The sequence below is a fragment of the Apostichopus japonicus genome, chromosome 3 (genome assembly GCF_037975245.1).
Source record: "Apostichopus japonicus isolate 1M-3 chromosome 3, ASM3797524v1, whole genome shotgun sequence".
Classification (NCBI taxonomy): domain Eukaryota; kingdom Metazoa; phylum Echinodermata; class Holothuroidea; order Aspidochirotida; family Stichopodidae; genus Apostichopus; species Apostichopus japonicus.
The window spans coordinates 3,536,821-4,078,303 of NC_092563.1; the positions used below are offsets into that span (position 1 = coordinate 3,536,821).

A 541,483-nucleotide genomic window follows, 5' to 3' on the forward strand; every position below is an offset into this window, starting at 1 on the left:
ACCCCCCCAACCAAAAAAACCTTCGCTACGCCCCTGGCTTCGGTGTTAAACTAATTAGTAATCCGGACACATTCTGGTGATCATAATTCCAATGTATCTGTTATATCAGTGTCTGTTGCAAATGTTTCATCGGTCCGCCATAACATGCATCAATCGACATTCTGACTTTCGTTTATTATATTTACGATCTTATTCCTTATTTTTTGCAGGAGGGCCCCCGTGGGGGGGGGGACAGCTGCGCGATTGCACCGTTTCGCCGCTTTTGTCAGCCTCTTCTCCACCATTAAACGGGCCCTTGACGTTATGGAACTGTGGGTTGGGGTAATCAGGAACTGACTACATTGATAACTGGAGATTGCAGCCGTACTACAGTCAATTGTGTATAATGAACTTAATCTCATTTTCGTAGAATTAATCCCTTGGACATAGGAAGAATTGATAAGGAAATGTTGCTCCTCAGCCAGTCTCGAAACATGCCAGCTGGGAATTAACTGATAGTTTTGAGGCAACAAATAATATCAATATTACAAATTTGATGGGCCTAGAAAACACTATAATAAAAAAATAGATATATAGGCTTACGGATTATGAACAACATGAACGTTACTCCGATTGATACAGGTTATATTACAGATGATATAAACTTCGCTTAATAAATAAGTATATCGTTTGACTAACCGTTTCTTGGTTACCTTTATAAAATATAACGGTATACATTTTCAGGACGATGAAGAGCGGGTGGAGGCGGTGGGCTGCAAGAAGTCTTTGCTCGAAAACTATTCAATGACTGTAATCCTATAAACTTTAGTCTGCACATGTATATAAATTTATGTGTGCAGAGAAATGTTCCAAATGGGACTACACTTTTTAACGGATTACTTATTCATAATTATCCCGGAAAAAATCATGTTAATTATAAAGGCACCCCCCCCCCTCTTCACTCTCACTTCTAACTGTATCTCGTACATCGATCATGAATGGACATCTGAAGCAAACGACGGTCCAATTGAAAATGGATAAAATATCTCATATCTTTTATCCTATCATCTCAACGGTTAGAACCAGTATCTTTTAGCAGATTTCTTCAACTTACAAGGCTCACTGCCATTGGAGGTTAGTTAACTGCAAAACTTATATTGCCATTCATTCACACTTGCAGTGTTTTCGTCGCATATAGAGGCTTGTGGGTGGGGTTGGGTGTGATAGCGGAGGAGTATGTGGGAAAATGAAGATGCATGAAGCCCAAACCATATTTTTTGGCTGTAAGTATATATACCCCCACACCACCATTCATCAGAGGCGCAACCACATTTTTTTGTACGTGAGGTGGGGGGGGGGGGGAGGGATTTATGGAGAGGGGTTTCTTCTCCCCTTGATTACTTTTGGTAAAATGGAGAGCATTTAGATGCAAAATGGTACTATATTTGTAACTTTTGAAACGATGTTGAAGAGTTTGAGAATGTCTATAGGTTGTACCACATGAATATGTTATATATTTATTTACTGTACACTAGAGCGATTGGTATATCCTCTGTCTGCTAGTGGGGTGGGGTGAGGGTGGGGGGCTACTCCTGAATTTTCATCTGGCGTGGGCGCGTGATTGGGCCGTGATATTGCTATTCAGTGACACCACTATGATGTTATCCCGCATAGTTTATATATCATTTTCCAGTAAATTCGTGGAGTGACTTGGTAAAGACCAGGGAACAACTCCGTGGCTGGTCAGACTGAAAAGATGTTCCTTACCGTTAATCTTCACATAGTTTCCTGTTTGTTAGTCCATAATGACTTGCATATAATCAGCTTACCTACCAACTGTCACTGTTTTAGTGTGAGCATTTCACTCCCCGAATTTACGAGCTAATCTCCCGGAAAAATGTTGATGTCTTATTTTCTCTCGTCAAAGAGAATGGGCGGCGCGTATGTTTTTATTTTTAATCTGCCTTTTGGATGTGGAGAAGATTGAAATTGTTTTGCTAGGAAATTTTTATATATATAAAATGCTTACCAAAGCGCGACAACTAGTTTTCGTAGCAAATATTACAGAAGTGACGTGTATCCTCACCATCCCACTCCCCACCACCATCTCCCTCCAAAAGACTTATATGACATGATCTCGTTTCAGTTGGATATTTCCAAATATCCTTAATTTGGGGATGGAAATTTGAAAATGGTAAAAATCCCCCATTTTTTGTGTGAATGACGCGTTGGCAGGTCTGAAAAATACCAAACAGAGTAAATACCACAGTAACACATGACCTTCCACGTTTAATACACATCTTTCAGTCTAATTAGCTTAAGATTGAAGTAGCCCTTAATTGTTGGATAATGTTCCAAGATGTAAAATGTTGGCTTGTCTCTTGATTTGATATATGTAAGCGCATAAGTAAGAACATGGGATTTTTCCTTTCTTTTGGGAATCTTCTCTTTCTTTTGGGAATCTTCCTCATCCTCCTACTGATGTATTCCTTGAAGAAGACTTTTTTTCTTAACTTACACGGACATCCGCGTGGACGGGGAAACCGCTATCCTGCAATAAATGCTATAAAGGAAGTTTCAAAATACCCCCGCATATACAGAACTACACGCCCGAATAGTGCAATGCGGAACAATCATCTGACGTCATAGAAAGGAGTGACGTCAACGTTATTGTCCATACAATAACAAACATTTTCTTCCCTGTCTGAGAATGGCATACTCCTTTTGCTTGTTTACTCAAGTCGATTACTATTTCTGAAAACTTCCCGCCATACTGAGCATGCGTCCCCCATCACAACTTGATTGTAGTTAGTGCAAGAACAGTGCATGGAGATTGAATGGATACCATGCACATAAATACACTTCACGTAGCGATTAGTATGTGGTAAGCGCACATGCATAGCGAACGAAGGTTAGCCGGTTCTTTCTTTGTTCACGCCGGTAAGAATTTTCTCCCGTGTGGAGTGAAATTGTATGGATTATAATTGGTTTAGTTACTTATAACTGCTTTGGTAAGTGTTAAGAACCACTAAGCAGCAGCAAAATAATATTGCATGTAAGAAAAGAGTGTTATTGTGTTATGGAAATGTTTTAGCTCTCCACGCCTCGAAATGTATGCATCAATCCTGGGCATTTAAACCAGCTGTAGCTTAGGCAGTGGCAGAGCCGTATATCTGGGCAGTAGTACTAGTAATATAGGGCGCCTCTGTTTTGCAAGCAGGTATTGCGGAGTGTGCCTTCGCGGAAAGAAAAAGTAACACAGACCTACAGTCGGAGTATACGATCAATGTGACACAAATAATGCTAGGTATGGGCAAACATTGATCTATTTCATATGATGGTACAGCAGAATACAGTATGCCTACTCTGCTTACTCAGTATAGTTTAACAAGTACAAGGCCTACTACTATAATTTGTTATTGTTAGTCTGTTTGACCTATGCCTCGGCTGTATAATTTTCTGTTTCAACTGCCACATGCCGTGTTACCATAATAAAGACAGTACTACATAATAAAGACAGTACACTTTCTTCTGAACCAGTTAAATAGCTTAGTCTTATACTAGGCAAAGGCTAGGCCCACCTGTTCCACTAAGGCAAGTATAATTATAATTTAACAATAGTGATGATAGGGCTTACAAACTGTCTGGCTTAATTGAATTTTATGAGGGGTCGTGTTTTTCCAGACTGAGAAACATGTTGTTCATGACAGTACTTCTTTGTTCAGGTAGCCTAGCTTCAGTTGAGTTTGTAAATGTAAACCAGATACAAATTGTCATCAGGTTCACTGATGGTCTGAATTTGGCTTGTTTTTAATTGTGTTACTAAGCAGTGTCAGTGACATTGTTAATTATCTATCAATGAGCTGTGTAGCCACAAAGATTTCTTATAATGGTATATTCATTGAAGCTGGTGAGTTTGCAATGTTAAGAAAATTTCTTGTTATGTGGATCAGTGTTCTTTGAAAATGACTTTTTAGGTATCTGCATGTCTGCAATGCTACAAAGTGTTGCTTAAAGTTTGTGAGGCCGTAGGCCTACTTTAATGGTTAAATATGTACAAAAATTGCTCCATTTATATATATATTCATCTTTGCTCTTGTGTAATAATGTGAACACTGTATGCATAAATACTAATTTTCTGTGTACCTCAGTCCCTGCATTGAAAACTATGCAAGGTTTGAAAGTCACACATTGGCTCACTAAAAAAGGTAACCTTTGTCACCTGCTAGATCTATGTACGCGGAACGCAAGTGTACGGCATTCACACTTCAACAGACTTATATACCATGTCACCTTTGCAATCAACAAATTTCTGTGTACCTCTGTCCCTGCTTTGAACATTCACAGTAGGGTTCTAATCTTGAGCAGATTTATCAGTCTTACTAGTGTACACAAACGATTCTTCCTGAAATCATGCAAGGTTTGAAAGTCACACATTGGTTCACTAAAAAAGTTAACTTTTATTACCTGCTATATCTATGTATGCTGAATGCAAGTTTACGGCAGTCACACATCAACAGACTCATATCCCATGTGAGCTTTGCAATCAACAAATGAGCAAACATACGTACACAGCTGTAAAATATAAATATAGCATTGGAAATGAAAAACCACGTAGTTCGATCGTAAGTATTGGGGTTCATTCATGAGTGGTTGGTAAACATTGCCATTGGTACTGCAGGAAGCTAGACAAATTACGTTCATGAGAGATGTATATGTAACTAATCAATGAATGCCAACAACTATGTTAAAGACTTCATAACTAAGTACTATGTCATTCCGCCCTTACGTAGAACTGTCCGAATCAAAGCATATATGTGTTGTTCTTGCCCACTCTCTGTTGTGATAAGAAATGAGTTGGACGCTGTCTAATAACTTTGTGAATAGATTTTTCTTTTCTTCATAAATTACCTGCATTTATTGATATTTATTTATTTATTTTTTTTTTTTTTAAATGGAGTAAATTACAACTGTCTTTAAAATGAGAATTGGATAGCCCTCGTATCCAGCTAAGAGAAACTGAATGGTTGTAAAAAAAAACTGATTAATTCTTTATCCCTTAATTAGCTCTTGGGTCCAATTCAGTAAAAAACTATTGATCCCGCAAAAATGATTTTGATGATTTAGTGTGTGAATCTTTGTTTTAGTATGCAAATGTTTGCAACTCATGCCTTGGTATTAGGTGCAACTTTGGTGATCTTACTAAAAAATTTCAAAAATTTCCCCAAGTTGCTATTTACATGTGTTTAAATAGAATATAAATGTGAAAGTGTCTAGATGAGGAAATTGTAGAAGTCAGAGGAAGTCATTAATAACATCCTCTTTTGGTTTAAAAAGTATGTGAGTGTTACTTTCTGGAATATGTAGCAGGCAATACTTACAGCATTTTAAGATCTACAGTATCGATTGAAACTGGTGGGATGAATTGGATTAATTTTAAGATTATCACGACAAATTTTAGTAAATCTACAATAATTGCTTTTCAGAAGTACTTTCTTTGAAGTTTGGACGCTTTTGATCATGCCCAGACATTCAGGAGGTGATATACCTCGTTAGTGTTCAATGAAATAATATGTTACATTCTAGAGTGAAAGTCAATATGGCGAGAAATTTTATTCATTAAGGGTCGTGCAAGGTGTCAGAGATAAAAAACCGAAAGCCGTTTTAGTTTCAACTTTTTTCCGGTCCACATTGCTTTATATCTTGATAGACAAGGAGCCGAGGTTTGGATTGTAAAGATCAAGCAGCATTGGGAAATGGTTTAGAGCACTATTAACAACCACCCCCCATTTAGCCCACACATTCACCTCCGATGTGTGCCGTAGGGTAACCATCAGCGGAGCTGGGTGCACCATTGCCATGTTGGTGGAGCAAGCAGTTCTATGGTACATTCAGCTAAGGAGAAGAGTGTTGCTAGGATATCAGAAGAATTGGATGGAGATACCATGAATAAGAGACCAAAGCGAACGATCTTCAAGAAAAAATTGGTACGTATTTTGCAGATGAGGGAGGGCACAGGAGGTTTTTGCCCCGTTGCCTACATTGTCACGTTGCGGCTGCACAGTCGTCGGCAGGTACATGTTATTTGATCTTTGTTACTCCTAAAGGTACCTCTGCCCCTCTCCTCTCCCGGACTCCTCTCTCTTTACCATTGGTGATCTTTTATTTCCAGAAAAAATACCAATGTGCCCCTAAAAGAAACTGATCCTGTGACGCAAAATACAGCACTTGATGTGTTTGATGTCCTTTTCTATTCACTCTTTCAAAAGTTGAAATTATGGATTTGTTCAGAATAGTAGTAGTATTAGCATTAGATCAAGCACTTGTATGATAGCAGAAAAGAACCCATGATTAATTCATCTTGAAAATCGCTGGGGCACATGGTCCCCTAAAATATTCTCTTTTTATTCAGTGTAGTTAGGTTAAGTAGATGGAGAAAGTGCTTTAGTAGATTGGAGACAGGTAAGTAGCATCACTCGTGAACCCGCCAAACCCGTCAGATTCGGAAACTTTCAAAATAGCAATAATTCGGTCTGCAATTAGGTCTTTCAACCTTTGAAGTGAATTGTTGACTCAGTGGCGGAGCGTCCATACAGTCAGGGGGGGGGGGCGGATGCCCCCCTGACAGACTCAAATGGACTGCTGGCACTCTTTTCAGCTCTTTACCACTTTTCACTTATTTGCGATTATTGACTTTTTATTGCGCTCTCATCTACCTATTGACATTTGTCACATTTTGTTGGTGTAATTTGGCAATGACACCTATTTATTGTTCGTTTATCTGCAAATTAGCCAGGCCCAGAAAGGGTAATTTCCGGTGATCTAGGGAGTATCTTTACTCAAAAAATTTCTGTACGCTACGCGCCAACCTGTGGTGGCACTCCGCTTAGATAGTGTCGAAAGCGCCCCTACAGACCATTCTCGCCCCTCCTGAGTCCTGACCAATATCCCTAGCTCCGCCACTGTGTTGACTGGTTTATTCCAATAGTGAGCCAGTGGTATTTTCTTATTTATCATACTTTCATGGGGCATTTTTCTACTTCTATGATCAACATATTAATTTTCATGTTATTACTGTGTTGCCACTATTCATCTGTACTAAATAGAACTAACAAAATTTACCATGACAAATGTTGTGTCTTAAATTCGATTGCAATTTGGCGAAAATTGTTACTTTTTAGGCCAAAATCTGTGACATTTAATTTGTTATTAATTAAAATATATTCTCCTCGGACTTAATAATGGCTTACTTGCTTATTTGTAAATTAAAATGATTGATAACAGAATAACTTTCACTATTAAACTAATACTTCTTAACAAATTAATGTTTATCCCGACAAGACCCGGCCATCAAAAGGAGGTTCCTCGTGTAAGTAAACTTTGTTGTCCCACCAAATCATTTACACATGGAACCTATTTTATTGAGTGAATCATCCACAGGAGTTGTAAAGTATATTTCAATTTTTCTTAATCGTATAAGCCTATGCAGTATGCAGTGTTTTAAAGGATGGCAAAATAAGAAAGATTGAAAGTCAAATCAAAAATACAAGAAAGGTCATTCTAAATATTGACAGACCACATCGGTGTCTCATTACATATTTATGTTGTTAAACTTTACATTGTCAATATTTCCCAGATTGTAATGCGATGCCAATTCTATCTCAAATTTATCTTGGAACAAGGTTTTTATAAGGCATTCGTAGTGTTTGCCAACTTCTTTCAGAATTTGAAATAATTTGGTTATACAACTTTGGTATGCCCCTTTACACGTGGAACATGTGAAACCTCTTTAGTAAGCAGAAAAATCAGATAAAGCTATTGATCAATGAATTGATTATGATTGCAGATAGCAACTGACTAAATTATTATAATAAAACAATAAAAAGGCTTAAAACCAGTTTATTAAGGTGACTTATTGCAATGAAAACATTTTAATGTCCCTTTTACACATGAAACGTATAATTTTCAAGAAATTCAGGTGTTCTGAGGATGTAGTACACTCCTTTCCCCTTAAAAGGTTTTTACACATCGTCATTTTGAAGGTTCCTATTAGATAAAACAAATAGAAAAGGGGCTTTATGATAGAAGGTGATTGATAGATTTTGGGGCTATAATGTGCATGTCACATGTTGGCACCCTTATTGTTGGAATGACCCAAATTCATAATAATGTTTTTAATATCATAAATGTGGTTCTAAATTGTACCATGCCTTGTATACTTACATAGCAGTCAAAATCAGCTGATGCCCATGATTTTTGTACCATTGGTAATCTAATTCATTAATGTCACATGTTTGAGAGCATCATGAAATGTATCATATGTTGTTTTTTATTTCACCTGATCTTTTTTTGTCAATTTAAACATAATTTTATATATCTCTCACCTACAGTCTGTACAATAAGGAAGTTATAAATTTCTGAGCAAACTATATAAACATACTGTAGTAGTTCATTATAGTACCTTATCAGTGCATCATTAATGTAAGGTTGGATATAATCAGTAGCTACTTAATTGTACAATTATTAATATTATTGAAAATTATCAGAATACAGAAGCTGCACTTCAAGTTCAGTACCTTTCTAATGGTTGGTGACTTTGTAGAGTGCGAACACTTCACCGTGGCAACTACGGTTGTCGGATAAAAATATTTATGCCCCCGCTCCGTAACTTACAGTACTTAACTAATCATCCAATGTTTTTCACTCTTGACCTTTAAACAACCAGGGTGATGCTCGACTCGAATCAGCCGTGTAATAACTTATTTTGTAGTGATGTAGACAATTTTTTGGAAGTGATGAATGTGTCTGAACTATGAATTTCAATTCTTCTAACTGTAAGTTACCTTCTGTAAAACATAAAGGATCTTGAGGGAAGATTTAAGCTTCTGTTTGTCATTGCTGGTCATGTTTCTTCTTGAATTTACTGGAAGACTCCTCCATCACCCTTTCTCGCAGTACCCCACTCATGATACCTTGCCAGCAAAGTCTTCAGTGATGTTTATAATATTGTTGTTACTTGGAAAATTCTTCTTCTTCCCAACCTTGACACCAACTGTCACTGGTCTCAGTTATAGTTTGAAATTGGATAGTGGAGGATGATTTAAAGAGTCAAGTTCCAACGATTTTTTACCATAAAATCTGTTTATGAGGTTGGACCATAATTTAATGTGTCAAATCAAGAATACAAATGGTACATTGCTACTATATACTGTAAAAAGCCGTGAATGTGTAGCGTTTTTAAGTCGTAGCTTTGTTCCCAGCGTTAAAAGTCTGATGCTTTCTACTTTGGGGTTTTAATTTACCTGACTGATGATATCATAAATCGACAGCTTGGAACTACAGTAATGTATTATCCATGAAAGGTTGTGTGGATCTATCTACTTAGTGTTACCATGTGTGTTACTAGGGTCAATGAAGCGTGAATGTGACAATGATACCTTTGATTAGTATCGTACTTGGCTGGGGCGTCAATCACAATTGAAAAGTGCTGGGGGGGGGGGGGTTTGGGATAACACTGACTGAACATGGATAAAACTGAAGGAGTGTGTGCATAGGGCCTTGACACAAAGCCCTCATTGGGTGTGGTCCAAGGACCCGCCTTAAGGCCCCTGATGGGTTAAATGGGGGAAGCTCCCGCGGGATCCCTGGGGCAGACTCGCATCGAGATGGTCCATGATTTGATATGTCAATCATAAATAAGGGGTTAATCAACGGTCTAGCGTATGTTACTCACAGGATTAATGCACGATCGGGGGATAATGCAAGCGTTGCATGAGGGCGGAGGCCGAGTGCATCCAGTGATAGCATTAACACCCGTTCATTCATACACTACCATTTGTGTGGGGGAAAAATCATAAAACAAAACATTTTTGGTTACATATAACCAAAGATTTATTAAAGTGATGCCCCGTAATTTTACTGTGCGTTACTCACAGGATTAACCACGGTCAGCTGACCTGAATGGACCAATAGGATTTAGGAATCTTTACTAAGTATGAATGAACATTATTTAACATAAGTCACATCAAGATGTATCTTCCAAACGTTACATAGTGCTGCTTTTGATGTGCATAAATACCAGGGCCTTTTTTTTAGAATTCTTTAGTGGATAGGCCATTTCACAAAAGGGACCACCTTGACACTAATTGAGGCGCCACCATCGGTTGGCGCATAGCATAGCAAGAAAAAGTTTGTCAAAAATGCCTTCCAGATTGCCAGAAATGGCATTATCCAGGTCTTGTAAGTTGCATCTAAACATTCTTAATTTGGAGATCATGTTTTAGAAATTTAATTTACACTTCCAAAATAAAAGAGCTCAATTAGAGATATCTTATTATATTTGTAGCGGACTGTGCCTCAATATTCTAAGTTAAAACGTTGGGGCGCTGACATGGGGGTGAACAATGAAACTGATAGTCCTATATAAAACATAAAGATGTAACAACTATATGTATGAACAGAAGTTTCACATAAGACTGCTACACTTTTCACGCATGATAAATCTTAGGAGCTCTCTACGTTTATTGTTTTCTAACTAAACTAGTGAGAACCAAAACAAACGCACGGTCATCATCAGCAATCGTGCTAATACGTAATGAGCGGTTAAAGTAAACCTTGTGTTCTTTTTTGAACCCCATTCCTACAACATGTGCCTAGAAGTGTAAAGTGTCCCCCTGTCCCCCTCATGATTGAGGCCCCTGATACTAGGCACAAGGCAGAGGTGGTCCTAGTCCTATCGCAATTGGAACCCCACATTAGATTGGAATGTAGGGAGGAGCAGATCCCATGACCCCTCGATGCTATTGTGAATTTGTAAGGTTAAACGTACCTTACACAAGTTTCTGTTGTTGTTTGTTTTGTGTGTTATATGACACAATAGTAGTATTTATATTGCTCAGTGTTGCAGATCATACAACTTATGGTCTTACACCTTTTCTTTGAGTAAAACCAATCTTAACATCCTTTTCGTTAATCTGAGTGCATGGTCTAATTTCTACCGAGCATGGTGTCTAATAATATTAACGGTACACAGAAGTTCATATTCCATTTCAATCTATCATTGTTAATATGCTGAACACCAAGCCCTTGGTTCCCATCTGTAATGCAAAAGCAGCCACAGTATGTAACTGTACAGGACCCACAGAAACGTACAATGGCTTCAGTCGATTGCACAATTTATTGAATCAGACGACCTAGTACAAAATATCTTCAAAATTGAAATTACAACCAAAATAATCTGGTGTATTATGCTCTTTTCATTCTTACTGATTGTGTCATTTCTATATATAGTTTCATATCCAATGGCATACTATTGTCCCACACTGTAATCTTAAATTTGTATTTAGACAATCAATCACTGAAACCAATTTTCAGAAATATATGTTGAGGGAATAATTGATACCAAATTGAGCTCATAACAACAATAAGTTTATGACTTTACTTTAAGTGGTGATCTTTTAATATATTTCAGGAATGTCCATTGTGTTCTTGATATCATTGTGTCCAAATAGCTCTGTAGGAGTCTTCTATACCTCCTGTGTTGATCTGTGATAGTTGAAATCATTTGCCAGTGAGTCGGGATCTGAGTAAACATGCTACACTGATGATGTCTGCCTGCATATACATGAATATATATATGTATATATGGTGAAACTGTTTACTTTTTTAAACAATGTTTTTTAAATTTTTTTTCAGGTTTTTTTGTTTTAAATGTTTATTTTAATTATTTTTTTAATGTTTTTTTTTTTAAAGTGTTTGTTCAGATGACTAGAGAAATTCTGTAAATCAGTCACCGATTGACCGACGCAAATTGACAAATAGTTCGACAAAAGATCAGTTTCCGTTTTCAAATTTTTATCAGGTCTTTCCAGACTAATGAAGAGTGTAAAATGATCATGGCTTTCTAAATGAAACTTGATTCTTTTTAGCGGCATGGTAAAAATAACCAAACCGTGCAGTTTCTTTTTTTTTCCCAGAAGTTCATTAGTATTTAGCTTTAACAGCCCACTCACTCTCTGATGAACTTTGCAATCAAGTTTGCAAAATGTGTAAATCGTGTACAGAAAGAGAATCGATTTACAACATTTAGTCGCGCCCACTGTAAGTCCTATTATGACACTTACTATACCTGTCTGCACACAGGATGCACATTGCACTGTGCAATATGTTTAAACACAGAATCAATGCAGGTCCATGCCCACATTAATACTCTCTGTGAAGGAAAACTATTGTTCTTTTGCCTTTCCCCTGAGAGTAAAAAATCAAGGACCTCAAATTACTGACTGAAAGGCTTCAACTTTCCACTGTAAAAAATCTCTACATTTTTTCCTACTGGAAAACCTACAGATTTATTTGTTATTCTGGCAAAAGTGAGCTGCTTTTCTAACCACAACCTTGATAATTAATCACATGTATGGTTTCCATTGGGTTGTCCTTGCTGTGCTGGAAGAAAAGCTTTTTTTTTAAATTTATATGCTGATGATAATTTATGTACACATAAGTTCCAATGTAAGTAAAATTCTTGATTGGATAATGACAGGGAACAATTTAGTGCAATTTGAGGCTCTTAAATTTTGAATCTAATCAAGAATTTTGTTTTGTGTGTAACAACTGCTATACAAGTTTTGTGGTTCATAGCAAATTTGACCATTTTTTATTATAGCATTTTGGGATGCGATATTAGATGAATTATTGCCTGAATTATGGTGAACCACCGATTCAAAGTGGACTTCAGATGTGGTAAGGGCATTGCCCCTTGAAAGGATTTAAAATCGCCATTAAAAATGGCAATTTTTTAGATATCTGGTACAGATGAAAGAAGTAGAGAGCTGTGCCAAAAGAGGGATGTGAGAAGGGACAAGAAACCTGTTAGATCCTTTGTTTGTTTTTTAGCTTAATTTATAAAAAAAAAATGAAAATCTTTGAAATATGTAGCTCATTTTTGTTGCTGCATGATAATCTACATGGAATTGGCGACCAAAGACAATATGTCTTTTGAGTTGGTCTTTTTAGTCTCCCTCAAAGAGGGGGGTTGCAAAATGTATTAAAGGAATTGTCAATGCAAAACTGCTCTGTCCAATCACCTACCTAGATCAAGTGACCATTTTTACCCTAAATTATCTGACCAACCAGGAAAGTATGCTGGTTGGTGCAGGGTGTCAATAAAAACCTACACATTCCTTTTGGAAAAAAGATCTACTTTTAATAGCTAATGGCCTTGGTGACTTTATGGTAAAGTGAAACTTCTAGTTGGGTCTGTTGAAATAATTGGACAATCATCCTTAAGACAGGTGTGGTTAATTTGTCAGGGTTGTGGAATGCAAAAAGGATAGAACTTTTTCACAGCTGTGAATGTTGTGGTTCCGGCCACCTCACCAAGATGGAATCTTCATCTCCAGTTTGACTATGATCATGGTCATTGTTATTGTTTCCCAATAACAAAAACAAAGAAAGCGAAAATATTTCATCAAAAGATTCAAAGGCTGGCCACTCATATTCAATAGAGCTACATGCGTTCTTACAATTGCACTATCAAATATACTCCACCTCTGAAACATTTTATGCCCTTATATGAATCTTACCATTTCTGCTGAGACTAAGTTTGCGGTTCCCCACCTCCAGGAGGGTACATTTTCATAATTTTGTTCTGCTTTTAGCCAGTTCAAGTTTGGAGCCAATATGTATTGGTGACCTTTAAGTGTCTCTGGTAGTTTTAATAGTGGCCTTATTATTGATGCCAGGTTGTGGGGTTGAACTTGAACCCAGCAGACTGGTAAACAACCATACCATAGAACATACAGGGAATTGATTTATCTAGCATGGCCATAGCAAAAAGCTACTGTACTCGAAATGGGCAAATTGCTATACGAGTCGTATAGAAAATGGCAGTTTTTTTTAGTACACAGGAAACATAGTACTTTACAAGAGGCAAAATACAGATCCCACAACCAATACCATGTAAACTTCCAATACTATGTAATACTATACTATACAAAACTATGCAATACTCTGCTATACAAAACTATGTAATACTATGCAAAAAGTTGAAACACTATATTTTGCCTGACTGGATATAAACAGAGGCCACAAAAGCCACCACCTTGTTGTGTTACTGGTCCTCATAACTGATTTTGCAGATAAGTAGTTTTATATTTAGACAACTGTAGTGATTGTGTCAGGGCTACCTGACTACCTTAAGTGCAGTGTGAAGTGTCCAATGGTTACATGTATATGTTGTATATCGATTGGGGAAGATTTCCACAGATTACTCGTGTTATGAACGAAAAGCAAGACCAGATATTGTATGTCACCGTCGCAGTTGATAAATGACCTACCAAAAGGCTTGGATTGTATGCAAGCATGTTGTTCCAATAGATATGAACACACATGTGTGTTTTTTTTTTATTATAGAATTACATGGTACCTATACAAAGGCCAGTGAGAAATCCCCATTGTTGCCTTGATTCCCTTAAAGTAAGATGGTTGAAGGAGGGGTGCCTGTGTTCTTATTTCATTTTCTCTTTTAAAACTTCAATCCATTACCTTTACACTTAGTGTGTGATACAGTTCACTGTTTACACTAGTGTGTGATATAGTTCACTGTTTAATCTGAAAGTAGGTTTTAAAAGCAAACCTACTGCCAAGATATACATACAGTATACATGCAAGGGCGGCGGAAGCACTTTTAATCTGGGGGGGCACCGACATCAAAGGGCACTTTGCAGAAATTCGATTGGACTGATGCAGCCTTATATTTAGTACCCTTTATAACTCTTATTGTATTATCTTTTTTACGTATACACATCACTCCATCAACGCCCACCCCCCCCCCCCCTGAAGGAAAATATGCATACTAGCACTGCAATATCCAATGTGCAAATTGGGAAACAAGGAACAAGTTTTCTTTTGAGACAAAATGAGGTGAAATCATGCAAGTTGCTAATGTAGGAATCTTCCGAATTAGAGTTTATTTCTTGTTAATATCTTAACAAATTTTTTGCATTCGAAATAGCTTTGAGTTTGACCCACAGAAACTCATTAAAAAGTCAGGGGCGTAGCCAGGATTTGCAAAGTTGTATGCACGACTATCTGAGCGGAGCACCACCATCAGTTGGTGCGGAGCGTACAAGAAAATTTTTGGTTTTACAAACCCCTCAGATGGCCGGAAACGGCCCTTCCCGAGTGTTCATTCTGGTTCCCTGGCCTCTTGCTAACTTGAGACACCTCAATTTTTATGTAGAAAAAGGGCACATTTTTAACCTGAGGAAAAGTGGGGGGGCACGTGCCCCCTGTGCCCCCCCGGTTCCGCCGCCCTTGTATACATGTACTAATTAATACTGTTGATTGTATTTCGAAACAACCGGACTGGGGTTAGATACAAGTGTTGTATTATGAATGCTAGATTTGGAAGGAAGAGTAAGTTGGTGGAGGGGGGATGTCCCAGAAGAGGGGGCGCAGTGCTAAAATGTTCTAGTCATGAATGTAGTTTAGGTAGATAGGAAAGTGCAGTCATGTTAAGGCAGAGACAGTTAAATTTTGTCGCTCGTACAAGTGATTCATCCCAAAACCAGTAAGTTTTGGGGAGTGTATGATGAAATGCATTGTTCATTTGCCAAACAGGACCAGTTACCAGAGGTCATTCTCCCATATTTCAACAACTGCTACAATAGGTCCATTTCTCTACATCTAGTAATTTAGTGACATATTTGGACAGGTATTTATTTTCCAGCTATCTATCTCTGAACCTTGCACGGTTTCAAAACAAACTCGATAAAAGATCGAATACTTTGCCAAGCAATCCCTCATCTCTACTGGGGAATGAAATTGGAATCGATCGTAACATGTTGGTCATGTTGTAAGTATTCAGAAATTCACATTTCATGCCAAATATGATATGTATAACTGGCTGCTGTGAGTTAACATGCCCTGGTGAAGTTCTTTAACCCTGTCTATTGTGATGGGTTTAAGAGAGCCTTATCCTTGGCTTTTAACCTTGTTTCTTTAATAGTGATGCTTAACCGCACTGGTTGGACCTCCCCTGTATGTGTGGTAAGGTCAAGATTGGTTGACGGAGAGACACTGTTAATTGTGTTTAGAAGCCCTTGTTCTTAAACTTGGATGAAATTAATTCTCGAAGTACTGTACGTATCACCGCTATGGTATACATTGTTTTTGTGATCTAATTAGCAATTCCCTACATAACACAACACTGCAAACATGGAGTGCATTATAATAGCTGCCTGCAGTGCTGAATTTGGTCACAGTCGAGTTGGTAGTATACATGTTCAACCGTGAAGGAAAAATATCTGAAGACCTAATCTGTTTACTCTGTTACTTTATTCCCCTGAAAATTACACAGGGCATTATGTGCGAAATTGGCAAGTTAATAAATATATTGCGCTACATTTAAATTCATTGTACACAAACTTTGGAACAGTCACAATGATTTTAAGTTCTGTATATATAACCATGATTGGGTGTCCTTTATTTTCATGAAGGCTTCTAAAGGTAATCCAATTACATTTATATAGTATTACATGCTGTGATCAGAATGATGAAAATTCACTTCGCTCCTTGCTTACCTGTCTCCCCACAACCTTAGCACTATCGTTCTACCCTGCCCAGAAATGAACTGGTAACCTTTTAACACTGTGCCGGACCACTCCGATCAATGCCCTTGAATATTGTAAGTTTGGATTATTTTTTGGGAATATTTGAGTTTTGTAAGTTAAGTATATTTACGATAATTTTTGCAGATATCGTTTACCTGTTTGAGAGTTCTGTGCATCAGTCACACCCTGTGATTGCTACACATAGACCATCTTAAATACTGATCTACATAGATATCATAGAGATAAATTCTGGCCTAACACACTCAATATTGCATATACTACAGTAGTGTTTACCTCACCATTCATTTAAATATGACGCAGTGAAAACTGTTACCTGGTGATGAATAAAGTGGTGACTACCACTGATTTGTTATTTATTTACAGCGTATGAACTACATGTGAGTGGATTGGATAATATATGTCAAATTCAGCATCACTACATAATTAAAACATTGTGTACTGTTCGATAGCGTCCAGCAACATTTAAGGGTTTTCGTCTCAAGTACCCATACATTGAACTGCCTGTGTGATCCATAATTGTCATGTACTGTAAAAATGACTGAGGTTGACAAATAGGGATGGAAAGTTGAATTTTGAATTTTTTAAGACTACTGGAGAGAGGTACAGTAGATGGCTTTTAAAAGTAGTTAACTAATTCTTTTTTTAAATTTTTATATTGCCATCTAACTTTTGTCATATATGCCATGCATCTGTATCTTACCATCCCCCACCTTCCTTGTCACTTTTCTTCATATCATACCCTCCCACGCACCTTCCTGCTCACCCCTCCACCCATCCCCCACCCTTCCCACTCACCCTAATTTCCCTCTGCAATTCCTACTAAGAACAGGAAACCAAGACGTACCATAAAAATGGCAGACTGATTTTTCACGCCAGCCTTCCGGAAGGAAAATCCACTACTGTAGTACTATGTATACGTACGTGCCCCTAAGTAGTTTATTCTGGCAGAGTGACATTCTTTTCTCTGCTAGAGAGATGTTTGATGATATAGTACACAAGATGCTACATATGGGTGTACTACCGTATAGTTAGGCCGAATATTACCCAAGAGGTGAAAGGAAACTAATCAAGTACGCTCATATATTTCCTGTAATCATCTTTTACTTTTGTTGACGGACGTTGGCATCCCATGATACTCTACTTCTATTGATGTATTAAGAATCCTGTATTCAGAGATATATTGACACATTAATCTGTAGTCTCTTATAATCTCAGTACTTATTGACAACATAAAACATTGCAACCAGTTGATGAAGTTGCTGCATTAGGAATTTATGTATAGTACTGGTACAGAAGTATTCATTCCTGTAGTCAGGCTGGGACTTGGGACTCTCCCCCCTCCCCCTTCCCCGTCCAACATCTGTTTTGCCTTAATCTTTGCTACCATCATGTGAACGAAAACTTTACAAGTTACAGGACACATGTGTTGAGCCCCTTCTTAAATTGTTGGTGCCCCTCCTTACCTTGTTGGCACCCCTCCTTACCTTGTTGGCACCCCTCCTTACCTTGTTGAGGCCCACTCCTTACCTTGTTGGTGCTCCTTCCCTCACCCTGGTAGCGCCCTTTGCTTGTTGGTGCTCCTAGCTATGGGCATGGCAGTATATGGAATGCAAGTATTCATCTTTGGCACAACTAAGTATTTTAATGCAAGTGAGATGGAAGGGGTGGATGGGTAGAAATGTTGAGGGGCAGTGGTCATTTTTATAGGGTGGAGTACAGAGGGATATCTTTAGCCTAACCAGACCAACATGGCACTAAATCTAATTGTTAATTTCCATGGGGGGGGGGGGGGATAACTCCCTCAGGACTGCTTTTCTTTATGTATATAATGTGACTTGAAATATCTTTGAACTCACAATCTTTATAGACCAGAAAACACCTACTCAATATGAAACTTTAGGGAAGAATTGTTAAACACCAGGATCTGGTCCCTCATGACTGCTTTTCTTTCAATTTTTTCTTTTCCTTTGGATATAAATGTGACTTGAAATAGCTTTGAACCCGCAATCATTACAGACCAGAAAACACCCACTCTTTTATCAAACTTTAGGAAAGAATTATTAAACACCAGGATCTCTTACTCATACTTCCTGTACAAAGTGTCGCTGTGAACTCATAAACTTTGCAATGGCTCATTTATATTGCATAAATTTCCCACAGATTGAAGTTTATGAAAAGGAAAGTAATATATGGATCCTTACATCCTTCCACAATGAATGATTGCTTGTAAATTCATAAAGGTAATCTGTGAAAGTAAGTCAATACAGGAGTGTGAACTTTGGTTTTGAAGTTCATTCAAGTAATAATGTGAGAGATACAGTACAGTAAGCATCCTCATGAGCATAGCCCTGTTTACATTAGACTGCCAGCGTGGTGCTGAACCCTGTGCTCTTGGTCCGAATTGCAAGCATCAAAAGTGGATCGGACCCGGGATCGAGGGAGGATCAGACCCTTCGATCAATATTAAATTTGTAACGTAAAAACCCAGCTCAGGATTGACATGGGATCAACCGCCATATTTTACTCTGGTTATTTGGTTTGTTATGCAAGTCCTTTGGTTACTTGGTTTGTTATGCAAGTCCTTTGGTTATTTGGTTTGTTATGCAAGTTCTTTGGTTATTTGGTTTGTTATGCAAGTCCTTTGGTTATTTGGTTTGTTATGCAAGTCCTTTGGTTATTTGGTTTGTTATGCAAGTCTTTTGGTTATTTGGTTTGTTATGCAAGTCCTTTGGTTATTTGGTTTGTTATGCAAGTCGTTTTCAAGACGCAGTAGAAGCAGATGACAAGACCTATGGCTTCACGTCAATTCTTCCTGTTAACAAATCTCAACTTTTCTGTTCGGTGATGCTCAAAATCAGTTTATCTCGGTTTAATGTCGAAACCGTGTGATCCGTAATGTAAACGCGGCCTATATTTACAAGTTGAAGGGAAGTGAAACCGTTCTGTATTAAATGTTTACTTTGTATTGTTTCCTGTTTAAGGGTAGGAGGGAAAATATATTTGACAGTGTGTGGGAGTGTGTGATGTAGGATGAAGTAAGGGGGAGAGAAGGAAAACTTATCCTCGGATCTAGGAAGTTGGGCAAATGTCTAGTGAACATTTCAAGAAATCTTTACCAAATTTGCTTTAAGAAAAGAGAGTCTCTTCTATCAATTGTATGCAAATTTGAAATCATTCAGCTTTTGTTCACATTTTCATATTTCTAAGGTGATTATTACAGTAGGATCCTCCCTACCCCCCATTCCCCCCCCCCAAAAAAGTTGTTTAGAATGCTAAAATTGCTATAATAATTTTAAAGCTTTGTTGTTTCAAGCGGTATTGTCCTGATGGATCTTAGCCACCAAATTATCTTGGATATTGTGAGAGTGAAATTAAAATTTAGTAGAAACATATGATGAATTTAAACATAGTAAGACAGTTTGATAGTTGCAATGAAAATGTCTGTTGCTGCATTGCATATTTGAGACCGACATTGGTGATCTTGGAACAGTGCTGCACCCCATCTTAGCAACTAAATTGGCAGTATAAAGAAAGGGAACATTCTACCATCTGTGTACACCTTGGCAATAAAGATATTCTTCATAAGAAAAGTGCTGTTGGGACGTTTATATTGCCTCAAGAGATACAATCAATAAATCCTTGTATGGTTGAGCGGTTGAAATACCTCGTGTAAAAATGAAAACGTAGATGCAACAGAATCACTTAAACAGTCGCAAGAATTGGCTTTGTCTTTCAGTATGTTATGTTCATGTTGCCTTGGTGCTGCCAATTTCATGTCATGAAAGAGTATTAATATAAAATAATATCTATTTTTTTTTAACTTTAAAAAAAAAAAAATTAAAAAAAAAGTCTTGTGGATTTGAATGTAAAATTATAAAAAATAAGTGCGATTTGTTTGCAGACTTTCCTGGTCTAGCCCTTAGCATATATCTCTCTTCCATTGTCCCATAATTGTTTTTGGTCAGATTATAAATTTTGTGGTATCGTTTGTTGAATATGGGTTAACCCATTGTCTGGAGCGAAGAATTGAAGTGAAGATTGAAGTGAAGATTTTTTTTTTTTTTTTTTTTGAAGATGAATACATTGTTAAGTCTGAGGAAGATAAGACAGCAAATTATCATTATTTTGATGTCTTAATAATGAAAAAAAAGAAGAAAAAAGAAGGAACCATTGTTTAATTTGTTCACTTCATGAATTGTTTGCTTTAATAATATCATTCTTTTGACTAACAATCAACTTAAATTTACAAACCAAGTATTTGTAACTGTCAAAACATGATCACATAATAATAAACGATTAGTACATTAATTAATATCACAGTCTAAATATTGTTCAATATCGTTTTTAAAATGTGTACTTTGGCACTTAAGTCTAACAAGCCTAAATCCCATCAACTTGTGATAACGATATCAATCGTACTACAAGTTTGTAAAGTTATGAATAAAGCACAAAGGGACAATCAGTTTGTGTTTTCAGAATAACAAACAGGAAATGTTTTTGAATGTGTGATTTTGACATCCTGTTCATATTTTTCAGTATTAAATCTGCAACGGTGGAAGGTATGGGGGAGAGAAGTGAAAAAATAAGACTCGAGAATTTCAATAAAGCCAAGAAAATTCAATAAATAAACAAAATTGTGCCATGCTCATTGTCTTCGTTTACACCAGCACATCCTGATCTAATAAATATTTTATAGTATTATTCATCATAATCTTCCATGTTTGCAAAACAGACTTGGCAATGTTTTGCTTCAAACACATATTGTAAAGAGAGAGTATTCGATTTACGGTTTTGTTTTCAGTTTTTGGCTGAACTTTGGTGTGGTAATTTAAGTCTTCGGTGATTCTACAAATTTACTCATGCTAAACGAAACTTCAAGCAAAAAGAATCAATTTGACTCAAGAAAAAAGATGTAACAAGTTAGCGTCATTGTGACTTCAGATTTACTGTTGTCTGTATTTTACCCTGGTGGTCTTCCATGGAGGAGCTTCCAGATTAGAGAAATTACTTTAATACTAGTGAGCACGTATGATTACAAGTAAAGGAGGATGCAGTACTACAATGGGAAACCATTCTATATTTACGTAGCGTGGTCAATTCACACAGTTTATGGGGCTTTAAAATGCACTAAACCAGAGCCATCTTATCTTGTCTTGTCCACTATTTTTGTTTTTAAGATCCATTGATTTACTTAATTCATTGAAATCACTCAGTAAAATCTGATTTTTGAAATCTGATTATGCTACAGCGCATAGGTCATATCAAAGAGGAATTGTTTTTCCCTCTCCTTACTCTTTCAAACTCTTGTTTAATTCACTGCCTTTTTGAAAAGAGGCTCATCAACTCAAACTGGTGTTCTAAAAACAGACAAAGAGATTGCACGATTATTCCATTGCGAATCTGTATTTCCCTAGGTGAAAGTATTTTGAGCGGTGAAAAATGTAGTAACTTTATCCACAGACAATATTTCATTGATCAAAACCACAGCAAGACACTTTCAAACTGTTTATTAGGTTTACTGTAGTATATAAAGTCCTACTACCTACTTGTGGAAAAAAGAAAAAGTAGACTAAATAAGGTTGGAAAGAAAGGTCACTTTGCCCTTCCATGGGTGTATTCATAGGTTATTTGTACAGGTAAGCCAATTTTCTTTGTGAATATACAAAAGACTGACGTCATTTCATTGGCTCAAGAATTTTTGCCCCTAAGTCAGTTTCAAGTCTCACAATAGGAACTCAGCATAGAAACAGGTCCGCTGTGACTGTGTGTGGAGGACGCTGTGACCACAGTAGCGTCCCCTACAGCTGTTGTATTTCATTGTGCTTTGACCTACATATACTTGGGGAACCAGGTGTAGTGGACCTTGACACTGGATTCTTTAATAATCCCTTACAGTCTAGGTGATGATGCAGTTATTATAAATATGATATTTATAATCTCATTCTTTTAACTGCATATCAAAATAGTTGACCTCCAAAGGATATTTACAGATATATATTTTTTTAAAGATATCCAGACTTGCTAAGTATAGAAGGAGGAGTGGGTATTAATTGACTAACACTGAGTAGGTGTATAGGGTAATAATAACAATATGCCACGGTTGTGCAATCTGTGTGTAATGAGCTGAATATAACTAATTAAGATCTGAGTCCATTAGGTTTTGTTATGTGACGATAGCTAGGAGTTGCCCTGAATGGATGGTTTGTTGAGACTGAGACTTGCACTTAAATATACAGAACAAAGCACTAGTGACTATAGCTGTAGGGAGGAATATGTCACTCAGATGGCTCCCTCTCCAACCCCAATCCCCTCCTTTTTCCACAGAAATAGTGGTCACCCCCTCCTATGCCCCCCCCCCCCATCCTCCTCCACCTTCCATTGCAGCCCCTTACATTTGCCATTTTGAAATGTAATGTAGTTAATTTCCTACAAGAAATAGATCTATATTTCATGTTTGATCAACTTCATACTTGATATGAGGGTCGCACTAAATTGAGTACCACAACGCTATTGGGTTTTGTGATCAAAGGTCATCTGAGGTCGATAGAGGTCAATGTGTAAGAGAACTTTACAATCAAAATAACTCCTAATGTAAAAACCTGGTATGTGGCTCAGGGCTACTTATGTGCATTGTTACATTAAATGTTATCAACTGATATAAGAAAAAAATGAGGAAATCACTATTGGCCTGCTGGGTTTCTGGTTGGGGAACTGGTTATCTTGCAAACCATTGGCAGCTCATCAATCATATTAGCTTCATGACTACCACGTTAAGGCCAAAACAGAGCTAGCTGTATATATATATATATATATATATATATATCCAGAGATGTACGTGAAGAGCACCAACAGCTTCCAAGTTGGACTTACACATGTGTAAACTAATAAATTGAGCATTTAACATCATCTTTTACAGCAAAATGAAGAAGATTAAATTAGAAATATTTGTTCTTGGATGATTATTTTTTATAGGGGAAGGGTAAGTAGGGGAGTGAAGGGTGGAATAGGGGAGTGAAGGGGAGTTAAGGGGAGTAGGGGAGTGAAGGGGGGATTAGGGAAGGAAGGAGTAGGGGAGTGAAGGGGGAGTAGGGGAGTAGGGAAGTGAAGTGGGAGTAGGGGAGGGAGGAGTAGGGAAGGGAGTAGGGGAGAAAGTAAGGGAGGGAGGAGTAGGGGAGGGAGGGAGGGAGGGAGGGGGTGTAGGGGAGGGAGTAGGGGAGGGCAGAGGGAGTAGGGGAGGGAGGTGGGAAGTAAGGGAGGGAGGAGTGAGTAGGGGAGGGAGGTGGGGATTAAGGGAGGGAGGGGGATTAAGGGAGGGAGGGGGATTAAGGGAGGGAGGGGGATTAAGGGGACATTAACACTGTTTCAATGATCTCTGCCCCCGCAATAATTCAATATTCTATATATCCAGCAAACTTAAATTATCACAAATTAGCCACTGGATACAAGCAGACATTTTTTTTGGGGGGGGGGGGATTCAATTCGTATCCCCTTCTTCTCAAAGCTTATGGTTATGAAGCCATACATTAGTTCCAAAATGTACTAAGTTCTGTAAGCTTGTTCTTGGTTATGATTTATCCAATAGCCAAACTGAAGATGCTCTCATGCATTATCAAGTCATATATATATATACAGTATGCAGCTGTCTCTGTACAGTTCTATGTACTTTGCCTCTAGGTGTAGTAGGTTTACAATCAGTTGATGCTCTGTGTAAAGAAGGTGTCTTTAGTAGTCAATGACTATGGATTAAACTAGAGAGTCCAACATTGTTACCCTTAGCTGTGGTCTCTCCTTTTGTCTGTTTGATCTTATCCCTTGAAACTACAAAATATCCTACGCTGTGACAGCCATTGGTGTACCACCTTCCACCCATAGCGTAACCACAAGATTATTAATACAATACATTTAGTACTATTACTACTACAGTGAGGCAAGCTCTATACCTCTGCTGCTATCTCAAGGATTATGAAACTGAGGCAATCAATCAACTATTGGATTTATGATAAACCATCAAGTACTCTAATGTATAGAGGCCTTCATGTCTTCATGTACAGGCTGAAGTATTCATTCAATTGGAAGTGTTAAAATATAAGAGCTGGTTGACTGAATTGCTCAGTCAACCAGTTCTTTCTTATGTTGGTTTGCCATAGGTAATTGCTGGAATTGATGTGTATATTTAACTAAGGCATCTATATATCATAGCTCCCCTTAAGATAGCGCAGCTTCCCTAAAAGGACACAAAATCAGTTGAAAAGTTAAAATATAAAGTCATTCTTACACATGTACATAAATAGACCTTAAATCCTATCTGAAGCCAAATTACTGTTACATTTGCATCAATTATTATATAGGTCTGTTTGCGTGTGTGTGTGCATGTCTGTATATGTGTGTAATTTCTGATATTTTGTTAATATTATTACACATATAGATCAGGTTACTTTACACACATGACTTCCTATGATATGAGCAAGCAGTCATTGCTATTGGTGGGGTCAGCGAAGTCAATTATATATCGGTTTTAACAGCTCAACTGGATTTAATGAACCAGAGTTGTACTAGTAACATTAACTCAACAACTGCTATTTAGTGGATAATACATATCACAATTTATTTCCATAATTTGGAAATATAAAGAAATTGAAAGCAGGTATTTTAAGTCGGAAAGAAATTTTTGGAATAAGGGGCAGAGTGGAATGTTTAAAGTGGCATTAAAATGTTTGTTGAGATTTGAGCATGGACAGCCATTATCTGATTAAATTCTAGCATACTAGGGGACGATATGCTGATGACCTTTCATCTGTTGTAAAAGCTCTGAGTCAATGTTGCCATTAATTTGTTATGTCAGGTGTAATTCACATATCAGCAGTTATAGCTTTAGGTATAATAATACACTGTAAAATCAAAACTCTAGCGATGTCACAAGCTTTTTACAGATAAACTTGTCAAATAGCATCAATTGGCAAGTGAATTGTCCTTGTACATGACAAACTACTGATCATGAGCCCTAACCCTGGCTGCCATAAGGACTGCCAAGTAGGATTGAAAATCACTTCTGACATGCTCCACAGAGGGTAACACCAGGGAGCAATAGAATTCTAATCTCATTTGTGTGCAAGGTTCATGTCATGTACAAAGTCTTTACGACCCATTCAACCCCCCCCCCCCCCCCGCGCTGTGCTCTACCAAATTGAGGTCTTAGCCAGCGATTGTAGTGTGGAGAGACCAGGATCACCTCAGGGGAAAATAGCCTCTATTGAGTACTTTGACCACAAGTCGTGATCATTTAGCCATATTTTTCAGTTACAAAGTCCAAACATAAATGATACAAACGTAGATCTTGCGAGAGAGAAGTATTAAAATACTTGGTATTAAAATCAATTCTGATGAATGAAAGCACCAAACAATTTTTTTTTTCTCCCTTCAATGAAAATTGTGGTCTGTATATTCCATTTAGCAAGGGAAAAAAATGAAATAAATCTGGAGTGGCATAAATTGCAAAATTATTCAAATATTTAGCATATGTCTAAGATTGCATAAGATGAAGGAGATCTTGTGGAAGAGAGGGAGGAAGGGATAAATTGCAAAGTGTGCATTTATTTTACCTGCAACTCTAGTTGCACTAGTAGGGTTTAAACAGGTTAGCATCGTGGCTGGTTAACACTGTAACCAAGTCAAGGAGTTAAAGCTTTTAGGGCTGTAGAAAGTGGGATTTCCTAAATAGTTTCAAATTAAATCATGTGAGTAAAAGTATTGTGCATCTCTGCCAGTTAATTGCATTAAAGTGCAATACCTCAAGAATGCTAATGTTGTTTTCAAATGCTAGGACAATGTCAAAATGGTATGTTTCACTTTCCTAGTCTAGCCTTAGAATAGTTAAACACTTTTCATACTAAGTGTACCCTGTTTGATTGTTTGATTGTGAACATTCCATCTAATGTGAAGAGTAGTACAACCATTGTTCATCTCTATATGTCGGGCTTATCCCTTTTTTCCACATTCTGAAAACAACAAACTGAAGACAAAGTTAGTATGTAAGAATACCAACTCTGGAAAACTTGTCTTTCTCCATTCTCATTTTGCTGTTCAAAGTCTCTCTCTCTCTTGTTTTGCTTTCCAAAGGAGTTTAACGAGGGCCTTCATTGGCAGGAGGAGAGGGATCTTTGCAGAGCGCTTTATGCGTCGCTGCAGCCAAGCAGAGACCGATGTGGTCTGTTTGACCTCTCGGAAAATGGCGACTCGGAAGTGACCGACTCGGGCGACATGAATTCCTGTCTGGAGGAAGATTCCATGGAGTCTTCCACGTTCCAGCAGACATCAGTGAGCGGCTTCATCGAGATGGAATCGGAGAGTACCGATCAGGAGAAGAGATACAGAGCTGAAGTACCGTTCAACCACGGTAAACATATTAACACTGTCCATGCCCTAATATACCTGTCTCCTCAGAACTGCAATATCGTTCAACCACGGTAAACATATTTACTCTGTCCATCACTCAATACCCGTCTCCTCAGAACTGTAACACACTTGCTCTTCTGTGTCAAGAGTGAGATATTAGTCAGGAGTCTTGGGGCGGGGGAAGGCGGTGGGGGAGGGGACATGTTGGGACAAAGACTCGTTGAAGACAACATTGCAGCCATGATATTACATGACCACTCTCGTCTGGTTACCCGTCAACGGTGTGCAGTGAGAATGGTTGGATGTCTTCAGCAACGGTAGATTTAAAAAGAGGAGAAAGTGTACCAGTAACATGGAAGTGGTTTTATCAGCAGTGGAGTGGGGCGCTACAGTCTCTATACTAATTTTTGCCCCAAACATTCCCAGTGTATACAGTAGGTTAGAAGGATTTTAGTACATTTCGTGGGGGGAGTTGTCGTTATTGTGTGTAAATGAATATCAGGGTACCAGACTCAGTATGTGTAAGTGTGTGAGGGGGATGGGGGGTGGGGGTCACGGTAAGAGGTTGCTTAAATGTGTTTATTATTTGTGTATATTTTCTTCACTTCTTTTTTTTTTTTTTTTTTCATTCAGCGAGTATTCTACTTGTTAAGCCCTCGAAGCTTTTCTGTTACTACCTTTCACGTCTCGTATAAGTTGTACATCTCACAGGAAACTCTTTGTACGCTACAAAGTGATAAATCATATTAATGAATGAACAAACGAATGAACGAATGAATGAATAAATGAAGGGTTGAGCTTAGGAGGGAGTCAGACCATTGTTCGCTGATGTTGAAATTGCTTCCTGTGGGTGTGGTATTATGCCTGTGTGACAATCATTGCTGTGAAAATAAATTGGGTGGGGGCACAGGGGTGGTGGGCACCTCGGCACCTCACGGCTTATGAATGCACAGACCAGTGTGTGTGCGTGCGTGTGTGTGCCTGCGTGTGTTTGTGTAAGCATATGAACATGAGAACACAACAGAGAGGAAGGAATATCCTGCATTAATTGCGTTATATTGTGGACGTGACACAGGATGTCCGATTTAATACTGTGGAATAAACGATCAGCGAGGACGCTAACGTCGAGATAGATTTGGACATTATAGATACAGTAGATAGAGCTGTAAGCAGCCTTCATATATCATTAGAAGATAGTGTTACTTTTAATGAATCACTATTAAGGGGGACTGCCTTAGACCTGGCGAATGTTTCACATAGTCTCAGAGGCAGTGACAGCTCTACAACATTCCAATTTGGTTAAATAATATTTATAATGATAGTGTACAGTATGGTACTTGTAATGTCACCTCATTGAATAAAGCATAGGATGGAAGTCGATGCCTTGCAATGTTGTGTGAGGGTGTCAGGAGTATTGTAATTAATGTTTGTGCAATCTTGGTTTGTTCATGATGCATGTGTGAATAGTATCTGGATTTAAGTCCAATAGGAGTTACCATATGTTGGAATATTTGTGGATGTGTGATGTGATGTGTGAATCTGGTAGTATCTGGGTTTAAGTCCAATAGGATTTACCATGTACAATGTTGGAATATTTGTGTATTTGTGGATGCGTTTGTTTATTTTGTCCTCATATTTTATTGATTTCTTCAGTCCCACGGATAATGAGACAAGAAATGAAGAGACAGAAGGGGAGGAGGAAGAAGAAGCACAAGCACAAGAAAGAGCGAGAGAAGAGGACGCCGTCTCTGAAGCTGGCATTGTTTGAAGATGAAGAGCTTAAGAACAAAAAGTAAGTCTGGAGTAACGGAATCTACGTCATGGTTGGTAAAATCCACATTTAAAGCGATACAAAAAATTAATACAAAATAATTTACATCAATTTGGTAGTCTGATGAAAGACTAACCATCTTAAATAATTACGCCGCTCTTTACCAAGCTGTTTCCTCAAAACCATCTAACCCTCCCCTCACTGTACCGATTCTGAAATGCTGCTTACAGAAAAGTTCATCAGAGAGAGAATAAACTGTCAATAAACTACTAATCTATTTCAGAAAAACACTGTGTTGATGAATATATAAATTAGTTAGTGGGCCTGTAGTTTTGATCCAAGCGAGGGATCTTCTTCAGAGGTGATCAGAAATGAAAAAGTTCCTTAAGCAGAAAATATATTGTTCCTGTTGGAAAGTTCTTTTCCCTGAATATCACATCTGAGGAGTGAGTGTAAAGTTCTTTTCCCTGAATATCACATCTGAGGAGTGAGTGCCCTTCTGATCTTTAACTTTTGTGAATCTCATTGTAGCCCAAAGAATCACCCAGACTTCTCAGTAAGTCACGAGAAATTTAAACGGAATTGAAAAATCCATTGATGTTGAAGCATGCCACAGTACACCATAGGGGTGCATTACTTTAGATTGGTCATGTGCCCAAACTAAGGACTTTTTGCTCCTTCAAAAGTGCTGCTTGTGGGGATATAAGTTTCATCCTTTAGTACGTATCTATGTCAGGGAAACGGTGATGGTTACATCAGGACCACTTCCTCCAACTTCAGCAGCAAGAAAAAAAATAAGTATTAAATGTTTCCAATTCCCCCCCCCCCCCATTTTATTGTCTGTCCCGGATCGGTGATGGAGCTATGGATTACAGATTTGGTGGTATATAATTTCATATGACTACATAATAGGATGATATAGTCTTGCTGATGAAAGATGAAATATAGCACATCTCGTCGTCGGCGTTGACCGAGTGTAGGAGAGACGAGAGGATGACATAAAGTGCTCTGTCGATAGAATACGTAGAACGATACACTTCACTCCTATCATGAAACTTTTGATAAAAAAATCACCTACTGCATTGCGACTTAAAAGGGATGGTCCTAAGGAGAATTTGTATGTTACTCATGGAAAAGGAACGTATATATATATATACCTAACATCCTGTTGAAATTTGCATATACAAATCCTACAATGCATTTTGGGGATATTGATGGTTTGTTCGATAAAGTGAACTTGAAGCAAACAGGTGTGATGTTATAGTTGTGCATTGACTGCAAATTGTTTTGATTTTCAGTTTTTTATTTTTTATTTTTTACTGTATCGTTTTGACTTTGGATTGGAACAGGGTTCCAACTTTGCTTTAGGGGATGTGAAGTTATTAAAACCTCAAAGGATTTAGATGAATACATCACAGTTTTGAAGAAGAAATTTGAATACATATTTTAAGGAAGAAGCAAAAATTTGTCACTGTCCATCTATGGTATAGTATGGTATGTATGTATGGTACAAAACATTTCAATTTCAAATGTTATCTCGTAAAAAAGCGATACATAGGAATTGAAGGGAAACTTCACTAGGATGCTGAGAATATGAACTCTTACCATCAGTCAAAAGTAAATTTCCCTCTGGGCTATCCTGTCAAGTAGCATCTGATCTGGTCGAATGTCCACTAAACTAGCTGACCTAATTTATCTCGCAATGTTCGCACAGGAAAAAGAAAATGTGGAAGGAATGAGAAACCTAAAAAGAGCAAAAAATAAATAAATAAAAAAAGATTATTCAAGTACAAAAAAAAGATGAAATATGTTATGTCATCTGCATCATAATTTATTTACAGTTTGGCTTTCGACTCCCCCAGAGAAATGGTAGAGTAGTGTACATTTTGCTTCAAGTCTTCTGAAAGGGAGTTTATAAAGTCTGCCATATATCTGTTGTGGTTCTGATTTTAAATACCCAGGCTGGCAAAGTATCCCACTGTTACCTTTCGTGCTAAGGTGATCAAACCAGCATTTCGTAGAGCAGTTTCTGTGTTCCTTCGGCAACAAGTATCATCCGTGTCTTGCATGAAAGAGTGGCGTCCTGTCGAGCAGTCTACTTACAGACTGTCATGAATTTCAGCTGGGTACCAGACGTAGAGTCTTCCAGTGTCTGCTGTGTAGATACAAATCTTTTAAAAGTTTTAAGCCGTAGCTGATAAGCAAAGTCTACAGTATGGAATTGTCAGTACTACTGTACGTAGTAGTAGTGAGATGCTCCAGGGTTATTTTCCTTACTGGTTACAGTTTTAGTATTTTCAAGAGTGGTCTAGTCTCAGCATGTGCTCTGGATAACAGTAATATATGACACCGGGAGGGGGGGGGGAAGGATGGGGTCAGTCTAGACATGACTAATTGCCCCAATGACTCGACTGTAATCACACTGTAGTGTTAAACTCACGGTCTGATGCATTACAACACAGGATAGTAGTACAGCTCAGATAAATGATTGTGTTCCATAAAGAACAGTGTACATGAACGCGGCACCAGAAGCAATCTATCAGGGAAGCCAGCTATCAGGGTACATATATAAATAACGCTAATGAATGATTTACATGGGTATTTTGTAATCGAGGTATTACTTCCATCGTATGATGATGTACGCAAGACTTGATCGGCCCTCTGAAGGCAACGTTTTGCCTCGAGTCAGCAATTTATATGAAGTTTGTGGAATAATATACTCTGAAAGATCGATTTCAGTTCATCGCAATATGACACTCGCTTAAATTAATGAGCGAGTCTTTACTGGATCTGTTAGGATTTTTCAGCATTCGATCGCCCAGACCCTTTTCACAATTAGAACATTCATCAAATGAATTGGTAACTCTAACCTGAGTAAGTCGTTCCAGAATTTTGAATACATCCATGGAAGAGTATGGTAAAGATTGTTCAACCGTCAAAATTAGTTTGTGATAGGAATTGTTTCAGAGTAAATTATTATCAATTTGAGCAGTAATGACCAAATGATATTAGCCAGTATAGACAGATTGCATGGAGTGGGGGGGGGGGGGATTTTCAATTAAAATTTAATGAACACTCATGGTGTCCAATATCTTACTTTGAATGACAGTTAACAAAAATTGATGAAATGTAATGGAACATATCAGCCCCCCCCCCCCAAAAGAAAACAACCCTGTACGTTTGGGCATCCATTCGTAATTGATTTGCATTCAGTATTAAATGTCGTACCTGTTCAGTACCTATAATACAATTTTCCAGTGATGCATTGAATATCTTTAAAGAAGCAGTAGTGTACCGATTGCTGCATGATCTATATATACACATTTGTAAATATTCTGAATTATCCTGTGCAAATGCAAAATGAAAATGAGACTCAAACATTCCCTGATTTGTTTATTTATGAATTAAAAAGTTACTCTTTCAGTAATGTATTTTCTATTACAATGAATCACCTTCACTTTTAGAGGAGTTTTCCTGATTAAAACAAATGGTACTTAATAGGAAGGATAACTGAAAACCAAAACGGAAACAGAATATAGAAAAAGCAACTTATTCATTTTTTGGCCACACATGTACAGTATACAGTACAGCAGATTTGGTTTTTTTGAGATGTATTCAAATGGCTGATTGAAGTAGGTTTTATGGAACATATTGGATTACAACTTTAACAAAGTACCAAGCCCGGCTAAATATAAAAGGTTGCACTTGATCAAGGTGTAAGAGACAGCTTGCTAGCATTTAAAGACAAAGTGAAAGTTAATGATCTGTTCAATGACTAATCCATTCCATTTTCAGCATTTCATGTTAGTATTAATCATGTGTTCAATGCAAAACTGCAAAAGATGAGATTTTCAATTTATGAAAATTTTTTGAAAAAGAAACTTTGATCGATAGACCTTAATGAACTACACACCGGGACCTTTGATCTACACACCGTAATGAGATTTAAGTGTGGAATAGCTTTGAAAAAGTTTGTGCAAAAGTGGACACAGTTTCTGTGTTTGAAAAGCAGGAAAAGATGATCTGAATAGTCTAGTAGAATGATCACACTAACAAGTGACCAATTAGCCAGCTTAAGCTTTGCAGGACATTTGACCATTCTATTAATGTTGGTGTTTCCCCAAAAATTTGAACCAGTCAATTTGTTCTGTGAATTTACTCAAAAAATGATCTCTGGAGAGACCAGTTTCCAATTCCTCATGGTAGGCTGATGGGAAGAGTGCTGTAGGAATGTGGAAACCAATGTTACAACAGTAACCACATACTGTAAGTGTACAGTATGCTTATCCAGTGGACAATTATTGTTGGTTAATTTAATGTCGTCACTAATTCACCGATTTTAATAGGGACCTTGGAATCTAAGTAATCGTCTTTAATATCAATAACCATTCTACTGCCTCATTTTACAGAATTCATGCGCAGAGAAAGTTTGCGGTTTCCTACAGTCCTTCTGCATCACCCAATAAGCCCACACCTCTTTCTGCACCGATTTTGAAAGCTAAACTTGGAAAGTTGAGTCCAGGTGGCGGTGACCCGGACAGCATCTTCAACTGCAGTCCTAAAACTGAAGATTTTCTGACTTTCCTTTGTTTGAGAGGTGAAAAGGAGAGACCAGTCTTTTATTTTGAAACCCTTAAGTTGATGCCAAATTTATCATGCTGTAAAAGTTATAATAAAATTCCTCCTTCCTCGTTTGTTTAATATTGATCAAGTGTCGGAATAGTATATGGGCTTCTGGTAATGAGACAGGGGTGAGTCGTCGGGTGGGGCAGGTGAGGGGGGAGGGTGATGTGGAAAGTAAATGTTTGTTTTCACAACATTTTTTTTTCCAAATTGACCTTTGCAGGTACCTCTGTTTTACCAGGACGCATGAACTTAGTGAAGAAGTCACAGCAGAGGAGCTTAAAACTACATAGAAAAGAGTGTGCAGCAGAGAAAGATGTAAACAGAATAAAGAATGGCCACCCCGCTGTAGAACAGGCCCAGCCCCTCCAAAAGAGGAAGGACAGAAGTCTGTTGCAGAAAGAGAAAGCTAAAGCTGTCCGTACTCTAAACCACAAGAAACGAAGCAAGCAACGTCCTTTGAGGGAGTGCAAGCAGCCATTTAAGATTGTAAGAACGCTTGTGGTAGTTTTCTGCAGTTTTTTGCAGTTTTCCTGCAGTTTTCTTTGAAAGATTTTAATTCAGGTCAGAGGTCATTGGCATTCAACAAAGGAAAACCATGATTACTCAAAAAAAAAAAAAAATTGAGAAAAAGGTTGGATTATCTTGATACTTGGGTATTACTTGGGTATGTGGATGTACCTTAGTGAGTAGAAGAACTGTGTTGTTTACTGCAGAGGTCAAAGTTCATTTGAAGTCAATAGAGGTCAAAAGTCTGAAAATGTTGTAAGCATGATAACTTTATATATAGAACTTTGGATTTACTTTGTACATTCTATGTGAATCCACTTTATTGAGTGCTACATCCCTGCAATTGACTGCAGTTATTATTTACAGATTTTTCCTTGTCATAATACTTATTGATGAACCTGCCTTGAGATACCGAGTAGATCAGAATGATGTATTTTGATGATTTAGAAGTGTAATGAATCAAGTGACCTGGGTCTTACATTATTTACTCTAAGAGACTCTGAATCTCGTAAAAGTTTACTCGAAGATGAATCTCGGAAAAGTTTACTCGAAGATTCGCAATGAAGAGGTGTGTCGTGTTGAGAAATGAACTTTTTCCATCCCTACCTCTGCTTTAGATACTGTGATAATTGTCTTTCTGCCGGTCACTTGTGTGATTTTTTTTGTTCTGCACCTGTACTGAATTAGAATTTCATCCAAGAGCTGCCCAGCTGGTTTTGTACCAAGCGTTGGGAGTTAGACTTGCCTCAAGGTCATTTTGATAATCAAACTATAAGCTCTGCAGAGAAATATTTGTGACATGTGTACACATGTATTTGTGTATTTGATTGTGCATCATTTTACCATTTCTAGTTGTTAGGCTGTACCACCTCCCACCCCCTCTCCTCCCCCTTCAAATGATTCAAATGATTCAAATGAAAGTGAAAAACATAGTGATTTGTCAAGTTGGATTTGGAAGAAAAAGACCTTCAAAAATGAAGATGAGATAATATTGATAATTAATTGCAACTTTTATCTTTATCTTTAATTTTGTTTCTGCAGTGTAATAAAATGGAACTACCTAAGGAGCTAGCAGCATCAGAAATTCATAATGGTCCTCTGACTCCACCTTGTCTTTCCCCCATACCACCTCCAATAGTTACCGTGGCAGAGCATCACAACCCCCCGCCCCTCCTACCAATAATGCCTTTAGACGGCTCCAAGAAAGGCCACAAGGAGCAGCGTGTAAAGCGCGAGCACAAAAACGGACCCACAGAGGTAACCAAGTTGCGGAAGCGACAGAAGGCTACCCTGAGAACTACCTCATATCAAAGTGCCCAGTCCACAAATGCTGCAGTGGAAAGCCGCCAGGTACTATTAAAGCGAAAATTGAGAAGTAGCAAAGCGGAGGGGGGTAGGAACGAAGAGGCTGAGACTGCCATTCCCAAGAAGAGGAGAGTCAAAGTCCAACTCGACGTCAACGAAATACTGAAGAACCGAAATAACAACCACGTCCGACCGGCCAGAGACAAGAAGGCCAGACGGACGGGCAGACTGAACGGCAGCCTCGCTCACGGCCCAGTGACCCGTGCAAACGTTTCCAGCAAGGATGGGGAAGCAGTCAGAGTGGCCCTGAATGGTATTAGAGGTCATCGTAAGAAGGACAAAGACAGATTAAAGATGCCAACAGCAGCAACAGCAACGGCGGGAAGAGAGGGGAAGAAAGTGACGACAACGACGACCGGGGGAGGGAAGGAAGGAAAGAAGAAAGATACGAATGAGGTGACACCGAGGAGGAGTACTAGAAAGAGAATACTTAGGTTTGATGTGCAATGTGTTTATTCAGGTCTTCTTAGCTCAAGTAATGCAATTATCCAATCCACAGACTGCACCTGCCACTGCTGTAAGATTGAAGAGAGGAAACCCCGCAAGCGCAAGACCAAGGTCCGGGTGAAGAAGTCGCAGTCGCGCTACCTCCGCAACCTGGACGGCGTGAACGGTTCTCCCGGTGCGAAAGGAGAAGGCACGAGAGTCAAGGCGGAGGACGGAGCCGGCAAACCGACCCGTAGAGAGCCACAACGGCAACCGAAGCAACCACCAAACCTTGATGATTCTCTGGATGAGGGCAAGTCCAGGAGCAATCGTGTCTCTATGCACGAGGAGGAGGAAAATGCGATCGTGGTAGAGGAGAAACGAGAAAAGCCTTCTGTTGTAGACGCTCGTAGCGCAAAGCTCAACAACAACGTGAGCGGCATGAAAGTGACCTTGAACGGTTCGTTTGAGAGTAAATCGTCGTTAGTTCAAGCAATACCAGACAAGAGATCTCTCAAGCTGGGCCGGCAACACATCAGGCTACTCAAGGCGAAAAATGACGGCATTTATAGAAATGGGGAAGTGACTCACAAGAAACTCCGTAACGGAACAAATTTGAGTTTGGAGCCGTTCACCACGGTAGCGACGTCAAAGTTCATCTCCAAGGATAACGCCAGTCCCGTCAAGAATGCAATATCGGGAAGTTTATCTACGTCGGAGAAGAAAAGGGCTCATCAGAACAGGACCCAGAGAAAGAAAGGGATGCATCAGCCTCTAAGAACCAAATTAGAAAGACAATTCTCATGTGCAACAAAGACTTCTGCTCCTCTCTCATTAAAAGCCAAGAGTAGGCTCTCGGCTCCTCCGTTAGTCGGCAACAAGCCAAAGTGTGGTATCCCCATCACCCTCCCCCGGCTGGCATCAAACTCATTGATTCGAGACATCGAGCAGTCTTCACATCTCAGTACTAACGCCTCTGGCAACCTTACAGAAGTTCCAACATTCCAGCCAACCGCTCAGGATTGGTCCAACCTCACATTGTTCCTGGAGAAGCATGCCAAGACAATAGAAAAGTTTGGAATGTGCAAGATTAAACCCCCTCCCGGATACGAGGTAATTCCAACATAAACGTTTGTTCTCATCCACCCTTCCCCCCCCCACCACCCCTACCACTCCCTTGAAAGAAGGATATGATTTCATTTCTAAACCTAAAGCAACTAGTTTAAAATACATGGCAATGTTTTTGCTTGAATATCGCCAGCTTCATTCATGTGCTGTTTAAGAGTATGGGATCTGTTACTTTCTCTTTGTTGGTCTTTGTTACATTTTCCAGATAGAATATTTAATGTGTTGAAACTGAAACCAATGCCATCATCAGGTCCATTTCAAGTGGTTCAATATTTTAGATTCAGCATTTCCTTAACCCCATCGCCATTACAGAAAATAAACATTTTAATAATTAGTGTAAAGCAAAAACAAACAAATTGGAAGCACATACTCGTGGCTCGTTGAGGTTATCTTTAGACTTGATCAAGTCTTCAGCCTCGTACGTCAATGGAATATTAAATCTGTGATATCTCCCGCATGGAATAAGGTTTTTATTCAGAGCTATTTCAAGAGTTGTCGATGACAGTTTACCTCTATCAGATAGAACCCAATCAAAATGGTTGGTAATGTGTCTCCTTTTAATAACGCAACTGAACAACTAAATCTTGAAAAACAATATCATCATGATACCTTGGCATTTGGTGATTATTTGGGTGTCAATGTAATAAATATTTATACAGTTAAATCTGAAGATATTTCAAAACTGAGTGTTGTTATTCATTATTGACATTCCCAAAGATGACAACCCCCAAAAAATCGATCATTTTCAATCCAATTCCATACTGACCTGAATGATCAAGTTTAGTTCAAATTCTAATCTGAAAATAAATTCCTCTTTCTTGACTTCCTTGTCCTCGGAGAACGTTGTCACGAAAAGGATTTCTTCTTTGTGGTGCGACTCAAGATTTAATATTCAGTACACCCTTCATTAATTGTGTAAATTGTTGGAGAGAACTGTACGATTGACTTTTTTGACTTGCTCGCGCTTTTTTCCCTTCTTCTTTGATTTTTACCAACATTGGTGATCAAAGAAGAGCGTTTGGTTTGAAATATCAACCTAGATGCATAAACTAGATTAGAGCTTTAACGGTAGTGCAGAGTTTCCCAGAAAAGAGAGATAAAGATGTTAGGTCTCATGCTCTTTGTCATCTAGAGTATAGATTTGCGTCATCTGTAGGGGGTTGGGGGGGGGGTTAGGCTTGGAAAAGCTGAGTGCCTTTGCTGGTAGCATTTCGTGTTTCTTTTTCTAGGTCTCGAAGTTCCATGTGATATACAACAACCTTAATGTAAATGCTCCTGCTTAAAGCTCTTTGTTGGGGAATGTAGTTTTTTTTTTGGATGGGATCATTTGAGAATTTTTGTGATGTATTTCATGAGTGAGGTTGGTGGAGGTGAAATTGATCCCTTTGATAGCCTCCTTGCAAATTTTGATCTTTGATAGTCGACATCAGTTATTGATTTGATACGTCCAATCCTAGAATCTTAAGTATATGCGAGGGGAATAAAGAATAGTTTGCTTGTTTTTTGTAATGTTATGTCTCTTGTCATGAAAGTGAACACCAAAATTTATGATTGTTCATTTTGGATAATTAAAGACCATGGATAAGTCTGTTAAATTCCACGGCAAGCACGGGCAGCACTTAGCATAATCCTCCAACTCTCTCTAACTCAAATTGAGCCTACCGATAGAGAAATATAAGGAAAAAAACGTTTGTCGTGAAATGCAGCAAAAATTTACCCTACATGGCTATCTTTGCAAACATGCTTCATTAAAAATGTGGGAAGTAAAGTTTGAAAGGATGTAGAAAAGGATCTGTATCTCAATTATTCATCTGCTTAAATATAAGACCACTCTTTCTTCATCCTACTATTGCCATGGCGACATTTTCAGTTGAACCTTTTTTTTGTTTTAATTTATGCCTTGTGTTGTTTTTGAAGTTATGTTCAATATCCTCTGGCTTATTCTCAGACAATATTCATCATTTATTCATTTCCCTGTTTAGCCTTCTGGTGCATTTCCAGACAGCCTGAGAATCACTCCAGAAGTGCAGTACGTTCATCGGCTACACCACAGGTTAGTTTAATGGCAAAAAGCCCCTGCAGTGGGGGTTGTCATATACAGTAGTATAACATTTGTATGAGTTGCACTACAGTTGTGTATTAAAGGTGTATTCATGTGGCAAACAACGTTAATCTTATAGACATTGAAGAGAAAATTATTATTAGAAACTGCTTGTTGAAAAGCCCATCACAATATCTTGTCTCCCAACTCAAGATATGTTTGACCAAATGTAACATATCTTGACCAGTTGATACCTTCCCTTTCTCCAGGAAGTTACAATAAGTGGTCTGTCATGTCATACCAGTAGATGGATGGTCTTTAAATCTATACTAGGGCTGCTTATATCATCTCCTTTCCGATTTATACTTGAAAATTTGTCACATTTGGAATTATTGCGTTAGCTTTGTATTTAGAAGTTAATCTAAATTCGAGCAATTTTTTTATTTGTTGAGATGTTTTCTTCTGCGAGTGAGCGAGTTAAATATAATAAAGAATCAGAAAGACATAATTATTCAGATTTTTCGGTGCAATTACCTGATGTTGCCAGATGCATTCACAAAATATCACAAAATTTGAAAAAATCATTACTTTGTCACAAAAAACATTGTTAAGAGGATGTGGTGTTAACCTAACGGTACAGAGAACGTCCGCTTTTTACAGCAGATCAGTTTTAGCCACCAGAAGATCTTTTTTAAGGTTACTATAGCGACGGCTCATTGAACTTTTGTCTGTCTGTCTGTCTTGTCTTCCTATCCCTGAAGGAAACACCAGTGCATGATTGCATTCAGTAACAACACCAATTGGCCTGAAAAATGATGAATGAAATTTGCATAAAATTCAGATCTTGAATGTTAGCATACCCTCAAGTTATCAATCATCAACAAGTAGCTATACTTTGTATATATTTGTAAATGGCAAATGTTTTTTCGAATGACTGTTTGGAGACTACTCGGGCAGGCTGAAATCTGGAGGAAGGGATTCAACAAAATGGAGGTAGACAGCTTCCATTCAGTGTGTAAGAGCTCATTGGTAAAACCTTATTTGATGTCTAAAACCACCAGCAGCAGTGAAGACAACACGGTCTTGTCCTCAAACAATATGGCTTAATGTATACAAGATTCACATGACAGAATTTTGTCAGATTGGGTGATTGTCTTTTTTATTCCTTTGTCTTCTTCAATGTCTTTTTTTTTTTTTTTTGAGTTTCTTTTGTTGTTGTTGAGTGAACATTTTTTTTTCTGTGTAATGTAACAAACATCCCAAAAAATTTCAAAGTCACCCCTCCCCCCCTTACAAACATCCCAAAGAATTTAAAAGTCCCCACTTCCCCCCCCCCCACCTTAGTGACGTTATTTTGGTGGACTTTGGTGAAACATAATATATTTTTAATTCCATTACCTGTCTCTCCTTAAAGAGAGGCGTATGGTATCAACACACATCTAAAAAGAAAAGCTTCAATGCTTGATGTTTGCTATATTTTCCATCAGATGGAGTTCTTCCTCCAAACGACTGGCATGTTTGAAGAGACATCTGGAAAAGAAGGAAAAAGTAGCTTTTCAGCCACCTCAGGTTTGTAGTACTAGCCTCCTTGAAATTTGGAGACCAAACAAAAGGTGGTGGTGGAAGAGGGGGGAGGGGGTTGGCTTCAGTGGGTGGAGTGCTCATATTGCATTCCCCCCACCCCTTCCACATAAATATTTTGTAGGCACATCCCACAATATAGGTAGTTGGTATTCTTGCCTGGAAGTGTTCACAGAAATGGCCTCGAAGTGTTCAGAGTGTTTTCATGTTAGCGGCGGCTAGGCACTCTCATCACCCTCGTCTGCCTATCGAATAATCCACTTCTACACTTTTAATTCTCGTTCACAGTTCTGTCAAATTAATAAATGCAGTTTCCTTTTCAAGGCTCCTTTGGTCTGCAATAGTCTGGAAACTATGGGGGGAGGGGGGGGTGTGGACCCATTTTTTGGGTGAGTTTGCCAAGCATAGGAAGCTCTGTCTATGGTTTTCGATTGCTTTCCGACAAATGGATTAGATATATTTAAACATCAATTCCATAGTCTAAGCTAGCTGTTAGGCATTCTGAGCATTGATTGTTAAGGTGGGGGGGGGGGGGGGTTGGGATGGGGCCTTATGGGTCTCAGTTCTCACGCCCATGAGCCTAATAGTTTGTGAACCACCGATGTAGAACAGCGTTTTTCAATTATTGTCAGCATCAAATTTAATCCCTCTCATAATCTTTGACTCCCATGGGTAATTATCTGATTATCATCTGATAATGATCTTTTTATTATCTGATAATCTGTTTAATATCTTCAGATTTTTGGCTGTGAAGTAGACTTGCTTAGGTTTTCTGAGCTTATAGCTCTGGAGGGAGGATTCAAGGCTGTCCGTGCAAAGAAGAAATGGCCAAAGTTGGCCGACCAATTAAACATTCCAAGAAACGTAAGTAGACAAATTGTACCGTTAACATGCAAAAAGTGACACACGTCCCACAAGAATTAAGACTTCATTACCTAACACATAATGATTCCCAAGGGTGGTTTTTGTTTTGCATTTCTCGGCGTTATTTACAAAGATGTCGCTATCACCAATAAATAATGTAAACCAACACAAACATTGTATCGAAAATTGGTGCCGAACCATGAAGAAAGTATGTCCATTTTGCTGCCATGATGCATTCATCAAAAATCAGTGCGCATTTCAAAGAGCAGTAAATATGTATTACAAATAGCTTCCTGAAAGTACACTTTTCGGTGAAGGCTACATGATACATTCAAATCTATACATATCACTTTAATTGGAAACGTAGACATATTTGATCCATTTGGCCTTCATGGACGGCTCTCTGAAGGAAATTCGTTGTTTTGGCATTCGTAACCCAGTTTTGCTTCTTTTTTTTTATATACAAGTAAAGACTATTTTGTTTTTTTATTTGTTTATATTCAACTGTATTTACTGTGTTAATGTTTACCTTCTGTTTACAGGTTTCAAGGAGAACCAATAAATTGGAGAGCATCTGTTTGAAATATTTAGTTTCCTTCTCTTCCTTATCTCAGGTATGACAGATTCATTCGATTAGTTAACAGCTGATCATAGTTGACTTACTTTTAAGTGGATATTTCCAGTGCAGGCAAATATCTATACGTTTGTAGACTGTGTCGAGAGGAGTCCGACAAGACTGTCCGTTGAGTCCTTATCCTCGTCATTTACTACCTGCACCGATAATGGTGCAGGCCCTCATCAATTCCCTACAAATCATATTCGGGAGTATTTCAATTTTAAGAGTACACATTCCAAATCTCCAGTTTACGCTGACGATACCATTATGACAACAAATTTCACAAAAAGAGTCTGTTCCGAAGGTAGTGAAACTGCTGAGTAAGTTTGCAACAGTTTTCTGTTTTAAGTTGTGGATATGGAAGGATCACATCTGTTCCCCTTTGACTCCTTGTTAACCTGTCCTCCTCGTTTAATACCATAATAAATATAATAACAATAATATTAATAATACTCAGAAGACATTAAAACAATCAAAAACTTGTATGAAATAGTTTGGGAAAAGGCCTGGAAGGTAAACCCATTCACATTAATCACTAACGATCTGAATTAGTTTGAAGACACATAATCTTGGCCTAATTATTATTATTTTTTTATTTTTTGAAAACACTAATTAAACTTCATACGATCCGGGTTGAAAATAGCGCCGAACACTTTTCTCTAAATTGCGAGTGACTTGTGACGTGTTTTTGTTATCATGTTTTGCCATCTGCAGCATTAATGACTATTGATGACTTCCTTGTCTCTTCCTGTTTTTAAGCTCTATATTTATTTGTTACCTAGCAGTGTGGTCATCTCGTATTACAGTGTCAAAATTGCGTACGTGCCACAACTCTCTGGGTGTTATCGACGTTTTCTCACGCACTGAAATTTATTGTGAATAAAATAAAAATTAAAAATGATAATAATTCCTCCTTTCTCACTTAACAAAATCCTCCTCAGGCGGAGAAGAACGATTTGATGAAAGAGGTTGAAGTTGAGAGACAGCATAGACTAGATGGTGAGTAGGATGATAGGGATGGAAACCGAGATCCATCGGTGACCGAGCACGCAAACGGTTATTACGCATTATAGACAAGAAGCATTCCACGGAAATAGTAGAACCACCAACTGATTGATAGTTTCATCTTGCATAAATTATAAAATCAAAAAATGGGGACTGTAGAGATTTGTGTAGAAAATGGTATAAGCAAGGCAAGATTTTTGTCAGCATGGTGGGGGGTATTATTATCGAGGGGGGGTAAAAAGTATTTTGTATAGTATTTTGTATTATTTCTACATCTGCAGATATTTGTTATGAGTGAATGAGTGAAATCAAGGGCAGCCTTTCCTTCTTTCCTAATGTGGCTGTGTGAATTGTGAGGGGGGTATTTTTATCGAGGGGAATATTTTTATCGGGAGGGGAAGGAGTCTTTTAATGTATTTTAGACTGTATCCTCATCTGTAGATATTTTTTATGAGTGAAAGCAAGGGCAGCCTTACTTGCTTTCCTAATTTGCAGAGGCCATGTGGGTTGTGATTGTGGGTTGTGATGAGGGGGGTATTGTTATTGAGGGGGGTAACAAGTCTTTTACATGGTATTTTGGACTATTTCCACACTTGTAGATATTTGTTATGAGTGAATAAGTGAAAGCAAGGGTAGCCTTACCTTCTTTCCTAATTTGCAGAGGCCCCCGTGAGGGGGTATTAATATTTGGGGGGGGGTAACAAGTCTTTTAAATGGTATTTTGGACTATTTCCACACTTGAAGATATTTGTTATGAGTAAATAAGTGAAAGCAAGGGTAGCCTTCTTCTTTCCTAATTTGCAGAGGCCCCCCGTTAGGGGGTATTAATATTGGGGGGGTAACAAGTCTTCTAAATGGTATTTTGGACTATTCCTGCATCTGTAGAAATTTGTTGTGAGTGAAAGCAAGGGCAACCTTACCTTCCTTCCTCATTTTGGTGAGGGCAATGTGGATTTTGAGGGGGGGGGGGTCCCTGAGGCAGCCAAGATGTGAATTTTGGGCCCTTGTTATCTCGTACCACAGTTTTGTTGTAGCCGTATATGTTTTGAAATGGTGGATCCATCGCTGTAATTTTCAGGCTCAGATTAAACTCGCCAAAAAATTCAGTGAAGAAGATAGATCTACATTCTTATGAAGTTTAAATTAGAAAATGCCTTTTGATGAAGTGAATGGTCATTGTAGCATGTGATATTACCACAGAATAAGAAGTGTCAGTAAAATCATTCACTTTCATCTGTGTGGAGGGCCTAGCGAGCTGCTACTTGTGAATTTTTTGCATCAAAAATAAAGAGAAGGAAAACCTATCTTAGACATCACGCACAGGATGTTGCTGACGGTGGCAAGATTGAGCCCAGTGTGATGTAGAATGCAAAACAGCTACATTAAGTTCATCCTCATCATCTCCCATCTGCTTGTTTCATTTGTCATTGATGAAGGGAGAGACAGATGTGACAGGTGTAGCACCTGGGAGAACGAGAAGCAGTCGATGATGACACAACCGGGGGTCTGCTATGGGAGTAGTAGTTCCCACGCATCCTACTATAACGTCACATTTCTGTTTGATCCCATCTCTTACAGAAGCAGGTCGCACTAATCCTTTCGGGGTCACTGAGTCGGAGGCCAGGAGGGGCAGCCATCAGGTGTCTCTCAGTCAATTTAAACAGAGAGCGGATTTGATTGAACAGATCATCAGAGCGGGCGAAGACAATACACCCAGTGACGTTGAGGTAGAGTGTAATCGTTATGGATATGAATCATTTGAAGAAATATTGTTGACAACAAAGAAAAGAAGAAAAAAAAGGGAAGAAAAAAGAAAAAATTACAGAATTAGGATTGATCAGGACAAAATGGTTTTCTGGACTAGCATATCTAACTTGATAAAAAAAAGGCTAGTTTTGTCTGTTGATGAGAAATGGCATGTACAGTTCAATTTCTGATGAAATTGCTCATTCTTTAGCACAAGTACAAATTTTCTGTAAATTTTTGTCAGCCGTGAATTCTCAACTATACTATATTTTTTTTCGCTGTCACTTTTCAGAGAGAGTTTTGGAAGATTGTTGAAGAATCCGATAGTTACGTGGCTGTCCAAAGAGCAGAAATACAAGGTTGCAATTCTGAGAGGTAGGTCGTCTGACTTCAAGAAACATTAATGAGATCCGTTTTTAATGTAACAACATAGTTAAGCATCTGTTTTCATTGACATGCGGTAATTGGAAGGTAAAATCTTGCCTGGAAAGAACTCCTATTTGTCAACTTCATTTAGAACGATAAAAGTCACTTTCAAATTCCTTGGAACGGTATTTCATTAATTTATGAGAGACTTTATGGTAGGTAATGGGTCTGGGCTCACCCCTGGAATTTCATTCTCAGACTACTCGTAGGTTTACCTTAATCCTCATTGCATGGTATCTGCTACTTACCGTAAGTAATGTTAAGCGTCTGATATATATGCCTGCTGTATTAAAGTGCCAGTCGGTAAATGCTCCTTCAAAATGCAGAGAAAATAAATTTCTTGCAAAAGGAAATATCTTGCAAAAGATTGAGCAGAGCTGGCTTTAGTGGGATATGAATGTCTCTCCCATTAGTAGATAAAATGAAATGAATTAACATGACAACAGGATCTTCTGGGAGCTATTCTTAAGATCCAGTAGCTTGAAGGTAACCTCAATAAAAAAAATAAAACACAACTTCACTCAAATCTCAAAACTGTTTCGGGGAATAAAGTGGCACTATGGAAGAATTTCAGAAAGAAATACTGTTTAGAAGAGTAGAGACTGTTACAAGACAAGATATAGCCAGCTTTGCATCACTAGATTTAAAAAAATATATATAAACATTTTTTTTTTTAACTTTATTTAATTTTAATTTTTTTTTTATGCTTGTAAAAATCAGAATTTTTATTTTTAAATATAAAACAAGAAACATAAAGAGAAAAATATCTATATTTTTTACTCTGCAAATCTCTGGATTCACAGGTTTGCCAGTACCTTATGTAATCTACATGAGAATGGTAGCAACATACTGTCAGTCCTTCCAACGGCCACTAAGCAGAAACTTCCAACTCTGAAGGTGGGAACTGTTTACAGCGTGGAGCCTTGGAGAGCTTCCAGCCATGGGCTTGGAAAACTAGAATATTTACACTCAGGGAACCATAAAATATGGTAAATTTGTTATACTTCTTGGGTAGGAGAAAGCCAAATAGTTTCAGATACGACTGTTTACGGTTTAAGGATGTTACTCGTTATCTGAAACCATTCGGGTTGATTCTGCTGCAGTCTATTGAATAATATAAGGTCCCAGAAAATGTCAGTCAGACAAACTTGCACAGGGAATTTTTAAATTAAAGATTTTGCCAGTGAATAAAAAACAAAAATATCAGCTATTCATCGATATTAAAACGTGCAGTCAGCAAACCTAATTGGACTCATGTTCTGTCTAGAGACAATTGATAGATAATTTTATCCATTCTCCTTATGTCTTGAATACTGGTCACTACAGTTCTTAAAGTTGTTTCCTGATCCCAAATGTGAATACAGGCAAAACCCTGTCCTCACCAGAGAAAGCCTGTGAATGGCAGAATGTTGAATATACCATGGTGCCCAGTTCTATTGCTGCGCTATTACCCTGTTGCAGATTTCAGCCATATAGATTGGTCTTCTGTTTTCTTTTCTATTCTAAACTGATTGTCTTTAATTGTCTTATTTTGTTCAGTTATTTCCTCTCTCTTCCTTTCTGTGATCTGAGATTGACATAAACTGTGCAAGATTGCTTAAGATTCTATAGAGCACTTCTTTCCAAATTTGAATCATTATGCATTTTGTCATTCACAAAACCTGAAGTTGCTCTGAAAAAGTGGAATTAATCATATCTCTACCATCATACATTTGATTGTTCCCTTTCAATTGCTCTACCTATCAACTTATGTTTGGGGTGTGTTGTTCAATCTGACTTTATACTGCTCGTCTAAGCAGTTCAAATTGTGAATGAGCCATCACACTTTGTTTCTAACCCAGTCTTATCTCCCCTTAGTCAGTCAGTGTAAGTTTCTTGTACCCGAGTGTACTGAAACCTGTATCATAAATTTTTTACCATGGCCAAAAAATGATAGGCCAAAATTTGACAGATTGCATATAATGGTTGCTTCCATTGCATATAATGGTTGCTTCCATTGCATATAAAGGTTGCTACCATTGCATATAATGGTTGCATCCATTGAATATAAGGGTTGCATCCATTGCATATCATGGTTGCATCCATTGTATATAACAGTTGCTACCATTGCATATAATGGTTCCTTCCATTGCATATCATGGTATCTTCCATTGCATATAATGGTTGCTTCCATTGTATATAATGGTTGCTTCCATTGCATATAATGGTTGCATGCATTGCATATCATGGTTGCATCCATTGTATATAATGGTTGCTTCCATTGCATATAATGGTTGCTTCTATTGCATATAATGGGTGCTACCATTGTATATAATGGTTGCTTCCATTGTATATCATGGTTGCATCCATTGCATATAATGGTTGCATTGATTGCATATCAAGGTTGCATTCATTGCATAAAATGGGTGCTACCATTGTATATAATGGTTGCTTCCATTGCATATAATGGTTGCTTCTCTTACCTCTTGCTCTCCCTTCTTCAGGTACAGCATTCCAAAATACCAAGCTGCTCAGCTGGAGAGAGTTCTTCAAGAACACGCAACAGAGACCAAAGGAAAATCCTGCCTTTATGACAAGTCTTTCATCTTCATGGTAAGAGTCCTTAGATTGTCAAAGGAAGAAGAAGAAGGTTGTAGCAGTGCAAAGTCTTCTGCAGCAGGGCTGATAACATCATCAAAGGATGGACTGACTAAGTAGTGCCTGTTGTGTGCAAATAAAATAGTGCACAAAAGATATGTCTTAATCAGCTCCCCAGCATTCTGAGTTTTGATACAGTGTTTCTATGTATGAAATAAAAATCAGCTCATCTGATACTGTTCTCCATTCCCATTCCTCCCCCCACCCCCATCATGACTCTCACCTCCCTCTTTACTGAGGGAAACTAGGCTGTAAACTTCAAGGGATTAACCCAGATGGAGTTTAGCGATCCCATACCCACAATACCAGAAAATATTGTAACTCGGAATAAAGTAAAACAAAGAAAAAGATATACGTCTTAATTAATAAATGGATACCTGAAAATATTGTAACTCTGGACAAAGTAATAAACGTGACAGTTTTTTGTAGCTTGAGAATGTTCTATGCTTGTACTGCTCCCCCCCCCCCCCCAATGTATGTCTTTTTCTTATCTATGGATGGTATGACGATCAAGTTGAGACCATGTTCGTATACAAGACCTCTTCTCTCTCCTCTCGTCGGTAGCTCCCCCCAGAAATGGTAGAGAAGAGAGGCCTGACAGTGTTCCGAACTGTTCAGCAGCCTCAGGAGCTAATTGTGCAATGGTATGGAGCTGCCACATCCTCGGTCAGCTGCGGCTTCCATATCTCAGAGAGCTTTCCCTTGGCCTCCTCTGACTGGCTCGAGGGCGCCAGTCAGGCTTTTGAGGTAAGAACAGCACATGCTTATCTTATATTTGGAATTGTTTCTTCTCACTTCTTGACAAAATTATTCCGTTTATCTTTCGTTGTTGCAACATCTGTAACAAATCTATGGGTATCTTCATCTGGGATGTTTGCAGTAATCAATGTCCAGTCTTTTTCTAGTTTTTAAGAATAGGCATTTCTTACCTAAGCATGTGCGTTTGAAATTCAAACTTAAAAAAACTGTGTTGATCAATGATGGTTGTTGGTTTTGCTTTTCCTGGCTGTGGGAGTAGGGAGGGGAGGGGGGATGGGAGTTGTTTACTTCTACTTTAGGTCTACTTCTTGCTCAGAGTCTCTGATATACCAAAATGTAGCAAGGTTGTTGCTCTCCTTTTGGTTAGCACAATTAAATTGATCTTAAAAATGTTAATCTGAATTTGTAATGTTTGTTCATAGGTCTTTGAAGGTTTCATTCCATAATGAGATGCTCACAAGTGTGTGTGCAAACTGCATAAAAGAGAATGAAAAAGTGAAATTTTGTTTCCCCTTGTTTTCCATCATCTCCATCAGATGTCTAAATCCCTGAATCAACCAAGTTTATTTTCCTTGGAGCAGTTACTTTATCTCCTCATCGAAGACATAAGACAAGGTCACAAACCCTGTGGTGATTTGGTCAATAAACTTTTACCAATGTTCAAAACATTAAGGTGAGTTAAATTTCCTTTGAATAGTTTTTTTATTTTCCGTGCCGAAGGCAGAAGGAATCAATGAGATGGTGGTGGCGTGTGTGACACTTGCTTGTAAACACACTCAAAAATTTCATGGTGGATTAACCTCATACTTGATATGTGGATCTGTCTTATTGAGTACAAGAACCCTTTTCCTTTCTGTGAAGTTCAATGATCATTTGGGGTCAACAGAGGTCAAAGTCTGAAAACTTTGTAAACATGACAACTCAAAAAGTACACCTTTGTTGAACTCATACATGGTATGCATATCCAGCTTGGTGAGTACAAGAACACTATTAAAATTGGTGGAGGTCAAAGGTCATTTGCTGTCATCATTTAAGTCAACGTCTGAAACCTTTTAAACATGATAACTCCAAAAATAGCCTACAATTAATTTGTGAATTCTCCAATGCTATGATTTTCTTTTGGTGAACATAGTTTCAGTGAAATAGTGAAATTCAGTTTAGTTTGTGAAGGGGCTCTAAAGGTCTTTGACATAACATACAGTCATCCAGGATATGAAATCTGCATCAAACAGTCAATAGTCTTGCTTTAAACACACTTGCATGGCTCTTATCAGTTTTCACCCTCTGAGCTTCAAAGAGTTAACAGGTTATCTCAAATGGATAAAAATTTTGCTCAAGGGGTCAACAGGTTATATCAAATAGTCTCAAAGTTGGCCATTTTTTCTGTGGTTTTACTAGATGAATTTTGCTTTGGCAGTAGATTGTGAGAATATTTCACAGTGTATAAACAATGTCATGTAGAGCTCTCATTCATTAATAACAACTATTAAAGGGATGGTTAGTATCAGAGCTTGTTTGCTAGCTCAAAATTGGTAAAAGAAAATGGCCTTTTCTTCATATGTCTATGTGTCTATATTTCACATAGGAAGACTGTTCTTTCTGGACATTGAAACATTTTGGAATAAAACTTCTATACTGTAAAACTTTTACCAGTGAATGGAATGGTTGATACCCACAGGGGAGTGCTACATATACAAGAGCTGGGAATCTTTGATATTTTCTGGTTCTCACTTAATTCTGGTGACAAATGTAACTCCCTTGCTCTACATTAGTCAAGTATTTATTTGGAATTTTGATGATATTGTATGGCAAGGAATCACAAAGCCGATTGGCTTTCTGGTTCATTGTGTAGATTTTGTGACCCCTTAAAGGTCACATGAATGTATTTGAGTATGATAGCAAGGAAGAATAAAATACTTAACTGATACACTCACTTTAATGAGCAGGGATACGTATACTGGACTCATTGAGCCGGTGGTGTGGGAAGTGGGAGAGTTGGGGGGGGGGGTGAAAGGAGGGATAGAGTTTTGATAGGATAAAAACTTGTAGCAGCATGGAAAGCACTTTCATCTCCTCTAGCATAACTCCCACCCCTACTAACATCCACCCCACCACTATCCCATCCCCTGCCTCCACAAACCCTCCCCACCCCATTGTTCCAGAGCATTATGCCATGCAAAGGTGCAACCCATATAACCTCAGGACCTGCATCAATTGTTGAGGGTTACATGTCAATGTCTGCATGTTTTGTGTTTTTCTCATAAACATTTCCATCACATTGTTATAATATTTGCCCTTTTCTCTCATTGAGGGAATAGGGGGTGACAACAGGGTGCATGGCACTGCTCTAACCACCTTCCGGTTACACCATTGCTACTTCAGAATACAATTTTCGGTGTCAACAAAGTCGATTATCGAGAGGGTTTAACCTATGACCCTGTGATGTCAGACAGAGATGGGTCAGGGATACACATCATAATTCTAATTATCAGGTAAGGTGTGATGGCACGATCTTTTATTTTATTCTCATATGATATAATCCCTCCAAAAATTCTTTCTTCATTTTCAAGGAACAAAGAAGAAAGTTTGAGAAATAAACTGAAGCATTCTGGGTTGAGCTTGATGGCCCTAGCTGATAAAACCACCTGTTCACCTGCAAGAGGGAGCAGATCGCCAGGTAGAAGTGGACCGAGAATACCCGATGAAGAATTAGTCCAGTGTTTGGTGTGCAACCATCATTGCTATTTCTCCATGGTGAGCATTAGCCTTTAACTGAAACATTGATATGTTGAATTGGAAAGAGAAGAGGAACTATTCTTATAGTTTCTGATCACATTAATGCACAAAAAAAATCCATAAAGTCTTGACAGAAAACTGTGCTACATTTGTAAACAATTTGTCCACTCTTTGGCCTAGACTGACGACAGTCCTTATAGAAAGATCCTGGGTAGCAGACAGGTAGGCTAAGCCTGCCCCACCTCATAGGGGAGGTATGTGACCTTTGCAAATCAGCTCAAGTAATTTTCGTAAAATTAAGTGGTCGTTAAGTTTGCCGTTTGGATCAGAAAAAGCCAACATTTCCATAAACTCCAGGAACATTTTTTGGGTAACTTGAGCGAATACGATGGCATATGTTTATGAAGACAAAAGCTGTTAATTTTTTTTATCAGCGACAGCTAGATCATGCATGTTTGATTAGGACATTCATACTTAGTTCAGAAGACCTTCACATTTAGGCCTTCATGTTTTTTAGAAGGCCTTTATAGTTAGTTTTGAAGAATGCTTTCATATTTTTAATTTCATGAAAGGACAAGAAATAAAACAATAAAGGAGGCACAAGCCCAGCCATCATCATTGGTCTTTGTGATAAAGATAAGTGTAATGAACGACTTCCCCAAACAGCGAAATATAAATTTTTGTTCCATCTGGGAGATATCACAGGTTTAGTGTTATGTTCACACAGAAGGCCAAAGACTTGATCAAGGCTAAATATGACATCATCAAGTCTAAATATGACATCATCAAGTCTGAATATGACATCATCAAGTCTAAATATGACATCATCAAGTCTAAATATGACATCATCGAGCCACATGTGCATCAGTTATTTTTTATTGTTTGTATTTATTTATTACGAATGTTTAGTTGGTGTAATTTTAACATTGGTTTTAAAAAAAGCTGAATAAAAAATATTGAATTTCTTAACATGACCCAAGGATTACATTGGTTTCACTGTCAACACCATAAACATTTTACCCAAAAAAATATGAAAAGAAAAAGCAAAAACAAAGAAAAGTACAAGTTTTCAAGTGTTTCACTGACATCGCAGATTTACAGAATGACAGCTCCCAGACTTGACATTTAGACCCAGGATATCCCCCAAACAGATCAAGATTTTTCTTAGCAGCTGCTTGTGGGAGTCATTCATCAGAAAGATATGTATATTGAATAAAGCTAAATATGATAGCCTGTGTTTGTGTCTCCTCTGAATGCTTGAAAGTAGTGTGACTTTTGTATCATGATGACTAGATTGCCAAGGAATGTCATTGACCTTCTTGTCATTGACAGGTGACCAACGAAAGGGAGGATAAAGTCTACTGTTTGGAGCATGCCACAGAGATGTTTAATAACGGCAAGGTGTACAACGGATGGACAGTCTATTACCGTATTGGACAGGTGAGCCGGTAATCTCTTTGGTCGACAAACCTTTTTGTCTATCCACTTTGTGAATCTGGGTTACCTTGCCATAGATAAGGTTGCTATGAAAAAGTAAATTTCCTCTTTCTCATGTATTAGCTAAAAGCCTTGTTTTAGTCATTCTTTACTTGTTCTGTTCTGTTCTGTTCTATTTTATTTATTTAGTTCATTTTTTGAGAGAGAGGGGGGGGGGGCAGGGTTGGAATGAGGGGCAAGAATTCATGTTGTCAAATGCAAATCTCTCACAAAAAAAAAATTCTCTCTTTTTTTACTGTTTCAGGAGAAAATGTCAGAAGTAGTGAAAGTACTTTCACAGGCATCCCCAGTGGTTAAAACTAATGACGTGATGGAGCCCATACCTTTGGTGTGTGCTACAGCAGTGGCTTGATTGGACTTATTTCTTTATCTCGTGCACTCTGCTTGTAGAATTATGACAGGCTGTCTGGTTTCTGGTTCAATGGCACTAAAGCTTATGGTGTGGTGTATCTTGGAAGATACATTGTTATACCTGTTGGAAATAAGTTGGAATACATTTTTGTAATTGATGTGGGTGTGTATCTTGGTATCCAAGATAAATATTGATAAATCTGGTCTATCTGGTACACAAGATTTTAATTTTTTTTTAAATATGAAGTCTTGTGTATCTCACTTTACAAGGTTATGATTGGACATCTTGTGGATCTCGGTGGAAAAGATCGCAAGTCATAAACTTGTTGTATCTCAGTATACAAGATTATCATTGGAAGTCTGGGGCATCTCGCAGTGCAAGATTTATAAGCGGACATCTTGTATTTCTCGGTAGACGACCCATTGATAGTCTGATGTATCTTGGTAAAGAGGATTATAATTGGAAGTCTGTGGTATAGTTCGGCTGACAGGATTACAACTGATAGTTCACTTAGTGTATCTTGAGAGTTGATAACTTGCAGGTAAACAGGTTGATAATTGGGAGTGGGGGTGTGTGTAACTGAAGGATGAGATCTTTGTTAGTTACTTCCTATCCGACTCTCACTTCCTATTCGAGAATTTGCAGACGTACCTCAAGGTTGGTTCCTTCATCTAACCCAATGGAAAAAATTTTAATGGCCAAAAAAACACAAAAAAAACACAAAAACAGTTGGCAGAAATATAAAGACATAGGAGATTCACTGTCTTGATTGGTTGGTATTGTCTTGGACGTATTTAAAAGTGTTTTCACAAATTGCATCTTGTTTTTCTTCAGTGATGTGTTATCTTGCTCACAGTGCATCCTTTTCAAGCACAATTTGTTTCATTCTGAAAACAACGGAACTTACCATTTTATGATGCTGCAATTGAGTAACTGTGAATGGATGGCAGTGGTATGAGCTCATTCCACGGTGCTCCCGGTTAAAGGGAGGATTGGGGGGGGGGGGAGGATGATAGGTGGGTAAGCAATTGCTTAGGTGAGGGGAGAGGGGTCAAAGAGGAATATGAGATGATTTCATTCTGATTTCATCATTTCTTTCATCTGTAGTTAATGTGGCCTTAAAATAGTTGATTCCTATCAGTATTGTTAACACTCACGTGAGGTTCCTAGTTTTCATATCTGTAATTTTCTTCATCAGTATTATTCTTTAGTTCCTCCCCCCACCCCCAGGGTTTCGGTGACTGACAACAATTCGTTTCCTCTTTCAGGAATCTTATCTTTGTAATAATTACTAAGTAGTTGACTTCTCTCTCAGACCATTACCACAAAGATATAACTTTCTGTGAAGATGTCATCAATTTAGCATTGGTCATTGATCGAAAGAGAAAAACAAAAACACTGTTATTCGTTTGTAATGTATCCAAAAAGACACCAAAAATATTCATATCTTATACAAAACAATTTTATGCAACTATAAATTTGCGTCATAAAATTGACCGTGGAAAGACATCATCCGTAATTCCACTTTTTATAATCTGAAAAGGAAGGAAGGCAAGAAGGGAAGGCGTGGTTATCAAGTACCAAAACCAATCAACAGTAATTATTTTTGATTCCGAGTTGACTGAAGAGTGGGAATCACCTATTGGTTGGGATATTTAATACAAAGCTGTTTGTAGTGTTATGCATTTAAACACCACTACATCACTTGATATGCTGCATCGTATCTTAGTACTACCACAAAAAAGCCTCCTTTTTCTATCTTGGTACTTCCAGGTTCCGTGGAAATATATATATATTTTCTGTAATTGTATCAAATTTGTTTGTCTTTTGATAAATAATTAAGTCCAAATCGGCAATCGTCTTAAAAGCCGAAAGCCTATATCGGAAGTCGGCCTGTTGTTCCACATTGGAATAAATTATCAATGTTTTTTTTTTTTTTTTTTTTTTTTTTTGGTAGCCGAGTTTCCGCTCGACCAGTTTGGTTTATTTTGTATCACAGAATCAAAGCGGCTAAAACTGCTAATAGCAGCTAAAATTGATTTTGTTTGCAGTACAAATCATCTCCTAGAATGTACGTTATTTAAAACTTGATGGTCCGTTACAATACAGTGGCACATTGTGGTTCACCGTGTACGGTAGTGTTACAGTTGGTTTTCCTTTGTAAGTGTTACACTATGGTAAACCATACATGAGGGCTCACTTTGTGTAGTTGCGAGGGTTCGCCATGTTATGTTTTACCAGTTCTGTATTAAACAGTGATCCATTCTACGCAGTTATTCACATTTTATTGTCACCAGATAGTCCACCGTGTATGAAATAACATGTTGGCTCATCATGCACAACGTTACATGGTGGATTCACCATGTAAAAATGCTACCTGTTTGGTCACTATGTGCCCAATGTTACATGATGTTTCAACTTCAGATAGTTCACCATGGGCAATGTAACATGATGGTTCTACAGTTTTAACATCCTGCCTGTTTCTACTGTAAAATAAACTTTTGATTGTATGTGTGAAGTTTATTACATGGGTGGACATAATGTTGTCATATTATTTTGGTGACTCATTTGGCCTTCCATAGTATCATCTTAAAAGGCTCACAGAAAGTGATGTGCCGATAAATGAATACCACGGTTCTCAAAAGGTACACATTACTCATGTAACCTGATACATTCATGTTTCGATCTGTGTTGTCCTCCCTGCCAAAGTCACATACGTAAATGTATGTACCTTACAGGGTATGATTATTGTGAACCCGTTTTAAGTCTTAATTTTTTAATAAGATTTTTTTTACCCCTTTCTTCTTCATCCAGTTGGCCTGTAGTATCAGGAATGTTTTCTGGAGAGTTCGTTTCCCATTCCCATTTTCAACTTTCACTTAGTTCTGTGCTGAAAGGTATTCTCTCTCATTCCCTAGTAGAGTATGATGCTTCCTGACAAAGATCAAGTGAGCTCAAGTGTTTATGCTTAGCTACATAGCCAGCCATTAATTCAATGGTCTTTCTCCTAAGCTGAACTTCTTTGTCGAAGAAGATATCCCAAAAACTTTTTTTAACCTCGTGAAATTCAAGTCTCCGTATCCGGGGGAAACTAGGGAAAACCCTGGCAGATGGCTTAGTTCTTTGTCAGCTACAATATTAGTGTAGTTGCCAAGATTTTTCTGAAGAGTTGCACTAGGAGCGGAGGGAGAAGGAGGGTGCGGCTGGGGGGGAAGGGGGGATACTTGCCATAACAATAAAGATAGTGGGCGGACTTGATTGAGACAGATCATCAAGTTGCATTCAGAAGTCTGATCTTAAGTTATGATTCCTAGGAAAGCCTCCCTTATTGAATCTGCTAAGAGAATTGGTGTTACTTAACATGCTGAACACTTAGTACTAGTATAAATTCAAGTTTTTATGAAACATGCAGTGGAAAAGTGGAATTAGGATATATAAGGTTTGTTTTGAGACTATAGAGTTTTATATTTTTCACCGTTTATGTTTAGTGGTTATATTTCATTACTTTTGACCTTGCAGAAAAAAACTTTATTAAGCGTGGCTGCTTTTTAGGTTCCGATATTAACGTGTATTCAGTTTGTTTGTCGTTTTTAGCATTTTCACCAGTTACCGATACTGCTACTCTTACCATCAGACATGGTTTTCACTATCCATTCTAAAGATGCCAGAAGTGGTTTTAAATAAAGCGGTTGTTGACCTCCTCGTTATGCCGTTTTTGAAAGAGATATAATTTACTTTAAGTGTATAATTTATTAATGGATCAACTTAGCTTATTATTTTTTATCAACTGATCTGCCATTCTCCCAAGTATAAACTGTAATTTTACAGATAAAATAGTTAAGTGTTATATTACATGATCCTTAAAATAAAAACTGATTGCTAAGATCAGGCAAAATTTATGGTGACTAGTTGGTAGGAGTCGTTATGGAAGAGGAGTGGTATGGGTGTAAAGTGGGAAGAGTGGGTGTGGTTTGGCTGTTATTAAAGAGCTGCAGCATTGGGTATTATGTGGTTGAGGGAAAGGTGGGGAGGGGGGATTGGAAGGGAGAGTTAAGCCGATGGATAAACCGTACTAGTTGTGGGTGTGATCATTTTGAACACCGATGCTTACATCACTTGTGAATGGATGTTTACTCATACAGTGTACAATAAAACTGTCATAATTGCAATTGTGAGATGAGTGTAAAGTTAATGGCCGTGAAGTTCAATGTGGAGAGGTTGTATGTTTTGTTAATGTGTGGAAAGCAATTGAGACTCTGGAAGTTGATGTGGTTGCAAATTTTGGTGGATTTTTGAAAAGTGAATAGTTTGTGATGAAGTCGCTTTGTGAAATATTAGAAGAAAAGCTTTGTTCAGAGAGTGGCATGTGAATTTGTCGTGGAGAGTTAGTTGGCAGTAGACTTGTTGGTGTTGTACATAATTAATGGGTGGATGTTAATGGTTCCTTTTACAGGGTTTTATGGACATGCATAGAAGAAAGAAAAACTATTTGGAATAAAATCTATAGAGAGAATTACACAGAAGATTTAACAAAATTAAAAAAAAAAAAACATAAATGGAGACAAGAGTACATTTTAAGTTGACAGTATGAAAATTATTTTTACAGCATTACCATGTCCTTCTTTTCAGAGGAGCAAGAAGTGTTTTTGGGTAATATCAGAAGAGTTTTTATTTGATAGATAGCATTTTATTAGAGGGAAAGGTTCTACCAATAAAAGTATCAGAACATTAATTTCTAGGTTGCTTAGTAACAGTTACTAAGTAGTGGTTGCTTAGTAACAACCTGTGCTACAGATTAGAGCAAGGGGTGAAATGGTGTTGTACTTTATGAGAAGTGAGGTAAACTAAGCTTAAGGTCTAATTTGTGGTTAGGGATTAGTTTTAATTTTTTTTTTTGAAGATTAAGATTAAATCCCTTCCACAACCATTGATGGGTTCATGGTTAAAGAAAGTGATTTTACATTCTAAGTTTAGTTGACCATTTCACAGTTTGCATCCTATGCATAAGGGAGGAATGTAACTAATGCTTCAAGGTACATGAAAATAATGAGGTCATGGGTAGAAACAGGGAAATGTTGAACATTTGTGGTAGAATCAATTTGGACAAACGTGATCTCTGAAGTTATGTTGGATTGCCACAAGAGATCATGGAGGGCTTCAAAACATCCTCCAATTTTGCCCACAAATATCCAAAGAAAATAAGGATTTCTATAGACTAGGTCACAATAACTTTGACCTTTGGAGGTAGTGAAAAATTGTCCTGTTGATGTGGGCCTGTTCTTGTAAAAGGTAAATATTAGGTGGGTGGATGGGGGGGGGTGGGGTTCGCAAGAAGAGAGCGGTAGGTGATATTGCCTAATAAGTGGTGTTGGGCGGGAGGGGTAGCATGGATCCAAGTTTCCAGCTGAGAGTTTTTAGCAGCTTACTGAGAAATACCTTGAGAAAGGTGGGAAGGGTGTCACGTTATCTTGATGTTTTCCTCTCTTTACACATTCTAGATTAAATTTCTTGTTCTTTTTTGTTCACTTTGTAGAATTACTCATTTTTCTGTTGCTCCTTTGCTTCAGGAAGTAGTAAGTTAGAAATATTATCACTCAGGATGTGGAAATACTCTTGCATATAAACAAAACAAATCAATTGAAGATTTAAAAGTCAATTTTTTTTTTAAAAATCCTTAAAAAGAGTTTCGTAATCAGGATAATTCATACTTTTTAAGCAGCTAAGGACTTTGAATCAAACCACATTCCATTTCGTTTGTGCAAAGTCATCTTAAAGGAAGTCACAGATGGAATAGAATTTCTTTGGGTGTGTATATAATATAATCATTGAAAGGGGTATTATTAAAGGTTGTATTTTCTGCAAGAAACATCTAGTTTCATTCATACTCAATGCCATATATACAGGAAAGCAAAAATTTTAACCAAAAGCTGCCGTTAAATGTTCTTACAGCTTCGAGAAGGACTTTGATGGGAATTAATGCAAACATTTATAGTGCAAGCTCTTCCTCAGTCACAATTTTAGTCCATCTTAAGGACATTGTTTTTTCTCGATAGTTTATTAAAAAGAGAACATATTAAACCAACTTTTTATCTCAATGTATCCGAAAGAAAATGCATTTCCGTGAACAAAATAATATCCTTTTGCAGATATCCATTACAAACGAGCATTACCTAAGGATTACATGCTCAACAGGGGTGTGGAAAAATGTATTTTGTTTATACAACAATTCTCTTTTGTGGGGTGGTAACAATTTTCTCCAGTATATAACCAAGGAGCAGGTAGAAAAGCATCTCCCTGTCCCCCCCCCCCCCTATAATATGTTCCCTTTCTGTCAACTGGTATTCAATGAAAAGGTGCTTCACTTTTGCAATTATTGGAAAGGTTAACAAAAACAAAAAACCCAAATTTGAAAGTAAACATGGGACATCACAAAAACAATACAAAAAAAAAGAAAAGAAGAAATTGTAAGTTGGGAGTGTAGACTGCCCCAACCCCGAAATTTATATATATATATATATATATGAATAGATATATAAGCATCATAAAAAAAGCCAGCTGGCCTAGCAAATTTCTCCATTTACCTTTTCTCTTCTATTTAAGGAGTTAGTTTAAATCATTTTTATCAGTATTATAGAGTTAAAACTTAAGTTATCACCTCACAGGAAGCATAACCCTTTTTTTATTTGATTCCTTCAAAAAGTTAATGGAATAAATAAAAAAAAAAGTAATTTTCTTCTTTCTCTCAGGGCAAAAATTTTCAGTCTATCCCAGAGTTTCTTAGATTATGATGATGTTGTTGTTTTTTGCGTTGCCATTCCTTGTACTGTTAGCAATTATTTAAACATTTGTGTTCTTTCTTGAATGCCATGGTACATTTAGCAATACTCGAAGACATTTTTTGCAGGTTGATTTTTTATCTTTTTCTTCTCATCTTTCTCTCTTTTGTTTTCTGCATTAAGAGCTTTTTATTTTCTTCTGGTTTTTGTACAGTTTTATTTCTTGATGTGATCCGTATGTACATTTCGTACATACATTTTGTTGACTCACAAATTAGTTTCACAGAAAACCAAAAAAAAAAGGTCAATAGAGTGGTATTACACTTCCGAGATTTTGTTTCTTTTGTTGTCTATTGTTCTCTGTGTCTATTGTTCTCTGTGACATCTATTGTCTTTCTCTTTGCAGTCTTGTAGCAATAAAGGACATCGGGGGTTTACCTACAAAATATGCTAGAAAAGTCAATTAAATGGTCACTTGTCCTGAAGTATTTCGATCACAGTATCGAGCACATTCCCCGATCTTTTTTCCATCGACTGCCATGCCTTGGAATAAACTGGATGGCCAGATCTTCCACAAAAGTACTTTGAAAAACTTCCAAGCGAAGTTGGACTTTAGGGCTGTGCTTGATGACCTTACTAATTTCCTTACAGCATCAAGTACAAATTTAGTTTATTTTCGTGTTCACCGAATTGCAAATTGTTATACAAAATATTTGAAAGTATTTCTTTTACCTATCTTCATCCCTAAAGTTTCAAAAAAAGCAAAAAACAAGTCAATGTTAGTAGTAATACTTGTGTTTTTTAATTTTATTTTGAAGAACACAGTAAAACAAAATATGTTTTGTACAAAAGGGGGAAAAATTGTGTTTACATGAACTTATTATTATTATTAGCTTTTGGAAATATTAAATGCACCTCCGATTCAAGTTGAATCTGGAATATTGAAACATCTGCAACTTACAGAGCATGAAATGTTTTATATAAAAAACAATCTGTGGTAAAGAGAGATAACAGAATAACATCTTGGCAGACACCTCATGAGATGATTTGGGAGGGGGAGGGTACCTTTACTAAAACCTCACATGAAATGATATGAGAGGGTGGGGGTGGGTGGGTGGTACCATAACTTCCAAGGCTGTTCTCCAAAATTCCAAGTCCAGAGGAATGAATTTTACTTCACCTAAAAGTTGAGGAAGTAATATATGCAACTGACATCACTGATATGAAGGCAGTTTTCTGAAACCTGAGCATAGGAACACGAAATTAACCAATTAACCTACTTAGTTAATTAATCTCGAGAGTAAAACAAAGATGAACCAGACAGGGTGACAACGTAATGTTACATGTTTTTGGGACGTTTCCCTTACAGACAATACTGTCAAATCTGACGAATCCTAGAATTAAAGATAACTAGCTCGGACTATCAAATCTTGTGAAGAGTTGAGTTACTGACCAAGAAGAAAAAAAACTGACTGGTCAAACAGACAACTCCACATCAAAATACTGTACAAGATTACAGCACTGAAAGAATAAGCAGTACTCAGTGCAATTGCTTCTATGTACATGAAAGGGTTGTTCCTAGATTCTGATACAGAATATCTTGACATCTCTCTCTCAAAGTAGTTCAACTTCGTCCCAGCATGAGTCGTCCTCACAGATGAACCTTCCCCCCCTCCCCTCCCCCTTCCAACCAGTTCCATCTTGAAAATATGGCGCAGGTCAATGCATTGTAACAAAGGAAGTTGGCATAGTTACCAACGGTGGGAAAAGACACTCTGTTGCGCAAACTGCTGAAATAATATCCATCCAGTGGTGTCTTCGAACAGAGCCCATTTTATTCCAACTGCAACAATTTATTGAAGTCATGCACAACTGACTACGATACGCATAGTGTGAACTACTCATATATTGTTAATCCTATTCTCCTTGTTTGTCAATCTCATTTAAGCTATGCTTTAAATCCATCCAATAAAATATGCAAATTAGCAGATATGACCCTGGCAACCTGACCAGTTTGACCTACTTTTGAAGATTTTATCAGGGACATCTCTTCTAAGATGTGTTATGTATCAACTTTCCACTTTTTTAACCTTCTCGCATTCGAAGACCAATGTGTCACACACACATAAATGCTTACATACATGTGATTTTTAAATACCAACTGACGCACATTTCATTGCAGTAGAAAATGCATATTGAAAGTAGTTAAATTAAAGTTGGTCTGCGACCTCTATTTCATCATGACAAATATAAAGACAAAACTGATCCCGCACAGAGTAATTTAACGTGTAGATTCTGGAGTAACAAAACTGACTTAATATCGGCTGTCTCTCAACGCCTCCTCTTCTTCTTGCTCTGGGGGGCGCTCACCGATTCCTTCGCTCGCCTCTTCATTCCGCTCAAGGTATCGTCTGCTACTTCCTCGTAATTATGTCTCCGATCGGCTGGAAGAGGAAGGTTTAGAAGAAATACATTTCTAATACACAGTTGAACATGACGATGCTTCACTGGTTAACATTCAGTTAATAAAACATGATGTAACACTGGCAACATTTTCCATCGTGAAAACTGTGTTTTCTGCTTATTTGGGGGAGGAATTATGACATCACAAAATTAGACACTAGAAGTACCCTGATGTGCTGGGGCTTTTTTTTGGCCCCTGAAGAGAATGAAAGCTATAGCACCCCTCTCATATCTATCCTTCAATTTTTGTTTTTTTTGGAGCTGGTAGGTTCTCCATCCTTAACCATGTATTTCACATAAAGTCAAAAGATCATGTTTGCCTTCACATCTCTTTATAAATGGACAGCTTTGTGAGTACATGCAAACACAGAGAGGCACTTAAAGCTATTCTAACTGACTTACTTTATGGTAATAAAGAGGGATCAAGTATTTTATTGCAGTTTATGACCTTTAATCAGGTTCTAGATAATTTGTCCCCCCGCCCTCATCACTTTTTAGTTTTGATTCCTGTTATTCTTTCCCTTGATAGCCATTGCTGTCCCTTCCCCCTACACAGCCCCTTCCCCCTACATATCCCCTTCCCCCTACACAGCCCCTTCCCTCTACACAGCTACCATCCCCCTGCACAGCCCCTTCCCCTACACAGCTACCTTCCCCTACACAGCTACCTTCCCCCTACACAGCCCCCCTTCCCCTACACATCCCCTTCCCCCTACACATCCCCTTCCCCCTACACAGCTACCTTCCCCCTACACATCCCCTTCCCCCTACACAGCTACCTTCCCCCTACACAGCCCCCCCCCCCCGCCACCGTCACTTCTCAATCCCTGCCTAAGCAGACTAATTTACCTATAGCAGCTTCCTTTTCCAGCTCATCCCAGTCTTTCCCGCTTTCTTCACTGCTCCCTTCTTCTTCTCCTAACAAGTGAATAAAAAAATTAATGTCATATCATGATCAAATATGAATATAAAACTGATAAACTGACTTAAAAAGCAGATTCCTCCTCTCTTGAGAGAGACATTCACTTACAAATAATTTATTCAAATTAATATCTCAAATTTGAAAATGAGGCAAAATTTTATCATGCATTTTTTTTAAATCAAATTTTATCATACACTGCGACATCTGCGTTAGAAACTCAATGTTCCGAGCATATTATCATAGCTCAAGTGTCATTACCCCAGGACTCTCTGTTTGGAAACAGTTCTAGGGATTGGTGTTTTTTTTTTTGTTTTTTTTTTAAGGAACAAACTTTTTTCTTTGGTGTATTTTGGGGTTCTTATCTGAGAAGCCTCCTGCTTTGGATACATACAATATTTTTTTAAATTTTATTATTTAACTTTTCATTGTTATTGACTTGGTGTATTATTGTTGGGTTATTACCAAGGGAAGTTTCCCCATTGTATAACAATAAAATAGTCCTACCCTTTGGTATATTTTGCACTATTTTTGCTCTCTTTATTTTTTATAATTTATTAGTTTTATTACCTGAAAAGCCTCCCCCCATCATACTAGTCCTACCTTTGGTATATTCTTTATTCTTTAAAGTTAACTGTTTTTATTACCTGAAAAGCCTCCCCCATTGTACACATCAAACTAGTCCTACCTTTGGTATATTATTTAAAGTTGTTTTTATTACCTGAGAAGTCTTCCTCTGACTCTGCGGAGACATCTTCAGAGCTGTAGTCGTCTTCTGAGTCGTCCACCGCCCCAACCTCTGAGCCGGAAGCAGACGGACAGTAGTCTTCCTCTTCCTCGTCTTCATCGTCGTTATCTTCTTTCTAAAAACGAGAGGCAGAGAGAAATCAATGTCTCGTGGCAGAGATAAAATATATATATTTCTCAGAGGGATGACATCACAAAACTATATTTAAAAAAAAAACTGATTGGTAGTAGGACAACCGTTAAGGTGCTAAAAATTCCTGGGAGTAGCCAATTGATCGTAAGAAATAATTCTGCTGTGTATCTCCTCAACTCACATCGCTCTCTGGTTCCAGGAAGTTCCATCCTCCGCTTTCGAAGAACCCTTCGGGATCCTCCAGGATTGTTTTCATAATCTTGTTCCAATTGAGAGATTGGATGCCTTCCGTATACTTGATGTCACATGAACTAAGAACAAATCAAATATATAATGATAAAGACAGATGGGAAAGTTAACAGATATTTATCGAATCTAAGTGTCAGATAACAGGAAAGATTGCTTACTGGAAGGTAGAGTAATGTTAGTTTATACGATGGACGAGTTACAAAACAACGTATGGATCATCGGAAACGTTGCCTCGGACTACTGCGAGTTTCACACGGACCAATAACGAGTGCACTCTCTATCGCAAGTAATTGCACACAAAAAAACTATCGCAGTCACATTATCACATCCATGAATCTTCGAGACTGTTGCTAGAAACTTGTAAACTGAACAGATTCAGATACTTCAAATGTTCTGTACAAACAGACGTTACTCACTTGAGCCAATCTTTCACGTTATCCAGCAGATTCATCGGAATGGCATTCACCATGGCAACCTTCTGAGAGTAATCCTTGAAAATGATGACCATGTCAAAATTCTTGAGATGAAACTGGACACGTTCAAAGTGAACGAGCTGGACATCGTCGAGTGTAATGACGAACGGAGGCTGAGAAGAAGAGACGGAAATGGACGAAGAGATCAAAGATGTGTTAAACAAAAGGCAAATTAATCTTCAAGCAGATATATGCATTCAGTTGACAATTTTAACAAGAATTACTCCAAGATATGATTTCCATTTATCAAAGTAAGACTCTCTCTTTGGCAGACTTTTAGTGAGTCTGTATTTCACTCATCATCTTTTTTCCCTCTGTTGACCTCAAATGACCTGAGATTCATGAAAAAACACTACAGATCGTCTACTCACCAACGGCAACTTCTACTTCTTGAGATATTGTGTGAACAATCTTTTCAGACCTGTGCTGACCTCAAATGACCTTTGACCAATACTAAGAACAATCCCAAACCAATTCTACCTAAGGGAAACCTACATACCATATATGAAATGTACCCCAGTTATCCTTCCGAAGTTAGATCGTTTACGAGGATGTGTCACATACACACAGGCTATCGCCATCGCATAGATTCATTATGCCTTTGGCAAGGCTTAAAAAATGAAATACTTCCATGACATACTGGATGTCACTTAGGTGCTTTCTTGATATCAATTTTTTTTTTTGCTCGTCATTTTAAATCTTGGCGAAAGACCTATGTGCTGCCCCATGTTCTACTTACCCACTCTGTGACATTGATGAGGCAACTACTGGTTGGCTGAAGGAGGGTGGTGCTACGATGAGGGACTCCAGGGAATCCAAGGTCCTTAAATGGAACCTCAAACTCTACATCCCCTTTGCTAATATTTTCAACTTTCTCGATGAAACTTTTAAACGCCGATTTCAGTTTGTGACGAAGCTCTCTCTCAGCCTAGAACCAGAAACAAGAAAAAAACAAAATCATTTAACAAAGAGCAAATTAAATTGCTAACAAATCCCTGTCATCAAATCGGCGATGATAAATCTGTAACTGATTTAAGGAAGGAAGAGGCGAGGAAAATGCCAATTATCTGAACTTCTCAACATATTCCAATAATTTGTTGTTCATGAAGTAGGATGGTGGAAACCAAAATTACAAACATTTTTAATGCTCATTTCAGGTTTAAGAAATTGGGAACAGCTGTAATGTCATTTTGTTGTTTGTTCTTAGCTTTCAAAGCTTTATTTCTTATTATGATACTGTTTTTTTGTGTTTTTTTACTTACCTGTGAATTGTGATACATTTGTAATGTTTCCTTTGTTGCCAATGTAAGTCACTTCAAATTTCATCAATAAGTATTAAACACTGTTTGTCAGAAAAATTTAACAAACTATCATAAAATACAAAACAGACATATTTTGCAACTAAATTACCATGATGATATCATTAACTCTACTGTTGCCACACATATATTCCATAAAAATTTCAACAAATTTTGAAACATTCTCATCCTCACAACTTCTATTTATAGGATGATGGTTTTTGCAGCATTTTCATTGAATGAAAAAAGAAGAAAGAAAGAAAAACAAAATTCCAGAAATTTTGTTTCACCATGTTTCACCAGAAGCTATCCCTTTGATAGTAAACTGTCACTTACCTGCTCACTAGCAATATCATCCCTGTCGTGGATATTGTGATGCTTAAGTAAATCGGTGGTGATCTCACCGACTTCTGTATAGAACTGAATGTCAACGTGTCTCTTATTAGCAAATAAGATAGCATTCTGTGGAGACAAAGACACAACTAAAAAGTTATGATTACTGGAAACGACAGAATGATGCGGGTGGATTGACGAGTAGAGGGCGGGGGGAGGGGGGGAGAGCTTAAGATTGACACACACTGGCTAAAGAAATAAAAGACCGATCAGTATCTCACATTTCGTGATTTAAAATACGGGTAGCAGTTTTAAAAGTCTGTGAATTTTGTCTCTCATAAAATACTATTGTTTCCTGTGTATGAAAAAAAACATCTATGCTTTGGCCTTGTAAAGCAATGTGACCCATTTAGAATAGCACATCGTGATGCGATACTGGAGCCATTATCAGGGATGTAAGTGCAGCCCAAAAAAAAAACCGGAAAAAATATTCGGAGACCCCAGGTGAATGCCGTCCTAACACATCCTACTCCTAGCTCTGACTACTTACACACTATCGTTATGTTAGGCTAGCTCAGAAGTATTAGCGCTAACACATCTTACCCCTAGTTCTTACTACTTACACACTATCGTTATGTTAGGCTAGCTCAAAGTTACGAATACGTCGCAGCGAACTACGGAATAAAAAACAGTCTCACATTCGAATGCGATCACAAATATCGACTTTCATATGCGTATCCCGTAGATTTCCGCCGCTCACAAATATCACAAGCGTTAATTCCAAAACTTATGTCGAGCACCAGCAGTTACGAAGATATTAATTAGCAGTCCAATCAACATGAATTAGGCAAGGTTTTTCAACGACAGAAATGAGCTATAGCGATTTGAAGTTCGCACGTACGCAACGATATTCACATGGCACAATGTTGTACAGTGCAATGCGATGATGCGAAACTGGAAATGTTATTTTGAGTGATCGATGAGTGAAAATTGAAGTTAGCTTGCTACAACGGGCCGGCATTTTTGCCGCGTTGTGTCTTTGATATTCGAACAATTTTGTGGAACTTTATTGGAATTTACAAAAAAACGGATTTCCGTAAAAATACGGAAGACTTATTGGAATTAAAAAAAAAACCGGATTTCCGTAAAAATCCGGAAGACTTACATCCCTGCATTATTCCCTGCTTGAATGACAAAGGATAGTATACTTCTCCACTCATCCTTTACTCATCTACCTAGTGTTCTGATCTCCACAAATACTATGTATAAAAGTAAGCTGGCCTGACGTCCCTTAATCCTCTCTTTGTCCCTCCACTGTTTATCTCCCACCTCTCCTCTTCCTCTTCCCCTGTTGCTTTTTTCTCTCCGTCCCTTGTCTACTTATAATCCCCTTTCATCTATCTCTTTGTGTTCACCTTGCTCATTAACCTGTCTGTATTCTGTGCGTGTTTTTGTCCCTTCTATTACTGTAACTTGTCATTTAGCCTCTGAAGAAGATCCTGCTAGGATCGAAACGTCAGGCCAACTTACTTTTACACATTCTATTACACAGGCTCTCTAGTGGATAAGCAGTTTGCTAACAGTTTTATTTTATTTTGATCTCCACAAATACTATATAACGAATTTCCTGTTAAGTACACAGTAACCTTGTCTCCAAGATACTTAACACTATTGTCAATGACAGACAGTACAAACCGAGAGGGTTACAAATGTCAGCTCATAACAGTTTTCCCACAATTTGCATTCACATCACACATTCAGTCATTTAAGTGATGCTACAGGCAATATGACAGACCATCTTGGACGGCCTGGTTCTGACTAAGGCTTCGTTATTTACTTGTAAGAACCCTGCCTTTCAAATGCCATACAAAACGAAATTTACGCATAATTAATCAAAACAATCCTTCTTATAATGACTTTTCACAAAGAAAAAGAAACTTCATGTTTCAACCTAATGTGTACTGGCCAGGCCAAGAACAGTGCATAAAATATGTCATTTTATTCAAGGACATAAAAAGAAAGCCAGTTGTCATGACAACATACCTTAAGATGAAAATGAAGGACAATGATAACTTCCCCATCACAGGGCTGGAATATGGCATGTTTGATGTTGTTGTAGAGGATATCAACTTTGTCCCCTCGGACCGAAGTATACCTGAAACCTAAACATATAGATTATAGACTTGTTGAGGATATCAACTTGGTCCCTTCGGACTGAAGTATACCTGAAACTTTGAAGATATCCACTGTTTGGGCAGTTTCCATCTAAATTATACATCACATATTTAACAACATGAATTAAATAATGCCCAGCTGTCCCCCTCCTTTTATCGTCCAGGTGTCAAACAAATTTGATATTCTTTAATAAAGCTTGGCACACACAAACACAACATAAAGGAACTCTCTTCTTTATCTCATATTGAGAGTAATAACCATATATTTTATTCTTCTAACCATTGGTATGAGCTTCCAGCGTTCCTTGCATTCTCTTCTGGACTATGTTTGGTCTGATGAAGAGATCTTTCAGTTTAGGGTTGTTCCTGTTTGGGTTGATCGCTAGTTTATCTTGTTTCACAATGCCCTGTCAATGAAAAGATATCACATAAAAATGAAAGCAAAGAGATTGTAAAAAAAGAGAAAGGGGATAAGGAATCATCCCCCCCCCTCAAAAAAAAAGAAGATCTATGGAGTGCTGTGCAGAATGAGCTTACTATCATGAGCAGATATAAAAGTTTTTTCAATTATTGTTTTTGCTTTTCTACGTCTGCATGTCCTAGTTCAGTATAAAATGACCTCTCCTCCCTAAGAAAAATGCACCGTCATCGTACCTCTTTCTCTCTTGCTTCTGCCTCTCTGGTTTTGAACCGCTTCTGTACATCTTTGATGAGACGAAATGCTGTGTTGAGATTACTTGATGGGGAGGAGGATTCACCAGGAGCCTTACTATTTGAGCTTCGGTACGTTCTAAGATGGAAAAAAAAATAAAAAATCAGCTTTGCTAAAGCAGCTGAATTGGGTTTCGCTCTAGTATTAATGATATAATCATAGTGAGCTGTCAAACCAGCTTCATTCATTCCATGATCTCAATCAGTTTTGTAACCAGAGATCTCACCGATACTCCAGAAAGATGTCAACAGGATCTTTCTGGGATGTTTTTTCACCATTCTTATTGATCAGGTTCAACTTTATGACTGGCCATGACTTAACCTTAATCTGTAGCTACTCATACTGCTCTTATTTCAACATTTGTTTTTTGCCACATCTCTGGTCCGGGTGCATCTATGCCACACCTCTGTTTTTATCATCACTCATAAGTTAATTAACCAGCCAGCCAGCTGGCACAATTTTCTAATGCTATTACCACTTGAAACTGTCATCTAATACCATGCTTCATAGCACTCGTACTGACAGTTTGAGCAGTTTCTAACCTTTCTCTAATGACAGCAAGGACATTCATACTGCTCGTACTGTCAGTACCAGTGCTTTGGAAGCAGGACGTGAAAGTACAGTATAAATAACAAAAGTTGTCCCACTGGTCACACAAAGCTAAGTCTAAGGCTGTAAAGATTTGATGATACATATGGTTTACTTGAGAATAAAGACCTACTTCTGAAGGCACTGACACCTGTATATTGAATGATATTCAATGAAGTTGCTATAAAATTGATCCCTACCATAATACTGACTAATTTTGCAGCAAGCAATGGAGATTTACCATCACTTAATAACACGTACTAGCTGTGATCACAATGAAACTCACAATTCTTTGACAAATGTAGCGTCTGGGTTCGGGTAGTATCCTTCCGACTTGCCGACAGAGCCTCCAGGATGGTGGAAGTTTATTCTCAGGTAGGTGTAGTCTCCCTCCACACTTTGACTGATATTCTGTGAAGAAAGAATGAGTCACCATAAACAGGAAAAGTATTCGGTTAGCTTCTTGCATCATCAAGGTCACCAAGGATCTTAAATAATCTTGGAGAAGCCCTTTTATTTTTCTTGAAACATTTATCAAAAGAAAACGCTGGCAGTAGAATGCGTTAAAACTTTTGCATAAGAGACAAACAAACTTCTGGGCCAAGGGGTTGTCTTTTCTATTACTACAAGAGATATGGATCGAATGGCAGAGGTGTTGGTTACCGATTACCGATTACTGGCAATGAAAGTCTCTTACCTTAACGGTAGAGATATGGAATGGTGTAGCCATGCCAAATACAGGCAGCACGACTGTCTCGTACTTCTTGTCCACGAATATCCTCAGCTGACGGATATCTGGTTCTCTTGGAATCTGATTGGATGACTTGTACGCCACGTTGGATTTTACTTCCCTATCAAACAAACGGAGATCACTCACTATGTCAAAGTCTTTTCAAATACAATTTTTTTTTTTTTTTTTTTTAAACTTTGCAGGAGCATGAATAATTAGATGTCCTTGAAGTTACAGAAACACCTGAAATCTTGAAGAATAAATTTGGACTGAAATTGACGATAATTATTATCACAGAAAGCTTTTCCTTCAATATCTCTGTTTGATTTGTTTGCAGGAAGCACAGAGACGCAATAGTTAACAGACAATTAATTAACATTTAATTGAAATTAAAAAGCTGAGAGCAAAAGCCTTCAGACATACACAGCCAAATAAACATCCACCCATCTCCAGTACACCATATTGAAAATGACAGAAGGGCCTCAAAGATTTACTTTGGCCGCACAAATTTATCTGCATCAATCTCCATTTTTACTCTATGTAGTAAGCAGTGGGACGAGAATATTATTTCTATTTCCTATTTTACCTGGATCGAGACGACTGGTCTTCACTAATCTGGCCCGGGCTGCCCTCCTCCCCCCCCCCCCTCCCCTCCACATTTGTCTCATTAAACATGCTAGTATCTTTCATTTTAACTCCACAATAAATAGTTCAATGATGACATCACCCTTATCATCTATCTTACCTGGTCGATGACGGTTGGTCTTTGGCCTTTGCTAATCTGGCCCTGGCTTCGTCGTTCATCTGTTTGGTCAATTCTTTCTGTTTTTGTTTCCGTTTGTCCTCCGAAGATACATCCATCTAGAAGAACACAAGTCTATCTCTAGCAATCCTGCAATCACTTCTGATATTTATTTGCCAACATATAATGATAATAATAACGTTAAATACTGGATCCAGCCCCTGAAGACCGACCAAGGATATGAAGGGAATATGCAAAATAATTTGACATCCGCTGAAGCAAAGAAAGAGTTGTAAAAGTAAAAGTTGATTCTGGGTCTCACCCTGAGTTTGCTCTCCGTCAACGCCCTCCTTGCACCCCTTCCTAATAGTTCCTCCTGCTGCTTCTCTGCGACATCGTTGTCTTCACCCTCGTCATCCTCTGACTGTCGAACAAAATCAAAGAAATGAGTTTGATATCTATCAACAGATATTTACGCAGTTTGTTCTCCAACCATTTTTTTATTAAACTTTATTCAACGCAGTCTGGTGGTGCCATACACAGAGCAGTCAGTCTAGTGACCTGTCCATTACCATAGTCCACCAAAAATAAATTCACAAGCTTGCATAATGAAACAATAGAGCAGTACATCAAAATTGTGGGACACAAACTTATCTTTTAATAATTTGCTACTTACGAGCAGTCTAGTGTTGTTAAAGAGTACTGGGGGTTGGGGGTTGGGGCAGGGGGTGTCTCTTAGTTGGATTGAGGGACTTTCCATTATGTATGTATATTATATGGCTTGGTCAGATTGACAGAGAGTTATATTCACATCAGACATTCATGTATCTCTAATTTTCTTACCTTCAGAAAGATTGCAATGTTTCTGACTTTCTTCTTCACTGCTGTAAGAACCTGAGCTGGTCCATCCTGCAAATGAATGTAAATTATGATGTCGGTAATATGTGTGTGACAACAAAGGTATCATTTGTAAGGGCCCTGGCTGGAGTTACTGGCACTTCCCTGGCCCTCCTCCGTGTCAGGAAGTATATCATGCAACGATATCTAATAGACCGGCATCAAACTAACTCTCTCAGATATCAACTTCTTGTGTTACATTCTTAATCACATCTCCTTTGCTAAATGCAGATTCAGGATTTCTCCACAGTGGTTGCTGGGGATACGAGAATCAGTAGATACCCGCATTGCTCCCAAATATTACGATGCATAAGAAAACATTGGGTGAAGTGTAAGGCATGCAAGAGCCCAAGGCATGCCAAAATCATTCCACTATGTACCTTGTTTTTGAGCCAAATATGATTGCAGCTAATTTTTGGCTTTCCTAACTTCTACTCACCTCGGTAACAAGGACAGTATCGCCGAGGAAGAGGGCGTATTTTTTACCCCCACTGTCCTTTGATTCTTTATTTTCGAGATTTGCGAAGCCGACGTTGACATTGAACACCATCCCTTTCTTCACGACACTTTCATTTTTGGCGTTTAGAACCATGCTGCCCTCACGAAACTCAATACCCATGAGGAATCTAGCCAGAAATAAAGAACTTAAATGCTTTAAAGGAAGATATCAAATACCGTTGAGATGTGACATGGAAAAACATTTAAAACGCAGTCACAGCCAAAGAACTGATATCTGATCCTTGCCTTTCTACAATGGACATTTAGTATTGCCACAAGATAAGCCAGACACTCAAATAATGGTCACTACTCTCATATTCAATTGTCAGAGTGCATTTTACAGGCACCCTCAAAGCAGTTTGAACAATTACGAACAGTCGGCTTCTAATTTCTGTTTTCAAAACGGTAAGCAGGGAAGAATCTATTCCACACGCATTAGGAAAAAAATGAAAGTCTGTCTCGTACCCAACATTCTTGGTCATAAACTTGAGCAGATCTGGATTCTTGTCACGAACAAAGTCACAAGCACTGTTGAAGACTTGATTCATCTTGGTACCTGAATCAGAATAGGGAAATGAAATATGACTAAATCTTTAAACAACCGCAACGTGGCAGTCTGTCAACGTGTCAAAATGCTTTGGGGGATAGTTGATGTCTGTCGCATTTACATCCCAACAGATTTCAACAACTCGATACATCATTACTTTCTCAAAAGACATCAGCATACTCTATGCCCACAAAACTTCACAGCGGAAGCACCTACGTTGTGATAAGAATGTGTGATAAGAATAAAGCAGAATTTTTTTTGTGACCTTTTAACTGTGTAGTCTGTTACTGTTTTAAGGGCTAATGACTTGCCTTCTGCCCATTGTGTGAGAAATACTCCACAACAGTCTTAGTCTTACAGACTGACACATCTTTCATTACAAACTTTCAGCCAAATTTGAAATTACCATTCATTCAGTAAAAGTCTTCAACCTCTGTGACAGAACATCAGACAAACATATAAACTCAGACAAAAAGTTTAACCACAATCACTCAAAAGAACAAAACAAACAAATAAAACATAAAAAAAAATATATAAATTGCAATTGTTTACCTTCAGTAAGGTTCTTGATTATCTCTTCCTCGAGTGATAAGAGGAAGGTGTAATTCTCTTGCTGTTCTTGAGTGGGGTCCACCAGTATAGTACGTACAATGTTGGAGCAGTAGGACTTGTATCGTACTCCCAGGCAGCAGGTAATGGCACCAAAGTGTAATTTATTTTCATCACTGAAAGAAACGGGACAGAACAATTTCTCTTTCATTCCGTGACAGAAAATTTACGAGGAGGCAAGGTGTCGAAAAAGGAAAGCCCAGGCAGCTGCAAAATCCCCTGCAGCAAGGCTGAATCGCTGTCAGACAACAACAGTCGACTGCTGACCAGGGGAGGGCCCATCGTGTGAAAATGCAGAGCACAAAGCACAGCCTGGCTGCAGCGATGCTGCAGGTGCCTTCAGCCTGGCTGCAGCGATGCGGCAAGTGCCTTCAGCCTGACTGCAGCGATGCTGCAAGTGCCTTCAGCCTGGCTGCAGCAATGCTGCAAGTGCCTTCAGCCTGGCTGCAGCGATGCTGCAAGTGCTTCAGCCTGGCTGCAGCGATGCTGCAAGTGCCTTCAGCCTGGCTGCAGCGATGCTGCAAGTGCCTTCAGCCTGGCTGCAGTGATGCTGCAAGTGCATTCAGCATCCCACTGTGACATTGTATCTAAATGAGATGCCAAAGTCTGCTACGTGAGAGCTATATAGATATTTTCAACACTACCTTCATCACCACCTTAGCGTACTTATTGTTAATGTCTGATTTAGCAAAAATACATGTTTATTTAAGTCAAATTCCACTTAATATTCATCACATCTCATTTTCCCATTTCATGACTGCAACAAGCTCTTTTGCACCAAATCATATTTTGTACTGAAAAATTCATGAAGAATGACAAACTCCATACACGACCATCGAAACTCACCTGACAACACTGAATTTGAGATTGTAGGTTCCCCCACTCTGTATGATGGGAGGGTAACACACCTCTACCAGAGATGGATCGACCGATCCAAGCAACTTCTTATCTTCAAGGGATGCCTCTACTGTGTCTGCAAGCTTGTTGTGCCTGACTTTCTGAAAATATGAAGAAAATCTTCAACATTTCAATTGTGACTCATAAGATTTCTGGTGATAAACCATTTTCCCACCTCAAATATTATAAAGGATCTGCCACATACTTGGACAAAATTCAATTGTACACTGTTCTCAGAGTTTGCTGTTCTGCTTTGTCAGCAAGGTAGCCTAAACAGGCTATCCTCATATACACTGAAAAATGAGTTGTAAGGCAGCACCTAATTGATACCAATAACACATGAAAAACGATACATAGGAAGGGTAGTCCTAACATTGCACCCTAACATACAAAGACTATGTAAACACAGTAGTCACAACATGGTATGTTACCATAGGAGTGACAAACAACAGGAAATACTTCCAAAATTCATTTACATAGTGTATGCATCCATCAAACACTAATTGCACATCACAAGACTCTATGCCTCAATCGTAGGTATCATGCTTTACCAAACGTTTCCTAAAATCATCAAATGAATACTTCCTGTTGATTGACTTTCAAATTGCACATTGACTGATTTGATTGTACATTTGACTGAAAGTTAGTTAATAACAGCACAGAAACATTTATCAAAACTTTAAAAACAAATCAGCATGTAGTAGAGCAGAATTTTACTTTCAAATTCACAATGTAAACAGGAATCGTCTCTGCATTGCCCATCAAAATTCAGGGTTGGTAAAACAGGGACGCTTGTCAATCTCAAACTAATCATGGGTTGAACAAATTTTCTTTTATTCAAAAAGCCCTATATACTGACTCCATCTGATAACTTCCCAAACTGTAAGTAGTGACTTACATTGACTTACTGTATGTATTACTGTTTTCTTTATTAGCTCCATTAATCTTTACTGTGAAACTTTAAGTCGTTCATTTACATCTTGGATTGTATTGACCTAGAAGGTGGTTATAATGCATAACACTAAATCATACATTAGGCCAGTTCCACGAAAATGATGAAATAATCGGTAATCGGCCCGATTGTCACATGAACTAATCGGTAATCGGTACTAACCGATTATCATATAATCAGTCAAACACTAACTGTTAGGTCATTACTTAATCTTTCCCTTCCGACAGAGTAGGTGAATTTTATCTGATAACCGTTTGAGTTCCTGCTTCTCACTGACCTTATCTTCATCCACTATACTGATAATGTCCTCCTTGAGTTTCTTGGAGAAGACCTCGGAGGTGACCTGAGCAGCTTTCTTCATCAGAGTCACTTCGTTGTCATCTTTGATGGCCATGAGACGAGCCACAGCAGGACTGATATCAACCTTGATAGTAGAAACAACCAGGCAAAGAGGCTTGAAAAATAGCTGGAAAATTGTCAAATTTGAAGATTATCCAGACTTCAAAAATGTTCCTTAAGCTTCTTAAGCAGTTGCCAGGACTTGGTGGCAACTTTCTAGAATATCGATAAAACCCAAGTAGTTATTTGGCAAACACAAGATTGCAACAACTCAGAATAAGACACCCTCTTACATATGTTTTCACTGTGTATACATTAATTGCAAGTGTGTGTGTTTATGTATGTGTTTAATATATGCATGAATGCATATATGCCTATACACAAACTAATTGTATGTATGTGTGTATTTGTATGTATTTATGCATGAATTCATATATGTCTATATACAAAATAAATTGGCAACAAATCAATGAATTGGCCAAAAAGTTTGTGATGCCATTTGTATTCAATTTGCTTTGACCAGACACTTTATCATACAGTAATAATCACAAACAAGAAGCAACTTTGATGTTTTTGAAGAAAAAAAGTTTTAGACCTAACCTGGGAGATATAAATCCCCTTCCCATTAACCTTTAGGAAACTTTTATCCACAAATTGGTCCACATGTTCTCATCAAGAAACTAAATATTCAGCCCCAGCCCCACCAGACCCCCACCTATACCCCTTTAAACATTCTATTTACTGTCTCAAATAAATACATTAATATTTCATAGACAATACCTTTTCGATTCCCTCAGAACCAATTGTTGACCACCAGCTGTCCATGAAGTCTCCGGGAAACTTGTCCTTCTGGAAAGTCCCAATGGTCTTACCCTAAAGAGAAAAGGAGGGGATTATGGGTAATGATAAATCGTGGCTAAAATCAAGCCAGAAATTTCCATAAAAAGCAAGCAAAACTGGATCTGGCATTTTTTCTGAAAGAAAATCTGACCATTTTGACCTTTGGTTATAATTAAAACTGGCAATTTGGAGGGATAATTAAACATCTTGTTTATTTTCACTTTATCAAAGAATGATGTAACATCTACCCGGAGAGATTTTTCGTAACTGGGATGCAGGCAGGGCGAGGGGGGGGGGGGAAGGGGACACAGGGTTCGTGTCTAGCTTTAAAGGAGGTGGATATTGTACAGAGTTTGTGATTACCAACACCTGTGAGCAATGTAGCATGATTTGCAGTACAAGAAGTAAATGCAATTCCCTCACAAATTTGGACTAAAAACTACAACATAAGAGTAGAGATAATGATTTTAAGCTCAGCCTGAGCATGACATTTGATAGATATCTCTGATAGGGGAGTTAACCAACAATAGACTTTCTTATTTTGATGTACTTTGAATTGCATTTAGAGTTGAAATTCATCAACTGTTAGAAAGATGAAAATATATCCTCCTGTCTCTTGAATCTGGTCTCCTTTGACCTTCAAAGCTATAGTTTCTTATGTTAAAATCTTAACACAAGCAACTCACCTCTTTACTACTCTTGATGGCTTCAACTCACCTCTTTACTACCCTTGGTGGCTTCAACTCACCTCTCTACTACCCTTAATGGCTTCAACTCACCTCTTTACTACCTTAAATGGCTTCACCTCACCTCTTTACTACCCTTGATGGCTTCAACTCACCTCTTTACTACCCTTGATGGCTTCAACCAGCTTCTCAAAGTTGGCTTTATTTCCATCACTCTTGTCTCTTGTCAAGAGATGAATTAAGGGCAAGTCGTGTTGGTTTTCTTTCTCCTGGGAGGCAATCTGGTTCAAAAACTCTACTTTCTTCTTACTGGCCAAGAAATAAATCTGTTCCTCACACAGAGCCATGATGGTATCTGTGAGTTCATAGCCAAATAGCCAAGTCTGGTAAGGCGAACAAGAAAAAAACAGAAAAGAAAAGAAAAGGGGGCAAACCAAGGTAATAATTAGTAACAATTAATTAACGTCTATAGTGTAAATAAACCGTCACCAAAATACCACCATTTTCATGAGATATATAGTTTAGATTGGGGAAAAATTTGACCACATGAGTCTTAAAACATTAGTGTGATTTGGATGAACTTTACAACATTTCAGAGAAAAAAATACCCACAGGATAGAATACACAACGAATGATCACTTTTCACAGCCTTGTATCTCTAGTATGTTGTGAACATTTTACTGGGTTTTATTTTTGCACATCGTTTATTCTATCCTACAGAATATTATTATAATAACCGATTCATTACCTTTGCCCAATTTGCAGTTTGATTTATTGAAAACACTGTGTTATGCATGGAGGGGGGGGGGGGGGATGGGGATGCCTATGAAACCTTCACTCATGAATACTTGTTTTTTCAATCAGGATAAGTATACTAACAAGAGCCCAAGGGCACTGTGGTTCCTTGCTTGGGGTATATGACAATACACATAATATTATCAAGCAAGATTGGGCTCAAATAGTCCAAGTAATTGTGGTCCTACATGTTCCCATAAAGTAACCAACACTATAGCCAACACTTTTGTGATCACAAAATGTGATCGGATTTTGGATCAAAAGGCACTTTTGAGATCTAAATATGGCGTCGAAAATGTAAGAAATATAAGAGACCTACAAGCGTGTCAACAGATATGATAACATTGGTGACCTCAGATGACATGACCTTTAAGTTTCAAAATGTTCCACCACCCCGTTCACAACTTGTCCCAAAATATCAACCATGTCACACCTTGGCATTGAGATTTAATTGCATTAAATTAAAAAAAATTAACTTTGAACTTGTATGTAACTTCACACACAAAGGTCACCCGAAGGTCAACCAATTGACATTTTTGAAAGGTGAGACCTAAATAGAGCATGACTGTAAAAATTCAAACATTTTTTCTTGCCCATTTTCTCCCCCCAAAATACTACTTTTTTAACATTAGCTGACCTTTGGTGACGTTGGACCACATGACCGTTAAGTTTGAAAATATTCCCCTATACCATTTGCAACTTGTCCAAAAAAATAAACCTTGTCACACCTTGGCACTGGGAGTTATTGCATTAAATGTGTGAAAATTAACTTTGACCTCATATAACTTCGCACATAAAGGTCACATGGGGGTCAACCTATTGACATTTATGATCAGAAGGTACCTTTAACATCTGAAAATAGAATGGAAACTGTAAAAATCCACAAAACACGAAAAGATCACCAGAGGTCAAATTGAGGTCAAGGGTCACCCAGATGCGGGTCGACAATTGGATTACATTGAAGCAACTCCCAACCCTAACGGACAATTTGTTCTCAAGTTATCGCAAAAATACTAGTTTTTTTATCATTAATTGACCTTTGGTGACCTCGGATCACATGACCCTTAAGTTTGAAAATATTCCCCTATACCATTTGCAACTTGTCTCAAAATATCAACTGTGTAACACCTCGGCACTGGGAGTTATTACACTAAATGTCTGAAAATTAACTTTGACCTCATATAACTTCGCACACGAAGGTCAGACGGGGGTCAACCCATTAACATTTATGATCAGAAGGTACCTTTAACATCTGAAAATAGCATCGAAACTGTAAAAATCCACAAAACACGAAAAGGTCACCAGAGGTCAAATTGAGGTCAAGGGTCATCCAGATGCGGGTCGACAATTGGATTACATTGAAGCAACTCCCAACCCTAACGGACAATTTGTTCTCAAGTTATCGCAAAAATACTAGTTTTTTATCATTAATTGACCTTTGGTAACCTCGGATCACATGACCCTTAAGTTTGAAAATATTCCCCTATACCATTTGCAACTACTCCAAAAATATCAACCTTGTCACAACTTGGAACTGGGAGTTATTGCATTAAATGTCTGAAAATTAACTTTGACCTCATATAACTTCGCACACGAAGGTCACATGGGAGTCAACCTATTGACATTTATGATCAGAAGGTACCTTTAACATCTGAAAATAGCATCAAAACTGTAAAAATCCACAAAACACGAAAAGGTCACCAGAGGTCAAATTGAGGTCAAGGGTCACCCAGATGCGGGTCGACAATTGGATTACATTGAAGCAACTCCCAACCCTTACGGACAATTTGTTCTCAAGTTATCGCAAAAATACTAGTTTTTTATCAGTAATTGACCTTTGGTGACCTCGGATCACATGACCCTTAAGTTTGAAAATATTCCCCTATACCATTTGCAACTTGTCTCAAAATATCAACTGTGTAACACCTTGGCACTGGGAGTTATTACACTAAATGTCTGAAAATTAACTTTGACCTCATATAACTTAACATACAAAGGTCACCTTGGGTCAACTTATTGACATTTTTGATTGATGAGACCTAAATTAGAGCATCAAACTATACAAATTCAAACATTTTTTCTTTGCCCATTTTCTGCCCCAAAAATACTAGTTTTTTAACATTAATTGACCTTTGGTGACCTCGGATCACATGACCGTTAAGTTTGAAAATATTTCCCTATACCATTTGCAACTTGTCCAAAAATATCAACCATGTCACACCTTGGAACTGGGAGTTGTTGCATTAAATGTCTGAAAATGAACTTTGACCTCGTATAACTTCACACACGAAGGTCACATGGGTGTCAACCAATTGACATTTTTGATCGGAAGGTACCTTTGATATCCAAATCTAGCATCAAAACCAAACATTTCCTTTTTTGCTCGTTTCCTCCCAAAATAAGCAAATTTTTTCTAATGTGACCTTTGACCTTTTGACCTTGGTTTCAGATATAGTTTAATCTCCTGATTCCAAAAAACAAAACGACAAGTCTGTACAACCATCCTAACTCTGACCGAAAAACTTTGACCCCATATAACTTCGCACATAAAGGTCACACGGGGTCAACCTATTGACATTTATGATCAGAAGGTACCTTTGACATCTGAAAATAGCATCAAAACTGTAAAAATCCCCCAAAACACGTAAAGGTCACCAGAGGTCAAATTGAGGTCAAGGGTCACCCAGATGCGGGTCGACAATTGAATAACATTGAAGCAACTCCCAACCCTAACAGACATTTCGTTCTCAAGTTATCGCAAAAATACTAGTTTTTTATCATTAATTGACCTTTGGTGACCTTTGATCACATGACCGTTAAGTTTGAAAATGCTCCCCTAACCAGTTCACAACTTGTCCCAAAATATCAATCTTGTCACACATTGGCACTGGGAGTTATTGCAGTTTTAATATTTTCGGTTTTTGGACCATAACTGACCTTTGGTGACCTTTGTGGGCACCAGAAACAATAGGGCACACCTTCTCCATATGGCGGATCTATAGTCCAAGTTTGGCCTCAATCCAACATTCCCTTATTGAGATAGAGCGTACCCAAGCAAGTGTCACAGACACACACACACACATACACACACACATACATACATACATACATACACACACACGCCAACCTGACTGCATAGGTTCCTTTTGCTAAAGCAAGGAACCAAAAACATGAAATGCCAACAATCAAGAATTGTAAAGAAACTGCAGCAACACAAACATATAGCAAGACATTCATGATTTTTAACTGCTCTCTCATAACATGTGCTTACATTGCTCTGTTTGTCATAACTGCTTTAAGGAAACGTTTAAGGACACATACATGTTGCAACTTCCCACTTTTTAAAAATTCACTGAAAAGTAAACTTTTTTGATAATAATTTGTCATACATGTCTTAATTCCTATGATATAAATTAGAAGTTTTCCATGTACATATATGGAAATAAATAAACCAACAAGGAACTCAAGGCAGTGTGTGTCTTAATATTCAAACTGTACATTACTTAGCTAAGCAGTGTAAATGAGCACATTAGAAATAATCCTGACCAGTGAGTATAAAAATTTATCATCGTTTACCATCATTGTTTACCAGTGAATATGAAACTTACGGCTGCCAGATCAATTTAAGGAGACAAGAACAATCCATCTTTGAATCAGGTTTTTTCTTAAACATATTTTTTTCATTTGCTCAATTTTTTTTTAATAGTAGTATTCTCAACCACAGACTTTATATTGTCGACTATGTTTTATCTACATTCAAAAAAATGTATTTAGACTTTGACAATCACATGTATGACAGACATTCTGTGATATGATAATTTTGTTTCATAAGACTTCTTTACCTGTAAGGCAGTGGACTTGGCATAAACCACATCTTCATCGACACCAACTGCTGTAACAATGGCATCGACCTTTGACAGTGATTGATTTTCCCCATTCTGTAGTAATAAAAAAAAAAAGGTCAAGTATATACCAAATATTTCTGTTCAGTTTGAATAATAAGGCAATGCAACATGTTAATTAGCAAAGCTGGTCATAAATTGCAGATTTGAACAAATATGAGCAAATTTTATGGATTGCTTTCATTAAAGTCTAGAAACTCAAGGCAAGTCTCACTCTTTAAGTTGATGAGTGGGGTGAGGGAGCCGATATTCTATTAGAACTTCTAGCATACACGCATTTGAATGAGCCAAAATGAGTCATGGGAACAATTCCAAAAATTGCTCCCAGGTTCCTCTGTTGGTTCTTCCCTATATACATATAGATACATATCCATATATATGGGACTGCCAAGTATTGCTGATGAAGGTCGCAGGGGGGAACAAAAATTCCAATATATTTAAACATGTATATATATATATATATATATATATATATATATATATATATATATATATATATATATAAATATATATATATATATATATATATATATATAAATATATATATATATATTAATATATAATATAATGTCTTAAAAACAAGAGAAGAGAAATATGGTTTGACTCATAATTTACTGTATTAGAACTGTATTAGCAAATATATTGGAATTTTCGTTCCCCCCGGGACCTTCGTCAGCAATAATTGCCAGTGGAATATATGGATATGTATCTATATGTATATATATATATATATATATAGGCCTACGAAAATATTTGAAAAAAAGTAGATGAGCATGTCAAAGGCCTAGGTCATCAAGACTAGACTAGTTTCATATTGTCTTTGGGACCAAGTCATACCATGGCAACATGCTATTACTATTTGGCCTAACACTAACAGTCTCATTGTTCACCAAACTTGAGAATTTCCAATCTTTGCTAAAAAATTATTTAGTACTACTAGTTTGGTCAAAAATTAATGACAGATTTTGCTTATAGTGCCTTGAAGCATGAAACAATTTAGCACACTGTTGTGGAATATGGTTAGGAGTCATCATTAGGACTTAGGCAACCTCCTCTTGCTCAGGCTATGTGGATGGATGTATGAATTTATGAATACCACATAATACTTTGGAATAGGAGCGCCTGTGCCTAACTTGCAACTTAGTACTAGTAGGCTAACTTCGTACCTTTTACTGCTTAGGCCTATATTACTTAACCGCCAAATCATGCTTCATGCTTGTTACTTGTAAATTGTATCATAGCCGAGATATTGATGCCTGAAATGTAGGGTAATATAGGCCTATCCTAACGGGTCGTAGGCTACAACATATCACTGAGATCCTTGTTATGTCTTGTTACTTAGGCTGCGCTGTACTTACGGTCCACTTATCATATAACTGTCGCATGCGACGATAGAAGGTAACTTTATCCAGGGAGATTTTACTTTTTGACATTTTGCTTTAATTTTGTTAAACTGAGACAAGACGTTCATAAGCCCCGAATCCGGGTGAAACACACACTGCCGTTCGATGGTCGCTTTGGTGGAAGTTCGAGGTTCTGTATTAGTGCTTCTTTTTATCAGGCTAAACACAGTCTCCGGTGACAACTACACAATAGGCAGTACTAGCTGAAAAAAAGCCTACACATGCGAAATGTATGTATAACTAGTGTTGTATAGGTCAATTACTTCTGCTTACTGCAAGTGATTTAACGTTGTTCTTATGAAAAAGAATTGCAGTTCAATGTTGCACACTAAAGCGCGGGAAATTTTACAGCGCCCTCTATCGGGATTTTGGCGTTAACTGCGAGGAATCTATACAAACATGTTCTTTATCACTTCATTGTGGGGTCGGGAGACGGTGGCGGGACGGGAGAACGATGAGGACGTGTGGGGAACGGGCTGGGGAACGAGACGTGTGGAAAAAGACTATGATACACAGTGGAAAAGCAAGGTGGCGGGAAAGAGATAGTAGAAGCAGATAGGGGAGAGGGCACACCACATAAGGCTTCCCGATCTGACAGTTAAGAAACGATCCCTTTATTCCCCTCCTATTCTTTACTGCTACACTTCTTTTGCATATTTAGCTTGTGACGAGGGAGAATTGATGTAGCATTTATATGACAATACTATAACAGTTTTGGAGGTTTAAATCACTAAAATGTTCCGTGAAAATATTGACATACTCTGTTCCTTTCAGGAGTGGTTCAGCAATATTACGTTTTATTATCTGTTTTCCCCTTATTTCTTGTAATGACACAAGTTATAAGCAAATCAGTTTAGCCATCAATTTAAGACCAACTTTTGATTTTCAATAAATAAAGGGGGTGGGGGAGTGGGTATTCTAGTCCGTTGCAAACTTGATAGTTGGTGCATAGCAAGTAGGACTTTCACAATGATACCAGCAAAGGAAACGAATTATCATGTGGAAACAAAAGTGTACTAGTTAAAATAGAGTGTGAAGGCTGAAATGAACAACTAAAAGAGAGCTTCTGGAAGAAAATGTTAATTTTCAACAGCACCTGTATTTAAATTGCACTATAAAATTGATTATGGTGACTGACTGAAATCTATTACAACTTAACATGACACTGTTTAACTATTACAAAGACTTGTAAGTACTTCATTTCCATGACACAATCAAATCAAAACTAATTATATAAATTCCTATAATTGCACAAATTTTCCAGACCATCACATCAACTTGTAATAAAATCTTGGATCCTCTCTTTTTCATTCAATTCTGACACCAGATATGTGTATGCTGAATATATGAATCACAAATATCATACAACAGTTATTCTGCAAAACTCAAGGTAGTCATGGGAGGGAAAATTAAGGTGCACATCCCCCCCCCCCGCCCCGCCCCAACCCTGCACACAAATGATCTTGGCTCTTAATATTAACCCCAAACATCTTCACTCTAACCACTAAATAAATCATCTTTGAAATATTGCATCTTTTCCACCACAAATATGCAAATGAGAAGGGGGTCAAAGTGCAAAATGATGACATTCAAAATCATGTTGATGTGGGTCCTGTGTCCCATGATGAAAGTAGCTTTTAGAGTTGACTTTGATAAACTTATAGATTACACTCAATATTAAAAACCCACAAAATTGTGGAAGAGGGTCATAAACTTTACTAGTAAAGTTTTATTTCAAAATAATGAAATTACATTTAAAAAATATTTGTATTTTTCCAATTTGCAGATTTCAAGGGATTAATATTCTTCAATAAGAATTGTGTCTAGATGACGAAATGTATCATCAGTTACTCTCTCATTAACATTCATCTAGTGAAGAAAAAAATATGACATGGCTTTTACTGCTTTATAAATTGCATTCTTATTTTGTGATGTTTAAAACTCATTTCATATCTCCACACCCAAAAAAATTTAAAAATTTACCTAAACGGAACTACGTATATAGGTTTTATATTTCCTTTTCGACAGGTCTGTAAGTTGACATAACATGTGAGAAATATCATACAAAAGGCAAGTGATGTATATTATTACTAGACTAGAGTTTGACACAACAAACATGAATAAGTTATGTAACAGGAGACATAAATGAATGTAAAATTGCACTTTTTTCATTTTATAAAATGCTAACATCTGTGAGATGTACTCTAGTACTATAAAATTTTAAATGAATAATATCTAAGAAATAGTAGAAAGAACTTTATATATCTATCTTCATCCGTTCAGAACTCAACTGTCAGTTAGAGAAATATTAAACATCTTTCCATCATACTTATTTCTCATTAATCCTCATTGGCTTCTGAATAACAACCGTCCACCAGTGGAATTAATTTCAGAATACTGAGCATTTCAAATTTTGTTTAAATGGATATGCAATTTCAAATTCATTAATGGTCGCTAACATCACATGGCTACACTGTCGTGAAAGACCAAATGGTATCGGATCTTCTCAATCTTTCAGAAAGTGTTTCTATTGCAAAACAGATTATGTTCCGATTTACATTATAAATCAACGCATCACCACGATGTCGAACTTTGACAAGATAACCATTCTGATAGAACGTTCGATGTAAGGGGGGTCGAACTTGAAGCAGATATCTTTTCATTATTTGAGCCGCTCTTTTTTCATTCTTATTTTATTGAAATGCCTAATTTCCTCTTCAGACGAGACTGAACGACGAAGATGCCACATTTTTTTATGATCGCATACTGCTCCTTAAAACTGCCTCTGAATATGAAGGTAAATCAGGGTCTGATGGGTCATCACTTTGAGGAGATGCTGGACCAAATGGTGCACCCTGCAGACCCGCTGATGGACATGGCCACCCAGACGCTGGACTAGTACATCCTACCATGGTTCCTTCAGGAATAGATTGTGGTACTGACGGGTACATCGTCCCTGATCCTGGTTGGTATGAGGATGCACTCGGTTCAGGAGGCATTGTACCTCGAGGTGACTGTACAAAATACTCTGAGCCCGACCCTGGGTGATAACCACCGGTCGATTCAACGCCATACTCACGGTCCACTGACTGATCCCCTGTGCTATTAGTTGGTGCCCCACGTCCAGAATAGCAACCCCTATGAAATTCTAAATTAGGTGGTGCATAACCTCGCCCTGAGCCAGTTCTGTGATTTGAGTTTAATCCTGCAATGCATACAGAGGTGTCATAGCTCGGTGGATCACGGGTTCCCCGCCCTGACGCTTTCCGAGCTTGTGAAGATGACCGTACTGGATTTCTTTCAACTGGTAGGGCATGATGTACCGTGCAAGGTACCTGCTGGTACCCAGGACCACTACCAGTGTGGTACCTTTGATAGATGTGTCGTACATCTGATGGACTTCCAAGGTCTACCGTTGCCGATTCGTTGTCACTGTGGTTCCCACCGAGGCCACAGCGTAGGCATATGACGAGAGATACTGCCATCAGGACTATCACTGTCAAGACACTCACAAAACTGGATGAATGGATGCCCTGAGTGTCTGGAAAATAATCAAAGCAGATAAAAACTGATGAATGCTTATTCTTTCTATACAGTAACTCATGAGTTGTTCAAAGAATACATAAGTTGTGGTTTGACATGTGGAATATCATGTCAGCAGCCACCTATATATACCTATAGGCTAAATGTCAGCTGCTAGACATATATGCTGAACAGGTTGAATTGTACTAGCCCTTCAGATATATATGGTAGAACAATGTGAGAACTCAGCATCTACATGTATATGTAGAATATGCCAAATGGTAGCAGCCAACATACATCTACAACACATATAGACATGGCACAGATTTAACGGCAGCAGTCAGAGATGCATGGCACAACATAAATATCTGCAGTTCCATAAGCCAAGTGGCAGCCGTCACATATGAATGTATGGAATAGGCTGAATGCCAGCCACCACCAAATGGACTTGGTATAACATAAATTTCAACAGTAACAAATGTTGCAATTTAGCCTGTATTGTAGCAGCCAAATATACACAGAGAACAGGCTGACTGTCAACAGCCATACACAGTCATCAAAGAAGAGACTAGGATTATGCTGAATGACAACAACAGACAGCTACATCATAACATGGATTAAACCAAAACAATTAAGGGTAGTCATACAAATATTAAAGCCAACATAAGCCAAATCGTGACAAGCCTCATATGTACATGAAGTGAAACAAATAAGCCAGCTAACATTTGTTGGGTAGCAATCGATGTTAATTCACATGTTTGATCTTTACAAGCTTTTAGAAAGCTATGGATTCCTCCCATCATAACTACCAGTTTTGTATAGGGTCATATCGTCCTCATATGTACATGAAATCAAACAAAAAGCCAGCTAACATTTGTTGGGTAGCAATCGATGTTAATTCACATGTTTGATCTTTACAAGCTTTTAGAAAGCTACAGATTCCTCACATCATAACTACCAGTTTTTTATAGGGTCATATCGTCCTCATATGTACATGAAATGTAACAAAGAAGCCAGCTAACATTTGTTGGGTAGCAATCTATGTTAATTCCCATGTTTGATCTTTAGAAGATTTTAAAAAGCTATGGATTGCTCCCATCATAACTACCAGGTTTGTATAGGGTCATATTGTTCTAATATGTACATGAAATAAAACAAAAAGCTAGCTAACATTTATTGAGTAGCAATCTATGTTAATTCCCATGTTTTATCTCCACAAGCTTTTAGAAAGCTACTGATTGCTCCCATCATAACTACCAGTTTTGTAAAGAGTCATATCATCCTCAGGTCAATCTCTCTGAGCTCACCATGACAGTGACGCCAACAGATCTGTAGTATTTCCCCCACGATACCCTCGTCAGTGTGAAGGAAAATGAGTTGATTCGACCACGAAGTGCAGTGACTCTTTACGGCTCTGACATAAAGTAACATTAACTAAGATTATACGGTAGTTGTAACACTCACACGAAGGGTAATCATTAACACCATAGGTATACGGGGTATGCTTTTCCCTGTCATAAATATCATCAGTGCACGCGGTCACATAGACAGGATCCCTCAGTGATGAGAGATAGGATTGGTTGTCAGGTTTACTGTATGAACATTCCTGCATTCTGCTCTCCGTGCCTCTGCAAATGAGATTCTTGATGACGGGGTGAGCGAATACCTGGACCTCACCGCTGCCTCTGAGGTCTTCACCAGGACTGTGTCCCATCTCTTTACAAATGACTTCATTATTATTGACGGCTAGACCAGTGACTGGACCCCACCTGCCATCCACGTAAGTTAAAACTATTCCTTCATGCAGGTCTTCAAACTGTTGGACAAACACCACTTCAAAGTCTATAAAGAAAAAAAAAAGAAAATGAAATCTGACCAAATAACTATAGAATTGTCCTTGTCAGTCCACTCAAACTTTCATCATCTTTGAAGAAATTGATACATTTCAATAATGAACCAACTGCACAACAAACAACTTTCATACCTTTCAAGAAAATCTTTTACAGGTTTCTAGCATTGTATTAATATTGTACATAACAACAGCAACATTGGCATACATGACAAAACTGAAGGATAAAGAACTGATGACTCTCCCTGCAATAATAATTTTTAAAAATCATAAACCTGAGACAAATGCTACACAAAATGTGAACACTCAATTATTTCTTTTCAGACCACCAAATAAGAGAGTACAATATGCAAGCCAAAATGGGAAGGTGGACAAAAAAAATTGTATGCAACAGAAGAAGAACATTAAGGGCTCGCCCCAAACCATTGGGGCATCTGAAAAAGTTAACTTTCTGTTCCTTGCAAGTGACGTTTTGTTCGTGTCGCTCCAAAATGCAGACAGCAATGAAACGTGATACCTTGTTATCTTTTATCTAGACCTGAGATGTCCATCACTGCTATGCACACTGTGTGGCCGTAGCTGCATGTACTGACTGTGCACTAGTGTCTGATTACCGACGGTAGCAAGCTGTGTGTGTATTTTCTGGGATTGATGGTGGTGTCTAATACTTTCTGTTACACCTCATTCGAAACTAGGTCAGATTACCGGCATTAGACGTTTCTTTTTGCGCAAGTCTTCACACCCTTTAAATGTAAGTTACCATTTGCCAGAGATGGAGCACACTTCACCTCCATGACTTGAGGACTGACGTGAAGATACAAACGACTCAATTCTAGCTTGCAGTCAGATAAGACAGTTTCCCAACCAGTGCATTGGATGTGGCTGACAGAGTAGAAGTAGTCATAACCGTCAGTGTTGTATCTGGTCAAGAGGGTAAGAATCGGAGGACCTGCTCCAAGATGACGACAGATCACGCTGCTGGTTCTCCAATCTATGTGAGAAGCTTCCAAAAGCTGAGGGGTATCTCCATTGATAGACAGGGATACCTTTCCTCTCAGATTAGTGGTTCCACCATCCAGATAAACTGAAACTACAGAGAAAAGTTGAAAATTGATGTCATGTAAAAGGTGTTATATATATATATATATATATATGCACGGGTAAAATTAGCAGACAATCAATGGGTTGGGAGATTGTAGTTTATCTTACTTGGACGTCCTGGGACCATCCGGCAGTAGAACTACTCTAAATGTAGTCAGTATTTGCCTACAAATATGCGAGGAAGTCAAATAATGGTCACTAATGATCCAACTTCAAGAAGCATTTTACTGACACCCTCAAAATATTTTGCCTCATTGTGACAATGAATTATCTGATTAAACAATGCTTCATGTCTGGAAACGATTTGGAGATTCAGAACCCGCACAAAAGTATTTTCAAAATTGTCAGCAATTTTTAATACGCTATAATTTGGTGCCAGTAAGTAAGTTAGTCAACTATATTGAATCCCAGAAGGAAATTACATATCTGCAGTGAGCAATACAATGAATGATACAAAATACAAAGAACATTGATAATTTACAACAGTTATATGCAGTCTATACAAGATATGCACTAACTAGCTCCAACAGCCCAACTAAATCGAACGGCCACCCCTACCTCGTGAAGTCCTTGTTGTGAACTATAAACGACAGTGCCTATAAACGAAGAACCATGTCTATTTGTGACGTCAGCGATCTCAATCTACCGTAACGAGCAATGATACGGCTGATTAGATGATTATGCAATGGGTGACTGTGATCTTTCCACATGGACATCAACTTGTCTCGTACACAATTCTCATAGACCGAGGCCCCTGACAGGAGACTTTTCCTAATAATTCTACGAGCATGTTTAATAACATCATCTGATGAACTTCATGTCACTCATTGGTTCTCCACAGTCTCTCAAGTCCAAAACTTGCCAAGCACACCTTTCAATCAATTGACAAATTCAAACTTTGTTTGTTGTTCTAAATTTCAACTGAAATCAATTATGAATGTATACAAACACAAATTGTTACTGTGTAATTAACATCATTATTGTTGAAAATGTTCATTGCTTCAATTCCTAGAAAAAATTATTTATTCTTTGGTTCCTCCTGTTAATTTTAGTACCTTTCTCTATCCCCCAAGCCCCCCCCCCCACCCCTCATGACCGTTGTTTCCATCTCCCAAGCCCTCCCATTCCATCCTATCACTGTATTGCATCCATTGAAGATCAACATACCTTTACTCTTTGGTTTGTACTGGTGTCTTTGTTTGAATTTCTATACACACCTAATCCAGCTGTCATCCCACCCTCCCACCCAACCCCCCACCCCATGTGACACCTACCTCAATAGATTGCACATACCTTCTGTTTTACGTAGACAGTCCACTGGTTTGGCAAAATGGAAGCTGCAAATGACTGCTACTATCAGAATTAACTGAGAGGAACCCATCTTCCTTTCCTATACTCATACAATCACCAACTATGTCTTTACAACCGATGTTGACATTACAAACTACTTCAAGATTTCCATGATCTGAAAGATACAAAAGACAGTACGGACTAAAGCTATGAAATATTTTTTGCAGCATCTCATTAAATAAGTGGAACAAAAGAAACTTTATCCAGCTTCGGCTTCAGTACCGTACAGAATTATACCATTGATGATGAAATTACTCACCTAGTCTAGGTTTAGCCTAGGATGGGTGGCCACTGAAATTACATCAAAAGCAAGGACATACCCACCACCAAATCGTCATGAGCCACATCATGCCACAGGTACAATTGATGTCACTTGGCCCCCTCATTAGGCTACTTTCTAATGCGATTGAGAATACACCGTTCTATTTCATATTTCCACAGTGGCGTAGGAAGGTACTTTTGAGTGGGGGGGCTGAAGACTGATGGCTGACCCGGGGAGGGGGTGTCCCCCTCCCCTTTGAAAATTTTTTGCATTTCCAGGTGGCCTCAGATGCAATTTGGTGCAATATAGCACACTTCGAACACCCACTTCATTTTGTAAATAATTTTGCATTTTCACCTGGCCTTAGATGCAATTTGGTGCTCCAAATGAGATTTTTTTCTCATTTGGAAATGAAAAAGGGGTTTTCTGACTTGCGAAGCGGTGGGGCGGAATGAAACTTCCGCCCCCCATATTTTTCACTGGGGTGCTGGCGCCCCCCAGCCCCCCCCCCCCGGTTCCTACGCCCTTCCATTTTTACATGTCCTTTCCACTTCATCCCAGGAATCTAATAAAATACCCTGGGTCATGGGGATACAGCAGTGACATGTACTGAATAGAATCCCCTAAGATGATTAGCCATTAAGTTAGTATAATAGGCTGGTAGTAATTATACAGATGACTTAAGCCTTGACTAGCCTAATGTGATAATCCTAGGATAGGTCAAACGTTAGGTCTACTTGAGTTGAAGTTGAAATCGTAATCAACGTAAATTACTACTAATACCAAACTTGCACTAGCCTAGATTCAACAGACACTGACCCTTTCACGCAATGTGTGCGAACAAGGGTGATACTAACTCATACTAATTCATTTGAACACACAAATCCGCAACAAGAGACGCAATCGGGAGGCCCCTAATATAAGACGTATGTACATACGAACTGGGACCACTTTCCTCGCGATCTTAACTGATCAGTGGCTCGATTTTGCTACTAAGACTTTTTTCTTTGTAGCCTGATTAGATGTGTGGCTGATTTTTTTTTTATTTGAATAGGCCTACATGCATTGTGCATAGGCATTCTTAACTTGATATCACGAAAAGATTTTGTTATGTAGCGCCATCCTGTCGTTTTGTCAAGCCGGTAGGGTAACCCGTCAGTGCAATGTTCCTTCTGCTCTAAATTCCTTAATTGTCACGTGATTCACAAAACGCCAGTTGGCCAAACTCTAAATATAACGCCGCTAATTTTACAGTCGTACGGAAGCTTAAAAGTGCCTCAACATAAGAAAACTACGCCCCAATATGTCAACATTTTTCAGTAAATTGTATTAGATAACAAGATAATATCTTATCAAAAATCAGAAAAATGTTGAATTGCTCAGCTGCTTTAACCGAGCATTCAACATCTCTCTGCAAAATGTCAACTTATGGGGCAAAGTTTTTCTTAAGTTGAGGGCATTTTTTTAACCTTCCGTACATCAACCAGTCCAGGCGATAGGTCTTTACAATCTCTCCCAAATAAGAATTATCCAGAGCAGTGTGGCTTTAAACGACAACCGGTTACCGTTCCAATATGGGTAGCGGAATATCTCGAATTGTCTGTGATATTTTCCTTCCAGGTAAGTCCATTTACGATTAGAGTTCGTATTTTCATTCCACAAAGATAATACATGGAAGCGTTCAATTCCATGCGCTGCTAGATTTATGTCGTGTGTGATAGGGAAGAACTTATACGCAGTACATGCACCGGACCTTTCATCATCATCCGAATTTGGTTACAGGTTATAATTTAAGACAACATAGTCGTAAATCATCAGAGTTCACCCGTAGCTATATGTGAACCATTAATGTGAAACATTCAAGTAGGGAGACCTCTTATTGTTATGGTTAGCAAACTTGTAATGGTAAGCAAACTTCACTGCAGTAGGGACCAGCAGTAATAGATCTAGCGTATATACATCTAGCATTAGTACTAGTATTATCAGTACAACAATACCTCTAAAATTATGCCAACATAATTTTTGGATAGTTGAAGAAGTACATTTCATTAGGTAAATAACTGTACAAACTTATACATTTCTCCCGCTACTAGTAGTACTAAGCTCACTCAATTCGTACTCATCGTGTTCGTTCAAAGATCGCGGTTGTAGGCTACTTTCTGTTGTGCGTAAAACACATGGAGCGCCAAAAGTGAACAAATCATCGTAAATGTAGTAGTCAAATTCAAACTTACCTTGATTGATGAAGGTATAGGAGTCTGAACTTTAATTTGTGACAGGGATCTAGAGCGGATTTAAAAATGGGGTCACCTCATTTGGGGTACTAAAAGCAGACTGCTGTGAAGGGTAGGGGATGGGTATTCCATGTAAACGCAAGTTCCCCGACTGGTTAATGTAGGTGACTAACCTATTGTGGCATGGGCCGAAGGTAAGGGAATGATTTTTATAAAGGAGGAAGACCATTCTGGGGTCTTGGAGTCGACTTATGTGGAAGGAACTCCCGGCCGAGAAAAATACTTTTTGTCAACATCAAATTGTGTATAATGGGGCATTTTTTAGATTATAATATTACGTCTATATAAATAGATATAAACTCAAGATTGTGCCAATAATACTAAATAGACTCGCAAATTTTCTCGACTGACTTTATAGGAGGTCCAAATACGAATGAAGTATGCCTATTTTATAATGGAGGGGTACTGTCGTGGGAGTCATCGAAGCCGAATCTCATGTATGAGGGGGGGGGGGGGGGCTCTAAGGTGCATCATTTAACATAACAAATAGGGTCCAAACGGTGCAATATTTGGCATACGTATAGGCTACAATACAGGTCTACATATGTACCGGTATAGCTCTATACGGACGGTTGTCCTGATAAACAATAATAAATTAAACATTTCCTCCGACTGATTAGAGTAGGGGCCTGAACCTTTATGGAAAAGCCAAATGCGAATGGAGGTTGCTTAGTGGATGGGTGTTGCCCGGCGTCATTGTAGCCGTCTCCTATGTACCGGGATTGGGGGTCCTCCCCCAGGAAATGAAAATGTACATGTCAAATAGGGCATTCTGAGGCATATTTTAATGTAAATCAAGCGGGGGGGGGGGGGGGGGGAGTATACAGCCGTAGTATAATGATCCGATTTTTCCCCGATTGGATGCAAAGTTTTTCCCACTGAAACATTTCCCCGACTCTTTGGCTTGTACTGTAGTCTTTGTTTGCATTTCGATATACACACAGTTTTCTGTTACCCCCTCCCCCCCCCCCCTCCCCTAGAGATTGAGGGATTTCCCCCTCCTCCCGCTTTTGCGCACGCCATTAATGTACCAAGTATAATAGTTCGAGGTTCATGTCCAAATTTCGATGAGAAAACCCCTTTTTAGTTTTATACTTAGCCAGGTCGCGCGACGGTATAGGGCAAAGTGATCCAGCCGCTTCCGTGGAGGGTTGTTACGAATAGTTTCCCGCATATACTCCGTAAGGGTACTGATAACTTACGGATAGCTACTGCTTACAACGGTTCAATATGGCACTCTTCCGGATTGATGCGATTCCATTTCGGGCTGTTACGTTTCCCCTACCGGTTATTAAAGCTTGTTACGGAAATATCAAAAAAGACCTTCCACCCGATGCAGTCATTCATTCCATCACCTTCCGTCATACATTGAAGAACCTCTGAAAACCTTGACAGAAGGAGCCTGCAGATCTGGACCCAGACCTAGATTCAACGTTGGATCCAGTCTTAGGTGACTCTGTATCTGCTATTTCTGGGCTCTTGGCTCGTCTGCTCTCTCTTGGTGCCCTCTTCTTGGTAGTATTATGAACTGTAGTGACGTAGGGATGTCCTCTGGTCGATGCAGAAACACAGAACGTTGAACAGATAGGCAAGCTACGTGACCACGTGACCCAAGCGTCGGGCGCGTCCACCCGTTCCAACCCATCACAACACGAACCAACCCGTACAGCAAGTCGAATCAAGACGTGGTACATACACACCAATACTTATCGCGATCCGTTTTTATATGCACCAACCCATAGTGGATCCGTCACCGATCACGTGATCACGGAATACTAGGGAAGTGCTAATGGTCCACTACGGGTTGCTACGGAATGTCTACGGGCTGCTACAGTCCTCTAAGGGTTTTTTATCCGTGGTCGGACTCGAAAATCTTTTGAATATGTTCCAGCCCGTAAAGCAGATATATTTCCATTATTTGAGCCCTCTTTTTTCATTCTTTTTTATTGAAATGCCTAATATCCTCTTCAGATGAGACTGAAGTGCATTTAAACGCATAAATCTGCAACAAGAAACACAATCGGAAGGCCCCCAAATATAAAGTATATACATGTACATACGAACGAGGACCACTTTACTCGCGATTGTAACTAATCAGTGGCTCGGTTTTGCTACGATTGACTGTTTTCGTTGTAGCCAGATGTGTAGCTATGTTTTTTTTATTTATTCGATTAGGCCTACATTCATAGTGCATAGGCGTTCTTATCTTGATATTACGAAAAGATTCATTGTTATTTAGCGCCACACAGCCAAAATTCAACTTTGCTGCAGAAGAACCGAAAGCGGCAGCATCATGTAAAAGAATCTCTTTACACTACAGCATCAAACTCAATAGAAGAGGATTAACACCGGGCCGTTTTGGACAGCGTATGCGGTACATATCCATCATTCATGTACAGAAATAAAAAAAAATCCTGTCGACTCACTGAACTCGCGATCTTGAAGAATTTTAAATATAGGAGGAATATAAGTTGTTTACAAATAAGCACAAGTATAGGGGGACATTTGATATTGTGCCCCCCTATCTCAAAAAGTGAGGGGGACATGTCCCCCCGCCCCCCCCCCCCCAGGATTGACGCCCATGGGAGGACAGTGTCCACGTAAAAAATGACTCCGAAAAACCAAACCCCCAAACCTTGAATACTCAAAGAAAGCAGTCTGCCACACTGCATGAATACCTCTGTCAAGTGCATTCTTTAAAACATTTACACTTTTAGACATAACAACCGAATCAGGCAAACTAATCCACTCATCCACAACTCTCTACGATGAGAATATTTTACTGACGTCTAACCTACTCTGGCTTAGCCAGAGGGGGGAAAGTGCCCCCCCCCCCCACACACAGAAAATTGAGTGACCACAAGGGTAAAAAATAATCTTTTTTTTTTAACAAAAGATAATAGTTAATATTTTTTTCCAGTCATAAATGGTGTTAATTAATGTCTAAAAGGGCACATTTTTCGCGCTCGGCAGTGGCTGTTAGTATGGGCCGTATAATGGGGACGAAAAGTTTGTTTTGCCTCCCCAATCGGGATGGGGGAGGGCTACGCCCTGAAGCGATAATATTGTTAAAAGTTTCGCTATGGATAAAGGAAAGCATTCACCGTTTTCATAAATATTAAACTCTTTGAGAAGAATGAAACATATTGACCGTGAAAAGTACACGATTAATTGTGTCATAGAAAGTAGAATGGATTATCCGGCCATGTTGACTTTTTAATGGCTAAAAATCTAAAGGTAAGTGTCACCATTTTTCATACAGAATAACATTTTCCAGAAATAAGAGATTTTGATCTTGAAAAATACACGCTTTATTATTTCATGTGGAATATCATTTCGCGAAACTGTGAAATAAACCAGTGTCTGTGTTATAGTTTGTTTTTTATAGCTTAAAGTATTTGCGAATATGGAAGATTAATGATTCCATTAACACTTTAATGTGCATCATTTTCTTGAAAGAGTGGATTATCCAGAAATATATCTCCAGCGTCGACGTCGCTGTTAGGCCCCAGTTCAAGAGTTGCTAGCATGAGAATCAGTTACCAAGGTAACTAGAGACCAAGCCAGGTTACAAGAAGAAATCTGCGCAAAAAAATTTAGAGTGTTTATACTTTTTAAGAAAAGTCACCAAAGAAAGAACCGGGGCACGAAAACCAAACTACCAAACGAATGATCCGCTCTCAACCCCTGTCCCCTCGAAAGAGAACAGATACTACCCATGATCTTAGCCAAAAGGCCGAGAAGCGAATTTAAAGTGTATATGAGTTTCAAGAACAATTTCAAGCATACACTTTTTAAGAAAAAATCGCCTAGGAAAGAACCTGGACACGAAAACTAAACTACCAAACGACTGATCCGTTCTCAACCCCAGTCCCCTTGCATCGGGACTGTGACTGTGTGATAATCGCCAGATTTGCATCACCATTCCCCTCGAAAGGGAACAGATACTAGACATGATCTTTTTTTAAAAGAAAAGTCGCCCAGGAAAGAACCTGGGCACGAAAACCAAACTACCGAACGACTGATCCGCTTCCAACCCCAGTCCCCTTGCATCGGGCCTGTGACTGTGTGATAATCGTCGGGTGTGCATCACCATTCCCCTCGAAAGAGAACAGATACTAGACATGATCTTTTTTAAAAGAAAAGTCGCCCAGGAAAGAACCTGGGCACGAAAACCAAACTACCGAACGACTGATCCGCTTCCAACCCCAGTCCCCTTGCATCGGGCCTGTGACTGTGTGATAATCGTCGGGTGTGCATCACCATTCCCCTCGAAAGGGAACAGATACTAGACATGATCTTTTTTTAAAAGAAAAGTCGCCCAGGAAAGAACCTGGGCACGAAAACCAAACTACCGAACGACTGATCCGCTTCCAACCCCAGTCCCCTTGCATCGGGCCTGTGACTGTGTGATAATCGTCGGGTGTGCATCACCATTCCCCTCGAAAGGGAACAGATGCTAGACATGATCTTTTTTTAAAAGAAAAGTCGCCCAGGAAAGAACCTGGGCACGAAAACTAAACTACCGAACGACTGATCCGCTTCCAACCCCAGTCCCCTTGCATCGGGCCTGTGACTGTGTGATAATCGTCGGGTGTGCATCACCATTCCCCTCGAAAGGGAACAGATGCTAGACATGATCTTTTTTTAAAAGAAAAGTCGCCCAGGAAAGAACCTGGGCACGAAAACCAAACTACCGAACGACTGATCCGCTTCCAACCCCAGTCCCCTTGCATCGGGCCTGTGACTGTGTGATAATCGTCGGGTGTGCATCACCATTCCCCTCGAAAGGGAACAGATACTTTTCAAGAAAAAGTCGCCCAGTTGCCATATACTAGGTAGAAACCATTTTCATTAACCATACAGTAGAGGTTGACTATACCGATCAACGGGTCTTCTCAACCTTCTGGGTCGTCTATCTGAAGATGGGTCAGGGTTTACGTTCTGACCTGCAGGAACTGATGAGTTGGGGGTTGGTGAGTCAGTATGTGATGTCTGACCATTTCCATGCATCTCGTCTGTGGTGTCGTCTGCAGTGTCTAGTGACATGACACTTTCTCTGCCTGGTTGACCGAAGGCAGAGACATCAGCCACTTCAATTGTTGCAGTTGATGGTTCCACTTTCTAGGTTTGTGGGTTCCTGCATCATACGGTAAGAGACCAAGCCAGGTTACAAATATACACAAGAAAGACTCTGCGCAAAATAATTGATTATATTGTCTCACTCTGGTACATATAATACTCGATAGTACAATATAACATGTGAAGTACAACCCCTTTAACTCTTTACTTAAACAACAACAACATTATCCCACAAACATATATAGATATGTCGTAGACATTTAACTCGATGATAATATTGATTTACTAAATCCATAACTCTCTTAATAAGAAATGTCAACACACGGTGCAAAGTTTTTCTTATGTTTATGGCACTTTCAAGCTTCCGTACTTATATCCTCGTATTGAAGCTACTTTGTTTATTCATGGCAGCTATTTATAGCTCCATGGTTTATTTGAGCATGAGATTAGGGTGGCATCTAAAGGCTTCTGTATTTCCGGAACAGTTCTGTACAGTCAATCGGACATGAAATACTTCAGAGCAGTGTTGGCCTTTCAAGGACAACCGGTTACAGTCTTAATATGGGTTGCAGAATATCTCGAATTGTCGGTAATATTTTCCTTCCAGGTAAGTTCATTTACGATTAAAGTTCGTATTTTTCAAACGACAGTTTCTAACATTCTTCTCAGTGTAAAATCAAGTTAAGATCAGATATAGATATCGATCAACCGAGATATATATATATATATATATATATATATATATATATATATATATATATATATATATATATATATAAATATATATATATAGTATTGTTATAGTATTGTTCGATACAGGTGACAAACGCCTACAGTGGAATTACGACCTTCCTTACCGGTTTCGAACCACTGGACATACAATCAGCGCCCATAGCCTAGTGGTTAGGGCGTTCGCGTACAGAGCGGGAGGCCCGGGTACGAACCCCGGTGGAGGCTGGACGTTTTTTCACTGTTCTTGATTTTCCAACTCATTTACGATTTCAATTATATATATTCATCCCGCTTTATATGCGGACACCCTAAACACTAGGCTATGGACGCTGATTATATGTCAAGAGGTTCGAAACTGTAGTGCGTTTGTCACCTGTATCGAACAATACGAGTTCTGTTTTTGGTGACAACATTGCCTTACTCTAGAGATCAAACATGATGCTAACCAACTCGAAATCATTTGTGATTCCTAAGCCGGATCTCGAAAGAGATACTTTGAACAGACTGTTTAATGAAATGGAGGTAAACGACAAAGGCAAATGAGTATGTATGTATATATATATATATATATATATATATATATATACATATATATATATATATATATATATATAAATATATATATATATATATATAAATATATATATATATGTATATATATATATATATATATATAAATGTATATATATATATATATAAATGTATATATATATATAAATGTATGTATATATATATATATATATATATATATATATATATATATATATATATATAAATGTCTATATATATATATATATATATATATATATATATATGCTTGAAAGGGATCAGAAGCTACACATGACATTAGCCGAAAAGGCCGAGAAATCATTCATAAGGAAATCAAGTGCAATGCTTATCTACCTCATGGGTGTTTACATGTAGATCATAACTTACATATCCGTTACTTACCTAACTGCAATGTATCTACAAGTGATCAGTTACTTGCCATAAGACGTTGTGTTTAATTGTACTTTTACAACACATTTCCGGTTACAACAATTTAGCGACTCGATTAAAGAGTCACTCTTGCTGATGTAATACTAAATAGTACAATACAGCATGTTGAATACAATCCCTTTAACTATTCACTTAAATAACAACAATATTAACCCCTAAACATATGCAAATATGTTGTTGACCTTTAATTTAATGACAGTATTGATTTACTAAATCCATAACTTTCTTAATTAGACTATTTAACCCATCAATGAATGTTTAACCCTTCAAAATTACATCCCAATAGGCTATATGAATATTCATGTTGGCTATGTGGCAATGTGCACAGCTACTACGGAAGAGTTTAAAGACCATTCACGTTACAATATCTTTCGCGAAATGTCAATACACCAGCCTCTGTGTTATAGTTTTTTTTATAGCTTAAAGTATTTGCGAATATGGAAGATCTTGACCGTAAATTGTAACTTACTATTCCATTACAATTTGCCATGTGGATCAGTTTCTTGAAAAAGTGGATTATCCAGCAGTATGTAGTGCTAAAGCCTAACATAATTTGTTCTGTGGATGAAGGAAATTTAACGTACGTGTCACCATTTCCACACTGGATTAATTTCTGTAGGAAACAAGAACAAGAAAATACAATAGTTCCCTTATTTCAAACGGTTTGTTGTCAATATCCGAACTGAATAGTTGGTAAAATGGAGCAGAAAATGCTGTAAAACTATAATTGTCGAAGTTTGTAGATAAACTGTGATAAACGTAGCAAAAAGTCAACCTTTTGGGAAAGCAACATGTTATTTCATTGGTAACGTTACGATGGTTATACGTATGATAATGTGGGCGGTGCATAGTTCACACAAGCCTCAGCCTCTGTCTTCGGCCCGGCACTCAAGTTTCTTTAGAACTGAATACGAATACAAGGTTCATCCAGAAAGCTTCTTATTATACGTTTTTTACCACTAGTGACCACGAACAAAATGTGCGATGCAAATAGGCAATAAGCTATGCACATGTATATTAATTGTACATGTCCATAGCTTATTTTTGGCACGCTGGTGTGACGTCATTCCACAAAGATAATACATGGAAGAGCGTTCAATTCCTTGCGCCGCTATATCTGTGTCGTGTGTGACAGGGAAGAATCACACGCAGTACATGCACTAGTCTTGGCCAAGTCGTTTGTAATACTTTTTTTCGCCGATGAGGTGGATGTATATGGTCTATAACCAGAATTGCAATGCACGTGTAACCCCAGGTTCATCGCTCCCACCCAGGGGACATTAGTCTTTCGGGGAGCGGGCGTTCTTCGGCTGTAATGGGGTCAACTACCTACACCAAGATATTCGAGTCGTTAAGCGCACACATCAACAATGCGCCTCGTGACGTATAAGGACCCTATATTTCTATTACTGCAACTACTGGCTCGTCTGAGTCAACACACAAACAAACAGAACAACGCATGAAGCATATATATAGTTATGCGGTGTATATATTCATAACTAAGAAGTAAAGAAAAAGGGAGAAAAGAGGATAGCAATGGAGAACAACAAATTGGCACTAGTTATCATAAACATAATTAACTATAAAAACACCGTGATGGATCATTGGTTGGGGGTGGGGCTCACTCCCTCTCTAGACCCGCTCGACCGTCTGCCAGATCCGGGGAACATCATGGCCTGGTGGGGAGGGGCATCTTACGACCAGGGCGTTAGTCTCGCCAGCCCAAACCCAAAGGACCTGTATAGAATTATAAGGTAATTTCTAATGGTGATGTCTCCCACATCCTATCGACGGCGGAGGGTTGTCAAATGAGTGGCCTTAACTTACGTACCAATAATCAATACAATGGGCTCAGTGCCAACTAATTATGGGACAAATCTACAACAAGTACATTCTAATCATTAAGGATAAATATAAATGAAATATGTTTCCAGTAAATAGCATAAAGCTCACATCTAGCCGACGTGGCATTCAATTACGGACACCAATGCAGTAAGTCTGTGTCAAGTGCTAACTGTCCTAACCCAATTACAAGCATGTTCCTTATAGACAACTAAATGCATAAATACTAAAATAATATAACACAATATATAAGTCTCTCAAAAACATAGCATATGTACCAACAAACAGTATAGCAAAACTATTTAGGGTCAACCTCTGACAAGGACTGTCACCAAGGGAGCTACAGAACATACATCAACTAATATGGATTCCACAAAAGGGTTAGTTCTAGTATACATTTAGCATATGGGCTTAGTGTAAACTACAGAGTACACAATACAGAAATAATCATAACGGAATAAACAACATTGGCTATGGTCATTATCAATGGAACACATAAGGCCGAGAAGCGATGAAACTACACAGACCACAAACCGAAAGTTAGTGCGTTTGAAACAATGAATCTGATATAAGTAGACCAGTGTTACCAGAGTTAGCGTTTTTACACTAGATCTAGCGTTTTTAGTCATTTGTGGGGTTCTAGCGCACGTTTTTTCTAATTTTGGTAACTCTACCGTTTTTTTCCTAAAACTAGTTAAATTTACCAAAAATTGACCACTTTTCAGATTATTTAGACAAAATTCTTACTTGGAGACCCATCCAAATTTATTTTGAGTATTTTTGCCCAATCTTCGGAATTTCCTACCGAAAATTTCCATATTTTTTTCAAATTTTCTGGGTCAGACTATCACTCCAATCAACTATCTATTTTGTGATCGGTGACCATTCATCCTACGAATCTGTGCTAAATTGACTCCAAACAACACGAATGTTAGGGAAACTACCATTTAGCGTTTTCTAGGGTTTTATTTTCGCAAATCTAGCGTTTTTTCGTCAACTGTCGCTGGTAACGCTGAAGTAGACCGCAAACCATGCCTGAGGCGGTTAGAGCTATGATCCTACACAGAACATTTACCAGAGGTGTGAAGCGTGGTAAATGTTTCGTTTACGTATATTTTCATTCACTCTGGTATATTTTCATTTATCTCCTTATTTGGGCTGGGCAGGAAGTTGTATTGTTTTAGGGTACCGTCCCCTGGCTCTATAAGAAGGTCAGTTTACCAGCGATCTGTGCCATTCACTTGACAACCCTCAGCCGTCGATATTAGAAATTAGAAATTACTCTATAATTTCTATACAGGTATGAACCTGGGGGTAATAGCCCGGGCAGTTGTCCGGTGGGCAATTGTCCAGGGGGAATTTTCCTGGGGGTAATAGTTCGGGGCAGTTGTCCGGGGGCAGTTGTTCGATGTCCAGGGGCAGTTGTCCTGGGGGCACTTGTCCTGGGGGGAATTGTCCTGGGGGGAATTGTCCTGGGGGGTAATAGTCCGGGGCAGTTGTCCGGGGCAGTTTTCCGATGTCCAGGGGTTAATAGTCCGGGGGCAGTTGTTCTGGGGGCACTTGTCCTGGGGGAATTGTCCTGGGGGTAATAGCCCGGGGCAGTTGCCCGGGGGGCAATTGTCCAGGGGGAATTTTCCCGGGGGTAAAAGTCCGGGGGTCAGTTGTCCGGGGGCAGTTGTCCGGGGGTCAGTTGTCCGGGGGGCAGTTGTCCGGGGGGCAGTTGTCCGCAGCGGCGGAGCTAGGGGTATTGTTCCGGAGGGGCGAGAATGGTCAGTAGGGGCGCTTTCGACACTATCTAAGCGGAGCGCCACCACTGGTTGGCGAGTAGCGTACAGAAAATATTTGAGTAAAGATACTCCATAGATCGCCAGAAATGACCCTTTCCAAGCCTAGCTAATTTGCAGATAAACGAAGAATGAATAGGTGTCAACGCCAAATTACACCAACAAAATGTGACAAATGTCAATAAGTAGATGAGAGCGCAATAGAAAAGTCAATAATCTAGAATAAGTAAAAAGTGGTAAAGAGCAGAGCCGTATATAGAGAGAGTTTGGCCAACTGGCGATTTGTGACGTCACACGCAAACCATGGGCATCAAAATAGGTCCAGTTGTCGTTACCAGTTGCGCGAAACACGAAAAAAACCACACACAATATATAGCAGCTTTGCACACTGTGCTCGTTGCGAACAAACGAAGCGACTCAGAATGTCAGATTTTGACAGGCATACGAGGAACAAAATGGATATCAGGTAATGAATTAGAGTATGCGTTAGTTAATGACATTTACGTTTATCTTCACACCTGAAATGCATAGAAAACTAGCTGAAAACCTGTCATTACACTTGTTTTATTTTACGCCTCATACTACTAGTCCTACTTTAGTCATACAAACGAAAAGCACACATTACAGTCCTGGCTAGGCTAGATTACAGACGCACAACTATAGCATCAGGCCTACATTAATAGATCCTTCAATTAAATAAAGTAGGCCTACACATAAAATGCAAATTTATGCTTCACTGATCTTTTCAGGTTTGCCAAAAGTAGTTGTACCAGAGGTCATTGTATTAAACTCCATAAGTTACACATAGTAGGATTAATATTCGGCATAACTTTTTCTCTAAAGTCTAATACAACTTATACAAGGGTTGTGAATGGATGGAATGGTTTGCCTGAGAAGGTTGAATTGCAAGAAGTGTGAATGGGTTTAAGAATACTTTGGATGAGTACATTAAGCATTGTAATTGGGTATGACATTTGATGTCCCCGGTTTTATTCCTCTCATATAGTCTTAGGGTCCTTAATGGGGACTTGAGTGTCTCTCCTGGTCTTTTTTTCTACTAAACTAAACTATATACTTGAGTGTAGGAGTTAGCAATAGTTGGGAGTCTGTGGGCAAACCTAAGACTGATATTGTGGTGTTAATTTCTCAGGAATGTAGTACTAGGCTATAGTAGGTGCAACAGATTGAATGGTTCTGTCGAGAAAAAAACCCCGGCAACAACTGAATACTGGTGTATGTTGTAGCTTATGTATTTTCCATTAACATATATACTATACGGTCATGTCCTTTGTGGTGTTATTGTATTATATTGTATTATATTGTTAATCTTAGCTGTAGGTGTTTTTGACCTTTACGGCCTTCCATGCATTATTCTGCCTTATACGTGTTATATACTTGGGTTCGTTTTGCTGGTTGTGTTTTGTTGTTTAAAACCTCATTAAAGGTGTAATCAAATGAATCAGTCGTCGTCATTATTACTACAATTTAAACAACAATAATGGAGAGAATTCTCAGACCAGAGAGACTAGAGACTGACCCAAATTCGAACAGTGCTTCGAAGGAGTGGGCTCACTGGATCAAAACATTCGAAAATTTCGTGCAAGTACTACCAACGCCTAGTACGGGTGAGATTGATAAACTTAGTATACTGACTAATTTCGTATCACCACGAATATACGAAACTATCTCAGAGTGCACTACATACGGAGCTGCACTAAAGATCTTGAAGGAACTTTATTTGAAACCAACAAGTGAAATATTTGCTAGACATAGGCTTGCTACGCGTAAACAAAATGCAGGGGAATCACTCGACGAGTATCTTCAGACACTTAAAGCATTAGCTAAAGAATGTGACTTTAAAGCGGTAACGGCAGAACAAAACCGAAATGAATATATTCGAGACTCGTTCATTAGTGGGTTGTACTCGCAAATTATTAGACAGCGGTTACTAGAAAATAAGAAATTAGATTTGCAGACAATGTTCGACCAAGCTAGGTCACTTGAGGCGGCTCAAAAGAATTCAGAATCTTACAGCTGTGGTTCAACAATAGGTGCAGAAAACTCATCTGTAAGTGCAGCTGCCCGCGTAAGCAAGCAATCACAAGAATCACTTCGGGGAGCTAGTTTCGGCGCTCCTGGCAAGTGTTATTTCTGTGGCTACAAAAGACATCCTCGTTCAGAATGCCCTGCACGAGATGAGGACTGTAACAATTGTGGCAAAAAGGGTCATTTTTGGAAAATGTGCCGGTCATCGCAAAATGCTAACTCCCAAAGGGCCTCTACAGCTTCAGCTTTGTTTGACAGACCAACAATTGCGTCAGCTGGGACATCCCTGACTAGATCAATGATAGAAATTAAGGTTAACGGTAAAATCGCTAACTGTCTGGTTGATAGTGGAAGTACCGATAGCTTCATACATCCTGATCTTGTGGAGAAGCTCGGATTGTCCGCGAAGCGAGCAGAATTGTCAGTTCGTATGGCAGCCACATCTTTTGAACAAAAGTCCTCTCAAAAGTGTGAAGTTTTAATCGAGCTAAATAGTCAGCAGTATCCAAAAACACAGCTATATATTATGTCGGATCTCTGCGCCGATGTCCTGTTAGGACTAGATTTCCAAATAAAGCATGAACGCGTCATCTTGGAGTACGGTGGCGCATTGCCTCCGTTGGTACTGTGTGCTTTTGCCGATGCTAAGCTGGACCAGCAGGGAAATGAACCTCTAGTCGCTATGGAGGTTGACCCTGTTAAACCTTTTGCTAATCTGGCAGCTGATTGTAAACCCATTGCAACAAAGTCTCGACGATACAGCGCGGATGATAGACATTTCATAAGTAGCGAAGTCCAACGATTGCTAAAAGAAGGAATAATTGAGCCAAGTAACTCACCCTGGAGGGCCCAAGTGGTGGTAACGAAAAACGACAACCACAAGAAACGGCTGGTCATAGACTATTCGGAGACAATAAATCGCTATACGCTGCCAGACAGCTACCCACTGCCCCGCATTGATGACATTGTGAACAGTATCGCCCGGTACAAAGTTTTCAGTACATTCGATCTGCGCAGTGCTTACCACCAAATACCCTTACAGCCCGAGGATAGACTATATACTGCCTTTGAGGCTGATAGGGGCCTATACCAGTATACTAGGCTCCCATTCGGGATAACAAATGGAGTTCCCTGTTTCCAGAGAGAAATTGATAATTTTATCAAGGAAGAGGGCCTCGAGGCAACGTTTGCCTATCTAGATGATGTAACAGTAGGAGGTGCGAATGAAGCCGAATTAGTACGAAACCAAGCGAAATTCCTGGATGCCGCTCGTCGAAAGAACATTACCTTTAACGAAAACAAAAGCGTTATCGCGACTAAGCAACTGAGTATCCTAGGGTATGTAATTGAAGATGGAGAATTGCGACCTGACCCCGAGCGGCTCCGCCCTTTGAAGGAACTGCCTATCCCCCAGAATTTGAAGGCCCTTCGACGTTGTATGGGAATGTTTGCTTATTACGCCCGCTGGATACCTAACTTTTCTTCCAAAATTAAACCACTGACTGAATCCCCCACATTTCCTTTGGGGGAGGAGGCTGTGAAAGCCTTTGATCGTCTGAAAGCAGACATTGAAAACTCTGTAGTAACGGCAATTGATGAAACTATTCCTTTCGAAGTGGAAACAGATGCCTCAGGAGTAGCTATAGCAGCGACACTAAATCAAGCTGGACGGCCAGTCGCCTTTTTCTCCCGTCCGTTGAATGGAGCTGAGAAGAATCACCCAGCAGTTGAGAAGGAAGCACTAGCTATCATTGAAGCAGTCCGCCATTGGTCATATTACCTAATCGGCAGGCGGTTTAAACTGACGACTGACCAAAAGTCTGTCAGTTATGTATTTGACATTCAGCACAAGGGCAAGATAAAGAATGAGAAAATGAGGCGTTGGAGAATAGAACTTTCGTGTTTCACGTTTGATATCGTCTATCGCCCAGGAAGTGAAAACATTCCACCCGACACATTGACTAGAGCATTCTGTTCGGCAATTAGCATAGAAGACAATTTCGCTGAGCTTCACAATGCGTTGTGTCATCCAGGAGTTACTAGAATGTGGCACTTCATCAAATCGAAGAACCTTCCATTCGGGATAGAGGAAGTGAGGAAGATGACAGCAGCTTGTAAGGTCTGTGCAAAGCTTAAACCCAGATTTTACAAGCCTTGTAATTCACCCCTAGTTAAGGCTACTCAACCCTTTGAGAGGCTCAACATAGACTTTAAGGGACCACTGCCTAGCACCAATAGAAATATTTACTTTCTGACAGTAGTCGATGAGTTTTCAAGATTTCCGTTTATTTTCCCATGTTCCGATATGACGTCGTCAACAGTTATTGCTTGCCTCTGTCAGGTTTTCTCCCTATTCGGAACCCCAGCATACATCCACTCTGACAGGGGGGCAGCATTCTTGAGTAAGGAACTTACTGAATTTCTTATGTTGAGGGGTGTGGCATGTAGTAGAACGACAAGCTATAACCCTCAAGGTAACGGTCAAACTGAGAGGTACAATGGGATAGTTTGGAAAACAATAATGTTAGCCCTAGAAACAAGAGGACTACCTGCTAAGCACTGGCAGGAAGTCCTACCTGATGCCCTACACTCAGTTCGGTCCCTCGTGTGTACTACTACTAATCAAACACCACACGAGAGATTTTTTAAGTTCCACAGGAGATCCTCCTCTGGGGTCTCTGTCCCTTCCTGGCTTTGCTCGCCAGGTCCTGTGCTTGTTAAACGTCATGTTCGTGCTCATAAAACGGATCCACTAGTCGATGAGGCTGAGCTCATTCAGGCTAACCCCCAGTATGCTCATGTCCGTTTTCAGGACGGCAGAGAATCGACAGTCTCACTCCGTCATCTAGCCCCTGTTGGTGTGGTAGAGAATAATGACCTCAGGGGGGGCCTAAGGGCGGAAATGGAACTGAACTTTTAGTTGATAGTAGGGATTTGACTGAGGAAGCCCCAAGTGTTGATAAAAAAAGCTCTATCCCAGTGGGTTGTGAAGCTGAAGATAGTTTGGCTGTAAAAGAGACTTTAAGCATAAGGCGTTCAGCGAGGAAGGGTAAACCTCCTGATCGTTTGGACCTTTAACATACTTCTATGTCGAACGTTGTCAAGTGTTTTTCTGGTTTCTCTTTTAGATGGGGAGAATGTGGTGTTATTGTATTATATTGTATTATATTGTTAATCTTAGCTGTAGGTGTTTTTGACATTTACGGCCTTCCATGCATTATTCTGCCTTATACGTGTTATATACTTGGGTTCGTTTTGCTGGTTGTGTTTTGTTGTTTAAAACCTCATTAAAGGTGTAATCAAATGAATCAGTCGTCGTCATTATTACTACATCCTTAATAAGGTTTCATGGATCACACTGACATAGTGTGCCTACTTGTCAGTGTTGTCAACTGAGCACAGGGCTGATGACATCATTCAGTTTGTTATTATGCAGACAGCAAATGGCCATAATGATAATTATTAATTGTAACTTATTCTTCATACTGCCCTTACTGGCCTTACCTGAACAGTGATGTATAAAAATGCAAGAAGTCGTTAAGCTTTTCATTTAAGAATCGTTTCAGCCTGTCCTATTTCAAACAGATGATTGGCAGGTTTCCACGTTACATAGCTTATCAAAATGGAGCTGTTCTGTAAAGCAAGAAAATCACACATATGCATGCATACAAACACACTCATATAACAATTTCTGAATATCTTTTCAGCTGCCCAAAGGTACTGGAATGCAAGCTCTGTTGGGTGAATTAAAAAACCCTCATTGTACTCTTTTATTATGGTCGGCATAGCTAACCAGCAATGATGGTAATGTGGATTTGACAGTGCCTAGACAAGAATTCAATAGCAGCTTTGTGTTGAAGTGGGTTCAACTTGCTCAAGGCCATGACAGGATGACAACTAGACATCAGGATGAATTATCTGTTGCAGAGCTCTATAAACCAGGCAGTTGTTAAAACATCCATTGGGTGACCCTCACAGTCTACCAGGCACTGCATCGCAGAAGCAAAATGAAGTGTGTGTGATACCTTCATCTTATGAGAGTGGAATGGTATCAGTGTGGCCTCTGTCAATTTGGCTTCAAGTCTTTGTTTTCTTGAAAACTGAGAAGATCTTTCAGTGGTTTCACACTGACCTCTGTACTTGACAATTCATGTGTATTTGCCAGCTCAGGAGGAAGCCAGATTTTAATTACATTAACCAATGCTGACTTTTTTTGGACATGTGGTACATCTGCAAGGAGGTGAAGGAAGCAGTTGGAGTTGCATGGATGTGGAATCTTGTTGATAGTCTGGCAGTCTTATCCACAGATTATCCCAAAGCTTCTCCACATTGCCCCATTCATTACTTATTACATTGATAAACTTGAAAATTGCAGGAATCTAACGAAGCACCCATCAAGGGAATTTGTTTGTATAATTATTGAAAGCTGTGACCTTCTGATGTGACAGACTAATGTGAAATAAAGGGCAGTAGATTACCTTGTAAATGAACCTTGTTATTGTTTGATTGTATCTAATGTTTGCAATTTCTAATTTTAAGTTGCATGCTACCAATTGAAACATAATTCTTTCTCTATTAATGTGATATAAATACTTCTCCTTAAAGGGTGTGAAGACTCCCGCACAAAGAAACGTCTCATGCCGGTTATCTGACCTAGTTTCGAATGCGGTGTCACAGAAGTGTTAGACACCACCATTGATCCCAGAAAATACACACACAGCTTGCTACCATCTGTAAATAGACATTAGTGTACAGTCAATACAACATCACGGTCAATACCCACAAAACAGTGCACATAGCAGCGTGGACGTCTCAGGTCTAGATAAAAGATAACAAGGTATCAGGTTTCATTACTGTCTGCATTTTCTAGCGACACAAAACCATACCATAATTAGCCTTGGCCTAGTGATCTTAGAAATGTAGCCTAGGCCCCTGCTACTTTGATAAATGATAGTTGACTGCATCCAAATTAAACCAAGGCCTAGGCTATACTTTTGAAGAAGAAAAAATTAGGCTGAATTCATGTTAGCCTAAAAAGGCTAGGCCAATGCTGACAATTAACACAACCAAGATCATTTAACCATTTGGGCACTTGTTTATGGCATACTGAAAGGGTCTATATAATTAGGCCTGTATGTGTACACAACCCACAAGTTGCCAATGAGTATAGACCTAGCCTAACTAGTTTAGGCCTAGGCTACTTTGTTTTCCTTAGGCCTAGTTTAATTGGGCCTTATACTGTGCCATATTATGTTATGTGCTATAACAGTTGTAGTAATAGCAAGAATGGTCCAGGTCTAACTAAGCCCAGGCTTAACTTATGCTTTGGGCTTAACTAAGGAATAGGGCTTTACGTGATGCCTAGAGGCTAGCCCACCCTTTTACATTAAACTAAAAGTGATACTTTTTTAGGCTAGGCATACAATAACTAGGAATTAGGATAACTATGTGCGACTGAAACTGTCATGCCTATGATTAGGAGAGCTGGCATAATGAAATCGAATTTGTGGATCGTAAAACGAGAGAGAATAGCCATGAATGTAATTATAGAAACCAGTCTGAACGTAAAATTCTCGCATTGCTTGTACATTACTCGTATTACACTAGGGCCTATGGCTAGTATGGGCCCAGGCTACACAGACTTTTTTTCATTAGATCTCCATCTTGTTCTTTCTACTTCCAAAAAAATCCTCTTCTTTGATGGTCAGTCGGAAAATCAAACAACAATATCCATGTTCTGACCGATTGCAGCATCCCCAGCACTATTTCTTTCATAATTTCGTACTTTTTTCGTGTACACAAACGATAGTCTATACACTGTGGGTATGCGTGTCGTCTGCTATAAAGTTTTCAAGTGGACCTATTTTACCACCCTGTGTGGGCGTTTTCCCTCTCGACCAATCCAAATCGGTTACATGGTTGGCCAAACTCTCTATATATACGGCTCTGCTCTTTACCAGAGCCGTATATAGAGAGAGTTTGGCCAACCATGTAACCGATTTGGATTGGTCGAGAGGGAAAACGCCCACACAGGGTGGTAAAATAGGTCCACTTGAACACTTTATAGCAGACGACACGCATACTCACAGTGTATAGACTATCGTTTGTGTAAACGAAAAAAGTACGAAATTATGAAAGAAATGGTGCTGGGGATGCTGCAATCGGTCAGAACATGGATATTGTTGTTTGATTATCCGACTGACCATAAAAGAAGAGGAATTTTTTGGAAGTAGAAAGAACGAGATGGAGATCTAATGAAAAAAAGTCTGTGTAGCCTAGGCCCATACTAGCCATAGGCCCTAGTGTAATACGAGTAAAGTACAAGCAATGCGAGAATTTTACGTTCAGGCTGGTTTCTGTAATTACATGCATGGCTATTCTCTCTCGTTTTACGATCCACAAATTCGATTTCATTATGCCAGCTCTCCTAATCATAGGCATGGCAGTTTCAGTCGCACATATAGTTATCCTAATTCCTAGTTATTGTATGCCTAGGCTATGCCTAGCCTAAAAAAGTATCACTTTTAGTTTAATGTAAGAGGGTGGGCTAGCCTCTAGGCATCACGTAAAGCCCTAATCCTTAGTTAAGCCCGAAGCATAAGTTAAGCCTGGGCTTATATTAGACCTGGACCATTCCTTCTATTACTACAACTGTTATAGCACATTACATAATATGGCACAGTATAAGGCCCAATTAAACTAGGTCTAAGGAAAACAAAGTAGCCTAGGCCTAAACTAGTTAGGCTAGGTCTATACTCATTGGCAACTTGTGGGTTGTGTACACATACAGGCCTAATTATATAGACCCTTTTTAGTATGCCATAAACAAGTGCCCAAATGGTTAAATGATCTTGGTTTGTGTTTATTGTCAGCATTGGCCTAGCCTTTTTAGGCTAACATGAATTCAGCCTAATTTTTTCTTCTTCAAAAGTATAGCCTAGCCCTTGGTTTAATTTGGATGCAGTCAACTATCATTTATCAAAGTAGCAGGGGCCTAGGCTACATTTCAAAGACCACTAGGCCAAGCCTAATTATGGTACTGGTAGCCTAGCCTTAGTCATGCTTATTTCAAAGACTATCCTACACTCTTGTCTTGGTCACTGAATTATCTTAAGAGCCCTGTCACCACATGTTGATAAAGAAATGTTCAAACTATTGCGTAGGCCTAGCTTAGGCAATGCACGGTTTCGTTTGACTGTTTTAAAGGTAGACTTGAAAATTTAGTGTTAACTGGTATTTCATTAATAAGCAAAACTGTGCATTCCAACGGAGTGCAAATTAAGAGGGGGGGGGGGGGGGGATGCAGTATGATACACCTTTCAAGTTTTAACACATTATAAATGCACTTATGCCAGAAAGTCATTGCATCAGTAACACCCACATTGACGATTGAAGTTAAAAAAATCTTTTTAAATTATCTTTAGACAGTAAATTTTAACTCCCTGAATTTCAGGACTTTTTTACTAATCAAAGGTGACATGTGCTCTGAAGAAAAACTCCTAACATAAAAAGCCACAGTTACCAGACTGTGATAAAGATGAACCTGGTGAGTGACTACTAGACTGAAATCCAGTTCCTGCAACCACAGCAATAAAGTCTTTGTTTTAATCAATGCACTTGTGTGTTTGAAACTTTCAAATGGACACTCAATGGCAGTAGGTTAAGATATAAGGTTTTACCTTCATCATGGAGAGTTGAAGGGAATCTGCCTCATCATCTGAATAATGGACTCAAGGATAGCAACAAATCATGATTGGATAATGATTTTGAGCAAGTAAATATCTGGCAATTTGAAAGTTTGTATTATTTTTTTACATATTATTTAAGCTGTTTAGCTCACACACAAGCAAATGATCAAGTGACAACAACCGATGCAGTATATTTAAAGGTATTGAAGACTCGCCCTAAACCGCATGCCGCGCTCTGAAAAAGTTTACTTTCCGTTGCTTGCAAGTGAAGTTTTTTTTGTGTCGCTACAAAATGCAGACAGTAATGAAACCTGATACCTTGTTATCTTTTATCTAGACCTGAGATGTCCACGCTGCTATGTGCACTGTGTTGTGGGTATTGACCGTGATGTTTGTATTGACTGTACACTAATGTCTACTTACAGATGGTAGCAAGCTGTGTGTGTATTTTCTGGGATCAATGGTGGTGTCTAACACTTCTGTGACACCGCATTCGAAACTAGGTCAGATAACCGGCATGAGACGTTTCTTTGTGCGGGAGTCTTCACACCCTTTAAGGAGAAGTATTTATATCACATTAATAGAGAAAGAATTATGTTTCAATTGGTAGCATGCAACTTAAAATTAGAAATTGCAAACATTAGATACAATCAAACAATAACAAGGTTCATTTACAAGGTAATCTACTGCCCTTTATTTCACATTAGTCTGTCACATCAGAAGGTCACAGCTTTCAATAATTATACAAACAAATTCCCTTGATGGGTGCTTCGTTAGATTCCTGCAATTTTCAAGTTTATCAATGTAATAAGTAATGAATGGGGCAATGTGGAGAAGCTTTGGGATAATCTGTGGATAAGACTGCCAGACTATCAACAAGATTCCACATCCATGCAACTCCAACTGCTTCCTTCACCTCCTTGCAGATGTACCACATGTCCAAAAAAAAAGTCAGCATTGGTTAATGTAATTAAAATCTGGCTTCCTCCTGAGCTGGCAAATACACATGAATTGTCAAGTACAGAGGTCAGTGTGAAACCACTGAAAGATCTTCTCAGTTTTCAAGAAAACAAAGACTTGAAGCCAAATTGACAGAGGCCACACTGATACCATTCCACTCTCATAAGATGAAGGTATCACACACACTTCATTTTGCTTCTGCGATGCAGTGCCTGGTAGACTGTGAGGGTCACCCAATGGATGTTTTAACAACTGCCTGGTTTATAGAGCTCTGCAACAGATAATTCATCCTGATGTCTAGTTGTCATCCTGTCATGGCCTTGAGCAAGTTGAACCCACTTCAACACAAAGCTGCTATTGAATTCTTGTCTAGGCACTGTCAAATCCACATCACCATCATTGCTGGTTAGCTATGCCGACCATAATAAAAGAGTACAATGAGGGTTTTTTAATTCACCCAACAGAGCTTGCATTCCAGTACCTTTGGGCAGCTGAAAAGATATTCAGAAATTGTTATATGAGTGTGTTTGTATGCATGCATATGTGTGATTTTCTTGCTTTACAGAACAGCTCCATTTTGATAAGCTATGTAACGTGGAAACCTGCCAATCATCTGTTTGAAATAGGACAGGCTGAAACGATTCTTAAATGAAAAGCTTAACGACTTCTTGCATTTTTATACATCACTGTTCAGGTAAGGCCAGTAAGGGCAGTATGAAGAATAAGTTACAATTAATAATTATCATTATGGCCATTTGCTGTCTGCATAATAACAAACTGAATGATGTCATCAGCCCTGTGCTCAGTTGACAACACTGACAAGTAGGCACACTATGTCAGTGTGATCCATGAAACCTTATTAAGGACATGACCGTATAGTATATATGTTAATGGAAAATACATAAGCTACAACATACACCAGTATTCAGTTGTTGCCGGGGTTTTTTTCTCGACAGACCCATTCAATCTGTTGCACCTACTATAGCCTAGTACTACATTCCTGAGAAATTAACACCACAATATCAGTCTTAGGTTTGCCCACAGACTCCCAACTATTGCTAACTCCTACACTCAAGTATATAGTTTAGTTTAGTAGAAAAAAAGACCAGGAGAGACACTCAAGTCCCCATTAAGGACCCTAAGACTATATGAGAGGAATAAAACCGGGGACATCAAATGTCATACCCAATTACAATGCTTAATGTACTCATCCAAAGTATTCTTAAACCCATTCACACTTCTTGCAATTCAACCTTCTCAGGCAAACCATTCCATCCATTCACAACCCTTGTATAAGTTGTATTAGACTTTAGAGAAAAAGTTATGCCGAATATTAATCCTACTATGTGTAACTTATGGAGTTTAATACAATGACCTCTGGTACAACTACTTTTGGCAAACCTGAAAAGATCAGTGAAGCATAAATTTGCATTTTATGTGTAGGCCTACTTTATTTAATTGAAGGATCTATTAATGTAGGCCTGATGCTATAGTTGTGCGTCTGTAATCTAGCCTAGCCAGGACTGTAATGTGTGCTTTTCGTTTGTATGACTAAAGTAGGACTAGTAGTATGAGGCGTAAAATAAAACAAGTGTAATGACAGGTTTTCAGCTAGTTTTCTATGCATTTCAGGTGTGAAGATAAACGTAAATGTCATTAACTAACGCATACTCTAATTCATTACCTGATATCCATTTTGTTCCTCGTATGCCTGTCAAAATCTGACATTCTGAGTCGCTTCGTTTGTTCGCAAGTGTGCAAAGCTGCTATATATTGTGTGTGGTGTTTTTCGTGTTTCGCGCAACTGGTAACGACAACTGGACCTATTTTGATGCCCATGGTTTGCAACGAGGTAAATGATTCATTTACCTCGTTGATGGTTTGCGTGTGACGTCACAAATCGCCAGTTGGCCAAACTCTCTCTATATACGGCTCTGTCTCTATATACGGCTCTGGTAAAGAGCTGAAAAGGGCGCCAGCAGTCCATTTGAGCCCGTCAGGGGGGCATCCGCCCCCCTGACTATATGGACGCTCCGCCACTGGTTGTCCGGGGGAAATTGTCCAGGGGTAGTAGTCCGGGGGCAGTTGTCCGAGAGCAGATTTCATGGGGGCAGTTGTCCTGGGGTGGGGGCAATTATCCGGGGGAAGGTTTTCAGGGGGAATTTTCCAGAGGAATTGTCCTGATACGATTTCTCCCGCTACTAGGCTCACTCAATTCGTACTCATCCGTGCTTTCAAAATTCGTTGTACTTTCTGTTGTGCGTAAAACACATGGAGCGCCAAAAGTAAACAAATCATCGTACATCGTAGTCAAATTCAAAGACTGATGAAGGTATAGGAGTCTGAACTTTAATTTCTGACAGGGAACTAGAGCGGATTTAAAAGTGTGGGTACCTCATTTGGGGTACTAAAAGCAGACTTCTGTGAAGGGTAGGGGGTTGGGTACTCCATCTTAACCAAGTTCCTCGACTGGTTAATGTAGGTCACTGACCTATAGTGGAATGGGCCGGAGGTAAGAGAAGGATTTTTATAAAGGAGGGAGACTATTCTGGGGTCTTGGAGTCGACTCATGTGAAAGAAACTCCCGGGCGAGAAAAATACTTTTTTCAACATCAAACTGTGTATAATGGGGCATTTTTTAGGTTATAATATTACGTCTATAAAAATAGATATAAATGCAAGATTGTGCCAATAAATACTAAATAGACTCGCAAATTCTCCCGACTGACTTTATAGGTGGTCCAAATACGAATGAAGTATTTTAAAACGGAGGGGTACTGTCGTGGAAGTCATCGAGGCCGAATCTCAGGTATTGGGGGGGGGGGGGGACGCTCTAGTGTGCATCATTTAATATAAAAAATAGGGTCCAAACGGTGCAATATTTGGCATACATATTGGATATAATACAGGTCTACATAATGAGCCGGTAAATACGGACGGTTCTCCTAATAAACAATAATAAATTAAAACTTTAATCCGACTGTTTAAAGTAGGGGCCTGAACCTTTACGGAAAAGCCAGATGCGAATGGAGGTTGTTTAGTGGAAGGGTGTTGCCTGGGGTCATTGTAGCCGTCTCCTGTATGTACCGGGATTGGGGGTCCTCCCCAAGGAAAGGAAAATGTACATATATGTCAAATGGGGCATTCTGAGGCATATTTAGGATATAAATCAAACCATATAAGGAACAGTAAACGCAAGATTTTGCGAATAAATATTTTTAATTGGGAATACAAAAATAAGTTGGGAGGGGGGGGGTAGACAGCCGTAGTAAAATGATCCAAATTTTTCGCCGATTGAATGCCAAGTTTTTCCCCCTGAAACATTTCCCCCGCCTCTTTGTACTGTAGTCTTTGTTAGCATTTCGATACACACAATTTTCTTTAACCCCCCACCCTTGTAACACCTACCTGGAGATTGGGGATGCCCCCTACCTTCCCCGGTGCGCACGCCATTAATGTACCAAGTATAATAGTTCGAGGTTCATGTCCAAATTTCGATGAGAAACCCCCTTTCTATAGTTTTATACAGTACTTAGCAAGGTCGCGCGGTGGTATAGGGAAAAGTGATCCAGCAGCTTCCGTGGAGGATTGTGTATACGGATAGTTTCCTCATCTACTCCGTATGCTATAGGTACAGATAACTTACGGATAGCTTACTGCTTACAACGGTTCACTACGGCACTCTTGCGGGTTGAAGCGATTCCATTTCGGGCTGTTAAGTTTCTCCTACCGGTTATTAAAGCTTGATACGGTAATATCAAAACAGACCTTCCGATGCAGTCATTCATTCCATACCTCCCGTCATACATTGAAGAACCTCTGAAAACCTTGACAGAAGGAGCCGGCAGATCTGGACCCAGACCTAGATTCAACGTTGGATCCAGTCTCTGATGACACTGTAGCGGCTATTGCTGGGCTATTGGCTCCGTCTTGGTGCCCTCTTCTTTGGTAGAATTATGCACTGCAGTGACGTGGAGATGTCCTCTGGTCGATGCAGAAACACAGAACGTTGAACAGATAGACAAACTACACCACATGACCCAAGCGTCGGGCGCCTCCATTCGTTGCCAGCCGTACAACCCATCACAACACGAACCAACCCGCACAGCAAGTCGAATCAAGACGTGGTGCATACACACCAATACTTATCGCGATCCGTTTCTATATGTACCAACCCTTAGTGGATCCGTCACCGATCACGTGATCACGGATACTAGGGAAGTGCTAATGGTCCACTACGGGTTGCTAAGGAATGTATACGGGCTGCTACGGTCCTCTAAGGCTTTTTTTATCCGTGGTCGGACTCGAAAATCTTTTGAACATGTTCCAAAACGTTTCCACTGATCGAAAGGCCGCTACGGATTGGTACGGGTTGATGCGGAACATCCTGGATCGGACCACGGATCATACCGGGTCGGACCACGAATCATGCCGGATGAGCTCGTAGCGGCGATCAGGCATGACCAGTTGTTCGATCCTGGAGAGTGTGAATTGTGAAATAGGGTATAAGGAAGTACTGAGATGAAAAGAAGAAATGTTGCTGTAAGAAAGTAGAAATTTCGATAAAATGCTGTCGATGTCGATTCATAATAGTTCGAAATAGAGAAATAAAATACTTGATTGTTTTCGAAGAAAACATAAGACAGAATAATACAAGACTTGAAAGACAGAACTGAAAGTTAATGTTTCGAGTTTCGAGCAGGCCCGTATAGCCTGGACAAAGTGGTATTATAATCTCCATCACTTCTGTTTCATTTGTGTAGTACATCTTTCTTTGTTTTATATATTGAGTTGTAATAAGGAATCATTATGCAACCTATCTCGATGCAATGGTCAAAACAATCATTTTGGGAGAAATTATTAATACAAAGAGATTAAATAGTCAGGCAATCAAAAGTTGTAAACACGATTGTAGAGTTATAAATCGATTAGTTCATGATAATAATGGAAGTCTTAAAAACTATGGTTTTCGAGAGCAAAAGTCCCTATATCATATTTGCATGGTTAACCTTAATATCTACAAAACTACAATTCGTCTAAGAAAATTCCCCGGCTCGCCTTGTCGGAGTCCTTCCTTTCTCACCCTCTAGCCCTTATGGCAAGCCGTTTTAACATTTACCTCGCAATTAGACTTAAGTCGAATACATTTCACTTAAGTGGAATACATTCTACTTAAGTGAAATGGAATTCCACTTAAGTGAAATGTATTCCACTTAAGTGGAATTCAATTTCACTTAAGTGGAATTCAATTTCACTTAAGTAGAAATGGACATTTCTATTTCACTTAAGTGGAAATGAATTCCACTTAAGTGGAATTGCATTCCACTTAAGTGGAATTGTATTTCACTTAAGTGGAATACATTTCCACTTAAGTGGAATTGTATTCCACTTAAGCTAAATAGCCCATCTATTTCACTTAAGTGGAATACAATTCCACTTAAGTGGAATGCATTTCCACTTAAGTGAAATACAATTCCACTTAAGTGGAATGCATTTCCACTTAAGTGGAATTGTATTCCACTTAAGTGGAATACAATTTCACTTAAGTGGAATAACATCTTTTGGGCGTCAATTTCACTTAAGTGGAATTCTATTCTGCTTAAGTAAAATACAATTCCACTTAAGTGGAAATGTTGATATGTGGCTTACATATAAATACAATTTAGGGTATTGTTCGTCGTAACGCATTCAATTGCTCATCACATATGATGATTTAGTCGATCCTCGTTGCACGTGTACATCATGGCTACGGCTAATCATTTACATCTAACATTGGTGGAATGCGATCAAATAATTGTTGTTGTTAGAGACACAATTCGAAGTGTTGTTTCCTCACTTGCACAGGGGAACAATCAGTATGATGCACAACAGAGGCGACTTACATCTTGTTTAAGTAATATAGGCAGAATTCGTAACTTTTTAGATAGTGAAACTTTTGACGAAATAAAAGATTCCATCCAAAACCTAAAATCCACAAAAAGTAAAACGTTTTCTTGCCCTTGTCAATGCGTTTTCGGCTGTAGCTCCAACCACTTATAATGTATTTGCCATGGCTTTATTTTGGTAATGGTATTCGTCAAGTACGTACGTACACACCTTGCACGGATGTTAAGTGCTAGCTGGATCCCGATGGACAGCCGATATTCATTGTGCACATATCGACACCACGTACGTACGTACACGTATCGCGGCAAGTTGTTTATAATGGCGCGCAAAGGCATGGGCAAAGTTTGGCGGTAAATGTACTAGCCAATCACATTCCACTTAAGTGGAATAGACTAGCCAATCACATTCCACTTAAGTGAAATAGACTATCCAATCACATTTCACTTAAGTGGAATGCATTTCCACTTAAGTGGAATTGTATTCCACTTAAGTGAAATAGACAGGACATTCCACTTAAGTGGAATTGTATTCCACTTAAGTAAAATACAATTCCACTTAAGTGAAATGCATTTCCACTTAAGTGGAATACAATTCCACTTAAGTGGAATGCAATTCCACTGAAGTGAAACACAATTTAGCTTAAGTAAAATGCAGTGACAAGTTGATGAATTCAGCTTAAGTAAAATACAATTAAGCTTAAGTGGAATGGTATTCCACTTAAGTGAAATAGAATTCCACTTAAGTTAAATAGTATTCTGCTTAAGTGAAATTGAATTCCACTTAAGTGAAATGTATTCGACTTAAGTCGAATTGCGAGGTAAATGTTAAAACGGCTTGCCATAAGCCCTTCACTTTTTAATAGATTACTACGTCACTGATATAAATTTATGACTATTTATCCTCAAAATTGTGGCCTAAACATTAACCTCTCGTCACAGAAAGTTAGTAGGAGCGTGTCACCTGGTTACCGCATACCCAAGTTCTATAGTGACCATACAATAATCTTTCATTATTTAAGCGTGTATAGAACAAATGACCACAATATTAATGTATATGGAACTGTTCAATTTGATGCAGTAACAAATTAACAGACATTAATACGGTTTGCGTCATCATTTATCTGTTTCGATAGAGAAATGTTTTGCCAGGGTGGTGGGGTAAAGGGGAGGGGTGACTTATCCATAGAGGCAAAGGAAACGAATGTTAAAAAGAATTTCCTGTGATTAAAGTAAGGAGTTGCAAATTCTTGAATTTTTGAAATCAGATCAGTTTTTTACTATTGGCATCCAACTATTTGTCAAACCTCTTAATTGATATGGAACCCAAGATAACAGAAATAAAAGGGAGGGTAGAGGGTTAAAAAGCATATGTAACTATTGGTATGGTTGACATCAACACTGCTATTTGAATTATTGTCACATCTCAATAACATTCTTGAGACTAGACGTGTTTGCTATCTCATCCTTCACATCTGTGTCACATCCTTGATGATTCTGATCTGGTCTCGGCATTTTCTGTGTTTCAGATTCTTTTCCAGTCCAGTGTACTGAGGATAGTAATATTCAAGATGCCCATCATGATACGAGTCGACTTGATCTTCAGATTCATCCTCTCAGGGCCCAACCGGTTCCTCCAGAGTTAGGTATGACGTAATGTCTGTAATATGTTAATCTGATTCGAAGATATCTAAAACATAAAAGATGATTCTTATCAGAAATGTAGTACTGATATATCATATACCCAAACAAATTAGAAACCCATGGCCTTCCTGAAATATCATATGTACTGCTTCCCCCATCATGAAAACGAAATTTAGGCTAAAAAGAAAGAAGTCACAATACTATAACAAATCGCCGTAGCTATAGTGTCTCTACGACATCTTTATGAACTCACTGCTTCCCGGGTCATGTAGAAACTGTTTGAAATTAACGATTTGTCACTTTTAAATTTAAATTTAAATTGGTAAAGATGAGTAATTGGTTAAATGTTCCATCGTCTCAAAGCCCCCTCCCCACCCTCTCCCTCTCGACCGACAAAGAGAAAGTCACGTGCCCATTTTGTCGTCTGGTCAACCAACAGTGAGTATTCTTTCCTTTTCAGCTCCGTTTCAAGCACAGGGTGATGATGAAAATAGTATCCAAAATGGCCGCCATGACAGGATTCTTCTTGTTCTTGACAACCATTCGCAAAGAACAGAACCAGCTCGTGAAGATGAAGGTACGACACAATGCTTGTAGAGGATTTATATTTTCAGTAGATTTTAGGTTTCTAAACAATGAAGTATAATAAGTAGTATAATGCACATACCAGTGGCAGCGTCAGAGGGGGGGGGGGGTAGGCTGGGGCAAATTTTCCACAAGATACCTGCCCTCCAGTTACCGCCCCCCCCCCAAAAAAAAACACAGTTAGCTGCTGTAAAAACAAATTGAAACAGTCTTCCTGACGTTCTTTTGATAACAATAAACTAAATAAGTCTAAACGCGACAAGCACCCTACATGGGTCTTAAAATGAATCCAGTGAAATATGTTAAATGTATTTCTGTGCTTAGGTAAATACTTCAAGAGAACTGTCTGAAAACACTGCAAATTCCCGTTCGGACTGACAAGTGTTTGTGCTTTCAAGTTAGTGCGAAAGGAAAAGAAACATCTCAAGATCCAACCACTGCTTGGGGTTCTCGCCCGCTGGACCCCCAGAAGGCTTGAAATTCCTGGCCGAAAACTGGCTCCATTTTTTTTCAGATTAAAGCCACTTCAAAACAAAGACCAGGCGACCTGGTAATAATAACAGGTTGTATGTATTCAGTGGCGGAGCGTCCATACAGTCAGGGGCGGATGCCCCCCCCCCCTGACGGACTCAAATGGACTACTGGATCCCTTTTCAGCTTTTTACCACTTTTTACTTATTCGCGATTATTGACATTTTTATTGCACTCTCATCTACCTATTGACATTTGTCACATGTCGGTTGGCGATGGCACCTATTTATTCTTCGTTTATCTGCAAATTAGCAAGGCACGGAAAGGGTAATTTCCGGCGATCTAGGGAGTAACTTTACTCAAAACATTTCTGTACGCTCCGCGCCAACCTTTGGTGGCGCTCCGCTTAGACAAAGTCGAAAGCGCCCCTACAGACAATTCTCGCCCCTCTGACAAATACCCCTAGCTCCACTACTGTATGTATTAATTTCGAAACAATGCTCATGTCGTCGTTGCAATCATGACGACTGTTCCTCATTACTCAAACAATTATATACATTTACAAACCACAGAAATATTCACGCATTTTGGGACGCCGAATTAAATAATTTCGAACAGATCAAAGTTTAACAGCTCTGTGTAATGCATTCAAGTTGTGCACCGTGTTGGCGCAAGTTCTGCGTACGGTACTTAAATGCCAGCCTCAAAGCAAAGGTATAGGGACAAGATATATGCATGATAAATATCCTTTTTCATATGTTCATACATGTCACACTGTAAAAGTGCCATATATAGAGTGCCATAGGCTAGAAGCACTTGCACTGGCTGGCGTTTTACCCAAGGTGTATTCAAATTCATTAGCTTACCTATCATGAAAACATGGAATGTCATAAATAACCTAATATCGTTTGTTTATTTGGTTTCTTATAGAATATGTCAATCCAGTGCCTAATGTTCACTCTGAAACTGAAAATGGACGTTTGCTGACTCACCCCTCTGACAACCAGCACTAGCAGTAAGTCGATGTTGAGTATGGATGGAGAGAGATGCCCACTTTATCATGCACGACTGAACTACACCTTTTGCCTTACAAAGTTTCTGGCAACTCATAATATCAGTGATATGAAGAGAAGCAGTATGTAACATAGTTGTTAAAGATAAAATGGTCCCCATTAACATATAAAGTCACAAGAGCCTCCTCTCAAAGATGTGTAGTGTTACGAGAAAGCAACCTACTTTTCTCGTGTGTATGTATGTTCTATCTTGCCTGTTTTACCGTTATAAAATGTTTCTTACTTTAATGTTTAAGCTGGGAGGTCCCTAGTATGTGTATAAATTTATTGCTGCATGGCTGCGAGAGCTGTTTCTTGCCGCATGTCTGGGGCTTTATGTAAACAGTCCGGTGGACAAGGCCGCCTTTGTTCTTAGTATACCGGGAACTGTTGGGGGTGCATAGACAGTGGGACGGGGTTAGCTCATATTCGTATAGCACTGTAGAGAGCGTTGACCGGCTGTAATTGGGTTATGGCGCTTGTCAATTTTATACTGTCTATTTCTTAATTGGTCAGTTAATCGTGTATAGGGTCCTACACAGTTACGGGGTCATTTATAATGTCGTGCAAGGAGCGTTTTTAGGCATTAAGTTGGGGTATATTTAGTGTAAGTTGCTAGGCAGAATCTATGCCAAATTTGTACGTTGTTTTAGGTACTTAGGTTATTTTGGCTTCTGCATAGGATCCAGTTATGCACTCTGCAGCTGCGCTGCGTAACTGCTTGTACCTGCGCAAGGTCGTCGCGGCGTAGGGTTCGCGGGCTGACGAATCTTATCATTAGCTGCGCTGCGTTGTCCTTACGCTGCGTCGCCCTTGACGCAGTATACCTATAGTTAGGCTGCGCTGTGCAGGCTGAGCTGCGTTGTCCTTGATGCAGCGCCTATAGTTAGCTGCGCTGCTATAGGCAGCTTACATAGTAGGGATTAGCTTTGCCTTGACAGGGCTAGTTAATGTACGCCACCCTTGTATTGTGTTTAGGGTTTATTGTATTACTTCCTGTATATATTATTTGCTTATTACTTTACGAAAGATGTACGACAGGTACATTGTATATATTATTATACTTTTTAAATTCGTAATGCACTGTTAGTGTACTTGATTCAAGTGATTCAACGGTGTCCTCGAGTCTCTCTCTATAGCCCCCTTCCTTATTTGCCAACTGGGTACTTCACCATACTACCGAAGCGGAAAGCGTTACAGTACATATTTATTGAAAGGGAGAGAAAGAATGTTTGTGTGTTGCAGATCCATCATGTTTATCTTGCTTTTGTTTCATATAAGTAAGGCTGCATTACATAACAAAGTTGCCCAGAATGCATATATGACTACAAGCTGCCAAGAATTTGAAATATCCTGCCATATATTTCAATATTTTGGCAGCTTGTAGTCATATATATATATACATATATATTGAATTCGACTTAAGTAGAATTTTTCCACTTAAGTAGCATTTGTAGGTATATGTTCAAAACGGTTCGACATACGCGCCCGTTGTAACGTATACAAATTATACTTCACACCCCTTCAACGTGTAAACTTTTAAAGAGGGCGACAATGCATATTGACTTTACAAATTATTTGAACTCGGCGTCTAACAGGATATTTCAATATCTTGGCAGCTTGTAGTCATATATATATTTGATCTATATATATATATATTTGATCTATATATATATATATATATATTTGATCTATATATATATATATATTTGATATATATATATATATTTGATCTCTATAGTAAGGCAAAATATGTCACCAAAAACAGAACTAGTATTGTTCGATACAGGTGTCAAACGCCTATAGGTTTACGACCTTCCTTACCGGTTTCGAACCTCTGGACATACAATCAGCGTCCATAGCCTAGTTGGTTAGGGTGTCCGCGTACAAAGCGGGAGGCCCGGGTTCGAATCCCGGTGGAGGCTAGAAGTTTTTGGATTTCTGTTCTGGATTTTCCTTCTCATAACGTTTTCAATTATATATATATATTTGGGGAGTAAACGACTTCATCTTGTAGAGGGGTAGTAAAAACATCTTTATTTTGGAAATGAGACGTATGAAATTGCTTTAGGATAATGAAAACTTACGTGGCTTACAATATATGCTTTTAGGACATATCAAGTTACTCTGTAATGTAGCATGCACTATTGACAATTTAATTGAAATTAAAAAAAAATTATGTCGATATTAATCCTTTAACTTTTTAATATGCTTTTATCTTTCACTGCAATATACAGTAATTTAAATTAAGAAGAAAAAATATTATGAAAGCCTTTCAGATTGTCCTTTACGAGTATGTAATTCTTTCTATCGCAATAGTGAACTTGACTGAAAATCATTCCAAATTATAAATTCGCAATTTGTGTGATATGAGTTACTACATTTCAAATATAATGATAGTTAGCCTACTTGAATTAAGTTATATTTTAAAATAAGACGAATCTGTAATTAATACTGGTTTTTGCTGAATACACTTGTATACTGAGCAAATTTTCAACTGTTCGTGAAATCCTCTTTATTTGGTTTTTATTCATCTTCTTAATCGCACAGATTATCTTCATTTCAAGGAAGTAACTTGAAGCCTTGCTGTTATAATTAAGCCGACCTCTTTCCCATCGCAGCTATAAACTGGACTTGAATTTTAAATCGAGTTCTAAATCAAAGAAATGTCAATGTAGAACTAAATTATACTTAAGTGGCATACAATTCTTCTTAAGTGAAATGCATTCCACTAAAGTAAAATAGAACATTTGTATTCTACTGTGGAATTCTACTTCACATTTGTGGAATATATTTGACGTAAGTGGAATTATATTTCACATAAGTTGAATTGAATTCGACTTTAGTAAAATTTATTCCACTTAAGTAGCATTTGTATGTATATGTTCAAAACGGTTCGACATACGCGCCCGTGGTAACGTAGAAATTAACCTTTACACCCCTTCAACGTGTAAACTTTAAAAGAGGGCGACAAGGCATATTGACTTTACAAATTATTTGAACTCAGCGTCTACGATTCAGTATTGCCTGACCATATTAGAGCATATTTAACACAAACTGTAGCTTTGTTTCATAAACAATTAACCGATATGCGTTTGCCATATCTGAATCCTCCATTCTGTAGTATAATTCAATTTTGGCATTGGTCGGAAAAACAGGAATATCGTTACCGTAAAAAGGGGTAACTTTGGCAGGTTTTAGGCTTATTTGTCGAATAAATAAAGAGTATAATAATAAAAAACACGTTTCTTATGTTTAAAATGAACATTGGCATTCTTAGATATTTATATAGATCAAATTTGATGTAAAAATGTGGTGTTCTTAAAACTTATGTGAGAAGTAAACCAAAAAAATTGATTTTTACATTTGGGGCAACTTTGGCAGGTATATACTTAAACAATAGTATAAAAAAAGAAGAAAAAAATATTCAATCAATTTTTTGCAAAAGTTTATTTTTTGGACATTGAGGGGCTGGGATTCGAAGAAAAACTCTCAAAACCAAAAATAATACTTAGAGCGGCAATGGGAGTTTGCACAATATTTATGCAAATTAGCACATTATTTCCTAATTTCAATTGTTTACAAATTATTTCAAATAGTATCTATCATAATAATCATGTTGGAAAAATGTTCTACCCTTTATACCCCCAAACATCACACGAAATCACAATATTGAAACACTGTCGAAAATAGAGGGCAGTCGGTCGATTTAATAAAACCCCTTAACTGTCAATATTACCCCGGGTGCCAAAGTAGTACCCCGTTTTACGGTATATCATAATGGAAACAGTTTTTTGAATACTAACCCAACCCCCACGTCCGTCTGTCATGTTTCTTTGTTTATATAAAGAGTTCTTTGAGCAGTCAAGTCACTAGAACACAGTCGACGTTGAGTATTAACATTTTGATATATTTTATTGCGTAACATAGTCATACTGTACAGGACAGATATAGGACGACATGTCCAAGATACTTTTTAAGAAAAAGTCGCCCAGGAAAGAACCTGGGCACGAAAACCAAACTACCAAACGACTGATCCGCTCTCAGCCCCAGTCCCCTTGCATCGGGACTGTGACTGTGTGATCATCGTCAGGTGTGTATCACCATTCCCGAAGGGAACAGATACTACACATGATCTTAGCCAAAAGGCCGAGAAGCGATCATGTCCAAGATTACATGTTGACAGATGGAGAGACAGGGTGAACAAGGAGCAGACGGCATGCTCTAACTAATATATCAATATGCAAATGCACAGCTCAATAACAAACAGGTGCAGATTCTACCATGTAGTGCAACGTTTACACACGTGTATCTTATGCATATTCAATAACATTACTCCCCCATCCGAATTAAAAGCAGACAGCAAAACTGCAGCGTGGTTTCGATGACGCTACATAAATAATCTTATATGAAGGTGACACACTAGGCTGTAGCGAATAGCCAGCATGAACAACATACTTCAATCTATAGTAGTACAGAAAAAAAATATTGAGATATGACAAACAATATTCACATTAGGAATTAATATGCGAGATGGAAAGTTTTATTGTATGCAGCACACAGATTGATATCTACTAAAGACAACAGGTTTTCTTCTCAGGCCTCGACCAAAATGTTTAAAAATACTCGCTATATCGCGACCGTGAATAAACATCTACTCGTCAAAACGCAAAATTCAAAGTCTCCATAGTACAGATCTACAGCATCAATTATTTCTGTGAACAAAAGTTAGGTACTAAGGCAGATACATGGTGCTACTTAATTGCGAATTGGAAAATAAGGTTTCTGCGCAGTATGAAATTTAAACTTTTCCCCACCAAATGTAAGTGATGATCGAAGTAAAACATGTCGCAGAATCATAAATATGCAGCAATGCCTACTTAAGTGTCTCAAACAATTAAAAATAAAACATCTGCAAAAATAAATACATATAGCTTAGCTTCTGTTACATTAGTGCTCCTCTATATAACTAGGCATATACTATACAGTAGCTAGGTATGCGCGAGTCCTAACCAATACAGTACCTCACTGATACTGAACCACTACTCGATTAGCGCGACTTTGTACATTTTCCCAATTATTTATCTTGTCTTTTAGCTGCAGATGTGCCAAAAAATATCACCATAACTCCATTGCGCTGCCTAAATCAAAGCGATATTTTACAGGATGATAATATAAGGTTTGAAAGAGCATCTATCTGAAGTAGGGGCGCTGTTCCAAAAAGACGTTGTCTAATCAAAGAATAAAATGGCGGCCGCCACGTCTCTCAACTTTGACTCAAATTCGTTAGAGCGTTTGACAGAAATGAAGGATATTCATGAAGCATACGAATATCTTTGCAAACAAGAGGTTTGTTTTTTCATCGTCTTGAATACGCTTTTTCGCCTAATACTCAATTTCCAACATTATTGTGTACAATATAATTTTATTTTAATGGCTTTAGTAATTTTCGATGTCAGTCACAGGTATCGGTTCCACGACACCAATGCTCTCCGATTGCCCTTTTAGTTTCGCCGGGTAAGAGTATAAACCAGCAGGCAGGTTTAAGCTATGTACCAAATCACAATTCGCGTAACAGTTACTTATATATTATGCAACACAATTGTTCACACTTGAAGGTTATAAGAACCACAGGACAGGCTCAATAATCTATAAAAAATTAAAGTAAAAACGAATACAGCTAGCCTAGGCCTAACATGGCTAGGCCTATGGCGTAACTGTTAGATCTTCAAGTAATCCATTATAAATTATTCTATACATGAGAAAGCATTCTGCCTGTGTGAAGGCTCAAGTATGTTCAAATAACTACTTAATTATACCCCTGCAATAATATGTTATGAAGGCCTATGGTGTGCTTATAATGTGGTTGGGAACCAGGCATGGAAAAAGTGTTACGTAGTGGAGGCGGGGTGGGGTGTAAGGGGTTAAAACTGTAGGCAGGCCTGAATTTAACATTTTGAGGGCCTATGGGCCATGGCTAATGGGAGGTAAGGGACTGAAATTTCACTAGGATGTTGGAGAATGCATTTTAAGATCCCTTTTGGCAGATTTTCCACAAGAGTTTTCAATTAGACCCTAGACCCCTTTAAGAAAGAACAATATTTTAATTTCAGACTTGTTATCTGTCAGTTGCAAAAACCTGTTTTGTTACTGTTATGCACTACAGAAGCAGGCAAAATTTGATCATACCTGGTAACACTATTAATCTCATGGACAAAAACTGTTGGCTTTTCTGGCCCTGACTGTAGACATTCCTTTCTCCTGAGTGCCCATTACTACATACTCCTACAGTCCTAACAAAACTCCACTCCTGGCTATCCCCGATGCTGGATGTGTAGTCCAGTTTTGGTATCACCTTTACATACTGTATGTTGCTAGCAATCGGTTCAGGCTGTTGCTGTTTTATTGTGTGCCAATAGTAAAGTATATCAAATATATATGCTATTTACATGCCATAAACATTTGATGCAAATGTTTGTAAATGATAATACATTTTTTTTGTTTTATGAAAGAATACAATTGCTGAAGAAATTGATGAATTGCTTGAGCACCAAACAAACCTTGAAGGAAAGATGAGCACCCTCTATAGATCTGTGTAAGTAGGAGTATTCAATCAGAGTTAAACGCACACCTAATGCACACTTTACAAACAGTGCTACATGTCCCATACTCTGAAAGATTATATACTTGTAGCATGCCCAAATATGTTGAAAGTCTACTGATGGTTATCCATACTCAAGCTTTAACATGCATTTTACTAACAACATCAAAGCATTTTAACCCTCATTGTGAAATGTAATCATCTAAATGAAAAACTCCTCAGTGACTGGTGACATAAAAAAACTTCTCGGCACCTTTGAAAAGTTTAAGTATGCTAGAATGTCGAACCGATGCATGTGAAATTTGAATCGTATGAAACTGAAGTGATCCATTTTTTCTTTGAAAATGGGTTTCGAATAAGGATGTGAGACATTGAATAAAGTCAGTTGATCTGTGCTTTGCACAGCTGTATTCTCTTAACGCCACCTTTACAAGTATCTCCAATAAAAAGGGAGCTTTAAAGCAGTAAGCAGAGGTACTGAAGAATGTATTCCATTTTTATTTCAAGACCCAAAAATTTACCAACAAACACTTTGAAACTGTCACCCATTGCGGTTGGAATATTGTCTTGAGTTTATCATAATTATACCAGATAAGAATAAAATTATCATTCTTGTCCCTTTTCTGCAGCCCAAATTTGCAGGTTGTGAATTCTGATGCTAAACAACTTGGTAGTATGGTCTCCTTCACTTGTGATTTGGCAGAAAATGTTTCTGGTAAAGTTAGACTGCTTGACCTGGCTAAGGTTTGTATTTTGTTGTAGGTTTGAAATAATATGTTATCACATTGCCAGGATGAAGATGATTTCAAATCTGTTATTTTAATATCTGGATTTTCAAGCTTTTTCTTTTTTAAACCATTTATGTTTGTATCACTCTAACTTCTCTAAGTGTGTTTCTTGAAGTTGGATGGAAACCAAGGTGATCACATGTCTCTGCTTTTCCGCAGATATTCCCTGGATTTCCTGTACCGTCACAGGAATAAAGTTGCCCCTGGAAATGTCCCCAGATGAATGTACTGCCCTGGGAATACCCCCAAACTTTTAAAAAGGCCCTTGTTACCTGTTGGACCATTTTTGTGATAGTAGAAATAGCTTGAACATAAGGACATGATAGTGTAGCCCTAAAAATTCCACCTTCATAAACATACAGGGGAGGCAACTACCCTTCATCATACATGGTTGTCAATGATGGGGTCAAGATCAACATTATGTCCCCGCATTTTGTGGAAAATTATGGGTCACCTGAGTAAAGGTACTAGATTGGTGCATTGAGAATTCAATTAAAATTATATTGCATCAGAAGATGACCTCAGACAGGTGTTTGAAATTGTCAGAATAGCTTGATACTGTATCCAGAAAATACAGCCATTTGGAATAATTTTCTAATTCTATTATCACTTTTTACCTTTCCTTTTTACATAACACTTCAGAGCAATGATACTGTACTAACAGTCTGAACAGTTTCGAACCTTTGTTTGTGAACAGGAACGTTCTACTTCTCAAACTGTCGTTATTAGTGCTTTGAAGTGCAATATGAAAGGGCAGATTTATAAAAGAGATCAACTAATCTGGATGAGGAACATGAGTGTGCATCATAAATATTCAAATTTTCATAATAGCAAATTTATTTTTCTATGAATGTGTGATGAAATAATGGAGAGTTTGCATCTGTTTGTTAAAATTTTACAGTGTTAAGTTGAATTCAAAACAAACTTTTAATTCGCAAACTGATATTTTAACATTGGTTTTAACTTTCATCGCAATTAATAAAGTGTCAAATAAATTGTCAAAAGCAGCCTTGGGTTTATTTAGTGTTTACATTTTGCATAGCAAATTTAAGATTTCAAAAAATTTATTTTCCATAAAATACAAGAAAAGCTCTATTTTTAAATTTAAAGTCGCAATTTTGTCATTTTGATTTTTCTACCTATCACATATTATGCAGTAATCAAAAGCAGCTAGATTTGCCAGTGAATTGGAGATATGGTAGACATGAAGTTAATTTAATAAAGGGAATATTCTGGATAATACTTTTTGTTTACTGCCCACCCCCACCCTACCCCCTGATAAAAAAGGAAGCAAAAAGCCAGTTCAAAAACTTGTAAGTATAGAGCCTACTTTGATTTGATATACCAACGTCAAATGACGTGTATCTTCATTTAGAGTTGAGAATTCTGATGATTAAATAAATCTTCATTTCTGATTTCTGTACAGGGTAGGGTACAAGAAGCTATCCAGAGAGTCAATGATGTGTTGGACTTAAAGGTGAGATGTAATTAGCGATCATTCACTTCATATTACCAGTCAGAACAGTCATATCTTAGATTATCAAATGAAAAGACCAACACTTCTTTATGAGAATACCTTTCAAGCAATCGTTTTGTACCACTTTTTGCAGTTTTGTACAGATGGAGTTCAGACAGCCCTTCAATCCGAGGACTATGAAAAAGCTGCCGGTCACATCCATCGGTATTTAAGCCTAGACGAAAAAGTTTTGAAGCAAATCACTCCAGACTCAAAAGAAGGTAAAACATGAGTGTTCCTTTGTTTTTTCGTCAGACGTGGGAGTAATTTATAGACATCCCTGAATGGGCAACTTTTATCCACACGTTAGAACAATAATATATAGATTTCTGTTTGAATTTATGTCCAGTAGTACTCGATATGCTTATTCATGAAGAGGGCGAACAAAAAAACTTTTACTTGCAGAGACAGAAAGGAAGTTGTTGTTCCTTTTGCATTTTTTTTACAATTGTTGGACAGGGTTTTCTTTCTGATTTGATGACTTTTGTCATAAATAATCACTTTTAAATTACATTTGCTAAATAGCTGTGTAAGTTTCCTTTGTGCATATAATTATTTAAAAAGAAATAAAATTGCGAGTTTGGTGGTCTCACAAATCTCACAAATAAAATGAATAAATTTGAATATTTTGTATCTCTGCCGTAGAACAAGCTATGAAGCTGGAATGGGTACCAATGGGTTTCTCTTCACAATTTCACTATTATTCACTTTCAACTTGCCACCTTTGGGTTTTCCCAGCAAAATGTTCCAAAACTGAATTCCTAACTTGTAATACCTTTCCACTAAGGCTATAAAAGACTGTAAGAAAAGGGATAGTCATGTGATTAAAATAATCATTTGCCATTGGTTTTATCATGTAATGTTATTTCTTGCAGGTGGAAGTGTGGATGTGGCATTACACGTGCTACAAGATGCTAAACAAAACCTAACAAAGATTGTCAGAGAAAAATTTGACGCTGCTCTGGTAACGGCAGACAGAGCCTCGGTTGAGAGATTCTTTAAGATATTCCCGCTTCTCGGTCTTCACGATGAAGGATTGAGGAAGTTCTCAAAGTATCTCAAATCGCAGGTACAGAACTACTTTTATGTAAAACAATTAAGAAACTGATATTACCCTTTTGAAGGTGTCGTGATTGATCTGGTAAAATCAAGCTTTACTATCAAATATCACACATCATGTGCGTGAAATTTTTCCAAGAAATGAGAGGCTCGCTCTTGTGCAGTCTGACCATAAAATGGAATAAAGCTGGAAAGGGGCTTCTTGTTGTAATTTTGTTTGGTAGTAGATTTTATATCAGGATAAGTCATAAGGGCTGTCTTAATTATGTAGCTGGGTTAGCTCATGTTTAGTTCTATCGATTACATTTCACATAAAAAAAATTCTGTTTGCCTCAATTGAGGTTTTCTGTTTGTTACAGATACATACAGGAGGTAATTTTTATTTTAATATTAAAGGCCCTGTTTATTATTTTTTTCCTCTGTTATATATACATAGAATTTAATTCCATAATACCAATATGGCAAGTCCAACTGGGGAACTGTTCAGGATTGAATCAAGTTCATTAATCACTCGTTCATTAATACCTTCCTGTGGTGAAAACTCTCGGAGGGTGTCACAGTGTGATCAAGGGGTAATCAAATACCATCACTGTTTCTTGGTAAACTTGGTCAAACTTTGAAGTACCAAACGAAAAAGTAACGATTGCTCTATTTGCAGATCTGACTTGTACATAAGCTAAAAATTAGGAAAAGTCTCTGACTTTAAAAATTTTGGACTCTTATAATTCTATTTTTTACTAATCATTTTTTTTTTTTTTTCCGTTACTGAAGATTGCAGATCGTTGCCAAGAGCAGCTGTCGCAGGCATCGACATTAGACTCAGCCGATCGTAGGGCAGCGGTTGTATACGCCGACACGTTAACAATTTTATTCGAAGACGTTGGAAAAGTTGTGGAAATCCATCAACCACTTGTGGAAACATATTATGGTAAGCAGTTGCATCGTTGTGTTACTTTCTCATGTGTTAGCTTTTATGTGTAATCTTTAATGTAAATCTTATGGTCACTGTTTTTATAACTGCAACTTTTTAGTCTTGTTTCTCCCAAGTCAGGGTTTCTTGTGCAGATTTAGAAATTTACAGACAAGATTTACAGACAACATCAATTCTGATTCTATATCAAACTAAATCAAGTCTACAGCATGACCATGAACTCAGGTCTTGAAAATTTGACCTGTTTATTGGCTAAATGCCAGTAGATCTAGCCATTTACCAGTGACAGAAAGACACTTGCATTTCTTTGGCAGTAGACATAAAGAACAGAAACACTTGAAAAGTTGGGTAACAACCAGCAGTAAAACAAAAACCGCATTCTTCCTCTACCTAACGTACATCCTTTATTACTGCTCATTATCAGCAAATACTTTATGACTGAACAGTAACTCTTGCATGCTATGAATCACAGAAAACGTTTGATTTTGATTTTAGCCAGTAGACAATTTGAGCACTTGTAATTTCTAGCAAGTGGATGATATTTATGAAATTTTAGGCTTGGAACTGTGCATTTTTTTAAATATTGTTTGTTATATCAACCTTGTAGTTGAATTCCATGTGAGATGAGGCCTTTGAGTTTCTCTAGCATTCAATAAAAGAACTTTACATCATGCCAAACCAATCGGTGCTCTTCTCTTGTAAATACTCCTAAACGATGTAAACCGTTCAAAGCATCCAAGCGTGAATCTAATTCAATAGCATCCTAACATGGGAAACATACTTTGGCAGCTATATTTGAAAACAGAAAACTTTGACATATATATATATATTATCAGATTTCCTATATATAACACACACAAAGCATACACATCTTGATTTCGTTGTTTCTCTGTTTCTCTTCTTATCATTCCTAAGTTTCAACATTAATGTGGAAAATAATTAATCCTGGTCTTTTTTTTTATCTTCTAGGACCAGGCAGACTTTTACAGCTTATTCAGTGGCTTCAGGCAGAGTGTGATGAACAAGCTAGCCGGATTGTTGATGAATTTATTAGAAACCGAGAATTTTCCATGAAGTCTCGTCAAGTTCAGGCTCTTCTCCATCGTGGTAGTGGGAGGACATCAACAGCTCATGAGAGGTAGAAAAATTTATCCTACTTTAATTTCCAGGTGAAACCCTGGAACTGAACTAGTCTTTCATCTATTAACCCTGATCTTAACTATCATTGCACACCTACAAAGGAAGTGATGTGTGGTGTCTAATATGATATTTACCTCGACGACAGGCATTCTCATTCCTTTGTCTGTGGGCCAAATCCAGGCTGCAAAAGATTATTTCGGTCAACAATTTTTTTTTTGTGGGGGGGGGGGGCCATGGTCTTGCACTTACTTGATATATCGACCTTTACGGTATAAGGCTTGGGCAATCTTTTGTCCTGTAACTACACAACTGCTCAATTTCTATATTAGATGTGAAATTATGATTTTGTATATCCATTTCTCGGACCTGCGATTTCCTCTGGCTGTCATCAAAAATTAACGGAGCACCCCTGATATAAACTGTGGCCTCAATATGGCATGACACCTTTACTGTAGAGCACTGCTAGTGTGTGAAGTACTCACTAGTAATTGACCACTGCAGCTAACACTCAGGTCTGGTTACTTATTCTGGTTCCTTTAAAATCACGATGTTTCCAATTTATATTCGATTACTTAATAAAGGACAGTTTAGACCACTCAACAGTCTTGGTTTACCTTATTCTGGTACTGGTGTGAGTTTTTCATTAATACCGTCTGTCTTTTTGCTTGTTTTTTATCTGACCAGATTGGATCCGAGAGAGCTGGATGTAATGCTTGCCGAATGCACCTTACTGAATTCAAGGACGGAGCTCTACCTGAGGTTTATACGGAAGAGAGTCTTGGTAAATCGATATATCAGTTATAAAAGTAGCCTATTACACTCTTTACACTCTTTCTCAAGCCTAACCGAAGGATATAAAAGATTAAAAAAATTTGTCATATTGCTCTATGAAACTTGGATTTCGGTACTAAGGTTCGACCCTGTTCTTGCTTTCAGAATGATCTAGAAACGGTCGGCAATGACGAGAAGGCAGATGCGGACAAAGTCGCCGTGTTGGAGAAATTGTTGAGAGAATGTCTTCTTAGTCGGAGGATACAGGAGTTAATAGGAAACTATATCGTCATGGAAGAATACTTCATGAGAGAAAGCGTCATAAAGGTATCTCCACGTGGTCACTTAATATTTAATTTTTTCATATTTCGTATAAAGTGAATTTTAACATGTTTATGAACAGAATTGGCTATAAAAGGGATCAACCACTATCTATGGGCTGCATAGTTCAGTTGGTAGAACAAAGGACTGGTAACCCTGAAGTTACTGGTTTGAATTCCATTCTATCCACAAAACTTTATTTGCCCTTGTTCAAGTTTGTTTGTACATTCCATGTCAGTTTTCTATTGTTAATTTACTCAGAAATACTTAAAATTGAGTTAAGAGATGGAAATAAATATGAATATTACAATGTTATGATGTTACAATACCACAAAAATAAGAGATGCATTGGTTTTTGAGAACAAAATTTTATAACAGTGGCTCAACAGCGGCTCTAAGATTCCATTTTTGGACATGAAAGAAAGAAAGAAGGAAGTGTCAGTAAATAAATTAGATTATTAAAAGAAGAAATTCTTTCAATTGTTACTTCATTTATTTATTCCTTGGAAAAGTATGTCAGAGTAGCATACATTCAAGCATACATGCAAGAAGCCTTTGTGAAATTCTTTCTAGCAGTTTGATTAATGTATTAACTAATTTATGTTATATTGTTTACAAGTGTATACAGTTTGTTTGTGACCAAAAATATCAATTGCTTGATCCATTTCTATACACAGGCTGAGAGCATGGACTCTTTAGAACAGGGTTCTCATACATCAAGTATGGTGGACGATATTTTCTTTATCCTCAAAAAATGCACAAAGTGAGTAATACTGTTTATCCAGTAAATTACTTTTAATAATTAATGTGATTTTTTTTTTAGTTGTGATGTAAATAAAAAATAGTGAAGAAAAAAATAAAAAACCTTGTCTTACATATTTAGCTGAAAACTATCTAAACTCTATGGACCTGATATGCCAGCAAATGCTGTATGTTTGTTCGATGGTACAATAACAGAGAGGGCAATGAGGCTCTCATTTATACCTGCAATATTTTAACAGTGATTTGTTTCCATATTTTATGATTTTAGTAGAATTTTGTGATCCTTCCATCTCCTTATACCAGCAAGTCTACTTCCGTCTCCCACAATAGTTTCACACTTTGCTCATTTAAAGGTTGGACTCTTTAATATTGCCATAATTTCAACTTTGGTATCACATCAAGTTAAACTAAGGTCACTAAGGTTGACATAAATACCTATTTCCTGATTCTTTGTAGGAGAGCAATCTCCAGTGGTAGCGTCGACTGTGCCTGCGCTCTTCTCAACCATACCACGACCATCCTAGAGGGCGACTATCAAGATTCTCTCTACGCCAAACTTCGTGCTGGCTTCCCATCTGGATCCTTCGATGTGGCCCAAGCTTACAGCATGCTACAACAGGGACGCTTCCCAACCTCAAGTTCAGATACCAATGCTGCAAAGCTTGAATTTATGGTGAGGATGGAAACTACTGTTGAATCTTACGAAGAATGCTACCAGTTTCTTGGATGTTTGTCGTTTGATAGTTTGATAGTTTTTGTCGTGTTCGGTTCCTCTCCAGATTACTTTGAGTAATGTTCTGTACAAGTGTCTAAAATACTTATTCCTTTCAAACATGTTGCACAAAGCACTACAGTTAACTGTTCCAGGTAATAACAGTGATTACTACAGCCCCAATCTTAGTATGCAAAGTTAGGTATTTCAGCGCTGATACAAAGTGTGTTAGGCCCAGGCTAAAAGTTGATAATCGTTCAAAAAGAAGTGTATAGAGATTTCATCAAGAGTGGACAATTTAATTGTTGAATTAACACCAAAAACAAACAGAGCACTTTCATGTCAAGTGTGAATGTTACTGCAAATGGAAATGGCTTACTTTAATTAAACTTTCAAAACACTGTTACGAAAATAAGACATGCAAGTGAGATATTTTCCTTGCAAGTCTCCAAATCAAGGGAAACTGCAGATTGCAAATAACTCTAAGATTCTCTAAAAGTTGATATAATTAAATTTGAGAAGATTAAATGAAGTTGATTGTGTAACATATTACATTTATTCATGAATATTGCATTGTAGGTTACATTCCTTTATGGATGTTACAGTACATTTTTATTCATGTATGTAACATTACATTACATTAATTTATATATGTCATGTTTTATACTACATTCATCCGTTGTTGTAACATTAATTAATGTATGTTATGCTATATACTTCATTCCTTCATTGATGTAACATTAGATATTAAATTCATTCATGGATTTTGCATGACCTACGATATTCATCTTTGTCATTACATTACATGTTACAACATTAATGGATGTTAAATTTACATAGCACATTCATTCTTGTGTGTTACTTAACATTCATCCGTGGATGTAACCCATTTAATAGTACATTAGTTCATGAATTTTGCATCCTGTGTTACATTAATGTACTGTTTTCATTGAAATACTAGTCAATACATTATGTCTGCTTCTTGTATATACATAAATAAATAAATAAATATATATATATATATAAATATATATATTATGTTTACGTATGTTTGTATGTTATAAATGTATATATGTATGTATGTATTGGTATCATTCTGAACTAAATCTATAGCCTTCCTCTTGTCTTTACACACATTTTCTTCTTCATGATTTCTCTTCATTTTAAGACGACAGTGAACAACATTGAAGTCAGCCTGGAGTACATTCAGTCTCTAAGACGGAGTTTATCAGAGGAGTGCGCAGCCCTGCTCATCCAAAATCGAGAGATTGGCAAAGACAAGCTAGAGAGTTGCTTGAATGACCTAGGAGCAGTCACACATAAGTTTAAAGATGTTTTAGATGTAAGTTACATCATCTACTTCAGAGTCAGTTTAATATTGGATGAAATTTATAAAGTTATTGTCAAAAGTAAACCCTCCTACTGGGAAAGCCTATTTTCAATTTCACACCCAGAAAAATAGGGGCAATTCCGTGCAGATATTCCTCAAGTAATTTTCGGAAGCTGTTAACATATTCATTGGTCAAAATAATCTTGCATATGAATGTAAACATTAAAAGATGCAATATTTCTTCAGACAGGCAAATTGAGAAAGTTATAGTAAACAACAAACTGAGAGAACCTGGATGGTCAGTCTTTGCTGTCATAAATTGGACATATTGACAGTCGGTTCTATTTTGTACCTTTCTTCCCTTCAGTACGGTCTTAGCCAGTTGAGCTCCTCGGCCGTCAAGCCCCGCCTCAAACCCTGGGTGGACAGTTTCTTGTCGGTGAATCATGACATAAGGGAAGATGAATTCTCCATGTACGAAGCAAACGATCCTTTTGTACAGAATTTCATCATGAATTTAGAACAACTTTTAGCTGAATTCAAGGTAAGAATTATTTGTTTTATTTGAAATTTTTGACTGACCACTATTGCAAATTCCAGTGGTTAATGGACAAGTTGAAAATAACAACAACAAGAAAATTCCATTAAAGATGAATTATATGGTCATCGGTAAACAAATTAGCTGTTAACAATTTCTCCATAAATTATCAATCAATCAATGTTGACTTAAAGAAAAATTTCTTTGTCTAAAATTGCTTTATCTGTATGTCACTAAGTAAATATCAATCTGTAGACTTCTTTTTAGCTTAAGTTTTGAATTTATGTTATTTGGTTTTCCAAATTTGTTAGAGTACTGCACTGGTTGCCTATTCAACAGCGAATCAATTTCAAACTTTTATGCTTTTGTTTTCAAAATTCACTGTGGAAAGGCACCGTCCTACATGTGTGAACTGTTGACATGGCATTGTAGTGGGCAGGTTATTCCCTTGAAAGTCCCGGCCGTTCACCAATCATTGAGTGAATCTAATTTGGATGTTGATATGGCATTTCATGTTTGTGCACCACGTCTATGGAAAGTCCTGCCAACAGCCCTTCCTCTTTTACCCACCTTGATCTCATCTTTTTATCATGTGCTATAATGACTGATCTTGTTATTGTTTGTCTTAACCTTGTTTATATTAGTTTAATTAACTTATTGATTGATTGATAACTTTTTTTGCTTTTCTGACTTTGCTTTGATTATTTTATTCCTTTCTTTACTAATCTCACATTTGTACTTCTTAAGATTTTAGTCTAGTCCCATGTAAAGTGCTTTGAGATATTTATGTTAAGTGCTATATATATATCTATCACTGCTTGTATTATTATTATTATTATTATGTTTAAACAAGTGCATTTTTCAGAGAAGAAGTACAGCATAATTTGTTTTCTCTCAAATTGTTAATCTTGCAGGATTTTATGACTCCCAGTAACTATGATGCATTGGTCAGCTTGGTGACCAATGAAGTAACAACTCAACTGGAACAGGCAGTCTTACGATCCGTGTTTAATAGGGTAAGGAATTATTAATATAAAGGATAAAAGTAATGTAAAAAACAGTTAAAAAATAAGTATCTGTAATCCTTTTATGTCATGTTCAGATTCTTTGTTCAAGTGTTTAGTCTTGCACATGAAGGAATTTAATGTACATGATATCTCTTATATTATTCACCTTTTGTGTTTATGTATTATTATTATTTGTGTTTACAGATTTTTTGTACCAGGTACCCACAATTGTCATTCTTTTTGCTAGAAATAGAAATATCCATCAGAAAATATTCTTTCAATAAATATATATATTTTTTGTAGCTTGGTGGCCTTCACTTTGACAAAGAGCTCAGATCCCTTGTGACATACTTGACGTCAGTCACCCAATGGACCATCAGAGATAAATTTGCACGTTTGACACAAATGGCCACCATCTTAAATCTTGAGCGAGTAAGTGTTTGAACGTTGTTATTTTTGTTTTTCCATCACAGTGGTAATCCTTTGAATTTCACCTGTTAAGGAGACTTTTTATTACACAGCGGGAAAGGCATACAGGTAGGAAGATATAGTTCAGTGTTAGTCCACTAGTATCGTGGGAAGGAACAATAATGATCTTATATGTAGTTTTGTGCATCAGCAGTAACATACTTTCAGTTATCCTATTCGCAAAGATTGGAGCTTCTTTATTGGACATAAATGGGAGCAAAGAGACTATCAGAATGGCTAAGAAACATAGCCATGGGATGTCGAGTATTGAAGTATCCTATCTAGTCAAGCCAGCTAGGAATGAAATATATTAATTAATATGTTTATTTTCCCAGTAATGCATTGACTCAATTCAGTCCCGTCCCTGGGCACTGAAAAAGCTGAAAATAGTTAAGCGGGTTTTGACACCGAATTGTGTAATCCTTGCTAAAATTCTGTAGCATACCCTTCACTGTATCTGTATCCTATGCCTTTGGTGTATTCATATGTCAATAATCCATCCCTGTTTCAAAGAAGAAAATTAGATGAACAGTTTAAGGAAACAACAGAGAACAAATTTGTGTGAGATCTATGACATCACACCTGTTTGCTTCAAGTTCACTTACAAAACATGTCATCATCAAATGCTGTTATCTCGAAAACGATACAAGGGAATCTCATTCACGCATATTTCATCACTATGCTTAGAATAAGTTCCTCTTTCAAAAATATAAAAATTGCTATTAACAACCTTTAATGTAGGAGAATAATTTGAAAACTCTGTGGAACATTCAGGAATGTGCATTTGAAAGGTTTTTGCAACTTTTATGAGAGTAATATTGCAGGCAATACCAAAGACCTGCAACTTGTAGGGACCGTACATATAAAATGGTGTCTTGAATTTTAAGGAGACAATAGTATTTAGACATTTAGCAATGGTTTTAGAGGATCTCTTCTTGGTTTTTCAGGTTACTGAAATTTTGGACTACTGGGGTCAAAACTCAGGACCTCTCACCTGGAGACTGACTCCTACAGAAGTGAGACAGGTATTGTCTCTCAGGTGAGGTTCATGCTTGTTAACATTTCGAATGATATCCATTTGAATTTAAACGTTTTCACAATAGTATCATCGCAAAAGAGCTAATTGGAATAGTTTGAGGTTTCTCTTCATTATTTGAAACAAGAAGAAAATCAATGAAGCTAAAGAGCTGCTACAATCCAGATTTGCGGTATTATTAAATTGTATCCAAACTGTTCAAGAATCAACTTAAAGAGTGGCTTTATGACTAACACATTATCACACATGGTTTAACTTGGCCTTGATGAAATCAATGTGAAATTTGTCTCATTCCATTAAAGATTCCTTTCCACATCTAAACAGAAAACCTGTCTATTTCTGTGTTTCTTTTAGAGTTGATTTTAGATCTGAAGACATCAAACGGCTGAAGCTTTAGCGATTCTCTCCATCGAGGAAGGAAAACGAGCAGAAAGAGTAATATTTCAACCCTAGGTACATCAGGCAATCAGATGAAAACTAATTGATGGTGACCGGATAAATTTGAAGACCATAAAGTCGTGCCTTCAAAACATGCCATTCTGTGACAGTTGACCTCTGTCCATCCTTAACTTACCGTCACCTGCTTAGTGAATTTTGGTGAGGATGGTTTAAGTTGTTCAGTAGCCTCTGTCAGATTTCAAGTTATTTTGTGTTTGTTATCAGTGCTGGATAAGTCAATAATATTTTGTTCTTGATTTATTTCTGATAATTGTGACACCAGCTGTCACTATAGTAACCTGTTAAAGGTTTTCAGAGTTTTTTGAAAGTATTCTGTAATATTGAAGCAATATATTGAAACGATATAAACGTTACTTTCCTCAATTGATTCACTGAGGGTGACTACTATAAACTGCACTAGTGCTGTAGAAGTAAGTGTTGCATATAGGCTCATGCCACGTACAAACATTCCTTTGAAAAGGAATGGAACTTTGGAAGGTGAGTTACTTGTCTGCTAACTCCTTAATGCAAGTAACAGACAATATGTTGTACACATTGGGGTTATTATACATCCAAATTACCCTAGATATGTTCTCCTTCTTCTATCTCTTGTGAGCATACAAGAAAATTTGAAAAACGTCCTGATTTGTAGTGTATTTTCACTGTATTGCTTTGATGGAAAATTTTAATTTCAAATCAGGTACAATATTTACTTCAGGTACCCTTTAACATCCATTTTTTAACCACAATGGGGTAAGGGGTCAACTTACACCCTCCTGCTTGGCTGCAATAACTGTTACTTGTCATTTAGCCTTTGAAGAAGATCCTGCTAGGATCGAAATGTCAGGCCAACTTACTTTTACACATTCTCTTACACAGGCTCTCTAGTTGATAAGCAGTTTGCTAACAGTTTTATTTTATTTTGATGTGTATAGTAAATAGAAATGCTTCATGACACAGATTGGTTAGTAAGATGATCAGTTTTGATATGCTAGAATATCTTAATTTGCACTTCTTCTCTCATGAATCTGTTTCCACAATTATTTTCTGTTCATTCAGAAAAATAAGCTGATTATTTTAAATATTCAAATTCATATATTTGTTTGATCACAACGAACGTTATACAGAGGCAGATTGGTCTGTAGGTTCTGTACTGGCATTGTCCCTCTGTTATGTTCAAATATCCTAGCACAAGTAGGACCCTGTATTCATTATCTCCAAAAATGCATTTCATTTGATAATAGATTTATTTCATGCTAAAATACAAAAGAGTGGAAAGACAATACAAGAATCATGGTGTAGGGATAACACAGCAAAATCTGTCCAGCAGACTTGCTCCTTTGGGTCACAGGTCAGGTAGAAATATTGCTACGATAGTATAGAATACCATGGGCCACTTTAATAGGGCTTTTAAAACGTTTTTGCATGCTGCAGAGAAACTTTTGGCCCATGTTTTGTGCACCCGTGGGAAGAATAATCTCAAAATAATGATATTGATGGGAAGACTATATTCAAATATTACTCAAGAAAAATACAAGGCTCCATTCAAATTGTCACTATATTTATCTTCTGTACCTCAGATATAAGAATTTGAGATTACTGCAGTGTAAAAAGTGTATCATAGTTGTGTGGAATATTCCTAAATTATTTATTTTCTTCAGTATTGAGAGTAAGTGAATTTGTTTGATGGAAAGATAATATGAAAATATACAGAATAAAACATTGAACTTGATTTTTGCCTTTTTGTATTCTGTGCTAGATAACTGCTAACTTTGGTGCTCTGCTTCTTTCACAGGAAAGAAAAAACTAGCAAATGTCCACTTTCTGAAGTATATATATATATATATATATATATATATGTTATATATATATAGTGTTAATCCCAACGATGAGTCTATATATTCCAGGAGTACAAATGAAGCTACCAGTTGTCGAAAGATCGCTCAACTCTTGAAACTCTGAGTAACAACTACTAGTGTTCCACTAGTCTCAACCTATATATATATAGATATATATATATATATATATAGATATATATATATATATATATATATATATATATATATATATATATATATATATATATATATATATATAAATATCAGAATATATATTGACAAGCAATAATAAATGTAAAGCTTTGGTCCAATTAGTAGTGATAGACAGTAATTCAACAGCTTGCTCTGATGGAAGTTACTTTTCATGTCCTGAACAGCAGAGCAAACAAAACAATGTACTTTCTCAGGACAACCAGAAGTGTATGCTTCCCCTCCTCTGTACCCCTCATGCCCCTCCTCACCATCAGCTTCTTTTCTTCTCCACTTACGTATTTAGATAAGTTGAGGTGAAATAAAAGTTAGCCTCTTTACCAATGGTATCTGGAATCTGTCGCCTTTCTTTCTCTTCATTAAATTTACAGTTGCATTGAGGAGCGCCCCTTGTTGACACCATGCGCGTGAGCACATGAATATGCGCAATAAGTCGCAATGTCGTACAGTAAATGACAGCGCTCTACGTACGACCACAATACGTTTACTGTGCTTGACTACAATACACGCTGCAATAACATTTAGCCTACCCTATATCTGGACCACACACACTTGTTGGTTCCCTGGAATCCGTTTCAGAATTTGACCTAATAGCAACGTCAGAGTGGCTGAAACCAAACAACTTTGCTAAGGACCACACATTACCGTTTCGAATAAGATACATTAAAAGAGGTTTGTATTTGTAACCTTTTCAGTAAAAATAGTAGCTAAGACCCGCGTAGGCTAAGTCTTACATCTGTGATATAGTTAGGCCTAGGCCAAGGCCTAGGCCTGATAAAACTAGAACTAACTAGTACAAGCAATACATGCCTTGCCTACCCGGAGAGGTACTTGGTTAGGACTGAGGTCTAGGCCAAACTTAGTTTTATTTTGTGACCTAATATTGTTGCCATTTAGGCTACCGGTACAATCTATTGCAGCAAAGTATATAGCCTAAAGAGAGCTATGATGGTACACGTACACGACTTCACAATGCGATGAAGTATGATTGAACACAATTTAAAGCGGCATAGAGTAATGCTGTTGAAGTCTTGAATATACCTCCTAAGTTTTATATGGTGTCAAACTAAGTGAGGCCTAACTTTTAGCCTAAATCAGTGAGCAGGCTACAGGTTTTATCATGTGATTTCATACTTTTACTAGTTCCCACCTGAATGAGATAATTTTATAGTTATACTTTTCAAAATGCATTTGGCAAGGAAAGTACAGTATGTGATGTATTCAATCATATTTTCACTGTAAATGCACTTTTAACCTTATTCAAACACTGCAATCGCAGCATTCATCACTGCAGACTAGGCAGCTACATATATAGCACAGTATGCAAATATAGGGAATTCGTCAAATGGCTGTATGCTCTACTGGTATACCTCAGTAGTAAATTGTATCCTTACTCGTAAGGAACAAAGCTCTGGCAAATGAACCAGCTGCACATTGCCCCGAAACAGTTTGACCATGGTGACCTAGTTTTTGATAGTGGTGAAGACCGGTGGTAACTGACCCCTGCACTCTGAATCACTGATGAGTGCCCACAACCACGGTTCTGTTAATGACTGGTACTTGTTTAGATCACATGTAAAATTATTTTCGAGTGATGAGTAACATTAATTAGTTAAAACTACAGTTTCAGTTGTGAACTACCATGTCCTGCAGCTGAAATGCTACATGTTGAGCTTTCCCAAGTGAAGCTGACACAGCTTAAAATCGTTTTCCATGTTAGGATGGTTACTTGAGCTGTTTTGTCCTCAGTCGTGGTGTGCGCTGCTGGCTTTGGTGTTACTGCCTTGATTCTAGATTGGTTACCATATTTCTTTCGATGAAAAGTGGGAAAAGCTTCACTGTACGGTGTGCGCTCTAAACCATGTTATACAGGTCTATCGTTACTAAATGACTTTATCTGAAGTACGTTACTGAACTTACGTTACTGAAGTAATTTATTGCAAAATTGCTACTTTAACATGAGTGTCACTACTTGTTGCAACTATGTAGCCCACATTACGCAAGGTTGTGGGTAGTGTTTGCACGGGTTATCTGGGTACCCACCCGACACGATACTACCCGTTTCCTAATTTATTACCCGAATCCTACACAAAGTGTTATTTTTTTATTTTATTTTTGCAAACCAACGGTTAGGCAGATTTCCCTTTGATTTAGTGTGTTGTTCGGCTACCACGTGGTCGAAGATAACAGCAATAACGAAGATACCGGTCTGACGCGATACTACCCGGTTCCTAATTTATTACCTGAATCCTACGCAAAGTGTTATTTTTAAAATTTTTTCCACACCGATTGTTAGGCAGATTTCCCATTGACTTAGTGTGGTGTTAGGCTACCATGTAGTCGAAGATAACAGCAATAACGAAAGAATTCCATGGATATCTTATAACTGCATCACAATTTCAGCTAAATAACAGATGGCTAGGCTAGATTACCCCATTGACTTAGTGTGGTGTTAGGCAACCATGTGGTCGAACGTAACAGCAATAATGAAAATATTCCATGGATATCTTATAACTGCGTCACAATTTCAGCGAATAAACAGATGGTTAGGCTTAGTGTAGTGTTAGGCTACCATGTGGAAGAAATTGAAAGAATTCTCACAATTATTATATATTTATTCGTTTAGTTCATAGAAGAAAAGGCTGACAAGGAATTTTACGAGATGTTAATGGATTATAGACAGGATAACTAAAAAATAATAATCGCAAGTGGCTTTTTACTAATCGTTATTCCAAATGCCATCAAATTGCGCGAATCGCGCAATCTCGCGGCTAATGCGAACCCTGGGCCTGCATAATAGATAGTAGTAACAACTGTTTAAGAACTAAATTGGATATTTATATGGTCTGATCCAATAGAGGTGGAGAGCAAGCATAAGCAGCGGCGGCAGTGCGATGCTAGTAGTGATGTTAATTATATGAAGTATTAACAAGTTAATGAAAGAAACAAAAGCAAATAGAAGTGTATCACGATCTTCAAGAAATTACATATTGGATGCTATAATAAATGAATTATATTCTCCACTGACAATGTTTTCATGTTCAAATACGTAGGTGTAAGATATAAAGCCTTCCTCAATAATTGCTATTAGCTTTCCTTCCTTTCACTAACTTGTTACTAACTTTTTGCAAAAAAAAAAAAAAATCACACTTTGCGTAGGATTCGGGTAACAATTAGGAATCGGGTAGTATCACCTCGGGCGGGTACCCGTGTACCCTGTGCAAACACTAGTTGTAAAGCAGCTTCTTGCATTGGTTTTGTTATGATTTTCATTGTCATTCGATGCTATGTCTCATGAAAACACACCTAGTTCAATAGCTTTAAAACTACAATACAGTATTAAGATTTCAGTGGGTCAAGTTGGTTAAAATGCAAGCCGTGGTGATTCATACTGCAAAGAGCCTTTAGATAGATATCAAAAAAGTTTGCACGGTCACCAGTGATGGGTTTCCTAATTTTAAATCCATGTTCATTTATTCATGAAGTATGTTTGCAAATAACTTGAAATTGGCAAGAAACATGTTGAAGTTACAAATCAGCTATTTAGCTCGACTCGACTTGGTAGTGTTTTGTGATTCGTGACAAGTAACAAAAGGCCCTAATAAATTTTAATGTATATAATAGCACACACACAAACACAAAATCTCTTGTAAGTTGAAAAGAGAAGGAGATACAACATTTTTTGGCAGTGTAGGGATTTGCAATATGCGTTTTGATTACGATCTTTAAATCGTTAGTAGTTTGAGACTTACTGTGCCTGAGTGACAAGTTCGGTACCAGTTAGGCAGAACTGGGCCAATAAAGTATATAGTAAACCCTTCTGCCTCATTGTAACCCCCCCCCCAAAAAAAATCCCCCAATCCCGGGTGACTACACCTAGGCCATTCAATTGTCATATCACTTTGACCACTTTCTAATGTTAAAACATTTTGGCAGTCTGCCAATGTTCCACAGTACATAAACCCCCCACAGAGTTAAAATATTATGTTAATTAGCAAGTAGGTGAGTGACAAATTGGGTTTTGATTGGACTAGCTTGACACAATGTTTTTACTTCATATGTAGGGCAGCCAGCTGCATGACCTACATGCCCAAGTAATCACTACGCGACCAAGATTCTCAGGGCAGTTAATTGGCATTGGAAGCAAATTTAGCTGTGGAAAGAATCAGGGGTCAAATTGTGTAAACCTTGTTAACACAATATCTCAAGAAAAGGAGCTTGGGTAGACCTCATATTTGATTTGTAGAAGCACCGCATTGAGTACAAGGAGCCTCTTGTTTTTGGTGGAGGTCAAAGGTCGTTTGGGGTCACCAGGGGTCAGATTGTGAAAACATTGTAAAGATGATATCTCAGTAATATTGGAAGCATAAGCAGACCTTTTATGTAGTAAGTAGAAGTACCACATTGAGTTCAAGAAGGCTCTTGTGTTGGTGGAGGTCAAAGGTCATCTGGGGTCACCAGGGTTAAGTTGTGAAAACCTTTTAAACATGATATCTCAAGAAGGAAAGCATGGACAGACCTCATATTTAGTGTGTAGAAGTAACACATTGAGTAAAAGAAGACTATTGATTTTGGTGGAGGTCAAAGGTCATTTGGGGACAACAGGTCAAATCGTGAAAGCCTTGTAAACATGATACTGCAAGAGGGGAACCTTGGACAGATCTTGTATTTGGTTTATAGATGTATCATATCAAATTTAAGGAGCCTATTATTGCTTTTGATGGAGGTCATGTCATTTGAAGTCAACAAATGCCAAACATTTACTTTGCTCCCCCTCTTACAGTACCTGTCCCTCTTCACTAACACACCTTCCTAAACATAGTATAGCAAGGGAAGCTTGGACGGATCGCATATTTGGTATGTACTTGTACCACATTGAGTACAAGTTCAGCCTTATGTTGTGGGCAGAAGTCAATGGTCATTTGAGTTCACCTGGGAACAAACTGTAAACCATATTTACACAATATTTCAAAAAGGACAGGACCTGTTGTTGAGGTCAGTGGTAATTTCAGGACAGCCTGTGTCATTGTGAATTTATTGTTTGTCACATCACACTGCTTTTCACTGTATTACTTAGATCAAGTATGTTGTACCCCCTCACTATACATTACATCAGATTCATGAAGAAAACTGCTTATGTTACATCATCGAAACCACAATGCATTTTTGCATTCTGGTTCAAGATTTTCAATACAATTGATGTTGCTGTGGTGAACTTTCCAGTTCTATGTTAAAGGCATTGAAGACTCTCCCCAAACCGTGTGCCGGGCACTGAAAAAGTTAACATTCCATTGCTTGCAAGTGAAGTTTTCTTCTTGTCACTACAAAATGCAAACATTAATGAAACGTGATACCTTGTTATCTTTTATCTAGACCTGAGATGTCCATCACTGCTATGTACACTGTGTTGTGGGTATTGACCATAGCTGTATGTATTGACTGTACACTATTGTCTAATTTCTGACAGTAGCAAGCTGTGCGTGTATTTTCTGGGGTTGATGGTGGTGTCTAACATATCTGTTACACCTCATTCGAAACTAGGTCAGATTACTGGCATGAGAAGTTTCTTTGTGTGTGAGTCTTCACACCCTTTAAGCATCACTGTCTGTTCTTTGTTGTTGTTTTACAAAACTTGTTTCAGCTCTGTCAAATATTTTGTTACGCATGAAATAACGATAGAAACACGATACAAAGTATCTAGAAATATAGAAGGCCTTGTAACTTGATCATTATTTGTTAAGACATTTGTTAATATAGAAGGGAACTCCATTAGCCCCGGCCCATTACTCAAACCCTTCAAAATTGATTTACACACTATAATTTTTCAAAATTAATCTGTAAATATCTGTACAACATGATGGAAAGAAAAATAGCCTTGACCAGACTTACTATGATAGCCATTTGGAGATGCATTGAACTCCATTGATCAAATCCAGATGAAACCAGCATATTCTTCTCATTGTACATAATACACAAGTTAATTTAAGAACAGTTCATGTGTGTTTATCTGCTGTATCGAATCTAGGGAAGGATTACGCGATGATTGCGGGTGTGTTGAAAAGTATACCGTGTTTACCGGGCTTATTATGCCCCTAGTCTTTTCTCTTTTGGCTTACAAACCGTCTGGATTAACAACGCTTTTAGGGGAACTGAAATCAATACGATCCCTTCATGAATAGATGGTTAGTTTCATTGGGGATTGTAGGGGATTACCCTACGCTTTTCCAGAAGTCAAAATGTGAAACCGGAGAAAACATCACGTCTGACCATACGTTATTGTCAACCTCCAAAAACTACTACTGTATAGTGATGTGTAGTTAATGTGCGTGCAGTGTTAGTTAGCATACTTTCAAATTAGTGATTTAAAAAAAAAATTATAAGATTTATAAGACCGTAATAAAATTGAGCCACTTTATGTTGCCGGCGTGACAACATATTTTTGTTGACCGAGAAAGGGCAATCCTGATCAATTTGGGACGTATGGTTACCCTATGCTAGATGTATTGACTGATAGAGCAATGCTATTAAAATAAGTGGCCCAAATTGTTTCCAGACCCTTGTAGGGTTCAGATTTGAAAAGAATTAATAGGATGATAGTGTTGAGAATGATAGTAAAATTATGCTTGTTAAAAGACTGAACATGGCTCATTCTATTTGTGGCATGTGCAGTACTTACTTTTGGAGACAAAACAGACTTTTCAGACTAACAACAATTTATCTTCATTTATAAGCACAGAAAAAAGCAGATAAGCAGAGAATGTGGGCTACACAAGATAGATGAACTGATGCATATTTATGCCCCCCCCCCCGGTGTATAGAAATATGACCAGTCATAGGATCCTATTCTTCAAAGAACATGGGGCACGTAATTGAATCCATCAGTCTCTGCATCAAGGCCATAGTCTTACTGTACTTTTGTTATCAAGAATGTAACTTAGTCAAGTTACAGTTTAGCCTGGGGTTATTCAGACTTGTTGGGACAGGGAGTGGCCTTCTTAGTCAAAACTTTAACCTTCGTAGCAGGTGAGGATATTATATGTACCATATTCTAAAACCTGCGATCACTGGCAGAATTGCGATAAAGTATATTATATTCATGAACTTTATTGTTGTAAATTTTGAAACTAGACTAGCTTAGGCTAGGTCTCCTTTACACAGCAGTAACACTAACTTGACTAAGAACACGGTCACACATGCACTTATATTAGTTATGTACTGGTTATGTAATCATCTTTTTTTCTTGTGCCTTGTTGTAATGGCTAGATAGAATGTTGTGGTGGTACAAGTACAGTACACTGGGTGTGTAACTACAAGTGAAATACAGTTCAGTCCAGCTCTGACTTCGGTTATGTTGCTTTCTCTTTCGCTGTCTCGAGTATATTTCTCTCACCCGACCTCTACACACTGAATGACTCTTAACATAAGCAATACAATGGTTATAGCCTAAGCTAGTATACTACGAACACAATAATTGTTTGTCCATTATATCACCGGAGTTGTGCTATCGATCAACTTTTAATCAAAGAAATTCGCTGAATTTGAAAAGTCCTTTCAAATGTTTGTATTACCCTTCATGTAGTTAGCAATAATTTTCTAGGAGTGGAAGAAAATAAATACAGTGGCGCAAGACACAGCGGAATATCTTTTGAAATTGCGGCGATTAAGATGATTTTCCACACAGGCTCAACGTCGTCATAGGTGTCATGTTTGAAAAATGCCCAGACTGGGTGTCATGACATGCCAGCGATATTCATATTGACAAACGTATACATGAATTTTAATAGCGTACAACCTGTACGCAGTTCCAGTTGAAAATCCTGTGAATGATCGCGGATGGTGGTATTATGGATGCAGCTAACCGGTGCAGGAGTAATCTAAACTCTGGATTTTAAAGTTTCCTTTACTGTAGTGTAGTTCACATTGTAATTGCAAATGCATGCATTTTACAATGTGTTTCATTACGTGAAACATAATAGTACAATAAAATGCATCAGCATTTAGTTTACTCTTCTTTCTGTGACTGTGCACAAATAGTGAATGAAGAAGTAAAACTTGATGTTTTCCTTTCATTTCTATTATTTTTTTTTCTATTGTGGAAGTATGTATAACCGTCACTATAAAAGCACGACTAAGCAAAGACTCAGATTGCATTTTTTTCTGCTAGTAGACATAAAGCAAATAACACATGTATGATAAGTTGGGTAACAACCGTCAGTCACAAATTCACAGGATTTCAATAGCTACCAAATTTTGAGCAGTACTGCTTGTTACCAACATTTGTGATTGTGTTGATCCCATGAGCCTGTACCAGAACTGATGTTTGCTGTAATATCAGGGAAATGCAAGTGGGAACTTGCTTTTAGCCATTGGAGTTTGTTAAGCAGTTCGCATGTTATTAGCAAGCGACAAATATAGTGACATTCTAGCCTCGACAATAGTAGACCCATTCTACCAGATCACTTTACCTTACTAGATGAAACCTAAAAAAACCATCGTTTACACAGTAATTAACACATGAAAACCTATTGTTTTATCTTGCCCGGTGTTTAATTGTTATGTAAATGCAGCTTGAGGTTGACCCTGTGACCCTTTAACCTCCATTGTTTTATGTTACATGAATGTAATTTGACAAAATAGCAGTATGCGTTAGAGGCACTGCTGCACATTAGATAAAGAATATATGGTTTCGCAACCTTTTCTTCTGGTAGAGAAACCTCAAGTCAACTGTTCAGTGATCGCGAGCGCAGAATCTGGTACCTACGTAGCAGGTGTGTCTAATGTAAATGCTCCGCGGTTCGAAATCAACTTGATGCTGAACACCGAGCACACAGTCTGATTTGTAATTTAAACGTGGCCTAGTCGATGATCCTTACAGTACAAAGAATTCTTCTGTGGCTTCCCAGTTGTTACCATACTGAACGTGTAAACACATTATTATCCAATAAGGAGACAAGAGTTACAATATTTCATATTTGTTGTTGGTAAATTTGTCTTTTTATTTATGGCCTCGTTTAAGTTAACAAGCGCACAGCTTTATATTGAAAAGAAGAAACAAAAAACGTACTTCAATACAAATTTAGGTTTGAAGAGACTATTGAACAGTTTCCTAAATCAGTAGAACCTTGCACTACAGCCATAGTACATGAAAATTGCTTTCAGTACAGGAAGTCTTACACTAGTAACTAGTGCTTTAGTAACTAGTGCTGTTGCTGTTGCAATGACAAAACATGATATAAAATTTGGCAAGAAAGTTTTAATCACCTCGATTATCATATGGCTACTAGGATGGGGTCCGATAAACTACACCATTAATATAAATTTACTGTTATAGCTTTCCAAGAAATAATGCAAAGGGATCCATTAGTTCATTAGCTCACCCACATGAGTTGTTTTTCTTACAAGGTTAATTTGTTGTTAGTATAGTACTAGATGTTTTCTTTATTGTACGAAAAAGTAATTACGACAACAGGTAATGTTTCCTTGCAAATGCGTCGGTGTGATGTATTCCAGCTTAAAAATTCCTGTTTCAAATTAAAGAGATTTTCAATTCGACCTGCAGATGCAAGATTGAAGTTTACGTTTTGATATCTATAACAAATGACTTCTTATTTTCGATCCAACTGGTGCACAAAACCATGGCCTTTAAGAGACATGCACAAAATTGAATTAGATAAACTACAGTATTTTCTGTTTTTTATACACGCTTGTAATGTATAATGTATTTTTAACCTCAGAGTGATATTAAAGGCAAGGATGCATTTGGTATCAGCCAAAGTTATCCTATCCATTTGTCGGCAACAAGTTTCTTACCCCCGTGCAAAAGTAGTGAATCCCGCTAAGCATTGTCTAGTGTACTGTGTGTGTGTGTGGCATGCATGGCTAACTGTTAGTGATCTGTGTGTGTGTTTCACGAGGGGGTCATTCATAGTTGTTATGTTAATTAGGTGCTGGATGGTACATTCCCACAGTGTTATAGATCAACTGACTACAGCACCATTCATGGCCCTGGAAGTGCCTGTACGCTGTTTGAAAGGACACCTGTTTGTGCAGTAGAGTAGTGCTGGAAACTCAACACACATTTGTTGTCCTGATAGAGTGGTCAATATAGTGTTGCATTTTGGTATTTTGTGTTAGGGTACAGATCTGTCTACAAGTTTCTCTGTTCAGATGGATTGCTGCATTGGGGTGCAAAATTGGTCCAGTGGTCTCCGGGATAGAGACGTTTAGTAAGGTTCGTTTCGCAATAAAGTAATGTGTATTTATTAACTTATTGACACTGAGTATTAAAAGGTTAACATCGCATCTGTGTTAATAGGCACAAGTATTTGATGACATTGACATGGTGTTTATACCTATACTAGATACAAGATAATGGTCTACTTTTCAAGGAAGTAATAAATTCTTGAACATAAGGGCCTTGTGATATTCTTGTAGTATGTAAATATGGACCCCTTGAAGGCCAACTGACGTTAGCTTTTTCGTTTTTCATTAATTATTATATATAGAATCAATCCACGGGCGTAGTTGATATTGCAATTAATTTACAACGTTTTAACTCTTTCACTGTGGATAGAGTTTGGTCCAGACATTTTGTGTGCAGTGTATTTTTTTTCGTTTCTATTTTGTATTTGACATGCACATCACAACCTAAAATGGTCTACTGTAAAAAAAAAATTTTTTTTCCCTTTGCAAATTTGTTACGATATAGTCAAATAGTTTCTGGATATTAAGCAGTTAGCAGTGGGTTTACCGTGACTTTGGTCGCTGCTCAAGTTTCGTTCACTCACACATGTTGGAAGCGTGTGCTTATGTATATTGATAAATATTAATTACAGCTGTATCTGGGAAAATTTGCAACAATCATCCACGACAACGACCAAATTTCTGTTCGAACAATGGAAATCAACTTTGGAGGTTGTCCGCTGGATGACCAGTTGTTTGCATAAGATTCAGATCGTAACTAAATACCCCTAAACAGTTATAAATCAAAAATATTAAATTGGTAGCACCCTCCATTACCTTGGATGTAACAGAAAAAAAAAGATAGCGTTAGGCCTACGATCCACAGGACGGGGAGTATTAATGGCTCCAAGCTGGTGTTCTATTCACCAAACCTCTGCATGTGTCCTACAGTGTGTACATGTTGGTCATTCTCTGCGATTATGCAACCTTTTTTTTGGGGTGGGGGGGGGGGACAAACCAACTTTGATTAACATTCTGACAACCAAATGTAAGAATTGGTTGTCCCAGGAACCTTAGTCATTTGAAGAATAATTTTGGGATTTTTTTGCTACTTCCCAAATGCGGAAGTAAGTTTCATTTGTAGGCTTTATTTATTTTGGTCATGACCATTCTCAATGGGCCTTTATTACCGTAAAATGGTTAGTCCTTCCCACTTGCTTATACAGTAGTACATACAAGAATTGTTAATGTTCGATGGGTGTTAACTGATCTTTTACTTGAACACATGGGAAAACCAAAACATTTTGAATAATATTTAACGTAAACATCTATAACTGAGAATGGTGTTTGAGATTGTGGACTTTGTAATATAACGGGATGTAACGTTTATAGCTCCATAAATATGTGACACACTGACACTTATATATCGATTCCAATTTCCATGTCTGATGAAAAAAGTTTGTTGATCATCGATCTTATGGCTTACTTGGCCTAGCCTAGGCTTAGTACTACAGTAGTGTTAACTGAAGCCGTTTTTGGCAAATGGGATTTTTAAGTCACGCTTGCCAAAAGGCGAGTAGTGTCAAAATCTTTGTTGTGGAGGCCTGTCGATATTGTAGTACTGTCATTTGATTGGTTTGATTTCCAATATATTTGGCTAATTAATTATAACGTTGAGCCTTTTCTAGTCATAATTGGTTTCTTAAATTCTTTTGATTGTTAAAATATTTGCTTTTGGCATGAATTTTGCCAAAATTTTGTAGGAAAAAAAATAATGATTTTAAGATTTGAAAATACTGGGTTGTCAGCTCCGTATATTTGTTGGTTTGTTAATTCATACTCTGGATTGTTACCAGGAGGATGTAGATATGGCTCACAATTGATTCTTTCGTTATAAGATAAGTTTTCAAATTGTAACCACCTCTGTCCACGTATCAGTATTACTAGAATCGTTTGTCAATAAATATCTGAGAAGGAGAATCAAGAGTTAGACTCACTACTGACTTTTCTTCTTCGTCTTCTTCAGGTGGTTAAAAATTAATTAATGAAGACTAGGAATATGCCCTGCTCTATTCTCTGCACTGGTTGAAAAAAAGTATCCATATTGGACAATTATTTTATTGATTTTGTGCAGAAACATTCCTCTAATCAGGTTCCTGCTCTGTTTTTGGTGGAATACGTGTAGAAAGGAAAAATCTTTTGGTTACAAAAATTGACAAAAATTGCTTCTCTGGAGTACAGTAGTGCAAGACTGAATTTTTAATTTTGTTTTGTTTAATTTACATGTAGATGTCAATGGTATTGATTGTTCCACACCGTAAGACATCAGATAGAGAGGTTTTGTTTCATGGGATGCGTAATTAGAACATTGTTTTCCTTCTGATACGGACTATGCATAGAACGTATGTATCTTAAATGGTTGTAAGAAAGAACCATTCCATCAACTTGAAGATGGTAGTTACTTTGCCAAAGATTTGAACGGATTTCTAAATAGTTAACGATGTAGGTAGGATTCTCTCAAAAGATCACATCTTCAAAAAACGTAAAAGAAAGCCATAATGCTACCGCTGTGCGGTACCAATGTAGCTTTGACGTGCCACTTTTTTTATTTCCGACGCAAGATGTTTGATCGATACCTTGCAGGCTCTGCGCAAAATGGCTTACCAGAACCCGGTATGAACAAATGTAAGCGTTTACTGCGTTTTGTCTGGCGCACAACTCCTTCCCTCCCACATTAGTAGAACAGTCCATCACCTTTGAGGCAAGGTTGTTTGCTGCACAGCTCTAGCTCATAAAGGACCAATAGGATAAAGGATAGCATTCTTTTCCTGGTTTGTTATGTTAATCAGGGGCTGTACTGTGCTTGACTGTGTGCAGTTAGTAGAAGTAGTGGAAGTTTTGTGCATGCTTGTGGTTTGGCAAGAGCCTAGTGCTTTGTAACCTATGTTGGTGAGCACTGAACAAGGTGCCCACCTGTTTAGTTGTAGCAGTGTGTTAGAAGAAGCAGCACAACTGTGCATGGTTGAGTTGCTGTCAAATACTTCTATCCTGCGCTTGAAGAGGCCATACTGCTTCTCAGTGTGTGAAGAGTTTGCAGATTATTTCTCGTGTGTTATGCAGTCTTGAGATAATTTGTAGTCCGCGTGCAACGGGGTGATATGTACTGCGTGCGCTTTGGAGGTAAGTAACGACGCAGTAAGTGACGCAGTCATCCTCACTGTACTTTCAAAAGTTACATCTGTTTCGCATGAGCAATAGTTACAACAGTCATTTCGATGTTTTGGTTTATGTGACCTGCTTATGCTATTTTTGTACCCTTCACCAAATAGCAGCACTGTACAGTGGTGACTATTTTGCAAATACCATATCAAGCTATTTTCTTGCATTGCATAATAATGGTTGTATTTTCACTATAGTGTGGCTGCAACATAGGGATTTTTATATGTAATAATGCATTAACTATTCATCCAGGGTGCGCGTTATCGCAGTTTGTTACACCAGGCTTCCGCTATCGTAATTACAAACTGAAGCCGTTAGTACATTTACATAAGATGCCACACAGGCATTATTTATGTTAAACCTTCCAGTATTGCCTCCTCTCTCTCCTAGTGTGATTTTAATTAGTGAAATCATTGTGCAAAAACTTTCAATTTTTTTGGAGATGGCGTAAAAAATTTTGATAACTTATGGTCAGGCTTGTGCAGTACCATGTTCTAGAGGTAGTTCCTTTTAACTTTGTTTCCACGTTAATCATTTTCCAAGCTGATTGAATGTTCAGTGATATTTGCTTATATCGGTTGTAATGTATCCCAGGCATTCCACTGAGCCACATTACTCAGGTTTGCATGTTATTTTGTGATTAGAGACTAAATTTGAGTCATTTCCAACAAATTAAAATAAATTTAGAAAAAGTAATCATATGGCATTGAAAGTTTTCTTGAAGGGATTCTTGTCCAGTGACTCCAGTGTGACAAATTAGGTGATCAAAGAGGATGGAGAGGGATGGATGGGAGAGGAATTTTGGATTTAACATCTCGGATAAAAGTCCTCTGTAAATTTGTATTGATTTCTGGTTGTATAAAATTTGTATAATACTGTTGGGTCCGTATTGTAGGTTTATTTTTTATTTTTTATGCTTGTGCCTTTCACATACTGGCTGTACTCTTCATGGTTAGGGTTAGGTTTCTTATCTACAGTTCTTTTGTGGATCTGTTAGTTGTCAAAAACAGTTTGTTCAGGATTAAATGGGTTTATTGACCTGCCTCATTGTTAAGATATTTAGCATTGTTCCTCCTCTTCTGAATGCAAGCCACGAGAGTCCATTCCTATATACAGGCCCTACCTTGAAGAAAATGGGCCATGTCTGGGGGAGGGGGGGGGTCATGTGCTCAACAGATTACCAGACTCTAGGTTTTCAATAGTAGTCCAGCATGGTTCCCATATGGTCGGGAAAAGGAAAGACTTCTTTTGTCGGTCCTGAAAGTCCATGAATTTTGAAGTGTAGTCTGGAAAAGTAAGAAAAAACATATCTTGTTCATAATATACACGACTTACATGAGCAAGGGTTTAGAGAATCGTAAGATATAATATCTTAAGACATAAGTTATCGCTACATTCATGTAATGTTCAGACTTTCTGGCAAATGTCCTCCTGACCGAATCAACGAAACGGATTCGCATACATTTTGGCTTCCTAAAGGTAGCCAACATTATGTCATCATCAGTGTGCAGACTTCATTGTAAACCCAAAGAGGTGTGTTTTGGTCATAATCATGGATATATTCCTTTTCAGGTGGTCAAATAAATGTTATTTCTTAATCCTACTGGATCACCCTCACCCACCAACATCTCCTGGGCTTATATGCTCATTATCAGCAACTTTTTTTTACCAAAATCATATTGAAGTGAACAAATTTTTTTTCATTTGACAATAATGCTTCATTAAGGCGGTAGGACTAGAGACATCACACTGTTACAGTATTATTCAGGGTATTAGAGAAAAATGCCTCGAAACGTTCACAAATTTACATCACTTTCGGTAAAGGATTAAACACGTTTAAATTATGAAAAATAAATATTGGCAAGTAGTGATTGATGTCAGTGAGTTCTAATAGTGTCACTACCGAGAATTTGCAGAAAAATAGTCAATTTGCTTTGTATATTTCCATCATCAATTAACAGTAACTCTGCAAAAAGTTAGATTGAGTCCCTTCGGTGCTCTTTTGCCAGTGGTCTGTGTAGCTGTTCATCAGACTTTCAAACTGTAGCACAAATAAAAAATTAAAATAGAAATAATAAAATAATGATGATGATGACGACATCAATAATAATAAAATGAAAAAAAGGCGAAAGACAGGATCCATGTACAGTAGACATCGTAAGATACTAATGGAAATTGTTTCGAAAGCTAAAAAGTTTGCCATCATTATTGTGAAGTACTGCCAATCACAGGACAAGATGAGGGGAAAGCTCCCCACCCAAACCCTCCCCACCCCCCTCAACATCAAGACAGGGGGTTAGTTTTCCTGTCTGTCAGCTTTGACGAATGATTGTTTCATGCTTTAACGGTTAAACATACAGTACAGGAAAAAAAAAGGAAATTTGTCATCAGCATTGTAACGCACGTGAATCTTGTAGATCTTCATGACCCATTATGACGTTGTTGGCTTCTTATTGGTCCGTTAATAAAGTATAGTGAATATTTTCGTGCAAAGAGCTCGAGCTTTTCTAGGTAAAGAATGGAAAGTGAAGTTACAAACTGATTTGAATCCTTGAAAACACGGTCTGCGTCGATAGAACCGTTTGAAAGTTTGAGGCATTCGGCTAGTCAATTTACAACGAAATTTATACGAAGCAGTAGTGTCAGTTCACCATCATAATTACTTCCCTCCCACGGCTCACAATGGAATGTTCCACCGTCAAACCCGTGCAACGAAGCGACGACGTACACTGTTCGGTACAAATGACAAATTCTCTTGTGTTATTAGTTTCCTCAGTTGTGCTGGCGGTTGTTAATGCTAATGAGCACAGTGTTCTCTGTGTACGTTTTGTGAGTGTGTTCGTTGTCTGCAGCAGTGGAGCCTACGTGAATACAATGGTACTCTCTCTCTCTCTCGCATAGCTTTTCGTACGGTGACCGTGGAAAGGGGTGTCTCATTTTTCTTTGGTAGCTCAGTATTTTACAACAGCATGAAGTGTTCAGACAACGCCTTGTTGCCGTATAGTCACCTTGCCAGTAAAATGTTTTGAGTACATTTCTCCGGCTCAGGCAGTGCGCAGAAAAAAAAAAATTATTAGAACGAAACTGAAAGTAGTACGGAGAAGTGCGTTTCCACAGAAACGGTGACAGCTGTGGTAAGTGAGTCTTTGTTCTGAGAGTTTCTGCTTAAAATTCTGCATCAGTTCGTGTGTACCCATACACAGCATACAAAAAAATAAAGAAAATCCAACCCGTTTTCGTTATTTCTATGACTGATGTGTTACAGAGATCTATAAATGGGGGAGGCATCACAAAAGTGATTACAGTAGCTTGTCTGACATTGTAGATTAGCTCACGGGATTGTGTACTCAGAGGGAATGTTATATTTTCCAGTGTTGTTTTCAAAGTACATTCGTTTCAAACTACAGTATTTTATGTTACCAAAAAGTAACTACAGTATCATGAATTATCACCTTTTTTGTTATATGTTAGATCACACTGTCTGTCAACATTCTAAGTTTTGGAAACCGTCATAAATTCATACCACGTGTGGTTGGGTTGGTGCATCAATTCTTAAAATTGCTTTCAGTTTGATATTAAAATCATCTTGAAAAATTAGATCTGAATAAAAATGAGATTTGTGAAGCTTGGTGGTGGAGAATGGTGGGATGCACAGCACCCGTAAATACACCCACTTGTGTTTGGTTGGAATTTTTAGTATCGTACGGAATATTACTCCAATTAGAAACAGACCGGTCTAGATTTTTCTCACCGAATGAAGTTTAATGAGCTACGTAGTACTTAATAACGATTCGGTTCAGTTCTGAACATTTTGCTGCCTTATAATTACTCCCATGTGAACTGGAAATTGGAAAGTTTGTTTAAAATTCTATCTCATGGTTTTTATAAGAAAATTGAGTAGTCAAGCTAATGATGTACAATGTTCCGATGGGATTTTATTAGAAAAATACAAATTCAGTGAAATCTAATAAACAAAAGGTGCTTTCACATAGACTTTGAAATGGCAAGTATTGGTCACCCAGGGCAAAGTTTGAACTGTCCGTTTTTCAAAGACTAAATTTCTCTTCGACAACCGAAATCAACATTGGTGATGTCTGGCTGATAGCTAGTAGTTTACATCAAGTTCAGATTGCATTGTAAACTCAATACCCCCCAGATAGGTAAAATGATAAATTGATGTCAACCTCTGTCACTTTGGAGATCCCCTAACAAAACAAAAGTAGTGATACAGAAAGCCTACGATCCACCCACCCGAATGGGAGTTTTGCTGGTCCAAAGCTGGTGTTTTGTTCTACTTAACCAAACCTTCTGTACGCAATTCTCCTACAGTGTGCATTTTGGTCATTCTTTGTTATTTTGTTATATTTGTTTGACAACCAAATCTGCTGTTTCGGACAGCCGAAAAGTAAGATCAGGCTGTCCCATTTGACAACCAGAAAAAGATCCTTTTTCTGAATTCCTGCAGCTGATTTTTAGAATCTGCACTGTACTGCCTTTAAACGCAAGTACAAATACCTCAGGCCTCAAAATTTGGGCTATTCGCAGGCTAAATCATGTCAGTGGATATCGACATTTTGCCCTTAGAAAAAAAAAAAGGGGATAGGCATTTTTCTGCCAGTACATTAACACGTGATAAGTTGGTTAGCAGTCATCAGTTATAGAATCTGCATGATTTCCATACTTTCACATCAGCCCGGTATAACTGCTTATTATGAGCAAATATTATGAGACTGCTTGCTCTCATACAAAACCAGTCCAGTTTATAATGAACTTGTAACTCAGGTAAATGCCTGTGAGAATTTGATTTTAGCTAGATGATTTTGAAAGTATTGCCTAGTGGCTAATAAATATTCAACATCCTCATAAGGAAAGACCCATATGAAGAAATATCATTTCGGCATAATTAAGTCATTACATAGGACACACCCGAATCATAATTGGATGGATCTAAGAAACATTACATTTTTAATTTGTTGAATGTGGTATGGGTTTACTATTCTCTCTTCAACTGTCATTGTTGTGACTACTTTTAATGAGAAAGTACCAGATCGAGGGCGGTCCAATCGTAGAGTTCCAAGTTGCTGTTTATTTTCTGTTGCTGTTGCTTCTAGACTGGTTTTGAAAGAAACATCGCAGAAAAACAAAGGTTTTTCTGATAACATTCTTTATGTTGCAGATGCAGTACTTAGAAATCTGCTGTCAACTTGTAACTTTAGTGAAAGAAAATTTTTAGTGTGTGTTGATAGTAAACTGAAAGCTCTGCTCTTTGTTTTGCACAGTCATTATTTTAAAGTAAAGGCATTTGTTTTTGGCCTCCATTAAACGTACAGTAGTAGTGTTCATAAAATGTTGGAGAACTTTCGGGCAGGAAAACGCAATAGCAAAATTATTAGAGGTGTCAGTAGTTGACTAAATATCGTAAGAAAAGCATTGGGATAGAGCAAAGAATTTGTTTGATACTATGGAGCAGCACACACCTTAAGATAGCAATTCCTGAGTGAATGCGCATCTCTTAGGGCGTAGATAAATTCCTTGGTTTGTCTGCTGAATACGAAAATATGAAAATTCTAATAAATTAATCGATGACTTCTGTGAGTCATTGGAACATTAATGCTAAGCAATGTCGTGATTTCATATCGTGGACGATCCTGAAGTTGTGATAGAATCGGCTCATACAGTTCGTACTCCTGTTGCGGCTCGGTGCTTTTTTTTTCTCCTGACTGTTTCATAGCACATCAGCAGCAGCTTGTGGAAGCACTTCGTTTCTCTGGTGCCGTAGAGCGCTGCTCCTTTCATTCCAGCATCTGTTTATACGAAATTGCAGTGTGTGGTCAGCTGCATTCCCGTCGTTGTGCCCCGTTTGCAACGGTTCCTTGTTTGCATAATTTAGCTTCGACAGATTCACGCCTAGTCTTTCCTGTGCAGGATGTGGAATGGTTTTTCAAATGTTTAGACTGCCACAGTGTCGTGGAGTGCAGTGCTTACAGTCTTGTAGTACATATAAGCTGTGACGCTGGGGTAACAATTCTACCAAAGATTGCATAATTTTCAAGGCTGTGCTTAAAGCTACGTACTGCAGAAGACGCAAGAAAACAAGAACGTCTTTTGGCAGTTGATAATGGGTTTAAGTTTTCGGATTGGTAGTTATCGTTTTCAGAACTCATAAGATAAATTAAAATTAGGATTGCAGTCGCCCCAATAAAAATTTTCTGTGTCCTTGTACAGATGTTGTTTTAAATTGCAGCTTTTGATTAATTAATGTTATACTGTTTCATTATTCAAAACCTGCATTAAGAATGCAGTTTGTTAAACTTGAAATTTTGTTTTCATTTCAACAATATATAGATGATTTTAATCTTTCATATAAATAGTATTTTGCATGTGACTAAACTAATCATGCGAGATGTTTCGGCAACAACATTTTTGGAATTTAAACTCCTTAATTCTTCACCATCTTGCTAAAATTTTATTTATTTAGTTTGTGGATGTAGCTGATAGATGCATTAGTTCAATGAATTACCAGTTTCAGTAATACTTGGGAAATTTGATAACATTTTGGGGTCAATCTGGAATAACTGCAGTATGTTTGAAACGTACAGTAGATCTTACTTTTACCAAGTTCATGAACTCTGTGTAAAAAGTGTACAAGAATACCCAACTAACAATTCCTATATCAGCAAAAATCCTCTCTAACTTGTGAGTTTTCCAACCATTTTCCATCAAGTTAATATTACAAAATGAACTTGGTTCCAAATTTGTTTTCAATTGTAAATTCAAACTTTCCTGCCTTCACGTGAATCCTTCAAGCTGAGAACCTGTTTTCCCACTCTCTTGGATTCGTTTCACTGACGACGTTTTTTTGGTGTGTGGCAAAAATTTGAGTTAACTCGTTGGATTTTGTTATGTGACTATCCTTAATATTGTTTTCGCTAGAATATAGCAAAGAAAACTGCGAGTAGCCATTTGTCAAATTGATATGTTAAATACACTTCCTTTAGACTGGAAAAACATTCTTTTATTTAGTCCCCTTTCTGTCAGCCAAGTAACATTTTGAATTCATTGTGATGCGCAGATCCTGACTTGTGGCACCAAGTTCTGCGTTAGATCTGAAATTCTATGATGTGCATACATGGTAGTTACGATGATCAGGCGTGGCCGTGATTCACTCAGCCAATGCATCGTATACAACCATGTGTATTTCTTTTCCTGCAAACAGTTCACGCCTTATCTGATAACGTACATGCTACACGAGAGAGCTGTGTTGTTTGCAATGCAATCAGTTGTTAAGGGTAGGATTGGACTGCACCATTAGATTGCGGGGAGGAATATTGTCTACCGTCATTTCCTGGGATTGAAAATAAGTTGGACATGTGCCAGTCGTTAGCTGTCAGCTGTTAAATTTTAGCACTCTCGGAAGGAGACTCAAGTTCAGGATAATTACCAAATGGTAAACGGGAGGTTGATACTTTTGAAATACTAGAAGATTGTTAGATTTCACTACAAGTAATTTTTTTGCATAGCACGTCCTGCAATTAACATCGCAGTGAGGAGAATATTAGCAAGTCATATTTGGTTTGCGTGCAGATTTAAATAAGGCATCCGTAAGGTAGACGTTGCCATCCAAAATTCAAACGTTACTGAGCTGCAATATTCTACAATTGTGTTGATTCAGACTTTCCAAGAGTTTCCTTTTTTTAGGGTGTTTTAAATTTATTTTGTAGACAAATTATTGTTAAGTCCAGTCCTGTATATATGTGGAAATTGCACGGTGAATAGTGGTTGATTGATGGTAAGCAGATATGTTGAAATGATCTTCACATGGCAATCACCATCGAACAGAAAGGAAACGAACTAGGTATACAACATTCTCATGCAAGCCTATTTCTGAGCTGAGGACTTTCAGAATTTCCATAAAATGTTTCTTTTTTTCTTTCTTATTTTTCACCTCAGAATGAAGACCATTGCAAAGATAGAGTTCTTGTATACCTTCAGTAGGCAGCTGGGGATATTTTACCCTTTGTGTAAGTATCAGTTTGACATGAATGATTCCAAGAATCAGCTTTATCTCAGCTAAATTAACCGTACTGTCACTCTCCAATCCGTGTGCTGATTCGATTGACAATTTCAGAGGTAAAACAGGGTTTGGAAAGAATCACAACCACCAAAATTTGTGATTATTTGAATTTCACAATTTTAGCTTCTTGGTAAAAAGGTGCTTCAAAAATCCATTGACTGGATCAAATTCCCACTGGCATATTCCTAGTAAAATGGGCAGTCGGATATTATTTTCTGATAATAAGCATTAATATGGGGCTTTTGTTGGGTACGGAAATTATTGTGATCCTCTGACTGCCGTTTATTAATGTGTGTCGATGTTCTTAATGTCTACTGGCCAAAAAAATGCAAGAGATCTTTTTCTTTCCTACTGGCAAACGGAGAAATACACTGGCACTAATTTAGCCCGTAAGTATGTCCGGAATATCAGGGCCTGCTCTAGGCTGAGGTACAAAATATAGTTTCCAGTTTACCAATTCTAGTTGTTGCATCATCCCTACTTTTGTCTTTTCCCGTTGTGTACCTCTCGTTGTAACAGAGCAGATTGCTCAAAATTCCAGTTCACTGACGTAAGAAGATTGGGAAGGCGAAAGTGTCTACATGACAAATATTAAAATGTGTGTACATATATTGAACAGAGTTGAGCATTTCAGAATAGAGCTTGCAAGAGCTGTTTGAGACCTGTTTTTGCAAAGGCTATATGTGATCTTTATATAAATGAAAGTTATGTGATATATCAAACTGTAAGCAGAATGTCTTTAACTTTGCTAAGTCATCATTCTCTAACTCCAATGGATGTAAAGATTCATACATGTGTTATTTTAGGGACACCTTCATGGTATTGGAATGGAGAGTGTCATTATTCAGGTGCGTAAAGTGAGGAGTCCGTCATGTGCAACGAAATATCAACGGTGACTGTACAGCATGTGAAAAATTGTGATTAATCATGAACATCGTTAGCGTAATATAATATAAGTTTTCACTTTCCTAGTCTCACCAAGTTGACTAAACGCATAGGTTACTAGTGCCCGGTCAAGTCTGTAGATAATACAAGACATGATCAATTCCCAAATGACGCTAGACATTTGTCTTAGATCTGCGTATTTTGATGACTTTGGTCCTTCTTGAGAATTTGCTTTCAATTTCGTTCAAGACCTTTTGACCATTTAATGATGACTACATAATGATATTAAACATTGACCTCGTAATACACCTAATGACCACCACGTAAAAAAAAATGACCGTTTAATGTACGTAACGTTTACCAGGTAAAGGTTTAATGATGAACGAGTAATTTGCATTAATAAACATTCACCACGTAACGTATTCAAATGACGATCATGTAAAAATGTAACAACGACCATGTAATGTATTTAATGTTTACCACGTGATCTATTTGATGTTGATCATGTAATGTATTTCATGTTGACCATGTAACTTCTTTTTAAGTTGAATACTTAACTTGTATATGTTACTTGAGAAAGAAAAGCTTGCATCCCGATCGAACACCAATTGCGTTTATTGTATGACCTACTTTTACTAGTGTAGTTGTAAAGATGCGATCGTATCACTGCCAGACTGTGTGAATGTTTGGGATTCTTAAAACCAACTCTTCAAAAGTACCCATACCTACAGTGTGCATATCTCTCGCTAAATTCCACAGTTCACTACTGCATGTACATGGCCTGTTCGAACTTTGGAGTTTCAACTACACATGCGCAAATCCCCAAAAGCTGATCCAACATTTACCCTGAGCTCTTTTCAGTGTTTGCAAACAACCATCTCCACAAAAATTACCTGTAGTAGGCCTATATGCAAACAACTTTTTACGCAGTGTCTATTAAAAAAAATAGAACTTCAATGGCAAACTATTGATGATGCAAGAAGTACAGTTGTTAAAACACAAACGTTGCACCAAGAAATTGACTGAAGCACGTGGTAAAGGGACTGCAAAAAAGTTTGCAAGAAAAAACTATTGTGGTATGATTGCACATTTTACATAAGCAACTTTTCTCAAGGCAGAGATAACAAACCTACTGTGAGATGAAAAATCCTATTCAGTATCAGAGATGTTAGCTCCCCATAAACTTCATAGATTGTCTCAACTCATCATTTACGGATCAAAACACTGATTCAAAATATTACTGATAGTCTCAAAACAATTTAAGTTCATTTTCGTACATGAGCGCTTGTTTTCAAAACGTACCTGCAATATGTGACAACAGGCCTAACGTTATGATAGTTGAGTACACACATATACTGTATGATAGCCTATACCACAAATTTCGCAATAGATCTCTTCACAGGAAAGTAACATTACAAGTAGTTGCATATTTTGTGTTCATTTGTGTTCATTGAGCACTACAGATGCAAGAATGTCTGTAAACAATGGTTAAGGGACTATTAGCCAATCAAATCACGTGAAATTTGGAAAATTCTGTGCTCCTGTAAATATGCAAGTTACCTTAAAGCAGCATTTTGCGTTTTGTCGCCGTTTTCCACTTTTTTGACAAGTCCATCAAGTTTTTGACATATACTGTATCAATCACAAAACAGCAAACTAAGATATTGAGATATAATAAGACATAAGATATTAAGATATAAGTTTTTTCCCTGCCAAAAGCGTTAATTAGCGAGTAATTAAGGACATTTGTAGATAATGAGAAAAGTGTCCACCGACAAATTCCACATTTTATATTAATCACATACAGTTCCCCCAACCTACTAGTTTGAATCCAACCAATCAGAGATGCAAGTTTAGTTATGAGCCGTTGCTAAAAGTAGATTCAAACGTCGAGTTGGTAACTTGGTACAACCAGCGAGCTAGACTCTAACAGCTCCCTGGTACAACTGCTATAGACAATCTACACAAATCAAGCATGGTGTTGTATTACATATTGGCCAATGACATTCGTAGCTTTTAAATATTCATACTATGGGCGAGGTTTATTTGAATCCCTATGGAAAATATCTTCGAGAAAAACAAAGTTGTTGTAAATTTTCGACTTTTATGCCACCATTTGAAGTAAGATTTGAATAGATAAGCTAGTTATGTATGTGGTTATGGCATCGTGGAAGCAGTGAGGTTGAGAAAAACCATAGAATAGGACGCAAAATGCTGCTTTCAGTTCCACTTGGTGCATGTTCAGACTGTCAAATCATGAAACAGCCAGTTTCAGTAGTAATTATAAAATTTCAGAGTGAAGTGAGTGTAAGCACTCAAGGTTAGTTTTGGGTAATTGTTTGTGAAAGTTCAGGCATTTCTTGGAAATGATAACCAGATGTTTGTAAAACAAGGTAACCAGTGTTTCCTCCTCTGACTATTGTAGTATGTACAGTATATATTATTATGTGTTGAAATGACTGTTTTGTTTTTGAGGAACAACAATACAAACTTTGCCCATTGGCCAGTACTAGTAAACATTGACAACCACAATGTATGCTCACATTTATTTCAGCTCAATTGATGGTTAACAGGTCCTCTGTATCCTCCTCCTCACATAGCTTTCATGTTACTGTATTCAACCATACTGCTGCCATACATATAGCACTGGGAAGTTTAACCTCATCAAGCACTGTCCTGTCAGGTGGCTTTGACTTGTGGGGGAGGACTGCATGCCATTTGTTATGAGTCAGATCTGTTTTTTAATGGTTTGCAACCTTCAAGGGTAATTTAGGTAGTTAAGAGATGTTTTGCTTTCATTTCCTGCGATATAGGAAAGCATTAAGTCCGACGTGCACAAAAATCCATACCTGCGGATAACACGTTTCATCAGCATGGATTTAAGCAGCGTTTCATAGTATTATAAGTTTTTACCTTAATTGGTAGTCAGTATAGGCCCCAAATTATAGCACGCTATAATTGCTAGAAGTTGTCAAAAAGTACTTTCCTGGAGGTCTTTACTCTTCAAATTGTTCTCAGACATTTTTAAGGAACACACAAGATGACTGAATGTGCCAGTGAGGAAAATTTCCTTGAAGTTGTAATAAAAAACAGTCTAAGAAGTTTGACCAAAGGTGACCAGATTTGAAAACCTAGCATATATGGGGCCAATGCAGCATACCTTTAATTACATAAACATACATGTATGAAGGGTACAGCCTTGAAGCTGTAATCCTTGCTTGATTTTTCATAAACAATGTCTGCCAGCAGCCTAGATAATTTGTCTAATTTTCGTGAAGTGGACAAGAAACCACCTCTGGTACATAGGGGAAGTTTAGAAAGAAAGTCACTCTGCTGGCCTGAACACAGGAATAAAAATTAAGGGAAGTTTGAAAACCTCTCGTAACCAAACTTTCTTAAACATTACAGCCTGGGTGTTCATTCTTGCTGATATGTGGATAACTCAGCTCTTGTCTGTTACATACAGAACACACATTAGATTCTACACGTGACGGTGAATTTGCTTTATTCTCTATGTTCGAAATTATGGATAGGTTATCTAGTTGCTAAAGTCGTGTAAAATTTGATCGAGAGACGTCGTCACAGGTCTATATTGCAAAGTATTCTCATACGTTACTATTGCAGGACATGATGAACCGTCTGGTACTCGCAGGGTTTTCATTGTTGAGTAGTGAGTTAACGCAAGGCTGGTGTTTAATTAGTCCCCAGGGAAGGAGGAATGAACTTCCATATTTTGATTTTGAACGTTAGTCCACCAAACAGAGACATGCTCTGCCTCAATCCCCATCTCGCAAATTTCGCTGCTGTGATCAGACAATAGTGTGTTTAGTTTTGAATGAATCCATTGATAGGATTTATGGTAATCACCACTTTGCCAATAACAAAAAAAAGTTGAGAAATGATCAAAATCGTGCATACGATTTAAAGTGCAAACAGTCCAAGTTAATTGGAAGTTAAGAAGTTAGTTTGATATGTGAAAGGTATAAAAGATACATTCACTTGATACCTGTGGGAATGTTTACTAGCACATGCGTGATATTTCTACTGGCTGCACTCAAAGTTATAATCAAAACAATAAGTGAAAATTTGTTCAAAAGCGAGTGCCAAACATGAAAAAGAAATTAATGTGATTGAAAATAATGCAGAAAAATATCTGTTTACATAAAGTGTACTGTGTGTTGTGCCATATACGGTATATAGTGCCATGTTATTTGCGGCAGTGTCTCACTTAACCCGTTCATAAATCACTGTTTTAGTTTTTGTAATCAAAATGTCCTCCAGTTTAGAAATGTTAAGAATAATGAACAAGGTTTATTAAAGTTTCCACAAAAATCACATGTTGTCATAGAGAAGTACTAATTAATGTACTTCATTCACATATAAAGAGAGAGAATGCCTGGTAACATTTAACTGTGTGCTGTGGGTTTCACACTTACAATTGCATACTACAGTACTACCAGCTGCCTACTGTATGTACACAACAAAGTTTTGCAAAGTTTCAGACATAGCCATACTCCCTCCACACAGTAGTTCAAACAAGTTTTTACCCCTTTGGTTGGCCTCATTGTGTACGCTACAAGTGTGCACAGAGATTGCAGTAGCTGTTGTGGGATTTGAGCACTCCTGTTGACCTTGGGGTTACAGAAGTCAATCAGCTGCTAGAATCTGATTGGTCCGTTGCTCCGAAAGAATGCTGAGTAAGCTTGACTAGGAACTGTAAGCTCAGGACAGACAGGACGGTATCATTACGGCAATAGGGGTTGCTAAACTACACGGATGGTTAGAAAAAGTTTTACGTCATGGGCAAAAGGCGACACATTTTGGGATACGTTTTGAACTACTTTACGTAACAGAAACGCTTTAATATTTGGAATGGTCTGGAAAAGTGTTGTACAAAAGTATCACTTACGATTCCACAATGCGGGATTGCGGTACATGCAGGTAAAGGTTGAGTTAGCGTGCACTCAAATGTTGTTTGGTGATGCTGTTGTAACTTAAAGTAAATTTGAGCAAAGGACCTTAATGTCAAGACTTGTAAAATAGTGATAGGTAGAGTAGTCAAAATATTCTTGCTGGAAATTTTGACGAACATCAATATTTTTCACACTAATGCTGCTTGAACAATCATCACTGTATCTCAAAATGTACTAGTGTTTCATGATTTATTACAATGGAAACGTGATGCCTGGCGTTAATAATAAAGTGCTCTTTAATTAAGCAGGCAATAGAAATGTCTCAGTATCCTGTGTTACAAAGAGTAAAAAGGAAATTAGGCAAGTTTACTGTCCTTTGTTGGACACAGTCTTGTCATTTTGGTGAAGGCGAAGTTGGAAATGGATAGGGTACGCAACTTCTTCAAGTGGGGCGGGGGGGGGGGGGTGGGAGGAGTGAGTGTAGAGCCAAACAGTTCTTTGACAAAAAGTCTGGGTGTCTAAATTCAACGCTTACGTTATATATGGCAATACCAAACTTGATTAACAATGTTTCTGTCAAACAAGTATTTGTGAGATTCCTTTAAAATGTCAGTAAACATTAGTTAATGCCGATGGACGACAATGTACGCTTAGAGCATTTAATATATATATTTATGAATGACACTCCTATTACCTGTTAGACAAATAGCCTGCAGTACATAGTTACTTGTCTTGTCCATTAATGTACCATCAAAGTTATATATATAATTAAGGTCAGGCCTTCTGGCTAAGTAAATGAAATTCCCACTTGCATTTTCCTTGAATTAATACCAAGGCATAACAGCTTTTGCACTCGCGGAAAAATGCAAGCGCTTGTTTTTTTCTCCTACCATTTGGCAAATGACAAAAGGGTATTTAGCCATTACTGTACATAGCCTTAATTTCGAGGCCTGTACGTTTAAGTTAATAGTATACTGTGCATTACTGCACTTGATTTGAAAAGTCAAGTACAAGTTTGGAAGTGCTGTTCATGTCTCCTATCTTTGGGCTAGGGAAGGAGAAGCTAATAATCTGTTCTGTTGTGTCCTCTTTCATGTTTCATTTTGTACGTCAGCTTTAACTTTCTTTATACTCCCTTACCCTCCCATTGGTAGTGTTTCCTCTCTCAGTACTATCGCTTACTATACGTAGGACTTCATCAACATCAGCTCTTCACATGCAGTGAACTTTTAAGGCATCTTCACAGTTAAAATAACGGTTTGGTTATTCACATGGTTCCCATGCTGTCTGGAAAAGTAGGGCAAAAGACAGACTACTTGCTAAGTCTTCAGAGTCCTTAATTTTTGGTTTTCGATGATTTTGCAAGAGTTACAACTAGTCTTTCTGTTGGTAGGCTAACATTAGGTCCTCATTAGTGTGTAAGTTTCATAGTAAACCAACCAATGTGTTTTGGTCAGGCAAAAAGGCTGCAATTTCATTTGTTCAAAAGTGTGGGAACCATGTTTTCAAAACAAATATTAGCACATGCCACATAGCCTATATAGAATAATCCTGATCTAACATCCGGCCATGCATTTGTTGATTATTCCATAGTAGTAACGTGCATGTTTGTTTCTCTAGTCAAGTACAAGTTTACAATATGCCAGTCACAAAATATACAGCGTGTGTATGTTTAATAACACTACTACAAAGCAACCTTTATAGGACAGTTAAACAAACTCTACTATAATGTACAGACAACAAGACTGGCAAACCATACTTTCTAAGTATAGGAATAAACTTGAATGTCTGGATTTTTGCACCAGACAATCCTTTGAGTAACTTGTGCTATATCACACACCACACTGTCATGTAGATAGTTTAGCTGAAATTGCATTTGTCATTACGGGTACGGTAAGGCTATGTATGAGCTAATTATTGGTGCTATCGGGCAACCGGTGCTCATACAGGCACATGCTACTGCAAGAAAGGGCGTAACCTAACAAGAAAACACATGTGACAACCAGTAATTTTCTAGGATACTTAAGTGCAATGCTAGTAGTAGGTGAGAAAAGAGTGACGAAGGAAGCAAAGGTTCAGACTTCAGAAACCCTCTCTCAGATTAAAAACATGTGAAAACGGTTGGATGAAAATGCCAGCCGGAAAACTTGACGTGAATGTTGAAAAGGTTAGATTTGGAATGAAGAGGGTAGTGGCCTCAAAAGGGTAATTGGGTCGCGCAGTGCGTGTTACCAGTTGTTATAAGCTACTGTAGGTGGATAGGGGTGCATACCCAATATGAGACAAGTAAGTTTTGGGATTTTCGTTGTAACAATTTATGATTTGTTGCACTTTGTAATTTTCCGGTACTACAGTGTTTATTGTGTTTGAGATGATGAGCAGAATGGAGTTTGCAGTTCTTGAAATGAATATAAACCAAATAAAACCAAATTATCTTTCATTTCTTTCAGGAAAAAACAATTATTTTGTAAGACTTGTATCAACATCCCTTGAATTCTTACTTTGCATCATGTGGTAAAACACAGTACTTAAACTAAGCAATTTGTCTGCACTTGAAAACATTAAGCTATCTTATTGAAGAGCATTTGCTTTAATAGAAACTGCTGAAGTTGTATGCCTTTTCATTGCAAAAACCTTTTATGTTTGAATTTGCCTGTATAGCATTCAAGTAGTTTAAGAAACTGGAATGATTTTCAATTAGTTGCCACATTTCTTTTGTTTAGTGACTGCTTTATAGAACAGTCTGCATTTAAGTAGATGTCTCTGTAGTTAAATCTATATGAAACTATGGTTCGATCAATTGTAGTTGTTAAAACCTCTGAAAGAAAGTCAAAACAAAGAACAGCACTATACCTTAGACCAACCAGCAAATGGAATCTATGCGGTCATAATGATGATGACATGCGTGTTTGCGTGTACAGTAATTGACCACTGGCTTGTATTATATGATGTTTACTTTGCTTGTTTCCTCCTTGTCCTCCACTCTGTAGACTTATTTACAGTACTTTTCTCTATTTAGCCTATTAACTTGGTAATATAATTGTTAACTCCAAAAGTATGTGGTAGATGATACTTGTGGACTCATGTAATTGAGTGCAAGAACCGTATTGCTTTCTGCGGAGGTCAAAGGTCATTACAATAATAATAGGCTTGTCAATTGCCCATGCAATAAAAGTAACAATAACAGTGGTCGAAGTTCCCACAAAGAATATTTTCTAGAAAGAATACCTGGTATGCTAAAATACTGTCAGACAGCTGTATGTGGACTGTTAACCAATCAAATCGTCAGAAAATATATGTTGACCACAGAGAGGGCAAAAGTTCTGTAATATGGTTGAAGTTAGCCATGTTTACAATCCTACGGCAATTCAATGAGCGCTGCTGTATTATTGCCGCTGTTTATGAAACATAAAGGTGTTTACTTTAAAACCTAGATCATAAATGTTCACGTGGAAATAGCTTTATTATTGAAAAAGTCTATTAATGGAAACACTTTACTTTCATGCCAAGAAACATCAAGTTTGCCCAGTCAGAATTTTTACAACCACTTGTCCACCAGGCGACCTGAAGTTGATCAAATTTCTGTGGTTTTGGAAGATCAGTATATCATTAAGGATTCGCCCTGGTACTGATCGCTGTTAGATAAAGAAAAGGAAACCTGGGTTATATCCCTAGGACTACTTCAGTGATAGTCTTAGTTGTCTGAAAAGGAATATGGGACAAACATCAGTCCTGTTTATGTGTACAATGTATCTGGATTACAAAGTGTGTCACTGAAGAATGTAAAGTTAAACCTTTATAGGAAAATTTAACATATTTAATGTTATTTCAGATTATTTCCTTAAACTATCCAACCTTGTTTTCAGCTGCATTTGCTGGATTCGTCTGTGTAAGTGTTTGTAATTCTCTATTTTATGTCTGTTCTTCTTGCAGATCACGCAAATAGGTTATCCTGAAAGATTGGAAACACATGGAGGTGGCAAAGATGACTAAACACATCGACTATCAGAGGATGGATATTGCCAAAGGAGTAGCAGAAACCCTTAAAAATGTAGACGTTCCAACTTTCAAGGGACATGACAAAGAAGAAGCTGAAAGTCTGACACAAGAAATAGCAGATACGAGAGAAAAGTCACCGCTGCTGGATACAGATGGCTCACATCATAGTGTCCCCGGAGATACGAACAATAAATATGAAAGCAAAGAAAGTTTCTCTGCAAGCTTTCCTCCTAGCAGTTTACCTCGTTCAGATAAGTCGAATGTACTGGTACTACAGGACGAGGAAGTTGTTGTACCTACTGTGCCTTTACAAACTAGTGATGAACCATCACATCAGACTATACTTGAAAATACTAAAAACAGTTTGAATGCCTTAAATGATTCATGTGCAGACATTTCTGATGGAACATCGATCAGGGATGCAGTAATTCCTTCTCCAAAGTCTTCCATAGATGACGACAAAGTAGTCGTAAGAACTAAAGGTTCTGATGATCTAGATAATGTTACCGATGTGACTGAAAGCGTGAAAGAGGTGTCGATTGCAACCGATGTCAAATGCGCAGCAAAAGAAGCGCTTCCTGAACAAAATATTCAGGGACGGGAAGAAATGTCGAACAATGTTCCAGTTGTTTTGAAGAAGAAACCAAAGAAGTTGGAATCGATTCTTTCTAATTTGAAATCAAAGAGTCTATTGTCTCAAAGCTCTCCTGTTTGTGAGGAAGTTGTGAACGTTCCTGACGATGAGGAGGAGGATGAACCCATCCCGGAGTTGCCTCCTGGAACAATCATTGTTACGCCAACCGATGTGGACGTTAAAAAGATAGCAGTTCGCCGGAAAAAACATCGCAAAGTAAGGAAGCATGACTTGCCTTTGAATAAGGTCAAGTTAGAAGGCATGATAAATGCTGCAACAGGCATTAAAGATTTGTGTGGTGTCACTGATGGCATCATTGACCTAGCAACAGTCGAAGAACTACAGCATACCAGGGAAAGCAAAACAGAAGGATATACTGAATTGGCCAGTCAGAATGAAATGAACAGTGCTGGAAATAATAACTCTAATAATCTGCAACCAGTCCATATCAACCACGGGGGAACCTCTCAGAGTTTGATTCAAAGTGGGTCTGGAGTCACGACTAACCAGCCAGTGATGATTGGAATAGCACAGGTAATTATTCTAATCACACAACTTTGTCTCCTAAAACTAATACTACTGTCCCTGTGTACAAAAACTGCAGTACACTGTTGCACTTGTACAGCAATTCATCCATTTCGCATAGCACTTTGCGATGTGATACCGAATAAATTCCTCCCTGTGTTACACATTCTATCCTGGCAACCTACACTCTTGTTTATTAGCAAATAGGTTATCTACTGTTTCATATTAAAGGATGAAAGTACAGCCAAAATTTGTGTTGATTTGTCTCAGTCCATCAAAAAGAAGAAAAAATTAGTATATGTAACTTTTGTATCTATTTCAATTGTTATTTTATTCACCTTTAAAACTTATTTGTTTTTATCTGGAATGCTCCTTCAGGGCAGATCGATAATGAGATTTGCTGCTCAATACAGCCATAAATGTGAATGTGGCTAGTCAAGTTTTTGTTACAAAGTTTCATAGTTTCTATGACCCAGCTGTTGATGTTTATTCCATTGTTTCATTAATTTGCATAGCTTCTACATCATGGAATGTTAATAAACTGTTTGTATATTAATTTGCATTTTCTGTTTCCAAATGGATGTTGTCTGTTTCTCTTGAATGAAGGGAACTTTTAGAAGTAGTTTCACATTTCACTCAAAGTTTTATTCCTTTGTTTTTTCCTCCTCAGAATGGTGCATTGAATCAGTCTACTAACCTTACTATGGTCAACTCCGCCTCCACCCAGCTTCAGCTTCTACAACGTCAACAGTCATTCCAGCAAGCAGATCAGTTCACCTCCATTCCAATTCAGCAACAGGTATCCACACTTCCTTCTGGACAGAATGTAATATTCCAGAGCCCACAGAATTCAGTAGGAGCACAGATAATCGTCCAAGGTCAACCGGTGCTTATGAATCATGGCATTGGGTCATCACCTTATCAAGTAGCTGTCAATACTGTCAATAGCCAACCAGTGGTCTCTAGTCAACTTCAATCACCAATCCTCACCTCTCATCTTCAACAGCCTAGGTTAGGAAACCAACAGCAGTATAGCCCCAATGGCATACAAACACCATCAAATCAGATGGTACAACAAACTAGACCTCAGCAACCCTTCTCCCACCAAGTGGGGTCATCTGTCTTCCAGGCAACACCTCAAGCAGGGACAACACAGTCCAAGTCTCAGCCAATTTTTGTGCTTCAGAGGGGAGATACCCTGAAACTAGATGCCAGTGGTAATTTAGTGGTGGTAGCTAGAGGGGATGTGAAAGTAGATCCCAAGCCAATAGCAAGTATTAGTCAACAACAGAATATGTTACCTCAAGCTGCTTCAGTCCTTCCTCCATTACGACAAATGCCACCAGTTGTTTTGCCACCCTTGACAGCTGCAACAGTTGGTAACAATGCAGCAGCCAGTCCATCTACTTACTCTAGTCCTGTAATCTCAACAGCAGCTGTGAGCTTGCCGTCATTAAAACCTATTTCACAACTGACAAGAACTGTTTCTCCAGGAATACTATCTGTGTCAGATGTGACTCCTAGGAGCACCCACCACAGCACCTCAACTGTGATTGCTGTAACCAATACTACAGTGAACACAGATGCTTTTGCTACTAAGCAACCTCAACAACAAGGTATTCTAGCACAGGCCTTGAATGCTCCTCAATCTGCATACTTAGATTCCGCATCTGGTCTCCATTTAGCAGCTTCAGGACTTATTCGGCAGACAAACTTGCCAAGCGGTGAAGGACAAGCCCTACTGGCCAAGTTGCAACAACCTCAAGTAATGGAAGCCATAACAAATGCTGCCAATAGCATGAAGAACCCAGTCCATGTACCTGGAACTGCCTCACAGCTTCCAAAGCAGATCAGAATTGTTTACCGTACCTCTCAAGCCAGCCAGTTGAAAAATAACAGTGGATCAAATGAACCACGGAAAGTTACCTTATTTAGCTGTTCTATTTGCACCAAAATCTTTCTGAGGAAAGAGACATATGACCAGCACTTAGCTACTCACTATGCAGGATTCAGTTGTTCAAAATGTCTCATGAAGTTTGTTTCATCTTCAGTCCTGGCTCAACATCAGAAGGTCTGTACGAAGTCAAATGAAGAGAGTAACGTTCCCTTTAGCTGTGCTCACTGCCAGATGCGTTTCAAGTATACTAGAGAACTTACCCCACATACACAAAGATGTCATCCTGGGAAACCTGTTAAGGCTCTTTTCCACTCCAGTTCTGTTGCCAACAGTAGTCCAAAAGATACCAAAGCTTTGAACAACAAACCAACTCCTACTACACTGCCTATTGCTTCATCAACGCCAAAGCCGTCGGTGCTGATACCAAGACCAAGCCAAAACCCTTCAGTAACAGAAACAAAACAGACCATAACCATTAAAATTCCTGAAACACCACCTGTAAAAGAAGAGAAATTGGTTCGTGTGGAGAAAGCAAAGTCTCCACGAACTAAGGATGTTAAAGAACAAAAAGATGACCTGTGGATCCCCTTGCCAAAGAGCAGAAAACGAAACAAAAAATTAAAAAAGAAGAATAAACATCCAAAGTATCTGTTTAGTGACACTGTTGAACCTGGTTTTCCAAAGTCAAGGAAAATGAACGTATGTGATGAGTGGTATGGCAGCATTCTCATTCATAAAGATCCAGAATGCACAACTTCCAAACTTATTAAAAAACATGGAGAAAGGAAGAAGTCCGGGAAACGTCCATACCTATGCAAACTTTGTCCAAAAGACTTCTTTTCTGAACATTGCCTATTTGAGCACATCAAGATCCACACAAAGCCGTTTACATGCGGCGAGTGCGGCCTGCGGAATGCACGCAAGGACAACATCATGAAACACATACAGCTTGTTCACCAAGGTCCTAAGTACAAAACCAGAGACAAACGAAGGAAGGAATTCAGAGGTGGTCGGAGCAGAAAGAGGCTCAAACTCTCTGGGGAGAATGAAAGTAATTCAGGTAGCGAGGAAGAAAGCGATGGAGAACACGCAAATGGTGGTGAAAACAACAAAAGCAGCAACGATCCATATGACAGTGAGACAGAGCTCCCCACCATGGTGAAGGAAAGCTCCAGACTGAGTAGACTCAAAAGGAGACATCAAAGTAAAATGAATGGTGAGAACCAAGAGCCGGAAAAGAAAGAAATTGAAGAGGATGCCATCGACCAGATAACGGATCTAACACCAGATTGCAATTCAGGTGGTAAAGTAGATGCAGAGAGTGTTGAAGAGATAGACCTGACAGCTGATGCAGATGGTAAAGTAGACATTCATGATGGTTGTAGTAATGATGATGAGAGTAAAGGCGTATCTGAGAATGTAAGTGATGTAAGAACCGATACTGGGAATGCAAAAATGGAAGGGGAGGAAGTTATCACAGTCTCAAATGACTGTGATAAGAGATCAGAGTATGCACCTCCGACCAGTGATGACAGCAAAGGATCTGCTAACACTTCATCTGAAAGAAATGTTGAAGATAGCAGTGCAAATGAGCCAGTAGTTGTCTGCAAAACTGAGGATGCCCTTCCCAATGATAACAGCAAAGGACCTAAGAGAGCTGACAATGATGTTGAAATGGTGGATGTGTCAGATCAAAACCAGCAGAGTGCTCATGAAATGAAACAGAATGACTCCACTAGCTCCACCTCCCGACCTGAGACTTCAGAAACTGTTGTTGGCACTGAGAGGATGACCGATAACATCACTCAGTCTGCCAAAAGTGATGACGTCGATGATGCTATAGAAGCTATAGATGACTGCGAGTTGGAAGCTGAGATGGTGAAGGAAGAGACATCAGGTAAAGCAGTGATTCCAAGAGAAGAAACTCCCGAAACTGATGTCATGGATCGGGGGAAATCGGATGAAGATATAGCAGATGTAAAGAATGAAGATTTGCTGCCATCAACAGCATTCACGGTGAGTACCTTATTTTGCAGTGATGAAGGTTTCAGTGGCGATGATAACGATAAGAACGTACATAACGGGAATAAAGCAGATGAAACAGAGCAGACTGTAAATAAAACTTTAAATCAGTCAGATCTTTCAGGGGAATTATTTGAAGATAGTGAAGCTGATGACAGCACTCTTCCCGTTGAAACGGAAGAGCCAGTTGTGCCTCACATTGTGTCTGTGAGATCTCTTAACCAAGACCAAGAGTGCGAGTTAACAGAAGGTTACAAAGAAGAAGAAGAGAATGTTCAACCGTCTGCAGAACCTCAACCAAAGCAACCAAACATTGAAAGCAATGAACTGATGGCTCAAATGGCCAATTCTGAAACAGCAGAATCAAGTAAAGACCAAGAAAGTTCAGCTGAATACAAAAACCCAGAGAAAGAACACCTAGTTCCAGTTTTTTCGCCAAGTGGAAGCACTGTTCTTGGTTACAGAGAAGGAGTATCTAAAGATGGCAAAGGTGGAGTAACGACTGGACCAACACCACCAATTTCATCAATGCCACCTTTTTCAGGTGGTCACAATCCCTACTTTGTGAATCCTTCTAGACAACCATTCCTTTGTCCGCCACCCAAATCGCCTCGAAAACAGGATCAACATCCTTTCTTGAATGGTTTTGCAAGACCTCCACCCGGGGTTTTCCCATCACAAGGACCCCTTTTTATGCATAACCCATACTTGCATCAGCCTCCACCATACCCAGGCAGTGCATTCATGTCATCAGATGTAAGGGCGTCACGTTCCAGAGTTTATGGATCTGATCCTAAAAGAAACTTTCCTGGACTGATGGCTGTTGGTAAGGATGCTATGGAAAAACAATCAGAACTGTTTATGCAAAACAGATTGCCTTTTTTGGCTTCCAGAATGTCTTATCCAGTTCATCCAAACAACCTGAGCCCGAGAGAGGGAGTAGCTGTTGCGCACCTCCCATGGATGATGCCTCCAAGTAGTTTCCATCAAAGAGGACCTCACCCTGACTGGGTTCAACCACCGTCCCAATCACCTGCTGCTGCTAGTGCAGCTCTTGATCTTTCCAACTCTTTGAAGTCTCCTCAGGGTGCCAAAGTTGTAAGGAGTGACGAGATAACCAAATCCAAAGAATGCGAGATCATTGCAAGTGGTGATGAGTCACCCTCTGATGAAGTCCCAAAAGAAGCTGATACATCTGAGTCATCTACCGTACCTCCTATGCCAAAGCTAATAAGGGGAGATGAGATGGGGAAATACAGAACTGCTAATGGATTCCTTCCACATGCAAAAGGGGATGATCTTAATGATAAGGGGAATTTGCAACCAGTGGATATGCCAAAACAGTGCCACAGAGATGAACCTCAGAAACCTCATCATCCACTTAATCAACAGTTACCTTTCATTCCAACTAGTCCCTGTCATTACCCACCTCATCAAAATATTGATGTTCTTCATCCCAATACCACAGGTGCATTTCCCCAACAGATGCACGCCCACAGGATTCCTATTCATTATGCTCCACCAAATCATCTCCGACCAGCTCTTTCTCCTCTTCAGCAAATGCTTTGCCAAAATGGCTCGACCTTCCAAGGACCATTACTGAGAGGACCCTATCCACCTTTTACGCCCAGGCCTAACTCTCCTCGGCGTTCATCTCCTTATAATGGTGGATCGCCTGAGAACCCAGCACAATTAGGAGGCACCTCAGCAACATCACCAAAGAGGATGAGACGCTCTCCTGCTAGACATCAATGTGATCGGAATTCTCGGAATTCCTCTCACTCGTCAACTGATGGAGATGGACCAAAGTCTCCATGGTCAACCACCCCTAAGAGGTCTTCCCGAAGGTCCAGTGCAGACTCCCATAGCTCTGAATCTGGTAAAACATTCACTTGTCCTATACCTCCATGCAAGAGGTCTTTCAAGAGACCTCACTATTTACAGGAACACATTGCGGGCCACGCACGAGCTGGTGAGATCAACCCAGAGAATCCTTTGGCCTCAGTTTCCAAGAAGATTTACACAACTGTCTCTTCACCTAACGGTGATATGGAAGTGGAGGTTGATCTGGAAAGGCCCTACATCTGCCATATTTGTGGAAAGGGATTCAAAAGGAAGAACAACTTGGCAGATCACGTGCGCACTCACTCGAGACCATACAAATGCGGCGAGTGCTCATACGACACGATTCGGTGGCAGTACTTGGCTGACCACATGAAGAAAGCGCATAACTTTGATGGGGATGAAAAGGAACTGGAGGCATTCTTCAAGCAGTCTGGGAAGAAACTAAAGCCTACCGACGTGATACCGCTATCTGCCTTAACTCCCATTACTGAACGTATCAGAGATGGACAGATCAAAGAATTGTCTTCTCATTATCCAAGGGTGAAAGTCTGGCGGCACTCTAGGGTGTCACATTCAAAACTTTCCAGGTCACGTTCCTTAAAGAAGAAGAAGAAGCACAAAAGAAGCAAATCCGACTTGGTAGACTTCTACGGTAAAAGCGATCAGAGCAAACCAAGACTCGATTCGGACATTTCCGACGGTGTCTCCCCGTCAGACAGTGGCTGGAGGCCAATGAGTGAAGACATCGTTGAACATGGAGTAACAGAAGTGACATCCAATGGTGTCGAAGGTAGTGCCAGCCTTGCTAGTGATGTTACATGCGACATGAATGAAGAAGCCAATGACAATGTATTCAAGGAATCGGAAATGGAAGACACATCTGTGGAAACCACAAGTGATCCCACAGGAAGACGCCTTGTAGAAACTCATCCAACTGTTATTAGATATAAACAGGCAATTCTACCAGAGGGGTCGTCACATGGAGCAGTTGTCAACAATGGTTCAGAAGATTCAGAATCTGCCTCTCCCCGGGATACAGTAACAGACAGTACTGATGCTGAGGGAATTATTGATGTCACCACTAATGTAAGAGTTGAAGAGGTATCAGATGCCTTGGATAAAATGTCAGTGGTGGACAGGTGTTCATCTTTGGAATCAGAAAATCCTGCCAATGAATCACCACCGGAGGGAGAACTTGATGCGACTGTGACTCTACCAGCAGTGCAAAAGGATGTATCCAGCCACTCTGTACCTGCAGCTATAGTGAATGGTGTGCCCACAGTCATTCAGGAAAGTCATCCCTGTGCCTCACTACCGTTAGTAGAAAGTCATGGTAGTCCACCTCTCCAGCCATTGGACTGTGAAATACCAGTAACAGTTGAGAAAGAATCCGCTGCAGAAGCAGTTGAATTGAGAGATGAGACAGATATCATGAACAGTAAGAAAGAAGAACATCCTGAATCCGAGAGTCTGGTCCAGTCACCACACAGTGTAACTGAATTCCAGAGACTGGTTGAGTCACCGCGTGGTGAGACTGAATCAGAGAGTCTGGTTGAGTCATTACATGGTGAAGCTGTGGACAAATCCATTGGACTGCCTCTTGGTGAAGTTGTGGATGAATCTTATAAATCATCACATGATGAAAAGATCGATGAACCTATTGAATCACCACATCGTGAAGCTATGGATGAATCTAATGAAGCACCACTCGATGAAACTAAGGATGAACCTATTCAATCACCGCATGGTGAAGCTGTGGATGAAACTATCGCATCTCCACATGGTGAAACTATGGATGAAACTATTGGATCCCCACATGAAGAAGTGGATGAAAATATCAACAATAACTGGCCGATTGAAAAGAAAGATTTCAATGCACGGAGTGGAGACAACAACTCTCTGGGATCCTCAGTAATCAGAAAGGAACAGGAAAACAGTTCAGCGGTGGCAAAGTCTCCCAAGAAGAGGAAGAAGAAAAAGAAGGGAAAGAGGTGGTCACGATCTAAATCTAAAGGCTACAATTCTGACAAGAAACAGATTAGTCCAATGTTGTTTACACCCCCGGAAATCGCACAAGAAACGCCCCCGGCAGACGCACATGTAACACCTCCGGCAAACGCACTATCATCAATCGGAAGAATTCATCTCGAGCAGTACTTTCTCCTTCAAGAGCACGATGTCGATCGTCCATACAAGTGCAACATCGACGACTGTCAGAAGGCCTTCAAGAACAAACAGCACATGAGAGAACATATCTTCACGCACATCAAGCCTTACAAGTGTGACTACTGTGGACAGGGTTTTCCACGAACCGATTATTTGGCTCTCCACATGAAGGAAGATCACAAAGTGACCCCATCCAAGCGTGACCTATTTGAGAAGAGGAGGCAAGCTAACGCAAGAGCTACAGCTGGACGACAGAGGGCTACTAAGAGTGACAAGAGGAGAGCCCTCTATGAGCAGATGCTGTAAGACTGGTCTTGTGGGTTGTATGCTCAGTTGTGGTCGTGGTATCCTCAAGGCTGTGTAGTTTGTGGGGAGTAGGCTAAGTTGTGTTTTGCATTCTTGTATCTTTCATCATTGAAATATCCCTCAATCATGTTGAATACTGTTTGGCTGCTTCTGCCTTTTAGAGAGCTACTGTATTGAAACGTTTATTTCAGTACAGAAAGATTTTCTGTCGCACAAACTTAAAAGTAATAATTTTGTTGAAGTATATATGGCTACTCAGTTTAAATACGCCTTCTTAAAAACAGATTTTTTTTTCTGCCGGTACCTTGTCTTTAGCAGCGGCCTGTGGTATCAATAAAAGTGTGATGAAATCAATGCAAAAGTCAGCTTTACGACAGCAAAGTGTGGTCGCAAGAAGCTAGGGTGCATTTTGAAATAACACTTAATATGTTCCAACCTTGAGAAGGGACAGAACAAGCTCAGCTAAAATGATGTGATCAATCATGAAATACCTAACATATTTTTGAAAAACAAGAAAAGCAGTTATAAGTTAGGAAATGTTGAGCATCTCTCTCTATCTTCTGGAGTGATTCTTTAGATTTGCTGGTCAAGGAATGAATCATTCCACATCTAAGGTAGACCTAGAGCAAACTGATGGTCCAAATCTTTTGAAAAGGGATCCATTTTTATTTTTCAAGTCTATGTATAGAGCAATGGGTGCTTCTAAAGAGGTTTCAGGACTTCCAAATTGTGTCAAGATGGAAGTCTTGGCTTTATATTTATCTTCGCACACTTGCGAGTGGCAAATCGGGTCTAACGACATATGCCTACGTGAGGGTCCCAAAAATAAGACGTAGTGTGAAGTTTTTATATATATTGAAACAACTCAACTGCATTGATCTTTCTTATTCTAAATGTAAGAAATAGCCTGGTCTTGTTACTTGGAAAATGAACCAGTTCAACTTTTTATTATTACTTCAAGTCTGAGCGTGAAATATAGATGCACTGAAGTTATCAGTTTCGACAACTCAAAAATGTAAGAATGATTGCAAAGAAGTTCAAGAAAGTACTATGCATCTTAGATACACTGGTTCAAGTCTCGTTCCAGCCTATCCTTTTCTTTGCTCATTCAGCAGTCATTTGTAATTCTCAATGTTTTTGCTGTTTATTATCTACTTACACTTTAAATATCAAATTTTTAGCAGCAACGCGCTATTGCCATAGAAGCAGGACAAATTTGCATTTGCCTTGAATTAATAGCTCAGCAATATCAATTTTGCACCGGTTGTCTGAAAATTGCAAGTTTTTATTTTTTTTTTCTACTGGCAAAAGGCAAATTCTGCTGGCATTTAGCCAGTAAAAAGTCTGAATTTCAATGCCTCTCATTGCATTTCATTAAAAGTGGAAGACATCTTGCTCTGTAACTAAGCTCCTCTAAAAATCTATAGATGGAGATTAATGTAAGTTTCCTCAAGTAATGATTTTTGCAAAATGAGCTTATCATGGCCCTGTGTGTACCTGAATCAAGTTTTTCCTTGATGTGTCCTATTTTGAGTTGCAGCTTATCACTTCCAAGTTATCAGTTGAATACAGATCATGTTTTGGATGACTGTTATGTTTCTTATCAGTGATGAAATTGTTATAACTTATTTAGGTCAAGACATTTGCCGACACATGGCGTCTGAATTTTTATAACGTGTAATCAGTTAGAATATTGTACATGGTAGGGCCGAAATGGACCAGCAACATCATATTGTGTAATCAATAATTTGGACTATAGTACATATTAGGGCCAAAAATGACTATGAAGATTGGTATTAGCTGGCCATGTTTTGTAATGGAATGCATAATGAGGCTTTTACATGAAGTGACCATTTTTCGACATACCAGTGTCTTTTAGAGCAAAACTTGGATGACATTACAGTTATTGCCATATCTAATAATATTTGTTAAATTTGACCAGGGAATATGATGTTGCAGTTTGGGTTGCTTTCTTCATTTGGAGGATGATTAACATCTAAACATTTGTATAAAAGTTTATAGGTAGATCTCAAAATTGATTACTATTTATCACTAGTATATCTAATTGATGAGATGTCTTGGTCTCTTTGAGTTCAAAGTAATTGGAAAAGGTTTATCATATCATTCATGAATAGTAGTTTAACTAGATCAAATCTACAAGGGCAAAAAGTGGTGTAATATTTGCAAAATTTAACATCATTTGGCACAAAGTTTAATACAGATCCACAACTTTTGGAAGCATATGCTTTGCTTATTCACATATACTAATGATGACAAAACTTGACCAGGCCTTGAAATTCAGGCTGTTTTGCATTAAAAAAAAACAGGGGCATTAAGTACATAAACACTTAAGTCAATACAGTAACTGATGTTTGGAAGTGAAAACTTGAGTAGATTTGTTTAACCACTAGTATTTTTTATGCAAGTGGCTACAATTGTTAAAATTCTATTTCTGATTAATGAAACCCTTTTACCCAGTTCACGTCTTATTTTGGTTTGAAGATTTGACACCATGTGACTTATATGTCTGTGAAAATGAATGAGTTTGTGGCTATTTGGAAGGTATTTTTTTTTGGCTGCTGTCATTTACCTCAGAGGTTATCAAACAGTGCACGAGATACTCAATATTTAAAAGAGGCTGAGATAAGATATATCTATACTGTTCAGGTTTAAACATAGACTGATGGCTTTATGACTAAGGGTTATGTTTTTAGGTTCACAGAGAATGTTATGTAATACAGGGTATTAACACAGTATAGAGCTGTTTAAACAAGAAGGCGTAACTCGCACAAATAATCTGTCCAATGTTCTAACATTGGTCTGCGTCACGTCACCCAGAAGGTTTTCCTTTTCCATCGGACATAACCTTGTAGGTCTGATGTGAAGCAATGCCCTAGTGTCTAAGTTATTACTTCATAAGAAAATTTCTTGAATTGTTATTTCTTAGGGCCAAACCACTTTGCTGATAATGCTCAAGGGATACAAAATTTTACCTTCTTTTTGGTTCCTTGCTTTAGCAAAAGGAACCTATGCAGTCAGGTTGGCGTGTGTGTGTGTGTGTGTATGTGTGTGTGTGTGTGTGTGCGTCTGTGACACTTGCTTGGGTACGCTCTATCTCAATAAGGGAATGTTGGATTGAGGCCAAACTTGGACTATAGATCCGCCATATGGAGAAGGTGTGCCCTATTGTTTTTGGTGCTCACAAAGGTCACCAAAGGTCAGTTATGGTCCAAAAACCGAAAATATTAAAACTGCAATAACTCCCAGTGCCAATGTGCGACAAGGTTGATATTTTGGGACAAGTTGTGAACTGGTTAGGGGAACATTTTCAAACTTAACGGTCATGTGATCCGAGGTCACCAAAGGTCAATTAATGATAAAAAACTAGTATTTTTGCGATAACTTGAGAACAAATTGTCCGTTTGGGTTGGGAGTTGCCTCAATGTCATCCAATTGTCGACCCGCATCTTGGTGACCCTTGACCTCAATTTGACCTCTGGTGACCTTTTCGTGTTTTTGGGATTTTTACAGTTTCGATGCTATTTTCAGATGTCAAAGGTACCTTCTGATCATAAATGTCAATAGGTTGACCCCGTGTGACCTTTATGTGCGAAGTTATATGAGGTCAAAGTTTTTCGGTCGGAGTTAGGACGGTTGTACAGACTTTTCGTTTTGTTTTTTGGAATCAGGAGATTAAACTACATCTGAAACCAAGGTCAAAAGGTCAAAGGTCACATTAGAAAAAATGTGCTTATTTTGGGAGGAAACGAGCAAAAAAGAAAATGTTTGGTTTTGATGCTAGATTTGGATATCAAAGGTACCTTCCGATCAAAAATGTCAATTGGTTGACACTCGTGTGACCTTCGTGTGCGAAGTTATACGAGGTCAAAGTTAATTTTCAGACATTTAATGCAACAACTCCCAGTTCCAAGGTGTGACATGGTTGATATTTTTGGACAAGTTGCAAATGGTATAGGGGAATATTTTCAAACTTAACGGTCATGTGATCCGAGGTCACCAAAGGTCAATTAATGTCAAAAAACTAGTATTTTGGGGGTAGAAAATGGGCAAAGAAAAAAATGTTTGAATTTTTATAGTTTGATGCTCTAATTTAGGTCTCATCAATCAAAAATGTCAATAAGTTGACCCAAGGTGACCTTTGTACGTTAAGTTATATGAGGTCAAAGTTAATTTTCAGACATTTAGTGTAATAACTCCCAGTGCCAAGGTGTTACACAGTTGATATTTTTGGAGTAGTTGCAAATGGTATAGGGGAATATTTTCAAACTTAACGATCATGTGATCCGAGGTCACCAAAGGTCAATTAATGATAAAAAACTAGTATTTTTGCGATAACTTGAGAACAAATTGTCCGTTAGGGTTGGGAGTTGCTTCAATGTAATCCAATTGTCGACCCGCATCTGGGTGACCCTTGACCTCAATTTGACCTCTGGTGACCTTTTTAGTGTTTTGTGGATTTTTACAGTTTCGATGCTATTTTCAGATGTTAAAGGTACCTTCTGATCATAAATGTCAATGGGTTGACCCCCGTGTGACCTTCGTGTGCGAAGTTATATGAGGTCAAAGTTAATTTTCAGACATTTAATGCAATAACTCCCAGTGCCAAGGTGTTACACAGTTGATATTTTTGGAGTAGTTGCAAATGGTATAGGGGAATATTTTCAAACTTAACGGTTATGTGATGCAAGGTCACCAAAGGTCAATTAATGATAAAAAACTAGTATTTTTGCGATAACTTGAGAACAAATTGTCCTTTAGAGTTGGGAGTTGCTTCAATGAAATCCAATTGCCGACCCGCATCTGGGTGACTCTTGACCTCAATTTGACCTCTGGTGACCTTTTCGTGTTTTGTAGATTTTTTACAGTTTCGATGCTATTTTCAGATGTTAAAGGTACCTTCTGATCATAAATGTCAATAGGTTGACCCCTGTGTGACCTTCGTGTGTGAAGTTATATGAGGTCAAAGTTAATTTTCAGACATTTAATGCAATAACTCCCAGTGCCAAGGTGTGACAAGGTTGATATTTTTGGAGTAGTTGCAAATGGTATAGGGGAATATTTTCAAATTTAACGGTTATGTGATACAAGGTCACCAAAGGTCAATTAATGATAAAAAACTAGTATTTTTGGGACAACTTGAGAACAAATTGTCCGTTAGGGTCGGGAGTTGCTTCAATGTAATCCAATTGCCGACCCGCATCTGGGTAACCCTTGACCTCAATTTGACCTCTGGTGACCTTTTCGTGTTTTGTGGATTTTTACAGTTTCGATGCTATTTTCAGATGTTAAAGGTACCTTCTGATCATAAATGTCAATGGGTTGACCCCTGTGTGACCTTCGTGTGCAAAGTTATTTGAAGTCAAAGTTAAGTTTCACACATTTAATGCAATAACTCCCAGTGCCAAGGTGTGACAAGGTTGATTTTTTTGGACAAGTTGCAAATGGTATAGGGGAATATTTTCAAACTTAACGGTCATGTGATCCAAGGTCACCAAAGGTCAGCTAATGTTAAAAAAGTAGTATTATGGGGGGAGAAAATGGGCAAAGAAAAAATTGTTTGAAATTTGTATAGTTTGATGCTTATATTCACGTCTCACCGATCAAAAATGTCAACATGTTGACCTCAGGGTGACCTTTGTGTTTTAAGTTACATACAAGTTCAAAGTTAATTTTTTGACATTTAATGCAATTAAATCTCAATGCCAAGGTGTGACATGGTTGATATTTTGGGACAAGTTGTGAATGGGGTGGTGGAACATTTTGAAACTTAAAGGTCATGTCATCTGAGGTCACCATTGTTATCATATCTGTTGACACGCTTGTAGGTGTCTTATATTTCTTACACTTTCGACGCCATATTTAGATCTCAAAAGTGCCTTTTGATAAAAAAATCCGATTACATTTTGTGATCACAAAAGTGTTGGCTGTAGTGTTCGTTACTTTATGGGAACATGTAGGACCACAATTACTTGGACTTTTTCAGCCCAATCTTGCTTGATAATATTATGTGTATTGTCATATACCCCAAGCAAGGAACCACAGTGCCCTTGGGCTCTTGTTTAAAACCCAATCCCAATCGTATTATAATGAGGCTGCTGAAGGACTGGTCTGCATTATCTTCATTATCATGTATAATTCAGGACGCCTAAATGGAGATTTTGTGTAAGTCCCCTCCCACCCCCAAAAAAAAAATATGTGTGCTTTTTGGTAAATGAGAAGGGAAAAAAACGAGGATATAGCTGCTTAATGTGTACAACGGCGTGTCATGTCATGATAAGCGTTCGTATCTGGCGTTATAATAAGAATGGTCCTGTAATATCCTCATTGGAGTAGATATCTCAGTGTGCTAGATGAAGTTGGGATTATACAGTGCATATGACTAGAAAACAAAAAGAAAGAAGAATACTAATAACTTAAAACAATGAAAAGAGGCAATTTTAGCCAGTAGTATCTCAGTGAGGTAGTTTCCCAACCCTCTTTAACACCCTCTAGACACCTCCCTGGTTTGGTGTTCTCTAAACTGTCTGCAGTTCCTGGCAGGCCTGTGTCTTTTTGGCATAATAATAAGTATTCAAAGAAATATTGCCTTTTGTATTCAACTTTGATCACTGAAAGCTATTTTATTCCTTAATTTTCAGTGTTTAAGGTTATTAGAAATATTTATATCATCACATAAAATTAATATAATGACAGTTTTTATTGCCTTATTTCACTAGTTAAAATGTTACCCATATATTAAATTATTGTCATAGGTTAAACATATTCTTTAGAACATCAGAGCAAAATCAGAAAATCCTTATTTTGCCAAATGTAAAATTCCCAAAGAAAGACACATATTGGCACATTTTTTTGTTTTTAATGCTAATACCACTCTCTGCTGTACTCTCAGATAGTGCTTCAAAGCAATCATACTGACAGTAGGAACAGTTCCTTACTATATCTACTGTAGTTAGAAACAGGATATTCAACCTGTCAGTACAAGTCCTTTGCAGCAATTTATGACAGTACAGTGTATGAAGAATTGTCCAAACTCGGTGTTCCAAAACAAAAACATGGATAATATTATTATGAAATGATGCAAAGTAAAGTATATTTTGTTTACTTTTGTAACTACAAGCACTTATTGTGTTAGATTGTAGCTAACACTCCACCAAGTAACCCATCTTCATATACTAGAAGCAAACGGGGCACATTAGCAAGACAGTTTAAATGCTTATAGTCACTTTATATTTATGAAAAGGTCAATCCATTACCTGAACTTTGAAACAATAGGCCATTTCATCATGGATGTGAAAAAGTTAATCATTTTGGGAATAAATAGAGCCTATGGTTGCTACAATGTCCATTATAGTCAAGATGTAGCCATAATTTATTTTCAGAATGTAGAACCAGACTTATACTTACAATGGTTGGCATGTTAGCATAAGATAATTATAATTTAATGGATATCCACTCTTTTGATCATGGAAAACATGTAACAACTTCAAAATGTTCTAAATGTCCTTTAGGCTTAAAGAAGACCGATTTCTTGATCGAAAAAATTAGGTTGATACCCTCAAACAATGGTTAAAACCTTAATTTCATATGTATCTTTTGTAGTCTACCATGTTAAATCATTATTTAAAAATTAATAAAGGCCAGTATATCCTTCTAAGATTAACATGTAAAATCAGTATTGAATATGTTTTCTGATACAAACCCTGATATCATAACAAAGGGAAAGAGAAAACGTTGTAGTGATGACGAAAGATTTATTTTTGTTAAAGTACTACCATATTTGTACTGCATTGTTGTAAGGTCTCTAGGAACAAAAGTAATAAAAATGGGGTACTTTTAGTTTAACACAATAGTGAATGCTAACTCCTCCAGATTGGACAAAATTCAGACGGTCTTTTGGAGACTGATTATCATTTACCTTGACGAGGTCAAAGGTTAACATCATTCACCAAAGAGGAAAGAAAGAAGAAAGTATGTTTGTCTGTGCATGTTTTCATAATTCATGACGTTACCTAGACGATAAACATAGCATGGAGAGGGCAAATGAAAAAGAAATTTATTAGATCCAGCAAAAGTTATTCATCTGTAGTAGTACAAATATATTCTATTATTAGTTATCATGATTGCTTCCGTTTTCAATTTTTTTTCTTCTTGAAATTTTTTATTTTATTATTATTATTATTATTTTTGCATGGTGCTTTTTATTTCATCTTTTAACATCCTTTTTTTTACATATGTATCAAAAGAAATGTTTTGTTTTTGTACATGCATTTTTTTTTACCATAGCTTTCACAATTATTGTACTCTTTATAGAAACTGAAAAAAATTAAACATTAAAAAAAATATATATCTATCTTTCTCTTCTTTTTCTGATGTTACAAAACAAAGCAAACATAATTATTTGTAATGAGCATGTTTTATAACATTGGATCTTGTTTGTTCATGAAGTTATTAGTAGCTACCTGTTCTTCCAAAGTTTTGTTTCAGCCTTCAAATGATAGGATAGCAAACAACATAAAATCACTAAACAGAACGAGTTTAAATGTTTGTGTGTGTGTTATACAGGAATTAAGTTAAGGAAGGGGAAGGTTGTAATTCGAGGGGGAAACAAACATACTACATGCCTGTAAGAGCAATCTATGTTTCTTTCTGCATAGGTAAAAGGAAATTTATTGATATATGAAAACTGACTTTGCACCAAACCTTTTCAGTAATTTATCAATATTTAACCCTTCAAGACATTTTAATCTAGTGACATTTAAGTGCAAGTGTAGTCAAATGGTTTCAAGTCTTAAAAGCAAACAAATGCACAAATCTATCAAGAGGATGGATGATTACTGTTACCATGACTACTGATGTGGTTCCATCTTGTGTCTTCTGCCTGTCAGGAGGATACCACCACGAGAGCATCCCATTGGTGAACAGGATACCACCATGAGAGCATGCCGTTGGTGAACAGATTGTAGCACACTATGTTCGGCTCAGCGCTTTATCTCTGTAGTATCAGCTGTGTATGAGTTTGTACATCAATGCTTTTAATGCCCAACTATGTCTAATCACAATTCTTTAATTGTCACTTGAAGACTTATTAAGAATTATTCAAAGAACCTTCTTTCCTTTGTAATGTTTTAGAAATATGTCATAAATGTTTAATCCTTTCCAATCTTCCATTTTCTACACAGACCTGATGCCATTTTGAAAATTCTGTGTGAAATAATCAAGACGTACGCCAAGGGACTCGAGAGGGGGAGGAAAAAATATATAATTTTGAACGAGAAAAGACAGATTTGAATGACTTCACCTGGCTGAGAATGACATCTGCTCAAGAATATATCGCCACGAAAAAGTCCACTTGATCTAAAGATGTTTTCCCTGACATCTAATACACTTGAGCCATGTGTTTTTGCTGACCTTTGACACGTGACATAGCTCACTTATTGGTTGGTTGGTTCTTGGTTGATCACAATATATTTAAAGGTTGTTTCATAGCCATTGGTGTATTGATTTCCAATTTTAATGGAGGACATGTTTTCATCAAAAGTGCTTTTTTAATCAAAAGTAGAGCAGAAATGGGACGCTGAGAGAGAAATGAGTCGAGAAGCCACAGAAATGACTGTCCATGGCTAGAGTATGATTGATATCAGTGTTGGGCGCAAAGGGCAGTCCGGGGGAAACCATGGGCTCCAATCTCCCGTGGGGGGGGGGGGAATGGTGGGGTTTTTTTACATTCAGAATTAGACCACTGTTATAGGTGTACAGCCCCCATTGTGACTGCACCCCAAAAATCATGAGTATTTGTATTTGCACAACATCACAAGTAGACCTAATTATGGACCTAATTTACATTGTTAATATGCCTCAGAATGTACCATTTGACATCAGACATGTGGTCTTTTTCAGGGGAGAATTTAGACCCCCCCTTGCACCCCGCCCCCTCCACCCTTCCCACCAACTAATTCATATGATGACATTCAAGAAATCTCCCAATGTTGATATAATTTTAGTTGTTGTAATTTGTAAATTTGAGTTTACTACCTCAGCAGTTTCTCTGGCCTATATTTAGGAAATCCTGATGACTATTATTAATAATACAGCTTGTAAATTAGTTCAGGGTATAATTGTTCTTTCTTTTCATGAAGAAAGAGCCTCTTATTGATCACTGACAAAATTAGGGTGAGAGTAGAGTGAAGGAGAAGGTGAAACAAATTTGGAAATCTCTGAGAAATACCAATAAAATGAACCAATGTTGATAACTTGATTTAGTTTGTAAATTTTATCCAATATGCCATCCAGATACTTTCTGTAAAAGTTAGTATTTCCCTCTAAGGTCATGCAGCAGCTACAGTGCCCTGTAGAGTTTCTCTACCATGCACTGTAGGATCCCTCGGAGTGCCCTTTATAGCTCCTGAAAAGTAGAGTTTCTCTACACTGCCCTTCAGTATTTCCCTTGCAATGCCTTCATGGGGCATTATTCTTGACAGTGCCCCCAGTCTGCCCATATTTTTTATTTCAATGATGCATGTCAGATCTAGTGATGTTTTTAAGTTCAGCAGATAATGAACAGGGTACTGGAGCAATTCAAACAAAGTGATGAAGCAGATATGTAGAAGATGGGTTTAAAAATATAAAAAAATTATTTCTTCGGCTTCTTCTTCATCTTGTTTTCCTTTGTTTAAGTTTTTGTTATATTCACATAAAACCATTCTCTACTATGCTTGTGTTTATTTTATAACTTTTTGTGAACATTTGAGAAGTTAAACTGAGAAACTGAAAATGGTTGTATGATTCATCTAACATAAAATCAGATTTATTCTTAATTTTAGACTTTGCTGCTAGTGTTGCTACTCTTTAGCCGATTCAATACCTTTACAGAGCAAACCATTGTGTTCTGTCAGAAAGTAATAGAAAGATAACCTAGCTTGTTCACAAAGGTTGAAAGATTTCCAAGGTTAATTGCTGTGTTGTTAAGTAAAGGTTTTTTTTCCTGGTTTAATGGAAATACGACCCAACTACCAAAAGTATTAAAAAGTTGAAATAAATGTTTACTATTGCCTCTGGAAAAGGTCTACTATAAGGACTGTGACTCAAGTAAAGAAGTTTTGATAAGTGAACAACTTGACTTTGAATCCCTTTCTATCTGATTTCTTTGGAAAGTTGGTGCGTTTGGCTAGATTCAGGTTTCTATTCATGTTTTGCCTGGGCAAGTAGAAAAGGTTCTTTGAAAGTAAAGCAAAAGGCTCTTTCAAACTTCCAGAAAGATTATCCAGGAATGAAAAATTACTGTTTTGTTTATTCATCTGCAAGATCTGTTTGCCTCAAAATAATACTCTTGTCATATTTTGCAACATTTACATATTTACATATGCAGTTCATATAAAGAACCGTATCTCATCTCATCAGACCCCAGCTGGGGACTTGGAGATAATTTGTTGGAGCATTCATTTTCTTGTTTAAGCTATTGAATATGTTCAGTTAATTTAAAATTAATTAGGATATTTTATTTAATCTGAAAACCAATGAAATAAATACAATTATTAATTAACATTACATTTTGTAAATAGTGCCTTCCCATTACTCACTTGAAAAGGATTTCTGAAGTGAGATGTTTTACAACAACAAATTTAATGCAATTATTCAAAAGAGTCAATTTTTCCTTGTTAAGATCTTCAATCTGGCCTTTTGCTATATTTGTTATGTTCCCCTCCACATCCCACATTTGGTTCAAAGTTTTGGTGGGTGGGAGGGAAGGGGGGGGGCTTCCTCATTGCCCTTGATCAAGTGTGGGACTCACAGTGTGTTTACTACTGTTATTAATTAAAATGATCTTGCTCCTTGGTTTTCCAGTTTTTGCTACAAAATGACAACGTTTGTTCATTGCTACAAAATCAGTTGTAAATTTCATTGTAGTGGGTGTGGGGTGTTGGTACCCAATTCAGTTTTGGCTTAAATATATTCTTGGTTCTTTGTGATTTACAGCTGGTATATTTAGGAGGGTTGAAAGCAGGTACATGTAGTTGGGAGGTAGAAAGAAGTATTACTTGAGTATACTTAAAGAGGTACTTAAGTAGGTAAAGACTTAGCAGGCTAGGGCAGACTTGTAATTTAATTGTTGTCCTGTAAAGTTGAAAAATTAACAGGGAAAGAAAAGAAATTAAAATGTAACCTTTATTGATAAATATCTTAATTTGTGATGCAGAACACAAAGAGGAACCATTTTGTTCAAAAATGTTGATGTTACGTATTGGTTTCACCCACTTAAATCAAAGTCACATGGCCCCCGACGATGTTTGGTGTCCCTCCAGATTGAAGCCTCGTCTGCCACCCCTGACTGTTGGGTTTGTTAATTAGTTATAATTAACTCACATTTCTATTCTCTCATTTTCTTAACTTTAAAAAGACTTTTTTTTTGTGACAAGAAAAATGGCAAACAGTAAGCATTTAATTTTCTATGATATGAGAAATGTTGCAATACCAGAGCAGTGCATTTGTACATGATAATGGAATAAGAAGGAATTATTAGTCTTTCTCAAATGATTTCTTTGTTTTAGTCTCTTATTGTCTTCTCCTGTTTCCTTTGTGTCCTTTAACACAAAATCAAGGTATTAGCTGTTATGAAGACCAACATATATAATACAAGCAATATACTTACTATACAATGCTGCACCAGAGTTCTTATATTACCTTGATCATCACAGAGCAGATATGCTTTCCAGTTACAAAAGGTAGGGAGGTTTACAATTTTCCTTCAGCAAAAGGAGGGAGAATAGTGACAAAACAGGGAGAATTTAGCACAATTCAGCTAAAATAGATGGCGATATAAATAAATACACATTGTGGGGGTTTTATCAGAACCCAACTAAAAGCAGAGAAGGATTGTTCATTAAATTTTCCCCGGGAGATTTGCATGTAAAGTGGGAGAGAGTGAGATTACTTGAAAAACGGAGTATGAAATGTGCATGGTATTGCAAATAGGTACTGTAAGCGAGTTGATGCTCTTGTGTCTGGTGCCCTCAGACCTCACTCTTGACATTTTCAGGGTTCAAAGATTCTCTCTGTGTACTCAATTGGTATCCACATCTTTGTTATAAAAAATGATTGTTGGCAGTTAGTTTTCAAACTATCTCAGACTTAAAGCCTCATAATTAGGTATTGCAAATACCTGTGTAGGTATATTTACAATAGTCAGAGGGTTTAATCTCTCAATCCTTGCTAAGCGCTTCAGTGAAGAAGAGAAAGCAAGCAGCATCTACATGCATGTGATCAAGAAAACACCTAGGATCCGAGATCCTGTTATTCTGATGTTCTTCAAATGTACTTAGAATGAAGTGTGAGAATTTGGGGAGTATAGACCGACGCCATAAAATCTAAGAAATATCATCAGGGAAGCTGACAGCGTCAATTAAAGTTATTCCATAATATTAGGGAGTCCGATCACAGAGAACCGATTGTAAAGTGACAGAGCTGGCTGTATTATCTGCTCTGTGTTCTAGCTATTACTGGGGATCTCACTTTGGCAACTCTTTTTTTAGTGTTAACGAAAATTTTCACTAGCCTGTGCACTACTACTCGGCACTGCGCATGAAGCAGGTCTCGAAATTAGAACCAAAAAGCGCACCTTCATTTCATATTTGCCATGGCTGTTTGCGTTGCGGTTATAGCAAAGGAGGTAAAAGTTTACGAATTATCGTCTTGTTAGTAGAGGCTGAGTTAGGCTTAACGGGTAACGTTAAGTGTACCAGTGTACTGTACCTCAACTAAGTTAGGCTAGCCTACAGTATGCCTAACTTACGTTATCTTCACTGTCGCTGTGATTTATATAGTCTACACTGTACAGTCTGGCTTCGTAATCTGTATGCCAGCATATCCATAAATATTGGTGCAGGACATGAGCCCTGCAATAACTTTATCACGGTTTTTGTGAACGACAATACATTGTTTATTATTGGGACTTCCGGTCATAATATGTGAGATTCAAGAGTTGTGGTGTATTCTGCAATTATGCATCCATAAATATTGGGACAGGACATGGGTAAGCTAGATCGATTTGGGTATAGGCTAGGCCCGTTTTATGTATTGTAAGGTAGAAGAAATCGTGCAGTTCTTGCGGTCATTGTAATAATCCAAGGCCTACCTTTGTTACGTTTCAATGTGTTTACCTCAGTGCTAGTATTGATACTTGCTAAGATATTCTAGTCATGTCATGGACTCGGGTGTATTAAAAGGTGAGCCAGCTGCATTTATCATTTTCTGAACATTCATTGAAGTGACATATTACAAGTATTTCATGCAATTTTTGCAGGAAGTCCTTGCAGGGTCATGAATGGCCCGGACTTTGCTTATCATTATTTTTTATAAAAAAGCTACTTGCTGTTGATCGTATATTTTTCACTGGCTTTTGCAGTTCGATTTTTCAGATGAAGCTTGCCACTGAGGTAACTGTTCGAACAGTGGGAATATAAATACAAGATAACATAACTAAATCTTCCACTAGAATCTACTGTATACTTAATTAGTACAAATCCATGAGGATGAGTACAGTCAACTATTCTAGAGACCAGTATGAGTACTGAAACACTGCAAGTTTGGTCATCTTATTCTTTATGGAATAGTGAAAACGTGCAATATAGTAGATTTTTATATCTCTTCATCGTAATGATTGATGGGCCTGTTTTAAGATCGTAGAAATTTGTAGGATGTAGCTTGTGGAATTCTTTCAATTATTTGTTTGTTTTTGCATCTCTCCGTAGAATTATCCACTTTACATTCAGACAATTCCCACAGAAAATGAATTGAAATTTCACTACACGGTCCACACATGTCTAGATGTTATAGAAGAGAAGGTGAGCAGAAGAACAATTGTCTTGAATATGTTTTAAAATTTTTATGCATCGTTAACAATTATACATGAATTAAACAGGCAAAATCCCAACAACATATATCATTCAGCTATGTAAGCATGTGTTTCTGTGTCACTGAAAAGTAGGAACAAATAATACTTTTTGTACTTAAAACCATTCCTGGTGTTTATAAATGAAGTTGATGATGTAATTGTGCTTTACATTTAGTGGGTAAACTTACTTGGATATTGAAACTTTATAATTTTTCGATGATGAAAGGGACTTTTAGCCAGTAATCTCTCAGGTAGGGTTAGGCTGTATTGAAGGTTTCCACTTTAGTATAATGCTACATACAGCAACACTTTGGTGATTCATGGCTATGTCAGATTTGCCCGATTTGAATTGACATAATAGTACCTTGATATCGGTTGTAAGAATGTCATTTAGAGTATATGCTAAAACTAAGTGCAACTAAAGGATGTGTTAGGATGCATTACTATCTTATGTTGTCTTCTGAAAGGAGAAGGGTTGGGGGTCCAATTTTCCATGAGCAGTTTTGACAGCACTGATTCAAGTTTAAAAGCAGAAGATATGTTGAATCAGTAGGTAGATATTGCCACTCTGGTAAACATTTAATAAATCACATATTGCACAACAGATCCTTCTCTCTTTACTTTGAAGCATTTCTTTATTTTCATAATGGAGATTGAAAATATAGCCATAAGTATGTCTTTTCTTTACAGATATCATCTGGTAGCAGGGGTGTGAATGATCCAAGAGACCTTTATCTAGGATTGCTCTATCCCACAGAAGATTATAAAGTCTATGGTTATGTTACGAATACTAAAGTTAAATTTGTCATTGTGGTTGAATCATCAAATACACAACTCAGGGATAGCGAGATTAGAACTGTAAGTACTGATGTATCCTGGCAACAGTTGTTGTATGTTTGTATCGACAAAAGAAGGGGGAAAACGGCTACTTCATGCACTACTGTGTACGTTCCCTGATGCTTCCCACATCCCTCCTCATAAAGAAAGTGCTTGAACCTCGCTTGGCTTACCCTAGAATTAAAGATCTTTAAACTGCCTGTATAATTGGCACCTTCTGGTGTATCATTTTTGTATACATGTGCATCATTGTATGTGGTCTTCAGCTGAAATCCATATTTATGTTGAAATGGAGAGGGAGTTTGCTCCACCAATCCCACCCCTGGAATAAGTACATGTAGGGTATTGATGTATTGTAAATTATGAGATATTAGGTCACACCACAAGCCATGGATTTACTTGTGCCAAATTTGTATTACACTCAAGTTGACTAATGTTGGCAACAAAGGAGTTATAAATTTACAATGTAGTAAAATTATATCAGACTAACCATAATGAGGGAAGTCATGGGTGTTGATTAATCCAGAGCAGTGTCCAAGTTAAAGTGTAACTAGCTGTGGAGCCAAATCGGTTACGATACTACGTTCATAATATTTCGTAATATTTATTTCAGCTTTTGAATTTTTTTTGATAATAGTACCAAACGGTTCTTTTCTGTCTATTAGATGTTCAAGGCTCTCCACAATTCCTTTGTCAGTGTTATGTGCAATCCATTCCACGTGCCAGGAGATAACATTCGATCAAAGTAAGTTGATGTGTTCGGGTTGATGGTCATCCTATAGGCCATCCTTGTTGGCCACATAATTGAACTACTCAAGTAATTTTCTAGAGGATCCGAGCCTCAAAAGTATTAGCTTTTGATGAGTGTTAAAATAGTTCATGGGTGACCAGTATCTGACCCTAGCATATTTGGGGGCAATACTGATGAACTTTAAAGCAGCAGTTCAACTTGGTATTTATTTTTTCTAGCATAGCATTTTGTGGACTACTCATATGCTAGTTGCTATGTGTAACATCGATTACAAACCAATGAAATACTGCAAGCTATGTCTATGCAATCATACACTTTAAGCTGGTTGTACTACTTCAGAGATTGATAACACTCAATGGCAGGCCAGTAACAGGTCCGTAATAATTATATCTTTAACTTCTCTGCTTAACAAGAGCATTTGCTAGCATTAGCATGGAACAAGGATTATGCCTTAGGTGAGGCAGGGGAAAATGTACATTTATAGCAAAATAAATTTTATGGCGATGTTGACAGGATATGAATAGGTTTGACATTTTGATGTAATCAGACCGATATCGATTTGTAGTCACCATGGAAATGTTCAGGGCAAATATGTATTTTTAGGAAGTTACATTTCCCATGGAGACATTCAAATTAGGTCTTAAGTGTGTGTACTGTTGTCCTCTTTTTCTTTTCCAGGTCTTTTGCGAAGGTTGTATCACAGATGATGGTCCAGGACTGAGTCAGCTTCCATTCTTCATTTTAGAAGTCCAAGTGCAATCACGACCAGCGTGGTCTGTTACTGCACGTTTGGAATGCAAGATAATATGTTACAGTACTTGTTGTATTGCTAGTAGATGAATGTGACCTAGTTACACTATAGAGACATGCTGAAGTAATGCTTCTACAAATCTAGGGTCCTGGTATTTGAGGTAGGGGTTGCAACCCTCTTTGAGGTCGCCAAAACGTTTGAAGGGTCGCAAAATATAACACCATATGTTGCTATCTACTCCAAGTAGACACCTTCCCCAAGGTCAACGTGAAAATTAAGGTCAATCAACAAGTTTGAATACCAGGGTGGGTACTAAACAATATATGTATATATCTGGAATTGAATGGAACTTTCTATGGTCATTCCCATTAGTTATTATTCATATAGAAATCCATTGCAGCAAATTATGTGGATGCCTTTACAACATTCTTCCAGTTAGAACATTACAGGAGAGTGTCATCACAGCCTTCCTTTTTCTTGAGGATAACATGCCTCAGAGGAAGGCAATTGTCAAATTATCTGGCTGTTGCTCAAATGCTTCAGATACTAGTTAGTCAGTGTTTCCAAATACAAGAGTGACAAACGATACTCTAATCAAGGGCTCTGACTTTCCGCATCATGCCCAGACATCGAGACCAGTATGTTAATTAAGGCTGTATGGTATGCTTTGAGTGACTTATACTGTCAGGAGTCAACATGTGGGGGGGGGGGGCAATATCATAATGTCCCTGGATTTCCTGATCAAAGGAGGATCTCCTTATCCCTCCCCAGGTGAAAACCTATCTGACCCGCCCTTTTTTCAATTTCAAATCTTTTGTGCCACTGTGACTCACAAATTTAAATATATAACTTGCCACAAACTAATTTATGATACATTTGAACAATCTTACTGGTTCCGAGTTACATCATGACTTTATAATCTTATCAGAAAATATTTACAACTTAATATTTAATAAACACATTTAAGACAAAGGAAAGAAAAAAAAAACACTTGTGCTGCTTCATTTTTGTTTTCCAACTTTTCTTTTATCACCTTTCTCCACATCAAACAATTGATGAACCGTACTTTGAAGCAAAAGACAAATCTACAAGGATTGTGTTTAACCCTCGTCAAAATTCTCTGTTACTTCAAAGGACGCAACAGCCCTCCTGATCACAATGTCACAATAATCATACAGCAGTTTATGACTGACTTTGTAGGGTGAATTCAGCAACAAGGATATAATAACATAACAACAAAATAGCAATTATTTGGACTCTTGTGATCAGAATAGCTTTGAAGTTGTACGGTATTCTTTTTGCTCTTTTTATTTTTTTAAATCTTTTTTTGCCCCTCTTTCATTTTTTTTTGCCCCTTGGATCTTTTTTTATTTATCCCATTTTTTTTTTGAGCCCTCAGCTCTCATGCCGACAGGTAGATGAAGTAGTCCATTTTCATAGCAAGGGAAGGTGCTTTCAAAGAGAAATGATTGGTATCTGATGGAGAGCAGAGCCGCTGAGGCAACCAACTGCTGCTGTATCTGCAAAAAGAATTTCTAAATAATTAAAGAAGACAAGTTAAAAGTGTGTAAGAGGTTTAGATGATGATGGAAATTTAACTATAACTTAAAAACAGCCACTGTTTTCTTCTTTTCCATTTTTGTTTCTAATGCCATCTCATATTGATAATAGTTGCATATAACCACCCCATGGTAAGATGCTTTTTTTTGTGTAAAATCTTCAACCACAATGTAAGAATTAAAATGAACCGAGTAGAGCTAAAAACCAATCCTAGTAAACTGTCAAGAGCCACCATTTAGCAGTAAAGAGGCAGCTAGTACTTACCTGACTTTGTTACAATTCTTATTTTTTTTTTATACTTTTTTTCTTGCTGCAACATGTGCAGACTTTGCATCATAAAACATCACATTAATCTCAAAAAACCTAGGAACTATTTGTCTGAATTCCAAGTCAGAGCTATGGAATAACAAGCTTGAAATTTTTATTTGTAATTATTACTATTTGTAAACAGTGTTTGACATTTTTCCAATTCTGACTCCTTTTCAATAAATGCTTATGTGTGGTAACACAGTGCATGAGGAAAATTGCCTAATTTTCTCCAACATTAACTTGTTTCACATTTTTGGGGGTTTTGCAAATCAACTCCCTAACTAATAAGAGCTCACTGCTCACACTGTAATAGCAAGCATCAAACAGTTGTTGCTTCAATCACAATATATTTAAATACACATTTCTGTGCTAGAACTTAAAGCCCTTTAATAGACTGCTCTTCTTTTTATCTTTATATTTTTCATTTCTTCTTTTTGCACTAAAACTGTCTGCATAAGAGCAAGTATGTTGTCGCACTTATTCCGTGCATATTTCAGCAGTAGCAGCGATCAGTAGGGTGAATACCAGGACGCACGGCGAGGTCTGCAAGAAGAAAAAGAAAGTTATTCCAGATGTGTCGAATCTACTATGGCTATAGACCTTACATCTGAAAGGTACATATCACGCATACACGCCAAAAACGGATGATATGAACTTTCTATGAGACCTGGCGCTTCACATCGAGTGTACAATACAGACGAAACGGTGTGTCTTCCACATTAGAGAATGCTGAAGTATTTGACTACAGTAGTGGATCCAATGTGCTTGTTGTGAAGTAGAGACTACAATCTTGAGTCGCAGCAGAAAGGTCTGCACTGTTTGGAGAGCCATACACCAGTTGGGGTGGGGGGGGGGGCAGTCATGAATCCCTTTAACATACTTTCTGAGGTCATTGAATCTATTAAAGTGAACAATAGCAGAGCAAATTTGTTGCTACTCCAAGTTCGATGAAGGATTCATTTCCAATTCAAGACTGAGCTGACTAACAGAGATATGTACTGCCGACCTCTAAGTAGAGCTCTGATTTGCATTAAGAGCAACGTTCTGTCCAAACACTTAAAACTTAGAAATGTTGACATATTTTCTCTCCAGGATTAGCAAACTTTCTGAGATTGACAGATCTATAGTGTCAATAAATGCGAACAATACTAGCAAAACAGCCTCTGTTCCAGCATACTTGACTGAGAGGCAGTAGAGAACTGAACCAGTTGTTGAACTTGTTTACTAACCTGTTTGAGACAGAAAGTACTCAAGAGACTTACCTGTATTGACCTCTTGGTCTGTAAAAGCCACCAGAGTTATACTGGTTGTAAAAGCCTCTTCCACCACCACCTCTATGCCTCCCCCTACCCCTTCCTCTGTCTGTACTGCTAATGCCAGGTCTGTTTGTTCTTTTTGGTACAACCTGAGAAATATAACAAATACAAAAGTGTTCACAGTAATGATGATACAAAGTTGACGAGAAAAAAAAATGCAGATTGATATGAATAAATCAAAGAAGTAAAAAAAAAAAGAAAAAAAACCTCTAAAACTGGTGTCTGCAAGAAGATCCTGTTTAGGAGAATAATGTTGTTGTGTTGATCTTCACCATTTGTTTTCTTCTCTACAAAAGTCATTGCACATTGCTGCGATAGGTGTTCGAAATGAAATCATTTTGCAATAAAGGAAGTTGTAGATGAAAGGATTGCAATTACAAAGGTGATTAGCAGTTTGTCAACATGTTGGCACTGGGGGAGTAGTGTCAAAACTCTGGTGGCAATTCAATACAGTCAACTTTGTTATTGCCCTTCCATATGTTGTACTACTACTTGAAAATTGAAAAAAAGAAGTTATCATTGCATAACCGGGCGATATTTCGGTGGAAAGGAGTGGAAGTTAGTCATACCTTTATTTGTCTCCCTTTAAACAGAGAATCTGTTAATGTTTCTGCCATTTTAACGGCATCTTTCTCTGCAAATTCCACATACGCATACCTGTAATGAATCGGATTTAAAATAGCATAAGTACAGAGCACTAATAGCTCAACATGGCTGGAAAGAAAAGCAGGAACGAAAGGTGAGGATATGATAGCATTATGATCTTATTGCTAATCTGAACATAGAATTAATAAGAGAACATCAATTCTCAAGATACTGAATGAAGGCGACAAGTTGGACTGACAAAGCACTCTGAAAGTCCAATTGATCTGTCCTGCTGGACATTAAAACCTGGATTGTTTTTTTGATTTATGGCTTAATCTTGGACTTGGTATCACTTGATCGGGAGAAGATATCCCACATTCTCCATTTTTCCAGGAGTGCAACCTCTAGAGCTGCCTCATCAGAGGGAATCGAAAGATACAAACTATATATAAAATACAGATATACTTTAAAGAGTAATATCACACACAAAAATCATGTTGTAAAAGTCATGTTAAGAGGACATTAAACAGTAAAAGACAGTGACTTTTCCAATTCAAATTTCCATGATGATAATAATCATTAATTCTGGTATTACCAAATGTGTCCATCAAATTTTACCAAGTACAACAAAATCTTCTACCTCCAAAAAAAAATGGGCAGTTAGGATGTGATTTTGGAGCAAATTTTCTACAATTTAGCGGTGACGTTCAACCATTACAAGATCCCTTTAATGATGAGAATGATTCTAGTATCTTTCATGAATAGGATTGCTACATTACCCTTTTGGGTGTCCAGTAAACTTGTTGCAGAGGATGGTTATCCTATTGATGGAACCACACCCATGAAAATGAGCTTCCAAATCTTCAGCTGTAGCAGAGTAGTCCACCTTGAAAAGCAGGCAGGAAAATGAAAAAAAGTATCCAATTGTGATATTAGATATTTCTGCGAGGATGTCGTAATAAATTAAATAAGTTAAAGTTACTTAGAAAATAAATATAACACCCAAAATATCTCCTAGCAGGTACTCTCAGCAATTTACCTAGAAGCAAACAACGACCTATTATATTTATTCATTTTCATGCAAAATATTGAGATTTGAAAAGACTCATTGGGATTGTCACTGAGTTTTTCACTTTTGTAGCAATGCTTAGTTACAGGAGGGACATTCACAAGACTAAAACACTACAATTTCAATTCTCTGCTATTTGTGAAACTAGAGCACCAATGGTGCAGAAGCTCATACCTTTTCGAGCTTAAAACTGTAGGGCCCACAAAACTTTATGGCCCACCAAATTTCAGGCCATTTTTCAGATTCCACCAATTTTGGGCCCATGAGGGATAACCCCCCCCCCCCCTCCGTTAGCAGAATACTGGCCACACCACTGGCTATAATTCCTATTTTCCCCCTTTAAATCCTGTTTTACCCACTCTCTCAAACAATACCACTGACCTACCCTATTAAACTTTCTCCCCTCTACCTGAGCAGACCTGAAGCACTCCTTGCCAAAATTTTGGCTGGCTGCTTACATACCTCAGGCTCAAAGACTTCTAAGAATCGGCAAGTGCTGATTGGCTATAGGGCTCTCATGCTTACAGTTCAACAGTTAATAACAACTCCCAGTCCTGCTTTAATTCCACTAACAGCCTCTGCAGAGCTTAACCACAAATGTAAACAAACACTGCAGAGACTGGGAGACAAATTAAAGGAGCTTTGGCAAAAGGTGAAGGCTCAGATCTTTTTAAACAATGGGGATTAACTGTAATTAATTAACTTTTGACCAAAAATTATTAGGCATCATCTTATTCATACACAATCCAACAATCATCAGTTCAACTTTGAATATGATCCATCAAAATCTTGAGGAGATTGAGATATTTGAAAATATTACAAAGAATGACCCCCTAAATGACATTTGACCTCAATTTTCCGAACACCCCTCATAACCCTCATCCCGAGGAACGTTGTGACCAAGTTTCATTATAACTGGCCATACACTGTACGAACAGGAGCAATTTGAAAATAGAGGGCCGCGGCCCGGGCCACAAAAGACCCCTAGTTGATCTTTGATCTCAAATTCATGAACACCCTGAAGGTAAAACTTCCACAGTACTATCGTGACAAACCCTCAACATTGTACCATGGAATCTGTAGGAGAAGAAGCATTTTGCGTATTTCCACAAAATGGCCCATTACGGCCCACAGGTGACCATTGACCCCAAATTTCGGACCATCTCTGATGGCCCTATACCCAATGGTCCTTGTGTCCAAGTTTCATGAAATTCCATCAAACACTGTGTGAGTGGGAGCGGTTTTACCAATTGTTGACGGATAGAGTGATAGACGCCGCACTGTAACAATAGCTCACACCAGCATGCTGGTATGAGCTAAAAACTATAGAATGTACAACATGGGGGGGGGGGGGGAGGGTGGGGGCAACTGATTAAGTCCTCACATTTCCAACATATACGGATCTTGAGTCCACCTCTCCTTTCTCTTCAAAGGTGAGATACTGTGGTGTTGCACCTGGTGTTGTGGGTGGGGAAGTCATGTTCATCTGTTTCTCGACCTCGTTCTGCATCTCCTTCAGTTTTTCTGCTTCTTCTTCCATCTCACGCACCCGAGCCTTAATTGCTTCAAGTTCCTGTGCACAAGGACAATAACATTTTTCTCATGTAGATCAAAGGGGTGGTTTTTATTTCTGAAAACTTAAGAGGCTTGTTTGCCTTCGGTCTGTGCATTTGCAGAACCTAGCAAGCACTACTCAGAACAACGTAACAAGTCAAGTAAACGAAATACATCACGATGGGATTTTGGTTTCAAATTGCATCACAAAATATCAAACTCAGCTCAAAATGCTGCACTAAAAGATTCATGTAACAATTTAATGTGACCAAGAAGAAAAACATATGTCAGACTCATTTCTTTTCAATAAAACGGCATTAAGTAAACATTGGAAGTGCGCAACACTGTGTACATACAAACATAAAACACAAACATAAAATGGTCAATAAGACTTACTGGCATTAGAGTGGGTGATGGGTAGTAGAGAGGCTATTAGCTATTTCTGCAAGGCCTTTCTTTCAAAGAAATTATGCACTCCACTTGCAATGTTGGTGATATGATTCACTCACCCATAGATCTTTGGGTGTACAACATACATTAAAATGAAATCTTTTCACAATGTTTTTCAATTAAAACTGTAACCTTACACTTGAAACTGATGACAGCTTAAATATTAAGATGTCTATAGGACAGCACACTATTGCTAAGGAATACTCTGAATAAACTTTTAAACACTTACAGCATCTTCAGTTCCGTTATCAGCATTACCATCACCAATGCCAGGACTACCTAACTCCGCTGACATGGAATGTGAGTTGTCGGATGACGTAAGTAATGCATCCTCTGAAGTAACGTTAAGCTCCTCAGTCAAATACGAACCATCAACCTCGGTTGATAAATCACCTGCCATTGCAATCACCTACAGTAAAAAGAAAGTTTGAAAGATATTTAAGCTCCGTGCAATTCCATCTAGCATCAAATAAACATTTCACAATTCCAGTTGTAAAAGAAAATGAATAATATCATACATGTAGTTTGAAGCCATATTCATTTACCAGCAAACAAGTTTAGACACAAAATCACATAATCTCAATATCAAACATAAAGGAATCCCTTTATTAACTGTATTTATGATTTTATTGGTTTGGTCCCATAACCCTATACAGTTACTGATGTGAACTGTAATTCATGAAAATGCCAGTGCGAACTTCTTACTAGTCAGGTTTAATCACTTGCAATTTTAAGCGGTGCTAAACTTGAGAAATTCTAGGCATCTTTTGTCAACTTACAGAAGTAACATACACTAGACCCTGTCAACTTTACCAAGATTTTCATCTTAAAACACCTCCTTTGATAGCAACAATAGCAATAGCAGCAACACTTGTCAAATACCTAAAAACAACACTAGGCCTTGGCTAGTTTTATCTTAACTGCATGGTAACTACTATGTGTTTGAAATATCCAATACCAACCATCAGGGGAAAGCTTGAGAAGGGTCGATTAGCCCTGAAAAGATGGTTTTAATGATAATTCCTGCTTTTGGTTAAATTTATGTTTGGGGTACTCAAAGGGAGGGAGGGAGTGATCGCTCCCATTGCTCCCTCCCTAATGGGTGGAGGGTGTTGTTTCCAGAATATTTGTTCAATGAATAGTAATATCATGTGTGTGGGCCTAAGTTAGACAAACAGCAAGTTTGAGAGTAACTATAGAATGCAGGGCCACTCGATGATTCTATCTGAGCATCCGGATGTGCGGATGCTAAGTCTCACCCCAGTACGTATGTGAGTAAAAAATGTCAAAGTCAAAGTTCTTTCTTTTGAGTGGATGCAAGGATGCTTGGATGTGGGGTCAAAAATTTCCTGAGTCCTTTCCTAGTACTTCCGTGGTGGATGCGCGGATGCGGAGTCAAAATGATATAGGTGATGGAATATTAGCGGGCGTCATACATGTACGGACACGTGTACAGACACTGCGCATCCAGATGCTGGGAAGAGTTAATGAATGGCCCTGTATTCTATAATTGTACCCAGGTTTGTTACTTTGAAATTTTTGTGTCCGGCTATCCATCCTAGTACTGACTATATCACACTGGGCCTGATCATAGTTTTGTCTGAGAGGCTAGGCCTACCTAACATAAGGTTAATTTTAGGCTGCATTTGCCATTGGCAAGCACTCAGCAAACTTACGTTATTGACTGATATGCTAGGCCTACGAGTCCTGGTTGGACTACCAGTAACAACTTAATAGGCCTATTAATCGCTAGCTAGAGTTCAAAGTTTTGAGGCCTAGCCTAGATCCTAAGTCTTACTTAGTAAAAAGTTAAAACTTCTGCATTAACTAAGTTTAGGCCTAGCCTATAGGCACCATAATCTAGGCGTTGTACCAACCACTATATATGACAACTCCTTACGGTAGGCTGCAAAGACAAGCATGCAGAAAATCTTTTATTTTATCGCGAAGCGTTTACCTTACATTATAACAACGGTTAAATTATTAAGTTACAATACCACACAAACTGTTTACTTACCAATTTCTCTCAAAGATCTTTTGTAAGAATGTAGTAAATTTTGTGTACTGTGACTTCGAGTGAATGCAGTTTATTTGATAGCAAACTGAATTGGGCCTAGCTCAAGCTCATCAATCTGTATATTTACAGCGTTTGTATGAAGCCGGCCAGATAGCTATGGGACGCGCATGATACATTGTAAGTGCATGGCTAAGTTCCAAAGTAGATGCAAGCGCGCGTACGTATCATGCAAATTACGTATACCGCCCTCGATATCCAATTCTTATGGAACGCTACCAATGCTGGTGCAGTGCTTTTATTTCCAACAATGCCAAACAGTGCATTTTAAGGATTAACCACATATGTAGAACGGTAACGATTGCTTGTAGTTTATTTTCTCTAAATCTTATTCGTAACCAGCCGAGCATTAAAGGAATATTTAATGGTCATTTCATGTTAACTGTCACATATCTTGATGTAAAAATTGTCTGATTGCAGGTGTCATGAAACTAACAAACGCTCCTTTAAATTGCATTACCAAGACATTCTGAAAAGTTGAAAACTTAAAGGCATTGAAGACTTGCCCCAAACCCCGCTCTGAAAAAGTTTACTTTCCGTTGCTTGCAAGTGAAGTTTTCTTCTTGTCGCTACAAAATGCAGACAGTAATGAAAGTGATACCTTGTTATCTTTTATCTGGACCTGAGATGTCCATCGTTGCTATGTACACTGTGTTATGGGTATTAACAGTAGCTGTATGTATTGACTGTACACTAGTGTCTAATTACCGACGGTAGCAAGCTGTGTGTGTATTTTCTGGGACTGATGGTGGTGTTTCACCTGTTACACCTCTGTTCACCTGTTACACTTCTGTTACACCTCATTCAAAACTAGGTCAGATTACCGGCATGAGACGTTTTTTTTTATTTTCGATTTCACTTATGAGTTTGAGGACCGACGAAGGAAACACAACCCAGTCGCCTCTCAGGTTTCCTGCACAAATTCTGCACACCAACACTTGCTGACCGAGACTTCTTCTGTCGTACCTGAAAAATATAACCTTTTTTAATATTACAGAGACAGGTACAAAACCCTATTGCAGCTACAGAAAATGATTGCTATTCATGATCATGCCATCATACAGACTACAAAAGCACATCTTACATGAAGGGCACATAAAGTATTGGGCACGACCCCAAAGTACAGTAGGTATGAGGTGTGACATTTCCATTCAAAAGAGTAAAACGAAAATATTGCAATATTTTTTTTTTTAAATATCCATCGATTTGCAGAAGAGCAGGATTTTTGGTGAGTTGTGGCTCAGTCCTCATGAAATATTGATTCAGATATACAGATGGGTCAAATGAATTTGTGCACCACTCCTTTAAATGGCATTTTTATGTAATATGAGAAATGTTGTGAAAGGAAAGCAAATAGAAACAGTGAAATCTTTCTTCTTGTTATACTTTATTCTGCAACACTGTTTACACTTTTGAAACAAAAATGAATATTTTTAACACTTTCCAACTGTATACATGTGGCAGAGACACAGCCTTTGTTTTTCCTGAATCAATTCCTACAGACATTTGTAAATTCCCAAGTTAGGGAAGAGACCCCCCAAAAAAACCTTCACAGAAATAGATGGTAAAAAATACACATACACATAACTATTTCTTTCTTTTTGTCTTATTTTTTAGTTGCAAGAATTTTTCTACATATGATAATGCATTTGATCGGTGTTTGTCATCAATGTTGAATCTCTTCTCACAGTTCACTATCTGTCTGTGTCATTGCTCCAAAATGAATTATCTTTTGTTTGGGTGGATTTTTGTATATTTTTGTCTTTCTAGTGACTTACACCTACCATATCAAGGAATCAAATGTTTCTACTTACCCTGGTATTTAAAATAATTCATGACTAATTGACTATAACTATTATATCAAGACGATTGGTAGCAACTGCGAATGGGGTGCATACTTTGACAAAATATTGTATTTGTCTTGTGCCTTACTACAAATATATAAACCACAACTTATGCAAACTTTTCAGGTAATGTCAGATGGGGAAATCATCCTAACTTCATAGCATAAGCAGTGTCGTTCACAGATAATTATTATAGATCAAGCAAAAGAAGGAAACAGAGGATGATGGAAACTGAAAGAAACAATTCAAAATTTCAAATTGAAAAAAATGCAAATGAACACCTTTTCAAGTTATATTTTGTCTTATTGTGTTTAATATTATGGTATTGGAACATATCAATTCTGATGAAATTGCGGCAAAAACTACCTAATTATAGCCATGCACGATAAGTTAAGACTGTTAGATAGCTACGAGGTCTCACTTGACACATATTAAGGTACCTTTAATTACTGCCACAAGGATAAATAATCATAATAATGTCACAAACACTACATGATATATCAACTCTTGTATGGTACATCTGACAGATCAATGGCGGCATAACTTTACGTTTTGGTGACGTATCAACTGCAGATAATTCATTCCATGTTCAACATGCATATGTTTTTCCAACAGAAAATTTTGCATGGGGTACAATAGAAAAAAAAATAACAGTATGTAAAAACCTAGAATCAAAGAATTTTCAATGACAATTCAGGTAATATACAAACATCCATCTCGTAAATTTCTTAATTTTAGGACTCAAATATTCTGAGAAAGTCAAGTGAGAAAGCTCAAAACCTTGAGTTGATATCTTTTCATTTAGTTGACAATGGTCTTAACACCACATTTATAGCAGAACAATGTGTTATACACAGTACTGTAGTGACCTCAGTGGAAGAAGTGTAGACTGTGTCAAGTTTTCTAGATCATCAGTAAGTTAGGGTAAATATAAAAACAGAAATAAACCGCACCGACAATCCTGTTGATTTTTGAAGCATCCATCTTGAATCCATCGGGTCCATCTCGCAAATGCTGACCTACATGCTCTGATATCATGCTGACCCCGACTCTCGGAGAGAGGTGACTTATGTACAGCGATCAAAGCAAAGTCCCAAGTGACCATGATTTTGCCATCTATTAATGTTGTTATAAAAGTCCGCCTCTTAAAGCCAATACAAGATGAAGCACTGATCCGCCTTGAACCTTATAGTCTGCTGCTGTCTTATCATCATTCCTGTGAGCCAAAAAAAAACAAAAAAACGTGTGAATGATTTTCACATTCATGCACCACAAAGTATTCAAAATCAATATGAATATAACTCAATTTTTTGTCGAGGTTTCAAATTCTTCTCTCTAAATGAACAAGTTCATGCAATGTACATAATTGATATCTTTATTTCTCATATAACTGGAAAGAATAACCATTAACTGCACACATTAAATATTCAATATCCTGATCTATAGTAAATATTGTTGTCTTTTTTAAATACTTAAACTTGAGCTAAGCGAACTAACACTATAACTCAATGGAAAGTATGACTGAGTCAATCGTGGTGTTATAATAAATAGGACCAGATTTATCATTGAGCAATAGGGACCTAGGCACCCACTCTAGCAACAAATGGGGGGGGGGGGGATAGGAAAGTGTTGGAAAAACTTTACTATACCATAAAACGGGGGAAGTATTAACTATAGAAAAGTTTCACTGAATATCTTTACACAAACTGTTTGTTTTGGTTGCCTCTCCCTATCACTGTCCTATGCTTGGTTGTCGTATGGCTAATTGGTTACCCCAGAAGCTAGGTGACCAAACCAGGGTGACTAAGAAGGTTAATGCAGTGCCGACTGTTTGTAAACTGGTTATCACTAACTTGAAAATTTTCAGGGGTTCTGGTTATTTGATAAAGAGATTTAGTCCTTTCAGATCAAGGACCAACTCCTACAAATTGGCTACAGATTTTTGCGTAGCAGTTTTGTGTGTTATGAATTTTTGGCTGCTGTTATAAATGGCACAATGCAGTTTTTTTTTAAAGTTAAAAGCCCACTACTAATACGTCCATTTTGTAGCAATTCTTGCCCATTTTGCCATAGCACTTTACTTTATCTTTCCCTGCAAGAACAAAAAATGCTTACATCTGTTTGCCACTGAAGATGAGTCTCTGTTGAGGTGGGGGTATCCCTTCTTTCTCTTCCACTCTCTCTTTAATTCTTTCAACCTAAAAATATTAAAGGAAGAAATAATGAACAAAGCACACATTTAAGGTAAAGTACATCTGTAAGTTACAATTTACTGACCACTAAGGAGACATGCCTGTAAGTCACAACTAACAGTCCACTAACGACAAACTGCACAATACTGTATAAAAGCAAACTGTAAAATCAGTTGGAACCAAATAAACTGTGAGCTACACTGTAATGTTGAAAATTTATTGTGTAAAAATAGTGTGGGCTTGACATACTGTTCCTCTTATATGGCTAGTTAAACTTGTTGCCTCTGAAAAAGTGTGCTAAGATCAAAATGTCAATCCCTAAAACTGTATAAAGTACAATTTACCCACAACGGCATTTTTTTGGAGGGTGGGTTCCTTATTATTCCCCCTCCCTCCCTCTCTTTTTCTTTGAAACATACCTTAAAATTTCATGTCTGTTTATTCACTCCCTTCCCTTTATTGTTTGATTCCTTTATTACAACTGGAATTACAGTCAATCATTTCACAAAATCCACAAAATACTCACTTTGTCATTGGGCTCAATGTCAATTTCAATCTATAAAATAAAAGTGAAAAAAACATAAGGAATCAAATAAATTATAAACAATAGTATGACAATAGTAATGTGACGTTAATTTTGTCAAAGAGAACACTTAATTTAATATGATCAAGGCTATCTTAAAGCCTTAGTATTGGATTCCATTATAAAGACAAACAAAGCCATGCCCATCATAACAACATAAATCATCTTTTTCGTTTACAATCACAATACTATGATGAGGTACATGTCTTCAAAATAAGTTCCTCGTGATAATGTTGTGATTGTAGGGGAACCTGTCTAAAGTCCAAAAGAGATGATTTAGGCCATTAAGATACACATCAGTCTGTGTTGGTTCATAATGGAAAAATATTAGTTTTAAAGGTCACTGAATGGAAACATTGAAATTGTTTAAATATTGCTGTTGGTTTGAATTCTGGACTCTGATTGACTTTGAGTCCGGTGTTAATCTAACGACCGTTATCCCATCCAATATGAAATATTTGGTTTCACAAAATACCACCAAAAAGTGACTGGACCATTATGAATGAATCGTGGAAAAACAATAAATTCAAGTATGACCGATAAATAGTTCTCTAACATGCTTGCAGACTCAATAACATATATCAGAGAGCAATGCATAAGTACTACTTAAAAGTGTTTAAAATTTGTTGTAAAATCCATTTGGATTTAATTATCCAACTGTTTCTTACTTTCAAAAAGTTTCAATTTTATTTTAAAATTTCCTCATCCCGAAAGTTTCATACATATTTATTTTGCAACTTTATCTTATTATCCTCATTTTGTTATGACTAACAAGCATCTTACACTACAAATTCTAATAATCACAGCAATGTTTTTTTCTTTTGGGGGGGGGGGGGTATTTTAGGATTACTTTTATTAAGTTATTATTTGTTTTCACTGTATTTATTTCCTTTTATCTTTTTTTTTTATGAAGCGCTTTGATACTTTATGTGATTTAAAGCTATATAAATGACGTATTTCTCATATTACTTATAGTTTAAGTGGTAAGGGTTGGTCCCAACTTCCACCCTCAATGCACTGCCTTAAAAGCTGTCATCTATGACCACACTACCACCATCTCACTATCAGCAATACTTTTTACCACTGACACCATGGTATTATTAAATACCCAGTCTTTAACATCCCTTAGCAATTAAGAAGTAAATAATAATGCAAATATGTATTTAATTGAAAATCTGACCTTTTGAAAAATTAAAACAAAACAAACAAAACAAAGCAATTTAGAAATCAATTTAGAGCTAGACATTTAGCCGATGGATTAGGCCTATATTTGAAAAACATAATGAAAGTGACAGTAACTTACCTCCTTTCCTGTCAGCGTCTTTATATTCAGTCAGAGGAAACATCAGTTGTTACAAGTTGAATCAAAGAGAAGCAAGAAAATTAAGAAAGCTATGGTTACAAAAATAACAAAGCTAAAGTTAATGAATGTTGTGTTAAACTTTAACATGGTAGCCTATGTGAACAAAAGGTCAATGTACCAAAATTGCGATGCATTCTCCACATTCTGTGTGCACCTTTCACTTCAGTATGATAAAAGTTGCATGTAAATTCATTCCATACCGAATTCGATGATGGGTCCCTACCAGAGTTGCCTCTGAGTTTACTACTTTCTGCACTTCATATAAGAATCAAGCAATATTTTGAGTTTTCTTTAGGCTAAGTAGACACTGCCATACCATAGTAAATGGTGAACAGTCAGTATCTGCTCATCTGTTGACAGATACTCATGTATCTGAATCGAGCATTTAGCCTACGTCGACCCATCAAGGTCTAATTTCTAATGATATTTAACACTGGCTACTAAAGCAACTACACAAACTATGCGCCTAGCCTATATAGGCTATGCTAGGCCTAACTTAGGCCACCCTTAACAGTTAAGATCTGTAACTTAGTGTTATGTCGAGCCTATCGACCTCCAAAGTTAACTTACCTTAACTTTAATAAGCATGATGAATAATACATGTGTTTCGTATCAACAACTACAAAACCTGAAGTCCTCTCGAACGCTACTGTTATTGATGCCCTAGAGAGAGCAAGTCTATCGCAATTCCCCTTTTCTCTCCCAAATTCTTGTGAGCTGACTAGTCAAAGAGCTTGGTGTTGTTTGTTCCAAGCAAAGAAAATAAGTCACACATTGCCTATATGCGCTTATGCACATTGCTGAAAGAATGACATCCGTGGGTGCATGAAGCGCCTGCGCCAACCATCAAACTTTAATAAGTCTGCCCCTAGTGATTGAACAAGACTTTAAACGAGGTGAAACTTACAGAAAATGGCACAATGTTACCCAGCAATCATCTAAAAAGCAAATTTCTTTGGAAGAAATTATGCACGCTCTATCGTTTGGTGAGAAATTTTTATTATTAACTTTATTCGTAACCAGGGGTCCTGTCACTGGTAAACCAGTGTTCTCCCCAGGATCCCTGAAATACGTTTTGTTTCTACGGTTTACAGATACACGCTCCCTCTAATCAAATCGTCTGATTGTTTTTGTACGTTAGTAGTAGTTGCACGACAAATATCAACATGCATGTTTGTTGTTTCACGCTGAACTATTTAAAACATTATTGTATTTAGCACTACTACCAGTGCAAAAAAGAACAATCTTTCCCAGATTCATATTAATTGTATCGAATTATTGCACTTATTTATATATTTTATACATGTAAACCATAGTACTGGTAGCAAGAAGAAATATGTACTGTACACCTGGAGGATTCCCACAAGCTTTGAAACCGAGGCCCAGGAAAATATGGAGTGGAAGTATGTGATGAAGAATAGATAGGAGTGATATAGGTGTCCCAGGGGCCCAACCTAGCTTGTAATATTTTTGCAGACAAATTACAACTGTAACTTTTGCAGTCAAACCATTTGAACCATTATGAAAGGTTATCTTTGTCATCCAGGACAAATAAAAATTTCTGTCCCATTCATATGTTTCTCAAGCTCTTAATCCCTTCAAAAGTACCAGAGCTAAAGCCTTTCTTTTCATTTTCTTCTTTGCTTTCAGAAAAATCAAAGTAAATCTGTTCATGTTACATTTGCAAACCAACTAACTATAGATTCAACAGCAGCCCTCGCTTTCAAGACTGGTTCTACATACAGACGACACCCTGGTAAACTACAGCCGAAAGTGGTTAAACTTCCAGAAAGTTTGCAATCTAATGTTACTGGTATCTTCAAAGGTCAGTTTGGGCTTGTGGGTCGTCCATAAATGCTCTCTAAAACATTTTTGTTACCAAGTAAGGATCAGAAGAGCTCAAAATAAAAAAAATTCATAACCATTTTCATGTCTTGAGTGCATGTGTTGCTACCAACAACAATGACAGTTTATATTTCTTCAATTTGATAAACCATTTAGGGAGTATAACCAAGTGAGTAAATAGTGTGTAATGCCACTTTCTGCCTCTTACTATTTTTGATTGACAGCAGATACTGTCCTTTTAATATGCTCACAAAATTTTCAGACACAAAAGTCCCTTCATATTGTAAAACTAATATCCTTATGACTTCAATACATTATTATTATGATTATAGAACAAACTTTGTCAAATTGTCATGTTATTATATTATTAATAATAATAACAATAATTAAATAGTTTGTAAACATAGAGTGTTAGTTCGCTTTGCTCAAGTTTAAGTATTTAAAAAAGACAACAATAAATGTAGATCAGGATAATGAATGTTCAATGTGTGCAGTTAATGGTTATTCTTTCCAGTTTTATAAGAAATAAAGATATCAATTATGCACATCGCATGAACTTGTTCATTTAGAGAGAAGAATTCGGAACCTCGACTCTCAAGTTTCTGCATTGACTAATTACCTATTGAGTAGGAAGAGACCAACGGAAGACTCGGAAGTGAGGGCAGCAGCACAGTACTTCACACGGCAGCTTGGATCGACAGGTAAGGGTGAGGTGACCAGACGTCCCTGGTTTCCGAGGACAGTCTCCCGCGTCCATGTACCATCCTTGGATTATAAGTGTCCCTGGGAATGTCCCTGAATATCATCATCTTTTATCAACTAACTGTTTGGCCTTCTGTAGAACCAACTTGAATGTGAGCTGATATTGTTAACAACTACAAATGTAAAAATCATTTCTGACTCACAGATAAAGGCAGTAATTCATTCAAGTAATTCCATAGCCTAAACTTCACATATGACAAACATCTTTTTATACCTTGTGAAAAATTAGTAGACTTCCAGTTACCAGCAAGTTCTTAGACCTTAAATTTTTATCCCTGTTAATCACTTCACTGAGACACAAAATAAAACTGGTAAACTTCTCAAGGCTTTTAAAAATTTAAGAAAGGATAGGTAAATCTTTGTATTTATTTTGATCATATTGATCGCAAAATATATTATTTTTTTCTGTGCCACAGATGAAGATGAGCTTGATTCGGATGCTCAAAAGAAGTTGCAAGATAAGGTCAAGAGCAAACTGAGGAATAGACTGTATCACTGGAAACCAATCAGGTAAGATAGTCTCTCAATTGTCATTCCTATACCCAAAAGATATATCTCATTACAACTATGCATTCCTGTGTATAAAGCATACACAAACAGATACCTATCAGATCAGCCTTAATCATACTTCCTAGTAGCAACAGGTACCCTACCATCACATGATCATGTTGAGGCACTTTTGTCTCGAGAATTTACTCCTTTTATAAGCTATATGCATCGAAAATATTCCGTAGGACACAGCCATTGGTTATAAAGAGACCATATAAGGATTTAAAAATATAACACACGTAGTTGTTACAAGTCCCTTGTTTTCAGGTGGTGTGGACCCAGTACCTTTAATTTTCCTTACTTAATTCACTGTACATATCTCTATAGGGAAATGAGTGACTTGTAACATGACTTGTTACAATACTGATTACACATATCTATAGCAATATCAATATGTAATTTGATCTAGCTACCACTACTTAATACTTATGTAGACATTCGCTTAGTATACACAATACACATGTCTCTTTAGATATGGCAGTTATAGTTTATATGTGGCAGCTTAGATGTGGCAGTTATACTTAAGATGTGGCAGATAGCCACAGAAAAAAACAGTTGGATGCATATGGTATTAAGGACGACTGGAATTTGCTTTAAATGTTTACAGAGTGAACTTTGTTACCTGGCCATCTTTATGACATCTAAAATGGCTTCACAAATGTACAGATATATAACCTTGAAATTGATCCTATCAAAGAAAGATATTCTGAACGAGATTAAATAAAGGGAAAGAACTGGTTTCATTATTTGCAAGAAATATTTTTCATGTACTTAATATCCCAGAAGCATCAGGTGTGATCATTAATGGCAGTTATCAACAAATTGGGATAAATTGTAGATGGTCATATACAACAACAAAAAAACTCCATCTGCTGCAGATAAAAGTTGGAAAAAAAAATGTCAAAGTAGTTATTCTTCATTCTTTATCTTTTGCTTGAGAAACGTTTCATGAACGTTGTATTAAAGAGCTCAGTTACATTTATGTTTCATCATCTTTCCTTTCTTTTTCTTCTTTGCAACAGTTTTGATGAAAATGTTAGTTTTGTCTATTTAGCAGCTAGGATGGCTCCAAACTATGCAATAATCTACAGAGTCCTACATGAGGTAAGCTGACATATTAATAACAAGATGCATCATCATCATCATCATCATCATCATCATCATCATCATCATCATCATCATCATCATCATCATCATCATCATCATCATCATCATCATCATCATCATCATCATCATCATCATCATCATCATCATCATCATCATCATCATCATCATCATCATCATCATCATCATTAGTCATTTCTGTACAAGTTGTAAGAGAAAATAATTTGACATCCACAAAAGTTGATGAGACTAGTTTATAGTAATAATTATCAGTGATGATGTTGTAAGTACTTGATATTTGTTACCAATTTGAAACACATTCACTTGGTGTAGCATGGTAGCTGGTAGCAAACTGCTACAGTGATCTATAGTAGCTGCTACACCTTAATAATGAACAAAGTAATGTACATTGCAGTTGTGAAGACAAAAAGTATCCAAAACCCCCACCATCCACGTCTGTTATTGCTTATCATGTTCTACAATTAACATTCATTATATCATCAAACAGCTTCAACGGATAATGCCCAGCTACCAACCTTCTTCAGTTTTGGATTTTGGGTCTGGTCTGGGAAGTTCAATTTGGTAATTTAAACTTATATTTCATTCAGTACATAAATGTGTGTCTTAGACATTTAAGAAATTGTAGGCTTTTGATAACTTGGTTTATTATCTGATGTGAATGAATTTTGATTTTCACCTTACACTGATATGACACAACTATTTAATGTAATCAAAGACATTCAAAATGATATAAAAACTGGTTTGACACTTGGCATGGATTGTAAACTAGCAGACATTTGGCATCCTCTTATTCACATTTTTGACTGGTAAAGTTTGAAAATAACTGCCAAGTGCTGGACTAAATGTTAAGTTTGTGGCACTGTATTATTTCAGATAGTTTTCTTTTCTAGTTTAAATCACATAATAGCTTCAATTCTAGTGATATATAGTTTTTCAACTGTGGTTAGAAAGTCAGCTGAAATCTGAAGGAATTGTAAAAATCGTTTTTACTTTTTTTTTATGCTCTTACTTAGTTCTACATGTCACTTTGCCATACTTTGTCATAATATATGTATATGTCATATCAAACGTTTTTTGGCTTGTTCTATTATTCTTCAAACTATGGAGATTTAGGAACATAAGTGTTTAATTCTTTCCCCTGCCTAGGTTTTGACCTATTTTCCTTCATTAATTCTTCATATTTAGGGCTACCAATGCCATATTTCCTGAAGCTGTTAAGGAGTACTATTGTGTCGACATTTCCCAAGCCATGCATAACTTAGCCGGAAAACTTCTCTTAAAGCCGGACTGTAAAGGAGAAGATCCAGCTGACTTCTGGATCCGTGGTGTTTATCAGAGATTTTTCCTCCCAGTTTCCCCTCAGGTATGTAAATTTATGGAAAATACTTCATATTTGTCAATAATTGGGCAAAAAGTTAATAAAAGGGTGGAGTAGTTTGACCAAACTACTTTTAGAGTCTCTCAGGTTGTTGGTCATTCCACCGACTCAAAATGTACGCATGTTCTACCTGGTCCTTCTAGTTTCTAACTTTTTTTGTAAGGTTAGTCGCTTTACCTTATTTGGTCTGTAATCTTTGCATGATCATTTACAAAAAGACAGGTATTTATATGCTGCATTCATCTTTCTTCTTTCCTTTTTTTAATATTTTTTATTAGTACTTTTTTTGATTAGTGACTTTTTAAGATAGACCTAAAGTTTTCTTTACTATTCTATTAATCATCATTTATTTGTTTATTTTTATATTTCCCCATAGGTCACTTATGATGTCACAATATCAAACAACTCTCTCCTGGAAATCCATTCACATGAGGAAAGATTAAATATTGTCAACATTTTATGGAAGAAAACAAACGATTTCTTGATACTGATTGAGAACGGTAGCCTGGAGGGCTACGTCACCCTCATGGAAGCTAGAAATATGATCTTGGCTAAAGGCGATAGTGATTCAGAGCTGAGGGAAGAATGGAAGGATGGCCACCTTGGCCACGTCTTTGCTCCTGTAGGTATTACATCACCTATGCCCATAGGCATAGGAGCCTAATTTTATTTAGGGGTGCTGTAACGACTTGCCCGAAAAATATAACCAACATTTTTCACTCGCTCTGAAGACTCTTCGGTAAAAAAATCGACAGACTGACTGCAAAAGTCATCTTTTAAGAAACAGGAGAAAAAATGAAAAAAAAAGTTTGGAAAATTTCCAATGCTAATTAATCTACAATATCCTCTCGTATCACGCTTCAAATCACTCGTACTGGTTGTACGAACAGTTCATAATCATTTTCTGATAGAAGCAAGATATTCGTATTGTTAATAGCTTACGAGTGTTTCAAATCATGACATGAAAGTGCAGTTTATTAAATTGTCCCAAATGCTTGTCTTGGGAATTATCTATAACGATTAATCCTTTCCATCTCTCTAGTGCTCACACGACGTTATCTGTCCGAGACTGACAAGAGACAAAATGATACCTTGCAACTTTGAACAAAAATATGAGCCACTGCAGGTACCAAACCTGAAAAGAAAAGTTACGCAAGTGGAAAACTATTCATATTTAGTTATGAGAAAAGGAAAAAGACAAGAAGGTAAAGATATTTATCTTGGTGAAGGTTTTGGTTCTTTTCTCCTTCTATTTCAGTTGTGTGTTTTCACGACTTTAACGAACATGACATAGGAAAATGACCTTTGTTTACAATTGAAATATTTTACGATAACAGTTTAAATAGAGAGTCAAAACTTTTGAAGGTATAACAATACAAGAATATGAACAAGGCATTAGGAGAACTGTCTGTATGCATTCAGGAATGGGAATTTTCCTGTTTTCATCGATGAATAACAATGGTAAGCATACACTGCAATTAAAAGTTTCAGTAAGTTTTAAATTTGTTGGACACTTTTGTAAGTTTTGGAAAGCATTCTATAGTCCAAAAGTTATGGAGCATTATAAAGAAAAAAACATTAAAATTTTAAAAATCATAATTGATGAGGTTCCTTTCACCAGATTGGCAGAGTCCATTTACCATATTGTTGTGAATTTTAGCTCAAGTCAAGTAGGATTCATTCACACTATGATTGATATATTCACTCCTTTGTTCACATCCTTAGCTTGAAATGTTCTTGATTGTGAAGGATGTATGAGAAGGTTTTTCTTTTTGTTCATGGAAACGCACTTTCCTTCGGAATAGGGAATACACCCTTAAAATTTATGATACCCATTTATGACAATAAAGTGGCCTAATTTGGGTATGAAACATTACATGATTATTCATTAGATATGTTTTTAACAATTCCCATCATGCACCATTACAACTGTAATATTGCAGTGTCAGAAAAATGGGAGGAGAAATCAGAGATTCGCACAAGGTTGAGACTTCTAAATGCTGGACAACAGTGTACATGTATCTTGTGTTCCTCTCCCTGCCTACCATACTGTACTACTGCATGCTCATTCGGCCTAGCCACAATTGTTGCTGATAACAATGATATCTTGAAGTATTGATCATTGATTCAGCACAGTCATGCCTGCATTGTTCAAATCATTTTTATGTCACAAGGCAGAAATAAAAAGTTCAAATAAAAATATTTCAGGTACTGTCTGGCCCCGAGTGATCAGTCCCGTTCTACTCCGTTCTCGACACACCATCTGCAGACTGTGTCACGAAGATGGACAGTTGAAGGAACTTATTATCACTAAAGGGAAGCATGAACGGTTCGTTTTAACACCATCAGCAAAATCATGTGTTACAATGCATTATATAGCAGGGAATTCAATCATTAATGCATTCATTCTTTTATTTATATGCTTTATGCCTATCTTGTAATATTATTTTTATCCTAAGACCAGAAACAAAAAAAGTTTTGTTCATTCTTTCATTTAATTATATAATTCAATGAAGTTTTCATATTAGATAATATATTCGAACACAAAGCATAAGGTCGCAAATTCTATTAATTCATTAGTATGTGTGTTTAGTCTATATGTATGTACATAATCCATTCTATTTGTTTGGATCAACACTGCTTTGGGTTGTTTAATGATGCTTTTTCTTTCTGCATTGGTCTGTTTTGGTGCAGGGACCTGTACAAATGTGCTCGCTACACTCAATGGGGAGATTTACTTCCAGTCTCCGGCATTGATGAAAATACCAACAACAGGGAAACCAAGACAAGAGGCAGGATAGAGGAGAGACAAGACAATGCCAAAGATGAAGAAAGAGAAGTGGGAGAAGGGAAGAACGAACACCTGCAAAGGTGAAAGTATTAATGGATCCAAACGGTGGAGATGCCAATCCACTCATGAGAAGAGAGGCAGAGGTAATTCGAACAGAAGAACCAGTCTACCGAAGACCTCCAAGACCGGGAAGTTTTAACAAATGAGCAGAAATGATGGAGTTCCCGAATAAACAGGCAGAGAGGAAGATAGCGAGTAGAGCAGCCATATCATCAAAGGGCTGACTAGGGATGTCGACTGAAAGCAAAGCATATTGACATTGATTAGTGAAGGGAGTTCAAATTGAGTCAAAACACCCAAAAATCCCCAGCAGGCAGCAGACTGAACAGATGATGTGGACAGCATCCACAACCCACCTCAAGTTTGAACCAACCAAAGTACAGCCCTCCCAAATGTGATTACCACCACCATGCATGCATCATAATGTTCATTTAATATAGAGACCATATCCTGAGAGTTGGTTCTGTGTTAACCAGTATGGTTACCTCCATTTGTCTATCACATTTGAAGAAATGTAATCTTATTGTAAGACAGAGGGCTTCAGAGGGAAAGAAAATGTTATGGAAGTTGATATCAGGAAAATAAATTTTCAAACCCAAAGCTCACTTTGTTGAGTCTTATTTGTCTTATTCGTCTGATCTTTCTGCATGCTAACAAGTTGGATAACATATGCCAAACTGTATTAAACACAGAAGGGAACAACTGCAAGAAGATAACTTTCTTGTACTTAGACTTTTACAGAGTTCTTTGTTTTAGAGTCAATCTCTGTCTCGCCTTCACATGTACTGATAAAAGTTGTTAAATGTTTCAAAAGTATGTTCTTGGATGTTCTGATCCTCTTAATCCTATCAAGACATCCAAAACTGTTAAAGACAAAAATATCATCTCTGGGGGGAATTCTCTAGAGATGGCTGTGGAATGCTTCTTAAAGTTGGAAGATTCATGAGTGACCATTATTTAACTTTCTAGCATATTTGTGGGTAATACTGATGAACTTGAATGTTATACGAACAATCTACACAATGAAACACAACAGTTGAGTAACAAGATCAAATAAGAAGCCTTTTTTTTTTAACAATATATTCTAGCATTCTTTCAATAACATGTAACAACTTTGATTCTGGTTACAACCAATGGTGTGTGAGGAACTACATAAAGTATCACTTACTACGAACATTTTCAGATCAAACTGTCATCAAATAAATTTTAATTTCAAATTAATCTAATTATCTTCAATATCTTGCGTTGGAACAAACACTGCAAATTCTTTGAGAAGAGAGTTAAACAAAAATATTCTACAAAATGAAGTCAAATGCAGAACATTGCACAACATCCTCTTACTGTCCAACGGTGGTGAGAGAGGGTAACAACCCTCCCCTCCCCCACCCCCATATTACATCCACTGTAACTATTGAATCCGGGGACCTGTTATTAACGATATTGTAAGTAATATTAAACAGATTTTAAAAAGTATTTTGTTAACATCTTTGTTGATACTATATAAATATCTCTGGTAAATCGCATTCTGCTATCTATGCATCGATACATGAATTATCTCGATCTTTCATCTATAGAAGGTTCATATAGATATTAAAGCAATTGTTGCATATATTTTGAACAAAGAATCCATATTTGCTTCAGTTAAGCATTACCACTTTTATCTTTCCACGTCCACAGATGAATCGTCTAGAAGATTTTTTTGAGTAGATGAGAATGAAGATGATAGAAACGAGTTTTTATGCCATTAATTTTTTTCTAAATTTTTTAACCTCTTTTTCTTCTCATAACAATCATATATTTAACTCTTTTCTACGATAAAGCTGCATTCTATTTTACAATATTACTCATTCATATCTTCTCTTCCAATGTTGTGACCAGAAAGCATTCACACAAAGATTCCATTAAAGTTCTTCTTTGGTATAAATACTTTATAAACTTTGCGGGAGTTAGAGACATACGGGTCCGGCAATCTCCCACTTCCTCAAGGTGGGTCTCAATATAAGGCACGGCATCTCGTTAACAACAGCATGGAAGACAAAGACACACACAATACGATTGAAAGGATTCTGCAAAAGCTGGACTAATTAGCTTTTGTCTTTCTAAGACAGGATGGATGACGACTCTGGACATTGTGTCTTGCACGGATGCACCATGTAATGCATATCCTATTGTTCTTGGCAATTAACTATTAAATAATTAATAAACACACAGATGTCTCATAATGCATATCTATGACAGAACAACAAACCCTAGTAACTACTCACTGCTGACTGTATATATCTTGATATATACTTTATATATCACAACAAAGAATACTAATCTATAATATTGACCAACATACTCTCTGAAATCTATCATGTTGACCAACTCTGCTCTTAAAGTAACATGGGGATTGTACACTGGCATCCTGTAGTCAGTTCAACACACTGACAGAGCATTAACATTTACTACTTTTGTTTAATTCCTTTTTCCTTCATTGATTTTGAGAATTAAAACATGTTTAAATTTTTTTTTTTAAATTACATTGAATGCAACATGAAAATCTTAAAAGAAAAAACTGCAAGTGTTTGTCATACAATTAACTTAACATGAACAGACGCTAACATAACTACGCAACGATAGAATCAAAACACTGTTTTGATATGAAACAAAGGAGTAACTAGTTATCCTTGCCAAAACAACACCAACTTGAAAGAAAAATCTAACAGAAAAATTATCAAATTTTAGAATAGCCTTAAGCTGGTTGGTTGTCATTTCAATGGTATTATTAGTAAAATGTACACTGTAATATCATCATGCTATGGAGATATCTAAAACTTTGATATATACACATATCTATATATATATATATATATATTCATATATAAAATACAGTGTCACTTGACACCTCAAGTGATGGGAAAAATGACAAGTTTTTTTTTCCTGAGGTCGAGATACATATTTCATGACTTTAAAGTCTTTTTCAGGACTTGAAATGATGGTTGGTTATTGTCATTTCCAAACAGAGAATCAATTACCAAAATAAGATGAATCCACACCACAGATTTTTTTGTTGTTTGGCATCATTTCAGCCATTTTGAAAGTATTCCAAGGAACCATGAAGGTTCATGTCTCAACTGCAACCGAAAATATGTATAAATATAAACAAATGCATAAAATTTATTTCTGATGTTGTAGTAGCTAACTTTAATATAAATGTTGACCAAATGAATCAATTCAATGTGACCTTTAATGACCTAATGAATGTGTAACATTTCAATTAAAATGGACACCTTATTATCAGTTACACATACTTAATTGTATGGATATCTCTTCCAGAATGTGAATTTCAATGAACCAAACACTACACCCTTCCTACGCGTATATCCTTTGCAAAAAAGAGCATATCCTAGCGAGGGTGTGGATAATCCGATGAAATAGGAAACACTCTACTTAGTTTTCAATGCTTGGAGGTATACCCATACCATTTTGTTTCATGTGTTTGATCTCTTAACTAATTAGCATAATAACGTCTTGAATCAATTAATATATTACAAAAAGTGATCTCTGATCTAACTTTCAAATTATAATTTTTTTGCCAACTTTTGTAAACATATGAAAAATATATTTGCATAACAGTCTTCTTTATATTCTGTTTTTTTTTCTGTTTTGTTCTGAGCACCATGAAAATTACTCAAGCAAATATTATGTAAAAACAAACTAAGAATACCTCGGTAAACGCCGGAAGAGCAAAGACAGAAAATTCAACAATAAATAAGAATGAGATGCTTTTTAAGAGTTTTGATGGAAAAATGCCAGAGTAGAAAATATAAAAAGTAAAAGTCTCCAGCAAGCACCTCACTAATCCTATATTCTCCCATCAATAATACCACTTGAGGAAATTTAATGAGATTTACTGGAATGGATCCTACAATGGAGTGATGTTTTCAGTGTTCGGTTTCAAGATCTTTAAGATATGCTGTGATGTCAACTGCAGCACACAAATGATATAGAGTATGTCAAGGTGATTTAAAGATGATAGACACAACAATGCAAACACAACCAGCTACTCTTGACCAAGGGTTGAAATAAGCGGGCGCCCAGGCGCTATTTGCGCCCGCAAGCACTAAAATAGCGCCCTTGAACATGAAAATACAATACGCACGGGGGCTACTTTGTCGGCAAATAAGCACCCGCATACTCCTGTAAATATCAGCCTTATCATGCGCTGCACAGAAGCCTGAAACTACATTGCATGCTAGTGCTATATATAGTAACTGCTAGCGATTTGATAAATCACTGATCGATCGAGTCATTCGAGTGCATGCACAATATCACTGGTGCACATGGTTTATATATCGCACAACACCTGTACTGATACGTACGTACATGCCGTGTATACTTGAAGTTTGTTTCTTCTCTTTAGCTCCTGGTAGTGAGAAAATAGCTCCTGGTCCTACTGAAATTGCCGCAAACCAGGAGCCACTTTTTTAGAAAGTGACGCCCGGTCCACAAATTCTTATTTCAACCCTTGCTCTTGACACAAAGCAACTTATTACTAAACGACTGTAACAAGTCACTAAACGTTTGTAACAAGTCGTGACTCGACTCACTAAATGTCAAGAGGTGAAGCAATGGCCATCAAAGGTACCTCGACATAGAGGTCATCTCAAGGTCAAGTTAAATCATTGCAAGTGTTATTCCTGCCTCAAGTCAAATCATTATCTTGAATCAGGAAAAGCTACTTCAAGGAGTCATTTTCTACATGAAGGGACTTGTTACAACTCAATATCACTCTGTAAAACATTATCAACAGCAACACATATATTGAAACAACCTTTAATCAACAACTAGCTCTATGTGTACAGTGACTAACAGGTTTTGGCGATAAGCTTCTCAATATTACTAATGATGTCCTGTTGGAAAACTTGTCTTTTGCAAATTGTTTTCAAATGTCACAAAATCTTATTATGTCCATGACACGGCAGAGTACAACACTTACTTTGGTACTATCCTCTCAGCTGGTGATAAAAAAAAAAATTCATGAAAATTGCAAAAACTACTCAACATTTAATCAACTCTTGCAAGATAATACAAAAACACAGAAGACTTCAATTGTTTTGGAACACACAAGAAAAGGTACAATTCTCAGGAAGTTTTTTCAAGACGACCACTGTTTTGACTGCTGCTACTTCCAAGGTTTTCCATTTGTAAGCAAAAAGGTGAAAAAAAAAATTTCAAGAGTAGATTGTGATGACCTCCCTGCCTCCTCCTCGGACCATCAGTACCCTCTCCAGGCCCTCTGTTAATACCTCCAAGTACTCCATATCTATAAAGGATCAGCTTAAGGAAAATCACTCTTCATTAAAACCATAATAAAATGTAACATACTTAGTAAAGATACAGAACATTTGTCATGAATGAGACTGAATTTCGTCTTGTGAAAGAAAAGAAAATAAACAATAAAATATTTTGGAGAAATTTTATTTTGATCACATACAACCCCATTTTCACCCCCATCCCCCTACTCCCTGCCAACCCACATGCAAAGACAACAGACATCGCACAACATCAACACCTCCTTTAAAATTTGTACTGTAAAAATTGCAAAATAAACGTTACAGTTTGAATATTACCAACATCCAATGAATGTTTGACCAGAACAAAAATAGATGTATGAAAGAGCAACTAATTTGGAGTATTGTTTTAGTTTTGATAAATAAATTCCACCTACATTCCTTAGGAAGACACAACTATATCCAACGATGCATAACCACAGTCTTTATGCATGAACTTCATGTAAAAAAAAAAGGATTAGCTCTTCAACTTGTCAATTCAGATAACGAGAATCTATCTTCACGAAAGCATACAAATCTATTGACTGTCACTTAGAATGCACACTCATAACTCTACAATATGAGACTTAACTGTGGAGAAGTCCCATACTTCTGAAAACATACCTGTATAAACATCTTTCTTTGATATCTGCAATAAAGATCCCTCAAACCTGAATAAAAACTTCCCACGTAAAAACAGAAGATGCCCTGTTTGAAATGGGATCGCAATATCCTGTTCTGGAGAACAAATTCCTTCATAACTAGACCGATCACGAGGGTTCATCACCAAGGAAACATGAAATCTTCTCTCTCCACTGTTAACTTGTCTACTTTACTGACATTTGATTTACTTTTGATAGTCAACAAGACAGCTTTTACCGTACTCAAACTGTACAACAATGTCACAGTTTCCCATAGAAAAGACATCATCGTACAATTTCCCAATTAAGCCATCATATTACATTAAAGGATACAGTGTTGTTCAGCCTTGGCCATCTTTGGAGGACCAGGTAGATTAAGTATGACCAGTTTTGCCTCGTGTGACTTATCCACGATGATCTCATTTAACCTGACGGCTGTGTGCATCCTCATGACATTACTACTGGACCTGGATCATGAAAATCAAAAATTAAATTAAAAAAATTTATTTCACGTTAATAGTACAAGACAATTATTACGACAGTCCTAGCCTTCATTCACAAATTAGTTAATGTAATACAGAGGATAAATATTATATTTAAGCACTTTATTACAGGGATGAGCCTGGGGTAAAAAAAAACCAGAATGAAAACATTTCATGGTTCCTTGCTGCTGTTCATTAGTTCCATTCAAAGGGAAATTTCTAACAAAGCCCTTATACAACAACAGTAATTTATGCTCACAAACTTTTGTTGCCAAAGTAATGCTAAGCCCTGATATCAATTGCAACACACATCAGTGTGTGAAGACTATCTACCATTATCATCATACCAAGTTTGACAAAATTCCGACTAGTAATAGTAGCCAAGTAATTGCAATTTGGAGTATTTCACGTTTGACCCCATGACCTCATTAATATTCATGAAATGAGCACCAAAATCAACAGGGTTAATCTACTTACTATGGGCCACCCACTCACCAAGTATGGTAATGATTGGTCATTCCCTTGTTGAGTTATTGTGCATACAAACTTTTCATAACGAAATAATGCTAGCCCCCCCCCCCCTATAAACATGCATGATATCAATTGAATGTGTGGAGACTATCTACCAATATCATCATACCAAGTTTGACGAAATTCCAATAAATAGTAGCCAAGTTATTGCAACTTGGGAGTTTTTCACGTTTGACCCGTGACCTCCTTAATATTTTTTAACTTTGACCTCATATAACTTCGCACACGAAGGTCACACGGGGGTCAACCTATTGACATTTATGATCAGAAGGTACCTTTGGCATCTGAAGATAGCATCGAAACTGTAAAAATCCCCAAACACGAAAAGGTCACCAGAGGTCAAATTGAGGTCAAGGGTAACCCAGATGCGGGTCGACAACTGGATTACATTGAAGCAGCTCCCAACCTTAACGGACAGTTCGTTCTCAAGTTATCACCCAAAATACTAGTTTTTTTATCATTAATTGACCTTTGGTGACCTCGGATCACATGACCGTTAAGTTTGAAACATTCCCCTATACCATTTGCAACTTGTCCCAAAATATCAACCGTGTCACACCTTGGAACTGAGAGTTATTGCATTAAATGTCTGAAAATTAACTTTGACCTCGTATAACTCCGCACACGAAGGTCACACGCGGGTCAACCCATTGACATTTATGATCAGAAGGTACCTTTGACATCTGAAAATAGCATCCAAACTGTAAAAATCCCCAAAACATGAAAAGGTCACCAGAGGTCAAATTGAGGTCAAGGGTCACCCAGATGCGAGTCGACAATTGGATTAAATTGAAGCAACTCCCAACCCTAACGGACAATTCGTTCTCAAGTTATCACAAATATACTAGTTTTTTATCATTAATTGACCTTTGGCGACCTCAGATCACATGACCGTTCAGTTTGAAAATATTCCCCTATACCATTTGCAACTTGTCCCAAAATATCAACCGTGTCACACCTTGCAACTGGGAATTATTGCACTAAATGTCTGAAAATTTACTTTGACCTCATATAACTTCACACACAAAGGTCACCTGGGGTACACCTATTGACATTTTTGATTGGTGAGACGTGAATATAGCATCAAAACTGTAAAAATTCGAACATTTTTTTCTTTGCCCATTTTCTCACCCAAAATACTAGTTTTTTAACATTAATTGACCTTTGATGACCTCAGATCACATGACAGTTAAGTTTGAAAATATTCCTCTATACCATTTGCAACTTGTCCCAAAATATCAACCTTGTTACCTTGGCACTGGGAGTTATTGCATTAAATGTCTGAAAATTAACTTTGACCTTGTATAACGTTACACACAAAGGTCACCCGGGTGTCAACCCATTGACATTTTTGATCGGAAGGTACCTTTGATATCCAAATCTAGCATCAAAACCATCGAAAAAATACTAGTTTTTTAACATTAATTGACCTTTGGTGACCTCCGATCACATGACCGTTAAGTTTCAAAATGTTCCCCTAACCAGTTCACAACTTGTCCCAAAATATCAACCTTGTCGCACATTGGCACTGGGAGTTATTGCAGTTTTAGTATTTTGGGTTTTTGGACCATAACTGACCTTTGGTCACCTTTGTGGGCACCAAAAACAATAGGGTTCATCTACTCACTATGGGCCACCCACCCACCAAGTTTGATCATGATCAGTCAATCCCTTGTTGAGTTATCGTGCATACAAGCTAAAGCGTCACACACACACACACACGCATACACACACACACACGCCAACCTGAATACATAGGTTCCTTTGCTTTTAGCAAGGAACCAAAAATCACGGAACTTTGCAAAAATTGCGGTTTAGGCTCCAGTTTGTGTATGCTACAGTGTGTTAGGATAATAAATTTTTCAACGAGGCAGAAAAGAAATCACAGATATTCCGCGAATTCGCGGACAAAGCTCATGACTGTTATTAGCTGTTACCAATGCCCCTGAATATTAACTATATGAGGGAACATACTCACCAATTGGTTATACATTCCTCAACAATCAATTTACTCACTTGTATGGTATAAAGTTGATGTAACTTACGGTTGAAGGTTCATCAAATTTTGAAATTCTTCGCTCTTCTGTTGGGCTGTCTGTCCGTTCTTTGGCTCCTTCCCGTTGTCTTTGGAGGAAGACTTATTCGCAGGCTCTTCAATTTTAACTTCAAGATCCTCGTCGATACTGGCCAACGACGGCTTGGCGCTGGCCTCGTTATCATTTCCTTCGGCGCCGGCGACGGCTACGTCAAACGCCGATATTGTAGAGGCTTCTCTCATCAGTTCAGGACGTCTCGGGACAGGAGACGATTTTGAATGATGATGGTCGACGATTGCTTGAGCCTATAGGTTAAACAAAATCCCTAATGAGATACTTCTTACCTACTTAGTTCGTTGTGAAAGGGGAGAAGAGGGGCAGAGATGAAGAGGGACAGGTATATTGGGGTGGGGGGGGGAGGGGAATGGAAGCTATGTAGCAGTTCTTTTCAATTGCTATTAAGGGTCAGTCCAGGTCAATTTTGTCAGTAGTAACATTTATTTTATGAGGAATGACACCCATCAAACAAATCTGGCTTCAATACAAAATTACAACTGTCAGTGACTTAGATTTCTCCAAAGATGTAGATTAAGCATATCACTTCACCAACAGGGAAGAAACAACTTAAAAAGGATCAAAAGAAGAAAAGAGGGGAAGGACCGACCTCTCTGAGACTCTCTTTCTTGGTTAGCTTCATCTGTCGTAACATCTCTGTTCTCTGTTCCATCCTCATTGTCCTCTCGTAGGTGTAAGCAGAGATGTCCGTGTCACACTAGAGGGAGAGGAGAAGAAATATTCACATAACTTTATATCCATCTCAACGCTGGCAATTGTTTATGTCGATGTACTGCACATGCAACTGAGCTGTTTTGGGAATTGTATTTAAATTGCTTATAACAGGTATCATATTTAAAAATGAACAAAAACTAGTATTTTAACATGAAAATAATTTAACATCAATTGTATTGCATAAGGAATCGATTTACAGAAACTTTTCTTTTCAAAAATTTTGTCAAATAAAACATCAACCAATGACACATGCTTCCTTCCGAACAACCGCAGGTAAATCCAGCCAGCTAAAGAAATATCATTTCTGCAAGCAATAAAAATGTCAGCACGCAAATTTGTCCTAATCGGGTATGCTAGTTGTTAGATTGTAGGCTTGAGCACCGTACTGTCATATTTTGATTTGAGGCATGGGAGGTGGAGCCGAGGGGGGGGGGTCATAAGGGCTTAGGCTTAAGCACCCTAATGTCCTATATCTCACAACATGCTCTCAATCTAGGCATGGTGAGATGATTTATTCTTTGTGACTCTTGGATCCAACCAATAGTTCTTTCTTTCCCAGGTAGAAAATAGAGAAATCCTGAACTAAATATTGATCAACTTCCTCTGCCTAATATCTTGCACGAACAGGATTTGGGGCAGGGGATTGGGTGGAGTAAGGGCTTACCTATATCTCTGCACAATGCTAAAAATATTTGTAGATCCTGTTGGACCATTTTCTCCATATCATTTTTGTAAACTTCCCTGTGCCCCACAAACGTTACATTTTGCACTAAACCAGAGCTTTAGCAGATGTGAATGGGAGTGAGGATAACTACTTATCAATTGTTTCACTTACCAATTCTACAACTTCAATATTTGCTTCTAATCTGAGATGATAGAGGAACGTCTTGAGGTCTTTCTTGATCTGGACACTGTTGTCTTCCATTTCTGTTCGAACCAAGATAATAATGTAGACAGTAATGTCTTACCTGATTTACTTTTTTTTAAACTTATTTTGCAAACTTTCTGTTTCTTCTTTGATACTGCTAGTGTATTCTTTGCTACGCAGCTACTCATGCATTTAAGCCATGCTTAATTCTATGTAGGTACAAGCAGTGGTTATGTGTCCCTCAACAATGATACAAATCAGTGGTTAAGTATCCCTCAACAATGATCAACAGATCAAGGTAACACTTTGTAACTGTCTTTCAATTTCAGAACTTTAAATTTGGAAAAGGGCAAAAAAGGGAACAATTTTTCTTTTATAAGTTTTCTACTTTAAAACCAAAGATTGGAAAATAAAAAACATGTGAATAAAGTCTTTAATTGTTCATCTCCACTGGTGCAACGACAGGGGACCGATACTTACGAGCAACAGTGAAAATCCTCATGTGACAGTGCTTCCAGACTTTATGCTGTCTGAGAAGAAATGGTAAAAGCATCAACATCCCTCCGTCATCTGTGTAGATTGGTCAAGGAACTTATAACACAGAGAGAGATTTCAGTGTATGATATGCACCATATCCACCGGCCCCCTCCACCCTCCACCGCCCCCTCGCAAGAAACATAATAATAGTACTAAAAATATCACGCTTAAGCGACCACAAATGTGGGAGAAACCTGCAAGGGCTTATGGGTTACAACTTACACTTGGAGTGGCTTCCAATTAAACATTTTAACTCAAATTTGGAATCTTTTCAAAAATTTAGAAAATCATTTCAGATGGGAAAACCGTAGATTGCTCTTGGATGAAAAATCCACCCTTACTTTGACCCATCCGGGTATCGAACCCGAAACCTCCCAATTGGTAAGCCTCATTGCTTCAAATGCCACCAACTTTATACACTCAGTCATCAGACATAACCTATAGACCCGCATACAAATCAACGCAAAATTCGAATAAACCAAACCTCTGTTCAAATTTGTCATATCCAGCTTCTAGACATGGTTTGGAATCTTTGCAATTGACCAAAGAAGTGCAAACGGAGCGTCAAATGACAGTGTTTGTTTCGGACGCTATACAGTAACGATGTCATTTTGTTAAAGACTGTACGTTACCATCCTTTCTCCTTAGGAGGGGGGAGGGACACTGGTAACAAAGAATAGACAACATCATGAAAGGATACGGACTATCCACCATATATCGATGGTTCCCTCTAACTTGTCTGTGTTTGACGGGAACATCATCACGTTCTTCACCACCAAGAGAGCATTCTGACTGGCTGACACTGTACGTACTGTGTCTGTGTGATTAGAAACAAAAGAAGGCATTAGTTACATGAAATTGTCTTTAAATCAATGTTTCTGATGTAATATGGAAGTGCCAATGTTCGACCTGCTATTCCTTTGAAGGTCAATCAGTGACAGCTTTAGCAGAGAACACAATACTTTTTAGGACACCACTACCGAGCAGTGATCACTGTGTTCTTCCTTGACCTATCTCTCTTCCTGTTAACTTTGGAAACTTATAGGTAACACTTCTGTTATAGCATTACTTCAGATTTGGTAAAACTATTGTTTGAAAGATCATTTACCAAGGAAGACTCTCCATGCCTTCTCATCAGTGGACTGCCTCCATTCATGGGGCCAAGCCATCACAACAGTGTTATGCTTCAGGCCTCCCAGACCACCCATCTGTACACTGCAGTGAGAATAGATATGACAAAAAAGATAAAAAAGAGGTTTGCTTTATAATATGGTGGTGTTATCTTCAGAAAAAAAAATACATCACTTATAAGTATAAGACATATTGAATAAACATTTTAATTAATAATTTAAACATCCTAAATAATTTGGGTAAAAGTAAGATGGCCTGACGTTTTGATCCTAGCAGGATCTTCTTCAGAGGCTAAATGACAAGTTACAGTAACAGAAGGGACAAAAACACGTACAGAATACAGACAGGTTAATGAGCATGGTGAACACAAAGAGATAGATTTAAGGGGATTAGTAGACAAGGGATGGAGAGAAGAATGAAAGAAACCAACAGGGTAAGAGGAGAGGTAGGAGATAAACAGTGGAGGGACAAAGAGAGAATATCACCCTAAATAATTTAATGAACACTTTATATTCAGTCTGGAATGCAGACACTATGCAGTTGCACATGCATTCAACTTAAGGGGAAAGTACAATGGATTGAAACCAACACTTTTGGCCAAGTGGCTAATCAACTAACATTACCGCCCATTTTGGACTGAGCATTTCTATTCCGAAGACCATTTTAATTAGAAAACCATGGATTTCTCAAAGAGGAAAAGGACACCTTACTTTTAAGAGCCAGCTGGCTAACTTTTAATATGTGACCTATAAGATGCATGGTTGCATAGACTCTACTATTACTGACTTTACCCACTGGACCAAACACTCCAGACTCCACTTACCAAAGGATAAGGTAAGTTAAACTAATAGAAAACTAATGGTCAAATACTGGGCAATTTCTTATTCAGGCTATTCAAAGCATCAAAGTTTATGCATAACTGACAAATCATCAAAGAATCTAATTTGATTGAATTCCTCTCTAGTATTTTTGTTTTTTGTTGTTATTATTGTTATTGTTGTTGACTTTAATCTGCTCTGGTTCTTTATTACTGTAGCTTATTTGCCTATTCAGAATATGCTATGATCAATGTTGTTAACTGTCAAAGATCTCAAATAAAAGTAAATAAATTTCTCACCAAGATGATAATCCATCAGAGATATTTTTAGAGATGAGCACCTGGCTGAAACCTTTCACTTTCTCTTCATTCATAACTCTCTTAAGAGACTGAAAGAAGAAAAGAGAACTCAATCATCAATAAAGCTATAAAGAAAAGTCAATGTGGAACTACACTAATCTTTAAACTTACTCAAAACATACTCTCAATCAGATAATGTTTACAACCGTTACTTCAACACATTCACTTCACAATCACTGCTTTACCATGAACTTTTAACTTTGCCGGATGAGCACAGTCAGTGTTTCAATTCAAACTATTTTCACATTTCGGGTTTGTCCGTTTGATAGATATTGCTTGCTAGCTATGAAACATCCGTTGAGGTGCCACGACAGATCTAAGTTGGTTCTGCAGACGAAACTCTGTTGACGTCCTTTGATGTCGTTTGGTCCTTTGATGTCGTTTGTACACCAGAAACATCCTTCAAGTACACACAGAAAACTTCATTACAAATAAAGTTAATTAGTTTTATTAAACAAGTTAAATAAATATTCATATCATACTGTAAGTCATTCTCACAACCAGTATGCTTACCTGCTGTGCAGCCTGGGCCTCAGGAAACTTTTCATTGTAGTTACCTTCAATGACTGATGCAACGATGGTCAAACCCTTACCTACAGTGAATAAGAAATATGAAACTATCATTGGACAGCTAGTTATCATGTAATTTCATGTCGTGTCAGGTCCTGTCATGTCATGTCATATCATATCATATCATGTCCTCTCATATCATGTCAGGTCCTGTCATATCATGTCATGTTATATCATGTCATATGATGTCATGTCATATCATATGATGTCAAGTCATGTCATATCATATCATATCATGTCCTCTCATGTCATGTCAGGTCCTGTCATATCATGTCATGTTATATCATGTCATATGATGTCATGTCATATCATATGATGTCAAGTCATGTCATATCATATCATATCATGTCCTCTCATGTCATGTCAGGTCCTGTCATATCATGTCATGTTATATCATGTCATATGATGTCATGTCATATCATATGATGTCAAGTCATGTCATGTCATATCATATCATATCATATCATGTCCTCTCATGTCATGTCAGGTCCTGTCATATCATGTCATGTTATATCATGTCATATGATGTCATGTCATATCATATGTCAAGTCATGTCATGTCATATCATATCATATCATGTCCTCTCATGTCATGTCAGGTCCTGTCATATCCATATGATGTCATGTCATGTCATATCATGTCATGTCATATCATGTCAGGTCATATCAAGTCATGTTATGTCATATTATATGAAGAAGTGTTCACTTAAAAAATGTAAAGTCAGCAAATCTGAATAAAGTTAACTCAATGCTCCAGTGACAGAATGTCAGCCATTTCAAACATTCATATTTTTGTTAAAGATGTATGCCACATAAGTACTTGATACTGCCTTTTCTGAGCATTAGTGTACCTCTTGGATGTAGATTTAATGACAATACATAAATTGGCATTCCCTGTTGACTTTTTACTGCTTCTTTGAAATTGATCAAGTACAGAACATATGTCTTGATTTGTAGACTCTGACATATCTTTTAATCCTTTCTTTGCTTTTTAATAAAATGTTTTGTGAAAACTTACTCCAGTTTAGCTGGAAATTTTGCAGCTTCCATAAGTCATACACTAATTTCCTGTAACAGAATGTAGCACATTTTCATGTGCTTGACAAAGCATGCATACCCATAATGCATCATGAGGTCATGTGACAGGAAACAGTACTGATCAATGTCATCAAGGTTAAGTTAGATGCTTGTGAAGGATTTTGACTGAGTCAAAGTTGGGCCATAATAGTCTACATTTCAACATTTTTTAATGAAGAAGTATGTGAACAAAATTGTTCTTTTAAGAAAAGTGAGTTTAATTAATATATATATGAGGTCCACTTCAGTTACAGAACGATTCTATTAAAATGCTTAGAAACAGCAATTAACTTACAGTATGAGGAGATTACAATTACCTGCTTTGAGTTGACTGGCAAATGTCAAAAGCTGTTTGAATTGCAGGGTAAGATCTTCGTTCAGTTTGCATAGAACTAGAATTTGAGGTCTAGAAGAGAAAATGAAGGGAGAATTGTCATCATTCACAAATAAGACCTTCATGTCTTTGCAAACAAAAAGAGGCACGACTAGTTTTAGTGATAAGAAAAAAGGGTTGAGCATGTAACCAACGAGTAGTCCCAAAAGGTTCTCACAAATGCATGTTAGAAAAGCGATGTATGCTAATGGTCCACAATGTAACATGATGCAATGCTGGAGGCACCATAACGACAAACAATGGAAGACAATACAAACATTGTCTTCAAAGATGAAGGCTGCACAATAATGAATGTTCCCCTCACCTCCAGTTTTTAGTATGAGGAGGGCCATCCTCCAGTTTAAGCAGGCTGAATCTGGCTGCTTGCAAGGACAAACCTCGAAGCCCATCTCCCCATTCCTTTTCGGCTCTGGAAGAAAAGAAAAGAAGAAATTGTTATACAAGAGAAATTCTTCTATAAATTCTTGAAACTTGATACACAATTGAAACATCAAGAATTTATAGTAACTAGCTATAGTCTCTTTTATTTTTCCCTCTTCCAATCCTCCTTAGAGAGGAGAGTAATCCGTGCCACTGATGAGAAAATAAACATGTTGCGACCAAAATTGTAGTCGCTATAAACTTAACGAAATGTATCTCATACATGAATACATACCTCAGGCTTCTAGCTGAGATAATATTCATGTTACATTAATATAATTATGTCACCATGGCCAATGTTTGCACTAGTAAGAATATATAGATGGAGAAAATTTGCAGGTCCCATTAAAACACTGGTATACCACTCAGATGGGGGGCACACACATACAATAGAATATCACAGTTAACTGAATTTTAACCATATCACAAAATTCAACCTAGCATGCTTTAATTCAACTTTTGTTGTTTTGTTTCATCTGTGAACTGGGATGAGTGTTGTTGTTACCGTAGTAACATGAGACAGAGGCAGTGTGTCTTACCCTTGGAATTCGATGTACTTGTAGATACTGGCTGCAATCGCCATGGCGACCAGAGCATAGTACCAACTCGAGATGAACATAACACTGACGCACAACAGCATTCCCAAGAAAGAGAGGCTCCAGTGGTAGTAACGGAAACGAGGCCTCCAGTTGGGGGCATTCAGGAGAGTTTGAAGAGCACAAGCAAGATTGACAAACATGTAGCACATAAGAAAGAACCTGATGACAGAGGTTCAATATAAGACATATATTATGTTCATATCATACAGATAATATGATAGTAACATTTTAAGAATATAAAATGTATTATACACAATCAATTAATCAATTCTGAGTTTAGAACTTGTGGTTTAACCTGACTCTAATACCAAGGGATTTAGTTTGCTATACCGAGAGAGGTTTAAACTACATGCCAATAAAATATTTCATTGAGATCCATATTGACAAAACTGTAATTATATATTGTATGGTGGGTCATATAAAGAGTCATATGGGACAAATGGAACCAAAGAGATGTTATTGACCTAGGGTCAGTTGGGCCATATGTCACCCAAATCCCTGGTATTAAATTACTTTTTTTTGCTTGGTGACACCAACTTTCACCTTGATTATCTGGGTGACATTCCTGCAGTGGTGGATGCTGGTACCTGGAGAATGGGTTTTGGGGAGGAGATATACATCTCCCCCTTTGAGAAATTTTTATATGATTAAGGGTGTTAAGTAACTAAATGGTGTTATATTATGCAGCTGTTAAAGTAATTTATACTAAAGATATTTTCACTAATTTTCACAAAATGGACAATCTTTTCTACCAAATTTTTTGGCGACCTTTCCGAAAACATTTTTGGAGACCCTAATAAGGGTTGTAATCCCCCAGTTTGAAAACCAGGGACCTAAATGATATCAGGGGTCAGTCGGAGGTCACTCACATGGTAATGATTGGTGCAACACTATCAAGACTGGCAATCAAGATTCCAATCCATGATATGAAAGTGGTAAGTAGCAAGGCGGTGGTGGGTTCCCCTGTAGCTGATCCTTTGGCAAAAATAGACAAGAACGGAATGAGTCCATCCTTGGCGATGGCCTGGAGGAGACGTGGTGCTCCCGTTAAGCTCTGTAGCCCTGCTCCCACCGTGGATAGGAATGAACCGATCAGTACCACCCACTCTGTAGGGAAAGCAATTTCAGCAGCTAACAGACCTCCGTCTATACTATCCCCAAACCTGAGGAAGGGAAGACCAAAAAAGGAAAATGGATGCATTGCGAGAGAGGACCCAGGCAGTAATCTTTATTAACGACAAACAAAAACGTATTAGATACCATGAAATTTAAACAGTTTATGAGCAATTTTTCAGGTGAAAACATGATTAATGGGGCAATTATTGAAGTGGAATCACTTAAACTATTAGATATCCATTTCTTGCTTCCATGCTTAAGGGCAGCACATCTGACAACAAAGAAATTGTTCTGAAACAGAATTTTTAGTTTTCTACACCTTGATATAGAAAACCGGTTGATAAACACTCTTCTGTTGAAATGCTGAATTGTAGGATCACGAAGCACATTCAACCCTTCCCCCTGCCCCTCTCTCCCTCACCTATCCTCCCCTCCCCTACCAACCCATTCCCTCACCTATCCTATCCTCCCAACGCCCACCATGACAAAGCGAGAACACAAGGCCAAATCCTTGGATACGACTATTTCACAGGAAAGAGATTCGATGTTACTATTGTAATACTCACTTGTCTCTCAAGACGACTCCTTCGACAGTGCTTCCAAACAAAACAACAGACGATAAATCTAGAGCGGTACGTTAAAGAGAAATGTGTCGAAAACCACCGTCATATAAACCCACTGGACGGAAACTATCTATTCCATTATTCTTTTGCTTTCTTTCTATTTTTCACTTTTTTGTAGTTGATTGAGAGTCCATTGGATTACTTCTCAAGTCACTTATACAACGTTGATTTTGGGGGAGTTTTGAAAGCATAACTCAGTTTGAATTGTAATCTACAGGATAGTTGTTTTTCTTTGCCATGAAATATTTGACAAAATGCACAATAATGCTTTTGTAATCGATAAAGTGGATTAAAATCCACAATTAATCTGAAGTGAACAGCCACCATCACCAAATTTGTCGTGAGGAGAAACTTTTACGATAGCTTGAATGTTTTACATGCAAATAAACAAAAAATAGCTGTCAAAAGTTTGCTATTCTTTTAGCTTAAACTTTATAGCCCTACCTTCCACACCTCCACCCCCCACCTGGCCCCCTCTATCTCTCCCAGCCTCATGCTTTCAACCATCTACACTTATGGAAAACTTTCATGGAAAGGATACAGATGAAGCTAGTGGTCAGGATAGCTCCGATGGTTCCCCTTGGAATGGAATACTGAGCATCTTTCAAATCACCCGATCTGTTGCTCCCTGCCATGATACCTGCCGAATGAATAAAGAAGATAATTGCATCCCTTTAACTCTACTTCCTCGAGAGATTTCAGTTTGTACACAAAACTTGATTTAAATTGTGTAAGTGTATGTGGATATGGGTGTGGGTGTTTTAATAAGTCTCAAATCTATGATAAAAACTGGGCACAAGAATTTTGGAATTACGGACCCAAAGAGAGTCCTTTTATAATTAAGAATAAAGTTTGATTCAGGAAATATGACGTCTTACAAAGGAGAGAATGATAAGAAGACAAAACCAAATTAACTCAGTGAAATACATTACAACTTTTACATTTATACAGAGGTTATGTTTTGAAAAGAAAGCCAACATACCAGTAACAGAAGGAAAGAATATAGCCAATAGAACTGTGAAGCTGGTTTGAATATCCGCAGCTATCTGACCATCAATGGCAGCTACCCTTGGCAACGCATCTCCAGCCTCACGATACTGACCAATGACGTTATCTGTCAACAACAACAAAAACAACAACAACAACAAGGTAAACATGTCCCAAAGCTCCAATTAGAATTGCAAATGGAGGATGTTGATGTTGTCTGATTCATCCTCAACCAACGACAAACAACAGTTTCTTCCTCCCATTTGAATGCTTGTTAAAGATGAAGAAAGTAAGTGAAGTGAGGTTGGTGGATCAGGAAATTTGCTTCATTTTTAGCTTGTTTTCCTTAAGTGCATAAAACTGAGTCTTTACAATTAACTGCATACCAGTAATAATTCACTGTGTGTGACCTTGCCAGATGGGGAAGGTGGGGAGGGGGGAATTCAGGAGAACGAAGAGCACATTGCATATAAACACCTTATAATCCTCTGTGTAGAGGTTTGATGAGCCTTGCTGCCCACCATAGAGTCTCAAAATTTTAAAAGCTAACACAGAATATAAGCCTTGCAGATAAAAAATACCTGTTATCAAATTAATAATCCACAAAGAAATAAAAAAAAAACTGCTGTATTGACAAGGAGAAAAACGAAAAAGGAAGGGCCAGTCAATTTGATCCTAGTATTCTACAAGGATGATAATCTCAATACTCTTTATTTACCTCCAAACACTTTTCCAAGGATGCCTGGTATTGCATTAGTGAAATTGATGGGGTTCTTTTGCAGGTAGTCTACACAATCCTCATCAACTAGTTCATCACAGAATTGTTGTCCTAGCGGGGATAATACCGAGTCGTTCCCTTCCTGGTAATAGCTGCATTGGCTCTGCCTGCTGATGCCGTATTGCAATGCAATGTCACCTTCGGCCGTCATCTGGTTACAGTAACTAGGGAAAGACAGAGGGAGTTATCACCAGTGGTCAGTATGAGCCGCGAGGGAGTACCAACCAACATCATCTGCATTACACAAGCCCTGCATGTAAAATGAGTTTCCCTGACAACTCTCAGTCATAGGATAGAAGATGATCATATATATATATTTTTTTCACACATACATTTATTTTCATATAGGTTCAAAAGAACTACACCTACAACAAGGAACATTCAGCAAATGCATCTGGTGCCTCTTGTCACCCATATTGGACCTCTTGGCATCCATATTGAACCTCTTGTCACCCATATTGGACCTCTTGTCACCCATATTGGACTTCTTGTCACCCATATTGGACTTCTTGTCACCCATATTGGACTTCTTGTCACCCATATTGAACCTCTTGTCACCCATATTGAACCTCTTGTCACCCATATTGGACCTCTTGTCACCCATATTGGACTTCTTGTCACCCATATTGGACTTCTTGTCACCCATATTGGACTTCTTGTCACCCATATTGAACCTCTTGGCATCCATATTGAACCTCTTGTCACCCATATTGAACCTCTTGTCACCCATATTGGACTTCTTGTCACCCATATTGGACCTCTTGTCACCCATATTGGACCTCTTGTCACCCATATTGGACCTCTTGGCATCCATATTGAACTTCTTGTCATTCTGTTATGGTTCCCCTCAGGTCACTCACTCATTGGTCCACTCTCTCACCACTTATTCCAGTACATCTTGTTACCCTTAAAGTACCCCTTGCCCCCCCCCCCCTCATTTAACATACCCTATTGTACCTCATCACACAGCATATGGCCTCTGGTCGATCTGACAGTGCCTTTTGCAAACTCAGAAAAAACCAACATGCAGCTTTACTTCTTGGACAGGCGAAGATATCCACAAGAAACTTACGGAAGGTTGGTTGGGATGAAAAAGCCGACGTATATACACCCAATCGAGATGAGAACACAGGCCAGGAAGAGAAGGGCGCACTTGTTGACGTACTTGACCCCGACAAATACCAGGAGTGATAAAATGAGTAGGACGGCCGTTCCATAAACCCTAAAGTTGTTTGTCATGTCTTCAAAAAGAGAGATAGATGGAACGATATATACCTGCAAATAAGAAAGAAAGTTGTAGATGAGTTTGATGGATCAGATATGCCAATACTGAAAATGAACAAGTTTATATTTAAAGATTGAAAATTCATATATTACATAAGTAGACCTCACTTTTCATGTATTTTCAGATTTATAATAATAATTATAATAATAATATATATATTAAAACATCCATATAGTGCACAAATCTGCCCAGCATTATACATGCATTTTACATTAAAATGAAACAAAAGTGCAATAAAGTGAAAGCAATACCAAAGAAGCGTGTTTTGAGCTTGGACTTGAACAAGCTCAGCCGTCAATGGTATCTATAGAGGCAGGGAGTTCATTCCAAAGTCATGAAGTTTTATTGACATGTTTTCCATGAGAGGAAGGAAAGAATCTATAGTAGAGATTCTTGTCAAACAATGACACACAGAAAAGATTCATGTAGCTCGCACCAACACCACCATAAACAAACAAACAACCTATATCGAATAGCACTGTTCATATCTCCAAATTCCAATAAGTCCAAATTCTTTTCAACTATTGCGAATCTTATCTTAGTATTCCATTTTAATTTTATTGTTGACAAAAAACTGCCACAGCCTCTGTCTCACTGTAAAATGCATATATGCACATCCACCTAAGGTGACTTACGACGAGAATTTCTATTGCTCCAAGAATATACATAGCTGATGCAAAAGTTGTTCCAAGGTAGAAGAGAATACCAACAGCTCCTCCAAACTCTGGTCCCAGGGCCCTGGATATCATGAAATAGGCCCCTCCAGCTGGGACCACTCCATTGGTAGCGATGGCACTCATTGATATTGCTGTCAAAAGTGTCTGCGAGAGAACATTGATACAGAGAATTTACGGCAGGAACCTTGGAAACTGTTAAACTGTTGCTTGGGGAAAGAGGGAAGGGGGGGCGGGCCAGTATTAAGTCTGGAGAGGGGAAAAATATACCTTTTAATTTCTTGGATATATTTCTAAATATTGTATTTCTATTGGTTCTGTGACATTCGGGGAGTGTGCTCTCATCCAGCCCACCAGGTGTTTTTTATTGAGCACGCTTCCCTCTTCATGACATGTACTGTTGACTGTTGTTCTGTAAACTGTTTAGTTTATACTTGTATGTTGTTGTGAAAAGATACAATAAACGAAATTGGCAAATTTTGATTTATTTATCAATGGACAACAAGTATGATTAATTTTAACATATTCCAATTTCATGGTATTTCATCTCTAGGAAAAGGAGGATGAAGTTTACTATAACAAACCAGACAGTTTTCTATAAGAATGCTCAGGTTTGAAATACACTTAACTAAATACGATTAGGCTGATACCAGCTGTAAGATGTAGCAATAGGATACCAGCTGGAAGATGTTGCAATAGAAATAAAATCGGCCGATAAATTTACTTTCTTTTCACTTTAAGGAGCGCAAAATGCTACCGATTCTGTCATCAATAGACATGTGACATTAAAAAGAGGAGAATTACCGTGCAACAGGAGATGACGACGATTAAAAAAGCTTGCAAAGTTCCCGCACAGCCAACGATCCAGGAGAGACGAATAAAGAGAATAACACCAAGAATGTTCTGGAGACAGGGAAGGTATACCCCCATCAATGTACCCATCTGTGGCTGCTTCTGTAAGACAAATCAACAGTTATTATCAACCACTAAAGAGGACAGCATAACTGCTTCATACAAATCCTAGATTTTATTCCGCACAGCCAACGAATTTTCGAAAGTTTTCGCAAGATTTGAATCCACTACGAAAACGCATGAGTAAACACTTTGGATGGTAGAATGAGAAGGCAGGGCATTGACCTGATAGGACCGGTCACTGAGGGTGCACAGTGTTAAAAGATTACCAGGGCATACTAGACACGGTAGAATGCGGTGCTTAGGTTGTGGGGAGACAGGTAAGCGAACGAAATAAATATTTGAATTTATTATTATTATTGGATTGGATATAATTTTTCTGTGGCTGGCAAAATTAATGTCATGTGCACCCTTGCTTTTTAATGTACTTTCACATGGATGGCAATCAAACGGAAAAGGAATTAAATCCTCCCGACTCACAAGTGTTTGTGATTTTCTTTCTTTTTCTTCTTGTGTATGTTCTGGTATAGTCTTGTAGTTAGCAAAGGAGTTGATCAGAGTTGATATCTTGGGACGTCTATCCATTTCCTCCTCGTAGAGGGCCAGGTTCCTTTCCTGCAGTCCTTCGCTCTTTTGTCGCACAAAGGGAGTGGTTTCTCCTCTTGAAGCGCCATCACCTGATGGTGAACCAAAACAATTTTATGAACTTCTATGACATCACATTGTACCTCATTTAACTGACAATGCACCATAAAATGCCAGATGTATACATCTAGCAAACATCATTATTATTGTTATTTAGATTTGTTGAGGATTTCACGTTACTATAACAGTTATGATTCATCGTAACAAAAGAACACACTTCCTTTCTTTCACAGAGCAGAACATTTCCTATGGATATTTCCTAGGGGTGGGTGGGGATAGTCGAGTGTGGCTTTATCATACAGAATGTAAAATGATGTGTATCACTCCTTCTGTGTGGGCAGCATACTTGCAAAAGGTTTCCAAAGGGATTGGATAATGGCAATGTTGAGATGAATAAACAGCTGCCTGTTACATGGAGCACTGCTTTAACATGGGTTGTACACTGTGAATGAATAACTCTTCAGATAAACAATGGCCTGTGACTCACACTGACTAAAATATGTTAGCACTTTGGAGGGACACTTCACACCAGAGAGCCAATATTGTGATTTACTTCACCCCCACTAAATCTTGTTATTCGAACAATTTCATTACTGATGTGAAATACTTGTATGAGCAATCCAACATACAGCTTGTAACCTCAAACCTGCATTGGTGTCTGCCTACAAGAATTCAAATGGGATATATATTAATATCCAGCTACCTCATGAAAACAACTTATAATGCGAATGGTGTATGTAGATGAAACAGTGTAGAATGGTGTTAAATTTGTAGACATTTTCACAGCCTTCTTTTTTTTTGGGGGGGGGGAGGGGAGACCAGAATTTTCATGTTACTGTATGCTAGTGAAAAATACATCAACATGTAACCTATGAAAGTGAGTGCATTTATGAAACTTAACATGAAATGGTTTTATCTCTCATGCAATCTAGAATGGAAAGATTGGAAGGGATGAAAAGGATGGGAGAGAGAGGAGGGGAGGAAGAGTGGGGAAGTTAGAGGTAGTAATGGAATACTTTAGCATTCAAATTTTGTGCAGTAGTTTTGATGGCTCTGAATTTCATCTCTTTAATACAAATTACAACTGTTTCTTGTCTACAAAACTACTATACTGTACATCTTGGCATGTGTATAGCAGGTTGTGTTGTATTTTACGATGTTATGCTGGATAATGTATTCTCCAGAAGAAGACGGGAAATTGTAAGTTCATCAAGCAGGACAAATAGACAACTGACAGGATTGATCTCTAGTAATCATCTAGAATTATTTTGAAATCTCACACAGTATATTATCATTATACTTTTGGCACGAACAACTTTTGAACAAGTTTTAATACTATAAAGATGCATACATATATTAACATGCACTGTGAATAAAACAACAACAAATGAACAAGACAACACAAAAAAAGGATATGAATATAAATAATGATTAATGTTGATTTAGACAACTACAGAAAAAAATCTATATCACAGTTTGAGTTTTCAGTAGACATTGGTTACATTGAAAGTCTGTCTCAAAAAGATGATTCATATCCAACCAGGCTGTCATTTATATTTCATATGCTGGACAATGTCTATGGTTCTAATCCCATGGTAAATTGAATAAGAGGGGAATCCAAGACTCATAACGAACCTTTAAACACTTTGGGTGGTAGAATGGAAGTGCTGAGGATGTGAGGAGACAGGTAAGCAAGCAGCCGAGTAAATATGTGATGATCCACATGGCATGTGATTGTACTGATGTAGCTTTTTAGGGAAAGACTTTGACAAGCTTGAAGAGGGGGAGGGGTAGGTGCTTTCAGTCAGAGACATGTACAACAAAATTTCAAACTCTAGAATTTTCATAAAGTCTTGCAACAAAGTGCCATTCAAGTATAACCAGATACTTTTTTAAGAATCCAATGATTTATTAGTAATGAGCAAGCATCATCATCGTTAAAGGCACAGTTAATTAGTTTCATCAGTAGGTATGCATGTCAGTCACATGATAGATTGAAGGAGCAACTCCTCAGGCCAGCTCACCTACTTCAACCTCACAACTTAACTTAACCTCTCATCATGAAGCACTAAAACTGACCTTGTTGGTCACCGATGCGACAATTAATGCACACCGGGTGTATCCTTTCCACCCCGAGTAGTAAACATACCCGTCCAGCTGAGGGTTTCCTGCTTCATTGGCCGTGAATGTCAAGGTTGTTCCCCACCCCACTGATATTTCTCTTTGATCACTGCTAGATTTAATATTGTCACAAGATGATAGGATACTATAAACATCTTGGAACTCTGTTGTAAACTCAGCAGCAACCATCTGATAAAGATCTTATTTCTGCCTCCAAACTTAACAAACTTAACTTAAGTTGGTAATTAATTGACTACTTGCGAAAGCAGTTGAATTGTTTCGTATCTGCAACCATTCTTCTAGAAGTATGTGTCATGCAAAAGACATGCTTCGCAAAATTAATTTCACATTTCTGTTCATTAATTGATGTTCACTTGTTACTTCGTAGTAAGTTCGTTTATATTCCTCCCTTTCTTTGGGTTCCTGACAGTAAGTGTCTTCTCAAGTCCATTTCTCCTGATAACAAGTAATCACTCAAATATTTGGAATGACTTTAGTTCTTTGTGCCGATTCTCTTATTGCAAACAATTCAGATGGCCTCACATTATCATCTGCCTGGGTTTCATCCTATCTTGTTATCTTTACTTTTTAATACTAAAAAGTTGGCTTGGGGGGTACAATGAAAAAGCAGCTGTTTTGTCAGTCCTGAATGAACATCCTACATAGCTTAAAGGATGACTCATAGGCACAAAACTAATTTAAATATGCTGTAGACTGTTACAATACACTGTTAGCAGTCCAGGTGGTACACAATATATACCAATTTTAATTTTGAGAAATGACCCTTTAAATATCTGGGGCTCATCAATTAATGTGGCTGAACCACTTAGCCTAATGCATAGACTCTCAAGCTAGTTCCTCAGTTGCAACACAAAATTCAATGGGAAAACACAACTTTTAATGGAACTCTTTATTATGGAACTCATATTTTTATTTTATTTTATTTTATGGAAGACTTTATTATTTAACATGACCAGTGCATTATAATGTGAATGTTGGATGTCATCCAATCCTGCTCTCAACATAATTTGGTTGAATTATTAGGAATGTTATCACAAATGTTATGGCAAATGTATCACAAACTGAGTTCTCTATACAATGTATACAGTTGCTGGTTATATTATGTTGTATAGTATGTATTAAATTCGATGTAAAGAAAATGATACATGAAATACCACTCTCAAATTTAATAAATCAATCATCATATGAAGGTCAATAATATTCCAAACTATTCACAAAAAAGATCACAAACTATTCACAAAAAAGATCACAACCAAAATAAGAATTGGCATTTTCATATTGAGAACTTACCCACTATAACTTCTTTATATTTTTGGACATCAAATTTTCTACTTCAAGAAAAATCTATACATTGGATAATCCCTTCACAGTTTCACCTTTCCTATTTAACTCATCTCCAAACAAAATGTCTTTGCATCCTTTGTCTAGAATCAGCAACAACAACAAGGGCACTGTGTACAATGCTTTCAATGGACTTCACACACAATACAATCTATTCCCCAAACCTTAACCGGTTTGTGAATTAACGAGCGACGTACTCACCTCATATAACCTATGCATTACCGTATTAACCTCGCTCTAGCATCTGGCAATTTGTCTGTATGTAAGTGTGGCCATCTCCCTTCCGTAATTTCCAGGCCGCAATGGTGCGGCACCGGACGGAGAAGGGGGAGAGGATCGACCAAGGGGCGGAAACCCCGAGGATACAACCAAAAACATTCTCACCTGAAGAGGCCCTAGGTGGGCTGGTGTGGGTGACAGGTGGGTCCTGAGTGGGCCCGAAGTGGGTCCAGAGTGGGTCGTCGGTGGGTGTAGGCGGGACCCCACGACATCCCTCGAAAATTCCTGGGGGGAAAGGCCGACACATGGTCATATCTGCGTGGCCAGTTCCCCTAGTATCCGAGGAGGGTATCCGACGTGGTTGTATGGTTCCGTCCGCGAGGTCCCCCATAGTGGGGAGGCGGGTCGGGATGTTATATGAGGTGAGTACGTCGCTCGTTAATTCACAAACCGGTTAAGGTTTGGGGAATTCACAGCGCGTACTCCCTCACCTCATATAACCTATGCATTTGTGACACAGGAGCCCTGGCGGTGGGTCGAGGATCTCGCGGGCGGCGGACCTAGGGCCGCTCGGGCAAAATCCCCTTCCGTGGCAGGGGTGTTTGTGAGATAACAGGCGACAAAGGAAGACGGGGTCTTCCAGGCCGCCGCCTTCATAATATCTTCCAGGGGAACCCCCCGGAACCACGCCCTGGACGTGGCGTGGCCTCGGACGTCGTGCGCCCGGACGGGTTCCCCAGGCTGGGTGTGGGCACGAATTAAGTCGGCCATCCACCGTGAAATGGTGTCCTTTGAGGCCGGGGTGTAGGGCGACCGCGGTAAAATGAAGAGCCTGTCCGAGGTACGTAGCTGTTTGGTCCTCTCTATGTACCACTTAAGGGCTCGGACAGGGCACCAGCGCTTGTCTTCCGCGATTGACGAGGCTTGTGACAGACTCGGTAGGAAGATCTCGTTCGGGGTAAAGGTTACTGATTGGTTCTTTGGGAGGAAGTGAGGGTCAGGTAGTAATCTGACTCCTCCTGGTTCGAACCTCGTGAACCCCCGTTGGAGGGTGAGCGCGTGGAGACAGCTTCTGCGCCTGGCAGAGGCGGCCGCGATCAGAAACAGAGTTTTGTGTGTTAGTTTGTCCAATGGAGCATTGTGTAACGGCTCGTACGGAGAGCCCGCAAGGGTCGTCAGGACCTCGTGGAGGGCCCATGACGGGGCCAGGCGGCGCCTGGGAGGGCGTCTGTGGAACATGCCCCTTAAGACCTGGCGGAGGACCGGGTTGGTTCCTACTGAGGAGCCATCCGAGAATCCGCTGTGAACCGCTGCTATTGCGGAGCGGTAATTTCTAATTGTACTTATTTGCTTCCCTTCTCGGAAGAGTTCGAGTAGGAAGGCCGCCACCTGGTCTACTGAGGCCTCCACGGGATCAGCAGCGTTGTCCCCGGCCCAAACATAGTATCGGTGCAGTCTAGAATCGTATGTTTTAACCGTGGACTGCCGGCGGGCATCCACTGCAATGTCCGCAACCTCCGGTGGAAACCCCGCTGTCTGGAGCGAGAGCCGGAGAGTTTCCACGCAGCTAGATGGAGGCTCGTGATGTCGGGGTGGGTTATGTGGCCGCTCCGTTGGGAGAGGAGCTTGGCGGCCGGTGGGAATTTGTATGGTAGGTCTACCAGCATTTCGATGATGAGTGGGAACCATGCTTGATTGGGCCAGCAAGGTGCGATCAAAAGCATGTCCGCTTCCACGTCCCGAAGCATCGTGAGAATTCTGCGGAGTAATCCCAGTGGGGGAAAGGCGTACATGGAGAGGCCCGCCCATGAGACGACTAGGGCGTCGGTCTTCCAGGCCTGCGGGTCGTGGTATCTGGAGCAGAACGTCGGGAGTTTGGCGTTCTTGGCCGTCGCGAACATGTCGACGGACGGCCTGCCGAACAGGTGGAATATGTGGTCGGACCACGTTCGGGAGAGCTCCCATTCCCCATTGTCTAGATACCCCCTGGACAGTGCGTCTGCCAGTATATTGTCTTTCCCTGCTAGGTGGGACGCCCGTAGGCCGATCCGAAGGGAGTCGCAGAGGACGAGCAGGTCCCATGTCCTGCGTAGGAGGGCCAGGGATCGAGTGCCCCCTTGACGGTTGATATACGCCACGGTCGTGGTGTTGTCTGACCGGACCGTGACAGTGTGGCCCGTTAGGTGGGTTGCCCAGTGACGTACGGCCCTCAGGACCGCTTCCGTCTCTAAAATATTGATATGGAGACCCCTCTCGGGCTCCGCCCATTCGCCGGCAACTGTGTGTGTGCCCCATACCGCTCCCCAGCCGCTGAGGGAGGCATCCGTCGTGATCGACGTTGTAGGGGCTGGGTTCCGGAAAGGTCGCCCTGCCGCGATCCTGTCCGACTCTGCCCACCACGTGAGAAACGGGCGAAGCCCCGTTGGAAGTGGGATTGGCGTTGCCGCCGACGACCGATCCGGGGCATAGTGTTTGAGGAGGTGCCGCTGGAGCGGCCTCATTCTGAGTCTGCACAGGTCTAGAAGGTCTGTGAAGCTCGCCATCTTCCCCAATAGGCGCTGCCACGTGAGCGCTGGGGTATTCCGATTGCCTAGTATTTTTCTGGCCGTGGCCACTAGGCTTGCCGTTCTTTCGGCCGTCGGGTAGACCATGCCGCTGGCGAGGTCGAGACGGGCCCCTAAGTATATGATCGATTGGGTGGGCACGAGGTTGGATTTCTCGACATTGATTAACCACCCCAGTTTCGTCAGGAGGGAGACGGTGGCGTTTGTACTGGCGAGAGCCCCTTGTTGGGAGTTGCCGAGTACTAACCAATCGTCTAGGTAGGCGAACACCATTACCCCGTTTCGGCGGAGGTGAGCCAGGACCGCCCTTGTTACCCTGGTGAAAACCCTGGGTGCCGTGGAGAGGCCAAATGGTAGCGCTGTGAAGCGGTAATCTATGGCCTTGTACCTGAACGCGAGGAACCGCTGGTCCTCGAGTCGGATGGGGATATGTAGGTAGGCATCCTTTAGATCGACGGAGGATGCCCACATCCCTGGGCGCAGTAGGTGGAGGATTGATGTGAGAGTCTCCATCCTGAACCTCTCCGGTCGGATGAACCTCCTGTTGAGAGGTCTGAGGTTCAGGATGGGCCTCCAAGTCCCGTTCTTCTTCGGCGTGAGGAAGAACGAGGACCGGAAGAGGGGGCCGTCCGCGTTTGCGGTGGTGACCCGCGTAATGGCGCCTTTTTTGAGAAGACTGTTGATCTCGTCTTCGAGGGCGGCCCGCTTTTCCGGTATCTCGGGTACTGGCGTGGTTGCGAAGAGGCCATATTGGGGTGGGGTAGACGAGAACTCTATCTCGTAGCCCCTTTTTACCACGTCCAGTACCCAGGCTCCTGGGTCGATTTTCTCCCAGTGAGCCCAGAAAACTCTTAGTCGCCCCCCCACCTTGGCCTTGGCCGCTACGGTGGGGTGGGCATCCCTAGGGCCGTTTACCGCGCCCGCGGCTTCCGCGGCTTCCGCGGTATTGCGGGCGGTACGGCCTGTGTTCGGGCCGCGAAGGAGCGGAATGCGTTCGCGGAGCGCCCCGACTCTGACTGTAGCTGGATCTTGAGCGGCTACCTTGTCTTGAGTCAAAACGTGGGCGCGAGGATGAGGTCGGGCGGGACATATGCTCATCCGCCTCCCTCAGAGACTTCATCCTCTCTGCCTCCTCCCGGAGTTTGTCATCGAACTTGCCGCCGAAGAGGTCGCTGCCCAGGATCGGTAAGTTGCGGAACGCGTCCGCCGTGGATCTGGACGACCAATTCAGGGAGTTCAGAACCAGGTCCCGACGTGTCAAGGTAGCCTTAACCGAGACGCGGGCGAACTGGTCTAATACCATCCTGGAAACGGGTCCCAGGAGGGCAATGATGGCGGCGGTATCTTTGCGGGAGATACCCGATGCCTGGGCCTGTTGGAACGATCTGTTCAATAGCTCGGCGAAAAGTAATAGGGCTGACGAGTACTTCATCCCTGCGCGGGAGGCCCTATCTACGTCGAACAGGGAGGATTCTAGGGTCTGTGCACCCTTCTCCCTGAACTTGTCTTTGCCGTCTAAGGCACCCGCCGACCGAAGTCTCTCCTTCACTTGAGGCGGGATTTGGGGTGGCGTGAAAAGACTTTCCCAGTCTTCGTCGCCCACGTGGAAAGTGCGATGGGCTGATCGCTGGAAGGCTGTCCAGCGTTTCGCCTGTGCCACCGCCTCGAACCGCTCTCTACATTCCACATCCACCGGGATGGAGGCTCGAGGCTTTTGGGTGGCCGCGTTCAAAGTGAGTTTGGATGCCGGCCCCTCGTGGGCCCGCGCATCCACCCTTTCCTCGAAGCCGAGGACTCTGCGGAGTACTGCCGTCGCCTTCTCAAAGGCTTCCGCCGAAATTTCTGTACCCCGTAAGGGTTCTTCATCCTCCGCCTCGGAGTCTCCACTGAGGAGGCGGGCACTAGCTGCGATTGACAGCGCATCATCAGCTCTGGAGGAGACGTCGTCCCAGGGATCTGCCTGGGCCTCCTCAGGGGCGAGATCGTCCGTAACCGGTGCTGGCGGTGGCGCCGGTTGTGGTGGAATTGACGGAGCCCCTTGTTGTTCCGGGTCCTGTTGACTCGGCTTTTGTAGCAATTGTCCCAGGAGGTCTTTAACCTGGGAAAGGAGAGCCTGCCCCGGATCTGGGGATTGTCTCCTCTTTCGTTTCTTGGCCCTGTGTCGCCCAGAAGAATGTCCGCTCGAGGACGAGGGCGACGAGCCAGACCTCGACCTGCGTCGAGGTCGCCGGTGTCTTTCCCGGCTCCTACCGCGGCTACGGCTGTGGGTACGGCTTCTGCTTCGGCTTTGGCGCCGTTCCGTACTCTCCGGGGAGAACCCCGAGAAATCTCTCCGGTTGTGGTCCCACGACCCCGGAGTTGAAGTAAATAAGTCCGCCACCGCTTGTCTTCGGGGGCTTCTGGACTCCACGTGGCCTGAAGTGGACGGACCCTCCTGGGGTCGCGGCCGTGGCTGAGCTGACGCCGCACGGGAATTAGCTCCATCTCGTATGGATACCCGTTCCTGAGGAGGGTTTGAGCCATCTCGTATGGCGCCCTCCGTTCCCCCATGTTTAGGGCTTATGCCATCTCTTATGGCCGCCTGGGGTTCCTTCGCCGGCGGCTTCTTTTTCCCCTGCTTTGAGGAAGCCGCCTTCTTTCTTTTTTCTGCGGCTTTATCCGCCAGCCAGGTACCGATCAAATCCCAGCGCTCCTGGGTCCAGTCCTGGCAAATGGAGCAGGTCTGCTTACTCCCGCATGGGCGACACTTTGGGCATAAATCATGCTTATCCCATGCTTTGAACGGACGGAACTGCTTACAAGAACGGCAGTTTTCCATCCTTTTTTTTTTTTTTTTTTTCGAGAAATCTCCGAAAAAATTTTTTTTGAGAAATCTCCGAGACCTGAAGCTGTGAAAACTAAATTAAAAACAGTTACTTTACTGCAGAATGAAAACGTACACGGCTGCTGTACGTGAACAGCAAGAAATTCGTATCTAAACCAGTACGAAAAATAAACAAGGCAGTTACTTTACTGCAAAGGGAAAACGTACACGACTGCTGTACGAAAACAGTATGAAGAACTAAACAAAGCAGTTACTTAACTGCAAGTAAGCCCACGTACACGACTGCTGTACGTGGAAGTAAATAAACGCTAGGAGAACGCTACACTAAGGTGCGGGCCTAGCCACGCTACGTGAACCACGTTCACGAGGTAAACCAAAAAAACGTTCGAAAATCACGAAAGAAAAAAACGTTTCAAAGACAAAAAGCAGTTCAAACGTGCAGGACGTTGAATAGATGAAAAAGAATTACAAAAACAACGATAAACTTTAGACGAAGTAATTGAAATCTTAGGATTTAGTGAGAGCAATAAGAGAGCGATACTTGCGTAACAGCTGGCAATTACGGAAGGGAGATGGCCACACTTACATACAGACAAATTGCCAGATGCTAGAGCGAGGTTAATACGGTAATGCATAGGTTATATGAGGTGAGGGAGTACGCGCTGTGAATTACCACATCTGGACTTTGATTTATCAATAGAACTTGATCCTGAAGATCTAAGACTTTGCTCAACATCCAAATGTGAGACGGTCTTCATGACAAAACAATTTACCTTTTGACGTAAAAATAATCAAAGAGCAGAGATCAATGGTTTAAATGGCTTGGATCCTTTTTACTTGTCTGTGTGTTTGGGTTTCTCATTATTATATTGTAATTAATAGTAAACTGATTTTGATGGTAAGATTTAAATATACAGAACAAAATAAACATACTTAAAGAGAGTTTTATCCCCAGTATTTGAGACTTTCTGAACGATTTAACTGTTGGCATATGGTTACCAACCTCTGGAAATTTTTTTTTACAAAAACCAGGAAGAATTAGCCCAATTAAAAATATCATAATTACAATTTTAAAATTGAAAGAGATATCTTCAGAGACTTTTTCGCCAAGTGGATGATTGAGCCAGTGATTAAATGTGTAGCCCATAATAAGTTAATAAGCCATGCATTTTATTTCTACAATTGGTATTAATCACACATGACAGAAAGCATCACCAAGTGGATGATTGAGCCAATAATTTGAAATGATTCTGTTTATGTGATTCATGATTCATGTGTAGCCCATAATATGTTAATAAGCCATGCATTTCATTTTTTCAATTGGTGTTAATCACACATGCCAGAAAGCAACTTGTTTGTTAATCCTCTGTTTTATCATAATCTGAACAAAATTAGACTCTCGTACTAGCATATATATAGTATTCAAAATTAGGCACAAGGTGCACTGACCTGGGTCAACAACCACTTCCTCTTCCTTCCACCATTCTCAATGAAGGCTTAGATTTCCCAGTGAAACTGAGCATGCTAAATTACATCTGGTGATGTGACAGATTTATTGCCTCTAGATAAAACTGACATCTGTTCAACACACCTCTGGGGTAAAGGTCGTACCTCAAAAAACAATATTTACTTCACTCCTCACTTACCTGTCTCCTTTACCTACGCACACCTATCTACCTTAGTCTAATACCTGGTAACATTCTTGCACTGTGCTTCCAGTAGTACAGTACAGTCTAAGGATATCAATGTCTTAAAATGCAGGCATCCATTGTGAGATCACACGTGTTACCTTTCTCCATGGTTACCGGACCTACAGTTGTACTGTATCATAAATGGGAATAATTTACTAAATCATTTACTAATCATTTACTCTATTAATAATAATTTACTAAAGAGAAACATGATACATTATAAAAAAGACTTCAAAGCCTTCAACACTTTACTTTAAGAACTATTACTAGCTTCATTTTTTTTACATTTTTCAGAAATAAGTGTACAGAACAGTACAGGTATTGATACTTTCAATGTTGGTTATAGATTTGGACGGTTTTGATGCCTAGTATTGACACCTCATTGTCTAAGTTTAACATCTGTCATTGTGTCTGAGAATAATTCCCAGGACATGAGAACCTCCTGAAATCTCACATTTCAAGATTTTTTTGGGGGGTGAGGGGGGAGGAGGAGGTTTTGGTGGGGAGGGTGGGACGGGGATGGGATGGTATTCAGAAATCTTGATTAGCAATGTATCACTGACTGGTTTATTCTGATTCCAATTGCTACATGCTGAACCTAACAATGACAAGTAGGGCATCAAAAGGTTGCAGGTTACATGTAATCACCATTTAAGGACTAACTAGTACGCACGGATGTAATGATGTGTTTGCAGCCACGCCAAGACAGTTCTTTCAGTAGACTAAACAGTGGACTCTCCTTACATATTATTCATTACTGTTTATATCAGGTATAGTTAACATTGCATTTGTGAGATACTCTTGAAGTAAATGTAATCTAATCCTGACAGTGGCTTGCACTTAAAATAACTTGACCCAGAAATTTGGAGATCTTGGAACTTGTTCTCGGAGAAGCAGTTTTACATTACAATAGAGAAGGATATAATATGTAAGCAAGTGAAAATCAGAATGGTACAATTTCTGATCCAGCAAAGTTAATAAATGGCCAATGTTTGCTTGGTTGTTAGCAGGGTTTCTTGATCTTCGATCTTACTTAGTTGAATCATGGAGGTCTGTTTTTACCTCCATGGTTGAATTGTGTACACTGATGAGATAGGTGTACGGTTTGTTAGTGATTTAGTTATCCCGTCAAAATGATTTAGTGTTGGTTATTTACCAGATCTAATAGGATTTGTGTTTGTGCATTCTGTTAAAAGTGTGTACACAGAAGTACACACAATATCTAGTTTCTTAGTTCTTTTTCTTACTTCATTATTATTCTCACCTGATTATAATTTTACCCTTTCTTTCCTATATGAGAGAAAACTACTTTTTAAACTATGAGGGCTTCTTAGAACACTACCTTTCACAACTATGCATGCACTATAATACTATACATATATATCTAACCAATTCAATTTTGTAAACATGTATATTGCTATGGATGAAACAAATACATGAAATGAAATTGTTCTGTTTATAATATCAAATCTGTTTGATTATTGGAATATATGGAAATCAAATACTAACAGAGTTAATCATTTTTACAGAAATTTCAGTCGTCAATACAAAATAAGCAGAGGACCTAGAAATTGAATTATGAATTTAAAAACAAAATTTGAAGGAAACCAACAGAAGTATTGACAAGTTTGCCAAGAGGGTATATTCTGAATTTTGTGACACATTTACATTAATTGGTAAGCTGTAAAACTGTAAAAATTACTCTCAAAACTCTAAATCTCACTATAAAGACAATTATCATTTATGAAAACAAACCTAACTAGTCTGACAGGTGTACAGTAATAATGGTTAGGCTAATAGGACAGCAGTACTATATTATAAATTTATAGTTTATGCAGAGACAGGTAAGGACAGATGCATTAATTGAGAAGGCTAAGTGGGTTTTTTTTTCTGTCTTTTCTTTTCTTGGTATGGGGGGTGGGAGGGGTAAAATGAGAGGGAATTTCATTCCTCCTAAAGCATCACAATGTATTCATTTATTTTCCATCATTTATATATCAACATGAAATTTCCATGATCAATCAATCAAGCAATCAATCCACAGTTAATCCTACACCAATTATTTAATGACAAGTACACCCTGCCAAACAAACTTGATTTAATTTCCAATAAACAACTTTGTGAGATCATAATTTCCCTCCCCATGGGATAACAAAATTACTTCCTGTAAGGAGCCAAAAGTCAAACAAAGTATGCAGACAATTCATGCAAATAATGTCGGCAAGAGATCACGAAAAAAACGTACATCTATACTGGAGCATACACAAGACTAAAGCCAGCACAAGCATTAATGAAAGGGAAACAAACAAGGCAATAGGAACTTTAATTAAGGGCAGCAATATTCGATAGATGCCATTAAGATGAAAGCTAATAGCACAATATATGCATATTACATGACGCGTGTATATTCAATGGATGCTATTAAAACAAAATCTAATACCACAAAATATATACCGACTTTTAATATTAAGAAATACAGGAAATTGAACACCATATGTACACTTTCGTTCGTTAAAGGAAAATGTTCACCTTTATTTGAGGAAATGGTACGGTACTTTCACAAACTGACTCCTTGACAGACTACTTTCAAACAAATAAGAGGCACTCAGTGCTAATTTTGGAAATGTTTAAAGAATGATGGCAAAAGGTAAAATAAATTTACAAATTTGGAGTTACTCTTCCTCAGGAATTATTTATTATCTAGAGGCACGACCGCACGAACGTGTGATGTTTTCTTCTGCCTGATATTTCTTCACGTTTTTTTTTTCGAATTGACAAAAGAACCTGTTGCATGACTCATCTAAAATTTCTCTCGTCCACAAAGTAACTCTAATTATGGCATGAATCATGTACTAGCAAACCACCCCCCTGGGTTCCAATAATTGCTACACCGTTCCTTTCTCGTATTCCTCTAATTATGGAACTGCTGGTGGCAGGAAAGATTTTCATTATCCTTGCCGTCATTGTAACGGTCGCTTTTGGCCGGAGGGTTTAAGTAGGTCGCAACTGGGTAAGGTCATTTATTATTAGGATTGGAAAAAATCTGGACTACAATTGCTTTCATCAGTTGGAAGTGTCTACAATATTAAAGAAAACATATTTTAATGGCAACTAAAAGATGCAGAAAATTTAAAGGAGATATTTAACAACTTTCTGCATTTTATTATATCACTAGTTTTAGAGGCAGGACAATCTTTGCACTTGGTTACTTTCTGTACCAACAAACATGTTCACAAATGGTAAATATATTTCAGACTCCAGAGAAATAAATTTTCAGGTACTTTTTTTAACTGAAGATTACCTTAATTTCTCTGTTTACTCACATCCCATATAATCAAACTCTTAAGTACTAATAGCTTTATGTACAAAAGTCAGGCTTTGGATGCAAAAAGGATTTAAGAGTACCACAATTAGCATTTTCCATGACATCTGGCCCTCTCTAACTATTACAAATTGTTTCTTTCTTCACTTCGTATTTGAAGTGAAACTTGAAAAGTCCAGACAGTGAATTCCATCATGAGGATTTATTACCTAGTTAACTAAGATACCAAAGATTTATCCAGATAAACCCCCAATAAACTCCTGAAAAGGGACTCATAGCAGCATAATCTTGAAGAACTCCAGTCTTTTCTTGTACTACTTAACATTCCCCTCACCCCCCCCCTCCCTCCCTCAAGCAGCCGTAGTACAGGGAGGCACAAGCACCAAATCCTTTTCTGGTTACTGTGGTATCTGTCACTGTTTACAAAAAAGCTTTTATCATGCTCATGCCAGGCAACCATGCATTCCATGCTGTTATATTTCATGACTTTCAATCTCATATCCTATCATCTCCTATTACTAGATGCTTATTAGGCTAATTCCTGGTTCCTTATGGATCACCTCCACTTATTGCTCTACTACACACATACTTGTACAAGTCTCTCTATTCAGTCTCTGCAAATAAAAAATAATGCTGGTGTTTCAAGGGAATTTATTCTCGACGGCGGACCGAGACTTGTCTTTCATCCATCATAATGTGTGTAGTCAGGTACACCACATGACGACCTACTTCATGTTTCGATGTTTGTAAAGAAACATGACAACGACAACGATTGAAACTGTTGTTTACCACAAAGACTTTGAAACATGAAACACTTAAAGTCGTAGCACAAACACAAATGAAACGTTAAATGAGAGTTTCCAGCAGAGTATCTACTGTTATGCCTTTTTTTAAGTACTAAATCTTCCTAGAGTGGGATCAAGTAACACATAACAATTGTGACAAGGATATCTCACAAAAACACTTACACTGAAAATATGAATAATCAAAACATTACTATATCAAGAAGAGACAAGTTAAAGCAATCAAGAAATGCACAATTAGCAATGCAGACACAGACAAATGTACCCTTATGGATGGTATTTTTAATCAGGTCCAATACCTGTCCGGGGACCTTCTTAGGGGAAGCTGAATGAAAACAAAACAAGTGTAAGAGAAAAAGTTAGATAGCATATACATATCATCATGGATTAATGGCAGGTAAAGTGATAGTTGTTATGGGTGGGTTTGTCCAACATGATACAACAATACAGGTAAGTAAACAAATAAACATGCATATTCATCTCTTATTTCATTTGAAAATTTATGAACTAACCAAAGGCAGCAAATCAAATGAGAGCTTCTGTTGCTATATTTAGTTCAGTGGAAGAACTGGTTAACCTCATATGACCTTTGAACTACACACAGCACTTACAATGTACTTATGTTAAGGGGGTTGGTTGTGTCAAGTTATATTAAATAACTGTGATCTTTGACCTTTACCTACAGTATATACTGTATCTCAATAGGTAGGGGAAAGTTTTATTCAGTAATAAATTAACAATAATGCACCATAGGAATTCCTGTGTATTGAGTAGGTTACAGTATGTTTCTTTTTTACCTTAAGAATAGAATCTTCACTGGCAAGCTTGAACAAAAGCAAAACCGCTGAAAAAAAGGCTCGGCAATGTAGTCCAAAATAATTATATTACAAATTTACTCAACCTTTGTCCTGCTCAGAAGTTCACTTTTGGTATATTCTCACGCCTCCACAAATTCTGTAGTAAGACTTACTGTACTACTATATGGACAAAATTGTATAAAAATGTCCAAACTTTCAATGCACTTGAATGTACAGTATAAACATTTTTCAACGCTCCCGCAGATATTGCTAATGTTATTTACTCACTCCGTTTGACAAATTGGTTTACAATGCCCAATTCTATTAAAGTGTGTTTTCATATTACACTAGGTAAACACTACCCTTACTGTGTACCACACAAAAGAATAACACTCAATATGGAAGGGTTTTTTTTCACTTCCAAGGTCATCCGAAATAGTAGCATACTTAAGGGTTGGGGAACTTTGAAAGTTTATACCGCAACAGTTTATCTATGAATACCAGTTTACAACTTAACCATGATATTTCTTGTATAAATGTGGATTCCCCTACATTTCATCATAAAAATTAAACAAAAAAAACATTAACCACTTCTCTATGAAAAGAATGTAATGGTCAATACAGAAGAATAAATAATAGTCATGGACATGAAACTAAACTAGATATACACAGAAAACAAACATGCACATTATGTCAATGCAACCGTGAAAGTTGTCAAAGTTGCAATTATTTTAAATGAAACATGAAATTTTTCTCTATTATTTGCATTTTTGCATCCAAAGTAATCTGAAATGGCAGCATACTTAGAGGTTGGGGGAACTCGGGAACTTTATACCGCAACAGTTTATCTATGAATACCAGTTTACAACTTAACCATGATATTTTTTGTATAAATGTGTAGATTCGTCAACATTTGATGAAAAACAAAATAAATCATTTCCATCTTCTCTATGAAAAGACTGTCAAGGTAAATACAGAAGAATAAATATTAGTCATGGATATGAAACTAAAGTTACTAAACTAAATATACACAGGAAACAAACATGCACATTATGTCAATGCAACCCTTACAATTGTCAAAGTTGATCTTATTCTAAATAAAACATGAAATCTTTCTTCTATTATTTGCATCTATCTATAATCTTAACATTTTGAAGAGCATTCAGTACAGTAGTCAGTATAACATTTACTCAGTACAGTACTTGCAAGGAATCTATTAATAATTTTATACAGTTTGCAAACTGTATAGATACTGTATGTTTCTTCGACCTGTTACAGTAGTTTTGTGATAGAAGATATCAATCTTTTTATTTAAACAGTGTCTAAGTGAGGGCTGAACTAACATAGCAAACTATATACAGTAGTCCTACTATAGTATGAATGATGCTCAAATATGATACTAAAACTTACTGATTCAGTCTACCATTTTCTGTATCAATATTAACACCAAAATAAAGCTTTGTATGTAGCATGCATTACTTTCTGGAGAAATATTCTTCTATATCAGCCACTAGTTAAAACCTATTTCAGTCAGAAAAGAATTTAATTAGATGGTAATACAATAGCTAACGATATATGTGATAGCTTTTGTACACAGTAAAAGCACAATACTGTATATTGGAGTACATTCTTCTATTTCTGCAACTAGTTCACTTCAGTCAGAAAGGAATTTAATTAGGAAATTGTTTCCAGTCAAATAGGAACACAATTTGGATTCAACTAAACATCTACTGTACTGTTAAACCTTGCAGTCTGTCGTCAAAACAATAACTATTGTCACTAATTAGCCTTTGGTAGACAGCCAGCCAGCATGATTTTCTTGAGTAAATTCTTGTTTCTGCCACTAGCTAAAATTGTTTAACTAAGAAAGGAACTTAAATATATATTATATTTACATCTAGCAACTTGTATAGCAAGTTTGACCACTTTTGCATAGCATTTTGCAATTTGATACCGGATAAATTATTCCATGAAACATAGTGACACTTAACCACAAAGATGACCAGAATTGATATTCATTGAAGATTTCTGTCCTAGAGTGTTTTGCTTTGAGATGTTCAAAATTACCAGAATTTCTACTCTGTTACATATTTAGCAACCAGAAAGTCAAAAGACTTAGTGATTCCTTGCCCATATGATAATAAACTTTAGGTAGAAGATTTTCTAACGATCTAATGCTGAGCAGAAATGGCAAGTCTTACAGAATTGAGTAATGCAAACCTATGCAAAGAGGGTCGAAGGTCAAACAAACTTCACTTCTGTATAATTCTACTTATTCTGATTATAACCAACAATTGACCTTGAATGACCTTTGACCTCCATGAAAAACAATAGGGATTATCTGTTCATCAAAGGCTACCAACATACCAAGTTAAGTTTCATGAAACTTTACTTCTTGAGATATTGTATTTACAAGGTTTACAGCCTTTGACCTCTGGTGACCTCAAATAACCATTAACCTCCATGAAAAACACTAGGGATCAGCAGCACACCAAAGGCTACCAACATACAAAGTTTAAGCAACTTTTACTTTTTGAGATATCGTGTTTACACTGTTTTGACATGTGGTGACCTTTGATCTTCATGGAAAACATGAAAAACCATGTCGGACCCCATCAGTTGGAGTTTCACAAGTTATTGCCCCCAAGAGCCATAATTGACCTTTGGTGACCTTGGATTACATAACGGTTATTTAGTAAAACGTGCACCTACTTCATTCACAATATGTCCCAATATAACAGCCATGCCAGACTTCGTCACTGGAAGTTGTTGCCAAAATTAACATAAGTGGGCATTTTTTTGCCCATAAGCAACCTTGAATGACCTTGGATGGCGATACGTTTTTATGAAAAGTGTTCCCAGTGATGAAGTGCACTCCATCCTAAAATTGTTATGCACTCCAATGTACATACACAATGTTATTGCTAAAAAGGTGTCAAATCCATCCTTTGGCACCTCATAACTTAAGAACCAGGTGTCGGATCGAAGTGGGAGTTAGTTTCGTCTATAGAGCACACAGAGCTCTATCATTTATTAAAATATTGACAAACATTTTTTTCTTTGCCTTCTATCTCCTAAAATGAGCATATTTATAAAAAAATACATGTCGGACCCTGTCAATGGGAGTTATTGTTTTCAGCCTTTGACTTCTGGTGACCCCAAATGACCTTTGACCTCCATGAAAAATAACAGGGATCATCAAATCACTAAGAGTTACCAACATACTATGTTTAAAGCTCAAGTCAACTTTACTATTTGAGATATCGTGTTAACATGGTTTTCAGCTTTTGACCTCTGGTGACCTCAAATGACCTTTGACTCCCATGGAAAACCATAGGGATTACCTGCTCACCAAGGGCTATCAACACACTAAGTTTAAAGTTCAAGCATCTTTTACTTCTTGAGATATCGTGTATACAATTTTTTTAACTTTTGACCTCTGGTGACCCCAAATGACCTTTGACCTCCATGAAAAAACAATAGATATTACTTGCTCACCAAGGGCTATCTACATACCAAGTTTAAACTTCATGCATCTTTTACTGCTTGAGATATCATGTTTACATGGCTTTCCGCCTTTGACCTCTGGTGACCCTAAATGACCTTTGACCTCCATGAAAAGGAGTTGGGATCATCTGCTATCTTAGGTCAATCCACAGTCTAATTTTCAAGTTGAAGCATCTTGTACTTCTTGAGATACCCTGTTTACAATTTTTCCCACCTTTGACTTCTGGTGACCTCTCAAATGACCCTTGACCTCCATGAAAAAAGATAGAGACCATCTACTTACTAAGGGCTACCCACATACTAAGTTCGAAATTCCAAAAACTTGTAATCCTTGAGATATTGTGCTTACAAGGTTTTCAGACTTTGACCTCTGTTGACCTCAAATGACCTTTGAACTCCATGAAAAACAATAGGGATCATCTACTCACTAAGGGCTACCAACATACCAAGTTTGAAGTTCATCCAACTTTAACTTCTTGAGATATCGTGTTTACAAGCAAAGCGTCACATACACACACACACACACGCCATCACCATCGCATAGATTCCTTTCGGCCTTCGGCAAGGAATCAAAAAATGTTTAACATAAAGTTGATTTCTCTACATGTTTGCATTAACACACTAGGAACTACAAGTTAAAATGAAAATTCCATCTCAGGCATGACTGCATCAGAAATGGGATTTCCCTAAACTAAGACACATGCTTCAACCAGTAGCCTTGCTTTTAATATGCACAACACATTTCCAGGGAAAGCAAAATCTGAGGATTTTCTCTTAGTATTGTTTTTGTGTATGAATCATCTTAAAGCAGATTTTTTCATGAGTAATGAATTTTACCAATAATTGCAAGTTTTTCTCAAAATAACATTGTTACTGATCAAACTAATGTATCCTCCCTAGATTGTTAATGAAAAATGAAGGTTAATGAGCCATAAAGTAATGAACTGAACTTGATTCTCTTCTCAACTTTTGCACGATGGTAATCACCACCATTCACATGTAAAGAAAACATAGGAAATTCTCACAAATTTTTACTTTTACTTATATAGTTATAAATGAAAGTTAATTAGTCAAGCTAAGGGCTTAGAAGTTTAGTAACAAGTAGCAATATCTTAGACTTAGTTTCAAGTATCAAGAACTACGTAGACCTTGTATCAAGTATAGTACAACAATTTCTTAGTATCAAGTAATATGTAAGTTTATCTTAGCAACGAGTAGCAATATCTTAGTATCAAGTACTGAGTAGCTCTTAGCCTTAGATTGAATTTGATAAGTCAAAAGTAATCTCACTGGCAACTCTGAAGGCTATTTTAGTTAAAGATTTCCTCACAGAGCATATGTTACTCCCTTCCTTCAATTTTTCTTTGTCAAAATTAGACCAGCATAATTAGCAATGGTCTTCCAATGATCCTGAAATATATACATTTCTGTCATAAGCCTAAATATAGTACTGTATGATGCATTGCTCATGTTAACAAAGTATGACAGTACAGTACCTAATGGGTTTGATGATTACAATGCATGGTTGTAGCTCTATGGTTTGATACACTACAGATATTTTCTGCCTGATTTTCATTATCAAAAGTGCATCAAGGCTGTTGTATTTAAGATAAAATCTACTTTACCCATAAATTACTATTCTGGAATTTAGTAAGAAAATCTAAATTTAAAATAAACATTCCTCCCCCCTTTGCGATGGATGTTTGGATAGATCCATATGACATGGTAGATTTAGATTAATGTGTGGTAAGCATGATACACAAAGGACCCATTTTGTGTTAATTCTTAATCATCCTAGATCTGTATGCATAGTTGATATGCACAGTTATATGTAAATGTTGGAAGTATACATAGCAGCATAGCCCAGACATATGAGTATAATATATTCATACTCATGTTCATACTCATGTTGGCTTAAAATGTAATGTGCAAGATGAAGAAACATTTCTGTATATATGCTAAAAAGATGTACATGAGCAACATATTACCGATAAAATACCTAGAGGTAACCTTCATTTGTATGACTTATACTATATAGCACATATGTTTTTAAGCAGGAAAATGGGACATAAAAATATACTAAATACTGTAGTATTGTTAGCAAAGCCTTCCCCTTTGAAGTTTTTTGTACTTTTGTCCACTAAATTTAATTAAGTATGGCAAAACATCTCATTCTGCCCATAGGCCAAATCTTATGAACTAGCTGACACTTGATTCACCGTAAAGTTAGAAGGGTTGAACAGTTGAGCATCCCTCTACCTTCACCATGGCATCATTTTGGGCTTTTAAGGGCTCACCAAACACCATTAGCATACAACCCACCACATTAACACATTGTCTCTTAAAGAAAAAAGAAACTTATTTCAATTTGCCTGTTATACTATAATGAGAAATATTTTTGAGTAGATATACCACCACAAGAATTATAGCCAGTATACACATTTCCCCAACACACACTAGCAATGATACAGTATTCTTCAAATAACAACTAATTATGCCTCCACATAAGAAATCTCTTAAACCCCGGAAATGAGATGCAAGTTCCCCAAACTACTATAGTTTCTTGAAAGTGTAGAGTTGTCCCAAGAGAAGACAAGTGTAGGATACCCATGCAATTTATGAACTTATATAAATGGGACATGCTTGATTATCCAGAATACATGAAAAATAAAGAAATTGAAAAAAAGCTAGTTTAAAGTTAGTCCACCACTTTCACCCAAGTTTTACCCAACTTCATATGAAGAAACAGAAGTATATAATGAACCTGAATGCAACATCTAGTGTTAGTGGAGTAGTTGGTGAGATTAATTCACAGGAAGAATAATTATGTAGCTTTTGGGAGGAAGAGAAGGTTTTGCTTGCGGCATTTTCTTGAAAAGAGAACTTACGGTAGCTACGTCTCAGGCCGATGCCATCACCAATCAGTCTCACTGTAAACATAAGATAAGGTTGTGAAGCTGCGTAAAGTTAACCGAGGACGTGTAAATGGCATGCAAATGGTTATTGTTCATGGGAACTTCCTCTAACTGATAATGAAAGTTACTATGAAGTTACAGTAAGTAGTAATATAAAAAAAATTACAGAAAACAGGAAAAATATATATTAAAGAAACCCCATTTTGGAGGTACTGTACATTATTTTACGAGGCCGAGGCAGTAACAGTTACCAGTTGAATTGATGACAGAATGACCTTCTCAACAATATTATTAATTAATAATAATTATTAATTAATATTATTATTAACAAAGAAGTTAAACACACACATGTGGATATAAATTGGTGAACACAGGCACTAGCCACTTATTAGGTTGAACCAGCTGGTGAAATAAGTTGGCAGTACAGTAGTAAGCTACTATGAATATTCAAATAAAGACAAAACCTTGTTGTTTTAATACTGATCCTGCCCATTTATAAAGGTAAGGATTCCAAAATCATTTCTCTTAGTTAATGATTTTCTTGTTACATATACAAAAAAATAGGGCTGTAAGGGATTTCAAATCCATGCCATTCTTTAAAGTTTCAAACAGCGAACCCAATTTGGCTAACAGTCAAGACTTTCAAATATTTGGACTTAAAGCTGATGACTATCCCTTATATCATGATTATAAATTAATTTTTTAATTAATTAATTTTTAATTTTTGGGAAATATTTTATGTTATTGTAATTTGCTTTTTACATGGCTGTTCATACCCTTATGTCAATTTGAAAAAGCCATGAAGAGTTCACACATAACTGGATACAACCCATTCACCCCCCCCTCTCCCACCCCATGCCCAGGTGATACTAACAGCTCAGCTACAGACGTTCTTTAAGTACCTTTATTTTATCGAGCATGCTCAGTGATTGCTGTGCACTAAATAGATTCTACATGTCTCATGCACGACTATAAAACTATCATTCATTGTTTGACGAGTATTCAAAGATGCACCATGGGATTTTAATTAAACATTAATTAGCCTACAATGATTTAATTCTCAAGACTCTTAGTACTGTTAGTGGCAAGCAGTTTGATTTCATCGCCAATATATGATACCAAAACCAAAGGATACAAGTTTTCATTGAAGTACAAAATTGTCAAAACTGAATTTATTGATCATTAGTTTCTCCCTACAGTATTTAAGTTTTGTACAATCATGATATTTAATGTCGTCATGCAAATATTCCTACCATTATTGGTTGCTATGTAGTTGTATTGAAGATGTGCCTGCTTATGACACTACGAATTACAATCAAGAAAGTATCAACTTTCAATGAACTTGGGAGAGTTAATGTTGACAGGAAGAACCTGATTAAATTATTTAATACTTCCCAAGATTATCCCAGTAAAGATGCCAACACAAGAATATGAAGTACGAAAGGCAAAAAGGACTAAATAGCAAGAATCATCACATTTAGTGCACTACAGAATAGTGAGGTTCTTAATGGGTTGATGTGTATTTCAAGGTTAGAATCATGTTTGATACAGAAAAAAATCAAAGTAAAAATGGGTGGCAACAAGTAACTGTGAAATATCTGTGATTTACAATGAAATGAAGTCAATGCAACTGAAAAATTGGGTCAACTTGATAAATGATATAATCTGAAGAATTTTACATTTTGATCATCGTGGGGGGGGGGGGGGGTTGGGTGGCTGTACTGAAGAGACATAAATTTTCAGCAAATGTCTTAATTTATCTAACAATAAGGATTTGACTACTTGAGGAGGTAACTCTTTCTGGAATCAGGCCTCTAAATTTAGGCTATGTATTTACCGGCTCAATGCCTATGATTTTCACAATTTTCCCGTAGAAGAAACAAAGCACTTGCACTTTTCTGCCAGTTGACATGTTGGGACTGACACTGGGACTGGAATTATGACAGATTGCTGGATAATTCCAAAAGGTAAAAAAATCTTTTTGATGAAAATTGACATTCCTCAAGTTAAAAGTATGTCACTGCAAAGAGGATACTCGACAAAATGGAAATTGTCCAGTGACATTCATTGGGCAATGGGTCTTACTTTAATACTAATGCAGGCAAAATGGCTGGCAATAGTTATAAAGTTAAGATTTATGAAAAAAAAGGTTAAATAAAACTTATAAACACTCAAGCCTGTTAGACCTTTTGGGATCAGGTATTCTACTTCCATGCCTCCTTGATCGTGAGACTATTTTCAGGGCCAGTTTTGAAATAACTTTCTCTGCTTTTGTCAGTGGTGTGTTGAGCGATTGATATACTTGGTATTTGTGCATGGTAAACATAGTTCCTGATGCTTTTAAGCAAATGAAATGCCAGACTTTTTCAAGACCAATGATTTACCTCTAGTAGGCCTAACAATTGTAACTGTTGCATATAATGTATGGTAACCACTATGATTAATTTGTAATGAACCACAAATTTGTCACCACGGTTTGATATATACTGAATGTTTATCTCACCTTTCTTAAACAATGTGCTTGTGTAAATCTTATGACAGTGCACTAGTATGTGTAGTCGAACTGTAGCTGGGATATCCAGCGGAATGTAAGCCTAGTACAAGTGCTTTAACTAACTTGCATGATGGATGATCACAAATAAACTGCTCTGGTCATAATATGGCAAAATGTTCTTTTTGCAGAAAGAAAAAAACATTTTTATCAGTATGAAAATGCCAATTTAGAATGAATGTTCAAAGGGGAATTTCAGTAATTTCCTGAACTTCAAAATATTCCACAAGAGAGATTTTACCTTTTCTCTTTCTCCCAACTAATCCCCATTTTCCAGAATGCCTAGGAACCCAAGGGTACAGTACAGAAGTACTGTGTATCAGGGGACTTCCCCAGAAGAGAGACTTAGGTGTTTATACCTAATTGTGTAGAGGCTAATGTGACACCGCTTTTGGAATAGTTGCACCATTCTTCGTTGAGTTAACACACACTAAACACAGTTTATAAGCTTTAGCAATGTAATTAAAAATTAGGTTTGGGCGATACAGGACCTCATTTTATGACATTAATGATGTAGACTTTGCCATATTTTAAAATAACCAATGATATCCTTTACAAAAGAAGCTTCTTGAGAAAAGTTGCACAACTTTTGGTTTTGAAATCAAGTAAAAGTAGATCCAGAGAAGAACAAGCAAAGATTTACAGGGTCCTAAGTTCTATTAAATATGTGTACCAACTTTCTTCTTTTTTTCCATTCCTTTTCTTTTACTTTTAATCGTTTTCATGTATAAAATACCCAGTAAATTACACTTGCTTCATGTATGTATGCAACAATATATATAAAAAGTCACACAATGAGCACTGGGCCAGCGAGCAATGGGCAATGACCTATAGATTAGGTAACAGTAACACATTGAATGGGACTTTTCTATAGACCCTTGAACATGGCATCACTGAGCAAATGATATGATTGGTTGACAGAATACACAAAAAAACTTGAAAAGTTGGTATTTTGTGCTTTTAAATCATTAAAACATCCAATTACTATGTGGTAAATGTTCTTGTAACTCTCTTCCATCATGCACATAAGCATGTACTTCTTCTTATTTGCATATATATTCCATTATCTACTGTAAGTACTTTGATAAATCATGTGACAAGTTAACTTGAAACTTCTGAAACCACTTTGAGTGAAATGATGCTACCAATCCAGAAACATGTAATCAATTGAAAGCACAATTTTCTAATTAATGTCTTTCTGTGTGGCAATAAAAACCTTTTATAGAGCATGTGTAAATACTTCATCCTCTTCTCAATCTTTTTAAATGATGTGTGTACATATTACTTTCCAAAGACAGAAATATCTTCTTTTAATGTTGTTATGTGCATGATTATTGCAGGAATTGACAGAAAAGACAAAGTTTAGTGACTTGCTTTCTGGTCTTGCAGAAAGTTTAATGGTTATTGATTATAGATCAGACATTCTCATTAAATGCTCCCAAGAATGATTTAACCATCACAATAGTTTTCAGTTTTTAAAGGACTATGTCAGCTTTCATCTTTGATTTTCTTAGCTGCATCAAAGGTAGAAGAAGAATAACTTTTGAAGTTAAGATAATTAGGTAAGAATGAAGGTGAGTTATAAATATGAATATATGGTTACATGCAGTGTTAAATATCTGTTTTTGAGCCTCTCGTCCTATTAAAATGCCCAAACAGTTCACAAAGTGACTTCTAAGTTCTACCAAATGGACTGTCTTCTATAATCACCGGGAAAAATGACCAGGGAGATACAAGTAACTTCTCTAAGTTAAGTTTTGGCATCGGACTGTGCAACGGCGAAGTTCATTAAACCTTAACTGGAGGGACAGGCAGGACTTCTGCTGCAGAACTGTATAATCTCCACAGTGTATTCTACATCCTAATTGTTACCACATAGTTACCGCTGACATAGTTGCAAATATTTTCAGGAAAGAAAGTATATTTAATCATGAAGAATTTTCATTTTCTATTGACTTCCCCAGTATGACTCTGACTCCAGCAACAAAATAAGCTGTTTGAAAAGCGTGAGGTATTCTTGAATTACTCCAAAATGTTGATGTCTGCTTTCCTTTGATTAAGTAAGAATTGCCCATCACACTACTGTTTAACGTTAGACAGTAAGACTAGAGTAAGACTACTGTTACGCTAGTTACGCCAGGCTATGTTTCTCTGCGCTCCTGTCTAGCCTTGGCCTAACTCAGTTAAACATCTACCAAATATAGCCGAAGCTACGTTGCACTGACCAAAAAATATCTCACATAGGTTACGACGAGCCACGAAGTCCAAACGTTAACTTAAACTATTTACTTCAGTCAATGGCTTGTTAACACATGCAGTAGGTTACGTTCTAGGCTAGGCCTAATGTAGACTAACGTTGGTTATACATATAAATGTTGGCCTATGCTTAGCTTGTTTGTAGGCTAATTTTATTTTCTATGATTACCATATTTATTTGTGGTTCGGCCTTCATCGTCGGCAATAACTATATGCGATAAATCCTCATTTGCTATTTCTTCGTCAGTTTCCCCTTGCTCTTCTGCTTTTGAAACGGTAAACCGAACCGATGCCATTTTTGTCCGCAAATGGCACACGTACTCAGTAAGTCAGTACTGTACGTTCGTAAATAATGTACGTATCTAGCCTATAGTTTGCAGGCGAAGATTGTGCAATCTTCGACGTGGGCTAGGTGTGGGCTGATCATAGAAATTGAAGTAGGTATGGGGCTGATACTATAAGTGCTAAAACTTCATTGAATAGAAAATTGACATTGGTTGCATTGAAGCCCTCTCAAACTGTCCATGGAAACTGATCAGTAAATAGAAATATTCCCTTTGCAGAAAAAAATTGTACTTTGTATGTAACGGTATTGCGTCCGTTAATAATATTAAATTTAATTCAGTACCTCTACATTTACTGATATGATTTCTCTTATTAATTGCGGATAGAGAGCTTTAAGTTCGTATCGGTTTTAGTTTTATTGAATCCTATGAATCAGTTCATTTGAAACCGTATCCTTTTCCATGTTAAGATCCGGGATGAACTCGAGTTCCACTAAGTTTCTTTCAAGATTACAATCTCCGAGTCAAACTTAACAACACGTTTTGCTACGGAAGATAGTTTTTAGTGATAACAGTCAATAATTGAGAGACTAAAGTGAAGGTTGTGATCGACGTTCGATAGACATTCGCGGCTCCACAACACACCACCATTGAAAGTCCCAATTCGAAGGACGAGAGTGTTCTTCTGCATCTGACCATTAGTTCTGGTCCTACTGTTTTTTTATTTTTTTTTTCAACTTAGAGTCTACTAGCCTATATATGGGGGCATAATTGCACCGGGCCCCCTGAAGTCGAGCAATGCAATTGTCTAGCCTCCGTCATGAAGATAAAAAAAATGCAGTTTTGCCGTATAATAAACCTATAGGCCTACAAAAAGGTTTTATTCTTGCTTTTTCTGCACCCAATTTTGGAAAAAGGTTTGCGTAATATGTGGAAAATGTCCGTATTTTCCCTCGCCAATGAAAAATTCACTAAAGGGCACGATAAGAGAGAAACTTATATAGGCTATGTAATTTAATAACATACTTTGGCCTATCATTATTTCAGAATGAGAAGTTGAGGACACCTCTAATACGCCAGATATACAATATGCCACTACACATTTAACTTGTTGTCAAACGGAGGAATCGGGAGCCAGATCGGCCTTGTGGGACAGCTATGCCACTAGGCTAAGTTTTGAAGTCTTCATAATGCTGATTGACGCCAAAAAAAAAAGGTTGTGACCCATTCATGACTCGTCGCCTCTCATCATGAGGCCTGCTGCCATAGGCTAAGTTGAATTTACAATTTAACACACGTTAATTTAATCCGTCAGTACGGTGCTTTTTTTAGATGATCCGCCCAGCGGAACCCACTTGAAAACGTCACGACGGACCAAATCGGGCCTAAAAACCAAACCCGATGCCCACCGTGACAAACTGAACTATCAACAACAATCACTCCCCAGCACACGTCAAACAACCCTCACCCGAGCCGAACCACATCTACCAATAGTACAAACGGGCGGCTCGCAAGCAGGCCCGCCACCAGCCCCAACCCCAACACACGAACGACCCGAGAAACATATGGACACCAACGGTGAAATCGGCTTCAATGTGAAACCGTACATTTCTCAGCATAAATATGTAAGTAGCGCATCGTGAGGTATAGATGATATTATTACCACTCGTTATATACAAACACGCCAATGCATATTGCAGAATATGAAAGTAACTTACATATGAGAGGGCGCACTTTCTATTTTATCTTGTTTTGGGCGGTGATTATATCCTAAATACTATTTATTTTTTTGGGTCAAATCCTCATGAAAATAGGGTTATATATATTGCAAAGGTTGTCTTCAAAGTTGCATGGGGGGGGGGGGGGGTGCGGGAGAAAGGGTTTACCCTCTCTAGCTTTCCAAAAACTAATGTAGGTAGAGGCATGAAGCATTATGGAGTGGCCAGAGAGGAATAAAGGATTTCATAAGAGTTGGCTCTGGGATCATTGATGCTGACTCCATGTGGGGACCAGGTGTGGCAAAAAGAAAAGAAACATTTATACATGAAATGCTGCATTCTGAGGCATATTTAGATTAAAATTAGGTCTATAATTAAGCCTTACCACAAGCTTGAGCTGGTAAATACTTTTTAATTTTTGTGTGAAGTTGAAGAGATTGTATCTAAAACCTAGAGAAGTGGTATTATTATTGATAACATTTCTAAACTGAACCATGTCCCCTCAATTGATGATGGGAGTTGGGCCGTCCCCTTTGCAGACACTACTGTGTAGGATTACTTAGTTGATCTCCCTCACCTATGTGGACTGTCCCCAGGTACTCCATTGAGACAGTAGGTATGTTCTTCCCAGTGGCATGTGCAATGAGGCTGGGGAGCACCCCCCCCCCCCAACCTGGCATCATCTAACATGGTGAAAATAGTTCAGCATGGGGATTTTCCATGTTCAGCCAAACTGTGCGAGATGCATTGATAAAAATCTGGCCTAAAAATTCTGGACTAAACCATTCCCCTGACTGAAACATGAAGGTGGGTGGCCTCCTCCCCTCCCCACCCTTTTGCATATGCCACTGTACACAGATAAGAGGTGCTGTCTATTGGGTGTCCAGTCTTTATAGTTTGAAGATTAAAATTGATGTCTTCTTCAGAGAATCACATCCAGAAAATCATTCTTTTTTGTTCCAACAAGAAACATTAAGACACAAAGATGTTGTTTGTAAACTCCTCTATTTATGAGATGTGAATAAATTGTATAATACACAAATGATGAGCCTCTGTACAATAAATTTACCTCATCTAGAATATGACCTTTGAACTCCGCTGCACGATAGATAATACAATAAGTCCATTTGATGAACCATCGATGAAGCCAGCACAAAACAGCACTTCAAATGTGTACACATGCAATAACACTACTGACATAATGGAAATTATAAGCATCAAAACTTGATTTAATCCTCTGAACAAAATAGCATCAAGAACAGAGTGGTCACATGATGAAGGAGTTCATAACTATCAATATATCGGACAAAAATAGTTTTCAGTTTATTCAGTTGAAGAGCTGTTAAAGAAATTTGCCTCCATTCTCCTATCCTTCCTTCTTATAAATGATGTTACCAAAATAAGATATCATTCAGTTTTCAAACAAAATAATAGTTACCAATATGCTGTCGTGCCATAACTTTAGAAGACTAATGTTTTGTATTTTGAAGGTTTAAATTAGTACCCAATTGCATCGTTCTTTCCCCACGTCCCTTCCTTTCCTGTCACAAACTCCCAAAAGTGAATTCACTTGGCATTCTAGGTTTTTCATCCTTAAACAAATCAAACAAAAAAGGAAAAATATAACCAGAGGTAATTCTAGTGAAGACTTTAATTGAGGTGCAATCCCATGCTCGTACCATTCGAGACGGATGGATTCTGTGACTTTTTGCATTAAAGGTAAGTACTGCGTTATGTGCATAATCTTTGCAGGGTGAATGAGATCAGATTTGTCCAAAGATAAAAGTATAAAGCAATTGCTAGATATCGAATTTTGTGGATTCTTGGCAGGATCGAAATTTGCTTATGATTTCAGTACAATCCATACAATCCCACCTGGACCTCAACTTTTGACGTGAAATGCAAATAGGTAAATTTTAACACAATGTCTATACCGAGTTTCCTATTAAACTACTACTAACAGGAATTAAGCCATACACTACTACAGAAGAGGAAAAATAAAAATAAATGACAGCAAAAAAGAAAAAGAAAAAAAAAGAAGAATAAAATGGGGTAGACATGGATTAATGAAAATGAGTACAAGTGAAATAGGAAGAAGATATAGGTAAGATTATATCCTATCAATTGTACCATTTGGAGGGAGTGGCTAGGTCGCTAGACCCTCTTAGAGTAACTACCCATTGTCTACCGAATAGAAGTGTCCTCACTATTGTTACAAATCATTTCAAAACTGTTTCCTCATGATGAAATGCTTCAACTTTTCAAGACATATCACAACACGTTTCAATACAACACAACATAATGTTTGATATATAACACAAAATGTGTGATATATAACACATGATTGATATCAAACTGAATATGTTTGGATGTGACACAAACATGTTCGGATATAACACGTTTGGATACAACGAAACACAATGTTTGATATATAACACAACATGTGTGATATATAACACATGCTTGATATCGAACAGAATATGTTTGGATGTGACACAACGTGTTTGGATATAACACGTTTGGATACAACGCAACACAATGTTTGATATACAACACAACACGTGTGATATCTAACACAACATGTTCGGATGTGACACAACATGTTCGGATATAATACATGTTTGGATATAACGCAACACAATGGTTCGAGTAGAAACAACACTTTGCTAAGTTTTACTAGGAAGGATTTTTAACAGATGGAACAAACAAAGCTTCTTGGTATAGTATTAACTGAAACAAAACAAAATTGAAAATGACATGCAGAATACTATGTGAAGAGCAATCGATTCTGGTGGTCTATTGGCCACTCTGAAAAGATGTGAATATGTCAGTTTCAATTTATTTTTCGACTCTAAAAAATTCACACACATGATAACAACTTGGAAAAGCTTCAAGGTGATTATGAAACACACACAAGAAGAGTCTCAAAAGTTGGTCGAAAAGGTGTCGCAAAGGGATGCGAAAAAACGTAAGTGGAGCATCTTTTAGAGCTTTAAGAGACAATTTGATTCCCAGGTTCCAGTGACATGGGTAGTTTAACTGCATGATGCTGCTGAGATTGAATGAAACCCCAAAATGAACGGCAAATTGTATTTGACTTTATAGACGCTTTTGATGAGAAAAATTAGGGGAAAAAAATTCAGGGTTTTAAATTTGATATCCAAATAAACCTAAGGATTAACAAGTGAATGCGACTTTTTCTTGTGAACACATTCTTGTAAACCTTAGTCTAAATTGTGACACACACCTAGATTCCTGTTTTATCTAAAAGAATTTACACGTGAGTCACACAATCTGCAAAGCACCGACAGGTCAATAGAGGTAGGAGGGTTCGATTCCTGAAACATCTTCAAAACAGTTACAAGTACAACAATAGAGGAAAAGAGGCCTGACATGGAAATTGCGGTTGAATTTTCCATCAAAATTCGGACAGGGAACAAACAATGGCAGAGAAATTCATGATCTAGTGTCATAATAACATAAAACCAACTGACTGTAACATCAGTTTCATGGCAAAGTGATTTGGTCACCTTGCAAGCAATACATCATCACATAAAAACGAGGCTACAGAATGAAAGAACACAGAGCAATGAATTGAAGTTTTTTTTTCCCCTTCAAATTTAGGTCTTCTTACCTGTCTCATATCATTTCTCTCCAAGATATATAAAAAGTAAGACCTTGATTTTTTGTTAATGTCAAAACTAAGGGCAATGCTCCAGGGAAGGGGGGGGGGGGAATGGCAACATTTGTTGAGTCAGTCACATTAAGGAGATTATGAGAGCAGGATGTCAAGTGAGTTAAGACAAAAGACATCTCTGAACATGAAATGAGATTGCTAGGACAAAAGCCTTCCAGAAAAGATGAACCCCTCTTTTAAATGTTTCATTAACACTTTGCACCTCATCTCTTTCAAATGCACTCCCTCCAAAAAAAAAAAAAAAAACGAAAAATTAGAAAAAACAAAGAAGAAAAAAGGGAGGAACAGTTAAAGAGGAAAGAAATTGGAAGAAGCAAAGTTAAGATGAAAATGAACTGTGTAAATTTGTTTTTCCAATAATTGTGTTCTTCATTGGTAATATTTCTCATAAGTGTAGTACTATCCCGTCCAAAATTCTGTACAAACTAAACAAGAAACTAAACTATGTGTGTTAAAGCAGTTTTATTTGATGTGTAATTTTGTTGAGCAGTAATTGAAGAAGCAAAAGTTCAAGATTAGATCTACTAAAGTCATGCATGCGATTTTAGACGTTAACAGCTGCTCTTGAATTAGTGCTTTAATAAAGAATACAGAAAGATATAGCTCTATTACTGGGTTAGTTCCTTTCATTGTTCCATATTAGTCTGTTGGTATTCTTGATTTGTAAGGTATATTTGAGTCTGATGAGAGACAGTGGCATGCTTCATCAGTTCCCAGGCAGATGGAGACTCTCCTTGGCAGAAAGCACAGATCCACGAGACGGGTTCTATAAGAACAATCATGGCACGAGATAAAAGTTAATTGCTAATATCCCAAATACTTTGAAGGTAACAGATCAAGTTTGAGAATGACCAAGTTCGTAAGCACAAAATCGAACCTACCAACAAATTATTGCTCGCAGGGTATGTGGTATCCCCCATGTCCTCTTCCACCATCCTCAACCCCCCACCACCCCCCCTCAGCCCCAACCCTCTCCAACAGACTATCAGTGTACATCATTATGAGAATGCATCTCAGATTGTGGAATTTGTATGTTATAGACTGCTATGAAAGTGTTAACAACTGAACTAAATATAATCTCTAAATAGATGCTGATTAACTGTCATTTCAGTGAAAAATTTTACCTTTAAGCTCATTTGTAAACTTACTCTGAGTATTGCCAGACACATTCAAAAAAATGGTTGGCTGAACTAAAAAATATTGCTTTAACCTCCATTTTCAGATTTGAATAAAACTTAAGGACAATGTTTTAACAAATGCCTACAATCTGTTATATTAATTCTACGCAGTAAAATTAAAAGGAATTATGCAATAAACTTTGACCTGGTTATCTGATTGATAATTAATTAAAAGTATATATATAAAATAATATGTAAAAACTTATGTTGACCTCCATACCTAACCTAGTCTAAATTTTACTGGTTATTATCAGCAACTATTATTGGGCTGCTCCCTAATGCCAGCACAGTATATAATGTGTGCCTTAATTTAGGAAAAGGCCAGTGGCAAAGTGATTTTAACCAGATGACTTGTAAGCACTTGGAGATTTAAACAAGTGGCTAAAACTGTGAACTCTAGGCATATAGTATCATCTCATATCTACTATGGTACCATATGGCACCATGAGAGTGTTTGTAATGGCTAAATAATCAGTATTTTTGCTAGAAGCATCTAACCTAACTCCACTTGATAAGGCAAATCAGCTTACCATCACCACTTATCGGTTCATGGTGGGTTTGGTCCGTCATGTTCTTGTTCTGCATCTGCTGGTATGGTTGTCGTCCAGATCCTGGATAGATTGGCAAGACTTTAGGGTCAACGTAAGGTCTGTAAAACAAAATAATTAATTAATGGGAATTGTTTGAAATCATTGATGCTCATGGAAGAAGATTATGAAGCGGCAGCTTGAAATAGGCCACCAGTTTCCAGCATCGAACCTACCAATTGTGACTGGCAACATTATTCCTTTACATTTTCCACCACTGGAATGCAAGTGGGTTTTGATTCTAAAAACATTTTTCTTGCAGGGTGTAAAGACATTTTTAATATACACACAGGGAAGTGAGCATTTTTAAAATATCTGACATTTTTTGTCACATTATGACATGGACCTCGACCAGCAACTCAATGAATTACATTGATGTCTATGTGATTCTGTTATCCAAGTGGTATATAGTTCCCCACAATCAATGCATAACTGATTTCTGTGATATCTCTGTAGGGCTGAGAATCTTTAAATTGTCAAGACATCGGATGGGGCTTTGAGATTTGAGTATTTTTTAGGACTTATCAACATTAATCAACCAGAATGCTAAAATGCATTGTGGTTTCGATATGTAAAATGAACAGTTTTCTTCATGTATCTGACGTAATGAATAGTGAGGATGTACATGTTTACAAGGCTTTCACGATTTGACCTGTTGTCCCCATATGACCTTTGACTTCCACCAAAATCAGTAGGCTTCTTTTTTACTCAATGTTTAACACCTTCATACCAAGAATGAGATCTGCCCAAGCTTCCAATATTGGGATGTCATGTTTACACAAATTGACCTTTGATGACCCCAAATGACCTGCAGCAAACACAATAAACTTCTTGTACTCGATGTGGTACTTCTACACACTAAGTATGAAGTTGGTCCGACCGTCCCATCTTGAGATATCGTGTTTACAAGGTTTTCACAATTTCACCCCTGGTGACCCCAAATAACCTTTGACCTCCACCAAAAAAACAATAGGCTTCTTGTACTCGATGTGGTTCTTCTACAAAGTAACTATGAAGTTGGTCCGACCTTCCCTGCTTGAGATAGCGTGTTTAAAAGGTTTTCACAATTTGACCACTGGTGAACTTTGACTGCCACAAAAACAATAGGCTTCTTGTACTCAAAGTGGTACTTCTACACACTTAATATGAAAATGGTCTGACCTTCCCTTCTTGAGATATCGTGTTTACAAGGTTTTCACAATTTGACCCCTGGTGACCCCAAATGACCTGTGACTGCCACCAAAAACAATAGGCTTCTTGTACTCAAAGTGGTACTTCTACACACTTAATATGAAAATGGTCTGACCTTCCCTTCTTGAGATATCGTGTTTACAAGCTGGGCGTCACAAACGCAATCACACACACACCTGCATACACACACACGCCATCATGAATGTAAAGGTTAAGATTATCATCTTAACCAAATATGAAAACAAAATCTGGTCGAGAACCTTCAAGAAATACATTTTGAGACTTACTGAAATCCAAATTGCTGGGTTACTCGCTTGTATCCTTTAGGACGTGTTGGATTTGGATCGTTGGCAACCCTCAAATCTAAAAGGAGTGAAACAATGAAATGCTTAATCATTCCACTACCTTTTCCCAGGTTTCATGAATAGAGCACTATAATATGATAACTTTCTCATGTGGAATTATGTGATAACAACATGAACAACTCTCCCAAACAGATAGGAAAAATCTTGCAAAGTTTGGGGAGATTATCTTGGTTTAAAATTTCGTCTTGCGGATGGCTGCCATCTCGTAAATCTTTTATGTCATAGGATGCCACTAGTATCTGAAATCTTTTAAGCTTTCTCTGTTTTGCTTTTCATATTTTCATGGTAGAGTATTAACAAGGTGCTCACTTAAAGTAATCCTATTTTTAAGTCATATTCATAGCTTCGGTATTTTCGATTCAGCATTTGCAAAGCACCATCCCATTTACAGAAAATAAACAGTACAGCACATAAACAAAAATGAAGCACACATGGCTCAATCATGTCATATTTGGTCTGAGTCTTGGTACAATGGCACACTAGACCCGTAGTATCTCACAAACAGAAGGATAATTTTCTTAGCATTTATTGGAAACTGATCATCAGTTGTCTCTATCACATAGAGCAATGACAGTGGTCAAGGTTTTGTGTCTCCTCTACACTTTGTTTTCATGTAGCTGAGAAATGGACGATGTTGCATATATACTGCAAACACATCCAGTCTTTGATTTCTGTCACACGAGCATCATCATAAAACAGATTATTTTCTGATCATGTGATGGTACTAATTGTAAACAAAATCTTACCAATTGGTTGGAAACCCAACACGTGTCCATGCTCAGCGTTGACCGCTTTGCGAGCATGGTACTCGTTGGTGTACTGAATAAAGCCATAGCCTCTCATCAAAGACACTGCTGCAATGACACCATACTTGCTGAATATGCTAATCAATTCTTGTTCCTTCACCATTCCAGTATTGAGATTTCCCACAAACACTCTTGCTGCTTTGGCCTTCGGATCCTGACTGTTGGTCATCTTGCCAATAGGATGATACCCCATAGGGGGATTAATGTAGGGCATACCGTAAAAAGGTGGGCGTTGCATTGTGGAGCAAAGGGTAAAAAAAAAAAATCTGCAAAAGCAATGAGAGAAATAGTTTACAGTGAAAACAAATCTTGTTAAGCTTGGTAAATTCAAACAACTTGTTATACATTTAATATTTTGACATCAGAAAGACACCAGAGCAGGACTTATTTGGTTAAGTATAATATGTTCCAGATGCTGTGCTCTTAGTCCTTAGCCAACAAACCATGCTGCAGGACCAAAGTGGGGGGGGGGGGAGAGGGGGGGGGAGAATTTTTTTTTGAGTGCATCAATTTCACAAAACAGTAACATTTTAGCCAGCGATGATTTCTCATCTGATGTTCATTTTCAGAAAGGTTACACAAGTGCAGAAATGATTGATAGCAGTTTATATCATATTGTATTTCATAAGAAATAGCCTTAGAAACTGCTACACAAACTTTGAACACTATACTTTTTAGAGTTTGCACAGGGTATCCAGGTACCCTGGGTACCCACCCGTTGCGATACTACCCGGTTCCTATTTTATTACCCGAATCCTATGCAAAGTGTGATTTTCTTTTTTTTTGGATACCAACGGTTAAGCAAGATCTTCCCATTGACTTAGTGTGGTGTTAGGCTACCATGTGGTCAAAGATAACATCATTAATGAAAGTAATCCATGGATACCTTATAACCGCATCACAATTTCAGCAAAAAAACAGATGGTTAGGCTAGGTTTCCCCAATTGACTTAGTGTGGTAATAGGCTACCATGTGGTCGAAGATCCCAGCAATAATGAAAGTATTCCATGGATATCTTATAACTGCGTCACAATTTCAGTGAATAAACAGATGGTTAGGGTAGATTTCCCCATTGACTTAGTGCGGCATTAGGCTACCATGTGTTTGAAGATCACAGCAATAATGAAAGTATTCAATGGAAATCTTATAACTGCGTCACAATTTCAGCGAATAAACAGATGGTTTGGGTAGATTTCCCCCATTGACTTAGTGTGGTGTTAGGCTTCCATGAGGCAGAAATTTAAAGAATTCTCACACTTAATATTTTCATTCGTTTATTTCATAGAAGGAAAGACTAACAAGGAAAAAAAATTACGAGATGTTACTAATGGATTATAGACGGGATAACTAAAAAATAATAATCGCAAGTGGCTTTTTACAAAACGTTTATTCCAAATGCGATCAAATTGCGGGAATCGCTCAATCTCGCTAATGCAAACCCTGGGCCTGCATAATAGATAGTAGTAAAGACTCTTTCAGAGCTAATTTATATGGTCTAATCCAATAGAGGTGGAGAGCAAACATAAGCAGTGGCAGCAGTGCAATGTTAGTAGTGATGTTAATAAAATAAAGTTATTGAAAGATATAAAAGAAACATAAGCAAAAAAAATTATTGAGGTTTTATACCTTTGATTTTTCACCTATTTGAACACGAAAAAATTGTCAGTGGAGAACATAATTCATATAGTATAGCATCCAATATGTAATATCTTGAAAATCGCGATACACGATGGTAAACCATTTTTCTTCAGGTACCCGACAGGTAACAGCTCTTGGGTACCAGTCCTCGATTTTTGGACCTGTGTAAACACTTATATTTTTCCATGCATGTTGCATTTAATCACCAGTCAGCCCAGACCTCCCCCTTTGGCAGACACTTTGCTCCCCAGGACTACTGTTCCCTGCATCTTAGGGTCAGATGGTCTCTCACAACAAGTACTGTAAGATTGGTAGTACCTATTTGGTCAATCTGGCAGTACATTTACTCAAATTACTTGAGGAAATTCGAATTTGCAAATCAATCTTATATTATCATATTACGTTGCTCAAATCTGGCAGGAGAGCTTTCAATAATCTTTACTTTCCATGTAGGAACCAATACTCACCAACAGGAAAAATCTGTTTCAAAAACTGCTGAAAAACTTCACAAAAAGTTGAGAAAAAACCTCAAAAAAGTTGTCTGAAAGAAAAGTGAAGAAAGGAATATGAAATCACTTTTATTCAGCAAAAGCCCAGGTTATACATCACGTACATTGCAGCAACATAAATGAGCATTCGGTATGCCCACATGCACAGTATAGTACTGCTTACACGTTGTACTCCAGCTAGCTTGTCATCCCTATGCCAGAACAAGGAAAAAACAGTTCTGCCGTTCTTTATCAGGTGTTAAACTGTGGAATTTACTTGAAAGCTCATTAAAAAATTGCAAAACTCTTCGTTCTTTCAAAAAGGCATGTAAGGAAAAGTTATTGATGGTTTATGGAAGCTAATTATTTTTTTCTTGGGATAAAAGTTTAGTTGTTATTTGCGTGTGTGTGAATTTTTATTTAGATTTTGTTTTCTTGTATTTGTTAGTTGATGCAAAAAAAAAATATATATGTATATTTTCCAGAAAAACATATATTCAACAATCTGGGGGAAAATTGTTCATAAGTATTTTACTTCTTTTTTGCTCCCTTTCCATGCATTGGTTATGTTGTATTAACATTTATGTATATGTACTGTACAAATATTTTGTTCACCTTTATACAGTTATATCCTTGCATCATTTTGTACCTGTACTTACAGTTTATGATGGAAATAAAATGTTTCATTGTCATTGTCAGAAAGCAAGCGTGGTCACAGCCACCAGATTCTGTAGTACAAAGTATACATTACTTTGCTTAACCATTAGTGCATATTTAAAACTGTCTTTACAAATAACAAAACGTGCTTACTGTAAGTTAACAATGTGAAGGGGAGTGCATACAGCTTAAGTGTAGGATTTCCGCCTCAATAAGGAACGTACCAAATGGTTATTTATTGATTACATTTTTTCTAATAGGAATGGAGGGGGAACCTCAAGCAACTATCACTTTTTGGGGGCACATATTCATTTTAAGGGGAATAGGGTTTTTCCTAGGTTTGTACTATTGAACCCTTATGTGGAATAAGCTACTCATCTGTCGGACAACCTAAGCAGGGTTTGAGGTTGTACGACATGATTTTTGGTCGTCTCGGATGAATGTGAACAAGTTTGTGACATTTTTGAAGACTTACAACCTGTTACAAGTAGTTGGTCAAACAGTTACAAATCATATAACAGAAGTTATCAGCAGGATGGCTGGTATTTTTACAAATAAATTGCTGGCACATTGCTAGGCGACTGTGTAACCATATGGTACATGCAGCAGAGTTCCGTTGCCTTAATCTTGCACAGTGAAAACCCCCACATTAGAAATGATAAGGGCAATTGAAAGAGGTGCAAGGTGCGGAAAAAGATAAAAAAACATTGATGATGTAGCAGAAAAGAGGATTACCACTAGTAGTACTAGTTGCTGCTGTGCATTAAATACAAGATAGATTGTAATATGAGCAGCAAAGACACGTCCAATGCCTTCAGAATATTGTCAGACTAAGTCTACATAACACTTAACAGCATTGTCACTGTGTCAGTACAAGTTGCAACTGCTACACAGTGGTAGTAGTACTAGTAGTACTCGTAGGCTTGGCCCACCCCTGAAAATTGCACCAGCTCAAGAACATGCACTCGGTCTTACCATTAATATCTAATTTGCTAACTTCTGTCTAGATATTGCATATTTTAAATCAGTTGACAGTATTAGCAGCATTCATTAACAAAACTACTTTATGGAAGTAACCGTAACCGTGCAGCTAGCGGCTGGGAATAGGACTACGACAGTATGAGTGTTACATTTGGCCTCACGCCTAGTGTTATATTCACTATGGTAGGCAAACGAGGTGACAAAAGGCTTTCTTCGGTTTGTGCAGCTTTTTGCACATTGATCAATTTCGGCGCTAATGAACACTTACTCAACAGGTTTAGGCCAATGTAGATCAATGCAAATCATAAATTTACTATTCCTTCTATGATACTCACCTCATGTGCGCCAAAGACGGAAAATACTAAATATGAGGATAAATGGGTATCATGGTGACTGATTCACAGTTACCAAATTTCGCATGTGCGACAGCGCTTCAAATTTGCCTGAACTGACCAGAATGGTATCGGACATTTCAGCTAGAATATCCCCACGCTAACCATTTGACTACACAAAGGTAATGCAAGGCGCGGCAAGTACTCTGCATGTACTAGAAAACTATTCAGCTCGTGCTCCGATCGTACTGCCCGGTAATCATACGAACGTCATTCACAATCCAAGAAAAATCGAATCATCCTTTATTACTCCTCTGAATTGGTGGTGAGTTCGGAAGTTGAAAGACTACACAACGAAGCACATCTGTTATATGCGAGGTCTCCTGTCGATTTAATGAATAATTTTGTCGCGTTTCTATCGTTCCGTTATGCTACATAAGAATGCTTAGGACTATTATATGGCTATTACAATTGATACGAAACAATAAGTCTAGGCTAGTCATACTGTTAGTACTGTGTGAAGCCTAACCCTAACGTTAATCATGGTTTTTAATATTAAACATTCATCAGACGTGTATCGCATTCGACCTAAGTTAAGTACTACAATTTATACAAGATTAATTTATTTTCACCTATGGTTTATCCTGGTAATTATCACACAGCATCGCTGCCCATCTTTTACGATAACTATATGTAACAGCCTAGTTTGAGAGTAATTTTTGTTTCTTAAAAATGTATCTCAAGGAGGCTAGTACTTTAGTAATTCTAATGTTAGTAATAGTAGAACTAGCCAAACTTATCATATTTAGAAAGGATATTTAATGCTACCTACATTTTGTATGAACATCTTAAATTCATCTCATCAGTAAGGATACTCTTATTAGTAAAACTAACAGATTTTATGTTTAGCCTAGTATTTAGTAGTGCATGTGATTCCAATCAGTCAATTTTTACGGAGTACGACAGTTTCTGCAATTAAGTGGTGTGTTTCTACAATGGTGGAAACGCATTGTATTTAATGGCAAAAAATTCCACTTTGTTGGTGCATAATAACTTTCTTCAAAGAAAGGCATTTTCCAAAGCTTTTAGTTACACTCAAGTCTAGAAGCTTGGTTTATGATACCATATAATGTCATGTTTTGCAAAACCTTCTTGCAGTCAGAGAACTTGATATAATTTATGGCCCTGATAAATTTATTCATTCAAAGTTCTTTTCATTATCAAAGATTTTGTAGACATTCATTTATTGTACATTCATTTATTTTAGACATTCATTTATTGTACATTCTTAAGACTATTTTCATAAATGCAATAAACAGAGCAAACATAAACACAGTTTTCTCCATTATTTATGTCCATTTATTTGCAAAAGTTATCATATTATCTTTTTTTTTTTTTTTCCTAGACTTCTTTTTTGCAAGTTTTGACGTTTTTCTGAAGTTTTTTGAAAACAGATAGTCTTTGGTGAGTAATTTTTTTCACCATGCTTGGTGATTTTTTATTTTTTACATTCAAACAAAGAACCTCAAATTCACAGATTGATTTCATGAAATATTGGTACTGTTTTTTTTTTTTTTTAAAGTAATCAAGCAACAACATATGTCAATTGCACTTTCTTTATACATTTCCACTTTTTTTTTTTTTCCTAGACATCTTTTTTGAAAGCCTTTCCAACTTATTTCTGGTTTTTTGAACTTCTTTTTCCTGTGGTAAGTATTTTTTTCTTTTTTCTTTTTCTGTATTTTTTGTGAGCATTGATGTGACATACTAAGGAGATTACAACACTTTTGAGAAATGTCAATAGCTTATAGCTTTCCATATATTATAATGAATACTTTGGGACCCTCTTCCCGCTCTCATACCCCTCCATCCCTCTGCTAGCATAAACAATATTTTGAAGTGTTTTCTTGCATTTTTTTGTGACTGATCTCCAAAAATAGAAAAGAAGAGCTCTTTTCATATTAAGTAAAAGTCAGCTTGATATTGTGTTTAAGTTTGGTTGTGGATTGTGACTCTTAAATCTTTGTTATCTCCACTTAAATAATATATTGTCATCTACAATGCAACAGACACTGCAAATATTAATGGTTTCCTCTTTATAGTACTACAAGTAGAATTGATAATTCATTCTTATCTGACCCTTTTATGTCATAAAGTAGTTCATTAGTTTGGTAATACATCTTTCAAATAATAAAGTTTTGTTGTAAAAGTTTGTAAATTTGATGAAATTTAGATAGACATGGAAACAGTTTCATCAACTATGAAGAGATTCATCATCAACTTTAAGAAGATAGGATTTGTCTGGTCTTTTGTTAGTCTGGCACTGTAAAAAATGCTCCACAGACTACAAGATATAATGATGCAGAATGATATACTTTTAAGAAAATTGTTGATTTTGTTTCTAAGCATTGCAAAAAGCATTGTTTTAGCAAAAACTATTGTCAGCTGTAGTCGATTAACATAATCCAATGATGACGTATGTGTTACTGACATTAGAACTGTCATTTTAAACATCAATCATTTTCTTTGTAAATATGCTCTCAGTTATAATATGTGCTCTGTCTGTTGTGAGGATGTGTGTAACTGATAACTGTGGAAAGCAATGTAAAACTTATATTAAAAGAGAGCAGTTCTATACTACTTTAAAGCCCCTCTAAGTATGTTGGCCCTAACTTGATATATGATTTGGTATGTTAAATTAGCTGTCAATGATCACTGTATTAAGAATTTCATCCAAATGCAACTTTTTTGTAGGAACGATTCCCTCCCTCCCCCCTCACTGTGATGATAAGTGATTGAAATATTATGAATGTATATAAACACATTTACATATAGCTCAATTGCCATGGTGACATCATTCACTCTGCTTTTGCCAGATGCCGTCACAAACAGCACATTTCTAAAAGTCGATTCAGTGCCATACGAAATGTCATTTGGATGAGCTTCTTATGTAGAGCATTTATGTTTAAAAAAAAAAGGAATTTTGTCCCAAAATATTCTTTTGAGACTTTCCATGAAACTGAACATCTTAATGGAGCTGTAAATGTGTTTGAAGATCCTTCACTTGATCGTGTGTCCTAAAAACAAAAATGATTAGTTTTATGGTGGCATCGTGAGTCATTAGAGTTACATTCCACAAGTAGCAAAGTGTGGGTCATAGAGATTCATTTGCACAAATGTTTCCTAAGATCAGAAAGAAAGTACTCCTTAATTCTTATGATAATCCTCTCCTTCCCAACCACTCACCTGCCCCTTGCAGCAAAAGATGGGGAGGAAATGTTGGCTAAACATTAAGTAGTGCAGATGCCTTAGACTCTTTGCATATGCACCAGTGAATTCCAACCAACCCATCCTTAACATAAAAGATGAGTTTGGTTATGACCATGCCCCCTCATCACCACCACACTTGACTTGTCATATTGGAGACTTGTCATTTAGTACTATTTCTCAGAGTTAGTGCCCCACATTTATCACTCAAGAAATTTACTTTGGTGGGTTTCATATCTAAAATGTGAGTAAATGAGAAATCACTAGAGTTAACAATATTTGTGTAGACATGCATGTTCATTACGGGAAGGAATTTTAGCCTGTGCTGTCTACTCAAAAAGTGTAAACTTAACTTGATTCAGCCAGATCTTGTGAACTTAATGTTGCACACTCACACTGGAAAAACTGATGGAACGACAAAGTTTTTTTTTATAACTTTTATTTTTTGGTTCAGTTTTTTAAACCAATATTTCAAAGTGAATCCAAATATGAATCGCCCACCATTCATGGGGATGGCAGCCAGAAATGCTGGTGTAGGCTACAAAGCTCCTGTTGGGAAAATGACAAATAACCAGGATCCAAAGTCCAAAGCATCTCGTGTGTTCGTCGGGAACCTGAACACGGGGGAAATTAACGATCAGCAGCTGTACAAGATCTTCGCAGTGTATGGAATGATCACAGATGTCTCTACCATCAACGGCTTTGGATTTGTCCAGTTTGACAAAATAGAGGATGCTCAAGAGGCGGTTCGTAGAGAGCAAGGACGAGTGGTGGGAGATCAACCAATGGGTTAGTAGCAGTTATCAATTTCATTTCCTAGAGGTTTCTCTGTGAGGGTATCCAAACAGCATGGTGCGAAGTGTACCATCAGCCACGTGTGTTTTCTTGTGGACATTTCCACAAAATTTCGGTGGGGGATTTTTACATTCGGTCTTGGAAGCATTAGACCCCTCCAACATGCTTCCATAAAGGTTCATTAGTACCATTTACCATGTATGTTAAGAAGTTTGTCAACTGTATTTTTAAGTGATATTTACATTGTTTTGTACGCTGTTAGTATTAAAAAACGTGGTAGTTGATTGAACTGTCAGTACTCAAAGACAAAGGAATTCTAATCACGCTCGTTATCTTCACTATGTATGAATTTGGTTTGCAGATTTGAGCATTGCTAACAACCCAAATCCGACAAGACCCAAAGGTTATAAGAGAGTTAACCAGCAGTTTGGATTCACGTAAGTGCAACTATTTAATATTCTCAGGGTTTACATCAACTTGAAAATGTCCCTGTGATGCATCTTCTCCTAGTATTTGACCGGTGTATTGACTCTATTGATGTACAATGCTTGCATAATGTGTCTACTGGCTACCTGTATTAGATGTGAAAACTATAAAAAAAAAAAATATTGAAATATATTTTTACCTAATTCTGTATCTGTTAATATATTTACTTTTTTTTGGCAAATTGTGTCAGTTAGATTAACTTTAAGGTTATAAAGTGTTTTCATGAGTGGGGAGGTTCTGTACAAGTGAACTTTCGTTTGCTTTTCCAGGTTGGAAATTATAGAATATGATTTGAATAATCATTTCTGAAAACAAGACATTTCTTCCAAAAGTCATTGTCTTTCAATCAATAATTATTCATCATTAATTATGAAAGTTGTAAAAGAGAAGTAGTTCACGTTGTGTGTTTCATCAAAGCTAGGTTTACTTCGTATCGTGTGACAGTGTAGAACTCTTGACTTTCAACAGGTTAATCGATCAAGTTGTTTAATGTGCACATGTGAATTTTGTGAGGAAATTTGTTCATCCCATACAATATAATATATACTTTCTATATCTCATCAGGCCTGTCCAGAGGACGAATACACCAAGTGGCACTTTTGTGTAAGTTTTGCTACAGGTTTTGCCTACACTAGTAATGAATCATGTACCCAATTGATCAAGCAGTTCTGTGGAAATCGAATGCTGTGAAGATGACATTCCATAACAAAGCATTCAAACAAGTTCATCAAAAGTGAATTCTTCATTTTCAAAAGTTTTAATAAATTGTCAATGTAGAAAATCAGGCAAAGCAACTTAAATGCACACCATGAGTTGTCAAAAGGGAAATGTTGATATTTGTGAAGATTGCTTTTGAACCATTAAGGTTCCAATTTAGAAACTGATCAGATATTAACATTCTTCTTAAACTTTCAATACTATTTGGTGAAGTTACAATTTAGTTAAATGGTAATTGTTTATTTTATTGATATCTTCCGTAGGCCATATGTGGACCCGTCACTGTTACCTGTGATTCCAGCTGCTAATTATGGTAACACCCAAAACAAAAAGATGCGATTCCAGTCAAATTCTCAAGTTGGCAAGGAACAGATAAGTGGAGATGGTAGGTCTAGTTTACATATTTATAAATATTTATGACTGGCAGAAACTCTCCACATTTTGTGTAAGTTTATCAATTTAATCCTGTTTAGTGGAGGAGTAATGCTGTGGTCTATTTAAAAGAATAATTCAGAATACAATAGACCAAACTGCATTGCTTATCTGATTTACAGTTGGGGGAGAAATTTGACTCTTGAGGTAAAATTCCCAACCCTTAGAAATTATGAGAAGTATGAGTATACTTGAGTCATCATTCATTTTGTCTGAATTGTTCAAACTATGATAGAAGGCATCTCTCTATGGGTGCCTTTTGAAAATATTAATTAATTGCCCATTTTCCGAGACAAGAAATTCACCTAATTACCGTTTCTGCTAAGTTCGTCTGTGCGATCCACTGTTTACATGTGACATGAGGTCGTGTTATGTAGCAATACAAATTTAAATAGTTCATACAGATGTTAAAGCATCCATAGTGCTTGCTGTTGCAGAAGGTACCTTCTTCTAGAGACCTGTGACACTAAACAATAGTACAGTTTACAATCAAAAGGGTCATGTGTTACCTAACTTGATACTGAAAGAAAGAACTGCAAGAGTGGATGAACAACATTTTGAAATCAATTTCCAAAAAATTTTATTTTCAAGTAATTTTACATGGTAAGAAATTCCGCAACTCACAGACGTCCCACTTCTGGTGGAATTATGTTGTGACTATAGTCGTCGTATGTAATCTGTTATTGGATTAAAGTTTGTTCATTGCAAGGATTACTGGAAGCATTGTAGTGAAAGAATGAAACTAGTTTTTCCTTTGGTCCCTGAAGAGGGAAGCGCAAAGAAAGAATCATGTTCAAACAGCCCGTTTGAATTGTATGGTGGCTTAATAGGAACATTGCAAAGGAAAAACATTTCAGAAAAATAGTCAAAATTTTGACTTATGAGGTATAAAATAAGTCACAATTTTGAAATAAAAAGTCACTGTAGAATTGCAAGTGAAATCTGATGATGATTTACTTACTTATACTGGAGGTTGAACAGATAATTAAATCTTACAATTTATCTTTCTTTCTTTCTTTCATCATAGAACCATCATCCTGGGTTTGTGCATTCTGTCAGAACAAGTCTCAGTCTGCTTGGGAGCTGATGAAGCATGCTTCGCTCTCCCACCAGACGCAGATCTACATCGCAAATCCTGACTTTGAACAAAAAGCAGAGTAGATGGCCCCACGTCTTCAAAGATACCAAGACAAACACACGTGTACCCTCGATATATCTTGCAGCTACTATGTTTGGCATTGAGTTCCAAGGGTTAAAGACTTTGCTGGCGACGTGCCATAGTGTATTATATCAGACACTTCTATGGATGATTTTCCAAGAGTCCTTCATTACACTTCTGTGAATCAGACTGTTTTTATTTTTTGATGTACAAAGACCCGTGTGAATCAATGTAATCATTCATCAATGTCCCTTCTCCGAAAAGTGGGTGTATAAATAGAGAGAGAGAGACTTGCTGCGGTTGTTTTTTGAAGGAGTTCTTGAGAAGAAATGAAACTTTTATGAAGTTTGAAATTGGAGCAGTTCCCAGTTTTGGGGATTAGGTAGTCATCTTGACTGGCTCAGCTATCAGATTGAAAGTGATGTGTTAGAAGACCTAAATTAAATAGTTGTATAAACTTTGACAAAGTTTGAAATTGAAGTTTCTTTTAGTTTGGGGGGGGGGGGGGCTTTGGTAGTCATCTCATCTGTCTGGACTGGCTTGACTATAAAATTCAAATGACTTCTGGAGCCGTGGTATTCAAAGTGGAACGTAAATTAGACTTGAAAGGTCTCAAACTATGACCATTTTCCAATTTTGTACCTGTAACTGTATACAAATTTCTCAGAGGTGCAGGGTACCTCATAACCCAGCCAAATCATCTGTGACTGGAGAGTTGCCAAGATGATGATGATGATGAAAATGGGGGTCACCAAGCAAATGAAGAATACCAGGGCACTAGAAGATGAAATCAGCAGTTGTTTACCAATCTCTTTTTATTTTTGGTTACATGATTTGCCAATAATATACAGGATGAGTAGTTTATTATAGTTTCATGTTTTTGCTTTTTATTTTGGTAGGGAGGATTTTTTTGATTGTTTGTTCATATTTTTTTCCTCATTTGTTTACCACTGTTACAGTGAATTTAAGTGTTGTTGTTGTTCCCATCACTGAAAAAATTGTCAAAGAAGAAAAAAAAATGTTTTTCTCCTCATTTCTCCAAATAACAGGAAATAGTTGAATTACTTATACCTTAAATGTGAGTTTATACAGAGTTGAAGAGTTGCATACTTCGACTGGGCTAATTTAGTTTTGTTGGGAATTGAAATCTGCAAATAAAACCATTTAATTCGGTGTTGGGTTATCTACCCAATAGGCAGATGATGCAAATGCCGTGGGGGGGGGGGGGTGGCAAGGTTGTTGTTCCTCCTCATGAAAAATTCCAGACAAGACAACCAATTTCTATTTTGGGGCTGTACCCGTGAAAGATAAATAAATTGGTGGGGGGGGGGGCAAGAACAATGTGTCTTTGGGTTACAGATTATCAAACCAATTGTTTCGGGGCAGATCAGATAAACAATAATTGACAAATAGCAGATTCCTCTCTTGTCTACAGGTCACATAAAAAATATCGACATCGACATAAAGTAACGAATATTCATATAATGTACATTTAATTAATATGTTAAGAAAAAGTTACCATAAATAAAACATTCCATACAGCCATTTTAGATTGTGAAATGGTCAATGCAAAATACAGTTTAATCATTTGACTGGCAGTCAAGTTCAACCACATCTTCCTGTGCAATGACTGAAAATACTTCAAAGATCAAAATGGTCACCTTATTGGGAATCATTCTGCCACTTCAAACCTGAATCAGCAAATGACAAATTTACTTGCTAGTCTTCAGAATTCAAATTCATTCTAGATTTTAAGAACCCTACAGAAATAAACTGCAATGCCAAATTCTGGTTTAAGGGATTATGGTAAGTTTCAAATGTAATTTTCTCTCAACTTGGAAATCAGATAAGCTTATAATTTTGGTAAAGTGTTGTTTTGTATTTTTCAGGTTATCTATGATTATTATGGAAAACTTCTGAACTATTATTTTAAACATTCTATCTGCATATTTAAATCTATTTCTAACTTCACAACACAATAAGTTAAATACTGGGTTAACCTTCCTCTGCATCCTTCGTCCTCACTGGTGTTGTGGAATGTTACTTTCATAGTTCACATCTAACAAATATATACATAACAAATCATATTAAATATCTTGATAAACATTTCTAGATTTTCACAAGTACATTCATTGGCATGGTCATCAGTAGTATTACCTCTACGTATTGATAATGCCAAATTGATGAAAATCTTGCAAAAACTTCTTTCCTTGAGGTTCTAATCCTGCAAGTTCTTCCTATGCATTTATATGTGCTAAATTAAATGGTTGAATGGAGTTAAATACACTTTTGATGGAAAGGTGGGGGGTAGTAGTAAAATGCTTGTTCAAGGTTAAAGTTAAAGTTTGGGTGACCATTGGTTCATACTGATGATCTGCTACTCACAAATACATGAACAACAATAACAAAATGAACTGGTAAGGAGAAATTCCTAATGAATAAGTACAGGCTTTACACTGACATCGCTATTTTCTCCCTACATGTTAAATATCTACTAACAGCAATTAAGTATTTGCAGGTCTACAGTTGGTACTGTACCTCCCATGCAGTTGGCTGAGCTACTCAAGAAGACTAAATTAGTATAGAATTGCAGGAAGCTATTGATTTGATATTTTACAACAATTTGATGATTTTGGTTAGCAATTTTTGCTATGCAATACCTAGATAACTATTGCTCAAAGCTGTTCTGCCTCAATTCGGATGAAGTACAATGACGGTATGTTTTTCAGTTTTATGGTATTATATACTACACACTTATCTTTGTTTAATTATTAGATATGCCTTTCTGCATTCTCAATCCCTGGTGAAGGAAAGGCTAAGTATATAACAAGAACTGAAATGAAGCAGAGAAAGAAAGAGTGATATGATTCCTTGCAGAATCAAATCATATCTGGCAGTGACAAATATTCTCCATCATAAAGATAAATATGCTGCTCCCATCCCTCCTACCTCTCAGCAAGTGTCAGTTAAGGTTCCTTCTCCTGAAGACTGCATGTCCAATCAAGGATGCACCAATTGAATACACCCTTTGAAGCAATAGCCTTGCTGATATGCTCCATCCAGCGAAGGGTATCCCCTTAAAGCAGCTGGTTGTGTTTGCAATGTAACTTCTCTCACCATGATCAAATATGCAGGAGACCAGCATTTGCATAGAGCATCTAGAGTCATGTGTCAATGTCAATCACTAAAGTTTATGATCTAGAGTCTTCCAGTAACCAATGTAGGTGGTTGATTAGCAGTGACGTGCATATGATTTCTAATCTCAAAGTGCAGAGGTCAAATGGTGCATTCTGAAGCATATTAAGACTATAAGTTAGGTCTATAATTTGATTTTAACGGTGGCTTGTGGTGATAAGTATTTTGAAGAAAAAAATCCCAACGTACTTTCTCTGCAACTTACGGTATATTTGACGGAACTGCTCATGTGATTTTGAAGCCAGTAGCCTGCAGATTCCTTAACCACCAAAAATAAATATTTGTCGAGTCTAGACAGTTTGTTGCTGTACCCAATTGTTGACAACATATGCCTGAGCCCCACCCCACCTACCCAATAAATGCTGGAATTGTTGTATGACTGTCAAACAGATTGTTTAATATTGTGATTGTCTGTTCCTTTTACAAACTAAACATCTTTCATTTTAAACTTTCCGAGCTTGAATGACTTTACATTTAAGTGTCATTTTCACTGATGGTTTGGGCTGAGAAGCAGCTTATTGCACCTTTCTATATAATAAGAGAATTTCATACATTTGAATTTTGTTTATACCGTCGTACTGGTTAAAAAGGTGACTAAATCTGGTGGGAAAGGCGGAATACGGATACGAGATGCAACCACCTTCTTTGAGCCAAACAACATAATTATTGCTGATGAAATTTTGAAGTTTCATCGTAGGTCAAACCCTTCATCTCCTTCATCCTCGTCATCTCCTCCAGCCGCAACCTCTCCTTCCGCATCATTTGTGGATCTGGTTGATCTAGATGCGCCTTGATACTGACTGGCGAGTGTCTTGGCAAGCTTTGCGTACTGAAACATATCAGAGGAAACGAGTAAAATCTAGCTCATGTTGGACTACTACATCAAACTGCCTGTCTTTTTGTTTTTCTATAGTTTTCTTACACCAAGTATGCTAGAAAGTCACACAATGGTCACTCACACTGGCGGATCCAAGGGGGGCCATGGCCCCCCCCAAGGTGAGCCAAAAAGTGTTTCCGAACATCCGCTAAATCATATGATTGGAAATTAAAAAAATCGAGAGGAATAGTAGTGGTAGACTAGTCTAAACCTTTTCGTTTTCGGGTTTAAAATTAAATGCAGAGCTCCCAACTGACCCGCAGTTCGCGGGAATTAGACCCGCATTCTAACACCCAAACCCGCTGACCCGCACAAGCGTTCGAAAAAACCGCATTGTAATTGTCAAGTATACATAAAAAATTTGCATCAATTTTTGACTTGGCAACCATCATTTCTTTAGCATTTAGCATAATAGAGTATAAAACCTCCTTTACAGCATCATTTGAACCTCAAATTAGCCTATATTTCTTTTCATTGGGGCGAGCAGCGAACATTTTCATGCCACGGGAAAGAATGAATTATCACCTACTATTCAATTTATTGATGTTACACACAAAAAAATGCATATTTCTCAGAAAATTTTGGGGTGACAAAAGCCTTTCTAAGTGCCACCATTTTACATGTAGGCATCACCAGGATTCCAAAAGAAATTACCCCCTCCCACACCCCCTCCCCTTATACCCCTCCCCCAGGACGGCGATTCGTGGCATGGACCAGCATTTGCCTTCTCAAGAGTTGGGAGCTATGTAAATGCATGAGCATGAGTATTTACAGTTTAACACCATTTTGCAGTTACAGGCTGGTTGTAAGAAATTTATAACCTATGAGAAATAAAATTTCTTGAGAAAGATGATCCCAACTTTGTTTTATAAATATTTTAGAAAATTACACCTGGGAAACATTTTTTTTAGAAGTAAATTAACATCACCATTGTACACTTTTGTCGCACCAAATTGCATCTGAGGGCATTCAGCAATAGAAAATTTTCCTAAGGGGAAGGGGGCACCCCCTCCCCTTAGACCCCTCCCCCATATCACTCTAATGCCACTTTGGCCCCTCCCAAACAAAGGCCCTGGATCCGCCAGTGGTCACTCATCTTATTGAACTTGCTCAAGCATTTTTGGTTGCCAACCTCAGAGCCCTTTTCCCTCACTGAGACATTTGTCTAATTGAACACTCTACGGTGTATGAGTGAGAATAACGATAATTTGTAGGGTCAGAACCTTCAGGAATGCACTTCTGAATTTCAGTGCTCTATCAGTCTGGACCTATAGTGTTGTGTTCTGGCTAAATTTTTCAACAAGGTTGAGGTTTTAGGCATCATTATGGGTTATGAACTAAATGATCAATGTTTACACTTTATCTGTATGTATACATATCTGTGCACTGCACAATGTTAACATTGGCAGTAATAGTAGACTAGTGGTTAATAGTTAGCCTATTTTTATGCATGAAGCATGGCAATTCGTTCAAACTGATGGCATTAGACTTTCTGTGGTCAAGAGCTATGGGGTGGGAGGTCCTGGATTGGTGTAATGTTTGTAAACAATTATTGTTGTATCATAGAATTCCCATGAAGTGACTGATCACTGACCGTCATACAAACCCGTAATCTAATTTGCTGCAATTTTGGAAATGGTTGTAACTTGATGCAAATTAATACTATCACTTCCGAAGACACAAACCCAGATCAATTTTTGAGAGAGAAACCAAAAGCAACATGCAGTACAATCAAATAAAGCGTTTAAATGAAAGCATTTCTATACTGTAAATGATCACTCTGTCCTCAAACATATAAGTCCTTTCCATAAACATAAAAGATTTCTCGTAAGTAACTATTAAATGTAAAAGTATGAAATGAAGATAACTGCCATCACCTCATTATGCCACAGTTTGGTAGTCTTTCATAATGACAGCATATTTTTTGTGTTTAATATGGAGCTTTTCAATTTACCACACTGGGATCAAAAAGGAAAGAAAAAAAAACGTACGTCATTATCGAGATATTTGAAGAGTGGTAAGGATAAAATTTTCGATGTCTGTTCACCATCTTGCTCGTCAATTGCCTTTAAGAGTTGCTCCAAAACTGCACCACTTTCACTGTCTGTGAAACCTTCATACCTGACAGAAATTGAAATAATAAACAATTAGTGAGAAATGTTTGTCACTGATTTTCAAAGATTTGTTTATTTCTAACTTCAGAAGTTGGACAAAAATTGCTATGAAAACTCTATAGACCTTTCATTTGACAAGCTTTGAATTTAAAATATTTGAAGTCATTTTCTAAAAGCCAAGGAAAGGTCTGTCAAATGTCTTTTCAAAGTCTATCATCTTGCTCAAATCAAGGTATCAAAAGAGCAGAGTTAAATGTTCTCCCTTGATCCACCCAGTCCCTTCATAAACTGCCATAGCAGGTACATAACGATTTGGCCCTGTTCTGGAATAGGCCTACCCAGATCTGGCTGTAAAATACATACATTGCTGAAACTTAGTACTGCTTGTTAAGATGTACCTGAGTGATGCATGGACTACTTTATCAGCGGCAACTTCATCTGATCGTGCTAGATGTACTAACACCATCAATAACACCGCCTGAGAACAAAACGCGAAAACGAAAACAGATATTACAATGGTGGTAAAGTAACAAATGAAAACGTGTTAAGGAGTGGGAGGGTGTTAAGGAGAAGGAGGGTGTTGGGGACAGTGAGGGTGTTGAGCAGAGGGAGGGTGTCAGGGACACGGAGGGTGTTGGGGAGAGGGAGGGTGTCAGGGACAAGGAGGGTGTTGGGGAGAGGGAGGGCATTGAGGAGAGGGAGGATGTTGGGGACAGGGAGGGTGTTAAGGATAGGGAGGGTGTCGGGGAAGAGGGTGTTGAGGAGAGGGAGGGTGTCAGGAACAAGGAGGGTGTTGGGGAGAGGGAGGGCATTGAGGGTGTTGGGGACAGGGAGGGTGTTGCAGGCAGGGAGGCTGCTGAGAAGAGGGGGATGTGGAGAAGAGGGAGGATGTTGGGAAGAGGGAGGTTGTTGGGGTTTTTGTTGTGGAGAGAGGAATGTTCAGGAGGGGAGGGTGCTGGAGAAAGGAAGGGTATTAGATAGAGGGGAGCAAAGTCATCTGATTGTGTTACATGTACCAACACCATGAATAACACCACCTGAAAAAGTGAAGTGAAGAGAAGTGAAGAGAAGTGAAGAGAAGAGGGTGCCAAAATAACTTATGAGAGGGTGTTTGTGAGGGTTAATCAAACTGCTTACTTTCCTTGTATGCATTAATGAGGCTGGTTGTTTTGTATAAGCCTATTCCACTTCACAGCTGATTTACTCAAGTTTCTTGGGTAACGTCTAATGTGTTGTCTATTAAACTTCCCTTTTTGTTAACACCATTAACAATTAGCCAGCACTAAGCCTGAACAATTCATGGCAAACACTACTGCAACTCTGATACTTAATGCCAAGTGGGGTATGCTAGGTAGCTGTACTACTTAAGTGTGTCAGGGTTAAAGCTTAATTCTGTTTTTCTTTGTTTCAAAAAGAGCAATTGGCTTTTTGCTAAAAAATTTAAAAAAAAAAAAAAACCAGAATAGTTTCAGTTGAAGGGTATTTGGTGGTTGGTGAAATTATGCAACAAATGCTTGCAGGGATTCTAAACTGTTCTTGTTTTGATTTGCAGAAAAACTATGAACCTTTAAAAGGGGACACTCATCAGTGACGAACTTACTCTGTGAATTGATGACCAGTTTTCCGCCTCAAAATATAAATCTCGTTCCTTCTGGATGGTTTCTATGGCTTTGTCATATTTCTTCTGTCTCACTAGTAACCTGGCAGCAGCAGCCATTGACTGCGCAGCTTGCCTTGGTCTGTCCTCTATCTATATAAGAAATAATATGGCCGTGTATGAACAGAGATCCATTCGTGCATGAGAATCACCTAATAAATGGCCATGTGATGTTTCAATGGAGTATTAACAATATAGCAAGGTGAGAGAAAGGCATCAACACTTACTGGAGGTTACAAATGTATTGTTGGGGAAGATTTTTCTTTGAATGTTATAACATTTAGGGATATGAAACATCATTTTTGAACAGGTCTATATTATTGCTCCCCACTTCAAAGTTTATTGTGTTGAAGGTTTCCAAATTGATTGGTGCCTTCTCACCAGTTGCACACCATCAAATCATTTCTAAACATTGAGCAGACTTAAGATAAATATATTAGTGGGCATAAAATTAAAAATAATTTGAGGATGGTAAATTTTAGTCTTTCTAGCTGGCATACTTGAGGGAAAAGTCTTGTATTCCCCTGCAACTTTTATCATACTAAAAAGTTCTTAAAGTTTCCAATCTTTTTCCTAATGGCACTGTTTCTAAAAACTATTCCCAGTGTTTGAAGTGGGCTAAATTAGCAGCATAAATACCATAATGACATAAGATGTGCTAAAGAAGACAGTTAAAGGAGAAGGTACTACTTCTCTCAAACGACGTCACATGATCCTGATAGCAAGGAAATGCTGACCAATTAATATTTCTTACCATGACGACATCGACTGCCTCAAGATACAAGTCGATGGCGGCGTCCATATTAACAGCCTCAACAAATCTGCAAAATAAAAAGGATATATATGAAATTCTATATATGTTAATAATTAAGTAGAAATATTGACATATTTCTCTGTGCTTGACATGGTTTTTAAAGCAGAAATCACTACAGAAGAAGAGGGCTTAGCGAACACTTTGTCACAAACTTAACTCGCTCATATTTCTTGGAATTGTGTTATTATTTGCACATCAAGTATGAATAAGAAAAACATGAACCCTACTTTGCTGTTTTTTCTAGGGTAAGCGCAGCTGTATCTGGTGTTCCATTTTCTCTGTAAAGCTTGGCTGCAAGCTTCATGAAATGAACGGCTTCTTCAAACTCTTTCTGTTCCTAAAGGGAAATATTAAAGCAGGGAATTGTTTGATTCATGTTAACACTGTTGCATGAGCAACAATTTACAAATTGACTATTAAAATACTAATTCCAAGGAAATGTATCTACTCCCTCTTTATTTCAGTGCTTTTCTGATTTTTTTTCCAAAGGTACAAATCAATTTAAACCTTCAAAGCTTTGTACTTCAATTGTTACAACAAAATTTTACAGGAATGTATATTTCTTATAAACAGCAGAGCACTCTAAAATGAATTCCAAAGCCATTTGTCCTCACAGATTTGCAATACATTATAAGCACAATCTGTGAGGCCGTAAAGATTATGTTCACCCATGACTGCTCGTGCTGATGAGTTTAGTTAACGGAACATGCTCAAAGGTATGCTGTGTCCACCACAAATATGCTAGATATTCAAATATGTTCACCTTTGGTCAACATTCTTAAAACTGATTTTTATTACCACCCTGGAGGAATTTTACCTCACTGGAACATTCAGGCATCTTGTGTGTTCGTTTAGAATGTCTGAGAAAAATTTGGAGGGTAGAGGTAAGTACTTTTTAAAAACTTCTAGCAATCATAGAGTGCTACAATTTGGGGCTTATACTGACTACCTTTAATGAAGTAGTTCAAAAATAACTATTGGCAAGACTAGCTGACTTAAATAAAGTTCTCAACAGGTAAATCTAAAGAAAAAAGAAGAAAACATTTAAACATACAAATTTATTGATTTAATTTGTGCCTACAAGTCATCCTTTAAAGTAAAAACAGTTCCAGGGTTCATTAACCTGAAATTATTTACAAGTATATGTAACATGTTTTGAAATACCTTCAACAGCATAGCTGCTTGCTCGTAATTCTTGGCAGCATGGTAGTAGCTGAAATTAATAAATGCATTTTGACATTAATTACTGTTCACAGTGGCTTGGGGAGGGCCTTAGGGTGTGACATTTACAAGACACATTTTTCTTCTGTAGTTTATTTTGTGTTAGATATTCCTAACAATTACTCACAGATGGTAGAGATGGAAGTTTATGTTTTGCTCCCTTTTGCACATAATAATGAAGAAAGGACATTCATAATAAGTAGAATCGATAAATCAAGTTTTGAAGGACATCATTATTATCAATATGCATTTCTTAATGCATTTCAAATGGTGAAAACTTTTATCCATAACCCACCAAAATTTCTTCAATTTAAAGAAAATAAATACATAAATATGGTTTTTTAATTCTCTTTCCCCTTGAAGATGGGATATTTTTCCTTTCATGCATCATAGCAATCCAAGTGTAAAATTGATAGCAGTTGTCTCAATGTGAATGAAAGTGTTCAGTTTAAAGAGTAAACATATCTGACGATAAAACCAACAACGATACCCCTTATTGTTGCGATGTGCCTCTGCTGCCTTAACGTAAATCTCCTTTGCTTCTTTAACTTTCTTTGCATTCCGTAAACAGACCCCTAAAATGGAAAGCAATGACGGGCAAAAGCATAAGACTTCTAATAGGATTTCATCTTAACCATCAACATATATCTGCAACTCTGCAAGGAATTTCAACGTTTTGGGGGGATTATTTTTTATTTAGTTTTCCATAAAATGAATAAATATCATTTATTATTCATTGATGAGCTTGAGATATCAGAATATATTGTGCAGGGTATATTTGACACTTGTAATATAAAACAAAAAATTTGACAGGGGACATTTACTTAAATACTGCAAAACCTTAAACAAACATCAAGAATTCTGATAAAAGCCAAAAATCACAAAGTGCACAAGATTTGACAAAGTTTTGAAGAGTTGTTCTGATTCTAGATGATCAGTCAATTTATAATTAAGTACCTACTGTAAATACCTAATAGTTTACCACTGATAATAGTGTTAATTCAATAATAAAGAGCCACTTAATGGAGCACATTAAACCCTTGTTGTTAGTAAATTGTCCTTTACATACCAGAGTATGTACATGCACATATTTGCTTGGTTTCTGTTGCTTTCAATTGGTTTATCTCCAAATTCTGTCTTGATTCAAATCACAATGAATAATAAAACTTCAATGATTTCAATGATATCACCACCAAATATAGACACATTACTTAAAGTATTAAAGTATTCTAGTACTTACAGTATTTAATGCACTTAAAGTACTAAAAGTACTTAGGTGCTTAAAGTGTTCTAGTTGTATTAAAGTTGGTGTGTGATAAATTGATGCTTCTCAATATGGAATTGACAAGACATACAGTTTGACAGACTTACCAGCCTTTTCATATGCATATGCTGCACTGTCATAATCAGGTTGCCATTTGAAGAAAGACGTTTTTAAGCTGAAAAACCGGACAGGATCAGAAGTATATTGGAACATCTCAGAACATTGCAAACAAAGTGTCATCAAGTGGATACTAATTCACAACAAAATTGTTTCAAAATTTATCATTAAGATTAGTGAAAATAACATTTTCGTTGTAACTATCTTGATGGCTAACAAGTGAAATTATGGAATGACTTGGCATATTCTTTGTTACACATATAACATTCAAAATTGTCATAGAAGTGACATGTTCTGTTAAAAGTAAATATATAACTATTATTTATCAATATCACTACCAATGAAACTACAGTATGGTAAGTGGTACAAAGGTAATTCATGGTTCTCTTATAAGGAATGCAGCAAGTAAGATCAATATCCAGTGACGGCACCAGTTGAGGCAAACTGGGAGGGGGGGGGGGGGCAACTAGGGGCAAGGCACAATATATTTTTTTAGGGGGGGAGGACAAGAATTTAACACTGATATCATGGGAGAGGGGTCTAAAGGTAGGGGTTTCGATCCTCTCCCCTTTTGGAATTTTTCTACAAATAAAGTTTTTGCATTAATACATGCATTGGAAGCTGTTTCTAATACAAACGATTAGCCTAGTTCAATATATTTTGGATAAGTAGCAGATCTGATTGGGTGGCAACTGGGGTGGGGGGGGGGGGTGGGGAGCAAGGGAGAAACTGGGCACAATTGCCCTGGTTGGTATCCACTCTGGAATGATTTACTACATAGTCCTATAGGCAGAATCTATTTTTTTAAGATTAGGTAAAATTTTGCACCAATCATTATTCTAAATCCATTTAAACATACTTTTCTTACTTTGCTGGCTGCCAGGCAAATAGGTGTGACCTTTACTGTAGTTAAGTATAGGCCCTATATCTCTTATTTTGCAGCAAACCTTTTTGCAACTTTGCTTAAACTGACAGTTCACATGAAGTTGTATAGCCTAACGTCAGGGCTTAGCCAATGACTAAGTACAATTTCAAGTCCCCAAAGTTAGCCTAGCCTAGTGAATAATCTAACCTGAGCGAGCCTAGGCCAACAACTAGGACTTTTTGCACACAATACACCTGATACCAGTTTAGCGAGAAACTTTTCAGCAGCTCCAGTAACTATTATGCTCTGCGCTATCATTATCAGTTTAAAGCAATTTAACAATTGGAAAATAGTGTTTTACCTCTTTTCCGCTTGAGCTATATGTTCCTTTGCTTCTGCTATTCGCCTTTCTGTCATGGTCGGCGTAAAAAAGGTGGCGGAAAGTGAAGTGCTATGTGGAAGAGATTTGTTATGGTAAATGTCGAGGGCGCTATGAAGAAACGATGATCAGAGCCGTATCTCTTTATACCGCTCTGACGACGATGCTTATCGCTGGGTTATGTTGTAGACATATATTTGTACTCTGGAAAAGCTTCTTGTTTCATTGGCATGACCGTATGGCAAGCCGTTTTACTTTTTATTCAATATTTAATGGTATCTTTAATTATTTGATGATATCATTAAATCAATTGTTGATATCAAGAATTCGAATTGTTGATATCATTAAATCAATTAATGATATCATTAATTCAATTCATTTCTTGATATCAATAATTCATTTAATGATATCATGAAATGAATTAGTGATATCAAGAAATGATTTAAAGATATCTTTAAATGTATTTGTGATATGTACATATCACTAATTCGAATTATTGATATGTACATATCACTAATTCGAATTAGTGATATCATCAAATATGACGTCATATTTATTGATATCACTAATTCGAATTAGTGATATGTACATATCATTAAATCGAATTAATTCGAATTATTGATATGTAAATATCATTAATTCAATTTAATGATATCAACAAATATGACGTACATATCAAGAATTCGGCCATATTTAATGATATCATTAAATATGGCCGAATTCGTGATATGTACCTCATATTTGATGATATCATTAATTGGAATTTATGATATCATTAAATATGGCCGAATTCGTGATATGTACGTCATACTTTTTGATATCATAAATTTAAATACAGATATCTGAAATTGAATTTATGATATCTTGAATTGAAATATTGATATCTATAAAAGTTCATCTATTTTAAGATATCACATATTCAATTCTTGATATCAGAAATTTTAATTATGATACCATCAAATAAGATAATGATATCAATAATTTCCTTGCACCAATTAAAGATATCTTTAATTAATTTAAGATATCATTAAAACAATTTCAGATATCATGAAATAATTCATGATATCATTAAATAATTTTTGATATCATTAAATAATTGTTGATATCAATAAATACTGAATAAAAAATAAAATGGCTTGCCATATGACCGAAGCTATCCTGAAGTGAGGGAAGAAATGAGGTGGGGTGTAGTATGGCAAGCCGTTTAAACTTTGCCTCTCTATTTCGAAATATCGCCATTTCATTTTTTCAACCTACAATTTCAATATGTACTTATTTAGGCTCAAACATTTTACTATATTGTCACCCACATTACAGTAACCTCTCAAAATATGCCCTTCTCTTCAAATGTCGACCTTGTCTCTCCAGCGATTTCGTTCCTTTTTTCTAAAGATATCACTTGGTTATTTCGAAAGTGTTGCGTTGCATATTGTGAATGAATATTTCAAGAGGATCACGACATTTGCACATTAACTAATGAAATTTTGGCCTTCCTTGCAACATTTAGTAAAATTAATTTTCCCCATGCCCGCGGAGGATAAACAGCTACACAATTTCGTATAATTATAACAATACTTTAAAGGTCTGAAATCGCGTTTTGTACCTAACGTGTGTCTAGAGAGGTCAAAACTATGTATCGAGCCGCCTGTACAGAGCCGCCTGTACAGAGATCTTGTTTGAAAATATAAATGTTAAGCACAAAGGTTTAATGAATGTTAAAGAACAGAGAACTATAATTCAGGGCTCGTGCGTTGAACGTACCTCTTGCACTATGTATCTAGGAGTGTGCATTGACGATAAGTTAACTTTTAAAAATCATATCTCGAAAATGTTAGCTAAAGTGTATTATATTGTTTCGACATTAGCATTCACTGTCCCATACTTTTCCAGTTTTACAGTAGAAAGGGTGTTCGCGGCGTCTGTCTTGCCGATCCTAGTATATGCGGTTCCATTATGGTACCATTTTAAGCACGATAAGAGAAGAATAAGAAGTTTTCTTAAATTTTGTTCAAAAATTTTCAGGCTTAGGCTAATTATGAGAATCTTGTACATAAAGTCAATGAATCTGCTAGGAATGAATTTATACGAGTTGTCAAAAATATTCAAACTTCTAACGAACATCCTCTACATTCCAAGCTCAACTCTCTGTGCAATAGGACAAATTTTTACAATTTGAGAAATCCAAATATTACGCCATCTTTTAGAATTATACTCTTTAAGAACTCGTTTATTTACAGAGCAGCCATATTTGTACAAAACGGCTCCTTAGATCCTTTATTGTAGCTTTTTGATAATGTTTTAGAATTTTACTATTTAAGAACTCGTTTTATTTACAGTGCAGCCCCTTTTTGTAAACTGGTAAAGACAGCTTCTTAGATCCTTTGTTGTAGCTTCTTGATAATTTTGATAACTTTTGTAACGCTTTTTATGTTTTCACTATTAACTTAGTCTTATAAACTTTTATATGTCTTAACCTGTATTTTTGATGTTTTGTATATTGTTATATTTTTATCCTATTTATAAATTTCTCTGTAAATTTATACTGGAATAAAGAAATGAAAAAAAATGAAAAAAAATGCAGATGAAAGGTCAGTTCCAATAGTGGTTGTATGGCTCGCCGTGCAGGCCTAAAGCCCCGCTCACAATACGACAAGATACGTTTTCACATTGCAACCGATAATTTCATGCGATAAATGCATCGTCGACGTACGGTTGGGAAGATCTTGTTGTCGTGTCTTGTAAACATCATAGTGTCATGGTATAGAGTACGCTTCGATGAACGAAATTCATACATCATGTAGGCAACGGTACAAGGTGTGTTGAACACCAATTGAACCAGTTTGTTTCTCTATTTGGACCAACACTGAGAAGGCGGGAGGGGTCGGGGCGGTATGGGTACATCAATTGAAGAAAAGAAAAGCATATAGTGGATACCTGGCAGAACGCGTACTAGACCTCGATATAGGGGATATGGACATTAATTTCGTGTTGAGTAGCCTGGTTATGATTGAGAAGTATTCAAAATAAGACATCGCAATCCGATGAGTTATCGTACTAAACAATATTGTGGTTATTTGATCTATTGAACGTGTCTTATACCGGCATCGTATCGCTTCGTCTCATATAATTTAACACTTACTTTTGTATAATCGTACGTAGTGTGCACGGGGCCTTCACCAGTACGAAGTACTATTCTAGCCTATAGTTGTAATTGTTACTTTAAAATTTCGTATTACAGTAGCTATCATTTTCGTCAACGCCTCATTGCAGAAAATTTCTTTTTTCGAAGGTCATAATCGATGAACGGGATTTGACACGTCGATTGTGCTGTTTTAAAGATTATGTTGAATGCTTCAAATGTGTTTTCAGCTGTTTTCCCAGTGATTACTTTTACTTACCGATACGGTACGACTACGACTTTTTTTTTCATTTTTGGTCTCGATGATAATCGTAATTTATGCAGTCATGCAGGCGAAGAGTGTGTGTATGTGTGTGTGTGTGTGTGTGTGACGCCTCGCTCGTAAATACGATATCTCAAGAAGGGAAGCTTGGACCGGTCTAATATTTTGTATGTATGTATGTATGTATATGTGATCTTCCCGCAAGCAGGAACTCGCGAAAGAAGCCATGGAGGCTTATAGACTCGCAAGCTGACCGAAGCCAATCTCTCGGCACACATCCATTTAACGTCCATGTCAGGAAGTTGTTATTGAACAACACCCTTGCCAGACGACACACATTGCTGTCGGCGGGGAATCGAACCGGGGATCTCATGACTGGGAGACGCCGGCGTTAACCACTAGGCTATACACTCCGCCTATTTTGTGTATACGAGTATCACATTGAGTAGAATAACCCTATTGTTTGTGGGGAGGTCAAAGGTCATTTGGAGTCACCAGGGGCCAAATAGTGAAAACCTTGTAAACACGATATCTCTAGGAGGTAAGCTTGGACCAATATCATATTTCGTGAGTAGGAGGACCACATTTAGGAGCAAACGGGGTCACCAGGGGGCAAATTGTGTAAACATTGTAAACACAATATCTCAAGAAGGAAAGCTTGGATCAATCTCGTATTTCGTGTGAATAAGTACCACATTGAGTTCAAAGTCCCTATTGTTTTTAATAGAGGTCAAAGTCCATTCAGGGTCACTAGAAGTCAAATTGTGAAAACCTTGTTAACTCGATAACTCAAGAAGGAAAGGTTGGACGAACCTCATATTTAGTATGTAGTTGTGACACGTTCAGTACAAGATTTAATTGAGGTCAAAGGTCATTTGGAGTCACCAGACGCCAAATTGTGGAAACCTTGTTTTATAAGCAACCGTATCTCCCACCGACCAGCCTATCATATAACATGTGCGTAACGCCTAATACGAATAGGAGGCTATTCGCAGTTGGAAATGAGCTTATGGGCATCCGTAGAATCTAAAACTCAAAACTTGAACATATTTGCATTGGCTTCAACGTGCTGCTCGGAAGCCTTACTTTGCGTGCAAAGGGGTGTACTCTTTGTAGTACAGCGGTTATATAGAGTAGATGTTAAGTCATGGTCGCCAAATAACGAGTACTTTTAAAAATATATGTTGAGGCCTGAATACCTTGAAAACATAATTTCTGATGGTAGAAATCATGGACACTTTTCATACATGGTATATGAATTTGCCATATTGAGTACAAGAATCCTGTTGCTAATTTGAGGTAAAATCTCCTTTGAGGTCACCAGAGGTCAAACTCTGACAAACCGTTTACATGATATCTAACGATGGAAATCGCGGATACCTACTATACTTGGGTGTGGATTTATAACATTGAGTACAAGACCCCTAGTGTTTTTGGTGGAGGTGTGTATAGCCACGTACAGTAGACCATGGAGCTATAAGCGTTTATAGCTCCATGAGTACCTGTGAGCTCCATGAGTACCATGATAAACCTGTGTTTATCATGACAAAGTTTAACTGTATCAAAAGGGTGGTTCGTGCCATTTCTATTGTAACAGCTAGTTTTGGTTATACTAACAAGCAGAAGTCTAGTGCACTGAAGTCATCGAAACCCCAATGCATTTTGCATTCTAGTTTGTAACTTCAACAGTTAAGAACAGTATTGATAATGCATGATGTTAGCATAAATCGATAATGATGTCAGCTGCGTCATTTTACAGAACTATTGACTGATTGTCATATAAATTGTCACACATAAAAATATGTCAAAAATCAGAGTATCAATGGATGATTTTAAACACCGTTTGTCTCACACAGTTGTTATTTATTAAAAGCATGTTTTAGGAGCTCAATTGATTACATGTTTACGAGTCTGTTAGACTTCTCTACGGTCGTTTTGATTTGATGAACACAGTACGAAGTGTGAAGACTCGCGCACAAAGAAACGTCTCATGCCTGTAATCTGACCTAGTTTCGAATGAGGTGTATCAGAAGTGTTAGACACCACCATCGACCCCAGAAAATACACAGCTTGCTACCGTCGGTAATTAGACACTAGTGTACAGTCAATACATACAGCTACGGTCAATACCCACAACACATTGTACATAGCAGCGTGGACTTCCCAGGTCTAGATAAAAGATAACAGGGTATCACGTTTCATTACTGTCTGCATTTTGTAGCGACAAGAAGAAAATGTCATTTGCAAGCAACGGAAAGGTAACTTTTTCAGAGCGGCACGCGGTTTGGGGCGAGTTTTCAATGCCTTTAAATGATGTAAGAAAACTGAAGAAAAACAAAACAACAGGCAGTTTAAAAATACAATAAAGGCTGGAAACGGTGGGATTTAACTGTCTTCAAATATGAAAATTAACGTTTAGACAACATTTATCATCTTAAATCTTTTGTTGAAATATGTAATATCAAATTATGCATACTGTAAGCGAACGGGCCAAATTTTAGCTTTCCCACTCTGCCCGTCCCTATCCCCTGCCCCCCTTCCCAACCCTCGATCCCTAGAAATGTACCCGTTTGCTAGTCAGTTGGTATGACTCATCTATAGATACGTCACCGAAATGGATTCATGATATCTAACATCTGTGCAGAAAGAACCTCGCCTTGTTTACATCCGGGCATTTTCGCCAATAGCGAAACAAGATGGCGCGGAACGTAGATCAGCACTCCACCGTGTCTCAGACAGGAAATGGTGCAGAAAATGTGGAAGATGAGCAACAAAATCTATGGTCAGTTTCATCCCAATCTTACAGCGTTCTTGACAATATCATTGTTTTAGTTTGCTGTACATATTGTTTTTCTTTATGTTGCAGGTCATCGATACTGAGTGAAGTGTCATCGCACACAAGTTCGAAGTTACCGACCTGTAAGACGGTTATTGTATTAGGTAAGTGTGTAGGCTATTCGCCTTGTACATCATAAGTGAACGTAACACTAACAGTATACAGACAGTACTGTGTTACTGCTACTAACTTCAGTTGTGCTACTGCTACCAACGTAAAATTGCCACTGTTACTGACGCAGTGATACCAGACCAGTCAAAGTCTAACGTCAGGAGACATGTAAATTCAGAGTTAGACTTCTTCATTGATAATAATGATAGCAAAGGATAGGATCAGCAAATATATGCCTAACAAATATTAATATGACGTTGATGCTATTATGTTAGGCACATTTGATTCAAATTGAATTTTAAGGACGGAAGTTGTGTTATCAATATGGCAATAACATAGCTGAATTTGTGAAGCTAATTACTCTATGACTAATGTTGGGCCAAGTGCTAAGAGAATGATACAACTACTCTCTTAAATGCTCAGGTCAAACAATATTAGTTTTTGTTTTCAGTTCATTATATCAAAATACAGGCGTGTTTAGAAAACTGACAGTAATGTTCATTATCTTTACTGAGGCACAAGTTTCTTTGTTCAAGTTTGTTTATATACCTAATTACCTATGCTCACTTTCAAAAATCTTAGCCTGATATTTCCAACTTTATTAGTAACTTTTCAGAAATCAGTCTAAGCACATGTTTGTACTCCATATGATAAGTGTGAGGTTTCATTTGAACCATAAGTTTTAGAATAATCTGTAAGAGCCTTTGTTATGGTGTTCCAAGAAAGTAAGGTAGCAAATTTCAAAATTGAAGGATACATGGTTAAGTTTAATGATTTAGATATCCTTTAGATGGCTGTTAAGTATTTTAATTACTTCTTATTCTGCTAGAAATGCTCAAAAAGTACACAATGTACTAATGTTCTTCTTCTAAAGGAATTTTACTGTAGCTATATATGTGATAACAAGAAAATCCATCATCATATTCCATTAACCACACCTCAGCAAATATTTGCATGAAGTCCTGATATATTTGATGATTTGTAGCAGAGAAATAATTGACTAAGGGAAATATATGAAGATAACTGCTGTTGTGCATAGCCACTACATAGCCACTACTTGCAGCAATGTGTCAGTGATGGATTACATGGTAGGAGTGCTTTTTCATGTTGTTTGTATTCTATAGGTGAAGATGAATCTGGTAAAACAACACTGATTTCAAGACTACAAGGAGTGGAAGATCCAAAGAAAGGTTTTGGATTAGAATATCTCTACCTGGATGTCAGGGATGAAGACAGAGACGGTGAGTAAAATTTCAAAATATAAAGCCTCTTACCCATTCTGTTACATCGTCAGATACTATTGAAATGTACAGCATTGCAACTGCTATGTTTCTAACTCTACAAGATATTGAAGGCAGAGTATTTGCATTATGGTGCGTTTTGCAGAATTTCAGGTACACATGAATTCCTTAAATCCTGCAAAGAATATTTTTGGAGGGGGGGGGTGGGGGGAGAAAGGGTCGACTTCCTGAATTGCATCCTATTTAATTGCAAGGCAAAACAAAAATATTCCAGATTGTCTATTACATGCGCTGCATATTGCATACAACTGATACACTTTGTTACTTCAAAAGTTCATGTGAAATGTTTGATGTGTTTAAGTGAAATACAAAGATCATCCACCTTTTACCTGAATAGCAACTTACGATGCAATCCGACAGATATTTTCTGTTATGTACATTAAAACACCTGGTGGCATAAATTTGCTGTGTTACATCCTTTGCAATGCAAATTACTTTTGAGCTTATAATTTATTACTAGTTAGTCTAGTTTTGTCGAATAAGGTCCCAAGAAGTACTTAAAACATCAAGAAAGCATGTTCATTTTCAAAGCAAGCACACTTTCTTAGCCTAGGTGACTGTACTTTCAAACCTACTATACCAAGATTTAGCCTGACCTGCAAATAAGAATTGATGTTCATATATTACTCAGTGTCTCTTACTGGTAAGGCTAATTACCAGCTAATTGCACCTTGTTAGTCAAGATAAAATGCTTAATCCATGGGACATTATACTAGTCATTTGAGCACACAAGGCAAGTATTGGAATAATATGGTGGAGTAAATTTAGTAATGAAATACAAAGAGCATCTGTGGGCATTAGATTCAAACTGTAGTTTTTCATTGGGTTGGAATTTGAAACATGACATAAAATATACAGTCATGACTAGATAACTTCTGATCTAAGAGATACATGTTGTTCTCACCATAGCAGTACTGAAAGTTAAGCAATTTGTAAATGAACAAGAGAAAACTGACTGTGCAATTATACACGGCTAGAATGGGATTAGAAACAGTGACCTCTGGGTTACATATATTATAAACAAAAGCCAGACTCTCTCAAAATCCCTTCCCTGTCGCTTTCTGGGTCTTATAGAGTCTGCGACCCCTTGTAACACAGTATGCTAACTACTTTGGCTTCTGACTGGCGCCCTCAACAAAGAAATAACTATATAGGGATTACCGCTAACTCAGGGATGGATAGCTCAGTTGGTTGGGTCCTGGGCTTGAAATCCAGAGGTCCCTGATTCAAATTCCTATCTAGCAGTATGTTTTATTGCACTATTTCCATTCCACTCATTTATAAACAGTGTGATCCAATGCAGAAATTTTGTGTCCCACAAATTTAATTAGTATGGTAAACATGTTATGGGATGTTCTATGGTTGACAAATCTTAGAAGTTTCTGTCCTAATTTCATACTTCCGGTGGACACAAAAGCAACAGTTGATGTATCCAGGTACCATTATCTTTCAAGTAGCCGTTTTGTATGGTATCTTCAGATTTTGGGGCAAGCCAAGTAGAATTCAGCTTTAAAGTTAATTATTTTTTTCTTTTTTTTTCCCCTCTCAGATTCAACAAGATGCGGTGTTTGGATTCTCGGAGGAGAGGATGATTACCAGGATTTATTGCGATATGCTCTGACCGCAGAGAGTCTAGAGCATGCTTTCATTATCATAGTTGTAGATATGTCACAGCCATGGAACATTATAGACTCCTTAGAAAAGTACACAAAGGTATTAAGGCGGCACATAGACTCACTACGAATTCCTCCACAAAAGCTGAAAGAGCTAGAACAAAGACGTGAGTATTTTTACCAGTAGAAAACCAACACAGGGATGGGGGTCAACGTACTTCATTGCAATTGTAGACAGATTTATGATTGCCGTAGTATTTCCCAGTTTGGCTGCCTTGAATATTTAAAACATATTTGTGTTGACGAAGAGGCATCTACCAGTGTGAAGTCGTAAGACCATCTGAAAGTATTATTCTCATGTGATCCGAGGATCTTTCAAGTAACAGTTAATCTTGAATGAAATCTGTTAATGATGGTTTAGTTCAATCAGTGTTCATGTTGATAAAGAGTTTTATTGAGGGAAAGATGAATAGACAGGCAAACGTTGTTACTTGTGGAACCTGCAACGGGTGATAAGTATGAGCTCAATTTCTTGTTTCAGTGGTTGTTGCTGTATTAGTGGGTAATGAAAGAAGTTGAGTGCCAAAACTACCTCACCAGCACTATCATGTAGCACTGAGTCTTGGAAGTGAATATCATGAGTACCCGCTTTCATCTTTAAAGTAACTGCCAAGTTTCTCCACTTGTACAAAAGCAGAAAATGATCAGAATTTCATTTTTTTTTTTCCCAGATATTTTCCCCATAAATGTTTATAAGTAGTAGTAAGCATTTCCATAGTCATATTATAAGATATAAAAGACAATTAATGTTATAGTCATCTTTCCTTTCTGTTTTTGAACAGTTGTGCAACAGTTTCAGGAATACACAGAACCTGAAGAGGGTGAGCAGGAAAGTAGTCGGAAGACCTCAATAGCTGCTCAAGGAGATGAGGAACAAGTCGTCCTTCCTTTAGGAGAAACCACTCTCACACAAAATTTAGCTGTTCCAATTGCTGTAGTAGTCTCCAAAGTAAGAAATTTGTTCATGTGTCTGTAAGAATTTTGAGTGTGTCACATGTGTAACACTCAATGGTCTATGTTGTACTTGTATTACTCACTCATATATTGTTTGAGCACCAAAAACAAAATGAAGTATGCTCAAGTTCATTATGTAGTATACTTAGGGTGGAGAGGAGGGGGGGAGGGGTCAGCTTTTATATCCTAAAGGTCAACATGTATAATTTGAAGGCCAAACAACATTTAGTATGCTCAAGTTCAATATGTAGTTTACTTATGGCAAGGGGGGGGGAAGAGAAGGGGTAAAATGTTATCTCCTAAGGGTCAACATTTATATTAGAGTGTCAAAACAACATTTAGTATGCTCAACAATATGTAGTATACTTAGGGGGGTGGGGGAGGGGTCAACTGTAATATCCTGAAGGTCAACATGTCTTATTTGAGGTTCAAAACAACATGTATGCTCAAGATAATTATGCAGTATACTGAGGGGGGGGGGGGGGTGAGGGTAGTGATGTCAACTGTAGTATCCTTAAGGTTAGCATATGTTATTAATGTGGGGTGAATATAGTATCATAAAGGTCAATGTGTAGTTTAGTATTTAGGGGGTCAAGTCAAAATGAAGTATTGTAAATATAAATATGTGGATTTACATAGAGGTCAGAGTGCAGTATTGCTGCAAAGGCTTATTGGAGCAGACCAATTATATCTGCTGATAGTAAGCAGTAAAACTAGGCTAACGTAAGGTACAGAAATCATAACTGGCAGAAAAGTGCAAATGCCCCTTTCTTTCCCCTACTGGCATACCATATAATCCACAGGCATTTAGCCAGTAAATATCCTGAATTCAGAGGCCTGATTAGTGACTGGACCACAATGTCTGTAACTGTGCCAAATTGAGGACTGTAACAAGGCTATTCTATGTATATTACTAAATGAGAATAAGGTGTATAGTATTCACATTTATCATACTCTGTGGCTGTAGCTGAATTCCGCTTTGGGGGCATTCCATATTCTGTCATCCACTATGGTACTAAATATCCTGACCTGTTTGTAAGTTGCCAGATAATAATTAATAGCAAGTTAGGCTCAGTAGACATGATTGAATGGCCTTTGTGTGAAAGGTAAGGAAAACATTGTAATTCATTAGGGCTTACAAATTCAAGATGAAGCTTAAATTTTCATCTAACTGAACATCTGTCAGTGAGCTATGAGCTTGCATAATTTCCAGTTTTATAATGTGTGAGGCCTAAATGTGAATCTTTATTAAAATTGATTAGGATCTTAAAAAAAATTATGGCTGTTCTTTCTTCTTTCAGTCTGATTCTGTGTCAGCTCTGGAAAAAGATAACGACTACAGAGAAGAACATTTGGACTTCATGCAGCAGCACATACGGAAATTCTGTTTGAACTGTATCCTTGAAGTTTGTAGATGACAATATCAACAGCAGAACTGTAGGGAAAGCAACAGGGATAGGAGGGGGGTTTTAAGGAGGGGGGGGGGCAAAGAGGGGAGAAGGTATCGTAGTAGAAAGAACACTTCAGTTATTCAGGTAGTAAAAGAACCTCGTCTTCGGTGCTCTTAACATTAACTTTGTTGCATTGAAACTCTTGGAAGCAATGTTGTTTCAACTGATTACCTACTAGGTGTAATGGTATGTTCCAGAACAACTGTATTTGATAATCTAAACTTTGACAGTGTTTTGCAAAGTTTTTTTTTTATTGCAATTAACATTCTGCAAAATAATTTCATGAATGCATTATTTAAAATGGCATGATCTAAACATTGCCTTTTCATTTTTTGAATCCTGACCGTAAACTTGTAAAAACGTTTACTCTTTTCATCGTGCTGATGACGTTATACCTTAACATCTCAAATCTCAGATGGTGCATCTCTGTTTTATGTTTCTGTCAAAGAAAGCAAGAACTGTGACTTATTGTACAAATATATGATCCACAGAATATACAGCTTCCCGTTCAGCATGCCAGCACTCGTTGTAGAAAAGGATGCTATATTTATGTAAGTATTTTTTGTTTGCGGGTTTGCTACAAGGCTTGAAAGATCCATCCTTCCAAATAAGGAGGTAAAGGAGTCCCATTGATTCATGTAACAACTATTTAAAAAAAAAAATTATTGCTGTGTCAAGGTTAGAATGTATATGAGAATGTTAGAAAAATGTAATTTTTTGCACATTGAATAATTTGTGATGACATGCTAGACAACATATTGGTGATGCAGTGTCCTGGTACTTAATAACGTCTAGCCGTGCATCTCATACAAGATGCTGTTGTTTTGACTAACTTCTTAAAAGAGTAACAGGCTTGCATTTCTGCCATCGGTATCATGTAGTATGTGTTTCTGATGGAATGGACAGTAAGATTTTGAACACTAACACTGATAATTTAATGTAACCTATCGTAATAAAGATGGGATGGGTATTGGTAGTGTCCTGGTAGGTATCACATATATGGAAGATATAAAAAAGTCAAATCTATATTTGTTAAAAATTTAACTTTACAGCCCATCAGGGTGGGACAGTTTACAGAAAATCAGCATTTTGTATGAGAACATGCCAAACCTCAGCCCAGATAAATCATTTGACGAGGTCATCATGAAACCAATCGTGAGGAAGGTAAGACCTTTTGGATTACAATTCTTCATTCGTGGTCGTTGGTCAAACCAGACTTGCAGTGGGTGTGAGTACTCGTACTGGTATTTGTCTGTACTTGTACTCACACTCATTAAATAGTTAGTGGTACTCGTACTCAAGTTTAGTGTAGGACACTGGTGCAAGATGACGTACTCACACTTGTGCTCAGAGCCTTATACTTGTACTCCAAAGGAGATTTCTACTGGTACTCATACTGACAGTGCTGTCTGCTGGTAACCTTGGTAACCATACTACACTGTCATATAAGTGATACCAGGTGTATGGAAATAAGATGCTCGCTCTCAAAACAGGAAGTAAGGTTTGACTCTTCATTAAGGTGAAGCTAAATATGTACGCAAAGACGACAGTCATTGAACAGGAACTTATTATTTATTCTTATAACAGAAAAGTTTGTAAACTGATTTGTGAAAAATTAAGGAACAAAAACAAAAATTGGTGTGAGACATTACAAAGTTTTACCATAGTATTTATGTTTGAACAACCACTAAGAATAAAACAGTAGGCTTATTTTCCCCATACCTTCTCAGAGAGAATTACCTCTGATGTAAAGTGGTTGTTACACATTAATCTTGCCAAAGAAAAGGCCAAAACACTCTGCCAAGTTTGCACATTTTATCTGTTCTTCAAAGAAATATTCAAAGAAATATTGAAACAGCCTACAAGCTATTGGCTGCATTGGGAATTCAAGTGAAATAAAAATTAATTAAAAATAAATTAAAAATTATATAAAAAAATTAAAATTAATTGAAACTGTAATAGTAACAGGGAGTAGATCTGAAGTGATCTCTTGTATGTTGTGTATTGAACTGATCAATATTCTTTGATTTCTAGACGTTGCAAGAGAACAAAGAGGTTGTAGCAGAGGATGAACAGACATTCTTACTCAAGCAGCAGGGAGTCCTTAGTAAAACAGCTTCCTCAGGAGGCAAGGTAAATAATTCAACCTTTTATTAATTTAAAGGAAAATAATTCAACCTAACATGTTAATTTTGACCCTAAATATTAAAACACATTACAGCCTCTAGCTTTTCTTAACTTTTTTTTCTTCAATTCTTAAAGAGGTTAACAGAAATAAAGTACAAACCAAAATGTAGAAGAAAGCCACTCTTAAAGAAGTAACATTTGTATTTTGACCTTCACCGTGCAGGAATCACCACAAAAATCTCCTGGAGTCAGACTACCAGAAAGGAGAACATCGCCGAATGTTGCCAATGTCACACCAATAACAGGAGCCAATAGAATGAGGGTAGGCACCCTGTTTTTGATATGTAACTGTGTTCTGGAAGGGAATCAGGACTTAGGTCTCTTAGGAGTTAAGTCTCTACCACAGATGTAAATGCTTTAAAGTAACAGAAGTTTGATATATGCTACATGCGATGATGTAGCAGTTCCATACGTTGCAGTAGAATTAGTGTTGCTAGAGGGGGATGGTTGGGGGGGTTGAGGTTGCAGAACAGTGTCCTGACCTCAAGAAAGCACAGAACTCCAATAAAAAATGTGTAAATGAAGCTGCTTTCCGCATTTTTCTTAACAACTCGTGGGATGGTATTCAGTTCAGTCTTACCCCCAGATAGATGTCTGTGGTTATAATTTTATGCCATTAAAGATTACTGACTTTGTTTTTGGCATTGTATTTCAGGTCTACTCCCATTTTTTCCTTCTCTTTAACCTTCTTTTCTCTCTTGTTTTATTCTTCAGGGTGAAGCAGGACCAGCTGCAGGCACCAACGAGGGCGTCTTAGCTAATTTCTTTAACAGTTTGTTGAGTAAAAAGACGGCAGGTTCTCCTGGCAAGCCGAGTAAGTAGAAGAGATGTAGAGAGAAGTTACAGCACTAGAGACATTTGTGATGCCTGAGCATGAACTTAGTGATTAGTGAAATGTTAACTATAATGATTTAATGTTATTTGTTTGACTAGAAAATATGTCAAAGGTGGTAGTAATTTTTAAAAATAATCCGGTCTTGTGAGAAAGCTATTTTTTTGTGAGTGTGACTACCATCTCCCAACTCAGGCGTTGTAAAAGCAAGGTGGTGTTGTTGATATGCTAGTAATGATAGGGTTATGAGCACCTCACTATAGACACTCAAGCAGCCGTTTATGTTACATTTCTACAGTTAAACAGGCCTAGTGCACTGTCACTAGTGTTACTGTCACTAGTGTTAATGTCACTACTGTTACTGTCACTAATGTTACTGTCACTAGTGTTACTGTCACTGATGCTTTGGCAAATGCTCTAAAGTCCCGATTGACTTGGCTGGTAATTGTAATCCTTAGTTACCAGAAGTAGTAGGAATAGTTGCCACGGTTACACCACAATTACATGCCTGCCCTTGCAGTTCTCTCATAACTCATCAGATAGCTAAGTGTTGGTATAAGCCATTTTTCATCCAGGATGATCACATCGATAGAGTTCCTTATGGTGCTTCAGTCAGCCTCCTAACCCTTCCTTCCTAAACTCAGACAGCTGCTGTAAAGAGTCATCTTTTAGTCAGTTATAATTTGTCTAATAGCAGATTTATGCGACCGTCTTTGCTTAAAACTTAGTATATCCGAATTCCTTTTCTTCCTCTCAGCTGGTTCAGTGAGGAGCGACGCCGTGGCAGAACTGGACAGAATGACTAAAGGTCGTAAGCCAGTACCCGGCCAATCAGCAACCTCTCCTTCCAGTAACTCTGCATCCTGATCATGACTACTATGGCATCTCATACTTCAGCTAAGTCTTTAAAAGGTCCATGTATTTATTGCACCATTCATTAATCATCTTAATGGGTATGCAGGTATCTAGCTGGGTAAACAGCCTAAGACAAAAGGGGAAAACAAGGAGACTAAAAGGCCTTAAGTTTAGATTAAGTGTGCTTAAACTATTCCAAGTCGACAAAGGTGGCATTCTTGCTCCACTGGTCGATGCTAGAGGAGGAGTCTTCGTGGTTGCTTTAAGGGTTAAGTAGTCCAGTGTTGCTGGTGGATGAATCTACGGTAATACTACAAAAAAAAATGGGGATCATCGAATTATCTTCAAAACCTTCTTGCTGGCTGTTATTGTTTAAAATGATAGTCCTTTTGTAAGGTGTACTGATGCAGGGTAGGATTCACTCTCTCGCTAACATTTCATACAAACAAAACCAAAACATTGAGCTGCGTAGGGGAAAGAGGGAACGGAATTCAGTGAGGTGGTTTCGGTGGAGGGGGGGGGGGGGAAGTGGTGGTGGTAAGTGATATCATAAGCTGTGTTTTGTCTGGTATCACACAAGGAACACTTTTTTGTTGACTAGATTTGTTCCATTGCTTTGTATAATTTCATTTGACGGTTTTGTATTCCTTTGCAATGCACTGCCGCAGTAAACAATGTAGATTAGTGCTTTAAGGAAGGGTGAGAAATCCCTCTACATGTACAGGCAGGTTAATGGTATCTTACGTAAACCTGAGGGAAACAAATCCTGTTTTCCTCATCGACGTTTGGGAAAGTTTATTTCACATTTTGCTTTCTTTTGTTTTAGTCTATTGACTTTTCGGAGTTGCATTATTATTTTTTTTGTTACACTGAATCCAATGTGAATGGTTTTGATACCTGAGGAGGAATTCAATATAGATTTTTTTTTTTCTGATATGTTGTAAACACTGAAAGGTCAAATTGGATGATGATGATTTTTCAAATGTCTGAGGTGATATCAAAGATCTTAATTCAATCGGTCCATTTCCTGTTAGATTTAAAGATTTTTAATTAATATATTTAACAGGATATCCCCGCTCTTGTAGAAGTTGAACAAAGTGCATATTTTGTTACCTCAAGTTATATCTGAAGATGAGATGATTGTACCTTTCAAGGTATTATTGTTTTAATTGGGATCTTGGACTGAGTCTTCGTTAAGCAAGATTGTACAGTTCATAGAAGGAAAAGGTGACAGGCTTTTAAACAGTATTTTGATAAATATCACACAAATATATAGTGCACTCTTGCTTCAGTTCAGCACTTCTCAGCATTCTTCTTTTTTTTTTTGGGGGGGGGGGGTTCACTGTCATTACAGTATCTGAGCTCAGCACAAAAGCAAGCTTAATTAGCCATTCATTAAAATATGCCTTCTATTTGTGGTTGTTAAAGGTGGTTTTCTTTCTGATTCTTTGTGTAAACTGTAACAAGGTTAATTTGATGGTCGCATCATTTGCGATAGATTATCTGTCATTTGAGAACGTAGATGGGAAAGAGAGATGGAATTTCACGTTAATTGAAAGAAAAAAGTTAACTTGGACTCATTTCTCACCTCCTGAATCATACTAACCGTCTCTCTATGAACCGATTAGTGATCTTAATGCGTCTTCCAAACTAGTAAGACATTTTAGCCGATTACACTGTAGTAGGATTATATACTGCACAGTTTAATGCTTGTAACTAAAATGTCCTTACTATGCTATGCAGTCCCTGAAGATATCCATAGATTCCGAGAACAGGACTCAAAGGTAGTGGATTTTATTAACCTACGTACAAGGAAACTTGGTTATCCTGAAAAGCTGGCCTAGTGTAAGGATGTGAAGTTAATTTATACAAAGAATTCTATGGGATTTTTTTCCTTTTCTCTCAATGACTCGTGACATACTGTTAAATGTGATCCGTGTTAGGGGAGATGGTCACATGAGATGCTAATCTTTGTAAGTTGTATTAAGGTAATGCAATGCTGGATAATGCAAAACAATATGTGAGCTAAGAAATAAGTAAATCTATAACCTTTTTGCTTTTCAAAAAATAAATGTCGAACGTCTGTCAGCAGCGACCGTAACGTCTGTATGTGAAGTAGGGACGCAGTGAGCTTATCTGTCGAAGTGATAGGATCGGGACATAACACAAACAGTAAAAGTAGTGCTTGTTTGTTGATTTGTTTAAATGTAGGTCTGATCCTATCTAAGTATTAGAAGAAGTAATTTAGCCTTTTCATTCACATGATATTTGTCTGAAAAATTGGTAAATGACACATGGTTAATATTTTTGATAACAAAAATATTGTGTAACATGTTTGGTTGCAATGTGGTCCATAGGCAGATGTAAGTTAAGGTAATGTGGGGGTCCTATTCACCATGGCAACATAAATTACGGATGGCAAAGGGGGGTGCAGGGAGGGTAGGGGGATTGGTCCTGATAGTTTTAATGGGTTGTTCACATTGTATTGTTGGTTAAGGCCAAGGCTAGCTGCAGGGAAGTTTACAGTGGCCTTATGGAAAGTAGCTTCTTAATTTCCTAAGCAATTTATGACTTTCATGGAAGGTTTATAATTAACAAAGGCCTTCCAAAAAAATATGATATACTGTATTATTATTTATGTATTTTTTTTCCCCCCTCTTCCTTGCAAAAAAATTTAAAGGCAAATTGTAAGATACCTACAAAGCTTAAAACATGTCTATTTAATTTGTATAAATTGGTTGCATAGTTCAACTTGTTACTGGCATAGAGGGCATGACAAAGATCAGTGTGTAGTAAATGTTAGTGTTTTTTTTTTTTTTTTCATTCACTTTTGTTAGTCAGGGCTTTGGCAAAATGCAATTATTAATGTTATTCATTTCACTTTGCTGTGCAATAAAATTGTAATGCAAAGTTAAATGTGGACGGCAACTCATCACATTACATTTGGGATATATATTCAACCGTTTGTGAGTTTGTGTTGGACTGAGTAGAATAATTCAGTGTTTATATAATAAAATAAAAAAGGCTTGAAACTAGGAATGCTGCAGATTTTGGTGGGGGAGAAGGAAGAATGTGTGGGTGTGTGTGTGTATGTGTGTGTGGCAAGGATGCTATAAAAGTATTGATTAATTCCTACATCATAGTTCATCACACACAAACCCGTTTTGGTCTGGTAATAACACAAAAGTCTGCGTATGATTAAAATGAAATGAAAATTTACCAGAGAAAAAAATTTGTGTCTGCCGATTTGATCCCTTCGAACAGTTGACAAATTTGGTATCCATTATGTCCTTCTAAAGGAATGGAAACGCTTTTCTTTTGTGTTTGACTACCCGTGTAATCTGATAAAGTATCGTTAATTTATAAGAGATTGTAGATTGTTGGCTGTTCGGATGGTAACTTACTACAATGCTGCAAGCTTTATTCTTATAAGACCAGCAGATTTGTTCCCCAATTTATTGAATCTATCTCTATATTGAACATGACGTCTCACTGGTTTCATTCAAGCTGATTGAGCAAAGTTCTGTATGTAGGTCAAGAATGTGCACTTGTTTAGAATCCTTACGATTGGCTTTAACAGTACAAGGCAGAAATGGCTGTAGCCTATATCCTTGTATAGGCGTTCTTCTCATACGGGAGTCTTGTAAGCCCAGAGGTAGTGTTTCTGTCTTGTTTTGACACTAATATCGGTTGATTTGATAGAAATGTTGAATTGTCAACTTCAACATTTGCTAGTAAATCATTGACAGTTATTCATACAGTGTGGTTCCATGGCAATCATCTGTATAGTCACAAAAGTAAGTATGGTCATGTTATAGTCTTGCATGCTACGTTTATATATAGTAAACATATTTCATCAGGCTATTAGATAGAAATAATGAGTATATTCTCCTCGGGATGTGGTTGGGTAATGCAATAAAGAGAGTCTTTTGGATCCATCTTGTCAGTTTTAAGAGAAATTAATAAGAGTTTATAAAGTTGGAAGCTTAGCTGTTTTGATAAGACCGATGGTCTGCAATCTTATGGCGTGTGACCCACTTCCGGTGGGTCACAAGTGGGTCGTAGGATTTTCATGATGTGAATAATATATCTGAAGTTTATTTACTTCAAAATCAAGTCTTTAGTCTAAGCTAGCTTTCATGTATTCTGAGCTTTGATTCTGCAGGGTGGGGTGGGGGATGGGGGAGATCTGGTGGGTTTGTGGCTCAGTCCTCATGGAAGATCCTGGGTAGTGGGTCTAAAAAAATGTGGATTTAACAGGGTCTGTCAACTACAGTCACTCAATTAAACAATGTGAAGAGTTGTATTGAGTTGCTATTTAAGTAATTTTAATGAAGCAGTAATGGACGCACATATATATTTCTTTATTGCATCTCCAAATTTTCAGCTTTTGAAGATTGAACCAAAGCAGTATAAAGTGTAATTGAAATAACTTGGATAAGTAAGATATAAGGAGTTTAATTTTTTTTTTTTTTAATTGCATTTCAGACTACCTTAGGAAATGTCAGATTAGAAATAGTTTGATGTGTAACCCGGACCAATTCAGTTGCGTTAATCCAATTCTTATTGCTTATCTAGAGTTATTTTATTGCCTTTTTATTTCAAGTTAAAGAGTGACATTGGGAATTCATAAGGTGTTTGTGGTTATGAAGAGCTGGAACTTGAGGTGAAGTAAAGAGGTGGGATAAGCTAAATCATGACTGGCAAATTTGATTAAATTCTTCATTTCCTACGAAAATGTTGCAACAACAATGAAAGTAGGGAGAGTGCTGTCTCTCAAAATTTATTATTGGTTGCAGTCATATTACATTTTATTCTCCTTCTATTAAAATCTATTTTGGTTGTGAAAATATGGTGCTTTTGCTGCCAACTGTTAAAAAAAGTAAAATTGAGTTTAGTTTATAGAAGAATTAGTGGGTTGTAAGTGTGGTATGCATTTGTTGTAGCAAGAATTATGAACTAGAATTAAAAACAAGTGGCTATCTTGACCAGTGCGTAGTAAGAGGGGTTTAGCTACTTATCAGCAGATGGATTTATTAACTTGTTTATCAAACTAAACTAAACTTAACTGGGAAGCTTGGTTTATTCCAGATATTGGCCACAAAAAAAAATGAAAAGATGAGAAGATGTTTACTTGCACCAGCTACTTGCCAAACTGTCAAAAAGCTCTTTTAAAAATTCCTCAAGTTGTTGTTTTATTTTGGTGAGCCAGCAGAGTAGAAGAGGTAACTTCTTGAACAATTGAAGAGTTTTTTTGTTTTTTTAACAAAGGGTAATGATACATGGAATACTTTGAAAAAACTTCATCACTCGAATGGAATGGAATAGACCGTTCACTGTTTGTTAGTATTCTCAAGAATATATGATTTGGAAAAGAGTCTGTGTTGTAGTGTATATTGAAACGGTGACTTCTGTAATCGCTTCAGAAAGGTGAAGTTTCTTTCTATCGATTCGATACGTTCGTTAAAGATCATTCATACTTGTTGTTCATTATTGACTGATAGCAACAAGAAGTGGATTTGCTGCGAGACTTCAGAACTTCGTCTTGTGATACTTTGAACCGATGACAATTTTATGGACCATCCACCCATCATTCATTCTGGTTGTGTTAATTCACATTTACGAAGCAATCCTTTTATCTCTCTCGTTCATGATTTAAAGGGATCGTGCATATTTCACAAAGTCGACGTTGAGGACTTACCCAGCAAAATGAGGCTTCATTATGCTACTCTCTTTATAGGTAACCATGGTTACATGATGTTGATATTTGTTTGTATGTAATGTAGTGGCTTTTATATGTCAAATGTACCTATTGAAATTCAGTGCATGCATAATTTGCTAAGAAAAAAAAAATGACCTGAAAAAAAAATGTGAAGCAAAAATATCTGGAAATAAATTCTAAGAAAGGAAAAAAAGAAATGACATTGTTTGTAAATGTTTCTCTTTGCCTTTGTTTATGGTCACTTATGTAGAGAGGTTTAAAAGGAGGTAGGAGGGTTTAAACATCTTGTTTTTAGTTCCTTGCTGGAAGCAAAGGAACCCATACAGTCTGGTTGTCTTGTGTGGGCGTGTCTGTGACACTTGTTTGGGTCCGCGATAACTCAACAGCGGAGTGATGGATAGTTCTCATACTTGCCATGTACGTTAATTATAGTGAGGTGTGCTCTATTGATTTGGGGGCTGACCTTATGAATATTAATGAGGTTTGGGGTCAAACAGCCAGTTGGGACAATTTCCTAATGCTAATACGTTTCCTGAGCTGTACTACAATATCATGCTCTCAAAGCACTGGTATTGTCATTACAAAGAGTTCCTTACCTTGATCTGATAGAAACATGATATTCATACTGCTGGTACTGACAATACTAGTGCTTTGAAGTGGGACGTAACACTACAGTATAATAAAAAAAAACGTCCCAACTGAGAGGGTCAAACTTCAAATCTTTACATTGCAATAACTTGGCACCTGAAGTCGGATTCTAGCCAAACTTGGTATACAAGTTGTTGTTTAATAGCTGGTACATGTAGACCATCTGGGCCCAAAATATTTTGGGGCTGGGTGGACCGAAATTTTATTTCACCTCAAATGCATTTTAGGACACTATCTTTGGGCCTGAATTTTGTGGTGCCTAATTTTTTTTTGGGACCATATTTCTTGACATTGCAAGAATGCCGCAACCTGAAATGACATTTAATGGAGGAGCAGAAAGGCGTTGGTTAAACGACAAGCTTTTGTCTCTTTACCTTGTGAAACTGCACAAATTACTTTAAACGTAGTCTCTGTGTTCTTTTAAAATTCAGAGACATTAAGTGACGAACAGTGATGCATATTGTTAACTTCTTGTTACTTTCATTCTCAAAAAATGATGGGATGTGGGATTGCAGCCAGTCTTGGTATACAGTTGTTGGTTAATAGCTGGTACATGTAGACCATCTGGGCCCAAAACATTCTGGGCCCATTTTAGGCTGGATGGGCCAAATTTTATTTCTACTCAAATGCATTTTGAGACTTTGCTTGGGCCCAAATTTGTGGGGCACAATGCTTTTGGGACTATTTGGGTGCGAAATTTTCTTAGGTCCAATTTTGGTGAGGGGCCGAAATTTTAAAATTGCAAAAACTCCGCAACCTTAACTCGGAGTCTATCCAAACTTGGAATACAGTGTTTGGTTAATAGCTGGTACATGTGGGCACAAATATTATAATATCGAGTGATGACGTACAACACTTTAATATTCCACTAAGCAAGGATTCATTTGTACCCACTGGGCTATTTGTTTCTTTGTTTTTTTTTTATACGTTTTGCATTCTTTGCTATCCTTGAAGCAGGATTTCTAAGAACAACCCATTCAAAAGCCGGAAATATCTTGTTTATTGCCCATTGAAACTGTCAGAAATGACATTTAATGGAGGAGCAGAAAGGCGTTGGTTAAACGACAAAAGCTTTTGTCTCTTTGCCTCGTTTAACTGTACAAATTGCTTTCAACGTAAAGTCTGTGTTCTTTCAAAATTCAGAGACATTAAAGTGACGAACAGTGATGCATATTGTTAAATTCTTGTTACTTTCATTCTCAAAAAATGATGAATGACATCCTCCTAAAATGCAGGAAACATGTTTAAGTTTCTGCTTCTTCACCAATTTTTTTATTGGGGGGTGCTCGGGGGGAAGGGGGGGGGAGGACCCAGGGAGGTGTTCTTTAAAGGAATTTCAAGATGCAAGGAAGAATTCTCTCAGTGCTGCATTTCATGACAGCCTATGTAATGGCAAAATGTAGCTAAAGATGGAAAGACAATGTAAGCTTGTAATGAGTTGAAGAAGCATTACTTTTCATACCAATTATTCGTGTTTGAAAAATTCTAAAACTGTGAGCATTGCACACAAATGTAGCATTACTCCCACATGTCAATGTTCTCTGTAGTTAGAATTTAATCTCAATGCAACATTTTTGGGTAGAAACATTATTTTCCTCTGTGGATAGATGCATTCACAAAATATCACCAAATTTATGAAATGTTATTGTCCAGAAATATACTGCTATGAGAATATGTGGTTTAACCTTAAGAGGTATAATATTCACAGCATGTTTGCTATAAAGCAATCAACTTCAGCCCTCAAAAAATCCTTTCGAGGAATTTGAGGATCGTAAAGTATTATATATTGCCAGTGATTTAGGAACAAAAACTGAACATTTAATCAAGAGATTATATCGCAGATTGGATAAATTGCATTCAGAAAAATGGAAAATCCCCCCTCTTCCTCCCCCCCCCCAAAAAAAATAATAACAAAAAAATGACAAAAACGGGTAAATAGAAATCATTCTTTATTTTAATATGATACAGAATATAACAAAGAATCATAATTACATCATAATTGCTAAAATCTTCCACTTGATTATACATTATTTAACAAGCTTATAAGGTGATATAAGGTCATATAAATTCCCCTTTAGGTAGAGAAATTGATAAAAATTTGGTAACTGCAAAAGAAGGACAAACTAACATGATCCACAACTAAAGCTCGATAAGAAATTGCGCGCTCTGCGGTTTCCTTTGCGAACTTTTTGTCAGCGAACGGCAAAGCCTTAAACTGAAGGTATCTGATTACGCGGGAAAATCTTTGGCGAACCCATTGGTCCCAAACTGTCAGGCTACAGCATTTGAACCATTACTAGTAAATATAATTCACAACTCCAATTGTGTTTGTGCTACATGAATGGGTAATCAATGACAAAACTAACAATAATTTAAACCCATCTCTTCAACTACACTACAACTAAGGAAATATGGCTTCAAATTTAAAGCAGAATTAATTTGTTTGAGTCTCAACTTAAACAAATTTGACAAAGCTGGTGTTCTTTAACTCAAAAGTCTCACTGTACTTGATATCGACTCAACCTGTGCCTTTTATCAAAGGTCCCATCATTTACCGAAAGCACTTTAGAACACGAGAAAAAAAATCAAAATTCCACTTTTTTCAAACTATTTACACTAATTTTTAAAGCAAACTGTACAGATCAGGTGGACAGATGACAAACATTTTAGGAAATGTTCGCCTTTAAAATTTGGTAAACAAAGTCCTTCTTTGTGTAAACTAGACAAATACTTGTGAAATTATGTCATGCAAAGACAATTCAATGCCCCCCGCCTCCCCCCTGTCATTACACACAGTATCTCACAAAGCCCCCAAAATAGATTGTCACTTTTAATAAAAGGTTGCAAAAGGTGTGAACAATGAATTTTGAGGTCTCCAACTAACCCTCTGGCTTGAACCACTGTCAATCGAGTACAAAATGAATCACACGTATTAAACTTGTTTGAAAATAATTTGATCTCGCCATTTATGTCTGACATCATGTATGAACCTGAATATTTATGTAATATTTAGCTTTTGACACAATCTTTTGCAATCATACATTTGTGGTGTTAGGTAAGATATTTATCTACCAAACAGTATCTGTTACTTCCATAATAGTCCACCGTAATACTTATAAATTGAAGCAGAAACTTTCAGTTCAACAACGTTCAAGTGATATTTGGCTTTCCATAGGATTCAATTTCTCAAGACTCCATGGTTACATGGATGCATTTTAGAACAGTAAGTTATATTCTGGTAATTTAATATTTTCTTATATAAATGATGAAAAATGAATGATTATCCAAAGGATACCATTGTAGCTTACAACTTAATACACAGAATAAACTTTGTATTTTTTGGTTCCCCTTTGGATAAGTTTTAAGCTAGTTAATGGTAAGAAGTGAAACTAAGGTCATATGCTGTACTGTCTCCACTGAATATCTGACACCACAGCCTGACACGCATATTGAAGCATATATCTGTTCTGGTTTCACATTTGTTGGCTTTCCTCAAATTTCCCACTTATATATTCATTTAATGAATTCTATTTCAGCATAGATACCATTTAGGAATAATTGTCTAGGCAGTGAATAAGTGTGCGTGTTAATTATAAGTCGAGATAAGCTAAATAATACAGTTTATACACAAGTAAAATTGTTGAAACGTCAAGATATTTGTTAAAATACACTTTGAAAATATATGATTTTCGTGACATCACTGTAAGATTCAACATCACGCCACACGCTGATAATCGAGGACATAACCATGTATGAGAATCGTTTCTGCCACAATTGTTCAAATTAAAACAAAGAACCAGGAAGAATGTCAAAAGCCTGTTTGTGAAGCAGAAACATGTTGACAAACTATTACCTGTAACTAATTAGTGAAGTGAAACTCAGTGTATAGTTCCGTACATAATGTTCTAACACAATATCTGCGAGAGTCCCATTATATCGATAGCTTCAGCAGATATAACGTAGAAATGTAACTGAAACCCAGACACCGTATTTACTAATTGAAAACTCTGCAAATTTTGGTCTCAGTTACAAATTTTGGAGAATTGAGTTGTATACCTTGCTGATAGGAACTGCCATCGCCTCCTGGGGCTCTTCACAACAGCTCCCAAACTTTTACGAATGAATGAATGTATTTCAAATTTGCAATGAGTAGTGGCTTACATCGATTAGTGTCTTTCAAGCTCCGTTCATCCGTTCGTCCATTCTTCTATCTGTAGGAGGACTACAAAAGTTATCGTTCTTCCACGGTCGGTTCTGACGGCAACCGACCGGAAGGAATCCTTGATCGTCATTGCGTCTCGGATATATGCCACAAAATGTTAACATTACCTGTTGCAGCAGGACTTCTTCTTTGTTTGGTTTGGCACTAGGTCTTCTAATATTACACCGTGACTGGAAGGCGAGTCCGGTGGGGGTAAATTCTTGCCTTAAAAGGGAAAAGAAATGAAAATCAAATCAAATCTTTGATGAAGCAAACGAGTCATGTATAGGCTGTCCACTGCAAGACTAAAAAGCAACAGCATTTGTAGGAATTTAAAATAATGATGCAATTAATAGTTGTAATGCATCGATCCACTCGGACTATGAGATTGGTCCGATCGGAAAGTTTCAGAAAGTCCGGCTCCGCTATTGTCCGTGCAGACATGTCACAGAAGCTGGACTATTGTTAACTCCCTGCTGTATGGACTAGCTGCCCAGTGTTTAATTACAACTCCTGCAGCTCATTCAGAACACAGCAGCCATAATTGTCACTGGCACAAAAAAACAACAACAAAAACAGTTGTGCAACATCGCTCCTGTTTTACAAAAGCTTTGTTGATTGCCAGTCTCATTACGAATTGATATTAATTAAACCTCTGCTAATTGATTCACAAAGTCCTCGCTGGTGTTTCTCCTCCACCATATCTTTGCGGCTTATACTCCAGCCATATACTTCTTCCCATTCCCTTCGTTCATCTACGACAAGCTTTTTCTCATCTGGCCGTCGATCATTCTCTGTGGCAGCTCCTGAACTTGGGAACATACTTCCACACTGACAGTAAAACAGCTCCAAACATCAGCACTCTTCGATTCTCAAGAGCATTTTCTTGACTCTTTTAAGTGCCACTGAACATTTCTAGGCTTCGGATATCACATGCTTTACAAATCTTCTTGATTGATTGATTGATTGATTAATTGATTAATTCAACATGATCCAGTTAAAGGCAGCATTTTAGTCTTGATTTGTCATAACTGAATGCTAGTTATGCTTCAATACCTGTGCTTGTTTTTTGAGATATTCTCCTTTAAGCTTATGCTCGATCCCTGCGCTGATTCTTTATGACTGACTTGTTGACAAAGTTGGCTCCTCAGCTTAGAACTAAATGGTATTAATGTTAATCTATTGTTTTATGGCTTATAACAACCCCTCCCCCCCCCCCCCGCACAAAACGTTTCTGATAAAGTCATATAAACAGCACTTGGATGACCATTCAACACCATTTGTCTTTGATAAATTGGTATTGCTTTGAAAATATACATTGATGAGCCTCAGATGCTTAAAGGGTCATTCCTAAAAAAAAAATGATATCACTGGTAGATAGAAATACAACTTGGACCAATAGCAGTGTTCTTGATCATTTTCCAATATATAAAAATTGGTTTTTGTGCCTCATGTCATCTTGGACAATATTCAGGCTTCATATCCAAATTGATAGTCAGCATCTACTGTATGTGAAACATCTGTACGTCAAATGTTAACGAAAGTGATTGAACAAACACAGAAGCTAATTGAGATGAGTTGTAGCTTTTGTTACAAATTACATTAAAGAAAACAAAACTGAATTGTTTCGATTTCACCAAATCTAGATGCAAGTCAGATAGTTGCTCCATATTTCACACAAAATTTAACCTGTCCATAGGACACAGCTTGCATATAAAGCTTTTGCTAGGTATATCTTGGGTTGTAGTTGTTGTTATATACAATGGTGGATATGACAGCTGAGATGATGAAATAGTATTTAGGCTGGGGGGGGGGGAGAGGGTAGGGGTGTTTCTTTAAAATGAGACTTTCAGGAAAGAGTAGAATTACGTTACCCCAATGGCTCTCAGTGGAAAGGTTTCCTGGAAGTCAACAAAACCCAGGACAGTGAGACCTGCGGCTGCTGACTAAGTTTGCAAACTTCTGAAATTGATATTTTGGTAATTTTACTGCCATTTGTTTGGGCCATTGTTAAACAGTTTTCACCGCAATCGGTCTGAACGATATGTCACACGGGTAAATTATGACAGATATCACAAAGTAATTTTAACTAGAATTTTACATTTTTTTTTGGAAAAACAAAAGGACTTACTTATATCTATAAACAAGTCTTCAATGTTATCTGCAGTTTTAGCACTTGTTTCTCCAAATATAGCTCCTATTTCTTTCGCGTAATTTGAACCTTCTTCGGTTTGGACTTCCCGTAATTCCTCCAGATCCATTTTGTTCCCGAATATTGCAATGCAGATCTTCTCTGGCCCGTGCCTCTGCAGTTCTCGCACCCATACCCTGACTAACTCGAAAGATTGCTGTGATGATGCAAAAATAAGAAATCAGAAAGGATTTTCAGAGTGATTCTTTATATGAGAACATCAATGTTATTCGGTCATGCACACTGCATGTCCTCAGATAATCATATTGCTAGCGGTTTGGCAGTGACTCATGCCAACCTACTAAACAAAAAGTATGGAAGTTAACCAAGAATAACCAAGTAATACTTTTTAGCTTAATATTTTGACCTAAAATGACCTTTGACTTTTTTTCCAACAACAATGATATTCCTGCATGAACTAAAGGTGGACCCACAAAGCAAGTATGACATTTCAAGATGAACCAAGCATTAGTTTTGATATTTTAATTGGCTTACAAGTACTCCAGGGACTTTGGACAACTGTGAACCTCAAAAAGCAACCAAAAAATCAATAAAGGAAAATTCAAACAAACTATTATTTTTCATACAAACCTAAAAGTATGAAATACAAACAAACACCACTTTTAGGCTTTCTACACAGAAGTCATCAGGATATGTAAGCACTATGTACTGTAAGTGTCTCTCATCTAGACACAGATAAATCACCTTGCTATACATAACCACCAAAGAAAAATCTTAAATCTACAGAATTTATGCAGCATTATAAGTTCATGATAAGTAATGCTAAACAAGCTGCAAATAGATGGCTTCAAATTATTGTCATCGGTATGAGATACTTTCAAGATGGACAGAGATCTTAACGGATCCGGTCTCAAGATAAACCGATCATGAGTAATGCTGTCGATGCGTCAATCTCCTGTCCACGCAACAATATTGACAACCACTGACGTCAAACGTACACTAATCACCTATGGAGATATCTACAATTAGCCTGAACGTACACATCAATAATAAGGAAGGGAAATATCATACTTATGGGGGAAGCGGTTAGACCAGGAAATCTTAATTATTTTCTGCAGGTTTAAAGATTTGTGAGTCAAAGAGTTATTCCTCAAACAGCTGCAGAGAATATTCCGGTGCAATGTGTAGCAGATTGCAGACAGTTATTGTATGGTATCATAGGACAGCTACGCTTAATATAGACCAAGAGAACCATTTGGCCTTAAAAACCTAAGAGACAATGAGACACATATCTTATCCATGTAGCAAGATTGCGAGTCTCATCTGAAAATTGCTATTAAAGTTTTCTCAACTAGGTACTGGCAGGTTACTATGAATTTCCAGATTACACAGTTTTGACACCGAAGAATGTTCCATGATGCAAAATGTCTCAGACTTTTTCAGTACTAGCTCTCATGCTGAAAGTCAACGATGCATGGCAATGAAGTGCGTGTGTTGACGTCTGATCATATGCGACAATAATTTGACCTTCGAGCATATTCGGGGGGAATATTGATGAGCTATACATATTGATACGTTGGCTCTGATGCACACTACAGTTTGTTAGAAAGTCAGAAAATGGTCACCCATCCTCAGATTCTCAGTTCTACTGCAAACCTTCAGAGAATTTTGCCCTTGCTCACTGAGACATTTAATTATCTAGTGGAACCCACCTCAATGTCTTGGAAAGAGATTTAGAGAGTCAGCACCTCCAGGAAAGTACCTTTAAAACTTTTTCAGCAAGCTTAAATTTAGCCGCAATACTAAATGAAACTTTAAGTCTGTAACAGCACTCTTCAACATCCTACTATGTAATCCACCAGTACCGTACCATAAATTATATATATATAAAAATCATATATATCTGAAACCATTTTGATTGTATTTTCAAACGAAGGAACTTCACCTCAAGAGAATGCAAAATTTAAATTCCCTTCAGAGGCTTCAATAATTGATTTCTGCAAGCTGTTATGATATAGTTTACATAAAAAAAAAGAAAGAAGGAAAATATGTCCACTGAGGGTAAAATTAAATCTGCTATTTTTAAGGGGAATCTTGTTGTCATATCCATCAATTAACTTTCAGTTTGGTTTTAAGTATCACAACAATAGATTTAACATTGAACAAAAATGTACTGTGATAATTTAATGGTAAAAATTGGTAAACCTTGCAGAGAAAAGAATCATAGAAAAATGAATTGAATTATTCCTTAAACTTACACTTGAATACATTGGCATATTAGCTATATTGTGCAGTGCTACTAGGGATAAACCATTGTTGTTGGGTTTTTTCATTTTTTTTTTTTTTCATTTTTGAAATTAGAAAAGACACTCAGGCTTAATTTTGTTTAAAATACATGTTAATAAGATTCAGAGAATAATTTAGCGATTTTTTATAATAAATGATAAATTATTTGTGTGGTTTATGAATTTCTTTCATCTAGAAAATGTTGAAAATGCACATTATCTGTGTTAAACGTTGAGGTGGCACATTTGCATTTGTCTGGCAATCTGCGAATTTAACAAGCTATTTTATCCATTTTAATATGCTATACCAAACAATAAATAATAAATAAATAAATAATAATCATAATAATAGCCACGAAACAATAGGTAGTGAAATTTTAATATCAAGAGCAGATATTTCAAGATCAATTTTGAAATGAGGAATTGAACCTTAAATTCTGCTTTCAGTTTAAAGACCAAGGAAATATCTAGACTTTACATCAACAGTAATCAGTCTGTCGAGATACTTAAACCAACCGGCTGAAGTTGAGCATTAACAGGACAACAGATGTTTTTCTATTCACCTGGTTCAGCTTGCGAAACTGAAAGTTGTGCTGGTTGTATTCATTTAGCATCCCCCTTTAGATTTGAACATAATTCTTGAAAGTTATACACAATAATAGAATCCACTTCATATACGCATATGTAAACTGAGGGGAAACCCTATGTATGTATAGTACAACTTGCTGTCTATCAGCATATGTTACACATTCCAATTTTTTTACAATACATGCAAAAATATTTAACAGTGTAGCATATAGGAAGATACCAAGAAGTGAGGGGGGGGGGAAAGGGGGAGGGTGACAGAAAATCTGTGGGGTCTGGGATCTTCACCAGAAGAAGTTTAGTTTCAAGATGCTTTGGTAGCCTAAATGAGACATTAAAGTTTTGACATTTTTTGTCTCCAAAACTCTACTTTCCCTTAACTGTATGAAATTAATTTCAAAGGCTTGTGGTAGGTTTTTTCGTCCAAAATGCCAAGAGGGTGAGGGAGGAGTGGCACCCTCCCCACCCTTCCCTATGCCTAGGCTATACTTAATTGTTCTAGTAAAACAATTCCAATCTGTCCCGCTGGTAAGTAAAAACATGATTTAGCCGGTTTGATGAATTCCGATTGTGGGTATCTGCAGTTATGAAAAGGGATCACATAAAGACATTTTCGAGATATTTGCTAGAATAGCCAAAAATTTAGACCAAACTTTGCAGTTCTTCTTGTCCTTGACCAAGGGCGTAGGAACCGGGGGGGCTGGGGGGGTGCCAGCCCCCCAGTGAAAAATGTGGAGGGGCGGAAGTATCATTCCGCCCCCCCGCTTCGCAAGTCAGAAAACCCCTTTTTCATTTCCAAATGAGAAAAAAAATCTCATTTGGACCACCAAATTGCATCTAAGGCCAGGTGAAAATACAAAAATAAGTTTACAAAATGGAGTGGGTGTTGAAGTGTGCTATGTTGCACCAAATTGCATCTGAGGCCACCTGGAAATGCAAAACAACTAAGACCCCTCCCCCAGGCCGGCCATCAGTCTTCAGCCCCCCCACTCAAAAGTACCTTCCTATGCCACTGTCCTTGACAATATTCTTTCATAGTATTCATAAGTTTTTTGATGGAAGAAATGAGAATTCAAGAAAATCTTCACTGAATCCCATTAGCAGGTCTTCATGTATTACTTACATTTTGTTTTGAATTTCAATTCAACTACAAGTTTTTGTTGTGGTCAAATCCTTTAACACTTAATCTTATTTCTCGGTATTTGGAAAAGAGCAAAGAACTTTGCTTTGGCTGGAACATGAAATCCCATCGTATGACTTGTTGAACGTTTTTCTACTTCAATGAGAGATGGTTTAATTTCTTTGCTCTGTTCAATTGTTTACAACTTTCACCAGTCGGTTTTGTTCTGTTCATTTACTTAAAAAATTTTTTTGGGAGGGTTAGGCTTTGAAACTCACTACAAGACAACTGGAAATATCTGAAAAAGCTGCAGCTTCCGGCTGGACTCCAGAAGGGTTCTTGGGGCTACCTTTGGCAATCGCTTGCTACCCATGCAGCAAATACCCATGCCTATGACTGTGCTCATACTTTCTTTCACATACAACTCAATTCAATGGAGTGTCAAGTTTATGGCATGGAATTCAATTTTTGTTTGGGAGGATGAGGGAGGGGAGGGAGGGGAGGGAAGGGAGACAAGGGAAGAATAGGACTATTTGAATTCCCTTTCCACTTAACTGAGAAAAAGCTTACAATGTTCACAGATTGACAAGGTTTTTCATTTCTCAGAAATGTACAAGACAGGGTTGATGGGTCGATCAGAAACCAACAGTAAAATTGGTACCTTTGAAGCTTTTGGGTAGTTTTTAGCACGCTAAAAACTGGGTCCAAAAATACTACTGACCTTAAAGTTAATATCTACAGACAATGTGGGATGTGACCTTTAAGGATTGATCGAGTTCAGTGGCTGTTCTTCATAGATTTAGCAACTTATGCAAGTTCAGCTAGTAGACCAGCTTGGCTGCACATTAACAAATATTTATTGTCAAAACATCACATTAAAAACAGTGATGTCTGTCTACACAATGATGAGGAGTATTGCTGCACAGGCATAAATCTTCATTTTTTTATTCTATGTAAATCAACCAGGCATACAACTAATATTAGGTCACTAGAATTAGGCTCTGAACCACAGTAGCTGGTCCCAAGCTCTGTTCATAAGTTTTCCAGCAAATTTTCCAGAAACTAACTGCCTATTTTTTTTTTCTGCCAACATCAGCAATGAAGAACATAGTACAACTTAATCGGCTTAATTGGGATTTGGCTTAAGTTGGCTATACTTTGGAAAACTTCCAAACTTGCTTTTTAAAGGTTTTTGATGGAAATATCATAGTTTTTCTTTCAACCTGGAAGCTACAGTAGGGATCTTGTCCACATACTAACCTGATTAGTAATGTCATATACAATGATAGCTGCTCCTGCATTGCGGTAGTACATAGGAGCTAATCCTCGATACTGTTGACGACAAGATTGACAAGAAAAAAGAAGGAAAAAAATATTAGAAAATTTACAAGATAAGCGCATGGTAACAAAAATAAGTTTGTGGTTTTGATGATATTGTTTGTGACTCAAAATTGATCTATATATAATTTGTACTAAATCACCAATACAACTATCCCTCAGATAAAATGAAAAGAGAAACAAACATAGCTGTATGATAAGTACATTGAAACAAAGGTACAACTAGTCATTACGTCCGAGTCAATGTACTCTGCAGATACTATGCTAAGAAAATTACTCGTGTAAATGTACTGTACTGATATATGCTCATGAATAATAAGGAGTGAAACAGGTGTGTGTCAGCGAAGAATTAAACATCACACTAATTTTGCACGCCCAATTTATTGTGTTTTTAGCACAAGTGATCCAGATACAGTAAAAACACAGTATACATCAGTAAGTATAGAGTATGGTATAGCCATCCTCAACTCACTCATACACCTCCCCACAACCCCACCCCTCCCCTCTCCATACTCTGTGTGTAAGTTAATAGGAATAGTTTCATACCAGATTACCATATATCACTTAAAGAGTATTAATAATAGTTGTGGCAGTGTCCCACAAATTTAAAGAGAAACAAAAACAAAGAAACAATGCAGGAAAAGAAACGAAAACAAAAGACGATGCAGGATTACGATCGGTTTTGAATGAATTATTTGAGATTGGGTTTTTTCTTTCTTCAATGGGTTGTTTATTTATTTTTTGAACTGTCTTATTGCAACACAAGAGTCGCGTCTCATAAACAAGAACAACTAAAAAGGATGACATTGACAAGTAAGACAATAAAGACAAATTATTTAGGATGTCCTCAAACTTCCAGCATTGTGTTTGTATAACTACTCACAATGCTAGCTTGCTTTCCTGTACAAACCTGCTTATTTTTACTCTGGCTAGTTTCATTTCATTTTCTTTTAATTTTATATATATATATATATATATATATATATATATATATATTACAATAGACTGACGTCAATATCTCAAAATTATTTGTGCAATAGAGGTAACTTTCAGTCAGTTTAGGGGAAACTTTAGATCATAAAATGCAATCTGTGAAATGAAATTCAGGAAAGCCTAATATTATGTATGCACATAAATTGCTTTTTCATGGAAAAAAAACAAAAAAACAAATAAAGTTTAGGATTTATGGCACTAGGCAACATGCTGTACATGCATGTGACCTCTTAATACTTTTCAATCTGCTGATGAACACAAAGAGAAAATAAGCTTCTCGAATCACCTCATCATCCAGTTTAACGACCTTTCCAATTGGCTCTGACGGAGTGTGTGCATGGTTATTTTTAATGACGTCACACCTGTTTGCTCTACTTAGGTATGAAGCACTTCAACTGTCAATATCTCAAAAACGATACATAGGAATTTAATGCAAATTTCACCAGAATTTTGACCTTGACTATTCTTTAAAAGAAAAAAACTAGAGCACCAATAAAGCAAAGGCTCATACAGCCATCAATATCCATAGATGCATAAAAATTAAAAATTGAAGAGAGAGAGGGAGGGAGGGCTGTAGGGGCAATTCAAATTGATTTGTGATGGGATAAACAAATAAAATTAAAAAATGCAGTAACAAGATATACCATTCTCATTTCATTTATGAACAACCACAAGAAAAGACCCCATTTTACACCAAAACATAAAAGCCTCATCACCTTTTCTTGGCCGGCAGTGTCCCAGATTTGAAACTTGCATGTCATATCTCCTACTTGTAATGTTTTGCCCATAAATGATGCCCTGTGAAGAAAATTAAGAAAAGATGGCATTCATTAACTAAAGGAAAATGTTTACTCTGCTGTCACGGTGATTAATAGAAAATCGGAAACAAAGCCAGCCAGTATACGGAAAGAAGCCAAACTTTGACTCAATTTCAAATGTTTCACAGCTGCTGTCCAATATCAGGTTTTTTGGGGGTTTGGTTCTCATTTCATATATATCCCATGACATTATGCTGTTGGCTGAGTATACAAAGGGTTTGCGAGCAGATTTAAATCTAATTATTTATAGGTTATGCTTTGCTTCATACAGTACTATAGGATATACATCCGTAGCACTGAAAAAAAATGTTTCAAATAATCCCTTACAATAGGGACTTCAAATTATCCTTTGACTTACCATGGACTGATTTAGTTAATTAATTGTGCTGCTGGGCTAAAGTAACAGGGTAAACTTTAAGGTGACAGTCCACAAACCATGGGCTGCAACCCAAAAAGTGGGTCTATAATAAATTATGTTTATGGTCTCAATTCACACACTTGTGAGTTTACTGTATATATCCTAGCTACTTGACACCTACACCATCTGCCTTACAATGTACTCATATCTGTTCCTCTTCATATCTGTGCATTTGATCACATGACCTGACAAATACATAAGCCTATTAAATTTATAGTACATGACACAGTATACAAATATCATCTGATTTATATAGATATACTCACCCTATAGTCGGAGCTATACTGTCATGGTAAGTGTTGGCTACAAACCTCTGTACTATACTCGATTTACCAACGCCAGAGTCCTACAGGTGAAAGAAAAAGATAATATTAATCAGAAAGATCAATAAGGAAATTTAGCAAGTTTATAACACACAGCCTTCATAAAGTTAATAGATTCAATGTACTTCCCTTAAAATAAATTTGCTATGGACCTTGTCATTTGTCATTTGTATAATGTAGTTAAATACTGTACCAGGTGTTGCAAGGTACAGTAACTTCCAGGAATTTTCTCCTACTTTGAGTATATTGCTGTATATCATGAATATTTACACACTCTTTGTATAGCTTGACCCACAGACACTTGTGGTATTGCTCTGTCATGCTTTAAAAGTCATATTGCAATCACTTTTCCAAACGCAAGTTTATTCCAAAAGGTTCTCGAAGACTTCCTGGTTCCAAGCCCAAGCTTAGTCCAACGGTCTTGACAAAACCAGCTAAATGTATTGAAGAAGGCCAGAAGGAAACATCACTTTTGTTTTCTGAGGCACTCTCCCAAATTATTCCACAGATTTACCAGAATTATCCTGTTCAATTTTAACATGTACAATTTTAACTCATGAACACAGGTAGAAAGTTTGGGATATATTACCTCCCTTCAGCTGTTTTGACTCCAGACATTTTACAAGTATAAATCTTTCTAATTCTGTTGGAACGTGATGAAAGTAACAGTGAAATCACATAGTTGAAGGATAAAACTTAGGCAAATAGCAGAATCAAAGATATCATTATTACACTTTACCTTCGAGAGATTGTTTATATTCACTAATTAGCATTGTGAAGTTACCGTATACAATCGTGTACAACGTAATATGGACACATTATGTATCACATATTAACGTACAGTACTAAATTGTTGTTGTTTTCATTATTATTTAATAATAGAGTATGTGATAGAATAGATGAACCACCTTCAAGGAAATAAAGTTTTTGTAAAAATCTTTGCATAGCAATTTTGAAGGCTATCAACTTTGTCTCTTATAAGATATAAACTATGCTTTCTCTGTGTATCAAAACTGCTATGTACAGTATCTTTGCCCTTGTATGGCAATTGGCCTATTTTGCATAGCATTTTTCGATGGGATACCGGATGAATTATTCACTGACCTGTTCTATATTACATCAGAGTAGTTCAGCTTCATAATGGTAATACCTACTTTTACTATACAAATAAATTGGGCTCTATTCCAAAACATTAAAATTGGCTTTAATTGGGATGAACTGTTACTACCAGGAAATTACATAGCACTAATTCTTTCACCTCAAGTCTTTCAATAATATATGCATAAAGTGACTCACTCACGCTATAGTGGAAAGGCAGGAAGTAGGCCTATATATAGGCTGTCCGCTGTTGCTTCTCCTCTGATTGCATATACATACATGTACTACGGATAATGTTATCAGTTACAAGTGCCATGTACTGTACATTTAATTATATAAGCTTGAATTTGAAAATGGCAGAAAACATATTTCATGTAACATGTACTTATGTTCATATATACATGTATACTATTTAATCCAATAACTGTTGTATTCAATCCGTACCTAGTAAAATCTAGTATATATACGAACCAAAATTTACTCCAGATCATGCATGCATGCATGCATAAAGATAGAACATTTTATTGACATGTTGCACAGAAGGACAGTAGAAGGAGGGAGTGGAGGTATAGTTCATAAATGTGGAGAATATTCTTTTCAACTCAAAACAGAATTTTAACGTCTTTTTACTCAAAAAGCACACTCGAAAGCACACTCAAAAAGCACACACGCACTGGTAAAATATACACTGTACGTTTTGTGCAATTGAAAAGTTTTTGGACTATACAGGGGTAGTCATTTTAAGGTCTTTAAATACTGTTGTCCATCTCCAACGAACAATGTTCATCATTATTCTGATAATTGCAAAATTACTATATATAGTTGTGGGAAGCATAGTGAATCCTATACAACGTGCAGGCTGAATGATCTTCATTGTTGATGGATAATTTTAAATGACATTTATCAGAAGACTTCATAGCAACCAAATTCTACCAAATTTGCAAAACAGTTCCTGTCATATCAAGTAAATTTATGATATTTTGTTTTTAAAAATGTTCTTCATCAATGTACTGCATTGGTCTCTAACTAGAACTAGTCGGTTTGTTATTTGAAAATTATGCAAAGTGTCCTGAAACAATTTACATTCTTTTCAAATTTGAGAATTCTTCATACAAAGTTTATCATGCATGAGAGGAACCATGATTTCCATATGTACCTGCTGTACTTTTATGTCATTTCTATTAAGGAGGGACCCTGTCATAAATTTGTTTCTCACATGGTTGTTTAACTGAAAATGTACAACGTTAAATATTGTGACCAGTATATTCTTAAAGAAACCAATTAGGCTTTGGCCTCAATTGACCTTTGATCTCATCTGGAAACAAAATTAGGCTTCATGTTTTCAATACAGAGCATACCACATGAGTACAAGATGACCTCAAATGCAATGAACTCCACCAACACAAATAGCTACCAGAAATTAAGTGTATGCTTTGCCACCCACTCATTAGGATTAAGGTGTCAGTTAACATAATTTCAGGTTAAAAATATCAGTCTTGGTTTCATACTCCACTGAGCCTTAAATTATTTGCCACGTTACTACCATTCTGTTAATCATGGAATGGTTTTTACCCTCACATGCAATTAGGCTATAAATCTACATAATGGGGAAATGCTATATCCTGTGCCAACTGTTTTGAGAGTATTCCACAATCCCCAATTGGCATTGAAAGGACAATAAACGAGGAAGTACAACTTCCACCCGGTCCTCTTGTGGTTCATTTCAGATGGTAACTAGTGTATACTGTAAAACATGACTGTATCATTGTATGCAACACTAAAACCTTAAAATGTGGCACAAATACACAAAGGAATATAACTTACTGTAGCTTGCCTGTAGTACGTAGTCTAGGTTTCACACAATTATGTACAGGTATCTTTAGAATATTAATTAATCCTTTTTGGAGGGTCATATATATCACGTTCCTCCTTCCCCACCCCGGACAAATTTTCTACATTGGCTCAAAAATTAAGTTCTGAAAGTATTTTAATCTAGAGCTGTAGGATCTACAAATACCCAAAATTACTCTCAGGTATTCAGGAGTGTTACAAACTAGAGACAAAATGTTCCTGTACATTAAATGTTTCTGACAGCTGCAGTATAACTTGAAGGATAAAATAGCTTGATAATCAGTGTTCAGTTTTGGTTTTTGCTATCATACTTTGGGGGAGGGGAGGGGGAAGGGGTGGGGAGGATGAAGGAGGGGGACACTTTTAACCTTGAAGAATGCTGCAGTTTTAAACAGGACTTCAACACCAGATCAATCTTTGCTTAAAGGCATTGAAGACTCGCCCCAAACCATGTGCGGTCATCTGAAAAGTTAACTTTCCGTTGCTTGCAAGTGACGTTTTGTTCGTGTTGCTACAAAATGCAGACAGTACAGTAATGAAACTTGATACCTTGTTATCTTTAGCTGGACCTGTGATGTCCATCGCTGTATTGTTTGTACACTGTGCTGTGGGCATTGACCGCAGCTGTATGTACTGACTGTACACTAGTGTCTTATTACCGATGGTAGCAAGCTGTGTGTGTCTATTTTCTGGGATCGATGGTGGTGTCTAACACTTCTGTTACACCTCATTCGAAACTAGGTCAGATTACTGGCATGAGACGTTTCTTTTTGCGCGAGTCTTCACACCCTTTAAATGTATTATTTTTTCAAAACATAAAACATAACATAAACATAAAACATAAACATTTCGCAAGGCAAGTCGATCTTGGATCTATTGAGTAAACACAATATACTGTATGATGACTCACTGTTGACTGATCAATATTCTGGATCAGCAAAAGCCAGTAAAAATGAAACAAATCAGCCCAGCTTAGAGTTGAAATGCTTAACAAGTTTATCGTATGTGTCATCAATGCAATAACTATGCCTGCAAACTTTCATGCAGCATATATAGAAGAAGGCTGTGTGGCCTCTTTCTCTGCTTCTATGTCTATAACACAAGTGCTAAACCTGTTTGAAATTTAAAATCTGCCCAAAAGTTTGAAGAAAAATTTTGAAATCGTTAGGAGTATTTGAGGGGAAAGACAATTTTTTAGAAAATTTTCCTTCACCATCAATTAATGTATCAAGGCTCAGCGATGTAAATCTGGTACAGAATTTAGCAACGGTCCTAAAAAGCCCTTACAGAGCTCGACGTTTTAGTCCATTTGAATTAGTCATATTTTTAAAACTAATCAGTATCAGTTTATCTTTTACAATCTGTCGTGTACTTTGGAGGTACGGACAGAGTGGTCATTAACAGTAATTGAGAATAATAACCTATTGAGCACACCGAGAAGCGAGGGAGGCCTTTATTTGTTTATATTTGACCTAGTAATGATAATAGCACTTACGTACTTCCATGTTTATTATTAGCATAACATTCAGAGCTCAGCTCATTTAGAATGCATAATTCCCACAAACTTGACCGCAGAAACAAAACATGGTTCTACATTGTATGATCCCTATTTCAGTTTGCCTCAAAAAGAGTTGAACAGGTGGTAGAGCGGTTTGTACTGTAGTTATGCATGCCAAACATTGTTGGCACTTCCAGTTTCCTGCCCTCTTTCATGTCTCGAATAGAAACCTATATAGAGATATGCAGATATGCCTTCGATTTTCTACATGATTGTGTAAATTATGGCTATATGATTAAGGTAACCATGCACGTCCCGATTTCCTTGGATATTTCCGTTTATATCTTCCAGATGGATTTATGCGGAGACAAATAATCAAAGGTGTCAGCCAAAAGGGATTGTAGGTTGTTCTGACAGAGTTGTAATAAATAGGGAGTGGAAAAACTTTCTGGACAGTGATTTGGACAACATGCAGGCTACGTGTTGCTCCAGTTTGAGTACAGATTGGCAAATTGTCAATACTAATGTCAGTCTGATGTTAATAGCATTATAATTTCAAATCATTTTGTCCTCACAAAGATAATGGAAAGCTTTCTTATAGATCCCTCACAACACCCCAAGGTGTGTCAACTTGTCTCTCTTTCTTCAGAAAAAATGTGGTAATCCTTAGCCTGAGCTTTCAATAAATTATCACATAGTTTGTCAAGTAAAATTGTCATTTCATATGGCAATAATAGATATACAGTATATCTGTAAGTCAGTCACAAGATTATAATTAATTTTATTGAAGACCATACATTTTCGATATCTGTGGACAGAGGTATCATATTGCCTAGATTAAAACTTTTCTTAGAAATGTCCTTTGAATTTATGTATTGTTTGAAGTGTCCTAGGAACTATCCCCGTAACAATTGTACCAAAGCAGTTTTTAACTGAGAGTGCTCTAACCAAACTAGTAAAGCTCCATGTATGCCACAGGTGGACAATAGTGAAGACCACGAGCCGCATGAACCTCACATGTATGAAATTTCTTGCAGCCTACAAGGTTTTGAAAGGGTGCTTTTTCACTAGACCTGGATCTGATCTCCTAATCTTATCAGGAGATCGCATTACCAGTGAACCATAACATGCCTTGATCCAGGCGCATTTACACTTAGCTCGTACTCTCATCCTCCCTGTAAATGGCGACAGCTAGGCGCATAGCCAAGGGGGGGGCAAAGGGGGTGACCGCCCCCCTTGGGCATATTTTTTTTGTATGCTTTTATGATATCCCTAGCAATTTCAAAAGAGAGTGCCATTTCCAGTGATCTGGAAGGCATTTTCAGCCAAATTTTATTCTAGAAATGTCCGTGAACGACCATCGGGTGGAAACTTTTATTCCAAACAGTTGTATAAGTTTGCAAGAATAAGGAGTAAGGATGAAAGCTATAGCCGTCTTTAGGATATTGTAATTTCGATGCGCACACAATTAACTTGCTGTACTAATAGGGCATTAACAGCACTCTAGGTTGCTCACTGTAGTACGTCCATGTACACACTAGGTGTATGCAGCACTACACACGCAACGGTACTGTGAAGTTCCCGCCAGGAAGTCTGCGATTGCTTAATGTAAAGGCACTATAAGCTTCATCTCGTGCTTGGGGTCTGATCCTTCCCCCTTGCCAAGATCAAATCAGAGGATCAGATCCAGATCTGATCTGCATTTACATTACAACCTTGATCTCAAGCACAGGATCTGATCCTGAACAGGAGATCAGAACCGGATGTAGAGTAATTTAGCACCCAAAAGCGTAAATTATGCGGCCAGCTGAAGCTAGATTGTTATCAGAAGAATGTTTTTCGTCAACAATAAAATGAAATTTAACAATAAATTTCTTTGAATGGTCAAAATGAAAGAAAAAAACATCAAGTATAATGTAGACCACACCTTGAGAAGGTTGCATAATGAGCCTGCTTGTGTTACAGTAATCAACATAAGGTTTGGAAAATATGCAAATATGTACAGTACACTTTTGTTTCCCTTATAAAATATAGTTCCAAAAATTATTGTCATTGAAGGAGTATAAACATCAAAAAGTGTAGAGACCTGTTGATTCAGGCCAAATTTTTCATGGTGAGCTGCCTCATTAACTTTTTATCAACTCCCCTAATCCATATATGACACAACCATGCATGTTGTGTCCACATATATAAGGCCAAATCTTGGGGTACATGCATGCACCATTTTTTTTTTTTTTTTTTACCAAAACAGGTCGAGGTAGGCCTAAAGTCTGTTAATGGCAGAACAGCTTTTCTGGTGGTAATTACCACAAGATTGTTGTAGTAGTTCATATAAGTCCAGAAGATCGATCCATCTTGTTTGGTTGACTGCATGCAGTCTTAATTTAAGCACAAAAGTGCATGGTGTTCTCATGACAAACAATTACTTACAAGCTAGCAAACTACACTGAAATTGGGTGGGTTTGTGAAACATTAATCACAATTAAATGAGCAAAACGTTATAACGATGCTTATAGAGCTCAAATACCTTCTTGCAAGAGTTACTTTATTTAAACTTTTTGTCCTTCCCAGAAAACTATTCTTGACAACTTTTCAATTCAGAAAAAAAAGTTGCAACAGCCCCTTCCCACACCCCCCCCCCCTTGGTCCCAACCCCTCCATCAGGAAAATGGGAATTAACTTACAGACATTTTTGAGCTAGCCTAGACATGCAATGAAATCAAATGAAAATCTGAAGTTCAATTTTGCCCCTGAGTTTTCTGATCAATGTAAAATCATGTTTTGACATACTCATACTTTTGACAAGAAAAGTTTGTTAAGAAATTAAATTCGATTGTTCCCTAAAAGAAAAAGACCCTTGCCGATTTAGCCTATAACACATTCCCATTGCTAAGCTCACAAACCTAACTAGTCGAGACTATAATTAGTTTTAAACCACAGTAGTAATATAGCCTATATATGCTAATCAGGCTCATAAAGTACACGTTATTTTCAATGACCTCTTGGCTCTGTTACAACACTTACTTTCTCACTCCATACATGTACTTATTACTTAAAAAAAAAATTAGAAAACAATTATCAAAATCTTCCTTCAAAACACTACGTATGCCTACAAGCTTCACGGTAAGGAAGGCATTATGCGATACAGCTATGAAGTACAGACATGTATAATTTTTGCTTCGTCCGTATGCACACATATAATGCAACCACAACAATATCAATCATCCATTGTTATGATAACACAGCATATATAAATGGTAAGAAAATTGGATTTCCATAAATAAAAGACATTCTCTAATCATAACTCACCCCCAGAAGACAGACTTTCACCTCACGGAACGTTAGCTCTGCCATATGATGCCTCTGCTCCTTCTTGCTACTGTAATAAGAGGCGTCCCTAGTAGTATCATGACCGTTTTGATCAATACGATTAGGCGTAGTACGATTCCCTCTCATAGCACCGAACGGCATTATCTCCAAGTAGACACCAAGGTACACGGACTTCGATCATCGGCGAACAAATAAACTCCCAAAATCCGATTTCATTCAATATGTTAAAGTAACTGTCCTCGTTTTGGAGCCTCCTACATTTTAACCGGCACCGTTTTATCAAAGTTTAAATCAATCGATGGTGTGTATCATTAAACTATTCCATTACCAAAGTTACCTACTGCTGCAGTGCGTCCAACGAACTATTGACTTTGACTTGCTGCTACCATACCGACTGACGCAATATTGGGAACCTATACCGGGGGTGTCGCAGACTTTACAATTGACAGGTTCCTGTGTGAACTACTCGAGGTTTTAGTGCCAATTTTGAGTTGACAACCTATATCGATATATGACGCTATGACGCTATATCTAGGGTGATTCTACCAAAATAGCACATTACAAATTACACATAGCGTACGTATTTTAGAGTGTATAGGATCGAACTACCATTGCAGCAGGTGTATGACTGGAGCAAGATGCCCCACCCCACAGCTATACTTTCTTTCCATGTCTGAAAATTTGCATTGACAAATCCAATACGATAGCAAAGAAATAATCTTCATAAACTAATAATAACAATTTTTGTTATATATCTGTTTATAGCTCCATGGGGAGACCGAAGTTTGACCCTTTGATGGGGGTATACGTGGCTGTTGGCACCCCCCCTCCCGACTTTACCGTAGGCCTATATATGCTGTACCCCTGCGCCGTACATGATAATAATCAGCAGTTATATTTACGACGCTAAAGCGATAATCCACGCAAGTGCTTATGGATTACAACTTACACGGCGGGTGACTTCCGATTAAAAAATTTAACTCCGATTTGGAATCTTTCTAATTAAGAAATTAATTTCAGATGGAAAACCTGTTGATGGACTTAGATTTAAAACCCACCTTTAGGTACTATATGATCCGGCCAGGTATCGAACTCTCTCTATTGCTAAGCCTCATTGCTTCAAATGCCACCATCTAAATTTGTCCATTTGGCCACATCACATTCAATAAACAAATGCGCGACTCCGGCCCTTACGTCGAAATTGGCACATTTGAAGTCCAGTAGTACTCACAACTGCGGCGTAAATCAGTACGGTTTAACCGTGGGGAGGGAGATTTTACCCAACGGAAATTTCTTGACCTTCCATAGATATCTTGCACAAACAAGAAGAGGATTACTTCAGCCCCTGCCTGTCTCTGACTGTCTTCTCCACAAGGTTTGGATTCAGAGGTGTGGGTATTCCCCTTTTTTCAACCGCATATAAAAAATCCATATGGTCCGGTAGTCATATAGCCTATACATATAGCTTGCTGTTTATCATACTACCTAATTGATTATCTAATTATACCTCATTATGCACCATATACATACAAATACAGTTTTCAAGGGAAAGGACCCCGAGACCACCCTACATGGGATTCGCCTTCAACGACTACAGGCGGCCACACCTCCTCCTCTTTTATAGAATCCTGGATCGGCCCCTGACTCTAATGTGTTTTATTCTTAGTATACCTTTGTGAAAAGCCTTGATTTGATGATTTTTCTTATGCATTTCACTTCACAGAGAAATCAGTTTTCTCTCAATTCCCCATTCTCACCGGCCAAACCAAAGTGGCCGCCGCCGTCACTGTGTGTATACGTATTTGAAACTTTTGAGATGAGATACTCGAATTCTTCTGATGAAACCGTGGTATGGGCTATATACGACGAAAGAAAATTGCAATTTTCTCTTGTTCCTCTCATTTTCGACTTTTTGGAAATTGAGGGGGCTATTGCAGTTGAAATTCCATAGTCAAAAGTGAGACGTACTCGAGCATTCTATAACGGTCGTTACAGTAAAAGGATGGGATATAGGAAGCATGAAAGTTGAATTTATAAGGGGTTAAGTAAGTAAGGACATGAGTCAGTATAATGTACGTCATTATTAGCTCATGTCAACACATTATACCTGGTTCACAACCCTTCTCATGTTTTCCCTTTCTCTAAAGGAAACCTGGTTAATCACGGCTTCATAAAATGATCGACGGCCTATTTTTCCGTTCATGGCTTACAAAATATAAGTTATCCAAAGTTTTCAGTACTGAGTACGCAAATATACAGAGTTACAGAAATGAGACAACGATTTCAATATTGTTTTGATTTTTCTATTTCTTGTTTCCGACTGTCCCTAATTTAATTACCAATAAAATTTCGTATTGACTAAACAGCTTGCATTTTACGTAAGATGCAAGCTGTTTAGTTAGTACCGTCCGATACTTCAAAAAACAAAGTTTAACCCCCACAAGGGTCCCTACGGTAGACCCCTTGACCCTCGCCGTTTTTATTTGGCATGACAGTTTTGGGAATGACCAAAGTGGAATCCAAGCGGAAATGGTCCTGGTGTGTTAAAACATATGTAAGGAGTTGTTGTGGTTCATCACGGACAGAAAAGGTTAAAGGCATTGAAGACTCGCCCCAAACCGCGTGCCGCGCTCTGAAAAAGTTAACTTTCCGTTGCTTGCAAGTGAAGTTTTCTGTTTGTCGCTTCAAAATGCCGACAGCAATGAAACGAGATACCTTGTTATCTTTAGCTGGACCTGAGATGTCCATCGCTGTATTCGTTTGTAGGCCTACAGTGTGCTGTGGGTATTGACCGCAGCTAGATGTACTGACTGTACACTAGTGTCTAATTGCCGAATGTAGCAAGCTGTGTGCGTATTTTCTGGGATCGATGGTGGTGTCTAACTCTTCTGTTGCACCTCATTCGAAACTAGGTCAGATTACCGGCATTAGACGTTTCTTTTTGCGTGAGTCTTCACACCCTTTAACTTTAGACATGAAATGTTACAGTCTGAGGCATATTCAGACTGCAATTGCTAGTGTTATAATCAGGTCTTAATGCGAGGGTTGTTTTTGTGAGGTTGAAAATGGAAGGGAAGGGATTTGCGTATCCACCACCCCTGGAATCGGGCATTGAATTATTATTCTTACTTTTAGAAAATATTTGATGAACTTGATCATAAAAACTTCAGAACTTTCATATAAAGTCTCAAAGGAATCTCTCATGCTACATAATTGTTGTGACAGTATGGAACATTTCTATAGTGTGGATAAAACCTTACTTCCAAACTTCCAACGATGTAATTTTGTTGTTGTAGCGCCTTAGATAGAAGATTTCTAGAGTTATAAAGGAACCAGAGCCGTATATTTAGCAAGAGCGCCACTACAATTTAAGAGGGCGACTTGAATGGACGGCTCGATACTTCCGGGGTACTGCCGACTCGTTACCCTGAACACTCTATCGTACCTGGTTCCTGCCTGCGTCAGTTGTAAAATAAACAAACTCCTTTCTCACGTTTCGGTGAATAAATACTTGAAAGCTCCAGCTAGCTCACGTTCTATGCAGTGACACTTCTATCTACCTAGCTCAGGCTTTCCTGTACTAATAATTATTAGTCTTCGTCGTATTTGAACGGGTAAGATACTGTAGTTGTAAGTAAAAATGCATAAGCCAGAGTCTTATCAAATTTAGGCTGAGATTCTAGGGTAGTTGATTTAAAGCCTAAGGACGTCATTTTCGACGATGAACTGGGAAGGCCAGAAAATGGAACTCTGCCTACTTCAGTCATATGCATTATACTGAGTTATCGTTAGGATTAACGTTAATTGCCGTTTTCATGGCATGGAACGTTGTGTAAGGCCTGTACCTGCGCCAGCCTTAAATCCGGAAATTCGTGACTATACCAGTAACTTCTAAGTTATTGTAAGAACTAAAGTGCAGTTTGATATAGGCCTATATAACTAAGTGTTGCAAATACTAACCTCCCCCCAACATTCACCTTGTTAATGATTTCAGTTAGAGGGAAACTGATCTAGGTCTAGAATATTATCCTTTGCCTTAGGTGAGCTGTTAATGTGGTGTAAAAATTCAACTTCAAATCTGATAAGAATTTCTTTGTAACTGTTTTTTGTTTGGGGGAGCTCATTTATAAAAATGAAGATGGAAGCATCAGAACATTAGCGCATGACTCATGATTACTGTAGAATTGTGCAGATCGTACAATTTGTGAGGATGATACAGAATTATTTTGTATATTTAACTTCTTCCTTTATTTATTGCAGATAAAATGGTTTACTGGCCAACATAAATAACCTTGGGAATCTTTTGCAGTGTGCATGGCTTGAAGTCTTTCTCAATAACCCGATCAATATACTAAACTAGAAATCATGAAATCTTTAACATGGACAGCAATGGTGATGTGTGCTCTGGTGGTTCTTCTCCCTGGGGTAGCCTCTGTGACTGAGGATTCTGCTGATCTCGTCATTGAGATGTATCTTAACGAGACAGAGATACCGGAAACTCTTGAGCACTGCGGAGATCACGAGAGAATGACAGAGTTTAAAGTAGCTCGTCTACAGTGGCACGAGGTCGACATTCCACTTATAATAGCGTTGTGGATTATATTTGCCACCATTGTCAGGCTAGGTAGGCAACCTTTTTTACATCCATCTTAATGGTTATCAGCTCATGTATTGCCTTTAAATTTTAATTAAGAAAGTTTAATTGTCTACGTAAACCAGGCCTCCTCTATTTCTGAGATATGATTTGGAGAGTCAGAACCTACAGGAATTTTTTTTTAAATGCTTTTGGCTATTTTTTAACATGATAACTTGGGGCCAATACTGATGATCTATCAAGCTGCTATTTTTCAACTTTTTCTTGGTAAAATAATATTAGTTACTAACATACCTTAACAATGCATAGCTCAGTGAGTCAGTCAAGATTCATTTAGAAAATGAAGAAAACATATTCTGATGTTTTCATTGCTCATCATATATGACAAATACTACTGTAAAAATGCTTCTTGGTGGAAAATGATGTTAGTATAAAATGTAATAATTAGTGCCGGAAAATGTTGTGTCATGCACACAAGCTTGTTTGTAAATATAAAGTGGCTTGTCTGTTAGATTTTGTAATGTGTCACTAAAACAGAGCTAGCATTGTTTGATGCAGGTGGCAAATGCCTCCAGTGAAAATTCTGACCTTCCCCCTTACCGGCTTTAAACCTCTGGACATACGGTCAGCGTCCATAGCCTAGTTGGTTAGGATGTCCGCATATAAAGCAGGATGTCCAGGATCAAGTCCAGGTGGAGGCTGGAGGTTTTTTCACTGTTCTGGATTTTCCAACTCACAATTTTAATATATAAATGTAATGTCCAGGGTATACATGTTTGCACAGACTCATGCATGTTCAGGTCATAGCAATTTATTAATTAAGCTGTATGATACGTTGAAACATAATCAGACTTGGTTATTATGCAACTCACATCTGCATAAACCCATGCCTTGTGTCAAGCAACACAAATGTATGAGCTGGTACACAAAAACGTTACTTGATCCTCTAGCTGCCATAATGATCGTCAAATGATGCTCCACTGAATAAGTACAGTACATGAACATTGAGTAGTAGTAGTAGTAGTACGTGAAAGCATATGCTCGGCCATGCAATATGCATAATTATTTGAAAATTAATTAGAGAGTTAACAGAGGCATTATTAAGTTTACCATGACTAATCCATTTCCATTTCCTCATTCACTCACTTGAGGAGAAACAGCAGCAGCTCACTGTGATTGAACTGATTAAACACACACGAAACTAAATAGATTATTCGGATTGTCGGATAAAAATATATATCCTGCAGTTTGATTGTGTTGATACTGGAACTTTATATTGAAGCTAATCTGCACTGGGATATGAAGTAAGGCTCATATCCAATCTTAGACATTCTGTATTACATCTTAGAATTGGAAGCTCCCCTTTCTCCTTCCCCCCCCCCCCTCTGCCAGATTGAATTTGAAGTATCATATCCGGGAAAGCTAGTGTGCCTTCCCACCATTGTTCAAAGATCTAACATGATACTGTATATATCTGGTGTCTGCATTAAACCTAAAAGCAATCAAATATCACACATCTTAAATAAACAGGCCTCAAAATTCAGGGTAAATGCCAGTGGAATTTGCTCAATTTTGCTGTTTGCCTCTTGAAAAGAAAACCACAAGTTTGCATTTCTGTCTGGCTTTTAATATTGAAAACATAAAGCTTTATAAATGTATGATAAATCGGGTATTAGCAATCGTCAGTGAAAATATCGCATGATTTCCATGTAACTAACGTAAGCACGGTATCACTGCGTATTGTCAGCAAATATTATTGGACTGCTCTCACTTATGAGTGATGTAGTTAAAACAAAGCCAGTGCACGAGAACTTGTTTCTATAGCAAGTAAACATTTTTAAACACTTTTAATTGTGGAATTCTAGCCATGATAGATTGAGCATTTCTCGACTTTTCTCGAGCAATTCTCATTCTTTCTCATTCCTTCTTAGTTTGGAATTTATTTCATATCTGGAATATGTTCAAATTGAATTAACCTCCATGGTGATGCTAAGCATTTACTTAACATCTGTCACATGGAGACACACCCAATTGTTAGTCAAACCTGATGTGTTGGGATATTCCCCTACCTGTATGTGTATAGAATTGTGAAAGTCAGCAAAAGACATTAGTCTGACACACATGTTATCTAAGGGCAAGGCATTTGCAATGAGTTGGCAAAATGTATCCATTTTGCTTTTTTCAGGTGTCAAATAATTTGCAGGATATCATAGACTTGCAGTTGTTGTTTTTGTTATCCCAATGACACGTTTAACTTTGTTGTAACAGTTACAATGTAGAATGCAGGTATACTAGTGATGTTTGTTTACTACCCACTTATATGCACTATAGTACTGCTCAAAGCAAAACCAGAAAGAATAAAGAAAAAAGATCTGGCAAGTTGTTAGAAATTTGGAAACTCTGCAATACACTGTTTAGAACAATACATGTCACCATATTTCCATCAGAACACTGATCCGTTATAAATATTCCATAAAGGCTTTTATAAATTGCCTTCAGTTATATATTGAAATTTCAAGGTTTTTGGAATGATGGGAATAAAAATGCAAGCAAGGATTAACAAACAATAGAAATGTAGAGAATGCCAGATAATGCACACCCAGCATAAATATGTACAGTATGTACAGATTGTTGTCGTATGTGGCCTTCAAAGCAATTAACACACCTGGTGGGTTAGCATCACTAGTAAACAGAAGTAAGGAAGTATTAGACCTACTGTACCCTTTAACCTGCTTCACTGTACTGCATAGTAATAAGAGTATACATGTACTTTATATACATTTTACTTCTCATATCGAGAGAAATCATGTGTCATCCAGGTAATGTACAAGTGTACATGCATTCACCAGTTGTGGCCTTCAGGTGGTGTCACATCTCACTAAAATATTTTGTTTAAAAAAATATTCGTTTTTTTTGTTAATATTGAATTTGACACAATTTGGTGGTAGGATATGAGAGACTGTGAAAGGTAAAGTACCTGTTAATACAAATTTTGTTATTTTAGGACCACAAAAAGAACACTGTCAATGATGAAATATCAGTCATAAGTTTATCAGGCTTAAAAATATAATATATATATAATTGAAATCGTAATGAGTTGTAAAATCCAGAACAGTGAAAAACTTCCAGCCTCCACCGGGATTCGAACCCGGGTCTCCTGCTTTATATGCGGACACCCTCACCACTAGGCTATGGACGTTGATTGTATATATGTAAGTTTGACAAGCCCCCTAAAATCTTTAGATCTGTTTTTGGTTAAAATGAGCAATCATTTATTCACAGAAAAAAAAATTTGCAGTGTTTCTGTTACAGTGTGTGATTTGAGTTTATGCACAATAGTTACAAGATATCCAGCCTACTCACTTTTAAGCAAAGAAAATTATCACATTATATGTAAGTTTGACAAGCCCCCTAAAATCTTTAGATTTGTTTTTGGTTAAAATGAGCAATCATTTATTCACAGAAAAAAAAAAATTGCAGTGTTTCTGTTACAGTGTGTGATTTGAGTTTATGCACAATAATTACAAGATTATCCAGCCTACTCACTTTTACGCAAAGAAAATTATCACATTTTCAGCAACTTTTGCTTCGCGTCCTAGCTTACCTGTCTCATCACAATCTTCGCACCCTCTCGCTACCGTATGTAGAGTGATACTAGCAACCTTTTCTCTTTTTCTATGAAGGATTGCTCAGTAATAGGGCATACTGTGCAGTTTGCACCCTTGCACCACAATATATAAATATTCATAGTGCTCAGGATTTTTCATCAGAACTGAATAAATGGTTTTGCTACGTTCTAATTTTTGAAACCTTACATCTTCTAAAACGGCTTTTTCTATTTCTCTTCGGTTATTCTTGAAAAGAGACGATTAGGAAACGGATTTCTTTCACATTTTGAGTGCAATGCAATGTACAATTCTAGATAAAAGGTCTGTTGAAATTGGAACTGTATAATGTGGGTTCATTCACCTTTATAAACTGGCTGTTTAAAAATGATACCATGATCCTTAATGTACTACTACCATAAAACATTGATGCCACAATCTCAAAGTCCATTCACTTGTTAACATATTCAATGTGCAGTGTAAATGAAAGTACCTACAGGGTAAGAGATAGGCTATTTACCAACATGTTAATTGGAACAAATTATCTTTGTCTCATCTTTGTGAGTTACTGTAACGTGTGCCATATCCAGAGGGGGATCGAGGGGGGGGGGGATTTGGGCCTGTGTGTACTCCATCCTTTTCAATTCAGTTGAAAATGTTTTTGGTTTTCTTAAAAAATTTTGATTCACTTATTCACAGAGGAAAATAACATTACTATTTAACATAGTTAACTCTGACATAATGCTAAATACATAGAACATTGAGAGCTTAACAAGGATCCCAAATGTATCAGGTTTCAATGATAAATCAACAACTAGAATGATTGTAATGGAAATCACACATCACCTACTGTACAGTGATGTTCTCCAGGGAAGAATGGAGGGTTAAAGCCAGTCGTAATAGGTTACATTCTTGTCAACCATCTTGAGTAATAGGGACAGGATTGTACATACAGTAGATGGGGCTTTCAACAAAGAGTGAAGTATATTTTCTTTTCCATATTTAATAGTGTCTCAATATCTATCACTGGAATGTCCCTTTAACTGAAATGTTGTTGTTGAAAATGTGTTCCTCTACTAAATGGTTGCGCAAACAATAAATGCAAAATGAAATACCACAATATTTCTTTATTTTTCTAAACATTTTGTTTTTGTTTTTTTGCAGCATTTAGTTTTTCATCTTTAGAAAAGTACATTCCAGAGAGCTGTATCCTTATCTGTACTGGGTTTGTAATAGGTGGGATTGTCTTAATCCTTAGCGCTGTAACAAGCAGTAAATCGGGCCACCCCAACGATACGGTGCACAGCACTCGTTATGCCGGCGTTCTGCAACTCGAATCGGAGCTTTTCTTTCTCTTTCTGCTGCCACCTATCATGCTGGAGGCAGGTTACTTCATGCCTGTCCGAGCTTTCACCAATAACCTCGCTACGATCCTCTTATTCGCTGTTATTGGAACTCTCTTTAACGCTGTAACCGTTGGACTTTCACTATTTGCCGTTTCTGAGTTTGGATGGTTAGGTGAGTCTTCTTTAAGCATCACAGTTTGGATAAAACACTGTCAGAAAATTGAGCATTATAAATGGTAGAATCCACAATAGAAAGATGAAAGAGCTTCCTTTCTTTATAAGAAAGTTCAAGACACACCCACCCCCTCACCTTCCTCCCAAATGGGGGAGGAGAGGACTCAATCTTTTCTGACAAAAAAAAGCGGAAAAAAGGCATTTGTGGCATTGTTTTTGGAACAGGTACTTTTGATCCCAAATCGAATCTCTTCTTGGTAAATCATCACACTCCTTTAATCATTGGTATACAATGTGGTTCCTGTTATGGATAATAATTAAAGAAATCGTGTCTTGAATATCGTTTTAACCCACCCATGTTTTGGAGAGTTTTGCTTGATAACCCAAAAAATCTGGATATTCATACTATTATTTCAGTTTTTTTAAATTCAGAAAAAAAAAACCTTTTTTTTTCTACCTTTGACATTTAAATAAAATTATTTGAAATTTGATCAAAGGTTTGAAATAATGCTTGCATAGTTCACAAGTTTCCATTGTGACGTAAACTAAGTAGGTCTTCAATGCATTTTACAGTATACCATTTAAGGCAATGCTTCTGTTTGATTTGTTGATAGTTCCTTTTCAGCAAAATGGTAGAGAAAAAAAAAATAAGAAAAAAGCAGACATTAGATACCACTGTTTTCCTGTTAGAGTTCAAAACTGTAACAATGAAGTGCGATGTACAACAGTAAAAGCTGGGCTATGTTTAAACTTTAAATGTCAACTCTGTGGTTAGTACATGATACCAGTGTTGGATTGATATCCTTTCTAACAGTCTGTATGTTTTACTTCCTGGTTGTCCTTATATTGAACTCCTAGGTCAGGGTTCTCAATAAGATGTCTATTTTCAACCCCAAAAGAGAAAAATAAGTAGGATGTAAAGGTCAAACAAAATCTCACTAGGCCTAAAAGTTAGGCCTAGAATAATTTACATGAACAATGTGCAGGGTAGGCCGGTAGGGTGTTCAATCCCAACGTCTTACTGTTAGTTTCTCCACTTACCAGACTAAAATATATATTTGGTTTTTGGAGTTTGGCCATTGTATCTATGTAACAAAATGGCTGCCTTTCTTCATTAGGGATGGAAAGTCAGTATCATTTTATATCACTTCTAAACTTTTGTTTAATCAAAGTTTTTCACAAACTTAATTCTGACCTATTGAGACTTAACAACAAAAAGTTACATTCAAATTTATGAAGGTTTAAGGCATACTCTTCAGCCAGATTGGACATTCAGCAACAAACTTTTCCTATGTCTTTGTGTTTAATGTCCAAACATACCAAATTTTTTATCACAGAATATATCCGACTCGTAATTTCTACACGTAGACAATATAGTGTAGTTGGTACAGGAATGTCAAAGACAAAAGGTCATTGAAAATATCTGAATAAGTAAAAAATTGAAGGACCTTCATATTTTGTATTGAGATTGACTAGCTTGTATAAAACTCTCATTTTTCTAACATGGAGGCAAAGGGTTAATTTAAGTAAACGAAAGATGAAAAGTTGAAAAACCTAAAAATCATGATAGCTCAAGAATTGCAGGAAGCTTTGTCATATTCGCCATGATTTGGCCTTCTTTAACTTTGCATATAGAGAATGTAGCCCCTATTACATAATAACCATTAGGGCCCAAGCAACTGTATCCAGGTGTGTTACAATGATGTGTGTTTTCACAATTCCCTTTCTGAAATTGACTACTTGAATGCTAGTTTTAATTGTCTTAATGTGCAGGCAAATAATCATGGGGAGGATTGTTACTATGGTTACCAGTTAGATTTTATTTTTCTCTTTTTTCCTTCATTATCCAGGTTCTGATGGGAACGAAACCATCCGTGTCTCATTTTTAGAATGTTTTACATTCAGTAGTCTTATATCAGCTGTGGACCCTGTCGCCGTCCTCGCGGTGTTTGAAGAAATCCACGTGAACCAAGTACTCTACATTCTAGTCTTTGGGGAATCACTTCTTAATGATGCTGTCACTGTGGTAAGTGAATTACGTGTAAAATAATTTCTACTTAGCGTAGCCTGATAATGCATATTCATAACTATAGAGTTACTTTTCAGTGCTTTTTTACCATTTAGTAGATAAATAATGAATTCCTGCGTACGCCTCACTTTTCACTTACCTGCATCATCACAACGTATGCACTCCAATCTACTAAACTCACAGCAGCTGTTTGTTTCTGGTCAAAAAGATTACAAATGGTTTAATGAAGCTCTAGCTTCATGTACTCTTTCCAGCTAGTGAATGTTCATTAGCTCATTCATTTAATTAGTTATTACAAGGGATGCATTGTAACATCACAGGATATCCAAAAAAAGAGATCCCCTTTGGAGTGAGATTTTTACCAACAGGTTTTGTTTCAACACTAAGCCTTCAGTAATGTACCCAAAGCAGCTAAAACTGTTTTTAATGATATAAATTAATGATTTTACATACAAAATTAATATTAATATTAATAATAATAATAATAATAAGAAGAAGAAGAATTGCAAAGATTTGGACTTTACAAGATGTGTTTGTAGTCTTCGTTGTTTGAGATATATTTATATGTTCTTTACGGAAGGATATCATAGAACACTGTTTCTGTTTGCTTAGTAAATGGATTCAATGGAAGGAAACAGTTGGCTTAAAGTTTCCCATACCGTTTGAACAAGTTGGTTTCTTATGCCATCAATTATTCATCAGAAGGAGTGAAAGATACCCTGAGGCTCTATCTTGGGTGAATTTTCAAAACAGTGAAAAAACTTCCAGCCTCCACCGGGATTCGAACTTGGGCCTCCCGCTTTATATATTTGTCTTACAATGTGACTGTTACAGTCAAAAAATTTCTTTTTATATTTGGTAGAACTCTAAAAACAAATCTGCTATCAGCCTAGGTTGTATTCCTATACTACTTTTAAAGTTTTGGGAAATGTTTCTTTACACATCTAAATCTCATCAATGTAAGTGGCTGGACTACTTACAGTAGTCTAACAGGTCAGTTTCTCAGATACCAGTCAAAACTCAATTGAAAACATAAGCCTTTATGGCCACAAATAGCATGTTTGTAATGCATTAAAAATTTGTCTTGGGCAATCAGTGTTTTAATCTGCTATCCAAAGGTGGGCCCTTGTTGATATCATGTCAAAGGAATCTTGCTTTGAATAAGTAATTACTAATTAGAATTTGAAAAACAATAGATTAGTATTAAATTTAGGCATGCACTACGGACTTTGAAGAGCTTTCTTGAGAAAAATCTGTAGCATTCCTTCAGTATTTTGTAGAATTCATAGACTGAATGTTACAATTTGATATACAACAGTTACAATACAATACAATGCCCCATACTATACAATGCCCCATACTATACAATGCCATACTATACAATGCCATACTATACAATGCCATACTATGCAATACAATACAATGCAATGCAATACAATGCCATACTATACAATGCCATACTATACAATGCCATACTATGCCATACAATACAATGCATTGCAATACAATGCAATACTATATACTATACTTGAATTACTATACTATACTATATTATACAACACCTAATTGTATTCTGGTCATTTGATTGGTCAATTGCTCGTTGATTGCATGCAAAATCCGCTCTATTCCACTCTATGAAATAGAACCATGGGTTATACTTTTTTGGTAGCACTTTTTTCAATGGTAAGAGATAGGGATGCACCGGATATCCGGTCCGGCCGGACTATCCGGCCGGATAGTGAGCAATTATCCGGTTCCGGCCGGATATTTTTCAAAATCCGGCCGGATATTTTTCAAAATCTGGCCTGAATTATTCCTTAAAAAGGTGTTGGTATTAACTTAAATCAATGTAAACTATTTCCAAATATTAATAAAAACATTCAAAGTAAGGAAAAATTAGGTTTAACATGTTTAATTTAATTTTCTCAATGGTCTGACGAACTTATTTTATTAAAGAATGTAGATTACACCACTTCAAGTCATATTTAATCTCATAAATGGGGTCTTAATTTCACCTTCTTTATAATATGCGTGTACCTCACCTAAGATTTGCTACTTGTTTAATACTTCTACTTCTTATTAATGATTTTCTTTTGTATAATGAAAAAATCCGGTTCCGGCCGGATTTTATCCGGCCGGATTTCATGTACTATCCGGCAAAATCCGGTTCCGGCCGGATCCAAAAATTTGGATCCGGTGCATCCCTAGTAAGAGAGCAGAGAAACCTGTCTGTTCAAAACAATCTGTTGCATGAGTGCATTTTACCCATCTTAATATAATATGTTGTATAAAACAAATAATGAATGGTTTCCATTCGTGCAAAAGTGAAAATATTTCATTCGTTGAAAGATGTAATTTGTTCCATCTTCCAACTCATGAAATATTTGCACTATTGCACTCATAACCTTTCATTATTTGTATACTATACTATACTATACTATACTATACTATACTATACTATACTATACTATACTATACTATACTATACTATACTATACTATACTATACTATACTGCACTGTACTGTACTGTGTACTGTACTGTACAATACAATACATTACAATACAATAACATACAATGTCCAATGAAAATTAGTAACATTGGCATATAGTAACATAGTGACATTGATAGTGGAGATGTGAGCTTAAGAAGATGATATCGAAAATGACTGAAAACGTCTATTGTTGTCTGTAAACTTAATTTTATTGCACTACACAAAATGTGCTGAACTTGTGTACTCACTGTACTATTGATTTTTCATTAACGTTATATGTCTGATATACTTCTTTTGTTCTGATGGGATTTACCTAGTTAGTTGACCCTTTCCCTCCCATATGAAATTACAACATATCTTATTTTTTAATTAAAAATTTTGTCTAGAAATTCTCCATATTATTAAGGCTATTATCTTTACCCTGTGTTTGTACTCAATACATGGCATATACTAGCTGTCTATGCATTAAGCAGTTAATCTAAGTATATTATTGCATGAGTAACTCCTAAATTGCTCTCAAGTGTAGATTAAATAAATAGTAACACTCTAATAAAGAGGTCAACTGGAACCACTTATAGCTCTGTAATAGTTTGACTTCAAACTGTATTTACTGTGAGTCTGTGCAATCATTGTGCTATGTATATATATTCTTCTTTGAGTGGTTGATTTTGTTCTGCATAAATTATGCAGACAGTTGGAATTGTTTGCCTCAAGTCTCATTGTAAAACTTATCCATTTAAATGTATTTAACGTAACCACATATTCTGTAACGTTGAATAACCATTATATATCCTTCTCTATGTTTGTGAACTAAATTATCCTAAATCTCCATTACCTAATTTTCTTGATATATCTAATTTCTGCTTCATTTATGTGAAAACCTTTGTGTTGCATTATCAAACAAAAAAAGTTGCATCTATGCTAATATGTCCCTTATCAATAGGTACTGGATGTCAGTCACAAAAAAAAAATGATGAATAAATTTTATCAGATTATCATAGTACTGAACAAACAAGGCTTTACGAATTGGCACATCAGAGTTCCAAACAGCAAGTCGAATGGCATTTATCCCAGCTTTCGTAAGAAGCTCTTAATTGACATTTATTAATCTTGATTCTTTCTCAGCATATTAGTCTAGTCTAGCTTCGGTATGAATCATAGCTGCACTTCCTATCTTTGAACTGTTAATTAAATATACCTCTTGATATACAGTGTAACCTGTGATTATATGCAGATATTTAATTTAGTTATTAAAGATATGCTGTTATGTTATGTCAACACGGTGTTAGTGTTGACCAGTGTTACTTCCATTTTTTTGTAGGATGAATCAGACTCTTCACTTTCCAGTTTATTTTAATATTTTGAATTTAAAATACAATTATTACAACGTTGAAGTAATTAAGCTAAAGGCACACAAGGAAAGGAAAGGAAAGGAAAAAAAAATAAAAGAATCAAGTATATACAGTACATTTCTTAAGAAAAGTGTTCAAGTTAGCCCCACTCCTGTCATGTATGTGTCATTCCTAGATTTTAGATCGCTTCTGATGTAATCGAGTTTAATACAGAGTTAGTGGACATCTTTAATCTTTAACCCTAGAGTAGGCAACACATTATGTCAAAAAACTCACAGGTCTGGGAGCTTGGTGTTAGGTGACACCTAAAGTAACTTCTCTTATTTTTATTATTAGTTAAAAGCATTAAATGTAAACATGTCAATGTTGCATTTGATTGGAGAGTTTATGGATAACGTCTGTCTTTTTAGATTTCCTTTCATGAAGGTTATATGCCGCCATGTGTAATCATGGAACATCCTGTGCGGTACATGGTTTTGACTGTAGAGCTACAATATCAACTGTTAGTATTGTACCCTACAGTAGATATATACTGTAGTCAAGTCATCTCATAATGTTATATCAGCATAATCACTACTGATGTTAACCAGTACCTCCTCATTTCTGCAGCATGACCTCAAATAAATATATGGCTCATTCCTCTTGAAAGAGCGTTCAAACTATAAACTATTAATACACTTACATTGTGTCATCCCTAGGTTTAACATTACTTCCATTGTAATTGCATTAAAATTATTAGTTACTCTTTGATCTAGAGTAGACAGTACATTAATGTCAACAATGCATGAATGCATATATACGCACGCACTGCACACACACACACACACGCATACAGACATGCTCTATGTACGTTTATCTAGAGAGAATGGGGAGAGAAGGAAAGAGAAGGGGAGGTGAATTAGTAAGGTAGTAGAGAAGGAGAGAGATAAGGGGAGGGGAGTTAGAAAAGCAGACTAGGAGGGTGGGTGTTGGGAAAGAGAAGGGGAGAGGAAGGAAAGAGAAGAGGGTGGAAAAGAAAGTGAAGCGGTTAGGTGGTAAGAGATAAAAGAGCAGATGGAGAGAAGAGATGGGAAGGCAAAGGGAAAGAAAGGAAAGGGAAGGAGAAGGAAGGGAGGAAAGAGAAGGGAATGGAAGGTATTAAGGAAGTAATGACGGGGTGGTCGGAGGGTGAAAAGAAAGGGGCGTGGGGAAACATACAGATTGTAAACTTTGGCAAAGCAGTTTATAATACTCACAGATAATTAAAAAAATTAAAAATGTAATGCTACATTTACTGCAAACTTTAAATCTAATAGGCTGCCCTAAAGGTAGACTTTAGTTTTTTGTGCTTGAAACTTCATAATTAGCCATTTTTCTTGTCTTTCCTCTGTTATTCATCAGGTCTTGTATCGAATGTTTGAAACGTTTAACGAAATTGGTGAAGACAACCTGCAAACTAAAGACATCATTTTTGGCATTCTCTCATTCTTTGTCGTGAGTTTGGGTGGAGTTTTCGTCGGGGCCCTCTTCGGGTTTTTGACTGCCGTCATCACACGATTCGCACACCATGTCAGAGTTATAGAACCGGTGTTTGTCTTCGTAATGAGCTACTTGGCTTATTTGACTGCAGAGCTGCTTTCATTATCCAGCATCATGTCGTAAGTTTTCTCTCCGTATAGTTATTTTAATGATTTTAATGAACTTTTTATTATGATTTATCAAGAAAGATAATGAAGGTGGAATGCTGCTTCTGTTGCTTTCACCAAGTTTCACTTGTCTGTTATTGCCTCCATATACATAAATATATATATTTATATATATATATATATATATATATATATTTGTATATATATTTATACTTATTATGTGCATGGTGGTTTAAACCCAGAAGTATGTACAGTATAGAACCAAATTTAATCTGGAGTAGCATTTAGGCGCAAATGGCTCTCCATGTAAAAGATATTGGTACAAAAATCCCCAGTATTAATCATTTTCCCCTGTTTAGGGATCCACACCTGTCTGGATGTTCTTCCAACAGTCACCACTGCAAACCTTCTAGAAGAAAATTTTACTTTGTATCCCATTTTATACTATTCCAATCGATAGAATCGTGACGTGCGCTATGGTTATGAAACCGTACGTGGAGAGGAACATTTCGCAGAAGTCTCACACAACTATTAAATATTCCATGAAGATGTTAAGTAGTCTCAGTGAGACCATCATCTTCATATTTCTCGGCGTCTCCACGTTAACGGAGACGGATAATCACCAATGGAACACGTCCTTCGTGTTCTTCACGTTGATATTCACTTTCGTTTATAGATTTCTCGGTGAGTAATGACATCAATATTTCATCTCAAGTTTTATCGTACTCAAAGAAAATGATATGGTTTTGATTTAAAAGCATGCCAGTATCATGCTAAGAATGAATATGCGAGTAATTCAGTATTAAATAAGTAATTAATTAAGAACATATATTCTCTCAATGCCAAGGACAATAAAAAAAATGGGTTTGGGAAGGGGAAGGGGATTGGAAGGGGACAAGGGGGGAGGGGAATGGCCCCCATAACTTGCCAGACAATCCTCTTCAATTCCTGACAGAATTTGCCAGAAGCCTTTTTGAGCACTTAGTAAACGTGTATATTAATTCAGACTCTCTTTTTTTCATTTTGTCTTAACCTCAATTCTAGGTGTTATATGGCAGTGTTTCCTCGCTAATCGTTACCGTCTTCTCAAGATAAAGAGCAAAGAGAAGTTTATCATGGCCTACGGCGGTATCCGAGGTGCAATAGCTTTCTCCCTCGTGGCTCTCTTGTGTGAGACCATCGTGCTATCAAAAAAGATATTTTTCACAACGACCATAGTCATCGTGATGTTTACTATGTTTGTTCAAGTGAGTATGACTCAGAATATAAGTATAGTTACAGTTCCTAGGAAGCTATTGTAAAGTGCCATAAATATCTCATAAATATTTATGTTTATTTCTCCATGAAGTGACTGTTGGGTACTGTTGGGTTTTATCTAGATGGCATCTATCTATTATTAAACTTTGGTCAGAAAAGAAATATTTGGTCTGTCTCGTTTTCAGATGATATAAGTATATAGTCACAGGCAGACTTGTGGTATGAGTACAAGTAGAGTCCCTCTGGGTATGAGTACAGTAGCATGAGTACGAGTACAAGTAGAATCCTTCTGGATATGAGTATGAGTACAGCAGCATGAGAATGAGTACAACAGTGTGAGTATGAGTCGAATCCCTCTGTGTATGAGTACAACAGCATGAGTATGAGTACAAGTAGAATCCTTCTGGATATGAGTATGAGTACAGCAGCATGAGAATGAGTACAACAGTGTGAGTATGAGTAGAATCCCTCTGTGTATGAGTACAACAGCATGAGTATGAGTACAAGTAGAATCCCTCTGGGTATGAGAGTGAGTACAAAGCTTTAAACTCCAGTATCAATAATAAATCATTCACTAGTATCGAAACTAGAGTTTCAAAATGCCCCAAGTAAAAGTACGAGTACATATCCAGGAGGGTGAGTATGTGTTCAGGTAACTATGCTAGAATATATATTAGTATGGAGTATTAGTATGAAGTATTAGTATGGAGAATATATATTAGTATGGAGTATTAGTAGGAGTAGTATTAGTATGGAGAATATATATTAGTATGGAGTATTAGTAGGAGTATTAGTAGGAGTATTAGTATGGAGAATATATATTAGTATGGAGTATTAGTAGTATTAGTATGGAGAATATATATTAGTATGGAGTATTAGTAGGAGTATTAGTATGGAGAATATATATTAGTATGGAATATTAGTATGGAGTATTAGTATGGAGTATCAGTATGGAGTATTAGTATGGAGTATTAGTATGGAGTATTAGTATGGAGAATATATATTAGTATGGAGTATTAGTATGGAGTATTAGTATGGAGAATATATATTAGTATGGAGAATATATATTAGTATGGAGAATATATTAGTATGGAGTATTAGTATGGAGTATTAGTAGGAGTATTAGTATGGAGAATATATATTAGTATGGAGTATTAGTAGGAGTATTAGTATGGAGTATTAGTATGGAGAATATATATTAGTATGGAGCATTAGTAGGAGTATTAGTATGGAGTATTAGTATGGAGAATATATATTAGTATGGAGTATGGATTTCTGTTCAAGTCTGGTCATGGTTGGGGAGGTTGCTATGACTGTATCAATATTACTAATTGTGTGTTGCAGGGAATGACCCTAGTCACCATACTACCATATTTAGTTCTTCGACATGAACAACTACCCCAAACAACTCTGAGACAATTCTTGCTTTGTTTTGGAGAGTAGTTTAAAAATTGTGTTTAGCAGCTGTCATTGTGTAAATCTGTGATGTCATACAGTCACTAGGATCTGAGAACCTTTCAGTTTTCTCTATGTTTTTCTTTTCATATTTTCCAGGTATAATGTTAAGCAGGGTTGACCTTGAAACTAATACCATCATTGGGGTCGTGTTAAGAGCTTCAATATTTTATCGTCGGCATTTGCAAAATAACAATTAAAAGTTTAGTAAAGAAACTCATGACTAGACATTTTTAGCCAGTTGGGACAATTTTCCCAACTGGGTGAGATTGCATGGAATTCCTTACAATTGTTCACCTTGTGATTTATTCACCTAGTAATTAATATAATGAATATAAATTGTGTCTCCCAGGGAATGGCAAATAAAACCTTAGCAATCAAACATGTGACCAGACATTAACCGGCTACAGAAGGTGAACGCAAAAACAAGTGGATCCTTTATAATTTATTCACTTTGTAGTTTATTGAGTTTGTAATGAATAATGAATATTCATTAATTGCCTCTTCCAGGGAATGACAATTAAACCTTTGGTGAACAAACTTCATGTCAAGAAGGAAGAGAAACACAAACCATCTATGAATGAGGAAATATTTGCCAGGGTGAGTAAATGGCCACCGTTCACATTATATTAGTCTGTGATAACAAGTAGTTCAATATCAAAAGCTTTGCGACATCTATCTGTAAAAAATATATGAATTTGGTAATCTTTCATATTATTTGATTTAATCTTTGTCAAGCCTTTTAGAAAAAAAAGAAAAAAATGATAATTAAGTTGGATTAAAATATTTTTCAGGTTTATACAAGCCTTGTTGAGCTATGAGAAGTTATAGTTTTTTGCAAGATAATTGAATGAAAACACAACTTAGAAGAAGAAATATAAATATGATTTGAAAGCAATGTGTTTATGGTTAATTGTTCCTCTGTCCAGGTTTGAATTGTTCCAGCTTTGATGTAAAGAGATTTTTATGCTAAAATTAAATGGCTTCTAAATGTTACTGTAGCTTGTCAGCTTTCAAAATGTATCAATTTAAATCAATTTTCATGCCCTGGTGTAAAAGCATGTTTAGACTTTTCTATTGATGCTGTCTTATCCATTAAACATGTGTTTAAGAAGTTTTAGTACATTTGTGCTATATGCATGATTACTGTGGAAATGATATATTTACTCAGAAATTCACTCAGTTTCAGGAATCATCATTGGTTAAGGTTCTATTTATGGTACTCGCAATTCACAACAAGTTTCGCCAAATCATTTTGTTTAAGATCTTGTGAACAAATAAAAATAATTATAAAATGCTTAAATTCTAGCAGTGTCAGAATTGTGAGTGAAATCCAAGTACTGTACGTCATAGAGTATGTATGTCATAGCACATATCCATCTTCCAAAAATAGATCTTTCAAAAATAGTAACCGTGTAGTTAATGAAATTAATGAATAATCGGTGAGACCAACAGAAACAAAGTTACAACAATGAATAAATACATATATATTTACATATATCTATATATATATATATATATATATATATATATATATATACATATAGATATATGTATATATATATTTAAAGGCCAAATTCTGTTGTCAGCTCATCAATATTAGATCAATAAATTTTATACATTTTATCATTTTGCAGCTTGGCTTGTTTTTAAAAAAACAAAACATGTGAGCTAGCAATGATTAAACCTAAGTTCACCTGAAAAGAGCAAGTGACATTGAGTCACGATTGCTATTTATAGAGCAGCTAGGACCGATAGATTTATTTAGAGGAGTGTTTTCCAAAAATGTGTGCGCCGGTAGAAACCTTTTTATGCTGTACGCTGTTGTATAATACACTGTGCAGTTAGTTGAATCGCCAATTTTTCTTTATCTTTATCCTTCCATTATTGCAACATCACAACATTCTTTCTCACTAATGCATGATGTTATTATTTTTGGCATACCCCCCTTTTTCATTAGGCATTAGTTTTTCCCACTTCATCACAGGGGTGTTATAAATCACATGACTGTTTCTTTTTCCCTGTATTCATGTATCTGATTCTTCATCTTTTGTTTTTAAACTACACAATAGTTTCCATGGCATTGTGTCATCATTCACTCATACGAGTAAACAACCCCTCCCTGGTTTCCTAACCGCCTCCCGCGTGGTTCCACTTGTGAACCACTTCGCAGAGTAACTTAAATCCTTTTCTCATGATGAATCATGAATAATTTTGAAAAGTCAATATTGACATGTGTCTCTCCCATTGGAGCAGTTTGGTTGTCGATTGATTAGGTAAACAGCTCGATAGGATGGAGCTGACGGATAAACACTCACTAAATATGTGTATTTGTAGTGGTTGATACTGATGGATGCAAAAGTTGTGATATCAGAACATGATTTATAATCATATGTTGGCGTATCTAGATCTTTGATAACCATTCTTGGTCTTCGGAAAGTACCCGTATTGATTGTGCAATCGACTAAACAAGCTGTTACATACATGTCTATTGCATTGTACAGGATGACTTGTATCCGTACTGCTACTTCTGCTACTGGTTTAACTATAGTTTACAAACCATTAAAAGCAACTGCTGTTGATGCACTTTCCATTTCTATATCACTTTTAAGTTTTGATAAAAGAAAAAAACGCATCATTCACAGCAGTTCCGTTAAATCATTTAGCACCTGGCTGTTTCCATCAGCTCCTAACAGACAAAAAAAAAAAAATCAATTCAAAGTTAAAATTCTAACATCTCATATTACCTGCATACAATGCATTTTAAGGATGAATTGATGATATTTGTTAATCCAGAAAAAAAAAATTGGAATTCAAAAATGTTTTGTCTTTCTTAATTAGCTATTCCTGATATTCACCTTAACACAGACAAGAAAAGTATCAATAGCCCAAAAAATTCAATATTTTACATCTCATAGTAATACATAGATAATTTTAGGTAGAATTGTAGCCTTGAGATGTCATAGTCTAGAAAAAATTGATTCTAAATGGCATAACACAGACAACAAAATTATGAAACATATTACATCTCATATTGCATTACATGCACAATGCATTAAGTAGGGAGATTTTAGCCTTGATATGTCACAATCAAGAAAAAAAGTGGAGTTTTGGAAATGTGGGGGGGGGGGGTGGGGGACAGACAGTTTTTACCGAGTTTAAAAGTTTGAAGTTCAGTCCTTAGTAGCCCTTGCATTCTGCTAGTTACAACATTTGGAAGTCCTTCTCCTTCACTAGGTAGTGGACAATATTTTAGTAACTTTAAATCATAAACTGAGGCCAAGGTCATTTAAGTTCATAAGCAGTAGGCCTAAAGCAAAAATCTTTGAAAATATTTCTCCTCCATGAAATGAGTTAGATGGAAGCCTCATGGACAAGCTTCCATAATTTGCAAGAGCACAGTGTTGTGAAGAACAAGTGCATCTCAAAGTGTGTTAATATCCCGTTTAATACTGTTACACATATTTAACAAGGAATGGTTTCCTTCAATGGTTTGTTACACATGTGCAATGGTGTACAAATCACTTTGCCAAAGTTGATGGAGTAACAGGATTGCTGTAGACACCAGTCTCAAAATCCATTCTATTATTAAAAGTTAAAGCTAGTTGTTCAGTAAGTTTCATTTTAAATTGGTACAGTTCACTTCTAGGAAAAAGTGAATAACTGGGTTTATTTCACAAAATGCCAACTTGAGGAAACCTTATAACTTATCCATTGTTAGCCTACTCCTGAAGGCATTGTGTGCATATCGTGTTGTCTGCATTTTGCATTGTTAGTCCATGCCCATGTTTATGGATCAGTGCACAGTACTAGCAGTAAGTGCTGACTAGACGATCACGGCCCAACAGTTTTCAAAAGTCGATATCCTCCAAACGATGTCACTTATTTTTAGATCCATTTCTAACTAATGGCAGTTTTGAATGGCAATTTAAAGATTGCCATGGTTCTTACATCGTACAGTATACAGTAGATACATTTGTTCAATATGATATCCAAGAAATGTTATGAAATAAAGGTGGAATGTTGAAATTATAATAAAAAAAAAGTGAAGTCTCAAATTTCAGTTTAACTCAGCCAGTTGAGCTATTGTCATGAAAGTATGTATGCATGTCTGTGTCTATCTGTATGTCTGTCAACAATGGTTGAAAGGCTATTGCTTGCAGGTTCTTTGCTGAGTTTTAACCAAATCTTGTGAAGTTGTAACTTATATTGGGGAAGAGGGGGGGGGGGGATGGTGTGTGGTGTGGTGTGGTGTGGTGTGGGGACAATTTCATCAACAGAAAGTAGGTCAAAGGTCATATGGGGTCATGAGAATTCAAACTGAAATTGCAAACACAAAAACGCCTGCTTGCCACAGGGCTATAAATGTTTCATTTTGATCAAACTTGGTAGTAGTGGTCAGCAGATGATGGATCCAAAATGTGTACTTTATTCCTCTCAGGGTTTAGGTTTGAAATTTCCCTTTGTTATCATACCTTTGCAATTATGATGATGTGTGTGTGTGTTTGTATGCGTGGATATATGCGTGTGTGTCTTAAATGCATTGTAAATGAAGACAATATTGCAAGATGGAATGAATAGATGGCTGAATAGATGGATCACATTGTTTTATTGAAGGTCAAAATGTTATTTGAGGTCAGTTAGAGGTCAAACTTTAAAAATCTTGTCAAAAGTATCTCAAGAAAGGTAACTTTGGTTGATCTCATGTTTAGTACATGTGGTTTCCCCATATTGAGACAGAGAATAGTCCCATTGTTTTCATGAAAGTCAAAGGTCATTTTTAGGTCAGCAGACAAATTAAAATATGAAAGATGCATTGTATCCCAAGGAGGGAAAAATTTGCAATGGTTAGTAGTATAAGACTGTGAAGATGTCTCACCCATGTGAAAGGTGACCTTCTAGGTCAACAGATACCAAAAGGTGGAAATCTTGTCAACTTGGTATTTTTCTCACGTCATCAAGACCTGATTGCAGTTTTGCGTAGTTTCTGGTTACTCCACAATACAGTACTACAGATACTAACATTTCCCTGCATGATGTTGGTGTTTTCCCTTCCCAGTTTCCTCTTTAATAACAGTGATATATAATGCTCTGTAAACAGTCTGTGAATGAGAAAGGAATTTATGACCACTTTACAATTAATGACCACTACACGCATACATTTATGACCATCTATGACATATGCGACAACAGAAAAATTCTATTTTTCTGTTGGTACCTGTGACATCAGTGTTTGCACTCATCACCACCAGTTACAATAAACTTTGGCCTACAGGATTTTATCTCTTGAACAGGAAACTTGAAAGTATGTTTAGCCTTTTAGTTTCGAAGCTCTGGTTTGATATGTACCACCTTGTGTGTGTACCAGCCTATGATTTACCAGTTAAACCAGGCTTGTAATACTTTGTATTCCTTCTTCAACTGGAATTGATCTATACAAAAGTTGCAGACATATCTTTCAACATAGATTCTAGGGTAAATGAGTAGCAGGAAGTGGGCTGTATGCTACCCTGTACAAAAAGATGGTGAGACTTGATTTATTTTAGTTGCAACAACCGGGGGTGAATGAGTGATAACTGGTTTTTCTTTGTTCATGAAATACAACTGGGATTTGACCTGAGTGTAATTAATTGCAATCTTGTTTCTATTGTTTACCAATGCTATGTTGAAACTGCTAGAATTGAATATTTACATGAATTAAATGTTCCAATTCAACACAGACTGCTTCTGTACACATGATGATATAATTGGTTATTTAATCTGTATCTGTATCATTTTTTTTTCAAATTTCAATTACAAAATTATTTTCTATTAAAATTTCTTTTAGGGCTTGTCAGTAGATGACTTAATTCTAAGAATATTAAATTTTCATGATATTTAATCAACCAATGGTTGGATGCTTTGAGGTGTAGGGGGTGGGGTAGGAGGGGGTTCTGCAGGTTCAGTATGAACCCTATTAAGATTTTGACAGGAATTTGATCAATTATAAACATTAGTCACCAAAAATAATATCGCGTGTTTGTGTGGAGCTTGTTGCCATACATGGTGTATTAATCTGTGCAATTACAAAGTTCATAAAAAAAAACTTTTTTTTTGCCTTTTAGGTCAATGACCACATCTTGGCTGGTATGGAATTAATACTGGGTCACGAAGGAAGGAATTCAGTACGAGAACAGTGAGTGTCGAAAACTTATCTTTCATAGTTATTTTGTGTTCCGTTTATGAAAAACAAACTTCAGTTGACAGTACGTAACATAACAAAACATGCTTTGAAATTCAACTGTGTAAACAAAAATGGTTGTGACCTTTATAGTCATGCTAGATAATGTAGCAGGAGTCAATAGTAATATCATTTATCTATTTTAATTATTGTTTGCTTTTGTCATTCTTGAATCTCAACCATAATTTAAACTGTGATGATTATTGTTATCGAAGTGCAACACATTTTTCACACAGTGTAACACCTCAATGGTACAATGGTCTTAACTTTGTTTTCCACAGAGCATTTGTTTCATTCCTGCATATTAGTCTTTGTCTGGAATAACTTTATAGCTGTTAGTCTTATTTTCCCTTTCCTAATATCCTTATTGTTGTTTTGTTTTTCTTTCTGTAAAGGTGGAGACATTTTGACAACAAATTTTTGAAAAAGTTGCTGATAAGAGACTACAAAGCAGTGAGCGATCCAAAGATTCTAGATGTCTACCAAAAGCTGACGGAGAAGGACGCCACTGATTACATCAAGGAACATGGCACCTTTCATCTCTCTGCTAGCGTCAGCAATTTCTTGCGGACTGAGATCGGTGGCTCTGGGATGTTACACAATAGCAGCTCAGCTTCTCTCTCTGGGTATATAATCACTTCTCTCTCTTTCTCTCATGAACAAACAGTCATATAGAATGGACAGTCATCCAAACCTATACAATTATAAAAACCAACCTCATTGAACTATTTTTTTACCTATATATTTCAGGCATGAGCTTTTTCCGCGAATTCGCGGAATATCCGTGATTTCTTTTCTACCTCAGGGACAAAAACTATTATCCTAACACACTGTAGCATACGCAAACTGGAGCCTATACCGCAATTTTTGCAAAGCTCCATGATTATTTTATTACCACAGGCTCATCCTTGATATTTAATGTGGAAGCAGTAGTCCCATCACTTGCAATATAGAGACAGCTGTCTGTATTGCTAGCAACTGACTTCAGGGAGTGTTTTGGTTTCAGTAATTAGTCTGGGTTAATGGAAGATCTTGTCCTAAAATCTTTTAGCAGTGACACAAACGACCCTGTTTCCATCCCATACAGGTATAGCAAGAACAAGTATAGTTTTAATCCCACTCTTTCTAATTTCACTCCCTTCCTTCCCTCTCCTAACATTCTCCTTCCCCTTCTGTCCTTTTTTTTTCCCATTTACTTCAGATTTCTTTCCTTCCCCTGCCTCCTTCCTTTCCCTGCCTCCTCTCACCCCCTGCCTCCTCATACCTTCTCCTTCCCTGTCCTATTTCATTTCCCTCCATTTTGTTTCACTTCCTTCCCTGCCTCCTTCCTCTACCTTCTGCTTTCTCTTTTTTCCCTTCGTTTAAAGTGTTTTATTGGATTCTGAACTCAGACCTTGAATCCGTGAATGAAGGTGGGTCTGACTTGAATTCAGTCCATCTAAATCTCATGGGCGACCGACAGTGTGAAAAATACAGAAACACTAGTAAAATATCTCGATACATGGTTACCAGTCTAAAATTTCAATTTTTGCAAGATTGATTTTTCTTGTATAGCATCTAGTTATAACACATCTTCTACTTTTATTCTCATGTTGATATTGCAGGCAAGTCCCTATGGGTGAAGGAGTACCATGTTTAGATATGCATGCAACGGATACACAAGCCGTCCCTGGAAGGGTACAGAAAGAATCAGTTAACCATCATACAGAATTCCTCACAAATAATATGTATCGGGCTCGTTCGGTAAGTTTTGACAAAAAGGATTCTTGTCATTCAGAAACATTGTTCTGTCATAGTCATTCATGTATAGCAGGATTACAGAGTGTTGCTTACTAATTCATCCTCCCTATATACAGCTGTACACATGATGAGTGTTAAGTACTGATTCATGCTACCTATATACAGCTGTACACATGATGAGGGTTATGTACCGATTCATGCTACCTACATACAGCTATGCACATGATGAGGGTTATGTAACTATTCATGATACCTACATACAGCTGTACACAGGATGAGGGTTATGTAACTATTCATGATACCTATATACAGCTGTGCACATGATGAGGGTTACGTAACTATTCATGCTACCTACATACAGCTGTATACATGATGAGGGTTACGTACTGATTCATGCTACCCATATACAGCTGTACACATGATGAGGGTTACGTAACTATTCATGCTACCTACATACATCTGTACACATGATGAGGGTTATGTACTGATTCATGCTACCTATATACAGCTGAACACATGATGAGTGTTACGTACGGATTCATGCTACCTACATACAGCTGTACACATGATGAGGGTTATGTACCGATTCATGCTACCTACATACAGCTGTACACATGATGAGGGTTACGTAACTATTCATGCTACCTACATACATCTGTACACATGATGAGGGTTATGTACTGATTCATGCTACCTATATACAGCTGAACACATGATGAGTGTTACGTACGGATTCATGCTACCTACATACAGCTGTACACATGATGAGGGTTATGTACCGATTCATGCTACCTACATACAGCTGTACACATGATGAGGGTTACGTAACTATTCATGCTACCTACATACATCTGTACACATGATGAGGGTTATGTACTGATTCATGCTACCTATATACAGCTGTACACATGATGAGGGTTATGTACCAACTCATCCTACCTGCTGTTTGCTTTCTGATTGCTTTTGTTAAATTTTAACAGCGTATTTCCAGAGAAATTAAAAAAATTGATATGTTATCAATGGTCACTTTGTATGTTAAATTAGAAAAACAACAACAACCCACAAGCACTGAGAATCATGCTGCCGATAATAGAATTAAGATCATGTCGGCTGCTCGTTATAATAAGATGATGATGTATTATGTATGTGTTCTCTCTTTGCAGGATGTATACCCGATCTCAAAAGTCAGCGTCGCCTCTAATCCCGAATCTCTTATGTATCGAAGTATGAAGATCCACATCGACCATAAAATGAAACACAAGAAACGGGGACACGGGTATCACAAGAAATCGAAAACATCGTTACACAGCAAGAAGGGAAGTGATGGTAGGTTTTACAATATGTCAGTTTTGTCAGGCACTTGATTGTGAGAGATTTTACATGTATAATAATAACAATAATAATCATAAATAATCATAAATAATAATAAATTATAATAAATTATAATGAATTATAATAAATTGCAATGAATAATAATAAATAATAATAGTATAAATAGTATCATTAGATGTAGTTGCTATTGTTATTATTCATATAAATCTAAGTAAAGGTAATATAGGGATCACCTCTAACTGAGAGCAGGACAAGTCAGTTGGTAGGGTGCTGGACTTGCTACCCAGAGGCCACGGGTATGAATTGTACATTTTCTTTGCTCTTTTCCAATAATTTTAATAACAATAATAATAATAATTAACTATTAATAATGGTCTTTACATAAAGTAACACTGCTGCTGTCATGTGTTGTTTAATGCACCAATGGTCACATTGAAATTTGTGTGAAAAACCTTGACTTAGAATTTCTGTCGATGGAGACATTGAGTTTTGCGAACCAGTGTAACTGATTATATGTTTCTCTTTTTTGTTCTCTAGAACATTTGTTTTGAAGGACATCAACAAAAACTTGAAGAAAGTCGAAAAATATATTTTGAAAATTTTTAGTATCCCGTGACAAATTTTTACATGTTTCTATATAAATTAGTTTTGAAACCCTTTCTAACCAACAATTTTCTTACAAACTTAAAAACCATTGATGATTGTCATTTCTGTTTATAAAAACTTTAAGAAATCTCTCAGAAAGTGGCTGTTTAATCAGAATTGTTAATTCTGTTATGGTTTGATGCCAATAGCTGAAAAGGAAACCCCCTTCAAAATAGTGTTGTGGAGGAGGGTGAAGGGGTTGGGGTGGGGGTAAGTAGAGAAAAAAGACTTTCTCTTGATGTTGTGTTTCTCCTGTTACAAGTAGCTTTCCTTGGATACTGCCCATATGATCCATATCACCTTCATGGAAGTAGCAGTCAGTGTACTGTTCAATACTAGTATCAGAACTTAACCTAGTGGGCTTGCTTTACTTTCACACAGATGTACCTAGCCTAACTCAGTTGCACAAAATTCTAGATGATTGTATTTAAATTTTTTCAGCATGTGCTGCTTGCAGATTTTATGTGTGGACATATCACTAGCTTTCTTACAGAAGAATGCAACCATCCATCGACAGACAAAATGATGGATTTTTGGTGGAAATTTCAACAACAAAAAATTTCAACAACAAAATTCAATTAGGTTGTTGGTGTTTTATCTTTATATAGTAAGGTTTCATCAAACATCAGAACTTGATTAAAATAGTGTTGAGGCTTATCTTGCTATAAGAGATAAAGTGGTCTGGAATGTTTTAGATGCATGAAGGAGGAGGAAGTGGAGGGGAAGATAGGATTGGAAAGAGAGGAGATGGCAGATATGTACCACAGGAGTGGCACCGATATTATTAATGTGCACCAAGTGACTTTGCTTTGCACATACTCCTACAATTTAGTGAAGTTTCAGGATGTGACTTTCAGGGGAAAATGGAGGGAGACTTTCCTGCCATGACTACAAGGGGGCTTGAGCTAATCCTCTGTTAATTATGAAGTTAACGAAAGCATTTCACATCTCTTGTTTTACAGCTCAACTGCTAGTTCCTCCAAGGGTCATGATTCATCCGGCCGACAATGATTCAAAACATAATGATTACTCTGCCGAAGAAAATCGTAAAGAAAAATCATTTTATTGATCCCAAATTACTTCATTCATTGTCACAAACTTTTCCTTTCAAAGCAAAATTTTTTGCAATCTTTAACACATTTTCATCCATGATGCTGTCACATAACCCAGAGGTGAAAAGCGGCAAAAACTAGCGGATGGTTTCATAGTTTTTACGTGTCAATTAACAAGTTTCGTCTTTTTCTCTTCAGCTTTTTGGGAATGTAGACTCCTTATCACAAACTTTTTACTTTCTGATCTTTCTCTTCCAATGTATATCATTTGCATAGATTTGCATGCAAGGTAAAAAGTTGAATACAGAATGTGGAAAAAGAAAAAAAACAAACTTCCTTACCATTATGCAAAACTGAAAGTTCATTTATAAGACAACATGTTTGCAATCCTTAATACATTTTCATCCATGATGCTGTCACATAACCCAGAGGTGAAAAGCGGGAAAACCTAGCCGATGGTTTCATATTTTTTACGTGTCAATTAACAAGTTTCCTCTTTCTCTCTTCAGCTTTTCGGGAATGTAGACTCCTTATCACAAACTTTTTACTTTCTGATCTTTCTCTTCCAACGATATCATTTGCATAGATTGCATGCAAGGTAAAAAGTTGAATACAGAATGTGGAAAAAACAAAAACTTCCTTACCATATGCAAAAACTGAAAGTTCATTTATAAGACAAAAAATAAACTTCAACCTTTTTAAAAGTTGATGATAGTCAACACAAAAATTGAATTACCGGTAACCATGCTGATGAGGGATTGAAAACCAATTTGATCCTGAAGCCTGAAATGTTTTTAATTTTGGTGGAAGGTTATTGAATAATCCATTTGCTGTCATTTTTAATTGATTCATAACACTTCCCTCCACACTTTCTCATTGCCTTTAGAGTCAATGCACTTTTCTTTTAAAGTAGTGTATGGATGATTATAGGTGCTATTTTCTTCAGCAAGTTTACTAAACCCACAAACTGTCAATACAAATTGGCAAAAGATTTTTCATTGCTATTTGTATCAGTAAAAATGGATTATCAACCATAAGTCTGATATAATGCAAAATCAATTTATGGTTATTTTGTAGTAAGAGGAGAAAAGGTGACCCCAAAAAACACCTTTTAATGGGATAAATTTTGGTTTGCAAAACAACCTAAAATTCTGCTTTCTAAATTTAATGATCCAATTTTTTGTGCTTATATGCAATGTGTTTTTTTTTTGCAGTTTAAATTTAATAACAGCATATTTGCTGTCAGGGTTGTAAAAAATGACCACATGAGTCACTAAATTTCCACACTTACCAGCAATTCAAGCAAGTTTGTAAAGTTTTTTTAGTTTTTGTAATGTAGATTCGGATAACCACAAGACCATGGGTATAGTTCGAACCATTAAATGGTGAATTAAAAATTTGATCACATCCTTTGATGGTTGGTAGTCTTGATCAAACATGTTACCTGCATACTGCATGCATATTACCTGCATATTGCCTACATACTGACTGCAAGTTGCACAACAGTAGTTCATAGATACTTTTATAGACAATTATAGTGTTCAGTAACAAGTTATCCTACAGTGAAAAAAAGATAATAGTGATATTTAGAAAAAAAAACAACTGTTGGTAAAAATTTCTTCCTCACATCCTGTTCCATTCGCTTTTCATTTCTATGAGAAAAAAGGCGCAATCATCATTATTATGCTTTTGAGTTATAATATATTTTAAACTTTCATTTGGTAGAAATAGATTTTTTTTAGTAAACTTTCCCTTAAATCACAGAAATGAATAAAACCTATTTGAAAGTACCTGTTTGTTTGATAGTAATAAGGTAAGGAATATGTAGAGATATTTCAAGAAATGAATGAATATTGATGATAAAACAAGTGCAGAAGAAACTGAACTTAGCAGTGAGGTTAACACTATTTTACTATAGTGGAACCTTAAAACACTTTATCAACACACTGATGTAGGTTCTTTTAATCCCAAGAGCCTGATTTGAAGTATTTCTCCTCAGTTTGATGTGTATACTCTGTTGAAAATAACAGTAAATTATCTCACATAATTCAGTTAAGAAATGACAGTACAAATGGTTTTGTGGTAACGAATTAATAAGGATTGAAACCGAAAAGGCAGCCAGCTGATAACTTCAAATTAAATTTCTCTATCAGTTATATATGTCAACTGATGATTCTGTTTTATTTAATTGTTGATGTTTACTTCTTGATTTTTCTGTTTGTAGAATTTTCAGCTTCTAATCAAATCGCAGATGAAGACGTTGGTATAACATTCTCTGCGGGTAAGAAAAACTTTTTTTTTTTTCTTATGAAATAAGTGTAATTCTTTATGACCTTCAGATATCAATTAATCTGTGAAAAACTGATGAAAAGTATGAAAAGCTTTAAGATTAGTTTTTTGATCGTTTTCTGACTTTTCAAATTATCAAAGATATCAGTTCTTATGTGGAGTCAAATTTGATTGATGCTTTCACAAAAACAAAAAATTACAAACAGTGAAATTTCTGGAGTTGACAAGAGTGATCACTTAGAATAGACTTAAATTTTTTTTTTAAAACATAGTGAGTAAATAGGGAAAAGTATGAGGAGGGGAGTGTGTGAAACCAACAGAAAGAGGAATTTAAATTATAGAATGGGGGAGAGAGGGTGGGGGAGGGGTGGGATGGAGAAACCAAAGAGGTAGCAAATTGTGGAAAAGGGAGGATAGGATATGGGTACCACTATTTTGTTATGCCTGTTTTCTAGAGGTGAAGCCACTTATACTTTTGGGGAGGGTTTAGACCCCCAGACTAAAAAACAGGGGGCTCAGCACCTCCTCCCACCCTTCGACTGGTAGGCAGAATATTACAAAAACAAAAATCCTACTGTATAGTAAGTAACAGTTGTAAATTCAACATTGGTTCAAAAGTTTGTAAAATATATAAAACCTCCGTAGATATCTTACCCTTGCGCCTCTCCCCTCGCCCCTTTCCCCTCACCCCTCGCCCCTCTCCCCTCCTAGTATGTGTTGGTTGTGTCCCTGTTGTCTTCACTGTAATGTAGGGTAGATTATCAGACTATGCATATCAGAAGTTACATCTCATCGTTATTCTTTTTCTCATTCTTCTCCTCTGCTCTTATAGCGGATGCCGTCGATGAAATCGATGTCCCCGGTAAGGAGGACAACAGGGAACTGGAGGAACACAAGCTGAGCATTCAGGAGTCGTCGGTTCCGTGGCGGCTCTCGAAGATGGACGTCACCCCCTCGGAAAGAGCATCCGAGGACCCTCACGATGAGTTTGGTAACAAAATCCCCGCTTCACAAGACGAGGGTCAGAGAGAGGGGATTCAGGAGGACGAGAAGCCGCCTCAGTTGGACGGTATCCAAGAACAAAGAGATCTGGAAGTCAAGATTACTCTCGGAGGTGACAGCGACGAGGAGGATAATGAAGAGGTGAGGTTGCTAGGAGACGCACATGAAAGTCAAACAACAACACTTTAAAAAACATGTCAAAATCACAAATAAAATCACAAATAAATTGCAAAAAATAGTGCTTAGATTAAAATGTTAACAGAGATAAGGATTATTATTTTTGGTTACTTTTTTTTATTCCTCTCACAAATGAATTGATAACATGGCAAGAATGGAGATATCATGTAGTCTAGAAACTGAACAAGAAAAATGTCAGGGTTTGCATTTGATTTTAAATGTAAGCAATACGAAAAAAATTAAGACATTGCAGCTAGCAAAGATTGGAAAGAAAGGAAAATACTTTCTTTGTAGAACATGAATTGCAATATGCATACAAAAAAAAGTAGCTAATTCCTACAAGCTCATACACATAATTAGTTGCGTATCAAAAGGGAAATTGTAGATTATATAGCTGAATTGTCATGATGCTAATTTGAAATATAACAAACAATTTGTCATGCCTATAGATGTAGATTTGCTTGGCGGATTAATCACTAAACAGTCGCTCCTTTTAATAATTTTGCTGGTCTGCTGCAAGCTTGATAATCGTACCGCAGTTGTTGAAGATATGTCAAATTACATAGTTGTTGAACCACCTTTAAGAAGGTGGAAAGTTAGTCTCTATGAAACAGCTTACAAAGGGTATTTCATGTCAATGTCTTTTTTGCTAGGTCAGAATAATGGTATATCAGTACCACATTCTGTGTAACACTACAGTATATTACTCCCCTGAAATGTTGGAGATAGTTAATTATTATGAATATATTAATTATTATAATTAATATAGAAATTATTTTGGGAAATAATCATGTTTACCAGAGTTGCATCCAGATGGATGGATTAGATGTACATTATAAACTTGATCTCTAGTAAAACGATTTATTACAAACTATCTTTATCTTCAGGACGAAACATCTGAAGTATAGTGTGGGAGGGTAAGAAGAGTTCTGTAAAGCATTGATTGATTCTTTCAAAATCATAGAAAACAATCAGTATTTCTTTCATTTTTTTCATAGAATTTGTAGGACAAAAAAAACGAATTTGAATGCATGTGGCTTTGATTTTTTTAACTACATCATTGCATGCCATTTGTCTAAGAAATAATTATTGCTTTAAACTTGCTGTCAATAAAAGTTTCCTTTTCTTTTTACCTCTGAAAGTCAGCCAAGGTCAATAACCACAGCTCAGCCTTCTACAACTTTTACTAACAATTATGATCTCTGCAACACTTTCTAGTCCAGTGTCTTGTCCAGTTTATTATTCTGCAATTATATAGTTAACCAAAACAATATTATATATTATAATATTTGCATGGTTTTTATACTTATTGCTGTTAAACTCAATCATAGAAATTAATCAAATTCTGCAACTTACGCTTTTAGTATTAATAGCAGCAAAAAATATCACTATCATTTTTGTGTAGTCTATTGTTTTTTTATGGTACTAAAATTGTTTGGGCTAGTCGCATATTTTTCATCCGGTGCCTCAAGTATAGCAGCATCGAATCAAAGGATGACATATCAGAGATAATAAATGTCTTTTGATTATTAGATTACTTCTTGAAGTCTGTACCCCAGGAACCAAAATTATGTGCATGCATGAGTGTGTATCTCCTTTTGGGCAAGTTGTTGGGTCCAATAGCTTGCATCATTTAGTGGTCTCAGAAGGGGTCCCATTGGTCCATGAGTCTAACAAAGGTTAGGGAACCCCTCCATTTCTTTTAAAGTCACCTCAGATCTTCAAGAGCAGTTAATAATTTGAAGTGGATTGTTAGTAGAGAGAGAATCAATGTCACATGATTGTCCTTTGTCACAAAAATATTTGAAAACGGTGACTATTTAATTCACCAAATCTTGCAGAAGAGAATTATTAAATATTACATCAAATCCCAAGCAATTGATTACTCGAATGATTGTGCCATATATTGTAATATTTCACGTTATAATTTGGTCTATAGTATTATACATAAAGAAGTAAGTGTTGAAACAAATTCACTCCCCACATTCCATGAAGTTGGGGAGATTTGATTTGTATGAATTGACTTCAAACATGTTTCAGTTAGATTTCTGAAATGGCTTATCGTAAAATTAATTGCATTTTGGGACTTTTCTTTCCATTAGTTATTAGAGCATGAACAGATTTGAGCAATATTTCATTCAATATTTCTATTTCAACTTAAAGAAACTGACTAATATTTCTCAGTACTGGTAAGTGTCATGTTCATATAGGTTTTATATGGTATGTATGCAGTATTTTCTTTCTTCAAATATTCATAATCTATATTTTTAAAAATATACCAACTCAAAGTATATAGTACTTTTCAAGAAGAGATATTATCATGTTAGTCTGTTTTGAAAACCAAATTGTAATAAGTGTTGTATAATGTGTCTGTCATAAGTAATTTCAATGGTAGATTTTGTTTTTTTTTCAGCACTAATTAATAAGCTGCTAATGATATTGAAAATGTAGACATCTGTCTCCATCTTAGTTCTTACCTTAGTTGTTTTTTTTCTTGATTTTCTATTTCATTCTTAGTTTATCTTCTTCCTCATAAAATAAACTTTTTTAAAGCAACCAAATAAATAATAAGTAGAATTGTTTTGCTTAGCGAGGGCTACATTGGGACCTTCCTCAAATTTAAGAACTAAGAGGCCCTCTATATGGAAATAATTTTGAAAATTTTCAGAAATGTGTAGCTTTGCTATTAATTTGAATTCAGGAGAGATGCATATTACAACTTACCTTTATGGAACTTGAAAGTCAAGCAAATTAGTTGGGACCAGTATAATAGTTGACCAGTTTACTTATTATGTAGCAAGTGCTTTCGATGATAATCGTAAACTTTATATTCATGATGGCGTGTGTGTGTGTGTATTTGTTTTGCCTTGCTTGTAAAAACGATATCTGAAGAAGGGAAAGGTCTGACTAATTTCATATTGGTGTGTAGAAGTACCACATTGAGTACAAGAAGCCTTTTGTTTTTTGTGGAGGTCATTTAGTACAAGAAGCTTGTGGTTGAGGTCATTGGTCATTTTCAGGACAGCCTGTGTCATTGTGAATTTATTGTTTGTCACATCACACTGCTTTTCACTGTATGACTAAGATCAAGTATGTTGTACACCCTCACTATACATTACAACAGATTCATGAAGAAAACGGCTCATGTTACATCATCGAAACCACAATACATTTTTGTATTCTGGTTTTATTGTTTCTTTGCATGCATCCCTTTAATATTTCACTGTTTGTTATCCCATCTCGCATAGTTTAAGCATTAGTAGAAAATATAACTTTCCCCTTAGTGTTTCCAAAATATATTTATGAAACATGCAGTGACCTTTTCTTTAAATTTTTTTTTTGATGGATCATTTTACATCAAACAGTTGACTGTACTTTGGCACCCTCTCTTTTGCACATTTTATGCAGCCGAAGAAAATATTCCCCGCTAGAAAAAGATATTATTATGTCAAAATCAATTATGGTGCTAAACAAAGAAAACCATTTTCCTTCTTTTGAACGTATGAATTTTTATATCAGAAGTTTTTTACTTTAGAGTTCCACAAACTTCCCCCAACTTTCTTCTTAAAAAGTCTCTTTCATATCTCTGTTGATTGCACTTTGGTAGGTTGTTGTTGAATTCATATTATTTTTTATTAGAAAAATTTAATCGGAAATGAGACCAGAAACATATATTAGTTTTCTGTGATTATTGGAAAAATATTTGTATTGCATCAAACGGTGAATTTTGTATTTCATAAGAGTATTAACAAAAAAGGGTCAACATTTGAATGAACCATGTCCCTGGCATTACATTTCAGAGAAATATGTATATAAATTTTTAGTAAAATGTACTATTAAGAAAACATCTCAAATTTTACATTTATTGGTATCATTTTGTCAATAACAAAGTCCTTTTTATATATAAAACGCATTTAAAATTTCAAGAATAAATATATGTGTTTTTCATTGCATATTCATATATTAATATATAGTATGGTGTGTGAAAGTATTTTGAAGTGAGTTTTTATACTTTATTTCTCATTGCATTTGCATGTGTAACCCTCAATCTCCTTTCACCTTTGCAAATTAGCATTTTAACTGCCTCATTTTTTTTGTTTAGATTGGTTCTTTCATATATCTAGTATTTGACCATTTTTTTTGTTCCTTGTATATCCTCTTATTATATTGGAAAAGATACTATAATATCTTGTCCATATTTCCTTGGTTTTCTTTCAAATGTCTCAGAAAAATACAAAACCAAAGAGAAAGATTATATCCAGTTTGTCTTCCTTCTCTTCTGTTTTCACATTTTTTTTTTCCGCTTTGAAAAATGACCAAAATTTGCTTTATTTGATTTTGCAATATCCTGAGTAAAGTTGAACAATTACAAATGACCTCATCGTGGGACCGCTACGAGAAGATGTATGGAGTCCTTTCTGTTGTCGTATGGACCCAGTTGTAACATTCTGATAACCTGTAATGTATTGCTTTCCTTTTCATTTACAATCCTTGTTTTTAAATTTCCTATTAGCAAACTCCCCCTCCCCCCTAGATTGGTGCATCCGATGGTTCCTACAGTATATCTAATAATGTTACATTTTCCCCCAAAAATGCTTTCTGCCTATTTTTTAATTTCAATAGTTCTAATTAGCTTCTGCAAAATGGGGGTATCAGGATAACTTGTGTGATCTCATTGTGCCCAGTGAAATACTGCTGTACCCCAGTAGGAACTCACTGCACAGTAGGATATCTCTGTGCCCAGTGAAGTCTTAATGTAGCCAATGAGAAGTTACTACACCCAGTGGGACCTCACTGTGTCCAGTGAAGTCTTACTGTGCCCAGTGAGATTTTGCTCTATGACCAGTGAAGTTATACTTGAGTCGGTGGGAATGGACTGTTTCCATGGTTGGGATCTCACATCGGGGAGTGATTTATTACCGTACCTGCTGAAAATGCACAGTTGGTCCCGGCCATGTCCAGAGAAGTCTAACCATTACCATTGGAAACTTACAGTTTCTGTGTGCTTAATAAAGTGTTACCACTGGGAACTCATAGTGCCCAGCGGGAGCTTAATGTGCCCAGTGACGGTCTTACTGTACCCAGTGGGACCTTGCTGTGACACTGTAGAGGCTTACTTTACCAAGTGGGACTTCACTATGCAATGTGAAGTGATATAATGTACCCACTGGAAACACATTGTGCACATTGGGATCTCCATAGTGTCTCACATTACCCACCTTTTCAGAAAAATTTCCCCCAAAAAATTTATTTTGTTCCCTTCCTAATTATTCTGTAGTATTAAATGCTTGAATTTAAAACTAAAACAAGTGCAGAAGGTGGGTTTTGAAATAATTTTTTGCTTAAACATAGGTTGTCTTTAATGTTACCATTTATATGCATACGGAGTTGTTCCAAATATGCTATCCTATCGTTTTATATGTTAATAAAATATTGATATATTAAATATTAAAATATTGGCCAATTCTCAATTGATTGCATATGAACTTTTGTTGCATGTATAATGTAAGGCCATATGGTCCTTCATCTTGTAAAATATTGCCATATATGAAGTATAACTGTTTTTAATATGCATGTTTATCAGTCATAACCTAATACAATATTCTTCTTTTCCTGCAAATGACATATGCATGTGCTCTGCCAAAAAAAAAATACTAAACATTAATTCTGCTTCAAAAATCTCTATATTTCATCGCATTTAGAATTGACATTGAAAATTTGCAAATAACTTGATTTTCACTAAAAAAAAAAGAAATTGAAATATAATCAACATATCATGCATACATCGCGGTATATGATATATATTCCATTGTTGGGCAGTAGCAAGTGATTTACAGAAATAAATGATCAGGGCGACCTAAATAAAAATGCATTATCACAAACATTATACACTTTTCCAATTTACACTGAGAATGGTTAAAATGATATGGTGTGATCCGAGTACGGAATAGAGTGAACGTTTGCCATCCTTCAAATAGTTATTGTTATTATTATTATTTGTGTGACATTAAGTTTGAAGAGTAATGGTGACGTCTTTGTAATTATTGAAAAACCTCTGTATTTGGCAGGTGACTGACACACAGTTGTGAATGCCCCGGAGGAGTCTGAAAGCAGGGAAACTTTACGACCGTCTTAAAAAGGGGTTGGAGCATGGAGAGAGAGCGTGCATCTTAGTTTGAGACGAGAAACTGCACAAACATGCTATTATATGCTAGAGAGAACAGAAATGGTCATCTATTATGCTCAGACTGACTGGGCAAAATTTGAATCTTCTGGAAAAGTACTTAGCAAATGTTGACATTTCAAAACTTTGATTTTGGGGATGAGAGAAAGAGGATTAGTTACATTGGATCTTTGTAAAGGTGTACTGTAGGCATAATATTAAGTTTGATGAATGGTACACTGTTAAATCCACTGGTTACAGTCCTCTTTATATATCTACACCATTCGTATGTTTTGGGTGAGGGGGTGGGGGGTGGGGGCAGGAGGAAATGTTCCTTTAAAACATCAGAGGCTCATTAAACAAAGTGGATCGACAACTTAATGTAACAAACAGACCATTAGGTCAGCTCTTTAGAAGCAATGCAGAACTCGAGAGACAAACATCAGATTTTCACGGCCCCAAATATGTATTAAATGCATTCCAAGTTTATCAATGACAAATGGTTATGGACATCATTCATTGGTGCCCTTGATGTTTGTCAAAAGTGAAATTGATTTTTCTCTGCTTGAGTCATTAGAAGTTTTAAAACAATGTAAGGGATATTGGAGGTGGCAGGTATCACTTAATATGGAAAAGGAAAATATTCCAAACTCTTATCTGAAAATATCCATCTCAATAACTTGAACTGAACCGAAGATATGGTTGATTGAGTGTGACCTATTTCGACCAGCTCAGCCCTTGGTTCTTCTGTTAGCAGTGAATGGTCTGTGCAGCTACTTCTTATAGCAAGAGCAGATTAAAGGAAAGAAAGAAAAAACCCCTTTAACTGTCCACTGTTGCTGAATTTAGTTCAGTAATTTTTATTCTTGAATTTGTGTTTAAGTTTATTTAGTGCTTGTTTAGAACTCTTTACTGCCTGTCCTTTCTGTTGAAATATTTCAGATATACATTAAATAAAATTAATATAGATTATTTTCCATATTTCTTGATCAGAATATATTTTTTCTTAATACTAGAAAGTTGTCATTTTACATTTATATCTACCAATGGTCTTTTTTTTCTCTAATCAGAAAATCTTTATGAAATTTACCAATTTGATTGCTTTGCCTGTGCGATTTGAATAGTGAAAAATGTAGTCTTTTGTGTGAGAGATATATTGGGAAGTACACAATTATTCAAATTTTTTATGTATATTTATTATATTTCTGCTATAAACTATTTTTGTGATTTTATCTATCTACATCAATTTGGAGTTTTTTCTTGACAATGTATAGAATAATTTGATGAACACAATTTTGATGTAATCCTATCTTCCAAATCTTTGCGGTGCACAAGTCTTTCTCGATAGGAGTTTCTATCATTTGTTATCAACTTACACCAGTACTTAAAAGAAAGTTATATTTAAGTTTCATACACAGACATTTACTTGTTTAATGTTTGTATTATTGTTTAGCTATTACTTACATTAATCATTGTAGAGAAGTCTTAAATACATTTTTGGCAGATGGGGTCATATACGGGTTATTTGGCTAGGGTTATTATATATGTTTAGATTTCCCAGGCATATCCTCTTTTATCTATCTTAAGTGAAGTCTGGGTGGATTAACAACATTTGGAAAAGTCTGGAGTTTCTGATTATAGTCAGAATTATAAGCTTTCACAGGTTTATGTTTCACACAAATTGATTCTAATGCCATAAAAAAATGCAGCGTTTACTGAGAAACCAAAAGTATTTCTTGCTTGAGAATGGTCTCTGGATATTCTAGAATAATGATTGGTTTTGTAAAAAATATTAAGAAAAGTACTGGACTTTATACTTTGACATGAAGAGTATGGGAGGATAAATACAAAAGAATGGAAAAGTTGGTGATAGGAGGAGAAGGGGTGGGTGGCTTGGGGGGGGGGCGGGCAGGGTAAGGTTCAGTGGGATCATGGTTCATGTTGTCTCAGAGTTATCCCTGTGATGGACTATGTCTTCTTTTCTTACCTTCTCTGTTTTCTTATCTGTCAAATTTGAAGAATGTGGTAAGACTTTAAATTTTAAACTCATATTTCAGTTTACAACAGGACTTACCTGCATATACTCTTAAGGTAAAAAACATTATTTTACCCTGTGAGATCATTTCTGTCTTCTAATACTCAGCAAATTTTTATACAATGCCAAATATAAACATTCATGATATTTTGTGCCCATTTATTTTTACTCACTGAAATATTAAAACAGTCTGTTCTATCATGTCTCGTCAGGTATTTTCAGATGGGATTTAAAGCAGCTTTTTGTGTTCACTCAGAGTAAAGTAGCAATTGATCAATATCAGATACCGTTCTAGAGTTTTTTTCACCAAGGGAAGGATATTGAAATCGTGATTAATAAATTTATATTGGATTCTCAATATTTCCTTGCTCAGAAACATTACCATTTCAGCATTTATCACTTGGCAAAAAAAAAAGATTAAAACACTACAAAGTTGTCAAGAAATTCTTCATTAATTTTAAATCAAGCTTGACTATAGTCATGGTCATTAACAGTATATTGTGATCACATTTTTGCCTGACAGAGCATCAAGTCATTTAAAAGAGCTGTTCTGTTCTAATTGTTCTGGACCAACCTTAAAAGACGAACGAAAAATGAATTAAAAAATATTATTTTACGAAGTTAAGTTTCTACTTTCTGTGACCTCAGTAATTTTCAGTGAAACACTACTTTATGTAAATGAGCTTTTACACCAGGGAAAGACATGGTACAGCAACAACAAAGAAATAAATTTAACCAAGCAAATACCCTGTGTATGTTGTGATTATTTCCACCTTTATAATTCTTGTCCATAAAACATGCTTTTTATTTCATTATTCATCGTTTGGTCATATATGCTGAGTATACTGAGTAGGTATAGTCTTTGCAACACTTTGCTGCAAATTTTAGTATTCTATCGTACAGTATAATGGTCCTCAATATCCTGGAACTGCTTTGAAACAGGTCTATTAGAGTCATAAGTTATCTCGCTGTTTTTCAAAAAGTATGAAATTTGGTAAAAAAAATCGAACTTTTAAAAAATCCACAATCAATCCCGTTAGCGAGCTACCCCGAGGTGGAGCTGAGTTTTAACCCCGAGAAACACCATAATGGTCCATAAATGTGGCTGAAATTAATACATGGGGTACTGAAGATAATCGAAAATAACTAAACAGGTTTTTTAGAGTCATAAGTTATCGATATGTAATTCTTAACATCGATCGAAAATAGAAACTATAAAAGTTCCATAATCAATCGCTTACTGAGCTGCTACCCAAAGGTGGAGCAGAGTTATAACCTCGAAAATCATCCTAATTGTCCATAAACGTGGCTGAAATAAATAAAAAGTGTTTCAACAGAATCTGGAATACATACCTAGTCATTTCTATAGCCTCTTTACCTCTTTGCAGAAAGAAACACCAATTGAGATTTTCATTATACGAAGCTTCCGTATCGCTTTTATACGCTAGGTAGAGCTTATTTTGGTGGGCGCAGCTGATTTACATGTCATTATCTAACCTGTACTGAGGTGGAGAAGTTCAAAGCTGCAACCCCTGATGTGATGACCCCTGATACTATAATTATAAACAGCAAGTGTGGTATTGCGTAACATGTTTTCATTTCGAAAGAGAGGAAATAGTTCTTTAAAAATATGTTTCGTGTAAACGTTGGAAGGAATTTCTACAATTTCTTCCGTAATTATGATGCCTCTGCTATCCAGAAATGTAGTGTGTCATATATACAAGGACAATCACCGGAACCGAGGATTAGAGAGTATTTTTACTACATCGACCACCAAGGACAGGTTAGAGAGATTTGTATTATTCATTTCACACGCACCTATTCAGCGAAAACTAGAAGTAATGCGAGTTTCAATTGGCCTCATTATTTCAGACCTACTGTATAGTGTATGAGGTTAGGTTAGGTGACTAACATGGTTCATTTCGATATTCACCTGGCAATGACACAGATAGAATTTCATGTTGCTTTTAATGGTAACATATAATATGTACCACAACTAGGTCTATTATGTACAGACCTGTAGCGATTATGTTATCTTTATTTAAGAAACAGAGTTTTGGTGAGAGGAGTAGTCACTATAGTACTAAAAGTAATGGCTCCTCAGGGAAACACAGTTTCTATCCTGTGAGCTTTAAATTTCTAGAGAGTTTTTGAGAGACCCAAAGCTGCAATAGCATTCTGTTTCTGTTGGCTGCACCATTAAAGGTCATCAATGTTGCCCAAATATGCTTAAAATTACAGTAGGGGCTACAGCACTATAGCCCCCTCTCAAAAATTAAGACTATTCTGCACCCATGATCAGATCTCAACAAGGATTTATGAATCTGATATTCCTTGCAAGTGGCTCCATATTAGGAAATGATACTCAATATATGGTTTCATGTTTAACAGCTACTTTATTGATATATTGTTCACTTAATTCCGGTTAGATTTTAAAATCTGACTTGCAAGCTTGAAACAAATGTGTTTGATGGTATTTATCACTAGACCAGAAATGTTCCGAAGACCTGCAACAAGTTTTCAAAGATTGCCAATATATAGTGTTGGTTCATCTGTCTTTTGGATAGTCAAGGAAAATCAATTGGATACATGTGTAGGCTACATAATCAGTAAATGTTAGATAATAATTACCCTACTGACCATATGTCATATAGGTGGGAGTTAACTCAGTGTGATGACACCATGACAATAGTATACAGGTATAACTATAAAGCAGGTAGTTAAATAAACTCTTACTGTCGGTACAATGCCTTCTTTGGTAACTTTTGAATCGTTCTGTAATATTCCTCAAATTAATACTAAATATTTTTGTCTTTTCTTTCCAGTTGTTTCTGGATGATACAAAAGTGAAGAACTTCATAACATGCTTCAAAGGTTTGTATGAAAATTAAAACGTATTAAAGGGTGTGAAGACTCGCGCAAAAAGAAACGTCTAATGCCTGTAATCTGACCTAGTTTCGGATGAGGTGCACAGTGTACAAACAATACAGCGATGGACATCTCAGGTCCAGCTAAAGATAACAAGGTATCATGTTTCATTACTGTAATGTCTGCATTTTGTAGCGACACAAACAAAAACGTCACTTGCAAGCAACGGACAGTTAACTTTTTCAGATGGCCGCGCACGGTTTGGGGCGAGTCTTCAATGCCTTAAAGTCCAACCTTGTACCAGACTTTTGGTTTGCAATATTTGTGGTTATTTGGCAAAGTTTTGAGTGTCATTCTAGTATAACCAAGTGCATTTTTGCTTTATATTCCATATTATTTTCATTTTACTTTTCAATTTTTATTAGCTCAACTAGTTGAGCTTTTGTCATGGCAATGTGTCTGTCTGTCCGTTTGTCTGTCAACAGTTGTTGAAAGGCCACCATGCGCATCTTTTTGATCGTTTCATGTCAAACTTGGTGAGGTAATGACGTATATCAACAAGTTGGTACTCATGCTAGCATAAAGTAGGTCAAAGGTCATTTGGGGTCAAAGAGAGGTCAAACAGTGAAATCACACAAAAGCCTACTCCTAGAGTTAATGTTTGATTTTTATTAAACTTGGTCACAGTGCACAGTTAGTGATTGGTCATAACATTTGTTCTTACTTTTGATGTCAATTTGTCTGAGGTCGCAGGAGGTCCAAACGTGAATTTCGTATCAAAGCCTACTCCTCTAACAGTTTTTGTGTTATTGTGACTTTATTTGGCCATGGGGATAGGATCATAGGTTAATGGGCCACAAAAGTGATTCATTTTCTCATATGGTCCAAGGTCATCTCAGGTCATCTGAATGATAGCAAATACTGCCCAAGAAACATTTTCAAAGATTTGGTCAAAATCTAGCATATAGCATCTAGCTGATCCACTTTCCTCAAATCTGGTTAGGATTTTGGTTAAAAAACTGATTTGTTTCTGAGCTCGGGCTGGTAACTAACCATTACATACTTTGTTCCATGTCTTCTTGACATTAGGTAGTTTGTAGTTGAGCTACTGTGTCATTGGCCCTCTAGTTTCAAACTTTCAGATGTTAAGGAAGTGCATGTAGTAACATTCATGTGACTAAATACTAACAAAGATTATATACATCCTTTCATTACAGACAAAAAATTTCTTAATTTCTTCTTCAAACGATTGAAGACAAATCACATAGAGAATCAATACCGGGAGAGTTTTCCGTATCTGTCACCGTGCGGGCGAGAAAGGAACTACATACGCTGCGAGGACAGACCCATAGTATTTTCACAAATCCTGGATGGCAAAGAGAACGATTTACTGGTATGTAATCATTGCGGAGAGGACTTTACCGTTCCACTTGAACCCCAAAACATCTTCATGCTCCCTTTAAGTGGACGGATCTACCACCCTGCGCCGGACAGAGTAGGCGGAGTTGGCCTCATCAAATCCAGCGTTGCAATAGAGATAAGCTCCTTGTTTGAATTTGGAGTATTGGGAGAAAATTCGCCTCCTGTTTATTTCAATTGGAAGGGTACAAGACACAAATTGTCCTACGATGTTCTGAATTTGATGTCAGAGAAAGAGAAATCGGAGCTAGAATGATTGTTTGACTTTATAACTGCCTTGCGAGATGGGTTTATTCTAACGGCTTTCAACTTTCAATAATATGAGCTGTTGGGGCAGGGGAATGTTGAATGACCTGCTTTATCACCTGCACCAAGCTTGACACTTGAATGGAAGTTGTCCTAAGGTCTTCAGCAATTGGAAAAGGGAGTCACTTAAAATAATCAAGATTAGAGTAAACTAAAGGTCAATAAAATAGTTAATTCTTTTGTATCAAGTTGTAAAAGTGTTGTTGGCTAAGCTTCTTTTATTTTTATTATAGAAACTGCCTGATTATTTAATTAATGTGTATTAGATGTCACCCTGGTTGAATTGTTCTGTCAATTCCAGTGGCCTTTGGTATTGGACATACATGCAGGATGAATTGAAAATTCTGTGAAAGCTGCCTTACTTAAATGACAAGGTAGGGGGGTGGGCATCAGCTGATTTTTATTATTCTAAAAATGTAATTTATCTCCAAGAAAATATGAACAATACACATATAAGAAGAAAAGTTCAAATGACTTGCTAAAAATGACCAGTAGGTAAGCTAATTATATTCTGATTAGTAGAGCTATAAATGAATTAATTTTCTTTCTGGTCAATACATTGCACATACATCCACAGTTAAGAGTAACTTTTATAACAGATTTTATGAGATAAGAATAATAAAAGCAGTAAAAACATTTTGTTACATAACAGTGAATAAAGAGATAACAAAACAATTTTAGTACACCGAAGAAGCAAAACAAAAAAATTTAAAAAATGAAAAAGCACATCAAACTTTTAGGAATTAAACAGATTTGACACCCAACTAAACAAATATGAGGATTTTCATTTAATTTGAATACTTCAGTCTTCTCATAAACTGAAAAAAAAAATTATGATGAAACATTCTCTTTGATCAAAACATACATCAGAATGATATGAGCAGTTGAAAGTTGACCAATATCTTATCTGTCCTAGAATATATCAAAATCCATTTATTTGTTTATAGGAATATTTCAAACCACATTTCAAACTTGTATGCACAATGTAGCAACAAACACTGTTGCAATGCTATTGAAATTTTATAAGAATGCAATGTGATTACGACACAAACAGTAAATCTCTCCTTTGGTCAGTTAATAGAAAATTACAAATACAAAGGCACAACAACAGATGAAAGATTAGACCAAGTCTCACTGGAAACAAATCAGTTTCATGGGAAATGCAAAATTAATGATGTTACATATATATAACAGACGAGTCACAATTGGCCCATAAATGAAAAAAAAAAGCCCCCCCAAAAATATCAAACAATGAAAAAGCTTTAAAAAGAAAACTTTCTGCCAAGTTACTGATGATAACAGTTCAGTTTGGAAGGAAAGTGCTTTTCCAGGGCAAAATGTTGTTTGTGTGAGACATAGAAATATGTCTCAATATCCTGTTTCATGTTTTAACCTGCTTTGTTAAGCAGTTTAATCACCAGGGAATACCAATGCATTCATAATGAAAAAACTGATTCACACTTTAAAGACATATTTATACTAAAGATTTAAGTATTTACTTTCCTCCCCTCCCTAAATGCACAATCTGAACCCCTCCTCTCCTTGCTTTGGCTTCTTTTTTGTGGGCCCCCCCCCCCCACAAAAGAGAAGCCAAAGCAAGGGAGAGGAGATACAACTACATCCGTCTTCTGTGCAACACTCAATGGTCACACTAATACACATACTTTGTGCTGGATGGATGTTACTACTAGGATGAAAATAAAAACAGGTAAATGATATTTATTTGTAACATATCACTGATAGATTATAAGTAACGACTTTGATATCATTCAAGAATGTTGTCCCTGATACAGTTTATATATTAAATGGTTAAATTAGATAAAGGAAATGTTCAAGAATCCATGAACATTTCAGGTCGTAAGAAAGTAAAATGACAATTTACTTTATTCATACAAATCTTTAACTTTGTGTACGTTTCTATCAAGCCTAAAGGTACCACTGATTTAAAGGTTAAATAATTCACAAATCATCAACAGAGAACTGACTGTGAAGTTAACATTTGAAAGTGATTTTTTTTGTGTGTGTGGCTAGGATTGGTTTTCAAAACAGTGACAACAGGATTACAAATCATGCCCCATTACTAAGTGAGCTATTCAGGCAATAACTGATACTGATCCGCTCATTTCATTGTTTCTTTGATGAGAGATGCCAGTCAGAAGCCAGCCACAACCCCTTGCATCCCCTGAGCTGATTTAACTAGGTCAACTGTTGGAAATGCATTTAAATCAACTATAAAAGCATTAGTGACCAGCAGTTAAAATTCCACGTTCGAAGCATATATGTAGCTAACCAACTTGAACCTGCCTGAATGTGTGGGCATAAATGGAAGTATTTCTGTGTCCATGGTCAGATACTCCTGGACAGTACAGTTGAAAATTTGCAACAACTAAAGCATAATAAACTTTGAGGTCATTACTGATGACCTTTTATAAGTTTAGAACAGAATTATGGTTCTCTGGCAAAACCTGCACCCACCACATCCCTGTATTAAATAAAGTTGATGACACGATGAAACTCTTGCTACACATCAGGCAGACTTCCTGAATGTGGTTCCTTTATAACATGGATTGCAACTTTTGGGCCTCTATTACCATCATCACATTCTTGTAACTATTGGTCAAATGGTACTACAAAAGCGATTTCCATAAAAATAACCATTCTTTTTCATTGCATGTCTCAAGAGATTCAACCCGGATGTGACAAATTTGATTGTTGAGAAATAAATTCGTCGAACCAAACTACCAACACACAGCTGTATATAAATGCTAAGAATGGAATGTTATCAACACTGTAGTCTGGTCAGTTTCAGAAACAGGACTTCACAGAGGAGAGGGCCCTTGAGACAAGTATCAAAGGTAGTCAAAGAAATTATTTTTGAAATAAAACTGTATCAGAAACATCCGTAAAAGGCAAGGAATGATCGCACACATTCTTGCTTTATTTGTTCGCTATGTGCCTTGTTTTGAACAAGTTGTTTTATTTGAAAAACAACATTTCAGAAGGGAAGACACAGGCCCTTCGCCCCCTCCCGGATGTCCCTGATGGAAACATGCAAACACACGCACAAAAAGATAGAAACCATATAATAAAATCTACTTAAAATTTTAAACCAAGTGTGGTATAAATAAACAGAGCCCACTTACTTTCCATTCAAGTGCCATCCATCTAATGCCCTCTCCTATCTTATTGATTTAAACAATGAATATTAATTTAACTTAATCTTCAGACACATTTTTTTCAAATGGAATAATAATAAAAAGGACGATGCCTCATCGAGAAACACAACCTGACTGAAGAAACCTTTCAGGAAATACAAAATAAATTGTAGAGGCAGATGACATAACACAAAATAAAATGACAATAATGTCATTTATAAAATTACTAACTCATTAAGTATCTTATTGCTATTTAATTGTATAGAATTTATCATGCCTTTGTATACAGCTGAGCCTCTCTAATTGTATTTTACATTAGTACTTATAAGTATTAACTTTCAAGAATTGTTCAAATTAAGTGATGGCAATAAAAAAGTTTTAAGGACCAGTGAATGCATTTGAAGGTAAGGTACAAAATAGCATCTTTAAAGTCACATCTCTGGTCAAGTAACAAGAAGAGAGAATTTTTTTAAGAATGGTTAGTAGTATTTGCTTCTAAATATGTTAGATTTATGGTCAGTCACATTCAAGCTTGGATAACCTTATGACTGTTACCTTTTTAAAAAGGCTTGTAGCAAGTTCAAAGTGGACGTACCGCCCCAGCAGAAACTCCAGTATATTATCAGTGCAGAAGCTAATCTTTCACTTGAAAATCTTGCATTTGAAGGTAAGGTACAAAAAAGCATCTTTAAAGTCACCCAGAGATGTGACTTTAAAGATGCTATTTTGTACCTTACCTTCAAATGCAAGATTTTCAAGTGAAAAATTAGCTTCTGCTCTTGCAGAAGCTAATCTTTCACAATTTTTTCTAAGGTAGAACTGTCAGTGTGAATGTTGTACCAAATCAAAATGAAAGGAAACAACTCATTATGCAATTGACACAAAATTTTACAACGGAATTTCAAAACTATCGCAAGAAATCTCATTTAGGGTTACGATGTTCTTTGTTTCTAAATGTTGAACAATGTCACCTCTGAATATAAATTTGAAACAAGAGAAAGGGATACTTCTATTGGATACCTTGAAAATGCTTATTGTATTTGGTTATTGTCACCGTGAAATATTTCAGATGAATAAATCCTATTTCAAGACGATCCTAGCCTAAGAAATTTAGAAATATTGGCAGCTCAATCGTTCTTCAAATAAGTGTTTCTACTTGAACATAAGTAGTTTTGGAATAGAACCATCGGCTACTTTCCTCTTATCGATTTATCAGCTTCATTGCTTTGTCATCTGTGCTCCTTGCATGATGGTCAGTTTTGCTGAACGTTTGTAGAGTGCCGGGATTGATCCAGGACAAGCCGGATGTCTGAGCGTTTCTCAATTCACTTACCTCCAGGTTCTTCCTCAAGGAGAGAAAAGATGAAAGTTACTAAAAATTTGAAATAACTTTATGAATGTATCAACATATATGGGATGACTGCATGGAATCACACAAGAAGACTATTGAGCATTAATGGTGAATGATGCATTCAAAGAAAAGGAGTTAATAGAAACAGAACAAAGTAGTACATCGTACGGGTAATATTGCCATCAACTTTGACACTGGTATGGTAGTGTTAATGTACATACTGTAAGCCTTAGGGACTTTGTTAAAGATGTCTAAGGTGATTACATGTAAAAATTGAAAGTGCAAAGAATTTATTGGCTATAACATCCTTTGCTCTACCAACTCTAATATCCACCCTTTACTGGTGATGATTCCCATTTTACCTTTTTCATATCATTTTATACAGGATCACCCCCCCCACCCCCACCCTATCCCCCCACCCTATCCATCCTTTCAAATCAATACCAGCCCAGGAAGATATTAATATTGGAAATTGGCTGTCTGTTTGTGTATGCAAATTTAAAATAAATCCAGAGAGTTATTCCCCCAGATATAAAAGTGTCATACTTGTCTTTGATTGAGGATATTGTACTTGGTTCTGCCATGTATGTCTTCCTGCCACGGGGTGAACGTGATGGCGTGCTCATCCTCCGTGGACGGGGGCTCATATATATGATCCTTCAGAGATTGCACACAATCACGAACCTTGGACTTGAACATCTCAAGGTCCTTCTCGTACCTGTGCCAGAAGGATAAAAAAAAATGGTATTGATATGATACATGAATGCCATGAGAGTCATCTACATATGCACAGTGGGTAGGTGAAGCATAGCAAGTTTTATGCATATTATGAGAGATGGTTGTGTAGGTTTAATCTGCTTCATATTATAAAGTTGACATCAATCTGTCACTCTACAGCAGAACCAGAGTCTATTGAGTGTACAGTACACCCATCAAAAATTTGCATTAATGATTGTTTTACGATGTAATCACCATGCTCGATCAACCCTATACTGTCCATGTAAGAAACCATTTACAACCAATATCATATACAGGTAAATGCTGTTTCCTGGAATGAAATTAACATTGAAGTTGTTGTGATGATATTATCTTCAACTGTTAAGGGTTTATATGTACATTAACTGCACAAATGTGTAACTGTATCATCATCTTAATGGTTGCTGAACCTTGTGGTGTAAATGCCAAATGCCAAGTCATAGACAAATATGACGGCTCCTTGAGACGTACCATTAAGAATACTGGGAGGGGTCCCCTCCCCTTCCAGTAGGGGAGGGGTTCACAGGGGCATCCCAGATCCATTTTAGAATGCTTAAATTTTCAATCACAGTAAAAGTAGTAGACTCTTTAAAGGGAGCTATTAGCGACTGAATTAATTTCAAATTCTCCGACCCACTGTCAATGCCCATCAATTGGAACAGCCTGTATATATCTCTCAACTACTCTCTCCCTATGCTCCTGTCCATTGTCTTCATTCCTTTGCCAAAGACCTACTTTTCTCTTCCCAACCTACGCTTAAATACATACAGGTACCGATGGTTTGCCTGCTCTGCTCCTTATCTGTGGAACCAGCTTCCAGATCGTATTAGATTTTGTACTAATCTTTCTATGTTTAAGAGTTACCTAAAGGATCATATCTTTTCTTGTTCATTTCATTGCGATTGACTTGTTTTGTTAAGTGTCTTGCACAGCTACTTCTTGTTTCTGATTTGGCACTATATAAATCCACTCTGTTATTCTTATTATTACTGTTATTACTATAGCAAAAATGTTATTGGAATAGGCAGACATTTACAACTACAAGGAAAAAGTGTATATTAATTCATGAGACTCAAAAAATATATATTTGATGATCAGAAGAAAACATATATCCTCAAAATCAATAGAAAGCATTAAAAGCTATGAAAGGAGAAGAAGAACTCACAAATTTGCAGCTTCAGAATTTAAAGGTTCCGTGGAGTCAATCTTATAGAATACTCTACGGGCAAAAAGTAGCACCTGCCAGATATGATTTGTACTGCGTCTCCACTTTGAAAATGTTCTTTTAACGTCAAGTTCGCCTGAGATAGGATCAACCATTGGATGGAATAGAGGAGGCCTGAAGGTTAATGCCTGAAAGATCAAAAGGAAGCCATCGGTCAGGTAAAGATACAAGTAAGGGGGGCATTGTGGTCAAGTGGTTAAGGTAGTGGACTGGTGATCTAAGGATTACAGGTTCGAGCCCTGGCCAGATCATTGCATTGTGTCCTTGGGCAAGGCACTTTATCTCCATTGCCTCTCTTCACCCAGGTGTATAAATGGGGACTTGCGAGGTAACTAGTAAATCTAGTTGCGTGTGCCGGTTTTGGCTGCACCCCCTATGGGAAGTTCCCCGGGGGGACACATGGTTGTGGTGCACTGTGGTGCCCCAGGAGAGATTGATTGAATTGCGCACACTTTGGTGTGTAGGTGTGACAAGTTACCAATGACCAAGGCTAAGTTGTCAAAGCGCTACGATCTTGATGTAGTCAGCGCTATATAAGTGTCTAATATGTATGTAAGTAAAATATAAGAGATTATATTATTGCAGACAGATAAAGCCTTGATTTATTGATGATTAATTTGTTGATCCTACATACAAAGAGGATGATATTATTCACACAATTTGACACAATTTTGCCACAAAGTTGCACAAAGATCTCAAAACATTCCAGGTTTGGATACCTATGAATGACAAGTTTACCTGTATATATTGGAGTTGGACATTCTGGGAAAGTAGTATACCTTCGAGTCTGTAGACTACACTTGAAATACATTTTCCCTTTTGTGTACGATGTTTCTAAACTTGAAAATTCCACAGAAAGGACTTCAGAAGAGATGTAATAACAATTGAGAAATTTGATATCATTTTGAGTCCTTAGCAACTTTATCGAGTTGTACATGAAACAGACAGCAGTAGTAAGAACTACCATGGGCAAAACAAAATCAGCCACAATAGGGAGAGGAGTGAGACAAGGATGTCTTATGTCTCCAGTCCTTTTTAACATCTACGCAGAAGCCATGATAATTGACGCACTTGATGAAATTCAAGAAGGAATACAAGTTGGAGGACAATGGATAAAGTCGGTACGTTTTGCAGATGACCAGGCAATGTTAGCAAGCACGGAGGCTGGACTTCAACGTATGATGGAGAATACCAACAGAGTTGTCAACCAGTATGGGATGAGGATTAACATCAAGAAAACGAAAGTCATGAAGATTGGAAGGGAACAAAGGAGAGTTCACATAGAGAGAGAGGGGAAGGAACTTGAACAGGTCAGACACTTCAAATATCTTGGTAGTCTACTGGCGGAAGATGGATATTGTGAAACCCAAATCAGAGCAAGAGTGGCAATGGCCAAGGAAACTTTCAAACTACACAACTCTCTTTTTACTGCTAGTCTTGAGCTACAATTAAAGAAGAGACTAATGAAATGTTTTGTGTGGAGTGTATTCCTGTATGGCTCAGAAACCTGGACACTAAGGAAAGAGGACAGAAAAAGAATAGACGCATTGGAGATGTGGCTATGGAGAAAGTCTGAGAACATAAAGTGGTCAGACAGGGTCACAAATGAGGAAGTTCTACAGAGGGTTGGTGAGGTCCGCAGGCTGGGAGAAACTATTAAGCTGAGAACGAAAAGGTGGATTGGGAACATCTTGAGACATGACGGACAACTGAAAGATGTGCTTGAAGGTAGAATGAACGGGAAGCGACCAAGAGGGAGAAAGAGAATAATGTTGATGGATGATATCAGAGATGGCAGAAATTATTTCACTATGAAGAGGAATGCAGAAGAGTGGTTATTATGATTTTGTGTTTGGTGAGGGACCTGCCTTAAGGCAGATCACCATTAGAGAGAGAGAGAGCAACTTTATGGGCAGCAGGTCATAATGAAGAAGGATTAATAAAGTCATGTTTATCACCACGCTTTATAGAAATAAGCAATCATCAAAATAAAGAAATAGGACTTACTGGACATTCACCATCTGGGAAATTTTCTGGAATGTTTAAATCAAATTTGAAGACACCTTCCTGGTATATACCTTGACGTATAAATAAGACACCAAACCAATCTGAAAGAATGCAGAAAATTTCTCGTAAAATGACAACACAAACTTTTTTACAGTATTTACAGAACACGAAATGGAATGGACCCACACACGATCATATGAAGCATGCAGACCTAGTAGAGTTATTTATAAACTGTTCAATATTTAGAAAATATGTGATCTAAAGATATTTAATAATATAACTAGATTAATGGTTTAACTTTATCAAATAAATGTCCAATCAAAATAATCAAAGGAGTAATTTGACAGACACAAAGCTGACTAAAGATAGCAACCTTCCATGGAGAAACAAAATTAGCTCTATCAGAACTACGAATAGGAAATATGTTTACTAGGTACACCAAAAATGTTCATAAATAAATGATTCTTTACGAAAGGTATTGTAAAAGTGACGTTACAACATAAACACTAAATGAAATGACAAGTGAAGGAAAGATACTTACGAAGTGGTGATTTTGCTGAAGGTACAACATAAAGGCCAGGGAGCCTTTGCTTCCTTAACAGGTTACTATGTTAGAGAGGAAACAGAAAGTATGCAGATATGGTTGAACTTTCTTACCATTTTTATACTGTAGCTGGAGTTTTAAGTAATGTGGACTATCGGTAAAGCAGCATTTTATGGTTAAGCACTCACTTTATTAACATTTGGATGTTTAAGGTAGCATGTTAGTTTTGAAGGTTTGCAAAACAGTTCTCATTTATCATTTTTAATAAAGCTCTTGTGACTAATCAAGGGAATTACTTAAAACTAACTCGCTAATGTCTAAGAAACATTCTCTCTTTCAACTACTTCAGTGGTATTTAATTATTTTTTATTATGGTTATGCAAAAAGCATCTTTGATCAGGAAAAAAAAAAGTAATAATGAAAATACATTTCATGTGCATTAAGAGAGAAAACTTTTGATATTTCAACCTTCCGTTGTGAAACTTACTATTCTGACATCAAGGCATATTCCAAGAAAAATGGCCCATATGCTGCTAAAGGTCCTTCTGGACTAGTTACAGTTGGTCTCACAGCCTTCAAGGGACTCGCCACAATTTCTGTGCCATTTTGTGGCAATGTTGGCAACTTCTTCTTCGCAATTTTCTCATCTTCCATAGCCAAAACGTTTTTAGATGATAGATTCTATTATCATTTTCTCAAAACTGAGGAATAAAAAGTAGTTATCTACTACTATTACATACAAGTATAAGCTACTACGGTTAAAGTTGTCAAGTTGCTGCAGATAACAAACGAAACTTGGGCGAAGACACATCACTGACATTGATCAGTTTCAGCGAATACTGCAGTGCAGGTGGATACTATGATAAATGTGTAATATTACTGAACTAGCCCTGTGCCCATTTCACTGAGCTGTTTCGTGAATTGGAATTTGTATTATTTGTGTGATAGTTAGCATTTTTAGAAACCGTATCGATTTTCTGGCCAACCACAGAAATAATTCCCATTGACATTTAGCATTACACTGAGAGATAAAGCCTTAAAGTTAAAGGTAGCCCAGCCCTAGCCTATGAAGTTACTACTACTGCTAGTGTATGTGTAGGCCTACATAGCATTGGAAACATGGCGTGTTTACTATAGACTGAGGTTCTCTGAATTATACCAAAGCGTTACCGGATCTGTTATTGTGTCATCACATGATCGATATGACATTTAATGAAACGAAGTCAACCTTACCATATCTAGTCAATTGACTGTATTCGAGGAATTCAAAAAGCTTTAGTTTGCTGAATTGTTGAATGATAATTTTACCTAACCAGATCTCATTTTTGATAAGGGCCGAACAAACGCAGATCGATTTCGGCTTTTTCACTATGTAACCAAATAGTATAGACTGCTCTGGCAACCAGAAAATTGAGACGCCCTCTGCCAGGTAACTTATAACGATCTGCTGTAAAACAGCAATAAGACACCAGACGACAGGCCCTGCATAAAAAAAAGGGAAGGGAAAAGTGACAATGGTAACGTCCGTCATGTGATTTCTTCATATCACACCTTTGAAAACAAACGAACCATTATTATACCGCTAATAAATGTTTCCTATTTGTAAATAAAATTAAAGCTGAAATCGTGTCTAAATTTATACGAGAGCTGTGTATCCCAGCATTATTGGTACCGGTTTAGCTATTTATATTTTATGTGTGTTCTAAGTAAGAGACTAGCCTAAGCCTATGGCATGCTTCGGTCGTGGCTGTTGCTAGGTTTGCTAATTGAAGATATTTTATTCTCATATGCGTTTACGAAGTAATATATCTAATAGTGATTACCTCTAAGTGGTTATTCTAAACTTACTACTTCCAAGCAATACTACTCTGGGCCTCAATATTGACTGGTAATTTAATTTCTTAGCTCATTTCTGACAAATTATTGCAGTTTGTTAACTCACCAGTCCATTTTTACACAACAATTAACTAGTTATACATTTGATAACCCACTTTGTAAATAAATATTCATACGAGACACTGAAGAAAAATAATGAGGTTATGTTCATATATTAAAAGCTACCATGAAGAAGAGCATGGAAAGAAAGTGTCAATTATATGAAAAGAGAATGCACTGTACTAACAGTGAAGTATTTGATTTTACCAATATTCATTGAGTTGAAAATGTTGGTAACACAACAATTGTCACAGCTCTAATGTTTCTTATCTTAACTTTCAACACTTTCAGAGATTGTGATTTAGGACTAATAAACTGGGGATGGCAACTCTTTCATATGCAGAGAAGCTGATCTTGGCTCCAATGGTCAGGATCGGTACTCTACCGACCAGACTACTGGCATTGGATTATGGAGCTGATATAGTATACTCTGAAGTAAGTTGTGATGTTCCTAGATCTTGCTATAAGTTGCTTTTTTTGTTAAATGGATGGTTTAATGTGTTACCACAAGTTTTGTGGACATGGAATGATTTATCCAAATGAATCAATTTCTTGAGGAAAGATGCATGATGATGTATAAAATTGTTAGAATGATGAGATACCTCCCTGACTTTTTTTTTGCCAGAGAACCAAATTTTTAAGAACAAGTATTTGGGATCCTTGCAAGCTTAGAATTTGGTGAGATATGAATTTTACGTCAGTAATGTATCGGATTGATGTACCCCCTGAATGGTCGATAGCTGCACTTTTTACCATTTTTGAGCTTTGTTTTTATGCAAATATCAGAAAAATGCATTTCATTTCATGTAGTTCTCATCAATATACAGTAAATAGTTACTAACATAAATGTAAATACAACGAGGAAGGAAGTGGTCTAGAAAACCTTGCAAAGCTAGAGTATTGCCACTCCCTATGCAAAGAGTGTTGTCATTTGCTGTTCCATTATCATTCATTTCAATCAATCCTCACTTAATGTTTTTACAGTTACAACCCTAATGTTGCCTGAAATTGTTTGATGAGTTACAGCCTCGTATATCCACGATATTCGTCCAAGGTCAAAGTTGGAGATTTATATGCATGTGTTGTTCATACTGCTAGGCCATATGATTGAGGAGTTACGTAAGGAATAGATTCCAAAATGAAAAAAAAATAATACTAACCTTTTGTGTATTTCTTTTCAATATCCACAGGAAATAATAGACCACAAGTTGATCAGATGTAGAAGAGTAGAAAATGGTGAGTCACTGTATGAATAACTTCACCCCCCCCCTCCCCCTTGTCCTTTCTTTCTTGTAACCTCACAGAAACAAGTTGAAAAAACATTATAGTTACTTTAAATTCATCCGATGGGTCTGCTTTGCTCAAGATAAACATTTTTAAATTTGAGTTACTATTTAACTAGCCCAAAATTTAGATCTTTTGCATTTGATCTTGATTCTAGAGTATATACTCAACACCATTGCATTTACTTCTATTGTGTGTTACTTTAATAATCAATGGGTAAAGTGCAGGCTTTTTCAGTTGGTATTGGTTTTGGTTTTTTATGTTAATATTGATACTCAAATCCCATAACAACATAGTTCAAAAACATGATTACCGAAGTTTCATTGCAAAGAGAACAGAAATGGCCAAAAAATCTGATGAACCTCTTTGTCTGTGATTAATATTGATTTGTTCAGTCGATGAAATGTTTAGAATTGAATACGAGCATCATTCATTACTTGCTGGTTAATCATTTAGTGGAAAATGGTGATGAGTATCTTGGTTTGACTAATTAGAAGCTTCTCTGAGCAAATTCTTTGTAGTTTTGGCAAATATGATAGTTTTAATCATAGTTTGGCATCAGAAAAGGAAAAGCTGATGAACTGTATCTTGTTGTTGTCAATGTTGGAGGATACATTTTGCAATATTTTTGAGCTTGATAGGTTTGGTAAAGTATGATAGTTTTGATCATAGTTTTGGCAACAGAGTAGGAGACGATGATTTACTGTATGTTGTTGTTATCAACATTGAAGGAGACATTTTGAATTGTATTAATGGCTGTGATAATTCTTAGGAATCCTTCTTGTCTTGTGATACTAGTTAATCCTTTATTCTGATCCTTTGTTTATCAAACTTCATTGTGAAATTTCATTTTAGTAAATTATCTCTCATGTTTCATATTGCAGATGTTCTGGGTACAGTTGATTTTGTAGAGGTTGATGATCTACCGGTGTTTAGGACTTGCAAGAAAGAAAAGGATCGTGTTGTCTTTCAGATGGGTACAGCAGATCCAGAGCGAGCCCTGAAAGCTGCTAAGATGGTGTATGTTAATTCATTTATGTTATTTCAACCATTTCATTTATTCATAAAATTTATGAGGATTTAGCAATTTGCTATAACATAGAACTAGTTCAATAGTAACGCATGAACTCATATTGCATAGTTTTGTCATTCACTTTGTGTAATTGAAACGCTTCATTGCCTAGAAGTGGATGCCTTTTGGCATCCTTCCCCCCCCCCCCCCCTCACCCCCAATGCTCTATTATTGCTTAAATTCCTTGAGACTATTAACATTTCATTGATTTTATTTCTTATTTTTAAAGACCCGCTATATTTTGCAGATACCGTTTTTTTGTTCCTTGCTATGATTTTCAGTTCTTTGAAACTATTTTCCGTTCTTTGTTACTATTTATAGTGCTGTTATCTAATCTGCGTTTTTTGGCTACCATATTTATTTATCTGGTAAGGAGAATCAAAACATGTATATTTGACCAACTGAAGGAAGATTGTACGTACTGTAGTTATGCTATTGTGGACATATTAAATAGATTGAAAAATTAGCTATAATTGTTTTAAAGAGTGTCCCAAGTGTTTGTTATCATCGTCTTCATTTGCTGTCTCTTTCATAGGGAAAATGATGTCGCTGGAATAGATGTCAATATGGGTTGTCCAAAGGATTACTCTACTAAAGGTGGAATGGGGGCAGCATTACTACAACACCCAGAGAAGATTAAACAGGTTGGTTCATTACCTTTGCAAAATGTTGCAAATTGAAGCCCTTGTCAAAGTTGTCCTGAAAGAACCTTTGAAGAGATATTCAGGAAACAGACATTTTGACAGTTATATGGAAAAAAATATATTCCATACTGTTTGTCATAAACCACATCTCAATATTTAGTCCCTAATTCAAGACATGGTTGATCGACTGGAAACCTAGTTTTACTGGCTAAACACTGGATTCTTCTGTGGAGTGGGTAACAGTGTGTGGTCTGTGATGTCGTAATGGCAAATGCTCTTCGAAAGCTTTATGTTTTTATTACAATGCTCCTGTTTTTTTTATCCTGTTAAGGATCTCTGTAATTAGAATTTCATCAGAATGCAATTTTTCTAGAAATATCATTTTACTTTGTGAGTAAGTGTGTTAAATACTATAAAGAAAAAAAATTCAGCTGAGTTTCCATGGTGACAGCATCCACTCTGATGTTGCCAGATGTATGCATTCACAAAATATCACCTAATTTGCACCACAAGTTTGAAATGTTTAAAAGAACACACATCACAGATTGCCAAAAAATAAAATTGTAAAATTTTCCCTTTAATTGCAGATTTTGACAACTTTAGTACAGGGTTGTAAGTTGCCTATAACTTGCAAGATAAGGATTCTACCAAAGGTAACTATTTGTGCACAGTTTTTTTGTGACTTCTGAGGCTGTCTAGTTTCCAACATTCTATCTAGGACGTTAAGATCTTCCATTTTGCCTCCCTGTAGTGAGATGGGCTAAGTTAAGAAATAAAATGTCTTATAGTCTTGGTGAAGAAAAACGATTTGCAAATGGCAGAGACATGGCTTTTTTTTTCAATTTTTATTCATAAGGGGCCATTTGTAGTCTTTCTAGCAGATTTTGAGCAATACCAATGTCGTTTTTAATAATCAATCTACTTCTTTGATATTTTCTTCAAAATTTGTATTTAAGTCTTAGGATTTTCAATTCATTTTGGATTCTTGTATGCGAAGGTATTTTCAAGACATCTGTGTAATATATGAAGTGCAACAAACAACATTATAAACTGCAATTGGCTTTGAAGTGAATTGAATTGAATTGAGTGAAGGCCTATTGGAATTTTTCCACAAATATCAAGAATTCATCAAAATTGATAGAGATGCTTCAAAATTTAAAATTGTCCATTCATAATGGCCTTAATGAATTGTGAGATGTGTATAATAAGGAAATCTATGAGACATTAACATAGGACTAGTATGTCAAAAATGATCATTTTGTGTCACAATCTTGCAGAAAAGGACTTTGCCAACAATGGTGCACTTAAAAAAAACTCATTTATAAGGCTTTTCTACTTCAAAGTGATATTTTGCAATCTCAGGGGAATTTGTATATTCATATTTTTTATATGAGTGGACTTATGTTTAGTTTGTTTTTGAAGATGTATCCATCCTACTATGGTGGTAATATTATTATAAACTAGTTTTTGCTGTACATTAGTTTTATAATATTCTATACAAACTTTAATCTACTAGTACCTTTGCTTTATGTTTACAGGTAAATTTAGGGCAAATCTCACAACTCTCAACTTTTTGATTCAGAACAATTCTTTGAAATTTAAAAGTGATAGGCCATAGTTAAAAATGTTGGAGGGAGTGGGGGGGGGGGTGTGAGGGGGATGAGGATGAGAAAGATGTGGAGGACAAGTAAATAGTCATATTGTTTTGTATGTATTATACTATACTTATACATTTTGTTGCCCCTTCTTTAGCTTTGGTTTGTTTTTAAGTCGCAATGAGAAAACAAAACTTTTTGTAAAATTCTAAATTTTTCAATCTTATACCAATAGCTGGAGGATAGTTTATCTTTAGTGAAACTAATAGAGGGTACCGGAGTAGCAGCTTTGGCCGTCCATGGAAGGATGAAGGAAGAGCGCCCCCAGCATCCGGTGCATTGTGATGTCATAAGAGCCATCGCTGAGAATATTTCCATTCCTCTTATCGCAAAGTAAGTCATTTTGCTGTATCAGAACGTTGTATTGGGATATTGACTCTAATATATCTTACCTTCCTTTCAAGTGAAATGTGTCTGTTTGGGGGTTTAGAAGTTGTTTGTAGGATCCATTTAAGAAATTTCACATAAGCATGAGGAGTCTTGAAGCAAAGTTTGTTTTGTGATGGACCAGATTTTTATGAATTCTGATATAAAATTTTTAGAATTGTGGTATGGGGTCACAATGGCTTCTGTTGTGTTAAGGAAGTACGAGATGAGGCAGTCACAATCTGGGAGTCAGCTTTGTAAGCTTTAGACCAAGACAAACAATCTAGCAGATCTGGCATATTATTGACTGACTACAGGCACTTCATAGTGGTAACCTGCTCTCTTTTAACATGGAGCTTATATTGTCAGTTTCCTAGGCTACATCAACTTTCAAGACCTAAAATCGTCCTATTAATATTATTTACTTATTGATGATTAAACTGCACAGGGACTGATATTATTGCAATTGACTGCACATTGACTGAAACTTAGTAAATGACAGCTAACACAAATTTAAAACGTGGGAAACGAATAACATGTATGTGACAGGGGTAAAGTTTATACTGTAGATTACATTGGAAGCTTTGCTTTATATCAATGAATTTTTGGAATTTTTGTTCCCAACTTGCAACCCACTGTAAATCCTTTCTGACCCATTTTAAGTCAACCAGTGTGCTTCATAAATGAACAAAGAAACCAATAAGGATTGTATCTGGTATAAGCATCTATCATTTCTATATAATATCCTGACAATAGGCTTATCTCACATTCATTTTCAATTCATAATTGTGTAACTTATAGTAACTGTATATATATTAATTATGTAAGGGTGAATAGAATGAACTTGAGGTTTGATAACCACCACCATGATAATATATATAGCGACATGTACGTAGAATTATTTCTTTTAGTTAAAAACAACGTAAATGAAAATATATTAAAAGTACAAAATTGAAACCTGATATAACAACTCATCCACCTGAATATTATCATGAAAATTGTTAACCCAGAGAGGCTGCCATTTTAGCTGCTTTCCAACGACAGATGTCTGCATTTAGTGTTAAAAATTGTGCAATTTACGTCAGGAGTCTGTCAAATCATTTGTAGTGCGTTTTACACAATACTTATTACATTCTATTGAAGTGATGCTGTCAAAACCCTCGCCAGAAACAATATATGGGGTAAACACACCGGTAAACTCTAACATGCATGAAAGCTGAACACAAATTATCCCGAGGGCTTGGCAAAGCCACAGAGTGTCCCGCCAACGAAATTTTGAGCACTGAATCATTGAATTCACTCAATTATATTTATTTGGGAACAAATATCAAGAAGGATGTCTTAAATTTGCTTAATTGCCATCATTTCGTAAGAGTACTGATATGTTTGAAGAAAATTCAGACCAAATCTCAAAAAGCTTCTTTAACAGGTGACCACACTCTCTAGATCTTCGTGTGTAGTTAAAGCACATGGTATACTGGCACGTTATCTTACGACTAAAGCATTAGGTATATCACCGATACCATCAGTAAAGCTTTTTTTTTTATGAACGATGGTGTTTGTAATAAATTCTGAAATATCTTTCCCTTTCTCTTAACATATTTCTTGCTATGGATATGATGTACATGATGAGAAAAAAAAAAATTCTTGGGTGATTCTTATTTCATAGTTGTATCTCAGTGTTAACTTATGAATAATTTTTTTTTTTTAACAAAGAAAAGTTAAACTATGGAAAATGAGAAGAGTGCATACCTAACAAGATTCACACAGATTTTATAAATATGTACTTTTATAATCTTGATAATGGAGTTCTGTATGTACAATATTTTATAATCTTAGAACTCTCATACTTAATAAAGACAGGGCTTGAACCGATCTTGAAAAGATGGAAATTTGTGCCGAAGAATTGGTCAAGGTAAGAATTGAGAAGGTTAGAATCGAGAACCTATTCAGACCCTGCTGGAACTAATTTGGCATCAGGCATATTTATGATGTATGAAATAATAAACCACAGCTAGAATTCTGTAAAAGAAATTCTTTGGACAGTTTTGCATGAAAATGATTTCAATTTCAAAGGGAAAATATTTATCTTCATTTATAACAGCCATTGATAATCTTTTCATATCTTGTAGTGAACGTACTCTAGATTTACTAAAATTTATAGAGCTTAGTTATGAATTAAATTGTCTTAAAACTTAAGTCACTGCTGTCAAAGCTTACTAATTAGACTTTATTAATAAACTATTAAGTTTTCATTCAAGCAATGTAATGGCATATTTTTCATCTGGTATGGTTGTAGTGAAAGATACCTGTCAGCAGCAATAAAATCGTTTTTGGCATCTAACTGACCATTAAAAGCAACTTGTGTTTAGTACCAGTCGTTACTGATCTTTGAGAAATGATCTATTTTTGGACTATCACATTCGAAACACAAAAAGAAATTAGAGCCATCTACTCAGAGTCAAGCATGAAGAGTTATAAATAGTCACATCATGTTTAGGTGGATTCCAGTCATTTACCAGTCATTTTTCTCAAGTCAAGTCATGGATTTGAGTCACTGTATCTATATGTGATGAATAAATATAAAACTTGTTGGAGTCATTTTTAATTTTTGAGATTTTAGTGATTTGTAAATGATGAAAATTGCAAAATTCATGCAGTAGCAAAACAAGACTGTATAAGACTTGAATATGATGCCCATGTGTTCTAACAATTTCAAGGGCAAATGTTGTTGATTCACAGTTGTCCATGTGAAACTAAAATGTAAATTGATATACAATTTATGAAAACAACATATTTACTTTTCAGTCTGAACAGAAAGATAAAAGTAGTTATCAGATTAACTTTAAAAAATGAGCACTGCAGAAATTTTATATACTTTTGGAATGAAAATCTTTAGCATAACTAATTATGCCAATAAATAGACCAACAAATCTATAAATATCATAGTTTGGATTTTTATATATCAACATTATAATTCTACATACAAATTGTCCCTTTTAACTGAGGAAGTTGTAAAAAATTGTTTGAATTATAATTCTTTTATTGTTTTCCCATATCCAAGTTTGTTGGACACACCAAAAGTGGTAATTTAGAGTTACACCCTTCGTCAGACTTACAATGCAGCCCTCCAGAAAAATATTTTTCCTGAAAGAAATCATATTTAGCAATATAAATATATTTCACTTTAAAGTGTAAAAAAGTCTGGCCAGTGAAGAATGAAAAGTTTAGGGATTTCAGTATTTGCTGGAATTTTTTTGAATTTTGAAGCAGAGATCTGACATACAAATTCTGCATTGAATTCGCTATAATATTATTTGCAGTACTCTAGAACGTTTTTTGTTCCTGAAAAATGTATATATAGAATTTCCAACCATTCTGTCTCTAAATTAAACTGTAAACACTGTCATCAGTAAATACATTTGAAAAGTCGAGAAGCCGAGTTCAGCCTAGTTCAGCCGAGTTCTGACATTAGAACTCGGCATTACATTCAAGATAACACACCAATGTTTTCATCATTTACAGTTCAACATATTATATAATATATTATTATATTTCTTTGTTACCCAAACATTTGTCAGACATCATATTAACCCAAAACAAATATCTTGTAACCAAATTAAAATAATTTTGACGATAGAAATTTATATTATTACATAGTAATGACAATGAAGAACTAAAAAAAACAAATATCAGCTTTCCTTGACTTTTTGAAATATTGAAATTCAATCTTCATCGTCTGTGATCCTTTCTCCAATGCTGTCATCTTCCGTGGTTTCAGTCGTGAAGGTATTCTTGATGGACGTTGTAAACTGGTCAAGAAGAGAAGGTTCTGATACCTCATCTACCTCTGATATTTCATCTACCTCCTGGGTCTCTTGTTCATCATTTATGGATGGATTAGTAGCAAGGCTGAATTTTCTCAACCTATCCAGCAATCCTGTACTCTCCTCATCTTTGATGACTTTTTCCTCTTCCTCCGCCTTCTCCTCCTGCTCGGTTTCTCTCTCCTTCTCATCACTGGTGAATGAGAAAGAATTTGAAAGTTTATCCAGCAATCCTGGTTCTTCATGTTTTCGTGAAAATTGCTCTTGAGCCTTCCTCTTTTCGGCGTCGATCTCTTCCATGGCCAGGCGGTCGCTCTTAGATATCTTCCTTTGAGATCTCTTACCCTTCATCTGTTCGAACAGCGCCACCATGTTGCTCACTTTAGGCGCATCCTTCAGTTCAGCGTCATCCTGGATGGCGCTGGATTGCACGTTGTACCCCTCCTCTTTCTTGCCATCGAATCGAGTCAGCCTATCAAAGAAAGATTTGTCTGATTTACCGTCCGATTCATGTTCTTGGGTGTTTACTTCAGTGTGGTTAGTGTTCTCCTCCTCGTCATTATGAGAGAATGGCGAAGATATTTCAATCCCGGTCAGCTTTTGAAATAGACTCTGTTCCTCTCCTTGTTCTTCGGTTTCAATTAATTCTTTCTCCTCCTCATCTTCCTCTGTTGCTGCTGTCAGCTTGGCTCTGATGTCAGATTCGATTGTTTTAATGGAATCGATGAATCCAGCCATCCGTCCCGGTTCTTCTTCTTGGTACATTTCGCCGGATGGATACTCGTCCACCTGATGATCTTCAGCGTAGTATTCCTGGTACTCCATGATCAGTTGTCAGAATTTTAATCCGATCGAAAGTAGTTTGAAATTTTGAAATTGAAAAAGTCCAGTTTAAAATAGAACAGAAGAATTAAACAGCACGTTATGGGTGGTGTTATAACACATAGAAAGAGGGAGGAATCTGAAATAATAAAAAAATTCCGAAAGTTTCCTCTTCTCCTGATGTAATATGAAATGATCTTTCCTGTAATAATTAATGCAATCTGTTGCACAAAAGTTGATCATGTAGAGTCAAGTACTGTTGAAATTTAGAATTATCAGATGAAAGCCACGCCTAACAGCCGCTGAGTGGTATGTCTTACTAAAGCTAGATCTGTGAACTGACACGGACAGACAGTAGATCGTTGGTAGCTGCACAGAGTTGACACCATCACAGCTGTGCTTGTTTTCAAAGTTCCCACCAGTCATAGTACTAGTTACTAGCAAATGGGCGAGGTCTACCACTCTGCTAAGCTGTTGTCGTCGTAGACGCCCAATTCGTATTACGTGTCGTTGATAAATTTGATCACTTTTAATTAAAATTCTAAAAGAAATCTTTCCGTCAGATCGAAAAGAGAGAGAGAGGGAGATAGATAGGGAGACATCATTTTATTAGTATTCTTTAATTTTACCTTGATGAAATAAAATAATAATAAATGAAATAAAATGGAATAGAATGCACAAAATAAAATGAATTAAATGACAGGATGTTCGAAAGGAGAGATCGGAAATGTTGTTAATTGGAGATCATTTATTTGTATTGACTTTATAGACGTCAGTTCTCTGATATTGTTTTACCAATATTTAAATTCTCGTATTAAACTTTCAATCAATTTATATGAAATAATTGTTTCTCACGGTATAGTTCATCTATAAGTAAAAGTTTGCTCAACTATGTACAATATAATCTCCCTTCCTAATTGTCATATTGTGTATTTCACATTTTATAGCAAGTCCAAATAGGTGATAACATAAATTAGTCAAACCCTTTTGACTGATAAGGATCAGTAAAGCTTGTACTGTTGCAAGATATGCAAGGTACTATCAGTGGGTTCTGATCTGCATCCCCGATCCCCCCCACCCCCCCCAGATGCCACTGGTTTTTGCTGGCATTGTTTTTATTTATTTTCTGCTTGAGCAATAAAAATTAGGTCACTCTAGGTGCACCTTTGACATGTAGAGTATGTCTTGCCCGTTTCCCTGGAAACACCACCTTGTCACATGAACTGCTGTTATGAAAAGTTGGCGGGTGTTGTAGGTTTAGAAAATATTTGGATGGACTTAACTTTTATAATTCATGATAAAAAGTACTCTTAAGAAAGCTTATGAAAAATGTCTATGAAAAAAAGTTTCAACAAAAATCATTTATAACAGAAGTGTTTTTAAATGGCATTTTAGACCTCTTATTTTGTTCAATGTCCAATATGTTGCTAGGGGTAAAATTTTGTTGGACTTTGCAGGAATTCTCTAAAGTCTATAGTGTTCCACAAACTTTTCTACCCCTTTGCAAGCAAAATCATTAATTATTTTAATCATATTTCAACATGATAATACTGAAGTATCACTATGTTTTGCTGATATTCTGTAGCTTGAATTCCAGATGGTTCATAAAGCCCCCCAATTCTTTTTTAACCAAATCAGTCAGTTTTGGAATGATCTTTGAATGTACTTTTTTTGCATTGTGCACATTGTATGGTTTTTACTGGCAGGACTTCTGCGGGCTTAGGGATTGATCACGTATCATTTTGGCCAATTAATAGTCTTTTTGCTGTTGAAAGTAAATCAGTTTTATTACCAGTACAGCTATATTATTGATTTTAACATTTGACACCACAATGCAGACCTTGAAAGGTGTGATTGGTTGCTAGGCGACCTTTAAGCCTGAGGTCACAGTACGAGCTGCCATGTTCTTTTCCAATTTCACACCTCTTTGCATGTGTTTATGCCGCCTAGGCGGGGATCTGGTCGCCATGATGTTTGATATTTTTTCTGTGAGATTTTTCCGGTTGGTTGAGCTGATGGGTAGAGTAAAGCAGCAAATAATATTAGATCTATTATAGAGTGGTGAACCCTCAATTTTTGTGAAATGTAAAAAAAAAAAAAAAAAAAAAAAATGTTAGTTGTCTGGTAATATTGACAAGGCAATAGGAAGTGGAATTGAGATAGGGAATGTCATTTACATGCTTTCAGACTTTCCAGACCTAGAATTTCAAAATTGTAAGCCTCTTGCAAAAAAAAGAAAAGCAAGTGCTTACAATTTCTACTAGTTAAAATAAAGTTTTCCTAAATTTTCCTAAATGACATCACTCGCACATCCGTTAGTGGCAGGCGTATGAGAGCTGATAATACACTCTAATGATACAGGCTCTTAATGTTTCTGTACAGTAGGTATGAAAATCATGTGATTTGTTAAATGATTTCTACTCATCTTGTCATGTGTTCTCAAATTTTCTTAAATTCTGCTGTTCAAAAACACAAACTTTTTTTCTTTTTTTTTTGACTGGCAATTACGAAAGCCCCTTGCATTCAGTCAGTAAATCACTAAGTAGCATGAATTTTCAAGGCCTTCTCTCATTGAGAACTCATAAAATGTGATTTCCCAGAACTTCTTAAACAGAACAGTGAAATTCAATGTTCAGCCTTTATGAATCTTCTGCCACTGTAGTTATCTCAGGTTACTGAAATCTGCCAAATTAGACATATCTATATATAGTTTGTTTTGTCATAGTGGACTGGTAGTGCTGCATGGTATATACGTATTCCCCAGAATGGTTGAATGGGTTTAGAATGTCAATCCTGAGATTTGGGTTTGGATGTTTTGTATAAAGTGTTTTAACTGTTTTAAAATTAACGTAAAATGAGTGTTGTGTATAAAATGTATGGTATTTGTAAAACTGTAAAATGTATGTTGTGTATAAAATGTGTGTTGTGTGTGAAATATATGGTGTGTATATTAAAATTGTATGTTGTGTATAAAATTTATATGGTGTGTAAAATGTGTATAGAGAGAGGATGGTGTGTTTAATAAGTTTGAAGAGAATTGTCCTTTGTGGTTCTCTCATAAAGATAATGTTTACTCAAATCTGACCCTCAAAATGTATCGATACTTGGTTAGAGTTTACAGAAGTGCACTCCTGCAGATTTTCATCGTCAAATTTATTTTCCCTGTATGGTCAGCTTGGGCTTGCTTTGAAGATATGCAATCTGTACATCTAAAGTAGGACAGATACTCTGGAGATGACAGTAAACAAGGTGTAAAATTTGAAAATTGAGGCTATTTTGAGTTTATTTACCCATTTATTTCACCCATCAATTCCCTGTCTCCTCATAACAACTGCACTCTCATCCTACCATGTCTAGAGCACTTGGTAAACCTGTTAGCACTCACTGTTCTCTCTGGGTGACCAACCTATTCCGGTCTACTGCCCTCATCATTTGCCCATCCATTTGTCTGGACCACCTTATTGAAGTTGGAAGTTTCGGCAAACTTGTTTAAGGGGCATTTTGCTGTCTTTAACATTCACATCGTGATAAAGAAGAATGATTCCATTCCAGTTCAGTCTAATTGGAAGACTTCTTTTCTAACAGCCTTGCAACCAGTTGTTTTCTGTTAATGTTCCCCTTTACATTCTGAGGGTGACTTTGACTTCATCACCACTATTTGTTTCTCTCGCTACAGTGGAGGATCGAAAGATATCATCACATCATTTGAAGACGTTGAAAAGTTCAAAGCTCGGACTGCAGCATCGTCAGTCATGATAGCGAGGGAAGCTCAGTGGAATTTATCCGTATTTAGAAGAGAAGGGATGTTCCCAGCAGATAGAGTTATCAAAGATTACCTTAAATATGTGAGTACATTATCATTGAAAAGTGTGGGTACCAGGGGAGGGAGGCATTGGGGGAGGGGTCGACCTGAGACACAAAATAACCAGTTGTTTTGGTCACTGATAAGCATTGCCTCTCCTTTGTCATGCATCACATCAAATAAATTGTTAGTACTATATTGTTTTGCATAGGAAATAAAAAGAATTTTAATTTTGACAATGATGCCATACCATAACTAATCTTTGCTCTTTGTTTGGTAGGCTATTGATTATGCTAATCCATACCAGAACACTAAGTACTGCATACAGCAAGTACTTCATGAAACCATGGAAACAGAACAAGGCATGGCTCTGCTTAAAGCAAAGTCAACCAAGGAAATCTGGTGAGTTTTCAACTTGTATGGGTGGTTGTGTTGCAGTGCAAGCTATTAGGAGATGGGAAGGGGTGTGGGTGGGGGGTGGGGGTTGTGGGGTCATTAAAGCATTGTCACTGTTTTGGCAAATTTATTTGATTAGTAGTCTGTACATTAGTTGTTCAAGGTGTTTACAAATTCGTCAAAAGGAACCTAAGGAGATTCATTGATGGCAAAAAATATAAGCTGTTTGAAAAGATGCTTTTCTCTGTTATGTCGATACATTGTATTACGTCTATACATGGTTTGAAGTAGCAATTTGAAAGATTGGATTGTTCGAAAGATTGTGAAGGATATAAAAGAGCCTGCTTTTTGCATTACAAATGTGTGTATTCTTTTAAGCAGTATCTTACATTGATTCTGATAGTAAGCAATATAAGCCTACCGCATTGTAGCTCATCGTCTACTGTCAGCTTTGAAAGTTTTGTTTAAAATAATAAAAACAGTTTGTTCATTTCTTTAAACAATATTTGTCTCAGTGATGCTTTTGTTAAAGTAATTAGTTAATGGCTAATTAGCGATATGTGAGTGAAAATAGGATCTCTCGGATCCTATGTCAGTGTTCTTATGATGTATTGCAATTACATATCAAATACATATTTCCTATGACAAAACTGTTGCATACTAGAGAGCAAACTTGTGCTAGACAATTCTATTTTAATATACGCAATGTTTGTAAAACACATATTTAAGTGTTAATAAACTTATACATTTCTTAAGGTAAAACACCTATGAACAGCAAAACATGACTCTTATTTTCTTTATTGCATTTTATTTATTCAGTGCAATTTGGGACGTGGAGGACTATTGTAGTAAAACTACAGCTAAACAGACGGAGCTTATCAGGGCAAAAGATGACGGCAGGTTGACAGTAAAGAGAAGAAAGTTAAGCGATGGCGCTATGCTCCATCTACTTCATGCTCCATATGTGAAGTTAGTCTTAACAAATAGATATATATATAAATATTTTTTTTTTTTTTTTAGAATTTGTGAAATAAAATTATTCATATGACTGCAAGAAAAGCTACACATTAATAGTTTCCAGTAACAAATTTTACAGTTTCAAGATTGAGGCATGCTTGTGTACATGATTCTTTATCATAAGCTCTTATACACAATTAAACACAGCTTCAGTTGATTTGACATAAGGTTCGTTCGTTCATTGTTTGAACAAACATTAGCCACAATCCTAAATGGCAATCGCCTCGTTGATGTTCTTCTTGCCTTCTCTTGACAAAAATTGTAACGTTTCTTCTTAGGTTAATGAGGTGATAGATTTCTTTAAAACGAGAACCTCATCGTGCTCGAGATTTGCTTGTTTGTGTAAACTTTCAACATTTACTTATATATATATCTGATGTTAACAAACAGGATTTATTTTCTCTCTTGTTTTTACTTTCTTTAAGGAAAGACTATGAAGGTGCTAAATTTCCAAAGATCAAGCTGTTTGAACTTTGCAATCATCGTAGGTGGCCTAAACCAGAGTTTACAACTGTAAGTGATTTTTGCCCAACTATGATGCTAGATATTTCTTTAAAAATCCTAGTAAACTATAGAGGACATTTTTAATTAGCAAGTGTAATCATCAAGATTGTGTGGAAAACAGGATACAGGTATCATTGACAGGTTTCCTCAGAGATCAAGAAGACTGAAGCAGCATTTTGAGAGCAATTTTGAAAATATTTGATACAGTTTGATACTAAAAATTCTATGTGCAATGTTGAGGATTGGAAGAAATCAGACATTTACTTGTTTTGAAAGCATAGTCTTATTTTTATCCAGTTGCAGTCATTTTGTGAGCAATTCAGGGTGACAAAAGTGCTTCTAAAGCAGTAAACATATGGGTAAAAAAAAATGGTATAGTTAAGAAAATCTGCAGAGCACCAGATATAGGAGAAAGGGGAATTGCCTCCCAAATAACAGCAAATGATTTCACTACAGGCAGCAGTTTCATAAGTATATTGCTGTGTAGACTAAATTGTCTAAGCTGAGGGGCTAGTTTTGCAGGTAGTCATTATGTGATATAATTTGATATTAAGAGAATGTCACATCGGACATAGAACTGCAGATGTCTATACAGAGGGGTGAGCCCTACGGTAGGTTGATCATTCTTGAAAAAAACAAACATAGATTATATTGTTGATTTCTTATATTTCCTTGTTTTGATTTATTTTTAATAATTTAATAGGAAGAAAGGCAACCAGACAGAAGTTTTCAGAGTACAGTGACAGTTAATGGTGACATGTACAGATCTATAGCATGGTAATATATTCTCTTAAAACCTTTTGTCCTTGATACCTCATGGGATTATCATGTGTATGTGTTTGGCTGCTGAGGGTTGGGAGGTGTGGGTGGGGGGAGGGAGGGAAATCCAGCCAGAACACAGGTTAAGTAGTCTCCATGAAGGTTGGGTAGGCTTCATCCTTCATCCCTTCCCCAAACCCCATCCTGCATCATCCTTGTGATTCCGATAGTCATCTGTTTTAACAGAAGTTAATAATTTTTATGACCTTGCAGCTGTCTTGTCATATTTACCCATTTTACAGATATTTCAGTCAAATAAGAAATAACTGACTTGAAACATGCAGTTGCTCAAATTTATGCTAGACCTTTTGTACCAAGAGTGTTGATTAGTGGAAGAGACAGGGAGAAGGAGGGTGAGGGTGGGGCAGGGGTGGGGACTGGGAGGGAGGTTTAGTACAGTTTCATGTCTGTCTAATTGTCTTGTTAACTGATTAGATGAATGAAATGCATTGCAACGATTCATTCACACTATTCGATTACAATATTTACTAGTTGTTACGTTTGCATTGCTCTGATTAAATGTTGTAAAGCTTAACCAAATTCAATAAGTCTGGCGTCTTCTTCTCCGTAGGGAAAGAAGCAAGCGGGCCGCTGAGCACGCTTCTGCTGCAGTTTGTCTCAGAGTCTTGGAGAGCTTGATTGATTGACAGAGATAAGATGGTTGGATATGATACTTATCAAGAAAGGAGTTTGTTGCAGTTTGCTGCAGTTTGTCTTAGAGTCTTGGAGAGAGGGCTTGATAGATGGATGGAGATAAAATGGTTGGATATGACAAGGAACAAGAAACGGAGATGGTGCCGCTAATATCAGTTTTGAGGAGCAGTGGAAATGCAATCATATTTAAGTATACAAAGGATCACTAGGAAAACGAAAAGAAGAGAGTCTACAGTAGGGAAACTCTCATTACATGAGACGAAGATTCTTAGAAAAGGAGTTTCATTCTGCTTTGATATAGCAAACTATGTCCTTACTATTAAGGGACAAGAAATGGTGGGAGTGAAATATTGAAGGACAATGGTGATCTAAAGAAAAGTATCCTGGTATTGGGGTTGGGATGGAAAGGTTGAATGGTATGGATAATTTATATTTATGATGTAAATGTTGGCTATGTTTATCTACAAGTTTTGGTAAAAATTGGAGAACAAACGTAGTAAGCCAAAGGGTATGAATATGGGCATAAAGCATCTTCAAATTGTGAACCGTTTAATCTTACTCCTTGAGAACTTTTCCCATTGGACTCTGAATCTGAATACAATTTTGACATCTCTCAATCAGAAATTTATAAAGTTTGAGCATACCCTAAGCAGATACGCAATCACATATAGTTTGTTTACTTAATAGGGTAAACGTGAATCTGCCATGAAAATGAGCATTTTATCTGAAAATGTTAACAATATGAGCCATGATGACAAACTATCATGACTCTCTCCAGAAACAACTAAAAAGTGGTTTTAGAACTATTATATTTCCCTTTATTACCAATTTATGTGGAATCAAAAACACTAGTTGCATGTTACAGCTTAGGCTCTAGTGCTCTGTCACTGGGCCAAATGCTGTTAGTATGGAAAGTAAGCCTATGTGCAGTACAACCCTTGGAGATATCACTTTTACATATGATGATAAAGTCGCTAAAACTGTTACCTTTATAAGACTGTGTATCTTGGCCAAACTGTTGCTTTTAAACTGTATATCTAAGTAAACAAACTCAGTGATTAGATTACGGGATGAGAAGCTGTGATTGCAAAATATGTATTCATGGTTTGCTTTAAGAAAACATGAGATGAAGAATAAAGGTATTCTCATTTTCATTTATACTTATTTTGATAAATATTTGAAAAAGGTGGCATAATTGTTCTAAGCCTGGGCCCTCAATGCCCCTGATCATGTTTTGCCTGCATCAATCATACAAAACAATTAATAGTGAAATGTATAGCTGTGTTGAAGATAATCTAAACCAAAGCCTTAATTAAGTCATTGTGAACTAGAAATGATAGTGTTACTGAGACTATGCTAATGAGGGCAGCAAACACATTGTAAGGTAATACCTCAGGAGTAATAAACTGTATTGCAGTAATTGACCCATTTCCTTAGTCTAGTAGTCCTGTGTCAGTGGGTGTTGACTTTGGGTATAAAGCACTTTGGATCAGATCTTTGAAAGCGTGCAATTAGCATATAATAGTGGAAGACATGTTAAAGTATGCTGGAATAGCACAAATAAGACTTGCATAATATATGATATTAAAGAAACTTTCTGTGTCCTTTTTGGTTTGTTGTTACTTGCTTTTCTTTTATAGCATTGGATTATTTTACCGTTATTTAATTTAACTTTATACAAATTTAATAATGTGAAGGCCAATCTACATTTCATGTGTGACATTGTAAACATTTGTTCTCTAGAGCTGAAAAAAAGAAAACTAACTTTTATAATCTAATATTTTTAAATGGAATGATCTACCATATTAATATCCTCTGGGGACCTAAGATAGTAAGACAAAAAAACACCACCACCCCCTCCCCTAATTAGGTTTTGCTTTGCTCGATCCCTCCAGCCCCCCCCCCCCCCATCTTCCCTTTACTCCCATGAAACGTTTCTCTTAATAATCTATTGCTAACAACCCGAGAGAGCAAACAACCTTATTCATGAATCTGGTCTAGTAGTAGTAACGTTCACGAAGGCCACTTGAACTTACACTAGCCCGTATTCACATCAATGCCACCCACACCGTACGTACGCACTGCACTGCGGTACCGACGCAGTACTGGATATTCCGTATACTTTGACATCGGTGTTCAATGAGAAAAACTCAGAAAATCATACCTAAGTACTAGATTTCTGTTCATAGATCTAACGAAAGAACCGGATGCGAATTTAATTACTCCATCTCTCTTGCATGAAGGTTAACAACCCGTTTTGAAGAATACAGCACAGACGCTCCAAAATATTCTTCCTTAACCAGGTTCCTCATTTGGCCTAACGTTAGGACCTAGCCTAACGTAAAAGTTGCAGTAGTTCTCTAGCCTAAGTAAGTAAAGTTGAGCGTCCCGTTGCTAGGGTGTATAAATAATACATTTCGCACTGGTTAATTGGTAAAAGTATTTTAGCCTCTATTATAAGGGTTTAATTTTAACGACTACTCGAATGAATGCAAAATAGGCCTACAGTTAACCATTAAACATTAAAATGTGACGAGTTGGACGTAGGCTCAAGACCGATCGAGGTACTGCTTCCACATAGTTTTGCCGACGTACCAGTTATGCGAAATTTTGAGGGAAAAAAATGGCTAAATATAAGAGAATTGGAAAGAACGATATTTTCCCTGGGGACAGAACAAAGTCTCGAATGTGATGAAGGTAACGAACAGGGCTGTAGCTACTGGAGGTGCTTCCAAATGGCAGTTAGGCTAGAGTTTATAACACTCAAAGTTACATTGGTAGTGTATGGTAACTTCGCATGTCCCCTAACTTGTTTTACATTTGTACGATAGCTGCACTGATAGACACTAGTTTAGAGTTCATCAGTCAAATGGTAAACAATAAAGTTGCTACAGTGAAACAAGAAAACATGATTTGTATTTTGAGGCACTTTCAAGAATTATTTCATTCAATATACGCGCAAGTTAGGGAAATACTTCCTCGCATAGAGCACTGTGACTGAAAGAGTTTGATCAAACGATGGATCACATAGGTAAGAAATGATAGCACCATTTTGCAAGTAATCTCAGTTGCACTTACAAAATTTCTCAATGGGTAAGGAACACACCACTTCCTTAGACCCCTCTCGTTCATCTTCTCACCAGTACAGTTATTCAAACACTAATGCACATTTTAGATGAGTTATGTACACATTTCTCCTTTTCCTCTTTCTTTTTTCAGGTGCTGAAAAGCACGATAGTTTCAGCAAACTCATTTGCATTGGTATCGCGTTATGGCAATGCAATGATATTCTTTTCTGGACAGCAGTTTACCAGTGGGAGTATACAACCATGAATCGCCATGCAAGAACTAGCAGTGCTTCAAGAGACAATCGAGCATTCAGAGAAGCCATCGCAACCATGAGACAAGAATTATTGGAGAGTCAGGCTGAAACACAGAGAGCTAAAGATCAACTCAATTGTCTGATAATGCTTGTAAGAAGGTAATGTTATGGCCCTCATAGTAACTCATTAGTCACTGCCTGGTGGAAATAAATTTTCCCAAAAATTTCAAATAATGAAGGGGAAAAAAATCGATGACTGGACATTTAGGGTGGAATGATAGAAATGATAAAGCATTAACAAATTATTATTGTGAGACATAACAAATATGCTGTAGCAACAACTTTATGCTGGAGAGATCACACCTGGAAAGTAGCATTAGGTGTCTTTTAGCTACCCTCCATTTTCCATGGTCAACAAACATGCCAATTAATAACAAATACTGATATGATTGAAAATAGGACAGAATTTTGATGTGACATAGTGAGAGATATAATAATCATAGATGAAAAACATGCTGTCATTGTTATATAATATTGTTTTGCATTTCTATGAATTTGAACTGTGAGGCTAAAGAAGCAATCACCCTTACCTCTTGCAAATAATTCTAATAGTGGTTGATTGTCGCATAATTCCAAGGTGACCTCTTGAAAACATGAAGGAGACACTAGACTAAAAGGTGATTGAATGTTTCCCTAAAATCAAAGGAACTCATGATCAAATGTAATGTAAGATGTCTTAAATTCTTTTCCAGGGCATGGTCTGGAGATAAAGCAGCCTCTGTGCATGTTGCAAATATTGCAGGTAAGAATTACTATTTACATTTGAATTCTTTACAGGCCATTGAACTAGTATGAAAGCATGAAGAAAGATCAGGTTTGATTTGGACAAAGATTCGCATCGAAGAGTGGTGTGTCAGGGGGATGCAGCCCCCTGAAGCCAGGAACAATTAGTTAATATGGGCAAACGTGTGGTAAAGAATGTGTATTCTCACTTCTATAATAGTAAACGTGAAGAGTGTAAAAAGTGACCAAAATTGTCCCTGGGACCCCGAACTGGCTCTCAACATTTCTGATAACATTTCAAAAAAGTTAACTGGCATCTGCTGTGATATGTGGTTAGTTGGACCATAGGCATCACGGAATTGTTTAATAATTATGTGAGGAACTGAAAAATGTTGAATGTAGATTTTACTTTGTTGAATTTTAAGTTTATGGAAAAGAACCAAAACATTATTAAAAGTTCTCTGCTCAATTGCATTGTTCATAATATTTCATATTCAGTTTTCCATTGTTCATTTACTTACATTTTTTTCAGTCACTGCTTTAATGTACCAGTATGTATTCTTTATGTAGTAGTATGTATACCACATGTCAACTTATTTACAGGCGTGGCACCTCCCATCTTCCAACAAGAAGCTGAAGCAGTGACTGCAGTCTACAAGGTATGCATCCATAAATCTCATATTTTCTCACATTACCAGAAATCTGCAATGATTGTAGTTTTTCATGGGTAATTTTTGTGTGCTTGATGAAGATGAAAGTACTAGATATTCTAGTATTGCAAAATCTGACAAATTCATCAAATTTTAATTCTTCAATGGATATAATGTCGTTTGAAGATATACCAAATTTGTTGGCCCGAAATCTTTGTCAGGAATTAGTAACCCCAAATTGTATAAAATCTATGATGTATATATACTTTTGTAGGATAATGTAATCATTTTGAATGTATAAAATTCTTCAATTGTCCTTTATTCATGCCTCTTCCTCCTCCTGCCCCCCACCCATTCCCCTCCTCCTTTTGCTTATTATAGTATCACCCTTAGAAAACGTTTTTTAATCTTTGGTACAGTCTAAGGCAGTCCACCACTGGGCTATGCTTACAGTTGGCCTGTTGAATCAGCACTACCGTCAACTAGAGGAACATGCACTAGCTCTAGCAAAGAAACGGCTACAACAGAGACAAGACTTTCTAGATGTTCAACTTCATCATCATACAGATATCCTGAACAGTCCACCGACGGTGCCTTTGAAACATCATCAACAAGCTGAGCTGAAGAAACCAGTAAGTGAAGAGCAGTTCTTGTCATGTTGTCATCAGATTAAGCAAGGATTTTTAAGTGAGGAAAATAAACAATAAATTTGAAGCATGTGCAACAAAAGATAATTGTAACATGCACGGTACTTGTTGATGTGCCAGGTATTGTCTCTGTGGCTGCATGATGCTAAACGTTTTCTGTTCAATCATACACCAAATGTTAGTTAATAACCCAAAACTGCTATCCTAGCCATGTTACTGTTCAGAATATTTTGCAAAACAGTTATGTGATAAAGAAAATGTACAAAGAGCACTGTGCTTGTAATAAAATAAATCAATAAACCAACGAGTAAAACGTCGACGGCTTGAATGTTAACAAAAATTAATCAACAATAAAAAGAGAAAGAGTGAACCGCACAAAGAAACCAGATGTATTAAAGGACCATGGTCCGACAGAGCTTCACCCACGAAGATCATATTTACAAACAAATCGAGGTGACTGTCAAAATATGTTATACATATTATTTAAAGAAAAATTAATGTGACAATATTCAGTGAATTTTATTTTACATATCATAACGCTTTGGTTAAGTTTTATTCCAACCGATTTTATTGATAATCGCAATCATAAGGTAATTAAACATTCAATGATTGCTTTACAGAGTTTCTTTCTTACTAACCCTGGTTCTTACCAAACAAGCACAGAAGAATCTGCTTCATCTTTAGTGGAGTTTCTATATCCTGGCAATGATATGAAGGTAATTATATTGTGTATCATTGTTATATCTTGAATGGACTCCCGAGTGGAGTTGTATAAATGTAATGTAATGTTCAGCCAATGCTTGAAAAGGTATATTTACTTTGTCTGTGATAGTTTTGTTATCTATGTAAATATAATATGATATACATTATATACTTATATATATGCGAGTTACGTACTCTGTATTGTGAAACATTTCAACTGCGATGGCATCGCTGTATATGATACTTTATGCAGCACTGTGTCATATGGAAAAGCTGTAGCTACCACACACCCCCTTGGAAGCAAGGCTGAATGTATATCAGATAATAGAGATTATCACCGTCTAGCTGCAGTGATGCTGCAGCATCCCATCTTTTTGCATGGTACCTTACCAGCCTTTGCAAAACCACAAACATTCGAGTTTGAATGTCTCCAGTCTGTTATGGTATTTGTTTGTGATATCACACAGTTCCTGTTGTAATGATAGTATTACACTCATTTCTGTATAACAGTAGAGATGTTACTTGCAGTAAATCATTTTAGCATCTGAATTTTGAAAGCTGAATGATGAATGAGTTATTGCTTTCATAGTACTTTATCATGCGAGTACAAGTATTGGGGAAAAAACTAATTTGGGTACTAGTGCTCTTTGAGTACTACAAAGCTGGCTGATAGTAATGATCAAGAATACTGAATGTCAACTCACCCATTTTAATATACGTTATCTGATGTACATGATGTTCCTTGCAGTTCCTTAAAATGCTTTTCTCTTTTTCATACATACACAGGCCAAGAGGACAGAAAAAGAATCTCAAAGGAACAACAACAAGGTAATTAATGGGTGTAATATATAAGAAAAACAGGTTTATTCAACAACAAAAAAGATCTTACTGGTAAAAGAATACAGGGAAGATGTCCTGCCCATTAATATCAATCTATTGTTCATTTCTGATCTGATTTTTTCATTGATCATTTCTGATGAAACTATTTGAAAGAAATATAATACTCATCTCATACAAAATATGTGAACAGGTTGTTTCCACTCTTAATTAGCAAACTAGATATATGTCTGTTCATAGATCAGTTGCCCCTTCAGTGCCCTATATATGTTTAAAATTTCCCAGGAACAAAACTATGCACTACTTAAGAAGGAGAAATGTGTAGTAGTCACTTCATTGTGGTCTGCCAAACAGGTAACTTTAATACTACCAAAGAAATTAAAAGGCCGCATGGCAAGCCTGATCTTTTGAAAGGTTAGTAGTATGAATATCAAGGTTATTCCTATCAAGGAGGAAGGCTCGCATATTGGTTGTCCAAAATCACGTCTAGTCGAAACCATTTACTTGTTTATAGTATTGCATCTGTTTTAAGTAAGCTGACGTTACTAACATTGTTTATCACTTTATTTATTTTGTTGTTTTCTTTAAATTTTAACATTCATCATCCAGGACAGTTGAATCCAAGCTGGTCAATTATTTTAACCTTCAGAAATGAATCTTTAGCAGTAATGTATAAATAACATTCTTGCCTCCAGTCCAAACTGTTTGCCGTGCCCGATGAGTTGAGTAATAAGTCTAAGACAAGACGACCAGTGAGTGCTCAACATTTGAAGAAAGCTGATGCTCAACGAGCAAGACCGAGAAGTGCAGGTAAATAATTTGCAGGGTGATGTTTTATCATACTTTGTTAAAACATTGTTAAAAATATATAGTTCCAGTGTGATGTGATTTTGGATTTGTTACAAATCTTCAGACTGTCTTGTTTACAATGGAGCATCAAACAACGATATCTTCCAGATGTAAGCAGAAGTTTAGCTTCAGCTGTCTGGTTAAATCGTCTTCATATTTATTATTGTATATAGATAATTTGTTTACGAGTCAGATTCTAGATAACCTCTCATTCAATACCCCTCCCCATTTTTTCTTCTTCTTATTGAAAATTAATGTACATGAATACATTTAGTTTTTCAACTGTTCATCACTTCGTTAGATAAGTTCATTATTCTTCTTCAAATTAAATTTGAAAATTGAACAAGATGTGCTTGTTGTATACATTACATATCATTGTCTTTGCAAGTTAATTGCGACCCTGCTAAAACTGTAGATGTTAATTCAATGTCCAATATTCCAGCTTGCATCAAGTGTTCCGAATCAAATGTTGATTTTAATACCATTCAAATTGTTTTCAGTAAACAACAGCCATTGAGGTTATTTGCAATGTCATTTTCAAGTCTAGAATTAGTTAAGAAAGGGCTTTAAAAAGATAATATCTCATATTTTTCATAAATGTTTCTTTGGTCTTAATTGTTAGTTTTGTTTGCTTTTTTTTCCATCCAGTTGTCAAAACAGCTATAAAAGGTGAAAGACCCCTGAAATATGAAACCACACGTCCTCTCTCTGGGAAGACCAAATCTCAAAGAGATAGAGGGAAGTCTGATTCCCCAGCCACCAAGAGCAGATTAACAGAGCAAACTCATCCCAGACAAGAGTATGGAGAAGATGAATATTCATTAGACAGTAATGAAAATGAGGAAGAATCAGAGAGAGCTTGGAAGAAAGGTCCCATCTCCATGGAGGACTCTGTGGCAGAGGAACTGAGAAATATTAAAAGAATGGAGGAGGATTTTAAGAAAACTACTAAATTATTACAACAGAAATTAGGAATATCAAACACTGGTGCTGTATAACATGATGTTTTTTTGAGTGGAGTGGTTGACTGTCAGGGGGTGAAACCACCATTTTTGTGCTGGGAGGATAAGATATTGTGTCTTCATAAGGAGGGTCTAGGGGGGTGGAAATTTGTTATTTGCCTGGATGCAAAATGGTGCTCTATGTTGAAACAGTGCTGAAGTTTTCTTTCTTTTGGCGGGGGGGGGGGGGGTAGTGGGGTTGGGGGTTTATCGTGTATGTAATCAAGACACGAAGACGTTCTTAAGATAACTGCACGTGTATTGCCTCTGGGTATCGGTGATAACATATTAACAGATTAACATAAGGATGGCGCTATGCTAGTACAATATGTGACATCTCCCTTATCAAGGTGTGAATAATATAATATGTTGAATGGTGATGAAATAGTTATGGTGACACGATATGGTAATAACAAAACTAAACTACAGAAGATTTAATGGTAAAAAGAAAACAAAGTATAGACTGTTAGTCTATAAACAGATAAACTTCTAACTCAGCCACTACTGAACAACCTTAGTACTCTTCAATAAACCTTTTTGGTTTACTAATGACTCTACCCCTGGAACTGGTCCCCTGAAGCTGCTCCTGAGGGTTATCAGTGGGAGTTTCAAATGAGCTCAAATCATCTTCATTCACATTTTGAGGTAAGACAACATTTGCCTCTTTTGTCTTCATCAAATGCCGCCTATTTCGCCTAAGGTCCCCGTTTGGACTTTCAATAATGAATGAATTTGGTTGTTTTGATTGACTAAGCACCTTGGCTGGATCCCAAGTGCCATTTGAATTTCTGACTCTGACTGTATCACCTGGATTCAGTGTTGAAAGAGGTTTTGTATTTCTGTCGTAATACAATTTCTGTTTGTTTTGTCGGTCTTGTAATTTGGCAATGACATTGTTGCCACTGTTTTGAATTTGTGGCTTGAGAAGTTGACTAGTGATTGGCAGTGTTGTTTTTAGCCTTCGACTCATTAACAACTGTGCAGGAGATCCAAGATTATTGTCTATGGGAGTGTTTCTGTACTCCAAAAGACTTAAATGTGGATCCTTTTGGTCAGTTTTTGCTTTTTTGAGCAATTTCTTGATTGTCTGTATGGCTCTTTCTGCCATCCCATTTGATTGTGGATAAGTAGGACTAGAGGTTGCATGATTGAACTGCCAGACTTGTGCAAAATGCTTAAACACCTGACTTGAAAATTGTGGCCCATTGTCCGACACCACTTTGTCCGGTATTCCATGTCTGGCAAATATAGCCTTTAGGCTATTGACTACACCTTCACTAGTTGTCTGTCTTAACTCAGAGACTTCTACAAACTTTGAATAATAGTCTACTACTAACAAGAATGTTTTGTTTTCCAGGTAAAACAAATCAGTTCCCACCGTCTCCCATGGCCTATTTGGTATTGGGTGAGGCTGAAGGGGTTCTTTGGCATTTGCGTTTTGGTACATCAAACATGTAGAACATTTTGAAACCATGTCAACAATTTGACTCATCATTCTGGGCCAAAATACTACTTCCCTTCCCCTTCTTTTGCACCTTTCTATCCCCTGGTGACCTTCATGAATTTTGACCAATGTTTCGTTTCTGAGGGAGGTGGGAACAATGAGTTTTTCACCCTTAAATAGCATATCTTCAGCAATATGTATTTCTTCTTTGTAATCCCAATACTCTTTTATCTCATCAGGCACAGCTGATTTACTTGCTGGCCACCCTACTTCAGTGACCTCTTTGAGTTTTTGCAGGGTCAGATCTTTTCTAGTTTCATCAATAAACTGATTTTTCTTTTGAACTGTCATTGGCAAGTTGGTCACCAATGTGTGGACTACAAGTTCAATTTCTTTGTCAAATTCATCATGTGTCTGATCTACCTCTAAATAGGCCCTGGAGAGAGTATCAGCAATGTACATCTCTTTACCTGGTTTGTATTCAACCTTGAGATTATAACGTTGAACCCGCATCAACAATCTTTGAATTCTGGGAGGTGCTGACACAAGAGGTTTTCTCACTATAGCCTCAAGGGGCTTATGGTCAGATTCAACCAGAACCTCTTTGCCATAGATATATTGGTGGAATTTTTCACACCCGTACACGATGGCAAGCATTTCTTTTTCAATTTGTGCATACCCCTGTTGAGTCGGGGTCAATGACCTTGACGCATAAGCCACTGGATGTTCCTCTTGTAACAACACTGCTCCCAGTCCCTTCTGAGAAGCATCTACTGAAATTTTCACAGGTTTATCAATATCAAAATATCGAAGTACTGGTGCCTTTGTGGCGAGTTCTTTCAGTCTTTGAAAACATTGTTCTTGTTCAGTGTCCCAATGCCATTCAATTTCCTTTCTGAGCAGCACTCTTAGAGGTGCTGATTCTTGTGACAGGTCTGGTAAAAATTTTCCCAGGTACTGTATCATACCTAAGAACCTCTCTAGATCCTTCCTAGATTTTGGTTTTGGGAGTTGAGTGACAGCCTCAATTTTGTCGGGGTCTGGCTTCATGCCATCTTTGGTTAGAATGTGGCCTATGTATTTGATTTCAGTTAGACCTATCTTGCATTTGTCTTTGTTCAATTTAAGGTTGTGATCCTTAGCTTTTTCAAGAACTTGACGCAATCTATTGTCATGTTCGGTGCGTGTTTTGCCCCACACCAAGATATCATCAATGTACGTGTGTACACCTTCTATGCCTTCAAATAGTTGGGCAACCGTTTTGTGGAATACCTCTGGTGCACTATGGATGCCAAATGGCAGCCTTAAAAATTTGTACCTTCCAAAGGGTGTGTTAAAAGTGCATAATTTGGCACTTTCCTGATCAAGGGGAATTTGCCAAAAGCCCTGGTTGGCATCAAGCACTGAGAAAAACTGGGCCCCAGTCAGGTTACTGGTAATTTCATCCACTGTTGGTAACTGAAAATGTTCCCTTTTTATGGCTTTATTAAGGTCCCGAGGATCTAGACAGATTCTTAACCTACCATTTGATTTTTCAACAATGACTAGGGAATTGACCCAGTCAGTAGGACTTTCCACTTTTTCAATGATATTGTCCTTTTCCATTACATCTAGCTCTTTGCGCAGCTGTTTCCGTAAGGCAACTGGCACTTTTCTTGGTGGATGGACAATTGGCCTGGCTTCTGGATCCACTTCAATGTGATGCTCTTCCTGTAAACATCCTATCCCGGAGAACACATCTGCATAGTCCTCCAAACAAAGACTGTTGGTTTCATCCTCGGGTGTTTTGTCGCTTATGTCCATGACCCTTTGAATTAATCCAAATTTCTCACAGCTTTGTAATCCCAGTATGGGTTGTGATTTCATATTTACCACCAGGAATTCTGTGTTGACGTTCTGTCCATTATGTTTGCACATCAACATGCATTTCCCTAAAACAGGAAGTGTTTCACCTGAATATGTTGAGAGTTTCACTCTGGTTTTGTGCAATGCTTTTCCATTTGCTGCTTTCTTGTAGAAGGAGAAAGGCAGAATGTTCGCCTGTGCTCCCGTGTCCATTTTGAACTGAACTTTTCGTTTTCCTACTGCCATATCGACCAGCCATTCATTGCCTGTTGTAATGTCATTAATTGTATACACTGTGTCTAAAAACAGTTCCGTTTCACTTTCACTGGTACAGCTGTCCTCAATGACATTAACCCTTCTTTCAAAACGACAGCACTTTGCGAAATGTCCAAACTTGTTGCAATTACTACAGTTTTTCCCATATGCCGGACATTCCCGTGGGCCATGTGTGGTAGCACACCTTTTACATTTGAATTGTTTTGGTTTATCACTGTCACGAGTAGGTCTAGTATAAGTAACAGTAGAGTTAGCATGGTTCTTGTTACCTTTATTCTGATAGTTCAAGGCAGCTGCATAACACATTTTTTCCTTTTCGGTGATTCCAAGATTTTTCACCTGTGTTTTAGACACTTCCGCCGCTCTACACATGTTTATCGCAGTGTCAAGTTTTATGTCTGGTTCCCGTAACATTCGTTCACGCAAACTGTCACTTCGAATACCACACACAATTCTATCGCGAATCAGGCTATCGTTCAAACCTCCGAACTCGCAAGTTGCGCTTTTGTTACGAAGGTCCGTGACATACTGGTCAATACTTTCATTTTCCTGTTGTTGTCGCGAGAAGAATTGGTGCCGTTCATACGTAATATTTTTTCTCGGGCTACAATAGTCCTGAAACTTTTGTTTCAACACTTCCAGGTCGAATTTATCCGATTCCTTTTCGAACTTGAAGGAGTTATACACCTCGAGTGCACTTTCTCCTAACACATGTAGGAACAACGAGGCTTGGAGCTTAGAGTCCTTTTTATCACTCCCTGTAGCTAACAAATACAGCTCAAATCTCTGAATCCATTTTTTCCAATTCACGGAAACGTTTCCTTCAAAACTTAAACCATCTGGCGGCTTTAACTGTTCCATTTTGGCGTATTTGGTTCAATTTCTGACACCATATCGTGTATGTAATCAAGACACGAAGACGTTCTTAAGATAACTGCACGTGTATTGCCTCTGGGTATCGGTGATAACATATTAACAGATTAACATAAGGATGGCGCTATGCTAGTACAATATGTGACAGGGTTGACACGCTTGAAAATCTTTACATCTTACATAAGTTTATTGTTTATTCTGAGCTTAGCTGTTTGGCAATATATTCATGATTATATCTATTTGACATCTTTTGTTCTAACGAATATTATTTCCATCTATGGATTAATGATAAACTCAGGACATTGTTTTGTTTTTTTCCATAGTAGTGAAACAATTTTACATGATATTTTTAGCAGTCAGCTTTGACCACAGTGGTATCCTTAATACATGTCAAAAACACCTTGAGAAATAAAAGTGTGCTAGTTTTATGAAACTGTGTTGCTCATTTCTAAAAATAAAAACTTATTTGATAGTTCATATGTTGTGTGAAATTGCAAAGTTATTTAGGGTAACAATACGATATAAAATGTTCACCCAGTTCTGGGGAGACAATAAACCTAACTGCTGGCAAAGCGCTATACACTAACATTAGGCAATGCAACCTAACTCAAGGCACTGACTTCATGATTAAATACTAAGTAATGGTACAGCCGCAAGTAGGAAACATGCGCCCGATTATAAAGTTCAAGCCGTGGTATTAAGTACTAAGGTCCTACCAAGGTTAATGGTGATGAATGCTTGATTAATAAAAACCGTTCCTCCGAATATACAAGAGGTAGCTCCTGGTTGAAACGTTTAATACAAGTACTAACTACTAATAATAATTTGCTCTATGGCCAAGCATTTGTAGCATGCTGCCAAGTGGTATGCCAAAACTATTTATGCAAATGAGCACAGCCCTGGAAGTAAACAGCAAGTAGAGCTTTGGAACCGAAAAGGGTAAAACAAGCACTACAGTTACATCTCAGCAGCTGCGCAGCAACATTAACTGTCACCTCATAATGTTTTGTGTATCGTATCTGTGGTTTTGAAACATAAAACCAAACTCCAGTCTACCGTTCTTTCAGTGCCTGAATGTTTGTAGGTTTAATAAATTTCGGAGGTAATGAACTACCATGCACTGGTTTGTTTCGGTGATATTTTATTGCAATGCTACCCTGTACAAAAATTAGCCGCGAAAAGTTAAAGCTCCTGCACGCTTCCACTCTTTATCATTTAAACGCAAATGATAAACTAAAGAGTAATGCAGTGCTTATTTAATAACAGCTGCCATTCGTCGTAACAATTGTCATGTAACTCACTATTACAAACGATGAAAGCTCAATGGAAAAGATGTCGCTTTATCATTTAAATGTAAGGTATTTGTTACATGTCCCCGCTGAGTACGACTCGTTCAACTGTGGAGGGAATCCTGACGTGCTGGGAGAGTATTGCGCAATTGTCGTCGTGCAGTGTGCATGTAAACTACTGTCATACTGATAAAGCACAATCTGCTAAAAACTTCGAACGAAACAAGGTTTAACAATAACAGAATTGAGTTTCGTCCCTGCAGTGGTTCTTTTGAAGTAACAGTGTTCATCATTCGTCGGTAATTTAACCTGTCGAGGGGCTGAATACTTAGCAAGTAGGACAGCTACAGCCTATAATCTTAGTGAGTCTTACTATCTTACTTTTCTTAGGCCTAACCTTTACTTTAGACTAGCACTAGTGGTAGTACTGCTCATGCTTAGACTAAGTAAAATTACGTACAGTAGGCTAGTCCTAAGTATAAATCATAACCTGACTTAGGCCTATCATGAGGACTTGATTGTACCCTTGGAGATTCCAACGATAGGCCAGTACTTAAAAGGTGTAGCCTTAGCATATGATATTGTGTACGAATTTAGTGTAACAACGCTTTCATTAGGCTATTTACAGAAGTCAATCCCAAGTCTGTGTCATTTCAATGCGCTATATCTATAAAGCTTGTGATACAATTATTTTGAGCACTTGCATTCCTTGAGCACTTGCACTCATTTGCATGTTCTTAACCTGAGGCCTACACAATAGAAGATACTTGATCACAGTTAACCGCAACATTCATCATTTGTGCAAGTTTTGCTACTGTTAGGACCGGCCTACAGAGTACGATCTTGATAACGCACAGCACAGTGCTTATCACCTACACTGTAGATTTACTGCACTAATATGCACAGGCTATTGCCAAGATATTTTTATAACAAAAACCATATCAACAGTTGCTCTAAAGCAGGTCACTAGCTAAACTTGCTTTAGCCTTTTATGTCCTTAAAAATATTCTGCTGCAAACAGTCACATCGCCCATTTTCCTCACTGCTGGAGGAAGAACTTGTAAATATAAATGTAACTTAAGCTACAGTATGACTGCATATCCTTGAATAATTGGACCAACCTGTAATTTTGACCAATCAGGTCAAATAAAGCATAGCAGCGTGTACACCATAAACATGTGTAAGACCATACCATTATCTGTTGGTGACAGTTTGGTAGGGAATTGGATAAAGTCTTTGCGATACTGGCATATTAAACAGACCATGATGCTTTGTGTATCTTTACTTTTCACACTGAGATTTCAAATACTGGTTAAAGGCTAAAGCAGCTACTGTAGAGATGATATAGAAAACTGGAACTGGAAAGTGTCAGCAAATGATCCACAGTCCACACCAAATGCTGCTGTCTCTTGGTTTATCAATAAATTCTAAAGGCATAATTAAGTAGTTTTCTTAATAATTGCCAGTTTTTTGCTCTTTTCCGCAGACCAATATGTCACAGTTACAACATTTCCAGGATACTGCAAAGAAGATGGGAATTCTTTCCAACTCGGTGTGCAGGTAATTAAAAAATCAGAATTGTTATGAACTGGGCACGGATGATATGGATTCCTTGGGATGAGTTTCAAACTTGTTTTGTGAGAAAAAGCGATTTAACCTGCTCTAGGGAATGCAGTTGTGCTCTGATACTATGATAGGTTCATGATGGGAAATGGGTTTGAAAGTTAATCCTAAGCTTGCCTTTCCTAGTTTGAAATCACAGGTTGCCTGAAGGTATTTATCAAGCTTGTTCCTGCTCATCAGCAGCTACAACTTTGTAACTATTCCTTTCTGTGGAAAGTCAAATATTGTTTAATTGATAATGAAATTTATGTTGTTTATCATACAGAAGTACATGTCTTCTTTCGTCGTCTTTGAAAGTAAGTTCATATTGACAGCTGATGCAAGTGAGCATTGCTGAATAATTTGTAAAGAAATTAGGGCATACTTCTCTTCTTCTCAGCATGTCAATTGCATATTTTCAACCGTCACATTTCCAAGTTTATTACGTACAGTGACGATGAAATTAACTGTTCTGTTTCTTCACTTCAACTCAAGCAGCTGCCTGAGTTTCCATTTGTATTTGTGCACATATATGCAGTATCTAAATTGTTGCTCATTAATTGTCCTCTTTATGCAGGAGAGCCGTAGAGTTGGACCGTCTATGCCAAGTAAGGTGCTCCGGTGGTGGACTGGCGTCCCTTAGCTTCACTGGATCCTGTCGAACTGTTCTCTGTTTAGAGCTGGCAGCAACATCACAGGGAGAAAGATTTGATCAAGTATAAGCTAGTCTTTATGTTTCATTGCTTGTCAATCAGTTAATCCTGATAGGGATGTTTCCAGGAACAGATGTGGAATCAGGAGGTTGTACACCTGGTCACGCTCCCCTCTATTCAACCTTGTATAAAAATTCAAAAGTAGTTATAAACACTACACAATAATTTTAAATGCTATATATAACTGTCTAGAATTCTTGAGTACAGATTGTGGGGAGCACTGGTCAGAAAGCTTTTTACTCTGATTGCTGCAGCTTGGGGCAACCGAGGTTTGTGAGGACTGCTGAGCTGCTCAAGTACTTTTAATAACTTAGTTCTCGTACTTGTACTCGATTTACAGTGCTTGCTAATTGCTCAGGACGTGTACTTACATCATAAATTAGTTATGTAAAACTGACGTTACGACAGGAAGTGCATAATTTTTTAATCGTTATTTCGATCAATTGTAGTATTCGGTAGTACTCATACATATCTACAACAGCAGTGTCATACATGTAGCCTAGTGTATTACACTAACACTCTGTGTGTACCTGTCAGAATGTTGATTCCTGTACTGCCGTTTTTTATCATTCCAATATCGGGGAAGTTCTAACAATATTGAGACCTTCTGAATTTGCAAAACAATCAAAATCTAAGCAATGACCTCAAATTCAATTGTTTTATGACCATAAGGGAGTAGTTACCAATATAAGGTTCTCATGTACTCAGTAAATACTCATTTGAAAAGGCACTTGTACTCAGTTTCTTGTTGTATTTCGGACACTGGTACTCCATAGTCAAAGTGCTCGGGTAAAAGTACTTAAAGGCATTGAAGACTCGCCCCAAACCGCGTGGGGCCATCTGAAAAAGTTAACTTTCTGTTGCTTGCAAGTGACGTTTTGTACGTGTCGCTACAAAATGCACACAGTAATGAAACGTGATACCTTGTTATCTTTAGCTGGACCTGAGATGTCCATCGCTGTATTGTTTGTATACTGTGCTGTGGGTATTGACCGCAGCTGTATGTACTGACTGAACACTTGTGTCTAATTACCGACGGTAGCAAGCTGTGTGTGTATTTTCTGGGATCGATGGTGGTGTTTATTAACACTTCTGTTACACCTCATTCGAAACTAGGTCAAATTACCGGCATTAGACGTTAACTACAAAACTGTTAATTATGTTATTTTATGGTTACATAAATCCAAATAACTATTCATCATTTCTGATTTTAACACTAGTTATTTCATCCAGTTCAAAATTATATAGACAACTCCTGATTATTTTGTTCATTTCATTTGGATTGTAGAAGTTAGCAGTCAAATTATCAGGACTTACATCAACCAGTTACAAATCATCTCTGCAAACGTTAAGACGACTGTTAGAATTAGAAGAAAGTTACTCATTGCGGGATATTGCTGTCAAGTTTGGCTGCTCAGAAGCAGTAACAAAAGCTCAGGAGATGCTAGCCAGGTAAATGTTTTTTTCTTCTAATGTTTGAAAGTGGAACATTGTTTCTGTCAAATATGCTAGGAAATACCAAAGTGACCAACTGTTATCAGTTAAAATATTCTTTTAATGATATTGATAGCAATATTTGGTTTCGATGATAATCGTAACCTTTGTAGTCATGCAGGCGGATGAGTGTGTGTATGTGTGTGGCACCTTGCTTGTAAACACGATATCTCCAGAAGAGAAGCTTGGACCAATCTCATATTTGGTGTGTAGGAGTACCAGATTGAGTAGTAGAAGCCTATTGTTTTGTGGGGAGGTCAAAGGTTATTTGGGGTCAAATTGTGAAACGTAAACATGATATCTCAAGAAGGAAAGCTTGGACCAATCTCATATTTAGTATGTAGTTGTGACACATTGAGTTTAAGATCCCTTTTGTTTTGATGGAGGTCAAAGGTCATTTGGGGTCACCAGGAGTCAAATTGTGAAAACCTTGTGAACATGATATATCTCAAGAAGGGAAGCTTGGACCAATCTTTTATTTAGTATGTAGTTGTGTCACGTTAAGTACAAGAAGCGTATACTTTTCGGTGGAGGTCAAAGGTCATTTGGAGTCACCAGGGGTCAAATTTTGGAACCTTAATTTATGATCTACCGTATCTCCCACCAACCAGTCTGTTAGATAACATGTGCATTTCACCTCGTAAAAATAAGCAGAGGCTGTTGGCAATTAGCTTAAGGGCATCCAGAGATAAGAGATAAGTCTCGACCAAACCTTCATTGACTTAAGTGTGTCGGTACCTTTTGAAGTTGCCATGTACGTCGCTACATTCATGCCTGTGTAAGGTTGTAGCGAGGATTTTGCAAGTGGCTGTTAAATTTTCTTGAGTGGCCGTTGCCTGCGAATTCCGCGTCCTGGGAGAGGGGTATGTATGTGTGTTGGTGTATATATATTTGAGTGAGAGTGATTAGTTTTACAGTCATTTTGTGACATCATTTACTGAATTTTGGACCGGTCAATCAGAAGCGTGAGTGCCGGTCGGTTAGTATTAGAACTTTTTACTTGGAGTACCGGTCGGCAAACGTTAGTGCTGGCAACACTGTGCCTGTGCACAAAAGTGTGTAATGAACAATGTACAGCTGTTGGTACATACAGCGTTGCTATTGGAATGGACGATATAATTGTAAATCATCTATTATATCTTTGCTTCCGTTGTTGGAGTTTTGAAAAGGTGTGGTAGCGTTGGAGAAATGAATAGGCCCCATTTACAAAAATTAACTGTCGGCTAGTCAGATGTTTTAGAGGCAAACCAGATGGAACATCTCGGGGACCAGGGGGTAAAACTTGCCCAGCGCCTGCTTAATGTAGGACTATGGCTTGTAGGTATACTGTACCACATTGAGTAGAATAAGCCTGTTGTCTTTGGTAAAGATCAATCTGTATGCTAAATGCAAGAAAAGTTTCCATATTGGTCATCAGCTGCCAATGTGAATATTGTCATATCTCTATGATATGACAAATTTGTAAAAATTGTTAAATATATCAAAATGAGCTCTAGATTTTTTTTTTAACTTTATCAATACCTTAATGCTAAGACAGTACTTAAAAGCTACCATGAGATAGAAGAAAGAAGATCCATGGAATGAAACCCTAATTGAACCCTACTATTGTAACCCTACTTGAAAGATGTTGAATAAATCAGTTTGCTTTTGTGTTTTCAGTTAAGCTTTCTTCTTTCTCAACTAGATACGTAAAAGATTTTGAAGTGACTGCCTCAGACAGGACCAAGGATGATGTTGACTTTAATCGACCTCTCTTCTCATGTTCAGCTCTTTACGCTGTTTGCAGGTTTGTCTTATTTCCTCAAATGGAGCAGTTAAAGATGGAGCCAGTCTGGTTTCTTTGTGGAATGTACCATGAAAATCATGTTTCTTGTCAGTTTCTTGTCAGAATGGAACATTAGAGATTCTTATTTTATGAATGCAATCTAACCGATCCCTAACTCTACAATTATCTTTTGGTACTATTGTTTGTTTATGTACATGCAGATGTTTTGACCTCACAACTATGACATTAGGTTATATGTTGGGCTATTTATTTCACCATGCCTAGCATGTCATTGATTTTGTAGTTATATATGACAGAATAGACCATCAAGATGAAGAGCGATACAAAACTTGTTGCTCTTAGTAATCTTTGTTCTATTTTATTCTTACATCAGGCAGATGAAAATAAAAGTGGATAAATCCAAGATGATTGAGCTGGCTGGGGTTAAGAGGACTGCTTTTGATAGATTAGTGGCGATACTACAGAATCTAGAGAAGGAACCACAAGATGGTAAGTATACAAACTTAGGCCACATCGAAGAACTGAGTCAGGAATGATTTTGTTAGAGTTACCTGAATTAAAAAATATTTGAATACCTTACTACAGATTACCTACATAATATAGCAGTATGGTAACATTGTGCCCTTAAATAGAAGAATTTGTAGGACACTGATGCTGTATTTTAGACCGTTTTCAAGTGAGGACATTAAATCCAACAATTATTATTTTCCAGGGAAATCTTCAAAAGCCAAGAAAAGGGTAAAGCATTGGCTGGATGACTTAGAAGAGCTTGCTGATGAAGGTGAGTAAATTTGAGACTCATAATATGGAGTATTTTTAAATGTGGATGTAGTGGGCAGAAGGATTTTGTGCTGTATTTCAAAATAGTTCCCTACATCTATGAATCTGATGGTAGATTTATTAATTTGTTTTTTGTTCTTGATTCATCTGCTTGTGATAACATTCTTTTAGACTAAAATAAATAAATTGATTCATTTCACAGAAGATTTGAAAAAGAAAAGAAAAAGCCTCGAAGCTGAATCCAAAGATGAGGAGGACGACTATGAGGAATGGAAAAGAAAGATATTAGCAGCAACAGAGTCATGTGACACTTGATGAATACAGATGGAAAAAAACAGACAGTAGAAATGAGAGTTTGGCTGAAAAAATCATTTATTGGTACGTTTCTACATTACACGATCATTAAAAATATATGTTCATGCCTTATGCAGTATTGCACTGCACAAGTTGTCAGGAATTTGACAAACGGAGGCTCACAAGACTCGAAGACATGGATTTGGACGGAATCAGGAAGAGACATCATTCGCTCAAGTCTTCGTCATTCACTTGCATCCCAACTTCATTAGATTTATCTATAACAGAACAAAAAATGATCGTCAATTATAATATTCCTAACATCACCGATGTCATTACTTTTTTAGTTACTCATACCATAAATCAAATTCTTCATAACAGGACTAAAATAAATCGAAAAGAATCTATAATTCAAATAGATTTGCAGTAAAAGTAAGCAATACTTACATGTTGGTTTAAGCACGAGTCCCTCTCGCCCCATTGACTCTGTAGTCTGCAAACAGAAAGCAAAATGTTTGTTGACAGTTATGACTAGTAAAATACAATCTCAAACATCAAACATCAAATATGGTGAGACCCCTCTGTACATTTATTTACTGTCAAAGTCTTGTTACATACCTCTGCTACTAGTACCTCGACTTTTGAAAATTCAGACTCCAAGTGTTTTCCAGATAAAACTAATCGAATCTAAAAGAAAATGGATAAGAGAAATTATATGTGAATCAGGTGAAAATCCAGATGGGAAGGGAATACATCTTAAATGTAATCCTGGAGCTGACAATGAATTAGTGCACATCAACACAGCTTACCTCTTTGTTACCAATGCCATGCAGAAGGAAAAGGATGAACCCATGAAGTGAGTTAAAGATGACGAAGACGTACGTCAGATGTATAATGTGCTCGAATTGGATGCTGAGAAGAGCAGACGACCAAGTGATTCCAAGGATTGGCAGGAGGATGGCAGTAGCTCTGATGCTGGACCTATGAGAGAGGAAGTTCATCTCTATCAACATCATTTTGAAGAAACTGGAGGGGGGGGGGCAGCATGATTAGCAGAGAGCTAATGGAGAAGGGGATAAATTGGCTCTAGAGCAGGGGTGGCTCCCAGGCCAGAGTCTCTCTTTCGCTTTGCTCCAGCAAATATTTTTTCTCTGGACCTCTTGAAAACTTGAAATTGGCCCCTGCCTGGTCTTAGAGATTAGCCTTTGTGATAGTTCTGTCTCACCATATTGTAGAGGAAGTTGTCCAGGTGCTTTACATTTTTGTGCACCGTCAATAAGTGGCGGAGCTATGGGTATTGGTCAGGGGGGGCGAGAATGGTCTGTAGGGGCGCTTTCGACACTATCTAAGCGGAGCGCCACCACATGTTGGCGCGGAGCGTACAGATACTTCCTAGATCGCCGGAAATGACCCTTTCCGGATAATGTGACAAATGTCAATAGGTAGATGAGAGCACAATAAAAAAAGTCAATAATCGCAAATAAGTAAAGAGTGGTAAAAAGCTGAAAAGGGCGCCAGCTGTCCATTTTGAGTCGGTCAGGGGGGCATCCGCCCCCCCCCCCCCGACTGTATGAACGCTCCGCCACTGCCATCAATATCATGAAGAATAAAAGAAATTTTGACTTACTTTCTGCCTTTAAGGAGATCTTTCTTCTCAGCCAAAGGTGTGCTACTTCTATATACAATAACCAGCATCATGAGGTTAAACTGCAAGGATAAAATTAACTTTTTAAAATTACTGTAACAATTAATTACACGTAGAACATTTCAATCGAGAGATCAGTTTATTTTCAATTTACACCATTTCTGGCAACTAGTCAAGCCCAATAACAGTTGTCACCATCACAATGAAATGGGCAGCGTGTGGGGGTGTCGAGCTAAATTCGATCTGTAGCCACACCATCTCAACTGTCTATTGTTAACTCTTTCTGCAAAGAGTAAACTTTTTAAATTTTTCTCTTAAACTCGGACTGAACTCACCAGAACAATTAGAATACAAGGCCCAGAGAAAACCCAGAGTGAGTGATCTTCGATTGAAATAGACATCCAGCATCTGAAGAAGATTAGAATAATCTTAGCTTGATCATTAAATGATATCTACATGAGAGCATCTCTGGGAAGTTTAGGTAAACTTGCAGCCCAGTGTTTCCTTTGTGTCTATTTGGTAGATTAAAACAATACCTAGCTTCTCAGAAAACACAATCCATATTCAACAAGTTTACATATCAGGTAAGCTCTGAAAAACTGACGTGGTTTTCTTTGAGATTTTACAATTGTGATTTTTAGAATTAGTACAATCCTATGTATGTGTCTTGACACTAAATTATCAGTTTCAATCTACTAGCGTTAATAATGAAAAGAGTTCTTCCCTTGATCATTTTAATATAAAACTCGAGGCAGGCAGGTCTATTATCCAAATTGCACCGTGTCCCAGTTAATAAGTAATTTGGATAGACTTACAATGCACTGGTGCCGTAATTTCTATAAAACAGAGCAATGGTTGAACCTGTGATGGCGACTGGTGTACCTGGTAGAGAGTACAGAAGATTGAGACAAACATTTGGTTATACAATCATTAAATAGTGACACTCAAAAAATGTAATGGTTTTTAAGTCCTTTAACTGTTTTTTTTTTTTGCAAGTTATTTTCTAAGAGTTATTACCCCAAATATTAATTTGTAGTAAAATTCCACGACCAACCCCCTTCAAATAATTTTCCACATCAGGAAAAGAGAGAAATGGGAACTCTGGAAAAGTCCTGGTCTAGGCCTGGCTAAATGGGTTGGGGAGGGGGAGGGAGGGGGAGTTTGTAATGGTATCATGACTTCCCTTTACTATTCATTAAAACTTGACTGTTCTTGCAGAAAGTATAGTCTTATTATCATTTACAGCAATATTCAAAAGAGTCTTTCTACACTCAAATCTACATTTCCCTGTCCCACCCACACATCCCCTTCCCCATCACCCCCTCCCTATCACCCTCCCTCTTCAATTAGGCAAGCTATTCTTTGTTAATAAATTACATTGAATTCAAAAATAAATTGACAAATGAAGAAGATATGCTTTACCCCATCCCAGCAGAAAGTAGTATCTGAATTTTTGATCAAATCTAATCCCGTCTGGGTTTCTCACTTCTGCGAGAAGATGAACTCCCTCTGCGCACATCCACGAGATTGAAGCCATGTATGCATACTGCATAATGATGGAAATGACTTTACAGGCCACCTATCAACAAGAAAAACAAAATATCTTTTTGGGGGTGCACTTTTCATTACTGAAATTGTACAAACTTTCAATCAGAGTCAATCATGTACCTGGTAATACCCAATGCTATGAAGTACTTCACCCTCAGCAAGTATTAGGTCATAATTAACCATTCTAAAAGTTAATAACAAAGTGGAAAATGTAAAATTTTAAAAATCTTCATGATCTGGACAGATGAACCACAGGTAAAGTTATGCTTGGATCTGAGTTTTCTCTCATTAAAATTGACATCGTATTTCTAAAGCCTTTGTTTATAGGTCTGGTGCATATAATCTGCTTTAATTCTAATTTGTGTTTTAATTCTTGTTGGGTAATAATACTGACCGGTATATCTTGCAAGTAGTGAACGGTGACAAATGCTAACTTGGATATGAACATTGTTACAATCAAGTTGATATGAATCACGTTCCTCATGGTCCGCAATTTCCTATCAAAATGGAAAAACGAAAATGACAAAGATTAAAAGAGACGGCAGTCTGAACGGAAGAATATAATCGAAAATTGTACTGCTACTAAATCTGCTAGAAAAGGTGGAAAATGGTCACCAACTGTAACCAAGACCATGGTGTGAGCATGTTGTCCTCAGTTGCAACTCTCATATATTCATCCATGGATATTCATTGTCAAATTTAACCCTTCCATACCATCTTGGAATATTAAGGAGGGGGGGGGGGATTAGAGGACCTGAAAGTTGATCCCTTTGAAATGTTTAGCATTTTTAACAAAACTTATAGAGCAAGAAAGATAGACCTGTATTAAATATTTTGCTAATATTTAAGTGTATGTTTGTCCTCACCTGTTACAGAGGTAGAGTGCTATCAATAACACCATCAGCAATATCGAGACAAAAGTGCCAAATTGTTGAGCATACTTGAGGTAGGTTAAGTCAGGCATCACCTCCTAGAGATAGGGGAAAAAATATTGTATTAAAAAAATAGTGATACAAAATATGCTAGAAGGAATATTGTCACGTAACTACAAAAAAAAAAAAACTTAACATGCTAAGTACATGGTATTTACCTGAGGTTGACAGTTTTGAGCTAAAAACTTTCGTTTGCAAAAATTCTGTCAAAAATAGATGTTAGAATAACAAATTGTATGTTGTTGCTCCTATAGGCTGACAATTCGACCTTTTCATAGATGTATTACTGTGCAAGTTGCATGGCAACAAACCATACCACATAAATAGAGCTGTGACAACTGGAAGGCAAAATAACGATTGGTATTACTACACATTGTAACAACCATTAACATTACTAAATTAGACTGCAATCCTCCTTTATCTTTATTTTCTCTCATTACTGAGTTTTTTGGATCTGGCTTCTTCAATCGTCATACTGTCTTTTGCTCCTTGAATCATTTGATCTTGGAGACTTAATAAAAAAGGTCACTAATGAGCAGCAGGGTCAAAGGTTACACCTACCGGTGGAGGTAATGGCTGCTTTAGAGATGCAAATGTTGTCAGATGGTAACAGTAACATACAGTGAAGTTAGGGGTAACACCTGCCACTTCACATCCAGAGGTATTCCATCCGCCACTGAGGGTGTTGCTATGGAAACGGGCATGGAAGAAAACGCAAGAAAACTGTTAAAACAATAACCCTAAGCGCAGACAGCGTGGTATGGTGAAATGCAAGTTTCGGAGGATTCCGTAATGGACTACTAACAATCTGGACCAGAAAAGGATTTTTCCCACTTTAGTATACAAGACTGCTGCTTGTGGAAACATGTTTAGGTAAGTTTTATCAGTAGTTTTGGAAATGTACTTCAGAGCTAGGTGAGCCATACAGACGGATTCCGTTCGGGTGATTCTACAGTATTGATAGTAGGTGCGTATATCTGCTATTAAACTGCATGATCTGAGGGTCAGCTGAATGTCCGCTCTGACTATTACATGCAATGAGCCAATAATGAAGAGAAGGGGACAGGGAGGTAGTCATATAGGGTAGAGCTACAAAGATATTAAGGGTAGAGATACAATAAATAAGAATATAGTGGGCGAGCAGGTACATCTAGAACGAAATGGAGATACACAGGTTTGGATAAAAGGACATTTGTATGGCAGCAGAGTTGAATAGAAATCGATGTCATTCAATAATAACGGGAAGAATCACATTTAACAACTAACGCACATGTGATGTAAAGATGAGCCTCATAGGAGGTCTGAAGTAGTTACTGACGTTTTATAACACTTGTAAAGTCTGTCACACAATTATTAAGAGAACATGTCCTTAAAATAATCCATAAGTCTAACAAAGATACTGGAAATGAGTCCAATTTATTATAAATATCATAATATATTTTTAAGTTACTATTATTACTTTTAATTGAAAGTTTACCTCATACTATAATCCCAGAAAGCACATTTAGATTCTTCTCTCTCAAGGTTTAATTCCTGAAGAAAGGAGAAGTTAAAAATGAATATAATTATATCTTCAGAAAAGAAGCCAGTTATGTTACAACGCATTAGCGACCACGAATGTCAGTGGGAGAATCCCCCAAGGGCTTATGGAATATACAAATATGATAAAGATACAATAAATGGTTGAATATTATTTCCCACTTGTAATAGCATATCAACAGTGGATGTATGCCATGTAATCACAAATATCTGTATTATTCCCATGTGTGAATGTTTATCAGCAATAATGTTATTTTGATGTTATTTTGACGGTTATTTTGTTAAATTTAACTGACAGTTAACCATCCGATTATAATTATTCCACTTGTCCACGCAGTCACTGTCCCTATTATGAAACAGCTTGTCGTCATCAATAATGATAAGAACCAAAAGATAAACTTAAACATGTTTTCAAACGTTGGCACTGGATGGCTGTAAAAATAATTTTCAAGAGAGTACAACACATATCTTGTAGTATTTTCAGAGTTATAGCAAGTCACTACATTGTTAGTTCATGTCAATTCACAGCCATTAATTTTACTTATAAAAGTTACTCACTTTATTTCAATGTCTGTGTTAAAATTTTGCAGCCAAAAAATTAAAGAAATGATACATGATTCAAGTCTTTTCATGATTATGGAGAATGGAAGACTTGACTCACAAATTGTGAGGACTCTTATCTACCTTCAGTTTTTTTCAAGTCATCTTCTTTGTACGGAGAAACAGAGAACTAAGCATGTGAAACACTGTTAGATGCAATGGACAAGTATAACATTACCGAAATACATGAGACGAATATGTGACCAATGATGTATCATGCACACATATATTCATGAATATTGATACATGTCCTCATGCATATTCATTACCTGAGAGTGTTCCAGTGTTATGACAATGGGGTTATATAAATCAGTCCTCAGCTTTGGTTCTACTTGCAGAGATATCAGCCGGCTCTGAACTTTCAAATCATTTTCATTCAAGTCGCTGAAAGTTTTAACAAAAATCATAAAAATAAAAAACATTGACTGTTTGGCACTGAGAGGTTAATAGGCTGGTTACTTTATGGGCAAGGTGGTACTTACCATGTCACTTGACAGGTAAACATTACAGAAACATGCAACAAACTTGAACAAAACATTGGCAATATTAAACAGTAACTAATCCCAGGTAATTCCTTCACCATTTCCTTCTCTCCTCTCCCCCCCCCCTCCCCCATCTCCATCCTCCCAATCCAGCTACAACAATCACACGCCTCTGACCTGTCTCTAGTTTCCACTGGTATGAATTCATCTACAGAGTCATAAAGAGTTCCGATGATGAAGACATCTCCTGAATCTGTTGATTGAACAAACATTTTCATTAAAATTACAAAGAAATCCACTTTGCCAAAAATATTACAGGTCTTTGAAGCAGATGTGATTAAATTTTACTAAAAACATCCTGAAGTCCTACTAGCAAGGATATTGCAGGTCTAACAGAAAGGTGGACTGTGGTGGGGGTGGGGGGGGGTGTGATGGTATACTGGTTACGTGAGTGAGATGAAATTTGGTATAATCCTTCCCATCTCGATCTTATCCCAGGACATCATTTTAGACACAATCACATGCCAGAGTTAATTTTATTTCAAATTATTTCTAATATAATATTTATTAACTGCTCTTCCAACACAGGCCTACCCCTCCCCCTTCCAAAAAAAAAAATTCGGACAATGTTTAACCCTACAATGTTACAATAATCTGTCTATATCACCTCTTGTAGTGTAATCGAAGAAGTTTTGAGGCAGAATGATGCTGTCCACTGGTTGGTTCCATTTATCCTGGACTTGATCCAAGTCTCCATCAGCATAGTTTGGAAAGGTATACTGTTCTGGAGCGCTCGCAACATCCAGTCGTTCCATGTGCAACACTGAAAAGAATTGTAACAAATTTCATGATAAACAGAGGTCAAAGGTGAGAAATTGTCAATGGTCAGATGGGTAATAATGTTACTTTGACATAGCTGTCATTTCCCCTCTACTACATGGGACTTTAAATCACTCTTTTTTCAGGAAAGGATTTAATTGTCTTCTATTGTAAGGGAATTGTGTTGAGATCATGTCTGTTGGCTAAAAGAATTTTGTGTCTTCTGTGGGAGTTCTCAACTCTCTTTTAAGGGATTTAGATACATTTACATTTGTCTTCACGGGGAATTTCATTAGCTCACATCTGTCTTCTAAAATAAAATTTCCATTTGAACTACACATCCACAATCTAAAGGAACATTTAAATTTTTTTAAGAGGCTGTTTAGTTTCAAATCTGTTGTTAAAGTTCACATCAGCCTTCTAAAGGAACATTTGAAGTTCACATACGCCACTTCTAATGTGCTTAAGTATATGATGACATTGGTGCGACTGGTCAATAGAGACACAGAAATTACCTCCAGCAGTAGTTTATAAGTCATTATAGTTGTATGAACGGAGCTCACTTACCGATGTTATCAGTTACAAAGGTCATATTAACCACATCCATGCTTCCATCTGCTTCCTGTATCCGCTTCAACATCTTCATACTGTAACTATCAAGCTTATTCATCAAATCTGGTGAGCCAGAGTTAGACTGCAAAAAATAGAAAATATTATAAAATAAAAATTATAATAATTATAATATTGAAAGACAACTGTCATGGTAGGCCTACACTAGAGCACATTTGGTTATTAGAATGAAATGCACCTCAGTCTGGAGTCTACGGTTTGTATATATTCCTACCAAGTACATCCCAAAGAATGTACCTAGAGATGGGTGTCACTTTTATTTCATTATCTCAGGGACAATTTTGGCTCCAATAGATTAGATAGCTTTCATCACCTGTGCTGTCCAAGCTAATCAATGCACACCTGAAAGTTCATCAATGCAATATGCATTTGTCCCTTCAATGGAAGTTTCTTTTCAGTCTATTTGATGCATCATTGACTTTCTCATAAAAAGTGGAGAATAACATTTCATTGCATCAGATCTCCAGTGGTCAGTGGCATTCATGTGAATCTACTCCATGTTATGACATGCCATGTGAGCACTGTGCTCTCATGTTTTGTCCTACCCTTTTCTTCATCCCGCCTCAATGACTGCCATTTACTTTCACACCCAGTAAATATTGAACATTGACATGAAATTTTGAGCCTGATAATTATTATATTGAACCAAATAAATTAACATTATATTGGACTAATTCTTAGATCTCTCTACACAGACACATGCAAACACACTAAATGAGTTATGTTACACAATTTTTTTACATGTACATAACAGCAAAGTATGGTCAATTTTTGATCTAGGCAAACTCGGAATGAATCCCTTTAATATACCTGTTGTATCGTCACCCATCTTCGTCTGCGTGTAGCATCAAACATGTTGCTGGTAAGGACGAGAAGATCCTGCAAGAAATATTCAATCATATCAATCTAAATATTAATTATTAGGAATGTGAAATACTGTAAAACCATTTCCCCTCGACGTATTGGGTAAACTTTCCATGATTTAAGACGAAAAACATTGGAATAATGATCTTCCAGTTAACAAAATCCTGTGGACCTTGTATTGTTCATGCAATAATTGACACAATTAACCTTAAACATAAATTTTTGGCAATGTTTTATTGGCATTTTAACTTGAAATAACATCAACATTCTTATGCTGGGGTAGAATCGTTTCACACAGTTTGTCAATCTCTGAGTACTCAGTTTCTAACTGCCTCAATTTTTAATTATTCTCAATTACATATTCATATTACATATATATGTAAGGTCTCTCCAATCGTCAAATTTTCATTGAAATGCAAGGTTTAAAAGCAAATATCAATATGTTTAGGGATTACCTGAATATCTTCTTCGGCATCCGTTGCATTGATAGTGACGGGTAAATCCCTAGTGAGGGCGCGATCCACCAGTATGGTTGACATGACCAATTGGTTGACTGTCATGTAACTTGATACATCGGTATAATTATTGAGTCGTCTTTTCAGAGTACCATACATAAACTCGTCTAAGGTATTCTCTTCGCTCATCTGGGGAAAATATCAAAGATAAATGTTTGAATTTTGTTTCAGACGTGGAAAGGTGCTGACACACAATAAAACAACAAATAACTATACAAATAAAAAATAACAAACAACAAATAACTCATAAATAAAACAATTCTACACTGGTTACTTCGAAACAGCAACGCATATGTCATGGAGGAGGGGTACAATCAAACACCATTACAGTGAAATATCAACAAATATCTGAAAACAGTAATAAAATCTAAATACTTTAATAACATTTCAGGATCAGACATTTGTCTGCATGTAAATAACAAAGTTCATTAAATTAAAATGATCTGCATACAATATTAATATAAAGATACATAGACTTAAATCTTAAAGTTCACAAGTTGTAATATGAAAAAACAAAACAAATTATATGATTCTCCTACAAAATCGAGATATGGCACAGTAAAATGCTATAACTGAATTTACTTTAAAAATCCAAAGATGTACAGATGTTTTTGTACAACAACAAAAAACATTACTGTTTTTTCACAGTATTTTGTAACTAAGGAAACTGAGAGATGCAGCAGTACGTTATTCAATGCATGATAAACAATGATAATTGTTAAAACAGTAATAAATACTTTACCACGGCGAAGAAATCATCAATGGTTTCTGTGCAATCAATAAGATGGACGTCGTCGCATTCGATGGTTCCAGTCCAAGGTGTGTATTGATCCAATTCTGCATGGTTCGTGGTAACGACTATATAACAAAAATCATGAGAAAAAAAAGGGGGTTAAATTATTTTCTCCTGTCTACAAAATAAAATATGATGCGTGTTCAGCAAACATTTACCAAGAATTGGTTATAATATTATTTTCTTAAAGCTATTGAAAGTTGAATAATATTTAAAAATGATTTGATTCTATCCAAGTATCATCACCAGAGTCTGGGAGCGAGGCCTGGTAGAATACTTCAATGTTCTGATCAAACTGTGGGGATTACGTCTGAAATTTTGTTATTCTTGCAAAATGGGAAAGAGGACTTTGATAAATTTGTTTCAGTAAAGACTAAGAAAGGTATATTGTATGGTAAGGTATTAATGACAGCAATTTGGAAGCAATCCACGTATGATTTGATAAGTAATTAGACAATGCTAAAGATCACCTTTTCGCAGGTTTTTACTATAATCTCCAATACAATATAATGGCATGGTTGACATGAAGATAAGCCTAGTGTATAGAATGGTGGTATCGAAGGTAAACAGATGGCGTGGACTTAACTGTCACTTTCTGTTCTTCATGAAACGTAAGGTCTTACTGAAGGTAATGAAATGGCATAGTTTTACCGATGTTAAGAGCATGGGATATGGTCGAACCCACCGAAAAAGAATCCTACCGTCTTGCAAAAGGATTGAGCTATTGCGTGATGGTCCTGAGATTTTAACTGAGATTTGAATAGTACATTAAAATGGAGGTAAATTATTTTGTGATACACCACCGACTTCAATACTGGCATATTTCCGCTTACCTACTTTATGGCATTCATCCCCCATCAATTTTTTATCAATATCTGGGTCATAAGGATCCATGACTCGATACCAAACAGCGAAATCTGAAAACTCGGCCCAAAGATATCCATCACTCTTGTCGTTTCTCTTCCCAAGGTGAAGTTTGGAGAAGTCATCATCCAGCCGGAAGGATGAAAAGTTGACCAATGGCCACAGTTTGCAGGCTTTCCATTCATCAAGGTTAACATTAGGCATTTCAGTGGAAGTTTCATTGAAGGCTTCTGTTGAATTGGTTCCATTGACTGACGTTTCATTCCATCCAGATTCTATTGTTGTTTCCATTGTTGTTTCCATGGTAGTTTCCATTGTAGTTTCCATTGTTGTTGTTTCCATTGTTGTTACATTGAGGGTGCTGTTCATCGCTGTAAAGATATCGTTAGAATCTGTGGTCGTCACTTCGGACATCGGCTCATCGATTGGAACTGGAAAAAAAATCACACATGTCAAAAACAAAATGCAAAGTTATGAATTTGAAGAATAAATACAATGAATGCACATACACTAAATCTATATTGACAAATTAGAACAGAAGTATTGCTATGAAATGAATAATGTTAAGATGTTGGAATATATATTTGTATCTTCAGCTGTACTTTACATATTTCAAGATGAGTTCTTAAAAAAATATCATCAGACTTCTCTTCCTTAAATGGTCTGTTGTTTGACATTAGCAAACTTTAATCAATTGAAGTTAATTTACCTTGTAAAACTCCATTGACATAGAGTGAAATACCAGACCACAGGCTCCACGTTATGCCGAGATTAGTCCAATCTTCAATGGAGAAGCCAAGGCCGTAGAATGTCTTCCAGGAGCATTTGGCATTGTTTACTTCAACGATAGTTGTCTCATTATCAGTGTAAACAGCAAATCCTGTTGATTGGTTACTCTGAGCCCCAGAACTACCAAGAAATACAATGAATGGAAAACATCAGAGTTCAAACTAATTGTCTTAATGAGAGAGAACAATGAGAAGGTAAATTAGAGAATGAAATATCTCATTTATTAAATATGGTTTGAGGGCAACTTATGTGCAATACTTATGTGAAACTAATTGGGTACGAGATGAGTAACTCAATGCTTATGTGAAATGAGATGGATAACTTGTTACTTGCGTGATATGAGACAGAATTTAGTTTTATAAGTCAGTTTTTACATGAACTGGGTTCTAAATTTAGTCCGGTAATTCAATGCTTAGTGAAATGAGTCTGGTAATTCAATACTAACATGAGTTTAATAGTCGGGAAATACAATACATGGATTGAGTCCGGTATTTCAATACCTACAATTGAATTGAGTCCGGTTATTCAATGCTTACCTGAAATAAGTAAGTTATTTGAACACTTATGTGGAATGAGTCATGTTATTCAAAAATTTAATGTGGAATGAGTCAGGAAATTCAATAACTATGTGAAATAAGTCAGGTATTCATGTGAAATAAGTTGGGTATTTTCAATATTTAAAGTGGAAAGTGTCAACTTATAGGTACACAAACCTTAAGATGTATCCAACACCATCTGGATTTGTGATTGGATCACCAAAGTTACTGACATTTTTCAGTTTCATCCAAACAGATATTGTAACTCCATTAGAGCAGGCAGCAGGAAAACTCAGACATCTCTTAGAGAAATCACCTAAAATAAGAAACAAATGCAAAAATGTATGGAGTATTGGACTGATCACAAGGCAAATAGATTAATCTGTGCCAACATTGCAGGAATGGTACCCACATTTATGTAAATTCCCAGACTGACAAAAGTAAAAAGGCTGTCTTAACATAACTATTTTCTTTAAAACTTCAAATTCTTGTCTTCCTAGATTACAACTGCTCCATTTTTAAGCAACTGGTTGCATTTGCAGCTTAATTTCTAACAACATTACACCCTTGAACATATTCATTTTTCTTAGATTTGTTAATGTCACAACAGTGGCATAAAGTCTGTGGCTATTCAAACTAACATCAACATTTAGCCTACAATGTAAGCTTATAGCTACCCCACTTTCATGGCAGAGGCACTAAGCCTAACCATCTTTGCATCTTTGATAAAAAATCTGGGAGTGGGACCTTGTCATCATCAACTTTTGGGGCTTATTACCTGCAATTTATGACTTTCGGGGAATTTTTTTTTACATTGCTTTTAAATAAATTGAATGAATCTGGTGAGGTTCGTAATAAGTAAACAACATTAGGCTACTGGCAACAGTTACTCCTCTAATCAATCATCTACCCCCCAGACGGACTGCCATTTCATTATTGTTCTCTTTCTCACATAATCCACCCTTCCAATCCTATCCCTCTCCTTTTGACTTTTGAAAATCACTTAAATAGAACATATTAATTTTCCCTGAAATTTTTCAGTGAAGTGTAGAATTAAGGTATAATTTTTACCTATCTCTACATATCCATTTCTGTCGGGAGCAGGGTGAACATCCACAGCTCTCTGTCTGACATCGTCGTCTCCTCTTGTTGTCACGTTGCTGTTCACTCGAGTAACGTCCGAGGATGAGAGGTTGAAGTACTCATCCGCTGATAGGTAACCGTGGCAAACTGAAAACACACAGAAGGTCGGAAATCAAATTTATTGTTGCCATACAAAAACTTTTACAAAATTGCGGTATCAATATTCTGTGCTAGCACAAATATCAATAATAGTTCCGACAAGTCCAAAATTAAAAAAGAAAAGAAAAGGGAAACTATGTGAGATACAATATGAAACCAATTCAGAATTATGTTACAGTTAACTCATTATATTATTCCTGAATTAATTTGTACTTTCAAATCCTAACATGACCCAAATTTTATGATCTTAGCATACTTCGTCTCATGATACTGGAATTTACACATGTACTTCACAGACTAAGATCTGCACAGTGCCTTTTGCTAAAAAGCAACTCAAAAGCTTGACAGAAGTTTGTCTTTTAAATTAAGCATCTGAATAATAATCAACTATTCAAATGTTATGAACTGCATTGTTAGAGGGAGGTTGTAGAGAAACAGTATCCGACATCTATCAAAGGTAATAATTAAATGTTGACTTATCATATCTTTACAGAACTAAATTGAACTAAGTATCACCAAGATAAGATTGCTTTCAATACCGCAAACACAAACCTATCTTGATGGGTGATTTTAGATGGCTTGATAAGTACCAAGGTTTAATTTCATTATTCTGTCACTTTACTGACCTGGATCACCATGTAGAAGTTCAGGTCCAGGGAACTGGTTGGCACTCCTTGGAACAATAACCACGATGTCATCGTAATAAGCTTCGGCAAAGTCTCTCTTGTTACTGCATTTACCGATGATGACGTCCTGGAAGCGAACGCTGTCTCTCACATCGTCTGTAACGGTAGACTAGGAGGATAAGAAGAGATAAGAAATAAAATAAATAGTGATAAACAAATTAACTGATTAACATAAGAGCTTATATTACAGCACTGAAAAACAACTATCCATGTGAAACTTCAACAACTGATGAAACAAAAAGCATTGGAAAATAAGGGATAACAGCCTTAAACTTGCTGGGAAAGTTCTCTCTTTCAAGAAGAAATGTCAGAACTCTGTCCTTGAATGATATTAAAACCCTAACCAAAAAGAGAAGATTACAGACTCCTGTAAACAACACACTGTGTGAATATATGGGCAGCAAGAATGTCTCCATTGTGGGTGGAGAGCTGGGGGACAGGGTGAGAGGAAACACAAAATAAGTTGTCTAAAAGTTTCCTATGCTCCTTCTCCATATATCACCCCTACCTATTTTTGAAATAAACTTAGTGGGCCATCCCTACAGGTACTTTTTAAACATGCTATACTAAACATTAAATAATTTATCATCAACCTTCATTATCTGGTATGTGTATTGCAGATTTTTCCGACCAATTTGATATGTTTATTTATAATGGTGATCAGCATTCATGACTCACTCACCCTGATTCCAACATCCTTCCCATTCATCAGGATGGTCAGTCCATTCCCTTGGGACCACGTCATACCCAGATACATCCACTGGTTGAAGTGTAACCAGTCCTGAGTCACGGTGGTTGACCAGCACTTCAGACCATCAGCAACTTTAAACAAGAGAGAGACTGGTGTCTGGAGAATTGCAAATCCCCTCTCAGCTGAAAAGAAAGAAATGATTGTATCGAAAATGGAGGACTAGGGGAACGGCTCGATGGGGCTAGAAACCACAAATTAACATAACAAATGATTTACAAAAATCGTTATTGATTTCTTAATAGCAGTATATGAGATTGCTTTGTATTTGATTTAAAAAAAAAAAAGAGACAAAAAAAAAATAAAGATATTTCTGAAGAATGCAGCCACTGAAGCTAATGATGCATGTTAAATATACTCCATGACTGAACTCCCTGATAAGTATGAAACTGCCCTCATTAGACTATTTTCTACCACATAAGTACAGCTAAAAGATGACACTGATCAACACCCAGTGCTCTCGTGCACACTTAATTCGAGGTGAGCATGTTAGGATACTACTATGTCATAGAGATTCCAGTGCTCCCATGCACACTTAAGTCAAGATGAGCATGTTAGCGTACTATGTCGTAGAGATTCTAAGCTTTTGAAGTTCACTACTCCTCACCATCATTGTCTGCTCCTGACGTCATGAGACACTTCGATCCGGTCCTCAAATCTTTGACTTTCATCCAAAATCCGACAGCAAATCCGTGAAGACACAGGGATGGATCTGTTAAGCAGTGACTCCCAAAGGATTTCAGCCTCACCCAGCCGTTTACACCATTGGTGTACAGACTTCTGGATGAGTTGTGCCTGTCATTGGCTGATCTAGCCCCTCCATAGACACTATCAGGAGCTAACAGGTAGTTCATGGGATCATCAAATGCCCAGTAGTAAGACGAGCTGTCATAAAAATATTTCTCTACATCTGGAAAACAAAAAAATATAAAATCAAAACATATCATCAGCTCTTATAAACTTCTATTTCAAAACTGGTGTAATCTTTTTCTCCTAAATTTCCATATATATATAATTTTGGTATTTAATTAGAAACCACAAATGCATCTTGGACAAAAAATTGCTTAAACTAGCCAGTAAAACTTATTATAATTATGACCTATTCATTATAAAATCACACAGACAGACAGACAGTCAAAACTGACGTTGACAACTAAACAAATTTGAACTAAACTTACCTGATATTCCTAGTAGTTTGTGGACATGTCTCTTGTGTATGTATCGATCCCATATGACAAGGTGACGAATGTCAAATCTTCCAAAGTCGGTATCATTGTCGTTCTTCCTTCCCAGAATGAGGAGTGAGTGCGCCATGGTAACGTTATCGCCGTACGTAGCATTGATGCCTGTATCGTTCACCATCACCGCGTCAGATGCGTTAATACTGACTTGGACTGGCTCGTCCTGGATGTAAGACGTTATCTCTGGTTCTTCTAATCCATTGAAGTACAATCTCTGAGCTTCAAATTCGTGCCAGGTGAGAGCGATGTTTATCCATGTATTTAGTAAATCATTCTGGAGGAATAGATATGAATTAACAATTAAAGACGGCACCATTTGAGAGACCAAAGTAATATTCATCGCAAAAAAAACTGCCAATGTCATCAGTTACCCTGGAAACATATTTGATGATCTCTCTTAGCATGTTTCGATACCTTGTACCCTGTTGCTTCAATTACAAACAGTCTAACCTTTCAACATATAATCATATTGCAAAACATCATTTGTAAAGCATTTTTCAATGCTTTTCATGCTTTTAAGCATTTTGCTTTCATAATGCTTGCATAATGCTTTCATCCATATTTATCTTTCTCTGTATTATCTTATGAGGATAAAGCTTGTGTATTCATTTAAGTAATTATACTGACGAGGTACCACTGACGATAAGGTCTTCTTATTCAACCTGTCTAATGTTTTTCGTTCATTCTCAATGGCCACGTTCCAAATGATCGGTTTCCCGAAATTACCCTAAAACTCACCGAGAGTGAATACTCTGTGAGAGTAGAGTTGAATCCGTAATTGACTTCAATGAACAGTGATTCTTCCTGCATGAACACAGAAAGACCAGTCTCGTCAGGGAAACCCCCAGAGCTGAAATAAAGACAACATCGTTATCAATCCATGCATACATCTGTATTAATGGACAACATCATATACCAATGTATATGTACTATGGAGCTAAAATCTTGAATATTAATTCCTCATTTGTTGTTAGCAGTTATTATGCGTTCCGTTATTGGGGTGTGGTTGCTCATGACTACGTGCAAAACAAATGTGTCATTGGCTATATAAAGGAGAATTCAGAAATCTTCAGTATTCATTGATTGAAGTCAAATTAAAAACGTTTAGGAAATAACTCTAGCAGCATTTGTAAACCTTTCTAGATTCAAGCTGTCAATATCTGGTTGATATTCAAAGCTGAGCAATAGTTTCAAAACAATGTTAGAAAAGTCATACGGCAGTGGAGTAGGGCAATGAAGGAGTTCTATATTTCACTGACACTAATGTAATAATAGACAGGATTGTTATGGTGCAAAGAGCTCTACTTTCTTCCATATTGTTACGGCCCCTCTCCCCCACCCCACCTCAAAAAACAAACATATACTATGAGAGAAATACAAAAGATGAAACAGCATCTCATTCTCTCAAGTTAACATGCATTACATCGTTGACTTCTCATATTGAGAGGGTTCTTTATTAGTAATTTTACCTGATAATATATTTTCTATCTGTGCTGTTATCATCTGGTAACCTGACCCACATCGCCATGCTGAATCCTGAGTTGCTCTGCAATGGATCTTTGATAAAACTGTCCTCAAAATCACCTGGAATATAAACACATCATTTAAAAACCTCATTCATTAAAAAAAACTACTCTTGTACACTTTTGTGATAGATTCAAATTTGTCGGATAATTCGACAATATCTTTCTTGGAACCCAACGTCGTCAACTGTTCACTGTTCAACTTCTCCCACTACGATCATCCATTTCTATCTTAACGAAGTTCAATGAAAACAGCAGATATGTAAACGTGCTTGCATAGTTGCCTGCCTGTATTCATTCTCGTCCTCCTGTGGTCGTCCTCATACTTTGGACATTCAGGAAATCTAGTAGAGATACGACTACAGGATTAAGTACTCGTTGCCTTGTACTCATACCAATGGGTACTCTACTTCCACTTGTGCTCATGGTGCTTTACTTGTACTAGTAGAGATACAACTACAAGATTAAGTACTCGTTGCCTTGTACTCATACCAATGGGTACTCTACTTCCACTTGTGCTCATGGTGCTTTACTTGTACTAGTAGAGATACAACTACAAGATTAAGTACTCGTTGCCTTGTACTCATACCAATGGGTACTCTACTTCCACTTGTGCTCATGGTGCTTTACTTGTACTAGTAGAGATACAACTACAAGATTAAGTACTCGTTGCCTTGTACTCATACCAATGGGTACTCTACTTCCACTTTTGCTCATGGGGATGCACTTATACTGGTAAGTCTGTCAATGAGGCTGTGTGATAGCTAGTTGTTTCAATCCTTAATAGTGGTAGCAACGACTGACATTGCCAACGAAAAACAAATCCATTTACCTACAGTAATACAACACAATAAATAAGATTTTTTTTCTAAACGTAATAAAACCGGGGTTTTAACTTGTACAAATTAAACTGGACCCTAACTTTAACAATATAATAATATGGGCTCATTATGACATAGTCCAGGTTTTTCCCCCACTCAAAGGTAAACTGGACCATACCAAGTAAACAGCTAACAATATGGATTACACATTTTTTATACAGACCCATTACAAGCAAAAAATGGACCTTACCTAATACAATATAATCTGGACTACCAGGAAGGGAAACATATTCTCCTTTATCATCATCTTCGGCGATGGAGACACCGAGAGTTGGACCGATGAACCGATTAGGTCCAGATCGGTTGACGGCATGATTACTTAATACATCTGCAGTACTTGTTATCAAGGCCCTTGCATCCCAAACATACTGTGCTTCCTGGTAGTTTTCATTTCCTATAAAAAAAAAGGCGACAAAAAGTAGATTTAATTTATGAACTTAAAAAGACAAGCTTGACTCATAGAGATATAATATACATCTATAAATAAATATGTATTATACAAATAGTGATATCTTTTAAAGACCTATTCAGGTACTTATCAAAGTAAAACTAAATGAAACAAAACATCAACAAGTAACAGAATTATCCATAAATACCTAATTTTATTAGAGATTCTTTCATCTGAAAAGGCTCTAGATATTCTTCAACGATAGCGGTTTCCTCCCAAGAGAAGTTTGCCGCATTGCTCAGGTAATCATTCCTCCTTCCCAGAATGAGTCTCGTCTCGTCGTCCTTGGTCCGGAATTTCCTGTAACCGGTGGGGTCTACGGCCACCAATCGACCGTCCATGTAGAATTCCAGACCAGATCTACGAGTCCAACTCAGGGCCAGGTTCGTCCACTCGCCCAAGTAATCCATTGTGTCTGAGACAACATTATCTGGGGGAAGGAAGAAACTTTAGAATTAACTGGAGTTTGCAGTCTCTTAGATTGAGGCAAATCTGCAGACATAAATACTGAAGGATATGAATAACTGGCATCTTGTGTTCCAAATGTGAGATTAATACAGTCTGGACAAATTTAAAGGCAGTCTTTGAATGGATTTGGCAATTTTGTCTTTTTGCTTCTGATTAACAGACTTTGTTAATTATTATTATTATTATTATTACACGAGATTTATATAGCGCCTTATTCAATTAAAAAAATTGCTCTAAAGCGCTTTACAGCAAAAGATAAAAAATTCGTTAAAAGTACAAAAAGTTAAAAAGGATGTAAAAGTTAAGATTGTATAGAAAAATAGAAATATTAAAACATAAATAGAAAAATAAATAGAAAACTTATTACTAAAATACAATAATAACACCTAAAATAAGTATGTACAGCAAATATAAAATAAGTACATTAATCTGTGTTGGCAGCTCTGAAAAACAGTGTTTTAAGTAATTTCTTGAATTGCGTTAAGTCTATATTAATATTGCAAATGTCCTGGGGTAAGTTATTCCATAATGTGGCAGCAGTATAATCAAAACGTTTAAATTCATATGTTGATGATCGGGTTAATCACTTTAACAGTCCCTTATTTCAGCATGCTGGGACATTGACATTGAAATACATTCACCAGTATACCCCCCACCCCGCCCCCCCCCCCCATCATAACAAACAAGTAGTTGGATACTGCAGATCTCATGGTCACACATGTTCTGACATTTCCAGGACTTCTAAAATTTTAAGAATCTGTGTCCATCTGACAACACTGACAAAATTTGATCTGCCAGTTCACTTCACTTATTAATATCAGGAACTTTTTTCAAGTTATCACCTAAATTTTGACAGAACTAGACAACCCAAAAACATCTAAAAGAAACATGATTCTCAATTTCATATTCATATGTACATGTACTAATCATCGACTGTGTATAAGATCTAACATCCTTTGTCGACTGGTACAAGCATTTAAGAGTTACAAACTGTTATGTCTCACCATCATACTGTAAGTACGGTTCGTGCTTCAATTCAACCACCCAACGGGTGTCTCCATCTGTGACTGCTGCCCCCAATCTGTCCTCAACTCTCTGGAAGATTGAGAAGCCTCGAGTGACCTGTTCCCCAGAGCTGATAATGTAGTGAGTATCCTGGTCATGGACTTGAGACAGTCTTACCCAGACTGACATGGATAGACCATTTGTACACTTGGCAGGATTGCTGATACAACGTTTAGCAAAATTACCTGTTTATGATTTAAAGGGATGGGTTAGTTCTTCGTATATATATATATATACATATATAAACATACATATATATATATATATATACATATATATATATATATACATATATATATATATATACATATACATAAAAAAAAACATATATACATGTACATACATATAGTTTTTTTTATAAATATATATCACTTCAAAATGCAAAGAAAAACTAATTCTATGTGTCCTCTTGATTCAGTGTCTCGATGGTGAGCTGCATTGAGTTCCCTTTCCTCCTATATCCCTCCCCCCAATACACCACCACCCAATAATTAAAAATCCACTGCTCCCACCCTACAAATAAAAGATCCCCTTTGGTATTTTCATATTTAACACCATCTCAGTAGGCTGATCAGACTATAGTTACCCATGAAAATCCAGTTGTCACCGTCTCCTATGATATCTAGTGCATAGCCTTGACTGTCCCTCCCCTGGGTCAGGATCACCCCTGCATCTCCTGCTCTTGACAGCCTATCGTCTTCGTCCTTCTCCCAGATAGGATAATATTCGACAAAGGTCAGCTGAAGACGGGTCAGGTAGCCATCGCTGGTCCAATAATGGTCAGCAAATTTAAACAGTTCGAGCTCTCTTGCTGAAAGAGACATGAAATGAAGTATGACAACCAAATAAATAAAACTAGAAAATGACAACAAAATCAATCAGTCAATAAAAGAAACTTTAATGAATTGCAAAATGTGGAAAACTATTACACACAATGTGTTCATGTGTACAAAAGTTGTAAACCAGCATAACTCCCATGCACGCTCTTCCCATTATGCAGGGACAACAGGCCGCTTTTGAGAGAAATAAAAATGTTAAAATTAAACGCTGCTGTTTACAAAAACCGAAAAGTTGCACTTTCTATTAATGAAGACTCTCCATTTCACATTTGTGTAAAAGTTAGCAAGTACTCTTTCTAGAAAAATGCAAAAGTAGGTTACCTGATTTGGGAATGTATAGGTGTCTTTTGTTTAAAGCAGTAAAAGCAGGATATACCCCCACCCCTCCCCCTCTTCAAATTAAATCTTCATCTCATTATCTTGTCTCTATTAAATATAGTTGATTGAATGAAACATTTCTTTAAGATGCTAAACCTTCCCTTCTCCTGAAGTGGATCATTAAGGTCATCATCATATTTCAAGGCGAAATAAATATATAAAAGAGGACTGTAATACGAGTGTAAAGATTCTGAAGATCCTTTGCGATGATACCATCACAGACCACCCACTGTGATCCACCTCCTGGAAGAATCAAGAGTTTAAGCCAGTCAAAATAGGTAACACTCAATCAACCATATCTCAAAATAGGAACTAGATATTGATGGAGTTTTCAACTAAACTTTGTAGAAGATATTTTCTCTTTTAAGGTATATATGTGCTACATTGTCCATCAACAGAATACATCTTTGAGAAGACAGTAATTAAACAGTACAAAATTTCCACGTACATGTTACGCCCAGCAAGGTGTTAATCTCAAAACTCCTTAGGCTTCTCTCCCAGACTACTACGTCACTGACGAGGATGGGATATGCTGAGGCCAAGTTTTCAAACATCGTCCCGACCGTTAATACATCGTAATAGACGGTGGTGTTAAATGACCCCAGCGGTGCAGTTGTTTGAACCCGCGGTACAGACTGTCCATTGACGTAGACGATGATGTCCGTGGTCAGTGGATTCCAGACAAAAGTGACCTGTATCCACTTATCAAAGATGAGATCGCTGGCGACAACTTCAACCGCCTGCTTGTCATTTACGCCATCGACAACTGAAAATAAAGGAAAAGGAAAGTAAATGCCAAGGTTATATTAATAATTTAAAAATGACAAAATTAAAGGTGTAAAAGCAAAATGCAAATATGTAACAATTTATTTGGTTTTCAAGCCACGTCATCCTGGTAGGTGGTAGTGATCTGTTAGATGTAATTGTTACATATGTAAAACTCAATGTTAATCACTATAACAATATCGTCTGTCCTATTCCCCCAACCCCCCCCCCATATTTTTGTTTTGTATCCTTTACCCTATACCATTCCCAATATCCCTTTCCCTCCACAACACACAGAACACATCATTGTCCCCCCCTCCCACCACTCTTCCCTTGAACATAATAAAGCACACAATACCTATCGACAGTTGCCTTTACTATCACATGTCTATGGTAGTGGACACTTTTGAGATAATGCTGTCCAAAACAAAAGATTCAGAATGTATGTTAATCACTGGTAACAGAACAATGTTTACCGACCTCCGTCAAATCATAATTTGTTGCCACTAAAATATACATTACATGTCTTGCCACCCTGTCACTATTAAACCAATTATTCAATTCTTCCTCACTGTCTGGGAATAACCTTGGGTGTCAATACATATAGAAACATTTGCCAATTACTGAAAAGAAAAAAATGAAGAAAATAGTGACTATCTTTTAACTTACTGACGACCAACCTGCAGACAATAAAAGAAAAATCCAGACCCATTCTGATTTTGCTTGCTGTGGTTAAAGCTGTTATAGCTGTAAGCTGTATAGCTGTAAAGCTGTTAAAGCTGTTATAGCTACAGCTGGTATGGTCCAATGCTGCACAGTGCTTTGTTCAATACCATACCCTGCTTTTTAACTCTGGCAACAAAACTCACCGACAAACTCTAATCCCAGGGCAGAAGTAACCGAGAGAGTGATACCGACTTCAGCATTGGAGGCGTTACCGGCGGATGATAGAACGATGCCAGGTGAGATCAACGGATCCAACTTCATCCACAGACCGACTGAAAGACCAGAGGAACACGCCAACGGGTAGCTGATGCAATCGTAGTCGTAAGCACCTAGGTTTATCCAGTTATCCTGCGCCTCAAATTGGTAACAGAGGGAGACGTTACCCCTGCCGAGAGCAGCGGATACATTGCTGCCGTAGATGTCCACATTCTGCAGATCGGTCAATGGGAAGTGTAGAGTGGCTGCTTGATAGAAGCTATTGGCCGATGAATCCAATACTAAGAAGACAGTAAAAAATTTAAAAAATATGATATTGCTAACAAAAATATGATACTTGACTGTAAAATAAAGGGGCAAACTCATTCTGAAAAAAATTATGGTGGTGATCGGATAATGGTGCACGGTGTTGATGAGAAATACATTCCTCAAAATCCAGATTAAGTCATTCTTCACAATAAAAATGTGGATTAAAAGAAGGGTCTTTTTATTGCATTAAGTTTAGCTAAAAATCATTCCTTTTAAGGGGTTTGAAAGTATTCTTTGAGGTTTACAAAGATTCCTCTCGTTATTAAAGCAGATATGAAAATTTTATAAGTTCAGAACATGTAAGACAATTTCAAAGACTTGAATTCACAGCCATATAGTGATCATAAATGTTTTTCCACAAAAAGAAAGTTGTAATTATGAAATTCTGCTAATCATACCACCACCTACATAAATCATATTGAAAAAGATTTGTCAATATTTATACATCCTCTTCACAGCCAATCAAAACTAGAAAACTTGATGCTGTTTTGCTTCAACAATGCAATTTTATAACAAGTTGCTGCTTTTGTAACTCAGACAATTCTCTGAATTATGCAGAGTTATCACGACAGAACTTACGTAGCTCGTCCGGACTTAATGTCTCCACGTATGAATAATCATAATTAGGCGTTGCATCTGCAGAGAAAGTGAGAGACTTGTTTATTTACATTTCTCAAACAATTTTTCTTTGATATAATGAAGAACAAAAATTTGGACTTCTGCTTCTCCATATTCTTAGAGTTTAACAATTAAACTTCTGAGGTTGGTGCATTATTAATTTTTTATTCGAATAAATATGTGTGTTCTGATTATCTAGATCTCTTCCTGTGCACGTGCACACTGATTTATTAACCCTACATTCAAATTCATACTAACACAGTACTTACCAATCTGACAGCTTGATCCAGTATAACCGAACGCACACGTGCACACATAATAAGCAATGTAATCGGTGCAGGTTCCACCATTTTGACAGGGGTTAGATTCACATTCATCAATTTCTGGGGAAGATAATTTATAGAGGAAAAATTATATAATATTTCTATTTCTTTTCATATCCTTTACCATTCAGCTATGCAAACACACTTTCACAATTACCACTCTGTCTGCCAACTTCCTCAGAAACGTAAACGAAAAACGGTGAAAAATTAGAGTTCTTACCTGTGTCACAGTTGGTCTCATTGTATCCGGGGTAACAGTCACACTGGTAGGAGGCTACACCTGTATCCCAACAAACCCCCTGGTCACACGGCAGTACTTCGCAATCGTCACCATCTGAAACAACATCAGAAATATAGGAGATAACATGAACCGAGAAAATAGCCTGTCATTCTCCTCCATCCATGGCTAAAGCAGTAAGTTCTTGACAATGTTTAGTACCACAATCACAGAAAAATCCACAATTTAATTCATTTAATTTAATGTTGGAATTATTTTCCCCTAAGAACTCAAGTTTGTGGAACAAACTTTATCATAACTCAATCTGGTTCATATTTTGCCATCATTTCCTAATCATTCAAGTTCACTGCAGAGGGGGGGGGGGGGGGCAGATACAATTTGTTTTTGTTGTGAGAAAGTGAAAAGGCTACAGATTTGTCTAAGATGCAGTTGGATTTATTGGCTTTAATATGGGTTGCAGCAAGTATCACCAAGCATACCAAAAGAAGCAGGCCACATATCGGGTTTGTTACTCACTCTTCCTAGCTAAATGCCTCTCTCTTTATACATACACACATACATCTCTTAATATATATATATATATATATATTCAGTACAACATATTTAGCCACCAATTAGCACGTTTTACCACAAAGTTTAAAAGGGAGAGTACAAGACCAGACAGGTGTATGCCTGGTTATATTTGCACTGTCTGAAAAAAAAACATTTAAAATGAATGACATCGTCATGACAACATCATCTCATCGCAGTGTAAGTCATCCACAAGATTTGACAAGTATCTCTGAAATTTTGCAGTGAGGGAACAAAAGTTTAAAACAGCCCAGACTCACTGAAGATTTGGTTTTATCTACAATAATGGTCATAAAAAAAACATAAAAACATCATAAAATAGTTCAGACATAATCATCTCACCCCAGCCTCCCATCATCCACACGATTCGATTAGTATCGTTGAATCTTTGCAGCCAGAGTGCGACTTCATCGTAGATCGCAGAGGAGTGGCCAGTGAAGGTGCTGCCGTCATATTTACAACCAATCGTCATCTTATTCAGTAACGAGGAGAGGCCATTGCTGTTTCCGCTAGTGTCAGCCCCAACTGGATTAGCATCAATATAGACCTGAAAAATAATCACATAAACTGAGTCAAAACTGAAGATATTTTCATCATAAAAATTTAGATCTCAAAAGCCTTTATAGTTCTCTTTCCTCACCTAGCCAATCAGGTATAGTTAAATTTGATATGCTTCTGTCATCATTAGCAAAATGATATGGAAGATGGAAGGAAATACCATCCAGTTTTCACAGATGTATTGATGCGCGTAGAACCAGAAGTAGTTGTCCATAACTTTATGAGAAATATAGTGATAAATCTTGAACTTTTTCAAGCAAAATGAAACACTTAATTATTCACTGGCAAATGCTAAAAGAGGCTTAGTTATTGCAAACCACCTTTCTCTGTCTGTGCAATATATGTTTTTTAACACATTTGTATTCACAGCATGATTGGATATTGATCAAATTTAGCTACGAAAATGAATTGCAAATTAAAGACTGCTTGCAGAGTAGTTACTGATACAAATATTTATATAATATTGCTCATTAACCTGTCTGTATTCTGTGCGTGTTTTTGTCCCTTCTGTTACTGTTACTTGTCATTCGGCCTTTGAAGAAGATCCTGCTAGGATCGAAACGTCAGGCCAACTTACTTTTACACATATAAAAAAAGAAAACAAAACATTCCAAACTGCTAGTTGAAATTTCATTTCAATATCACCTTCCTAACTTTAGATATGGTCGTTTGATCTCAACAGGTTTTATCAGATAAACCATTCCTTTCCTAGTGTAATATTGTTGTTCATTTTACATTTTTAGTGTTCCTTTAATTTAGAATATCATCAATATATGGAAAATGTTTTTAAAAACATTATTATTCCAAACAGGATCAATGATTTGAACATTAACAAAGAAACAGCAAAAACGTTGTCAACTCTTTTGCCTTGATTAAATCACTTTTGATTTTTGATTTTTTTATTCACTGTAAAGCACTTACTGTTAGTCCATCTGTCTGCGACCAAGTGAAGCCGATGTTCTTCCAGATATTTTCAGGAATCATGTTATTCAGTTCCACACTCCACTGGGTGCTGCCATCATTCATCACAAATAGCAACTTTCTAGTGTCACGAGAAATAGCAAAACCAGAAGAATCAGGAACTCCTAGAATGACAAAAATATGATTTAAAATGAAAAACAGAAAAAAAAAAAGAATTAGATCAAAGACAAAAGAAATGTGTTCAAATATTGCTCTGCTTTTTTCAATTTAAAAAAAAAAATGATTAAAGAATCTATTCATTTATCTTAACAAACTGTTCATAGTATTAAAGCTAAACATTCAGAGGAATATTGAAATAGCTGTTATAAACTTAAGTTAGATACTTAGTTAAATGAATGTATAGCAAAGTGGGAAACTAATAAACTATTGCACACAATTTCAGCTGTACACTTTTGTTAAGCGAAATCCTTGTTGAGACAATTACAAAAGGAAAACCCAAAGCGATGTTTAAGAGATTGAATTGTTAAATCCTCTCCTACTCTATGCGGAATGGTGTAAATAATAATATAGTTCGTCTAATCTTATCTTCTACCATACCAAGCTAGATATGAGAAACGAGAACCTGTAGGGCAAATGCTATCCATTAATGTATTGGATTCAAGTAACAGCTTATTGTTACCAACTCGCTATTTTAGTCATCTAAAACAAGTAATCCAAAATACTGAAGCATGGAAATAACTTTTATCATTTACATTTTAATATGACTATCAATTATGAATTTCTCTTCTCTCTTCTTAAAAATAATCCAAATACTAGTGCTCTTGTGTAAAAACGAAAACCCAAACACATAATCTGTGGATTTAGGTACAAGTTTAACTATTTCTTGGCATAGCACTTTAATAGTTGCTATGATATTACGAACACAAACTTTCTCCTGTAAAGTACCTGTGCTGACTACATAGATTGGACCCACTTCCTTGATCTCATCAGCGGTCATTCGTATCCATAGAGAAAAGGTCAAACCGTCCGTGCAGAGGTTTGGTTCACCGACGCAATGACCGGTAAAATCTCCAAAGTCGATGCAGTCGCCGGTTCCATTCTTCCGTGTACGTATGGAATGATTTCCAGCGATGGCATACCAGTACGAAACAGCTAGACCGGGGTCCGCGTTGTACTCTGAAGCGTTGACATTCTGATTCGCAAATCTGCCATCGCCGCTCGTATTGAAATGGTCGAATGACCAATAGAGGGAGCCGGGCACGACTTCTACTGTGTTCGCATAACCTGATCCTGGTATAAATAATAGAGCAGAATACAAGGTGACATTATGATTTAGTTTTAAAACAGATGCATGGAGAATCAAAAGATTCATGTCCTAAGGTGTAAGTGTGATACTTTCTCCAACAAGAAAAAGAAAACTTTTCTGGGTGTGGTAGTTTTTGTGAAATTTCTGTTCTGACTTGAATATAGCTTTAATTCTACAAAAAAAATAGTGGTCAATGTTCTCCCTATTTGTGCTTAAATGAGTAATCAGACAACAAAATGTTGAAGATAAAATTAATTTCATCAATTACCAGCATAGAAGAAAGCTTCTTTCAGCAAAAACAAAATTTAGAAGGGTGTCTTGGTGGAATCAATTGTTATTCTATTTTGAGTACAACATCATTTGATTAGGAAAAGCTTGAGACCGGACCCAAAAATTGCTGTATTAAAAGTAACGAAAATCAGGGAGTAGAATTCACAGCATGCACTCTATACTTAGTCACCACATCAAAATTGTCTTTTATATTTATCCACTGAAAACATTTGAAAAAGATCCTCCTTTATTCTTTAGAATATAATTCTAATATTATTTTGTTAAATAATATGTCTTAAAGTAATTGGCATTAGGTTCACTCACCACTACATGTGGTTATTCCATCACCAACATATCCACCTGCACAAGCACAACTGTAACTGCCTGCTGTGTTTGAGCAGACTCCCAGCGAAGGCAAGCAGGAGTCTGTTCCCAGGGAACACTCGTCAATATCTGCAGATTAAAACAATACAGAGTATAGGATGTTGATTATCAATCAACTGAAGGATTGTTCATTGTAATAATGAGACAAATAAAGACACTGAGGTAATAAAATATTGAAAATAGAGGAGCAAGTGAGATGGTAAGATGTTGAAATATTGAGATTGTGAAATATTGACACCAATGAGATATTTGAAATATTGAGATAATGAGAATTAAATTTCTAGGCACAAACCACATCCTCATAGCATTTTGTGTTACAAAGAAATTCATTTTTCAAACTTTATTGTATTTTTAAATGAATCTGGCAACAACAGAATGGATGATGTCATCAGGGCTCATCAACTGAAGATGTCTTTGTTTTTCATTGTAATTTGTCAATCATACATCCACAGAGAAAAATAATGTTTTTACAAAAACAGACACTTTTTGATGAAATTTGTACTTTGGCAGCTAAGTGAACATTCCCAAATGTACCACATTTCAAGGAAAAATCAACACAAAGATTATAAAAGCCCAAGTAAAGCTTTAGAAGAGCTTTTGCCTGATGACATCACATGTTCCCTACTGCCATCCAACTTCCTGGAGCCATTGCAGGTTTAGCCAGTCAAAATTAGGTTACATTCAATGGTTCATGTGTTGAGTTAACTTGGGCAAGATATTAAGATGGGGTTTTCTACTGGCAGTGTGGAATATTTTGTCTTCAATATAAATTTCACATTCTTTGTCACAAGAAAACTCTTTGAAGATATTGAAACATCGATATAACATTAAAGTGAGATGAGATGAATATCACAGAAATACTTGGAAAATATCACATTTTGTTATTTGGCTTTTGTAATATCACATCTGTTAGGTTTAATGTCTGACTTGTTAAGTTTCAGATCTGAAAATTTGTCTGTGGAGCTTTCACTTTATATCATGAACCATTGTGAAGCATGCGAAAGTTAGCAAGAATGACAAAAGTCGTAGTTATACGAAGGGAATAATTTATTCAGTATCGCATCACAAATGCTATGCAAAATGGGCAAAAGGCTACACATGGGCAAAGATGTATAGTATATTTTTCTTGCACAGTATTTTCTATAAGAGACAGAATTCAGTGCAATTATAACTGCTACACAAAGTTTGAACACTAATTTATTCCCTGACATGGACCGACATCACGGACCAATGTCACTTGGTATCTTTGAGCAAAACTTCAAATCCTTACCAGTACAATTGGTTCCATTCCCTGTGTAGCCGACGCTACACACGCATGTGTAACTTCCATCAGTGTTACTACAGGTGGATCCAGTGGTACAATCACCAGTTCCCAGAATGCATTCATCTATATCTAAAGATATTAATTACACAAAGCAACTCAAAGTAAAAAATTATGCTGCTTTGATGTCTGAATTAGTCAGATAGATCTTGTTATTCATAAATGATTACATAACAAGTGTCTTAAATTGAACAAAACCACCAGCAGGGAAAAATTTGTAACGGTTGTCTGGTCGTTCAAATTTCTACTCAGACAACCAAAATCAGCTTTAGAGTTTGTTCATAATAAAACAGAAAAAGTAGCAGGTCTAATGCATTATCCACCTGAAGAGGAGTTTTACCGGACCAAAACTAGTTTTACTCACATTAAACCTAAACGTCTCTCCTACAATTACATATTGATCATTTTCTTTGTTAATATCCTGCATTTTATCAGAGAACCAATAACTGTTAGGGCAAGAAAAATCTTCCCTGACCAGAGATTGGCCTAAAGACATAGTAGAATCATTGATTGCAACCAAGAAGCTACACTTTACAATAACATTTAATTGTAACATATAAACAGCTGCTAAAAGAGGCAATATCCACTCCTGTATCATTACAAAAAATTGATGTCATTACTAAAGTTATCAAAAACTTCTTGCACTTAACGCAGGTGAAACTTGTTGAAAATTGTTATCAGTCAAATGATGTACTATATTTGAAAAATATTTAAAAAGTTAATACCCTAGGAAGGGTCCCTGCCTACTTTTATCCATCCTGTTTGTTACTCCACTGCAATGGCACAATTATACATAGTCAAGCTTGTTTGGACTTAACAAACACAAATGAACACTCTTATAACCAGATTAATCTTACAACCCCAGTGCCCCCCCCCCCCACACCCTTTTCGTGCCTTACCGGGCCCATTCTGCTTCCCTTATATTCCTGGGTAAGCCAGTGCTATACCTACCAGAGCATACTGTCCCAGAGTTTGTCACATTAGCTTGGTAACCAGTTGGACACTCACAGATGTAAGCTCCTATTGTATTATTACAGACAGCATCTCCTACACAGTCATCAGTGCCTTCTGAACATTCATCAACATCTGTAAAATGTCAAAGGTAATGAGGATATCAATTTATTGATCAACAGTTTGTCACATCAATATTCTGACTTTCTGTGCGTATCATGTACCTTTTATGTGAGAATCAAAGTGCTACATAAAAAGACATAAAAAGGGGAAAGTAATCAATGTAAAAAAAAATCTTTCAAACAAAATGAAGGGTTTTAAGTTTCTTTTAAAATCACACAACAATGCATTCAGTATCTTGAGTAATTGTTCACAAACCCCATTAAACAATAGCTGCAACAAGTTCCAATATGTCCAAACAGTCTTTTGAATGTGATTAATGTGCGGTACACAATGACCCTCCCTGCATAACCTGAATACTGGAATTGGATGCTAACTTCGTCAAATGCACATAGAATATAGTCAGTCTAAGTGAGCTAGCATGCATTTCTTGCATCTAGATCAAACATTTAATGACAGACAAATATGTAAATAAATTTTTATGTTCAGGAATCCATTTTCCAATTTTTTATATTTTTTATCATTTTATCAAAGCTTTATTCACTCGTAATTTATGGACTTCTGACTGACTTGACATAATTTCTGATGAGAGATATTCCAAACAAACTAAATTTGAAATCAAATTAACCTATTGTGCAGTGACTGCCAGTATATCCACTTTCATCACAGTCACATGTGTAGGTGCTGTCCAGCCCATCTCCATCGTCACAACTTCCTGGTCCACATGGTTCCCAAATGCATGGTGGGTAGGCTGTTGCTATAGAAACAAGTTTACTGTTAGCAACCAATGTGAAAGATATCAATCTTAGTTTTATAGAGTGTAAATAGACTAGCCTAGAGGCTATTGCCAGTCGTAATGTTTTGGCTAAGATACTTTATGGATGTGTTAGAATTTACGGTAATTTTTTTTACTGTGGCCTATAAAGGTTCTCTTAAATTTATGGAGACTTACTTCTCCAAGTAGGTTTTACAGACCTTGTGACTGCAAGACCTGCTGCACAACCTGAAGAGGCTCTCCAAAAATGTTCAGCGTAGACCGAGGCCTAGCCTCAGTCTATTTGGTATGGTTATACCAGGCTTGCACAAAATATTGACGACAAGGTCCAGAAAACACCAAACAAAGTTAAAACGTCGTGTTAGAATCGCACGCTTAGGCTATAACTTGAGATAAAGAACAAAGATAATTGGGACAACATAACATACGGGGCTTGGCCTAACTCCCTAGGGCCCCGTAAGGACCAAATGTATACCTAGCCTAAGTAAGGGGCCTACTGAAAAGTGAAAACGTTGCGTAACTTGGTTAGGCCCAGCCAGACTACAACTTATAAGTACAACGAACATGATTGATTGAAGACATCATACTAATAATGACCAATAAAAAATACCATTAATTATTTGTAGGTCTTAACTGGACGCCTAGACTTTATGACTAAAATACTGCAAAACACATGCAATTGTACATTTTTTCTTCTTCTTTTTGGATTTCGATGGTTTACAGAGTAACGTGAACCTGTGTACGGAACGCCATCTGCTTCACAATATTAGGGGGAAATAACATATGGCAGGAAAAATGTCAGCATATGTTATGTCAGCCTTCCGATATTAAGCTCAATAGCTTGTTTCGATATCAGTATATCAGGAAATAAATATGTCGCAATTCGATATCACCAAACCAAGAATAAAATCACTCAGGCTGAGTTTTATTCAATCTGAGTAAAGCCAATTTGGTTGGACCTATCGGAGTTCAAGGGCGGTGTCATTAATTTAACAATTTTGGAATTTATATAAATGTTATATCAGTTTGGCGTATAACATCATTCAGGTGTGTCTGACTTGTTAAGTTTCAGATCTGAAAATTTGTCTGTGGAGCTTTCACTTTGTTATATCATGAACCATTGTGAAGCATGCGAAAGTTAGCAAGAATGACAAAAGTCGTAGTTATACGAAGGGAATAATTTATTCAGTATCGCATCACAAATGCTATGCAAAATGGGCAAAATGCTACACATGGGCAAAGATGTATAGTATATTTTTCTTGCACAGTATTTTCTATAAGAGACAGAATTCAGTGCAATTATAACTGCTACACAAAGTTTGAACACTAATTTATTCCCTGACATGGACCGACATCACGGACCAATGTCACTTGGTATCTTTGAGCAAAACTTCAAATCCTTACCAGTACAATTGGTTCCATTCCCTGTGTAGCCGACGCTACACACGCATGTGTAACTTCCATCAGTGTTACTACAGGTGGATCCAGTGGTACAATCACCAGTTCCCAGAATGCATTCATCTATATCTAAAGATATTAATTTCACAAAGCAACTCAAAGTAAAAAATTATGCTGCTTTGATGTCTGAATTAGTCAGATAGATCTTGTTATTCATAAATGATTACATAACAAGTGTCTTAAATTGAACAAAACCACCAGCAGGGAAAAATTTGTAACGGTTGTCTGGTCGTTCAAATTTCTACTCAGACAACCAAAATCAGCTTTAGAGTTTGTTCATAATAAAACAGAAAAAGTAGCAGGTCTAATGCATTATCCACCTGAAGAGGAGTTTTACCGGACCAAAACTAGTTTTACTCACATTAAACCTAAACGTCTCTCCTACAATTACATATTGATCATTTTCTTTGTTAATATCCTGCATTTTATCAGAGAACCAATAACTGTTAGGGCAAGAAAAATCTTCCCTGACCAGAGATTGGCCTAAAGACATAGTAGAATCATTTATTGCAACCAAGAAGCTACACTTTACAATAACATTTAATTGTAACATATAAACAGCTGCTAAAAGAGGCAATATCCACTCCAGTATCATTACAAAAAATTGATGTCATTACTAAAGTTATCAAAAACTTCTTGCACTTAACGCAGGTGAAACTTGTTGAAAATTGTTATCAGTCAAATGATGTACTATATTTGAAAAATATTTAAAAAGTTAATACCCTAGGAAGGGTCCCTGCCTACTTTTATCCATCCTGTTTGTTACTCCACTGCAATGGCACAATTATACATAGTCAAGCTTGTTTGGACTTAACAAACACAAATGAACACTCTTATAACCAGATTAATCTTGCAACCCCAGTGCCCCCCCCCCACACCCTTTTCGTGCCTTACCGGGCCCATTCTGCTTCCCTTATATTCCTGGGTAAGCCAGTGCTATACCTACCAGAGCATACTGTCCCAGAGTTTGTCACATTAGCTTGGTAACCAGTTGGACACTCACAGATGTAAGCTCCTATTGTATTATTACAGACAGCATCTCCTACACAGTCATCAGTGCCTTCTGAACATTCATCAACATCTGTAAAATGTCAAAGGTAATGAGGATATCAATTTATTGATCAACAGTTTGTCACATCAATATTCTGACTTTCTGTGCGTATCATGTACCTTTTATGTGAGAATCAAAGTGCTACATAAAAAGACATAAAAAGGGAAAAGTAATCAATGTAAAAAAAAATCTTTCAAACAAAATGAAGGGTTTTAAGTTTCTTTTAAAATCACACAACAATGCATTCAGTATCTTGAGTAATGTTTCACAAAACACAATCAACAATAGCTGCAACAAGTTCCAATATGTCCAAACAGTCTTTTGAATGTGATTAATGTGCGGTACACAATGACCCTCCCTGCATAACCTGAATACTGGAATTGGATGCTAACTTCGTCAAATGCACATAGAATATAGTCAGTCTAAGTGAGCTAGCATGCATTTCTTGCATCTAGATCAAACATTTAATGACAGACAAATATGTAAATAAATTTTTATGTTCAGGAATCCATTTTCCAATTTTTTATATATTTTATCATTTTATCAAAGCTTTATTCACTCGTAATTTATGGACTTCTGACTGACTTGACATAATTTCTGATGAGAGATATTCCAAACATACTAAATTTGAAATCAAATTAACCTATTGTGCAGTGACTGCCAGTATATCCACTTTCATCACAGTCACATGTGTAGGTGCTGTCCAGCCCATCTCCATCGTCACAACTTCCTGGTCCACATGGTTCCCAAATGCATGGTGGGAGGGCTGTTGCTATAGAAACAAGTTTACTGTTAGCAACCAATGTGAAAGATATCAATCTTAGTTTTATAGAGTGTAAATAGACTAGCCTAGAGGCTATTGCCAGTCGTAATGTTTTGGCTAAGATACTTTATGGATGTGTTAGAATTTACGGTAATTTTTTTTACTGTGGCCTATAAAGGTTCTCTTAAATTTATGGAGACTTACTTCTCCAAGGAGGTTTTACAGACCTTGTGACTGCAAGACCTGCTGCACAACCTGAAGAGGCTCTCCAAAAATGTTCAGCGTAGACCGAGGCCTAGCCTCAGTCTATTTGGTATGGTTATACCAGGCTTGCACAAAATATTGACGACAAGGTCCAGAAAACACCAAACAAAGTTAAAACGTCGTGTTAGAATCGCACGCTTAGGCTATAACTTGAGATAAAGAACAAAGATAATTGGGACAACATAACATACGGGGCTTGGCCTAACTCCCTAGGGCCCCGTAAGGACCAAATGTATACCTAGCCTAAGTAAGGGGCCTACTGAAAAGTGAAAACGTTGCGTAACTTGGTTAGGCCCAGCCAGACTACAACTTATAAGTACAACGAACATGATTGATTGAAGACATCATACTAATAATGACCAATAAAAAATACCATTAATTATTTGTAGGTCTTAACTGGACGCCTAGACTTTATGACTAAAATACTGCAAAACACATGCAATTGTACATTTTTTCTTCTTCTTTTTGGATTTCGATGGTTTACAGAGTAATGTGAACCTGTGTACGGAACGCCATCTGCTTCACAATATTAGGGGGAAATAACATATGGCAGGAAAAATGTCAGCATATGTTATGTCAGCCTTCCGATATTAAGCTCAATAGCTTGTTTCGATATCAGTATATCAGGAAATAAATATGTCGCAATTCGATATCACCAAACCAAGAATAAAATCACTCAGGCTGAGTTTTATTCAATCTGAGTAAAGCCAATTTGGTTGGACCTATCGGAGTTCAAGGGCGGTGTCATTAATTTAACAATTTTGGAATTTATATAAATGTTATATCAGTTTGGCGTATAACATCATTCAGGTGTGCACCTGATGGCAATTGTGAAAGGCAAATTAAGAATGAACCTTCTTGAAAGAGACAGTAAGAGGCGAATCAAGGATTTTATGACGGAGGTGGCTCTGGGATCGTTATAAGCGGCTCCCATGTTAGACTATAACTTGGGACCATATAATAAGGTCGAAACGCAGGTTATGCTTGCCTTTGATGTTTGAACTGTATTTTTGTAACACCATAGCTTAAATGTAGTTTTCTATCCTATTAGGTTTTATGGTGTACACCTTTTAGGCGATATTTTTCTTCTATTTGCTTTTGAATGTTTCCTGTATTTTAAATGTTTCCTGTATATTAATTGTTCAATTCCTGTAAAGCGCTTCGAGCAGCGTTGCTGATGAACTCGCTATATAAGTACTATTTTACTATTTTTATTTATCAATGCACTTTCATTTTTGTGTGAAGCTGGAAGGTTGGGCAGGGGGAAAGCCCCGGTGGAGTGGCCACAATCAATTTGTTCTATTACTAGTTGGAGTTTGATCATTATATCTAAGCCTTTATGTTCATGATTGAGAACAATAACTATTTCCATCGGCTATTTGATTTTCTTGAGCTGATGGAAGATGTAAATAATTGCCTGTACGTCATGTGACTGATGACGTCATCATTGCTTTTCTTGCTTGTGTTAATCATTCAGAAAAAGGTTGGCTAGGCCTACATGCATGTATCTCATGATCTCAATATTATATACAAAATAAAACATTGTGAAATAGATGACGAATTTCCGTACACAAGTGAGTTATACATTTAAGAACAGATAATGGTGACAATTTTATTGGGTATCAGAACTTGGACGCTTTTGACGCGGACAATATTGACGGTTGAAAGGCTAATGACCTATGAACAATGTAATGGTAATATGTAGCCACAGCCCACTTTTCAAGACCAACAGTAAAGGGACTAAACGTACAAATAACGGTATATATAATTGGTGAAAAAATGAGAAAAGATATCAACTTACCTATTGGTTACATGAAGCGATACATTTGGTTAATTCTGACAATAATACATCATCATTAAATGTGATATGAAAAACATGATCAATTTATGTATAAAAAGTGTGTAGTAATAAACGGCATGATGAACAGAGCAAAAATGGAAGTATATGTGGAAACTATAGCAGTTTAGCGCGCAAAGGTAAAGTTAAATGAATAATGAGCACATGTAGTGAAACATGGCGACATGGCGATAGGAGTACCTGCAAAAGAAAATCAATAAATGAATGAATTAGTCAATTGGATTGTTCAGTTTATATAAATGTACTATAGCAACATATAATAGAAATGGAATTCAGATAAGGCTACAGGCAGCGTCTACATTATTCGTTGGACTTTGCATGTAAATTTCAAAGCAAAGTATATCGTTAAACGTGTAAGATTTTGCAATGCAAATTGTAAAGGCCAAGCCTTGTCTATATAATGATGGTTTGGTTCAAAATGGAAAAAAAATGAAGGGTTAATTGGAATTATGGAACAATTATGGCATTTTTACAATGCCATCAGAGACATATCAGTAAAGCTCTTTGTTAAGTGAAAACAGGGCTAATTACGTTAATATAATGCAAACAAACATAAAACTCTATTACGACATGCGATCGGCATGTGTTGATATATTCCTATTGCCTATAGGATACATATACAACTGTATGAAGTCACACTAAAGGATTCCCTGTCATGTTGTCCTATACTGAGAAGTCTTCAATAAATCCGTTTGATTTACTCATCTTTGTTGTCGGTGATGCTCCACAAGAGAAGAGACGCGACAGCCTGGTTAATGAAGATATGAGGCAGACTTGTTTTGGTGTAATCCATTGATGATTTTGTCTGCTATAGAAAAAATGTAAGCAGAATAATAAAATACATGCAAGTTTGTTATAAAAAAAACTATACCACAAGTATATACGGTCTACATATAGACAACTTCTGAGTATTGATTTCTGTGATTCTTGCGTCCAACCCCTTTCATATTCAAATTATATAACGGGACTTGTTGGTATTGATTGGTGCAACAGGGTGTTGGTGTGGGCTTTGTTGTACGAACTCCCACCGATGACAAGAATAGAGCTTTGCTCTCCTCATTCAAAATGGTCGATTTGTATGTCAGTTAGGTCTACGTGAGGTTAAGAAACAAGACTATATCGGAAAACCTAGAATAGTACTAGTATGCATGCATGTTATAGGATCATTATTCATCCAGCTAGGACAGTTTTATTTTATTTTCTCGACTCTGTCCCACTTCAAAGCCTCACTTGTACTGACAGTATGAATACTATGTTCCGCTAAAGGCTTCTCGGCCTTTGTAGCTAAGATCATGTGTAGCATTATGTTCTCCTTCTAGGGGAATCCGTGATACACACCTGGCGATGATCACACATGTCGTCACAGTCTCCATGCAAGGGGGCCTGGGGTTGAGAGCGGATCAGTCGTTTGGTATAGATTTTCGTGCCCAGGTTTTATCCTGGAGGACTTTTCTTAAAAAGTATGAATACCATGTTTCTGTCAGATAACGGTTAGTATTGTTAGTATACGAGCCTGGTGTGAAGCATTATTTGTCTTTATCATTATAATTATTATTTTAACCTTGTAATAAATTGTTCATAATCATCTATGCATACGGATTTATGAACAAAACAATATCGATAATATCCTCTATATGCTTCTACTTATGCTTATTAACAATACATTACGACTGTAGGAAACTAGTCGTATCTGTTAGCCTTCATGACCATTTATTTAAGACAGCCATTTAGTCCCTGGTCTGTGAGTATTATAGATCACATGGTATGAGAACACTGAATCACTCGTCTGATATCAAACTAGATTTGGGATTAGACTGATTTTCATCACTGACAAATAAATATTTTTATTTTATTTTTGTTAATGCTGGTCTGGGAATATGTTGGCAGTGGCGTAGCCAGGAATCTTTCAGTGGGAGCGCTGGGGGGGGGGGGCTTGACCATTTCCTGGGAGGGCGTCTTGTTACTATCTAAGCGGAGCGCCACCATGGGTTGGCGCGCAGCGTACCGAAAACTTTTAGCTAAAAGGCCTCCTAGATCGTCGGAAATGACACTTCCCAGGCCTTGTAAGCAGGAGCGTCAATCCGATTTGAAACTTGGGGACGTAATCGATTGGAGTATTCCGGCCGCAAGTACTATCTAAGCGGAGCGCCACTATCGGTTGGCGCGCAGCGCAGCAAGAAAATTTCAGATTTCAATACCTGCCAGATCGCTTGAGATGGCACTTGCCAGGCTGGATAGCAGCCATCTAGTTGCGTGATTTCGGGAGAAAATTACAAATTCGTCACTCAGGAAATCTGCAATAAAGTTCATGCGGCCTTAATTTTTACGGACTCCTTATTTCATTTCCCCAATATAAGGGAACGGGCACCGTCTTTGAAACACCATCTACAACTAAAAAACACATATGTACAGGCTTTGGCTCTATAGCTATGAAGTGCCATGACTTCTTGAACTAGTCGTAGGCTCCGGCCGCACCATTATCCGCACACAGCTTGTGGTTTCAATCTCAAATTGCGCTCGTCGCGACACACAGACAAGTTGCAGGTCATACCGATGTAAAAACTCTCGGTCACTTTTCATAGAACTGAACTTCTAATATTCGATGATATGAAGCCTGAGATGTGTAAGCCCTAACCAAATAGAGCCACGACACTAAAATGTGTGGGGGAGGGACTTTTGATATTGTGTCCCCCACCCATCGAAATGTGGGGGCGTGTCCCCCCCCCCCCCAGGATTGACGCCCATGCTTGTAAGCTGCTCTAAAGTTTCCTCAACATCCCTCTGAAACATTATTAGGGTGATAGACTGATTCTCAGCGATAGTATTGTCTCCTTTCTTGAAAATTTGGCGGTTTTAAGAGCATGAGGGTACGTCCCAGAAGTGAAAACCCAGCATATTTACTATGTCACGTCCGGTTTTCAGCAACTATAGCCTATACTGCCGGTCCGCGGTCGAAGGGTCGTTCATGAGTGGTCATCATGGAGATTCGAGACCATTCAGACCAATGATATATTTTTCGCACATGTATTTTTTTATCGACACTCAAAATCCCAGTGGGGGCGACAAGATTTCATGGGGGGCTATCGCCCCCACGCCACCCTTGGCTACGCCACTGTATGTTGGTCAAGCTAATGGTCTAATATATATTTGTTTTGTATTCCAAATGAAACGAAAAAAATATTCATTACATATTTATTCAGTGCAGAGCAATTTCGACCCTTTATTATTGTGTCATGTCATCTCGTGTCAACTATGCCATGAATAGGGTCATTTTGGCAGCACAATATTGAATTCCTTACTTACTGATCTCCTTTTGTTGCAAATTACGAGGTATATATATCAACTAAACAATTAATCACTTTGTTAAGAAATGCTACTACATTTGCCAAAAGATTTTAACTGCACCTTAACGTTTCCATTGAAGTATCGGCTAAAGGTTGATTTCTTATTTTGTGTTTTTGTTTGACATATAGACTAATCTGGTATAAAAAGACAATGGATTACAAAGGTCGAGGAAAACACATATGCAATATGGAGTATTAAATTAAACAAACAAATTGTCATCATCGTTTATCCCTCAAATCAAAGTCCGATTAAAATACCAAATCCCGGGCAAGGTAAATATTTACGTTTAATTAAGATCGTAAGTCCTACTTTGGGTATATTTCCGTTGTCATGGATCCCTTTTCCTGGCACTTTGCTGTTACCCCTAGCTTTTCGCATAAATACACCATTGACAGAGGCTCATACCCTCCCTACCCTCCCCGTCCTAGTGTACAGTACATAACAAGTTTGTGCTGTACAACTACAGCAGTCGACAATTTGTCAATATTGTTTGCAAAGTTACAAAATATAGCACCATATTTTGTAACTTTTTTGTTGTTGGACATGTCAAGGGAACGCCTAAAGATTACACATGTCTTCAGTATATTGATGATCCCATGATGTTGACGCCTCTTCCCCGATATCGTGAAGCGTATAAAGCATGATTTGAACGTTCATAGGCTATCCCTACACGTACTTTATTATCAAAGGTTATGAAACCTTATAAAACTGCTCCTCTCTGGGAGTTCGATGTTTAACAGATAGATAACACGACCATGAGGCACTTCTAACGGTGTATTTATTTGCTTATCTTCGAGATTATTTACCGAGGTATAGATAACAAAATATCGACGTATTTACCAGTGATTTTGTACAGACATCCATCACTGTTGCAGCCATCTTATAATTATAGTTGATGCTTGGACCGCGGAGCCTTACGATCATGTTAGGCGTTCTACTATAAGATCAAGTCATGGTTAACTATCATTAGATATTTCGTTCTTTAAAATCTCAATTCAAATATGGAAGAAAAAGTTGTTTTAAAGAGACAAATAAATCTCTTTGACTGCTTCGTTCTCATCGTAGGTACAATAATAGGTTCAGGGATATTTATATCACCGAAAGGTGTTTTAGAGAATACAGGTACGGTAGGCTGGGCATTAGTAGTATGGGTAGGGTGCGGCATCTTCTCCACCCTCGGGGCCTTGTGCTACGCAGAGTTAGGGACCACTATACAGAAATCTGGAGGTGATTATGCCTACATCATGGACTCAGCAGGGCCTGTGTTTGCCTTCTTGCGAGTATGGACTCAGATCTTGGCCATCCGGACAGCTAGTTCAGCAGTGTTAGCCATCACCGCAGCTACCTATCTCATAAGTCCGATTTACCAGGATTGTGAAAGTGGCACGCCTTTCGCAATCACAAGGATGCTGGCGTGTACAATTCTAAGTAAGTATCATATGTGTTAGTTTAGTTTAGTATAGTGTTTAGTTTAAAGACCCAGTGATAAGGAAACCTTACAGTACCTTATTTGAGACTATATCCGTGTTAGATCGTGGATGAACACCGGCTTATTTCAAGCCTTCTCTTTTCGATAAGTATTGAGATGATAATGAGGCAGGGGTGTGAATTCGCTCCCAGTCCTGCTCCCGGGACCGCCATATAATCTGTTTCTTAGCTCGGTCTTTTTTTTTTCATCTCACGAGGGCCAGTAAGCCTCGAAAACTTGAAAGAGACACACAAACCGAGCCATTATATTCAGCTTTTATGACAGAGATCTTTTCTGAAAAACGAAACAACTGAGAAACATCGAAACAACTGAGAAACAACATCGAAACAACTGAGAAAAATCTTGCTCCATTTTTGGATAAATCCTAGGTTAAATGACGTGTAAGGGAGCTGCCATTTTGTAAGTCTGTGATGTCATAGTGCCACTGCCATCTGAAACCCTTTTCAATGCTTTTCTTTGTTTTGAGTTTTGTCTTGTTCACTTTGCATGGTAGCATGTTACTATAGTAGTGACACTAAAAGCTTCACATATATTAAGTCATGTTATGGCCTCAACATTTTAGATTCAGCATTTGCAAAACCCATCTCCATTACAGTAAATAAAGATTATATATAGTATAAGAAAATGGGGAAATGGTTAGAAGATGTACCGTACTCAATCATGACACTGACAATAATGACGAACCGAGTCGCTGACTCGTGTCTGTACCTTTTAAACAGAGATGCACCCATGCATGTTGTGGGTGAATAAAATCAAGGGGGTCAAAACTCCCCACCCTACCCAACTGACCTACAGCATATTCCCAAACAATCCAAATGCACAGACCATGAATATATCAATTATATGTACCGTGCACTCCTGAACAGTTGAAAAACATTCAAAACGTGTATGCAAAATTACCATTGTGGGGAAGGGGTGTTTATTTGGTTTTCTAACCTTTTTGTTTCTCTTAAGCGCTTTGAAATTTTCATTATCGGTGCAAAGGTGAAGTAGGAAACTCAATTAGTATGCTAAACTTATGACACTCGTATACTGTTGTCAACACGCTGAGCTGTTTCCAAGTTTGCTCATAATTCGCCGACATCAATCAATCAATTAACAAATCAGAAATATTGATATAGCGCCAATATAAACAAAAGTTGTACAAGGGTGCTATGAGACAGTTACATGACATTAACTATATTGTATGCTTGTTCACACAGGTAATTCTTTTCAGCAGGTTCTTGACAATATCAATAGTATGAGCATTTTTTATACGGGTTGGAAGACTATATGCTTACATTTATCGCTGTAAACGGTTGATGCCTGTTCAATCCTCTAGTTTTAATTTTTTTTATATATAGTAAAACCATAAATCGAACGAATAATTTCTCCCTACCCTTCTTCCTACGACTTGATTTGTCGAAGGTAAATATGTTGTCGAGAGGTTTGTTAGCACATACAAGCGAATAACATAACTGCTGTCTGTATTATCATCTAAAATGAATAATAAACATACATAGACTTTGATCATTCATGTTGTAACATTATATAGTACAGGAGGAATCTACACTTCGTGTATGGTTGGCCACAGTGGACAAAATTCGGGAATGTATGCCGACATATATTCGATTTAATGTGGCTGGAATTGTTGTCGGAAGTGAATATATGCATGAGACATGTATTCCTGCTCTCTCATTGGTCGAATATATGTCAGCATTAAATCGAATATATGTTAGCATTAAATCGAATATATGCCAGCATAAAACCGATTTTATGAGGGCATAAAATCGATTTTGTGTAGACATATAAAACTGCCTCCTAATTGGCTCAGAATTAATGTCTGCATAAAATCTAATTGATGTTAGCATTAAATCAAATAAATGTCGGCATAAATTCCCGAATTTTGTCCACTGTGGCCAACCATATTCGTGAGGTCCGACTCTTTCATACTAATCTGACCTTATCCACTGCTGGTCTACGACCTCACAAACTGTTCCACCGCTCATTCTCCTCGGCTGCCTTTCAACCGATTCACACGGAGATTACAGTAACTATCGTAAATCTGAAAGTTTTGTGTCACATGAAAAACTGGATCGGTAGGGTTAATCTGTAGCATGTGCTGTACAGTTAGAACTGAGGATATGTGTAATCTCAACAAATACATCAAACTGGATTTGTTGGGGTTAATGATAGTATAGTAACTGCAGTGTTCTCTGTGTGTATCGGATGCGCCTTCTGCCGCCACTGCGTTTACGTGTAATTTACAGAATGAAGTGGCGTGAAAGTAAAACTAAAGCCCGGGTCACATCTGCGCGATTCAACACGCGATTCAACTCGCAACTAAATCACGCGAATCAGAAAGTTGCTTCTGAGAAGTTGCGCTGATTAGGACATTGCTCTATTGCAAATCAACCCAAATCGACGGCGCAACTTTTATTGCGCAACAAGTTGATACCCGTGTCTAACTACGCGATTCAACTTTCAATTGTATTGCGCGTTGAATCGCGTGTTGAATCGCGCAGATGTGACTCGGGCTTAAGGCACGCCGTTTGTATCGCCGTTATGTTGACGTCCCTAGAGGTTAGGTTGCTGTCGCAAGAAGTTAGGTTGCCGTCACGGAAACTTAGGTTGCGGTCGCGAAAACTTAGGTTGCCGCTAAGTTTCCGTCGCAACCTATTCCGTTGTCCAATCAGAAAGGCCTAAATGTGTATTCTTGATTTGATAATCTTCTAAGTTCGATAAACACACGATGGGGAGAGGTGTGGGTGAATAGAGGGATGGGGTTACGGTCCCCTGGATTCCATAAAGACAAATTAATCAATTTCTTCTTGGTTTTATTTTTGGTCTTTCGTTACTTAGTCACTACCACTCTTTGTAACTGCATCAGTACCGCGTTGACTAGACGTGTTCAAATCATCTTTACCATCGCTAAACTGCTCGGATTGGCCATCATCATCATATCAGGAATAGTATTGCTCATCCAAGGTAAGACCACTGGTCTGAGACTATAAGTCATCGCTTGTTTGAGAATATTCGATAGGACTAATAGATTAAGACAACCGGTCAGTCACTGCAGGTCTGAGTATATATTTATATATGCAAGTGGTGCTATAGTTTTATGCGACTTTTTAAGTCAATATTGAAGAGATTTTACTGTTTTAGGTTGCATCTCACAAGTTACATGATATATATATATATATATATATATATGTACTATTTTGTTCTATAATACTGTCTGTCAATGGCGGGGGGGGGGGGTGGGGGTGGATGAGATTGAATTATACGTGGTTGCGTCACGGGTCAGAAACTATTTCACCAGGTAATTGGGCGTGCGATATTTAGAAATATTGTCGGGGTACTATCACCGGTCTTAGAATTCTCTGAAAATACTGTACTCTAGTTATGATATATTTTCTTATTGGCGAGTCCAAGATTCCATTCATTTATACTGCACATGTTCATTATAAACTAGATCCCGCTACATATTAGAGGGGTGCAAAGGTTCACTAGAATAAACTGATCAAATGTAAACACCCTCATAGGTGCAATGCATTTTTACAAATTGCGACTGTCAGATTTCTTAAAAGGTACTAGTAGGCCATTTGCTTATGTTAATAATGAAGCAAAGATTAATCGATTTTATCTGGTGATCATCTGTATAATTTGTTAAAATAAGCTCTTCTTGTTTATTTACATCTTGAACTATAGTAATATTCTTCTAGTTGTTTGACTCCAAGGGGTGTCAGTTAGTATATACGATATATTATAGAATGGTTTGAGGTAACGCCTTATCAAATATTATTAGACCAGCTGGTCTAATAATATTTGATAAGGCTTATTTATATAGTCTAAGACTGCAAGATATAGTCCTTGGGTCTGTGAGTATTAGATAACATATATATATATATATATATACTGTGACAGGTATGAGAATACCATAAGGAATCAGTGGTCTGCCTATTAATGCACATATCAAAAACAAAATGGTTGATAGTGTCATAGCCTGCATGCATGTAACAAATAATGGACTTTCAATGTGTAGATGGTATGAACTGCTAAATTTCAATGAATTAAATATTGAAAACTCCGTGTTTTAAGCTCCACCTTACCCACAGGCAGTGGCGTAACCAGCTCCCCCCCCCCCCCCAATGACATTAGTTGGCAAAACAAATATTTGACGAAATTTGAAGGGAACAAATATCATTTAAAAGCTCCGTTAAACCAGTTCGCTGTTGACGTTAATCCGTAATTGACGCGAGTTCTCAAATAAATACCATGCAGCCAATTGTGTCTCAATTTAAATAATATCCTATTATTATGCTTTCTGTCATCCTATACTCCCCTCGCCACACATACTACCGAACGAGATAATCTGCTACCATGCTAGTTATATCAGGGAGTTGTTATGGAACACTCCCTGGTTATATCATATGTATGTTTATAACTTTTACCGTCGTTATATCAGGGAGATAACAACTCCCTAGCTATATCGACCGTCCAAAGGTGATTCGATATTGCTACTAGGAAGCTGCAGTATGATATATTACGTAATTTAAACATTGTACGTTTGAACTCACACAGACTGGTCAGTCGTTAGACTATAGAGGCAGAAATATTGTTTCTGATGACTATATAGACTTTAATAAACCGATGCATGTATAATGAAACCCATGGACGATGGTGCTGGACAGACAGTTTTGTGCTGCCTGAACGAATGAAGCCTAAGTCGATGAAGCTTCATATACAAATTTATTTCAATCATTAATTATAGTCAATCATAGAAAATGTTATAGCTTAAACTGTACTGTTCAAAGAATGGTCCAGTCCAAAATGAGAACTTCAGACAAAACAATCGAAAGGACGAAAACATAAACCCAATTGTCAAATTCCCATCGCTATTGCATTTATTTATTGTTATAAGTTTATCAAAATTCTAAATTTGATTCGGAAAATAACAAATTTAACTGACAAAATGAATCAAGCAATGACACATAGGCTTTTGTGGCAAAACTGTGACCGATACATTTATGTATACTGTAAAACAGTATATGAGAACAGAGCACATATAGGGTTATCAGCTAAGAGTATAACTTTCTCCACAATATATAAAAATCACATGTTTAGTTAGACTATTCCTTCGACAATTTAGCGGATGGAATTCAGGGATGAACTGGTCAATTTGGGTTCAGAGAAATTCAAAACAGTAACATTACCATGGTTACAAGTGTTTGAGAATGGGGCATGTAACAAAAGTACCTAAAATGTCCGAGCTGGTCGCGCGAGAAACTCCCCACCCCACTCGAATTCTTTGCTACCACCACCCCCCCCCCCTTCATCCCTCTCCCCCAAATGAAAAAGTTTGGTTACGCCACTGCCCACAGGACTCATGAAATCACATTTGGTCGCTGTTCGATGATGTAACTTTGGAGTCACGACATCCGTGAAGTTTGGTGGAGATATGCAATTCCGTGAATTTACATTTTCAATAAGTAATACATCACATTGTATTGTTCTTTTCCACCATGTTGCTAGGTAACACATCTAATTTCAAAAATGCGTTTAACGTGAAGGAGGTTGATTGGCCACTACTCCCGCTGGCGTTTTACTCGGGGTTATTCGCATATTCTGGATGGTAAAGTTGTGTATACATAGGCCTAAATCTCACAATTTCAAAGTTGTAGAAGAGTTATAATTTTAGTTAACGTGTATATTAAAGGGTTTCAACGTATATAGTTTAGTTTAGTATAGAAAAAAAGGTCAGGAGGGACACTCAAGTTGCCATCAAGGACCCTATATAGGAGAGAAAAAAAAACTGAAGACACAAACACTCAGACCCGCTACATTACAATGCTTAAAGTGCTTGTCCAAAGCATTCTTAAACCCATTGACACTACTTGCAAGTACATGACACTGCTTGCAAGTACATATCAAAAGCTATCAACTTAAAATTACACGAATGAGTATTTATATTATAAATTTATGGTAATCATTAATCATTCAATATCAATAGAACTCATAACCCGGTTGGATACACATCCTGTTTGTTTAATTTACAGGCAGTACGTCACTAACGTAACAGAGGAGATGATAAATCCATCAAGGTAAGCTATTGAGCAGAATATGTATTGCTTTCTGTGGGTGGACACGCCCTGATATCATGCTGACGAATATATATATATATATATATATATATATATATGTATACGAAATTATATATATACGAAACTGAAGTGTATTAAAATGATAGCACGTTCAGTGACTTTAGTTTCATAATTGACGATTAAGCATTACCATGACAACTGGATCCATGCGTCTGTTCTCTTTGTTTCGTAATCACTATTGAAAAGAGGTAGAAAGTTCACCTCTTGTCCCTTTTTCATTTTGCATATTCCACAGGGGCGGATCCAGGATTTTGAGAAAGGGGGGGCCGACATCCCGATGGTAGCACTTTAGTGATCTGCGTCCTGGGGGAGGGGTCTAGGGGGAGGGGTTGTCCCCCTCCCCCTTGGAAATTTTTGGTTAATTGTGAGTGCTTAGATGCAAAATGGTGAAACATTTCGCCAAAAACTAGAAAAACCAGAAACGTTGCAGACACGCTTTTTTTGTGCACATATTTTTTCTCGATAGACACATATTTAACAACGCTCAACAGTGCATGTACAATGGATACACTATTATTGCGTCGATTCGTTTTTTCTTTTACGCGAAAATTATGACACCAGATTCACCCCAAGAAAAAACATAAAACAAGATATATTCAATGAGATAATTATGATATACTTATTAATGAAAGGGGGGTGTAGGCGGTTTTACACTATCTAACGCAACGTAGTCGCCAAGAACCTGAAGTATTTTTAAGGGAGGGCCCGATAATAAGCGGAAACGGATCACCGACCGAAAAAATATCGGAATTTGTGGACTATTTCTTGCTTCCTATTGTATTAAAACAAAGCACCTATGTGAAAGACACAAATCACATTCTGAAAATTGTGGAAGCCACCCCGTTACCAAAAGCAGTAGTACTTGCTACACTCGATGTCGTCGCCATGTATACCAATACTCCCCAAGAGGAGGCATTAGATATATGTCAAGAAGTCTATGAAAAGGCGGAAAAAAACGAATATGGAATAAATAAAATATCTTCCATATCCATGCGCAAACTAATTGAACCCGCCCTTCTGACGTCCTACATGTTTAAAATTGGCGTTTAATTTAATTATTTTTTTCTCTCTTTTTTTTTTTGGCCAAGAGCAGGGGGGTCCGGACCCCCTGGACCCCCCCTCTGGATCCGCGCCTGAATTCGTGAGCCATGTCCTTAAGTTTTCCACGGAGAACGAATGACATCTGCGATGACGTCATTCTGAACAGAGGATAATAACAACACGTTGTCACACGATAGCACGACTCATGGGCTGCGGCCTATACGGAAGCCTTTAATTCCATTTCTTTCACTGAGTTGCCGGCGATTCTGGCACTCGTCTAGCTGAGCCTGGCTACAGTAGCTATACTGACGGCCGTGACATTATCAGTATTTGCCGAGAGGTTTTTAACTTGCAGGCGTCGGGTGATTGGAATTTGGTGAATGAGTTTATCAGATGAAGAACTGGAAAATCGAAATAACCGATAAAGAAGCTCCCGTTCTCCTTTTCTCTATTCAGCTTTCCTTCTTTCTTCCCCTTCCGCTCTCTTCATCTTTCTCCTTTTGCCGACAGACCCAAAATTTGCCGACAGCGACCAAATTATTGGGGGTGTCACCCCCCCCCCCCCACACCACCCCCCGCTCGCTATGCCCCTGCACGCGGAATTATCCAAACTGTTTCCAAAAGAACCGATTCTAGCCTACAAGAGGGCCCAAAATCTCAAAGATTTACTTGTTAACTCAAGGTTTCATACTAACGAAGAATCAGCTGACTCTCAAGGTTCACACGAAGCTCTTTTAGATGCTCTTATAGCTGCACTATGAGTCCATAAAAACTCGTGCACAGAAAATAGATGCATTTTGAGAACGAGACGCCCAGGCCGAATATAAAATATTCAAAGGCTACTACTGGTGAAGCTCCTCCTATAAAGTTTGAGAGCAGAAACCGGTCTAGTTGGTCATAAGAACCTACACTAGTCTCTCCTACTATTAACAGTACACTCAATTCACCTAATAGCATGGGCGGCGATCCGTACTTCCGAGTTCTAAGCGTAGCGCCACCATGAGTTGGCGCGAAGCGTACAAGAAAATTTTGGGATTTACAAACCCTCTAGATGGCCGGAAACGGCACTTCCCCAGGTTTCCAAGTGGCATATACCCAACTTTAAAATAGGGATATCATGTCCGAAATATCTCATAATCAGGATCCAAAATCCTTTTTTTTTAATTTCGGGTGTTATTTTGGGAAAATTGCCCCTGTCAATCTTGTTTCAGGCGCTACGTTAGAATGTTCGAGAGCTCTTTTATATTATTCGATGAAGAAAATGGCCTCATGCAGGCTATAATAGGCCTATACACATGCAATACACAATAACACATAGTTACATTCCTAGGTACCGATTGCTAGGGCATCCAGGTGAAACGTGTATTAAGCATTACCCTGGTAACATGAGATTCTCAGCTGTTCGAGGGAACATGTACGTGTGTAGGCCTACTATAGGGCCTATATGAATACTATGAGGGTGCATATATGTACTATATCAATATCGTGATGAAGATAAAGACTTTTTATTTGAAAAGATCGCACTGCGTTTATGGTAGGCGAGAAATGAAGCTAAAAAAGAGCCGTACATTCACGATGATGCATAAATGTAGGCATATAAATATACTTATCCCTGGCATTTGGTGGGGGGGGGGGGGATATGGTGTATTACATCCCCTCCACCCATTTTCATGGGGGGGATATATCCCCCCTTCCCCCCCAGGATCGCCGCCCATGCTTAATAGGTGCAATTATGTTTCACCACGAGGAGCATGCTATAAGTTCATGTTCCTCGGGCCCTCCCTTAAAAATACTTCAGGTTCTTGGCGACTACGTTGCGTTAGATAGTGTAAAACCGCCTACACCCCCTTTCATTCAGATAATTATGATATACTTGCTAACTGTGCATTGATTTTCCCTGACAGTAAGCCGTACCTAATTAATACGTGATGTCGCATAGGCCTGATAATTGCCTTAGTTTCAAATTTGGAATAAAAACGATCGCGTTTCAGGGAAGAGCAGCTGGATATATATTAGGCTTTTCTTTCACCAAGTTATGCCTATTAGGAATTTGAAGTACTCCCACATAAAAAAACGCAACTGATTTCCAAAAAGGGGGGGCCGGGGCCGGGTCGGCCCCCCCCTGGATCCGCCCCTGTTCCATATTCATTTTCACGTATAATATTTCTTTTCAGAATTATTCCAATATCCATCATTACCTCCATGTTTTTCGTCACGGTCGTTTACGTCGCAACTAACGTTGCTTATTTCGTTGTCTTGACACCAGATGACCTGCTAGCATCTGACGCAGTTGCTGTGGTGAGTTTTATCTTACGTAGATGGTCACTGCTTTACGATACACAGTAAATGATATGTAAGAAGGGCCATTGGTTTGTGATATGATGTTGCAGCAAATCATAATGTTGATACGTTTCCTGGTTGAATGTGAAGAATTACGTCGAGACTTATGTGAAGAAATATCAATGATTGGACATATCTTTTTATATTCGCTTCTGCAGTCTTATGGATTACGCGTTCTCGGCAACTGGTGGATATTGATGCCGATAGCGGTGGCGCTCTCCTGTATTGGATCCATAAATGGTGGCATATTCACAGTTTCACGGTAAGATTGCTGAAGATAAATTAGTGCATGTAATCAACCATCATGGATACGGCCTCGTCATTTTATCAAGATTCGTAAAAGTTAGGTTATGGAGAGAACGTAGTAAGTGCTAACCTTGACAATTAGATACTTTTGATTCTTTGAATAACAGTAAAGACATGAATGTTGACGTACGCTTACCCCTCTTAGAGTGTTTATGCCATAAACTTTTGCTTGGCTTCCGTACACTTCAAAACATGCACACTTCTGAACAACCAACATGTTAATCTCTGTGTACGCATATAGATCTATCTGTCCCTCAGACATACAATATTAAAGAAATCCGACTGACATTCGCTTCAATGTTTTTAATTTAAATCAGGCAGCCTATATTGTTATTTGATGTTATTTAAGTATAACTCTCATCATTGCATTGTATAATTATTGTCAATTACAAAACGTTCCTATAAACTTCCGTTTCAGTCAGTTTTACGTGGCTGGCCGAGATGGTCAATTTCCAGAGGTACTTTCTATGCTCCACATTGATAAAAAGACACCACTACCGGCGGCTGCTGTCATGGTATGGAAACATCGTAAGATGTCTGCACTATAATAAGTAACATCTTAATTAAGGCTCTCTCGTGACCGACAGCAGGCACGTAGCCAGCAAGTCCGAGTTGGAGGAGCATCAACAATTTAAGAAAGGGCTCCAACAGTTTAAGAAGGGGCATCAACAATTGAAGGAGGGAAACCAACAATTTAAGGAATGACAAAATAGTACTCGTGCCATGTAACGCTAAAAGTCTTTGGATACACGGTGGTGGCATAGATGGGAGGGGCCACGGTACCCTTGTGCCCCAACATTATACTAACAATAGACTTCTATTTAGTACTGAAACAAGAAATGGAATCTTAGAGCCTATAGAACTTATTTGCCTATCATGAATGTTTAATTTAAGCTCTATATGGTCTTTGAACTTACCTCAAACAAAATGCTCCCCTTCATGATGAGTTTAAGTTCTGTGGTTCACTTCAGCAATTCACCATTATTAACAAACCAAGTAAAGTCAGGCTTTTGTATACATGATTAAACCTGTCATGAAATGAGATACGATGTCAGGTTTGCCTTCACTTTTGAAGAGACACTGAGAATAATTCAAAATACAAAGGTGAGCAAACAATGGTAGGAATTATTTTTCGTTTATCTTCTTTCTTTCTTCCACAGCTCCCTATTATGTCTTTGATGTTAACCAGTGATAGTGTTTACAGTCTCATTAACTTCCTCAGCTTTAGTAGATGGGCTTTCATCGCTATGGCAACGGCTTCTCTGCCTTACTTCCGCTGGAAGTTTCCTGATGCCGAAAGACCATTTAAGGTAAATCATAACAAAATGTGTTCAGGGGCGGATTCGGGAGTTTAATAAACAGGGAATGGCCCTGGGGGTCGTTGAATCTGACTGTCGTGTAGAGAGGTGTCTGCGGGGGTCTTCCCCTCCCCCTTCCAGCCAGCGAAAATTTGTAATTGTAAACGTGTACTGGTGTATTCCGAGGCATATTTAGTCTCTTAATTAAGTCTATAATTAGATCTACGCGTAAAGTTGTGCTCATAACTACCTTTTTACTTTGTGTGTGTGTATGGTTGGGGGGAGGGGTGGGCATGAAAAGGGATATCCACCCCTCCCCTGCATCCGCCGCTCTTGTTAATGTGTTTAAAGCGAGAGAATAGTTCCTGCTGATAATAAGGACGATTTCTAATCTTAGGTTTCAATGAGTAATTTTATGAATTTTCATGCAGATCATTTTGCCCCCCAAACAAAAATTGTTCGGAGTAACAAAACTGATAAGGCAAAATATTCAATGATTCTGTTCGTCAGTTATACAATTATTTGCTATTCTGTTTGAGATGTTCGCTCCTTCTGATGAAGCTTTTTAATATCTACATTCTTTATCTTATCTACTATATGTTTTTACTGTATAATAATCCTTAATTTCTCAATGAAAGTAAAAAATCTCAAATTTTCACTTGTTGCCTTAAAGGTAAAGTAGGAGAAGAAATTTCGAATATTCAAAATGTTCGGACCAATAAAATTAAATCTCTACTAATTAATATATTCTGTTCATTCATGTGTACTAACTCTATATTTGATATCAATTTTAACCAATCTTTCCTATTATTCACTTCCATTAGCTTTTCCTGTAATTTTCAAAGATTGGCATTACTTCTAATCAATATTTTCTATAAATTCCTGTGCATTATTTTTATATTTAATATCCATTCTAATCAATATGTTCTATGCACTTCCTGTATAGGTACCACTAGCACATCCTATGGTTTTCAAAGATTTGTATTACTTCTTATCAATATTTGCTATTCACTTCCTGTATAGGTACCACTAGCTCTTCCCATAATTTTCGTCTTCCTCTCCATCTTTATGGTGGCTGGCTCCGTTTACTCGGCACCACGTGACGTTGGTATAGGGATACTGATGACAGTGGCGGGAATACCCGTGTGGTTGGTTTTCGTCTGGTGGGAGAGTAGACCCAAGTGGATGAGGAATGCAGCAGGTGAGAAGAGACGGTGACAGTAGTAAGAAAAGGGTTGAGGAATTAAGAAGTGATTGGCCAGGGTTGACAATTACCTCGTGTCGATCAAGCATTTAGGCCAAATCGGCCACCGTGGATAATTATCATTGTATTCTGGACGAGGAAGCGGAAGTATTCCTTGGTCTGAAGTCTCAGATGCGCCAGTTGATTTTTAATCGTGACTTATACTTTTGATGTTCACTGGTGATATGTTATAGCCAATATGCTATATGATCACAAATTACATACATACATTACACAAGAACATACGGTGGTAATGGTGGGGAGAGTTATATCAAACGCTTGGTGCAGTTATACTTGATTTACCGTAATTGAAACTATATAGGGAGCGCTCAACATATGATAGGATATACCTTTCTAAAAGCTGCACAGGAAATGCATCAGAGAAGTTTATCCATGATATATATTGTCTCATTACAAGCAGCAGCAATGAAGCCGAGTGCACAAGGATCACACTGCCCGTTTCCATAAAGAAAGGATATGCCCCACTGCTCCTCGACATTTGTGCTCGTACTCCCACCCCTCCAGACTGAACCCTCTTCAGCCCCCCCCCCCCCTCCCTTGTAGGTAGCGTCAGAACAGGCGGCGCGTATACGCAATGCTGTAATGATTGTTATGAAGTCTTTATAATTCAAACAGGCACACATCCAATGTTTTAATTCCCACAGATGCCGTGACAGTTTTCATGCAGAGGACGTTATACGTTGTACCCGCAGACGAGAAAGAAGAATGATGTAACAACGACATTATAGGGACTTAAATTCGGTATACGGTTCGAGATTATAGGATGTCTTACGAATAGGATGTCTTACGAATACAGGATGTCCACTGTATACGAGTCAACCGGCCTTGCTTATACAGTATCAAAAGATGGAAAAAGTACCGCGGTATTTACTTCCTACTTTACAGCGTCCGTCCATTCTCAAAAATGCATGACGTTACACTCGTACTTAGACTTAGAGTTTTAATATTCAGTGCTGACTGTACCTGTAATTTGAATATTAACTGTTTGTACCATATCACAGTAACTTTTTTGACAAGCTGCAGCTTATAGTTAACTACTTTTCGAAGCATATCTACTATGGGAAGCCATATATGTTCAAAAGTATTAGTGAACGTTAAGTCGTAACTCCATACAATATAAATTCAATGATTTGAATTTGAAAACGTAAACTGAGCGACGCATTAAAGCGAAGGAAACAGAGTTAATTCACCCTGCCTACATTCATTGAGAACCTTGTCGCAAATAATGTTTATGACACCACAAATCTATAGCTTGTAGTTCATGAGGTTGTGTGTGGGAGCGGGAGGAGGGAGGGGTCAAATGATACTGTGAGAAGCGGGAGAGCCAATGAAGGCAGGCTAGCTATCTCAAGTAACTGATAATTTTCCGGCATGAGACAAATTTATATGGACAAGGACAGGCCGTCGGAAATATCCATTGTTTATGAAAATATACTAAAATCAGACTTGACAAGATGAATTCAGTTTTGGAACTAGTTAGTGTAGAATTATAAATATGGTCTATTTACTAAGAGTCTGCAAATATCACACAAGGTTTTGTGCGTGTGTTTCATGTTTCATTTTTCTCTCGTTTTCCTTTTCGTGTTTATGTTCTCTGTTAAAGCATATTAAGTGCCACGCAAATAAAAATTACCACTTTTTTATTACAATATAACAATTTGTTAAATTACAAATTGGTGGTTAATTTTTTTAATTGTGATTAAAAATTAGTAATAAAAAATTTAATTTTTTTAACAAGTTATTAATTACTACAGACAAATTAATAATTTGTAATGACAAATTAATAATTTTTAATAACAAATTATTAATTTTTCAATAACAAAGTTATTAATTTTGAATAACAAATTAATTTCTAATAAAAATTAAGAATTTGTAATAACAAATGAGAAATTGTATTTGTAGGCTTTCATAGTTCTTCCTCTACTGCTTGGTATACAGGTATGCAGGTATAGTATACAGGTATAGTGCTGGGTATACAGGTATAGTGTTCTTTTTTTGTTAGGCTTTCTTTATGGGCTTTACTATACTCCGAGAAATACTTCCTCTCACAGCAACATGTTGTGTATTTGATCAAATCAGTTATAGTTGTATATATGCATTTTGTGCAGGAAAATTGTGAATGAAATGAAACAACAGCAACATATTAGGAAAATGCATAGTCCCAAAGAGTTAGCGGTGTTGGCTCACACCTCTCTCCAAAAAAGTAACATCATATTCAACTACATCATAGTATTTATAGCCGTAGTTTTCATTTGTAGGCCTATAGATGTACTCAGTGCCATTCATTCAATGCTAAAGTGTATAATAAAGTTAGACGAAAAAAGTTGCTCAATTCTTTTGTTTTCCTTTATTTCTTTCACAATCACTTTGGAGGCTTTCAGAAGTTCCTATTTAGCAACAAACTGGCATAGGAGCTGGTCTGACAAGAAGAGAAGGGAGTGGGGGAAAGGGGGGGCTACATTCCCAGGCCCTGGGACAATATAGAGGATAAGGAAAAATATGGAATAACCAAATAGTATTCTCATTTCAATGATATACTAAAGGATAAAGTTAATGGTACAGATAGGAGCCCTTTTTTTTCTTTTGCCGACCATCCAAAATATCATCGGAGCAATCTAAGATGCAGAAAGAAACATTGTTCATTCTTGGGATGTACGACCAACAACACATGATCATTACCATGAACACCGAACCCAAGACTGGGGACCTTTGGTTCCCATGGATACTGCCTTAACCCAAACAAAATAAACATGAATACTAGCAGATGGAATGATATCTAAAAATGTTTCGTTAGTGATGAAGGTATCGACAGTTTCTAAACCTTGGCCTTGGACCAATACCTCATAGCTTATCCCGGGTAAATGTATAAAATCCACATTCCACGGCTGTAACCATGCTATCCGAAATATATTACTTCCTCCTAAATCATTCCTATAAACACAAGTAAGATCATTGATAAACCCGGGAGCAAGGCGATGTTTCAAACTGCCATCAATCCAACTAGCTTTTCCCACTGAGCTATCCTGAGAACTGGATGTCATAGCTTCCGTAACGACTTTTATAATTTCGGTGACGTTGACGACGGTGTCCTGGTAAATCCTAAACAACCATTCGGGATCTTTGCAACATAGATGAGGAGGAACCTCGACACTGAGGATGATCCGTCTCTGTTCTTCCTCCTTCAAATGACGTATTCCACCATATTGAGGAGCGGCATCAGGATGAGTGATGGAATTTCTCTCCTCCATATTTCTCCACGATACATAATGTAAATCCAATCCTGGGATAGAAGCCAATGTCTTGTAAGGTGTGTAACGGTCTGGATTGACGGCAAAGGGGAAGATTTCTAGTACGATGGAGGATGGCGGCAAAAAGAGACTAAGGATAAATAGGGAACCATGGACTCCGACCAAGATCTTGGCGCAAGAAATCTCCTGAATCAATTGAGAAATGGAGTGAGTCTCCAAGCTTACAGTTAACATTGTCATATTGAAGGCGTACGATATTTTGAGAGCCAGCTCACCTTCATTAACGATCAGACGGTTCTCCTCTCGGCTTAAGAGCACACCATGCTTTGCATTTGGAGGGCACGTCGTGCGTAAATTCAACTTTCTCTGAAAAAATTCTCGGAAGTATTTGACATGAAAAGACGTGAGCCTATGATTAGGGATGGGTCCTTGAGGGATATTGAAACCATATTGGTACCAAGTAGAGAGTCCAGATAAACCCACATAGATCTCATCGAAGCATGTAAGGGTGTCCTCTTTCAAGTCCAGTTTCAACATGGGTTCATCCTTAGATAAAACACGATACAGATCAAAGAACTCTCCATGCGTCCATCCTTCAAACGGGAGCAGAGTCAAATTAGGGCCGTCTTTGAATTGGCCATGGTGATGCAAAGTGAAAAATATTGGCAGCAAATCATCGTGAAAAACATGCATTATGTTGTCTGGATTAAACCTATTGAATAACAAGAATTTTCCCATCTTGAAAATATGGTGTCTGTGAGGTAACTCAAGAAGATTTTCAACTGCAGCATCCACATAGTGAAAATATTGTGTATTGTGATCAGCAACAGAGGACAAGTCAACCAGAGCAGGGTTAAACCTTTGATCTGGAATCCCATCCAAAATGGATTCTTCGCCATGCAAAAACAAGAAGGTGTCGTAAACACTAGAAAAACATAAATTTTTGAATCGGCAAACCCTATCAACATTGCTTTTCCCTGAGCACCATGCACTGGTAGCATTATGTATTTGGGGATATGTGTCCACATGACTGATTCCTTGGTTGGTGAGAAACCAGATTGTAGGAACAAATACCACAGCCAGACATAGTCCGCCTAGTCCTGCACCGTAAATCCACATCACCTTACTTTGATTGTGAAGGTACTTGCCTCAGTAAAGCAAGCTTTTGGTTTTCTCTGGAAAAACAAAAATTATGACACACAGGCTGACACAGATTCACAAGAATTGATCAAATCAATATTAACTGATCAAGACAAATTAGGTATGGAGTATAAGAGTCTTTTATTAGGTAAGTATTTCTTGTACATGACTGATGTAATTTTCAGGCTGCAGATGTGCAATTGGATCTTGTTGGTGCAGATATTAACCTGATGTCTTTTAAATGGTTATGTTCCTCCCTCATGTAATAATTTTCTTGGTAAAACCAATTTTGTTAAATACCAAACCTCAAGAGGGAAAACAATCAGTGACTGGAAGTACAAACTTTGATAAAATTACAAAGATGCATAAAAGTTACTGCAAATACAAAATGACTTCAGCCCAGTCAAACTGTTCAAAGCTAGTCAGGTTTTGTATAAGTACAAGCTTGAAAGAAAGATGTTTCAGTAAGGAGGAAATACAATATTTAGATAAGCTATCTGCACTTAGTTGAATGTCATCTTGCTTTGGAGGAGGAAGGACGGAGAGAATAGCAATTTGCAATCAAAATTGCATATACAAAGAATATGTCCACAAAATTGTGTTTGCAACATCAAATCAGTTCCATCAATAGAAATTTACTATTTGTTTATTTGTTCTTTCAGATTAACATGAGCAACAATACATACTGCATGTCATAGAAAATATTAATGGACACCAAGTCTACTGATTTGTACACACGTTACACATCCTAAAAACCGGGTTAGTCTGTTGACAGGCAAGCACCACACAATTTCGCTAGCTTCATGTATAGCCCATAGAAGCCTAACATAATGAAGGATGTATGAAAGTCTCTGTATGAACATTTAAACTGTAAACAAAACAAAAATCGTGTCAGTACCTTTATATCTCCTTTTGATGCCTGCGTACTCATAAAAACGGAATAACAGCGAGTAAGTTGATATGGTTACTAACATGATATGTACAAACAGTAAACAAGTGACAAACTTCGGGTCTTGTTCATGAGCGCCTTGAGCAGGGAGGGACTTTCCCCTGTACCTCGGAATCACCCAGCTAGTTGGAGGTTATGGATAAATCACTTCCAGTTCACTAAAGTCTAACAAACTTTATTTTCAATATTATCAGTAGATAATTTGTACAATAACAAGTTTATAAATATTTTTATGATGATTTACGAAAGATTCATGTTCGAACAACTGAATCTCTTGAGCTCTTCTAATTCAGATCTGGGGTCATTACATTATTTTAGTAGGGCACCCAAACACTCTGACTAATATCTGGTGAACTATCGACCCGTACCTGGTGCCTGGTCATAACGTGATTTAGAACCCGCAGTATCCAGAACGAGACGTTTTCTATTGCTGAAATGGAAGTTACGAGGCGATTGTCAAAACTAAATCACGCCTTAAAGGCCAGCCTGTACAAAGGATTTCTTTCAAGGAATCTCGGGCCTCAGGTTGTGTCCATATACCTTATCATGCTACTTTTTATTACTCGTCTCTCTGTAGTGTTAGTGTTACAGCACAATCATACAATACAATACTGGCTTAGGTTAGGGGTGTATCTAGTGGAGGACCAGTTATGCGACAACATGATATGACTCTATTAGTGTAACTCATTAGTGCGATGTAACTATATTGGGAACATTTTGTGAAGCTATTGTAATGCATGTTCGATTCACACTAGGCCTACCACCAAAAGAACCGAAGTGAAGGAAAAAGAGGCCTAACGTTATTCGCCCACTAATACATACTGTTATAGTAAAGGATTCATAAATGAAGCATTTTCGTAATTGACGTACCTTCAAATATTACTAGTACTAGCAACAAAACAGCAGGCAGCCTAAACTTTTTCGCAGTCGAGCAGAGTTACAAATTTCATGAGTTTGAATTCATTTGAGGTATACGCAGATCAAATTGTGTTTTTTTTTTTAAGCTTTTAGCACCCTCCCCCCAGTTTTGCATGTTTTTTGTAAATCTTACGTCCTAAAAATACCCGAAATTACCTCACTATTATACCACTATTCTCTGGGACCTGAGCTTGGAGGTGCAGAGCATAGCAAACATCATCCAAATCAATGGATGTATACTTAGCCTACACAACCGTTTAGCTTATCGACGAATGTGTCAATTTAGGGGTATGAAAGAACATGACACAAAAGACATTTTGTGGTCAAATTCTGCTCCATTAGGCCTATACGTTGCATAGGCACAGAACAATTAATGTTTTGAGATCATTTTATTTCTGAGGAACTACACATGAAAAATGCATACACTGTTGAGGATTTGGAGTTTTTGTTGATAGACATCGTTAATCAAATCCTTAAATGCGTCAATTATGTGCCCACAGTGCTACTACCAGGTCAGAACTTGACGTAAGAGTTAGAATAAGTTAATGCTATCCCTCACAAAGTTTGGAAGCAACAGAATACCCTGCCTTTGTTGAAAAAAAGTAAAAAATAAGCTCACTGATGCTTCTGCAGTTGCTACAGTAGCAAGCATATGACAAGTTTTCCAATTTGGAGTCATGGTTTATAAGAGAAGTTCCTAAGGGTTGGTTTCTAATTCGAATTAGGATGCACATGGCTGTAGTGCAACACACATTATTATCTCATAGTTTAATGAAGCAAATACATCTACTCTTCCCAGAGACCTGTGTCAACATCAGTGGTACTTCATAAAAATCAGTCAGACAAATATGACAATCTCCATCCCGTTACAGAGGCTATGCTACCGAAAGATTGTTTTAAGGGTAAACTTGCTTTCGTAACCGGGGGTGGTACTGGTCTTGGTAAAGGAATGGCTACCATGCTGTCAAGCCTTGGGGCTGATGTTGTCATATCAAGTCGGTAAGTTGAAAGCTGTTGAAGTCGTTTATCAGTGGTCCAAATTATTATTATCATGTTCTTCGAAACATTAGGTAAAGAGTGCACTTTAATCGAGAGCAGTTTATGAAGGATATTAAATTTATTTTGCTTAAATATCAGCATAATCATGGCAAGAAGCCTCTGTACATAAGACTTGTTTACAGTTGCACAATACCCTCAACATAAGATCAGCTCTTTCCAAAACATTTGTAAGAATTTTTAAGGACTATAACTAAACACACTCAAGGTTATCAGAAAACAGTCTCCTGAAACTTTGTAGCTAATAAACAGTCACAGTGTGGGTCTATGGTGTCATATTTACAGCGCTGTATGTTAAGGAGCATTAAATCTGTGATATCTTTCAAGTGGAACAAATGTTTGAAAGTTTTTCATGACATCTATCTCTGTCACCTGGACCAATAATGATGGTTGGGTTTGTGACTCCTTCAAAAAGTGCCACAGCATGATCTTGCTAAGATCCAGAATTATGACAGGGTTGTGATAGTTTTAGTGGAAATCTCAACAATTGAACTATCAATGTAATAGATTGTTGTTAACTTTTGACTCTTGATAGCCCCCCTCCCCATATGTTACTTTTGGAAGCAGTTTTTCCCAGATCGTAGTGTGTCTTGTTCTTGACAAGCATTTCTTGGAACGACTTAAGGAAACATGTCTTTGGATGAAGATCACAAGTAAAGCTTTTTAAATAAGCTGCTAGATATTCAGTACATTGTCTTGGGTTTTTTTTTTTCTTGTTGGGGCGGGGGGGAAGGAGGGGATGGTTTCTTATCAATGTGCAGTACGTAAAACAAGGTTGAAGTTGAGTTCATGTGATAACAGAACTATTGTAGGATCACTTGTCCACCTGAACCAGTTAAATTAGCTTTGTTTTACTTTATATAGGAAGGAAGAAGTGATACAGAAGACAGCCGAGGAGATAACATCCATCAGCGGAAATAAAGTGTACGCCATTCCGATGGATGTCCGAGATCCGGCCAGGGTAGCGGCTGTAGCAGATGAGGTCGAGGAACAGACCGGTCAGTTACCAAATATTATCATCAATAACGCAGCAGGAAATTTCATTTCTCCAACTGAGAGGCTTTCCCCAAACGCTTGGAGAACCATCGTGGACATTGTCCTCAATGGAACAGCAAACGTTACTCTGGAGTTTGGCAAAAGATTGATCAAAGCTGAACAAGGTACTGTATTCCTTTTCCTTTTCTTCCTTCCTTTCTTTTCATCTATTTGCTTGGAAATGATACAAAAAGGGAAACATTGGAATCTTCCATTATTTGAAATGAAACTTCACTAGTCACTTGTCGAGCTAAGCCTATATTGTCAAGGGATTTTCAAATATTGAACAGCACCTAAATGACTATCAATATTAACTTCATGAGTAGCTTTATTTGTTTTCTGCAACAGCTGCCTTTAAGATATAAACAAACAAAGCTAAACAAAGCTTCAGTGTGCTCATCTGTTGATCTGTGTAATAATAATTATGATAATAATATCAGCCTGAACGGCAGCCATTTTACAGGGCTAAAGACCTACACGTGTATGCAACGACTGATAATATACAAAACTGGCGATCCAAGTTACAGGTTAGCTCAATGTGGATTTAATTGCCATTTGGAAGATCATTTCAGGTCGTAGATCGAGTGTCATGCACTTAACAGATTGCAGACAGCTGCGTTGACCTACGACCTCCCAGTTGCTAGGTCTCATTGCTCCTGATGCCACCCACCATCTTCATCTGTCATTATTTCTTCGATAGGTTGTAACTTCTTGGCAATAACGACAGTCTACACTGCAATGGGCTCTGGATTTGTCGCACCAAGTGCCTCCGCTAAAGCTGGAGTAGACACACTAACTAGGTAAATCTTCCTCCTTCATGCGGGAGCCCTGCTTTCATGTGAATCCCATATCACCTATTGGGTGAGTGCTTGAATTTATCTGTCGGTATTTCAACAACGGAATGTCCACTTAAACATGGCAGTAACGCTCTTGGATAATTGGTTATAGTTGTAACACTCATTTTCGTCAGTCTCCCAATTGCACTCTTTTGATTGAGTGTAGGTCTGTGGTGTTACACATAGCAACATTTCACCTTCGACCCTCACCCACCCCAGGCAGGGATTCTTGCATAGTAACTACCGTGGCAGTTGTCATTAAGAGCAGAATTTGGCTATCGAGAGATTGAAGTGATTCTGCAAGATTAAACTTTCCTTGATGTCCAAAACATAATTAAATATAATATCAGAAAGATTCAATTAAATATAATATGAGAAAGATTTGGTAGAATACATCTAATTATCTAATCTCCCAACATGTAATGTATAGGGAGATGAGATATTGTACCCACATTCACCCCACATCACAAATGTGAGGAAGAGTGTGTGTACTTGTTTTGTATTCTGAGGACTTTAACAAAGGAATTCCCAAAAAGTCCTCAGACATCATTTCAACAGGATCACCATGTCCTCAGAAGAATTCTTTGTTCAGGAGTATTGTATGTGAATTTGAACAATGTGAAAAACAATGGGGTCCTCCGTCTGAATGTAAACTTGTGCCTGCAATCACAATCACTTCCATCATAAAAGAGATGAGATCTGCAACTCCATGGATCGCCCTCATGTTCCTCTCTTTCTTTGATTGCACTGTGCACAGATCCCTGGCATCAGAATGGGGGCGCTATGGCATGCGGTTCAACACTATAGCACCGGGTCCCATCTACACCAAGGTAAGGATCATCCAAATGTTGGCTATTTGATGCTCTTAAAGGATATGACTTGAAGTAATGCTAATTAAGCTAATTGTTTTGCTGGCAAATATTTCTGATAAGTTATTCAGTGGTGACCAGATTTGTCTTGATAACAGAGGAATGGACTTTATAGAAAATTGAGTTAGCATCCTCTTTTAAGGACAAAGAGTTGATTACCTTTTAGCACCTTTCCTCAAAAATTATACCTTTCAGAGGGGGATATTGCTCCACCAACTTCTCCTTATTACATGTTATCTATGCTAATGTGTGTAAAGTTGCCTTCAATTAAAAGAGTAGCTCAGAAGTACTTTATTGTTAATCACCTCAAAGAAAACGATGGGATTATGAGAATTGCTTGAGAGGTAGCCTCAACATTTTGCATTAAAGAACATTGATGTTTTCTCATCTTTATTTTGGTTGTTGCATCTCAAATTTCATAGGAGCTGCTTCGTTTTTTGTCCACACAGGGAGCATTCAATCGTCTTGACCCAACTGGAGCCTTCTCTTCCAAAGCTGAACATCGTATTCCAGTCGGAAGGCTTGGTGAGGTAGGAGAACTCTGTAACTTGGCTGCATACCTAGTGAGTGGTTACTCCAGCTGGCTAACAGGAGCAGTTATTAACTTTGATGGCGGTGAACTACCATTCATGGCAGGAGAATTCAACTTTTTATCAGAGGTTTGTAGCAGATTTGTAATGAAAATCTTTGAAGAACTTAGAAAAAAAAGGAAAAACACCAAAATAGAATCATGCTTTACCGGTTATTAATGATTATGACAAATTCATAAAAACAAAACATTTGGTTTATCATAGATACCTCAAATTCCCTGCAGTCATTTTTAATTATACCAAAGACGGAAGGAGAAATTGCAACATCAAGCAACATCGATCATCTTCTGATGAATGATACACTGAGTCATGGCAGCAAACTTAACTTGAATTTCATTAGGGGGAAAAGTATCCACAATTGTAGGGAAATTGTTACCTAATTTTCTCCTGGTTTTGCTGGTTACATTCATGACCCATATGAAGGTAATAAAAGGACTATTGGGTTTTGTGTACCATTCCTAACTAAAGGTTAGCAGATAAGACAGTGCCCCACATAGTAGTTTTAAATTTTGAGCTAAAGTATCCTTTTTATCATGATTCACATGTCTGTAGACCTCTTTAAGATACCTTTGAAGATTACAACATATTTGGCAGATAATAAATATCAATATAATATAAATATTAACCTTTGGGAGAGTTATCTGGTAACAGTAATTTGTTAAATTCTTTGTGCACTTTTGTTGAGAATTTTTACACAATAATAAAAAGAAATGAGTGATGGGAATATTATATTGTTATTTCCCATTTCAGATACTCTACCGAATTAGCAAGTATTGTTCTAATTGTTATATATGGTTTCCGATGAGCTGTCTCCCTAACGAAGCCAGTGGAAGTTTATTATAAACCCTATCTCGATGCTCAGTGAATATAATCATAACATTACCATTGTTTATTTATTAATTTTGTTTATAGATCACTTCAGAACAATGGGATCAGATGGAACAAGCCATTAGGAAGATAAAAGGATCTTAATCTATCAGAAGAGGAAACAATCGATTTATTCATAGATTATAATGGTGGCAGCCTTTAACACCAGATTCTGCACCTGATTCCATAAACTTACATATCAGCTGGATTGTAACATTGTCAATCGCATTATCTCATCTGCAAAAAGGATACAGGGTTGTAAGATCTTTTTGAAAGTTATTGCTCGAAATTTTTCCCCCACAAGAAATTTAAAAAAAAAAATAGATAAGTTTGTTAACTCTTGGAAACAACTTGCAAGTCAAGTTCCTCAAGTTAATACCAAGTAGAAAGGTATGTATTCAAAATTTGTTTGAAAACACATCAAATGCATAAAACTTGGCATATGCTCAAAACGTTTTTGTATTAGTTTAGTTGTTACAATTTCTGTTGAGGTCACTGGTTGGGATCAAAAGATCATCCTTGAACACATTCTACTCTCCTCTCAGAGAATTCTCTTGACTTCCTTTTGGATTAACGAGCTCGATCCTTTCAGGATTTGTGGAACTTCTTTCTTCTCTTTGTCTGTTTCTTTTTGTTACTTCTGCGAAGCTATAATCCAAATATAAACAGTAATGAATGCAAACAGTAAAATATCACATTTAGCACTCACCCAAATACTATTTACAAAGATCAGTGTCTGCTATGTTATATTGGTAGATGCACAAAGAGACAACATTTACGCAAAATACATTGACATTGTTTGGAAAATTCTCATTTTGAAAAAAAAAAAAGATATTAAAGAGATATGCTGAACAAAGCAAAGTATTGTTCAAATTCATCTTCTTTGGTTTTGGATTCGATTTCTACCTTTCAGATTCAGAATGGTCTTAAACTTAGGATGGCTTTACACTATCAAGAATCCATGAGATATATTTTAATTTGAACTGTAGTTGCAAATGTTCAATTATATTTCTGTGTACACTCAGCAGATATGCGATATTCCAGAGTCAGACGATGAGAGATATAATATGGTGTACATGAAATGGATTGTTTGCTTTAAACCTTAGTTGCCAGTGTACTCTTAATTCAATGCTTCGACATAATGCAAATTTGGATGAATCATCGTTACCTACATGATACGTTACTATCTACATTTTCATGTTTGCACACCGTCTTGTCAACAAATATATACATTCCTACAAGTTCAGCACCACAACCATATTATCTTCAAGATAAATCGTGCTATCAGAACCTAATTTTCACCCACTGGTGCAGGAAGTTTGCTTCTATGTTTTGGACAAAAACAAATATATATATAGATATCACCTGTTGCTGCTTGAGTATCTCTTTAAAGGAGGAACTTACAAACACAAGAAAAGCAGGTTATTTGGAAATACAAACTTCCTTAAGTCAAAAATGTAAGCTCACTGTTAAGTTTTATCATTTGTCAATGTGATGGTTTTATTATAAATTAATTTGACTATCCCAAGATTTGTTAATTTGCTTAAGTTTCATCGTTCTCCTCAAACTTCAGTTCGTGCCTGAACCACCAAAATATGCAAACAAAGGTGTTTACTCTTTATTAATATAAAATAACAAACTATTTTCACATTTATTGTTGTTCTTTAATAAGTAAGTAAATGTTAACTTACTCTGCTGGATACTTTGGACCTAAGAAGAAATAAAAATGAAAAGAAGAAAATAAAACTGTTTTCTTTTTCTTTGTACTCGTTATATATAATGAACACATTTTAAGATATAATGACCAAAGGCAGACACAGAAAAAGAGGACCCAACTTCAGTGAAATTAGGTTTGTCTGTTAGTTAAAATCATTATCAATATGCCAGTAAATAAAAACTGCTAAAATAGAAAATATTTCAAAATCTCAAATTCATGAAAACCATTCCATCTCATTATACTAAAAAGCATGTTGTTATTGTCGTTTTTCTCTTTCCGGTATATATTTTCACCCTTGACCAAGCAGACAGCGAAGAAGAACAAATATCTTTCTTCATGTTTCACTCAAGACAGATTAGACTCTATCCCATTCTGGTCACTGTCAGTTTGCCAGACCAATATAAAAGACAATGCAAAGCCTCAGCTGCAAATCGTGTTCCGTATTTGTATTTCCATGGGAACATATTTTGGATTTGGGCCAAGCAATCATCGACTATTCATTGTACAATTTATGTAGGTTCTACCACAGATATTCAGATAACAGACTGTTACACAAGTTTATCAGACAAAAGTCGACAAGTGAAATCTCAATATGGACAATGAATCCAACGATAACCAATTCTCTATTCATTTTCCAAGCGGGCCGGAGAGAAACATTGTTTGGAGGAGAAGGACACCTGCAACCAACATCTCACTATAACTAGAGTAGAGTAATTAGAGGGTAGGCTGGTACAGTGCTCAAGGCAAAGGCCTTAAAAGGCCTACCATACTCAGAGCAGCATGAGGAAGGGGGAGGGGGGGGTTTAGACTGAAATCTGTTGCGGGCCCGGATTGCCTATTAAGAACCTCTGCACTAGTGGCTTTCACACTATGCTGTTTGCTTAACAATGTACAAAAGAGAAAAACTATGAAACCACAATTGTTTGGAAACAAAACAAGAGATTACATAATATACATTTAAATATTATTCTTACTTCTTCTTTGCTGGCGTGTCTCTCTCCTCTCCTTTGGAATCGTCTACTAAAGCGCTGATGTTGTCAAATTTAGTCAGCTCTTCCAGACCTGTCATGGTCTCACCCTTCCTCTTTAAGTTCTGTGGAAATGAGAGGAAAACAAATTAATTAATTAGAGGGAAAAAATAGTAACAATGTGACCAAAAATGGTTTAGAGTGCCAGCCAAATGCTAGTACAGAAGACCGGACATGAATGGCAATTTAAATTTTTAGTAGAATACTAAAATTTGGCTGAAATATTGTTGTTTACTATTTTCCAATGGATTAGGGAGCCAACAGAAGCTAATATGAAACTGGTATCTATGTGATGATCGTGGATAAACACCGATTTAAACCAAGACTTCTGATTTTAATGAGTGTTTAGAGAATTACAGGCCATGTGTGTGATTATCGCTCTCATTTCAATTTTCCGGGACCCGCCCTTAAAAAAATTCATCTGACTGACGACGAGGGTGAAGTTATGACGAAAAAAGGTTTGTTTCAAAACCATTGAAAGAAGAGAACTAAACCTCGGTTCTCAAGTCGCAAACTTAAATAATGACTCTTACCTTCTGTTTCCTGGTGACAGGAAGTCTGATAAAATTGCCTTCCTCAAACCTGTGAAATACAATCAGAGAAAGGTTAAAGGGTTTAAAGAGATAGAGATGAAACATAAACATGAGACTGCATGCAGCCTTGGATGGCACTTTCAAATCATAAAATAACTTGTCACTAAATTCAGCAATTATGCCCTCCTAAAGCTACAATACTTAAAAAAGTTGACCCAAAAAGCTGGCCTAAGATGTTGCAGTCGGTAGCTTGACCAGAATACTCTGCAATAAACCATAGACAAGATAGAGATCTTTTCAGACAAATAATTGATGATTCAAATCTACTCAAACTGCTTTTATCACAGAAACACATTTCAAACAAAATGTTCTTCATTTGCAGGATTATTTGGGAAGGAAAACAAGATGGATTGAGTCAACAAAGTGCCTTCATATGAAACGACTATTTGGAAACGATTTAAACAATCCAACTAGTACTGCTCTAATTATTCCAGTATTCAGTGTATTATAAAGAGAGATGGAAAAACAAGTTACTCTTGTTGATGTTTAGCTGCTTCGTGAAATCTTCGGGTCGGTGCTGTACCTCTTTCCTGCAATGAAAAAAAAAAATCCGTTCCTGTAACATAAACATATTTAATCTTCCATCTGAATCTGGTGACAGATAGGTCGACAAGTTAAAATACAACATCAAACTTCAAAAATTTAGGCTAGTTACTGGCTAAATAAATAATGCCAAGGGATTTCTCCATTTGCCAGTAGAAAGATAAAAGAAAGTTGCATTTTCCACAGGAGAATATTAATGTGACAAACACGAGTCTGGTAATAGTCGTCTGTCAAAATATTAGCATGATATATTGCCAAACAAGAGGTACCGTACTATTGCTTATTTATATTATCAGCAAATACTCTTGGGCTGCTCCCATGTGCCTGTACAGTATCTGACCTGTGCTCTAACTGGCAAAAATACCATTGGGAATTTCTCTAAGCACTAGCAGCTTTTAGCAAGTGGCTACAAAAATGTTGAAATTCTTTCTTTTTTAACTCATCATATACCTCTGGCAAGTCAGTATTTCTAAATGTTTTAACTAATTTTGTTAGCCACCTCCATCCCCTTCTCTCCCTTCATTAGTCCATTCATATCATTCCACTCCTCTTTGCCCTCTCTCTTCCCTGTCTAAATATTACCCCTCTCTCCATTTCTTGCCTCATCCACCCCTACCCCTCTCAGCCCCTCCTACCCTCTCTCTGTCCTTCCTACCACCAACACTCCCCCTTCTCTATTTGGAATAATTCATCCAGTGTCTCATAGCAAAATGCTCTGCAAAATTGCTGTACAAGTGATGAGATGTGAAGCAGTTTTTTGTAGACAGGAACTACATAATATCTTCAAGATTCAGTGCCTTCAAAACTGCTGCACAATTTTTGAAGAATAAATTATTCCCTACTCTTACAACCCTCTTCCGTGCCCTGAATATGACAGGCCACGTCTGTGACAGCAAAGTACTTCAGATACTGACCGACCATTTAGATTCTATTCACTAGACGTGGATGCACTTCAATAAGCAATAAGAATACCAAAACATTTCCATAAAATTGTTACTATCAAACTCTTCCACTAACTGCAGAGAATTATGAATTATGCATAAGGGGTGCTAAAGGTAATAACGGAACTAATGACTTCTAACCACAAGTACTGTTCTGTATTTAATATAAAAGCCAGGTGTGTCAATTTTCAGGGCAGAATTTTGGTTGTCACAGCAACAAAGTTTTTTTTCCAGATAGTAAAAGGGGTCCAACAGTTAGTATACTTAGTACAAATTGATAAGGTTATCTTTTAGGGAATGTTAAAGACTGCTTTTGATCAGCAGACCAAATCTTTAATCTGCTCAGACGATTAGACAAACCATGCTGTAAAACTTTCCTCTTTTCCTTCTATATGCAGTAATTATGGTTAATGGAAACAAGACAAAATTTACATAATCTGATCGTTATCACTATTTCATAAACATTCATTTGATGAAAGTCTGGAGTTTAAGGTTATGATGGTTTGAGGTGTTTTACTTCATACTGTTTACAATATTCCATCGTTAAATGTACAATCCATTGGTTGTTCACTTAATTAAATAAACATGCTGAAAATATCATGCATCTCATAGCACTTTGTTTGACAAATTCAAAGAGCTGCTTCAATGACACACAGGCTAGCTTATATGTGATTAAATAGTATGTAGTGTGGTACATAAAGGTAAACATATTTAGCATTGTGTTGTATACCTCTTTGTGCCCAACCCATGTATTATTCACACTACACTAAAAACAAAAACATAAGACATCAAAGTGAAGTACAATTATTCTGCTACTTTCGATAACAAGTTATGAGTGGTTATAAAGCAATAAAGGAATGTTTGTGTCCCACACATTTCATATACTGTTTCTTTACTCATGCAATGTTGCAAATGTTGAAGCTTTTCTCCAAACTGCATAGTTTCTGGTGCAAGTTAGGTGAAGTGAAGTAACTGAATAACGTTTCCAGATGTATTATCTTTCCTTCAACCAATACGAATGGCATCAATGAAGGCACTGTGTCAAAAGTAGGATGCTGATGGGGGCTGCAGCTTCCTGCAGCCAGGCTGCATACAAAATTATCTTCTGCGCTGTGCAGTTTCCCTCAATAGGAACTGCTGGCCTAGTCGAGATAATCTCTATTGTTTTTCATTGATTTAGCCTAGCTGCAGGGGATTTTACAGGCTGCTGCAGCTTCTCTTTGACACAGTAACAGGAATAACAAGTACAAAGCTGTGCAGCAAGCCAATAAAAATTGTGCAAAGTGAGAAAGGTAGCCAAAGAGGAGAGAGAACTGATGAAGATACTCACTGCAATCTCTTCTGGTTCCTCATTGTATTGGTCTGTCGAATCAAGAAAGAAAAACAATGTTCAGGATACATCTTGGAAATATTGTTGGATTTATCCCAGCTTACGATCAGATTAAATTTTGAAACAGTCTACATGCACTGTATACAAACTAGCAATGAGATGTAATCTAGCAAAACGACTACATTTTTTGCTGAAAGGCAGAAAGAAAAAGAATCCAGTTTCTAGACACCGACAAGAAACAGCGAACACTGAAATGGCCAACTTTGTTTTGTATTTTTTGTCCATTCCTACGTTTTGTTTTTTCTTTCTGACGCCCATTTGTGTCTAGAAAACTCTCTTTAAAAATATTGTCTGTAAGAAAGAATCATACACCAAAAGATATAATATGCAACATTAAAAACTACCACGGCAACGCAAAGTTGCATATAGCTAGTAAACTTTCAAAAGAAACCAAACATGTCAGTCACACCAGTATTAAACAGTTTAGTCCCACACTTTAGAATATGCTGGGTCGCAGCTGTCTCTTAAACCATGACCATCAGCAGTGCGGTTCTAACCTCTCAGCTCTCGTATCAGTGAACTGCTCAGGGCTCTTCGTTTGGCCTTCTCAATCAGCCTGTCCTTCTTCTCTTGGACTGTGAGGTCTCCATCTATCAAAACAGAAGAAGGAAGAAGCAGTAAGAGATGTGTCTGTAAAATATGATTAGACTCCTAGATAGCTACCATATTAAACTATGTGCATCTCATTCAATTTATATTATATTTTGAATTTACTGCACCAAACTTCCTGAAAAGATTTTAATTTCCCTACATATTGCTGGCAATGCCTGCTACAAGTTTTATTTAACTACAGAACAGAGGTACCCAATCATGAAATCTTACAAGCGCTATATAAATATTCTCAAGTGCTCACCAAAGTGCATTGCGGAGACCTTCGGAGGGACGTACTTCTGCGGTCCTTTCTCCTCGGCATCATCTTCATCGTCACCTTCCTCTTCCGAATCTTCCTGCTGAAGCTGCAGGATAAAAATTAGAAAACGAATTCAGAATATAATTGAAACAGATTATTTTTTCCTTCCCTATCCCAAATAGTAAACTGGGATAAATAAATTGAAATTTTGATTAACAGAGGGTGAAAGGTTGAACAATATTTAAAAGGGCGCGTTCAGTTTTCAGGACTGATTCCATCGTGACTTGAAACTGGCAAAATCGTGATCAGTTGTAGTCTTAGGGCACATGCACGATGCCCGACTGTCCACAATTTTCTACGCAACCACAGTCTAGTTGAATCTGGTCGTGATCAATAAGTCAGGCAGTGTGTGGTGGCGGGCTTTACATAACCACCGATCTAGAGGTGACCGAATAATCCAACGCTTCTCTTTCCTTACCTTGCTGACGAGATTGTCTGGATTGGGCTTGAATCTTCTCGGATCGTTAGGTGCAATCTCTCCTGAGGTCGCAGTCTTGATGAGTTTGTCGACCTGATAACGAATCTTCATGTCGACCGGACGCATCTTTTCTAGAACCGTCCTGGTCTCGACGAGTCTCTCGATTGTCTTATCTCCCTCAAGTTTCTTCCCTTCTGATTTCATCAACATCAAATGTGTGAGGTCAATGACGTAGCTGCAAAGGAAATATATGTTTAATCGGTCAAGGATCGATGCACCGATACATGTAAGATGAAGATTGAAAAGTTAGGAAAACCATCACTAAAAGTGTGTTTAAATTCAATGATTACAAGCCTTACACACAACGCAATAGGCTACAATGAAAAGGAAAACTCAACCGTAAAGATTCATTGCCAGAAAATCGTACATCTATTGCACTTGAACATGTGCATCCAATCTGCAGCAACTATTACATCTGGTTTAATACACAGTAAGTGAACATACACTGCATCCTTCAAAATGGGTTTATATGTACACTGCACAGTGCATGCATTCATTGCTCAATTGAATCAACTTCTTACTTCTACACATTAATTTATGCAAGAGGCACAACATATAGAGTCATTACACAGTGCATGAATATCCCTTGCACTGTTAAACATGAACTAGATGCACAATGTTATGGAAAGCTGGAAGTGTCATGGTGTCGTCAAAAATGAAACGATCTTTCTCTTCGATCTTGCTGCAGTACATAATATTGCTGCAAAAATGTTAACATGATGACTTCTTGATGCAAGCCTAATTCATCATTTTGTTGCAAAATGGTGAATTGACAGAGATTTATCTTTATTAGTGATCAATTTATCATTTTGTTACAAAGTAATAATATGCTAGCTGAACAATTGATCATCTTGTTGGAAATTGCTGATGCATACATGTAAAAATATATGTTAACATTTGCACGGCACCTTAACATTCCCATACAATGCACTAAGTACTGTTACTCCATACTACATGAAAAAAATGAATACAACAGGACCACACTATTTACCTCAGAAGGAGTTGGTACTTGACATCTAAGAAGCTGATTCCTTTACTAGTTTTGGATTCTCCATTTTCAACTTTCTTCAGGATACTTTGTATAAAATCAGTGACAGCTGAAACCTGTGAATATTATGATATCTTGTTGAAACTGCATTCATTTATGCAATGCTTGAGAGCATTGTAGAGTTATGTATAAATCCAACCAGATACAATGAGACACAACAATGTATGCATTTCATGTACAAGGAACTTAAGAGACTTAGGGTATGCTCATGGGCATATCCTACGAAAAGAGTGAAATGAAATTTTTCATAGCTAAAGTTAACTTATGAAATAATAATTAAAGAGAAAAAGAAGACAGTTTAAATGGTACGAATGATCAAATACATTACAGACGTTGTAACAAATATTACCATTCTTCAGACATAGTTTTACTCAGTAATAAAATGCTACCAAACTGTGCTATAATGTCAAATATATAAAATTAGCTAGGACTAACTGAAGAAAAAGGGTTGTTATAGCTTGTAAACTTTGTAAAGAGGTCTTCTTTTGCTGTAACAGATACAATCTTACCTGATTGGAGATTCCTTTAAAGAGGCTGGATACCTTGGAAAGGTCATCAGAACTCACCTGAACAGAAAGAAAAAAAAAAACAATAAACATCTGTAACGATGAACATGAAAGCAGACAATTAAAATGGTAAAATGTTGGATAATTGGTGAAGTAAAACAAACTAAATTTGAAACACAAAGATAAAAAATTTTGTACTAACATTCCCGTCTCAAAGGGTAGTGACAATAGGAGCTCTGTAACTGCACCAAAATTATTAAATATCCAGTACTTTTTTATGTGTTATTTCCTTAACTCCACTCATTTCAGTTATATACATAGCTCCCAACTCTTGAGAAGGCAAATGCTGGTCCACTCCACGAATCGCCGTCCTGTCCTGGGGGAGGGGTATAAGGGGAGTGGGTGTCCCCCTCGCCTATTGATTTTTTTGTTGAATCCTGGTGATGCCTACATGTAAAATGGTGGCACTTAGAAAGGCTTTTGTCACCCAAAATGTTCTGAGAAATATGCATGTTTTTGTGTGTAACATCAATAAATTGAATAGTAGGTGAAAATTCATTCTTTCCTGTGGCATGAAAATGTTCACTGCTCACCCCAATGAAAAGAAATATAGGCTAATTTGAGGTTCAAATGATGCTGTAAAGGAGGTTTTATTCTCTATTATGCTAAATGCTAAAGAAATGATGGTTGCTAAGCCAAAATTTGATTCAACTTTTTTATGTATACTTAACAATTACAATGCGGGTTTTTTCGGACGCTTGCGCGGGTCAGCGGGTTGGGTGTTAGAATGCAGGTCCAACCCGCGAATTGCGGGTCAGTTGGGAGCTCTGCATATACTTGTGATCAATTGGTCAATGTCGAGATGGACTTTTTTGAACACTTGTCATAGCTTTATAAGAATGTCTCTCCCTTGAATTTCAGAAGCATTCTACCCATTGAAGTATACTGAATCAACAGGGCACCATTTTTCATTAACAGTAAAGATACTGTTATGGAAAATGACCGAGTTTCATTCAATTTTTCATCAGAGTTAGTTTAATGTGCATGCTGTCAAAGTCTATATGTCTAAGTACTACTAACACTCTGCAGATGCATACTAAACTAAACTTGATGAGTAAATTTTCCAATTTATAGTCCTTGAAGTCACAATATAAAACCAGGATATCTGTCATTTATTGTGTCAAAAATGTGCTTTTTCACACATAGAACAGGTTATAAGTTTTAATTAACACACTGAAATTAAGTAACACAAAATCATAGCAAATTTACCACTGTGAGAAGGGCTAGCTTGAAATATTTGCTCTTGAGATTTTGTATGGTCCAGATTTATCATATTAAGTTCTTTTTACTACAGATAACAGCACTTCATTTCCCGGCACTGGAATTTCATGTTTGAACTATAAAAACGAAATCGCAGGAGTATGTAGAATACCTCCGGGTTAGGTATCCAGTGCATCAGCCGAAATACACTTAGGGCCTAGAGGGCTTAATTGCTAAATACCTTGCAACACAAGTTGCCTGCTTTAGCTGGCTGCACTGCCACACAAACTAGGTAACCAAATTACCTTTCACAAATTTCCCTTTCACAAAACAGCAAACTTAGAAAAAAAAATGAGAATCTGATTAGGCTGTAGCTGGCTGCACCATCGCAAAGACTTAGTTACCAAATTAGAAATTACCCTTCAGAAAATTCCCCCTTCACAAAAAAGCTAAATTAAAATTAATAATCAGAATCTGATTACACTTTTAGAAATAATCACAAACAAATCTTACTTTCAATCAGGTCCCATACTAATAATTATACAGCTGTATGAAACTGTACTGAACTCCCCTATGCATAGCCACAACAGCATGATATATAGGACTGAAGTTTCAGAAAAATGCTAGTATTGTATTTTTCGTTTCGTGGTAAGCACATGTTCCATTGTTGATGAGGTTTTTACCGACTCTGAGTGTAACTTGCATTAGTTTTCGTGGTTACCATACTGCTCTCGTAGTCGTACACGTAGTAAGACGTTGCTAAGTTTGTAATAACCAATGCTTCGCGAAATTACTCCCAACGCTTAATCAATGACAATCCAATGGCCCATGTTACAACGTTTCGTTCTACAACCAAAATGTCACAAGATGTATATGTGCTCTTGTGTACATTATCTGGACAATGCATCCTAAGGAAACATCAAGGTTAAGGTCTTAATTTGTCGTTTTATACTTACGTCTAGGCTTGCGTGCATCTTGATATTAATTTATAGTTCACCACTTTCATCATACCATGTGGAACGTTTTAAATAACCTTTAGTCATGGTCGGCCCTAACCTTGAAGAATACATGCGCAATTTATGGTTACACTTCATGTATATGTGGAAGGGTACATGAAATACAAAATAGGTAACGTTAGAATTAATCATGACTAGTTTCATCTTGCGAAATCAAGTGCAGAAGTGTAACAATTTTTAGCAATAGCGTCCTCTTCACAACAGGGAGAAGAAAAACTCGTTTAGACAACTCCCAGAACGGTTTCAGGTTTTAATTTGCATTTTTATTGGTCTTTGGTTTCACAAGATATATTCATTTGGTTTTAACTCAGATGAAAGCCTTCAGCTGAGGTATATGTATTGCACGATTTTGCCAAAATTCTGTCAATTTTGCCAACGTGTTTGAATGACTGTCATTTCGTTATGTTGCCTTCCATTTGGCTGAAATTTCGTAAGAGGGCATACTCACTTGCGATCATATTTTATAATTTTGAGGTCGCAAGGGGTAATTTCTGAAATTTTCAAAAATTTTACTCCTCCTAGAACTTTTGTACAAATTCACTAAAATGTTGTGGAGATGTTCAGAGGGGAAAAAATGTCGTCATGTCACGTCTGGCATCTGTATCTTTCAGTTATGATGTGCTCTTGGAGTTCATAAGTTGACAACCCCGTGTCAAATTTAATATTACGGTCCCACAAAAGCTGAACAGAACTTTTGCATACTTGAGATTATCAAGCATCATGTGATTGGTACACTGATTACACTTCAGACATCACATTTAACAACAAGTGTTAATTGATGTAGTTTCTATGGACATCCCCTACCCCCGTGTCAAATTTAGTGGAATGGTCCCAAAATAGTTTAACATAAATTTTGCATACTTGAGATTATCAAGCATGTTGTGATTGGTACTTGATTACACTTCGGACATAAGTATTGATTGATGCAGTTTTTACAAACTTACAAGCTAATCTATATAAATATCTCAGGACCTCCTTGGTGCTAATCTTAGTGCACAGTAACGAAAGAATAGGCTTGTATGGAAGCGTAGTTATGACATGTAAAGTTTTGATGAGATGCATCATACATATCCAAACATTTTAGTAGTTGTAGTAGATGAATATTTTTAACGTTTTCGTTCTGTTATTGCAAGAATGAAACATACGAAGTGCATAGGCGCGTAGCTAAGGGGGTGGGCGAAGGGGCAGCCGTCCCCCCCCCCCCCCCTTGAGCATAATTTTTTTTTTAAATTAATGTTTTTATGATATCGCTAGTAATTTCAAAAGAGAAAATGCTAAGATGCAACTTACAAGGCCTGGGAAGTGCCATTTCCAGCGATTTCCGCTTGGACCACATTGTTGCCTCGAGTCTTTCCGACAAACTGTATCCTCTTTACTTTCCGTACAGCAAATTCCAGTATTTGATTGTATTGCAGCATGAGACACTTTTTAATTACTTTTTTTTTGTGTGATCAACAACAGAACTCTTTTTATTTTTTTTATTTCCAACGAAAGGGCACTTTTAAGAGTGTAACAGTCAAATATTGTCCCCCACCCCTCCCTCCTCCCTGTGTGTCCAGCCAGACACTTATGAATTAGTGTCACGACCTGTTGAACTATTTTGTATATTCACTCCACTGCACCAGACAGTGTTTTTACTACAGGCACATGACGTATATGCAAATGTTACAGGATGTGATGTAAGTTCGACATACATCGGTATAATAAGAATAAGGACAACAATAAACGTCTGCCAACGTCTACTGTAAGAACTCACATGATCTTTTCATTTCAGTAAGTTTCACATCCGTCTGTGTTACTATGGAAACAGTTCATTTGTGACTCATATCTGGCCGCTGTGTCGGCTGATGAATCGATGTCCCATTGTAAAGCTATATAAAACAATATTTACTCTTCTTTGAAATATATAGCCGACTTTGCTGCACCGTTAATTGGTTGCTGTTTTGCAAAGCCAATACAACATTATGATATTTTCAAGCAAACATTATACACTTTCATACGTTCGGGTGGTTGGAGGAAATATATTGTCACTCTAGTAACAATGTTATAGTCATACACGGTTTTATCCCGATTTTTGCAGCTTATTTTGACGATTTCCCCGAACCGTCCCGAAACGTGGACAAATTACCGGGCAATTATGAAAGCAAGAATACAATTCCCACTAGCGAAAAAAGAACTCAACATGTTTTGACTTAACCTGTTAATTTCTTAAACCAATTCCATGCTATAGTCACGTGTTATTGATTGGTCCTCACGCATGATGAGAGATAAAAATCCATGAACTTCTCGATTATAATTGAGAGGTTATATATTTTATTTCCAGAACACTTCTCTTCTTTTCCCTCCAATATTATCGATAATTTTGCTCAGTTTGAAGCGTTCGTATTTCCTTAAGATTGATTTCAATGAACTTATAAGGCCCTCCACCCCCCCCCCCAAAGAAAAAATCCCCGCAGGGATATTGGACCAAAAAGATCCTTACGAATTGAAATCGACAAAAGACGATAAAAAAATCCATTGTCACTGTAGGGAGAGGGAGGAGAACTAGCAACTTTTTTTAGAGTGTATTACTCTTAACCCTTTCCTTGTATCCGTCCTTTCAATCTATATTTTTGTTGGGGGGGGGGGCGAAGAACATTTCCCTTTTCTTTTATTGATATTCTATAAAGCCTCAATGTTTTGTTGAGAGCGTATGATCGATCCAAGTTGCAGACGACGCATGTCTACGCACTGATAACAGTTTGCGTAAGAGGCGATATGAAAATAAAATTTCAGGTGTATAAATGATTGATGGGTATTTAATGTTTGTTGAGAGAAGTTTACGACGAATGAGGGGGGGGGCATTTACCTGTCTCGACCTTACTTTATGCAAAATGAGGCGACAGAAAATTAACATTTATAGAACAACAATGTACAGAATTTCTGTCGCAAGTTAATGCCAAGAATGATTACATTTTAGGAAACAACTGTGCAGACTACAACAAATCAATAAATTCAAATTGAAAAGTGCGAGGCATGTATAAGCAACTGTTTATGGGGAGGGGAAAGGAAGGGAAATAAAAGGGAACAAGGGGGGGGGGGGGGGCTCAACCAGCAGATGCAGCTGATTGCTATAGCTGTCTTTAATTCCCTTGACAATCCAGTACCAAGGATTGAAAGGGTGGACATTATAAAATATTTAAAATCCTGCAGTTAGAATTCAAAGTCATCAAAAGAGAGAACAAGAGGCGGAGAGAGAGGTAGAGAGAACGAGAGGGAGATATAATGGGAAAAAAAATAGATGGGCACATTTATACTTTTCACCCATATTTATTTATTCAACATCAAAACAAATAACACAATAATAAATGAAAACTTCAAAATATACAATTAACATCACCTTCATTAAATTCTTCTTAAAAAGAAAATCAATTTGACGTGTGAAAATGATTACTAATGCCGGTATGATTGTATCAGTGCAAAATTGTAATATGGTCAATTCATTTGTTATTTGCTATTTGGAGATAAAACACCTCACGTGACAAATGTAATTTTGCTAGTATTAGCGAAGAACTAATCTGGCCACTAAAATGAAAGACTGCAATTTACTTTCGATATTTAGTTATTACACCTTGCATTATAAGTACAATTATAAGTGCATAGCAAGAAGGCATAAGGGGACATAAAGATTTATGTGGACTTAACAAATTTATGAGGACTCAAATGTATGTATCGATGCTGTATCTTTGGTCTACGATACTGACCTTACTAAGAAGACATCATCAGTAGGCTATTACTATTAAAATACATCCTTTTTATTATTAATTATGTAAATGATCACTTCATAATTTGATAACAAATTTGTCGGTATCATGTATAAACCATTGCTTGCTATAGTTACAGGGTACCACAGACCTCTACCTAACTAAGGTGATCTTCACTAGATGACTCCAAAATTAAAATTTACATTGTGACACATGGTAACAATGTATTATGCTTGTCATAACCTGCTTACAGGAATCAACAAAATGGGATATATCAATGGAGAGTGACTTCATAAAGAGTATGTAATATGTGACACATGATAACTATGTATTGTGCTTGTCATAACCTGCTTACAGGAATCAACAAAATGGGATATCAATGGAGAGTGACATCATAAAGACTATGTAATCTGTAACACATGATAACTATGTATTGTGCTTGACATTACCTGTTAACAGGCAATACCTGATTACAGGAATCAACAAAATGGGATATCAATAGAGAGTGACATCATAAAGACTATGTAATCTGTGACACATGATAACTATGTATTGTGCTTGACATTACCTGTTAACAGGCAATACCTGATTACAGGAATCAACAAAATGGGATATCAATAGAGAGTGACATCATAAAGACTATGTAATCTGTGACACATGATAACTATGTATTGTGCTTGACAAATCCTGATTATAGGAATCAGCAAAGAGATATATCAAAATGGAGAGATGTTAATCCCATTTTCACACCTTCCGCCCCACCCCCCCCCCCTCCCACACACACACACAAAGGAAAATAGTCATTTGTCTTTGACATAAACATATTCCGTATAACACAAATATCAGAAAAGATGAAGTCATAAAAGTAAACTGTGTATTAAACCAGTGATATTATACCTACAGTAATTGATACAGAGAATGATCAATAAGGTTTTGTACAAAATCATCCATTGTGTATGGACAGTATATTGATTTCATGGAACTATAAGTATGAGGTCTTTAGCTAGAATATATCATTTAATGTAATCATCTATAATATGCATATTCATGTACATTGTCATGACATAACATATAATGCCCAAACAGAAAAAAAAAATGTAATGTAAATGTTTTAAATCTTTGACTATCACACTAAAGATAATGGGCTGTAACAATCCTTCAACATGATCCATGTCATAAACTACGTCTTATTTACTTCAAATCTGCTAAAAAATGTCAACCCAGTACCTTCAACAATGTCCCCCAAAGACATGGCTGGCAGTTTACAATGAAATATCATCTAAACAAAATGTGCCCTGACATATGATCAAAGAATTACATGCAAGATCATCTTCAACCAAAGATTGATCAAGTGAAAGGAATTTGCTATCATCTTCATCTTGTTAAACTGTAACTTAACACTCACCACCACTCTAACGCTATCATCCTTATACGTCTGCTCCAACGGCGATGGTTAACATGATCAATACTGACTTACATCAGTAAAACATTACTGTGAGATAAGAACAATGTCCAAAATAGCAGGCTAAAGGAATGGCAAGTACCACATGGTACAGTGTCCATAATTACTTGTCTAGCACTGATTATTTGCAATGGCTGCATAGATCTATATATTTTTTTTACTACAGTGTATATTACAGTTAAATACAAACCCACACATAAACAAAGAAAGAAAGGAACTTAAACCATTGGAAAGAATGTGGGAAAAATCCTCAAATTATTCATAACCAGTCCTTGCCTATTTTACTTGTTATGTTTGTACCAAATCAAAGAATATAGTGTTTATAACTGATTTGAGGTCACATATTAAAAGTGAATGTCAAATTCATTCTTCTGAGTAGAATCCACTCTTTTATAAATACTGTACCATAAAAGGTATTGAAACTGTGCCACTATTGAGTGAAGCCAGAATGACAGAAATGGTCCACAATTTTCACCATAACATTTTGTTAAAATACATAAATTTCTTAGGTGTGCATCTTCTTAAGACATTGGCAAAAGGTACTGTAGATATTCAAAAAAAAATTAGTGGGACTTTATCTTGACAATGAGTAAAAATTTGCCAGTTCAAACTCTTTGAAGTGCATCACAACCGAACCTACCATGCTACAATACATAGCAAGTCTTGTGTTCCTTAAATCTACTTTATTACAGTTCTTCTCACTCCTTTCATATACGTTACAGTTAATTTCAGCCGAGCATCCATCCATTTCCTGTTTTTCTCAAACATTTCTCGTTAAGCACTCATTCACTGTGCAGCATCTCATTACAAACGAGAAACCCAGAAGATACTCCAGTATAATGACATTATTATCTTCTCTACGAGCATTTACGGGCTTATATTAAAATAGGTCAGCTCCTCCTGTGCTATTGATTTCTTTCTTGCACGACCCAATCAAAGTTGGATTTTACCTAAAACCCCCCTTTTTATTCTCTCTCTCTCTACACAGCTATCTTTCCAATTTTGACGAATTTTTCATGCCTTTTGAGAGCATTTGCCGATGGAAATAATCTATTAATTCAGTTACGAATCAGGAGCTTGTGTCCATTTAGCGATAAAATTGAATCATTCAAGCCTTGGTGAACAAAGCCGGTTCTTGAGTGTCAGCTATAAGCTAGTGGAAACAACGAAAGATTTCATTCACAGAAAGAATTTTAGACCTTTGGCAAAACTGCGATCAGAAAATATGCAAGAGATGTGCATCTTGTTGTACATAGCTTAAAGGTACTGAATGATGTCAACAGTTAGGAAAAAGCTAGAAAAGTGAGGGAGAAAAAATAAACTTGAGATATCTTATCAGAGAAACTGGAATGTACAAACAAGTCAGATGGCGACCAAATATACAATATGTAAATTTTGATATTTACAAGACGAATTCTTTAATGTGAAATTGAAATCATTGGTACAGTTTGAGGTCGTTATGTCTCTTAAAAGCAAAATGTAAACCTACAACTTAATTAAAGGAACAGAAACTTTTAAAATCAGTTTGCAATAATTGTTCAACCTTAATGTAAACTTGATAATTACAAGACGAATTCTTTAATGTGAAATTGAAGTCATTGGTACAGTTTGAGGTCGTTTTGTCTATTAAAAGCAAAATGTAAACCTACAACCTAATTAATGGAATACAAAACTTTTAAAATCAGTTCTGTTATTAATGTTCCCTACACAATATTAACCCTATTCGATACATTCTTTTGTCTTATTACATATTTGTTCGTTAGATCGACGAAGTTCATGTTCTTTTTTTTGGGGGGGGGGGTGAGGGGCTAATATCATTTAAAGGCAAATTATTACAGTGCTACTTTTATGCTGAAACTGCTCATCTAATATTAAGGCGTTTTGCACAGTATATTATATATACCGGACAATGAACTACAAATGCTACTTTTTTACGGTGCATCTACTTCCTAAAGAACGAGAAAGTCACATGAAATAAAAGACAGACTGAGTCACCGTCGAATTTGATACCACTGGAAAATTAGTCTGGTTTATATTACTTGGAAAAGCAAAGAGTTTTCAGATCAAAATAAACTTCTCCTCTTTTCTCTTGATATCATAAATCACCACCGTCATCGTTAGAATGGATAAAGGATACAAATAACTGACAACGTATCGTCCTAGACGAGAAAGTTTGTCTATTTTCTTTGCAGGTGGATTGATTCCAAATGAATTCCTTCGTTACACTAGCGCACATCTCCCGGTTTCGGTGACTTATCTTTAAAACTCAAATTCTACCGAGATCGACCGATTCCCCGAAGAGAGGCAATTCTACACTTGACGGGAAATGATGCCACGGAAAATATGTAGATGCATAAAATTTACAACGGCATGTATTGGTTAGTTTTGTCCTTTTCCATGCAGAGAGTTGGTTGCGACAGTTTTTTGGTGAGAGTAAGTGACATTTTTGGCTTCAATTGCTGGAATTGAAATACTCTAGGATGATAAAAAATCGATAAGACATCATAACTGACTGGTTTGATTTAATACTCACCAGTAATATTTCAATTCTTACAGTAAACATTTGCATTTTTTTTCCCCTTCTGATTCAGGCAGTAACACATGTTTAAGTGTTCGGTGAGCACAATATTGAATATTTGTCTGCAAATATGTATATATACATGTTTGCTAATATATGTATGTATGTATGTTTGTATGTGTGTATGCATGGGTGTATGTATGTATGTATGTGTATATATATATATTTATATATAAATATATATATTTATATATATATATATATATATATATATAAATAAATGAAAAACGTATTTTATATATAAAATATATATATATATATATATAAATATACATAAATATATATATATATATATATATATATTTATATATATATATATAGATATATATATATGTATATATATATATATATATATATATATATATATATATATATTGAAAACTATAAAGTACTTAACATGAAAGGTAGTTTTGAAATTACTTTTAGAGACAGACATTGTTTACGACCAGATGGGGGACATAAAACCGTAATCCTTCCTTTTACCAACTTCAATAAGGATTGAAATATACTGTGTGGTACAATTGAATATAAAGCGTTTTTAAACAATCATGTGTTTGTGCATCTAAAATATAAATTTGATGGCCTACAGTGCATAATGCCCTTCAAGATTGTAGAAAAACTCATCAAAATGGTTAAAAGAATTCCAGGCTTTGAAGTGATCTACAGTAATAAATGTTTGTGCATATGACCAATCACCCATCACTTGCGATAAGTAAATTATTAATCATACACTACAATGCAATTTGATCTAATTACTATAAACTTGCTATAAGCATTGTTACAAATTAGCATACATTTAAAAAGTTATGGATAAAATATAAAGCATGTTGCTTTGTGTTATAATGAACATAGATATTAAACACATCATGATGACAAAAGATGAAAGTAAAACAGAATGAGTGACCAACAAATTGAAAATTCCAGTGTGTGTAATTTAAAAAAAAAAAAAGGTTTTGCATCATCAAGGGTGGATGAAAACTATAACATTTCACAATTGACTGTTCTTTGCAATTACTCAATGTTATCTAGTTTGAGCTCTTCCCAATCTCCGCCGGAATATCGAATAGTCTTCCTCGTTCCAGGAATAAATTGGATGTAAATCTCGCTCAAGGCTACCAGGTAAATACTTCACTGCTTCAGCCTTCAACCTTAACAAGCTAATCTCGGCATTACCACCCACCCGCCAGCCTCTGAATCTTTTATTATTTCTAGCAAATCCTTTAGACGAGAAAACGTTCCCGTCATCGTCGTAGATAGAAAAACCACTGAGATCTCAATTTTATTGATCAACGTTAGCCAAAGTTGCTTTTTTTTATAAGCGGACTAACGACGGATTACCAATTTTCAGGGAGAGCCAGTGAATTGGTATGACAGTTTCATTTTTATTGTTTCTGCTCGGTTGACTTATTATTTCACAATGCAACCTGCAGTTAACTCCAAAAAGTACACAGCAAATCTTTAAAAAGATGATATATCCAATGTCATTTTTTTCAATGTTCAAAGTGGAGAAGGTGAACTTTCTGCAAAAGTTTACATGCTAACATAGCAAACTCACTTCTGAAACTGGAAGCTAAATGAATTTATTATTGAAGAAATGGTTATCTTCCTTCTCGATCAGCCTGGTTTTTTATTTGATCTGTTTTTTTACTACAAACCTCATATTACTTTGTCCTTGCTGAGAAGACAAGAATATTTTTTCTTCACCATTATGGATGTCTAGAACTCTAGATTCAAAACAGTCGAGAAAAATATTTTTTCTAAAATGCTTTGCAATTATGTTAACATACAATTTGTAGGAAATAGACATAATTCTATTTCAAGTGGACTAAGTCACCCTGAGAGGACATTTTGAAGTATAGACAACCAGCAAATGTCCAGAGATGAAAAGTAAAGCCAAAAGAAAAATGATACATTAATACCTTAACAGGAAAGAAACTTGGTTATAGTGAAAAGTGGTTGAACCACAAAATCTCTGAATGTCATGATGTAGAAATATCTGTCCTAAATCTATATTGCAATCCAATCAATTATATTTCAAAAATTTCAGTTTTCTATTGTTTTTCCTACTTCCCCCCTCCCCCACCCCCCCTATTCAGGTTTCTATTGATAACCTAAACACCTATGTTGTAATGTTTTATTATAGGTATATAACTTGTATAATTCCTCTCTCTAGCAGACACCTGCAGAAACATCTGCTACAACTATTTATTAAATACACATTTATTATACAGACAGAACTGAAGCGTCAACATACACCCAGGAGAAAATTGTTTTTTTTTTTTACTTCTGCACAGCTAAAGCGACAGTCATTTTTCATCATTCTAAAATCAAGCAACACAGCATTCATACATACACTGGATGATCCGTCAACTCAACTAAATCGTGCGGTCACGATATATTGGCTGCTTTCACTTACGAGTCGTAAAAACGTTTACTTCAGGCCACAAGATTGAACATGTTTGCATCCAATTGAAAATGTTATATGCAATTATATATATATATATATATATATATTACATATAACATTTATATATATATATATATATATATATATATATAATGATATTACTTCAGGTCACAAGATAGAAAATGTTTTCATCCAATTTAAAATGTTCTATGCAATTATATATATATATATGTATATATATATATATTGCAAATAAAATTTATATATATATATATATATATCTATATATATAATGATATATATATATATCTATATATATGTATATATATATATAATGATATATATATATATATCTATATATATGTATATATATATATATATATATATATATCATTATATAAATGTATATATATATATATATAAATGTATATCATATCGCAGCAAATTCAAATCAAAATGTAGCACTAAGGAGTCAACTTTCACTTTAAGGAATAATCTTTTGAGCGATTGCCCATCTTATACGAGCAATTGCTCAGCAATGTCATTCATCAGGGGGAAGTCTGGTATTTCTCCAGCCCACACAAACTGTAGCAATCCATTTCAGCGAGAGAGATTATCTTAATATCATACCTAGGTAAGCATAAATCTCAATTACTGACACTATAGTCTCTATCTTTGGAACTCCTTTCAATTAATCTATGCTCCTAGCCTTTCACTCTCTCCTTCATGGATAAACAGGCCTCTCTTTTTTTGTGCCAGTAATGGGCCATAAGATCTTAATTTAATGGATATGAAACAGAATTGTGGATTTTTTTTTGTGGGTCAAGAAGCTCCAGTTCAGTGAAGAGTAAGTACGAGTCTTCACTCGTCAAGGAAACAGACTAAGGACTCTGGCAAACACGACATTAGAGACTGTTTGATATACCCAGAGTAGAATATGGTTACTTGGATTTCAGCTAAAATCAGGGCAAGAGTTCTAAATGTGTTTTTTTTGTTTTTTTGAGACAAACAGGAAGAAACGTACCTTTCGAGATTTTCCAAAAGAGAGCGACAAATTTGGCGCTCTCTGGGTAACAATTCTAGGTTAATAAAAAAGGAAAAAAATAAAACATTGCTAAGCTCTCAAATTTGAAACTCCAAATTGAATATGTAAATACACTTTTCCATCTCCAAAATGTGGCTGATACCTTCCATTCAAGTTTCTGTTAGCGAGACAACTGAGAATTGGGATAGCTTAGGGAGATAAACTAGAGGGCATGTATATGGGTATGGGACCAATTTTGCTGGGGGGGGGGAAGGGGAGGGTGGGGGAGTTGGGGAGGTGAGAACATATATCTTGCTCTTAAATGGGGTGGTAAAAAGGGGATCCACACACAAGCTCAGCAGAATCTAGATTGCCAAAAGAAGTTGTAATATCTATTGCAGTATATTGCCTTGCCTACTTATGTCTGCAATTTATGCCCAGAATTTCATGATAATACAAACAAGTTATTAAAATAATCTCTGAAAAATTAATTTATTCAAATTAGAAGAGGATTGTCTGAATAACTACTTGCACAAATTAACAACTGATATTCATCAACTGTG

General features: G+C 37.1%; 28 protein-coding genes, 1 non-coding gene and 1 pseudogene across 56 annotated transcripts; 16 read left to right on the forward strand and 14 right to left on the reverse strand.

Annotated features, from left to right (window-relative positions):
- The first annotated feature begins 2,765 nt into the window (after positions 1–2,765).
- Positions 2,766–60,191, forward strand: LOC139960453 (uncharacterized). Of its 5 annotated transcripts, none has more exons than XM_071958823.1 (21): positions 2,766–2,919; positions 5,690–5,966; positions 26,727–27,003; positions 28,656–28,794; positions 33,183–33,370; positions 33,620–33,885; positions 34,948–36,810; positions 38,808–38,878; positions 40,354–40,435; positions 41,186–41,311; positions 41,854–41,925; positions 42,869–42,926; positions 44,511–44,659; positions 44,971–45,053; positions 45,908–46,093; positions 47,588–47,696; positions 48,306–48,488; positions 49,037–49,173; positions 51,071–51,254; positions 52,569–52,676; positions 52,978–60,191. In XM_071958823.1, exons 2-21 carry the CDS (start codon positions 5,862–5,864, stop codon positions 53,083–53,085), a joined length of 4,494 nt encoding a protein of 1,497 aa, XP_071814924.1. In that variant the 5' UTR covers positions 2,766–2,919; positions 5,690–5,861; the 3' UTR covers positions 53,086–60,191. The 5 variants fall into 5 exon arrangements, with proteins under 5 accessions (XP_071814924.1, XP_071814955.1, XP_071814930.1 ...); XM_071958829.1 differs by having other exon boundaries at positions 2,834–2,990; XM_071958839.1 differs by lacking the exon at positions 2,766–2,919 and adding an exon at positions 3,002–3,286.
- A 770-nt stretch (positions 60,192–60,961) lies between these two features.
- On the reverse strand, positions 60,962–84,067 carry LOC139960497 (FACT complex subunit SPT16-like). The gene is made up of 24 exons (XM_071958903.1): positions 83,743–84,067; positions 82,325–82,420; positions 77,843–78,070; positions 76,942–77,034; positions 76,100–76,246; positions 74,820–74,971; positions 73,917–74,089; positions 73,283–73,373; positions 72,759–72,945; positions 72,266–72,331; positions 71,745–71,846; positions 71,426–71,541; positions 70,648–70,801; positions 70,237–70,361; positions 69,305–69,440; positions 68,931–69,057; positions 68,520–68,638; positions 66,480–66,605; positions 65,585–65,773; positions 64,789–64,958; positions 64,305–64,434; positions 63,965–64,106; positions 63,174–63,242; positions 60,962–62,305 (listed from the first exon to the last, which is right to left on the reverse strand). The coding sequence occupies exons 1-24, from the start codon at positions 83,815–83,817 to the stop codon at positions 62,193–62,195; spliced, it is 3,126 nt and encodes a 1,041-aa protein (XP_071815004.1). The 5' UTR covers positions 83,818–84,067; the 3' UTR covers positions 60,962–62,192.
- Positions 84,068–84,868: 801 nt separating this feature from the next.
- On the reverse strand, positions 84,869–92,988 carry LOC139960264 (uncharacterized). Of its 3 annotated transcripts, none has more exons than XM_071958517.1 (5): positions 92,810–92,988; positions 91,553–91,724; positions 89,919–90,248; positions 88,774–89,151; positions 84,869–87,328 (listed from the first exon to the last, which is right to left on the reverse strand). In XM_071958517.1, exons 2-5 carry the CDS (start codon positions 91,638–91,640, stop codon positions 86,541–86,543), a joined length of 1,584 nt encoding a protein of 527 aa, XP_071814618.1. In that variant the 5' UTR covers positions 91,641–91,724; positions 92,810–92,988; the 3' UTR covers positions 84,869–86,540. The 3 variants fall into 3 exon arrangements, with proteins under 3 accessions (XP_071814618.1, XP_071814598.1, XP_071814608.1); XM_071958497.1 differs by having other exon boundaries at positions 92,729–92,988; XM_071958507.1 differs by having other exon boundaries at positions 92,691–92,988.
- Positions 92,989–93,404: 416 nt separating this feature from the next.
- LOC139958350 (uncharacterized) lies at positions 93,405–126,213 on the forward strand. 2 transcript variants are annotated; one of them, XM_071955368.1, is made up of 4 exons: positions 93,405–93,491; positions 122,710–122,826; positions 123,285–123,401; positions 124,811–126,213. In XM_071955368.1, the coding sequence occupies exons 1-4, from the start codon at positions 93,446–93,448 to the stop codon at positions 124,891–124,893; spliced, it is 363 nt and encodes a 120-aa protein (XP_071811469.1). In that variant the 5' UTR covers positions 93,405–93,445; the 3' UTR covers positions 124,894–126,213. The 2 variants fall into 2 exon arrangements, with proteins under 2 accessions (XP_071811469.1, XP_071811461.1); XM_071955360.1 differs by lacking the exon at positions 93,405–93,491 and adding an exon at positions 99,776–99,854.
- On the reverse strand, positions 97,741–97,913 carry LOC139965866 (U2 spliceosomal RNA; annotated as a pseudogene).
- Positions 104,509–110,456, forward strand: LOC139960275 (uncharacterized). Of its 2 annotated transcripts, none has more exons than XR_011790461.1 (2): positions 104,509–105,070; positions 110,358–110,456. XR_011790461.1 is itself a non-coding variant. In XM_071958531.1 (2 exons), exons 1-2 carry the CDS (start codon positions 106,103–106,105, stop codon positions 110,436–110,438), a joined length of 2,748 nt encoding a protein of 915 aa, XP_071814632.1. In that variant the 5' UTR covers positions 105,879–106,102; the 3' UTR covers positions 110,439–110,453. The 2 variants fall into 2 exon arrangements, 1 of the variants encoding a protein (XP_071814632.1); XM_071958531.1 differs by lacking the exon at positions 104,509–105,070 and adding an exon at positions 105,879–108,769 and having other exon boundaries at positions 110,358–110,453.
- Positions 126,214–128,897: 2,684 nt separating the features above from the next.
- On the reverse strand, positions 128,898–129,093 carry LOC139965859 (U2 spliceosomal RNA). Its single transcript, XR_011792403.1, has one exon. It is a non-coding gene; the product is annotated as a U2 spliceosomal RNA (small nuclear RNA).
- A 1,057-nt stretch (positions 129,094–130,150) lies between these two features.
- Positions 130,151–146,082, forward strand: LOC139960284 (conserved oligomeric Golgi complex subunit 4-like). The gene is made up of 18 exons (XM_071958544.1): positions 130,151–130,281; positions 131,445–131,527; positions 132,163–132,277; positions 133,748–133,798; positions 133,932–134,058; positions 134,713–134,906; positions 135,668–135,824; positions 136,797–136,965; positions 137,652–137,748; positions 137,904–138,065; positions 138,737–138,822; positions 139,278–139,494; positions 140,702–140,875; positions 141,231–141,407; positions 142,316–142,417; positions 142,712–142,840; positions 143,824–143,915; positions 144,267–146,082. The coding sequence occupies exons 1-18, from the start codon at positions 130,180–130,182 to the stop codon at positions 144,307–144,309; spliced, it is 2,277 nt and encodes a 758-aa protein (XP_071814645.1). The 5' UTR covers positions 130,151–130,179; the 3' UTR covers positions 144,310–146,082.
- Positions 146,083–146,869: 787 nt separating this feature from the next.
- Positions 146,870–195,428, forward strand: LOC139960438 (uncharacterized). Of its 4 annotated transcripts, none has more exons than XM_071958788.1 (4): positions 146,870–147,070; positions 167,750–167,820; positions 177,605–178,838; positions 179,500–195,428. In XM_071958788.1, exons 3-4 carry the CDS (start codon positions 177,642–177,644, stop codon positions 187,063–187,065), a joined length of 8,763 nt encoding a protein of 2,920 aa, XP_071814889.1. In that variant the 5' UTR covers positions 146,870–147,070; positions 167,750–167,820; positions 177,605–177,641; the 3' UTR covers positions 187,066–195,428. The 4 variants fall into 4 exon arrangements, with proteins under 4 accessions (XP_071814889.1, XP_071814902.1, XP_071814898.1 ...); XM_071958801.1 differs by lacking the exon at positions 146,870–147,070 and adding an exon at positions 156,281–156,629; XM_071958797.1 differs by lacking the exon at positions 146,870–147,070 and adding an exon at positions 159,399–159,760.
- Positions 195,429–200,592: 5,164 nt separating this feature from the next.
- Positions 200,593–205,897, forward strand: LOC139960514 (trafficking protein particle complex subunit 2-like protein). The gene is made up of 5 exons (XM_071958939.1): positions 200,593–200,749; positions 201,831–201,923; positions 202,664–202,831; positions 203,476–203,555; positions 204,240–205,897. The coding sequence occupies exons 1-5, from the start codon at positions 200,717–200,719 to the stop codon at positions 204,280–204,282; spliced, it is 417 nt and encodes a 138-aa protein (XP_071815040.1). The 5' UTR covers positions 200,593–200,716; the 3' UTR covers positions 204,283–205,897.
- On the reverse strand, positions 205,313–213,330 carry LOC139960506 (polyadenylate-binding protein 2-like). Its single transcript, XM_071958930.1, has 7 exons — positions 213,173–213,330; positions 211,385–211,564; positions 210,536–210,724; positions 208,862–208,968; positions 208,067–208,154; positions 207,444–207,586; positions 205,313–206,724 (listed from the first exon to the last, which is right to left on the reverse strand). Exons 2-7 carry the CDS (start codon positions 211,553–211,555, stop codon positions 206,691–206,693), a joined length of 732 nt encoding a protein of 243 aa, XP_071815031.1. The 5' UTR covers positions 211,556–211,564; positions 213,173–213,330; the 3' UTR covers positions 205,313–206,690.
- Positions 213,331–214,597: 1,267 nt separating this feature from the next.
- On the reverse strand, positions 214,598–219,960 carry LOC139960521 (ubiquitin-like protein NEDD8). The gene is made up of 5 exons (XM_071958951.1): positions 219,782–219,960; positions 219,152–219,169; positions 217,792–217,821; positions 217,189–217,271; positions 214,598–216,289 (listed from the first exon to the last, which is right to left on the reverse strand). Exons 1-5 carry the CDS (start codon positions 219,797–219,799, stop codon positions 216,202–216,204), a joined length of 237 nt encoding a protein of 78 aa, XP_071815052.1. The 5' UTR covers positions 219,800–219,960; the 3' UTR covers positions 214,598–216,201.
- A 19-nt stretch (positions 219,961–219,979) lies between these two features.
- Positions 219,980–229,117, forward strand: LOC139960502 (ribosome assembly protein METTL17, mitochondrial-like). Its single transcript, XM_071958915.1, has 11 exons — positions 219,980–220,197; positions 220,862–221,036; positions 221,626–221,757; positions 222,235–222,328; positions 223,390–223,471; positions 223,980–224,053; positions 224,678–224,855; positions 225,247–225,492; positions 225,913–226,075; positions 227,079–227,199; positions 227,565–229,117. Exons 1-11 carry the CDS (start codon positions 220,132–220,134, stop codon positions 227,743–227,745), a joined length of 1,512 nt encoding a protein of 503 aa, XP_071815016.1. The 5' UTR covers positions 219,980–220,131; the 3' UTR covers positions 227,746–229,117.
- On the reverse strand, positions 228,780–278,606 carry LOC139960481 (solute carrier family 12 member 6-like). Of its 4 annotated transcripts, XM_071958866.1 has the most exons (25): positions 278,410–278,606; positions 273,407–273,448; positions 266,480–266,539; positions 251,144–251,340; positions 250,556–250,705; positions 249,713–249,898; positions 248,865–249,067; positions 247,733–247,956; positions 247,010–247,141; positions 246,569–246,667; positions 245,971–246,028; positions 245,158–245,451; positions 244,229–244,447; positions 243,574–243,678; positions 243,193–243,281; positions 241,742–241,821; positions 241,169–241,257; positions 240,029–240,135; positions 239,621–239,737; positions 238,864–238,953; positions 238,351–238,442; positions 237,391–237,498; positions 236,736–237,031; positions 234,011–234,144; positions 228,780–233,029 (listed from the first exon to the last, which is right to left on the reverse strand). In XM_071958866.1, exons 1-25 carry the CDS (start codon positions 278,534–278,536, stop codon positions 232,938–232,940), a joined length of 3,390 nt encoding a protein of 1,129 aa, XP_071814967.1. In that variant the 5' UTR covers positions 278,537–278,606; the 3' UTR covers positions 228,780–232,937. The 4 variants fall into 4 exon arrangements, with proteins under 4 accessions (XP_071814967.1, XP_071814976.1, XP_071814986.1 ...); XM_071958875.1 differs by lacking the exon at positions 273,407–273,448; XM_071958885.1 differs by lacking the exon at positions 266,480–266,539 and having other exon boundaries at positions 278,410–278,605.
- Positions 278,607–281,230: 2,624 nt separating this feature from the next.
- On the reverse strand, positions 281,231–292,310 carry LOC139960552 (RNA-binding protein Raly-like). The gene is made up of 6 exons (XM_071959003.1): positions 292,166–292,310; positions 290,172–290,245; positions 288,007–288,332; positions 287,183–287,258; positions 285,648–285,766; positions 281,231–284,705 (listed from the first exon to the last, which is right to left on the reverse strand). Exons 3-6 carry the CDS (start codon positions 288,302–288,304, stop codon positions 284,566–284,568), a joined length of 633 nt encoding a protein of 210 aa, XP_071815104.1. The 5' UTR covers positions 288,305–288,332; positions 290,172–290,245; positions 292,166–292,310; the 3' UTR covers positions 281,231–284,565.
- Positions 292,311–292,347: 37 nt separating this feature from the next.
- Positions 292,348–299,536, forward strand: LOC139960536 (heterogeneous nuclear ribonucleoprotein C-like 3). Of its 3 annotated transcripts, none has more exons than XM_071958975.1 (8): positions 292,348–292,487; positions 293,568–293,626; positions 293,812–293,871; positions 295,884–296,218; positions 296,586–296,661; positions 297,275–297,313; positions 297,691–297,812; positions 298,887–299,536. In XM_071958975.1, the coding sequence occupies exons 4-8, from the start codon at positions 295,918–295,920 to the stop codon at positions 299,018–299,020; spliced, it is 672 nt and encodes a 223-aa protein (XP_071815076.1). In that variant the 5' UTR covers positions 292,348–292,487; positions 293,568–293,626; positions 293,812–293,871; positions 295,884–295,917; the 3' UTR covers positions 299,021–299,536. The 3 variants fall into 3 exon arrangements, with proteins under 3 accessions (XP_071815076.1, XP_071815093.1, XP_071815083.1); XM_071958982.1 differs by having other exon boundaries at positions 292,400–292,540; XM_071958992.1 differs by lacking the exon at positions 293,812–293,871.
- Positions 299,515–311,662, reverse strand: LOC139960530 (gamma-soluble NSF attachment protein-like). Its single transcript, XM_071958961.1, has 10 exons — positions 311,504–311,662; positions 310,268–310,335; positions 309,387–309,471; positions 308,840–308,888; positions 307,903–308,012; positions 307,616–307,682; positions 306,805–306,954; positions 305,603–305,682; positions 305,082–305,211; positions 299,515–303,042 (listed from the first exon to the last, which is right to left on the reverse strand). The coding sequence occupies exons 1-10, from the start codon at positions 311,557–311,559 to the stop codon at positions 302,902–302,904; spliced, it is 936 nt and encodes a 311-aa protein (XP_071815062.1). The 5' UTR covers positions 311,560–311,662; the 3' UTR covers positions 299,515–302,901.
- A 5,887-nt stretch (positions 311,663–317,549) lies between these two features.
- On the forward strand, positions 317,550–333,044 carry LOC139960561 (cytoplasmic dynein 1 light intermediate chain 1-like). Its single transcript, XM_071959012.1, has 12 exons — positions 317,550–317,704; positions 317,789–317,862; positions 318,994–319,110; positions 320,720–320,950; positions 321,626–321,792; positions 323,099–323,192; positions 323,664–323,799; positions 324,301–324,412; positions 325,283–325,381; positions 325,599–325,697; positions 326,150–326,249; positions 327,025–333,044. The coding sequence occupies exons 1-12, from the start codon at positions 317,619–317,621 to the stop codon at positions 327,132–327,134; spliced, it is 1,425 nt and encodes a 474-aa protein (XP_071815113.1). The 5' UTR covers positions 317,550–317,618; the 3' UTR covers positions 327,135–333,044.
- Positions 333,045–335,428: 2,384 nt separating this feature from the next.
- LOC139960571 (ras-related protein Rab-22A-like) lies at positions 335,429–355,980 on the reverse strand. The gene is made up of 6 exons (XM_071959021.1): positions 355,482–355,980; positions 347,669–347,748; positions 346,883–346,964; positions 345,096–345,167; positions 339,825–340,041; positions 335,429–337,918 (listed from the first exon to the last, which is right to left on the reverse strand). The coding sequence occupies exons 1-6, from the start codon at positions 355,641–355,643 to the stop codon at positions 337,818–337,820; spliced, it is 714 nt and encodes a 237-aa protein (XP_071815122.1). The 5' UTR covers positions 355,644–355,980; the 3' UTR covers positions 335,429–337,817.
- A 2,893-nt stretch (positions 355,981–358,873) lies between these two features.
- On the forward strand, positions 358,874–398,831 carry LOC139960577 (sodium/hydrogen exchanger 3-like). 5 transcript variants are annotated; one of them, XM_071959061.1, is made up of 17 exons: positions 358,875–359,116; positions 359,763–360,126; positions 364,866–365,219; positions 367,072–367,247; positions 372,476–372,732; positions 373,181–373,404; positions 373,765–373,967; positions 375,943–376,032; positions 381,537–381,607; positions 382,048–382,278; positions 383,257–383,395; positions 384,556–384,718; positions 386,332–386,415; positions 388,646–388,702; positions 389,543–389,853; positions 390,777–390,806; positions 395,958–398,831. In XM_071959061.1, exons 2-16 carry the CDS (start codon positions 359,868–359,870, stop codon positions 390,795–390,797), a joined length of 2,640 nt encoding a protein of 879 aa, XP_071815162.1. In that variant the 5' UTR covers positions 358,875–359,116; positions 359,763–359,867; the 3' UTR covers positions 390,798–390,806; positions 395,958–398,831. The 5 variants fall into 5 exon arrangements, with proteins under 5 accessions (XP_071815135.1, XP_071815169.1, XP_071815162.1 ...); XM_071959053.1 differs by lacking the exon at positions 390,777–390,806; XM_071959034.1 differs by lacking the exons at positions 390,777–390,806; positions 395,958–398,831 and having other exon boundaries at positions 358,874–359,116; positions 389,543–390,759.
- A 744-nt stretch (positions 398,832–399,575) lies between these two features.
- On the forward strand, positions 399,576–403,914 carry LOC139960620 (UPF0598 protein C8orf82 homolog). Its single transcript, XM_071959140.1, has 3 exons — positions 399,576–399,870; positions 400,913–400,961; positions 402,173–403,914. The coding sequence occupies exons 1-3, from the start codon at positions 399,718–399,720 to the stop codon at positions 402,628–402,630; spliced, it is 660 nt and encodes a 219-aa protein (XP_071815241.1). The 5' UTR covers positions 399,576–399,717; the 3' UTR covers positions 402,631–403,914.
- On the reverse strand, positions 403,160–413,092 carry LOC139960619 (AKT-interacting protein-like). Of its 2 annotated transcripts, none has more exons than XM_071959118.1 (7): positions 412,952–413,092; positions 412,206–412,419; positions 411,716–411,780; positions 411,175–411,275; positions 409,108–409,295; positions 407,733–407,904; positions 403,160–407,177 (listed from the first exon to the last, which is right to left on the reverse strand). In XM_071959118.1, the coding sequence occupies exons 2-7, from the start codon at positions 412,370–412,372 to the stop codon at positions 407,037–407,039; spliced, it is 834 nt and encodes a 277-aa protein (XP_071815219.1). In that variant the 5' UTR covers positions 412,373–412,419; positions 412,952–413,092; the 3' UTR covers positions 403,160–407,036. The 2 variants fall into 2 exon arrangements, with proteins under 2 accessions (XP_071815219.1, XP_071815230.1); XM_071959129.1 differs by having other exon boundaries at positions 403,160–407,181.
- Positions 413,009–432,111, forward strand: LOC139960603 (tRNA-dihydrouridine(20) synthase [NAD(P)+]-like). Of its 2 annotated transcripts, none has more exons than XM_071959090.1 (13): positions 413,009–413,147; positions 413,945–414,088; positions 414,844–414,889; positions 415,822–415,957; positions 416,545–416,653; positions 417,241–417,306; positions 418,484–418,641; positions 427,000–427,168; positions 427,406–427,527; positions 428,341–428,490; positions 428,964–429,051; positions 429,746–429,819; positions 430,433–432,111. In XM_071959090.1, the coding sequence occupies exons 2-13, from the start codon at positions 413,975–413,977 to the stop codon at positions 430,506–430,508; spliced, it is 1,308 nt and encodes a 435-aa protein (XP_071815191.1). In that variant the 5' UTR covers positions 413,009–413,147; positions 413,945–413,974; the 3' UTR covers positions 430,509–432,111. The 2 variants fall into 2 exon arrangements, with proteins under 2 accessions (XP_071815191.1, XP_071815183.1); XM_071959082.1 differs by having other exon boundaries at positions 413,078–413,235; positions 430,433–432,110.
- Positions 432,112–432,581: 470 nt separating this feature from the next.
- LOC139960616 (uncharacterized) lies at positions 432,582–439,480 on the forward strand. 4 transcript variants are annotated; one of them, XM_071959102.1, is made up of 9 exons: positions 432,582–432,758; positions 433,735–433,996; positions 434,590–434,639; positions 435,224–435,279; positions 435,690–435,902; positions 436,538–436,633; positions 437,406–437,447; positions 438,152–438,266; positions 438,954–439,480. In XM_071959102.1, exons 2-9 carry the CDS (start codon positions 433,845–433,847, stop codon positions 439,301–439,303), a joined length of 1,074 nt encoding a protein of 357 aa, XP_071815203.1. In that variant the 5' UTR covers positions 432,582–432,758; positions 433,735–433,844; the 3' UTR covers positions 439,304–439,480. The 4 variants fall into 4 exon arrangements, with proteins under 4 accessions (XP_071815203.1, XP_071815200.1, XP_071815198.1 ...); XM_071959099.1 differs by having other exon boundaries at positions 432,583–432,884; XM_071959097.1 differs by lacking the exon at positions 432,582–432,758 and adding an exon at positions 432,926–433,212.
- A 5,418-nt stretch (positions 439,481–444,898) lies between these two features.
- On the forward strand, positions 444,899–452,112 carry LOC139960668 (origin recognition complex subunit 6-like). 2 transcript variants are annotated; one of them, XM_071959230.1, is made up of 8 exons: positions 444,899–445,332; positions 446,520–446,593; positions 447,213–447,351; positions 448,637–448,800; positions 450,527–450,628; positions 451,002–451,117; positions 451,341–451,409; positions 451,611–452,112. In XM_071959230.1, the coding sequence occupies exons 2-8, from the start codon at positions 446,526–446,528 to the stop codon at positions 451,721–451,723; spliced, it is 771 nt and encodes a 256-aa protein (XP_071815331.1). In that variant the 5' UTR covers positions 444,899–445,332; positions 446,520–446,525; the 3' UTR covers positions 451,724–452,112. The 2 variants fall into 2 exon arrangements, with proteins under 2 accessions (XP_071815331.1, XP_071815324.1); XM_071959223.1 differs by having other exon boundaries at positions 444,902–445,395.
- LOC139960629 (uncharacterized) lies at positions 451,842–490,262 on the reverse strand. 2 transcript variants are annotated; one of them, XM_071959160.1, is made up of 49 exons: positions 490,244–490,262; positions 487,301–487,429; positions 486,553–486,687; positions 485,553–485,675; positions 484,002–484,130; positions 483,254–483,388; positions 482,252–482,374; positions 480,922–481,050; positions 479,967–480,311; positions 479,022–479,185; positions 477,885–478,089; positions 476,955–477,068; positions 476,681–476,794; positions 476,373–476,429; positions 475,412–475,765; positions 474,226–474,543; positions 473,147–473,371; positions 472,500–472,745; positions 471,176–471,457; positions 470,770–470,973; positions 469,645–469,759; positions 468,914–469,025; positions 468,113–468,449; positions 467,542–467,844; positions 466,869–467,059; positions 466,127–466,295; positions 465,330–465,488; positions 464,436–464,574; positions 463,643–463,842; positions 462,903–463,364; positions 462,019–462,134; positions 461,217–461,405; positions 460,708–460,776; positions 459,835–459,961; positions 459,116–459,271; positions 458,626–458,701; positions 458,236–458,350; positions 457,305–457,360; positions 456,389–456,515; positions 455,762–455,865; positions 455,290–455,392; positions 454,770–454,926; positions 454,163–454,229; positions 453,683–453,755; positions 453,330–453,409; positions 452,512–452,683; positions 452,321–452,389; positions 452,150–452,195; positions 451,842–451,980 (listed from the first exon to the last, which is right to left on the reverse strand). In XM_071959160.1, exons 1-49 carry the CDS (start codon positions 490,245–490,247, stop codon positions 451,928–451,930), a joined length of 7,677 nt encoding a protein of 2,558 aa, XP_071815261.1. In that variant the 5' UTR covers positions 490,248–490,262; the 3' UTR covers positions 451,842–451,927. The 2 variants fall into 2 exon arrangements, with proteins under 2 accessions (XP_071815261.1, XP_071815253.1); XM_071959152.1 differs by lacking the exon at positions 451,842–451,980 and having other exon boundaries at positions 452,035–452,195.
- Positions 490,263–493,646: 3,384 nt separating this feature from the next.
- Positions 493,647–507,545, forward strand: LOC139960647 (cystine/glutamate transporter-like). Its single transcript, XM_071959187.1, has 10 exons — positions 493,647–494,315; positions 497,218–497,343; positions 499,891–499,990; positions 500,415–500,459; positions 503,735–503,858; positions 504,059–504,162; positions 504,625–504,721; positions 505,367–505,516; positions 506,528–506,705; positions 507,413–507,545. The coding sequence occupies exons 1-10, from the start codon at positions 493,889–493,891 to the stop codon at positions 507,475–507,477; spliced, it is 1,416 nt and encodes a 471-aa protein (XP_071815288.1). The 5' UTR covers positions 493,647–493,888; the 3' UTR covers positions 507,478–507,545.
- A 3-nt stretch (positions 507,546–507,548) lies between these two features.
- LOC139960641 (protein O-linked-mannose beta-1,4-N-acetylglucosaminyltransferase 2-like) lies at positions 507,549–512,300 on the reverse strand. The gene is made up of 2 exons (XM_071959173.1): positions 512,055–512,300; positions 507,549–511,191 (listed from the first exon to the last, which is right to left on the reverse strand). The coding sequence occupies exon 2, from the start codon at positions 511,133–511,135 to the stop codon at positions 509,444–509,446; it is 1,692 nt and encodes a 563-aa protein (XP_071815274.1). The 5' UTR covers positions 511,136–511,191; positions 512,055–512,300; the 3' UTR covers positions 507,549–509,443.
- A 138-nt stretch (positions 512,301–512,438) lies between these two features.
- On the forward strand, positions 512,439–518,777 carry LOC139960655 (2,4-dienoyl-CoA reductase [(3E)-enoyl-CoA-producing], mitochondrial-like). The gene is made up of 7 exons (XM_071959199.1): positions 512,439–512,630; positions 513,823–514,022; positions 514,944–515,239; positions 515,815–515,914; positions 516,708–516,780; positions 517,269–517,478; positions 518,322–518,777. The coding sequence occupies exons 1-7, from the start codon at positions 512,541–512,543 to the stop codon at positions 518,379–518,381; spliced, it is 1,029 nt and encodes a 342-aa protein (XP_071815300.1). The 5' UTR covers positions 512,439–512,540; the 3' UTR covers positions 518,382–518,777.
- A 6-nt stretch (positions 518,778–518,783) lies between these two features.
- Positions 518,784–529,747, reverse strand: LOC139960660 (neuroguidin-like). The gene is made up of 12 exons (XM_071959212.1): positions 529,647–529,747; positions 527,434–527,490; positions 526,868–526,980; positions 525,817–526,051; positions 525,342–525,444; positions 524,986–525,078; positions 524,429–524,460; positions 522,089–522,144; positions 521,555–521,603; positions 520,968–521,086; positions 519,968–519,986; positions 518,784–518,924 (listed from the first exon to the last, which is right to left on the reverse strand). Exons 1-12 carry the CDS (start codon positions 529,662–529,664, stop codon positions 518,865–518,867), a joined length of 954 nt encoding a protein of 317 aa, XP_071815313.1. The 5' UTR covers positions 529,665–529,747; the 3' UTR covers positions 518,784–518,864.
- Between the last annotated feature and the right edge of the window lie 11,736 nt (positions 529,748–541,483).

Excerpts from the sequence above, each read along its gene's own strand:
- LOC139958350 (XM_071955368.1), top strand. The coding sequence starts at position 93,446 with ATGGGTAGCGGAATATCTCGAATTGTCTGTGATATTTTCCTTCCAG. Across the intron at positions 122,827-123,284 it reads ACCGGTTCCTCCAGAGTTAG|CTCCGTTTCAAGCACAGGGT; the intron begins GTATGACGTAAT and ends TTTCCTTTTCAG. Across the intron at positions 123,402-124,810 it reads ACCAGCTCGTGAAGATGAAG|AATATGTCAATCCAGTGCCT; the intron begins GTACGACACAAT and ends GGTTTCTTATAG.
- LOC139960438 (XM_071958788.1), top strand. The coding sequence starts at position 177,642 with ATGGAGGTGGCAAAGATGACTAAACACATCGACTATCAGAGGATGGAT. Across the intron at positions 178,839-179,499 it reads TGATGATTGGAATAGCACAG|AATGGTGCATTGAATCAGTC; the intron begins GTAATTATTCTA and ends TTTCCTCCTCAG.
- LOC139960514 (XM_071958939.1), top strand. The coding sequence starts at position 200,717 with ATGGCTGTTTGCGTTGCGGTTATAGCAAAGGAG. Across the intron at positions 200,750-201,830 it reads TTGCGGTTATAGCAAAGGAG|AATTATCCACTTTACATTCA; the intron begins GTAAAAGTTTAC and ends ATCTCTCCGTAG. Across the intron at positions 203,556-204,239 it reads GGAGATAACATTCGATCAAA|GTCTTTTGCGAAGGTTGTAT; the intron begins GTAAGTTGATGT and ends TTTCTTTTCCAG.
- LOC139960521 (XM_071958951.1), bottom strand. Across the intron at positions 217,272-217,791 it reads ACATTGAGCCCAATGACAAA|GTTGAAAGAATTAAAGAGAG; the intron begins GTGAGTATTTTG and ends TAATATTTTTAG. Across the intron at positions 216,290-217,188 it reads ATCTTCAGTGGCAAACAGAT|GAATGATGATAAGACAGCAG; the intron begins GTAAGCATTTTT and ends TTTGGCTCACAG.
- LOC139960561 (XM_071959012.1), top strand. The coding sequence starts at position 317,619 with ATGGCGCGGAACGTAGATCAGCACTCCACCGTGTCTCAGACAGGAAAT. Across the intron at positions 317,863-318,993 it reads TAAGACGGTTATTGTATTAG|GTGAAGATGAATCTGGTAAA; the intron begins GTAAGTGTGTAG and ends TGTATTCTATAG. Across the intron at positions 323,800-324,300 it reads GAAAAGGATGCTATATTTAT|CCCATCAGGGTGGGACAGTT; the intron begins GTAAGTATTTTT and ends TTAACTTTACAG.
- LOC139960264 (XM_071958517.1), bottom strand. The coding sequence starts at position 91,640 with ATGGGTTCCTCTCAGTTAATTCTGATAGTAGCAGTCATTTGCAGCTTC. Across the intron at positions 89,152-89,918 it reads TGCTCCATCTCTGGCAAATG|ACTTTGAAGTGGTGTTTGTC; the intron begins GTAACTTACATT and ends TTTTCTTTATAG. Across the intron at positions 87,329-88,773 it reads TGTTAATGATTACCCTTCGT|ACACTCAGGGCATCCATTCA; the intron begins GTGAGTGTTACA and ends ATTATTTTCCAG.
- LOC139960660 (XM_071959212.1), bottom strand. Across the intron at positions 526,981-527,433 it reads TTAAAGGAATCTCCAATCAG|GTTTCAGCTGTCACTGATTT; the intron begins GTAAGATTGTAT and ends TAATATTCACAG. Across the intron at positions 526,052-526,867 it reads AAGTACCAACTCCTTCTGAG|CTACGTCATTGACCTCACAC; the intron begins GTAAATAGTGTG and ends TTTCCTTTGCAG.
- LOC139960552 (XM_071959003.1), bottom strand. The coding sequence starts at position 288,304 with ATGCAACGCCCACCTTTTTACGGTATGCCCTACATTAATCCCCCTATG. Across the intron at positions 287,259-288,006 it reads GTTGGGTTTCCAACCAATTG|ATTTGAGGGTTGCCAACGAT; the intron begins GTAAGATTTTGT and ends CACTCCTTTTAG. Across the intron at positions 285,767-287,182 it reads ACCCAGCAATTTGGATTTCA|ACCTTACGTTGACCCTAAAG; the intron begins GTAAGTCTCAAA and ends TTTGTTTTACAG.
- LOC139960603 (XM_071959090.1), top strand. The coding sequence starts at position 413,975 with ATGGCAACTCTTTCATATGCAGAGAAGCTGATCTTGGCTCCAATGGTC. Across the intron at positions 427,169-427,405 it reads TCAAAGATTACCTTAAATAT|GCTATTGATTATGCTAATCC; the intron begins GTGAGTACATTA and ends TTTGTTTGGTAG. Across the intron at positions 429,052-429,745 it reads CTAAACCAGAGTTTACAACT|GAAGAAAGGCAACCAGACAG; the intron begins GTAAGTGATTTT and ends ATAATTTAATAG.
- LOC139960641 (XM_071959173.1), bottom strand. The coding sequence starts at position 511,135 with ATGTGGATTTACGGTGCAGGACTAGGCGGACTATGTCTGGCTGTGGTA.
- LOC139960481 (XM_071958866.1), bottom strand. The coding sequence starts at position 278,536 with ATGGCATCGGTTCGGTTTACCGTTTCAAAAGCAGAAGAGCAAGGGGAA. Across the intron at positions 273,449-278,409 it reads CCGAACCACAAATAAATATG|TGAGACTGATTGGTGATGGC; the intron begins GTAATCATAGAA and ends TTATGTTTACAG. Across the intron at positions 237,499-238,350 it reads ATATTGAAGTTGTAGAATTG|TGTGACACGGACATCTCTGC; the intron begins GTAAGTGAAACA and ends CTCTCCCTCTAG.
- LOC139960530 (XM_071958961.1), bottom strand. The coding sequence starts at position 311,559 with ATGACAGAAAGGCGAATAGCAGAAGCAAAGGAACATATAGCTCAAGCG. Across the intron at positions 308,013-308,839 it reads AAGCAGCTATGCTGTTGAAG|GAACAGAAAGAGTTTGAAGA; the intron begins GTATTTCAAAAC and ends ATTTCCCTTTAG. Across the intron at positions 305,683-306,804 it reads ACTGGTCATCAATTCACAGA|GCGGTGTTATTGATGGTGTT; the intron begins GTAAGTTCGTCA and ends TTTTGTTCTCAG.
- LOC139960668 (XM_071959230.1), top strand. The coding sequence starts at position 446,526 with ATGTCACAGTTACAACATTTCCAGGATACTGCAAAGAAGATGGGAATT. Across the intron at positions 447,352-448,636 it reads AGGGAGAAAGATTTGATCAA|AAGTTAGCAGTCAAATTATC; the intron begins GTATAAGCTAGT and ends TTTGGATTGTAG. Across the intron at positions 450,629-451,001 it reads GCTCTTTACGCTGTTTGCAG|GCAGATGAAAATAAAAGTGG; the intron begins GTTTGTCTTATT and ends TTCTTACATCAG.
- LOC139960616 (XM_071959097.1), top strand. The coding sequence starts at position 433,116 with ATGCGAAATTTTGAGGGAAAAAAATGGCTAAATATAAGAGAATTGGAA. Across the intron at positions 433,213-433,734 it reads AAGTCTCGAATGTGATGAAG|GTGCTGAAAAGCACGATAGT; the intron begins GTAACGAACAGG and ends TTCTTTTTTCAG. Across the intron at positions 435,903-436,537 it reads AAGCTGAGCTGAAGAAACCA|AGTTTCTTTCTTACTAACCC; the intron begins GTAAGTGAAGAG and ends ATTGCTTTACAG.
- LOC139960577 (XM_071959034.1), top strand. The coding sequence starts at position 359,868 with ATGAAATCTTTAACATGGACAGCAATGGTGATGTGTGCTCTGGTGGTT. Across the intron at positions 372,733-373,180 it reads TCATTATCCAGCATCATGTC|AATCGTGACGTGCGCTATGG; the intron begins GTAAGTTTTCTC and ends TCCAATCGATAG. Across the intron at positions 373,968-375,942 it reads TGTTTACTATGTTTGTTCAA|GGAATGACAATTAAACCTTT; the intron begins GTGAGTATGACT and ends TGCCTCTTCCAG.
- LOC139960629 (XM_071959152.1), bottom strand. Across the intron at positions 474,544-475,411 it reads CCTGGGATTAGAGTTTGTCG|TTGTCGATGGCGTAAATGAC; the intron begins GTGAGTTTTGTT and ends CTTTATTTTCAG. Across the intron at positions 461,406-462,018 it reads TTGATGATTTCTTCGCCGTG|ATGAGCGAAGAGAATACCTT; the intron begins GTAAAGTATTTA and ends TATTTTCCCCAG.
- LOC139960619 (XM_071959118.1), bottom strand. The coding sequence starts at position 412,372 with ATGGAAGATGAGAAAATTGCGAAGAAGAAGTTGCCAACATTGCCACAA. Across the intron at positions 411,276-411,715 it reads TTCAGCAAAATCACCACTTC|ATTGGTTTGGTGTCTTATTT; the intron begins GTAAGTATCTTT and ends GCATTCTTTCAG. Across the intron at positions 407,905-409,107 it reads AATTCTGAAGCTGCAAATTT|GTACGAGAAGGACCTTGAGA; the intron begins GTGAGTTCTTCT and ends CTTCTGGCACAG.
- LOC139960620 (XM_071959140.1), top strand. The coding sequence starts at position 399,718 with ATGTTTCGTGTAAACGTTGGAAGGAATTTCTACAATTTCTTCCGTAAT. Across the intron at positions 399,871-400,912 it reads ACATCGACCACCAAGGACAG|TTGTTTCTGGATGATACAAA; the intron begins GTTAGAGAGATT and ends TTTTCTTTCCAG. Across the intron at positions 400,962-402,172 it reads CTTCATAACATGCTTCAAAG|ACAAAAAATTTCTTAATTTC; the intron begins GTTTGTATGAAA and ends CTTTCATTACAG.
- LOC139960502 (XM_071958915.1), top strand. The coding sequence starts at position 220,132 with ATGTTACCCAGCAATCATCTAAAAAGCAAATTTCTTTGGAAGAAATTA. Across the intron at positions 225,493-225,912 it reads TTGGCCACGTCTTTGCTCCT|TGCTCACACGACGTTATCTG; the intron begins GTAGGTATTACA and ends CCATCTCTCTAG. Across the intron at positions 227,200-227,564 it reads ACTAAAGGGAAGCATGAACG|GGACCTGTACAAATGTGCTC; the intron begins GTTCGTTTTAAC and ends GTTTTGGTGCAG.
- LOC139960536 (XM_071958975.1), top strand. The coding sequence starts at position 295,918 with ATGAATCGCCCACCATTCATGGGGATGGCAGCCAGAAATGCTGGTGTA. Across the intron at positions 296,219-296,585 it reads GGTGGGAGATCAACCAATGG|ATTTGAGCATTGCTAACAAC; the intron begins GTTAGTAGCAGT and ends TTTGGTTTGCAG. Across the intron at positions 296,662-297,274 it reads AACCAGCAGTTTGGATTCAC|GCCTGTCCAGAGGACGAATA; the intron begins GTAAGTGCAACT and ends ATATCTCATCAG.
- LOC139960284 (XM_071958544.1), top strand. The coding sequence starts at position 130,180 with ATGGCGGCCGCCACGTCTCTCAACTTTGACTCAAATTCGTTAGAGCGT. Across the intron at positions 132,278-133,747 it reads GACTGCTTGACCTGGCTAAG|GGTAGGGTACAAGAAGCTAT; the intron begins GTTTGTATTTTG and ends ATTTCTGTACAG. Across the intron at positions 135,825-136,796 it reads ACTTGTGGAAACATATTATG|GACCAGGCAGACTTTTACAG; the intron begins GTAAGCAGTTGC and ends TTTATCTTCTAG.
- LOC139960497 (XM_071958903.1), bottom strand. The coding sequence starts at position 83,817 with ATGTCAAAAAGTAAAATCTCCCTGGATAAAGTTACCTTCTATCGTCGC. Across the intron at positions 82,421-83,742 it reads AGTTATATGATAAGTGGACC|AATGGGGAAAATCAATCACT; the intron begins GTAAGTACAGCG and ends TTATTACTACAG. Across the intron at positions 77,035-77,842 it reads CCATCAAGGGTAGTAAAGAG|GGTAAGACCATTGGGACTTT; the intron begins GTGAGTTGAAGC and ends TTTTCTCTTTAG.
- LOC139960571 (XM_071959021.1), bottom strand. The coding sequence starts at position 355,643 with ATGCCGTTCGGTGCTATGAGAGGGAATCGTACTACGCCTAATCGTATT. Across the intron at positions 340,042-345,095 it reads TATATGACATTACTAATCAG|CAATCTTTCGAGTTAGTCAG; the intron begins GTTAGTATGTGG and ends GCATCATCACAG. Across the intron at positions 337,919-339,824 it reads AGACTTGTTTATAGATATAA|GCAAGAATTTACCCCCACCG; the intron begins GTAAGTCCTTTT and ends TTCCCTTTTAAG.
- LOC139960506 (XM_071958930.1), bottom strand. The coding sequence starts at position 211,555 with ATGGCAGGTGATTTATCAACCGAGGTTGATGGTTCGTATTTGACTGAG. Across the intron at positions 210,725-211,384 it reads ATAACGGAACTGAAGATGCT|GAACTTGAAGCAATTAAGGC; the intron begins GTAAGTGTTTAA and ends CCTTGTGCACAG. Across the intron at positions 207,587-208,066 it reads TTAAAGGGAGACAAATAAAG|GTTGTACCAAAAAGAACAAA; the intron begins GTATGACTAACT and ends TATATTTCTCAG.
- LOC139960647 (XM_071959187.1), top strand. The coding sequence starts at position 493,889 with ATGGAAGAAAAAGTTGTTTTAAAGAGACAAATAAATCTCTTTGACTGC. Across the intron at positions 500,460-503,734 it reads GAGATGATAAATCCATCAAG|AATTATTCCAATATCCATCA; the intron begins GTAAGCTATTGA and ends ATTTCTTTTCAG. Across the intron at positions 504,163-504,624 it reads GGCATATTCACAGTTTCACG|TCAGTTTTACGTGGCTGGCC; the intron begins GTAAGATTGCTG and ends CTTCCGTTTCAG.
- LOC139960275 (XM_071958531.1), top strand. The coding sequence starts at position 106,103 with ATGGAGAGAATTCTCAGACCAGAGAGACTAGAGACTGACCCAAATTCG. Across the intron at positions 108,770-110,357 it reads AGATGACAGCAGCTTGTAAG|CTGCCCAAAGGTACTGGAAT; the intron begins GTCTGTGCAAAG and ends ATATCTTTTCAG.
- LOC139960453 (XM_071958823.1), top strand. The coding sequence starts at position 5,862 with ATGGTACATTCAGCTAAGGAGAAGAGTGTTGCTAGGATATCAGAAGAA. Across the intron at positions 47,697-48,305 it reads ACAAGTCTTTCATCTTCATG|CTCCCCCCAGAAATGGTAGA; the intron begins GTAAGAGTCCTT and ends TCTCGTCGGTAG. Across the intron at positions 48,489-49,036 it reads GCGCCAGTCAGGCTTTTGAG|ATGTCTAAATCCCTGAATCA; the intron begins GTAAGAACAGCA and ends CATCTCCATCAG.
- LOC139960655 (XM_071959199.1), top strand. The coding sequence starts at position 512,541 with ATGGAAGTTACGAGGCGATTGTCAAAACTAAATCACGCCTTAAAGGCC. Across the intron at positions 515,915-516,707 it reads GGAGTAGACACACTAACTAG|ATCCCTGGCATCAGAATGGG; the intron begins GTAAATCTTCCT and ends CACTGTGCACAG. Across the intron at positions 516,781-517,268 it reads CGGGTCCCATCTACACCAAG|GGAGCATTCAATCGTCTTGA; the intron begins GTAAGGATCATC and ends TTGTCCACACAG.